This window comes from Canis lupus, chromosome 16 (genome assembly GCF_048164855.1).
Source record: "Canis lupus baileyi chromosome 16, mCanLup2.hap1, whole genome shotgun sequence".
Classification (NCBI taxonomy): Eukaryota; Metazoa; Chordata; class Mammalia; order Carnivora; family Canidae; genus Canis; species Canis lupus.
In genome coordinates this window covers 44,180,447-44,619,661 of record NC_132853.1, presented here as the reverse complement: position 1 = coordinate 44,619,661, position 439,215 = coordinate 44,180,447, and the positions used below count along the sequence as shown (strand labels likewise).

At 39.0% G+C, this 439,215-nt stretch overlaps 2 protein-coding genes and 3 long non-coding RNA genes across 18 annotated transcripts; 3 read left to right on the top strand and 2 right to left on the bottom strand.

Moving 5' to 3' along the window:
• The first annotated feature begins 28,847 nt into the window (after positions 1 to 28,847).
• LOC140606911 (uncharacterized) lies at positions 28,848 to 178,802 on the top strand. 5 transcript variants are annotated; one of them, XR_012009122.1, is made up of 7 exons: positions 28,848 to 29,065; positions 137,647 to 137,728; positions 147,215 to 147,367; positions 153,164 to 153,315; positions 154,252 to 154,337; positions 154,766 to 154,898; positions 177,037 to 178,802. It is a non-coding gene; the product is annotated as an uncharacterized lncRNA (long non-coding RNA). The 5 variants fall into 5 exon arrangements; XR_012009121.1 differs by having other exon boundaries at positions 153,164 to 153,319; XR_012009125.1 differs by lacking the exons at positions 154,252 to 154,337; positions 154,766 to 154,898; positions 177,037 to 178,802 and adding an exon at positions 153,741 to 154,206.
• Positions 178,803 to 184,651: 5,849 nt separating this feature from the next.
• Positions 184,652 to 388,224, top strand: KCNJ16 (potassium inwardly rectifying channel subfamily J member 16). Of its 7 annotated transcripts, XM_072780989.1 has the most exons (17): positions 184,652 to 184,871; positions 185,310 to 185,474; positions 186,020 to 186,167; positions 223,933 to 224,112; positions 237,026 to 237,249; positions 242,665 to 242,781; positions 243,841 to 244,000; positions 245,482 to 245,578; positions 251,441 to 251,602; positions 257,654 to 257,866; positions 264,340 to 264,470; positions 266,175 to 266,257; positions 268,517 to 268,613; positions 307,118 to 307,217; positions 317,845 to 317,976; positions 341,116 to 341,221; positions 384,607 to 388,224. In XM_072780989.1, the coding sequence occupies exon 17, from the start codon at positions 384,695 to 384,697 to the stop codon at positions 385,952 to 385,954; it is 1,260 nt and encodes a 419-aa protein (XP_072637090.1). In that variant the 5' UTR covers positions 184,652 to 184,871; positions 185,310 to 185,474; positions 186,020 to 186,167; positions 223,933 to 224,112; positions 237,026 to 237,249; positions 242,665 to 242,781; positions 243,841 to 244,000; positions 245,482 to 245,578; positions 251,441 to 251,602; positions 257,654 to 257,866; positions 264,340 to 264,470; positions 266,175 to 266,257; positions 268,517 to 268,613; positions 307,118 to 307,217; positions 317,845 to 317,976; positions 341,116 to 341,221; positions 384,607 to 384,694; the 3' UTR covers positions 385,955 to 388,224. The 7 variants fall into 7 exon arrangements, with proteins under 7 accessions (XP_072637090.1, XP_072637091.1, XP_072637094.1 ...); XM_072780990.1 differs by lacking the exons at positions 184,652 to 184,871; positions 185,310 to 185,474; positions 186,020 to 186,167; positions 223,933 to 224,112; positions 243,841 to 244,000 and adding an exon at positions 226,690 to 226,836; XM_072780993.1 differs by lacking the exons at positions 184,652 to 184,871; positions 185,310 to 185,474; positions 186,020 to 186,167; ... (10 more) ...; positions 307,118 to 307,217; positions 317,845 to 317,976 and adding exons at positions 332,221 to 332,388; positions 383,969 to 384,109.
• Positions 233,780 to 416,792, bottom strand: LOC140606909 (uncharacterized). Of its 4 annotated transcripts, XR_012009117.1 has the most exons (7): positions 416,637 to 416,792; positions 358,883 to 359,039; positions 357,665 to 357,882; positions 274,061 to 274,174; positions 241,174 to 243,939; positions 236,075 to 236,138; positions 233,780 to 234,039 (listed from the first exon to the last, which is right to left on the bottom strand). It is a non-coding gene; the product is annotated as an uncharacterized lncRNA (long non-coding RNA). The 4 variants fall into 4 exon arrangements; XR_012009116.1 differs by having other exon boundaries at positions 236,075 to 243,939; XR_012009118.1 differs by lacking the exons at positions 233,780 to 234,039; positions 236,075 to 236,138 and adding an exon at positions 398,694 to 398,774 and having other exon boundaries at positions 243,222 to 243,939.
• Positions 393,301 to 398,670, bottom strand: LOC140606910 (uncharacterized). Its single transcript, XR_012009120.1, has 2 exons — positions 397,748 to 398,670; positions 393,301 to 393,696 (listed from the first exon to the last, which is right to left on the bottom strand). It is a non-coding gene; the product is annotated as an uncharacterized lncRNA (long non-coding RNA).
• Positions 416,793 to 416,877: 85 nt separating the features above from the next.
• On the top strand, positions 416,878 to 436,879 carry KCNJ2 (potassium inwardly rectifying channel subfamily J member 2). The gene is made up of 2 exons (XM_072780988.1): positions 416,878 to 417,058; positions 422,203 to 436,879. Exon 2 carries the CDS (start codon positions 422,421 to 422,423, stop codon positions 423,702 to 423,704), a length of 1,284 nt encoding a protein of 427 aa, XP_072637089.1. The 5' UTR covers positions 416,878 to 417,058; positions 422,203 to 422,420; the 3' UTR covers positions 423,705 to 436,879.
• Positions 436,880 to 439,215: the final 2,336 nt, after the last annotated feature.

Sequence of the window (439,215 nt, the reverse complement as noted above, 5' to 3'; positions counted from 1 at the left end):
GTGACAATGAGCACTTTTTCATGTACTTCTTGGCCATTTGTATATCTTCTTTGGAAAAATGTCTATTCAGGTCCTATGTCCATTTTAAAATTCTATTCTTTCTTATTTTTAGATTTTGCTATTGAGTTGTATACGTTCCCTATATATTTGAGATATTAACCCCTTAACAGATATATATCTTGTGAATATCTTCTCCCATTCCATAGGTTTTGTTTCCATTTTGCTGGTTGTTTCTTTTATGTGGAGAAGCTTTTTATAGTTCGATGTAGTCCCATTTATTGATTTTTGTTTTCGTTGCCTTTGCTTATGTTGTCAAATCCAAAAAAAAATCAATGCCAAGACCAATATTAGGAGCTTACTTCTCATGTTTTTCTAGGAGACTTAAGGTTTCAGGTCTTAGGTTAAAGTCCTTAATCAATCTTGAGTCTATTTTTGTGTATGGTGTGAGGAAATGGTTCATTCTTCTGCATGTGGCTTTCCAGTTTCCCCAATGCCATTTATTGAAGAGATTGTCCTTTTGTTAATGTATATTCTTGACTCTTTAGTCATAAATTAATTGACCACATATGCACAGATTTATTTCTGGGGTGTCTATTCTGTTCCATTGGTCTACATGTCTGTTTTTATGCGAATACCATACTGTTTTGATCACTGTAGCTATGCTGTATAGCTTGAAATCTGGAAGTGGATGCCTCCATCTTTGTTCTTCCCTCATAGGACTGCTTTGGCTATTTGGGGTCTTTGGTGGTTCCCTATGGATTTTAGGATTTTTTTTTCAATTTATGTGAAAACTGTCCTTGGTGTTTTGATAAGGATCATTGCATCTCTAAATGGCTTTGGGGGGATCCCTGGGTGGCGCAGCGGTTTAGCGCCTGCCTTTGGCCCAGGGCACGATCCTGGTAGGCCCGGGATCGAATCCCACGTCGGGCTCCCGGTGCATGGAGCCTGCTTCTCCCTCTGCCTATGTCTCCGCCTCTCTCTCTGTCTCTCTCTGTGACTATCATAAAAAAAAAAATAAATAAATAAATGGCTTTGGGTAGTATGGACACTTGCTGCCCAACTTAGTAGTAATTTAAAAACTGTGCAGGTACTGCTGCTAGCGGGAACACAGACTGTCAAGGTCTGGGCACTGGTTGCAGTAAGCCCTACATCCCCTTGTCTGCCTCTATCTGATCCCTGGTGGTTGGGCTCTGCAGATTCCCCCAGTGATCCCCTTGAGGTTAGACCTGAGGGGGCCTCCTGGGTAGCATCCTGCAAACCTAGGGGAGCTGGATGGCCACAATCCCTTGTCTCTTTCCCACTGGAGGGACAGCAGGCCCAGGGGGATGGGATGGGATAGAGGGGTGGTCCCTGCCAGTGTGGTGCTCTGCTGGCCTAGCAGAGAGGCATGCAGTGAGAGTGTAGCTGCTCCTCTTACCCTTATAATGTGGTCCTCTCAGTCTCTGGGGGCCAGGGGTGCTTTAGCTTCACCCCTAGCTCTAGTGTCTTATCTGTGGATAGTTGTATGTTTGTCTTCTTGTGTGTGGGATGCCATCTTGATGACATCAGTCCTAGTGATGACCTTATTGTAGCTTTCTGTGAGCTCATTAAGAAGTCTGAGAGCTCAATGGGAGAGTAATGAACATGTAATTTACCTCAAAGAGCAGCAGGTGGGAGCAAAAAGAAGTGTAAGTGGAAGGGTGATATAATACTATGCAATTTCTCAAGGCTTTGAGTAATCACTTGGAGGAAGCTCCTGCCCATAGAAACCTCAGCAGGGAACTAGCAGGCACTGCTTCTAGAGACTGAGAAAGTCATGTGGGGTCATGCTCACTATTGACTCACCTGGGAACTCTGATTGAGAGCTTCAACCTAGGAAATGGGAGTGACACCAAACGTAGGAGATGTCTGTCCTCCAACTGCTCATGCATGATCGTTTTCTAGGAGAAAGAAGGAAGCTAGGCTGCAGTCCCAGGCAATGAGACAGTAGAGATTTAGAGTTTCTCACTTTTCTTGAATAACTAAGGGGCTGGAATGACACTTTCATCCCAACAAGAAATCTGGCTGGGTTGGAAGCCTAGAAATACTTTATATTGTTTGGGATGGGGTAGAGACTGGTACAGGAGAGAGTGTTGTATCAGTATAAAGATGCCTAATAATCTGGATTTTGGATTTCCATCCTGGACAGAGAAGACCATATAAGCAATACTCTTCTAATACAACCAACAGATTTTGAGAATTTCCCTTAAAAATTGTTGCAGTCATAAATTTGGCTTGACTTTGTTTCCTCGTGATTCCTACTTCTACACCCCAGTTGTCCTTAATCTTTCTAGAGCAGGGAGGATTAGTTTCATGCAGCTGGTTTTTCACTGTGTTCCTCCTAATGACTATTGTACAAGTTTTATTTCTTTTCTACAGAACGTAAGTGCTTGCCTTAATGTCCTTGGGTGCAAAAAAACATTAGATGAGTTTTTATCTCAGTAGAATATTAACTTTTCCATAGAAATTATAAATTCAAATTATGCACTGTGAAGGGGAGTACAAAAGCTGGGAAAATTTAATGAGAAAAGAGTCTATATTCAAATTTCTTATCTGGTAATTTAAAGTGCACATTAATTGGAGAATCTTGGATTTTGGCAATGCTCTTCTCTAATGAAATTTGAATATTTGGGATAAAGGGAAGATTAGAAACAGTCTGAAATGGGATGTCACATTGCAGTTTCTTTAGTACCTGTAAAAGTTTTCTAAACTTTATTCACAATTTCCATTTGAGAGTTGTTCAAGGAAAGGGCTCCCTGTCCTTTATATCCTCCCCCCCTTCTCCTTCCCCACCTTCATCTCTTCCCCCTTAGCCCCCTCCCTACCTCCCATTCTATTATTCCCTCATCCTAGCTTTTTTTTTTTTTTTTAATTTTTGGCAGGAAGGAAAACCAAGAAGTCAAAAATAGAAATTGCAGGTCTGGTGTCATACAGGGCTAAGTCCTTGACTGGCTGGCTGGTCTCAGATGTTTACATTTAGTTCCAGCAGAGTGTTTTTGTGACCATGTACCAATCTTACTGTCTGACTAAAATGACCCTCAAATACTTCGTGTAGGGAAATCTCCACAGAAGTACCTGGAGAGGTGGTGGTCTAGATGGCTTCTCAGCACCACAGCAGGAAAACATGTTCCTGATGAGCGTTCAAGGTCAAGTCACGCATCATCCTTCCACCTGTGGATGTTTGCATATGTCTACCTTCCTCCACCTAGAACATCATCTCCATTGGTACCTTTCCGAACTTGCTACCATTATGTATGTTGACGTAGAGATGAACTTTGAGCCACCCAGGGCAGAGGGTGCCAGACCTGAATAGATCTTTCCTGATCGCCCAATCTCCCCTTTGTAAATGGAGAGAAGTGTTTTAATTTAATTTGCTACAACATTAGAGAAAAAATATATATTTAAAGGTAAATGCTAAATGAAAGCAATGTTTTTGGTATAATTCAGTGTGAATCAAGGTATATTTTAATCAAGAAGAGAAAAACACTTAGATCTTGTCTGTTTTATAGTGTCTGGACTGAAGCTAGGAGGAGGGCGTTAGGTGATGGGAGTTTGAGAGAAGGATTGTTTCCCAGGATATGGGAAAACAAACATAAGAAAAGGAAGATTTGGGCACATAGAAGGAACATGAGACATGATAACTGTACATGGGGCTGACCTTGTTTATTTCAGCTGGATTTGGGCAAATGAAAGCAGGATCAAGGTATGGTTACATTCTTGAACAACAAATGAAAGCATTTCTATTTCTTATCATGTATGATTTTTAAAAATAGAGTTAATTTAGAAATAATGAAACCGACCAGTAACTTTTCATTGTAGTATTTCTAAAAATTTTTATTTTTCAATGTGTAAACTCTAAAAAATATTTTCACAAGGCTCCTGGGTGGCTCAGTTGGTTAAGCATCCAAACTCTTGATTTCAGCTTAGGTCATGATCTCGGGTCATGGGATTGAGCCCTGTCTGGGGCTCCATGCTCACCACTGTGTCTTTTTGAGATTCTCTTTCTCCCTCTGCCCTCCAACCCTCCACCCCCAGCACACACATACTCTCTCTAAACAAATAAATAAAATATTAAAAAAATAGATATATATTTTCACAAAGGCAATTGTATGCAGTAGCTTCCTAGTCTTGAATTCGGTAGTGCCAAATTCGGTATTACCTCCAGTTGCAAAGAACATGGGAAAATAATGATAGAGATATATGTTACTTAAAAAGAGAATTAATATCTTTGAGAAACCTAACCTTGTGAAGTATAAGCTATAAAGCAACAAAATAATATGAATAGCTAATTACTGAAACTAATTGAATGTTTCCTGTGTGTTAGGTGCTGTCTAAATGTTTTATATGCAAAACATCTCCCCTCCCCTATTTCTAGTCATGGGTTATTCAAAACATATGTAAAAGGCAACAGATCAGTATAGCAATCTGCCCAGAATTCATTTCCCAGCTTCAACAATGAGCAATTATGGCCACACTTGTTTTATTTATATCCCCACGGGTTTTCCCCTCCCATGTTATTTTGCAAGAAATCCCTAGACATCATATTATTTTATCCATAATATTTCCATATGCTTCTGTACAAGATAAGAACTCTTTTCTTTTTAAAGATTTTATTTATTTATTTGAGAGAGAGAGAGAGAGAGAGAGAGACTGAGACAGCCAACTGGGGAGAGAGGCAGAGAGAGAGAGATAATGAGTGAGGGTGGGAGGGGCAGAGGGAGATGGAGAGGGAAAAGCAGACTCCCACTGTATCCCAGGACTTTGTGATCATGGCCTGACCTAAGGCAGATGCTTAACTGAGTGAGCCCAGGTGCCCCAAAGATAAGAACTCTTAAGGAAATAAAATCAAACACAATACCATATGGTGCTTGAAAATAATATAACACTTTACTGTCATAAAATATCTTAGTGTCATAAAATATCCATAAAAAATGTTCAACTTTCCAAGTGCCTCATAAAAGTTATTGATGTGTGTTTGTGTATATTTTTAATTTTAAAAAACTATTATTTATTTGAATTGGGATCCAAATAATTTCATATATCACAAATAACTTTTATTGTATAGATCATCTTTCTCCCTCTTTCTCTCTCTTTTCTCTTTCTCACTCTTAGCAATTTATTCATCGAATAAACTGGGTTATTTGTCCAGAGTCTGGATTTTGCTGAATACATCCCATTGGCACTATCCTCTGAGTTTCCTATAAACTGATAGTTATATTTGGAGGCTTGATAAGATAAATCTGACAAGTAATTGTGGGCAGGGCAAAGAAGGTTTGTGGATGATTGGCTCTTCCATAGGGAGGCTTGTCTTTTTGTGATGTTTGCCGATGCTGTCATTAGCAACCAATTAGATCCATTAATTAGGGTTTCTAAAATTGTCATGGTCTCATTCTAGCAACTTTTTTCATATATTGGCTAGTAATTTCAATAAAAAGAAATGCTTCCTCATTTATGACTTTTTTCCTAAATGGTGTAATTTGTATAGGAAAATCAAGACACACGCTTGATTTCTCCTCTCTGTGTACTAGTTTTTAAAATAATGAGTTAGTAAACATCCTCCAATAGTGATCAATTAGTGTGATTACTTTGGGGGAGGTCATTTGGAAATCATAGATTATACATGCATACATATGAACATACAAGCATATACACATGAAACATAATTCCTTAGTATGTTTCAATCCATTGCAGTTATTTTTCCTATTAATGTCCAAATTATCCCCTGTTAATCAGTGGGAGCTTGTTCAGATTGGCTCCTGAGTTCTTTTATAAGACATCTGTAGTCTTTTGTAGGGTCTGGGTCAGATTGTAGGATTCCAGACTCATCTGTACATTGCCTATTTTGTATCTATAAACAGCCATTTCTGTAAGAAGGCCTGGTTCTTTTTAGTGAGGAAAAAATTTGGACACCACAATCTAGTCTGTAGGGGTCATCATTGCTATTGGGATGCTCTCAGTGGATGGTACTGGCAAATATATTGATAAGCTTCTAAAGAGAAAAAATCATAAATTTTCTTGATAGATTCAGTTCAAATTCAGGACCGCTTACGATTTTTACGTAACCTACTTGGATACCACCTCTTCATCTTCTTTCCCCTATCCCAGCATTTCCAATTCTCAATAATGATAGGAATTACAGAATTCGAGTATCTCATAGATACTCAACTCTTTATGCCTTTTAATACTCCCAACAGCCTGAGAATAACAATCCCAACACTACTCCCAAACATATGATTATAGAAAAGAATATATAACTTTTTTGGGGTACTTTTCTTTGTTGTTCGTATATGGGAGCATTTAGAGTATTTTTCCCGCATCATTCAGGAATGTGCAAATTGTTGTGTTTTAAAGTCTCATAGAATAGTTTAGTTCCTGTATGTATTGCTGTGCCATTAGTTAGGTACATATTTAGGACCATTTCTTTTAATATTTGACACTGATTTTACAAAGTAATAACTAGGTTTTATGATTACGTAAAACACTTACATAACTTCAAATGTCCCAAATGATGTGGATTCAAGCAATGCTAACTTCTTTCCACAGTCCATTCAGCCAGTTCCTTTTCCTTCTGTCACTATGTAGAGGTTTTAAAAATAATATCAAAGTGTATTATTTTTTTGTTTTAGAGTATTAAGCCGATGCTTAATTAATATTCCTATACACTCCTTTCTTTGATGACTGATAGTATGCCATATATGTCTCTTCATCTTGTGCTTTCTCCTTCATAATACAGAAGGAGAAATATTCTTCCATTGTAGAATAGAGAGATATTCTTAATTGTAGAATAGAGATACTCCTCATCCCTTCTTGAAATACTTCTCCATTGGGTAGATATTTTAGAGGTTATTTGGTCAGTCAGACTTCTGATAGACATATGGACTGTTACGTATATTTTGATGCTACTACAAAGTCTTGGAGTATACAGCTTGGTGCATATACTCTTTGGACTTTTTAAATGTAGCTTTGTGTTAGAATCTGGGGGTGGGATTGGTGGGTGATGTGAAACATGTATATATAATTTTGTCACGTATTGCCAAATTAACCCTCCCCTGTTTTCCATTCTCTCTAGCAACAGACTGCTTTGTCCTCACAACTTGTCCTTAGAGTATATTCTCAAACTTTTGGCTTTTGAGGAAAAAGAAATAGGTGAGAAAAGATGGTTCAGTTTAGCTTTGGTTTATATTTCTCTTGTGATGGTTAAGAGCTCTGCATTTCTCTTTCAATGAAATTTCTTTTCATTAATCTTACCCATTTTTCTCTTTTTTTTAAAAAAGATTTTATTTATCCATTCATGAGAGACACAGAGAGAGGCAGAGACATAGGCGAGGGAGAAACAGGTTCCTTGTGGGGAGCTTGGTGTGGGACTTAATCCCAGGACCCCAGGATCATGACTCGAGCTGAAGGCAGACACTCAACCACGGAGCCACCCAAGTGTCCCAGTCTTACCTATTTTTCTATTGGTTGGTGAGTTAGTGTTTTACTTCTCTGTATTTAGAAATTCTTACATATTAGAGGTTTTTAAACTGATAAAAATGGAATTATTTTTCTAGTTGGTCATAGGTCTTTTGGTTTAATTCTGTGATCTCCTGTCAAGAAAAGCTTTATTTAAAATTTTATGTTATCAAATTTATTTATCTAATTCTTCATTACTTCTGAGCTTGAGCCATTGCAATCCAATTCCTTACTTTCAGGTTGTAGAGGAATTCACTTCTAGGATTATAGATTTAAACTTTTGCATTTAAGTGTCTTATCCCCCTAGAATTTATTCCAGAGTAGGATGTGAGAGAGGAATCCAATTTTATTTTTCTCATATGACTAGTTAGCCCAATACAACTTATTAAAAAGTCCATCTTTTACCTAATGCTGTGATATACTTCTTTATTGTATATTAACTTTGCATCTGTGATTGGGTCCAGTTTTGGATTTTCTAATATGTTCCATTGTTCTATGACAATTTATATACTGATAACTATTACACTGTTTCGATTCTAGAGCCCTTGTAACATGTTCTAACTTTCTGCCCTCACTACCTCATCTCTTTTCTTTTTCATGGTATTCTTTATTATTCTTGCTTATTTGGTTTTTCAAATGACCTTAATAATCAAATTATAGAATCTGATTTTAAAGAGAAATCTGATAGTATTTTTGCTGAGATTGTGTGACTTTGTAAATTAGATCAAATGGACATCTTTACTGATATATATGAAAGATTATAGCAATATGATTTTTTATAATCAGAAGTGACATATAATCACAAAATATTTGTTTTAACTTTAGTGTTAATAGTCAAGTTTAACATCAGTGCTGAGACCTTCTTTTATACAGGACATTGTATGTAAACAAGAGTATGGCTTGACTTAAAGCATAATTGCATTTATTTAATAATGAATGATTTATAATCATGTTTTTCTATATCTGTGGTTGCATTCATAATTGGGCTAGTCAAGGAAGCCACTCAATGAAAACATAACAGTTGTGGGTACTTTTCTTTCAATTTATTTTCTGGATCATGTTTCATGGTTTTATGATTAAGAATGGATGTTTAGGCATAGCTTTCCAAAACAAAATCTGCTCTTCTGGCTGTTTCTGAATCTTCAATAAGACAATTAGCTACAATTGAAATTAAAATTCAATGAGTCTGAGTTGTTGTTGTTGCCTGTAAATATTATTTCTTCAATGTCAAAGATTCATATTTCATTTTTCAAAAATATTTTATTTATTTGACACAGAGAGTGAGTACAAGCAGGGAGAGCAGCAGAGGGAGAGGGAGAAGCAGGCACCCTGCTCAGCAAGGTGCTTGATGCGGGCTCAATCCCAGGACCCCCAGGATCATGATCTGAGCCAAAGAAAGATGAGATGCTTAACTGACTGAGCCACCCAGGCCCAGGTGCCCCAAAGATTCATATTTCAGAACTTACTTTTCATATTGGAGTTGTGTGGACAGGCTATGATAGATTGGATTTATTCTTTCATCCATGCTCAATTCTAGTGCCCTAGATAGATCTAGAACATCTCATATTTATTTTTTTTTCCTTTCTTCATTCATCATTAAAGAAGCCACTTATTGTGTCAGAATAAAATTCCTGCTTAGAGTAAGATAGGTAAATCAAAGCTGAAACCCAGTTAATAAATATCTATCCACTGAGGGTACTGAAGAATGTACTCCAACGAAACAAAAGAGGAAAAGGATATAGAAGAGGATGCAAGGCCTGCAATTCAGGCTGGGGGTGGGGGGCAGTGAAAGGAATCTCCAAGAAGATGATGAAGATTTACAGGTGAGAACAAAGCATTAATCTTAGAGAGCAATCCATAGATCATACTGGAAGTCACATGGTGTCTCACTTGAGCAAATATTGTTGGGTTGATAAAACCAAGAAAATTTGCTATTTCCAAATGGAATTTCTATTTAAATGAAATGAGCTCGATGTGTCAACTGCTAATTAAATTAGAACTCCAGGGAGAGCACGAAGAGCTGTTAATTGTAAATACATCTTAGAAGTGAAAATATTGTGCTTTGGGTTAATACATTAACACCTCCAGTTTGCCAAAGAATCAGTATTAATGGCCAATTTACTACTCACTGAGAAATCATATGACTGCTGAAGCGTGTAAAAAGAACATCTGGAATTACAAAACCCATTATTTCCTTTGGAGAGGGGGAAATCGTTGGCTGAAGTCATCAACTACCTTCAAATGCTATCCCCCTTGGAATGCACCATGTCATTATTATCTTTGGGATTTGGGGGCAGGGTGGGGGGAATGGTGGGAAGGAAAAAAAGTATAAACCAATATAAACCTCATTCAAACCACTAATTTTTAAGCATTTTATATCTAAAATTTTACAGCTTGGGCAAATCCATTTTTTCCCCTCATTTCTCCTTTTCCCATTTTGTGAAAATCACGGTAAAACTGAGAATGAACTGGGGCATGGAAAAGCTGCACACACATACAGGGTTTCCAGGTTTTTAAAATGTACATATCAAGTTTCTACCTACCAAGAAGGGCAGCAGGGACTGGGCTGGGTTCCTGTTAGAAAATAAACCAAGGCATATTAAAATTTTTAAGAGTTTACCTGAGCAAAAATTGATTCAAAGTAGGCAGCATCCAATCTATCAGACGCTCTGAGGAGTTGTACAAAATGAGACTTTTATAAACAAAAGGGAGCAGAAACAAGGAAATTATATTAGGCGAAAAACCCGAGTTGGTTATTGCAAAATTACTTTCCTTAGGGTTATGGCAGGGGCTTATCAGACAGATGACCTAACTGGTGCTGATTGGTCTAAGGTTCTATTTCTGGGAGAACTGAAATAGTAGTTAAATCTCTGTTTGGTGAGGTGGGTCTTAGCATAAGCAACTCCATTTCGAGTCTCTTTTCTTACTGTTTCACATATCCTAAGAGCTGGATTTATCAATGGCCTTTCCTGATGTTTGAACATAGAAGATTCAGTTTCATGCTAGCCAGGGTGTCTCATTTTTTGACTCTTTCTTCCATGTCCTTTGGCCTTGACTTTCCAGATCATTAGGGATATTAAAATGAACACTCTGGGAATGGATGCTTATTTTTAGGGCCACCACTAAGTTTGAAACCTTCCTTTCTGAGCTAGCCTCTTCAATCCTTCAAAAATACACATGTTTAAATATTAGGGTAGTTTGATATCACACAGTCTGGGATCTTAGCAAGGAATTATGGCTGTGAGATAAATATGGCCTTTGCTTTAGGTTTATTTTGAATTTGGAGATTATTCCTTAACAAATGAGTTCCCAAAGGTGACACAGCAAAATGGATAGTGGCAATTTGGGCAGAATTTGGAATTCTGAATAAGAATTGAAATTAGCAAATATAAGACAAAATAAAATGAATTGAGTGGGTGATAACACATATGGCCTCAGTCCCACATGTTACATTTAGGAACTCAAGGTGAAATTCTGTGACTGAGATGCAAAGTTCAGAGGTCATGGTTTGTACCATGTTGTCAGAACTTCTAAGCAGTGGCTCATCCTCAAAGATCGGTTCTTTTGAAAGAGAGAGCTTTTTGTTTGTTTTGAAGTTTCTGAATCCATGAAACCAAGGTGGGGACTACAGGCTTTTTTCCCCACCATCTTCACCCCATCTGAATTCAGTGTTTCTCTAGGACTGTTTCCACAGCGAGGTAAACTCTAGGGCAGAGGGGCTGCTTCAAAGCAAATGAGGCCCTTAATTTATCATAAAAAAGAAGACTGGTTGTTAAGGTTTTATTGGATTACAATAAAGGCTCCTAGTGCTAGGAGTCTGTGGTTTGATTCCCGGCATCACTGGGGGAGCTTGAAATCATAACCACAGATTATAGCAATGAGCTTCCAAATTTCCATATCCTAAGCAAAGATGCTGCTTTCCTGGAGCTAATGTGGAATTACATGCTCTGTGATTTTAGGATATGTATTGGAAAATTTTCTGTTTGGATATCGCGTCAGGAGGGTTGTGATTCTCTAGTCACCTCTGTGGTTACAGCTTCAATGGTCTTTAATAAAAAAAAAAGGAAAGGAAAGAAAAAAAATAATAAAACGAAACAAAACAAAAGATGATTGTTGTGACTCCCTCCATTCTGTTCTCTTGTACAGTTTGAAGGTTTTCATTAATTTTTTTCTTTCTTTCACTGGGTTCAGTAAAAGTTCTTACAAGGTCATCCAAGGTTGTAGCAAGAGGCTTATGGAAATCTTTTAGGTCTGCCTCTCTTCTCAAGCTCCCTATTATAGGTTAGATTTTATCAACTAAATAGACCCTAAAGCCTGTCATCTTTGATATGTATATATATGTGCAATTATATATATAATACTATATATATATTTTATAATTATTAATTTTTTTGGTATGGCAGACAGACCATATTGGATCACACTGGAATGGAAATGCAAGAATAAGTCAAAGATATAAATAGGTACATTTTATTTTTCTTCTCATAAGATATAGGTGATTGAACTGGTAAAGAAAAATAACATTGGTTTGAGTTCCTTTCTTTTTCAGACTCACTGGTGTGCCTAGACGTCTATAACAAAATGAGAACAAAACCCGTAGAAACTCAGGCATACATTCATCACATTGTTTGAAACTCTTGGTAGTATTTGTCCTTGGCCATCTAGGCTCAGAGCTATCTTGACATTATAGGAAGCTGTGCCCTACTTTTCACAGTTGGAGGGAAAAGTGTTGATCTGTTTGGGAAGGAGAGTCAGTGCCTGGAGGGATGGCCCTTCGGAATAAGGGAAAATCATTGGGATATTTCTCTGTACTGGTGAAGATGCCCTTTCCTAAAATGGAGAAGTCATAGAAAACTCAGACTCCAGCAAAAAAGATGTATATTATCTCATAGTAGTGGAAATTCAGGAAATAGGCTTCCCGGTGTCCTTTCATCAGTGGCTCAATGATGTCACCAAGGGCTTTGGCTGATCTGGGTTTTTGTTTCCAAATATCCATTCCCTGTAACAGGATTAAACATTCCTGCCCATGTTCACATGACTTGTCCTACTCCTATGGGCAGCGTGTGCTCCACACCCACCCTTCCTCACCCCCCAACCCTACCACTTCTTCCTGACTTTGGGCTCGGCCCATAACATGCTCTGGCCAGTGGTAAGAGAGAGAGAGAGAGTGAGAGAGAGAGAAAGAGAACAGGCGTGACACATCCACCCAGAAACTTTAAAGGAGTAGCCTAACTCCCGTTTTCTTTGCAGGTTGCTGCTTTCTGCCAGGAGAACAGCACGCCTCCATAGCAGCTACTCCTTAGCCTGGGTCTGGAACAAGCAGACGCTCGGGGATGACCAGGCCCAGAAGTCCCACAGTCCTCATATGACAAAGGGAAATAAATATGTGTTGCTTTTCAGCCGCTAACACGTTGGAGTTGTTTATTGCCACAGGAAAAAATGACTAATTTTAGAACCCAGTGTCCTTCCATCTCTCCGTTCCTGTCCCTGCCAGTGGAGGCTGCTTTCTAAAGTGAGTTTTCCTTGCGGTTGGAGAATGGCAGCAGCAGCTCCAAGCATCAGCTCCAGATGTGATGATAGCCAGAGGCAGAACAGGGGCCATCTCATTCTGCGTTTCCTTAAAAGTGGAGACACATTTTGCAGAAGCTCTGCAGCAGACCTTTTCTGGCGCCTCCCTGAGCAGAAACGGGTCACAGGCTCACCTCTCAACTTTGTTGTTGGCAAGGAGGATGGTCCCATTGTGACTGAGTCCTCAGCTGGGGCGGCTGACCCTCTTTTGAATCATGAACGAGATGGGGCTGGGAAAAGTTAGATCCCTGAGCAGCCAGGCAAAGGGGAGAAATGCCAGTGCACAGGTAACCCTGCATGCTCCCTACACCTTCCTTATCTTCCAGGACACTTTACACCTCTTCTCTTTCCTCCATACCTATTTTCCTAGTCATTTCCACTTTCTCCTTCATTTCACTCTTTGTCCTCCTCTTGCTTCTGCCTCCTTTTCTATAAAGAGTGGGATATTCAGAGGAGAGAGACCATCATGGCTCAGGGAGAAAAATTATTTCAATTTTTTTTTTCCCCAGCAGAGCATCAGCTTGCCAGGACACTAAAGAAATGTGTAGTCTTGATTCCTAAGAGGGTCTGAATTCATATATCCAGCGGAGTTTCTCTATTCAGATCTCTATTCAAATCTACCAGAGAGTTCCCAGGTGCCAGTTTTTGAGGATTAGAGAGAAGGGGGAACTATTTCTCTGTTTTCAATTTATGAGGCCTAGAATTGAGGCCTTGGGCTCGGGGGCAGGTGGCTGTTTTCAAGCAGGTGGCTGTTCTCAGGGAGGATGCTGCGAACCTTAGGATGGTGCTAATGTTCTGAACAATACAGTTTCCAGGTTTTCCTGAATTTTCTTGTTGGTTTTCTGGATTCCAGTCCACGTTCAAAGCCCAGAGCAAGAGCCCTGAATGGTGGCTCCAAGGGCAGGTGAGGAGCAAAAGCTTGAATAGGCATCTAGTGTTCAGTTTACTGCAAGTGGATTTTCCAGAACAGTGTTCATACAACTGTGTTCCATTGAAGATTGGTATTTTTGGGGAAAGTAAACAAACTTGTATGTCCTGGAAGTGTTTGGTAAAATGCATCTCAAGTATGTTCTCTTTTTAAAGCCAGACCTGATGCAAGTTCTCTTTCCTATGCCTGATGCATTGATTACTTTCTTCTTGAGGGGTAGAAAGCCATAGAGATGGATCTGTGTTTCACTTTCCTCACTGGAAAAACTCAGTAGTACTATGTATATTTATTTGGCAGTGCAGCGAGATATGGTATGTAGTAAATATTATCTAAACATTGTTATTTTTAAATCTCTCTTTCCCTCTCTCTCTCTCTCTCACCCCAAAGAAAATGTTTTCCACAGAGAAACAATTGAATCTAAGAGAGAAGGAGATTTATGTTTGCAGACCTGGAAATACACCATGAAATGGAAGGGGGAATAAAGGAGAGATGGGACATAACTAGAGGTATAAAATAATCTTTGTGTGGTTGTTCTATTATATGCATAGATAGATATATCTGTATCTGTTGAATCTACTGTAACTATTATAATATTGAGGAAGTTGTCTCAAACTATTACGTTTTTTTTTTCTGAGCTAGTATGGAGAAGGAGGGTATTTTCATTTCTCGTGTCCTTCCATTAAAAATGATAGGAAAATGAATAATCTTTCCTCCGTTTTTCAGTATTTTCATATAACATGTATTTAAATTGCAACATTTGTGTACTTTATTTGGCCTCAAAAATCTAAGAAACACTTGTAGAGCTCTTTACTGAATCATAAAACAAAGTAATTATATTGCTGATAAATTGGAAGGGTCTGTGAACAAGTTAAAATAAGGGACCGTGTTATGGGGAGAAAGCGGCATGCTGTGGTTGGCAATGGCACCAACAATGTGGTTATTTGGATGGCATGTAGCCAAAAAAACTGAGCTTTTTTTTTTCCCCCCTGTGGCACTTTTACCCAGTCTCCTCTGATACTAATGTCCAACTTTGGACAACCTTAAAAGGCATTTGAGCACTTCTAAGTATAGGTCTGTGTGAGAATTTGAAATCATTCTCCTTTTCTTGGATGGAAGGAAACAGCAGTGAACTGAAGTCCTGGAATCTCAATTTTGTAGTCTGATACCCTTTGACATTCTAAGGTACACTGTAAATGTCTTTTTCCTGCTATCACCAGGGATATTTCTGCCACCTGCAGAGAAGGTATGGTTGTCTCCACTGAAGATCAGAGAGGGTAAGTCCCAGGGTTACTCAGCTAGTAATTGTGGACAGTATTGGACCCAAATATGGCCCCACTCCAGTGTTTAGTGATTACAATTCTGAAAGCTGTCCCCTACGTCTTGCCACGGTGGACTCACTGCCATGGAATCTTTCCTCCTTCTTGTTATTTGTTTCCTTTTACTAGAGAAGCAGTTTTCAAACTGTGGTCAGTGAACCCTTAGAGGTCCTTAAGACCCTTTCAGAGGTTCATGAGGTCAAGGCTATTTTCATAATAATCCTAAAACGTTGTTTGTCTTTTTTACTGTGATGACATTTATACTGATGGTGCAAAAGCAATGGTGGAAAACTACTGGTGCCCTGGCATAAACCAGGGCAGTGAGAACACATCTTTTTAATGAACTGTGTGATGAAATGAGAAGGACCCACAACACATAATGCTGCCCACCAAAGCCTAATGACCATCTTGACAAGAAACCCCTTCTGCAACTGAGTTGTAGACTGAACTAGTCGCTTATTTCACGAGATGCTCTTGAATTTAAAAGAACAACTGGCAGACAGACTTTGGGTATTTATATATCAGTTTTTGACAGATACCATTTTGAAGATAAATGAAGTCAACCTGTCAATGCTAAGGAAAACAATTGACAGTACTTTTTGGCTGATAATAAAATTTGAGCCACACGTAAGACTTTGAATCTTTGGAAAACAAGTATTTGCTACCAGGAGCCTAATTGTTTCCCAATAATTAAAGACTTTTCTGATGAGATTGGAAGTGATACTAACAAATGCGATTTTTGATGTTGCATAATGAAAATGTGTCAACAATTGGATGATCTGCAAAACTTAGTGAATGAACGTTTTCCAAATGACCAATGCTTGATGGTGCAAAATTAGACATGGGTAAAAGATCCGTTCAAAGTGAAAGGTAGGCCAATGAATTTGAATGAAGCAAAGTAGAAAAAGCTCACTGATATGGTTTCAGATAGCACATTGCAACTAATTTTAAGAAACTACCACTTGTCAAGTTTGGGTATAGTGTCAAAGATGCATTTCCTACTGTCGGAGATGCATTTCCACAGTTACATGAAAAGGCCATTAAAATACTTCTCCCTTTTCCAACTACATATATGTGTGAGGCTCCATTTTTAAAATGCTTCAATCAAAACAACATATCACAACAGAGACATAAAAACAGAAGAAGATATGAGAATCTAAAGGTCTTTAATTAAGCCAGGCACAAAAAGGATTGATAGAATGTAAAACAATTCTACGCTTCTCACTAGAATTTCTTTGGGAAAATACACTTATTATTAATAAAATACATTATTCAAGTTAAATGGAATGTATTTAATTTTAGCAAATCAAGAAATATTTTATACATTTCTCAGTTTTAATGTCTAATACGGTAAGCAAAGGTTTTGGTTCCAAGATAGTATTCCAGCTACTGGGGACATAGCACCATATAACAGGATGCTTGATATACTACATTTTGGAGGATAGTGCCTCAATACTCAGGGTATCAACTTTAAGCTGATGCTAAAATTGGGTCTTTGGAGCTCTTTCTTGGTACCTTGCCAAGACAGGCTGGCATCTCCACTTAATTTACTATAAGCCATCGTCCTCTCCAGGCTTTGAAGGGCCATTCCAGCAGTGTATTAGGATAGGTTCCAGCTATCTGTCAAGATGTTAAATCTTAAGTCGTGGGAGAATTTCACTTTATTGGTAAATTTTCTCCTATCCAGGCTTGTCTTCTGGCTATATACTTCCACCCCCTAGTCCTGTATCCTCAGTGTATATTTCCAGGCATTTCCTTCTGGTTACTACAAGAGAAGCCATATCCTTCAACTATTTTGATGATAATCCATTTCTTCCCCTAGTAGCAAATGTACTTCCCCTACTTGGGCCACACTTGGAACTGACCTTAGTTATTGGTCTAGAAACAATGAGAGGGGCCAAGGGAGCATCTCAAGTGGCCAGACATGACGTTTGCATGGCATTTTTCTTTTTTAAAATTATTTAAAAATTTATCAAATGATCTTATGGTGATTTGGGAATAGAAAGAGAATGTGAGAACTGTAATATATTAAAAGACAGAATTGGTGGGGTACCTGGGTGGCTCAGTGGTTGAGCGTCTTGATCCCAGCGTCCTGGGATTGAGTTCCACATCAGGCTCCCCATAAGAAGCCTGCTTTTCCCTCTGCCTGTGTCTCTCATGAATAATAAATAATAAATAAAATCTTAAAAAACAAAAAGACAGAATTGGTAAATTTGCATCAAGACAAATTCTGACCTTTCATAACTTCTTTTAATAGTCTTATTTGTTATTATATAAATATTTTCTGTAAGCTGTGAGGGCTGGATATACTTTCTATTTGATCTTGAATATTTGCTTTCTTTTAAGTGTGGTATTTTAGATTGTTAATTTGGCTTTAAAGTTATGCTTGAGAAGTAATTCAAAATGCAAATGTATTCTTTTTTTTTTTTTTTTTTTTTTTTTTTTTTTTTTTTAGCAATGGAAAAATCTTCTATAGGAAAACACACCCAGAACCTCCGGGCAACTTCTCCATATACTTCATTTTTAAGAAAATTTATTTAAATTCAATTAATTAGCATGTAATGTATTATTGGGTTTAGAGGTAAAATTCAGTGATTCATCAGTCTTATATAACATCCAGTGCTGATTACATCATGTGCTGTCCTTAATGTTCATCATCCAAATCTTGTCCTCTAACCCCCTCCATGGCATCTTTCTTAGATGACAGTTTTTAGGACACAGAATGCTGTTCTTTGCTAGCCAGGGCAAGAGGCTGCTTCTAAACACCCAGACAGTTCATAGGACTCTGGAAATTCAAAGTTTCTAAAGGTATCAATCACCAAAAATTCCCCATCCCAAGGCTCAGGGTCTCACTGCTACCTTTTTCAGGCTCTAAGTTTTACATAGGAGATGTTTGAACTGTGAATTCAGGCTCCTTTGTAACTCTACCACTCTTAAGATCAAAGCTTGGACCTGATTTTCAGCACAGTTTGCTTGTTGGCTGCAGGGTATGTAGGTTTCTCCAAAGCCTGTAGGCTTTCTGGCTCTAACAGCTTGCTCTGCATTGACAGCTGGCTGTCCCAGCATGTAATTCTCCCTCTTAAAGGCTTCCAGGACATTTAACAGAAGCTACCCAACTCTTCATAATAATTATTACTGCCCTTACATCTTTCTGGGACTACAGAAAAATGCGTAAGCCAGTGCTTTTCCTTCTGCCTCACACAGATGAGCATTTTCATAATTGTGATGCTGCAGTTGGCCAGGATCATCACTACCCACTTACCATCAGCAATAGGATCTTCTTGCCATTTGACTGGCAAGTGATCCCATTCTAGAATCTCATTCTGGGAGTCACTATCTAGGGCCAATTCTTGTAGCATTTGTCTAAAAGGGCAGATGCTAAGGCAAAGACTCAAGTGCCGATAGCTTACGTTGGAGGTGAACTCAGCAGGTGCATGTGGAGAGTGATTAGGTGAAGTTGGAAAGGAGGAAAGCCAATGAAGGAGAGGTGAGTGAATGGGTGACTGTGGACCACTGGGGCACTATTGTCCCATATGCAGAACAAATCTCAGAGTAACTTCCCATTGGGTGAGAAAGATGGATGTTTATCTACTAGCTTCTGTCCTTCCTATTGCCTGAAGCAGTGATAACTCCCTGGCACTTCTGGCCTGACCCACTATGGGCTGAGCTTGCACCTCCGACCAGAGGTTCCAGTTGCAGATGGGTGGTGCAGGAAACCATCTATGTGTGTGAGAACTGCCCACTGAAGATGCAGTTGACCTCCATGGTGGCCTGAAAGATATGCACACACCACTGCCATTTAGAAAATGAGACAGGGGATCCCTGGGTGGCTCAGTGGTTTAGCACCTGCCTTCGGCCCAGGGTGTGATCCCAGAGTCCCGGAATCGAGTCCTGCATTGGGCTCCCTGCATGGAGCCTGCTTCTCCCTCTGCCAGTGTCTCTGCCTCTCTCTCTCTCTCTCTGTGTGTGTCTCTCATGAATAAATAAATAAGATCTTAAAAAAAATAAAAGTGAGACAGGAGAGCTTGGACCCGATGTGATAGAAAACAGGGATCCCCTGAATATTTTCACACATATTAACCTCTGGATGTTTTGAGGTGCAGGTCTGTTGGGGTAATGAGACATTTTTAGTGTAGGGAGGTACTAGAGGCAGGGAGGCCAGGGGAAAACTGTGATAATGGTCCAAGTGTGAAGTGCAGAGAGGCTAAAATAAGGCAGTGGTAATGAGCACACAGATGAAGAACAAATGTGACAAATCATTTATACTTCTTTGCCTTTCACTATTACATCCTATTCTATTGTAAGGAAATACCAGGATAAAGCTCATAATATGGCCTAGAGCATCAAAAGACAAGGAGAAGGAGAAAAACATATGGTACAATGCCACATAAAGGTAAAAATCATGCCAATTACTTATAGTTTGGAGACCCATCTGGGTAACACGGGTAGTAGGAGTAAAAGAAATATGTTGAAATAACAAATACCAAGTTTAGGACAGTGGTTCACTTCTGGGGATCAAGAGGAAAAAGTAACTGGAAAGAGGACCCTTGGGGTTTCAAGCCATGTTGGTGTTGCTTTATTTCTCAGATTGGGTGGTGGATACTTTTGTGCTTATTATATAATTATTTATCCTGTTCTGGTATTTCTAGATTAATGCAAGATATATTTTTAAAACATTTTAAAGCACAGGACTTGATGGCTTAGGGTATACATAGGAGAAGAAGAAATAAGCCAAGTTCATTCCATGTCTTCTTTTTGTAGCTTTTTACAATATGATCAAAAACAGATGAAAGTTTTCTCTCATACTCGCACAGGTATACACGTATATTCGTGGAAAACAATAATAAGGAGGCAATTCGAAAGTGTTACATAGACATTTACTCACTGTCTCTGCTAAAGCTCTGATAAGTAACAATTTAACTAGCTAGTGAACTGTAATTTCCATGGGCAGTGGATGATTTATAGAAGTCTCCCAGTTATAAGACAAAACTGCCAAGTTTAGAGGGATAAATGATGACATGGAATAATTTTTACAAAGGTCTTTTTGAGGATAGCACCATAAGATGGATTTCTCTCAAAGGAATGAATCCCAGAGCTTCCATTAAGCACTGTGAATGGGTTTTTATCATGGACAGCTCCAAGGGGGAGCTGTGATACTTCCTTCTGGTGCAGATTTTTCAGGAGTAACAGCATAATCTGCTTTCTGTTCTTGCACCATAGGGTTTTAGGCTTTAGATGGCTGCTTACAGAAGAGTGCATGATGAATGACACCAGAATGAATGACATCTATGAGAGAAACAATTTGGGGGTCTTTTCCCCTGGTTGTGGTTTCATTTGACTACAGCCTCTCTTTGCACTCCCTGATTGTCAGTGACATCCAGGCAAAATGCCCGTGCTAAGGGATGGATGGGAAGTCACTTGGAGAACATACTGGGTTTCTTTATTTGCAACTAAATCATTCAACTTAATGATAGTACCAAGACCCTCCGAGAAAAGATATTCAAGTCATCTTGAAAGCCCTAATGTTTTCTCTGAGTATTTGGAACTATTGCTGAAGACAGCAATGCAGTTTCACAAGGGGAAAGCCCTGACCATTGCTTTTTTTTATAAAATGAAAGTCAAGTTTTTTTTTCCCCTTCAAAATTTTATGGTCTAGTTCCCAAGGGCAATATTATTTGCTATATCCTTGGACTTTGAATTTTATTATAATTTTTATGGGAAGAGGGACTGCATTTAATAAAACTTGAATAAAATGATATTTTTCTTTAGCCGCCTAATAAAATTGAACCTCAGGACATTTGCAGGAAAAGGTATGTCCTGGGTTTCTGGTTAGCTTGTCACAAGGAAAGTGAGAAAGACCCAGGATTTTAAAGAACAACCTGAAAAAGTCAGGGCCTTTTATTGCTTCTCCCTTAGTTTTGACTTTGCCTTGTTCTTTGAGAATGGGAAAATAGTGTCACCGATCTGGCTCTGGTTTTCTCAGTGACACAGGAGGAACAAGATTGCTCTGGTTATTTATTTTGCACTCAGAGAGTTCTCTTAAGTTTTCCACTGTATGGGGGAGGGGCAGTTCATCGACCTCTCCCAACTGGAGGCTTGAGTTCCTATTTTGTGTGAGGGAGGGCCGGGAGAGAGACAATGGGTGCGCATATTTGTTCTTCTTTCCTACAATTTTCTCTAAAAAGATTAAGTCTATTAGTCATTGAGAATTTACTGTTAATTACTTTAATTGGATCATTAAATTCCTTTTATCTTTACCAATGGCCAAGATTGGAACAGTTACTAATCCTTAATTCAACAAAGGGTGTATGGAACTATTTGGCCAGAGGCATTTTTGAGGTGAAGGGGCATGGATGAGAGAGGAAAAATCTGGGAGGATGGAGTACAGGAGGGTACTTTGGACAGGCTTCAAGATAGCAGAAAGGATTAGGGTATTTAGGAGTTTGGAGACTTGTAATGTGAGCGGCGGGGGTGGAGGTGTTATGTGTGCACACGTATGGGTTGGGAAGTACTTCTGTCATTTGGTGTCTGGAGCAATGGATCCTAAATCTCTTGCAGTTGCAGGGACTGTACAAAGAGCTGTCATGCCCCAAATATTTATGTGCTTCTGTTGGGAAACTGGTCGAAGAAAGGCACTGAAATGAGAAATCCAAATTTCTTGTACTTTGCAGTTTCGCTCAGAGTCCTGGTGGCAGCGATAGAGAGTCATTGACTAATTTATTTAGTGCTACCAACCTGAGTATTTTCCTAGCGTGTTGTTGCCTGCACTTGAGTCCAGAAATCAATGAGTCAATTGAGAGGTGAATCAAAGCAAAAGCCGACAACAAAAGCAGGCTATTAACTTGTCCAAAGTATCATAAATTACACTCAAAGCAGCAGATCTGTGTATTGTAAAACTTTAAAAAGGAAAAAGCCCTGATGTGTTTGTAAGCAAGACATCAATACCTAGTAATCTTCTGTTTTCTTTTCTTCCCTACTAACCAGTTATGTGCTGTTTCCTTTTAGGCATCATTGAAAAAGGGTGTTTTAACTTTTGTCTGAATGTTAGCAATGCTTTAAATATTATATCGATTAGGGGAATCGCTAAGCAATTCCTCGGGAATCAAGACATTTAATTAAACCATACCTAAGTGCTAATATACCTGTAAGTGGCATCTCTAGCACCTATAGTTGGTGAAGTGGTTGGAATCATTCGTTTCAAAGTATGATCATGTTTTGGCCAGCAGATGTTTTCAATTCTGAACCCCCCCATCTTTTTTTTTTTTTTTTTTTTCTGTGGCAGATGCACCTTTGCTGAGTCTGGCTGTTGAATGCATGGCCTTTGTTGGGCTTGTTAGCCTTAACACTGGTTAGTGATTTGTGTTGGGCTATTAAGCATGAAAGGAAAGCAATGTGATCTCGTTTCAGGGAAAGAATAGAAGAAATGTCCCTGAGTAAATACTAGAAGGGTGTTATGACTTTTAAAAGTTGGCTCAGGCAAGTTTCACTTAACAATGCCTAGGAGGCCCCTTGGAGTGGAATAAATCATGGATAATGATATAATAATTTCTTTAAAATATAGTGTGGAAAACCAATGTCTGTTGGCAAATGTCAGATCTTGTGTCCAGGAAATTAGCATCACTGCTTTTTTGAGAATGATCCACATATGCAAACTAAAAGGAATTTCTCATGGCCTTTGATAAAACAAAACAAAACAAAACAAAACAAAACAAAACAAAACCAAACAGATAATTTAACAAACAGGCTGAGAAACAAGAGGGACAAAGCAATAAGACAGTTTTTGCTTTTGATTTTAAGATCAGTCCCAGTAGAAAGGGCCGATGCCTCCAAACTTCCTTCCTAGTATTAATTCAAATTGTGTGACACAGAAATGTTTTATAGTGGGGTTAATATAATAACTGAAAGAATAAAAAATGCATAGCTCCTCCTGATACCACCAAAAGAATCAAACAAAAACACCTTGCGAACTGGAGAGAGATTTCTGATCACTTGAGCCCACGCTGAGACATTTGGTGAAGACTGGAAATACGGTCAGTTCTTATCTTTGGGATAGTGAAAGGCAAGTGAAGAATAGTAGCAAATAGTCACAAAATATTCACACTGCCTAGTGGCAACAGAGAAGCCTTGGTTTCTGAGCAATCTTGAAGAATCCACTAAAGGGAGCCATCTGGGACTTCCAAGCATCCAGCTAAAATGGCACCATGTAGCTATGTGTCTTTATCAGTCTTGACCCATGTCTTTATCCCTTTTCCTGACAGCAGAGCACTCAACTGGCATATGTTTTTTGTTCTTTTGTTTTGTTTTATCACAGTATGGAGGAATTTCTGTGGCTTTAAAGAAAACACGCATTGATACCAGTACCCATTCTTTCACAACATTGGCGCTACCAAGTGGGTGGGTGTCATTTGAAGGTAAAGTTTGAGATCTCTCAAAGCAGGGAAGTTCACGTAGAGATTCTGTGTCCACACGGATTGAAATTCTTCCTGGACCCAAGTCAAGGGAAGAGACTTTCTAAAGGTGTGAAAAGAATTTCCCACAGGCAAGCAGGGCCTGAACAGTGTCTGGAAAGGCTGCCAGCAGCTTAGGCTTTTCTTTGCTCCATAGGGCGAGGACTAAGCTGATGAAGTTGAGCTTTATATTTCTAGGGGAATGAATCAACCTGGTAGACTATAATGATCTCTCCAGGGAATTATGATGTTAACCCCTTTGAAAGATGTTCAATTATTTGGGATTACGTGACGTTTATGAGTTTCTCAGGAAATGAGGTATGGACAGTATAATGCCGAAGTTAATTGTCCTTTGTGATCTTGGGGTGGCAAAGCCTACATCTCATAGGAATGTGATGGAAATTTTGAGGCCTTGAGCTGTTGTGCTGATAGTGATTTGGGGTTAAGAGATAGGAGTGAGTGAAAGGTTAGAGAGGAAAAGAATTGGAAATGTGATATATGGCTTTACAGATTTATGTTTAGGTCAGGGAGGAAAGATGCCAACTATGGGCTCCAGCTCATTTTCTGTTTAAAGGGGATTTAGAATTATCTTGAATTCCTTCCAATGCTATGGGTTTACCATTCTCTGATAACAACAACTAGGACGGTAGTAAGGGCAGTGGGAAAGGAAAGTTAAGTGGATGAGGCTGGCCCAGGTCGATGACTGGAGGAGCCAGTGTGGGTCTGAATATACCAAGTCTTGCCTTCCTTCTGAGTAGGTCTCCCAGTCGATCAGTCTAGAAATTTATCCAAGTGTGTTTCTGTAGCATATTTTCCTGGTGGCAGCGTCCCACTGGGACTGCTTCAGGTGGGGTCACTTTTGCGGGGCAAAATAAGGGTGACATTGTGAGAGAATGGTAAGGCCTTCAGGCTCTAGAGAGAGAATATTGGATTCAAAGTCCAACTTTACCACTGGCTAGAATATCGAGGAAATGGCTGACCCTTTTGTACCTCAGTTTCCTCATCTGTAAATGGGAGTAATAAGTACCCACCTCATAATGTTCATTTGACAAATAAATTCATTTTGTTTACTATCTGCTCCATGAGTGCAGGGCTCTCTGTGGGTCTCATTTACTGTGGCATGCCCTGTGCCCAAATACTGCCCAACACATAGTAGATGCTTGATGTTTGCTGAGTGGATAAATGTAGTGTTTTGAATAATACCTGGAACACGCTCAACTCTTAGTGAATGTTGGTTGTTGGTGTAATTTTTCTTTCAAGTGAATATTGTTTGCCTTCATACTTTCAATAGCACACTCAATCCTTGGGGAGCATTGTTCGTTGGTATAATTTTTCTAAAGTGACTCTTCTATTTGCTTGCTTTCAAACTTTTAATACTCAGTACAGTACTAGTATGTGGAAAGAAGAAGGTGATATAATATCCCCTCTTCTAAAGATGTCCAATTCCTGACTCCCAAACCTGTGACTATGTTAGGTAACGTTGGAGAAGGGTTTAAAGTTGTGGACAGAATGAATTAAGGTTGCTAATTGCTTGACCTTAAAGTAGAGAGATTATGTTACATTATTTGGTTGGGCCCAGTGTCATCATAAGGGTCCTTAAAAGTAGAAAAAGGAGACAGAAGAGAGAGAAAGAGATGTGACATTGGCAGCAGGCTCAGAGATGTGCTCAATGGCTGGCCTTGAGTCTAGAATAAAGAGACCATGGGGCCAGCCATGTGGGCAGCAACAGAAAAATGTTAGCATGCTCAGCAAGTAGATGTTTAATTGAACCTGAAAGAATAATTTTCATCTCTAGGATCAATTAGGCTTTATCATTCCCTTATTTATATAAATGCTATATGTTTCATGTAAAGAAATCCAACAATATATGAAAACTTGATAAAGAAAGTAAAGGTCATGTGAAATATTGCTACTTTGTGACAACCACTATGAGTACCTAGGTATTCATTTTTCCATGAATGTCTTTATGCATGCACAAGACACATGCACACATATACACCCCCCCCCCCGGCAAATTTTAACTTACATAGGATTATACCACACATGGCAGTTTGCTTTTTTCTCATGGACACTTCCTCATTCTTCCCAGCATCAATACCTCTCATTCCAATTTCCACCTACACACCGCAACTGGGAAGCCAGGATAACACCTTAACATGTGTCCTTCACTATTATTTTCTGTACTTAGGTGATATTAAGCTTTCCCCACTCCCTAGTCTAAGATGTCTTCTGTCATTTTATGTTTTACAAAAATGGGATCATATGACACATTCTTTTGCCGGGTTGCGTTCTTACTCAGTGAAATCCTCACTCAGAAAAATCCTCCAAGTCATTTTCTATGACTGCCCCATATTCCGTGATATGAATATAACACAATTTATTCAACCACTGTTGATAGACATTCTCTTTGTTTTCAATTACTGGCTACTGCAGACGGTGCTGTCATTCCTACATTTCTTATTTCTTGCACAAAGGAAAACATTCTTAATTTGCAAAGGCTATTTTCAAGGGCTGCCTCGTGGTGATGTTAAGGATTCCCAAGAGGAGGCTGGGTTCTCCCCAGAAGTTAGAATCTGGGGCTGGAGTTAACATCCATAGAAATAGTAGGAAGTAGGGGAGACTGCAAAGTTACATGAAAAAACCAGCAAATACCTTTTCTCTATAACTTAAACTGAGAAAGTCTTCCATTCACAATCCTTTCTATCAACTCTTTTGGAAGCATACGGTATTCATTTACACTGATTGACCTCTTCTAAGGAAATTCAGCATTGTAGGGGGTCTGCTAGGTAAATACTATTAGGTCATTGTTTCCTTTTGTTTACGCCAGTAACATTCAGGGTGATTCAGCTTCATGTTGGATGAAAAAGGCATATTAATTAAAAAATGTTCAGAAGATCACTACTATTAAAATATGCATTGATTCCCTCTGTGACCTTGTCCGCTTCATTAGTTCTTTGTCGGCAGCCACAACTTCGGATCAGTCTGGTGCGAGATCTCTTGTTGATGCTGTCTCTTAAGTACAACCACTCAGTGATGTGTTTTCAGGATTCAAATCAAAGGAACATTTTTCTGCAATCTGCACAAACCTGCTTGGCACGCGTTCTTGTTTATGGAAAATCCAAATGTATATTTGTGTTCTTTTGAAAGGGGTGGGAGCTGGAAGGGAGGTCACACGGGAGATTAAGTCTCTAGCTTCCCACTCAGCGAGCTGAATTCTTAAAGCCCTATCTGATTTCATAAAGTAAGCAGAAGTTGGAGCTCTGTCTAGACTCTGGCTGACATGCAGACAAAAGAAAGGAATCTACTCAGTGGCGGGCCAGTAGCAGATTTGACTTGAAGGATGCCCTGAGGTGGAAGAAGTAGTCAGGCTGTGATGAAGGAAAGGCTTTCCTTCATATCTGCTGCTTATATGTCACTTTATCCGCACCATCTCATTCATTTCTCACAACCCTGGGGAGAGGCAGGGACCACTATGAGAGCTTCACACATGAAACAGGCTCAGAGAGCAATTTTGCCTCATGTTACACAGCTAAGAAGTGGTAGAGTCAGGACCAAAATAAATACGTAATGCATAAAAATGCATTAAAAAATCTTCATTTCAGAAACTATCATACACATAGAAGAGTTGAAAGCTTATTATAATTTACCATCCCAAACCCACCAACCAGGCTTCAAAAATTGTACAATTATGAGTTTTCATAGCCAATCCTGTTCATCTCTACCATCTTACTTGAGTTCCCTCTCCAACTGGGATATTTTGGAACAAATTCCAGTTCTCGTTTTTTAGGGTGTATTTCCCAAAGATGAATATTTATTGAAAATACAATCACAACACCACTTTGCACCTAAGTTAAAATAACAATTCCTTAAGACCATCAGACATCCAGTCAGGTTCTGGATTTCCCTGATTATGGGGCTTAGCGTTTTCACACAGGTATCCATGGAAAGTTTGAGGTGCAAGTGTGTGTGATAAGGTTGGTGGGTATAGTTGGCCCACTCTGGAAAACTTGCCCTGTGACATTTCTTTTAGTCTAGAATTCTTGAAAAGGAAATCTGCTCAAATAGAAGCTATTGCTCCCTGGAATCCTCCACAAGCAAGTGACTGCTACAGTTCTGTTCTGCATTTAACATGCTTTATAGATATAAAAAGTAAAGGAAATGGGGAAAAGGTATACAGTTCAGCTCCTCATCTCAAATTTTGGGTATGGGGACAGAGGAGGGTAGAGGGAGAGACACAGAGGAAAACAGAGAAGGGGTGGCAAATCTTTCCCAGGCAGAAAAAAGGGAGACATTTTTATTCTGATCCATGAAATCATATTATTCCCAATCACTTTGTTCTTGTCAACATGGAGCTAAGAAATGATTATGTAAAGGAATAAAACATGTTCTCTGTTCTCGTTGATTACCCAGGTTTTATTGCCATTTCTAATAAAGGATTTCAGCTAAAGCATTAGATCAGTAGTCTTTGATTTCTAAACTTAGGTAGAAATCCAATTCTGCTCTTTGGTTCTTTTTCCTCACATTCCTGGAATTCATGAGTCTTGTCCTGAACTCTCTGGGAGCAAGGGCCGAGGTCTGGACGGGACTTTTCAATTAATGCAAATCACGGTCTCTGGTTCTCCTCGATGCTAGCATGTGACAGGGCTGGAGGCCTTTATTTTGCTTAGAGCAGTGACCAAGCAAATGAATGCACGCTCTTGAATATTTGACAAATGTGACAAGCGTGTGCGGCTGCAGCTGCAGCTGGCTGTGCTTAGTTTTTTTAATTTTTTTTTTTATTTAGGTGCTTTCTTAACCAACAGTGTGTGATCTGCCCCACTAGGCTGAGATTTGGTCAAGTCGGGTCAGGAATGCAATTGAGAATTTTGCTTTCTGGCGGGGAAACGTTGTCAAGGATGGGACCAGCTATGCTATTTGCAGGACCTGGTGCAAATAAAAATGTGGGGCTCTTTCCTCAAAAGTACTGAAGAATTTCAAGACGATGATAGCACAGCCCTTTAAGCCAGGGGACATGTGGGACTGCACAGATAGCTCGCCCATGAAGCTGACCTTGGGCAGGGAGCACAGAGCATTTGGTCGGAAATAGACAGATTAATCTGTACTTCTGAGACAGAGAAAAGTAAGAGAGAGCCAAGAATCTAGCTCAGCCTGGTGCAGAACTTGTAGGAGACTAGCAAAGAGCCCACAGGCCAGAACCGGGCAAGAAGAGAGTAGTGAGAACCTGTCTCAGGTGTCCTGATGCTATTTTGGTGAAGTTGGTATGCAGGTTCCCTAATCTACCTGGGTTAGAGGAAGGTCGGAGGTTATCTGGTGGCAAATTAAAGCCCAAGTCAAAGGTAAGTACATATGCAAGAGCATTGGAGAGACAAATATTCACAGCCAGACGACAAAAGACCCAAAGCAGATTTTTCATAGCCCGTGAGCTGATCTTGAACTTTCCAGGGGCTTGGGCTTCGTAGAAAAAACATTCGGGCACTTCTTCTATGTTTCTGCATCTGGAAAGGGAGGCCCCTTTCTCCCAAGTGTTGAGTGACATCTTAGAGCTTATTTCTTTCCAGTAAAAGTGGAAAATATCAACTGAGGTTTCAAAGGAAAGGAAATGTAATGTATTTTCTCATCAAATTTGGCATTATCTATTTAGCAGGCGGGTCTTTAATCTTGCGTGCAGTATTTTTCCATTGTACAATTCTCAGCTTGCCTTGAATCTGTCTTACTCTTTTAACTTGTGCTTTCTAAAATACGATGGTGATTTGCACGACTTATCTTCTTTTGTCATTTGTTTCCTCGATACTTTTGATGATCACTTGCCAGGGTTTCTCTAGAGAACCTCACAATTTTGCCTCTGCAAATATTGAATGTAGCACAGATAAAGCTTCTTTGTTGGTGTGAATTCATTAATGACTTTGATAAAAAGAACTTTCCGTGTCCGGCATCCCGGGAGGACTGAAATGATTCGGGGCCTGTTGATATGAACATAAATGAGGAGGTGCAATAATAGGCCTTTGAAAAATCCCATTAAATTTTTAAATGAGAAGGAAAGCCACTCACTCCTGTTTCAGGACTATAGTGAAGTACCTCGCCATCCTCCTCCCTAAGAACTGGAGAATGGAGATGTGAGGTTGAGATCCAAGAGCTGAATCTTTAAATCAGTATATTATTATGTAGATCACAACAGGGAAAGGACAAAGAGAAGGATAAATTCTTTAGCCAAAGGCAGAACTACAGCCTGATGAAATGTACTAGGGAAGCATATGTCAACTGGATATGTGAGCAATGCAAACAGAAAAATCACAGAGGTAAACATTGGCAGTGTCTTTTCAAATGTTATCCAGGGGAGAGAAAGCTTTAGTAGATGGACTTTAAGTACTCTTGACTCACCGGTTGACTCAGCGGTAAGTCCATACCTGTGTCCGAGATGGCTGTGTTGTGTTTTCTTTGACTGAATTGATGAAGCAGCATTCAGACTTATTATTAACTATCCTTGTTATATTCTATTCTTGCCAATCAGCCTGATGCATATGATTCTTGGCTACATTTGTTGATCAGGTTTGAATAAGGATAGTTCATACTATTCATTCACAAGTCGATTGTTCCAAGAGTTTCTGAGACTATTTCCTTTTCTACTGTAAGTTGATAAACTGAAATTCTGGTCTTACGCATGGATGGGTGGCTAGGTGAAGTGAGTCAGCAGCAGGGGAAGGACCTGAACTGGAGGTACTGGCCTCAGATCCGGATACAATCAGAGATGACATGCATGCGCTGAGTGTCTTCTTGACTAGTTTGGGAGTGCTGAGCATTCCAGGAGCAGCCTGGACATTGAGTTTGTCCTCTTCCACTGTTTTTAGTCCTGGTGTCTATGCATTTTATTTCATTCCTGACTCCTAATTTAGATCTTGTCATAACAGGACTCTGAAGGCTACAACCGGAAGAGGGAACACATAGGCTCCAGGCTTTTCATGTTGGTTACAATGAACTCACTGTTCATGTAAATTTGTCTAGAAAGACCATAAACCCATCATGACTTTGAGCTTATTATTTTTTTTTAATACATTTTACCTTTCTCTATGCCTTCTTGATGCTGTCTTTGCTTGTCTCAGGGGGATATCTCCTAGTTGGTCACATGTTCAAATCTGCTTTTGCTTCACAAATTAGATTTTATCACCTGCTCTTTGCTCATGTCTTCCAATCTCAGTTCCATGCACCTGTCTCAGCAGTGACTCTCGATGACTCTGTGCACTGAGTCTAAGGCTCCTGTCCTTGGTACTTCTTCTATGGTCAACCTCTCCCTTGCTATCACTCCAGTCCCTCCAACCTCAGAAAATGTCCTTCAAAGCTGAATGAATCTTCTCAGTCACATTCCCTCTTTACAATGTGGAGTCCAACCAAAGAGTGGCAAGAAGAACTTTGAGAACCCAACAAAACGGAGGAATTTAAGCAAAAACCTGATAAAATGACCCAATCAATCCAGACAAGGCAACTTTCAGTTTCAGGCGACTATGAGGCAGAACTGGGCAAGGTCATTAGGTTGTGCAGGTGGCAGAGGCTTTCAGAAGAAATGGAAGGAGCACAGAGGTGTCATGGCTTCAGGGAGGGAACATGGTGTTATGTGATAATCCTATACTTCAACAGTGACCATGAAAGCCCTGAGGTCCCCAGTGGAAAATCACTGCGCACCAAGTTGTGAATGACCTACGTCTGCAGCAGGGTGTAGATAAGCCACCTGGGGATTGAGCGTGAGTGGCTATAGTCAGGAAGCCTCACCACACACCTGTTTTCCATCCTCAGCATGTGGTGACTCTGTGGTAACATAACTCCCTGCTTTGGAAAATATAGGTTGATTTGCAGCATATTTTCTTGGCATCGGATTAGGGGCTGGGAGTTAATTTCAATTCATGTGAATTCTCTGGGGTTACATGGATAACAGTGAGTCTTTCTAGTCTGAGGAAATTTCATATTTTCTGAAACTGGGAAATGGACCCATGAAAATGTAGGGCTTTGATTTTTCGAAAAGAAAAAAGTCTTAAAAAAAGTTTCATCCACGTTCTATGTTCCACTTCCCCCACCCCTCACTCTGACTCTGCTCCTCATTTATATATTTTACTTTGGCTTTACTTGAGGCTAATCTTGCTATTATTAGCTTTCGGTCAATCAGAATCCCATGGCGATAATAATGTCTTTGTATTTTGTTAAACAACACAAATATTTTTATAAATAACACATATTTAAAGAAAAAAATGTCACCTTTAAGAAGGTAAAACAAGTTGACAAATGTTTCTTTAAGTGAAGCTAATTGCATGGAATATTTTATGACATTTCCATGGAAAATGTTACAGGACATCTCTAGAGGATTTCAGGGGAACTTTTATAGCTATTTCCTGCTCCATCAGCATTTTACAGAATCCTGTGGAAAGCAGGGGTGCTTGCCGCTGCATCTGGTTAGTCATGGGCGTCAGTTTCTGTTGGATAATGGGGGAGCCTAGAGAACAAACATTGGCGAAGACTGTCCCGAGACAATGTCGAGGAATCCTGTGGCCATAAGTAACCGTGGGGGCTCTAGAATGGACATGAAAGAAGTCTGTGACGTGGTAGGGAATGCCTCTCCTTCTTAGTTTCCAGGGACTATAGTTCATTAAAGTGCTATCTACCTTGTTATCATAGTCCTCAAGTGAAAGAGCTGGGTGAAAATTCTCATATATTGTGGAGACTGGCTTTAGTAACCCCCCCCCCTTTTTTTTTAAATTGAAAAATTTTAAATGTCACCAAGGGACCCAAAAATTCAGTACCTACTCTACCAAAGACATACTACGTGTAAGGGATACAGACAAATGTTAGGTGCAAAGCATATGCTCCAGAAACTGATCATCTGTGGTTGATCATGTCGAATATGGCTTTGTTCATGTTTGCCTGCAATATTCTTCATTTAACAAGCAAGGCTCATCATATAGCTACATTCCACCGCCATTTCTGTGAAACAAATATTAACATATAATTACAAAGGCTCTCACATTATCATCTCCTGAAGATTTGAGATAGCATTGTCGTTTATCCAACTGGCTGCACATGATTAGGTCATAACTTGGTAATTATTTTATGTTACCCTATTTGTATGTGATGTAAATTCTTCAAACGGAATCTGTAATGGAGAGTAATTGGTATCAAGGGTGGCCATCTGAACTGCACCGAACACTGAAATATCTGTGCCGTTGGCAGACAAATTGTGCAGTGGAGTCAGGACATCTGATTCAGAGGCCCTCAGATGCTCTTGGTTCTTGGATGTTGCTTTTAGCTTTGACACTAACTAGATCATAGTCTCACTAGAACTCAGGTTATTCTGACTCTTGATGTACAACGTCTTCACTCTCTATCTTCTCTTGAAGGGACGTTATTAATTAATAATACCACTTTTCACTAACTTAGAAAATGTAATTTTATAAACATTTTCCTACCTACAATAGCCCTAAGAAAGAATAGGACAGAAATTATTATCTCAATGTTTACAGAAGAGGAAGAGTGTTGAATGACCTGCTTTTGTTCACAGATCTATTTGTGGAAAGGGTAACAGAACCCAGGGATTCAGATTCTGGAGTCTCAGATATTTTCCATTGACTGGAACATATCGACTCTCTGGAGAAATTTTTGTAAGATATTAATTTCTAAAGTTGAAGATCCACCAATGAGCTCTGTGTCTTGGTCCCCTTAAGTCACTGGACGTCATTCCACATGGCCCATGGCCCTCCCCAGTTGCTCATATGTTGTCCTTGTTCACATGGTGGTGTGTCTCCATGATGCCAAAATAACTAATCAGTTCAAGATCTTCTTTGAAAAAGTAAAACCAGTAGTGTTTAGTGTCATGGAGACAAAACAACTGGTTGATTTGACTTTTATCCATTTTCAATCAGTGGTTTTAAAGCCATGGAGAAATAGCTGGTCTTTTTTCATCTTATGAGGTAGCTTTCCGGCTTTCCTCCCTCCCTCCCTTCTCTTTTTCTCTCTCCACCTCTCTCTCCTCCTCCTTTCCTTTCTCATTTCTTTCTTTCTTTCTTTTTTTTTTTTTTAAACACATTTTACTCTTTTTCCATCCTAGGTAACAAATGGTTATTATAGAAAATTTGGAATACAAAGTGCAGAGAGAAGAAAAAATTAATATGACCATAGTCATACAGCATATACACACATTTGTTCCAACATGTTTAAAACAAGTAATATTCCTTTCTCTTCCCTACAATCAGCTGGCTGAATTTCAGCTGCGTGTTGGAAATTTCCTCTTTGTTTCCAGCTCATTTATTACATACCACCTGATCTTTAACCTTAGAGATGCCTGGTTAATTTTCTACAAGGACGCTATGACATTCCTGGATCTGACATGACTTTGCAATGAATAGTGGTATTAACTTATTTTTACTCACTGATTTTACTAATTTTACTAATTTTTACTCACTGGATATGGGCTGAATTGGGAAAATTGAATCTCAGATTTTGAGATCCCAGTCACGTGTGGGAGTAGCTGAATGATTTTGTTATGCGATGTCATCTCATGCCATTTATTTGCTCATTCAAAATGTATTAACTACCTCCTGTGTTCCAGACCCTGTTCCAGATAACGAGGATGTGGTTATTAAAAAGTCCTCTCTTCATGGCACCCATCAAACACTAAGGGATATATGTATCAAGTAAATCATTACCTGGCAGGACAGGTAAGAAGGAGAAATGCATATACTGGGCTAAAAGCCGGAAATAAAGGCTGTCATTATGTAGGAGTTTATGCCTAAAACCCATGATCTGCACATCTCATAGGCTCAACTGCAGAAAGCTCTTCAGCTGTCTGGGTGCCACTGGGCTATGAACTTAGAGACCATACTCCTGCTGATATGATATAGGAAAGAGGGTAAGAAAGGATTAACTTAAGGAGTTATCTAATCTAGAAAGAAGAGGCATCCGTTTACACACACACACACACACACACCTGCAGGGATCATGGACTTAGTGGGGAGTAATAGATGCCAATAATCATTTAGCCCCCACTCTCTCATCTTTTATCTTGGAATTTGAGAAATATGGGTTGCAGGTGTCACTCTGTAGTCACCATTTTATTGACCTCAGCAACCTTCACCTAAAATCGGCACGGATTTCTTTAAAGCTAGAGGTTCCTATGACTGATTTCTTGATAATTCTGGAGGCCGACCTTTGGTAGAGAGCAGCTCTGTGGCAAGATCCTTGAAGGGAGTAGGAGAATTTGTAGCAATTCCAGGTGGTCCCAACTGGAACAGATGCCTAGAGACAGAGTCATACAGCTTAGCATCGAGAAATTAAAGAGTCTATGTTTCAGGAGGTCCTAAATGGAAAGAGTTCTAAATTTGGAGTCAGTTGATTCCTCTTAGTAAATGTGTGACCCTAGGAAAATTATGCTTAATTTCTTTGAGTTTCAGTCTCCTCCTCTGTAAAATAGGGCAAAACCACATATCCTCACAGATCCCTCATAAAGATTACATGCCATAATATGGGCAGAAATACAGTGCCCAACAAGTAGCAGGAGTCAGTGGGCCATTCTCTCCTCCTTCTTCCCTCACATCCTCCTGGACATGGCTGGTCACATTTGCCCCTTACAGTCCAATTGCTCACAACCTCCAGTAGATGTTTGGCTGCCACCCAGTGATGACTTGCTTTGAAATGCTGCTTTTGATGAAAGTGGACTGTTTGAGAATTAATTCTTATCCTGGCACCTTTGTGGTTGGGAAGTTCTGCTGGACCACTGGCAGCATCATCCCGTGGATTGGCAGTTTGAGTCATTCCAAACTTTCAACTAGATTCACTTGAGGAAGTGACCCTTTGGGAAATGCAAGAGCATCCACTACTATCCATTTCAGAGCCTCACTGTAGCTCTCTGGGGCCATGGATCTCCGAGCTCCTTGGAATGTACTTTTTTCCTGGTGAGAAGGTTGGCAGCAGTCAGCTGACTCTTTGGTTAACTATTTCAGAAAAGCTCACGTGGGCCCATGACTGAAACAGGGAAGATAGATTAAAAATCTTTTTTTTTTTTTTAAAGAGAAAAGAGAAGGAGTAGAAGAAGAGGAATATAAATAGAGAGAAAGGGGAAGGAATATGAAGGAAAAAAGAAAGGCAAACAGGGAAGAGCATAGATGTCAGGTTTTTCCAAGGGTCTCAATAGAACCAGGACACCATTAACAGGGGGTATCTCCAAACAATAGACTTTCAGAAGTCCAGAATATTATTTATATATAAATATTATAAATATAAGTATTTATAACACTATAATTATAGTATTTTATAATATAATACTATACTGTACTATAATAGTATACTACACTATAATGATATTATAGTATTATATTAATTATAATTTATATTATAAATATATATTATAAATTAAAAAAAATATATATATTTAAAGATGTCTTTAGTTATTTGAGATGGAGAGAGCATGAGAGTGGGGAGAGGAAGAGAATCTTCAATCAAATTCCTCACTGAGCATGAAGCTCCATGAGGGGCTTGATCCCATGACCCTGAGATCATGATCTGGGCTGAAACCAAGAGTTAGATGCTTGATCAACTGAGCCACCCAGCACCCCAGGAATCTGCATTTTTAAAGAAATATCCCAAATGATTCTGATCTAATGCTAAAGTCACTATTTTAGGAATATAATAAGATGATATTTCAACCTTGTATTTCAATTACACTTTCATTAAAAAATAGTTAAACCTGTAAAAAACAGACAGTAAGATAGTGGTTATCAGAGGATGTTCGGAGTAGGGTGGGGAAAGAGCGATGGTGTTGAGGGTGCAAACTTGTAATAAATAGTAAAAAAAACTGTAGAGATTAAATTCTTATTATAATGAATAAAGACAATAGTATTGTACTATAAAATATGTAATTATGGAATGTGATAGTGTTATGAATGTGATGACCATCAGCCATCATATTACATTATGTAAATGCATCAAAGTAATGTATTATATATTTTAAACTTTAAAAAAAGATTTTATTTATTTATTTGATAGAGAGAGAGAGAGAGAGAGCAATGAAGGAGAGGGAGAATCAGGCTCCCCACTGAGCAGGGAGCCTGATATGGGGCTTGATTCCAGGACCCTGGGATCATGACCTGAACCAAAGGCAGATTCTTAACTGACTGAGCCACCCAGGCTCCTCTATACTTTAATCTTATATTATGTTACACATAAAATTTATTCTGTGAAATACATTAAGTTATAGGGGAAAATATTTCATCTTGTCTCAAACAGAGCCACTGTTTCTATGTTATGTCCATTTTTATGTTATATCCATTCTTTAAGGGAAAAATCCAGAAGGCTGGGACTCAGTTGAATGTTGTAGATACATAGATATCTGAGAAGCTCGAGATCACAGGCATGGGTGTATGACATCACTGTCTGTATGTAAATTTTGGGCAATGGGATCCTAGATGGCGACCTTGAAATTTGAGATGCTCTCTCTTCCCAGACTGTAAGACACTGATCCTTCTGGTGCCACAGGCAGACAGAGTAAGGATGCTAGTATAGCCAGGGCAGTTGGGCACACTAAGCCACCAGAACACAGGGGTTGAGGACAGTGGTGACTACGGCGTATCTCATTATATGGATTTGTACCTGGCTCACCCCCCATCTCTTACTCCAGAGCCTGCCTTGATGGTACCATTAGAATAGTTGAATCAGACATAGTGCATTTGCAGAGACTTTTTAAGCTGTAATTTGTCAAAGGTTTCCCACCTGTTTCCTGTTTCTGTAAGCCAGAGCAACCTCAAGCAGCTGCATTTGTGTGTATTTGACACCAAATGCCAATGCCCTTTGGATTAATGGCACACTCCAATGTGACTATTTCTTTCCATTGGCTGCATTACACTAGATGTGCACAAAAGACAGAACTGCAGCCAACCCACAGCTGCTTATAGGGCGTGTACTGTCATTTTGGTCAAATTCCTGGACTGTCATCCACCATCTATCACAAGTGTCTTTCTTCAAAGGGAGAATAGGAAAATAAACTTTGACTTTTGCAAGCAAAAAGAGCAAGGAATTGGTTCAATGATATGAATTTTATTAATTATGCAACTTTTTTGGAGAAGAGGTAGAAGTCTGCTCTGTGTTTGGAAACACCAAGGAATTTAACAATTTACTTCCTGGTTTAAGCAAGACACACCCATATGCTAATGTATAGCTTCTCGGTCTGTTCAGGCAGGAGTAGCTTAAAAGCATTTTGATCCCAATGATTTCAGTTCTGCCTCCCCATTGGTTACATCTCCAAAATGTCTCCCTCATTTCTGGTGATTGCCAAATCAACAGGCCTTTAGAGAAAGAGAACTTTTCTCCCTTTATTTTATAAATGTAGCCTTGTTCCAAGAAAGTATTTTAGGCAGCTAGCCAAAATACATACAAAAGAAAAAAAATAGTGATACAGGGATTTGGGGATGATTTTTTTTTCATGTATATGCCTAGGAAAATGAGGTTTGGGGTAAATGTTACAAAGTTATTCTAAATAAAGTTGAACTGACTGTGCTGGGAATATTTTGCCCTTTGGTAATTTTTTTTTACATAAGGGAAGTTTGGGTGCTTATTTATTTGTTTATGTGAGCGTAGTTGGCACACAATATTACATTAGTTTTAGGTGTACGACAGAGTGATTCAATAAATTTATATATTATGCTGTGTTCACAAGTGTAGTTGACATCTATCCTGATATATCACTATTATGCTATCATTGACTATATTCCTTACGCTGTGCCTTTTTGGGAAAAGATTTATTTATTTATTTTGGAGAAAGGGCAAGAAGAGGAAGGGGGACAAGCAGACTCTCACTGAGAGTAGAACCCTATGTGGGGCTCTGTCTCAGGACCCTGAGATCACAACCTGAGCTGAAAATAAGAGTTGGATGCTCAACCGACTGTGCCACCCAGGCACCCCCTTATGCTGTCCCTTTTATTCCCATGACTTATTTATTTTATAACTGGAAGCCAGTATCTCCCACTCTTCTTCACCCACTCTACCGATCCCTTGCTCCCCTTCCCTCTAGTAGCCAGATTTTTTGTTCTCTGTCTTTGTAGGTCTCATTCTGCTTTTTGATTGTTATTCATGTGTGTGTGTGTGTGTGTGTGTGTGTGTGTGTGTGTTTTGGTATTGTTTTTAGAGTCCACCTCTGAGTGGAATCATATAGTATTTGTCTTTCTCAGTCTGACTTATTTCACTTAGCATAATGCCCTCTAGGTCTATTCTGGGCACTAATTTAATTTCTGGTGCCTGTGAGGTCCACTATAATATATAAATGCCAGAAATGTTGGATTTCAGTTGCAAGATTAGATAATGTAGATATTGTTTATATAGTTTAATTTACTTATTTAGTTGCAAAGCTTAGATGATATGCATATTATTATTATTTATACTATTTCTTCCATCCGTATAGAAGAATTTGGGAGTCTCAGAACAATAATAACCTGACCTTCAACTTAATTTCAAAAGAAAGAAAAGAGAAAACGGGAAAGGACAGATATAATGTGCTTAGACACTGGTCATGGCCTCTTGGCCATACTCCTATTTATTTATTTGTATTTTTTAAAAGATTTTATTTATTTATTCATGAGAGACACAGAGAGAGGGAGAGAGAGAGAGAGGCAGAGACACAGCAGAGGCTCCATGCAGGGAGCCCGAGTGGGACTCGATCTCGGGACTCCGGGATTACACCCTGAGCCGAAGGCAGGTGCTAAACCACTGAGCCACCCAGGGATCCCCCTATTTATTTGTATTTTTAAAAGATTTTATTTATTTGAGAAAGAGAGAGCACAAGCAGGTGGGGAGGTGCAGAGAGAGAAGCAGATTCCCCACTGAGAAGGGAGCCTGAGGCAGGGCTTGAACCTAGGACCATGAGACTGTGACCTAAGCCAAAGGTAGATGCTTAACCAACCAAGCCACCCAGGGACTCTGGCCATATTCCCTTTTTAAAAAGTCTGCTTCCAACTATAGTCCTGGTGATTGGTGAGGATGTAGACCTATTAGTAGCAGATACCCGTCTTCCACAGTGAGTGGATTTGATCCTCGCTGGCTAGTCCGATGCTCCTAGGAACTAGGAATCAAGACCCAGAGACCAGTTAGGGGCAATATTGGAGCTTCTCGTAGACAACCTAATAATAGAGCTGTTACAGGCACATCACTTTTAGGTTTGCATCAAAGTTAAATCCTTGTAGAAAAGGCTGGTCTAGAGAGGAGAACAGATGTATATATCAGTTATGTATTTCCTTCTAACACATTGTCATAAACTTAGTGGCTTAAAACAATGCACCTTTATTATCTCACATTTTCTGATATGGGCATAGTTTAACTGAGTTCTTTGACTCAGGGTCTCTCACAAGGCCATATTCAGGGTGTCACCTGGCACTGATGACTCTGCCAGGAAGGATCTACCTCCAAGCTTACTTGCATAGCTGTTGACAGAATTCATTTCTTAGTTCACCACTGCCTCTCCTCCTTGCCTTGTGGATCTCTCCCTAGGGCACCTTACAACATGGCAACTTGCTTCATCCAAGCCAGCGAGAGAGAGAATCTGCTAGCAAGACAAGTTATAATATAATTTAATGCCATCACTGAAGGGACATGCCTTTTTGCAGTATTCCACTGGTTAGAAGTGAGTGATGCGTCCTGTCCACTATCAAGCACAGGGACTTAGACAAAGGCATGAGTGAGAAGACGGACCATTGATGGCCATTTTAGAGATGTCTGCCACAGAGCAGAAATAGAAAATCCAAGAAGAGAATAGTGAGAGAGATTGTGATGGAGAGGAAATATGGAAGGAGGAGGAGGAACCACCTGATATATCTTGAATTCTCACCAGGGGTCCGGCTCTACTTCTTAGACACTGAGTCATAGGGACGCCTGGGTGGCTCAGTGGTTAAGCATCTGCCTTTGGCTCAGGTTGTGATCCCAGGGTCTTGGGATCGAGTCCCATCTCGGGCTCCCTGAGGGAAGCCTACTTCTCCCTCTGCCTATGTCTCTGCCTCTCTCTGTGTGTCTCTCATGAATAAATAAATAATATCATAAAAAAAGGTAAATGGATCATATAAAATTCTCCCATTAGCATTACAATAATGACCTCTTCTAAAAAATAAAGTTTTATGAATTATGATAAAATATGCTTAAAACCTACCATTTTAATAATTTTTTCTGTGCATCATTCAGTGTTAAGTGCATTCATATTGTTATGTACCCATCACTACCATCCATCTCCAGAATTCTTTATCTTCCAAAACTGAAACTCTGTACCCATTAAACAACATCTCCCCATCCTCTCCTCCACTCAGCCTTTGGCAGCTACCCTTTTACTTTGCCTTTAAGAATTTAGTTTCTCTAGGTACCTCATGTAAGTGGAATCATATGGTGCTTGGCTCTTTGTGACTGGCTTATTTCACTTAGTATAATATCCTCAAGGTGCATCTATGTTGTAGTGTGACAAGATGGTCTTCTCTTTTAAAGTTGAATAATAAATAATATTCGATAATAATAAATTCCACTGTATGTGTGTACTACATTTTCTTTATTCATTCAGCCATCAATGGGCAGAAGGGTTCTTTCCAGCTTTTGGCTATTCCACCTTTTAAAATAAGGCTGCTATGAACATGGGAGTACAAATATATCTTTGAGATCTTGCTTTCAATTCTTTTGGGAATATATCCAGAAGTGGAATTACTGGATGATATGGTAATTCTGCTTTTAGTTTTTTGAGGAACCACCATACCGTTTTCTTTGATAGCTGTACCGTTTTACCTTCTTACTGACAATGGACAGGACTTCTGATTTTTCCACATCCCTGTTGACACTTGTTATTTACTGTTTATATATATATATATATAAACACTAGCCATTCTAATGAGTGTGAAGTGGTATCTCATTGTGGTTTTGATTTGTATCTCCCAAATAATTAGTGATGTTGAACATCTTTTCATGTACTTATTGGCCATTTGTATATCTTCTTTGGAGAAACATCTATTCAAGCCCTTTCCCTATTTTTTTCCCTCAAAAGTTTTATTTTAGAAACTTTATCATTTTCAGATTTTACATTTAGGTCTGTGGTCTATTTTAAGTAATATTTTACATAATACACAGGATAGATTGTTTTTTTCCGCTTAGGTATAAGCAAGTTTTCAAGCATCATTTCTTGAAAGGACAGTCCCTTCTCTTTCAAAATGCCATTATATATTTATAGGAAATCAACTCTTGTATTCTGTTATAATGATCTATTTTTCTATCTTTATGACAGCACCGTACTGTCAGTATAAGTAGCTTTTATTGTTGCTGTTCCTAAATCAGGCTGTTTTATTGTTTTATTGTTGTTGAGTTGTAGGAGTTCTTTATATATTCTGGATATTAATCCCTTACCATATATATTTTGTAAAGCCTTCTTTTACTTGAACTTGTTTAAATGGGTTTCTAGTCCTTGTAAACAAAATATCATTGATTAAGACATGAAAGCATCAGGCGGTTTTTGCATCTTATCTCAACTCTTCCTAGTATTTTGTGTTTTCATCTATTGATTTTAAAAAATGCACATTCCATAACATTGATCTCTAAGGCTTTTTATTATAGGTTGGGTTGGTTTTTTGGGTACCATTATTAGCCAGCTTAGACTTTTAAGATTAAGTCCAGGTTCACACACAATTTTAGATCAATAACTTAAGAGTGTTTTGAAATATCTAGATAATGATAAAAAGATTTTTTCCTTCTGATGCAAAAAAAATGGACCAAATTCTCCACCTCATTTTACACACACAGACCCTATCCAAAAACTAAACATAAACCCAAGGTCGACCAAATATGTTTAGGCATAGACCTGTCCCTAGAGAGGATTGGCGGGAAGAGTGGGGACTCAAGAGACCTCAGGGACTTGCTTCCATGCCTCCAGACTTTCACTTTTCCCAAATGTTCTCCTGTCACTAGCATTGATTTGACTCTCATAAGTGTGAAGTTAGAGATTTTATTTTTCTTTTCACAGACATGATTACCAGTAAGTGCTAAACTAGCTAGCCTCTCCAAACTATATATAGCTTAATGAGGAAGAGGCATGAAGCAAGTTGCTTGCTGGAATAGTATATATATGTGTATATATACACATATATGTATGTAATATGATATGTAGTGTACATAATGAAATATAGATTTACATGTTTAGCAGGTGAGTTCCAAATCCATATATAGAAAAGTTTTTTTTTTTTTTCAAAGCCAGGGGTGCATGATGGTGGGTAGAGGCAGTTATTTTAACTCTGCCTCTCCCCACACTCCCATGCCTCCTCCTAGGCAACACAAAACGCATGACTAAATGATTGGATCTATACCTTTCAGTGCAAGAGAGTCGGGAGGCTTTTCTTTTTTCCTTCCTTTCCTCCCTCCTTTTTTCCCGCCATTCTAATGAAATTTTCAGACACAGAAAAGGAAACCGAGTTATTTATAGGAGTGGGAGGAATGTGAGTGCTAATTGTGCTTAGTCTATTCCTAAGTGTGTAATCTGTTTGCTATTAAATTTTACAATCTTTCAGCAATATACACATTTTTAAGAGGAGAACTTCATAAATCTGACAAAGAAAAACTAAAGTAAATTATTCTAAGGGTTCAAATCTTCTAATGAAAGTCAGATTTAAAATAAAAATTTATTTGTAGGATTAACCTCTCTTGTAGCACAGATCTCTGCCTTCCTCTCTTGATTAGTTTATTCAGTTCCTTTCTAGACTAGTAAGGTTTGATACAGCTACTCATGGGAGATAAAAGTTTCTGGCAATGAGTTATCATGCATGCATGTATATGCACGCACACAGAAAATGGGGTCAAATTGGAAGTTATTGGATGCAAGCGTCTCAGGAAGACACTGGGGCCGTAAATTCTAAATTCAGCATTTTGACAATCTAATAATGAAGATAAATCAAATTATTTGCTCCAGAATAAAGTCACCATGGGTAGAAAATTGTTATGGGAAACAAAATTTTCCCAGGCTTGCCCACCTTGATTGCTTCCTCTGGTAATCCTGGGAAGCTGCTTCTTGGAAATTATACATTTGCTAAGAGGAACTAGAAAGATCATAATCATTCTTAGGTGAATTTTCCATACTGGGAATGATTTCCTGTTTGAAATTTGTCCTAGTGTGATTGTCAAAGCCACAGGGATTAGAAAATTTCTCAAATTACTTTAAGAAAAGATCTGTTTATGAAAAGACCCTAACCTCTTAAATTCACAAGCAGAGAACCATCAGGAAGCCAGGCAGCTACAGGGGGGTACAGGGGGTCTCCAACACACAGCACGTTCCCCTCTTTCTGCTTCTTTGTATCCTTCCCTCTGCCCCCTTCTGCTTCTGAAAATTAGCAATACATTATTTACTTGAACTCCTTATGTGATTTTTCCTGCCTTCTAGCATCTGCTTTTCATGCTATTTTATTTGATGTTTTACCATAGCTTTAGTGTGTTATGATCTGTCTTAACCCCTTGATTACCTCATGCTATCATGTTGACTTAGGTTTCTACTGCTCAGCTGCCATAGTCACCTAGTAAGTTTAGTTAAAATTATTGAGAAGGGAACCTGATGGGTTTATTCTGACTTTTTATGCCATTCCAGCCTATGCCATTGGTTGCAGGTCAGTTGATGATTTGGCTCTTTTTGAGTGAGTAGCCAATTGCTTTTAATCATTTGTTGCTTTGGGTGGAGGGAACAGGGCTGTTTAATCCACACAGAGCCTCCTTTCCAGTTGGTTGTGGATATCCTGGCTGTTTTGGAGGTTAATTCACTATTCTCCCAGGAAGGCACTAAGTATAAGTCAGAATTACAACAGTGATATAAGTCTGATCATTTGTCATCTCTGAGCTGCTGTTTCTCCTCTGTGCAAACGAGATAATATTTCTCAGGGCATTGTCATTATCCATTGATGAGTCACACACCATGTAATTATTTGGCATCCTAAAACAACAATAAATTATTTTTTCTCTCCTGATTCTATCAGAGAACTAGGCAGTTCTGCTTCATGGGGTGTCACTGTGGAATGTATGGACGACCCCAAATTCTTAACTCACACAGTTGGCAGTTGGTGCTCACTGCTTCCTGGAAGCTCTGCTAGAACCAGGGCCTAGAGTATTCCCACATGGACCTCTCCATGTTGGTGCTTGGGTTTTCTTGAAGCATGGTAGGTGGGCTTCATGGAGGAGGACATCAAGAGGATAAGCCCCAGTGTGCAAGCATATATCAAGCTTCCACTGCATTACTCTATTCTAATGTGCTGTTGGTCAAACCTGATCACAAGGATGTGAACACTGGGAGGCATGGTCCACTGGGCTCCTAACATCACAGTCTATTATGCAGGTGTTGTCATATTAAATGAGATAGTAGGTGGATAATGGTCTTTAATGTAATTGAAACTCAGCAAACACTTGGATACTATTTCTGTTGAAGGAAGTATTGATTGTTTTATACCTACAGCATAGCTTTATTGCATTGTACATTTCTGTGTTGAACACATTCATGTGTTCAACATAAGCATAATATTATATCATATTTTTGTAAACACATTTAGATATTCCTTCCTTCTTAAAAGATATTTCAGGATTCTCAAAAATTCCATGTGACCCAGAATTATCTCCTTCTCTGAGGACCACTGATTCCTTACAATACCTATGAAAGCTACTGTAAAAATAACATTCAGCATTGTCATTTAGGGATCCAGAATGAGATAGGTTAGTTAGGGAAAGCACTTCAGAGTGGAGGCCTTGAGCAGTTCTTAGGTGAACAGGAACAATTGCTGTAATAGGCCTGGAATCTTCTGATTCTGCAGAAGAAGAAACTGAAGTTTAGAAAGGAGAAGCAATCTGTCCAAGGTCACTGGCAGTGACCAAGCCAGAGTTGGAGTCATTATCATCTGATACCTTCATCCATCAACAAACATGTATTGAGTGCCAAGCACTGTGTTAGGCTCCACGTATATGGGAGAGAACAAAAGAGACATGCTTCTGACTCTGTGGCGCTTACATTCTTACCTGGGGTAAAGACAGTACATAACTAAATAAGACACCTAATTAATAATCTAAAATAGTGATATGGGGTACCTGGGTGGTACAGTCAGTTAAGCGTCCGACTCTTGATTTTGGCTCCTCAGGTCATGATCTCATGGGTCATGGGATTGAGCCCTGGGTCAAGTTCTGTGCTCAGTGTGGACTCTGCTTGAGTTTCTCTCTCTCTCTCTCTCTCTCCCTCTGTGCCACAATCTCCATCTTTGAAATAAATAAATGTTTAAAAAATAAATAAATAAAGTTGTTATAAACACTCTGAACAAACCAAACAGAGAGGAACAATTGAAAATAGTGTTGGAAAGGGAGGTTGGTCAGGAAGGGCTTCTCTGATAAGGTACTATTTAAGCTGCATCCTGAAGCAAGAATGAGAAGGAGCCCACGTGTGAAGGGCAAGAGAACATTACAGATACAGGAGCAGGATTTGTTGAGTTCTTGAGCCTAGAAGAAAAAAAAAAAACCTGTGTGGCTGAGCATGGAGAAGGAAGAGGTGAAGGAATGGAGAGGCATCTGATTAATTTGGAAAAGTAAGAGAGGCCAGGTCCACTAGGCCTTTTAGGTCAGAAAGGAAATTTAGATTTCATTTTAGATACAATGGGAAGCCACTGAAGCATTTAAGCAAGGGAAGGACATAATCCAATTTATATTTTTAAAAAGCTTACTCAACAAACATTGATTGAAAGTCTATTCATTTGCCAGGGACCATGCCAAGTGATAACATAGCAGAAAATTAACATATGGACCTGGAGGGGCATAAATAGCATAATGGATTGGAGTGTGTGTGTGGGCAGACAGACCCATCCATTAGCGACCGCAGAAGTGTGTTAAGTTATATAACAGAATACTTTGTTGTGTCGCTCACAAAACCTTCCATGAACCTGTCCATGACCTTATTGAAATGATAGGCCTAGGTGGCTAATGCCATGGAACACTGTGTCCCAGGCACAGCTGATTCATCTAGAATGTGTCACCTGACCTAAAGAGAGCCAATCCACTATACACTAGAAGTATATTAGATCCTTTCTTAAGTATTTAAGCAACATAGTGTAATCACTGATAATGAGCATGGGGCCTTAAAGGTAGTATAGCCATGAGGCTCTCGCTTGCTGTCTGTGTTGGACACTGCAGTCAGAAGAAGCTGGTAATCTAAAAGAAGGGCCAGGAAAGAGGCAGAGAGAAGCAGAGGATGAGAGCGAGCTTACAACATTTGAAAGACATTCTGAAGGACTCCCCAGTTCCAATCTTTGCAACTCTGGGCTCATTATGGCCCTTTGTCTGTGAGGTTGTCTACTGTATCCATATAGAATACTTCTCACTACCTCTCATACTTGGGTTGGGTCTTCAAAGATTTGTATGCTTTTCACAATCAGAGAAACAGGAGAAAAAAGGTTTCAGGGAGAAGCAATAGTTTGTTCAAAGGCACAAGAGCATAAACATCCTGGGGGTGAGCTACTTCAGAAGATGCTGTCAGCAAACACTGGAAGAAATCTCGGTAAGAGCACCAATCTTGGTGATGGGACTATGCTGAGGAGAAGCTGAGAGGGTATTCGACACTAAACTTCCCCTGACAAGTCAAATAGTTGGTGCAATGGAAAAAAGAAAGTATATTTTGCCCTAATTCTATGAATTCCTTTAATGATATAAAACTCCTGTGCGCAGTAGTTAACATCCAACATACCACCTGGCATTTAATAGGTATTCAGTGAATATTTGAGGTGCGATATTGTCTTCCCTTTCCTAGTCCTCTACTGCTAGTCCACAGGCAGTAATAAACATGGGCTTGTTACAAATTGAGGTCCAAGCTGTGCACTTAAAAGGTAAGCACTGAAGCGTGCAGGGGTATTTGCAATAAGAAGCTCAAGTTCTATTCCACCATGAATAATAAACTGGCTTCCAGTTGGCCAGCTGCCATTCTTTTCCAGAAGCCAATTGGCAAGTAGCTCACCCCTATCCCTCTTGGAATTTACAGATGTGTGCTGGACAGTGTGGGAAAGGGTGTTTTACAGAAGCAATTAGTTTATTCCTGAGGTAAACAGTAGACATTTAAGGATAATTGCAGCAAGAAATTTGTTTCCTATTGCAGTGTGAATAACCTGCGGGCGGCCAATTGGCTGGTTGCCCTACAAATCCTAAAAAAGGGCAGTTGGCAACTCTTTTGCATTTGTGCCTAGTAGGGATTTGCAGATGCACACTGGAGAGGGCAGGAAAGATGGGGACTGTGTTTGTACATATGTTTGCAAAGCCAAGGATGGTTTTCTAGGAGGGGTTAAACCAGAAGGAGGAATTTTGGTCTGTGTAAAGAGAGCTTGTTTCCCTTTAAGATGGGAGTTTCAGCTCGAGTGCCAGTTGGCATCTTCTAGATTCTGCTATAGGGCCAACACACATGCAGGCAGCAGAGTCACTTAATCCTTCTGCCTTTGCTGTTTGCTGCCTGTGACTGTACTCAGCTTGCTGGAGCCCAAAGCAACATACGACTCTGAGACTGTATCCGCCAGGAACCCATCTTCCAGGGCCTTGGGTGAACTGACTGTACATCCTCTCTGCTTGGCTTCCCAGCCAATTTGGCTGTTTCCCCACATTTCTTTTTTTCAGGTGTGGCCCTACAGAGACCTTTGTGATTATTGTCCTGTGTGCATTTTCTAAGAACACAGGCACGATAGTTTCCAGCCTGCGTTTGTACACAATTTCCCTAACTATGATACCCCCTCACCTTCCCGCGTGGGCTGCAATTTAAAGTGTCAATTCAGGCAGCAGCAATATCATGTATTTGCAGAGCCTTTGCTTTTATGATTATTGTGTAATTATGGTTTAGCATTTATGTATGAGTCTTAAGGAAGGTGTTCTTTTTACTGTATATAGAGGGGAAATTTTACTAGGAAAATACACCAGAGAGTTAGAGTTGGAGGTCTTAATTCCAATCATTAGAAATTATTTCATTGGGGTGCCTGGGTGGCTCAGCAGTTGAGCGTCTGCCTTCACCCAGGGCATGATCCAGTCTGGAAATCAAGTCCCACATCAGACTCCCTGCAAGAAGCCTGCTTCTCCCTCTGTCTATGTCTCTGCCTCTCTCTGTGTCTCTCATGAATAAATAAATAAAATCTTAAAAAAAAAGAAATGAAATCATTTCATCTTTCCATGGGGGTGGGTGGAGATACAATGTCTTGCTTGACTGATTTGTAATAATAATTTGTCCCACTGATTCTGAAATCCTGAAAACTAGTCATTGTACCTTATGTATCTCTTACCTCCTAACTGATTTTTCTGCATCTCTCCCCAGTCCCCAATCTGTTCTGCATACATGGCAACTCTGATCATGTCAAGATTAAAGTAATCTAATAATATCCTATTCTTTGGGGCATAGAGGTCAATATTCACAATCTAGGGTGATGGGCACTGAGGGGGCACTTGACGGGATGAGCACTGGGTGTTATTCTGTATGTTGGCAAATTGAACACCAATAAAAAATAAATTTATTATAAAAAAAATTCACAGTCTATGTGGCCCTACTTGATTTGGCTCTAGTCTCACCTCCTGGATTCTGCTCAATCCATTCTCTGCAACTCGGTCATGATGGCTTATTCTTCAGATCCACTGAAGAATGCATCATGATTCTTCTTGTCATAGGAGAATGACATGTTCCATGCTTGCCTCTTGTAATGTTCTTCCCACTGGACTTCATAATAGTTAACTGCTTCTCATCTTTCAAATGTTGGTTTACACGTACTCTCTTCCATGAATCTCTACACATGATCACATTACCCTTTTATTTCCTCACATGACATCTGCAAACCTCCTTCATAACCCCAATCACAGTCTGTAATTCTACATAGATTTGTAAATTCTTTTTTTAAAAATATTTTATTTATTTGAGAGAAAGAGAGAGAGTGAGAGAGAGAATGAGCAGGGAGAGTGGCAGAGGGAGAAGGAGAAGCAGACTCCCTGCTGAGCAAGGAGCTTGACATGGAGCTTGATTCCAGGACCCCGGGATTATGACCTGAGCAAACGGCAGACACTTAACCAAACTGAGCCACCCCGGGCGCCCCATAAATTTGTAAATTATTGATTGATGCCTACCTTGCCCTTCCATGAGAACAAAGACTGTGTCAGGTGCCGTTTGCCCCTGGTGGGTGATTGAATGAAAGTGATGAAATCTGTGGAAGAGGACATGAGTACTGCCAAGTCAAGAAGAAGGTGCCAAATTTAAAGTTAAGAAGAAGTAGGAGGAAAAGGACTGAGGCAAGCAATTTGGAAGGGGCTTGGATGGAAACAAATCAAGATTAGCATCAATCTTAGTCTGCAGGAAGTAAAGGGTTGGATGTAAATTTCAAGTGAACCAGGCCCTGAGCTTTATTCTGAAGCCAAACAGTGACTTTTGGGTTTGAATAAGTAGCATTGTAGAGGTATGATCACAGATCCGTAAACAAAGGCATTTTTCTCTTAGGGTTTGCCCTGTCCTACACGTGGGCAGGCCAGGATTGGTAGTCCCGATGGCCAATGCAGAGAGGGTTCTGCTGCTGCCCAGAGTTGTGGATGGCTGGAGAGAAAAGTTCTCCTAGGGAGTTCTAAGTGGTTTTGTAGCAGAAGTAATGCTGAGGGTGTGCATGTACAGAATAGAAGCAGGAGAAAGAAGAGGAAGAGGAGGGGGAGGAGGGGGAAAAAGAGGAAAAGAAGAAGGGGAGGTGGGAGGAGAAGGGGGAGGAGGGAAGAGGAAGTTAACACTTAGGGGAAACAACTACAACACAAAAATATCAGAGGAAAAGGAAGGACAGACCAAAGCGTTGGCAGAAAGGTGGTAAGTCAAGAGAACAGAACTCATAATCTGTGAGGGAAGACAAGAGAGATTTAGGAACAAGGGTGTGGTGCAGGAGAATGAAAACAGGAATAGCCCTGAGATTTATTCAGAATGAGGTTGTCAATGACCTTGGAAAGAACAGTGTTATTAGAGTGTTGGGGGATGGAAGCCAGAATTTGGGCTGCTGAGATCAGGGGTTCCGAGAAAGTGGGTAAGTCAGAGCGGTACACTTGGGTTGAAAAATCTTTAAATCTTTCAACCATCCAAGAAGTCGCCAAAGGCAAAAACCCTTGCCTGCCATGAAACGATTGGACAACTTGTTCCCTCCTTCTGATCCCTGTTCTCAGAAAGCCCAGGGCAATCAGATCACAGCCAGATGTGTTGAGGGTCAGGACTGAGATAGACATCTTGGGAGATGAGGTAGAGGGGTCAAGGGTGTTGTGTGCTAACACTCTTGGCAGCGCCAATGGGCAGGAGTCCATCCTCAGGGATGGTTCTCCTTGGCCTGACCCACTGTTATTGTTGTTAGATTCTCATTTCCAGGAGTACTAAATCTATCAAAAAGTATTAAAACTGGTGTTTGGAATATGATCTAATTAATGCTTTTTGCTTTATCTGAATTCAATGACAGAAGAAATCTTGGCTTCCAACTTTTATCTCTTGGGCTGTGAAGTGGTACCAGGACAGCAAACTGAGATTTAGGAGGGCTGAGCCTACTGCTGGACGCAGACAAAGGCCAGGAAGGGAAGTTGACAATCAGCATGACCTAGGTTTCCTACCAGTGCTTGGGCCATTCTTGTAGTCAGGGGTTATGGCTGGGATGGCTGGGAGCCAGCTACTCTAGTTTAGGGTCAGGAAGGCTGTGGATGAAAAAACTACCTGAAAATCTCCATCAGAAGTCAGCAACATAGAAAATGTGTTATTTGGACCTTGTGTGGGAGCAAGTTACCATCTTTAATCTGGATGTAGCTCAGGTTCTCATTGCTAATTTAGTCCTAGGTGCAGAGACTGCCCTGTTTCACTCTACAATGTTATAATCATCCTCCACCCAGGAGCACTGGCTGTGCCTGTTCTCTTGGTAGAGTTCCTGTACCATCCAGGCTCTCAAGTGGTCTGACAGAGAAGTGAGGCTCATTTTTCCCAGAGTCCCAGCCCTTCTACTTATTGGAATCTTCTTTTTCTGCAGAAACCACATAAATTTGGGAGAATCATGACAAGCGGACAGAGACCACCATCTTGGGTTTTGAGACCATCCTGCTTTTAGCTTTGTTTGAGGAGCAGTGAGAAAATTCTCATTGTACCTGATTCTTTGTACCCCATGCTGCCTCTTTTATCATAACTATTTCTGTCATGCCCTGACACCCAGAGTGAGACAGACATCACACTCTTCCGCTTTGCTGATGTGGCCCAGGTCTCCTTCTTGTGTGTAATGTTACACTTAGTCCAGAATAAATATTAAATGTTAATGCTCACCATGACTTATAATTTTAGGATACAGGAAGCAAGGGGTTGGCGTATCCTTTCTTGAAAGGGTAAGATAAGCAGCCATTCTCAAGGTCCTCCTCCAAGGTCTGTCCCTGTTTTGTAAACATCCTTGTTCACCCTTGAAGGACAATTGGAAAATTGGACTGCACAGATAGTGCTAAGAATGATGAATATTGGTAGAAGTGTGAATGGAATTTAAGGTCACTCTAGAGGGGCTATTCTTAATGAAGTCTTCTGCTGGTGAGTGGCACCACCGCCAGCTGGGGTGCTGGTTGTATACTCCAGGTGCCTGTTGGTTTGTGGCTTAATAGGTGGAGGTCTGGTCCATTTCTCCTTTAAGTACACAGAAGTAGGATCTTTTAAAATTGGAAATAAAATGATCATCAAATTTGATCATATTAGATTTTTTAGGTATTAAGGATATACCAGAAGAAAACTAGGACTTGGTGTAGCAGGAGGGCAATCTTAGATGGTTTGCTCACAACATCAATTATAACTAACTGAACTTATTTAGTGCTTACTGTGTGTTTCATAGCACTACAGATGGGGCGTGCCATGTGCCCTTTGTTTCTTAAAGCAGTGTTATTTTTCCATATTATAGACAAAGCAAATGAAGCTGGGGACTTAGCAAATATCATAGATCTAGGAGGTGGAGAGCAGGAGTCAAACTTAGATCTTTCCGTCTCCAGATCTTCTGTTCTTTCCAATGCACAGCACATCTGGAAAGGAGGTTCACTTTAAATAAAAGAGAAAAATCAGCTTAAATGCAAATGGGGATCCAGCCCAGGTATTGGTAAAGTTTCAGAGCTAGAGGAAACCTCAAATGTGATATGATCTTATGCCCTTATATTTTGAGGATCCTGAGGCTTAGGGACAGGGACTTGTATGTGGTCCTGCAGGTGGTCTGCTGTCTCCAGCAACTGGGAAGGGATGGCTCTTGTCTGCCAGTCTGAAAGTGGCCTAAGTTGTCTTCTCCAGCATCCTCAGATCCCCAGGTAGCTAATCTGTGAGGACTCCCCAGCCTTTGCATGGAAGTGTAGAAAATTTCGAGCCACTTAAAATGACATGAGGGCAATGATTCAGGGCAAAACTTCTTAGCAGTTAAATAAGAATGTTAAGCTAGATGGTCAGTAAAGTTCTTTCCCAACCTAACATCCCGAATCTGAAGTTTTGGCCAAGTGTACACACTCCAGAGGAGTGTACAGTTGAGAAGGCAGCAATGGAAATCCTCAAGATGGAAGTTCTCCCCAGAGTGTAAGAGTTTCTGATTTAAATATTTTATCTGCTCCTCTGCAAAGTCCTTCTGAGAAGCCTAAACAATAAGAAAATGTTAATCCAAGAAAGTGTGGCTTAAGCTTTTATGAAAGTATCTGGGGTTGCATGTAGATACAAAGTACCTAATTAACCTCTAGACTTACACTGTGTAAACCAAGTGGCTACTTAAATGTAAAATTAAATGAAATTAAATTAAAATTCTGATTTAGTCACACCAGTTGCACTTCAAGTGCTCAATAGCCACATGTGGTTAGTGACTATTGTTTTAGTTAGAGAACATTTTCATCATAGCAGAAAATTCTGTTGGAAGTGCTGCTCTAATCTTTGCAAATGTACATGGTTTAGAGGTGGGCTTTGTTCTTTATTCAAAGAAGGGACTTTTAACTCAACCTGGAATGATTAGGAAAAGCTTCATAAGAGGAAATGGTAACTGAGATGACTTTTGATAAAACCATTCAGAATTAGGCAAGCAGAGGGGAGCCTGGGTGTCTCGATTGATTGAGTGTCCGATGCTTGATTTTGGCTCAGGTCACAATCTTAGGATTATGAGGTCAAGCTTAAGATTCTCTCTCTCTCCTTCTCCCTCAACCCACCCTGTCTCTCTCTCTCTTAAAAAAAAAAAAAAAGAATTAGCCAAGTAGATGATAGAGGGAATTGGGCAGGAGGAAGAAGCTGGAAAAGGCATTCCAGGCTGAGAAAACCAAATGCCTTTGTGGAATTTTAGTAAAAGTTTTGTAGTTCTTATGGGTCTGAGGGAGCATGGTGGGGAGTATGATGGAAGAGATGAACCAGTAAGATGATATTACGACAAAGAGTTTGGATTTTTTTATCTTGGACATGGAGGGGAGCCATTGCTGAATTCTCTGTAGGGATAAATTAGGGATGACTTGCTTAAATTTGTACTTTACAAAACTTACTTGTGCCAGTGTGTGAGAACGAAGATGAGAGAGGGTATTTTGAGAGAGAATAGAGAAGAAGGTACACTTAAAAAGTGACTGCATTTTAGGAGAAATATTTAGTTCCTGATATAAAGCATTGGCAATGACTAGAGAGGAATGTACTGATAGCCACAATTGAACGGTGTTAGGAAGCACTGGTTGTTAGTTATGGAGGCTATGGAGGGTGAGAAGTCTACAGTGAATCCTAAGATTCTGGTTTATATGACTGCATGGAAGATGAAGTCAATAACCAAGACCCTAAAATAGGAGAAGTATGTGAGGAACACCAACATTAAGGTAATAGGCAGAGAAGGATGAGCTAGATATTGGAAGAGATTTCCAGCAAAGAGGCAGTGAAACATGTATTAATGGTGTTACAGAATTCATAGCAGAGAATTTGTAGAGGAAGGAAGTGGTTAGCAGTGTAAGATGCCACAGATAAATTTAGTAAGGAGAATTTCATTGGCATAACTTCAATGTTCCATATCTCAGAGACTGAGTTCAAATGCCAGGCAGAGAGACTTTGGGTTCAAGTCTTTAATTAGATCCTTTAACCAGGGATACTGAAAGTGTCCCTAAATCCAGTGTAACTAGGGCATCATTTTTTATTCCATTTTTCCTGAAGCATTAATATATTGTGTCCATAATCCTCAGTTTTGGGTCTTTTCATATATATTTTGCATTTGTATGGATTCTTTCTCCTTCAGTAGACTTGGTGTTTCTCAGGGGCTGTAGCCATGTGGTCTTTTTCTTTTCTTTCTTTCTTTTTTAAAAGAGCCCCATTCCAATATTTAGTAAAAAGATTTCACATAGTAGGAAATTTTATGAAGATTTCACATCTTCATAAGATGATATAAAACTTTGCTGTTTTTTTTTAAAATCTAAGAAATTCGTGCAAAGATCTCCATAAACAATTCTGGGTGCTCATCACCATGGGTAATGAATTTAGGGACATTTATCCCAAGCATCCCCATCCTCGGTGACACAGAGAGAAGAATCGTAGAGAGTGTGAAAGACGTATTTTTTTCAAACCTGCATCTGGCCAATATGAACGTTTGGCCATTTAGCTATTTCAAATCATAGTGATAAAGAGCAGAGTGATCTGATCTTTGTTCTCAAGATAATAACCAAGGTGCTGTCAGAACATGCTTATGTAATATCTTAATTGCTAAAAATAACAAAAACATTACAAAATGGTGAGTACCAGTTATATTAGTTATCACTTCTTCACCATATATGGGAGCCTAGGCATTGTGCTAAATTGTAAAGTGCTTTATAATATTTAGCTATTAACTCCATTAAATACAGAAGAAGCAGAGACATAAAGAGGAAAAGCATCCTGAGCTTATTCACATTATTAGTTTGAGGGGAAAACCCCTTAAAAACTGAATCCCAGTTCCCTGACCCTAAGGCACTTGTGAGTATGACCTCAATTCTACATGATTTCATTTATTCTTCATGACCATCCAGGAAGGTGAGAAACATCAACAGTACTTTGCAGATGATGAATCAAGACACTGATAAATAAATTGTTCAAGATCACACAGCCCATAAATAGTTGAACTGGCTTTCCAATTTAGGTTGTTGACACAAGGCCCTTTCTCTTTGCACTGTATTTTCTTGGTTTCTAGTGCTCTATCTTCATGAACTGTCATATATTTCACTGATAGTAAGGAAAATTAGAGAACTCCAAGGTTGGCCAGGACCCAGGAGATGATGTCATCCTTTCCCTGATGCCTGGCAAGACTGGCTGGAGCTCTCCCTGCTTGATATCAAGCTGAAGGACAGGTGTTTTTTAGAAATAGCATTGCTATCACTATAATAGTATTACCAATTTGTTGAAGCAAAGCTGGGAAATATATAAACAAAATGAGAACTACTCCCAATTTTATTTACTAATATACTTCATAAAAAGGAAATATATACTTATTTATTTATAGCCATTCTCATAAAAGATAACATTTCCCATATCTTTCAATATTTCTATATAATGTGATTTTCCCCTACATTTTGAATAGTGCTCTAATAGCATGAAGTACTAGAAGATGACAATATCATAGTTTGTTGAAACAATTTATGTTGTTGTCACTGAGGTTAACATCCTTGGTTAATGTCTCTGGTGGTTACATTATGACCAACTCCCAACAAACTAAATTTCTGGTCAGGGGTAATAACATTTTAAGTTCTTTGATATTCAGTGGTATATATTAACATGTAGTGGTATATACATTTTATTGCCTTTCAGAAAATTGATGCCCGTTGGTGCCCTAACAGAGTATGAGTGTATCAATTTTCTCTACTCTTGCCAATTTAATGGATGAAAAATGGCATTTCTTTGTATTTTGAATGGAATTTTGGGTTACAACTGTAGTAGGCTGAATCATGCCCTCCCCAAATTTGCAAATGGTTCATGTCCAAGTTCCCATGTCCTAACACCCCCAATTCTGGGAACATAAGGCCTTATATGGTAAACAGTGGGCCAAATATAATTCAAAATTCCTTGTAGAGGGAGACAGGAGGGTCAGAATTATAGAAAGACAATGTGCAGATGGAAGCAGAAATAAGAGAGGAGGGAAGAGGCTATGATGCTAGTTTCAGGATGGAGGAAAGAGGCCGTCAGCCAAAGAAGATGGGCAGCCTCTAGAAGGCTTTAAAGACAAATAATGGAATCCCATAGAGCCTCCAGAAGGAACATATTCCTGCGGACCCTTCTAAGATTTCTGACCTCTAGAACTTCCACGAAAGATAATAAATTTATGCTGTTTCAAGTCACTAAATAACTTGTTATAGTAGCAATAGGAAACTAATAAAACAACAATACTTTTTCATATTTTTTTCCTGATTTTTGTGTTTTATTTTTCTTTGGCCTTGAGCTTCTGGTTTATTTTGATGATTTTAGTTTTTTTCTTACTGTTTTTTTGAAGGCTGTTTTTAGGGGCATCCGGGTGGTGCAGTCCGTTGAGCATCCGGCTCTTGGTTTCTACTCAGGTTGTGACCACAGAGTTGTGGGATCAGGCCTCACGTCAGGCTCTGCATGGAGTCTGCTTGAGATTCTTTCTCACTCTGCCCTTTCCTCCATGCACACTCTCTTTCTTTCTCTGTCTCAAATAAACAAAATCCTTTTTAAAAAGTAAAGGCTGTTTTTATATTAAGATTATTAATTATTCTTTTGTCACGTGTTATCAATATTTTCTTTAAGTGTCTTACAATTTCATTTTTTTTCTTATGGCTTCCCCTACATAAAATATACTAGTGAAGATCCTGGACTGTAGTGTCAGGAAAGCCAAGACTGAAATTTCAGCTCTTGATTTTGTGCATGTTGTCTTACCTCCCAGAGCCTTAACTTTCCTATTAATAAATTTGGAAGATCATTGTAATGATTAAATGAGATAATGCACATAAAGAATTTCCATCACTTCTCATATCTAGCAAGTGAGCAACACATATTCAATATTCATCTTTTTTATGATAATTATAATAATCTTACATGATTTCTTCTTTTGCTAAATACTTGAGGTAAGAGATTTTGCATTTTACCTTTTTCTATTCAGTGTCTCCAAATTTCATGTAATTAATAACTTGCCATTTTTCAGTCTATGTTAACTTATTCCCAGCACCACTTGTGGCCATTTTCTTATGTCTCAGATATTGGAGAAGAATAGCAGGTCACCTTCACTTTATTCTGGTCTGTGGCGAATTTGACGACTCATCACAATGGCCCACTAGGAAGGCTGGTTGCTGGTGAATGCCTTGTTCTTTGACTCTTGAAGTGATGGATGGGGCAGAAGAAGGCAAAAAGACTTTTTCCATCATTCTTTCAACTGAGTCTGCAGAAGATCATCTCTGTTTTGATCTGAATAATGGCAGGTGATGAAACCACCAATAAGTTCCAGGCTTATCTAACAGCTGGCTCAAAGGTGATATGTATATAAAAATTAGCTGTAATCCAGGCTGTTTGCAAAATGAAAGTTTCTAGAAGTCAAACATCTGTTAAGAGAACGCAGAATTCTAGACAATCTAACATCCAGGAGCAATATGTACAACCTGACAATGCTTTGTGTTCTCATGATTTTTCAAATGAATTTGCTTTTGGAGGTTGGGGGTGGGTAGCAATAAGCAGAAATGCCTTTTTAAAATACTCCAAGTACATTGGGTTTTTTCTTTTCTTTGATTTTGGATCAACATCTTTGGCACAATTGAGAAGCTGGTTTTTTCCTTACTTTTCTTTTCTTATTCTTTTTTTTTTTTTTTTAAGAAGGAAAGAACTTTAGTCCAAAGTGTTTTACTCTATCAGCAGAATTCTGAGGTCATCATTACAGAAAATGGCAATTTGGTTCATAATGTAGCAGGCCATTTTTTTCAAAGATCTATCAGTCCTTTTTTGTTTTTTGACTATCAATCTTATTTGCCCTAGGATCTTCGGGATATTGGTAATCCTTTGTCTCAGTGTTTTCAAAAACAAACAACCCAGAGCATTATAAATGAGTTCCCTTATGCCTCTTGTCCCATTGATTTGAAATGACAGTTATGGCATGAGTATTTGAGTGTCCTATCAATATTTAGTAACATCTGTTGAATGTTGAATGCCCTAAAAGTGAGTACAAGAGAGAAAACATTACTCTTGAGCATCACAACATTGGGGATGTTGTATGTATAACACCTGAGAGCAAACTGGGCATTCACACACTCTTGTTTCATCTGGAACATCTTCTCTGTTCATTCACTTAGAATGTACTTGGCAACTCATCTATGGAAATAGTATATTGTTTCACTGGAATAATTCTCATTTGCCTAGAACTCCAATTTTCTGCTGCTTTCTTCCTTCTCCTTGCTCCTGGTAGAAATACCAAGCCTCCAAAAGATACTTTTCCTTCCCTCATCACCTCCTTCTCTCCCCAAAGTGTTGCCCTTTCAATAGGACCATCTCTGATCCTGTACAGTTGCAAACCCTCTTTCTTTGAAAGCTCCAGTGTCAAAATTCTGATTCCTTGGGTGTAAGACCTGTTCTCTGTAATATCCCACTCAGGATGGGTCTCTCTCTTTCTGTGGGTAATATTATCTGGTTTCTCCTACTGCTGGGGTCCCATCACACTTGCCTCTTTGTCACACAGTCTTCAGCTGATACTTTGCTCTGGCATGGGCTCTGGATTCAGTTTGCATTTACGTACTTGTACAAAAGTCTGAGTCTGTAGTATTTGAGGTTTTCCAGTTTTGCAAGAAGTGTGGGCGATGGAAGATTTTACTTGCCCTGCTTGTCAACGTGCATGGTGTTTGGTGGATGTATGGAAGGTTTGGATTGAAGCATCCAGTGTTATCCTAGGATATGGTTTTAGTAATGGAAATAAAAGAAAACAGAGTCTCTCTTTTGCTACTCTTAAACTAGAACACTGTACCATGCCTTTGTTGCAAATCATACGAAGGACCCTTATCTGAACTGTATTCAGAAGTTTTAGTCCTACAAGCTGGTTGATAAATCTGAGATGCCTTGCCCATACATTCATTTAAGAAGAAAGACAAATCATTGCTTAAGATGTGGGCATTCCTTTCTGTCAGCAACTAACACAACCTCATTTGAATTACTTTTGGCTCTTTAAAAAGCATCTTGAAAGTAGGATTTCCAAGATCCTATACCAATTATACCCTCAGACCCATGCAAAAGGGCCCTTCTGGGCTCTGTACTCTAGAGGACCATATAATACACACACACACACAGTAAATTTATTAACGAACACAAAAGCTTCTTTGTCATTTGGGTCTAGTGCTTGGTGTTGGCAAAGTGTTACCAATAACCCTAAGCATCTGCTCTTGGGACCAATATTATTCAAGTCCCAGAGAAAAACTCCCCCATATTTCTTACATATGTCCTCAAGACAAAAGAAACTATATTGAAATGTCAAATGGTTTGCAGATCTACTCCTGTTAACAGCAGAGATAGGTATTGCTTCATAGAGAAAATTGAGGAAGAACAGTTTAATTTAGAAAAAGACAAATTAGCTTGTCAAATACTATTATATAGTATGAATGCAGTAGATTCTTATATAATAAAGTATTATTTCCTAACAGGGCCAAACACTCATTTTCTTGCTTCCCTTCACATTCGAGTTTGAGATTCACAAGATGAGGAATATTTCACAGTATTAAACAATCCATATTACTCTTACATTTGTACATGTGTAAATATGTGTTACAGATTCTTTACAATGTCAACAGGATAAGTTCTAGAATTGCAAATAATTTTGTTTTTATGAAAGTATTTTAGAATATTTTATTTTCTTTTTTCTTTTTTTTTCTTTTTAAAAAAGATTTATTTATTTATTTGAGAGAGAGAGATGGGGAGGAGCAAAGGGAGAGGGAGCGAGTGCCAGGCAGACTGTGTGCTGAGCACAGAGCCTGATGCCACCAGGGCTCAATCTCACCACCCTGAAATCATGACCTAAGCCAGCACAAGAGTCAGACTCTCAACCAACTGTGCCACATCTCTTTTTACATTTTAAAAGAAAATTTTGAATCCTTAGAAGGAAAAAAAACTTTTTGGAAAGCAATTCATTTTTTATATTATACATTTAATATTTTAAAATGAAAATACATCTGAATTCGTGTATTTTGAATACAATTACATTTTGTGTTCTAATTTTTTAGTTCCTACCCTTCATATATTACAAATTATGTGAAAATCATTATTATAACAACTTAATTAATGAACCTGCTGAAATAAAGGCAGGTTTGCCCATAACCTTTCTTGGTAAATTATTTTAGAGATTTTTCATTCTTTATCCAAAAAAATTTTCCTTATGTTAAATTGAAGTCTTTCTTTACTTTATCTTGAACTATTTCTTCTTATATTTAAGAATACACAGATACACACACTATATACGATACATATTTATATACATATGGTGAGCATTACCTTATATAGTTTATAAAATATCTTATTAACAGTCTTCTTTGAAAGGGCAAATTTGAGAATTATGTTGGTGTTTTCGCATTTTTAAAAAAATATTTTATTTATTTATTTGAGAGACAGTATGAATGAGTGGAGGTGGGGGGTGGAAAGAGGGGGAGCAGAGTAAGAGGAAGAAGCAGATTCTCCACTGAGCAGGAGCCCATGGGGCTCCATCCCAGGACCTTGGGATCATGACCTGAGCCAAAGGCAGATGCTTAACCGACTGAACCTACCCAGGCGCCCCTGGTATTCTCACATGTTTGTGATTAATTTCCCAGGTCTTATCTCCCTACCACATACAAAAGTATTTCTCTGTTTTTGAGAGGCAAATGTGAGCTCCATGTTGTTATTAGACTATCTTTGAAGACTTCTATATCTGGGAATGGCACTTAACAGAAACACATTGGAAATGCATTTTATAGGTTGATTATTCATTTTCCTGCAGTGATTTAACTCAAAGTTTACTTGGCTTGTGTGTCACTAAGGACTATGTGGAGATTATATCAGCTTAGCTGGCTTGGAGGTTTCTGCTTCTGTCCCTTAAGGACTCCGTTATGCTGGCTTGAGGGGCAGCTGCTCATCTATAAAATATAGAGCTACTGATTCCAATCTACTACCTACCTCATAGACATGCTGTAATGTTTTAATGAAAAGTGCTTTGAGCTCTTTGGGGAAAAAAAAGAGCCTCTCTATAAACAGAGAACTGTTACCAAAATGTTCTTTTCATTAGTTCTTTGGATCCTCTTATGAAAGTCCCCGTCTACCTAATGGACGAGGATTTATAGATAGCCATTTGTAAAAGCACATCCAAGCACACTCAAACATTAAGCAAACACAGATGCACAAATGGGATTATGAAATTGCCCGACAACAGCACAGCCTGTACCTGGGAGTTGATGGGAGGGACTGATTTTTCATAACTCTAATTATTCTCACTCTCTACCATACATTTGAGACTTAAACTGCCTGAGCGGGCCAGCACCAAAATTACAATCCTTTTATGAAACTCTTAATAGTCCTCCACGGGCAAAGCAAAATTAGGACCAGATTGTCTAAAACTGGGTCTACACTGGCCTTTCGAGTTTTTAGAGATCTTAAGATCTCATCTAGATTGTTGCAGATACCACGTAGTAACACTAAATGACACACAACTCATTACTTCTGAGTCCACTATATCATCATTGCAATTTTCCATAGGTTTTGGGCACTGCTCTAGAAATGGGTAAGATTTTGGAGCATGTGGGACCTGCCTTGGCTTTTGTGTAGACATGTACAGTCACTCCCTGTATGGCAACCCCATAATATAGACCAAAGGGCATTGATCAAAGGTCCTGACTTTTAGGCTTTTATGACTTCCTCCCTTATTAAGTCCATGAATGACACAAACAAGAAGAGACTCTAATGATGACAAGAAAACATTGATTTGGAGTATCTACACCGGTGGCCTCCTCTCCCTGAATTCACAAAATTGTTGCTCAACCCTCTACTTGACTCTCGCGCACACTGGCTATCTTTTGTTACCATTTGGCAAAGGCTGTCTGCCCTAAATGTTCCTGTCTTGCACAATGGAAATGGTACCCATAAGGTCTCAATCAAATTGTCATGTGAATTATTTTACATTTCACAAGGAAGATAAAAATAAACTAGATTGGGATTGGAAAAACCATTTTATATCATCAACCTCAGGCAGTCTCCATCTGTAGTCATTCCAGCTTGGTTTCATCCACTTTCTAACCTATTGTTGAATCCTCTCCTTGATGGTGACTCAGGCCACCCTTCTATTGCCCAATTCTTATTATGACTTGGGAGGTTGCTGTAGTTAGTTTGTTTTTATTATCTTGCCCAATCTTTCCATTTTTAGTTCCAGACTAGTGCTTTTAACCACTTTCAACTATCCCATTCTTTACAAAGTGACACAGTACTGTATATAATCTAGCTCAAGTACTTTTCTAATTCCAGTATGGCTGTATCATGCCCATGGATGCTACAAGAATGGCTAGTGGGGGATTATTATACAACTTCTTTTTATCTTCCTAGGGGTCTAGTGCAAAGGAACTCCCAGTTGTTATTGCCTTGATTTCTCATAATGGTCTTGTGATGTAAGTGACATTAAATTCCCATGTGGTGGTAAACGAAGCAGAAGGCAAAAGAGCCAAGGTCATGCAATTAGTAATTGATGGTGTTAGTAACTTGAGTGCAAGTTTGACTCCAAAACTTGTCTTTGTCTGTACTTCATCTGCCTCTCCATTAATCTTTTTTTTTTTTCTCCCAACCCTGGAGAAGAGCTTCTTTTTATGGTACCAACTTTAGCAAAAAGCATAACAAATTTAAATTTGAAAGGAGCTACCCATAGAAGACCAGACTCCAGAGCCTATGAGCAGAAAAGCGGAAAATAAGGGCTCTCTATGATGAGATAGGGACCCTCACTCTTCCTGAAGTCTGTGCCTAAAAGAAGGGCCAAATCTGCTCTGGCAGCCAGAAAAGGACCTGACTTGTAATTCAACTTGGGCTGACGAAATACAAAGCAAGTCTGGAACTCCCAAGCAAAGTCATATTGACAACATCAATTCCTGTGTTACACTCTAAACACAATTTTGTTATGTCTTCATCAAAGTTATTTTTATTGTCTGGTTGCGTTTTACTGAGAAGTAAGCACCTGGGCGGTACACATACCACATCTGCTCCATCCTGCTCCCGGGGAAGTGCACATGCGAGAAAGGTGTGATGGCCATGTATTGTAGCACCTTTCCTTAGGAACAGTGTCCAACCAAAACATCACTGAGAAACAACAGTCAAAGAAACATCAGGGAGTTTGTTAAAATAAACATGTGTGCTTTATGCTGAATTCCAAGAGAAAAGTTTTGACCTTTTGGTTTAAATAAAGGATGAGAATATAGTCAGGGAAAATTTCCCATGAGGCTATGTTACTATTTAGAGCCTCTATAGAATGTTATTTAATTGTCATGTATTCCTAGCTTCATGGTTCTTTATCGAATATGCATTTCAGCATTTGGGTTGAGTTGTGAATGGTTGTTCACTTGGGGGAGAACTACTCCGTTGTCAATATGAACCCAGAGGAGTTCAGTAAAGTGCTTGCTCTTATTCAAACTCTATTGCAATTCTTTGTTTTATAACCTATGGCCTCTATGGGCAATGATAGAGATAAATACAGCAAATGAGAGTAGTTTTTTTCCCAGTGAGATTTTACTGTCAGCCTCAGTCATGCAGAGTGACTGAGTGTGAGGTACTGGCTATTACTTTCTTAGAATTTTTTCTATTTTGCAGTGTGTTTTACTTTAATCAAAGTCAGGATTTCATTTTGAATAGTTCCTTTATCCAAATGAGCCTGATGCTTACCTGGTAGCTTCCTATGTTAGACACTTACTTAACTTTGAATGGACTGGTACTGTAGCTGAGTCTGACCATGACAACAACAAAAGGCTGGAAAAGTGAACAGGAGCTCAAAAATAATGTTCCTATCACTACTTCCAGATTTCTTGTTTATTTAATTCATAACATTTCCTTTTTCAAATGTATTCATCTTATTTGATGAATAAGTCATGAGGAGATGATCAGGAATGAACAAATTTTGCATTCTTTCTTTGTTGTCTCAACTTCATTTTAATAGAAATAACACAGGTATAGCCAGTGCTTTCACAGCAGTAGTTCTGGGCTCCAGTTAATTTTCTCTCAAATCATTGAACATAATGGAGCTATAAAACCAAGTGGGTGGAATTACAGTTCTTCAATCTGAGTTTCCTTCCACTCTAACAGGTGACTTCTCTAATATTCCAGATTTTATATTATCATTTTGTATGAGAGGCTTAGACAGTATTTAAGACTCCCAGTAGATTTCCTAACTGAAGGAGAGAAGGGAGAAGGGGAGGGAAAGAGAAAGAGAGAGAAGGAGGAAGGAGAAGAGAGAATATGGTGAGTGAGAGTCATTTATCTTTGGTTTTCAATGACTGTACATCCCTTCTCATTTGAGCTTCAAAACAATACAACTGGGCAATGGAAAATACAACTTTCTCCATTTTACAGATTAAGAAATAGAAGCAGGGGCACCTGGATGGCTTGGTTGGTTGGGCAACCAACTCTTGATCTCAGCTCTGGTCTTGATATCAGGGTTATGAGTTTGACCCCCCTGTTGGGTGTGGAGCCTACTGAGAAAAAAAAGAAAAAGAAAAAGAAAAAGAAAAAGAAAAAAAAAAGAAATAGAAGCAGAAGGAATAAAATGACCCATTTATCCAAGTTACTGTCTCACCTCTGGATTTCTGGGTTCCAAAGCTGGTCTTACTTATTTCCTTATGCATCGAGCCAGTCTCCCTCTATTTCCCTGACTAATCCTGACCCAAGAAGTATTAAAATAAATGTCAGTTCCAATTCCACCCACCCAACATAATCTGTGAGGCTTCCTTATTCCACTTTCCATTTTGGGTGACCTGGAATTTCCCCTGAGTTATGCTTCTCCCTACTGCAGTTCTTCTGTTCCATTAATAGGGCTTTTCTGCCTAATGCCACACCAGGATCTCCTACACGTTAGAATATCCTCCTACTTCATCTTGAAACTATAGGACAGATCCCTCGCCTAAGATGAGACTAAAATTTATGATACTTTTGGATTTAGTTGCTTTCTTCCTGCCTCTCTAGTTACCACCTCCCTTCCCTCCCCCATCCACTGTCACCTGTCCAGTTCCAGGACATCTTTCCTATTCTTTCTTGAGCTACTACACAGCCGTGCCTTACAACATTGAATGTGTTCATCAAGCACTCATCTTGGCAGCAGAGCAAAACCAGAACACACATTCAGTGTTCTCATTATCCCTAACCCAAGAAAAGATCACTATTAGTAAAATTGGTGACAACAAGGACAAACATGATTTGTTCATATATTAAATAAACATAACGTGTATGGGAAGACTATACCTAGCAGGCAGCATGTTATGCACCAGGCAAATAATGATGAATAATGCACAGAAATATAAAAATTGAAGCAAAGGCATTCCTCTAAGAGTGATTCTAGGTGAAATTCAGAGTCGTTATTTATAGACCTAACACTAAATATTGAAGGGGAAGGGAATGAGGCATTTTAGAAAAATATTTTTTTTCTAGGAAAGAAAAGAGAAAGGGCATGTGGGGAAGGTCAGCTGAGGCAGTAACATGCAAAGGAAGTCCTAGAGGATATGGGTATAAAGAACTTTAGAAGGGTGGAAACTTGGACTTTCCAGAATGGGGAGGGATTGGTAGAGAGATGCGGTTAGAACTGAAGCTTGGAACCAACACAGTCAAAGAATGTACTCATGGCATGTTGGGAAAGATGGATGAAAGAATGAGTGAGATGAAAGGAAGGGAAATTGAGTCATAGTGCCCCGTTCCAAACCTTCACTCTTGAGGGGAACTGAGCAAACAGCAAAGCTTGAAACTAACTCATGACTGGATATACTCTATGAGAGTGAAACCCCTTTCTTCCAGTTCCTGTTTGAAAATATAAACAACATGCAAATTCAACTAGAAAAGTCTTTCCTGTGCCACATTGAGAAACTCTCTGCTTCCTTTGTTGTTGTGACTCACGTTGGGACTATTCTTACAAGAATGTAATTTGTAGGGATGGGCAGACCTGTTGGGAGAAAAACAAGGACGTCTCTGGAATGTTTACCCATTCTTTTGAAAGACTCTCTATTGGTTTTGGTTTGAAGGGGAAAAGGTCTCAGATATCAGAGCACCACTAGGGTGAGGTCCACAGAACATCTTGAAATAGGCCTTAGAGAAGCAACAGGTAATGCTCAATGACTTAAATTACTTTCCTTTCCTCAAACCTTACCCAAAAGGGTGCAGAGAGACAGCTAAACTCAGAGAAGGGTAAGGGTAAAGGATGGTTTCAATCATGGAGTGCTAGCACAGAAATAATAAGAATGGACAGCTCATGGTTTCTGTTAGTTGCAAGGTAGAAAAGAAGATGTCGAAGATGAGTGGTAGCCATAGCTCAAATCTCATCGTAGAATCAAATCCTGTGATTCCAATAAAATGTTTTCATGGCACAGAGTGTCTGCTTGAGAGGATCAGATGTGTAAGTTTGGGGGTACTGCCTGAAAATTTAGCTTTCTCTCACAAACCTAAAATCCATGTTGAAAATTTTGGATTAAATAGATGAGAAAAACATAAAGTAAATTCTCTGATTCTTGTTAAAGGATGCTGACTACATGTTTTGCCTCTTTCTTCCCTCCCTCCCTCTCTTCTCTTTTCTTTCTTTCTTTCTTTCTTTCTTTCTTTCTTTCTTTCTTTCTTCCTTTCTTTCTTTCTCTTTCTCTCTCTCTCTCTCTCTCTCTCTCTCTCTCTCGGTCTTGAGTTTGGAACATTTAATCCTGACATCCTTTATAAGGAGTTCCATTAGAAATAAGGAAAAAACATTCAGCAAATGTATTAACATTTCTAATTTGTCTATCTTCTGTCTCCAAATAGAAGAATCTGAGGTAATAGTGGTTCTTTAAAAAGAAAAAAAATAATAATACAGTGGTAGAAGAGGTGTGTGTGTGTGTGTGTGTGTGTGTGTGTGTGTATGTGTGAGAGAGAGAGAGTATCCAACTGATTCCTACCAGTTATGGGAAGTACACTAGTACATCGGGGGCTTTGTGGGGGGCCCTCTGAGCCAAAGGAGTAGAAACAAGATAGATGGTATTTTGAAGAGCATTAAAGCAATACCACTTTATCTGTCTTATTTTGACCTCTGCCTAAGATTTTCTTTCTGACAGCAGTCACACTTGACAAAAGAAAACATTATTGGCGGAGATAATACACAGGCTCTCCTAATTCCTTTTGAGGGCTAACACTACTCAGATATGTTTAGCCTTTCCTAAATGCTTTCTCCATCTTAGTCAGTACAATTAAATAAGTAAATATGTGTTTGCCAGTGCTTTATATGAGGATGGCTCTAAAGTGCTAGACTTCTTATTTGTGATGCTGTAACTTTAAATACAGTTATGTGGTGTACAAATAATTAACTTTAGAGACTCTCTGGGAAACTCATTGAGTCAAAGAGGCATTGAGTCATCCTCTTGAAGAGATGAAACCAGATAGACAAGAGGTCCTAACGACTGTTGAGAATAGACTTGAAATTTATACTGAGGACCATGGACAGAGAACACAGCGGGTCTACACATGAACCCCAAATCAAAATACAATGGAATATTACTCAGCTATTAGAAATGACAAATACCCACCATTTGCTTCTACGTGGATGGAACTGGAGGGTATTATGCTGAGTGAAGTAAGTCAGTCGGAGAAGGACAAACATTATATGTTCTCATTCATTTGGGGAATATAAATAATAGTGAAAGGGAATATAAGGAAGGGAGAAGAAATGTGTGGGAAATATCAGAAAGGGAGACAGAACGTAAAGACTGCTAACTCTGGGAAACGAACTAGGGGTGGTAGAAGGGGAGGAGGGCGGGGGGTGGGAGTGAATGGGTGAGGGCACTGGGGGTTATTCTGTATGTTAGTAAATTGAACACCAATAAAAAATAAATTTAAAAAAAAAAAAAAAAAAAAAAAACAAAAGTCACAAGAACCAAGTCTGAAATGTTGGAGTTTCTGCCTTTGTAGCTTCTCACTTGAACAATTCTATGATCAGATTACAGCAGGGAGGCACTTATATAACAATAGTTAAGGATTCCTCTAAGCCTGGCAGGGAAGGCCAGGTGGTATTCAGATAGAACACAGGAAAGAGTCTTATGTCAGTCAGTGGCTTAGAAGATTGTTATCTACATGTATGATTTTCTTCTTCCATTTCTAGGTGGGTTATATTCCTATAAGAAAGCAGACATCTCTTTTATTATCATTGAATTTGTTTATGTTCACAACTTTTATTTTCCCAACTAGATTTCAAGCTCCATGAGCATGCGGAGTACCATATAATTCTTTTATATTCCTTCACAATGCCTAGGGTAGGGATAGGCATGTAGTAGTCACTAAATAATCTTTTTGGTTAATTTATTTAAATGGAAATTTGGGTAATTGAATTGAAGGCTCAGTTAATTCACAGTTCTAGAAAGTTAGACTTGTAAATTTGTAAAAGTCTTTCAAATTGTTTTTATCATGCAATGAAAGTGAATTGCATATTTTTTTTAAGCAGAGTTTGTTTTGCAATCCAAATATTTTGGACTTTGCTTTGAAAAAGGTTGAAATGAAAGGCATGGCAATGAATCAGCAAGTTAAGAAGGTTAACAATTAGTCATAACTTTAATAGATGAGACAATTACGCCATCTCTACCTTTTAAAAATAACCATATTTTTAATTAGATTTTAATCATAAAGGTCAGAGGTAGTGTAAGTTTAGAAAATCAGAAACACAGACTGTGTTGGCAAAATGGCTTCATCTCGTACAGGCTAAGTTGGCCAAATTAACTAAAACAGATGGTGAGAGGCTTTTGTTGCTTAAATGATCAATTGCTGATTACATGATTTTGATGATCTTTAACGTTTTCAAGACTAGGTCTCAGAACTCAGGTTCATAAGTACTGTTTCTGTTTCTTTGTTTCTTAAAATATTCTGTGACGTATGGATTACTTCCTCTCCTTGAACAAAACACTGTGTGGCAATTTTAAAAACTCGATACCTCAGCTTTGACTTTGCTTCTGTGGAAATTAGAATATCCCACTTCCTGATGTAGATTTTAGATCATAGTGAGCTATTCATTTTGAAAGTACTGATACAAACAAAGAATATTGATTTCAAATGAGTTGCTGTTCTGGTTACCTATTGCTGCATAATAAACTAACACTCATTGAAATAAAACAACAATCATCTTATCATGCTCATGATTTTTCAGGTCAGGAATTTCAACAAGGCATAGCTGGGGTTGCTGATCTATGTATACGTCATGATGATTGTGGCCTTAGGCAGGGTGGCTTTAATGGCTGGAGTTGGCTGAGATGGGTAGACTGGAGACTTGTGTGGGCTGTTGATTGGGCTCACTTCCTTAGTTCATCTCTAAACATATCTGCTAGGCTGGAATGTGTGAGATGCCTTATTCTCTTACCCGTGTGGAACTTGGACTGAGATGGCTAGACTAGATAGGGCCAGATAGATACGAATTTCCCTGCCCCTCCTTCCTTCCCTTCCTCTCCTTTCCCCTTCCCTTCCCTTCCCTTCTTGGTCTCTTTCCTCCCCCACCCCTTCATGTGACTTTTCAACAGAACTCTTTTGGGTTTTCCTCACAACATGCTGACCTCAAAATAGTCAGACTTCTTATCTAGTGTCTGGTTTCTTCCAGAAAGGACTTTCCAGTGGAGAAAGTACTAAAAGGCCCAAGTGCAAACTGAGAGACTTCTGATGTCCTAGCTTCAGAAATCCTGGGAAGTCGCTTCAACCTTATTCTATTGCTTAATCAAGTTGCTAAGGCCAGACCAGATTCAAAGAGATGGAGGGAATAGACTAATAGCGTTGGACATTTATGTATAGGAAGGGAAAGAATTGATGGCAGCCATCTTGGAGATGGTCTACCATATTGCCTTTAATTTGTGAACTAGATTTCTGTAACAAGATACTTGCTCCCACTTATAGGCTTTTAATTTATTTGTTTGTTTACTTATTTGCTTATTTCATGTTTTGTGTTAACTTTACGTGGTTCTCTCTATGCTGTCTTTTCAAAGCACCAGCATCATGGGATCAATATTTTATTGGCAATTTTAATTTTCCACTTTGATACCAAGATGCTACTTCAAACTGCTTACTTTTGGTTCAGATCTACAAGTGTAAAACAATATTCTCAATTTTTCAGGAACTCTGATCTCTAAACTTTTTTAAAAAATATTTTATTTAAATTCAATCTACCAACATATAGTATAACACCCAGTGCTCATCCCGTAAAGTGCCCTCCTTAGTGCCAGTCACCCAGTTACCCTATCCTGCCAGCCTCCTCCCCTTCTGCAACCCTTTGTTTCCCATAGTTAGGAGTCTCTCATGCTTTGTCTTCCTCTCTAATGATCTCTAAACTTCTTCAGTAATTCCACTGTTCTCACGGATTTCTTTCAGCAATTAATACTGTTTATGCTAGGATATTTAGAGGGCTAGTAAATCAAGTTGAACCATCCTTGGGAGCTTTAATTTTTCAAGTTCAGTGGTGTTCTGCCAAAGTAGGGAGTTGACTCAATTTTCTGATTCACTTGGACTTTAAATGCATAGAACAGATGTGACCAAATCATATGTCACCTAGCTCCAGTTTGATAAAAGACTGTATATGTCATTTATGGCAGTTTGAATTAAATTATCACACAGTTGGCTCCAGGGAAAACTTTGAGCCAGTCAAAATTATTCTTTGATGCTTTTATATTTCCCTTTAAGGAATTTTTGTTTCCCAAGACATCCTACTTTTTTGGCTTTCTAGAGCTCCTAAGAACATTGTCTCATCATCTCAATACACATCTATGTAGGAGGTATCTGTTCTTACCATAACCATAAAGATATAAGGCCATCCATTAGGTCAATGATAATTTTAAGTGGGTATCATCCTGGGAATTCTGGAAATCTTGTTTTCTTTCCCTTAAAAGTGATAGAAAACTCAACACAAATTATCTTAAGCCAAAAGGGAGTATTTGTACAGGGCTAGGACTAGCTTATTGATTGTTTGAACTAAGCTCAAAGGAGGGACTCATGTCTTGCTTCTGGTTTCTCTAGATATCTCCATTGCCAAACTCTTGCTACTTTCTCAACATGGTATTCAGAGAAATAATGAAAGGAAAGTCTTCTTCCCTAATAGCTTAATAGAGTCCCTCAAGTTGAGCCCCCAGAGTTCTGGTTGCTCTAATTTGGGTCAGGTTCTTACGTATGGACTTGTAGCCTGGGACATGGAAGGCATTGATTACCTTAGCCTGGTATTGTGTTTTACTTTTGGAGTTGAGGGCTGGTATAAGCTCTACCTGAAGTACAAGGGCTGAAAGTAGGGGAGTGTATTTCCCTCAAAGCAAACACAGGGTACTCCTATTCTAGAGGAGGAATAGATGGTGGGCTATCGCAAAATCAATGTGATCGTGTATTTTCTTCCTCCGTTTAAAATTTCTTCTTGATAATATCCACCATACCCCTTCTGCCTGCCTTCAGCACCTCAGTTTTGGTGAGCTGTCAATAAAAAAGCAAGACTATACAGTGGTAGTTGGTCTTTCTCCAAATCTTCATCTCTCATATTCTCACGTGGGTCTAATGGAACACTTTGTGTATCGCAAGCTCAAAAAATACTCTTTCTAAAAATAGCCCCTTTACTCCTGTGCCATCTGCATTGCTTCTTTTTAGTATAGCCAAAATATAAAAGCTCTCACACATTTACACAAATAGACTCTCGTGATTATTCATATTATTATATACTAGTTTCCCTTCATGCTCCTTGGCCTGAGAAGTAGGATTAGGGGAAGGAAATATGGGGAGGAAAAGAATAGCAAAAGTGATGCGTATTGTAGGGAAGAGAAAGCCAGTACTTCTGTGGGCTACAGATTACATACCCCTATCCTGGGAATCATTCATGGTTATGTCTTTTCCTTAGGCTTAAAGTCCAAACTAATCACATAATTGGATAAACTCCTTGCTCCATTTATTGTTCTTACAAGTGACAATGATTTTTTGGGGAAGGGGACTAAGGTAAACATATGTTTGGAAAAAGGGAATGAGGTGATGTGCTGCTTAATTAGCTTTTTAAATGTAAGTTGATGCTGCATCAGCTCTCAAATTTGAAATTTGTATTTTTAATTAGAAAGAAGACTAATAAGGGAGGATTTGCATATAAAATTCCATCTTTTTAATGTGAAATTCATCTATCCTTATGAACACAAAAGTATAATACCATCATAATTGCTGATTATTCTGAGGCAGTTATCACATTTTTTTTCCTTGTTTGACTCAATATCTGGAAAACCAGTATCCCAGGCCATAATTCCTAAATAAAATAGTAATCATAATTTTCTTGCATTCTTTATTTGGCATAGTAAAAAAGAGATTTAAGTAGGAAATATAGAAGTCCACAAACACTGTATATTTCAATAAAGATATCATGGGAAAGAAACACTTTGCAGTACTTTATAAATCATGTGATCCCAGGTCTATGAAAATGTTGGCAGCTGGAAGTAAAGAATGTCCCAGAGTCCCTACAATGATGGCCTCTTTGCTCTATGGCACGCATTGCTGAACATTTTGTGTAAACTCAGGGATCGGGGAGGCATATAGGTGTGACTGGCAAAGAGAAGAGTGTGAAGCAGAGGGCATTTTCATTTGTTGAACATCTAGAATGTTGTTGTAGATACTGTATAGATAGCATTTCCAACATCTTGTATGTTTATCACGACAACCCTGAGAAATAACTATGACAGTCACTTTACGGTTGGAAATCCATGGTTCAAATAAGTTAAAAATCTTTTTTTTTAAAGATTTTATTTATTTTTTCATGAGAGATACAGAGAGAGAGAAAGAGAGAGAGAGAGAGAGAGAGAGAGAGAGAGAGGCAGAGACACAGACAGAGGGAGAAGCAGGCTCCATGCAGGGAACCCGACGTGGGACTCGATCCTGGGACTCCGGAATCATGCCCTGAGCTGAAGGCAGACGCTCAACCGCTGAGCCACCCAGGGATCCCAAATAAGTTAAAAATCTTGTGCAAGGCAAATTAGTCATAGAGGTATGTATGATCTGCAGTGAGGCTTCTAATTCTGAAACCCCTATCTTTACACTCACCTTTCTGGTTGTATGTCCAATATTGTGCTTTTAAACCGTGGCATCCTTTTCTTTTTAAACATCACTAGTGTCTTGCTTTATCTGACTCAGACTGACTTTGTGTTGTCCTTTTCCAGGATTCAAAGCATTTACAAGTAGCTCTTTTGAGGAGGCACACATAGCTCTTGTACTATCTCTGAATGGATTCTTCAGACTGCATTCTTTTTTCTTTTGCTTTCTTACATTAGAAGAAACTTAGGGATACCTGCTTTGTCCTCTACTCAAAATTTGATAGCTCATAGCTTTACTTTTAATGAGACAGATTATAGCTATATCTATGTCTCTAACTATATACCTATCTACATAGAGCTATAACTATAGCAACAATTGTAACTATATATTTTCCTACCTAAACTACCAGCACTACCCGACTCCTATAGGAGTAAGGTGAAATCAGATTGTCCATTGCAAAAGCCAACTTGTGAGCTACATAAGTTTTCTGATGTCATGAAGTTTGTAATTCATATAATTTGATCATATCAATAGCACAGGATGAAAGAGAAACACAAGGGGCACCTGGGTGGCTTGGTGGTTGAAGGTCTACTTTTGACTCAGGTCGCAATCTCAGAGTCCTGGGATCGAGTCCCGCATCAGGCTCCCCACGGGGAGCTTGCTTCGACCTCTGGCTATATCCCTGCCCCTCTCTCTGTGTCTCTCATGAATAAATAAATAAAATATTGAAAAAAGAGAGAGAGAGAAAAACACATATTTGCAGCCAAATCAACATATCACGGTCTTTCTTCTAAGCCACATTTACAGTTTGGGTTATGCTCTGAATGCACTACCAATGTGCCATTTTTGTATACAATGAAAATTAGGGCAGGAGTAATACTTACTTTTTTGCTTTTTCTTAGACCCAACATCCAATAAATCTGTAAATCCTATGGTGCTACTTTCAAAACTGATCCTGAGAATTTACCGTATCTGCCCTGGTTCTCTTCAGTAACTTGTGGAATTGTGCAGTTGTCTCCTATCTAATCTCCTGGATTCTGTTCTTATCTCCCTACATCCTGTCTCCAATTGACTTAAAATATTTGAAGCACTTAAATAAGAGCACAATTTTCTCTTCCTTAAAAACTTCCAAAGTTCTTACCACCGATGGCATATGCAGTCCAGTGTAGTCTAGCCAGATCCAATTCCCTGCCTAGTTTGTGACCAATTCCCTACTTTCTCTCCTTTTTTTTTTTTTTAAGATTTTATTTATTTATTCATGAGAGACACACACACACACAGAGGCAGAGACACAGGCAGAGGGAGAAGCAGGTTCCATGCAGGGAGCCTGATGTGGGACTCAATCCTGGTTCTCCAGGATCAGGCCTGGGCTGAAGGTGGCTCTAAACCTCTGAGCCACCGGGGCTGCCCCCTATTTGCTCTCTTTACTCCATCCATACCAACCTTCTTGTCTTAAATCCATGATGCTCATTCCTGCCTGTGGCCTTTGCACAGGCTGTTCCCTCTGCCTGGAAGACTTTTCACCTCAGTCTTTGTGTGCAGGAACCTATTCCAATGTCATCCCCTCAAAAAAGGGATCTCTGTCTATCCCATATAAAATTATCTTCTCCAGCCTCCAATGGCTACTCTCTTCCTTATCACCTTGCTTTCTTTGTTTTCACTTAAACTTTTTATTTTGAGCTAATTTTAAACTTAGAGAAAATTTGTGAAAATAGTGAAGAGTTCCCAACGTCCTTTCTCCCACATCACCTAATGTTAACATCTTATGCAGGTTTAGTGCAATCAATGATCACGAACAAATTGGCATTATTATGATATTATTAACTAAACTGAAGATCTTATTCAAATTTCACTAATTTTTCACTAGTGTCCTTTGGTTTTTCCAGGGTCCTACTTTATTTTTGTCATAGCACTTATTGCTATCTGGAGTGACATTATTTGTTTGTTTTTATTGGCTATCCACCTTCCCAACAGAATGTAAGCTCTAAAGATAATGAACTTTTCTCTTGTTATCACCCAGTCCTATTTGTGAACAAAAGAATGAATGAATGCTCTGGAAAGGTAGAGCTGATATGAACTACATGTAGTGTCATTACTTTATGATACATTCTGATAAGCAAATGCCCATGGAGTTGAAAAGGAAGTGATGCAAGGAAGGGTAAATCTTCTGCTTTGTTAGAAGCTGCTTACTTCTCCGCTGTTTTTGAATTCTTTTGTGTCCATTAAATACTTGGCAACTGATGATGGAGGATGACAATGTTCTAGTAGATTCTGGATTCCTGGATTCCACCAAACAATGCAAGGTCAAATGCTAACTGTAACACTAATCACTATTTACAGTATTTACTGAAAATCCTGAAAAGATTGCCAACACAGCGGAAGAAAAATTGCTTCTGGGGAGTAAAGTGTTGTATACCCACCTTTAGTTAATCCTGTGATCAGTGAAAACTTAGATGTCTCTAAGCAGTGATACAAAGCTATAATCCCCTTATAACCAAGTATCACTGAACATTTTCAGAAGATTCTTTGGCTTAAATTTAGCATTTGCTTGTTATGGAGTGCAAAAAGTCATCTAAAACTTAATCATGATTTCTGGCAAATAGTTTTAGCTTTTTTCTTCTTTGCTGTAAGTTAAATAAAACAGAAAAGGTTCTATGTATGAGTTATATCATTAAATGTGACTTACATTCATAAAGTCAGTTTTTGATGGTAAAAAAAAAAAAGCACTGGCTTTTATACAAAAAGACACAAAGGAACAAAACAAGAAACGCCTCTCTGTAAAGAAGACACACCAAAGTTATAGTGACATTTACTTTTCTTCACTAGAAAAACATGAATCACTTCACAAAATCTGCTATTTAAATCATATCAAATTTAGGACTTCTTTCTTTTGGGCTAGAAGAAGAATTTTAGGCATTTCCTATGAGAAAAAGAATTATTTGTTTAACCACTCTGTTAGTTTGGCCAATTAGGTTTTGTTGTTACATAAAGAAGGTTAACCAAAGGTAAACTGTGTAGCAACTTGTACTATTGTTTAAACATGTACTGATTCTCAAGCAAAAAGAAGATTCAACATTTTAAAAGAAACTGTAAATTTTTTCTGGTGAACATCTCTTAATTTGGTAATTTTTGCTTTGCCTGAAGCATGTATACCACTTACTATACATTACTGAACCTGTAATTTCTACCCCCTCCTACAAGCTCCTCAGCCTCTCACATTTCCCCATGCTTCCAACAGAGTCCATTAGCAGGGTGGGTTCGATGGGTGTGTTAGAGAAGAAGTCCATACAGATTACTGGGTCTAGCAAATTGGAAGAGTGTCTAGGCAAATTCTATATAAGATTTTTAGCTAGACTGGCCTTACTGGGTGGTGGTGCAGGGTAGTGTCCCCCCACTAGTTTCTCCACCAAGAGAACTTGTTTGTGGTGCTTTGCTCTTTACATATCATGGCCCCAATCATTGAACTAAACCTTGGATTTGCTCCTCATCAAGCATCTAGCACCTACTTTCGTCCATTTGACCTTCAAAATATTTTGAGTATCTGATTCTCTTTTCTTGCCTCCTCCATCCTCAGTTGCTCTGAGACTATGCTTCCCAAATTTGCCTGTGAGAAGAATCACCTGGGGGCACTTATTAAATATATCAATCACTGACTTTAAGCCTATTGAATCAGAATTTTTAAAGGACAGTATCAAGAATGGATGTTTTCAAAAGGATTCAATTATGTGAACTACGAAAAGCCACTATCAACTTTCTTGCCTGGATTGTTGCAAAACTCTTCTCTCTGGTCTCCAGTCATAGCTCTGGCCAGCTCTCAAATAGCAGCCTAAGGGTCCTATTAAAAAGTTAGGTTAGTTTGGTCCTCTTCCTCAGGCTTCTCTATCTTACTGAGTTAGTCAAGTGCTCCTTAGGATAACCTCTAAAGCCAGCTCCCAAATTCTCTAATCTATTCTCTTGTCCCTCTCCTCCTTATATATTCCATTCCAGACAGAACTTCTTCCTCAAATCCTGTATGAGGGCCTTCGCATCTCCTGTTTCTTCTGCTTAGATTGTAACTTCCTAGATACCTGCTTGATTTGTCCCTTCATTTCCTTCCAGATTGGATTCAACCATCACATTACCAGAGAGGCCACTGTAAATGAAACAGCAATGCCTCACCTGGATTTATCTTATGCCTCTTATTTTTATTCATAGAATATAAGCACCTGCCATATTATTATTATTAATATTGATGTTGTCATTTTTTTTGTGTGAAAGCAGGACCTATTTTTTGAAAATGTGGGTTGCCAGGATATAGCATGGTTCCTTGATTCTAGTTGGCTTTCAGGATGTGTTTGTCCAACTGTTCAATAAGTAAGAAGATAATTGAATGGATGAATGAATGAATGAATGAATGAGAGATTGGGAGTGTGTGCAAGCTTTTCTCACTGGCTCACCAAGTATAAGTGACTTAGAGATCATAGTAATTAGACGTGGAAAACAGGTGACAGAAAGCCCATCATATTTCTGGTGGAATTCCTTCTAATGATTGAACAAACCTCTGCTAGTTGGGAAACAAGGGGCTATTGGGAAAGAGGGGCAGTAATATGCATGAGGACTTGCTTCCTTTCCCAAAGATTTTTCCATGTTGCAACTGATGTTTGGAATTTGGAAAATTTGAAGTATGAAGAGCCTCTGATTCTATGTATCTTTCCCTCACTGGTCTTATTGAATGAGGACTCTAAGAGCATGGTGTAATGCCTATTTGGTCAGCTCCAATTGGCTACCTTTCTTTGACTAATTTGAAAGACACTGTATTACTTTTCTAGGACTGCTGTAACAAATACTACCAACTGGGTGGTTTCAACAGATATTTATTGTCTCATAATTTCAGAGTCTGGAAGCTCAAGGTCAAGGGGTCAGCTGGGTTGATGTCTTCTGAGACTTCTCTCCTTGGCTTAGAGACAACCACCTTTTCTTTCTATCTTTCTGTGGTCTTGTCTCTATGTAACTGTCTATCTCTGTAGACTCACTCACATGCATACATAGGTAGGTATGTCTAGTAATACCTACAATAGGAGAGAATCACCAGCACATTTTTTCCTATAAATAAGGTGCTACTCCTATTAAATTTCTTGAATATTTACAAGATCTCAGACTTTCTTTGCTCTTCTCTTTTCCCCAGTCACTCTATTTGTATTTGCATATACTATTATTGCTCACTTCAGATGAATTATTTGAGATGCACACATTTATGTTAACAGATATGAAGACTGCTCAAAAATGATGATGAGAACAAGTGGGCTCTTATAAAATGTGAGATGTAACTATTTAATATTTCTGAAATTTACTCTCTCTTTTTCATACTGGAAAACTAGTGACGGCCTTCATGAGGACTGAGCAAATGCAGCGCAAAGGTTCTCAAAGAGTGGCCCATGGAGCACTGGACAGGGTGTGTGTCCTAACTCCCAAGACATTTTCAGGTTGTTTGGGATCAACGATTTTTTCAGACCACTTGCCTTTTTTAGTATGTTGACATTTTTACTGGTGGATGCAAGTCAATGGTACCAAACTGCACCAATGATTATAAAGGCTCTTTGCCATGCATTTGCAGTTAAAAACAAAAACAAATGCCAGTTGTACTTATGAATGCCCACATAAAACAGTGATAATTTTAATTTTGTTAAATCTCAATTTTGACTTGTTAAAAATGCTTTGTATAACTAAATGGGAAATTCAAATAAAGCATCTTCTGCTACATTCTGAAATATGTATGTTCCTTCAAGGAAAAGCACTTGAGTGTTTTGAGTTGTCAGCTGGAATACCCACTTTTTTTTCTTTTTCATGGAACACAATTTTTATTCAAAAGAACAACTGATAGATAAACTATAGATATTCAGATTTGGATATTTGGGAGATTTTGTGTGTGTGTGTGTGTGTGTGTGAAAATGAACAAAATGAGCCTGTCAATTCAAGGGAAACAAATGACAGTATTTGATGTTAATGATAAGATTTGACTTTTCAAGCAAAAACCCACACTTGTCACAGTGACCTGACACCTGCTTGGTATTTGAAAACCTAACTGATGTGCTTGGAGGTGATACTAACAACATAGCTTCCTTGGGGCATCAGGGTGGCTCAGTTGGTTAAGCACCTACCTTCGGCTCATGTCATGATTCCAGGGTCCTGGGATCAAGCCCCACATAGAGCTCTACACTAGGGAGGGAGTCTGCTTGAGGATTTTCCCTCTCCTTCTGCCTCCTGTCCACATTCCCCCTGGCTTACTCTCTTTCTCTCTCTCAGATAAATAAATCTTTAAAAAATGTAGTTGTTGATATTGAATAATAAAATATATCTATATTTGGAACATCTGTATAACTTCATAAGCCAGTATTTTCTCTTTTTAAATTTTTTTTATTTTTGAGAGCATGTGTGTGGATGGATTTTCTTCAAATGCCTCAGCCAAAACAATATATCACAACAAATTGAAGGCAGAAGCAGATATAAGAATTCAACTGCCTTCTGCCAAACATTAAAGAAATTTACAAAATTATAAAACAATGCCATTCCTATCACTAAATTATTTTCAGGGGGATATAGTTATTTTTCATAAAAGTATGTTATTTACACTAACATTTTGTACATTACTGTTATTTGAAAATGAATAGATAAATATATCCTAAAATTTGCAGTGCTTATTTTTAATATGGTAAGTAGTGATAAATTTAACCTACATAAACAAGGGCCCTTTTGGACCTTCAATGATATTTAAAGGCATTAAATGTCTTGCAGCCAGTATGTTGAAGAATCCCTCATATAGGGTCTTTTCTGTGGTTTAGGTCACTTTGGTTCTTTCATTATCCCAATTCTATGCTGGCTTAGAAATAGTCATCTTGGCACTCCTTCCTCCCCAACATCTCAGACTTTGGTATGAATGTTTTTTTTCAAAGATTGTATGTATTTATTCATAAGAAACACACAGAGAGAGGCAGACACATAGGCAGAGAGAGAAGCAGGCTCCCTTTGGGGGGAGGACTCAATCCCAGAACCCTGGGATCATGCCCTGAGCCCAAGGCAGATGCTCAATCCCTGAGTCACCTAGATGTCCCATGGTATGAGTCTTAATGTCTATTTGCAGAGAGCTTTCAGTCTTTCTATTAACAACAACAAAAACTCAGTCTGCTAATTTTCTACCTCAACTGCCTTATTTAATCAATGATGCTATTTTATGCTTTTTTTTGAATATTTATAATCTCATTTATTCAACACATATACTTACTCTCAACTACATTACACTAAGTGCTCAGGACATAAGTAAGGCAGATACTGTTATTAAGATCTTCACTTTTAATGGGAGAAGAAGGAAAAAAACTAACCATCAATAAAATTAACAGTATGATTCACACTATGAGAAATTGCACAGGATGCTAGGGGCACAGAGGAGTGAAAGTCATACCAGGTTGTGGTGATCAGAGAAAGCTTTCCTTTTTTAAAGATTTTTTTTTAATTTTTTATTTATTTATGATAGTCACAGAGAGAGAGAGGCAGAGACGCAGGCAGAGGGAGAAGCAGGCTCCATGCACCGGGAGCCCGATGTGGGATTCGATCCCGGGTCTCCAGGATCGCGCCCTGGGCCAAAGGCAGGCGCCAAACCGCTGCGCCACCCAGGGATCCCAGAGAAAGCTTTCCAAAGGTAGTGATGCCAGTCATGAGTCTTTAAGGGCAATTAGAAGTTGTCAGATGGGGGCTTGCTCATTCATATGCCTAGAAGTTGAGGCTGACTGTCAACCTAGAACTTAGGTGGGATTTTTTTTTTTGACAAAGAGAGAGTGGAGGAGGGGACAGGGGGCCAAGGGGCAGCAGGAGAAAGAGAGGGAATCCCAAGCAGGCTCCATACCCAGAGCCCAGCATAGGGCCCATTGTGGGGCTTCATCTCATAATGCTGAGATCCTGACTTGAGCTGAAATCAAGAGTTGAACACTTAATTGACTGAGCCACTCAGGTGCCCCTTAAGTGGGACTGTTGACACACATCTTATGTAGTCTCTCCGTGTGACCTAGTCTTCTTCATATGTTGGTGGCTGAATTGTAGGGTGAGTGTCTAGAGAGAAAATGTCAGAGGCAAACTGTGTCTTTTTATGACCTAACCTTGTGCATCATGCAGCATTACTTTCTTTCAAATTCTATTATTTTGAGGCTGTCACAAAGGCCATTTGATTTTAAGGAAAGGGAAAATATACTCCACTTCTTTCTGGTGGAATGTATTGCTGTGGACATTTAAAAAAATTTTTTTTAAGATTTTATTCATTTATTTGTCAGAGGGAGAGAGAGAGTGAGAAAGAGTGAGCACACAAGCGGGGGTAGGGCAAAGGGAGAAGGAGAAGCAGACTCCTCCCTGAACAGAAAACATGGTGTGGGGCTCAATCCCAGGACCTTGGGATCATGACCTGAGCTGAAGGCAGATACTTAACCCTCTGAGCCACCCAGATGCCCCATCATGGACATTTTTGGAAAATAGTCTGTTCTTGATCCACAGAGTTCACACTCCTCTTACGTGCAAAATAGACCTAAACCCTCTTCCAGACTCCTCAGATCTCATCCCATTATGGCATCTGGCTCAGGTTTATGGTCCAGGATCCTATAATCTAAATCAGGTCTAAGGGCATGATGCTTCTCAGTTGCAGTTCCTTGAATATGACCCCCTAGTAAAGGTTTTCTCAATTTGAATACCTGTGAACAAAGGAGAGGAGTTATATGCTCCCCACACACTCAACAGCAATGGTGGGATAAACATAGGATAAATTCTGTAAACACTTCCATTTTAAAAAGGAAGAAAATGGAGGATACTCTAGATCAATTCTGAAATCTATTTGGATATATTTATGATTTCCTTCATTAGGGTTTAATCTTCCACCTAGAAATGATTCTTTATGGCTCTTGACTCTTGCCCTCTGAGTGATCTTCCCTTTCAGTGAGAATCATCCTCTCTTTGCAGCTGAGTGGTATTCTCAGCCCATTACCTGCACATGATAATCAGAGCTCAAAAGCCTTTTTTTAAATTTTTTTTGCAATATGAAGAGAAGACCTGGTATGGATGGAATGAAGGATGGAGTAGTGAATTGGTAGAAGATGACTTAAGAGAAACAGGCTACAAATCATCCACTGATCTAGAGTCTTATCCAATCAGTACAATATAGAAATGCCAATTTCTGCTACTTATTCTCTTTTGTTGTAATTTTCCTGAAAGTATTCATACTGCTTTAAAATATGTATTGCTGAGGTCAGGCAAGGTATGTTTATAGGCGACAATAGTTTTAAAGTTCATCTTGTTTGAATTTTTATTGCAAAGTGCTATCACATGTGTACTCTTTTAGAGTTCCTCAAGTGTCCTGTGGGCACCAGTTAACTGCTTCATATCCATTACATGTAAGGTACTATTTCTGTCTGAGAATTTCAATGCTTGAAATCTAATACAGCTTCAACTAGGAATCTATGTTTTCTGGGAGAGTGCAAATTCTGTTAATAGACTGTAATAAGAGAAATAAGGCCAACAAGTCACTGTAGGTAACTAAAAATACATAAAAGTTTCTCTCCTATTTTAAGTTTCTATGGATAGGTAGCTTTGAGTTTGCAAATATATATGACTATCCATTTATTGGTTTTTAAATCGATAACTTGATCTGGTTCAGAAAAGTTAGTTGTTTTGTTTTGTTTTAATTATTTTCTAAGGTATTTTATTTTTAAAAATTCTTTAAAAGATTTTATTTATTTATTCATGAGAGACAGAGAGAGGAGGCAGAGTCATAGGCAGAGGGAGAAGCAGACTCCATGCAGGAAGCCTGATGTGGGACTCAGTCTCTGGACTCCGGGATCACGCCTTGAGCCAAAGATAGACGCTCAACTGCTGAGCCACCCAGGCGTCCCTCTAAGGTGTTTTAGACTACAAGTTTACAGCATATTTTTACCTTATGAGTCCTTCTGTTAATAGCCATCCAGTATTTTTAGTCAAAATGTTGAGAAAAAGGGAAAAAGCTGAAAATTACCATATATTTTATTCCCCCAAATTAATCATTCTGTGTAAAACCTCTAGGGTACAAATAATGCATTACTGCTGCAACAGATAATGTCACATAAAATCCATAAGGATGTAAAGAGAGAAGAAAAAATTAGGAGAGATGAAAGGATGTCCGAGATAAATTGGCAAACTAACACTGAAGTAGCTTCCATTCAGTTTGACTTAATCAATATTTTTGTTGAAGATTCGCCTATTTGAACAGGATAATCCTTGCCTTTTAGTTATGAGCTGTTGTGTGGATGTGAAGTGGGCATTATAATTCTGTATAATTAGGGCAGTAATCATAAATACCATGATTGATGAAAAACAATGTGTGCAAGCTGAGCAAGCTTTCTATGCCATTGGAAGAGGTGAGAAGAAAAGGTAAAAGAATAGAAAAATACAGGATGTCTTATGGAAAGACTAAATACCTTATTTTGTTGAAATAATAAAATAGGAAGAAATGACTTAGAATGGTGGGTTGTATGTAGATCCACCCAAAAGATCTAGAATGCAAAAGAAATACTACCTTTTTCTTCCCTGTGAGATGAGGGATATAGTTGAAGATTTTAGGGAAACTGTGATACATAATTAGGTGGTGATTTTTAAGAAATATATATCTTATAGCTCCACGAGTTATGGTTGAGAATTGATAACGTGGGGTTAAGTTTTCTACAATTAGAAAATTAATCTGATTCTTGTGTTTGTTTTTAGAATGCCAAGAAGATTGCTCTGTGCATAGTTTTGGTTCTTGAAAAATTTATTTTGAATAAATAATGGAGAAAAAGTCTAAGCTCTATTTAGCAGCTTTATTTCAATATGTTTACTTGTGAATGTAATTACATAGGTTGTAGAATATCTACAAATTATAAAGTACAGTGTTTTAAACTTGGAAAGTGTTACTATGTCATAACAAACACAGTAAGCTGTATCTTGTGTTTTTTCTAAAATACAAGGGGTGGAAGAACTTCTTTTTAAAGAGTCAGAGTAAGTATTTTAGACTTTGTAGGCCATATGGCCAAGACTACCCAGTGGTGTTGTTGTAGCATAAAGGTAACCATAGACCATATGTAAATGAATGAGCATGGTTGTTTCTATAAAACTTTATTTACAAAAATAGTCTGTGGGCTGCATTTGTCTCACATGCTATGGTTTTCCAACCCTTGATCTTCATCCTCAGTTATCTTTTTTTTTTTTTCTTAAAGGACTTAGGTTCATATGTAAAGATATGAACAGTAACTGAAACAAAATGCATCAAGAATAGCTAAGAAACAGGTTTGAAATCTCAATTATTCAAGATAAGTAAGTTCTAGAGATCTACTGTGTTACATTGTACACTTCAAATATTGTTAAGAGGTTAGATCTCACAATATGTGTTCTTATCACAAATAAAACAAAATAAAACAAAAAAGCTAAGAAAGATTGGGCAATTATTTTATTTTGTTTCTATTGTATTTTTCATTTCATTTTTAACACTTAAACCTTACTCATTTGGAATTTTTACAAATTGGATGGTACTAAGTTGAGATATAATACCTATTCTAAATGGATAGCCAAGTGTGACACTAATATCTATTTAATAATCCACTTTCCCCCCCTTCTTATTTCTATTTCACATTTACCAGATATAAATTTTCCTCTATTTACGGGTAATTCAAGTTCTAAAAGTGAGTCCAGAATGACACGATATTAGTGACCATTGATAACATTTGTTGTCATCTTTTGTTGTGACATTTAGCTTTATTTGTGTCTAAACATTTTTTTTAAAGATCAGAATTCATAAGTAGAGGATTCTGTCCATGAAATTTTCATGTGTGTGTCAGGCTTTCACACCAAATACCAAAACACTTTTCAGAAAAATGTATGTAATAGATTACTTAAAAACAGAAGAACAACTATAAGTAATTCTGTGGTGAAGATGGTCTTCCTAAACTTAATACTAAGGAAAGAAAATATAAACTGATTACACCTAACTATGTAATTGTAGAAAATTTTTGTATGGTAAAAAAAATAAAATTCTACAAAAACACCATAACAAAGTTAAAGGACAACTCCCTCCAAATATCTGCAGCTGATGTGTTGAACAGAGGATTAGACGTTTACTATCAGTTGAAGAGAAGTGTAGTGTCATGTCTAAAAAGATTTTGTAGCCAAGCTGGCCTTGGGGTCTTGTAAGTATCTTGTCCCTCTGTTTTTTAATTCATGAAGTGGAATATTAACTGCTCACAGAATTGTCATGAGTTTTAAAATGAATTAATGTATATAAAGTGCTTACACTGTTGTTTTTGTTTTATTAATGGTTACTATTATTTATATTGTGTGGACAAGAGGAATTGTTTTTTTTTTAATTCCTAAGTCTGTGGACCAAGAGTCACATTTAGGATCCAATGTAGAGATAATTGTGAATCTCCTGTGGCCTCAGACCATGCTTATTATTTTATTAGGAATACTAATACTTAATCAGGAGAGAAGTATGCACTGAAATCATGAAGTGGAAAGTAATAATCCTAATCAATTCACATAAAGAGCAATGCACATGGTTATTGAATATATAAAATATTCAATTTTACTATTAATCACAGATATAGCAGTAAGCTACCCTGTCATTACAAAAAAAAAAAAAAAATGAAAGCAATATTTGGCTAGAATTTGAGAAGTTAAATCTTGGTTTAGCTTTTAATTCCAATCCTGGTAGGAATATAAACATACGGCCTATCCAGAGACAATTTGGAAATTGAAATTTAGACAATTTGAAAGTATGTATCAAAAATCTTAGAATATGAATGATCTTTGTAATATTTAATATAACCATGAAATCTTAGGAAAGGAGAAATCTTTATTTGATATTGCTAACAGGAAAGACTCAATTTATGAAAATGCTATGTCTAATATGAATCAATTATAATAAAAAATATTAAGAATGTATGTGCCCAGAAAAAGCGTAAAGAGATTTATAGTGGTTATTATTGAGAAGGGAAATGTTGTGTTTATGTGTTTTTAAATTTCCTTTACTAATCTATCAAATAATTCTTCTCTATTTAGAGTATAAGCAATATCACTTTCAGAGGCTGTTGCTGTGGTCTAGACCAGGGGTTATAAACTTTTTCTGTTAAGGGCCAGACAGTACATATTTTAGGATTCATATATCATATAGTGCCTCCTGCGACCCCTCATGTCTGATTTTGTAGGGCAAAAGCAGCCACAGGCAATCCAACAACACTTTATTTACAAAGACAGGTAGTGGGTGCGTTTGGCCTGTGGGCCATAGTTTGCCAAGCCTGCCAAGCCTGCCAAGCCATGGTTCAGACAAGGGATAACTGACTTGACTTTACAAGTGACACCTAGATTACGAAGGTGGGAATAAGGCCAATGTTGAAAAATTGCTGAGGTGCAATTTACAGGTCTTGAAGACAGTCTATAATGCAGAAGGAAAGGAGAGTTAACTGTGCCTCTGAAGTTTCAGTTACAGACAACACTGAAGGATGAGTGATGGCTGTCAGCCAACATGGAGAACTCAAGAGAAAGATCAGATCTGTGAAGAACATGAGAGAATCAATTTGTGATGTGGCGAGTGGCATGCTGTTTGCAGAAAGGCATTTACACACATGGGCTTGGTGTTCGGGGATGTAGTGAGGTGCGGAGCTGACACAGCATTCAGCTGTGTCAGTGCAGAAGTGATAACTTGATAATCAACACCATGGGGATTGGTGAGATCTTAGCATTTAAAAAAATCAGTGTGACTCACACCAGCTTGAAGAAACCCAAACTTTGATGCCTGAAGATGCACCAAAGTACTTAGATAGGATGATTAGGATCATTCACCATAGTTTACCCTCTCTCTCCTCACTCTGGCAGTGGGAAAGATAGCTCTAGAAACAGAGTTGACATTGCTCCAAATGCATGGCCAGCTTCCTTCTGTATTTCATTAGCAGAGAATGCAGAAGTGGGAATACTACTTTGTCAGTACACAAAAGCAAAAGGCTACATTCACATCTCACGTCAAAGCTGTCTATTTTTAGAATTTTTGTCCTGGGAAGCCAACCTACTGCTGAATGATCGAAGCAGAGAGAATCCATTTCCATTTCAGCAGATTCATTATAGTGCATCTTGCCTGTTAAGGAATTAATTAAAGGTGGTGTTTTTGTTTTCTTCCACACATATACACACACATGAGAACGTACGCAGTTTAGGTATCTTGTGAATGTCACACAGGTAGTTGACTAGAATTTGTTAGTATAGTGGTTCAAAAAAACCAAAACAGAACAAACAAACAAAAAACAACAGGAACAAAGTAAAAAGAAAGATAAAAAAAAAAACCTGGATGGAATTTAGGAAAAACATTGTAACTGTCTTCTCCATAACGCAATAATATTATCATTATCATTATTATTCAGAGATATGGTCATTTAAATCAGTAATTTTCAATGCGGAGTTTCAATGTTTCCATAGGAAAATTATTCTGATATTTTGGCATCAATGAAAAAAATAGGAAATGGGAAAGAGATTGAGGGCAACTTTTTAATAATATGGATTTTTCCCCTTTTCACATAGTGCGAAAATTACAGTGGTTGCCAGAGGTACTAAAACAGTCAGACCACTTTCAGAAATTCAGTCACCTCTTAAACACTTAGAGGCTGAAATGAGTGAAAACCCGTTTTCAGAAGAGTTTCCAAGGAAGTAGAAAGTTTCCACACCCTACATCTTGTACTAAAAGAAATGGAAACTGGGCTCTGTCTGCCAAAAAGTCTGAATTATTGTGTCACAGGCTGTTGAACATTATAATCAGCAATAAAAAATGTGAACATGCTTGATGCTATATTAAAATGCACTTTGAAAAGTTTACCCTAATAATATTTTTGGATTTATTTTATTTCATTTTTTTGCAATGCTAACAGTGTTTCCACATTCCCGATAACAGTAAGAAAAACAAGATGGGGGAGTGTGGGGGGAATGAAATGGAAATAGAGAGCTTCAGAATTAGTGTACTGAAAAAAGATTTTTTTTCCTCAAAAATCACTTGGAAAAACCCTGGTGTTGTCTGATGGGCCAAAGACTAAGAGTAGAAATTTCAGTCTTTATTTTTCTGATTATGAACATAATGCATACTCATATAAAAATATAAATGATTTAGGAACATATAGAAAGTAAAAATTATTGCTAGATTTCTCAGAGATAACTATTGTTAATATTTCCAGATATTACTGTAGGCATCTGACTTCATGCATGTATAAGTATATAATGTACGTATAATATTGTGTATGCATAATTTTACATAAATGAGTGCACACTTTGGGTTTTGTTTACTCAGCTTTTTTCATTCAGCAATATCTCGTTGATATTTTTACAAGTCAGTAAATATGGGTTTATTACTTGATTCCAGGTTTTATTCTTTTATGTATGATTCTGTTACATGGACATTACACAAATTACTTAGTCAATCTGTTGGTCATTTTAGATTGATTGTAATTCTTTGCTATTTGAATAGTCCTAGAATAGCTATTTTTATAGTTTGATTGTCTTATTAGCATAAATTCCTAGAATAGAAATTCATATATTTATTCAACAAACATTTATAGAGTGCCTATGTTATGGTGGGTATTGGCGTAAGCACAGGGGATTATATTTTCAGGAACAAGAAACAGATCATAAATAAGCAAACACATGAATATGTGATTAAGTTTATAGTGTTATGGCAAAAATAATTCAGAGTAATGCTCTACAGAAGATTGGTAGTCCAACTTAGACGGAATGGACAAGAAAGTGTCAATGATGAGGACGTATTCGAGCTGAAATCTAAATGTCAGAATGTGTCCTGGTATACATGGATCTGGAGCAGAGCATTATAAGCAGAGGGAAAAGCAAGTGCAAAGTTCTTAAGGTAGCAAAGATCTTGGCATGTTCAAGGAGTAGAAATAAAGTCAGAGTCTGGGACTCCATGGGATCATGGAGACAGTAACAAGTGATTAAGACAGGGATGCATTTCAGGGCCATTCATGTGAGGCATTGCAGGCTATGTGAAGCCTTAGAACTAAAGTTTTAGTAGATTGGGAAGCCATTGGAGGGTTTTATGCAAAATATTTTAAAAAGTTGACATGGGAGGATACTGAGTTTAAAAAGATCACCTTGGCTGCTCTGTGGGCTATGGGGTGATGCTGGGGCAAAAGTGAGAGAGGAGAGAGATCAAGCAGAGTAAATGTCAGTAATTAAGGAAAATTCAGAACAAGGAGTTTTCTGGGGGGTGAGGATTATAGGTTGAGAATTCTGTTTAAATCATATTTTGCTTGAAGGTCTTAGACACAATTGTAGATATACATTAAGCAGCTGGATATCTGAATTTGGAGCTTAGAAAAAACTAGAAGTGCTAGAGAAATAAATTTGGAAATCAGCATATGGGCAGTATTAAAGGCTTGGAACTGGAGCTATAACTTAAGGAGAAAATATGGAAAGAGAAAAGTAGAGGGCTTAGTACTAATCCCTGGAACACTCACACATTTAAAGATGAAGCAGAAAGGGGGAGCCAACAGAGGAGGCCAAACAGCAGCAGTCAGTGAAGTAGGAGGAAAACCAGGAAAGTCACAGAAGCCCAGGAAGAGATGGCATTTTAATAACTAAAGGGCAGTAAACTGTTGAATCCTGCTGTGGTCTGAGTAAAATGAAGACGGCAATGTGACCATTGGATTTGGCAACACCTTAGGGAGGGCAGTTTGCGTAGAGAGCTGGAAACAGAAGCCTGGTCAAAGTGGGCCTGAGGAGAAAATGGGCTACGAGGAAGTGAAGTCCATGATGGATAATTCTTTCAGGAATTTTACTTTGAAGGGGTGAGAAAATGTGGTAGGTAGATGTAGAAGTGAAGACAAAGAGACAAAGAAACTTTTATTTATGTATTTCTTTATTTACTTATTTGAGAAGAGAGAGAGTGAGGTAGGGCAGAGGGAGGAGTGGGAGACAGAGAATCTTAAGCAGGCTCCATACCCAGTGTGGAGCCCAATACTGGGTTCAATCTTATGACCCTAAGATCATGATCTGAATCAAAATCAAAAGTCGGGCACTTAACCCCTTACCCAAACAGGTGTCCCATTATGAAGAAACTTTTATACATGGAATGTTCTAAATATATTTAAATATATTTAAGCTGGAATGACCCTATAGAGAGAAAAAATGATAATGCAAGAGAAATAGGTTAAAATCAAGGACCCTCATTCTTGATTAGGCAAGAAAATATGAGATCCAGGAAGTGGGAGCAGGCTTTGCTCTAGGAGACCTCCATTATGCCAAGAAGTATGGTGGACAATGTGCATGCAGACCTCATAGGTAGGTCATTAGACTTGTGTTGGTTCTCTAAGGGAGTCCTCAAAATATATCTACTTACTCAAGGAAGTCAGAGGAAAGATAAGGAGCTAAGAGTGTGGTAAGAGGAGAAAGTGGTGGAGGTTGGGCACTTAGAGAAAGTATAAAAGAGCTGTTTCAGAAAACCCTAGGCATGTTTAGAAAGATTGCCAGTGTGTACTGCTGGTATGAGATGTGGTTACTAATTTAAATGGAGCTTAGATAACATGGTTATATATATTTTTTCCTCTAGCACTGTGCAGCAGCATAAGTACAGGTATGAGAAGAAAACAGGTGATAGATTAGTATGATGGCAGAGGGAGAAAGAAGCAAGGGGCTGAAGGTGTTTGCAAAGCTGGATAAGGTGGGAATTGTGGAGATGAGAGGTTTATAGTCTGAACTATGTCCTCTCCAAATGCATACATTGAAGTCATAATACCCCGTACCTCCCAATGTGACTATATTTGGAGTTGGAGTCTTTAAAAAAGGAATTGAGGTAAAAGGAGGTCATTAGAATGGGCCCAAATCCAAAAGGACTGGTCTTCTTATAAGAAGAGATTAGGACATAGACACACACACCGGGAAGACCCCATGAAGATAGAGGGAGAGGACAACCATCTATAAGCCAAAGAGAGGCTTCAGTAGAACACAACCCTGCCAGCACTTGATCTGTGAGAAAACAAAAGTCTGTTGTTTCAGTCACCCAAGGGTATTCTGTAGTACTTTGTCATGGTAGCACTCTGTAGTATTTTGTCATGGTAGCACTAGCAAACTAATAAAGAAACGTATCATGAACTTATTAAAGAAGAAGTTGGGTCAACAAATTATATGTTCAGCTGACCATTCAGAATAGTTGGCAGAAGAAGATGAATACAAGTGAGCTTGGAAAATAAAAGGTGGTAGGGATCAGGATCCTTCGAAGCAAGATTCTGAAGGTGGTGATGTTACTGGTAATGACCAAACCAATGGTTGAGCCTCTGGGAATGCTAAAGTAGGGCTGAGGAAAGGATTATTGGAAGAAAGGAGTGAAGACTGAGAGGACAGGGTATTTGGTGTGTCATTCGTGTAGATGTTGAAATCACCCACGAGGGTGACAGGAATAGGAATGAGAGTGAAATAGTGAATCAAATGAATAAAATGAATAAAATGTTGATAGGAAGGAAACAAAGAGAAAACAGAAAGGGGAGCATGAGGGGACTACTCCCAATAGGATGGAAGTTTTTACGTTTTTTAAAGATTTTATTTATTTATTCATGAGGGATACAGAGAGAGAGGCAGAGACACAGGCAGAGGGAGATGCAGGCTCCGTACAGGAAGCCCAATGTGGGACTCGGTCCTGGGACTCTGGGATCACGCCCTGAGCCAAAGGCAGATGCTCAACAGCTGAGCCACCCAGGCATCCCAAGATGGAAGTTTTTAAATGGTGGTTGGGAAATGAGGTGGATGAATTGGACATTGATGAAGTTAAAACAGAGGTTTTAATATAATACTACCAAAGGTTGGGGGAGCCAAAGCAATCCCCTACTGGTCCCCCAACAAACCTGCTTAATTTATCCCAATTTGAAGAAACTAGAAAAGCTGGAAGACAGAGATAGCTATGGGAAATCTTAGCAGCCATTGCTTGGGGCAGTGGTTGGGCAGATTAACCAAGTTAACATTGATGAAAGGGCCAGGCTCCCTTGGTTTGCCTCCTCAGTGAGGACCCAAAGTTTTTGGCACGAGAGTAGATAAAATAGTCTGGGAGTAGAGAAAACAAGTCTCCAGGACTCCTTGACACAGAAGTCCCACAAACAGTTGTACTAAAACCCATTGGCAGAGCCCTGACTCATGCTACCACTAGATGGAGAGTGTCAGAATGTAATGGTTGATGGGATTGTGAAAGTTGGAATGTTTAAGCAGATAATTATATGAAGCTGTGTCAACTTGTCCTGAATGTTTTGTGGGAATGGACATTATGTCTGGCTGGGGAATACTTTCCCTACCCTACCTAGTGTTGTCAAACCAGAACTGTTGATGAAGTCCTAATGGAGGTCACAGTTTGGAATGTGAGAAATTTAAGGGTTGATGGAATTAAGGCAGAAGTTTGTGGGAAAGTTGGCATGTGTGAACAGGCTTTTAGTGAGGTGGTTGTGTCTCTTTTACCTGATTGTATTATGGGGGTAGACACTGAGTCTGACATGGAAATGTGTCTCCTACTGAGTACTATAAAACAAAAGGTATGGAGAGTCACCCTTGAAGCAGTATTAATGGGACACACTAAATGGGAACCAGTAAGTTTGCCTGAGCACATACAGTGGGAACAGAGACTGGGCTGCTGGGAGGAACAGGCTTTCTGTGTGATGGTCCCCTATAGACGGGTCTGGAGTGCAGGAGTTTCTGTCCCTGTGGGGTTGGGGTGCATTTTTCTCCTAGTGTGAATGTGTTTGCCCACCTGGAAACTCTCCTAAACCAACTTCGGGAATTTTTATGGGGGCTTTCTCAGGTAGGCATGATCAACCATTAACTCCTTTTTTTTTTTTTTAATTTTGAGTTTTTAATTCCAGTTAGTTAACATCCAGTGTTGTATTAGTTTCAGGTGTACAACATAATGACTCAACACTTCCAGTAATCACCCTGTGCTCATCACAAGTGCCCTCCTTAATCCACATTATCTGTTTAACCCACCACCCAACCCCCTCTCCTTTGGTTAGCATATTTGTTTTCTATAATTAAGAGTCTGTTTCTTGATTTCTCTCTTATTTTTTCCCCTTTGTTCATTTGTTTCTTAAACTCCACATGTGAGTGAAATCATATGATGTCTCTCTTTCTCTGACTTACTTCACTTAGCATTATACCCTAGTTCCATCCATGTGGTTGCAAATGGCAAGATTTCCCTTTTTTTCTGGTTCAATAACATTCCATTGTATCTATATACCACATCTTCTTTATCCATTCATTAGTCAGTGGCTACTTGGGCTGCTTCCATTTCTTGGCTATCATAAATAATGCTTCTGTAAACATAGGAGTGCATGTATCCCTATGAATTAACATTCTTGTATTCTTTGGATAAATATTCAGTAGTCGCAATTGCTGGATCATAACATAATTCTATTTTTAACTTTTTGAGGACCCTCCATACTGTTTTCCACGGTGGCTGCACGTTTGCACTTCTACCGACAGTGAGCGAATGTTCCTTTTTTTTCTACATCTTCACCAACACCTGTTGTTTCTTGTGTTGTTGATTTTAGCCATTCTGACAGGTGTGAGGTGATATCTTATTGTAGTTTTGATTTTCATTTCCCTGATGGTAAGTGATGATGAGCATCTTTTCATGTGTCTATTGGTCATCAAGATCGTTATCTTGACAGCTGGTAATGTCCAGCAGAGCAAAGAGAGAGCGATCTCCCTTAGACTACTAGTTTGATAGAGAATTGGAATGGACAATTAAAACATCAGTTGTCTAAAACGGGGAGATAAAAGCTGGAAGGGCCGACTTACACAACTTCATGAGTGTGTGTTCGCATTCAGCACAAACATGAGGGCTGGCTAAAGGATTGTCCCTACTGGATAGATCTTGGTTTTCCTCGTAGATCTGGGAAAGGCTGGTGGGGAGGAAGGTGTCGATATTCTTTCCTCCTCATGTCATTTCAAATTTTGTTTCTTTCCGACTACTTGACGCAGTGGTCACAGGACCGAGGGCTGTAACTTCAAAGTCAGAACAAGGATGATTCCTAGCAAGAAACTGGAACATGTTTTGAACCTTTATGCCATAATTCCTTAGGTCCTGATGGGGCAAGATATATCTTCACCCATCTGCCAAATTGGGATCAACAGTGAATTCAGCTATATTACCTGATGGTAAAAGTAGCTCTCTAGTTGCAGCTAGGTAGCATTACTCCATGTGAACGGGAGTGGATGGAGGAGGAGGAACTTGCTAGTGTGGCATTGCTGCCTGCCATCTAGATTAGCACAGTGACTGAACCTAATGTCCCTTCCAAAGGTAGAAAAGTTTGGTATAAATGGAGAAAAGGAAATATCATGGCTGAGGGAAAGGGAATAAAGAGATGGGCTACGTCATGTAATGAGGGAAAGCCAGTGTTACAATAACACCTCAAGAGAGGTTCAGTGTAAAAGATGATATTGTCTCTTAGCTCAGTTATGCCAGATCTTCAAAAGGTGAAGCCCCTCTTACTGAAACTACTTCTGTTTCTGGAACCTGATACAATCTATGGAAGCCTCCAAATCTGAGTGGCCTTACCTCTCATGTCCTAGGACTTGGATATAATAGTTATTAATGACTGAATGGGATTTTAATAATGTGCCACTGTCTTTTGACTTTTATGATTGTTTTGCCATAAGAGATCCGCATTCATCCTCCATTTTTTTAAAGATTTTTATTTATTTATTCATGAGAGACACAGAGAGAGGGAGAGAAGCAGAGACCCAGGCAGAGGGAGAAGCAGGCTCCATGCAAGGAGTCCAATATGGGATTCGATCCTGGGACTCCAAGTTCACACCCTGGGCCGAAGGCAGGCACTAAACCACTGAGCCACCTAGGGATCTCAAGAGATCCACATTCAAAGACCAATGGGTGATACTGTGATTTATAATAAGGAATGTATATTAGATCTTTATCCCATTTCTAGCACAGAGCTCTTAAAACCTTTGGAGTTCCCTAGGTATTACAAGCCACAGAAGTATCTTTTGTTATGTTAACAATGTGACCTTTGGACTGCACTGAAGGCTGGGTGCTGGTTGCCTAGAGACTCAACTCTATGATTAGAAGGTTGAAACTTTCCCTCTGGGACATCGGGAGAGGCTGTAGGTTAACTCAATCTCCAATGGCCAATGATTTAATCCATTGTGCCTTTGTAGTGAAGCCTCCAAAAACCCTGAAAGGACTGGGTTCAGAGAGCTTCCAGGTTGGTGAACATGCAGACATGGGGAGAGAGCAGTGCAGCCCTCCCCAGAACCTTGCCTCATGCATCCCTTCCATCTGGCTGTCCAGACTTACACCCTTTTATAATAAATAGTGATCTAGGGAGTAAGTGGCTTTCCTGAATTCTGTGAGCAGCTCCAGCAAATTAACCAAATCCAAGGAGGGGGTTGCAGGAACCTCTGATCTATAGCCAGTTGGTTGGAAGTACATGTGACAAACTGGACTTGCAACTGGCATCTGAAATGGAAGGCCAGGGAAGGAGTTGGGGGGAAGGTAGTCTTATAGGACTAAACCCTGGGTAGGTAGTGTCAGAATTGAGTTGAATCATGAGATACCCTCCTGGAGTCCTAGAATTGCTTGTTAGGGTGGGGCAGTGCCTATTGTCACCCCTACTATGCACACACCCACACATTGGTATTGGTGGCCAGAACCTTTCAGGAGGGAAAGAAGTAGGACTGAAAAGGGAGGTAAATGGGTTGAATGAAGCATGTGATGTTACAGAGCTGAGTGGGGGTGGAGTGGGAGGGGGTAGGGGAGGTGTCTCAGTTTGGAGGCTGTGCATCGTAGGAAGTAAAAAAGCTAAAGAGTCTGAACAGGCATCTTGTAGTCAGATGGAGTGAAATACTGGAAATTAAAATTTCAGAAGTAAAGAAATCAGGGCTAAGATTACATATAGAATATGGTCTCGAGTAGTAGGTGGGAATGCCATAAATGATGAGAAAATCAATACAATTTGCAATAAAGTGTTGGTACCTTGAGGTATTAGTCAATTCTTACTGTGGTAGCAAACAACTTCAATATTTCAAAGCTTTATACAAATGAAAACCTCTTGGGGCGCCTTGGTGGCTCAGTTTCTTGAGCATCTGACTCTTGATTTTGGCTCAGGTCATGATCTCAGGATTGTGAGGTGGAGCTCTGCATAGGGCTCTGTGCTCAGTGGGGAGTCTGTCTGAGAATCTTTCTCCCTCTCCTTCTGTCCCTCCAACCTGTCTCTAAACAAACAAACAAATAAATAAAATCTTAAAAGAAAAGAAAACCTCTTTGGGTCATGTCAGGCTGAGGTTGGTTATGAACTGGCTCTGCTGGCCTGGGCTGCATGTCCAAGCTGACCAAGCAGCCGCTATTTGGGATATGCTGGTCTGATGGTGGAGGACAAAAGAAAGGAAGAAGAATCAAACAAGGGGAGCACACTTACAGGTTCAACCTACATGTGGTGTACCTCCTGTTCGCTTAGGTTTCATTGACCAAAGAAAGTGGCAGGGCATCTCCCAAAATCAGTGTTGTAGGAGAAATATGTTTTGCCTACAGGGAACCATGATCAACAAATAATACAATCTACCATAGTTGATAGCATGGATATTGAGGTTGTTGCAAATGTTATTGGTTCTATTACTAGGTAGAACAGTTGCAAAAGCTTAAAAAGATAATCATTGTAATAGTTAGAAATGTATAGCTAATATCATCAAAAAACTGTCAAAAAGATCACATTAGTGTTAAAATCGAGAGGGGCATTGATCCAACTTTGGAATTTGCTTTGTATCATCTTGTAAAACTATATCTCTCAACTAAAAACCAACTGAGGAGTTCAGCAAAGCAAAATAAATGTATCAAACTAGATTCAGATCTGTAAAAACTCATTGCAATTTGCTGTTTTCCTTTTTTAGCAATTTCTTTTTTAAAAATCATCATAATCCTACTACCTTTTCCTGTTGATAAATGTGCAGGAGTGAAATGCCAGTCTCCTGAGTGAGCTGGAAACTCTTCATGTCTACAATCAAAAGCTTGGCTAACTTCTTGCATTTCTTTTTGTATTTAATTAGACACTGAAGATATAGAGACATTATTTTCTTGGAAAGTCCTACTAGTTGCATGACTAAGCTTTAATTAAAACAAGGACCTGGTTCTGCTCCTGCTCTGTCCTGAGAGGAAGTCCCCCGATAAGCCTTTCTCCAGAACTTTATAGCTCTAGCTTGTTACAAACAGTGAGAAGTGAAAATGTGAACCCCCTCCTACAATATAGTTTTCTCTGGAAATCTCTGATGCTATCTAGATTTATCAAAATCATAAGAAAGAGAATACTTTCTCTTTCATAATACTTTTCTCTTCTCATAAAGTATAATGTATTATGCTTGACAATGATAAAATTAACTAACATTTATTGAGCTAAGTGCCAGGCACTTTCTTTGTACATAGATTACCTTAATTAGATTCTCAGAATGACAACTCTATACAGTAAGTGTTACGGTCAGATCCACTTTTTTTTCCAGATCCATTTTTTAAAAAATGAATAAACTAAAGTATGAAAAGGTGAGGTACAAGTTACATATGTATTGCATATTTTAATACCTGAATTAATTAATAAAATATACCAGCGGTTCCCAAACTGTGTGCTGAGATACTCTGGGATGCTATAGCTAACATATGGGGCTGGCTTGGGATATTTTAATTTTTCTGGAAAAATGTCTTAGATATCATGTAGGTCACTGTATCTAAGTGACTTGGACCTAGATCCCCATTAACCAGTATCATTAAGTATTTCTTTTAGCCTAGCGACATCATGAAAAAACTTCCTAAGACAAGGGTAGTGTGCGCGAGAATATTTGGGAACCTTTGTCATATTGTCTCCATACAGCAACTAAAGTGCATAGCAAGATTCCAGACTTCTCTATCATGGGCCACTGGCATCTTTTGCATCTGAATCATCAGCATAGTTATTTCTAATTTTTTTTCTATTAAAATTGTTAGTATTTTTTTCATCTTTACTCTTTCGTCATTACTATTAACATTATTTTTTTTCAGGAGTTGTTATCATACTTAGAAATAAGCTTGGCCAAAAAAAAAAAAAAAAAAAAAAAGATGTATAAGGTTTGTCTATTTTGTTTTGTCTACTCTGGGTACCTGAATGTTGAATCTAATAGGAAGGGCCCACCTGACCCAGGTATTCATGTGTAAGACATTTTAACTCAGGACTTGCTATCAAGATGAAAAAGAATGTATTGACATTAGCTAACCACATCGTCTGTAATGAGAACTATATATAGTTTAACATACACATTTTTATTTGACAAATGTTCTCGAGTTTCTCATGAAGCTTCTGGTATTTAAACCAGTGACTGGTATGAGTCTTCAGTCCCTCTTCCCTGAAAATTCTTTAGGTGATAATTCTTACCAACGGTGGTTGTACAAACAATTCAGTTCTGGATTGAAATTTTCTTCTGGATTTTTGGAATTCACCGTGATGGCCCACTTCATCTGGTACAATACCCATTGCACTTATTAGCTACTAAAGCATTCTTAATCTTTGCTTATACACTTATTCAAGATTTATATTGAATTCCTAGTATTGATTAACAATGATATTTGGAAGGCTTTACTTTCATCTGACGTTCTTTGCTATTTTTGGCTACTTCTTTCTATTATAGAAAATGACAGGAAAAAAAAGCTCTATTTTTCTGCTTCTCTAACCTGTTCACCATGGGTTTGCCTTTTCTCTACAGTAATAATAATTCACCATCTAAGAAAATGAGAGGCATATATAAGACCTTTTAAGTTAAGATGAATCTTTCTGGTTGGCACCTGCCAATCATGTGGATTCCTCATTTCTCAGCAACATGGCTTCATGTATCTAAAGCCATGAAATATAAATCTTCACCTTGCTGTTGACTGGGTAATAGTAGCTGGAGTCTTCCTGCCCAATAACCTGCCTACAACTGAGTACCTTGTTGACATATATAGTAGAAGGCTGAATGTTTGTATGCCCTCAAAATCCATATGTTGCAGCCACAAGCTCCAGTGTTTGGAGACCTTTTGGAAGTAATTAGGATTAGATGAGGTCATAACAGTAAGATACTCATGATGAGATTAGTGACTTTATAAGAAAAGGGACCAGAGTTTCCCCTCTGACCACCCCCTCTCCCCCAGCCGCAAACACACCCTCCATATGAGGACCCAGCAAGAAGATGGACATCTGCAAGCCAGGAAAGAGAACTCTTACTAGAACCTGACCATACTGGCACCCTAATGTTGGACTCTAGCTTCCAGAACTGTGAGAAAAATGATTTCTGTTGTTAAAGCTATCTAATCTGTGATCTTTGGTAATGACAGATCTAATGGACTAATAAGAGTAGGTACTAAGCATTTTTGATCACTTGTTTGATTGATGGTCAGTAACTCTTCACATCTTGTCAGCTAATTTCTTTTAACTCAGCCTGAAAACTTATGGGCACTATGATTTGAATAAAACAATGTCATAAAGGTCTTTAGCAAAGCATCAATGTATTTTTACCTGAAATGAACAGACAGGTCCTCCAACTTCTTTTTATTGGGCTGAAATGACTCATTTAAAAAGTGACATCTTTAGAGTGAATTCATGACTGAAAGGTAGGCAAGCAACATAGACTTCTACTGCTCAAAAGTGGACCACCTTTGCTGCCAAAGCATGTAACTCAGCCATGAGTGAGGCTGTAGCCAGTCTGTAATAGCAGAAGAAAGTTTCAGACATTGCTTCAAGTGTTGGAATATGCCTGAATCATGTTAATGATTGTAATAACAAGAACTGTAAACAAGTGCAATCATATTAAGCCTGAAAAGCACAATGTGCTGGCATGACAGATGATTCATTGCATTTTTATGCTGAAATGAATATGATTTTCATAATTTGGGGAAATGACTCCTCTCTGAATGACTGAAGTTTCCTTTTTTTTTTTTTTTTTTTTTTTGATTTGTTGAAAACTTTTCTGGAAGATGAACTTGTTTATTGTTGCTTCGGTGGGTATTAATTGAGAATTGGAGGCAAACCTAAGCATGCCAATAATCCTGTCTTTCCTGTAACAAAGTGGAAAAATAAGCACTGTGATTTATTTCACTCCTTTGCACTTGTGAGGTGAAACAAACTTAGCATCCAAATATTTGTAAAACTTCCTAGATGCTGTCATTAGATAAATGGATCTCTCACACAAGTGGATGGGTATCACATATAATAAGGTTGATATGGGCAAAAGGTCACTTTAATAAGGCCATTCCACTGTACTTTCTGACAGTATGTAGGTACCTGGTAAGAAGGGCTGGGGGCAGGAACAGAGAAACACAAATCAAATAAGCTGCTATTGATATTAGATAATTTTCAATTATTTTATGTTAGAAACCGACATCTACAAAATGGAGTGCTGTGAAGAAGAATCAGACCTCTCATCTTATGAGAACCATCAAAAGAACGGCCCCACGAGGTAGAAGCATAACACTAGTTTAGAGGAATATAATTACAGAAGATCAAAATATCCCTAAGAGTCCTGATGATTCCTATGAGTTCTTTTATAACAACTGAGAAACATCTACACTGTCAGATCAAATTCTTGGGTCACTCAAACATGCCATTCTACTTGCTTTTTTCCCTCTGAGGTCTGCTGACTTCTTGCCCTATTCTTTGTTTCCACTGGATTTTTGTTGTTGTTGTTGAGCCATTTGTAAGCAAAAGGGTGACAATAATACCAACTAAAATGATGATGTAGTGTCATTCATGCTGATGAGTAGAAACCCCAAATTTTAAATGCCAAGGGTCTTGCCCGATTGTGCTAAAAGATGAAAAACACGCCTTAGATATTTGGGAATGGTTTGATTAGAAACAGGTGGAAGTGTTTGGTGAGTTTAGATGCTTTATGGCTTTGAGGTCAAGTTCCTGATAGCCTGTATATATTCAGTCAGAGCATAATACAGGATCCTGCAAGGCCAAGTCTGTGCTTCATCTAAGCAGACATGGCTTCAGACTTTGGGAATGAAGAAGTGTGTAAGGTCATACAATGTGCTCTCCAAGTGCAAAGATGCTAATTTGATTATGAAGTCCTGACACTTGCATGGGTTCACTTCATTTTGCTCAGCCACACAGAAACAATTAAAATGATCAGTCATTATGTTTGGGCCATTGATCTCTTCCTTTTTGGCTGTCTTTAAAAGAAGTGATCTTCATCTAGATTCTCAGCTGACTTTTACTCTATCACTTCCCTTAATAATAATAATAATAATAATAATAAGTATAAGTATAAGTATAAGTATAAGTATAATAAGTTTGAAACACTTTAGGGCTATAGCACACTTTAAGATTTTATTTAGTTGCATGAGTTTTTAGATACAATCTATCTACTCTACAGTATCCCATTTTCATCAGAATGAAATGAAATTTGAAGTCCTTGGAAAATAAATGAACTTTGTCACTATGGCTGTGGGACAGAGGACAACCATGGATGGGCTCTTTGAAAGGGACACACAATTTCAATGCAGATAAACCAAGCAGGAAATAAGAGCTTGCAAACTATGTATAAGCACCGATGTCTCAGAACCTTGTCTGCAAAGTGTTTGGTTATTACTTTTTTTGGAGTATTGATTCTTTCATATTACCACGTTTCTTTGCTTAGTTACGTGAAAATGAGGATAGGTGATTTCTTTCACTTTAGCAAAAGTCATCTCCTCAAGACTCAGGAATCCATGTGTTTCCAATTTGTTTGAATGCCAATAATCAGTTTTCATTGGAATAAAATAATTTGGTCAGTGAGGAAGAGATGCTACTCATTTTAATACTTTATGGAAGTAAGCTTGTAAGAAGTTTACCAAAAGGAAAATTGTGGAAAATTTTTAAAAAATATTTATTTAAGAAAGAGAGAGAGAGCGTGAGCAGAGGGAGGGGTAGAGGGAAAGAGACAAGCAGACTCCCTGCTGAGCACGTAGCCCCACGAGGGGGTATTGATCATTAGACTAGGAACATGATCTGAGCCAAAGGCAGATGCCTAACCAACTGAGCCACTCAGGTGCCTGAAAAATATGGAAATTTAATGCTAGATTTTCCCCCACTGAATCTGTGGGTCTGTGAGCTGAGACATTACTTGAGACCCAGTGATCCTTGGCCTTTGACATTTGATGACCTGACAATCCACTGATTTTCAAGTCAACTGACATTTAAAGAGTGCATGAACCCACTAAAGGAAAGTATCCACAGCCTCGCTTCTTATTCCTCACTGGTTTTCCTTGATTTGTTTACACTCTTGTGATTACTGTCATTTGATTGTCCAACTACGTCCCACTGATAACTATTCATGTTGCAATGATTATGAAAAGAACAGGAAAGTGAACACAATGTACTCAGTTCTGCCTACAATCAGAACTATAATCTTGCGGCTGCCTTTGGAGACTATAGCAAAAGAATAAGATGCACTTTCTTCTAAGTTTGGCAGAGGGCTCATGTTTGGATGGGAAAATATGTTCAAACTTAACTGAGATCCGCATTTCACATGTTTTTGCTAATATAAAGTGAGTTGGAAAACGGGTAGTTGATGGATGCAGAAAAAAGTTTAGTTTCATATTCAGTCACTATTTTGCACTGTTAATCAGTCCCAAACATTATAATAATTTAAAAAGGGGTGGGGGACATCTGCGTGGCTCAGTTGGGTAAGTGCCCCTCATGGTTTTCAGCTCAGGTCATGATCTCAGGGTCGTGGGAGTGAGTCTGGCTTCAGGCTCTATGCTGGGCATGGAGCCTGCTCAAGATTCCCTGTCCTTCTGCCCACTGCACCCACCCCCATCGCACTCACATGCATGTGTGCTCTCCCTCTCTCTCTTAAAAAAGAAAAGTAAGTGAATAAATAATAAATAATACAGTATATGTCAGAATCATCTATTGCTGCTCTGGAAATTTGGATATATACTTAATGAGTCAATAGAGGTCATAGAATTTTCTTTGAAAAATTGGATATGTAAGCAAAATGTTCATAATGATCTCTGGGTTAGGTGACTAAAAGAAATAAGGTGAAGTAAAATGTTCATTTTGTTTTCTTAAGGAAGATTGATTTCATAGCTGGAGAGCTGTCTTCATCTGTGGCTTCGATGTGCTATTTCTAGGACACAGCCAGTCATATTATATTTTGATACTCTTTCTCACTTTTCCTTTTGAGTCACAGTTAATTTACTAAGGTTTATAAGGAGTTAGTTGACAGGATGGATGCCACATGTCCCACTGGGAAAACTGATATTGCATACATTCTGAGCCCTTTTCAGGCCTTGAACAGACGTGCACGTCTTTATTTAAAGGACTTTTTTTAAAAAAGGATTTTTACAATGGTTAAGACATATCTATTGCTCATGATAAGATGTGCTCATTCATGGAAACATCAGGAGTCTCAGAGCCTTTGATGCATATAAAACTGGTTGACATCCGGCTTCTGAAGGGAAAAATTGGTTGTCCTGCCTGCGACATTTCCTTCACTCACATGTTCTTTATGAAGTCAGTGTTTCCAAGAAATACCTTCTCTTATGACCCTCAGTCTACCTTCTCATCTGGTTCCCATAGATAAATGTTATATAACATACATGGCCAGAGGCTATCCTGTTTACCTCCCATGCCCAGCCCACATCCAAGGCATTTGTTCTAAGGAGAGATGCTCTAACTCAGAGACACCCAGGTCAGAAACAAGTTCATGGTATGTTTTCAATCATTTCCCAATATACCCATTCAGAGTTGGATAAAGGAGTAGAGAGAGACATGCCTGAGAATTTCTTATCTTTCTGGAAGAATAATGCCTAAAAATGTTTCCACAAAGATATCTGGACATTCCTCCAGGGATCTGGGGAGTTACTCACACTTTCCTTGAAGTGGAAGATAGAACAGTAGCCTGACTCTTGTGTGCTCTGCCTGCAGATATCTTATCAAGGGAGAGAGCCCAATTGCCTTTGGAAGATCCTGCAGTTTTAGAGGTGGGGACCTGGGGTGGATCTCCTCAAGTCTCTTTTGAAACTATATCAAAAAACTTCTTGAAAAGTTAACTTAGTGCACTTAGCATTTCCATTTTTTTCTAGGACATTTGAAGATTTCTTCTATTCTTTCTTTTCTTCATTTACATGTAATGGTTTGTTTTATTTTTTTTTTAAAGATTGTATTTATTTATTCATGAGAGACACACAGAGAAAGGCAGAGACACAGGCAGAGGGAGAAGCAGGTTCCCTAAGGGGATCCTGATGCGGGACTCGATCCCAGGATCCTGGGATCATGACGTGAGCCAAAGAAAGACGCTCAACCACATAGACCCCCCCACATAATGGTTTAAATCCAACAATTCTGGAATAACTGTCTTCTTACCAGGACTCAGGTTCTGCTATGTGAGCGTGTATTCCAGGTCAATCCCCTTGTTATCTGCTTAGAGATGGCAAGTAGTTAAGACAGCAAGATCATTTGCATGCCATCCTATACAGAGTATACCGCTGCTCCTGAAAGCTCTATGCATTCAATTTAGTATAGATTTTGTAGAGGGGAAAAAAAAAACAAGTCAATTTCTTCTTCAAGTGGTGATTTTCTTAAGTTTACTGAAAGTATAGCTCATTGTAACTCTTTGGATCTCACAGACAATCATGGTCCCTGGACACTTTAACAAAAAATAACTAATGCTATTAAAAACACCACATTAAGCTCTCACAAGGAGTTTTTTACACGGGAACATTTAAGTATTTCTGAAATGCTATCAACAGGTTTGGGTGAATTGGTCAAGACATTTTCTATTATTTAATTTATTTTAAAGTAGTTCAAGAACTGGACTGCTTTACAGTCCTAAAGCTTCCTTCAAGCTGCAAACACCAAAATAGCCATGCGGCTCCTTTTTATCTGCTGCTACTTAAAACCAAGCTCTGAATCATTTGTGGGAATCTGAACTTTCTTTGGGAGTCCACCAACATCTAATTTCTGTATATGGATAAATAAAAAAGGATAATTAGATTCAGTTCTTATTTCATCTCATTTCCTCCTTTTCCACATTTCCTAAACTTCAGCAATCAAAATACCATACTTCTGAATCTGTTTGCGTTCTGTTTCCATCTTCTTCAATGGCTGAGTATATTTTCCCTTTAAGAAACTTTCACATTTTTTTTCCATGCCCAGGAATTGCTGATTTTTGAATGATGGCAGCCTGCCTGCTCTGTGCCATGGCTGCCGCTGGATATGGCAAAGTCTGAGCAGTCTGGCTCGCCATCTGAGGATTGTCATCATATATATATATATATATTTTTTTTCCTCCTACAGACCTTTGCACATGTGTGAAAAGGGAAATTGTTACATAATTTTTTCTCTGCCTCATTTGCCAATTAACTTCCTGCTTCTAATATATTATAGGCAATTGGTTATAGAGAAGTCTAACTGCTACCAAGTTAATAGTTATTTTAGAGAACATGCTGATTTTTTATCATCTTCCTCTATCCCAACTCTTTTCTTTTCCCCTGTAAGATATTATATACAGCTACTTACTATAAAATCTGGAACATCAATTTAGATACAATCAACATTATAGAATATCTATGGTCTCTTGGGGTGACATTTTACTGAATAATTTATACTGTGTGTTGAGTGGGTCTCTATTTCTTACTTATTTTTATGTGACCAAATGTCAATTTTCCTTTGAAACCTTGACCACTTGACTTCGTTGTTTCTACCTTTTTGCTTTCAAGTCCCTGAGACCTATGGTGATTTACCTCTATTGGCCATTTACCATGAACTGTTGTAATTATTTAAATACATGTTTTATTTTTCTTGATGAATTATAAGGATTTGGTCTTATCTTTGTATTCTTCTTCTCTTGCCATTGGTAACAGTAGCTAACATATATTGGGCAGCCTCTATATGGCAAGCCTTTATTCTTTTCATCAATGATGCCATTTCATGCCCACACAAATGCTGGGCATGTCTCTGATGGGACAACATTATAGGCAATAATGCCCATAGGCATTGGGTAGGGGTTGGAATACAAAGGAACAACATAGACATTTCTTTGGAGTGTTGGGATTGTTCTGTATTCTCTCTTTGGTGATGGTTACAAGAATCTCTATGTATCTGAAAACTCAGAACTATCCATAAAAACATTGAATTTTCCTATATGAAACTTTTAAAGAGTGCTCTTGCATCCTACAGATAATGACAGAGATTAATGCCACTTCTGAAGGCCTAAATGATACAGGGATGATCCCTATCACGTTTTCATTTAATCCACTAGTCTTGGCCCTCTAATAACTAGCCAAATGCTAGAAAATGACATGGAATATCACAAACTCAACCAATAGTAGCCCCAATCATAGCAGTTGTAGCAGGTATGATATTTTTGTTGGAGCAGATTAACATGGAATCAAGTCCTTGGTATGTGACCGCTGACTTAGTGAACATACTTTTTTTTTTTTTTTCATCCCTCTTAGGAAGGACAACCAGAAGTAGTTGAAATTTGCATGGGATGGAAAACAGTATAGATTTATGGTCTTGCCTTGTCTATGTCTATTTTTCTCTCTCCCTCTTCTGTTGGTTCTATCTCTCTGGGGAACTTGGACTAATACTCCTTCAGATTATATTCTGGTAAGGGAAGGAAAATTAACATGGCCTTAGGGCAAGACTATAAATACATACTCTTTTCTATCTCATGCAAGTCTCTATACTCAGGAAAGCTGCTAATGAGGTTCCTGTCCCAATCTGAAAGTCCGAGGACCATCTGTTCTCCTACAGATGCGATCACATCACAGAAAGGGTATGGAGTAGCTGGACATTTTGTAGACCATCACACTGGTCCACTATATGGATCATATTGGGTCATTGGACCAGATGAATAGGAAATGGGAAATTTACTGGGGGCCTTTGTAAGATACATGCACTCAAGAGGGTAGTAGACAAACCCTATGAATAGTCAGGATCCCATCATATTATTAAAGTTTTTAAGAGTCCAGGGGTCTGAGGCATACCAAGATAACCCCTGCAAAGTACACCCCTTCCAACATGAAGGAGAAAACATATTAGGCAGGCCTGCTTGGGTTCTGGAGGCTACACATTTGTCAAGTATTAGACTTCTGTTTTTCTTCCCGTGTGTTACAAAAATAGAGGTGGTGCTTCAGCACCTAAAAAATTATGAAATAAAATAATAGTAATAATAATAATAATAAATAATAATAATAATAATAATAATAATAATAATAAATAGTTTATGCCAGGGCTTTCAATATATCCTGCCTGGTGGTCAGCATTAGAAAGTGAATCTCTATTTTCCTTGGTTCATTCATCCTCAGAGGATATTACAATGGGCCATTATAATCACAGGGGACATAAGATGTATGACAAAACTAAAAGCTCAAAATAGACTTCATTTCCTATCCACTTGTTCTATGTGATGGTTTTCATCTGGGACTCTCCTTCACATGACCAGTCAGTCACATACATGGACTACTCTGGCCTCACAAACATCAAGGGAATTTCCAAAACAGTTAACTATAGCAAGTGGGATTATACTTTAATGTAAAGAACGTTAATCATGTTTGAAAAGTTATACTAGATTTTTTTCTACTGCTATTTAGGACAACTATAGAGCTACTAATGTGTTTCCCTCTCAAACCTTCTGCCTGTGTTCTCCTCGTTGAGTTTATGGGCTCTTTTGAAGGTCTGGCTTATTAGCCACTTTTTCATAAGGTCTTCATAAATATATTTGCCCCTAGTTTGCATACAGTTTTAAGGCATTAGCAGAACTTCTGAAGACCCAAGGCATTCTTGGACACCCCCCCCAAGCCCTGGTTATGAAACATTGCCTAGGACAGTATTTTTCCAGGTCATTTATCTAATTGAAGTCTAAGTTAGAAGCAGGAGTACAATGATCTGAGAAAGAACCTAGAGATACTCTGTAGTTACTGAGACTATGGGAGTGTTGGTTATCCATATCCTCCACTGGAGATGCTGCAGTCAGGAGTTCTATATGTTACTATACTGAGCAGTGGAGAAATTCTTATACATTTAAAAATCAAAATCTGTGCTCATTCTACATTGATTGTCATTCAGTGGGGCAAATAAGGGCCATTAATACTGTGAGCTGTTGCTTAGTCTTCTAGTTATCTCCATGGTTCTAGGCTCAAATTAGTATTTATTGTGTTACTTTGGTTTCATAAGTATACTTGATGTATGTACTCATTTATAAATTAGCCTCTCCTGAAATGATGCCATAGTGAAATTATTAATGATGATATTTTAAATGATAGTGGTCAATAGGTAATGAGCACTTGTTTTACATAAGCATCTTTCCAGTGCTTTGCAGGCCCTATCTCAGTGCATTTTCACTGAAGGAGGTACAGCTATCCCCATTTTACAGTTGAGAAAACAGAGGCTTATGAGGTAAAATAACTTGGCCAAAGCCCTACATCTAGTAAGAGGTAAGGCTGGGATTTCACCTTAAGTCTTTCTAATTTCCAAGGCTTTGCATTTAATTTCTATGGTATATAATGCCTCCCTAGTGGAAAAAAAAGATTTAAAAATAATTTACTATTTTATGTTATTTCCTTATTCACATAAGAGAATTATGGTCAGGATCCCTGGGTGGCGCAGCGGTTTAGCGCCTGCCTTTGGCCCAGGGCGTGATCCTGGAGACCGGGGATCGAATCCCACGTCAGGCTCCCGGTGCATGGAGCCTGCTTCTCCCTCTGCCTATGTCTCTGCCTCTCTCTCTCTCTCTGTGTGACTATCATAAATAAATAAAAATTAAAAAAAAAGAGAATTATCGTCATAAAGAGTTAAAAATTTTAGTATCATTGAACTACCGCTTACATGCAAAGATAATATACAACACTATGTACAATCAAATGTATCGATGTGAAGTGTTTAGTTCAACTTGACAGTGTGTACACCCATATAACCACCATGCAAATCAAGATGAGGGACATTTCCATCACCCTAAATAGTTTCCTTGTACCTCTTAGCAGTCAGTCCCCCACACTATACTCTAGGCAACCACCAATTTGATTTGTGTAACTATAGATTAGTTTTGCTTGTTCCAGAATATCTTGTAAGATCAAAGAATCGCCCCTAGTATATACTCTTGTATGTGATTTCTTTTGCTCAGTGTAATGTTTTTGAGAATCATCCATAAACATGATACATTTATGCATCAGTAGATTATTTCTATTTTTTTCTGACCAATATTCCATCATATGAATGACCATAATTTACCATCTATTGCCCTGTGAAGGACTGTTTCCAGATTTTTAATTATTATGTTTAAACCTGCTGTAAACATTGATCTACCAATCTTTCCATAGACATGTTTTCATTTCTCTAGAAGTGAGATTATCTGGTCCTATGGTCAATGTACATCTTTATAAGAACTGACCAACCTGTATTCCAAATTGCTTTTTTAACATTCCTCCAGCAATATATGGGAGTTGGAGCTACTGCATATCCTTACCAACATTCAGGATTCTAACTTTATAAATTTTAGAAATGTGTATGAAGGATTACTGTTGATTGGATTTATATTTCCCTCATGGTTAATGATATTGAACTTGTGTTTATTGGCTTTTCCTGTATCTTTTTTTTGAGTATTGTCTTTTCAAATATTTGACCTATATTTTTATCGAATCATTTATCCTTTGACTATAGAGTGCTAACATATGCATTCTGGATACAAATTCCTTGAAGATATCTATCCATCTACTTAACTTTCTATATATCCAACTATCTATCTATCTATCTATCTATCCATCCATCCATCCATCCATCCTTGCACCCACCCACCCACTCACCCACCCATCCTATCTCTCTCTGTCAGTCTGTAAGGGAGCAAATATTCATTCAGTTTGGGAAATCACATAAAGATCCCTGGAGGAAGTTGCCCCTAATTTGGGTGCAAAATAAGCATTCTGCCCATTGCACATTAAAGTATCAGAATCTCTAGTTTCCTTTTTGGCTACATCAACTGTATTGTATTATGATCCATGGAAAACAAAATACTTGCATTTATCATATTTGGTTTGAGGGGATTTGGCTTTTTGCCCTTGTTGTGAGTTGTCCAAAGCTGGATGTGTTATGTTTCCTAAGCTGTTTTAAAAGTGGTTGGTGTTATGTAAGTTGAGATTTTTGAATCATTTAAGGCATTTTTTTGTAAAAATGAGCCCATTCCTAGACATCATGTTTATTTCTCAAGTGGTGGCACTATTTTTAAAAATAAAGGACTTCAAAACCTTCAGCCACATTTTTCAGCCATTACACAATGTGTTCCTCAAGCATATGCAAAACAATGACAGAGGGAAATCAGTCAGCTAAGGGGGGGGGGATAGCAGCTCAATTTAAAAGTTTGTTAACAAATATTGTGATTTGTTATTTAACAGTTGGCTTCATTTGGCATTTGGAGATTTTCTCAAATGTGAGAGTGTATAGTGTATTAAGATTTATTTGTGTATTAAGCAAACATCTTTGGTTGAAATGTGGCTGGCATATTTAACTGAATCAAAAATGAGGAGGCGACACATCGTGGAGGTTGATAATATTTTGGGAAATATTTATAAACGTACAAAACATTTTCTTGATTCTCCAGAATTTTCTGTCTCTTCCTGTCTCTAATTTTTAAAAATGAGGAACACTCAAAATAATTACTCAGATATCTTTTTCTTTTCCTTATGATTCAGCATGGACCATACTTGCTTTTCCTTATGATTCAGCATGGACTATACTTGTAATATTTTAGTACACTGTCTAATCCTGTTGAGGCTTATACCTCTTGAGCCAGAGTTCACATCTTTGTCTTCCCATTGTATTTGGATGAGTTAATTTGTCCGTGAACATATTGTTTTTTTTCACATGTATCATTCGCTCCCTTCTCCTATCAAGCTTAGACTTCCAAATTCTTGTCTCGGGAAGGATGAGCTGCTGAATTCATGGTTTGTAATAGGATGAATATAGGATGTTTGTGAGGCAGAACTCAATGCCTTCTGATTGTGGGTAAAATTTGAAACACTATAGGATTTAAGATTAATAGAGCTTCTGAAAATAATAAAGGAACTCAGATATACTGAGAACTTTTTTTTCTTCAACAGTTTGTAATCATTTACATAAGTATGCATTTGTATACCTCTGTTAGAGACTTCTCCAATTCTCTATTTATTTATGATCGTCTAATTTTTAAATTTAATGTAAAGAATTTAATGTAATTTAGTGGAAAGAAATTTATTGATATAATTTATGGCATAATATAACAAATAATGAAAGGGATTCACTGGCTTTTGGGGGGATGATCTTTACTCTTTGGGAATCATGAGGAATAAATGGTTACAATAGTGTTAGGTGTTAGAGTCATAGCCTCCTTGATTGGAGGTCAAGTGCAATTGAAGATGGATGCTTATTAGAGTCTTTTCCTCTGAAACAAACAGGAAACTTGAATGTTAATATTATTCAAGAACTGAAAGGAGAACTTGGGAAGGACTGAGTAAGTGGATCTCCACAGCCCTTTGGGGAAGATACTTTTTTTTTTTTTTTTTAACAGTAGAACCACTGGTTGCGTGAGTCGGGCTATTTCTGTAGACTCCTTCCCAGTTCTTACTCATCAGGCAGCTTGATCTTCATTTGATTTCCTGAATAGACTTCTCTACTAAGAAGAGAATGTGTTGAACAGCCAACATGAATATCAGTCTACTTGGCAGTCAGAGCCTCATAAATTATTCTGTTGGTTCTTTGACACAAATCAGTCTCACATGAGTTTGAGTTGCATAAGCTGGATTATTTTTCTTTGTGCCTGATAACCAGGCAAAGCTGATCTTAAATATTGTCTGGATATGTACCTATATAACCAAGAAGACAGAACTCTGGAGTAAAGAACGATAATTGAAATATATTTCCTAAGTTTCCACCCATCTGCCTCACCCAAATTATTAAAGTAACACAGGCTTAGGACACCTGGGTGGCTCAGTGGTTGAGTGTCTGCCTCTGGCTCGGCGTGATCCTGGAGTCCCAAGATTGAGTCCCCCATCAGGCTTCCTCTGTGGCGCCTGCTTCTCTTTCTGCCTCTCTCTGTGCATCTCTCATGAATAAATAAATAAAATCTTTAAAATAATTTTTTAAAGTAACATAGGCTCACTGTATAAACAGTAATAGAAAGCTATTGAATGAACAATTTTAGCTTATTGTATAAGCCATTGTAGATAATCATTATAGAAATTGCAGAGCATTATAGACAGGTTTAGATGGTTTCCTTCTAGTCTTTTTTCTAAACATAGGATACATGCTTAAAATTATATAAACATAGGGGAGGAGCAAGACGGCGGAAGAGCAGGGTCTCCAAATCACCTGTCTCCACCAAATTACCTAGAAAACCTTCCAATCATCCTGAAAATCTATGAATTCGGCCTGAGAATTAAAGAGAGACCAGCTGGAATGCTACAGTGAGAAGAGTTCGCGCTTCTATCAAGGTAGGAAGACGGGGAAAAAGAAGTAAAGAAACAAAGGCCTCCAAGGGGGAGGGGCCCCGCGGGGAGCCGGGCTGAGGCCGGGGCGAGTGTCCCCAGGACAGGAGAGCCCCGTCCCGGAGACGCAGGAGCTGCACCGACCTTCCCGGGCGGAAAGGGGCTCGCGGGGAGGTGGAGCAGGACCCAGGAGGGCGGGGATGCCCTCGGGCTCCCCGGGACAGTAACAGCAACTGCGCGCCCAGGAGAGTGCGCCGAGCTCCCTAAGGGCTGCAGCGCGCACGGCGGGACCCAGAGCAGCTCGGAGGGGCTCGGGGGCGGCTCCGCGGAGGGGGCTGCGGCCCGGGAGCGCGAATCCACCAGCGCAGGCTCCGGAGCACAGGGCGCCGGGACACAGCCCAGGATCCCGCCTACCCCGGGACAGGCAGAGGCCGGGAGGGCCCAGGACAGCGAGGACGCTCCTGCCCCAGCTGAGCAGATCAGCGGCCCCGCCCCGGAGCCTCCAGGCCCTGCAGACGGAGTTCCTGCCGGAGCTGAATCCAGGTTTCCAGAGCTGCCCCGCCACTGGGGCTGTTCCTCCTGCGGCCTCACGGGGTAAACAACCCCCACTGAGCCCTGCACCAGGCAGGGGCACAGCAGCTCCCCCAACTGCTAACACCTGAAAATCAGGACAACAGGCCCCTCCCCCAGAAGATCAGCTAGACGGACAACCTCCAGGAGAAGCCAAGGGACTTAAAGAACACAGAATCAGAAGATACTCCCCGGTGGTTCTTTTTTTGTTTTGTTTTGTTTTGTTTTGTTTTGCTTTTTGATTTGTTTCCTTCCCCCACCCCCTTTTTTTTTCTCCTTTCTTTTTCTTTCTCTTTTTCTTCTTTTTTTTTCGTTTTATTTTCTTCCCTTTTTTCTCTCTTTCTCTTTTCTTTCCTTCTTTCTTTCCTCTCTTTTTCTCTTATTCCCAATACAACTTGCTTTTGGCCACTCTGCACTAAGCAAAATGACTAGAAGGAAAACCTCACCTCAAAAGAAAGAATCAGAAACAGTCCTCTCTCCACAGAGTTACAAAATCTGGATTACAATTCAATGTCAGAAAGCCAATTCAGAAGCACTATTATACAGCTACTGGTGGCTCTAGAAAAAAGCATAAAGGACTCAAGAGACTTCATGACTGCAGAATTTAGAGCTAATCAGGCAAAAATTAAAAATCAATTGAATGAGATGCAATCCAAACTAGAAGTCCTAACGACGAGGGTTAACGAGGTGGAAGAACGAGTGAGTGACATAGAAGACAAGTTGATAGCAAAGAGGGAAACTGAGGAAAAAAGAGACAAACAATTAAAAGACCATGAGGATAGATTAAGGGAAATAAACGACAGCCTGAGAAAGAAAAACCTACGTTTAATTGGGGTTCCCGAGGGCGCCGAAAGGGCCAGAGGGCCAGAATATGTATTTGAACAAATTCTAGCTGAAAACTCTCCTAACCTGGGAAGGGAAACAGGCATTCAGATCCAGGAAATAGAGAGATCCCCCCCTAAAATCAATAAAAACCGTTCAACACCTCGACATTTAATAGTGAAGCTTGCAAATTCCAAAGATAAAGAGAAGATCCTTAAAGCAGCAAGAGACAAGAAATCCCTGACTTTTATGGGGAGGAGTATTAGGGTAACAGCAGACCTCTCCACAGAGACCTGGCAGGCCAGAAAGGGCTGGCAGGATATATTCAGGGTCCTAAATGAGAAGAACATGCAACCAAGAATACTTTATCCAGCAAGGCTCTCATTCAAAATGGAAGGAGAGATAAAGAGCTTCCAAGACAGGCAGCAACTAAAAGAATATGTGACCTCCAAACCAGCTCTGCAAGAAATTTTAAGGGGGACTCTTAAAATTCCCCTTTAAGAAGAAGTTCAGTGGAACAGTCCACAAAAACAAGGACTGAATAGATATCATGATGACACTAAACTCATATCTCTCAATAGTAACTCTGAATGTGAACGGGCTTAATGACCCCATCAAAAGGCGCAGGGTTTCAGACTGGATAAAAAAGCAGGACCCATCTATTTGCTGTCTACAAGAGACTCATTTTAGACAGAAGGACACCTACAGCCTGAAAATAAAAGGTTGGAGAACCATTTACCATTCGAATGGTCCTCAAAAGAAAGCAGGGGTAGCCATCCTTATATCAGATAAACTAAAATTTACCCCAAAGACCGTAGTGAGAGATGAAGAGGGACACTATATCATACTTCAAGGATCTATTCAACAAGAGGACTTAACAATCATCAATATATATGCCCCGAATGTGGGAGCTGCCAAATATATCAATCAATTATTAACCAAAGTGAAGAAATACTTAGATAATAATACACTTCTACTTGGTGACTTCAATCTAGCTCTTTCTACCCTCGATAGGTCTTCTAAGCACAACATCTCCAAAGAAACGAGAGCTTTAAATGATACACTGGACCAGATGGATTTCACAGATATCTACAGAACTTTACATCCAAACTCAACTGAATACACATTCTTCTCAAGCGCACATGGAACTTTCTCCAGAATAGACCACATACTGGGTCACAAATCGGGTCTGAACCGATACCAAAAGATTGGGATTGTCCCCTGCATATTCTCAGACCATAATGCCTTGAAATTAGAACTAAATCACAACAAGAAGTTTGGAAGGACCTCAAACACGTGGAGGTTAAGGACCATCCTGCTAAAAGATAAAAGGGTCAACCAGGAAATTAAGGAAGAATTAAAAAGATTCATGGAAACTAATGAGAATGAAGATACAACCGTTCAAAATCTTTGGGATGCAGCAAAAGCAGTCCTAAGGGGGAAATACATCGCAATACAAGCATCCATTCAAAAACTGGAAAGAACTCAAATACAAAAGCTAACCTTACACATAAAGGAGCTAGAGAAAAAACAGCAAATAGATCCTACACCCAAGAGAAGAAGGGAGTTAATAAAGATTCGAGCAGAACTCAACGAAACCGAGACCAGAAGAACTGTGGAACAGATCAACAGAACCAGGAGTTGGTTCTTTGAAAGAATTAACAAGATAGATAAACCATTAGCCAGCCTTATTAAAAAGAAGAGAGAGAAGACTCAAATTAATAAAATCATGAATGAGAAAGGAGAGATCACTACCAACACCAAGGAAATACAAACGACTTTAAAAACATATTATGAACAGCTATACGCCAATAAATTAGGCAATCTGGAAGAAATGGACGCATTCCTGGAAAGCCACAAACTACCAAAACTGGAACAGGAAGAAATAGAAAACCTGAACAGGCCAATAACCAGGGAGGAAATTGAAGCAGTCATCAAAAACCTCCCAAGACACAAGAGTCCAGGGCCAGATGGCTTCCCAGGGGAATTTTATCAAACGTTTAAAGAAGAAACCATACCTATTCTCCTAAAGCTGTTTGGAAAGATAGAAAGAGATGGAGTACTTCCAAATTCGTTCTATGAGGCCAGCATCACCTTAATTCCAAAACCAGACAAAGACCCCACCAAAAAGGAGAATTACAGACCAATATCCCTGATGAACACGGATGCAAAAATTCTCAACAAGATACTGGCCAATAGGATCCAACAGTACATTAAAAAAATTATTCACCATGACCAAGTAGGATTTATCCCTGGGACACAAGGCTGGTTCAACACCCGTAAAACAATCAATGTGATTCATCATATCAGCAAGAGAAAAACCAAGAACCATAGGATCCTCTCATTGGATGCAGAGAAAGCATTTGACAAAATACAGCATCCATTCCTGATCAAAACTCTTCAGAGTGTAGGGATAGAGGGAACATTCCTTGACATCTTAAAAGCCATCTATGAAAAGCCCACAGCAAATATCATTCTCAATGGGGAAGCACTGGGAGCCTTTCCCCTAAGATCAGGAACAAGACAGGGATGTCCACTCTCACCACTGCTGTTCAACATAGTACTGGAAGTCCTAGCCTCAGCAATCAGACAACAAAAAGACATTAAAGGCATTCAAATTGGCAAAGAAGAAGTCAAACTCTCCCTCTTCGCTGATGACATGATACTCTACATAGAAAACCCAAAAGTCTCCACCCCAAGATTGCTAGAACTCATACAGCAATTCGGTAGCGTGGCAGGATACAAAATCAATGCCCAGAAGTCAGTGGCATTTCTATACACTAACAATGAGACTGAAGAAAGAGAAATTAAGGAGTCAATCCCATTTACAATTGCACCCAAAAGCATAAGATACCTAGGAATAAACCTCACCAAAGATGTAAAGGATCTATACCCTCAAAACTATAGAACACTTCTGAAAGAAATTGAGGAGGACACAAAGAGATGGAAAAATATTCCATGCTCATGGATTGGCAGAATTAATATTGTCAAAATGTCAATGTTACCCAGGGCAATATACACGTTTAATGCAATCCCTATCAAAATACCATGGACTTTCTTCAGAGAGTTAGAACAAATTATTTTAAGATTTGTGTGGAATCAGAAAAGACCCCGAATAGCCAGGGGAATTTTAAAAAAGAAAACCATATCTGGGGGCATCACAATGCCAGATTTCAGGTTGTACTACAAAGCTGTGGTCATCAAGACAGTGTGGTACTGGCACAAAAACAGACACATAGATCAGTGGAACAGAATAGAGAATCCAGAAGTGGACCCTGAACTTTATGGGCAACTAATATTCGATAAAGGAGGAAAGACTATCCATTGGAAGAAAGACAGTCTCTTCAATAAATGGTGCTGGGAAAATTGGACATCCACATGCAGAAGAATGAAACTAGACCAGTCTCTTTCACCATACACAAAGATAAACTCAAAATGGATGAAAGATCTAAATGTGAGACAAGATTCCATCAAAATCCTAAAGAACACAGGCAACACCCTTTTTGAACTCGGCCATAGTAACTTCTTGCAAGATACATCCACGAAGGCAAAAGAAACAAAAGCAAAAATGAACTATTGGGACTTCATCAAGATAAGAAGCTTTTGCACAGCAAAGGATACAGTCAACAAAACTCAAAGACAACCTACAGAATGGGAGAAGATATTTGCAAATGACATATCAGATAAAGGGCTAGTTTCCAAGATCTATAAAGAACTTCTTAAACTCAACACCAAAGAAACAAACAATCCAATCATGAAATGGGCAAAAGACATGAACAGAAATCTCACAGAAGAAGACATAGACATGGCCAACATGCACATGAGAAAATGCTCTGCATCACTTGCCATCAGGGAAATACAAATCAAAACTACAATGAGATACCACCTCACACCAGTGAGAATGGGGAAAATTAACAAGGCAGGAAACAACAAATGTTGGAGAGGATGCGGAGAAAAGGGAACCCTCTTACACTGTTGGTGGGAATGTGAACTGGTGCAGCCACTCTGGAAAACTGTGTGGAGGTTCCTCAAAGAGTTAAAAATATACCTGCCCTACGACCCAGCAATTGCACTGTTGGGGATTTACCCCAAAGATACAAATGCAATGAAACGCCGGGACACCTGCACCCCGATGTTTATAGCAGCAATGGCCACGATAGCCAAACTGTGGAAGGAGCCTCGGTGTCCATCGAAAGATGAATGGATAAAGAAGATGTGGTTTATGTATACAATGGAATATTACTCAGTTATTAGAAATGACAGATACCCACCATTTGCTTCAACGTGGATGGAACTGGAGGGTATTATGCTGAGTGAAGTAAGCCAGTCGGAGAAGGACAAACATTATATGTTCTCATTCATTTGGGGAATATAAATAATAGTGAAAGGGAATATAAGGGAAGGGGGAAGAAATGTGTGGGAAATATCAGAAAGGGAGACAGAACGTAAAGACTGCTAACTCAGGGAAACGAACTAGGGGTGGTGGAAGGGGAGGAGGGGGGGGGTGGGAGTGAATGGGTGACAGGCACTGGGGGTTATTCTGTATGTTAGTAAATTGAACAACAATAAAAAATAAATAAAAATAAAAAAAAAATAAAAAATAAAATAAAATAAAATAAAATATGGTCATCAAAAAAATTATATAAACATAAAAATATATAATATAGCTTACATTTATTGAACATATGATATTACATTTTACATTTATTGAACATATGATATACTGTTGAAGTATTTTATGTGTTTTTATTCATTTTAATCCTCAAAACATCATGAAGTGGGTCGCATTATTATCCCATTTTATAGGTATGAATACTGAGACACTGAGATTTTAAATAACCTGTTTGGTGTTACAGAGTAAGTAGTGGAGCTATGATTTAAAGTGAGATGGTTTGACTTTATAGTACAAATTTTTTTTTTTTTAAATTTTTATTTATTTATGATAGTCAGAGAGAGAGAGAGAGAGAGAGAGAGGCGGAGACACAGGCAGAGGGAGAAGCAGGCTCCATGCACCGGGAGCCCGACATGGGATTCGATCCCGGGTCTCCAGGATCGCGCCCTGGGCCAAAGGCAGGCGCCAAACCGCTGCGCCACCCAGGGATCCCTATAGTACAAATTTTTAACCATCATTATACTATCATACTTTACACACTCTGCCCTGGTGTGTTCAATTCATATAAGTTAATGCATTCACTATATAACTAAGATTTTGAAAGCCTTTTTGACCATTAACCAACAAAACCCTCAAACCATCAACATTACAAAACCCTCAACTAGATTTTTCCCAGAAAAGACTCAAAGTTAAATTTCTCATTTAAGTAGTAGAATCCTTACCTCCTTTTGGTAGCAAAGTTAGGCTGTTTAAGAATCAAATGGAGAACTGAATATTGTATAAGACTTAAATGTTCTGTTCTATATCCCCTTAATATTCTTAAATTATAATGTGTTATATTAAATCTTTGAAATTTGACATGAGTAATAAAGTTACAAACATTCTTTAATATCATTGCCTGGGTTGAGCATTAGTTCAGATTGTCCCATGACAAGGAATGACAAATGAAAGAGGTTTAATGAAAGGATATGATACTATGCCTTGTTCTCTTTTAAAAATCGCTATTCAGAGTACAAACTAATGAGCTGTACGTAATGTGCAAATGTTCTTCATTCTGATCTATTTCAGATGAATATGATTTTAGTCATTTCTTTAGTCCATGTCTAGAAATGGTGGTCAAAGGAATGTTGGGGTGGGGGCTTGGCTCTCTTTCAGGTGATCCTAGGAGATAATGTTTGTGATTTATGTCTTCTGGTAAGAAAGGCTATACTTGAATGCAAAAATTGAAGATAAACAACCAAAAAAAAATTGTGAAAACAATAAAAATATTTTGCAAAATCTTTTTTTTTAAAGATTTTAGGATTCATAAGAGACACAGACATACAGAGACATAGGCAGAAAGAGAAGCAGGCTCCCTGAGGGAGCCTGATGCAAGACTTGATCCCAGGACTCCGGTATCATGACATGAGCCAAAGGTAGACACTCAGCCACTGAGCCACCCGGCTGCCCCTATTTTGCAAAATCTTAGAAAAGAAAAGAAAAAAGAAAAGAAAAGAAAAGAAAAAAAAAGAAAAGAAAAGAAAAGAAAAGAAAAGAAAAGAAACATGAATGCCAAGTTTTGACCAAAGGTATGTACCTAAAAACTTGATATTCTGTAAAAAAAAAAAATATCTAGCTTTTGCTTTTCCTTTTTAAACTTTAATAATTTATTACCATTTGATTAATAAAAACTTAGAGAGCTAGGACCTTTAGGTGTTATCACAGGTTCACTAAGATCAATTCTTTTCAAACTTGTTACATTTTCTGTTCTTTCCTTCCTCCCTATCTTTCTGGCCTCCTTTCTTCCCTCACATTTTTCTTTCCATTTCCCTTTCTTTCAAGGAATAATATACAAGTAATAGATTGAGCAAATGCTTTTACTTAATGTACTTTATTTATGCAAATAAACGCCCCCCCATGATATCTTTGTAGGCAAGGTGAAATAATATGCATTAAGTATTTATATAATAGAAAAAACATGACCTTGCACAGTGTCCCACTTCCAAGAGAGTAAAGGAGAAGAGAATCACCACAAAATAAGGTTGTTAATGAATCACTTACAACTTTTTTTTGGAGAGAGTGAAGAGGCAGTATCCCTACTAGCATTTTGAACTGCTATTACACGGCATCAGGAAGTAGCTTAGTCATTATAATAATTTAGTAGTAATCCTAGAGGTTTTAGGTAACTACAAGTAACAGTATTAAGGTAGGTTTGATATATTAAAAAAAATAGCTAATATCAAACTAAACAGCATGGGTGGAAGTTTCCTGTCTATAAGAAGAGAGGAAATAGAATCTTTGTACTCCTTAACAGAACAATCTTATCTTTAGTTTTGTGTTTATTTCTAGGGGACACATTTTTAGAAGTACATTGATTTCTAGATTGGAGTACATTCAGAGAAGGAGTAGCAAATGGTGATGGCGGAACACTATTTTTAATGAAAAAAGAAAAACCCATGATCAAATTGAGATGGTTAGTTGAAAAATTTGAAGGCTGAGGGATCTAATGTTAATTATCTCAAATTTAAAACACCAATCTATGGAAGAAGAATTAGATTTAGTCTGCAATGTTATAGACTATTAACTCTAGGATTAATGACTGGAAGTTATGTGAAGTCATATTTTGGTTTAATGAAAGGAAGAACTTTCTAAGAATTAAAGTTTCCCCCAAATAGATTTCCTCATTGAAAATTAATCCCAATGTATGTGTTCGAGAGGAGGCTAGGTGACTGTGTCAGAAGCCCTTTTAAAGAGAATCCTCAGAGAATGTCTAACTAGAGAGCCCACAGTGTTGTTTCCAATGCTGAGATTTCTTAATACCATGAATCTGTGAAATTCTTTCTTCTGGATTCAGTTAGATTTATTAAGATTTATGGTCCTTTCACTTTTAAAGTAAAACATTGTGATGCATACTTTATACATTTAACCAGCATGGACAGTTAATTAAATATAAAAAAGAATGCCAGCTCACAAACGTATTCACTACTGGGCTGTTATGTCCTCCTGGAAGGACAGATGATACTAATAAGATTTATTTTAATTCTTTGCTGAACAATGTGGGGGAATAGCCAAGTGGCTATTCACAAAGCTTTATTAAAACGGGAAAAAATATAAATGTGATATGCATTTTCTTTGAATGTTGCAACTTAATTGTAAGTGGTTGTGTTGGCCCAGAGAGTGGAAACGTGGAAGGGGCTTACATCATTGGATGTTGCATTTTTCCAGTTGACTAAACAACATGGAATTCAATATTTCCTATTTAAAAAGTCTGTAGGGATAATTGAAAAATGTATACTTGAAAATTTTGTAAACACAGATCCAGAGGGGGAAAAAAAAGTAGTTCATTTATTTACATTGAGAAGATAGATGGTAAAATCTTGCCAGAAACAACAATTTTTTTGAGGAAATTTTGCTTTTAATTTCTGATGTGTAAGACCCAAAGGACTAGCTGTTTTCTTTGATTTTGAATGACTCAAACATAACATTAAATATAAGTTTTCATTTCCATTTTTATTTTAACTCTTTTTTATTTTTAATCTTTTTTTTTTTTTTTTTTAAACTGAAGTGCTCAGATTGTAAATTCTTCATTGCTTACAGTGCCTACTTTTTTTCTTTTTTTGATGGAGGATTCTATCCCAGGACTCTGGGATCATGACCTGTGCCAAAGGCAGATGCTCAACCAATGAGCCACCCAGGCACCCTCCTTTATGGTGCCTACTTATTAGTAGGCATCAATAACCTCATTACATCAGTTTCCATACTAAATGTATTTTCTGTGACATTTGGCACACTTGCAAATATCTAGGTGGAAGAAAATAGCTAGGTATTTCTAAATGGCTCTAAATTTAAAATATCAAGGTAACTTTTCAACCTCTCATGCTGATGTTCTAAACTTTGGAACAAAGCTCTAAAACTGTCATCAGGTAAACTGTGTCTATACCTGTATATAGTTGGACTATAAGATACTGTTGAATTAATCAGTCACTTATGGCAACTAGGAACTTTCTAGGTGACTATTTAGAAAAATAAGATCATTTTTTAAAATCAAAGTAGTTTATTGTAACAGACAGATTCCACACACATCACGAAATTACAGGAATTTCTGCCATGACATGATAAATGTATTCCCGAAAAGTGGTAAAAACTTTTTACCACTTTTAGTGCGCATTTTTTGCAAAATTGTACACTAAAACCAGCAAAGCTTTTGGGGGAAAATTGGGCTGGGGCAGAGCACACAAAATCTATACAGTTTTATAACCACTGCACTAATACAAATAACTACTAGTACTTAAGGAGTTAACCAGAGCTGTGGCAGGCAGGCAGCTCCCTCCATTTGCCTAGAACTGGGGCAGCAGGCATTAAAAATGCGGAAAAAATAAGGAAAGTGGAAACGCTGACTTACAGGCAAGGAGACATGCAGATGGCAGAAGAACTCTGATCAGGGGGTGTCTCCACGGTAGGAATAAGAACAAGTGCTGAGAGTAAGAAGCATGCAAAGCTCATGCGTGTGCTCTTTTTGGACGGAAGCCCTGGGCACAGTGCTCGTCTTAAATTTTTTAAAAAGAGAGTTGAAAGTGCTTCCATTTCTTCGATTAGCCAGTGGAGGGATTTTCCCCCCCTTTCTGCTCATGTTTATGATTGTGATTTCACTACTTTTTCTTCCGTGGCCTGGAAAAAATGCATATAAAGCAAAGAAAAAAACTCCATGTGTATGAGCTAATCGACACTATAGAAACTTGCTTTATCATACAATGTTCCTGAAACTTGAGTATGTATAAGAATTACATAAAGAATATCTTAAAAACGGATTTCTAGGCCCTATTTCTGACAGATGCCCAGGGGAGGCTGACGTTGCTGGTCATAGACATCACCTTTTGCACAGTGAGGCTGTCACAGGGCAGATGCATAAAGCTCTCTTGTCCTTCATACATGAACTTCACATCTGATGGAGATCACATGGGCTACTGGATCCATGCTTTCAGAAAGTGAGGCCAAATGACAATATCTCACCAGAGCCTCTTCAGTGATGTATGTTTTCTCCTCCAGATGACTTAATCTTCCTTCTCGGGTGGCTCAGGACAGTGGCAGATGCTGATTCACAGTGATGCAGAATTACAAAATTTCTTCAATAGGGTCACCCTTTGCCAATTTAATTAATTATTAGGGATATGGCAAAGCAACACTTTGAACTAATAGGTATATGTGTTTGGGTATGTTGATTACTACCAAATTAAACATATTTCTACAGGGGCACCTGGAGGCTCAGTCAGTTGGGCATCCAACTCTTGGTTTTGGCACCAGTTGTGATCTCCTGAGTTGTGAGATGGGGCTCCTTGCTCAAGATATTCTCTCCCTCTGCCCCTCCCCCTACTCTCTCTCTCTCTCAAATAAATAAATAAATAAAATTTAAACATGATTCTACATAAAATGCAAAGTTTTCAGGAAAACCAACATGGTTTTAGAAGGTTCAATTCAATTTACCTGCTGAACATGGTTGATTGCCTGGTTTTATTTTCTTCCTCTTTTGAGAGAATTATGTCTAATGGGAAAATTTTTCATCTTTGTTTTGGAGACAAACTTTTGGTAGAGTATAAACTCATATCCTGTTTTCATGATATGCACCTTACCTTATGGAATGTGCTATATGCAATGATTGCTTTGTGTCTCTTGACTTGCTATGTCTAGTTTGAAAATGAAGGGGGTAGGTGCATGATTACTAAAATCTACTTCACTTGCAATGTCTATATGTCCGAAATTTGTAAGTTAGCCTAGTAGGACTTCTTCAACAGTGGCGCAAGTGACTCATTTTTCAAACATTTTTCTAGTTGGGTTAAATGAATCACTTCTTTCATGAGTCTTTTTTTTCTTTCTGTATACCATCAGTGCCACTGAAGAGCAGGGCATTAATGACAAAAATAAAGGATTATTTATTTTAAAATGTAATAATGAGGATTTAATGTTCACAATACTACCTTTCAGAAGTTTAATACCTAGCTAGGAAGACAATAAATATAACAGATTTAATATGAGGACACATAGTAGATGGCTGTGTCTCAAATTGAGTAGTAGAAACAGGGGCAAAAGTACAGCATATAGGAGATTGCCCTCTGTGACACTGCAGACACTTCTTCAATCCAGAGAGTATTTGCCCCTTAATTCATTCAACAGTTGTTTATTGAATAACTATTTTGTGCCAGATGTCTTCTAGCCACTAGAATACCTTGTTGAGTAGAAATGGAAACAGGTCCTATTGCCATAGGATATATAATCTAGTCTTTGGAGTGGGTATGTGAGGATAAACATTGATCTACAAATCACACCAATACCTATAAGAGTATAACTGATAAATGATAATGAAAACTCTTGAAGAGTAAAAGTAGGAGGATTTGACTTAGCCTTGAACTTTAAGAATAATTTTTATGAGGAAGCTGAGATCTAGGAAGATAGGTATTAATGGGGTAAAGTGGGGAGCAGATGCTGGTGGCAAGTTTTCTCAGTGAAGAAATGCATTGGAAATGCCTTGGAATGGAAGATTGAGAGAATGGAAAAGATCAGTGTGGTTTGAATTTTGCAGTAGTTGAAATGTCTGGTGATGGTAACCTGCAGAGTAGTGACTAACCCCATTGAAGGTGTTTAATCTCTAAGCTCATGTGGGCACTGGCTTGTTGGTTTCTTTGAAATTTCTCTTAGGATTATTTCATTTATGCAACACACATTTATTGAGTATTTACTCGGAGCTAGGCACTGTTCTAGATATCATATTGAACAAAATAAACAGGACTTGAATTCTGAAGAATTCATGCCTCTGGAGTCCTGGCTTCTTATTTCTTTTCTTTTCTTTTCTTTTTTTCTTTTCTTTTCTTTTCTTTTCTTTTCTTTTCTTTTCTTTTCTTTTCTTTTCTTTTCTTTTCTTTTTTCTTTTCTTTTCTTTTCTTTTCTTTCTTTTCTTTTTTCTTTCTTTTTCCTTTCTTTTCTTTCTTTCTTTCTTTCTTTCTTTCTTTCTTTCTTTCTTTCTTTCTTTCTTTCTATTTATTTGAGAGAGAGGGGGGAGAGAGAGAGAGCCCCAAAGAGCACAAGCAGGAGGAACAGCAAAGGGAGAGGGAGAAGCAGACTCCCTGCTCAGCAGGGCTCGATCCCAGGACCTGGGAGCATGACTTGAACCAAAGGCAGACAATCAACTGAGCCACCCAGGTGCCCCTGGAGTCCTGGTTTCTATCTGGATAATGTTTTAGGAAGGGTCATGGACCTCCTTCCCCAATCCTCCTCACCAAATTGGAAAGAGATTCCTGGGATAAGGAGATTAAATTAGCTCTACTCTGGCCTTTGTAGGAAAACTTCTGTCCTTATTTTTTTCTTCATATGAAACTTTGGCCTCACTTTTCTTCATCATTGGAGTGAACAAAATTAGTTTGTGGGAAAAATAGCAAAGAAAGTTGCTTGCCAGCTTTGAAAAAGACTGCTTTTGTCCAAGCCAAAAAAACCCTTTTGGTTTCATGTTATTGAACGTTACCTGAAGATATGGCACAGGGGCTTGTATAAAGTATGAGGTTGAGGCATACACATAGCAAAAGGTAGCAATTGAAGATTAAAGATTAATGTGGATTCTGAGAATACAGAACTAAGAACACTGTCTACCACTAAGATGGCAACATAAAAGGAGGAAATTTGAGAAGTTTATCACTCTTGATCATCTCCACCCATTATGCTTTTCTAGTTTTTAGTGAATATCATAAGCCAGTAATATAAATGAATTTATAATGACTATTTTTATTTACTTTTCAGTAACATATAGTGCACAGGAAAATCAGGTATTTAGTGTCTCATAACCTGAGTTTGCTGCCTGGTTGTGCCATTGTTCTATTATTTTCTTTAGTATTTCTATCTGTAGAGTAATTTCTATTTTGACTTTGTGTTTCCCTAAAATCTGCCCCGGATGTACTGTCAGTAGAAACCATTCACCTCACTGATTGGGACTGCAGGTCAGTTACATAAAACAAAGGAAAAGCTTCTCTTATTTTTTGATAAATGTGATTTGGTTTTGGCATTACATTTGGACCTTGAAATGTAATGAGAAGCCCAGTTATTTGTTTTGAGTTTTGATGAATAGAAGACCTTACTCTTTACCTTTGAAATCTGGCTACAGAATCAAACTACACTCCAAAACATTCATGTTCCTCCAGAGTTTCTTGGAACTTTTTGCCCAAAGCCTACTCTCTACTCTCCTGGATCATTTCTGAGACTTTGATCCTTTTATATTTGGTTTGTCCTTATCAGCAAGAGCATTGATATTGATGTGAGTGGTGAAAATAAGATCAGCACCATACAGGTAGAATTGGAATATTGTGATAAATTACAAGAGAGAAGAAGCCAGTTTAGGAGGACAGACTTTCCAAACTTAGAACTTACTCCAGCCTTATGAGATAATAAATTTAGGAGTCTTCTTCAATCTCCCTTTGCATTTATATGAGCTGATGATAAACTGCGATTTTTCTGTTTCAGAGGAAAAAGACCACAATGCATCTTTGGGCACGAAAGAGCTCAGCTCTTTCAAAATATTTTGATGAGCTAAGTGCAAATGAATCAGAAAACATGCGGATTGAATTTCCACCATTATACTCATGGGAGGCCTTTTTAAAAAATTTTAATTTTAATGAGAAAAAGAATGCAGTTGACAAATAGGGTTTAGGTTTTTTCTGAATCAAATATTTAGAAACCAGTTCAAAAGATTCTTCTGAAATCTGAATGAGCAAAAAGTCATCTGCCCATTCCTCATCTTATCTTTTATTTTGAGTTCCTTAGCATTTATTTGTCTAGGTGCCTCAAAGAGCAAGTAAATACAATTGAGAAAGACTACTTTAAAGGTGAGCATCTATTTTAGAAACTAGCTAATAAAATCCAGCTGTTGAAGAGTTAACTCTCCATTTTTGTCAGAAGGAAATATTTTCTTTTCTTTTTTTTTAAAGATTATTTATTTATTTATTAGAGAGAGAGAGAGATCGAGAGAGGCAGAGGGAGAAGCAGGCTCCCTGCAGGGAGCCTGACGTGGGTCTCGATCCGGGGTCTCCAGGATCACTCCCTGGGTGGAAGGCGGCGCTAAACTGCTAAGCCACCGGGGCTGCCACAGAAGGAAATATTTTCTTTGAGAATGTCATTGGTCCCTCCGTTTTAATGATATTAGATAATTAGATAGGTTTGGCAGAAGATTGCATTTAGGGCTGTCTTTGGGTCAAATTGGGCAAAGGGGAACTTTTTCTTTATTAGCCCACTCCTCATTTTTTGGTACGTCTTCATCTTCCTTTGATGCCCTAGGCTACCTGATGACCAGTGCCCTGGGCTTTTACACTTTTACACTTTCTTCTAGCTCCCTGACAGCCTGTCATCCCACTGACATGACCAGGGCCCCATTATCAGAGCTTCTACTTCTCCAAGACCAATTCCACAGTGTCCAGATGGCACATGTTAATTCAATTATATAAATTGCTCTGAACTATTCCCAAATTGTCTTTAGCTGGGGTGCCTTTTACTAAGTTTATACCTTATCAATATGTGTAAATCAGTGACATATAGAAATGGATACAGCAGAGATGGATGTTTCCAAAAGTCTGGCCAATCGCCTTGTTCTCCTACTGCGATACATTGCATTAATGACCTCAATTCTTCCTTTCTTTGAATTCTTGCCCTTTGCCATGTGACTTTGAAGTCACTCCCACTTAAGGAAGTAGAATGTATTTTCCAACATGACTTTGAGTTTGGCCATGTGAGTGCTTTGACCAATGAAATACTAGTGGACACAAAATGACCACCATAGGTTAAAAAAGCTCTTAGAGAACTGGGCTTTTCACTTATGAGTGAACATGACCAGGCTAGCCCAGGAAAAATATGAGGCACAAAATGGAGCAGTGCCACCCCAGCCACACTGCCCCAAACAAACCCAGCTTAGACTCTCTGACCCCCAGAAACAAGAGTTACCCTACTCAAGATCATGATCAAGAGTCCAGCTGAGATTAGCCAACCTCCAGTTGATCATGGATGCACGAGCTAGAGCACACTTATTGTTGGATACCACTACATTTGTGTTCTGGTTTATGATACACCGTTACAGTAAATGTGGTTAACTGACAACACACCTCTCCTCTTGTACAGTTCCTGGGGGAGCTCCCTCTGAGTGCAGTTAAAAACCTCCATATCTATAAATCCTCACTAATAACACTACTTTTAAAACTGATTGAGTTGTTAAGAAAGACTTTCAAAAGTAATGAGGATACAAAGCACCTGGTAAAAATCTCAAAACTAACATTTTAGTTGGATGGTCTTTATATATTTCTCTGAATTTTCAAGGTACCTTAAAACCATATATTACCTTGTCTACACCTTGTCCCCACCCTATATTTTCCTTCCATGTACTTGACACCTTCCATGTATTTGACACTCTTCTAAATGCTTTACATGTGTTAACATGCTTATTTTCATAGCTATCTTATGTAAAATGGGAAAGCTTAGTCTTTCCCTCCTGTTGCAGGGGAAAACCTCAGTTCAATTTATCTCCTCTGTGTCTTCTTCTTCTTCTTCTTCTTTTTTTTTTTTTTTTTTTTTTTTTGCTACTCACATAAAACACTTCATTTCTGACATTTCTGGAAGGTATTCCTCATCACACCAAGCAATTCTCTGTGACATTATCTGGGTGGCCTACAATTTAACTCAATTCTGACAGCATCTAGCTGGAGATAATGTCAGATCCCACAGGGTAAGGACTCAGTCCAACAAGACTGCGCCCCTGCCCTTACCACTTCAGATGCCAATCGTGAGTCCAGGTTGTCACCTGTGCTTCTGACCAACCACCTGCAAATCAGATGTTCCCATGAATCCCTTGGGGTTTGATTAACTAGAGTGGCTCACAGAATGCAGGAAAGCACAATAATCAGTTTATTAAAGGAGTTGATGAAGGATACAGGTGAACAGCCCAATGGAGAGATACATAGAGTGGGGGTCTGGGAGGGTCTTGAGTTCAGGAGCTTCTGTCTCTGTGGAGTTGGGGTGTGTCACCCTCCCAGCACATGGATGTGTTCACTAATCTGGAACTATCCAAACTCTGTACTTTTAGGATTTTTATGGATGCTTCATCACATAGGCAGGATCAAGCACTAACTCCATTTTCAGCCCTTCTTCCTTCTTAAGACAACGGGTGTGAGATGGTGCTGAATATTCCAAGCTTCTAATCAGGGTTTGGTCTTTCTGATGATTGGCTCTCAGCTAGAAGCCATCTGGGAATCCACCCCAGAGTCACCTCATTGGAACAAAAAACACTCTGATCACCCAAGACATTACAAGGGTTATAGGTGCTCTGTGCTAGGAACTGGGGGCATGTTAACACATGTAATCTATTACAAGGGTTTTACGTGCTCTGTGCTAGGAGCTGGAACTGTATATTTTTCTCTTATCTCCCACTATAGTATAGAAAATATTTATTGTTTCTTCACTTATGAATGCCAAAACTCACTTGAGCCTTATACCAGTAGTGTGATATATGGGTAAGTCAAGTATTAGTAAGTCCACTAAGTAAGCACTTTCTATGAGCTTTAGCTATTTTTAAAAAGATTTTATTTATTTGAGAGAGAGACAGAGAATATGAGCGGAGACATGGGACAGGGAGAAGCAGAGGCAGAGGGAGAAGTAGACTCCCCATGGAGCAGAGAGCCAGACTTGGGGCTTGATCCCAGGCCCCTGAATTCATGACCAGAGCAGATGGTAGATGCTTAACTGACTAAGCCACCCAGGTGCCCTGAGTTTCATGTATTTTATCTCATTTAACTCACGTTAGTCATATGAACTAGGAACCCTATATGGACAGCCTCATTTTAAAGAGGAGAAAGCTGAAGGTCAAAAATATTAGGAATTTGCACTAGGTCCACACAGCTCTTATAACCATGCTGAGGAATCCATAGCTTGGAGACTCTAGACTGTTTGGCCCTAATTGCATAAACAGCTGCATCAGAGAGCCAGAATTAACGCAGCTCCTTGTGCTGGTCATCTCTATCATCAGTGTTCTGCTCAGAGAGGCCAGCAGTGGTGATCTTATATAATGCTGGGTTTGAGTTGCTTCCTTTGCAACATCAAGGGAAACAAATTCCAAAGCCTAGTTCACAAAGCTGATTGTCTACGTTTCTGGCTACGTTTCTGGCTAGCTATCTCTGCACCAGTTCTGAAAATAGCTGAGTGGCTCCAGGATCCCCTTCCACAGGACCTTTCTCATTCATGGTGGATCCAGGTGTCATCTTAGAAAGACCTTCACAATACTTAATAATAATATTTAACACTGAATTTATCTCAGGTATTTACTGTAATTCACTTGGGGCAACAATTTCCCACAAAGCTAGGGAAACCAAGGATAAAGAACACATACTTTCTTCTTTCTCCTTAGCCATTCTACCAGAATATTTTTGCTATTACTTCTCAAGTTCAAGTATTACAAATTTTCTTGCCTGTAGGACTTGTTAATGAGGTTAACATCCTAAATGCTCCACCCCACTCCTTTTTTCCCTCCTGGTCTCCGAAGTAGATCTATGATGTAAACTCAGAGGAAGTTTCTGGAACATAGCACTCTGGCTACCTGAAGTAGTCTTGCTTGAGCCTGAGGGCCTGAGTTGGGATTTCCTATCAGCCAGGAGTTTAAGAAATAATTTGGCTGGTGCCCTTGATATAAGGAGAAGGCATGAATTAGGCAGCCAAATGTTTGAATTGAAAAGGATGACATACAGCTTGGTGAACTGAAATGAGACAAACCTGTCTCAAGAATTATAAATGCAAAATTCACCGGTGCATTTCAATGAGCTGCTTAAGATAATTGAGCGCAATAATTAAGTATATATATGGAGAGATCTTTTATTAAACATGTCAGCAAGTGTACTTTCTGAATGATTATGAAAAGATCTGGATAATTACATATAACTTGAAAAGTCTTAATAACCTTCTAATTATCCAGTTAAGCAAGGTGCAGTGTACCTAAGGAAGCAATGTATTTTACTGGTTAAAGCACAGCCTATACCTAATAGATTTTAATAAAACACCAGACTTCAGACTGAGATAGGAAAATTAGGAAAGATTATCATCCTTGGGAATGAATGAATGAACACATAATCTTGGGTATGTCCAAAGAAGAATTGAGATGAAAGCCAATATGGCATATCATAGATGACTCTTAACTAAAGAGCCCACACCTTTAGCCTTGATCTTAGAAGTGAGTTGGAAGTCCAGAGGCTCTAAAGTTGAAGCCAAATCTTTGCGACTTATTTTCCAAGGCAAACCCAACATAAGAGGAAGACATTGCTCAAAGAGACTTAATGAACTGAGGACATGAATACAGAGTGACTTGCCCAAAAGGGTTGGGATTAAGGATGGACTGAACAGTGGTGTGGGGTAGCAGAGGAGCAAAGATTCAGGAGTTGGATCAAGTTTTGAATCCTGGCTCTGCTTCTTACTAGTTTTGAGAACTGGGCAAATCATTTGAACTTCCTAAGCTTCAGTCTCATGGCCCAAAGGGTGTAATAATATCTATCTGTGAGTAAAATTGCTATGAGAACCAAATGAAATAATGTATATACAGTGGCCAGCAGTGAGTCTGACTCTGTACATATTAATAACTTTCTTCATTTCCTTCTCACATTCTCTTGTTATTGCAGACTCTGTCTTAATCAAATTTGTATTCCTTTTTTGTATCTAGCTCTGTTCTGGTCCTCAATAAATGCTCCCCTGTGAATGAATGAGCCAATCGAACCATGTGAAATGACTTTGAGAGTGCTCTCTAAAGTGTGACCCAGGTTTTTGGTAAAGTTCCATTCAGAAAGCCTGGTTCCCTTAAAAAAAATCAATTTTTAATTGTAAGATATACATAACATGAAATTTACCATTTTAACTATGTCTAAGTATACACTTCAGTGGCATTACCTATATTCATTGGTGTGCAATCATTACCACCACTACCTCCAGAACTTTTTCCATCTTGCAAAAGTGAAATTCTATACTTATTAAAAATAACTTTTCCCTTAGAAACCACCATTCTACTTTCTGTCTCTATGGATTTGATCACTGTAAGTACTTCATAGGCATAGACTCCTACAATAATTATTCTTTTGTGACTAGCTAATTTCATTTAGTATAACAGCTCCAAGTTTCATCTATGATGTAGCATGTCAAAATTTCCTTCCCTTTTAAGGATGAATAATATTCCATTGATAAATATATCACATTTAGTTTATCCATCATCCACCATCCATCCACTGATGGACACTTGTGTTGCGTCCACATTTTGGCTATTGTGAATAATGCTTCTATGAACATGAGTGCACAGATATATCTTCAAGACCCTTCTTTCCCTTCTTTTGGGTATGTATGCAAAGGTGGAATTGGCTAGATCATATGGCAATTTTATTTTTAAATTTTTGAGGAATCGTACTATTGTCCATAGTGGCTGTGCCATTTTACATTCCCACCAGCAGTGTACGAGTGTACGAGGGCTCCAGTTTCTTATCCTCACTGACACTTGTGATTTTTTGTTTTTGCTTTATATTAATACCATCTTACTGGATATGAAGTGATATCTCATTGTAGTTTTGATTTGTATTTTCTTAACGATTCACGATGTTGAGCATATTTTCATGAGCTGTTGGCCAATTAAACATAGTCTTTCTGGTTCACTTTTCAAAATTCAGCTGTTCAAGTACTGTTTTTTCTCTTTGCCCCACCTACTCTTGTTTTCCCCAGAGAAAGCAAAAGCCACCTGCCTTCAAAGTTCTTCTGACTATGTGGAATGCAGCAGCCAGAACTACCAAAAGTCTCGGTCCTTGTAATGCTGTGCCAACATATGGAAGCTCACATATTGGCAGCCAGAATGTTGGATGAATTTTCAGGCAGCTACATTTCCAAATCTACATGGCTCTACCAATTTATCATGGAGCTTGAGTAGCTTCTTTGAAGGATTCTGATTTCATAACTTATAAACCACTATCAATACATAGACTTTCACGTTTCCTTTCTGCCTTTTTAATTAAAACTCAGTATTTTGGCCTAAGATCTTTTTTCATTGAAATCCAAAAAATTCATCTCAATGGTGGAAGGTTTACACTGATAAAGACAGTGTACAACTTAAAAAAATTACACCGAAGAAAATGGATTCACAATGTAGCTTGAGAGATGGAAGCTTGATATGAGAAATTCTTTCCTCCAGCAAATGTTAAATACTGAAACAAATTTTGGAGAAAAGTTAGAGACCCTTTTCCTTGGCAAAGATTATATCACTTTAAAGTCTATTAAAATGTAGAATTCCTATTACCCTCTAAATCATGGTCTCTAATAATTTTGGTTAAGCACCAATGTTTGAATATGTGCCCCTAGTACAGGATGCATAACACTGCTAGTCACTTGCCATCTCAGGAGAGTACAGATAATTATACATAATAAATATACATAATAAAAGAAAAAATGTAAACAATAAAAGAAAAAATTCCATACCTTAAATTTAAATTTGGTGATTATTTTAAATATGGCTAAAAACAATTAGAAAGCCTGTGTGATACAGGTTTTAGAAGTATTATATTTTAGAAGTATTATTTCTGTAAAAACAAGCACATTGATGACATCTGGTAGCACTTTGTACATTTTGACTTCAATTTCATTGCTGTGAATCTATTTTAGGTGTCATTCTGTCTTTGTAAATTTACTCTGAGATTCTTTTATTCCATTCAAAGCATCTTCTTCTTCAGTGTTTCCTTATGTAGCATTCTTATAAACTTAAAAAAAAGTAAATGGGTACTTATTATTGAAGATATACTTTCTCTTGCCATTATTGGTTCAAATAGTATATTTCACTATTGAAATATAATCTATCAAGTACATATTTAGCTAAGATCTATTAGAAGTATTTTTTAGATTCAATTTATAGCAGATTTAACAGTGTCTAACAGCTATCTCTTCAAACCTTGAGCAAATTTCTGTTCACATCAGAAGAATTTTCTGATGAAAACCAGTTTGCTGTGTGTCATTTAACTGTTTCTACCCTGCTAAGAACGGCATTTGTATGCCCATAGAATATGACTATTGCGTTGTTATTAGGTAAAAAGGCCCAAAAGGGTCCTCTGAACATAAATCAAGTTTAGTGAGATTTTTGTAGGGTTTGTATTGTGCACTGCATGGCTTCAAAAGTGCGGAGAAAATTGCAGGTTTGCCTTCTTGTTCCAAATGCTTAATCTCTCTCTCATATACATATGTATATATTAACAATGTCTACCTGGCTCAAATAACCTGAATAACAGATTTATTGCTAATGATAGTAGATGGGAACCCACATTACAACTAGTCTTGATAATTTCAGATAATCAAATCTGGTTAGTCATCACTACTTTCGACCTTATTAGAAGGATGCGAATTATAAAAGCTATTTTCAAAAACATTAACTCCACACTGCAGGCTTTATTCATTTAATTTGCCCAACAAACCACTGCTGTAGGGATGAGAGTTTCACATTACATTCTATGTGACAGGGAGAGATGGTACACAGTGGGATCAAATAACTTTCCAACGTCACTGATTTAGTACATCATAGTGTCAGGAATTTGAGCCCAGGGAGTCTGACTTGAGAACTACATTCTTATCCCATGCTATCCTATTTCAACTCTGCTTTTTTTTCTTTTTTTTTCTTTCTTTCTTTCTTTTTTTTTTTTTTTTGGTGCTTTTCTTGTGTTTGCATTAGTAGTACCATTTCAAACCATGGCTTCAGGGATGCCTAGGTGGCTCAGTGGTTGAGCATCTACCTTCGGCTCAGTGGGTGATCTTGGGGTCTGGGATAGAGTTCGGCATAGGGCTCCTTGTGGGGAGCCTGCTTCTCCCTCTGCCTGTGTCTCTGCCTCTCTCTCTCTCTCTGTCTCTCACGAATAAATAAATCTTAAAAAAAAAAAACATGGCTTCATTGTATGGATCATATAAGCCACTTGTCCATTTTGCAAAAGCGCGTTTAGTTAAAGCTGGAGAGTAGAATCCATAATTCCAGTGAACTGGAGGCAGATAGACTGTGGTATGTCTCAATGAGATAAAAAGGAACCAGAAGGTGAGAGAGTACCACTGTTCCCTTCCCTCTAGTGCTGTAGAATGATGCCTCGCCTTTCTATGGGAAACCTCCCATGTCCTAGCTGAGCACAGCATGTTTTGATACAAGGTGTCACTGAGAATACCAATGACCATTCTGTATTCTGAGTTTGATGCAAATTTAGTTCCTTTCTAATTCTTAGATTAAAAAGAAGTATCAATAGAAGTTCTGTTATTTTCTTTCTCTACCCACGATGAATTGTCTTGGACACCTTCTGGACCATAAGTAGCCTACTTGCAAGATTACAGCAAGATGGCAAGCTGAAAATTTAGTTGAGACTAGAGAACAAATAATCATTTAACTCTGCGCGAAATTTTAGGAAAGAGTCAAAATAAAAAAGAACAAGAGAGGTCAACCGAGATTAACACTTTAAAATCTCCTCTAGTCTCCATAGAAACAGCAAATTCAGGCAAGCAGTTCTGCTATCCAAGAGTTTTGAAGGATAAAATGTCTCTAAATGTCAAAAACTATTATCAGGCTTTACTGGAATTGGCTTTCGAGCCTCAATCTGTGGTTATACAACACTCATCCTTCAAATACCCTTTCCGCAAGTGATGGTTGACACTTGAACCTGTGAGAAATCCAGCATGGTGTGTCCTGACTGCCAGCAGACTCTGCTGGAAACTCAAAGCTTCAGTGGCTCTTTGAGGGGGTCAGTATTTGCTGGTAATGGAAGGCTTGTGCAGAGAATGACATGAGGCCAAATTGTTTATTTAAAAAGTTCACGGTTAACCTCTACGTTTTTCCACTGGTGAACCTTTTCTGCTTTTGGATATGGAAATAGCCGATAATTTTATTGACCTGCACATTTACTCTCATCTTATATTAAACAGCCGAGAGATTTAAGGGGTGTTCAAAGAATTACAGTGTCTCGGTGTAATGAATGTCTTATGTTACTGGGTCTGAGCCAAAATACCCACTACCTTATAATTTTTTTCCCCTGATGACTTTGCTTCAGGCCTTTTGTGTGTTGCTAACAACAACTGGATTTCACTACTCACTCCAGTATGATGTTTCACAAATTCCTGGAGGCCATTCTGGCTTACTCTTTCAAGTAAATCTCCCCTTTCATAATTTATAACTGTCTGTAGAACTTCTGGTCTTACTGATGACCCACTGATCTGCCCTTACCAGGGAATCAGGTGCTAACAACCATCTAGAGACCAGTTGGAGAGAAGTTCAGTGATGTTTGGACTCCCTTCCTAGGTTGCCCTTGGTAAGTCCAGCTGACCTTTCCATCCTATTCCACTGCAACCCTTATTACTAATTAACTCCATTTGGAATTGTGAAACCTATTTTTTTTTTTCCTTCTCTCTCATTCTTGGTCATCTGCAGCATAATCAGCCAATGGAACTAAGGTCTGTGAGATGTTGGTTTATATATTTTTTAAATTTTCATTATTGTTTTCATAGATAAGCAGTAATATCATTGGACTGTTAGTGTCAGAAGAGTCATGGAAAAGTGATCGTGATCATGAGATGCCATTTTGGGAAAGTCTAAAGTCACAATAATGACATTGACTTCCATGATTTATATAAGACATCAGCTTTGATCCTAAGAATGGTCCATAAATCACAGGGCAAATGAATAACACACTGAATTTTAGGGGGTTTGATTTATACACAGACATCTTAGGGGTCATATCTGATAATTTAAATATGAGAGTGTGCCCAAAGTTCACACATTGCTGGTGTTGTCAACAATGGACCTCAGAGATTTTCCAATGAGTGTTTTAACTGGATAAGCACTTAAGTGTCTGAGGTAAGCTCAACACCATGCTAAGAGAAACAAAGAAGTCTCCACCATGAAGATTAAGCAGTAAGAATGTACTTTGGTTAAAATGCATTTTGGGGGCAGCAGGGCGGCACAGTCAGTTAAGCATCTGACTCTTGGTTTGGGCTCAGGTCGTGCTTTTTGGGTTGTGAGATTGAGCCCTGCATTGAGCTCTGTGCTCAGCAAGGAGTCTGCTTGAGATTCTCTCTCTTCCTCTCCCTTTGCTCCTCCCACTCCCACTCATGTGCACGCACTCTCTCTCTCAAAATAAAATAAGCTAATCTTTAAAATGCTTTTTCATCAGGTGATTCAAAATATTTCTATATTGGGACCTATATAAAAATAGTAATATAACAATGGGTAGAGTGCCCATTACTTAGTAAGTACTTAAAATACTCAGTAAATAAGCATTGGTAAGCCTATGGAGAAAAAGGAATCCTGGTGCACTCTGGTGGGAATGCAAATTGGCACAACCACTGTGGTATGGAGGTTCCTCAAAATATTAAAAATAGAATTGCCATCCGATCCAGTAATTCCACTGCTGGGTATTTACATAAAGAAAACGGAAACTCTAATTTGAAAAGACATATGCACCCCTATGTTTATTGGAAGCTACCCAAGTGTCTATTGATAGATGAATGGATTAAGATGTGGTATATATGTACGATAGAATATTATACAGCCATAAAAAAGAATGAGATCTTGCCTTTTGCAACAACATGGATGGACCTAGAAGGTTTAACACTAAATGAAATAAGTCAGAGAAAGACAAATACCATATGATTTCATTCAAATGTGGGATTTAAGAAACAAAGAGAAAGGAAAACAAAAACACCCAACCCCCCAAACCTAGAGTCTTATATACAGAGAACAAACTGGTGGTTGTCAGAGGGGAGCTGGGGCAGGGGGGTTGGGTGAGATAGATAAAGGAGATTAAGAGCGCACTTATGTTGATGAGCACTGAGAAATGTATAAAATTGTTGAATCAGTGTATTGTACATATGAAACTAATATAACACAGTATGTTAATTAAATGTAACATATGTGAATTTTAAAAAGCCTCAGTAAAGAATTTGGATGCATTATCTCATTTCATCCACCTGACCATCTTATGAAGTAGATGCCATCACATCCTCATTTTAAAGATGAGAAGAGGAATTAAATCACTCATTTCAATATTGTATAGCTGGAAAATGACAGAGGCAGAGCTTTACACAAAGGCCACTAACTTTAAACCCCAGCTCATTACCACTGGTGAACCTTTTCTGCTTTTGGATATGGAAATAGCCGATAATTTTATTGACCTGCTCAACCACTTTGAGTGCTTTGCTCAACCACTTCTTTCCATAAAGTTTCCGATGGGAAATCAGCAAGCTATGTTTGTTTTCTTGCAATGGGAAGTGATTTGTTTCAAATCATCACAATGTATGGAAAGCCCAGGTTAATATGCAATGAACAAAAAGCCAATGTAATTTAGAAGGCAAGAATCTTCTATATAGTTCTTATAGATGGAAAATAGTGACTAATACATTTATGGCACTAATATATATCAGGAACTGTATGTTAAGTACCTTACACTTTAATTCTATTAATACTTACAACAACCTAATAAAGTAGGTACTACTGTTCAGGTCATTTTACAGACAAGAAAAGTAAGGCACAGGGAAAGTAACTTGCTCAACATCACACTGCCAGGGAATTAGAGAACTTTCCATCCAGGTAGCTTTGGTCCAGAGTCTGTGCTTCCTTGCAGCCTACACTCACCTTTCCCCTGACACCTTAGTAACGGAGTACCAAGCCTCTTGGTGGAACTACAGAGCGTTAGCTGAAGTCCCTTATCTTTTGAGTAATACAGACCAAATAAATAATGTGTGAGATCAGCTAATAAGAGATCATGGAAATACTGAGTAGCAGACAAAATTGAAGACAAAATTAGTAATTTTATCATGAGAATATGACCTAATCTGGAGCTACATATGGTTCACATTGAATCCAAGCTCATGGAATTTCAACAAATCCTACCACCACCCTCCCCGTTTGCTTTCCCTGTGAAGTCTATGTTGGCTAGACAATTATTACTCATTTTGTGTGTATCTGTGTGATGCCATTCCCTCCCTTTAATTCTTCCATGCCAGATTCATAATAGAGTACTCTAGGTACCCAGGCAATTTCTTCGATGATAATTCTGAGTAATTCTGTGGCTGACTTGCTTTTATGTGGTCAAATTTGGAATTCCAGATTAAGAGTAGGGAAGAGACCACCATATGTTTACTCTAATACAAAAAAAAAAAAAAGACTGTTTTAATAACCTTGGATCATTTATACTGGAGACACTGGATGGCTAAGGCTTTGCAATAGATTTGGCTGGTGTAGTAATAACAAGGCAGGTCACAGCAGCCCAAGCTCTCCTACTTGTGCTGTGACTCATTTTGTCCATATGACTATCCAATTGACCCAGCATCATTTGGTGGTATGGCCACCTTTCTCCCTCTATACTGTAGTGTTTGTTGCCTTCATTGTAAATCAGGGTGTATATCTGTGTGTGTCTGTGTAAGTACTGTCCTGTACTATTTAGTCATTTGGTCTATTTTTGTGCCAGTATTACACTGTATTGATTAAGGCTTTATAATAGGTCCTTCAAATCATTCTTTACTTTTTTATAGATTTCATGAAATGGCCAAGACCACTGTTTCAATGCTGACTATAAATACACTAGTTATTGTTTCATTTTTGCTATTGGGGAAGATTCTCTATACCTGCCATTAAATATGAGGCTTCCTTTTTTTTTTTTTTTTCCATAGGTACTTTATCAGTTTAAGCAAGCTTTCTGCTGTTTCTAGTTTTCTAAGAGTTTTAAAAATCCTGACCATTTGGGGTACCTCAGTGGCTCAGTCAGTTGAGTGTCCAACTCTTGGTCTCAGCTCAGGTCATGATTTCAGGGTCATGGGATTGAGCCCCATGTTGGGCTCCAAGCTCAATGGGGAGTCTGCTTGAGAGTCTTTCCCTCTCCCTCTCCCCTACTCCCTACTCTCTCTCTAAAATAAATTAATAAATAAAATCTTTTAAAAAAAAATCCTGAACATTTGTGTTAAATTTTGTCAGTTTTTTTTTTCTGTATCTATTAGCATGATGACATGATTTACTTTGCCTGATATGGGGAATTACACTGAGTTTTGAATATTAGCACACTCTTACTTATCTGGAATAAACCTTATTTGCAATTGGCATATTACTAATTTTCTACATTACTGGGTTAAATTTGCTAATATTTTCATAAGGATTTTTACATTTAAATTCATGAAAGATTAGCCTGTAATTTTGTAATTTTCTTTCTTTCTTTCTTTCTTTCTTTCTTTCTTTCTTTCTTTCTTTCTTTCATTTGTTTGTTCATTCATTCATTTTTTGTGTAATTTTCTTTTCAGGTTATGGAATCAGTTTTGCTGCCTCTACTACCCCAAAACAGAATTTGGAAGTATTTCCTTTTCTTCCTAGTCTCTGAAAGAACTTGTGTTAAGATTGGTTTTATTATATCTATAAATATCTGGATAAATTCACTAGTCAAATGCTCAGAACGTGGATCCTTCTTGTGGGGAAGTTTTATAATTGTCTATTTAATTCAGATTTTCTATCTCTTCCTTTTACAGGTTTGATAGGTTGTGATTTTAAGAATTTATAAAATTTTACTTTGTTGGTAATTTTATGGCATGAAGTTGTTCACAATTATCCTCTTATTATTGTTTTTTAAAATATCTGTAAGATCTGTAGTAATGTCCCTTTTTTCATTCCTAATATTGGCAGCTTGCGTTTTCTATTTTATCACCTTAGTAAGTATTATAACTGTTTCACTAATTTCATTAATATTTTCATAGGGAAAGCTTTTGGGCTTTGTAAATTTTCTCTATTGCATGATTGTTTTCTATTTAATCAGCTTCTGCTTTTATTTCTGTTATTTCCTTCCTTCCACTTTCTTTGTATTTTGTGAAGCTATGCTTTTTCTAGCTTCATAGGATCTTACATCATTGATTTTGGTATTTCTTTTTTTTTTCTAGTATACTTTTTAAAACTGCAAGTTTCCCTCTTAAAATTGCTTTTGTTGTACTTCATAAGTTTTCTTATTTTCACTTTCAGTTGGTTAAATATTTTCTAATTTCCTTTGTTAGTTTTTTGATTCATGAGTTATTTAGAATTTAACTGCTTTTTTTTTTTTCAAATAGTTGAGGATTTTTGAAACATTTCTCTCTTATTAGTGACTATGTTAATTTCACTACTTTGAAATGTTTCATTTGATTATCGATTCTTTGACGTTTGTTGAGAGTTGCTTCATTGCTCAGATTTTGATCTGTTTTGTTAAATATTCTAGTGTGGACATGAAAAAGAACATAACTCTGAAATAGTTGGATGCAGTGTTCTATATGTCAATTAAGTTAAATTAGTTAATTTTTAGTAATTACCCTAAAGATTAAAATATGCTTCCTTACCATAATGACACTTTTCTTAATTTAATGCTTTTATCACTTCCCAAACAATGCAAGAGCTCTATTATCCTATCCTCTTCTGCCAGTAGTGCTATCTTGTGCTTCCTCGTGCTCTTCATTCTTTCTTGGTCTTCTGTGCTTTCATCTTGGATTATTTTCCTTTGACTTGAAGAATTTCTTTTAGTATGTCTCATACACTGGGCTGCTTTTAGTGAATTATCTCAGGTATTTTTTATGAAAATGTCTAAATTTTATATTTTTATTGCGTATAAAATTCTAGGCTCACATTGTTTTTCTTTCAACAACTTATGAATGTCTTACCATTGTCCTCTGGCTTTTATATTTTGTTGAAAATAATTTTTTATCTTTTTTAAGTAATGTTTCTTACTTTGATTTTTTAAAAAAAACTTTTTGTCTTTGACTTTTAACAAAAGTTTACCTAGTATTGTGTGTGTGTGTGTGTGTGTGTGCACTAAATAGACAGAGCTAGAGATAAAGATACAGATAGAGGTAGACTGGTAGATACATAGATATATAGAGAACACTTATCCTGGTTAGGATTTGATGATCTTTTGAATCCTTCTTTAATCCTTTTAATCAGTTTCAATTTTTTTTTTCAGCATTATTTCTTCAAATTTTTCTCCATTCCATCTCTGCCTATCCTGGACATTCAAATACAATGCTACAGTTGGAATATTTTTGATATGTATTCTCTTCTCTTTTTGGTTGTTTTTCTCCTTTTTCTTTCCTTCCTTAGTTTAGATATTTTTCTATTGGTCTGTCTTTGAGCTTCCTATTTGTTTTGTTTTGTCTAGACTTCTCTAGTGAGCTATTCCAGATATTATATTTTTCATTTCTAGAAGGTATATTTGGTGCCTTTTCAGATTCAAGTTATTTATTAAATTCTCCATCTTTGCATGCATTTATTTTGCCCATCTTTTCCTCCCCTTTTTTGAACATAATTATCATCTTAATGTTGGTTTTTTAAAAAAGATTTATGTATTTATTTTATAGAGAGTGAGAGAGAGAGAGATAAAAGAGAGTAATCAAGAGCTTGGGGAGGAGAGGTGGTGAGGGAGAGAATCCCAAGCAGACCCTGCTCTGAGCACAGCACCTGATGTGGGGCTTGATTTTACAACCCATGAGATGATGAACTATGCTGAAACCAAGAGTCTGACATTCAACTGACTGAGCCATGAAGGCACCTTTGTCATCTTAACATTTTTATCTATGAATTCCAATATCTATATAATCTGAGGGTCTACTTCTATGGCTTAATTTTTCTCTTGATTATTGGATATATTATCTGCTTCTTTGTCTTTTAAATTTTCATTTTAAGCCAGTCTTTTAAAAAATGAATTATAGATATTGAATATAAGGTTATTTCCCCCCCAAAAATGTGGCCCTTTCTTTCATTAGACAGATAATATGAAAGACCAACTCAATCAAATCAGTAATTCAAACTAATCAGGGCTGGGTTGCACTTTTAGTTAGATTCAGCCCATCTCTGGTGCATCACTAATTTTCTCCTGAAATATTGATAGATGTCTATCTTCATAGTCTTTTACCAATATCATTCAATCCTTCTGCGTTTTGAGCTCAGCTGCTTAGTCTTTCTCCCCCTATGTATCTTCAACATCTCTCAACTGTCTTGAGGAGGAGATGAACCATGGTTTGATGTAGAACCTTTTATCCTAAGTGCCAAGAAATTGAGGAAAATTGTACACTACCTTTAGCTGTATCATTCCCCTTAATATTAAACTCTTTAAACTTCCACTTCAGCCACTAAATAATCACTTAAACTTCCACTTCCACTTCAAAATCTGGCAAATATTTTGTGCTCATCAAAGGATTTGGTCTCACAGACATAATGAACCGGTAAATACCCCATTACTGACACTGCCTCTGCACTCTTCAAATAGCCTATGAAATCATGCATTTGGCTCCTTCAGCTTTCCATCTATCAGCCAGCCTGTATGACTTCCTAAAGCACCATTAGACTCAATTTTCTGCTGTGGAGTCTCTCTACCTCTCCAAGTCTGATCCTCAGAATTTCCCAGAAGTGGCTAGTACCCTCATGGAAGAAACCATGGTTGACAGCTCTCTTAGGAAGGACTCCTCTCTCTTTGGAGTTTTAATTCATCTAGCCCTCATTATTTCCACCATTTCATGATGTCTCTAAAAGTATAATTTTAAAATTTAGCCTCTTTTTTTTTCTAGTTTTTACAACAGGAGCAAGGACCTGCCACTATATATAATATCTTCTTTGGAAGACAAACTTTTATTGTTATTTATTTTATTATGATTAATTATTTTAGGAAGTCTCCTCCAGCTTTGTAACTGATTACTGGTAATGTATATACATTTTCAGATGTGTAATATTGAGAAAAAAACTCTATCAAGTTTCTTTATGTATGAGCTACACAATTTGGATAGAGTTTCCACAGACTGTCTTGTGGCTCTATTCCCTTTAAATATCTGTCCTAAATACTGGTGTGATGATATTGTGCCATCAGCAGAGTGGGCTATAGGAATTTTTCTGGAATCCATTTCTACACCAAGATACCTAACAATAATTTAACCTTATGTAAACAAGCCTGTGAATCACCTACATATAGCCCAGTAGTCCACATTAATCGTATTTTGGTTTTAACCTCTCTTCACTTGGATTACCAATATGCCTACACCCACTCTAATAACAACTAGTGTGAAAAGTCAGAATGCAAAGACAGAGTTGGTGGTCTTAGCCATTCATAGTTAAAACATATCAGCTTTAAAAATTTTATGAAAATATGTGGACATGTGACCCCATTACTAGGGACTTTCCCAGGACCATAGCAAAGGCCCAGACCAGTGATGGGCCATGTGCAAAACCTTTTTGCAACACAGAAAATTCAATGTCAATAACATATGCACACACAATTATCCCCACCACAATAAATAAATAAATAAATAGTTAATTAATTAATAACACAACCAAACCAAAATCAATAACAGAAACAGAGTTAGTTGATGTCCGCAGGTGGATTTCTGCTGGTTTGACTTACCTCTCTATGTGATAAAATCTCCAGAAGCATATAACATAAGAGATTTTTTTTTTAACATAAGAGATTATATTTGCTTAAATATTCAAGGAAACAGACACTCCTAGAAGAAGAAAGGCATCATGTCAGAGTGACTTGGAGGCTGAGATTTGAATTTCAGCACCATAATGCACAAGCCCTGTGACTCTGGACAAGTTAGACTTTAAATGCCCTCATATCTTCATGTTTAAAATGGAGATATGTGTTTGTATCCATTTATATATTAACATGTAATTATGTCTGTCTCTATTACCTATCTCTATACATTGAGGGAGCACTTAATCATAAGTGTTTTCTAATGTTTATAATTATTATTATTTGGATCTATACTTCAGTGAAATAAAAAGATTATTCTCTTTCTACTATATTATTATTGCTTACCATGTATAAAAGGGAATTCACAAAGCTTAAAACTTGGTTTAGATAAAAGGCACAAGTTACTAACCCTTTCTGTACCCTGAAGTACATCTTGGAGAAAGCCACCTGTGAGGACAATTTCCTTCCTGGCTGCCTTCTGGTCCAGGGGCTCTGTTCTTAAAGTGGACAATATGTATGCCACTAAAACAATTTTTTTGCCTTTCACTTGGCTAAGAATAAGTAAAATTATGAATCCATTTATGAATTCTTATTTCAAAGACATAAATATGACAAAAACTGAAAGTTCATCTGTGGTGGCTTGCTTAGAGCTACCATAGTTGTATGATAACACTGGAGAAGAATCACATGGTAAACATTAAATATAATAACTTAAGTTTTTAGATGTTTTCTTTTCTGTATTTCATTCACTTGGCTTCTTCAGAAAACACAATAATTTTTTTTCAAAAGAATATAATTTGTAAAAACACTCAGTGCTGCTCTTGGCGTATACTGCTGTTTGTTGATGGGGTGACTTAGATATGATTGAAATATGATTACTCTAAGTTTATAAATCTAGAAAATTGATTAATTAACTAATTTGACAGTTAACCAGCTTCAAAATTTGTCTCAGTATCTGGTTCTGATTGTAAAGTAGAAGGGTAAAATATTTGATAAAATGTATAAGCTTTGAAAAGTATGTCATTTAATTGAGAAGTATATTTGGGGATATATATATATATATATATATATAAAATATATGTAAAATAAGGTAGCCTTTTTGCTATTGTGGTAGACTATAAGTAGGAATAAACTTTAGAGATAAGAATAGTTTTTTATTTGAATTTTCTTGAGAAATTATGTAAAAACTTGTTTTGTAAATTGAGTGATTAAGATGTATCAACAGGATTACTTAATTTGCATCATTACCCTTTAATTTAGTTGAATAGAAAGTCTCCCTTTTGCCATACTCAATGTACTCTAACTAAAAGTGTCCATTTTTGCCCTTTCCATTAGACTGTGTTTTTGAGCACGATGTGATGGTTTCCTTGTCTTTATATCCTGACTACTTAATATAGTACCTGCAACTTCAAGAATGTTAATTGCAATGAGCAGTGTATTAAAAAAGAGGGGTACTTTGGAACCATCAAGGTGGCCCTGAGATTGTTGGTAAGTTACAGATGCGTCCCTAATATAGCAGTGTGTTAAGGTCCCACCATAAAGAAGATGGGTGGAGTTTGTGAAGGCACCCGCACAAACCCTGGGTGGACAAACCAGGAAATTGCAAGGAGAGGGTTCCAAGAGGAAGAAGTGGTTATGTAAAAAGTGAGCATGGATACTGGAAGCCCAATACTCTTTTTGTTTGTTTGTTTGTTTGTTTTTTAATTTAAATGCAATTAGCCAACATACAGATATTCTTTTAAGAACATACATCGGTAGAGAGGAGGGAGATCAGACATGGATGATGGGAGACGTGGTTTTGAGGGAGTGTTTATTTTGTCTTGGATGGGAACATCTTGACTTTGTTTAAATGCTGTTGAAAAGGAGACAACATAAATGGAGAGGTTGAATGCTAGAACAGAAATGAAACAGTTAATTAAGAGTACAAAGCTGGTGAGCATGAGCAAGGGGTGGAGGGATGCCTCTTCTTTGAAATGGGAGGAAGAATTCCATTCAGGCTGGTTTGCAGGCCTGCTAGAAGGCAGCTGATTGCTCCCACTTGCTGGCTGTAAGAAGTTGGAGGTGGGTAGGGTCATTTGCAGAGTGTTGAGTTAAAATGTTGAGGAGCTTAAGAAGGTTTTAAATAGCTCCTTTGGAGAATGAAGGCTAAGTAAAGAAATTCAGAAGAGAGCCAAACAGCATTAGTCATGCCTTGAGGGTAGGGGCTGTGTGCTGAGGCCTGGACCTACCAGACAGTGTGATTTTCCTGAAACTGCACAAGGCAGGCAGTGAAGAGGGAGGGGTCTAGTGATGGAAAAGCATTCACTGGGTTGGGGTTGGAGCTTTTGTGGAGAAGTATGGATAAGGTATGAGGGAGGGTTTGAGTAAGAGAACTGAAGATTGAAGCTTTGGTGGGAAAAGATGCTCACATTTCAAACGATGAGGGTTATATTGGACCAAGGGGTTGAGCAGCTAACAAAGTGTGCAGTGCAACACAAGTGCTGAGGCATGAAGAGGACAGGGTACCACAGGTGTCATCTATGTGCCTATGGAGGTCTCCCAGAATATGGTAGGAACTGCCTGGAGAGGAAGACTGACAAGCCCTGCATCAAAGGCCCTGAGGAATGGGGAGGGGAGCCTGGAGGCTGATTGATGAGAGCAATACTTAGGGCAGAGCAGAGCCAAGGGGCAGAAACTTCAGAGCACAGAGGTTGCTTTAGGTAACCAGTTACCTGAGGCTAACAAATGGATTTGGAGAACTACAGGGGAATCTGCACAGTTAGCCAGTCCCTCCAGGATGCAGGGCAGTTGGCCTGCAGGCACCTGTGTTGTCCTGCTGCAAAGGAACCTGGGCTCACAGGGGATAAACATAGTAGCGAAGTTGGCCAGATGCCATATAGTGTATATCCTTAAGCATAGAAAGGAGTATGCACTGAATCTGGAAGAGGAAAAGAGATTCTCATACGTAGTAAGTCCAGCACAGGCTACAAGGGGTCTTTATCTCTTGGTAAAGAAGTGTTCCAGGTCCAGAGCCTATTCTCACATGGCTGAGTTGAGGTGGAGAGACTGAATGCCTTTCCCAACATATATGATAAGTGGGAAGGAGGATCCCTGGATGACGGTTGTAGTAGTGGAAGTGGAAAATAAAAGGGAACCTTAAAAGGATTTTACAAGTTGAAGAAAGTGGAACATTCCTCCAAAATGAACATCCCAAAAGAGTGTTGGTGTTGCCTGAGGGTCAGAGAAGCACTGACCTAGAGTTTAGGGAATATCATGAGGCAGTGAGCATGCCACAGTGCAGACAATAAAATTGCAAGATGTGGTAGCTGCCCCCTAGGAGGGCCTGAGGAGATCAGCAGGTAGATGGTCAAGATGGTTCCCTGCAGCAGTCTGGAGGCCTGACTCACAGACTCCGGATCTCCTCTGACTAATGTTCGGCTCTTGACCCTCTGCTCAGAGCCTGGGCTCTAGCTTGTTCCCTAGTAGGTCATTCCATGCAGGAACTGTAATTTCCTAGGACACAATGCTAGGTGAAAGGGTTCATTGTATCAACAAGAATGACACAGTAATTTAAGCCTGGGAATGCAATTTATTCAACCTCCTCATTTCCTAAATGAGTTCAAATTATAACAATCCCTTAAAGGATAGAGTTTTAGAAATGTTGATTCTTTCTTTTATTTTTTATTTGTGGGGGAGCATGATGGTGGTGGCCTTGGGAAGGAAGAGGGGGAGGAGTCTTTCCAGTGATGACGAGTAAATCAGGTATTAGGATCAAGAAACATGAACTTTCTACAGTGGGATCCAAAGGGTTTTGTGTTTCTCAGACAGCTCTAAGCCTGCTCTTTCTTTAGTTTCTTTCTTCCTTCCTTCTTTTCTTTCTTCTTTCTTTCTTTCTTCTTTCTTTCTTTCTTTCTTTCTTTCTTTCTTTCTCTCTTTCTCTCTTTCTTTCTTTCTTTTCTTTCTTTCTTCTTTCTCTCTCCCTAGGAGGCACTGTTTGTGAAATCCAGCACACTTTGGGGTTCATTAACCATCTTGAACTATTTTCCAAATATTTTAGGTTCGAAAAAACCCAAACCACACTGGGCCAGACACTTTTTTTCTTCTTCACTGTTAAACCTATGTGTATTTTAAGGGAAATGTAATCCATATGTTTCTGATTCCTTTACACTTAACTCATCAAGTAGGATTTGTGAAAGCTGTTTGATGTCCTGGATGCTTTTTGAGCCATTTCCTTGTGACTTTCAAAGCCTTTCATTCTCTAGAAATAGGAAGTTGTGTTTTATGAAATGTAAATGAGCTTGAACCCCCAAAGGTCTGATTTGGGTCAGAATTCTGAATGATTGGAATTAGTTACAAGCATGTTGTCTCTTTCAGAGGAATTCCAGCTCAGGGAATAGTTCCATATTTTTCATAAAATTGGCCAAACCTTAATTAGAATAATTTTGGGAGAAAAAATAGGCAAGAAATATTTCATTGCAAGGGTGTATATCATTAGTGAAAATAGATAAGTATTTTTGAGCAAATAGGAATTACCTCAGCTAAATTAACCTTAAAATAAAACAAAATAAAAATCATCAAAATGAATCTTTGATAATCATTGAATTTGATCCTATTGATAAATAGCTGTTTTCATTTTATTACCCCAAGGTGAATTGCTCTTTTTTAAAAATATAAATCAGAGAGAGAGAGAGAAAGAAAGACTTTATTTCCAGTGAGTTACCAGCTTAATTAGAAATTTGAATTTAATCCCAAAGTGAATCTCAAGTAAATATTTTTTCTCCAGTACTTTCCACAAGAACAATTAGGATAATTCTCCAGAAATAAAGCTATGCTCATGTGTTAGAGAAATATCCTGTTCTTGTAGAGCTTCTATTCCAGCAGCAAAAAATTTAAGTTAAAACAATTAAAGAAAGGTATAATCTGGTCATCTGCTCTCTGCTATTTCTGGGAAGAAGTTCCATATTGAGTGGGATAAAATAAAAGAGGTTCAATTTTGAGCCTTTGCAGTTGTTTCTCCTTTAGCCTGGAATAATCTTGCCCAAGACCATCATGAGTTTGGCTCCTCTGTCATCTCCTCACAGAGGCTGGCTCTGACTCTCTAGTCTAAAGTAGTTCTCCCTTCCTCCTTCAGTAACTTTTTACTCTATTTTTCTGTTTTACATTTTTCACAGGAATTGGAACTACCTGAAAACTACTTATTTATGTCATGTTTGCACTTAGTGTTCCCTCTCACCACTGGAAATCTAAACCTACCCAAAATGTACCTCAATACCTAGAATGTTGGCTAGGAAATGGCAATGTTTACTGAATTGGATTGCAACCATTTTTATTTAGGCAGCACCTTTCGATAAACACTGACTGACATGTATACCCCAGAAGAGGTTTATTCATTTATTTAGTTAGTTAGTTAGTTATTAGTTTATATCTAATGGCTTTAATAAACGTGTTATCAAGCTATCGTAATTTTACTACACATACTTCATATGAACTTTAGGATTCAGTTGTAAATTTCCACAAAATTTTGCAGCTGAGATTTTCATAGGGAATGTGTTTCCTCTGTGGATCAACTTGGGGAGCATTGCTCTCTTAAAAACATTAAGTCTTTTAATCTTGGAACACAGGATGTCTTTTTTATGTATTTAGATATGATATAATTTCTTTCAGTAGTGTTCTGTAATTCCCAGGTGAAATAGAAAGGTCCCAGGATAGCCAAAGAATCTTGAAAAAGAAGTAGAAGTTTCAGGACTCAAATTTCCCAATTCCAAAATTTACTACAAACTACAATCAAGATAGTATAATACTAGTATATGGATAGACATGTAGATCAACATAGATTTCAGAAAAAAATCTGTTACATTTATGGTCAGTTGATAAAGAGTGTCAAGACAAGTCAATGGTAGAAGAATAGTCTTTTAAAAATAGTGTTAGAACAGCTGGATATACCCATGAGAAAGAATGAGGTTGGACTTCTATTCATGCTGTATACAAAAATTAACTAAAAGTGAATCAAAGGCCTAATCATAAGAACTAAAAAACAAAAAAAAAGGCATAAATTACTTTGACATTGTATTAAGCAATCATTCCTTAAATATGACACCAAAAGTGTGAGCAGCAAAAGAAAAAAATAGATAAATTGGACTTAAGATTGTTGTATTTCAAACAACAGCATCAAAAAAGTGAAAAGGCAACCCACAGAAAAGAGGAAATATTTGCAAATCATATATCTGAGAAGGGATTGGTATCCAGAATTCTAACAACTCAACAAATGAGCAAATGAACAAAGGATTAATAAAATGAGCACATGGACAAAGGATTTAAGTAGACATTTCTACAAAGAAGATACATGAATTGCTAAGAAGTACATTTAAAAATGCTCAACATTGTTAGTTATCAGGGAAATACAGAACAAAATCAGAATGAGATACCACTTTCAGCCCACTAGGATGATGATAATAATAATTTTTTTAAGAGAATAAAAACCGTTGGTAAGGATGTGGAGAAATGAGAAACTTGTATATTGCTATTTGGAATGTAAAATGATACGGCTGATGTGGAAAACATTTTGGCGTTTCTTCAAAAAGTTAAGCACAGAGTTGAGTTACCATATGAAACAGCAATGTCACTCCTAGGTATATACCCAAGAGAACTGAAGACATATGTCTACACAAAAACATGGTTATTTATAGTGGTATTATTCATAATAGCTAAAAAGTGGAAACAGCTAAAATAGCCATCAATGGATGAACAAATAAATAAGATGGGGGTGTGCCCATACAATGGAATATTATTCAGTCACAAAAGGCATAAAGAACTGATACTTGGTGCAACATAGTTGGACCTTGAAAATACTATATAAGTGAAAGAAGCCAGACACAAAAGACTACATATTATAAGATTTCACTAATACAAAATGTGCAGAATAAGACAACCCATTGAGACAGAATATAGATTAATGTTTCAAATTGCTTGGGATGGGAGGATGAGAAGTTACTCATCAAGTATATAGTGTTTCCTTTGGGAGTGACAAAAATGCTCTAGAATTAGATATTGGTGATGACTGCACAATTTTGTGAATCTACTAAAACTGTGGAGTTGTATAGTTTAAAGCATGAATTTAATGGTATGGGAATTATGTCTAAAAATATAACTGGTTTCACAATTACTCAATTATTTTGTTAATGCCTCAATTCCCATGGGAGAAATCTTAAAAGGGAAGAGAAAAATGATGTGTTTGATTTGAGAACTAATCCTACTCATTGTTCATTGTCTTTTTTTTTTTTTTTTTTTTCCTTTTGGCTTTCCCAGTGCTTGCTTGGACATGAGAGAATCACCTAGGAGCAATGCTTCCTTACAATAGAGTGGTATTAGAGAAATGGGCTTTCCATGTAGTCTGTTCTTTCAAGACTGATCCATGTGGTACCATGAAAGTGCTAGCAGATGTTTGGGGAAGAAAATGTGTAGGTAATTTTTTTGTTTTGTTTTATTACCTTATCAGCAATATTTATTTTTGAAACTAGAAGTCTATAGGTTGATATGTAACACTCCTTTAGGTTAAGGTCATGATGAATGATTAACTACTGGAAAAGGTTTTGATATCAGTTCATTGACAGACTAGGGAACTTCCCCTCAGCTAGCAATGGTGGAGTTAGGAGTTCTGAAAAAAGAATAGTTAAGTATTAGGGCCAGAACAGAGACAATTGCCTTTTTGATCTGTGTTTTCAAAGTATACATATGTAAAAATTGTCCATAATAATAAAACATGAGCAGGAGGGGCATTGCATGTGGCACATATAATTTGGAATAGCATTTTTAATGCTACTGTGCTATTTTAAATGCTGCTTAATTTTTTATTATCTTATTTATTTGTTCACGAGAAACACAGAGAGAGACGGAGACATAGGCGGAGGGAGAAGCAGGCTCCCTGCAGTGAGCCTGATGCGAAACTTGATCCCAGGACCCCAGAATCACAACCTGAGCTAATGGCAGACACTCAACCACTGAGCCACCCAGGCATTCCAATGCTGTTTAATTTTTAATGAAGAAAATGAAAAATGTATATTTGCCGTTAAAATGAATTAGGATACATAAAAATTTAAGCAGTCGATTTTTTTTTAGTATGTTTTCTCATGGTTATATTATGTTGTATTTTCTTGTGGATATATAGAATGAGGTTATACCTTTTAATGTTGGAAGACTGAATGGTGGGATATTTGTGATATTTTTCTGCTGAGCGGATGTTACATGGAGATAAGTGAAAGATGACCACTTAATTTCTATATGTTGGTTACGTAATGATGATGATGTATGATAATTAAAAGGGAAATTAAATAATGATGACTTCCATTTTCTCTTCATGGTAGAGCTTATTCACATTTATTTGTTATTTCCTGTAGTTCACATCTGCCTATACACCATCTTCTGTAACCTCACTTTGACAAAACGGGGTTGGATTGTGGACACTGTCGTCTCTCATTTAACAGTGAGTGTATGTTCGCAAAGAGGTATTCTTTCCTACTATGACTACAAAATTTGGGTAATTAATATGCACTGCGTACTGGGATGTATTGATGAACGGTGGGACCTCATTCCTACATTCAGAGTTTAAACTTTATGGGAGAAACAAAAAATTAACCAAGAAATTACAATAAATTGCTATGAGATTGATCACAGGGGTAATACACAATCCTAGGAAGTAAGGCATCTGGAAGACTTACCCAAGATAAGGCTAACAAGTGGTCAGAACCAAGATTATGCAAGATTTTAAAAACCAGGTTAAGTTATTGAGACTTTATTCGAAGGACTGGAATTATTGGATTTTAGGCAGGAAATGACATAATTAGATTTGCAGTTTTGGAAGGAAATTTTGCTTATATGTGTGGTAATCATATAATTTGTTATTCAAAACAGGAAACTCTGGAGAATCAAAAGGGGGTGCAATTGCTAATTTTGTTGGGACGATGAGTTATACATTTGGGCTGTCCTGGACAAACTCGGATGTATGGTTACCCCATATCTAGGGGCCTGCAATGGAACAAGACAGGTATGTGAAGATAAATTAGGAGAGAAGACAATATGGACTATAATGAAATGGTTAACAGAAAGAGAATTAGATAAATCTAAGAGTTATTTTGAAAAACGAACATGTAAAGTTGAGGACTGAATGTGGAAGGGAGAAGGAAGGTGGAGTCTACTAAGCATCTGGCTTAGAATTTTGAATGGCTGTGGGAGACACTGAGATGAGGAATGTTGGAGAAGTTTTAAGGAAGGTGATTGTTTTAGATACATCCGTGTTAAGTTAAAGTTAGCCATTGGGCACCCACAAGTAGTCGGTATCAAGATTTATGCAGGCCAGTTGCTCACATATGGAGCTATCATCTGAGGAGGTTGGCTGGACTGCAGTAACAGTGTGGATGACGGAGCACTGGCCATAGTCCAAGTCTCTCTAGCACACTAACAGTCCTAGAAATGTCTAGTACTCACTATATTCTCACTTTGCCAACAGTTTATTCTGATTGGCTCAAAGGTTAAAAATAGAGTATAATTCTGTATTTTCATGCTGGTTCATCTGGAGAAATGCCTGAGGAACTTCCCCTCCCACACAAGATTTTGGAAGATGCCTAGTGTGATGAGCCCTTCGAAAAAGTGTACAACCTGCCTTTTTGGGATCTGATAGTCTCAATAAATTAAGGGTTGGTGTGCTTGATGAGTCAAAATGGAAGGTGGATTTTGCCTTGAATAATTCAACTCTGCAACAAAACCAGTAAGGATTTCTGTTTTTTTAAGAGAAGTGATGGCAGAGTTAATTTTGGAGGCAAAATAAAATTTAAACAGCATGGGCTAAAAAAGAGATGCCTCTGTGTGTGTGTGTGTGTGTGTGTGTGTGTGTGTGTGTTGGGTGGGAGTTCACCTGTCATGATAGTCAAGCCCCCACAGAAGCTGCATCACTATCTCATTTTTCTCACTTATTCTAGTAAAGTTGGCTCTGAATCTTTTAATTAAAGTCCATCTTGCATTTTAAGATGAAAGATGGCCGTGACTCAATAACACACATATACTTGAGGATTATGTGAAATCCTTCAAGAATGTTATGCATGTTCTCCTATGGGAGATACTCAGTTTTGTTTTCTTTTTCATTTCTCTCTGAATGTTGGTTGACCCGGCTTCCATTAGCCCTGATCTCTGCACTGATGTATCATCAGAGACTCGAAAGAAACTGCAAATATTATGAGAGGACATGCCCATTTATGGACCTTTGAGTCACAACAACTTTACATGTAGAGAAAATATCATTCCTTGTGTCTAAAAAAAATGAGAAGAGTTAGGTAGAAATCCTAAAATGAAGTGGGCAAAGGACACTCAAAAGGGACAACTGTCCCTAGGCTTTCTGTTCGAGACGTGGCTTTGATGCCCGTGGAGTTGGCTGAGAGTGTTCCTAAAACTTAAGTGTGGATCTTGTTAATGTGTTTAACAAGCCTGAATGGCTGAACTTGGGAATTGCAAGGGCTTGTTCCACCCCACCGAGATATACATATACAGCCCCCCTTACCTTGCAGTTGAAACTGACATGGAGCTGATCAGTTGGAGAAAACTTCCCCGACATTCCAGAATTAGATTTGTCTCCTGTTATTTTAGCTTAAAGTTTGCAGCTGTTTGAGAGACTTTGCAACTGAGAATTACTATTGCTTCCTTTTATAGGAATAGCAGAAAAATTAACTTTTTACTATATTTAACTGCAATGTCACTGCTCTAGAGTACTAAGAATCTTTGCCATCTCTTTTTCATGAAAAAAAATTGTGTAGGATTATTTGCTTCTCAGTTTTTCAAACAAAAATTTCTTAATTTGTTTAACTGTGATTCATGTTTCATGGATCCTAAAAACTGTAGGGTAACTGACTCAGCGCTGTTTTAAAATGTCCGTATCTCCAACAATTTATAACAGTTGAGCATCTGTTGTATAATCTCTTACATGAAGATAATTTTCCAGCTCTGGCAAAATTCTATCAATATTCTAATTTCTTAGGATAAACTTTAACTAGGGTTTTGCCTTTTAAAATTACCCAATGCCTGTTAAGAAGTAGACTTCTCCTTTATCTTTTTAAAAATTAATTATTTTTTTGCTAGCATTGTATGTTAGAAATACAGTATTTTTGTTCCCTTAGTCCCGTAACGTGCAACTTTTTAAAAATAATGATGCTGATGCCTCAGAAAGAGGGACTCTAAATAATCTAGTCTTGGAAATTAGCATTGGTAAATTTAAAATTGGAAGGTGCTGTGTTTGGTCACTTGTCCCTGTAGAGTCACAGCCAAAGAAGCAGATGAGAAAAAAAAGAATTCTCTGGCTTCATACTAATGGTATTTCATTCATAAAAAGAAATTGTGCCCTGAGATTTAATTGAGTGGTTCCAGGGCCATGCCAGCAGAAAATCAGCTGGTTGGGCTCCTATATAAACATGATGACATGTTGAGGGCGGTGTTTACTTTTTTCTAATTAAAGCAAATTAGAAATTCCATTATATTTCTGCAGTGAGTTCTGACAGCAGCATGCCCTGGGAATTGCTCATGGTACTTTGAGACAAAGGCTTTCCTTCACTCAACATCCATTTGTTCCCTTAAGTTTTAAATTCATTCCAGGCGCTAAGTGTTTAAGCCTGCTCTGAGACCTCAGTTTTTCAGGATCATTTAAAAACAAGACTGGAGGACACAGTGGAATTCAGACCAACCACTTGTGATGACATTACATGTTCTCTGCCTTGATGCTGGTTCTCTTTGGGCAAGCAGTCTGTTTTCTTCCCCTCCATCAGTTCTATCAGTTTTCATAATATTGAGGCAAACCTTCAATTGACTTCCCAGTTTGGCAGCAAGAGATCATTTGCAGGGACCCACACTAGTAACAGAAACAACTAAGATGCCAATGAAAATATATCAACTACACAGCAAACATGGGTGCTTTTCTGGTACAAGTGAAAAGGCTCTTTTGAGCTTTCAACTGTCACAGAGCATACAACCTATGAAGACTTTGTTTTTCATTAATGATACCCTTTCCTATAGTTTCAACCAGCTATGTCTGAGTTTGGAGGTTTTTTTAAAAAAATTAATGGCCATCATACCTTTACATAATAGCTGTAAGACATTTTCAAAATTCAGTGCCACTTTATTAAAATCCTGGCTAATGAGCAACATATTTAAGAAAAAAATGAATATATGGAGCTCACTAAAACATTATTCATTTCTGAAATCATAGTCACATTTTATTGTCTTGACCTTTTTTAAACTTACGATTTCAATGCTAAATTTTAAGTGCCAGAAACCTTCTTACAGGGAAGGTTATTCTCAGGGGACCTCCACCCCAGTGTTGCTGACAAAAGAGGTTCAGCTAAAGTCACGAGGTTCACAGATAAAGTCACAGGAGGTTTAGAAAAGCATTTAATTTTGTTTTCCATATTCCTCTGAATTAAGAGTGAACTCTGGATCTTGATGAGTTCATTTCTGGAGAACATGTCAAGTTTACTAAAGAGAATAAAGGACGCCTCTAATGAATGAGACTTGTGCACACACAGGTTGAAGAAAAACACGATCTGTTCTGAAGCTTTCTAAATTAAAAGAAAAGCACCTGTCTGTGACAGTAGCAAGAACTGCACTGTTTGGGTCACCGTGGTGTATTATGGAAACAGAAGGCAAATGTTTCTTTTATTTGAGATTGCTCCTATGTTTCAGAAAAATCTAAAGCACAAATCATATATTAAACACAGAAATTGAATGTGAGCTCTAGGTGGTTTTTTTTTTTAAGATTTTATTTATTTATTCATGAGACACAGAGAGAGAGGCAGAGACACAGGCAGAGGGAGAAGCAGGGAACCCAATGAGAGACTCAATCCCAAGATCCTGGGATCCCGATCAGAACCAAAGGCAGGTGCTCAACCACTGAGCCACCCACGTGTCCCTGAACTCTAGGTAAACAGGTAGGAGTGCTTCTAAGATCCTTTCTTCTATCAGGTCATTTTGTTGTGTCTCAGCTGGTGCATTGGGAAGGGAATGGGAAGAATTAGAAGGAGATGAGATTTTGCTCAAGGAGATGTGTAAATTGTGTTGAGTCACCTTTGAGTAATTCTTGGAGAAACATGGCAGGGAAAGAGACTGAATGAGATTTAAGAGACTTCAGTTCCTTCATTGTTCTCAGTTTTGTCTTGCATCAAAGATAATCAAGATTTGACTGTAAATAAAATTCCATCTTAAGCAGAGATATCCCATCCCTCCTCCAAGGCCCCAGCCCACCTGTTCATGCAGTCATGGAATTTCTCCTTTGACTAAAATGAGCTATATATAGTCAAATATCTCATAAAATGGGGGAGGGGGATTGTGAAATAACCAGGGAGAGTATTTAAAGGGTCTGACTTAAAGAAATGTGCCCAGATGAGTTTGGCCGATTGGGGTCAGTTAAGCCTCCCCTGACACCAACCACCATTAGTAATATTTTCCATGCACTAAGTAAAACAATGGAAACTTCATCACATCTGGTTGAGCCTCCAATACCTATGCAGCTTGTAATGGTTTTTGAAATCTTGATATGAAACAGCACCGTGGCACTCAACAATAGATTGTTAGCAAGCAAAGAAGGCGCACTTCTTCCAAAACATTGAAGAGTTGTATATTACCATTTCCCTTAGATGCTTCCCTCTGGTTCATATTGCTAGATTATTTCATCTTGATCCAAGGGGAGTTTGGGGTTATTTTCATCCCTTCCTCCTTCCTCTATCTTTTGAGCAATAGGCAGCAAGCCTCCAGAAAAAACATCTTCTGTCTCTTGCAGGGTACCACGTTTTTTCTCATTGCAAAGTTTTGGTTAGCTCTATAAGTTCCCTTGAAGATGGAGAAAAGCACTTTGGAAGATTGATAATTCCAAGAAATCTTTGCTGCCTTAAAGGTCTTGTTCTTGGGATGCCTGGGTGGCTCAGCAGTTGAGCACTTGCCCCTGGCTCAGGGTCTGATCCACGGTCTCAGGATTGAGTCCCACATCAGGCTCCCTACCTGGAGCCTGCTTCTCCCTCTGCCTAAGTCTCTGCCTTTCTCTCTGTGTGTCTTTCATGAATAAATAAATAAAATCTTTTTTTTTTAAAAAAAGGTCTTGTTCTCACCTTGAATTTTTTTTAAATTACTTCAGAGATTTACAAAGAGGACATGGAATATACCTGAATGTCCTTAAGCCACCCTGATATCTTTACCTGATACTGACATTGAAGAATAATGCTGTGAAGTTCCAAGGCACCCACCACCATTGATCTCTCTGAATAGAACCAAGAAATAAACCTCTTTTTAAAAAGATTGTATTTATTTATTTAGTTAGTTAGTTAGTTAGTTATTTTAGAGAGAGAGCGTGCACACACAAGCCGAGGGGCAAGGAATCTTAAGCAGACTCTGCACTGAGGTCGACGCTGGGCTTGATCTCAGGACTCTGAGATCATGACTTGAGCTGAAACCTAGAGTCAGATGCTTAACCGACTGAGCCACCCAGCTACCCCCAAAATGAATTTCTTAATAAGCTATAGGAGCTGTCACTCAGAGAGGACAGAGTCTATGCCTATCTTGTTCACTTTGCCATACTCAAGCAAGCCCTGGCAAGACACTCAAGGCAGTGTTTTGAATGCCTGTTACCTAACTTTTCCTATTCTGCAAACACCTCCGTTTTCTTTTTTTCTTTTTTTTTTTTAATTTTTTTTTTTAAATTTATGATAGTCACACAGAGAGAGAGAGAGAGAGGCAGAGACACAGGCAGAGGGAGAAGCAGGCTCCATGCACCAGGAGCCCGACGTGGGATTCGATCCCGGGTCTCCAGGATCACGCCCTGGGCCAAAGGCAGGCGCCAAACCGCTGCGCCACCCAGGGATCCCACACCTCCGTTTTCGAGCTGTTGTGTTAATCGAGACAGTGCATATCACATTGCCAATGGAAAAGATACAAGAGTAGGAATAAAAAGTCCTGGTGCTAATCCCAAATCAGTGATAGTTATAACAATAATAATGACAACAGTAATAGTATTGTCTATTGAGGATTTACTCTGTGTCAGGTTCTGTTCTAATAATTTTACACCCATTGACTCATTTGGTACCCATAATAATGTTGTAGAGTAGCTACTCATACTGCCAACTCTGGTTTCGAGAAGAGGAAACTGAGGCATGGACAAGTTAATTATCTTACCCTAGATGATGTAGCTGGTAAGTGGTGAAGCCAAGATTGGAATCCAGAGCCCTACTCTCAAATAATTGCAACCCAGATGGTTGTGTGTTGTTAGACAAATCTCTTTTTACCTTAGTTACCACTGTGCTAAGATTAGCATAATGATACCTACTGCGGAGGATTAAGAGGGGGTTAGTGGAAACGTTCAGGTAGGAATGTTTATGGGTAGACTTTCCAATATGAATATACATGAGATAGTTTACATTCCCAAGCCACAAACATTATCATCAGAGGCCACAGGAATCCGTAGTCGGGACAGAAACTATTGAGATTTCCCTTTTTACCACAATTCAAACTCACACAGCACTGGGGAAAAACAGTATTCTTCAAAACAATTGAAGAAACTTAGGGCATAAACTCTTGGAACAAAGTAACATATAGTAAAATGTTTCTGTTTGTAAAAAAAAAAAAAAATCTTTCCATGTTTTTATTTTTAGGTTCCATCTATGCCAGTGATTTTCCATTTCCTTCTTCGGAAGATTTCCTTTAACGCAAACACAGGCTCACCCTCACGAACATGCACACATCCACATGCACACACGTGTATGTTCACATGCACACACACTCATAGTCACACACACCCACGTGTCGCCGTGACAGGGTCACCATGTGCCTGACTTCATTGGTGGCAGCGGTGGTAGAATTTGGCCTCTGAGGGCAAGCCCAAGTCTTCCAGGTGGTTAAGGACAATTCCACAGGTTTTTTTTTTTTTTTTCAAATATTTTATTTTTTTAATTTGAAAGAGAATGAGAAAGAGAGCACGCAAGTGGTGGGGAAGGAGGGTCAGAGGGAGAGGGACAAGCAGACTCTCTGCTGAGCAGGGAGCCGGATGCAGAGCTCCATCTCAGGACCCCTGAGATCATGACCTGAGCCGAAGGCAGATGCTTGACCTACTGAGCCACCCTGGTGCCCCCCAAATTCCATAGATTCATCTTCTGAGATCTTTGGGTGGAAGAGAGAGGGTTTTCTTTTTTTTTGTGCCCCCTCTTAGCAAAAAGAGAAAAAGAAGGATATTGAATGATATAATCTGAGTCATCAACAGGAACAAACCCTCAAGTCTGACACATTTGAGAATGACTGAAATGATGGCATTAAAGACAGTACTGATGTTCTTGTCACACTTGCATTGATAAACTTTTATACAGATTTCACTAGGGAATCATTTAGATGATGTAGTTCCACTTTAGAGATATTTGTGTGTGTGTGTGTGTGTGTGTGTGTGTGTGTTTTCAACCGTTCTTTGAATCTCTCAGATGATGAGATGTACTTGGTGATAAGTATCGTCTGTCATACGGATAGGTTAAGTTACATAATTGACCAAAAATATTAAAATAGCTCTGCAAGTGGGAACAACAGACTCATCTCAGAAATCCCTTTGTGATGTGGATTTTAAAGCACATATACAGTTATTGGAATTTACTTTTTCCCTCCGAAATCAGCAAGCCAGGAACGTAAGGCCTTCTCCATTTAGTCCGCATTCCGTCGGATTTCCACGGCCTTCCTCCTGTCTTATGACTGCCCTTCCGTCTGGGTGCCTCCGTACTTTTCCTGGAATAGGGAACTTTTTCTTCTCCAGGGCTGGCTGTCTTAAGTAGCATGCACTGAATTGGTTTTGTGCAGATGTAACTGAGTTGGACACAGTCTTCACTGTCAAATGATCACATATCCTTTTTCCTGGCTACTGCCAAATCAAAATTTAGGACTACAGATTTTCCTTTACCAGATAAACTTGATCTAGATCTAATCAAGGCTACGCATTGCCCAAATCAGTGTGAGTATGTGTGTGTGTGTGAGAGAGAGAGAGTGTATGTGTAGAAGTCACGTGAGCAGGAACTTGGAGATCTAAGGTGAGGGTGGCCGCTAATAATTCACCTCCATGGTGGGTGGTCTTTTGTTCTGATTGCCTTTCAAGGCTCTTTCTTTGCATTTTCAGAGACTAATGTTAATACACACAGCCTTCCTCTGCCTTGGATCCCAGTGAGTACATCCTTCCAGAGCTTTCTTGAATGTCAGTTTTTCGGCTTCTGCCAATATACTGTGATGTACACGCTTGCTGAAGATTCAAACGGTGTTTCTTGGAGCTTGGAGGACCCTGGAATAGCACAGAGACGGTGTGAGCTCTGGGCTGGGAAAGGAGGGTCATGCCCTATTTTGCGTATCTGTGTCAGTGTTTGCAGGACTCACAACAGTACAAACCCTCAGTAAAATCAGGGGATGGGAAAACATACTCTGATGGCCATTGCTCGTTGTAACAACCGTGAGTCTAAGCTCTAAAGCTCTGTATTCAGAATGCAAGGTGTTTTGTTCTCTGTCAACTTTGGTGTGTTCCTTTGTGTATGAGGCAGGTCGCAATCTAGAAGGAGGAGGTGTGCCCACACCCTAGCAAATACAAAAAAAAAAAAAAAAATCTGGTGAGATAACTTAATCAACCATGCAGATAGAAATAGGCAAGTTGAGCATGGTTAGGTTTTTGTAAATATACATAATTCAGTCACCTCTTGATCTTGTTGATGGATTAATTTAGTAATTGTGTTTCTTGTGCTTCGAGAAATTTTGTCATTAGGCTCAGGGTGCTTGGAAAAGTAAGTTCTAGGGGTTCCTGGGGAGCTCAATGGTTGAGCATCTACTTTTGGCTCAGGTCGTGATCCCAGGGTCCTGGAGTGGAATCCCGCATCAGGCACCTTGCAGGGAGCCTGTTTCTCCCTCTGCCTAGGACTCTGCCTCTCTCTCTGTGTCTCTCATGAATAAATAAATAAAAATATTTAAATAAAAAAGGAAAAGTAAGTTCTATTAGCTAGACTCACAAATATTTACATAGCATCCATTAGATGAATATGTAGAATGGAGAACTTAAATGCTTAATAAATAAGTGAATAATATAAATGCAGAGCCTCTTTAATCAAGTAACTAACAATTTCTTTGTGGAAAGAATCCATGAATATTTGAATAATAATAATAATAATACATGAGGCTTTGAAGTCCACAGTGATGCAAGAGGGAAATGACAGTAGCTTGCAACAGCAGAAGAAAGGGACAAAGGAAGATTATAAGCAGGTGCCATACAAAACTGACAACACTGTCTCCAGAAAAGGGAGATGCCGTGGACTGGAATAAACTGGGAGCGAGCAGCATCTGATCTAAGTCTAGACAGTTTAAGGGCACATTTTTTTTTAAAGATTTTGTAAAAATGTATTTATTCATGAGAGACACAGAGAGGCAGAGACATAGGCAGAGGGAGAAGCAAGCTCCCTCTAGGGAGCCTGATGCAGGACTCGATCCCAGGACCCTGGGATCACACCCTGAGGCGAAGGCAGACTCTCAACCACTAAGCCACCCCTGTGTCCCCGAGGGCACATTTTTTATGTAGGAAGAAAGGAGAGCTGGAATCTCTGAAGGGCAAACAGCATGAACAATGACCCAGAAGAGCATTTGCACAATTGAATGGTTCAAGGAAGTGAGTAACCAATGACAGTGGTGGAAAGGCATGTTGGAGCAGGACTCTCAAGCTGTGAATGGTGGGCTTAATCCTGCTGGCGCTGTGGCACTGGCCACATTTTGGGGTGTGAAAGAGTGACGCTGTACTTCAGGAAATCAAGAGACCGGAGGCCAGTGATTGTGACGTATTCGGGATGAGGTAATAGTGCAGGAAACTATTGTCATCTATCACATGGGCACGGAAGAGAGGTCTGTGAACGTATCGTGAAATTCACGTTTTGCCCTATCAGGACATGAGAACATCACACTTCTGCCTCCAGTTTCCGAATACCTCTTCTTTTGTCTTCTGTGATCTCTTCTCCCTTGAGAAAATTCTAAGTGCATCAGAGTAAGGCAAATACAGGAAAAAGTAAGTGCAAATGCCAGACTGAACCCAAGATCAAGAGGATTGTGGTTCACTGATTCTGTGTCCTCATGGGAGCTAGGTCAGTTCAAGGGCAAGTTAAGACAAACAGGTGGAACCTCTGTGTCCGAGAGCAGAAATCAAAAACAAACCCAAGGGGCACTGAACACGCATTTCTGGTTTACTTTTCACTCTTCTTTCTGCCCTGCCTTTTTGGTAAATATGCATTGTCTTTGTTAAAGTAGTACTGCTTTGCTCCTGCCTTGGAAAGCTCTGGAAGATAAGCGGAAAAAAGCTGCCAGATTAGAGGGCCATATCTCAAGAAGCCAGACACAGTGGATTCCACCTTTAAGCTCTTCTCGAAGATCTGGCTTTCACATTATATAAGGTTCTGGAACTAATTGCCCTGAGTCCGTTCTTTACCTAGACTGGTTTGAATGCCAAGCAAAGAGGTCCTACGAATGTCAGTCCCAAATTGCTAAGTGACCAGGAAACATGAGTCCGGCCCCAGTGAGTGACACATGGGTACCTTCACAAATAGGGTGACATCAGGACAGCGAGTAGCCATCCAGAATGTTTGAACCTAGTAAATGGCTAATGAGATACTCACTGAGGTTACAATTTTAAAGACAACTTCTACAAACTTAGGTTTCACAAATGAAGCTGTATTCGTTTTCTCTTGCTGCATAACCAATTATTCAAATATTCAGCTGCTTAACACAACAAATATTTGTTCTCTCCCAGTTTCTGTGCATCAGAAATCTGAGCATGAAAAAAAAAAAAAAAAAAAAAAGAAATCTGAGCATGGCCTAGTTTGGTGCCTCTGGCTCAAAGTTTCTCATGCAAACAGCATTGGCAGGGGCTGCAGTATCCCAAGGCTTGATCCGGAAGTGATCTACTTCCAAACTTGTTGCCGTAGCTCTTGGCCAGAGACATCAGTTCCTTGTCATGTGGCCTCTCCAAGGGCAGCTATCAACATACATGACCGAGAGCTTCTCCCAACATGAGGGTTCCAATAGAAATAGCATGGAAGGGAGAGACACCTAGACTAAATCTACATCAGTTTTCTTACCTGATCTCAGAAGAGCCATGCTTCCATTTTTGCCAGGTTCAGCTATTACAAGTGAGTCAGTAGGTCTAGCTCATATGGAAAGGGAGGAGATCACACCAGGGCCTGAGCACCAAGAGAGGAGATGATTGGGATCCCTTTGAGAGACTGTGCACCGCAGACAGGATAGGATAGCACTGTTGCTCTTTCAGTGGTGGCCCATGGGCTAGCGACATCAGGACCATTTGCAAATTTGATAGAAATGCAAAATCTCAGCTCTAATCCCACCCCACCCAGAACTACTGACTCCGAATCTGCATTTAATAAGGTCCAGCCGTCTTTTGGGTGCATACCGAAGTTGGATGCTCTGTGGTCTACAGGATCTTCACACATTGAATCTTAAAGGAAACCAACCTTAAACTGATAATTACCCATCAGCGTCCCTATCTTGGAGCAGATGGTGACGAGTTAATGAGATTCTGCTTTCTATATGCTTCAGAGAAGGGCATGGGCAGGCTAATCCACGGTCTTAAAATGCACACACAGTCACCGTTTAATGGCTTAAAGATGAAGTCTGAACTTTTGTTGGCTATCAGACATAACAATGACCACATGGACGTCTTCTATTCCTGCGTAGCATTTATAGGGAAAACCGGATCCTTTGAACTCATGAGAAACCCCAAACCCATCATCCAAGCATCTTTCATTCCTGGAGATTATCAGAGTTTCATTACAGGTTAAATTCTTGGTAACTTTTTCATGTGGGAACTATCCTGTTACCTCCTGTTAGCTCTTCCCCTGCTGAGTGCAAATGGAGGGTATACTCTACTTCCTGCAGCTGCTTTGGATTTTGTTACATTTTCCAGGTTTTGAAAAAAAAAATGTGCTGACAGAACGTGGCTTCATCTACAACTCTCAACTGATTTTAAGAGTATAAACAGAAATATGTTTCCTGATTGTATGTACCAGTGAAATCAAAATATTATCCCTACATCCAAAGATCCACTAGCCACTTTATTTTTAGAAACTGGGCACTAAAGAGAAACAGAAAAATATGTTGGGGAAAGGTCATTACGAGATAAAGACAGCAAATATGGCTAGACAAAAAGAAAAAAAAAAGAGCATGCTTTTGGTTTGCGCTATTTTCAATGAAAGATATTTGCTTTTTAAATGGAAAAAACTTTCCATTCGCATCTGGGCAGAAAGTCAGATTCAAATAGATATAATTGGAAAAGCTTACTAAATGATGGACTTATGTTACATTTTCCCCCCCTGACTGATCCTTTTTGTTTTATTTTACATAATGGAGCAAAATCCTGTTAAATAAATGTATTTGAAAGCAAAATGTTCAAAAGTCACATTTTATTGTAACAAGATGAAGCAAATAAAAACTCAGATCTGAGCCTCCAGAAGGTAAACAGTTTTGCTTGGGCTGTACAATTACTCTTGGTAGGGAGGGCATATCTCCCATTCTGGTTTTCAGGTATAAGCTTGTGAATAATAAAATTACAAACAAATTTTGAGGCCTCCCAATTGGTAAAACTCCTCAAGGTGCTTTTGGTCAGCCCAAGCAGAGTGAGTATCTAAAGGTACAGATAAAATGGGTTAGAGGCAGTATATGTTGGGATTTTGGAGGTGAGCAGCAGGTTGGGGAGGGGAAGTTAGGACCATATTAGGACCTCCAACAAAGAAAGGGCAGAATGAGCCAGTGCTAAGGGAATTACTGGATAGATTGGTCCTGGCAATGGCAGCTTGGAACCCCAAGGTCCAGGCTGCAAAGGACAAAGAAACTGAATTATGATCCAGCAAGTCACATTAGGAAGTCTCTGGATGACAAAGCAGCAGAAGTGGGCAGCCTAGGTATGCAGCAGGTGTTGCTCTGGGAAATGTGACCTTATGCTAAGACTTGTATCCTATTCAAGGTGATTGACAAATCCAGGTCCTCAACAGAGCGCCAGCTATACGATTCAAGGGTTGGAATAGGACCTTCGATCACAATGGACAAACGGGAGCGTTGAATTGCTCAGTATGGACCCAAGGCAAAACTCAGCAGCATGACCTGAAATAAGAAAGGAATAAGGAGTTTCCTGAGTTGAGAGGGGACAACTTTCAAACAGAGCCAGCTCATTCCCTGTGGCATAGTGGCATTCCCTGTGGCCAGTTTGATTAACAAAGGAGGCTAGGATATGGACTGGGGGATTGGAACACAACCTGGGAGCCTAGGTTTGGTAGTAGGGCCATCAGATTCTGCGTCTGAGAATGTCAATTTGTTTTTAAGCCCCTCTAGACAGCCCCTAGTGAAGAGTAGATGCTTCGTGCTGAGTTGATAAAGTATTTGCATTGGCTGGGCTGACCTGAGACCATGAGGAACCATCCAGACCTGGGAGAGACAATATGAAGGAGAAGGAAGCTGACATTGACATCATCTTATTTCATGCTGGTCACTAACTTTTCTCTAGAAACTGGCTTCCAGTCATGTGATTGCCCCTGGGCCAGGGCGATTAGCTGGGGACATACTTACAGGTTTCTGTTGTTTCATTTTATGTGGTTTCTTATGAGCAAGAGAGAAAGTGCTGATCCTCATAGCTCTCTATAATCAAGAAGACGCCCCTTATTAGATCCCATTCCGGTAAATAGGAGCAGTATCTAATTTCCTTTGGAAGCAGGGCAGGAGAGGAGAAAGGGTATACCACCATGAAAGGCAATCTCGCCTGGAACCAATGTGTTTGAGTATTGAACTTTGGGTCACACTGAGTTTTTCCCAGCAATGATATTCGAATACATAATTATTCTGCTCTTCATGTGGTATTGGTAGTGCAAAGAGCAAGTGTGTGTTTTGTATTTATTTTCCAGAGTTCCCATTTATTGTTCCCCAAGCTGAATGACGGGGCAAGTTTTGTTCCACCACATTGAAAGATAGCTGCTCCTGGCTTCAGGAAGCTTTTTGATTCTTTTTCGAATCCTACTTTCCTTTGGTTGGTGACTAGATGTCCCCTCGCATGCCATCTTGTTTTAATAGTGTGCTTGTCATCAGGGGTCGTATCCCAACCCAAACATTTAACAACTAGTATGGCTCAGGTACCTACCAAGTGGAGTGGACACTGGCCATAGTTCTTGAACAGAAAATAGGGGCCCTCTGCTCTGCAGAAGTTCACAGCTTATTGTGGGATCATGATGAGGTCAAGGAGCACAGAAATAGAAAGAGAGATTCAGGACAGCAGCTAATATACCAACTGATATAGAAGCATTTGCATATTTTAATTATTGATAACACTCAGACCTGTGCATACTGGCTGATGATCAGGACTGATATTTATTTTGGGGACATTGTTACAGAAACATGACATTTTAAACTATGAATAAGCTTTGATGACTAACTCCTTGGGAGAGGAAGGGAAGTAGATAGGTGGCTAGCTCACATATGCCATGATAAGAGTTGGGATGTTAATCTGAGCATGATGGGAAGCCATTGGGCATTTATGATCTCAGTTATGGTTTAAGAGTATGACTCTGATTGACATGTTGAGAAAAAACCCAGTTAGGTTTTTTTGTTTTGTTTTTATTTTTTATTTATTTTTAAATAAGGCAAGAGGTAATTAGGGAAGGTTACTGGCTCCTAGGCAGTTTGCATGGCTAGTTCCAGCTCACATCCTACAAGTCTGGTCCCAGGTCCCAGGTCCCAGGGGTGTCACTGCCTTGGTCAATGTTGGCCGTATCTAAGTATAGGAAATATGGTATACTTTCTCAGAGGACCTGTCACATGCCCAGACCTCACAGCTACTGTCCCCTTGTAGCTGTCTCTTTGAACTGGGAAATTTCTAACTTTAGATGATTGACAAAACCACTGAAAGGAGATGTAAATATCAAGGTGCTTAAAAGAAGAAGCCCAGTTCTTTTATCACTTAGGCTCAAAGGTAACACCATCTATTGTTAAGAAAACCGGTGATCATTAAGAAGATTTTAAAGCAGAGCTTCTAATGTAGCCACCCCCAAAGAAGCAGAGAATGGAGATGGAACAATTTTTCCTCCAAAAGGCCCCCAGGGCAGACAGCAAAATGGCAGCTTCTGACTTTACGCAAGTTGCAATTAGGTTCTGGTACCTGCTTCTGCAGGAGGTCCATCCCTCTTGTGGTCAGGGTCTCACAGTTATCGCGATACGTAGAATTGTGATATTGATCTTTCTCCAGATATTGTGTCTTTTATCTCTTAATGCTGAATACCTAAGGTAATATGTAGCATTTTGACCATTTTACGGACACTCCACAATGGCTATGTCACACAATGGCTTCCCCTAAGCCACCTACCGCCCTCTTCAGGTTGGTTTGGCCTGCAGAGTATTTTCGAAAACTTGAATAAGACATTGTATCCCTTTTCTATTCCTGTCTAACAAAGAGCCATCACTTCAAAGCTTAAAGCCACTCAAATTTAGGATCTCACCATTTCTATGCATCAGGAATAGACAGGGCTAGCAGAGTCCTCTGCCTAGAGTCTTATCAGACTGCAAACAAGGAGTTCACTGGGCTCTCTTCTCTTCTGGAGGCTTCATTGGGGAAGAAGCCACTTCCAAATTCATTCAGGTTGTTGGTAGGGTCCATTTCTTTGCAGCTATAGCATTTTGCTGTCTGGAGGCTGGAGGCAGCTCTCAGGTCCTCGAGGCACAGTTCCTTTGTCCGTGAGCTTCTCTAACATGGCTGTTTCCTTCATTAAGCCCACAAGGAGAGCCCCTCACCTCAGGGAAGGAACAGTTCATCTTTCAAGGACTTTCACCTGATTTGGTCAGGCCCACCCCTCATTATCTATTTTTCGATTAATATAAAAACAACTGATTTGGGACCTTAATTACATCTGAAAAAAACAGTGCCATCTTTGTCATATTCTATTGGCTGCCAGCACATCACGAGTGCTGCTTTACAGCCAGGGGGAGTGGATCACACAAGGCTGTGAACACCAGGCGACAGGAAACATAGAGGCCGCTGTGGGGTCGGTCTGCCTGTCATCGGGGTTCACATCTACAAATTAGTAGAGTATGCCTAGGAATTTAGCTTTTCAGTTTCTTTTGAAAAAAAATCAGAATACCTGGTGGCACTGGGCCCACATTCCTACCTGGCAGCAGCCAGTAGGAGTGGACTGTTCATAGCGCCCTTCGGTCAGGACATGCCTACCTGAGTTTCCATGATTCCGTTCTCTCCCTCTATTTCCTTTATTTGCTGTGCTCCCTGCTTCACCCCTGTGGCCATCCGTGGCTACAAATCTCACAGTAAACATTGGCTAACATTTTTTCAGCATAACTGTTTTTTAAATATTTTTGTTGCTTCTGCCCATGTTTTCCAGAAGGGGTAATAGTATTCCAGATGAAAAGAATATTGGTGATGACTTGATTTTGCCTCTTTTGCAGAGAACATTGAGGCCCTGAGAAGTGACTTGACCGGGTTCACACAAGTGGTTGGAACCCCAAACTCAGGATTCTGTTTAAGCCCCGTGGTATTTTTTCAGAATGAAAGAAAAGAGGAACTAGACAACTCATGTTCCACAAGAGTATATGGGAATATCTGTTTATAAAGCCGTAACTACCTTCTCCAGGAAAACGTATCACTTTTCCAATATTAGAAGCCACCATGAAAACTGTGCGGAGGCCCACGGAGAGCTTTTGCTTCCTCTGCAGAAGGTTTGGTCGAGATGAAGCCCTGCTGGCCTATATCTACCAGCTGTCACATTGTCTTTATTAATAAGATTTCTTGTCTACCAATAGCGCACTGAAAAAACGTACCTGTCTCCTGCAGGAAAGAGCAAGTGTGTGCACCTGCATCTCTGGGTTCTAGGTTGGGGAGACAGGAGAACCATATTCAAATCCCAGCCTTGCCGCTGACTGTATGACTGACTGACCTTGGACAAGTTATTGAAACTCTCTGTGCCTCACTTTCCTCGTCTGTAAGATGAATATTTGAATAGAATAGTTTTGGAGATTACTTGAGGTAATATGTGTAAAGCACTTAGAGCCATTCCTGGCTCAATAATGGATACCTACCCTTATTATTATTATTTTAAAGATTTTATTTATTTATTCATAAGAGACATAGAGAGAGAGGCAGAGACATAGGAAGAGGGAGGAGAAGTAGGCTCCATGCAGAGAGCCTGATGCGGGACTCGATCCTGAGACTTCGAGATCTCGCCCTGAGCTAAAGGCAGATGCTCAGCCACTGAGCCACCCAGGCGTCCACCTACTCTTATTATTATTACTTTTGTCCATGCTCCTGGGTAGATGTTTGGAGTTCAGGTGTGATTTTTTTTAAAGATTTTATTTATTTATTCATGAGAGACACACAGAGAGAGAGAGAGAGAGAGAGAGAGAGGCAGGCAGAGACACAGGTAGAGGGAGAACTAGGCTCCATGCAGGGATCCCGACATGGGACTCAATCCTGGGACTCCAGGATCATACCCTGGGCCAGAGGCAAGCGCTAAACTGAGCCACCCAGGGATCCCCCCAGGTGTGATTCTCTAGATTTAGAACGTGCATTTTTTAATGGGGACAATATCATCTCCAAGTGGGTGAAAGCTTGGTTTTTGTGGGAAAAAAAAAAAAAAAAAAACTTTCTTTTTTATAATGTACAGAACACAGACATGCATAAAATACATAAACAAAACCACAGTGCATTCGTATTACAACTTACTAGTGGGGGGAATTGATTATGAAACAAATGTCCTCTTTGGGAGGGCAAAAATGACCAAAAAAGGGGGGGTCGAGGAAACACTGTTATAGAACAAGAACAGACCAGCTACACAGTTAGCTGGGCTCAGTGAAAAATATAAATGTGGAGCCCTTTGTTCAAATTCAAATTGAGAATTTCAAGACAGTGACAGCAGAGCACCAAGGGAATCACGGGGCCCTTCTGGGTAGGAGTTCTGTGCACCTGCCCAGCTCCCACAGCACGGAGCCGGCCCCGAGGAAGGCCATTCCATGGTAGCTCCCGAGACTGTCTGAGGACTGTGATAGCAGGATTCCTGTGTATTAATCCCCCACCCCAACACCAGCACCCCTCATTAGGATGACTGTGATCTGTAGAGTGGTGTGGTTTGCTGCATTGAGCCCAGACTTGATGATTAGAAGCAAACTCTGCTAGGGTCTGGTTAAAAGAAAATCGAAGGGATGGTGAAGCCCAGTGAGATTTTTAGTGAGTTTGTCTTCTTGTCTGTCAACTTGGCCTTCATTTTATCCTCCCCCAACACGTGTGTGCTCTTTCACAATTTCATTTCGCATCCTTTGAGATGAAAGTGAGTGAACCAGAACACCCCAGATCATTTCATGAGAAAACCGAAGGCTGCTGATTCCTCCATATCTGCCCCTTCCCAGAGTTTCTGGTGCTGCCTGATTCTGAGATTTGTAAGAGGAAATGAGCTAAGTTTGCTACAGGGCTTACGCAGAGGCCTGCTCACTGCTGCCCAGTGGTACGCACTGCGAACTCCCATCTTCCCCTCTCATGCCAGCTCCTAAAAATAACCCAGTGGGAACAACCCAGTGGCCTCTCCCTCAAGGCCTGCAAATCAAAACCCTGATTAGGTCAAAGGATGGGAAATTCGCCTGCAGTGCTGCTCAGGGGTGCTCCAGTGCCAAGGGTGGAGAAGCCTTCCTGTTCCCTCCAAGGGTGGGACCGAGCCCAGGGGCGGGCTTCACTCTGGGGACCTCCATCTATCTCTTCCGGTCCTTGGACCTGCTGGGGAGAAGCAGCTGCCCCCTGGGATTCCAGAAGTCCAGGAGGGAACACTGGCCAATCTACACTGGCCAGGTGTCTGAGTGGGGGAAGTTGGGCCTTTCTGGGGATGCCTCACACTCTGGGAAAATCATTCCTGCTGGCCCTGCCTTACATTAAATGAGGCCACTGAAGAAGGTCTTCCTTTTCTTTCACTCCTGAAGGGGACAATCAGGGTAGCAGGGGGTACCGCTGTGATGTCACCTTACAGCTTGGATTCAAAGAGTTTGAAATAGTCCGTGCCCCCAAACCAAAGACTTTTTATTTTGGTAGGTGTGATGGAGCAGAGTGGGAGGGAGGGTCATTTGGAGGGTATTAAAGTATATGCTCCCTAGTGGAACAACGAGTTACCAAACTGCAGCCCAGTGGTCATATTTGGCCTCTCACCTCCCTTTGTAAATACAATTTTACTGTGACTTGATTAAAAAAAACAAACTATTTATTTATTCATGAGAGACACAGAGAGAGAGAGGGAGAGAGGCAGAGGGAGAAGCAGGCTCCATGCAGGGAGCCCGATGCAGAACTCAATCCCAGGACCCCGGGATCACGACCTGAGCCAAAGGCTCAACCCCTGAGCCTCCCTGGCGTCCCTTTGTGACTTCATTTGCCACGCTTACTCATTTATGTCTTCTCTAGGGCTGCTTTCGTGCTACCACTGCAGGGCTGAGTCGTCAGGACACAAAGTCTAACATATGGAACTCTCTGGCCCTTTACAGAAACGGGGTGCCACTTCCTGCCCTACCCAGTGGCCACACGCCTGACATGTCTCCTGTGATCTAGGTTTCACAAAAGTATTCCAAGTAGATGCTCCTCTCCTTACTTTACGGATGGGGAAAGAGAGGTGAAGCTGGCTTCGCTCCCACAGATGGGGAAATGATAAGGCTGGCTGTGAATTGCTGTTTGACTCCAGAGACTTCCTTCTGGCACACTTGTCTCACGCCATAGCTAAATGCCCATGGTCGTGTGGGTTTGAATCACTGGCTGAAAAATTGCATATCTTCGGGGGGCCAGGCAGGTAAATCTGAAGGGCACTGCTGTAAGCCAGAGGGAGTGGTGTGTGTGTGTGTGTGGGGGGGGGGGGGGGGGGTGGAAAGGACAAGCCCAGCCTAAAGGCATTCAAACACAAATTGTTTTTACAAAGCTGTGAGGGCCAAAGAAAACATGGCAGCAGGCCTTATTGGGCCAACAGGTCCCTGGTTTGTGACCCTTGGACAGAGCCTCAATCAGGTTGGGCAAGAGGAGTCATGATACGCTCAGAATGGAAACCGGAGAGCCTGTTTGTCTCGCCCTCCCACTCTGGTTCACTTCTTTAGGAACATCACAGATGGCTGTAGAGAGAAAACGTGGGCCTTTGGGCCAGACAGGCGTGTTGGTGTTTTGTTTTGTTTTGTTTTTTTTGTCCCGACTCTACCACTAGCCATGATATGGCTTTGAGTAAGTAAATTAACTTCGATGAGCTTCAGGTTTTTTATCTTTAAACCCGAGGTGTATTTATTTCGCATTTATTGGTCCATGGCGTGTGCCAGGCGCTGCCTTGGTGTGACCTTATCTCGGGAAATGACCACTCCGTCCGTGCACTCGGGCAGGGCAAACATGATGTGGTTTGATCCCCCTTTTCTTACACCCCGTGGTCAAGCTGTTGCTCTATTTCCAGGAGTCGATTGCTTCTCACCTCTATCGTGACACCTCGGTCTGAACCCATCTGGATTACTGCGATAACTTCCTCACCCACCTCTCCTGGGGCTGTAGAGTCTTTGCTCAACCCAGCAACCGGAGGGACCCTGTTAATACTGAAGTCAGACCATGATAGTCTCTGGGGTTTCTCCACTAAGAGTGAAAGCCTAAGTTCTTAGAGTAATTCTCAAGGTGCCCATGGTCTCCCCCACACTTGTCTTCCATACTTCTGTGCTCTGACCTGCTCACTCTCCTGCAGCCACAGTAGCCTCCTGCCTCTTCCTCAGATGCACTAGAGAAGCTCCTGCCTCAGGACCTTTGCACTGCTGCCCATGATCATCTTCACACAGGTATCCACAGAAAGGCTTCCGCGTTCCTTCAGGTCTTTCTGCGTATTGTCGGTGAGGCCTTCTTTAACCATCATTCAAGTTGCATGTCCATCTCCCCACTTTTTCTTTCCTTCTTTATCCTCCTGCCTAACACTTAGCATTACCACGTATGTTGACTGACTTATTGCTCTTGTTCGTTGTCTCTTTTTCACTACAAAGGCCAAAGAACTGTTCTGTTCGCCCGCATCCATAGCACTTCATAAAGCCCCCAATCCACCAGCACATTTGTAACATTTGTTAGTTCCTTTTCTTCTTTCTTCTCTGTTTCTCATCAGAAATAAACTTTTCCTGGGGGCCCCTGGGTGGTTCAGTTGGTTAAGTGTCTGCCTTCGGCTCAGGTCATGATCTTGGGGTCCTGGGATGGAGAACTGTGTTGGGATTCATGCTCAGTGGGGAGTCTGCTTGTCTCTCTCCCTCTGCCCCTGGCCATGCTCTCTCTGTCTCTCTCCCTCTCTCAAATAAATGAATAAAATCATTAAAAAAAAAAAACTTTCCCCACTTTCAGGATTTTACTTAATCTGATATGATTGGGTCAGAATTATTTAGACTTCAAAGATCTTTGGGCATGGATATGATATAAATCGTACACAAAATGGAAATACAAGCTGAGTTAAATAATAAAACAGAGGTCTAGCAGGTTTTCCCACACCCCTTAAAGATCAACTTGCCCGACACACAGGTGGATTCACCATATGGAAACCAGTTGTCTGGAGAACTCAAGGGTTACTTCTCCCCAACCCCTTTCTAAACAGGGTCCCTTTTCCAGCAAAATACTGATTTTCTTTGAACATTGAGCTTAGTTGCTTTTGAGAAACAACTACTTAAATACACAGGGAACATTATCCTCCTTCTATTGAGCTCGCTGTGGCATGTTACACATCAACCTCTATGCTATAGTTGTATGTCTTTCCACATTCATAAGTCTCATTTTTATTTGCAAGAACACCATGAAGTGGGGATCAACATTCCATTTTATAGATGAGTAGACTAAGGTCCAGCCGGGTGAAGTGACCTGCTCCAGTTCACTTTGCAGGGAAGTACCTGGAACTAAACCTTGTTGGCAGGACAGGAAATTCCTGCTACCACATACCAAAGGCATTTCTAAGGATAGTTGCTCTGAAAGAGTAGTCTTTAGCAAAACGGAATCATATTAATTTCTAACTGTAGATTTCCAGTGAGATTTTTGGTGATGAGCTCTTCCCTGGTTCCCTCTAATGTATAACCCTGAATTGTTTCTTTCTTTTTATTTTAAGATTTTTACTTATTTATTCATGAGAGACACACAGAGAGAGGCAGAGTCACAGGCAGAGGGAGCCCATGCAGGACTGGATCCCAGGACCCTGAGATCACAAACTGAGCCAAAGGCAGACGCTCAACCACTGAGCCACCCAGGTGTCCCAACCCTGAATTGTTTCTATTCTGCGGAGAAGTAGGGCGGACACTGAGGTCAGGGGTGTGATTTTTCCAAGTGGGCTCTGGCCTGCCTCTCCATGATGCCACCCTGGCTAGCTGGATTGTTATGATATGGAAAGAGCAGAGGATTTCCGATGAAATGTCAGACATGGTGCATCAGAACCGACACAGTTAACGTGAACCGCTTTGGTAGCTGGGAAGAGATGCATGTGGGAACGGCCTCGAATTGCTTATGTCACAGCGAGAACTGTCATTCGTGTTCCTGAAGGTGAGCTGAAAGCATGCAGGCTTTCCATCATAACTTCAGATTGTCTCCGTGACTTTCTCCACAGTTAACATGTGCCCAAGCTCGCGTGGACTTTTTGTCAGACACACACATTCGGCTGACATAGGATATGGAAAAATCGCTCGTTCGCGTTTGTTTGTTTGATGCATCAACTGACAGAATGTGGTCACTTCTGTAGTCTCCAAGAAGCTGAAAAAAAAAATTAAAATCTCAGAAGTCTGACTTTATGAAGTTAGGTTTTCCGCCACTGAGAAACATCTTCATGTTAAAGGTTTGTTTACAAGGAATTGCTGTTTCCACTTGCTGGAGTGGCTCTTAAACATTAAAAAAAAAAAAAAAAAGTTGTTTTTTTCCAACCACTAAGTGGATCTAAACATTAAGTGTTTCTGAAGTTGGTTTTCCAGCTCCTGGGCTGCTATTAACATTTGCTGGGATGAAACAGGTCTCTCCCTCCACTTAGCTTACCCGTAAGGCAAGAGCGTAATATTTTGAAGAATTTTTTTAAAAATGGCTCGTTGTGCAATATTTATATTTTATTCACATCAGCACAGGACAGTGTTGACACAAAGTTCCGTTGTTGTTGTTGGCGTCTGCCCTCCTGCTTCTATCCCACAAGGCCTGCCCCCTGCTCAGACCGACTGATGGAAGCTCTATCTGCTCCAAGAAAGAGGCCAACTGACCTGATAAACCAACAACCGTCTCAGGCAGGGCTGAGCACGCAGAGCCCTTCTTCTCACCAGGAGAAGAGCAGACAGAGGAGAAGTTGAGGGGATACTTTGAGAGGTGTGTTTGAAAGGAGAAAAGAGAGAACACTTCTCCGCAATCTTAAATCAAGGCGCTCCTAGAGGTGGTTGGGCCTCTCCATCTCCCCCCGAAAGGAAGGACAAACGAAGGGCGCTGTGTCTGTGTTTCACCCTTCCATCTGATGGCCGTTAGCAGGCATCCCCAAAGAAGTTCTCACATTGTGCTCTCGGAAACCAGCTACAGTGAGAGCAGGCATCAGCAATGAGTAAGCGTGATGGGTGAAGGGATGTGTGCAGAACAGAACTGCCCCAGGCTACACATCTTCTGTTAGACCGTATTATTTAAATGAACACTAAGAATAGACCCCCCAGTGGACAAGAATATCTTTTGTGTCACTTGGTCTCTGCCCCCTCCGTGCACACACTCCTCCACATGCATAAACACCCTTCTCTCGTCAGCTTTTCAGCCACTCTCTTTCCCAAATTCACAGCCAGCTCCTCTTGGCAAAGTTTGCAATGTTGTTCACGCCATGAGAAATATTCCCATATCATTATCAACGAAAAATAAATTTCCTGAAAGCGCCATTGCCATTGCATTTTGATTTTTAAGCTCTGCTTAGCTTTGGGCGTTCAGTAGAGGGTGGAGGGGGGGAGAGGGTAAATGAATGAAAGACTTTATGCGTGCTTTTGTAGCATGCTCTGAAACCAAGGTCAGGTCTTCAGGTAGCTAAGGCAGGATAAAGTCAGCTGTGTGTGGCTGCCATGAGCCTAACCTGGATTTCCATGACTTCTTTTTACCCTGTTTTTTTTTTTTTTTTTTTTTTTTTTTTTTTTAACTGGCAACAAAGCAACATAAATAACCCATGTTGAGGGCTGATAGCAGGTTGTTTTGATTGTAGGAATGTAACTTTGCCAGAAAGATACCACTCCATGCAGGCATGTTGTTTTCTGGCTCACATTTAGAGTTGAAGAAATGGAGGTCTGTGGATCTCTGAGTCACTGGCTAATCCACCTTCCTCCCCAACGCTCTTGCTATAGCCAGCATATTCCTTGTTCAGCCTTTGTCCCACGAGGGATATAAATTTAGAAGAGAAACCTGTAGGTAATTAACAGTCCAGCATGTCTGTCATTCCTTTGATAAAATGTGTTGGGTGTGGTTTCTCAACATGCAGTTGATAAAATGCATTGGTGGTGTTCCATTTCATTTGACTTTCCATTAGTTTTTTTTTTTTTTTTTTCCAATGAGAATGTCTTAATGGCCAGCTTCTGTTTTCAATCATAGGGGACATTTCTATGGATTTATTTATTTATTTTTTACATTTTCCAATAAGAAACATATTCTGATCCTTTAAAGGTTAGAAGGAAAGTATGAAAGGGTTAGTGATTCTCAGAAGAAAAGCTTCCCGGCTGGCTTAAATTAGCCAAAGTGTATGTGCACGCGTGCTTGTGTGTCCATGTGTGCACGGTGTGTGCGTGCGTATGTGTGTGTGCACATGCATGTGTGCATTGTGCATGTGCGTGCATGCACGCATGCATGTGCACATGTGCACGTGTGAGCATCTGTCTGAGGTCTTCTTTGGCTCCGTGACTCGGGGACAGAGAGCCTGCCATATTCCTTACGTTTTAGTGACTGTGCAGCCTAATTACCCAGGACAGCAGAAAGACCCACTTCACTCCGTTCATCTGCTTAGCACGGATTCCATCCTACCTAAGGATGAAGAAACCTCTCAGGGCTTTGAACATCAAACTGCAACTTGCATAACACAATAAGTTAGTGCGATTAGGTTTTATATATACGTGGGCTGAGCTGGCAAGGGTGCCAATGAAAAGAGGGGTCGGTGGCGTCATCTCCAACTCACAGCTTTGTTTTATTTTGTTTTGTTTTTAATTTTTTTTTATTGGAGTTCAATTTGCCAACATATAGCATAATACCCAGTGCTCATCCCTAACTCACAGCTTTGAAAAAAGGGAAGTCATCTGGGTAAATCACCCAGCTTTTTTAACTCACAGAAGCCTCAGCAAGTAAACCCGTGTAATGACCATCGGATCTGAATCGTGAAGATTTGATAAAGAGAAGCTTCTTTTCAGAGTCCTGCCCGACTCTGGACAGGAGCCCACCCTGGCTATCCTGGAGGTCTCTGGGAGTAAGCGCACATCCCCTGCTCTACATTATCATGGGCATGGACTTGTGTTTGCACCTGACGTGCTGTCCCTCTTCTGGGTTCTCTTCTCCCTCCTTCCTTCTAGCCAATAATGGATCCAAAGCCTTGCCCTGTGCCTCATACATTCAAATCCTCACCCTGGCCAGTGTAGATTTCCTGAACTTAAGACATGTATCCTTCCTCCTGCTGTCAACCACTTTTAGGTTTTGGACCACCCTTGAGCTGTCCACATGGATTCTGATTCTTGGATGTGTCTTCGGTTAGCCTCCTGGACCACTTCGGATGTGTTGCCCATATAGTGGGCTTGGCGCCCCCTTTGTGACACTGGTACTTGTGTGTGTCCTGGTGTTATTCACCTCGTGGAACTGCCCATCCCCAGGCTCTCCATGCTCTGAGAACCCCATTCCTTCACTCAGGGATGCTTGACTGTGCAGAACGAAAATGGCTTATACTGAGAGGCAAGTACCACTTTCATGAATCCCTAGACTGGAATCAGAACTCGGAGACACTTCCCTTGAACTGAGAAACTCCATTGCTTGGAATAGAGACTCTTGTTCCCGGTTGGCATCACTGTCCACTGTGGCCACCAAAGACCCTTTCCGGCACGTGATGAGCACCTGATGCCTGCATGGCTGACACCTTTAGTTGGTGACTCAACAGCCATCATTACCACCTCCACTTCTTGTTTGCAAACGGAACCTTAAGTTTTATTGAGACTGGCAGTAAACTGTCAGGGGAGAATTCATCATTTTGCAAGCTGGTCCTAGTATTCCTAACCCCTTTTTTGCCCATATTTATTTTCTATTTTCTAAGCCCTCCTTGCAGCCTTGTAGCCATATGGGACATTGCTATCCTGTAAAGGAAACTCTGCTGGGGAGTATTTGAATTGTGATTTGCTGGCACTAAGAGATTTGTGAAGAGTCCTTGCTTGCTGGGATGGACGTGGAAGGGGGACCCAAGTGCCAAAGTATGGAAGTGAATGCTAGCACCCAACTACCTGGTCTGAATTCTAGTCCGTTGCTCCTGGCTAAGGTAATTCATTGCTTCATGCCTCAGTTTCCCCAGCTATGAAATGGGAGTGATTATAATGGCACCTATCTTATAGGATTGTTAGGAGAATAAAATTAATTGTTATTAAGTACTTATAACAGTGTGTGGCACACAGTAGAGGCTATAAAATTATTTATTAAACGTATGGCCCCAGACATTTTTCAGGGTGAATTTGATTTCACAAATGCTAAACATAGCATTTTTCTTCTCTGAAAGAAAAGGAACAGTAGGATCCAAAACTGGCTAGGTTCTGAGGAAATGACTCCTAGCCCACAGTGTTTTGAGGAGGGTATGTTGCAAACTTCTGACCCAGAAATATATTTTTTTCAAGAAATACAAAGAATATTCAAGGATGGATTAAGACATCATCAACAGTATTGATGTATTTTTAAAAAAGATTTTCCTTATTTATTCATGAGAGACACACAGAAAAGGCAGAGACATAGGCAGAGGGAGAAGCAGGCTCCCTGCAGGGAACCCAATGTGGGACTCGATCCCAGGACTCTGGGATCACGCCCTGAGCCAAAGGCAGATGCTCAACCACTGAGCCACTCAGGTGTCCCCTGATGCATATTTTTGACAGGAAAAATGTTCAGGGCCAATGAGGAAATCAGTTAACAGAATATCTCCTATAGAATAATGACATTTATAACAATTTGTACTCAATGTATAAAAGTACATTGAAAATATCAGGAGAGAGAGATACCAAGTACTGGGTAACCAGATTATAAAAAAACAAAAACAAAAAAAACAAAAGAAACGTTTCCTTATTGTTCGTTTGAACTTTCTATGTTTTCTACAATAGTCTTGGGCAGCTTGTGTTAAAAAAATAAAAGTCTAAGTATTATGATTCCATCTTTGCAAAGCAAATATAGTGACCTATAGCGATAAAGAACAAAATCTAGATATTTATGCACACAAAAGTCTGTGGAAGGATACGTATGCCGAAATGTTAGTAGCTATCTCTAGGTTAATGGAATTACAGGTTATTTTATTTTTGGTTTCTTTTTGAATATTCATATTTCCTGACTTTTCTACCATCATTATGTAACATTTTGGTTTTTACAAAGTAGAAAAAAGAGCTAAGCAGCCTATCCTCTTGGTACTATTGGTTCTACTACTTTTGTTCCTTTGCAGACGGCCAAGTTGGAAAATTCTATATGTGCCAGATATTTGAGCTAATAAAGATTCCAAGCGAATCTTCTTCCCTCCCCCACCTCCTCCCTACACGTTAGTCTGGAGACACTTCTACTTTTTCTGCCAAATATCTTCCCCAAGTCATTCTGCATTGCTGATATTTTGTCAGATTAATAGATCCCGAGTGATGTGAATATGTTGATTTTATGGCAGACCTCCAGAAAAGGCTTTTTACAGATAAAACTGGATATGATGAATTATGTTTCTTGAGATTCTGATGTTTCTATTTAAAGGTGTCTTTAGGTCCTCAGCCCTTCATATAAGGCACGTTAAGATTCCTCTTTAAAAGCCGTGCACTCTATCATTTCTTTCCTATCTTGAGAACAAGGTCAGGGGTATCCTGGGGTAGGTATTTCTGCCCCTGTCTGTGGTTTGTGAATTCCTTGGCCCACCTGTAAATGTAAAGCATTCTCTTCTAATTCAAGTTCATCTGTCAGTCGAGGAAAATGCTTTTCCTTTTCCGAGGTCCTGGATTGATTGGTTGGAAATATAATTTGGTTCTTGTGTTTGTACTGGATCGGAGATCAGAAAGCAGTTTCAGACTATACTGGCTCTGGGACTTTATTTTAGTGGTGAAGTTCAGGAGTGCAGCAAGAGACAGGAAAATCAGGGCTGTTTATACAGTCTCTTTTCTTTCTTTCCTTGAGTGTTTTAAAGGGGAAGAACGGCCCTCCAAACTTCTAGAGTTGGCAGCAGTACTGTTGTGTGCTGTCAGTTCTTATTTCTTTCCCGACTCTTCTGTCAGCTAGAAGGGAAAAGACAGCCAGCGAGAGCAAGCACAAGTGGAGAGGATAGTTCTGGGGGCATCTACTTTGTGTCAGACACTGTCCTACATCTTGTGCATTTATTATCTCGCTCAGCGCTCTTGGTTTGGGGGGGGGGGGAGGATGTCGTCAGAGAGCATTGAATGTAGTCACAGACCTACAGACAAGGGGCCTTCTCTAAACTGGGGGTGTTTGCTTGATCGATGCCACACAGCAGGATGAGCCCGTGGCTTGCAGGATCCAGGGGGATCTTTCAGCACCTACACTGTGCCCATTTTACCGGTAGATCAAGGATGACAATGATGGTCATGAGCAAGACGGTGAGGTTGGTGAGGATTACCCCTCCCTGGTGGTACTGCATCGGTTGGGGGGTTTCATGTGGGGAAGAGGGAGAAGCACTGTTTCAGCTCCAGAGACTTCTTTCTTTCTTTCTTTCTTTCTTTCTTTCTTTCTTTCTTTCTTTCTTTCTTTCTTTCTTTCTTCTTCCTTCCTTCCTTCCTTCCTTCCTTCCTTCTTTCCTTCTTTCTTTCTTTCTTTCTTTCTTTCTTTCTTTCTTTCTTTCTTTCTTTCTTTCTTTCTTTCTTTCTCTTTCTTTCTTTCTTTCTTTCTTTCTTTCTTTCTTTCTTTCTTTCTTTCTCTCTTTCTTTTTCTTTCTCTTTCTTCTTTCCCTCAGATTTTGTTTATTGGGCAGGCCCTGTGGCCCAGCGATTTAGTGCCACCTTCAGCCCAGGGTGTGATCCTGGAGATCTGGGATCAGGTCCCACATCAGGCTCTCTGCATGGAGGCTGCTTCTCCCTCTGCCTGTGTCTTTGCCTCTCACTCTCTCTGTCTGTCATGAATAAACAAATAAAATCTTTAAAAAAATTATCTATTTATTTATTCATGAGAGACACAGAGAGAAAGGCAGAGACATGGGCAGAGGGAGAAGCAGGCTCCATGCAGGACTCCATCCTGGGACTCCAGGGTCTCTCCCTGAGCCAAAGGCAGATGCTCAACCACTAAATCACCTAGGCATCCCTAGAGGCTTATTTCTTAAACATGCCCATCAGCATGAAAAGACGCTCTTCTCATCTCATCCCAAGGCATGTTATGATCCATGCCTCCCAGAGTGCAAAGCACACACAAAATTCCAAGTTTGTCCCTTCATTCCCAAGCTTTTTCATGAATCTGGTCACTAGGAGACACAGTCTGATGACGTGGCATTAAGAACATTGCCAGATTCTGGAAGTTTCTGTTTGAAAAGGTTGCTGAGGGATCTCTGGGTCTGTTGATTGGTTGACTGTTCACATTGTAATTGGACTCTTAGGCCAGCATCACAGGGAAAGATATAGTTTCTGTTGCAGCCCCAGGGGCCCGGGCAGCCAATAACTCCTTTCCTGTAGTGCTTTAGTTTTCATCTTCCTCTTCCTTATCTGCAGTGGTAGCTGGAACCTCAACTTTACAACAGTAAAGTTGTATCAGGCACTGTATCAGGCACTCCTTAATGGTTTTGCTGATATATTTTTAAAGGTTTTATTTATTCATTCATTCATCCATTTATGAGAAAGAGAGAGAGAGAGAGAGAACACAAGTGAGAGGGGGAGAAGGAGAGAGAATTTCAAGCAGACTCAGTGCTAAGCATGGAGCCTGATGTGGAGCTTGATCTCATGAGCCTGAGATCATGACCTGAGCCGAAACCTAGACTGGGATGCTTAACCAACTGAGCCACCCAAGTTAAACTCCTTTACTGTTACTTTTTAAGTCACTCTATGGCACTCTTAAAGCTTCTGATTTGCTCTTTGTCTAAAACTCTGAGTCACTTTGAGTTTTCAAGTCTTTCCTGGAGGATGGATTGGTGTGGGCATGGATTTGGAGAGGAAGGAGGCACAACTGACCGAAGAATCAGATGGAAATGCTCATTTGTACTCACAGATCACTTTAAATCCCCTTTACCTGTACATGGGGGCCTAGAGCGAGCGGATGTGTGCAAGGAAGGAATGTGGAAAAGGAAATGCATTTCTTCTGCGGTTGTGTGTGTCCTCGGCACGACACAGATGTTCCCACTGCTTTATGTCATTTACTTTTTCGCCGTTACATGTAAGTTGGATGTTTTATCTCCTTTTACTGGAAATTGGTTCAGAGACAAAGTAATTTGCCTGAATTCCAGCAGTATCAAAGGCACAGCCCAGGTCAGAATCTTTGTCTGCCAGCCCATAGTTCAGGTTAAAACAAATGAAACCAACCACAATCAGTCATAAAAGGTATAGCTCTTTTAACGACTTCAAACACATTGATCCCAAAGATCATCAGAAAAACGTAACTTAAAAAACAGTGTACAAAACAAGAGAAAATGTAAAACTCTCATGGATGGAAAATAACTGAAGAAAAGGACAGCTTGTGTTATTGGAGGTGGGCTCTTTAATTTTTATTTTTATAAGTTCTTACATCTATGTAGGGCAACTGGAAAGAATATTTGAGTGCTACCAAGTTTTTTGGACTGTGATCTCTTCATAAGATATTTGAAAACTAATCATTTATATGCAAATCATAGCTGCTGAGGTTCTTGAGAATTGCTACATTTTCTTAGGTAGATTAAACTCCAGGAAATTATTTTAATAGTATTCACTTTTCTTTTTTTGCAGATAAGAGAAAAGTTGATGTGAGCCCATCCAGTCTCATCCAATTATCACAAATTCCAAATAAGCTGGGTCTGAATTAATAAGATTTCATTGCAGTGCAGAATAGGTGTATTTAAACAAAGTGGAGCAATCAGAATCAGATGCAATTAAGGTGGGAAATACCATAAGTTAAAAATTCCTTTGATTTTTCATGGATAAAATGGAAATTCTATCTTCTGACATTTGATACTTTGTTCTAATATAAACAGGCTGTTAGTCTCTAAAAAGAGGAAGGATGTATCAAGGTGACTTGAGTTTCTGCATTAAATTTCAGTGTCAGCCTAGGCTTTGGAATCCGACACAGGGGCCAGGCCAGGCTTTGCTATTTCTTTTATGCTTTTGGGTCAGTTGCTTAATCTCTTGAGCACTGTTTAATGCTCTTTAGCTTAGGGGGAGCACTGGAGAAATGGAGCAAATATATATGTAGAGCTGGTCCAATTTCTGGAATAAAGTAGGAAGCAAAAGTGGCTATTGTGATTATAGTATTATTATTTTTAAAGATTTTGTTTTTATTTATTTATTCATGAGATGTCTCTCAGAGAGGCAGAGACACAGGCACTCCATCCCAGGACTCCCAGGATCACGACCTGAGCCAAAGGCAGATGCTCAACCAGTGAGCCACCCAGGTGCCCCTGTGACTATATTATTATTTTAATGTTATCCAAGTCCTTTTTATCTTATTTTATTGTGGTAAGACCAGTTAACGTGAGATCTACCCACTTGCCAAAAATTGTACGTGTAGGATACAGTATTGTTAACTCTAGGCACACTCTTATACAGGAGAGCTCTAGAACTCATGCATCTTACATAACTGACATTCTGTGCCCCTTGATTTATTTATTTATTTATTTATTTATTTATTTATTTATTTATTATTGAGAGATGCAGGGAGAGAGGCTGAGACATAGGCAGAGGGGGAAGCAGGCTCCCTGTGAGGATCCTGATGTGGGACTCGATCCCAGGACCCCAGGATCACGACCTGAGCCAAAGGCAGATGCTCAACCACTGAGCCACCCAGGTGTCCCATGTGCCTCTTGATTTTCACCTCTCCATTTCCCTCTCCTCCATCCCAGTGTTATCCAAATAATCTAAAAGTGCAGTGTGAGGAAGAGTCCACTCAATGATGCAATTCTGAATAACTGATACGTTCTCTTTCATTTTCTGATGAAAGAGAACCGAATTCCATTATTTTCTTCTGTAAAAAAAACAACAACAACAAAAAACAAGTTATGGAGAGATGTGAGAGGATGGGAGCAGGTGGCTTTGGAGGGTCCCTGGAGGAGCAGACTCACGGGGTGGTGATTAGGGAGTGCTACCTCTCCACTCTTACTCTCACTGAATGAAGCTACTGTGAGGCTTGACAAAGAGAAATCCTTGAAAGAGCTTCACGGCTCAGTTAAATCTGCTCAAATACTAGAAAGAAGGGCCTTGCTCACAACAGAAAGAGGCACATCTGCAGTACATTTTGGTTGCAGTAACAAAAACTGGACAAGTCCCTGGCCCATTCAATCACTAAAATTCACTTTCCCCTCATGGAAGTTGAACATTTTCCATGGGTTCTTGTTTGCTGTGCTTGAATGGGACAGTAAGTAAGTTAAGCTTTCTGGCATGCACAGTCCTCAGCAGTGTGGGGTGCAATTTCCACTTGCCCACAAGCCCTGTAGACATTTCTTCCGATGATCATTTCACGTAGTAATACTACGTTAATAGAATATCCTTTTCTTTCATCTCCTCCTGCTCTGTTTGGAAAGAGTAATTTTGTACCAAAACAAAACAGAGAAACCACCCAACCCAATGTAATTTTCCAGGTTAAACCAAAAATCAAAGTACAGTAGGGAATATACAAAACATATTTCTCACTGGTACATTCAGAAATAATGTCAAACATTTTGTCAGAAGTACCCTACACTAGGGACGTCTGGGTGGCTCAGTGGTCGAGCATCTGCCCTCGGCCCAGGGCGTGATCCTGGGGTCCCCGGGGTCAAGTCCCACGTCGGGCTCCCTGCATGGAGCCTGCTTCTCCTTCTGTCTGTGTCTCTGCCTCTCTCTCTGGGTCTCTCATGAATAAATAAATAAAATCTTAAAAAAAAAAAAAAGAAGTACCCTACTATGGCTTTCAAAGGAAATTGAGTAGAATGGCAAAGGAGGGAAATGCACAAGACAGGAAGGGCTAGCATGTGGAAGGGGACAGGCTACCTGTAGCTTATACTTCATCCCGGTTGAATTTCATGCCTCTGACTGCCCTATCACAAAGTGTTCCATTTCTGAAAGGAGAAAGCAAAAGAGGAAATATCTGAGCTATAAAATGTCAAATTGCTTTCCAAACTTGTTCCAATTTCCAACCACATCAAGAAGGGTGTCTGAAAAGACAATCAGCTTTTGCACTAACCAAATACATATACAATTATTTATTTTTTAAAACTTTTTTCTTCAGGAATGCATCATCAAACAAATGTGCAGGGTTATTCTGGGGCCATTTCCCTCCAATCCTTTAAAAAGTAGTTTTGTAGCTACCGTGTATTTGTCTTTTTTTTTCCTTTTTGCCTTTAATTTTTTTTGTAAATCAAATAAGCCACAATTCAATTTATTTAGAAAAAAAATACTGAGAGCTGGGTATATTTTATCCATTTTTCTGGGAATAAATGCTGGTGCCCTCCCAAAGAGCGACTTAAGGAGAAATAATCAAAACCTTTCTCTCCCTCCACTGCCCCCCTCCCAGATATTAAATAGGAGGAGGGTGAAACCTTGATGAGCTATGTTTCACTGACATATATTGCTAACAGGGCTTTTGAAGGAGTTGCTTGTCTACATAGTCACTTCTATTTCCTAAGATAGGATATAAAGTCAGAATTCGGCTTGCTTCCTTCAGAAGGTGAGTTTCATAAAGAGATACTAACACATTATCTTTTGCACCTCAGAAAACTCAGGATTTTAAAGAACTTCGTGTCTAACAAATCACCAGTATTTTTGATGAGTTGCATATAAATGTCAGTTACATGAAATGTTTCTAACTCTAGGAATAGTTAGAAATGAGTGAGCTCATGTCCTATATTTGGATTAGTCATGTATTTCTGATCTTACATTTTATCTCCTTTATTGGGTTGTTGCCTGCACTTCCTTTGCTTTAAAATTTGATGGTACCTTTACCTTTTCTCATCTCCCCTCCCCTGCCTGCCTCTTTCTTTTCCGTCCTCCCCTCCTTTCTCCCTGCCTTCCACCCCTCCTCCCTTCCTTCCACCCCTCCTCCCTTCTTTCCACCCCTCCTCCCTTCCTTCCTCCCCTCCTCCCTTCCTTCCTCCCCACTTCCCCTCCTTCCTTCCTTCCTCTCCTCCTTCTTTCCCTCCTCCTCTTCCCTCTCCTCCCCTCCCCTCTCCTCTCTTCTGTGTTTGGCATCAAGACTACCCTATGTGTAGCTAATTAATCTTGACCTCTTGTGAGTTATTACCACTTCACCATCTATTGCCATTAGCCTCTTTCTTGTCCCTTGCACTACCGTTGTCACCATTTCAGGTAATTTACTTACTTCCCTAATGATCTTTCTTAATTTACTTTGCTGGGCTATAAATTCCAGTTGCATAGCTGCTCTTTTTACTTTATAACAATGATCTTTTAAAGAAATTGAGAAAGGATAAAACAATTTTCTAAATAATTATGTACACATTTACTATCCCCAGTGCTTGGTTTTCCACAAACATCCTCTCCCTTGACCCTGAGGAAACTATAGTGTCATTCGTAGTACAGGTCAACCACCCCCCCGCCCCCCGCCCCCGACAACTTTGCTTGGGTTTCCTTTATGTGAGATGTCTTCATTTTGCCTCCCTTTTGGAAGGTTTCTTTGCTGGATACAGAATTCCAGGAAGACCCAGTTTTGTTTTGTTTTTCTTCTTTTGTTTTTCCTTTGGCACTTTAAAATTGCTGTTTCCTTATCTTTTCTGCTTAGCTTAGCGTTGTTTCTGGTGAGGAAATATCATCATTTTGTCATCACTACCCTGCATGTTTTGTATAGATTTTCTACCAGGCTGTGCCTAGTTCTTGTTTCTGTTTTTCTTTTTTTCCTTAATAATGTTTTTCAAAAAAGCAGACTTTAAAATATTTTAATAAAATCCAAGTTACCCATTCTTTTTCCTTTATGTATCATGCTTTTGGCGTTGTATCTAAGAAATCTTTGCATGTTAGAAAAACCCAGTATTTCCCCCTGTATCTTCTATGACTCCTACAGAACATTTTGTTTCTTTTTTTTTTAAAGATTTTTATTGATTTATTCATGAGAGACACATGGAGAGAGAGAGGCAGAGATATAGGCAGAAGGAGAAGTGGGCTCTGTGGGATGGATCCCAGGACCCTGGGATCATGACCTGAGCCAAAGGTAGTTCAACCACTGAACTACCCAGGGGCCCCCAGAACATTTCACTTCTGACACCAGATGTGGGGGAGTTTTCTCTCCACCAAACAATTCTCTGGGGCACCATCTGGGTGTCTTATAATTTAACTCCATTCTGATACTGTCTACCTGGAGGTTGTGTCAGAGTCCATGGGTTAAGGGCTCAGTTTCGCTAGACTAAGCTCGACGTCAGACATCAATCACACGTAGCAGGTCCTCAGATTGTTCACAACTTCTGTCTGACTTGGCTACAAATCAAAGGTTTGGATGACCTCCTCCACCTTTGGATTCAACTGATTTGCTAGAGTGACTCACAGAACTCGGTGAAACATTTACTTAAATGTTTCCCTATTTATTAAGTGACATGAGAAAGGATACAGGTGAATAGTGAGATGAAGAGATAGGTTGGGTGAGGTTTGGGAGGGTTCTGAGCACAGGAGATTTTCTCCCCCTGGAGTTGGGGGTGCATCACTTTCCCCGTATGTGGGTATGCTCACAATCCTAGAAGCTGCCCAAGTCCCATACTGTTGGGATTTTTATGGAAGTGTCACCCGTGGGCAGGATCTATCATTAACTCAATTTTCAGCTCTTCCACTTTCTCAAGACACCGGGAGATAGAGCTGAAAATTCTAAGCTTCTAATCATGGCTTGATCTTTCTGTCAGTTGGTCCCCATCCTGAGCCATCCAGAGTCACCTCATTAGAATAGAAGACACACACACACACACACACACACACACACACACACACAAAGAATAGAAGACACTCTTAACATCCAAGAAATTATATGGGTTTGGGTTTGGAAGTGTCAAAGCCCAAATATTAGAACAAAAGCTGCTCCTAATGCTCTTGTCACTTGGGAAATTCCAGGGATTTTAGGAGCTCTGTGCCAGAAATGGGGACACGGACTAAATACATATATTTCTTATTATAAATCACAATATGGCAATCACCAAAGATCTCGAAGATTTTGTCTCATGTTTTCTTCGAGAAGTTATATAGTTTTATGTTTTACATTTAGGTCCAATGATGAATTTGCATTAATATCCTCAGTGTTTTAAATATGAATGTGTAGGATTGCTGAGTCAAGTTGATGTTTTTCTTACTTCCTTGAGCTGTTTCAGTGCATGATATGAAAATATCATTTTCTACCTAGAACTTATGATATTCTTGGAAAATTTATTCCACAGGAGTTGCTGTTACAGCCAATATGTGTGTCTGCCTAGATGGATGTATTCTCTGACATTGTCTCATTTAGCTTGGTAGTTTACAAAATCTAAGTGAGCTAGAGAATAACATGATTTCCATCATTTCATTATAGGAATAATCTCAGCTGCCTGGTGAAGTTAGAATCTGCATATTCAACAAAATTTAATGAGGAAAGTCCTCATAATTTAATGGGTGGCTTGATTTTCCATAAGAATTAAGATATCTTACACCTTTGCATTGCTTTCAAAGTCAGTAATAGAAAACTTAAAATTGCATATTGTCAGGTAATTAAAGCTTAACATGCATCCAAAAACCTTAAAAGAAAAAGTAAGTATGCCCTTATAATTTCATAATTTGCATTGCTTCAGGGTGAACACAACTAGTTCCAGAAGATGTGCCTAAACATCTTGAAAGTCAAAATAACTTAATCAAAGAGACTGAGCTGAATTTTATGACTTTATTTTACCAAATGTGAAATCTGCTATCTCTTATGTAGAAATATGGAAATACTAAAACCAATCTCTGTGATGGTGACATAGAGGCTTGAAGCAGCAAGGGTAAGATTATACATTTACAGCCATTAACAGACTGCATGCCTTCCCAGACTTGCCAGGATTCAAGAGGCATATGCAAGTCAGATGATGGAGAGAGGCAAGGAGTTCTGTGATATGTTACTAAAATAACTGCCTAGTAAGAAACACATTATTTCAATTCATATTTTTGCTCACACATTTATTCATTTCATTCAATATTCATTGAATATTGGTACATAGGTTCATGGTACTAGGCTCTACCTTAGAAGAGATCATCATAGGCTCTCTCAGTTCTCAAGGAGCTAACCGATGAGTTTGAACATTGACCTTACATCACAAAAGAAGAAAGGAAAAGACAAACAGAATCCAAAAGATAGACATACAATATGTGGCCTTTTAAAGGAGTCAGAGATTTTTTTGAATGAGGGAGTTTGACTATAGCTTAATGGAGAAGTGAGTATTTGAGGCAGGAGTCTGAGTGAGTGAATAAATGAATAATCCATCCAGAGATGATCTAAGCCATGAGAAGAGAATGAATAAGATTATACAGGTAAAAGGACCCAAAGAATGTATGGATAACATTGAGTTATTCGAATTTAGTTTTACCTAAGATTAAGGAGAAAAAAGACAAAGAAGATGAAAAAAAAATCCATATGTTCTATTTATATATGCTGCACTGCTTAATGGAAGATAAACAGGCTAACTTGCTTTCAAGTATTTTCTAAATTCAGATTTTTTAAAAGATTTTATTTATTTATTCATGACACAGAGAGAGAGAGAGAGAGAGAGGCAGAGACACAGACAGAGGGAGAAGCAGTCTCCATGCAGGGAGCCCGATGTGGGACTCGATCCTGGGTCTTCAGGATCAGGCCCTGGGTTCAAAGTGGTGATAAACCGCTGAGCCTAAATTCAGATTTTTAAAAAATAGTTTGAGTGGCTTCATACATATGGACTGGCTGCAAATCAGAGTTTTAGCCAAGGTCAACCAACTTGCATTAAATAACACTACACTGAGCCCAGAATATTTATTTGGCAGCTCAATAGCAATTAAGTCTGTGATGGTTAATTTTTTGTGTCAATTTGACAGGGCCACAAGGTGGCCAGATATTTATTCAAACATTATTCCTGGTATTTCTGTGAGGAGTTTTTTTTTTTTTTTTTTCTTTTTGGATGGGTGGACTATGAATAAAGCAGATTGCCCTTTGTATGTGGGTGAGCCTCACCCAATCAGTTGAAAGTCTAAATAGAACAAAAGGCTGATTTTTCTCTAAGTGAGAGAGAATTCTCTGCCTGAAGACCTTCAAACACTAGCTCTTCCTGCTTGCTGAACTTAGAACCCGTACATTTGTTCTTCCTGGGTCTATACTGGGTGAACTGGGATAGCAGCTCTGCAGATTTTGGACTTGGCCAGCTTCCATAATTGTGTGAACCAATTCCTTATAACTTCTTTTGGTTAATCTCTTTATATATACATACATACACATAGAATATATATATATATATATATACACACACACACATATATATAAAGATATATATATCATTAGTTGGGCTTAGGGGACTTACAGCGTGTGTATAAATAAGTATTGGTATGTATAAAGCACAATCTTATATACACATAGGAGATTATATTCTACATACAATCGTACATATGGAATATTCTGTTTTTCTGGAGAATCCTGACTAATACGAAAGGTGTAAGATTTATCATTAGCTTACATAAACAAAAAATAGAATCTCCATGAGTCCCTTGGTATGCAAAATAGAAGTTAAGAATCCCTGCCATTCCTGCAATCCAGGTAAGCACACAACACTGTCGTCCTGCTAGCAAATGACCATTTCTTAGAATCTGACACTACGGCCTGGAAAAAGGAAATGATGGCTTTTGCAGGGCTGAGGAAAGAGCCTTGTTCCACTTGTTCACCCTGACCATTTCCATCCTGAGGCCATATGGTTGGCTGTGAAAATGCTCACTGCACTTGCATTGGCAAAAATTTTGTTTCCCCTTAATCGGATCTAGAGTCATAAATACCTGTATGTAGCTCAGCTCTTAAAAATAGCTAAGTAGCATCCCACAAACAGTACATACTTCCTGTTGAACCAGACGGAGAAATCTGCAGTGCATCAAGCCAACATGGAGAGAGGGACTGCAGACCCTGAAACCCAGCCACTTATGCCAGAGGACCTGGCAAACAAATGAGCATAAAATGTAGTCTAGACCTGGTCAAGCCTTTAGCTCCTCCAGGAAACCAAGCTCCAAGTGAGGAATTTGGGCTTTTATTTTCCCTAGTGGGAAAATACTTAGAGATCATTCATATGATACCGGATGATTATGTGTAAAAATAATGTTTTTATTTTCCTTCTTCGAACTCCTAACATTGCTTTTTTCTTTGGAACACCACCCCCACCCACCAACTTTGTTGTTCTAAGTGCACTCATTCAACAAGCATTGAGAATCCCTTGCATGTCTATACCATATAAGGCCCTCTTCCATAATCTGTGAGTTCATAATGATCTATATCTTCTTGACCATTTCTTCCCTCTGGCCTTCCAAGATATAGCCTTCTGTTCACTTGACTATATCTTACTCATCTCATTTTCTTTTCTCTGGCTTGGTGATTTGTCCCTTTTTCCCTCTCTGGTCCAAAGGAGCTTGACCTAATGTGGCAACTATTTCCTTTACATAATGATGGGTTGGGAAGAAAGAGGTGGGTTAACTTTCCTAATAGTCAGCAATTGGAAGGAGTTACCTCCATCAATGTCAACTGGCTCTTCCCTCAATCTTGATATTTTTTTAAGTATATGGCAACAGAAAAGGTCTGTGCCTTTACTAACTTTTTTTTTCAAGTAAATAAGTTAAGAGTATTCTTAATGGATTCTTCAGATTTTTCTTTATTTGTCTTACAAATTTGATGGGGAACACCTGCTTTTCTTGGTCATCTGTTAGAGAAAATTCTGATTCTTTTGCTTCTGACTTTGTGGCTCATTAGAAGGAGGAAAAGGAGATAATGCCGTTTATTTACACACTTATAGCATATTCCAAGACATAATGAATGATATGGATTTTTTTAACAAGTAAAATACATTTTTCATTCACTTATTGAGTCGCAGAAGCTGAGCAACTCAGATGATGTCAGATATAGAAAAGTATTTCCAAATTAATCAAGGGTCCATATTTTGGCCAAAATCTAGCAGTGGAGTCATTTGAGGACAGGTGTTGGCAAACCTTTTCTGTAGAGGGCCAGATAGTAAATATTTTCTTTGGTTGGCCATACAGCATCTGTTGCAACTACTCGGCTGTCATGAAAGCAGACATAGATGATGCATAAACACATAGGGGTAGCAGAGTTCTAATAAAACTTTATTTGCCAAACAGGTGGCTGGCAGGTTTTGGCTCAAGGCCGCCTATTTTAGGACAATATGTTTAAGCCAATAAAATAAAAGCATAGGCATATTTCTCAAAGGAAATAAAATAGAAAAGCTGTATAGTAGAGAAACGTGTAATGGATACTAAAAATGCAGATTCAGAGCCCCCATCTCAGACCCACAGTTTTTGAATCATTGGAAAATAAGACCTGGAAATCTGTGTATTAATCAGCATCTTAAAAGATTGTTTTGTGTAAACTTGAGAATTGGTACCCCTCTAGAGCTATATGTTAGCTCACCCATGAGGTAGCAAATCTAGGAGGTAAGAGGTTGTCTTGGGTGGGCACTTTCATCCTGTGTTGTGTCTTCTTTTAATTTCGTAAGATGGATTGGCTAAGAGAATGGAGTTTTGAATCAACTCAACATGGCTTTGCATGCAGTAAATGCCACTTTCTAGATGGGAGACCTTTGACATGCTATTTAATTTCAGTTTCTTTGTTGGTCAGGTTGAGATCATGCCTATAATGGATGGCCACTGCGAGGAATAAATTAAGTAATGAGGGTAAAGTGCTTAGCATCCTTCTTAGATATTCGTCAGCAGTTACTTTGAAGTAGATGTTTTGATGCAGTCATTATCCACTTTTGATCCTGTGGTTAGTGGAAGCCTGTTCTGTTCAAGATCCCAGGGAAAATCTTCATATGTGATGCCGAGGGAACACTCAGCCGTTCCAGCCTCTGGCCCAGAAAGTCCCTGGGTGCAATCAGAGCTGGCCTCTCCTCTCTCCTCTGGGCTTCACTGGCAAGTCGCTTGACTCCAGCTCAGGTGAAAGCAAGGCAGATTTCCTGATTGCTCCCCCAGTTAAGGAAAGAAAGCAAAGATAAATAAGCAGGCTCATGGGTCCGGGCTCTGGAGAATGGTCTGTTCACCCATTGCAGAACTAAAACCCTTTCCTTTGAAGAGAGTATGAATAGAAGGTCCAGATCTTAGAGGAATAATAATAATGGCCCCTTATTAGGTGACAGATGCATTTCACACCTTGCTTTAATCCTTGCAACACCATTATGTGGTAAGTACCATGTATGCTCCATCATTGGTGAGGGACTTGAAGGTTGGGGAACCTCTGGATTTCTAGTCTATACAGTTGGTGACATCAGAACTGAGACTTGTACACAAACCTTCTGTCTCAGACCTGCCCTTGTGCCATAGTTTTTAGCACTTGCTCTCTGGTTGTAATCACCCCTGGAAGTTTAAAAACAATAACAACTTGCTCCCCCGCGCTCCTCCCATCAGTCCCCTAGAGATTTCTGACTCAGTTGGTCTGGAATGGGAGTCAGGCATCTGCATTTTTAAAAAGCACCGCTCCCTGCTCTACAGCCCAAGAGCTTCCTATAGTGTGTCAGGGTCGAGGGCTACTGCTTTTCACACTAGCTTGTCATTTAAAACTGCGTGTTTTCTTCTTGTAAGTGACCCCCTTTCCTCATATGTGTCAACATTATTAACTACAATATCTATAAACATCTCAAATGCTAAATTGAGAACAAGCCAAATACTAGGATATTTTAAAACCTTGTCTTGACGTCAAGCATGGAAGATCAAATACACTAGCTTTGCGGTTGCTAGTAAGCGTTCCCAGTGTTTGTCTAGCTCCAAAAAAATCATTGTATTTGTTTTTTTGGCATCCAAAACCAGTCAGTTCCACAAACCACGTTTGCTTCTGATCAAAGGCAATTCTAGGTCACTGGCTGAGTGGGACTGGTCCAGCTAGCTGTGCCTAAACGGATGGTGTCATCCATTCTGATGAAGAAGGTAGACATAAAATTAAGCCGTGTTAGGTGAGTTAATATGACCAAATTTAATTCGGGACCTGGCCCTGGTGAACTTCTTTTGCTGTTCTTCTGTTTTGCTATTAGCCTGCAGACTTGAGAGGGTGTGGGATATATAAAGCGATGTGAGGAATTGAGGAAAGTGAACAGACTGGGACTGAATCTGTGAAAGGCTGATGGCAGTGGGTGAGACTGCCTGCAGGAGACGTTCTGGGGGGTTGAAGCTGTCGAGGAAGTGGGACGGGACATGGGGCAAGATGACCTGGGACACATTAGTCAATCTGTTCAAGCTTTTCTTTTAAAAAAACCACTAATCTGGACAAAGTTAATAACTACTTCTCAAAGTTTTGGGTCTTAGTTTTGAACATCGTGAAGCAAAACCCACTGGGAATTTAATAAGGAATGGTTATTCATGTTTGTGCTTATCAGGCTTTTAACTGTGTGAGCTGTGTATGTGTCAAGTACTTACTATCTTAGCAATTGGGTTAAAAAGAATTAATTTAATTCCATGACCATGACATCACTGATGCTGTGTATGTTGTTGTCAAGAAGGGAATAAAAGGTTTGCGTGGTTAAAAAAAAAAAAGAAAGAAAGAAAGAACAAAGAAAAAAAACAGCTGATGATACATAGAGCAAATGCCTTTAGTCTGTAACATCTTCTTGGATTGATTTCTTTCAGAATTTGGGTGAATAATATTCTATTTAAAAAGAAGATGACTGTATTTTTTCAGAGGGAGTTCACAATTTTGTCATTACTAGTTTCTTTTCCAGGTTTGTGAGGAAAGCATTTTTGTTGTATTTTGATAGACATTTTAACCTATAAGTTATTTACCATTAAGCGTAACAGAAAATGGAACTAATATGAATTGTAGCTTCATATATTATTCAAGATTATCAAGAACATTAATGATACTCCCTGCAGCCCACATTAATGGATGGGGTTCTTTATTTTTATTTATTTGTGTGTGTGTGTGTGTGTGTGTGTTTATTTTAGAGAGACAGTGAGTGCACAAGTTGGGGGGGTTGCAGAAGGAGAGGGAGAGAGAGAATCTTCAGCAGGCTGCATACTCATTGTGGAATCCCACGTGGGGCTCTATCTCACAACCCTGAGATCATGACCTGAGCTGAAATCAAGAGTCGGATGCTTAATGGACCGTCACCCAGGCATCCCAGAATTCTTTATTTCATATGAGCATATATGTGAGTGGAATAGCATACTATACTTCCTCATTAAGGATGGAATTTTGGACTATCAAGGTGGTTTGGGATCCCCTAAAGAGTTTGAATTTTTTTCTATTTAAAGCAGTTATACCACCAATTTATTCTGAGCGGATCTGAAGGGATAACAGTGCTTCATGGGTATAGGTTACTTTTATATAGAGCCCTGGAGCTCTAGTGTCTCAACCTGGACATGACTGACACCTTGGGCTGCTGAGTTTTTGTGGTGAGGATGGGGACTGTGCTGTGCATTATAAGATAGTTGGCAGAGCCCCTGGTCTCTCCCTATCAGATGCCAGTAGTATCCCTTCCCAGTTGTGTCAACCCAAAATGTCTCCATTCAAATTGCTCTCACTGAGAGCTGCTATATAAATGGAGCTAAATCTTCATCTTTGCAGAAAATATTCTTATCTGTTTTTTCGTGATTGTTTGACTTGGGTTTAGGTAGTTCTTCTCTTGAATAAGTTCTTACTCAGATGTGAGAGTTCAAGGAATGTTGACTAATTTTACATGCTTGTCAAAAACTACACTAAAAGGGAGATTTGATTCAAGGTTAGAATCAAGAGTTAGAGAGGAAGTATTATGCTTTACAGAGATAAATATTCATGGAGTGGGGCCAAGTGTGTCGATAAGAGGCAACAGTTCTGGGAGTGGATCCTAGTCTGTGCTGTAGGTGGTCCTAAGACTTCATCCACCTCAGTGTGTACTTAGGCATTTCCATTGTGATTGAGCAGAGAAATTAACATTGTGGGTTGAGCAGAATTCACTAGGATGCACCTGCCAGAAAGGAATGGATTACATCTGTCTTGTGTCCATCATGAAGAAGAGCTTGAATGAATATTTGTTTAAAAAATGAATGGACATAAAAATAAATTACAGGGGATAAAAATAGGTCAGGAGACCTGGAGAAAGTTCTTGTTCGACTACCAATTTATTGAACAAGTCACTTCATCTTCCTGAATACCCTGATCTGAGAAATGGGCGGTTGTGTTAGGTGATCTCAGAGGTCTTTTCCACCTGTGAGATCTCATGGCTTCTGGCAAGGTCACAGGCATTGTTGTAAAATTGTTGGCTATTAAATTTTTTTGTTAGAACTATGGGTACTTATGGGTAGGGCATGCTGGCCTCACTAATCAGAGTCTGTTGCACTGAAGGTAATCAGAGAACTTAGGTCTGTAGTTCCACAAAGGAATACATGCTACAGATGGAGCAGGCAAAGGCCACTAGAGCACATGATCTTTTCATTATTCACATTAGATAGTTCTTTCTCAAAAAAAAAAAAGATGAAATATTGAATGTTTAGTACAAAGAGACTGTTAAACCAGATTGTGTGGCATCAGGAGGGAATAATCACATACCAATAAAGAAAGTATCTTCCTCATGTGAAATTTAAACATGAGAGCTATTTCTTTGCAGGTATTTTGGAAATAAGAAATACATTTTCAGTGTGTTTTTAAAGATATATCTTGTGGGATAAATAGGTCAGTTCTAAAAGGCATTATTTGGCTAACACATGAGCTATTTGTTAACAATTTTAGAGAATCATACCATAACAAGAATGTCAGGAGGAATAATTAATATTGGAAATTCATCTCCAAGTCTGAAAGCTGGAGAAATTACTTCCACAGGAAGCCTAATTACCACCCACAGAAACTAGTCAGTAAAAGTGACCACAGTTTTACACCACTGAAACTTGGAAAGGTAGAATGTAAGCAAATTGAAAAAAAAAAAAAAAAAAGAAGCTGCCCATAATCCCACAGCAAATCTGGATGTGAAACCAACGTGATTCAAATTGCCTACCCATACTGATTTAGCCTAGGTTATGTAGATAATGCTAACTGTAATATGGCTGAAGCAGATTTATTTGGCAATGCTAAGGATTTTCTGTGGAAGCTTAGAAAAGGCAGAGGCTCTTGAAAGTTATCACAAAGTTTACATTAAGGAGAGTTTCATTGATGACAGAATCAGAAGATGTGGTTATTCACACTGGCTGCTAAGAGTGCCTGAATAGGCATTATGGCCAGGATTGGCTCTTTGTGTTGTAGTGCGGTGCCAGCCAAGTGGCAGTCTCAGAGGAGCAGAGAACCAAGTCATGTGCAATGAGGAGCTGGTGAGCAGGAAAGTTACTGGGGTAGCAGATAAATGGGTACAGAGTTTTGATGGATGATGTTGGTGATGGGAGAGCAAAAGAGGTGAAGGCTTAGCAAATATTGGGGAACTTAGTACCAGGGTAGATGTTGAGAATAAAGGGGCATCTAATCATGGGGCATGGCTCTGGAGTGACCTATTAACTGAGGGCAGGTTGGAATCTGTCATAAACAAAGCACAGAGATTGAGAAACTTCTAGATTCCGGACACCGAAGAATGAAGAAGGAAGATCCTAGAATGGGATATAGGCAAAGACCCCTTTACCAAGTTGTAAATATGTCACTGTAGGGGTGGCAGGGGTTCTTAAGAGACCAGGTTGTGTGGAACTGGCTCTGGTAAACAGAACAGCTGTAACAGAAATAGTCACACAGGTGCGAATGTTATTTCATTCAAAATTATGTGTTCACAAAAAAATGCTGTGTTTCTACTGTAAATACCATGATAAGCTATGAGAATATAAGGTTAAATTAGGAACCCCTATTCTTGAGAAGTATGCTCAACCTAGAATGAGAGACAGAGGCATAAGTGTCAGATAGGCATGCTATGTAACTCTGAGAAGGGGCTACTTAGCTTAAGAGTCCACAAGGGCTTCCTTTAAGAAATGGGACCAAATCTGGGAAGAGGGTGAATAATAGTGAATAAGTAGGAAAGATGCTGTCATTAAAAATGACATGATAAAAGAAGGCAAAACTTTGTAGATCAGTGTGTGTGTATGTGTCTGTGTATCTGTGTGTCTGTGTGTGTTGAGGGAAGGGAAGAACTGAAATTTGTTTGGTCTTTGGAACTTAAATTTAAGACAGAAAGTAGCAGCAACATAAGTGAAATATAGGTAGGGGAATACCTAGAAAGCCATTGGGAAGTCATGTTTATGAGTATGGATTCATGAGTAATAGGGTAGGCTTATGATCAAGGTCATAATGTGGCCTCCAAGGAGCATGGAAGACAATTATGAGATTGAGAAGATCAAGTTCAAAGAGGTCATTTAGGTGGTAGTCATCTAACTCAAACTTGGGCTAAAAGAACAGAAGAGGAGATGAAAATTAGTCAAATATTTAGGAGGTGGAATAACCAAGACTGTGAGTCACTGAATGTGGGTGTTGAGGGACAAGGCTGACTCGACAATGTCTCTCTGATTTCCGGCTCAGAGAATGTTGGTTCAATTGCTAAAATAGAAATATAGGAGAAGGAGGGTAGAAAAGATAATAGCTGAGATTCTCATAAAATAGCCTAACTATGCATCAGACACTTTAGTAAAAGAGTATAAAACCCAACCGAAAGTTCAAATATGGAATGAGATTTATGTGTTAACAGGAGAGAAGTGGTAGTTATTTGGGCATATGTGTGGGTTTTCTTTTTTAAACCTAATGACTTAAGGACTTTATTTATGTGGAACCCTAATTATCCCACGTTCCATTGACATCTTCAAAGATTAGGTAGTGGTGATTTGGAAGGAAATGCACTTCTCAATATTGATGGTGGCCAAGAGTAAGCTATACAATTACTGGGCACAGATATAATGGGAATCTCTACTGAAGAACAGAGTAGGTGGCTGGATGGACTGGTAAGATTATCATATTTTCCAGATAAAATTTTATGAAATATTGTTTTCTGATTCATTGGCCATAAATAATCAAGCAAAGGTTGCACAATTAAGCCACATGTTATAAAAATCTAATAAATGCCCATATTCAAAAAAGCAGGATTGTATTTACAGGCGATTACCATAACTTCAAGATTGTTTCCTACTTGGAGATTTGCTGTTCTATGCTCTGTGATTAGTATAGCCTTTGGCACTTGGTTAGGCACAATAAATAAGTGTCTAATAGGTGCATGGACAATAAGATTTAAGATTTATTTATTTATTCATTCAGAGAGAGCGAAGAGAGAGGCAGAGACACAGGCAGAAGGAGAAGCAGGCTCCATGCAGGAAGCCCGATGTGGGACTCCATCCTGGGTCTCCAGGATCACACCCCGGGCTGCAGGCGGCGCTGTACCGCTGCACCACTGGGGCTGCCCATGCATGGACAATATTGACATCATAGCATTTTACTTAGACTCAAATAATTGCCTTTTTTTTCTGAAGAGGTGATAAGGAGTATAAATAAGGAATAGTAAATGCGAATTATCTCACTAACAGAAGTCATTCCATGTACACTTGGAGAAAACAGCTGCAAACATATTTTAGAAATAGTTTTCAAGTATGAGTTCTAAACTCTTGTTATAGCTATAGAAGGTTTCTAGTCTAATAATAGGCAGTGTTAAATTTTTAGCTAAATGCATGTATTTTTACAATGTGGTTTTAATGGAATTTTAAGAGATTAAAAATAGTATATTATACCCTGTTTTAGGGTACAGTGATGTCTTCACTCTACTATGACTGAAATATAAGCTCACCAAAGACAAGGATCTTTGATTTATTTCATATGCTTAGTATCTTATGCACCTAGTATATTGAGTGCCAGATACATTTTTGTTGAATTTGGTTAATAATTTTGGTCCTATTAAAATAAGTGATATCTACATACTACATGGCATACTACATACTACATACTACATGGTCTCAGGGCAAAGTTATAACACCCATATTAATTCAGGACTTGCAAAACTGGTCATAAACAAGGTCATAATAACAGTAGCTAAGGGGATCCCTGGGTGGCTCAGTGGTTTAGCGCCTGCCTTCGGCCCAGGGCGTCATCCTGGAGTCCCAGGATCGAGTCCCACGTCGGGCTCCAGTATGGAGCCTGCTTCTCCCTCTGCCTATGTCTCTGCCTCTCTCTCTCTATCTCTCTATGTCTATCATGAATAAATAAATAAAATCTTAAAAAAAAAAAAACAGTAGCTAAAACATCTCTGACTTCTGGTTACTAGTTGGGAATAAAGTAGGAAAAGCATAGCTCCCTACCCTAAAACAACAACAAAAAGTGCTAGACAAACTGATTTCATGATTTTTCTCAAACTCATAAGAGAACTGAGGTTACCCAGCAATGAACTAGCCCCACATCTAAGGAGAGATAGGCACTTGCAGAGAGAAAAGAGATCCATACATTTGTTTACCTGGGGCAAACACAGGTAACTTCAGCTAGAATTCTTCATGCATTGAGGCCAGTGTGGGCTGGAGAGAGCGTGGAGATGCTGGAGCCTGCCAATATAGGAACAGTTTACACCCACTGGCAGGCTCTTCTCTATGGATTTCAGTGGATGCTTGCAATAAAGATTGGTTGAACAGTGCTCCTTTCCCCCAAATTAATGTCCTTTCCAGAACCTCAGAATGTGACCCTATTTGGAAATAATGTTGTCACAGATGTAATTAGTTAAGATGAGACCATGCTGAAGTAAGTTGGTCCCTTAATCCAATATGATTGTTTATAAGACAAGGCAAAGAGACAGGGACAGAGGATCCTGAGAAAATACCCCTAACTGTGCAGGTCTTGAGGAAGGAGAGCAAGAGTCACTGTGAGAAGAGCACAAAGGCCCCCATTTCATCTTTGCAATAAGAGCCTGACTGTGTGGGAGGCATGGTGGGCCAGGAGTGCTCTAGACCTTAGGTCTCAACTTCATTGCAGCTGTGGGAAGGGAACAAAAGGAAATCCTCTAAGCCTGAGAGAAGCATGGACATATACATTGGCAAGAAAAACTGATGGTGAAACAGGCACACAGAAAGGCCAGATCTCCAAGACCTACGGACATGCACTATGGTATATGCCTAAACCCAAGGCTTGTCCAAAACAATAAGAATTCTACTCCCACCCCATGCAAGTTAATAAGCACTGAATAACAAGTACAGTACAGTGAAATATTGCAAGGTGAGGGACGAAAACAAGGAGAAAGACCCTTTCTGGGACATGGTGCAAAGAGAGAGCTGAGAGCTGAAAAGAAATGGAGGAGAGAAAAAAACCCTCTGGCCAACTACCCTAAACACAAGGTACTATTAGCAAAAGCTGACTTGTGGTGCACTGAAGCAACAATGTAGCAACAACAAACCCCAAACCCAGCTCAGCTCTTGCCCTAGACTGACTCAAACCCCACCCTAAATACTCAACAGAAGGAAACAGCAGCTCCTTTCCAAACATAAAAATCTACTTACCTCAGTCTTTGGTGTCCTACCGAAAATGGGTGGCTTTCAAGAAAAAATTACAAGACAAACTAAAAAAACAAACCAAACAAATGAAGTCCACATAGCACACTGCCAAGACACAACACAGTGAACAGAACCAGATTCAGATATGACACAGATGTTGAAACTAATCAATGCAATTTAATACAACTATGAAAAGTAATGAAAGGAGGAAAAACGTAGGTTTGGGTAGATGATTTCCACAGAGAGGTGGAAACTGTAAAAAGAATCAAATGGAAATACTAGAAGGATAAAATAGTAACAAAGCTAAAGAAGGGCTCAGATAGTGTATTATTTTCCTAGAACTATCATAACAAAATATCACAACCTGACTTAAAACATCAGAAATTTAGTGTCTCCCAGTTTTGGAGGCTAGATGTTAAAAAGGTGTCAGAAGAGTTAGTTCCTTCTTGGGTATTCACAGGGAGTTCTGTGTCTGTCTCCTAGTTTCTGGTGGTTGCTGGCAATCTTTGGTATTTTTTGGCTTGTGGAACCATAATTCCAATCTCTTCCTCTGTTGTCACATAGTATTCTTCCTGTGTGTCTTAACTAATTACATCTGTGACAACACTATTTCCAAATAAGGTCACATTCTTAGGTTCTTAAAAAGGACATGAATATGGGGGAAGGGGCACTATTCAACCAGAGGGGTTTGCCAGTAGACTCTACAAAGTCAAGGAAAGAATTAGTGAATGTGCAGATTGGTCTGTCAAATCTTCCCAAGTTGAAACACAAAGAGAACAGATAGATAAAATTAGATAAATAAATAAAGCAGAATGGAATATGGAAGAACCATGTAACAATATTAAATGATGAAATACACAAATAATTAAAATCCCAGAAGGAGAAGGCAGAGACATGGGGATAAGACAAAGATGAAGAAAAGTCACCTAGGTGGCACAGTTGGTTAAGTGTCTGCTTCTTGGTTTCAGCTCAGGTCATGATTTCCAGGTTGCGAGATTGAGCCTCTTGTCGGGCTCCATGCTCAGCATTGAGTCTGCTTGAGATTCTCTCTCCCTCTCCCTCTGCCCTTCCCACTCATGCTTTATCTCAAATAAATAAACAAATCTTTTATTAAAAAGCAAAAAAAAAAAAAGAGAAATAGGTAAAAAAGTAATGGCTTCTTCTTTCAGAATTTTCCAGAATATATGACAGGCAGCAAAATGTGGCTCCATGCATGTCAGAGAACAAGCAGATTAAATTTACACACACACACACACACACACACACACACTGTATACTCCTAGCCATGTCATATTTGCACTAAGGGAAAATCTTGAAGACATTCAGAGAAAAATGAGACCTTACAAAGAAACATAAGAAAGTAGATTTCTCATCAGAAACCATATAAGGTAGAAGATAATGAAGTGACATCTTATAGTCCTGAGAGGCAAAAACAAAGAAACCTATCAATCCAGAATTCTTTACCCAGAAAAAATATCTTTCCCAAATTAAAGTCAACACTATGTTTAACGGTAAAAGCTGACCTATACACCATAAATATTTTTTTTCCTTTTTCCCCCTTTTTTAAAAAGGTTTTGGTTTTTTAAAAGTAAGCTTTATGCCCAACATGGGGCTGGAACTCACAACTCTGAGACTGAGAGTCATATAATCCATGGACTGAGCCAGCCAGGTGCCCCTCAAAAATAATGGATTTTACTCTATGAAATCAAGACAGACATTTTTAACAAGTTAAATCTGCTAAAAATATGCAAACCATTTTCTTTAACAAAGTTCACAACATCAAGGTCACTGGAATTTCAAATGCCCTCAGTATCTCCCTTGTCTTGCAACTACTTTCGATTATGCACTGGAAATATGAACATCTTCCAAGATGTTTCAAAGCAACTCCTCTGTCATACTGTTCAGAGTTAGCCTGGTGAGTTCCAGTTGCTGCACTTTGATAAGCCCTGTGCTTGATTTAACAGCCTGTTGTTGATGTCTTGAATGCTTAGTAATTTTTTAATGGGGGGGGGTCATTTTATTGTACACTAGCCCCTGAAAATTAGTTAGCCCATCTTGCTCTTGACCATCAACAAGCAATCCCCAGTATTAACGTGCATGCAACTCCAGTTGGAATCTTTGGACACCAACATTGATTCACCACAATGAAATTTGGCAAAAGGACACCTTATTTGTGTACTACTCTGTTTCTAGGACACAAGGTGATATCACCTCATCTTTTCATTCTCTTAGAACATCCTCAATGACCCGCCTGTTTCCTCAGTCCATTTAGTTCATTACAGCTGCCTTCTCTTTTGGAACCTGGTGCAGTTCCCTGGGGAAACTGAGAGTTCATTGAGGGATATCATCCTGTGTCTCATTTGAAATGACTCTTCCCTTCTGATTTTATTAAAAGCCCTATAGCAAGTGTGTATTAGTCCTAGCTATACATTAGAATCACTTGGGAGCTTTAAAAAATTGGTGGCAGGAACAGAACAACTGAATTAAAATTTCTGGAAATAGACTAGTTCTTTAACAAATCCAAGTCATTCTTGTAGCCATGATTGAGAACCATTGTCCCACACCTAGCTTATATATGCCAGCACACCCTTCTGGTAGACTGCTGCCTCATCCATTATTTGACTGTGTGTGTGTGTGTGTGTGTGTGTGTGTGTGTGTGAAAGAGAGAGAGAGACAGAGACAGAGACAGAAAGAGAAAGAGATAATTTGCTAAGATTTACACCCTTTGAGGTATATCCAGTCATTTTGCAAATGCATAAAATTCAGATTGGGTAGCTTCTGTGCCCACGGGCACACTCACCATGAGGGAATTTGCACAATGTGTGAGGTTTCCTTTAGAATCACATTCTGTGACCCTCTCACAGTCACTATGAAGTTCCAGAAAAATTAAATGCTAGAAACAATGACAGTCAACCAGCTGCCTTCTATTCTTCATTTTTAAAGCAATTTAGTCGACTTGAGAAAGTCACTTTATATTTACTTTTTTCCCCCTTCAGCAAAATAGCAATAAAAGTAAAATTATTGTGGTGTCTGGGTGGCTCAGTTGGTTTCAGCTCAGATCATCTCAGGGTCATGAGATCCAACCCCATGTCAGATTCCAAGCTGTGGGTGGAGCCTGCTTAACATTCTTTCTCTCTCTGTCTCCCTCTTCCTCTGCCCCTCCCCTGCTTGTGCTCTTTCTCGAAAAAACTAGTTAAATTTTAAAAAGGTAAAACTATTGTCTTGATTTCCATGTATGGATATATGGATATGGAAAATGTATATATGGAAATGGAAATGGATATGGAAATATATATTGTATATGTATATATTGTGTATATATATATATATATATATATCAGTGGATAGATATCCTACATAGCTACATATATTCATCTATATTTACACCTACATCTATATATACTTGTATATTTAGATCTCTATAAAACCATTTTAGTATTCATTATAGTATCAATATAAACATTTATAAGCCAAAGTAGCAGAAATATAATAAAAGTTACAAAAGAAATATTCTTGTAAAATGTTGACCTGAGTTCAAATAACATACTTGATAATATACTGACTGATATATATTAGAAAAGAAAAATCTATGTAAAGCAACATAATACATTGGCACTCAATATGTTAGCAAATGAGTATTAGAATCATATTTCTTGAGCTTAGCAATTACATCAGAAATATATTTATTGAGAATCAGCTGGATTTCCTGGCCATAAGAAAGCAAAGAAAGAAAGACTCTGCAGGTCCTCCCTCTGCTAGAGAGAAAAATGAAACAAAGAAACATAAGAAAGTAGATTTCTCATCAGAAACCATAAAAAGGTAGAAGATAATGAAGTTGCATCTTTATAGTCCTGAGTTAAGGTTTTACCAAGTTAAGGTTATACTCTACGTATAGGAATAGGAATGCCAGTAAGCATGTGTCTTCATTCTAAGGACATGGAAATCAGAAGTTAACTTGGTTTGGTTTAATTTAGAGAGAGTCATTGTTTTTCAGCTCGCTTACCTTTACTTTTCTTATGCAAAATATAGAAAAATGAAATGGACTTTGAAATTGTATCACCTGAATTTATAACCCAAATCCACTATGTACTATTTCAGAGCAACTACTTAAACTTTCTGGTCTTTAGTTTCTCCTTGAGGGTGATAGCTTGAAGGACTGTTAAAAGTGTTGAATTATATTAAATACAGTGCATAGGAAACCTAGCACAATACTGGGTCACACTCACTTCTTAATATGCATTAATCCTATTACTTATGCCTTAGTCCTTAAGCAGTGTCCTTAGTTTATTATTCAAAGGTGTTCATGTGTGGACAAAGAGAATATGAATTTCAAATTGCAAGCATTTATCCTAGAATCTTGGAGAGAGTTTGAATAGCAAAAGTCAAGCCCAACCCCTGAAAATGGAGAATTATGGTGGAATTGAGAAAGCGCTAATGAGAAATGTGTGGCAGCATAATGAAGACTGGGAATGAATTTGAATTGGTACCTCTTAAAATAAGTATTTACTGTAAGGATAATATTATGGTAAATTTAAATAAAACTACATTTATAGGTCCTTATCATTTTCAAATGTATTCATAACAATTACCTCATTGAATCCTCCCAATACTCTTAAGATAAAAATTAGTATTCTTAGTTTACGGATGGAAAAGCTGATTGTTAGGGATGTTAATTCAGGTGCCCAAATCACACATTCTATAGATTGTCAAGAACAAACACAACAGATATTAAAATGAATATTTGATTATTGGATGTCCTTTTAATGAAATGTTAGATATTTAGTATGGAAATCTGAGCCTCTTATTGACAGCCATTTTATAATTCTCTAAGTTGTAGAAGACAGAGGAGAACACCAATGCTTCTTATCTGCTGAGATGCAAATGAGTTTTGTCTGGTGGATTTGCAATTGATTTCCAAACTGTGAAAAGATGACTCAGGTTTCACTTTTTTTTTTTAAGATTTTATTTATTTATTTATTTATTTATTTATTTATTTATTTTAGAGAGATAGAGAAGAACATGAGGAAGGGGAGGAATGGAGGGAGAGGGACAAGCAGACTCCATGCTGAGTGTTGATCCCCACATGGGGCTTGATCCCACAGCCCTGAGATCATGGCCTGAGCTGAAATTAAGTGTCTGAGGCTAAACTGACTGATTCACCCAGGTGCCCCTCAAATATTACATTTTATTCCTGATGGATATTGACCCATTTTGCATCATATTAGCAAATTTATTTCAGCATTTCTGATTGCCTTTGTATCTGTGTTGTGACTTTTCTTTTGAACTGATTTTAACATCTTATAGGTTTCCTTATTAATTAATTAGTTAAATAAGACAAAAATTTACATATGCTTATTGTGGATTCATATGAAATTCATAATTTTACCCTTTGAACATCATTTTTTTAATAGACTTGAATTCAGGTCTTCTGCTTCCAATGTTCCAAGGACTATTAATTATGGGAATTCAAAGGAGTTAAATCTTTCTTCTTGTCAATCATCAAATCCACAAAAAAACAGCCAAAACACATTGATCAGATATATTGCACTAAAGGAAAATGATGCTTTGCTTGCAAAACTTATTCAATCACATACACAGGGGCTCAGTGGTTGAGCATCTCCCTTTGGCTCAGGACATGATCTCCTGGGGTCCTGGGATGGAGCCCCACATCAGGCTCCCTGCAGGGAGCCTGCTTCTCCCTCTGCCTATGTCCCTGTCTCTCTCTCTCTCTGTCTGTCTCTCATGAATTAATAAAATCTTTTTTAAAAAAACACACACATACAGTTTGGAAAGAGAAAAAATGATCTTTATTTTTAAATGACATGATTGCATAAGTAGACAATCCATAAGAATCTGCAGATAAAGAATTTGCATTAATAAGCCATTTAGGAAGATCTGTGGATACAATAAATAGAAAATAGAATGAAAATAACATTTATAATTTAATCAATCATATAGAATGCTGAGGAATAAATCTAATGATAGATGTACAAAATATCTACACAGAAAACTGTAAAGCACTAGTGAGAGAACTAAAGATTTAAATAAATACACATGTATTTAGAAGATCCAATAGTTTATAGATTACAATTCATCCCAAAGTTATCAGTAGATCAAATTGAATCCCTGGAGGTGCTTTCTGGAAACCAGCAAGCTGATTCCAGAACTTTGTTGGAAATACAAAGGGCTAAAATTAGCCAAGAAGGCCTCAAAGAACAACCAAGCTGAGAGATGCAGAATCCCAGATATTAAGATTCATTATAATGCCATAGTATTGATGATTGACATAAAGTAGAGAAATAGAACAGAAGAGTAAGCATAAAAAGGGAATACACATGTATGGTTATTTAATTATAACAAAAGTGAGATCAATGGACAACAAGGATAGTCTTCTCAATAGTGGAGCTAAGTCAGCTAGGTATCTCTAAGATGCTAAACACATCTTTCCTCTGTCTGCTATCAACTCCTGAAAAGATCACTCTAAAACCTTTGATTAAGGACACTAGGTTTATTAGATTTATGTCAGAGCAAGGTATTTGAGACTTTGGGACTTGGACCCAAGTGGTTAACATTAGATCTTTCAAGGTTGGGAACAGGTTGAGATTAGAACAATCCATGCCATAATAGTTTAGGACGGTGGACAGAGAAAGTCTTAAAATGAGCCTAGAAAAGTAAATTGATGTTTTATAAATGAACTGCTTGCTCAGGTAAGAAATCTATTATATTGACAGGAAAGATACTTTCCTAGATAAGTAAAATATTTGCCTGGAGGAATTTTTTTGTAGGAATTTCTTGGAACAAATAGTTAAGTCATGTCCTAGGTGGTCTCAGTTCTCTCCTGCTCATTAATTATGTGGATGCAGTCATTGTTATACCCCCTATCTCACACCACACACAAAAAATCAATCTAAATGGCAAATTAAATAAAACTTCCAGAAGAAAGCACAGGAAAATATTTTCCTGATCTTTAAGTAGGCAAAGATTTCTTAAATCAGATACAAAAAGCTAATTAGCCATAAAAATGCTAAAAGTGGATAATTGAGCTACTTTAAATTAAGAACTGCTAACTCATTCAAAATAAACCAGTAATCAATGAAAAGGCAGAAAAGCAATAGAAAAAAACAGGTAAAGTATTTGAATAGGAACTTGACAAAGATGATATCAAAATGGTTATTAAAGGTGAGATAGTTATAGCTTGTATCTCAGCAATTCCAATTCTCTAGGTAGAGACCCAGAAGTTGTATATACACAAATTCACCAAAAAAGTACAATGATATCTATTAATAAAAGAGCCTATAAATAAAATTGTATGTCTATACAATGAAGAGTGAATGAGTATGAACAATCCATCATTTCTTTGCAACAATATAGATGACTGTTGCAATCACAATATTAGAAAAAGGAAGCCAAACATAAAGGAGAATAGTGTGTATGAATTAATATAGTTTAATTATATAAAGTTAAAATATAGTCTAATATAGTATAACTCTATATAGTTATAGATTATAAGTTATAGCAATGTTTATCTTTGGCAGTAACTTGAAGGGGGGACATTCAGAGCTTCTGTAATACTAGAAATATTCTATTTTGTAGTCTGAATGCAGATTATGCTTACAGGGTATGTTCATTTTGCAAAAATTCAATAGAATTTGCATTTTCGACTGAATGTACAAGAAGGCTATAAGGAAGAGTGTGAGAAAAAGAGGAAAGGAGGGAGGAAAGTCCGAAGCAAGAGTTACTTTCTAGGGATCTACAATTGAGTGGTTATCATGACATGGAAAGCAATGTGGAAAAAGAAGAGCATAAAGTAATCACCTTTCACAAAAACTAAAAACAAGTTAAAGAATGAGAATGCAAATCTAAAGTGAGTATATAGTCTGTTCTTAGAACTCTCCACTGGAATATTTTTCTTGCTGTCAAGCTTAGTCCTTCATACCTCATTAAAGAAGCACTTATGGCTGGATGGGTGCTATTTCTCTTCACTTGGAGGCAAATTTAGATTTTAATTGACAGCCCAGTGTCCGTTCTCTTTATTTCCCATGTGCAATTAGAAAGAAAGAGCATATGTTCTGAAGTTGAAGCTCAGGAATGGGATGTTTGGAGTTCCTGAAGTCATTCTTCACTCTATGAAACCTAAATTCATTCCACACCCTCCTGACTACACATGTGCAGTGGAACATTTGCTGCAAGGTGGCTCTAACATGGGTTTCAGCTGACATCCTTTCTGCTAGTTCCAGAAATACAAATTAGCCTCTGTTGGCAGAAGATTAGGGACTGCTCTTTTAAGCAGTCTTTCATTCTGTAGTTTTATTTTCCATTCATCTTGCCAAGAGAGTATCTTTTTCCAGAAGTTTCTCCTCTGCTCTCCCTGCCCTCCTCTTCTTTCATTTTAGCTTTTTTTTTTTTTTCCCTCTGAGATCCAACTATATCTTCGCTGGAGCTGCTTGCTGTTTCTTATCCTCACATACTCTTTCCCTGCCGATTTCTTTTCATCTCTACCTGTGTGTCTCTGAGGTAAAACTTTTTGGCCAGTGTAGAAGTGTTGATACATTATGTGCAACTCCTGATGTGCATAAATTACCTGTTTTGTTCAATAAAAATTCCACTTAGCAATTAGATTTTCTTGAATCTTGTAAGCTTGAGGTGTAGACTAGCAGACCAACTGTTGTTCTTTACCAAATAATGATTGTTTACACACTGACCATAATGAGAGATTTAGTTTCCTTTAAGCCATAGAAGCAACCATCTTCCCATTCCTCTACCTTCTTTTTTTTTTTTTTTCTTTCCAAATTTTTTTTTATTGGTGTTCAATTTATTAACATACAGAATAACACCCAGTGCCCGTCACCCATTCACTCCCACCCCCCCATTCCTCTACCTTCTAAATGTAGTCCTTCCAATGTTACACTACATTGTATGCCTCTCTTTAGGAAGCCTAATTAAATGCAATCACCCATTACCCAATGTCCATGTGTCTAAACGATGCCCTCTTTGCTTTAGTAGAAGAATAGAGGGGAGCAGTTAGACTACTGACTCTCCAGTCCCATTTCCTTCTTCTGATTCTGCCATAGTAGCTCTTGATTTATCTTGTTTACAACTTTCAAACTTTGGAAGTCTCCTTATTATCAAAGGCCTTGCCACTTACGCACAGGAAGCATGACTGCACAGCACTGGGGTCTGTGGTTAACCTGCACTATTTGGATATCTCCAGGGAGGGAGGAAAGGACAGCGGTTTGAGCTCCGTGGAAATCCTGCCTGGTGACCTAGAACCCAGGCATTGGTTGAGACCTTTTGTGGTGTTAGCTCACGCCTCTCTAGCTTAAACTTAAAAAACAAAAACAGAAACATTTTTTATGAGTTTTGCTACTAAGGCATATTGCTATTTGCTCCTTTCTTAATACAATGTCTTAAGTGTAACCCTATGCTTGAGCACCAAATAAGCATCTTTATGAAGTCATAGGCAAATTCAGTAACATCCCTCCCCAAATCTTACTTTTACTTCCACTCTGTTGAAAGACAGTAAGGTTTCTATGGGAAGTGAAGAATGACTTCAGGAACTCCAGATGAGTAACATTTGACAACTTTTCTCTTTCATATTTTACTTCTAGTACCACTTGAACTTTATTCAATTATAAAGTAAGAGAAAGGTTAGATTTTGGTTTTCCTAGCTAGAATGAAAGATTCCAGATTTATAGTCTTTTATATTTTAAATGCTGGCTAATTATCCATTTTTGTTTTTAAACTGGGCAAGTCAGTGGCCTAGAAATTCAGGGAACTGCTGAGAATTGAAATTTCAACTCTCTATCACTATTTGTCTGTTAAGGATTTTCTACTCATTCTGGGGGGAGAACCCTTCACTGAGATCATGACACCAAGTATAATAATGTCATTGGTGTTCCATGACATGAAAATGACTTGTAAGAAAAAGATGGTTGTAGTCCATTTTTCAGGGGAGACTTTATTCTTGGATAAAGAGGAAATAGAAGTAGAAAAAGAAGAAGGAGGAGGAAAAGGAGGCATGGGAAGAGGGGAAAAGGAAGAGAAGGAAGAAGATGAAGAGAAAACCTTAATCATACTTACTCTGCTCTAGTGAAAATTAGAATAGTCATCTAGATCTTACCCCTCCCAGAGTGGCTTTGAAAAAACACTGATATAAATAATCATAAAGCCTTTCTTCCAACAGAAAAAAATATTCAAACCTTAAGTAAAAGAAAATAGGTTGAGAATAATTAGTCCATTTAAATGTACCTGCTCAGAGGTAGGCTCTGGTTAGAGAAAGGAGCCCAAGAAAATAACTACTAGATTCAGAGGGGACCATTTCATGCTCAACTATATGACTTCTCTCTTGACTTTCCAGTTTCTCTAACTTCCACCTTCCAAAGGGACAAAAATGTCCACTTAATGGGAACGTAGGAACATATACATCATTACAATTTTGATTAAGCTTTTACTTCTAATACATTAAAGTTTTCATCAGAGTTATAATGTTAACATTGTCATAATAATATTTTATGTCTAGTGCTCTGACATCACCTAAACACATTTCTACACAGTACATCATTTGAGTCTCAATAATGTCGGGAGGTAGTTAAAGCAGGCACAATTATCTATATTTTACATGTAGAAATGTGAAGTGTCAGATTTTCAGATGTTGTGACTTTTCATCTCCAAGGACACGTATCTCTAAAATGAGAGGCTATGTGTTAGAGTTTTAGCATCTTTCCTGTATACCTTGCTCCAGTATTATTGACTTCAGAAATTTTTAAGCAAAAAATTTTAAATTACTTTTTTCAGATATACACCCCCTCCTCATTTAAAAAATGAAATTCTCTTTGACCAGTTGGTAATCAAGTTCACTTTGTGGCACTAACCAGGAAAAAAGACTGAAAGAAAAAGAATAGCAAAATGTTACCCTCCTTAACCGAATTGATTTAAGACATAACAAGGGAAATGGAAAAAATTGGACTATCCTGACAGATAACTTTGTTTGCCAAACTACAGGCAGATCAGGATTTAAGAAGCTTAGTCTTAAACTCCTGGAAAATAAGAGAATAATTCCAACTGGAAATTTAAAAAAAAAAAATGACTTTCAAAAGTAGGACACCACAGATCAGTGAGATGGTACAAAGACAAAAGTTAATAAAAAGACTGTAATTAATCCAACTCTAGGTACGCTTACCAACATATCTACAACCCATTTATATGTGTTGGTAAATACTGTTATTGTCAAGGGTACAGAAACATATATGCCCTCAACGCTTTCAAATGGTTTCTTCCAGCTTATGGCTATTAAAACCCACTGAAATCCATGGGGCTACAATATAAACACAGATATATAAACATGCATGCATTAAATGTCTTCAACAGTGACCAAAATGTTAAATCGATTTTATGAGAAGTTGGTTTTCCAGCCACTGAGTGGCTGTAAATGTTAAGTGTTTTTACAGGTTGTTGCTTTCCCAGCTGCTGAGCTGCTTAAATGTTATCACATGCACACACACACACACACACACACTCGAACACACACACACACACACACACACACACGCTTTTCCAGCTGTTAAGCTTCTCTGTACATTTTTTATGAAGTTTTTCCTCATTCTTTTACTTGCTAAATCTATTTATATTTTACTCACAAAAGCAAGTGCAAAATTGTCTTGGCATCATCCAACTTTTATTTTTATTGTATTTTTTTTAACTACAAATAAAAATTCCATCCCTGTTTCAGCGCTTTCCAGAAAGTAGGGGCTCTAGTTATAATGAATCCAAGATGAACATTACGAGTTCATCTCAGAATTTAGATACCACAAAAGCACTCTCCTTGTGGTACGTTCAGTGGAAACACTGTTCTTGCGGTGTTTCCATTGGAAATATTGTACTTGTGGTATTTTTCAATGGAAAAACTATTACTGTGGCATTACTGAGTGCTGCAGGAAATGCTGGCTGGAGTCTTGCAATGAATGGCCAAGGGAAAGACAGAGATGCTGACCAAGAGAGTCAAATTAAGGTAGCAACAGATAGAAGCAAGGTGTTAAAAGGGGATGATGATGATATTTTATTTCAGAACCCCAAATTAAGTCCCTGTGGTATTATATATATGAGGACAAGAGGACAATCTTTTAAAATTAGGGGTAGTTTTATATTTTAAAAAAACACCCTAAGATAAAATGGGGGTTAGATGAGACTCATACATGATAGTGCAATAAAAATAACAAAAGAGAACAGATAGTGAAATAATGAGCCATTGGAGAGAAGAGGTTGTGTTTTATGGTTCTATCCTCTTATCTGAGCACAAGCTCTAGAAATAAGTGCTGGGGGGGGCGGGGAGACAATAAGCAAGAGGTAGACGTTCAATGAAAAAAGACAGAAGGGAGGATTTTCTGAAGGATTTTCCCGATCAGGTTTGGAGCTGGCCACTGGGCTGGAGTAAAGCAGCTTAAAGTCATTACCTAGCTCCCAAGGCTTTTCTGGGTCTGGCGTGGGCTTAGAGCTTTACTTTATTGCCTAGCACTCCCCGGCAGGATTCTCTGCTTCTGTTGGGCAGAATTTTCGTCATTTCTCACTTTAGCCTGGCTTCTTTTCACATTTGGTTTCCTGCCTGATAGTCCTCCTTCCTGGGATACCCTTCACTGATAGAAATTTCTCCCGGGCTTTAAGCCAAGATCAACCAACATCCAGCTCATCAGACGAGTCCTTTCTGCCTCTACCAGCCTTCAGGGATAAACCACTTTTTGAAACATTGACTCGGAGGTATTTCTCTACATTTCAGCCTTTAATGGTGTTTTGATGTTTTGTGCCTTATCAGCAATGTTAAGGGTAAGCACCATGCCTTTTATTTCTTTGTGTCCCATGTTACCTACCATGGTTTTCAGCACCGAGTCATTGCTTATGAATTAGTGGCTGCAAACATGAATGTGATCTCTGAATCCTCATTGAATGATCATATTAGTCATGGTAGCACTAGCTGCTATAACAGATATACTCCTGAAATGCAGAGCCTGACCTAGTAGCAGCTTATTATTCTTTTCACACTTCTATGTGGGTGTCTCTGGTGGAGTGGCCCTTCTCTAGGTTGTGAATCAGGGACCCAAGCTCCTTCTACCTTGTGGACCATAAGGTCTTCAATATATGGCTTTCAAGGTTGTCCAGGGAGTGGTCTCTATTCCCGGCAGCTGGAAGAGGGAAAAGAGTGAAGGGCTATGTGTGCAAGGTGTCTATAGAATTGACCTGAAAGTGGCATTCAAGACTCCTACTCATATTTTATTTATTGGAGCTTCATCATGTGGTATTATTAGCTGAATTTTACCCCCCACTTCAAATTCATATGCTGAAGTCTTAACCCCCTGTATCTCGTGTATATGGAGATACTTTTCTTTAAAGAAGCAATTCAGTTAAAATGAGGTCATCAGGGTGGGTTCTAATCCAGTATGACTGGTATCCTTATAAGGAGAGGAAATTTACACATGGACCCATATAGAGTGAAGACCACATGATGACACACAGAGAGAAGCCCAAAGACAGGCCTCAGAAGAAACCAACCCTGCTGACTTCTTGGTCTTGGACTTCTAGCCTCCAGAATTGTGAGAAAAGAAAATTCTGTTATTTAAGCCATCTGGTTTGCAGTACTCAGTTATGACAACCTTAGTAAATTAATACACATGACCACACCTGTTTGCAGGGCATGTTGGAAAATGTAGTCCAGTGGTTTAAGGAAGAAAAGGTAATCGGTTTTGTTGAACACAGAGCAGTTTCTGCCACAGTACTAGAACTTGATGGGATGCTAGGGAGCATCTGCTTCAATTCTCTTTTCTTTTTTAAAAGTCAAGGTAAAGTCCACCAAGTAAACTGAATTGCTCAAGAATCCTCTAGATATTTAATGACTCCCTTCACTAACTACTTCATTGTCATCTATTTAATTAGATCTAAAAATTTGCTGATCACTATTTGCCACCGACATTCCACAACATCTACTAACACCTAATAAATGCCACCCTAGACCAGCAATGTAATTTACTGGGGTAGTACAAAATAAAAAATGTTAAAAAAATTTTTAAGTACTTACTTATTAGAAAGAGAGAGAGAGAGAGAAGAGACAGAGGCAGAGACAGAAAAAAATTAGAAAGGAGAGCCTGGGTGGCTTAGTCAGTTAAGCATCCAACTCTTGACTTCAGCTTAGGTCGTGATCTCAGGATTGTGAGATTGAGCCCTGTGTCTAGCTCGATGCTGCATGGAGCCTGCTTGGGATTCTCTCTCTCCTTCTCACTCTGCCCCTACTACTGCCTGCTTTGACCTCCATCCATGCACTCTCTCAAAATTCTTTTCTTTAATTTAAGAAAAAATTTAACAAAAATTTAAGAAAAAATTACTAAGAATTTAAGGCAGGTGGCTCTACCAAAGCAAGCAGAATCCTTCTAACTGTGATCTTTGTGACTGCTTTAGGTTGAGCACCCATGAAGCTGGCCCTGGGGCAATCCACAGTGTCAAGGATACACTCTATCCAAATACTAAGGGTATTTGTGGCCTGAAGTGTTAGAAAGCAGGGAGAAATCTTTAGAGCTAGGACCCCCCCCCCCACACACACACACACTCCATGTTAAATATGATGATGTGTATCCTAAAACATTGATTTGTAAAAGCAGATCTGCTTTCCGTTGCCAAGCTGTTTCTGTTAGAATCTTAGGGAGGAGGTCATGTTGTTTTTATTTTTTTAGTCTGTAGAGATTCAGATGAAATTTATGAGGGTTGAGGCACAGGTAAGATACATTTTCAAATGCCTGCCATGTGATTCAGTTGCCCATCTAAGTTTGGGCACCACAGGTTACAATTTGAAATCTTATGAATCTGTCAATTTGAATCTACTCAATATCCTCAATTTGTCATCCTCCACTTCCCTGGTTTAAGGGAGGATTTTATTTCTAGAAGATATTTCTTTAGATGAGGTTTGAGAATGTTAGTAAAGGCCAGGCCAGAAAAGAAAGGTCTAATAACCATTCTACAAAATTAATTATTTAGGATCTACTTCAGCTGACCTTAACTTCCTTCAGAGATTATCTCCTATGATTTTTATCCAGGAATTATCGTCTTGTTGTTCTATCTGCACTTTGCTCCATCAAAACTATTCTCAGGGAAGAATCTAACAAGTATGTTTATATTAAAACATAAAAAGCACATACAAATTAATGTATCAACTCCTTGCAAAATCTTTTCATTTCAAATGATAAAGAGATTTAGGTCAAAGTAATGAATCTCTAATTGTGGAATTTCAGGCATTGATGAAATTTTAATAGGTCAGTAATAACCAGGGGTATATATCATAGGGTTTTTCATTTGTCCATTCATTGATTCCTTTATATTTTCAAGGTGTATTTCATAAAAGTTATTTCATCGTTAAGTAATCCTTACATTTAAGTAAGAAAATGATATTTTTAAGGCAAATATATATGTTAGAAGATTATTAAAAGAAGATATGAAAAGTCTTATAAATATATGAGAGAGAATGCTAGGAAGACCCAGGGGAAGGAATAATCAATTCTGTCTAAAGCCGGCAAAAAAGGAATATCAGTTAGGTGTGGTTTGAACTGAATCCCAGGGCAACAAGTAGACCTTGGATAGGACAGGAATGTCTGCCATTTGCTTAGCATATTTGGGGAAATGACTAGTTTAGTGGTTAAGGGTATGGGCTCTAGAGTCAGATTATTGGATTTTGAATCCCAACTTGATCACCAGCCGTATCACTTTGGACAACGTATGTAACATTTCTGCCCCTTATTTCTTCAATTATGAAATGAAGATTAAAAATAAATAGGCCCTGCTACATGGATTTTATGAGCGGATTAATGGGTCATTGTAGGCAAAGCACATACAGTAGTGCTTGTAACATTAGTACTGAACCTCATTATGCCTCTGCTTATTCTTGGTGAGATGAGGAGAACAGTACAAGCCTCTGGGACTGACCTGAGGACCCATCTGAAGATTACATGCAAAACATTCAGCCAGGGAACTTCAACTACTGTTGTGGACTCCACAAACATCGTTCTTTCGTTGCCTCAAAATACATTAATGCAGATCAACTCTGTATAGATTGCCTTTACCTATACATTGATTAATTTAACTTCATACAGATGAAGATTTGAGTGGTAGATTTATAAGTGAGCATAGAGCATATATTTAGTGGTTTCAAATTTTATAATTAGTTATTTTGTTTTTCCTTTACATGACTAGAATCATACCAAACAATTCAAATTAGGGTGTGTGAATCAGCATGCTATGATTAAAATGCATGTAAATATTTCCTCTCTAATTAACATCCTTTGCAGTTTTTAGCTGAATGATATACTGACGCTTAAAAATGTGATTAACTGCTCTGAGTGAACAGGTGCAAAAAAGTCTACAGTTCTCTTTACTATGCCTTTCTCCGAATTACTTTAACATTATTACTTATGTTCCACTTCACCTAAAATACATTTTTAGGTGGCTTAGAGAGATACATAAAAGAAAACAAAAGCAAAAATAAAATACAAAAGAAAGAGTAGATGAAGGGAAAATAAAAATGGCAAAGCAAGAAAAAGTCAGAGGTTCCATAAATATGTCAAATTTATACAATAAATTTCCAAGTAAGTTAGTCACTCAAAGTATAATATGACTAGAGGTGGACCACAAAGATTGGTTCTGAGCATCCCAGTAAATAGACTATAAAGGGAGAAATGATCAGGTTTGACATTCATAGGGCTTATTAGATAAAACCTAGTATGCCCCCCAAAATCACATTTTTAAAAAAATTTATTCATTTTTTAGAGAGAGAGAGTGTGTGCACACGTGAGTGGGGGGAGGGGCAGAGGGCAAGAATCTTCAAGAAGACTCCCTGCTGAACGCAGAGCCCTGTGCTGGGCTCCATCCAATGACCCTGAGATCATGACCTGACCCAAAATCAAGATTCAGATGCTCAACCCACAGAGCCACCCAGGCGCCTCTCAAAAAAACACTTTTAACCAGTCTTTTAACATCTTACCATTCCTTGAACTCCTTTTCTGCATGCATCTTTTGAACTTATTTTTAGCTATCTTTATCCATTAGCAAACCATAAGATCCACTAAGAGGACTTAGCGTATTAATTTCTGTATAACAATGTACCTCAAACATGATAGAACTTTCATAAAATGTTTGCACAATGAGTCATTAATGATACCTTAAGACGTATGTCAAAAGAAAGAAGCTTGTTTGAGTGAAATTCCCACTTTCAAAGTAAACTGGGTGGGACAGCAGGAACACTGGTAAACTGTGTTGGGAGAGATGCAAGTTATATGTGGATCTCCCTGTGTGTCTAGAAATAATTACTATGGTGATTTATTATCATAAATCCTTCATATAACAGGATAAGAGTGGCAGTGTTGAAGATAATGGCTTGCCAAGAAAGGAGAAATTATTGAATTCAAATTCCACATTCCGAATATCAATTAACATCTAAATCTCAATAGAATAATAACCTGACTTGACTGAGCAAATGGTCTTCATTTTTTTAAAAACCAGTAATTATATATTTTATAAGTTCTCTACTAACACAAGGATCTTTAAGTGTATTTCCAACAATGTATAGAATTCCCTAGCATTTATTATTGTATCCAAAGTTTAGAACTACCTAGTAAAACTGCTGCATTTATAATATTGTAGACAGTATTATTTTGGTCTTTAATTCCCGAACTCTATGTAATGGTTATCAGAGTTGGAGTTACTTTGAGTACTTCATCCAATCTCCTTTTCATTCATCTATCTGCATTCAGAAAGCACTTACTGTGTGCTGACAGTGTGCCAGGCACTGTGGGTGACAAAGAGACATGGTGCCATCATCAATCAAGGAGCTTGTGGTCAAGGAGGACAAAAGGACACTGGTGAATGCATAGTTATAAGGGCCATGGAGTGGTGCGAGGTACACTGGGAACTAAAGGGAGTAAGAGGAGAAGATTTAACTTCTTGGATTGATCTGGGGAAATACAATGGATGAGGTGGCATTGGATCTGGTCTTAAAGACTATGAAAAGTCTGGATTCTTTTTGAAGAGTACATGTGAACAAAAATGTGGAGGTAAGAAAATGCAAAATTATTGGGAGGATGGAATTTAGGCTAAAGGATCTTAAACTCAAATGAAGAAATTGGGACTTTACCGTGCAGACAGTTGGCAGAGGGAAGGTGGAAAGGAAGAGAGGAGGACATAAAAATCTTGATGGAGAACAAAACCAACATCAATGTAACATGTGAGAATTAACCAGTGGAGGTATCCAGGAAGCTACGTATTCCATCAGTATCTTTAAATATATTCAGCAGAACAATGCCAACCAGAGGTTGAAGCACATTGTCCATAATAGGCAAAGCACTGAGACGGAAAGTAGATTAGTGTTTGCCAAGAGTGTGTGTGGTGGGGAGGGGGGTGAGGGGAACAGGGAGTGATTGCTAATGGGTATGGGGTTTCCTTTTGTGGTGATGAGAATGTTCTGGCATTATATTGTGCAGATGGTAGCACAACTTTGTCAATATACTAAACACCTCTAAATTGTATGTTTTGAAATGATGAATTTTATGGTATGTGAATTACAGCTCAATTCAAAAAATAATTTTAAGGAAGCCATATATCCACCTTTATTTTTTTAAGATTGTTTATTTACTCATTCATGAGAGAAGCAGAGACATAGGCAGAGGGAGAAGCAGGCTCTTCGCAGGGAGCCTGATGTGGGTCTCAATCCCTGACCCAGGGATCACGCCCTGAGCCAAAGGCAGATGCTCAAATGCTGAGACACCCAGGCATCCCTATCCACCACTATTTTGAAATAGTTCCAACTTAACTTTTTGTATGTATGTAGATTTTTAAAAATTATTTATTTATTTATTCATGAGACATAGGGAGAGGGGCAGAGATATAGATAGAGGGAGAAGCAGGCTCCCTGTGGGGAGCCCGATGTGGGACTCAATTCCAGGACTCCAGGATCATGACCTGAGTCAAAGGCAGATACTCAACCACTGAGCCACCCAGGCACCCCTGCAGATATTGTTTGTTCATCAGTCCTTCCTGTTTTTGCACTACATTTTGCTTCCATATCTCTGACCCTATCCTATATTGTGTGTCCTCTTCAGATTAATCATCCTGTGATTGATCACAGCTTGGACAGTGGCCTGGCTTCAGCTCACCACTGCAGATCTTGTTGACTCAGTGTGAATGATGAGATCTCTGTCCTGACAGGCATGACACTGCCACATGAAGCTCTCCTTAACCTGGCTCCAAGCATCTCAGGCTTAAGCTAGGATGCAGCAGGGGTAAGAATGGAAGATGGGAGGGAAAGGAAAGAAGATCCTGGGTAAAAATGGACAGGAAGTGATTCCAGACTGTATTTCTGGCAGAAAGTCAGAGCAGCAAAAGCGAAATCATATTTTGAGTACCAACTGGCACCGCTTATCATCCAGTTCCTTGGAATTTCTCCTGAAAGGTTATGTATTACGATAAAGTACTTTGCGTGGTACCTGGCATATAGTAAATGTTAGATAAGTTGCAATGATTTTTGCTAGGATTCTGTGTTTGTGTTTTGTTTTTACTTCTTCCCAGGAGACTCTTGATTCCAAGATACTTCATTAATCATTATCATTATCATCTATGAGAGGTAGAAATTAGTATCCTCATTTTACAAATAAACTACCGAAAGATGAGCAACGTTAAATGACTTGCCTTAGGTCATAGTTAATAATAAGTTACTGTGTCTTGGACTGTGATTTTGTACAAAGAACAAAGACTGTTAGCCAGAAGCTGAGAGATCATGGACAATGATAGAACCTAGGAAAGCAAAATGGAGAAGAGAATTTTGAGGTAGACATGCAAGCAATGAGAATGCCAGGGAAAGCAAGGTGAACTGAGGAAATCTCTGCAGAAATGAGATGGATAGGAACAAGAGCAAAACCTAGCTTTGGGGACTTGAAACTACAAGACTGAGCCCACAGACTAGCCCAGCAAGTAGCGCAGGTCACCTTCTCCGGATGCCAGTGCTAGAGCTTGGATGGGGGAGGCTGAGAAACTCCTGGAACCTAAGCAATAACGAACAGTGGGGTAGCATAGGGCAAATCCCACAGCAACAGTGTTTCTGGAAGTGTGTTTTTTACCTGTTGCCATTGGACATTGTCTAGACATTGTCATGATGAGGTATGAAGAAGCAGAAAGGCTGTTTGGAATCAAGCTCATCTATCTGTAGGGTGAGGACTCTTCATACACTGAGCTATTGACCTTCACAGAAGAATAGCCTGAAGGCAATGGAGGGTTACCTTAACCCCGTTGCTCGCCAAACAACCACCCACTCTCTTGTCCTTAAAACCAATCTTCCCTTGTGATAAATCTCGGTGTCACATACTCCTTTGATGATTATCATTTATTATATAATCTTATGGATTATCTTTTTATATATCTGTACTATCTACCCAACTTGGCTATCAACTCTTGCCAAGATAGATGTTGACATTATTATTTTCTGAGTTTCTTATGGCTACTGCTTACAACATTGTACCCATTTATCAAATATTTGATTGATTGAATGCTTGCATCAAACACAGAAATGACTCTCCGACATGGGCCAGGTTGGAGCCGATGTGTCAAAATTGGACTCCCTGGGAAGCAGATTTCGATGGAAGTCAGGGGTTAGGATGTTTATTAAGTTTTACCCCTGGGATCTATACCAATAGAGGGAGGAGAGAAGGCAGACTGGATGGAGGGAGAGTGGACTCCCCAAAACAGTCTTTTGGATCCCATAGGACCTCTGGAGCTCTGGTGACCCTCTGGAGTTCTCTCAAGTTGGCTTGATATGGACAGGCCCATACATTTCCTCATCAGTCAGTTACTGGATATGGTCCACCTAGGAATGGATTTGGGGTAAGGAAGCTATTTGTAACCGAGGCAATCCTTGAAGGGCTAATGGCTTATGGTCATCAGCTGACAAAACCCTCAGCAGCTGACAAACAACCAGAGTTTCAATGAAGGAGGACTTTTGGGTGGTGCAGCCCAGTGCCCACTCACACAAAGTATCTCCAAGTAGATGGAAGTTTGTGCTTCAAAGGTGGGAGCCCATCCCCCATCCTCCATCCCCCTTCCCCTCCTCCGGTGGCCTGTCTCCTGCTTTTCAGTAGCCCTACCCCCCGGTCCCTCACGATATGGTTTTTACTTATGCAGATTTAATAAAAACTTGACCGGTTTAAAACAATAATAATAATGAAAGTGAGAGTTATCCATATCCCCTACTTTGGACAACCTTTCTGAGTCCAAAGACAAGGATATCAGTGCCCACAGCTATATTCATTATTTCCTGGTGGAGTTCAGTTAAATTGAATTTGTTATGGCAGCTTGAGAATTTGCTGTCAGCAACTAGAAAAGAACCAGTCTTTAAACAGTAGAGCACTGCTTGTGCGGTGGCGTTAGGACACTTTTGTAGTAAGCCCCCAAGATGCTGCACAGTCTAAAGAAATACGGACAAAAATGGCATCACCCCCAATTGTGATTTTTTTGCTTTCTTCTTCTATGAGAGCTTTAACAGAGTTCGGGACTAAAAACCCTATAATCCAAGACCCGGGAGAGGGAGAGAGAGGGTCTGCTAGGACCCTTTGCTGGGTTCTCTGGAGGAATCCCCTTCTGCCCAGATGTGACTGGCTTATGTGAAGCCAAAAGTGCTGAGACTTCGCAGTAAAAGCTAATGAAAGGAAACACAGGGTTCCCAGGGCAGGTGCTTGGCACTTCTCCAGGAATAGGTAAAAGGGAAGCGGCAGATGTTCAAGGGAAGGGAGCAAACAGCAGGGACAGAGCGTCCCTCCCTCCCTGGTGGGGATGAGCAGAGCACACCTGCTGCTGTGCGGGCTCCCGCTGCCAAGCAGAGCGGCACAGCTGTGAGACCCTGCTTCTGGCTGCTTCGCCTGTCTTCAGGGATGGAGCCCCTCCCAAGCAAGGAGAGTTCAACTGGGTTCTTTGGCAGCCGAAGTCTACACGGACCCTGCAGGGAGCGGTGGAGAAAAGTGAGTTTGACGTGCTTGGAAATATTTAGATCTGGGATGTAAACTGCAAGGAAAATATTTACTCTGTTTGTTTTAATACCACAGAGGTTTGGATCCAGGGAATCTTCAGAGATGTACAAAAGGCTCCTGCCAAGGCACCAATTTAACAATTTGGTCAGTGACAAAGGGCATCCTGTTTAACTAGTCTGAATTTAAATAGCATGTTTCCAATCAATGTATTAACATGTCTGTCCCGCCTGTTTACAAAGCTGTTTCCTTTAACCCATGAATTTGGGGGTTTGGTTTTTGAATTTGGACGGAATTAAAACACTTTCCTTTGGTAGGAAGTAAGCAAGCAGGTCCAAAATAGCTGAAGGGGGCCAGAGCCTGAGCATCAGCTGTCACAGCAAACTTCCCATAAAAACACGGCCAGATCGACAGATCTACGTGTATCCCCATGCTCGTGGCCCTCGGTGGAAAACCTCTCACATCTAGTTGTCTGGGGCTTGGATATACTGCAGAGTGCTAAAGCACTAGCTAATCCTCTTCTTGGTCTGTGAGTTCTAACCAGGAATTATGACGAAAGGGAAGCCTTTGTGAAGGTGATCCGAAAGTTGCAGATTTTGTCTTTGTCCTTTATGGAGACCTCCTCCATTGGGCCAGAGCATTCAGGACCATGCTGACTTCCCTCTAACTTTCTGTTCATGTGGGCCTACAGCAGAGTGGGAAATACTGCAAAGGGAAGTGTGAAGAAGAACATGTCTGTTGTGTGCACAATACATATGTGTGCACATCTGGGGGAGAAACATAAAAGAAACAAGATTGGCATCAGAGTGCTCCCCACAAGACTGTTAGAGATTGACTGGGACATCTTTCTGCCATCAGATAGCATACCAGGCAGAGAAAATTTTAATCACTTTTCAAATTTCAGAAAGGTAGATTTTGTGATTTATTATAGTTTCCTATTCTGTTATCTACTTGATCCCCCCCCCCCCACATACACACTTTGGAATTTATCTTTGTTTTTTTGTGGGTTTTTTTTTGTTTGTTTCTTTGGCAATTTTTCTTTGAATTAAACCCCGTTTGCTTTACTGCCAAGCCAATTCCTCCTGTATAATCAACGTGGAGAATGAACAGCTGCTTCTCAATCATTGGCCACTGTTGTATTCCTAGGCTCCTTTAACAGCTGTGAGACAGAATTCCTATTCAGAATTTTATGACCGTCAACTAAGCAGAGAGACTATTCTCCTCTCTCTCTGGTGATGGAGATTTTGTGCTCCTCTTCCTTTTTAGAACTCTGACCCTTTCTCCATCCTTCCTGACTGTTGTTCCACGTATGTGGGATTTCAACTGCATCTGATGTCTGCTGATGAAACTTTAAGTACTAAAGATCCCCTGGACAGTTTCTCCCCGAGTCAAAAAAGAAAGTTCCCCCACTTCTCCAAACCACTTCACAATTAAGTAGAGAAAGTGTTATAATTCCCAAGTGGTTATTCTGACATAACCACTGTTTGCACTTTTCTTGTTCGTTGCCTATTAGTCATAGGAACCACTACAATGGGAAAGATTCAAACATGTAAAAATTTATATTGACTAATGGGCTAATTTGCATGAGAGCTATTAGAGAAATAAAGGCTCATTTGATACATAGCAGCTTAGAACAAAGAGGGATCTGAAGTTTTGCCTCGCTGATTCCTTTCATTTTGGAGAAAAAAACCCGAGCTAGACTGGTGAAACAATTTTTTTGAGTCTGATAACTAGTCTCTGGTGTAGCTTAGAGCTCAATTCTCCATTTTAGCAGCTTTCTTGCTCTTTAACTAACGGTCATCTGAAATCAGGAAAAGAAACGTTGGAAAGTGACCTAGAAATGCTCCATGTTGTCATTCTGTGGGCCAGAATAATAATTCTCTTTCTAGAGATCTCTTTCTAGATCCCACTAAAATTCATCTGGTAGAGATTTATCCATTAACTATAATACTTTGTTCACCTCTAAAGTTCAAATCTTTCTGGGAGGTATCCACAAATAAAAGCTGTTTAGGCTCTAGGACTTAGTATGCATGAACAATCTGAGAATAGGTTTGGGTAGGGTGATGGAAAGAGATGTGTGAGGAATTTTTTTCAATGTCCTTTAATTCAAACTTAATAATGTAATGTTAGTGACTGTGCATGAGTTTACTATCGGTGCTGTAGCAAATTACCACCAACTTAGTGCCTTAAATTATACAAAGGGATTAGTTTATAATTCTGTAGGTTAGCAGTCTAAAGTGGGTTTCACTGGGCTAACATCAAGATTTTGTCAGGGCTGTGATCCCTTCTAGAAGCTCTAGGGAAGAATCCATTTCTTTGATTTTTCCCAGATTCTAGAGGCCACCCCTATCCCTTGGTTTGTATCCCTTCTTCCATCCATTTTCAAAACCAGTAACTGGGAGTCACGTTCTAACATGGCATCATTCTGACTGCTTCTTCTCCCCTCTCTTCCACATACAAGGACTCTTGTGATTATATTGGGCCCACCTATGTAATCCAGGATCATCTCCCTGTTTAAGATCAGCTGACAAGTGACCCAAATTCCATCTGCAACCTTAATTTGCCTCTGTCATGTATTCTAACAGATTCAACAGTTCCAGGGATTAGGAAGTAGATGTATTTGCAGGGAATCATCCCTGTTGGAACATGTTTCCAAGTGACTAGTCAGGGACCCAGGCTTCTTCCATTTTCTAGGTCTGCCCTCTCATAGGGTTTCATGGTCTTCTCCATTCAGTTAACAAGTGGGGAAAGAGTGAGAGGCTCTTGTGTGTGCCATTTTATGAGTCAGGCCTGGAAATGGTGAACATTATTTCCACCCATAGTCCTTTGGCAATCCTCCATTATGTGTCTATACTGAGGCTACATTTTTCAACTTCTATTGTTCTTATCTATGTGACTGAGAAAGAAAGGAAATGTATTTGATGACAAGCTAGCCAAACTCTGCCCATCTAACTGTAGTCACCAAACATTCATTTCACCTTCCCACTACACTGTGGAAGACATTTGCCTTTTCTGAAGGAAGAAGATCCAAGGTACTCATTGCATCAAGCTCAAAGTCCAAATCCTTCCATGATGTTCAGACCTCTGAATCAGAACTGAAGGAGGTTCCTTGAACTTATGAACTATCTTACTCACACACTCAATATCCAGCAGTGATTATACACACACACACACACACACACACACACACACACCATATTTGAAACTCTTGTTTGGGAAAAACACACACACACAAACCAAAAACAATGAGAAATGTGTAACTATTACCAGTCCACAGCAATTTTTACATACTTCTAGATACAGATTATGAAGGGCCTACTCATTGGGTAGGGAAAATTCATTTAGTCCTGAATCATGCTCTCTAGAACCTCACTTCTCTATTGTTCTTGATGGCTCCTGCCTCAGGCCTTTGGGAGCTCTTTTGTCATCCACTATCCCTCATGGCCTGAATGAAGTAGGTATTGGAGACTGTACTTGGCCCGGTGAAAGTCAGGGGGCCCAGCACTAATCTTAAAGATCAAGAAGTCAGTCTTTTTAGTCCAGAATCACAGTATCCTTTGTGATACTATTTTATGCAAAATTATTGTGTCCTTTAACCTTTTATTTCTAGACCATTCCAACTGATAGTAACCACATTTGAAGTTTCTTCATAGCTATTTCCTTTAGTCTGATTTCATTTGTTTCCTCTTCCACCTTGTTCCAAGTCAGTTTCAGCCTCCTCCAAGCCATGGGAAAGAATATGTTTGAAGGTCATACCCTTGATCTGATCTTCATCTATGGTTGTATCTATGTGTTTCCCAAGAATCTTGCTGTACTTTTGTCATTCAGAGCCTTCTTCAATTTGTCTCTATTACCTGGCGTATAGAAGCATATTTTTCAGCCTAAAAGTTTCTGATATCTGCATACTTTATCCACCTTGATTTCTGTTTCAAAAGAAGCTAGTTTTTATCTGTTCTCGATGATTTCTTGTTTTAAATTGCTAAGAGTAGCCAGTAGTAGGAAATGGACACTGTTAATTCTCATTCTTATCAATCTTTTGTATAAGAACTACAGGCTTAATAGTTACATGAAATCTAGTCTGCCTTTCTAGTTACTGTAGTTCTACCATTTGTTTTGATAATGGAAACAAATGGAATACCATGGAATACTATAAACTGGACCTCCACTTTTCCACCTTCACCTATTGGTTTCTTTTTTGCTGACTGACCAGTAAGCCAATGCCATGAATTTCAGGTGTATGCCATGTGAGCACCCCACTTCAAAAGACTGATTTAAAAATTAGTTCAGGTAATATTAGATACTGTAACTAACAAACCTTGTAATCTCAGAATGTTAGCACTATGATGATTTATTTCTAGCTCATATCATGGCCCTGTGTAGTGGCTAATTGTGGTCAGGCAGCTTGACATGTGGTCACTTAAGGCCTCAAGTTCCTTCCATTATAATTCTACCTTATTATAGATTCTTAGATCCTTGTCATTTCAGGAATACATGGGAAAAGAGAGCAAGGATCATTTGTGGGATTTTATTATGAACTGAGCTGGAAAATGGTTACTATAACTTTTGCCCACATTCTATTGGCCAGAATTAAGTCATATGGCCCCATCTGACTGCAAAGGATGATAGGAAATAATATATTCTTGTTGTGTGTTTCCAATGGGGAAAGGTAATGGATTTTGGTGCATATATACAGTCTTTATCACACCAAGAACACAGATTTGAGTCCATGAGTACACCAAAAGTCAGCTGAACTATGTTCAGTAGCATTGCTTAGGGCTTTAACTATTATTGACAGTTATTGAACATTTAGCAGCAAAAGCACTGTTGAGAGCATGACATTGATGTGCAAATAATTTAAAAATCTTGAGGTTTTTAAAGTATCCTAGATAAGAAGTTAATCATTTATACAAGTAAATTATTGAGCACTCAGCAAATACCAGACATTGTGTTAGGTGCCAGGCAAATGGAGATCAAAGAATAAATTCTTGTCCTCAAAAAGCTCTCCAGTATTCTGGATGAGACAAGCACATACACGTGTACTTAAAATACTATTTTTTTTCTATAATAAGATTATAAATGTGCTATAGGGTCACAGAAAAAGGAACTGTTATGTCCTGATCTTATAAAAAAGTAAACAGGGACAGTGAGGAAACAGCCAGGAATTATTAAGAATATCTTGTTTGGGTTTCTTGCTTTGCCATATAAATGTCCTATCTTATTAAATAAGGAAGACTCTGAGTAGTAGGTTATCAAAATGGTAAACATGCCTCACCGAAGAAATAAAAAACAAAGGTGTTAAAAAAAGTCTGTGGTTTTTCTAGTTCATTGTTTTGAAGAGAGATTCTGAAATCTCAAAATCTAGAGTAATGTTCAAACTAAGAAAATTAGCAAAACCTTTTGGTGGTTGCCACTGTTGACGTTGAAGAGGAACTGGAATGAATAAGTGAATGGTCCAAAGTTTGTTTTTGAGATGCCTGCAATATGGCACTTGGGCAACCTCCCATGATGCTAGGTCCCTGTTGGGTCTGACGAAGGCAGATATTCATTAAGCCCTTCACCACCGGTGGTTGGAACCCATCCACTTCATGCGAGTAGACAACCACAAGCATTTCATTCTGTATATCAGTACCAGAAGCTAGAAGCATGGAATGCACACACTATGCTTTGAACCTCATAATTGTTCCTTGTAATAATAAATTTTACATTTGAACCTGTGAGTTATCAAGGAAAAAGAAACACAAAGCCACTTTGGTTAAAGGATAGACTTAAAATAACAGGAATTATGGAGATGGAAAAATACCACTTTTCTTTGTTGGCCCAAGGATTTATGTTTGGGGAAAAAATGATTCAGAGGTGATGGCCTTTCTTGGATATTAACAAAGTGTAGAGCAGTTTGCATCCCTGACAATGGATGGTGTGTAAATTCTGGGAGGGGGAAGTTGGGGGACACAGAGGCAGGAAAAAAAAGAATTGAACTCAGGCAGCTTGGTATTTATAAAAGGGAAATTCTGGACTCTTCTTGTAAGGAAAATTTATTATGAAAGTCTCTTCAGTTTTTACTAGAGAGTGAGAACAATTGTGCTTTAAACTAGAATATGAATACGGCTGAAAGTGATATATCCATACAAACAACAGTTTTTTCCCAGCCAACTTATTAGACTCAACTCATGCTTATCAGATTCTGAGCCTTATACAAATGAGCTCCAGATGGGAGAAACAGTCAAATATTTAAACATTAGAGATCTCATGACAAAAGAATAAAGAAAAAAAATATTCCCCCACCCCCAAATTTCCAAAGGGGAGAAATTAAAAGGAAAAAGTCAACAACTGGAGCTTCAATACATATTTAAAATTTCATATGTAAAAAAATTATTTTACACTGAGAGACAAATTACAGATGACCACAACAGTTGAATCAAACAGAGAAAGGAGTTGGGCTCTTCTCTTAATGTTGCATGCAAATTTATAAGAAAATAATTAACTAATTATATATGTTAGATATGCTGGTCAATGTGACAGCTAATTTGTAAGTGAACAAATACAAATGATAGAAATACAAATGAAAAATAGTTAACTATGCTAATAAAAATCACTTAATTGAGGTCGCATTGCACATATTAAATTATAATAAACATCAAATGAAAATTGTTAAAGCTAGCAAGAGCATTATGGTACTGATTTTCCTTCAATGCTGATAATGTAAATTCATAAAAATGTTTTGGAACACAGCTTAAAATTTTATGTGCTTGTTGATTGAATGAACTGGGTTTAGAGGTGTGAAATTATGAAATAATTGTATTTTTCTTCCTTAATAGGCTGTTTACATTCTGTGCTGAACTTTCCTTCCTTATCCCTGGACAGGAACTTCTTATAAATTCATTCTAAGGTGTTCAAAAGTCCAAGTTGAGCTTAAGAAACAAAACAAAACACAAAATCCTTCACTATATAATCTTATTTATTTATTTTCTTATTTGATTATATTTATTTTCTCTACCAAGCTGTACAGTAAAAGGGAAATAAGTCACATCTGGTAATCATATTTTTATTATTTTTATTGTCCTTCTGTAGAAGACAAAGGACAGATCTGAACATCTCAACGTTGTGGAAATCTACATTTGATATGCTGCTTATAGTCCATTTCTCTCCTTGTCATCTTCCTTTTCCTGATTTTTGCTTTTATTTTGCTTGAGTTCTTCTCTGAAATTGTAAGCAAAGAGGTGTCGGTCTTCATCACACATTTTTCGGTATACATCACACAGGCTCTTAAAGTGTGAGATGGAGGGAGAGAGCATGACAGCATGAATGTGGTGGGGGGAGGGGCAGAGGGAGAGAGAATTTTTAAATATAATATTTTAATGATTTATTTATTTGAGAGAGGGGGGAGTAGAAGTGAAGGGGGGGCAGAAGGAGAAGGAGAGAGAATCTCAGGCAGACTCCCCGTGAGTGCAGAGCACAACATAGGGCTTGATCCTATGACCTTGAGATCATGACCTGAGCCAAAATGGAAAGTCAGATACTGACTGAGACACCCAGGTGCCTCTATATAATCCTATTTTAAGCTTCTCTCCTGGACTCATAATTTGAGGCTTGAAAACCTAATAGAGAAGGTGGATATTCCATTATTTTCCACCTTATTCTTCCATTCATTTTTTTTCGTACTCTAGTTTCTTTATTTTTAAAAAAAGATTTTATTTATTTATTTATTTATTTAAGAGGGACAATGAGAGCACAAGCAGGGGGAGTAGCAGAGGGAGAGGGAGAAGCAAGGTCTCTGCTGAGCAGGGAGACTGACACAGAGCTCAATCCCAGGACCCTGAGATCATGACCTGAGCTGAAGGCAGATGCTTAACTGACTGAGCCACCCAGGTGCCTATCACTATGTAGTTTCTTGGTCCCTTCTGTGATTTGGAATCAGAGAGGAGAAATCGGGGCTTTGAAGTTATTTATCAATTGCTGAAATTGTGATCTGGGGCCAGTGCTGTATGGTGGAGGCAGATACCTAAATGGTGGTTTTCCTGCCTAGTGGTATCTTGTGAGTTCTTCAAATAACCCAATGAAAACTAACCTTGATGTACTGACTTGAGTAAGGCCCCAACTAGCTGGCTATGTGTGACACTTCTTGCATTTAGAATTTTCAGATAGGAGCCAACCTCTTTGTTTTTCAAATTCCTCACATTTCAAATTCCTCAAATTTCTTCACTTGGCCTGAGGTTGGTTAAGAAAGCATAGAGAGGGGGCACCTGGGTGGCTCAGTCAGTAAGCATCTGACTCTTGATTTCAGCTCAGGTCATGATCTCGGGGTTGTGAGACTGAGCCTCACGTTAGGCTCCATGCCCAATGTGAATTCTCTCTCCCTGTCCCTCTGCCCTGCCTGCCCTGCCTCATGCTTGAGCATGCTCTCTCTCTGAAAGAAAGAAAGAAAGAAAGAAAGAAAGAAAGAAAGAAAGAAAGAAAGAAAACATAGAGGAGGAAAGAAGAAATGCCAGACTTACTGACAACTGTTCTAAAACATTATCAATCTGCCTAATGCATTCTTAACTTGCGTTCTATAGTAGAAGGTAGGTAGTGGTAGGTTAGGAAAAGCTGACTTGCTTTTGGCAACCTCCTTTGTAGGTCATGTATAAGTGATCATCTCTCTCTACAGAAAGTCGTTGCTCTCTAAAGGGTAGGAATACTCGTCACACAACTTTTCAGTTTTGATAGCCCAGCCAAAATTGAAACAATAGAAGAAGTCCCACTTAGGCCTTACACATATAAAAAAATTTTTCAAGATTTTCCAAGCATTGTAAAGTATAGCAGAAATAAACCCCAAGGTATTAAAAGCTTTTTGCATTAAGATAGCCATTATAGTGTTAATTATAAAACTATAAAATTCCAAAATGGTAATTTGGTTGTAATCCAATGTCCTATGATAGGAAAATGGTGAAGGAGGTTGTAGTATATCTATTTTAAGAGAAACCTTGCTATGGGAACAATGGTAACAGGCTGTTTTCTCATGGGAAAGGAGAATTTGAATTCAACATGAAGTATAAAATGCAGGACACAAAATCGTATTCACACTACGTTTACAACTATATAAGTTACTTCTTAAGGGTTGGGCTAGGAAATTAAACAACTAGTTTTCTAGTCATGCCTCTGTGACTTGTACTTTGATAACCTTGAGGAGGTTATTCAAAATCTTCAGCTCTTCCCTCTAAAAAGAGGAAAGTACTTGCTTTGTCATGGGACTTACATGAGCTAATGCAAACCAAGTGTTCCGGGCACTTCGTAATTACTCAAAAGGCTCTATTAAAATCCTGGAAAGGACACACAGAAATGAAAACAGGAGTGAGGTTAAGATGATAAGATCTTTTTTACTTGATTTATAATCTTCCTTAAGTGATGTTATATTGCTTCCAGGATTAAAAATAGACTCCAAGAAAGCGAGCAGTAGGGGGCCAATATATTGGTGATGCCAGCCCACAGAGTCTAAGGACAACTCCTGAATAAAAGCTTGCAGCAAATGGAGGCTTCCTCACTCCTTGTGGACAAATCTCACCAGCCTGTGTTAACCAATTTGAAAAAGATTTTGCTCATTCCAATCAATGGATATTCTCTAGCAATCTTTGAGAGTCTCATTCCCTTAGGCTTCAGATATACGCTACAGTGGTTCACCTTGTTTTCCTCCCAATTGGTAGATGTCAAAGTGATAAAACCCGAAAAAAATATTTCGGAAACAAATCAAGGCTAATATCTAGTTTGTGGTCATTTGATAAAAGAGAGAGAATTACAGTTTCCTGAAATATGGTTTAATTCAAACAAGAGAATATATCTTGGCAAACATTTCAATGATTTTTATTACAGTTTATTAGGTGCCCTCATTATCTGGGCTATAATCCACATATGTTGGGTTTTCAAGTAAACTACTTCTGAAAGTTTGCAAATAAACTCTCTCTCTGTACTTTATCATGCTTTTATTTACTACTATTTGCCCTAATAAAAACACTACATGCATTATTTCAAACTAAGAAGAGAGCCAGCAATAAATAGCATTTTAAAGAGGATGAAAACGTTGAAAATTTAAAAAGCCTTAGCTGAGTGGAGTTTGGACTAGGACCTTGACCCAGAAACATAATTGATTAACTTAAGCCAGTTTCTTAAAGACTATGTGAAACTAACTTTTATATATTTACTTTTTACATAGGTTTTTGCTGCTGCTTCTAATAAGAACTAGTCAACTTGCCCAGTCAATAATGAAGAAATTCATATTCTCCTATTTGATGGGAAGTTTGAACAATGACAACTCCATGTCTCGCTTCACAGTTACACAAGGATAAATGATTAAACATAAGCCCTAAATTAAAACAGGCCAAACCAAATATTTAAGAAATCTCTTCCATCGATCTTTTATTATTTAAAGAAAAGATGGTGAGTTTTGGCTGGAACCTTGTGGTCAACTATTTTTTAAACGAATGTAGAGTTGGGATAGCAGCTTACTGATATTTCAGATTTTTTGAGATCTGAGTCTGGTGGTGTATCAATCAACTTTCCTTAGACAAGAACTCAGTGGCACGTATCTGGAAGCATTTCTGTCTCACTTATGTGTCCGCATGGCAGCTAAGTGGGGTGGGAGGACTCTGCTGGTCTTGGCTGGGATCAGCTGAACTAGGGCTCCAGCCATAGATTCAGATCAGGTTTGGTTCATGTGTTCTTATCTCCTGGGACTAGTTAGGATGGATGGGGAATGTCCTCAGGAAGGGAGATGGAAAGTCTCAAAGAGGATGAGAAGCAATAAAGGAAGCCTCTGGAGCCTAGGTTTAGAGTTTGCACCCCCATTATTGTAAGTTACATGCTGACTGGTGGAGAAATACACTGCTCCCATGGAGAGTGGGGAAGAGTGGAGTGACTGCTTCTGACTAGCAGTCTAACACAAGCCAGTACGTATTGTACTTCACACTCCTATAATGATGTCACTGATACTGCAGCCTAACCACTAAATTCTCTTGCTTTTTCCTTGATATCACTTCTATCTCTTCACTGCTCTCCATTTCTTTGCTTACATGTGCAACAAATCTTCTTTATAATAATGGCCTCCTTCCCTGTGTCCCACAACATAACTTTGTCTTCTGTAACACTGTCCTTGTTAAAATTTTAAGGTAAATTTGGGCATATTGCTCCTCCCCTCATAATTCAATGACTCTCTAGCATGACAGATGGGCAGATTTTCTTAAGATGGAATAAATGAGTCTGTCGGTCTAATCTCCTTTCTACTCACCCCCCTTCCCTAACCAATTTCCACATTACATTTTAGATATTCACAATCCTCTCATGACCTCTTATACCACCATGCCCCTGTGTTTGCCATACCATCTATTTGTAGTGCCCTGGTCCATGGATCAGAGTCTTCCTATTTTTCAACTTTAGCTCTTGTCTGATGTTGTATCAGTCAAGCAAAGCCAATTTATAAGGCAATAACAAACAACAGTGGCTTATAACCACAAAGGTTTATTTCTTGCTCACAATATACATCCACCGTTGGTTGACTTTGGATCTCTTTATTGCAAGGCCCAGATTGATGGAGTAACTATCTGAGATGTTTTAGCATTGGGAAAATAAAAGTGGCAAAGCTTATACTAGCTCTCAAAACATCTGCCTGGAAGTGATTCATGCCTCTAGTTCAATGAACTCCTAGTTCATTGGCTAAAGCAAGTCACATATCCATGTTAGAGTTTAATCAGATGGAGAAGCAACAGTTCCTCAGAGAGGAACACCTCACTGTGAGCCAAATAAGTATTTTGAAGAAAAAGAAAATATACCACAGAAGCTGTTCTTTTATCTTCCTCCTAGACTTACAGATTCCTTCCACCAAGGAACAACAACAATTACTCTATCATCTCTATTTACTTAAAGAAATACATGCATATACAATATACATCTTCATCAATCACCTGGCTTATTGGGTACATTTTTTACTTTACATATAACTCTCGGCTACTGTGTTACTAAACTTTCAGCCATAATATAATAAAGATCCTTCTTCTAGTTTTCAATAACATTCACCTTCTTTGCCTGCCAGCCATCATCTGAAACTTTATGAATGACCACAAGGCTTCTATTGGCAGTTTCTTCAAGGCGCTCCGGCTATCACTAACACTTTTCTCAAAGTCCACTGTCTAGTTCCAAAGCCATTGCCAAATTTGGGTTTGTATTTTGGCAACGTCCCACTCTTGATATTAATATATGTGTTAGTTATGCATTGCTGTGTAACAAATTACTATAAAACTTAGCAACCTAAAACAACAAACACACATTATCTCAGTTTCTGGATGATCTAGCTAAGAATATTTCCAACTAGTATGTTGAAATTGCCACCTGGTTTCTTCTTTTTGTTTTTATTTAGTAAGATACAAGAAGAGAGAGAAAAACTAAAGGAAAGGCTATAAGATTTTTTTTAATATTGTTTTGAAGATTCTCAGGGTCTAGTAGAGGGTTTAACACATAGGAACAAGAAACTTGCGTAAGAATATCTAACTAAATAAATCAATGTAAATTTAACCAAACTAGTTAGGGCACTGAAACTATTCTATGTGATACTACAATGGTATTTATATTTATCAAACCCAATAAAATACACACATCATGAGTAGACCCTAAAGTAAACTATGGACTTTGGGTGATGACTATGTCAGTGCAGGTTCATTGGTTTTAACAAGTGCACCACTTTGGTGGGGATAAGATAGTGGGGCAGACCATGCTTTTGTGAGGATGGGGGGATAGGAGCACTCGCCATGCCTTCAGTTTTGCTGAGAGTCTAAGACTACTATAAAAAATAAAGCCTATTATTTTGAAAAAGAGTACTACTTTGGGAAAAAAAATTTTGTCAGTACGTGGGCATTTAGGTACTGAGCATTTGGTCTTGACTCTTATCACTGCGGCCTTTGTTTCTGACAAAATTTAGATAACACTTTGAAGAATCTACTGGGGACAAGTTTAATAATTGGGACAGAAATAAGAACGTAGAAACGATATCCTCTGAAGCCCATGCAAAATGTTTTCAATCCAGATTCTATGATCCTAGATTGAATCTTGGAATTTGGCTACCATGTGTGCATTTATCAGTTCCTGGGACCCTTTCTTATTAATTTATAATAGCATAATACCACTTAGTATCTCCCATGGGGTGGATTCATTTGGCCCTCTCATGTTTCAAAAAAGATTGAGTCACAGATGTTCCTATGACAACTTTGTCAGTTCAAGAGACTTGCATAAGAATATCTAACTAAATAAATCAATGTAAATTCAGTTCAAGCTCCCTTGAAGAGAAATCGGAATCAACCATTCAGGAAATGTGGCCACCCTTTTATTCCTTCCTGCCCTGTGAATTTCTGCTAGTAACTGCCAGATTTCCAACTTGTCCCAACTGAGATGCAGGAGAGCAGTGAGTCTGCAGGACCAAAAGGACTAAGGGGTGATTTGGGGAATATTTCCATGCAAGAAGTATCAACAAAGAGAAGTATATGACTCCAGAAATGTGTACAAGTAGGGGGATTTAATCCTTTGGCTACATTCGAGATGGTTTTAATTCCCTGGAAGGTCAAAGGACAGCCTATAAATTTGACTTAATGGAAGTGAATGGAAAACAGGTCATTAGATAACAGAGAAAGAAGGGACTTAGTAGTATCTGGGGTGACTCCACTGAACCCTACAGTTGTCTACCTCTTTGCCTTTACCCCAGGCAATTGGAGCTAGACTAGAAACTGGACTGGAAACTGTGCTGATTCTCTGGTTGTGAAGGAAAGCCTCTGGCTTCATCTTTACCTGATACTCTGTTAGTTATGGCAATGACATCAATTGCAGGTGTGGGTGAAGGAGGGTGAAAGACAGTTTTTGAGATAGGGAATTCCATTATCTATTTAGATGAGCATTTCTGATTGCTTTCTTATTCCCAACATTTGAGCTTATGAGAGAGTCAAAGAGGAGCATTCTTTCTTCTTGTAAAGCAATGTCTTTAATTCTTTAAAGAATATAAATGAGAAGGAAAATCACTTACTGCTTGATCCTTTGTTCTTGTCAAGGTAGCAGAGTCTAGATATGGAAAAATAGTCATGCTAAAATTCTAGTCTTTCTTATTGACATATAGCCTAACTTTGTCATATTAAAAGAAAAAAAAAAGCAGAGACACTGCAAAGCAATTGTGATCATTCATTCTAATGGACCATCTCCTAGCATGACTTCAGTTACAAGGTCATGAAATGTGCTAGAGTTGGTGGAGAAAAACTTGTGTCTTTGAAATTTAAGAGCATTTTTTATTCCCTTTGGTAGTCTTTCTGAAGTTCTGTGAGAAGAACTTACCTAGTTTGATTCTTCATTACTTGGAAATCCTGAATAGTTTTTCTTGGAAGTGACTAGTCGGAAAAAATTAAAAATGTTTTAGGAGAGCTATTAATTCTGGGTGGATTTTTTTTTCTAGAAGCCTTTTATTTTTATTTAGACTTAAATCAAGAACATTTATGAGATTAACATTAGCTTATCCAACATGATAGAAATTGTTTTTGTTAGAAGTTTAAGCTATAGCTATATATGTGATGAACCTGACTCTGTTTTAATGACTGTCTTTATATCTCTTTAATTTTAAGAAGCCAACAAATTGGAAATTTTTCCCTATATTTTGCTTTAAGTGGCATATTATTGCTTTAGAAATATAAACCTGAGGAAGCAGTGATATTGTCTCCAGAATCTTTTTAGAAAGGACATTTAGTCCCATTCTTATTACTCTTAATGGATGTTCCTTGGTAAAGAACAAGTACCAGATGTGTAATGGGGACCTCATGAAGAAAGACTAAGTTCTGTTTTTGGATTTCTGGAGAGAAAAAAAAAGTCTTACAGGAGAATAATAAGTAAACCCAAAGAAATTCTTTTTCTTCTTAATATTTCATAATCACATGCCATAATCCTATCTACGATTAAATGAAGTTTAGGTGTTGAAATTCTCAAAATATCCACAAATGGGAAAATATTTTATAAATTTTCATGGTGTCAACATAAATACCATGGATTGGATAAAGGAAGAGCATACAAGCTCAATAACTATAGAGACACTATTATCCTCCATGAAGAATACGAAGAACTTAACTAGGTAAATTTTAACCTATCTGAAAGTAGCTATGAAATAGTGGAAAATGCAATAGTCATGCAATTCTAACCCTAGACTTAGCCTATTACCTTTTACCTGGCAGATCCTTAGTTTCCTCATTTGTGTGATGAAGCGGATGCCTACCTGGCGGGGAAGATCCAACAGTTTAGTGAAAGAAACTATTCAAAAGTGCCTAGAACATAGTAGATGCATAATAAAAGTCTATTATGGAAAATACAATAAAAATTATCACTGAGTGAAAAAGAAGGACATCTGTCCTCCTGATACGATTTTAGCATAGCAAAGACACCTTAGCACTTTGGTGTGCCTGTGCTCTTTTTCCTTGATTATATGAATTGCCTATTCTTACTTTTCCTAGGATAGTATATTTTGTCATTGAATTATTATTATTTTTTATAGTATTGGCTTGGTACAAGCATGTTTACTGATTAGCTCATTACAGATCTAAAAGTGGGTGAATTCTGTCCAATGTCTTTGATACAATAAAGTGTGTCCCAACATGTTTTATTTTTCTTTTTAAGTTGCTAAATGCAAATCATGACCTGTTCTCTAGTTAGCATGCCCCTGCAGGAAAGGGCTTCACCAGTGTCATCAGTCTCAATATCAGATTGATGTGTTATTTTCCTTACACAGAGATGATGGCAGGTACCCAAATAGCTCATAATGCATGATTTTGATTATTTTTCCAGGAGTGAAAACATGTTTTTGGATGAACAATTCACATACGCTCAACCTGCTGCTCCTTGCGGCCATACCTTGAGATGGAAGACACATTTTTGAGGGTGATGTTACAGGTCACATGTGGGGTAAGGGTCAAGTTGACATATCTTTGGAGTTCATGCAAAAAAGTAATTATTTGATTTTTTAACTCTGATATGAACAATTCTTGCAAAATTTATTCTAGATACTTCTCAGTTGGCTTGAAATCAGTAAGCAAGATACAAATTATATAGGAACGGTCCCACAGAAATAAGTTAATAGTAATAACTGTGAATATAATCTTTCAGTTTTTGAAAAATTCTAACACAAAGCTTCACTTTCATATTCCATCATGTTTCAGTCATGAAAAAAAAAAATGTTATCCTTTAATGATGAGCCTGATTTTGTCCCAAACCTTGGAAGGATCTGAGTTGGTACCCTGTTGCGAAATCTGAATGAAAAGAACCCCATCATTATAAAATGCTTTTCACATATTGTAAGATGTGGTATGAAACATAGATAAAAAAATAAGTAGCAACACCAAAAATAGTCAATGATTTCTCTACTCTATTTGTTTATTTCATTTTCTTCTAGCAGTTTTTTTGTTTGTTTTTTAAATGAAAACAAAAAAGATGTTAAGAGCAGGTCTTAGAGTTTTAGGACCCTGAATCACTCCCATTTCCAATCCATTATAGCAGTAAAATTTCTTATGTTGTCTTTACAGTTGAATCCTTCCTCTCATACTGCTACTATGACTGTAGTGGTTGATAATGGAACCTTCATATGGTTTCTATTGGTATAGGGTCAATCAAAGTAGAGTGCTCTCATTATTATTAATTAAATTCAAATATGACATAAAGCTTTGGAGCACCAAAGCTTAGGTTGAATCAGGGGAACTAATTGTTAAAAAGAATTGTTAAAAAGCAGCCCAGCCAGAGGACTATTTGCAGAGTATCATACACAGGGATATTTGGCCCATGTTGAGTACCTTCAACATTCCCAGATACTGAGTGTCAAGTAGCCCATTTTCAATTTTTTTCATGCTAATTTATAGAGATTGGCATGTTTTGTTTTTTTGTTTGTTTGTTTGTTTTAGTATTACCCAAATTTTTAATTTTGGAAAAGCAAATAAATTGGATGCGTTCCTGGAACTGTTCTTTATGTAGCCTCAATGTTCGGATGTCCTGGATGTGGTGAGGTTAACAAGTGGCTTTCAGAGTTGGAGACTGGATCTTCTGGTCCAATATTCCCATGGATAATGATACCTGGAAGCAATGAAGTTACAAAGGATATAAATGATCTGTTCCAAGGTTTGAAGACCATCTGGTACTTTTTAGTTTTTTCTCTTCTTTCTCTGCTAATATATTTTCGTTCAATGCAGAAACACCTTAGGATATAGGCTGATGACAGTATGAAAGCTGTTTGGAGTTGTAAATACTGATTTTTCCTCACTGCTTTCCCCCTGTTTACATATATGTGATAATGCCTCAGAGGAAACAATTAAAAATAATGTCTATTTTATTGGAACTACATTTACAACTTTTCAGCACAGTAACTACAGCAAGACTTGGAGAGACATCCAAATGACTCATAAAATGCCCTTAAATATCAGTTTGAAAGTGAGTTTGTTTGTAGCCTTTCAGTTTTGCCAAATAAGGGAAATTTCCTGAAATGTTTGCTGATTTTTCTCAGACTTGGGGTAAAAGGTCCTAGTTACTGAGATCCCCTGGAAATTATTGAGACAACTTGCAACTTTCTCGTTCTCACTCATCCAGAAATGAAATAAACAAGCATATCTTTTATGATGTAGCAAATGGGAACACTGCAATGTTCTGACTGGTCTGTTAAAGAAGTGAGGTGGGCAAGAATGTCCTTTTTGTCAGCTGCCAGTATCTGATATGTCCTTTCAAATAAACTTAATTATAGACCTAAGACTTCTTTAAAGTTCATTGGTATGCCTGAAAGATTTATTATTCTAAATCAAGTTTTCTCAACCTTCGCTCTATTGACATCTGGGCTTGGATGATTCTTTACTGAGGCGGCATATGTCCTGTGCACTGTGGGATGTTTGATAGTATCCTTGGCCTTTACCCACTAGATGCCAGTAGACCCCTCCCCAACTAATATAACAACAAATGTCTCCAGACATTGCCAAGTGGCCCCTAGAAGCAAATGGCCCTTGGTTGAGAACCATTGCTATAAATCTTGGAAAAAAATAAAACAAAAACCCTAAACTAATACTAAACCAAAGAGAAAGATATTAATACTTCCAAGGCTTAAGATACTATCTTAGATAATCTATCTATCTGTCTACCTATCTATCCATCTAGATATAGATTAAACTATATACTATTATATAAACTATATTCTTTCAGTATTTATCTATCTATATATTTAATGTAGATGAATATATAGTATGTCTTTCAGATATAATTCTCTAAGCTCTTTGGTTTCCTTAAAGAAACTGAGGATTAACTTAAAAATAGTTTTCTTCCCTGCCTTATAATTCTTGCAATATGTAAGACATGTGTCTACTTTGAAAACTGATTTTAATATGTGGGCTGCCTGTTCATTATTGACAGAAATCATTTTTGCTTTCTACCTATCACCCAGGAGATCTCAGATCTTAGTTGGGGAACATTATTGCTGGGCTTGTTTCATGTATACTCTTATCACTACTTTTCAATATATTTGCTGGTAGTACAACCTTATGTATAGCTGTCTCCAAGAGCCAGCCAACAAGTATCTCACTGGGACAGGTTTTCCATCTTCTCTCAATGCCTTGTTTTCTTCCTTTCATGCTACAGGCATATTGATCTTGATGAGAAAGCTCACTCAGAGAAGTAGTCAAGAAAGCAATATATTGAAAATAAAGCCATGTATGTAGCAACGAAGGTATTCAAGGTAAGTAAGAAGATGGGGTTGCATTTTTATTATGTGTTAGAAAAAGTCATTCTTGAAAAATCTGGCTCTGGAAGCCAACCATTATTCACTTTGGGGGAATGTATCATGCAAAAAAATCTGATTTTAGGAAATTTCCCAATGACCTATGTTGTCCTGGGTGCATTACTCAGAATGTGAACCAAGTTTCAATCTAAGAAGGAATGTTGACTTAATGTAGCAGCTTTCTCTGGGCCAAGTTCTCTTCTTCGTAATATCTCAAGTGTTATATTTAACCTACATTTGAAATAGAAAATATGTGAACATGGAATTTGGCACACAGATTAATTATTTGGGTTTTCTGAATTCAAGAGAATTTACTTGTTGAAGCAGTTGTCCCTGAATTTTATCTCTTTATTGAAATTCTCTTTAGACCGCATGAATGAACAGTTTAATAAACTGAAACTAACCATTGAATAAAGTAACTGTACTTTTTCTCAATGTTTCTGATCCTGTATTTTTATGAATCAAAGTTTTATGACTGAGATACAGGTCACTCCAATATTTAGAGTTCTCTCAAACAATTAAAGAAGAGTTAGTGCGATTCTTTAAAATCTCTTCCAGAAAACAAAAGATGAAGAAGTACTTTCTCATTCCTTTAATGAGGCCCAAATTACCTTGATATCACAGCTAGACAGTGCAGGTGGAAAAGGAAAAAACAAAACAAAACAAAACAGTATCTCATGTGAACTTAGACCTAAAATTCCTTTAAATAATTTAGCAACCTGAATCCAGCAATATATAAAAAGAATTATGCACCATACTCAAGTGGGGTTTATTCCAGTTATACTATGCAGTTAAATATTTTTAAATCGGAGCATTAACCCTATAGATCAAATTGGGGAGAATTGGATTTTTATTGGGTTGAGTCTTCCTGTTGACATAGTTGTCTCTCCATTTATTTAGATGTTCTTTTCTTTTACCAGTATTTTATTATTTTTCACATACACTTAACATTTTCAGTAGTTTGTAAATCATAGGATATATATATATATATATATATATATATATGTTAGATTTAGACATAATTATTCCTTTTATGAGGATATTCCCCTCTATTTCTTGTTTTGGGAGAGTATATATAATATACATATATAACAAATGAGTGTTAAATTTTTCATATATTTGATCTCTATCAATCGCTAAAGAAGAAAAATTACATGATCATATTCATTGGTAGATTATAAGAGAGTATACATATATTCTCCAGAAACAAGAAATAGAGGGAGAATAACCTCAATTTGCTAAAAAGCATGTACAAAACCAAAGATATAGCATCATACTTAACAGTGAAAAGCTGAATGAGTTTTCCTAAGATCAGGAACAAGGCAAGAATGTTTGCTCCAACCATTCTTATTTAACAGAATGTTATACTGGAAGTTCTATCCAGTGCAATAAGACAAGAAAAAATGGGGGGGGGGGCATTATAGATTGGAGAGAAAAAATTAAAATTGTTCCTATTTTCAAAGTATGAGATTGTATTCATAGAAAATGCCAAAGGACCTGCAAAACAAAAACAATCCCAAACTAATAATGGGTTTAGCAAAATCATAGGATATAAAATCTCACAAAAAGCAACCGTATTTCTATATATTTGCAACGAATATATGAAAACCCAAATTAAAATACATAGCTATTTATAATTACTCAAAAAGAGGAATTTTCAAAAAAATCTAGAAATATAACCTGAAAACTATAAATCACTGGAAATGTCAAATGCATGCTGAAAATGATAAAAACACTGATATAAATCAAAGGACATCTAAGTAAATGGTAAGACAACCAAGCCAAGGAAAGGACTCAATATAGTCAAAATACCAATTCTCCCCAATCTGATCTCTATGGTAAATGCAATTCATATCAAAACTCCAGTAATATTTTCTGCAAATATGGAGAAGCTCACTCTAAAATTTATATGGCAAAGCATGGGCCCAAGAATAGCTAAAAATAATTTTGAAAAAGAATAAACTGGGAGGGATCATTCTACCCAAAGTTAAGATTTCTGGTCTGTTTACAACAAGAAGAGAATGTGATATTGAGGGAGGCATAGACATATAGGTCAGTGGAACAGAAGAGAGAACCCAGAACCAGACAAATATGCCAACTGATTTTTGAAAAAGTTGCAAAAGCAGTTCAATCAAAGGCCAGTCTTTTCAACAAATAGTGCTAAAACAAACATTGAAAGACAAATGAATGAATGCTAATCTAAATCTAATACTTTATAGAAAAATTAACAAAAAATTAATGGATTTTAATGTATAACTAGAAAAACTTGAGAATAAACCATAGAAAAATTATAGAACCTAGGGCTAAACAAAGAGTTCAGAGGCATGACACCAAAAGCATGATCCATAAAAGAAAAAAATTATATTAGATTTCCTCAAAATTAAATTTTTGCTCTGGGAAAGATTATTTTAAGGGGATGAAAATTTAAAGACTAGGAGAAAATATTTTTAAGTAACAATATCCAACACTGGAGCTGCCTGGGTGGCTCAGTCGGCAGCATCTGACTCTTGGTTTCAGCTCAGGTCATGATCTCAGGGTTATAAGATCAAGCCCAGTGTCTGGCTCTGTGCTGCTGAGTGTGGATCTTGTTTAGGATACTCTCTCTCCCTCTCTCTCTGCCCCTCCCCTTCTCTCTCTCTCTCTCTCTCTCTCTCTCTTTCTCTCAAAAAAATATTAAGAAAAAACTCAATATCCAGTATAGGACTTGAACTTAGAATATAGAAAAGAAACTCTCAAACCCCAACATTGAAAACAAAACAAAACAAGTTCACTTAGAAAATGTGCAAATAAAATGAACAGAAATTTTATTGAAAAGGAAATATTGCAGCTTATAAACACATGAAGGGATGTTTGTCATCATTGTTATTAGCAAAGTGTAAATTAAATCTCGATGAAATATGACTACACATCTATTTTTTTAACTATTTTATTTATTTGTTCATGATAGTCACACAGAGAGAGACAGAGAAGCAGAGACACAGGCAGAGGGAGAAGCAGGCTCCATGCAGGGAGCCCGACGTGAGATTCGATCCCGGGTCTCCAGGATCACGCCCCCGGCCAAAGGCAGGCGCCAAACCGCTGCGCCACCCAGGGATCCCTGACTACACATCTATTAAAACAACTTTAAAAAACCCAATTATTATATAGTTAATGGCCAAAGTTGGAATGAGTTGAGCCACAAAATATGCAATGTAGTGTTGAGTATAAAATAAATGTACATGGATCCATACTGATATAAATCAATGATGGAAATAAATAAATGGAAAAAAGACAAAATTTTCCCCATAAAATAATTCCAAACATCACATGTAGATACTCTCCCTTCCAGGAGGTGAATCTTACAGATTCATTTCCAAAGAACAGAGAGTGAGAGAGAAAAATATTAACTTTACACTTCTTTGGCCAAATGATCAGGGTTAACATTATGGTGATGTCATGTGGAATTCTTGGACCCAATGATATTATATGATGATAAGAGTACTTTTTATCTTTGTGGTATTCTTTCTAAACCTCATAGCCCAGGTCCAGTTATGAAAAGAAACATTGGGTAAACCTAAACTCTAGAGCATTCTACAAAATACTTGACCGATACTCCTCAAAACTATCAAGGTCATAAAAAGATGAGGAAAAGCTGAGAAACTGTCATAGACCAGAGGAGAGTAAGGAGATATGACAACTAAATGCAATGTGTTATCCTGAGTGAGATCCTGGAACAGAATAAGGACATTAATAGAAAAAACAAACAAGTGCTGAAATCTGAATAAAGTTTGGAGTTTAGTTAATAATAATGTTCCAACGTTGATTTCTTAGTTCTGACAAATATACCAGAGTAATGTAAGATGATAACTTTATGGGCACTGAAACTATGAGGGGTTCTCATAAGAACTCTCTGTACTATCATTGCAACTTTTCTGTAAATCTAAAAGTATTCCAAAATCAAAAGTCTATTTAACAAAGATTATCTTATGATTTAAAAAAGTATAAAGTTCCCAAGAATAAACAAAATAATGTCTAAGAGCAAAATATAAAAATTTATTAAAAGATAATAAAAAAGATAAAATGAATAGAAAAGTATAACAGATTCATTCATTAGAATAAACAATATTATAGAGATGTCACTTCTCCCTAAATTGTAATGATGACAGCAAAAATGTCATGATATGGCTAACTTGTTGACCTTTGAATAATAAAAAATAAAACTAGGCATTTAATTTAAATTACATTATTAATTGTAAAATATTTTTAATAAAAGATGTAATGGTTTAATGTACTGGATACCATGGTTATTAATTAAATGTGACCATTTAGGATATTTATTCATTTCATGAACAAAAATGCACTGAATGCTTTATGTACCAAATGCTTCATAAAAACACTCTTCAAGAATGAGCAAAATTAGGGGCGTTTGGCTGGCTCAGTCAGAAGAGTGTGTGACTCTTGACTCTTGGATTGTGAGTTTGAGTCCCAAGGTGGGAGTAGAGATTACTTAAAAATAAAAATCTTAAAAGAAAGAATGCACAGAGTTGCTATCAACTTGCCGCTCTACTCTGATAGCAACCCTCAAAATTATTTTGAAGGTAAATGTGGGGAAACCAATAAAAATATACCTACATTTCAAAGCAAATAAGTGACCAGAATAAGCTGGTACTTCTCCAGCTCTTTACAGCTCCTTTGACTATGTAGACCCCCACAGGTTTAGCATGGAGCTATTTTAATAATAAAAGCAAACCAAAGAGAGTTGATGGAGCAATTAAAAAAGCAATCAGAAGAAAGCACGAAGTTTTTAGTTCTGAAATAATAGCTAAATAATAGTTAAATAACTCCCTATGTTCTGGATGGGGTAAGGGGAGGTAAGGAAAGCTTTGGATACTATTTTTCCAACTCTTTTCTTGGCCTCAAGAAGCCATGATTAGTATACCTCTATTACAAATTAGGAAAATAGACCTGCAGAGGTTATTCGATATATTGAAACCCATAGAACTAGTAACTGGTATTTAGGATTAGACTCCAAGTCCATACCAGCTGCTTTATCCTACAGAACTGACACTGTTGTAAGAAGCTTCCCTGTTGGACAAGAAGCAATGGCTAATCATTTCAAATATTTTGGTACCCAGTGAGGCTGTTTGTTTAAGGGTGAAAATGGGACCTTTCTCATTTTCTGTTGATAATAAATCCCTAAGTCATACAAACTCTGAATATAAATGCTTTGGAATTCAGTGGAACTGTTTCCTTATAAAAAAAAAAAAGTAGGGGGGGATTGAATTTCAAGCCAAGTGATTTCTGGAAAGAGTCACGCATGTGAGGCAGCTCTAGTACTCTGGAGGTCCCGCCATCTTGGGACAGGTCCTAATTGGCGGAAAGAAAGGGAAAGATTCATAATGAATATAATAACAGGGAGAAATGGAACAAAAAAGACTCACTTCTCTTCTCCTTCTAATCAAGGGCCCTGATAAAAGACACGCAGACACATAGCAAGAGCATTCCAAGGTTGAATCACATTTATTTCCAAACCTGCTGTCATTTAAAATGTAGGTTCAGAAAAATAAGCAACCAACAATCATACAAAACCCTCTCATCTTGGGCCAAATTCTGAGCTGAACTAACACAGGATATTTTCTAGAAGCTTATTAAATGTTTGGCAAACATTAAACAATCCTTTATTTGTTATAAAATTATTCTTAATCTCCCACAGCTTCAGTGATACGAATAGGTTTAAGTAAAGAGATAAATGTGCGGGAAATGTTAATGACCACTATTCAAAGGGACTAATGTGAAACACAAGGGTGGGACCACTTTAATCACTCATTTATATTATTACAGGTGCCCACTTTGATGACTTGTACTCGTGCCTTTGATCCCCACTGTAGAAAATGCTCTGCTCCATTTCAAAAGAGATTGCCTTGTGCCCCATTTGTTGGCCTTTGGATCAAACCAGCAACAGACCTCACAGATAGAATTCCACCATTAGCCATTCACAAAGAGGTAAATTCTAAGTCCTTTGCCTCACTTCCAAATATTTCTCTCCAGAGAAAAGCTTTTTTTTTTTTTTTAAATCTATTTGTTAATATTGCCATCTGTTTTGGTTACTACTAAGGTTTAGAGTTGGAACCTTCTTATAAAGTGTTTTGCCAAAACCCTTTTATTTTCAGCTATTTAAAAAAAAATAAGCCTGGGTAGGCATTGTAATACATATTTTTAAATGTTGGCCTTATGTCTTTGCTGCTGATGATAATAACACTCCTATCTGCAGTTTAAAACCTGATCTTAGTAAAAGGCGAAAGATTTATATGATCTGAAGAGAAACCAGAGTATTAGAAAAATAAATAAATAAATAAAACCTGATCTTAGATAAGGATGCTGCTACTGAGCCATGATTAGCAGAAGGAGGCCTTTGAATTTTCCATGCGCTTATCCCTGCTGGCATACATTTTTACTCCTGGGCCAGTAACACATGCATTTTTGAGGTAAAGGGAAGACATTTTGCCATCATGGGGAACAGAATTAATATAACTGGCCCTTATAAAGATAGCAAGTATGGTCCATTTGGACTATGCTTTAATTATCTAAGACAAAAATAAGGAAGATGAAGTGTAGAGTAGGATGGTCTGAGATTTATAGTCAAGGTCCTGGCACCAAAACCAAAATTTGCCATTTAGTAGTTGGTTAACCTTGGGTAAGTCAATTCATACCTTACAGACTCTGTTTCCTTGTCTCTTATCTAAGACCAATAACATCAGCCTATCTCAATGAACACTTGATTTGATGCTTACAAGAACAGCTTATAAATGATAAAGCCTACATTGATTGATTAAAATAATGAATGAGTCACAAGGCCTAAGTTGTAGGGAATTTGGGAGAGTTATTATAAGGAACTAATAAATAATACAATATGGAAAAATAAAATACATATTTATATTCGTTTTCTATCAATGCATTACAAATGACCACAATTCTTGTGACTTAAAACAACACACATTTATTATCTTACAAGGTTCTGTGGTTCAGGAGTCTGGACATAGCTTACTTAGCTGGGTTCTCTGAAAAGCTACAATCAAGGTGTCAGCCAGAGCTGAGTTCTCATCTGGAGGCTTGACTAGGGATGGGTCCACTATCAAAGCCACTCAGATTGTTGACAGAATTCATCTCTTCATGGTTGGAGGACTGAGGTCCTTTGCTGCTCACTAGCTATTTGCCAGAGGCTGCTCTTAGCTCCAAGAGATTGCCACAGTTCTTGCCACGTGGCTCTTTCACAGAACTCCTCTTCCAAAACCAGCAAGTGAGAAAGTCTTTAGCAACAGTAAAACAGCAAGTTAGTTTTATATAATGTAATCATGGCAATGACATCACCACCTTTGTCATATAATTGACATAATCACAGGAGTGACAGCCCAGCCACGTTCTGCATTTTCTGTGGTTAGAAGCAAGTCATAGTTCTTGCCAGTACTTAAGGGAAGCAGATTTTACAAAGGCATGAACACCTAAATGCCAGGGTCATGAGACTGCCTAGACTCTGTCCACCAAACTCTTCATTTTTAGGTTTCTAAAGGTTAATTATACACATCAGAACATTTCTTTGGTTCATAGGATCCAGATTTTAGGCATTGTTCTCCCCTACCCCCTCCCTTTTTTTGGCAGATCCTACCATGGAAACTAGCACATCATACAAAAGGAGAATATGCCCCATCCCAGCAGAGTGCAAAATATGCAGAATATTCTATTCATAAGTCCAAACTGGGTATCTGGACTTACTCTACTACTTAAAACAAGATGAGGTTTTTGTTCAATGAGAGTGGAGAAGCACAGTGAGTGTTGCCTCTTGGGCCACTTATCTTATGGCCGCCTTCTGCAAACACTCTCCACCCTTCTCCATGTTGCTCTGTGCCCTGGGAAGCTGGCCCGTATAAATTCTATCAAGTCCTCTGAGCTCCATTTGTGTTCAGCCAATGGGAGCCCACAGCAAGAGTACTGTGGTCATTTTCTTTATCCCTGAGTGTCCTCTCTATGGGATCTGTCTCAACTGCATGTGCCCCTCCTCCCTCTACCCCTCAACATCATCCTCTTCTGGCAGTCCTTATGCAGGATGCTCCTACCAAAATTCAGTAATTTGTCCCATCTCTCGTCCATTTAGGCATAGATAATAACAATTTGGATATTACTAGCTCTGGGCACTACCCTCTTTCTGTGTGTGTGTTTTTTCTATGAACCTTCCCTACAACTTTGCTAATAATTCCTTCTCAAATTACTATAAATTGAGTGTGACATTTTTTCTCTCCGGGACTCTGGCAGATGTATCACCCAAAGAATTTAAGTTTCATGAACACAGGGGTTTGTGCATAAGGGGTAATCAAAAAGTATTGTGGAAAGAATGAGAAAAAAAATGACTCTTTGCCAGTGAATGCAGCCTTTTCCCCCATTTGATAATTCAGTGTTTCTTGAGGGGCTTCTTCTGCCTTCTAGAGTTCCCCCAGTAAGGACTGTCAAGATGATGATCCATATTTGCTGAAAAATCTTCCCAGTGGCCTGACATGATAAATATTGGCTGTTACATAAGAGATAGGGAGTTGACTCCCTCCTTTCTCTCTTACCCTTTTTGAGGAAACAGGTATATATAGCTGGGAAAATTTTTGCAAGCTATGTATCTTTGCAATAGAATCTCAGTGCTGATTGCTATGTTTCATGATGTCATGATCCACGTCTGTCTTTGGTGGAAAAAGCAACAATGCAGAAACAAAGATTATAATATTAAATGAGAATAATATAACATGGTAGAAGAAAGTAAAATAAGTATGAATATTGGATAAAGCTATAATTTAAAAAAAGTAGGCACTCTACAAGGAAAATCTAAGTTCAAGAGATTGTGAGATTGTGGGATAAACACTCAAGGAAGTATAAAGTGTTTGATTTTCTAAAGATAATTAAAAGGAACTTTGGCTGGATATCCAATATTACATTGTGGATGAAAATTGGGAAATGCTGTGGAATTGAATCAATAATTTTGGAGGCTTGTTATGGCTAGATCATGGGACTATTTCATCATTTCTGGTGTCAATATTTGCTTAGTGGTGTCTGATCAATGAGATATCACTGAGAGTTCTCAAACATTTGTTTTAATCATGCAGATAGGAATTATCATAGCTTCAAATAGGAAATAAGCAGCTGCCAGACTTCTGGGCTTTGTCTACATTCTTTTCTCATATTAGTTTTGACATTACAGACACAAGATATCCTGGATGGACCAAGGACTTTAGAGTTTGAAACCCATTTCTAGACATAGAGTCATTTTGTTTGTTTGTTTGCCAGCTCATGGGCCCCACAGAGTTTCTTTTTCTTAGTCTACTTCCTGTACTACTAGAAAAGTAGGGCACAGCATGTGAAGACCAAAAAATCTGCTACTCTATTGAGGAAGCAGTCTGAGTTTTAAAGGAGTAAGGACCTGGCTCTGGTGCTCTTCATAGACACCCTTTGTTTTAAGCTATACTCTGTATACTTGGCTTTATATACTTTTCCATAAAGGCAGTTTATAAGGAATCTATGTGTCTACTACTTCTACTGGAACTCAGTTAGTTACCCAGAAGAGTAAATGTGCATATTCTATTCTCTGTGTGAATGTCTTCAGAGGACTTTACAAACTTTTTAATCTGACTTTTGAACTCTTGGTTGGAAAACACTGCTAGCAGTTGTGGTAGAGGTTCTGGAAGGGTCTAGAGACTTGTGTTTCAATCCCAGCTCTGCCACCCACTGACAGTGGAAAACTGTGTCACCATCATAGGAGCTGTGACCCATACAGTTTTAAAATTCTCTAATGTGTACTTGTATTTTAACTTGCTCAAAATATACTTCCATCTCATAGCTCATTTTCACAAAATTTCTGAATTAATCCATGTAGAATATTTGTTGAACATTTGCTCTATTCAAAGTTAAGTGTGTAATATAAGCAAAATAAAGTAACTTAGTTACTGAGCTTGTTTTGTTTGAGGGACTTATACTCTATTAAAGAGAAAGGCCATATTCACAAAAAACCCTGAGGCTTAACAATGGGTAAAAAGGGAAGTACAGACCAGAATCTAAAGCCATAAAAATCATTGCGATCTAGGAACCATAATAAGAAATATAATACTAGGTAATATGTAATTATTTGCTCTGTGCCACAACCTGGGCATACTGCTTCTCTTATGTCAAAGCAATGTTATTAGGTAGATGCTATTATTTGACTCATTCTGCATATTAGAAAGGGGTATCTGAGGCATTAAGTGATTTTCCCAAGGTGACATAACTAAGTAGTGATGACATCAGGATGCTAACTGAAGCTGCTGTGTGACGGAAGATCGACTCCTCCACAGATAGAATAAATGCTTAACATATTCCAATAAAAGTAAAATATTTTCAACAAGTGGGAAGTTTTTACGTATTCTGTTTTTTTTTTCAGGGCCTTATAATGTTTCTCAGAGTTTTTTGATCCCAAGATCATTTGTATGAGAATAAGTTGGATGAACTTGTTAAAAATATAGATTCCTGGGTTCTATTATAGATCTATTCAATCAAAATTCTGGGATTGAACAAGGAAGTATAATTTTTAAAATCATGATTTTAATTTACCCTGATGTTCACTAAAGTTGAGAATGAATTCAAAAGAGAAGGATTAGATTTCAATTGGTAAATATATTGAACAGCAATTCATGATGGAGAGAATACGGATTAAGGTGTGGTATCCAAAGATAAGCCATTCTGGGGGGTTGAAAGCAAACATTTAGTAGATGTGTAGGGTATATATAAGGAAATGAAAGGATACAAATACAGGTCTTGATAAAATACAAGTTTGGAATAAAAGGTACAGCTTAGGAAATATACTCCGTGGTACTCTAATAATGTTGTACAATGATGGATAGTAGCCATGTTTGTGGTGAGCACAGCATAAGGTATAGAGTTGTTGAATAACTTGGACCCCTAAAACAAATGTAATGTTGTGTTTCAACTATATTTCAGTTGAAAAAAAAAAAAAAAGAAAGAAAAGAAAAAAACACAGGTCCATCTGCTTTGAGCCATGAGAAAAGGTCCTAGGGCATTGGACTTTCCTGAAATGAGTAGCATATGGATATTCACATTGAGCCACTTGGTATTTCGGATAGGAAAATAGTCTGTTAAAGTAGAATTTTAGACAAGTTAATCTAGTAGTCATTGGGATGTCTGGGATGTGGATGGACTGACGAGAGCTTACTTAAGGGAGGCTCTTGATGCCCAAGTGTGTGAAATAGCACTCGATGATATTAAGTGCTCAGAAAGGAAAGGAGTAAAATACATTGTGCATGGGGAGGGTGGGGGAATCCATATAGCACAAAGGCATTTCCTGAGTTAGATGTTGAGAGAGGTTCAAAAGACAAGAGGTTGGCTTTCTGAGTTTCTGGAATGATGGGGCATCCCAAACAGGAAGAAGGGAATCAGAATGAAGCAGTGGTTTCAAGACACAGATCTTTAGGTCCAATAGGCAAGTAGAAATCCAAGATGGAATTAAAAGTAAAATGTCAAAAAAAACAAAAAATAAAAAAAATAAAAGTAAAATGTCAGTTTGAGGCATAGATTTAGGTAAGTGTTGGGCATTACTAGAAGGATAATATTAATGGTGAAGGAGCGAATGAGAGAATATTGGGAGGATTACAGAAATAAACACAAGACAGCACCAAGGAATACCTTCACTGAAACTGTGGAGAAGTTGAGAGGGAAAAAATGCAATCTATTCTCAAGGGGCATTGGACAAAAATATAGCCTGAAATTAATCTTAAATATAATCTCTTCTTTAACAGAGGTGAGAAAAATGCATACATAAATATCTCAAAATATGACCAGTGGCCACAACTAGAAATCTGCATTTCTAGAGAACTTACAGCTAAAATGAAGATCAAATAATTTCCTGCTATTCCACAAAGTAGAATTGGGTTTTATCCCTCTTAATTATCACAATAATAAATCAAGTAACATTTTAAAACATCAAGGGAAAAAAGCACACATCTGATCACAAGTATTTTTTTTTTCCCCCAGGGTGCAGTCTTGACTTAAAAGGTTCTCAGCACATTCTCACTGATGGAGATGAGCTCTGCCTGAATCAGCTCCTACTTGGGACAAGCACAAAAGGGTCAAGAGAAAAGTCTCATCTTTCTGAATCATGAGTCTCCCTCTGAAAATACCTGCTCATCAAGAAGTTTACTAGAATTTATTTTCAAGCCCAACCTGGGAGCAGAACAAATAAAGCAAGTAAATATCATGAGCAAAGTGGGGGGGGGACTTGTCTATTCAAAGAAGAGCAATGGCTATCCATATTGATGGCAATGTCAGAAATGCCAAGTTCAGATGGATCCAGCTTTGGGGGGAGGATGCAGAGAGGTCTCTTTCACCAGAACCAACTTCCCTTTCTTAGTTTCCCCCTTTCACTGACTGTGCCTCTGGGCATGCAAAAGTGTCCTTCCGTGCAATGGGGAGTTAGCTTATTTGTGCGTGGGGGTAAGGCAGCCTTTGATAAATATAAAACCCCATCATTATCTCATTTTGGTATATTCTGAGATTTTCCTAAACAGATGTCATGGAAAATTCATTGAGAAAGAACATAACTTGTTACAAAAGTAACCCACAGATTTTATCTTTCTCTTTTGCCTTAAAAGTTCAAAGCTGGGGGAAAATGACCTAATTGAGATAGGCCTTATAAGAGAAAGAACTGAAGGGTAATTCATGTGGCATTGACTATGTAGTATTAAGTGAATTGTGTTGGATGGAAATTTAAATGCCCTAAATGCCTTGTGATCATGCTTGGCACTTAAAAATGTTCCATTTTCTAAAGCCTTCAACCATTCGCATTTTCAGTGTTGCTGTTCTTCATATATTAAGAGAATGCCACAATGGATAGAAAGGTAACATTGAGTTTGTTTCTTCAAAGAATGGACTAGGTTTCCCAAGAACAATCAACAGACCTTCCTAATGTCCCTGATAACAGAAAGGATGTATTTGCAAATGGGAGGCTAGGTTCAGGGCTATGTCAAAGGGCAAAGAGATGATAGGTGACCATTCAAGAATCAAATCCTTGATTTTGATCATCACTCAAGGGCTCTTTGGACTTGTCACTAAAATGAGGAAGTATTTCTAAAGGCCTGTGTCCTGGAGTATAGTTCAAGGCAAAACTGCAACCCTAAATAGGGAGTTACATCTAATCCTTTGAGACATGTCTTTTGAGATATGCTTTCTCTCAGAATCCAAGCCTGGGTGATGTTGCAAGCTACCTGAGAATCAGCTAACTTATTTTTATTTGGAATTATCTAAAGAAATGCCCTTATTGCTCCACTTATTACGATGGCTCCTACAAACAAAGAAGCAAACACACAAACAAAAACTGATAATGTTGAGGCATGGTGAGACTGTGGGATGGTGGCAACCCTCCTATATTGTTGGTGGGAAAGCAAAATGATACGTCACCTTGGGAAATAGTTTGGCAGTTTCTTATAAAGTTAAACACACACTTACTGTATGACCCAGCCATTTTGCTCCTTATTTACCCAAGAAAAATGAAAATTTAGGTTTCCATAAAAGCCTCGACATGAATGGTGATAGCAGCTATATTCATAATCGCCAAAACCTGGATGGAATCTAGAGGTTTCTCATTTAGTGACTGGATAAGCAAACTGCGGTACCTTCGGGCACTTAAGTTGATTTGCTCAACAACAGGGGTGAATTGCAAATCCGGTTTCCTATGTGAAGGAAGCCAGATCCAAAAGCCTACATGTACACTGTGTGATTCGATTGATACGCCATTCTGCAAAAGACGAAATTATAAGGAAGAAGAACAGATCAGTGGTTGCCTGGGGTTGTGAGTAGGGAGGAAGTGACTCCAAAGGGGCAGTATGAGGGAATTTGGGGGGAGGGCTGAAACTATTGTGCATCAGATCCTGTAGAACCGTGCCACAGAGCATGAATTTTATTGTATGTAAACTTACAAATAAAATTATATATACATAATTCTACTACAGACCAATTCCACAGTATCTCTTTTCCAAACTGGAGTAGAAATCCAGTCACATCGGGTCTGCTAACATGTCCCCCAAAGAGACATTAATACCAGGAACTGCAGAAGAGCACTGAGCTTGCTTCTTCCTAAATGTGTCAGTCTGAAGCAAAGTATCCTTTTGGCAGGGGTGGGGGGCGGATTTTTCTGTGTATTTGGACTCTGGTTCTTTTTTTTTTTTAATTTTTTAAAATTTTTATTTATTTATGATAGTCACACAGAGAGAGAGAGAGAGAGAAGCAGAGACACAGGCAGAGGGAGAAGCAGGCTCCATGCACTGGGAGCCCGACGTGGGATTCGATCCTAGGTCTCCAGGATTGCGCCCTGGGCCAAAGGCAGGCGCCAAACCGCTGTGCCACCCAGGGTTCCCTGGACTCTGGTTCTTGACCCTATTTTTTGTGTCTCCTGCCTTACGTACCTCCAGTTGCTTTATCTCTTCAACTTCATGATGGTCACTGAATCTCCAGATCTCCGAAGACAAAGGGTCATACTTCCTTATTTAATTCAGCAAATATTTATTGTGTCTGCCATGTATCTAACTCTTGGAAGCACCAGGGATTCATCAGCTTAAATGTATAGAATTTATCTTCCACTCAGCAACTTTGATTTGGTGTCAGTAGAGTCAAAAATATTCGCCTTCAGCTGGTTTATTTACCAGTTGCTGCAAACTTCCAGATCCCGCTGAATTTCAACTAGTAATTAAAGTTGACGTCGAAAGCATCAACAGATTGGATCAAAACAGTATCAAGTCAGTGGCCTCAGTCACTTCCAGTATTGTTCTGATTCATCATTTGAAAAAAACTTGTGTCGTCTGCAAGCTCAGATTCTGGAAACTAATTGGGATTTGCACTTAGCTGTAAAATTTTAGGTAACAATTTGTTTACTTGAACATAACATGGAGAAGTGAGAGGTGCCACCTAGGGACACTGGGTGAGAACATCCTGTCCCTTAGGAATGGGCTCTGAATATGGGGCAGATACGGAATACACTGGAGTTAGGAGTTTTCTAGAACTTTGAGAAAGGACCTACAGTAACAAGAAGGAATCTTTCCATCCTAGATGAGAATGTGTCCAGGGATTGATAAAAACACCAAGAGGATTTATTAATTTCCTCTTGCTGCTGTAACAAATTCCACAAACTCAGTTGCTTGAAACAACACAAATTTATTATCTCACAATTCTGGAGGTCAGAAGTCTGAAATGGATTTTAGTCACTGGGCTAAAATCCAGTTGTTGGCAGGGCTACGTTCTTTTCTGGAGGCTATAAGGGATCATCTGTTTCTTGCCTTTTCAGTTCCTAGAGGCCATCTGCACTCCTAGACTTGTGGCCTCCTTCCATTTTCAAAGCCAACAATGGCTGGTCAAGTCTTTCTCACGTCATGTCACTCTGATGCTGACCCTTCTGCCTTCCTCTTCCATATTTAAGGACACCCTGATCCTAATAAGCACACCTGGATAATCTTAGATAATGAACTGAAGAGCAATCTTAATTCCATTTGCTATCTTAGTTTTGTTTTGTCATTAATGTAACATATTTACCAAATTCTAGGGATTAGAACATAGCCATATTGGAAGTACATTATTCTGATGACAACGCTCAATTGCTCAATTAAAAATTGCCACTCCTAGTGAATAGCCTGTAGAATTGGTCAAAATCCTAATCTTAGCCACAGATAAAGTTAAAGTCTGTGTGTTGACTGACTTCATGAGCACTTTTTGTTTTATTTTATACTCTACTAGATATATCTTAAGATACTTTCTATGTAGGTCATCCTTCAAAGAAGTAAATAAGCCAACGGACAGAGGGATACAGCCTGAAGCTGGTTATCTATTCTCTCATCCCTCCCAGGCAGCTCATCCTAAACAAGACTGTTGGCCACAAGCTCCATTTTGTTCTCAATCTAAACCATCTCAATGGGTGTCTTCACATGTGGAACCACTATTTCTTTGTGTTGATATTGATAAACTTGTCTAACACCTTTCCTGCGAGAATTTCAAGGACCTCTAAATCTAGGAGAAAACATACTTTTGCAGGATTCATGGTTTCACCCATGAATGGATTTCCTGGTTTGGGAGAATTTTGACCAGATTTTGCTTTTTTGATCTTATTTTTTCTAAATAGTGATTTAGAGCAACACAGATGAGAACTATGAGCATCTCGCTATTTTACCTGCTGTAAAGAATGCACAAAAAGATGAAAGCTTCACAAGAAAATCCCAATTACTTAGGTTTCGTGTGGATTTCTTAGCCAATTACCAGTTTCTCTCATCCTAAGGGAGACCACTTGAGGGCCTTTAAACTGTCGAATTCTTTAATGTTGTGATTTTTAAAAATTCAGCAAAGAGAGATCTCATGGTTTAAAGATGTAAAATGTTTTATGAAATTAACTCAAGGTTTTTCAGACATCAAACAGTTTGGGCTTTCCGTATCTCTGACCTCATAAATATTCTCATGTGCTAAGTGAGATGGATTTAAAACATACAGATTAAAATAAATATCCACTACTCGACAAGAAAAGAAAGGGCTTGACAAAATGAGATGACTAGGAATTGACGAGAGTAATGAAGATCACCACGGACCACCAGCTTTGAAGCATGTGTTCTGAAGTCTGACAGATGTGTTTGAATGCTGGCTTTATCAGGACAGATACTATAATTTAATCACCAAAAATATGGGTTTTTTTTTTTCCCTACTATAGAAACAAAAACCTGTGTACGTATGCCAGTTGTTTTCTCCAGGCTCAAACATATCTAGAAAAACACTACCTTTCTAGGATTTCCCTGCAGTTCATGTGTCCTAGTGGACACATTTAATGTGGCCCCCAGAAAGAGGATCCTATTCCTCTCTTCTCTTTTCCTTCCTTCTGGAGCTGGAACAATTATCTTGGACCAAGGCGTAGAGAATGGTAGTATATGAATGTTGGTATACTCTATCAAGTTTGAAGGATCTTGAGGTGGTGATGATTCAAGTCACTATCTCATCTTCTGTTACTCAAGGCCAAACCTAAGCTAATTCTAATTTTGAAACTACTAATATTTGAAACGGTGGCTATGAGGATTCAATGAGATTAATGTACATCAGTCATCCAGTACAATGGCTTGTCCATAGAAGGTAAAAATAAATGTTAATTACCTTCTCCTTTCCATGACAACTAAACTTCTAAAGCCCTTTATCCATGAAAGCATCTCAGTGAGTTTGATCTTCAAAGTTAATGGCAAAGAAATATTTTTGACTATGAAGATGAGATGCCTCTAGAAAGACAATAAAGGGATTTCTGTTTCCTAATTCATTCTTCCATAATTAATTTATGCAACATGTCTTGGGTACGGATTACGTCCCCTGCACTGTACTCAGGATTGTCAGTGTAAGTAAGATTGAGATTTTGCCTGTGGTGAGCCCAAATTCTATCAGAAAAGAGGCAGCGAAGCAGTGATTGAGATCTAGTGTGATGAGTACCACAGTTTAAAATATTTACAAAAATATTATGAGAATACAGAAAGTCATCTTGGTCTGCCTAAGGAAGTTGGAAGATAGTGAAGGGAAGGAAAGGTTTTTAAATAGAGAGAACAGCATGTCAGGGCAAGAAATGCATAGTGTATTTGGTGGGCAATTGAATAGTTTTACACGAAGTTTCATGAGATAGAGCTGAAGAGTAGTAGGTTAGCCTCCGAATGTGACAAAAGATAGTGTGTGTGAAGGATATAACTATTTGTGATCTATTTTGAGCTATTTTTGCATCTGATATGATGGAAGGCTTGGGATTCTCTATCTTCCTGTTTTTACATAGATAGCTGGTTGTTCCAGCATAATCAATGGGAAAGAACATTTTTTCCTCCAAAGAATTACTGGGGCTTTTTTTGCAGAAAATCAATCAACTATATATATGGATCTATTTCTGGACTCTCTGTTCTGTTCATCTATTTGTCCTTATGCCAATAACACATTATCTGAGTTATTGTAGCTCTATAGAAGACATAAAATCAGATAATTTAAATATTTGAACTTACTTTTTTCTCTTCTTTCCTCCTTTTATTGTTTGTTTATTATTCTAAGTTTTTTTCATGCCCATATGAATTTTTTTTCTTTCTTTCTTTTTTTTTTTTAATTTATGATAGTCACAGCGAGAGAGAGAGAGAGAGGCAGAGACACAGGCAGAGGGAGAAGCAGGCTCCATGCACCGGGAGCCCGACGTGGGATTCGATCCCGGGTCTCCAGCATCGCGCCCTGGGCCAAAGGCAGGCGCTAAACCGCTGCACCACCCAGGGATCCCCCCATATGAATTTTAGAATTAGTTTTTCAATTCCTCAGATAAATCCACGGAGGTTAATATTCGGATAGCCTTGAAATCTGTGAATCAACTGAGTGGAAAATTGATATTTTAATAATTTTGAATCTTCTCATGTATGAACATAGAATAATTCTCTATTCAGAGAATTGATAAATAAAATGATTTGAACCTGGAGATTTCTTTATGGAAATATTCTGGTTAGGAGCACAATTTTTTAATAGTTGTATGGTTAGTAGAGGTTTATTAATTTTATTACTTTTTCAAAGAACCAACATTTGGATTTGTCTACTTTCATTTTTTCTTTTTTTTCTATTTCATTGATCTTTCTTCTTATATTAATTATGTCCTTTCTTCTGCTTACCTAATGTTGTATTGCTTCTTATTTTTCTAGATTCTTAAGCTGGAAGATACATGATTGATTTAAAACATTTTAATGCTTACACATTAGTTTTAATGTGTTGATTTGAAGCACTTAACGACATGCATAAAGAAGTTCTTTAGCTGCATCTGTTTATTTTTGAGGTATTATGGTTTTTTTAATGATCAGTTGAAGATAGTTTCTGATTTCCTTTCTTATTTTTTTATTGGATCTATGGGCTACTTAGAAGATTATTGATTAATTAAAAACATTTTTATTTTGATTTGTCTCAATTTCTACATATTTTATCATTATGCCTTTCAATTTGGTTTAATTGTGGTCACAGAACATGCAACGTATGATTTCAAACCTTTGAAAGTTATTAAAACTAATTTTTCTGATCCTGCATATAATTTTTTGGTTCATGTGGGTCCAATATACAGTTTATCTGGTAAAAGCTTCATGTGCACTTGAAAATATTGTGCAAAGGGAAATCATAAGGAATAATCATGGAATATCATGAACAGCTTAATGCCAATAAATCTGACAACTTAGATGAAATGGATAAATTCCTTGAAGGACACAGACCACCAACACTAATATAAAATAGAATAGAAAATCTGTGTGCATGCAAATAGTTCTTTATCTATTCTGCATTTTTTACACAGTGCTTTCTTTCAGATAAATGAATCATAAATGTTTTCCCTTGTACTGTGGCTTGCCTTTTCATTTTTTTTTCTGGTGTTGTCTGAAGAGAACATTTTTACTTTTGGAAGAAATCAACGATTTCTTCTTTCATGATGAATGTTTTTGCATCTTGTGTTGTGATCCTAAGGTAGAGAAGATAATCTCCTATGCCTCTTTCTAGAGCTGTGTTAGTTGTAGTTTTTATATTTATGTCTGTACTTTACCTCAAATTAATTCTTGCATACAGTGTAATGAGTCCTAGTTTTCTTGGACTCATACAATGAGAAGGATGCCCTTGGGGAAAGGTGCTCTGTCAATGGGGGTCTCACCCCATGAAGTTTCCTTCTTTCAAAGATCCAGTCCCTCTGCCTGTCTGCTCTTTTCCATTACCCTGCAGTGCCTTTAAAATTGCTTCTATAGGGGCAGCTGGGATGGCTCAGCGGTGTAGTGCCGCCTTCGGCTCAGGGCATGATCCTGGAGTCCCAGGATTGAGTCCCATGTCGGGCTCCGCATGGAGCCTGCTTCTCCCTCTGCCTGTGTCTCTGCCTCTCTCTCTCTCTCTCTCTGTCTCTCATGAATAAATAAATAAAATCTTTAAAAAAAAGTTGCTTCTATATTTTGCTCAATTTGTAATTGCCATCAGCAGGAATAGTAGTCCATTCCACTACTGGACTCAGGGCTCCCTGAGTATCTTTTGAGAACCACATGCCCGACTATGCTTTTAAAATGGAAGGATTCAATCTCTCAGAAATTTTGGAAATGTTTCAAGCTACTCATTTTAAATATGTCTTTTATTTTCTATTCTATTTTCTTCTTTTGTAACTCCTACTAGACATTTTTATACTTTCTTATTCTATCCCTATTTTCTCTCTTGCCTTTTATTCTGATGTATTATATTCTGATTTCTCTTTCTTTTTGTGCTGCATTTAGGATAAATCCAGATGACTAATTCTCCTCTCAACCACAGTTCAATTTTATCCAATGAGATTTTTCTCCTCTCAACCACAGTTCAATTTTATCCAATGAGATTTTTCTTTTTTGATTACATACCTTAGTTGTGCACTTCCTCTCCCTTCCTAATTCTGCCTATTTTTTCTCACATTTCCATTCTTCATTTTCTATCCTTAATTATTTGACATGTATGTATGTTATTGTCTTTTTACACTATTCTGTCATTTCAGGTCTTCAATAATCTTGTCTGCTGACCCCACCAGATAAATTGTGCAGTGTACTATTCATGATTGTGGGGACATCTTCAACAGAGGTTGGTTTTCTTTCTCAATGAAACTGTCTGCTTTTAGTTTGCTCTACAATTTGTTTCCAGAGTTTCAAGGGCCAGTGACCTGCTTTTACATTGATTTCTCATCTTGGGGAGATAAGCACCATGTAGGTAACATACATTTTACTCCATGTCAATATGTAATATTAGCCTGAGGTATTTGAATTCCGACAGAAGACTATTGTCTCCTGCCATTAAGAGGAACACAGGAAGAGATGTACATTCTTATTGCCATATACACAGGCCAGTGAATGGACTTACCTAGCACACCTTTTATAGAAGAATCAACACTAGACCAGTCTCCACCTGACGTAAGGATTTTAGTTTTGAATCTCAATCTAACCCAAGCTCAATGCAGCCTCTCTTGTTCCTGTATATAAATGAAAATGTCAGTCCCTAGTTGCTATGGTCTAGCTCTTCTGGTGGTTCTTGAGCTTCCTAGGTCATCTACTTATATGCTTATGTCTCTAGCTTAAGTTTTCTCTTTATTTCTGGAACTTGGGGATTTTCCTTTCTTTTCTTATGATTCACCTATACAATGAATCAAATATTTCTGTTGTAGTGAGAAGAGAGTTCCTAATCCCCATTATAATTTAAAATTTCTATCAGCTTTTATTAGACATTTTTTTATTCTTGAAGGCATATAGAAGATGTGTTTTACTTATATGTTTATTCTTTGTAGTACTTAGCACAGTGCTATAAAAACCCTTTGGTGCTTAATACAAATAGGCAGAGTGAATTTAAAAATGAATGAAAGGAAGCAATTTCAAATAATAAAAGTTAAAAGGGAGAAGGCTTTAATATTTTAAATAGATGATTCTCTCTCCCCATCTCAAGTGGCTACAGGAGTTAGTTAGGGGCCAGGAGATGATGGAAGACATTAACTTTCTCACTAATGTATCAACAAGCACAATGTACTGCTTCATTTCAAAAAGAAAAAAGTACCAAGCTGGTTGCTGTCCACAGAAATTCTGCCAACATCCTGGTGGTTGCTGGTTTATAATTTTATGGGTTTACAGAGGATCAAACACTGTATTATTATGTTTGGCTACTAACTCAGGTCAGCAGTTCAAAAGTAGAAGAAAGGGGAGGGGAATGGGTAGGAGGAGAAGGAGGGAGCATGTGTAAGCTGGTGTATTTAAGACAATAGATTTAATTTACTGAGTGTGAAGCAATCTTTACCAAATCTTAGTGAATTTCCTTTCCACAAAAGATAGTATGTATTCAGAGCTCTGCTTTATAAGAATTGAAGATTTTGCAGTTATGTACTATTTTAATTTTGACTAAAGAATAAATTAATATGGTCATTTACTCCATGTGTATCCTTTTACAAAGATTTGAAATGGAAGATTTTTATATCAATGAAGATAAAAAACATTATCAAACATATCCCAAATCCCAAATCCCTCTCCTTTCAAAATATCTGTATTTACCTAAATATAATACATAGGAATATTGATATTAAATATTATAAGAATAACTTTAGGCATTTAAAAATGACATTCAATAATGATGGAGTGATCACAATACCCAAACTATTTTGAGACCTTAAACAATGTGCATATTTTCTCAGAAAATGAATTTTAGATTATTAACGTAAGAAACTCTGCACCTTGACCATAATGTCTTCTAATGGAGCCAAGTTTGACTTCTTTGCCACAGTTTCTCTGCCATGGATTCAGAAGGGGCTAGAAGAGGAGTGGGTAAAACAGGATGCCAATTTTGTTTAACATACAACAAACTAATTGTTCCTGGATTTTCTGCCTCTCTCTCTTATTCTTTCTCACAATAACTGTTTAGTTGTGTTAGGTTTATAATTAGCTGGCTCCAAAAGAAATGGGAGAGGATTGTGCACTGACAGTAGAAAAGCATAGACACAACATAACCATTTATCATTATTATTTAAGATAAAAGCACATAAGGGTGCCTGGGTGGCTCAGTCCACTAAGCATCCCAACTCTTGGCTTTGGTTCATGTGGTGATCTCAGGGTCATGAGATTGAACCCCATGTTGGACTCCACTCTCAGCGAGAGTCTGCTTGAGATTCTCTCCCTCTGCCTCTATACCTCCCCTGCTCATACGCACTCACTCTCTCACTCTCTCTCTAAAATTAATTAATTGATTAATTAAATTAAAACTGCATAGAAATCAATATGTTTCATTTGTCAATTTATCCATTACATTATACAGTCTGTTATTCTGTCATCAAACAACTATTAAGGGATACTTATTTTGTGTTTCTAGGCACTAGGAATGCAACAGTGAAGAAGTGAAGGCAGCACTTTTGGTTCCACGGAGCATACATGTTGGCAAGGAGGTGTCATAAAGAAGAGCAAATCATGTGAGTGCTATGGCTAATAGAGAGGAGATAAATAGAGAGTGGCTGGCTTGTACTGGAAGAGCTATGTAAGGCAGGGGACTCAGAAATGGTCTTTCCAAAGACAACAGTTATCAGCTATCTGAAGAATAAAAAGGAGCCACTTTGTGAAGGTTGAGAAGAGGCATTACAACAAGTAAATAGGAGCAGACTCTCTGCTAACATTTTTTGTGTTCCAGGACAACAGTACAAATGGCAGTCCATTTGCCCCCTATTTAAATACCTAAAAATTATAAATTGAGCTAACAAACTGTTAATATAATATTTTTTCTACCCTCCCACCATGACAAATAATCCTTCCCAACAACCTAGAGGGGCCCTTTCTTGAATTTCAAATTCTTGGAGTTCATTGGCATGCGGCCATGTGGGGAGGCATTCATTGGCATGTGGCCATGTCGGGAGGGCCAACCATAGGTCCATTTCCCCTTCTCTTCACACCCCAGGCTGCCTCCCACAATGTGAGGAGCATCCCCATGCTCATGTATGGTTCCCCCAGGGCACACACATAGGCTCTGCTCAAGTTACCCCAGAGAGTGCACCTCAATATTTTCAACCAATCTGACTTTACTAAAAATATCCTGAATCCTTTCATTGGGAAAGAGTCCAACAATTCTGAATGTAAAGCTCTCAAGCTGTGGCTGAGATTGAGATATTCAGAAAAATCAGAAAGACCAGTAAGCCTATAATGAAGTAAGAAGCAAGAAGCACAGTCACAGTTGATGAGATGGGAACATAGGAGAGAGAACACACAGGGACTTTCAACCATGCTGGGTAGTTAATTTTTCTCTGCTGTGGTGGAAAGGTATTAATTTGAGCATAATCTGCTATGCTTCATGTATGTCTTACAATGGCATTTTTATCTGTTCCAAAAACATTTTCCAAAATGCTGGACTAGCTTGCAGATTTCAAGGTTGAGTTTCCAGTCCAGTGTCTGGTATTATTCCTCTTCTCATCCTTCTCCAAAAAAAAAAAAAAAAAAAAAAAAATCCTACCAAACCACACCTACATGGGGAAGGTAAAACCAGCTCCATTGCATGGGAAAGAAAACTGGAGCTCACTTTTTTGTAGGGCAATAGGATAAGAAATGGCTAGGGCCACGGAGACCAATTGGGGTCCTGCATCTCCCACATGTTGGCTATGCAACTTTGGATGAAGTAACATCTTTACCCTTGGTTTCACCTAATAAATAGTGATAATAATAATATTTACCACATAATGTTACTGAAGGAATTTAAATGAGGTAATGCATGTAACATTTAATGCATTTAATAGAATGCCTGACACATAATATACCGTCACTAAACGTAATTAGTACTGCCATGACTATCACAACAACAACTATGTACACTATGATAATGATTTATGCCTACAGTAAGCAGTCAAGATAATTTAAACTCAACTTTTATGATTCAAAGACTAGTGCCTTGGCAGCCTTAGACTATGGTTATTTCAGAAGGAAAAAAAAAGGCAAACAAAACTCCAACAGCATCATTATTTGCAGACAACCAGCCTCATCCACCATCAGAATATGAAAGGAGATAAAGTGAGGGCATCATCAACATCTCATGATTTTGTAAAGGCAAAGCTATTTCCTTTCCTGTACAGAAATGGTCCCTGGGAAGCTGGCCTGGAATCAGCAGTTGGAGGGAGCTCTCGAGTGTTCACACAAATGGAGTGTGGCAGTTTTGAAAATATAAAACAATGAGCTACAAAAACTAAGTGTAATTTGGTTTTTGGCTTTAGGGTCTGAGGTTCAAAATCTCCATCTCTCTTTTCCTATCTCCTTCCTTCATTTTTTTTTCTGTCTCTCTCTCATACACACACACACACACACACACACACACACACACACGAGACATGCACACGATTCCCTATATTGTCCTCTTCTTGCTTAGACCCACTTTGGTGCCCTACAGCTATTGTAGACCATCTACTCAGAATCAATAGTTAATAATATGTGAGTGAGTCAGACTTGCAATTTCAACATGATCTTAAATAGCTTGCTCTATTAAACATTGTATTGCATCAATGACAAGCTCAGTGGGTTAGGAAACCATAATAAGGTGGTTTTGGAGAATAAATTGTTTTGTTCTCAAACATTGTACCTGGACATTGTACGACTTCTAGGAAAACTTTTGCCCATTGTGTGTGGTGCTCAGGCAGACTGGGATCAAATCCTGGCTTTCTATAGGGTGTTCCTAAAAGTCTCTCTGAACAGAAAAAAAAAAAAAAAAAGTTCCCTTTTCTGTAAGGAAGACTACCATCAAATCACTACTTTTGTTATTGTTAATATTTATTATTATAATGATTACTTGAAATTAGAGCTGAGAGACTCTGGGGAAACCAGAATAATTCACATCTGCTACTCAAGAGGAAAAGCTGACAAAAATCTTAAAGAGCAAGTTGTTAATGTAGCTTCCCCGAGAAAGAAAAGCTGGAGGCCAGGGCTGTGTGTCAGTAGATTATTTTGGGAAGAAATCGCAAACAGGAGGGTTGGAGGACTGGAGAGCATTTGACAAGAATGGCGGGAAAGCCAATTAATAGGAGCTGTCAAGCTGGTCTCCCCTGAGCTGAGAGTTTGATTGCCTATCCCCACAGGGTTCCTCTGAAGAACTGGGTTTCATGTGATTTCCAATTATCCATCTGAAAGAAGGAAGAAGACTTTTATTTACTATCTTCCATCCTCCTGGATTCAAGTGTTGACCCACGAGATAGTAATTCCTTAGAGCTTCCAGGATGCACATGTTTGAGTGCCCGGAAGGTTCCTGTAATCATTCCACTGTGTGGGTGTCAGAGAGGCCCCAGGGCAGAAAGAGAGAGATCCCATTGCAGCTGAAGCAAGAGGCTGTCAGATTACACTGCTGGCAGCTAGCAGCTGGTTGCCGTAGCAGAGTCTTGGCAAAAGATGGGCCAAGAGAATATGAGGTCCAGCCCAAGGGGAATCTTCTACAAGCTTGTTCCCTAACAATGGGTTAGTAATAGTGGAGCATTAGTAGCTGTCCTCTAGTAGAACTCAAAAGAATATAAAAAGTGGTTATAAAAAGAAAGTGGTTATAAACTCAAATAATTGTTAGTTTTTTGGGGGTTACGAAATGGAGGCAGATGCCTTCTTTTCCGTTTTCTATCTCACGGGGAGCTTTTAAAGCTTGGCACTGTTCCCATTTGGGGTGAGATACGAATTCTTTGTTGGGAGAGAGGCTAGTCTGTGCACTAAAGGAGTATCTCTAGCTTCTATCCACACAATTCCAGTGCCAATCCCCATCCACTGTCCCCCACTTCTCCCCAAGTTGCGACAACAGAAAATATCTTCAGACATAGCCGAATATCTCCAGGGGATGGGCTGTTGCCCCCAGTTGAGAATCACTGATCTAATAGAGTTGAGATGTGTTTCCTGTTTTCCCTTTCTCTCTACCCCCACGACCCCTGATCACTGACCTCCATGAATGTCTATGGCCCATGAACACAAACGGTGGCGCATACCTATGACCTACACCCCCCATCCTAGTGACCTGCACCGACCAAGATTTTTTCTCTGCAGCTCTGTTTACTAGAAGTGCTATTAAAAGCAACTTGATAGGGCCAACGCAACTGGATGTAATTAAGAGCAGTTAAATAAAAGAATCTTCTGAAAAAAGTATAAAGGGAGTACTCAGATAGTTTGCTACAATGAGGTATGTTTAAAAATATTTTTTATATGTTTTTCTTCATGTTAAAATGCTACTCATTTAAAAAAAAAAGAAAAGAAAGAAAGAAAACGGTTTAAAGAGTACTTTAGAATGTTTCCTTTGGTAAGCGTACACCAGGCCAGCAAATTAATGAAGATAATATAAGTCTGTCCAGGAACAATTTTTTTTCTTTCAAATGTTACATCTTTTTTTAAAAATAAACTTCTAATTTTAGAATAATTTTAGATTTACAGAAAAATTATGAATATAAGACAGATGGTTCCTGTATACCACACACCCAGTCATTCCAATTATTAACATCTTCCATTAGCATTGCATATTTGTCACAATTAATGAAACAATACTGATACTTTTTTTTATTAACTAAGATGTATACTTTCTTCATATGTCTTTACTTTCTCCTTAAATGTCCTTTTTCTGTTCCAAGATCCCATTGGGACACCACATTATATTTAGTTATCAGTCCCCTTGGGCAACTTTTGATGGTGACAATTGATAGCATCCTTTCTAGTCCTGCACTCAAATCAACAAAAAAATGGGTAACCCTTCAGGACAGGGCACCACGTTGACTTATGGATGAAAAACTTTTCATTCTGGTTGCATGCCAATGATAATAGCAATAATACCTCATCATTTCATTTTACCATGTATCATGGGCAAGTGCTCTCCATGCATTATTTCATTTAATCCTCATGACAACCCTAGGGGGTAGGGACTAGTTACCCCATTTTACAGAGGAAAACATTGAGACACAATACATTTAAGTAACTTTTTCATGGTCTCATAGCTAGTAAGTAGGTCTTACTAGTAAGCAACACCTGGAACCTATCAAGTCTCTTGTGAGGTCTGATGTTAGTGCTTTTTTAATTTTTATTGATTTTATTTTATTTTATTTTATTTTATTTTATTTTATTATTTTATATTTTATTTTATTTTATTTTATTTTATTTTATTTTATTTTATTTTATTATTTTATTTGTGTGTGTGTGTGTGAGAGAGAAAGAGAGAGAGAGAGAAAGAAAGAGGAGAAGGAGAGGAAGGAGAGGGAGAGAGACAAGCAGACTCCATGCTGAGCTCGGAGCCTGGCTCCATCTCCCAACCCTGACTTGGGCGGAAACCAACAGTAGGATGCTTAACCGACAGAGCCACCCAGGTGGCCCTCTTGCTGTTTCTAACATATCCCTATCACCACCTTCCTTGGTGAAGCCCATGGCTCCTCATTCTGCCATAGCTTGTAAGTTACTTGGAAATAGAGACCCATTTTATCCATGTCTCTATCCACAAAGCACTTCGTTTAATACCTTATGCATTAAAGGCATTTGCTAAAGGATTATTGAATTGAATTTTTTTTTAATTAAAAAAAAAGTATTCTGGCTTCTAAGCTTGAACCAGAAGCTCTGGACATGAGCAGAAGAATGCTCCTGGGAGGCTAAGAACTAAAAATACCTTCTCGTTAAAGTAATGATCAGAAATCCCAGTGAGGTCTGGGGAGAGAAATTCTTCAGGTCCTCTGGCTACATACAGCCTGGGGCTGAGGTCTAATTGTAGGAAACAGTGTCCTGTCCAGGGCACTTCCCTTGCTGGCGCTGGAAGATGACAAGTTGTGGTGGAATGCGTTCTGTTCCGGGATGGAGGAGACCAGGGGCCCAGGGCTGAGCCTGCCAGGCCGTACCTTTGGGACCTCCAGAAAGCTTCTTAATCTCTCAGGGGTTCAGGTTGCCTCACCTGTAAGATGTGGTGAAGGACCTTCAGCAAGCTCTAAGGATTCCTCCGGCTGTGACCTTCTATGGTTTTAGGTGTGATTATGTGAGTCCTGGAAGCAGTGCTCATCCACGCAGCCTTTTTGGAAAAAGGGGAAGGAAAAAGGAAAAGAAAAACACTTCCATAAAAGTATTTATAGCACAGCCAGTGACTATGAATCACGGCATAATTAATTCTCTTTTATAAAGTTGCCTTGTTTCCTAACTTAGTCGCAGTAATTCCCAAGCCCTGCTCAACAGCAGCTCCATTGACAGATATGGCATTTTCCTTGTCTCTTTGCACTGAATAAGTTCAAAGCACCCAGCCTAATCTCCAATTTCCACCAGTCCTAAATTTCAGTAACTGCATGATGCTAATCTTCTGTGACTGACTGACAGACCCAGTTGCTGAAGGATAGAAGATAAATGTGATCTATTTTGACTTCAATAAAGCTTTGGATTAATTTCCTCACATCAGTTTTGTCCATCAAGTTTTATTATCGAGGCTTTTACACTTTAATTATGATTGGCCTAGAAAAATTAGCCATGGGCTGGTTTGAAACTGCTGTGTGCTGATCCCCTGGTTACTGTAGATGATAAATGCCCTGTTCTGCAAATGTACTTGCCCCTCCATTTCTTCAATCTGATTTTTCTGGCATGGCTTTCTGATGATTTGTCTTCTTAGTGACACCTTCTAGAACAATGTTTTCTCATAAAACACTTCTCTCCAGTCTCAAACTCCACTCTGGGATTCTTAAAATGGAGTTCAGGGAGCTACCTGTAAGTATTCATGCCAGAGGGCTCGATATCAACTTGATTATACTTCGCAAAATTTTTTTTTATTTACTCGACATCTACTTCCAATATGGAGCTGAGAAACCATTATTTCACTTTCCTCCCCGTGAATTAGGGAACTGAAGGACTAGGATGAAGCTAACTGTAGCTGGTTTTATGTGGACAAATTCTACTAAACAGCCAAAATGAGAAAAATGATATGCCTGAGCAATATAAATGCATGAGTATTCATTCTTCCCATTGAGTCTTATCTCATGTTGTGTTTGACTTTTGATGGGAACTGTGTAATAAAAGGTAGGGCATCCACCGTGTAGATTGTCTCTTTGGCCTTGAGCAAGGAGGTTTATCTCGTGATACTGCTGCCTCCCATGTAGGTTAAAGAACTGGAGCTGGCTGACTTCTGATGCTTTGTAAAAATTGTTCAATGGGAAGATTCAGGGAAAAATCTGGATCAATCCATTTTATTACTGTCTGACTTGGTGCATGTCTTGAAACAATAGATAAGTATGGGTCAGGTTGAAGTTTCCTTTTATTTTTAATCTTAATTTTTTGGAAGGATAAGCCCTTGGTGTAATATGCTATAAAAAGTATAACCACCAGGGTGGTGAATTTACCTGATAGAAGTGGCATATTGCTTTCATCACCTGAGAGAGTAGCAGAAATTTACATGCTGAACTAAAAACTTAAACATTTTGGAATCAGAATATAATCAGCCTGCCATAAAGTTCTTGAGGAAGATAGTAGCAAGCCAGACAAGAAATGTATTTCTTGGCAGAAAGAATCACTTTTCTGAAAGCTGGGTCCTCAGCATCTACTTGACCCCAAATTGAACAGATTTAAAAACACTCAGGGATCTCTAGCCGTGTCTGTTGTTTCATTGCCTTTAGCCAACACTTAGCCTTTAACGTGCCCTTTTAAGAGTTGTGTCTTTCAGTCATATTTTCAGTTTGTAAGCAGACAGAGATATAGCTACAGAAAATGTTTGAGGCACTCTTTCTTGTCTTAATGACCTTCTATTATGTGAGACACAGTCTCTTTTTTCTATTTTATGTCTGATAAAGTATAGCTTATACATTTATAAAGAAACTTCAGACTTCACATCAGACAGAAATTTAGGGGTGTCTGGGTGACTCATTCAGTTGAGCCACCATCTCTCGATTCAGGCCTGGGTCATAATTTGGGGGTCCTGGGATCAAGCCCCATGCCAGGCTCCCAAGCTCAATGGGTAGTCTGTTTGAGGATTCTCTCCCTCTCTTTCTCTCCCTCTGCCCCTCCACCCCCATTCATGCTCTCTTGCTCTCTCTAGAATAAATAAAAACAAATCTTTAAAAAAAAATTAAAACTGGGAATCTCCCTGATTATCTGCAACCTTGGCTGTACCTCAGGAGGGTATGCCCTCATCTGTAGCCAATCTGATTCCATAATGTAGCTCAAAGTCTAAGATCTTAGAATGTTAGGGGGAAGGGGGAAGGGACACCCAAATGTTACACATAGAATTACAAAGGAGTTGGAATTACAAAGCAGCCCAACTGTCCAGGGCAGCTGCCCAGGCCTCTCATGCCCTGTCACAGTCATTGTATGATGGAAGAGTCATTGTATGATGATTTCTGACCATGCGATTTCTCTCTTGTGGTATCCTTAACTGCTGTGATAAGAAATCTATCAGGGAGAAGCTATGTGTTCAACAGAGCAAGTTTTTTTTCTACTCACTACAAAAATGAACCTCAAATAAGAGTTGTGAAATAAGATAAACATGAATTTGGGGCTGCTTTTGCCTACTGTGCTAGCTAATTCCAATCTTTAGTCTTGTGCAGTTGCCCTGATCTAAAGGAGATATCATTATTTACCTTGGGAGTATTGTTGGTTCTAGTTACTTTTTCTTTCTTTCTTTCTTTCTTTCCTTCTTTCTTTCTTTCTTTCTTTCTTTCTTTTTTCTTTCTTTCTTTCTTTCTTTCTTTCTTTCTTTCTTTCTTTTCTTTCTTTCTTTTTTCTTTCTTTTCTTTTTAAAATGGATTTTATTTATTCGACGGAGAGAGAGTACAAGCAGGGAGAGTAGCAGGCAAAGGGAGAAGCAGGCTCCCCATGGAGCAGGGAGCACATTGGTGTTGGGCTTGATCCCAGGACCCTGGGATCTTGAGCTGAGCTGAAGGCAGGTACTTAACTGACTGAGCCCCCACCCCAGGTGCTCCCCAGTTGTCTTTTCTATAATGTATGCATTATCTTCCTGGAGCTAGAGAAAATAAGAACAATAGCATAGAAGGAGAGATAAGGATATAGCTCCTGTCTCAAAAAAACAAAACAAAACTCTATGAATTCTAAAACTAAACCAAGTCAAACCAAACAATCTCTCCTTTTGCAGGACAGACACATGATTGGAAGCAGAATGAGAATTGTTCTCATACTGTGCGCCACCATTGATACAAAAATAGAGTTTGCTTCATTTATATCCTGTGATTCTTTAAAATAAAGTTTTTATACCAATAGGTCTGTTTCTAATTCTGTTAATGTCACATTGCTTTAAATGGTTCTTACTTTCAGTGGATTCCCCTTTATCAAGGCAGGGCTTCATTATGTGGCATTTTCCATAAGAAAACAATTGCAAGTACTGCTAAAACCTGTACATTTATAAATGAGATTGAATGACTTGTATGCAGACACCCAGAGCACAAGGTTATTCTAGAACTTCCCGTTTTTTAATCAGCAGATGACTGCCCACCCTACTGAGTAATGAAATCATGGTAGGAAGAGAATGGTTAAGAGTTCTCTGATTCATCCCCTCATTCTGAGCAAGGTTATATGCATCTAAGTTCTCTTAGAGAGATTAAAACCTTCCTTATATTTGAGATTCTATGGAAGAAAAAACATTGAGTGCTATGTTCTAGGAGAAAGACTGTGGCCTTACCTCTTTCTGAATTCTAGCTTCTCCACTAACAGGCTGTATAATCTTGGACAATTATATGACTTTCTAAAGCTGAACTATCTGCCCCCAGTCCTCTCATCCCAGAATTCCTCATTATCTGATGTTGGCAATGATTTCTATGTATATTTTTGTGAAGATAAAAAAAGGATAGCATATATGGTGATATACCCAGTGAAGATTGGAACATTGATCTCAGGTAACCATCATGTTTGGAATTTATACAGGTTTCTGCCATTGGGAATGATACCTGTTGATCTGAGAGATTCCCTAGAAAGGTGCCAAAGATTCATACAGGTATCAATCTACTATTCTTAATGAGGAGAAACAATTGAAGTTTGATTAAACTGGGATCTGAGCTGTCTGAGGACATGACCTTTTCATAACCATGGGTGTAATGAAACCCTGTGGGTTGGGTAGGGCTATGTGGAAAACTTGCATGAGAAAAACATAAGGGTATCCCAGTAACAAAAGGAAGGACTGAGGATTTAGCTCCTCTCTGAAATTACCAGATAGTGAAATTAGCTGGTTGGACCAAGATGGATGGCCTTGATTAATGCTTCATGTCAGGGAAAAATGAAGTGGTTCTGGATCTGTGCCACAGAAAGCTCAGGTATTTTCAAGAGAAGGGTGTCAGTCGTGGCTGAGTATTTCTCCAGGGTACTAAGAATCAACTGATCTTGGTTCATGATCTAAGGGGGCCAGTCTTTATGGATTCTCCACAAACTATGTAAAATTCCATTTCTAATTTCCCAAAACCCATTCTCTCTTAGAAAAGCAGACTATTACTTATAAATCTTATTGTCTGTCAGAGTGTTCTTAGCTCCCGACCATTTGCAATCAGCTTCTAGCTTGTTTGGAGTGGCCTGAGAAATTGAGAGGTTTCTCAATTCTGGTGTGGGAAATGGAAAGGATTCAATTCTTGGTGGTCAACAAAAGAAAAAGAAAAACACCAAAAACTGGGGAACAATTCTCTTCATATCGCTGAGAAAAACACTGGCCTGGTTCTTTGGCCTCTGATTTCATAAATAAGCTTCTGAAGGATCCAAACAGCATCAGAGCCCCTAATTCCTGGGAATCGTGTTTTACTTGACTTTATTCTTACCATTTTAAAATGGAAGGAATTGGTGTTTAGGGGAAGTGTTCAGTGTTTAGGGAAAGTGTTCCCCAGTTCATCTCTGTCCCAGCTCACCATCTGATGTGTTCCAGAGTTACAGTTGCACAGGTTCCAGCTTTTTAAATATTTCTCAATCAGGAAGACACCATAAGGCAGAAGCTCCCCCTTGAGTCTTCACTGCTGTAATCCATCTTTCTCAAGCATGCTGACATCTTGAAGACATATTGGCCTACTGCCAGATAAATAAGATGTGTTGGTGTGGAAGGATGAATGTCTCTTATCTTGCACAGTTACCTTGGGGATGATATTCAATGTTCTCCACATAATTCTTATCTTCTCAGACATGGATAACACTTTAAACCCCTCACTACACTTCCATCTACATTATCTAAGTTGCTTCTGGACAACCTTATACAGGTGGTGGTAGTATGCCCTTATTATAGATTTGTTATTGGTTCTCCAAATAGAGTTGACCTATGCTATGCTAGGGATTGAGGACACAGTTTTAAAGAAGCCATATTCTTTGCCTTAGAAAAGATGATGGGCCAGTGAAGAATAAAGCTAAGTCAATGGGCAATTGTATTATAGGGAAATAACTGCTATAACAGGGCTCTATGGGAAGGCATAAGAGAGATAAAGTTTTGAGACTGTGGTAGAGACCCTGTTGATATAAACCACTTGGCCTGTACTATATCAGTGCATGCTGGTCTATGTTCCACCTGCCAGCACTTTTGTCTCTTTAGCTAAAGGGGCTTTCTTTGGTCCCTCAGGCTATTTATCCCTTGATCAATGACTGGTAGGCATTAGTTTACAAATATTCCTTGCTCTTCAGATAGCTTGGTCTAAGTACATGCTTCCTCCTGTTTTCTATACTTTCCCAGTTGGATCAAGCTCCAAAACCCACAGCGGTAACTGTCTTGATAACACTCCATTAGTTCCCCCTTGCATCTCACTTTGGCACTTTCTATATTCCTGGCATTGCATTCCAAATAAACTATTTGAAGTCTAATCCATGTATCAGAGTGAGCTTCTGGAAGAAGTAAAGCATCTTTTAAAGATAAAATATATATTTCTATTTAGAATATATTTTTCATTCTTTTTTTCCTTGCTTTTTGTTTTTGTTTTTATTGAAGTTCAATTTGCCAACATATATATGTTTTGTTCTTTAATCCATCCATTTCTTTAACAAAATTTGAGTACCTCTTACATACTTGGCAGGAGTTTCTGAATATCTTGGAGGAAGAAAATACACATAATTTCTGACTTCAAGGGGGTCAGAGTCTAGTGGCAGTTTGCCAATAAAAATATACGTATAGGAAGAATCTTTGATAACTTCAATAAGTAAAACAAAGGAAAACACAGCTTTAGGAGTCATTTGGAGAAAAATAAACAATTTTATAAATGTGGGCACCAGTGTAAAGAGAAGAGAAGAGGGTCCAACCCACCTGGCTAGTATGGGGCAGAGCAAGGACAGGAATACTGGTCTCTCTAGTCTAAACGAGTATTCTTCCTACCATACCACATTGTCCCTTACTCATTGGAAAGACAGGAAAAGGTTAAACTACTTAAATTTTGTGACTCTTAATTATGTCTAGAAAGGTATGTGATCACGTGGTAATTACCAACTTGTTTCAATTTTTAAAAAAAAATATTTTATTTATTTATTCATGAGAGAGAGAGAGAGAAAAGAAGAGAAAAGAGAAGAGAAGAGAAGAGAAGAGAAGAGAAGAGAAGAGAAGAGAAGAGGCAGAGGGAGAAGCAGGCTCCATGCAGGGAGCTTGATGCAGGACTCAATCCCGGACCCCAGTATCACACCCTGAGCCAAAGGCAGGTGCTCAACGCTGAGCCACCCAGGCATCCGTGTTGTTTCAAATGGAGTTTAGATTAACTAGAGGAATAAGTAGGTGAGGTAATGACTTCTTCCATTTTTTAACTCCCCTCATGGGACAAACTCAGAATTCTTAACACCAGTCTAAAAAAAAGAAGAAAGAAAAAGAAGAAAGAAAGAAAGAAGAAAAGAAAGAAAAGAAAAGAAAAGAAAAAAAGAAGAAAAGAAAAGAAAAAAAAGAAAGAAAAGAAAAGAAAAGAAAAGAAAAGAAAAGAAAAGAAAAGAAAAGAAGAAAAGTCCTATTTATGTAGCTATAATGGGTTGGGAAGGAGCAAGTGGTTTCAAATGCTTATTACTTCCTTGTCTTCTACCCTTGGTCTCAGAGCAATCTTGTCTCATGACTCAGGCTTTCTCCCCTGAGCTGGATATGATATGCGATGGCAGGAATGTTCAGCAATTCATCTGGGACTGTGGCTTGGCAGCTCTTGGTCCCCCATCTTCAGTAGCTATTCACAAGACAGAAGCCAAGAGGTGAGATGGATCCTAAGTTGTCATCTGTATAAGCAGGAGTATCCTAAGGTGATCCACAGCCAAGTCCAGGGCTTTTTAGTGTCACTGTCCTCAAAAACAGACCTTGCTTATAACGGTTTCAGCCTCCTTCATGTTTGTTGCAGCAATATTGGGTGATTTCTGATGATTTATTTACCCATAAATCAAATTAATAGAAGTAAGTTCAGATTCTTACTAGTCCAATTGAGGCATTCTGGTGATTGCTTCTAGGCATAAGGTTGTGACTTTTGCTCTGTTATTAAGGTACCTGTGGCCTGTAGAAAGGGACCATGTGCTCTCCTTTCATGTTCTCTTAAATTAGAAAAAAATTCATGAATGCTTTATATACCTCCATCCCAATAAATATTTATGTTCCTTAGATGTCTAGCATCCTTTACATATATCCCCTCCCCTAGGCCTCTAGCAATTATGAACTCCATTAGCTATAATTACAAAGCTCCATTATAACTTGATATACAGAGCCATTAATATTCACAATCTGTAATCTCCCAAATGAATATGTATTTCAGTATTTCAGCTGCAAAATCTAAAAATGAAGGTAAATAATTTGACAAGGACTTCAAAAGCCTGGAATATTTTCTTTCAACTGGGAAGTATGTGACTTCTTAAAATATCTCGGGCTCTTTTTTTCATAGAACTTATATCAATGCCCTTATTGATTTTTCATGAGATTGGAAAGGGAAAAGATTTGGATTACAAAATTAATGGCTCTTTTTAGAAAGTATTTAACAATCAAAAGATGTAGAATTTTTTCTTAAAGGGAATGCTGTTATGTTGTCAATGTGATCACTAGTTAGTAATTAAGGTACTCACATTAAAACAGTGATCATTATCCAAATAAAATCATCATCATCATCATCATCATATCATCATAATCATCATTGGAAAATAATACTGTACTAGATATAGTCAGAGTTCTTAGTTAAAACAGAAATGAACAAACCAATTCTGGATAACTTAAGAAGAAAAATGAGAGTTCATTGGATCTGTAATAGCTTTTGGATTCAAGCTGGAGAATCAGGCTCAGGAAGAAGTCAAGGATGGAAAGGCCCCTCTAAGATGTCCCAGTTGGACTTTAAGATATCATTATTCACCACAGCTGAGCTTTGTTTTTACAGCTACCAGTGCTTCATCCCTGGACACTGACTGCTACTCTGCTGCACTGCACTGCATCTGGACATTCATGCCTATGCTTTGGAACCCCCACATTACATGGAAATTTTTCTGACTTTCTACATGTACTTCCGTTTATTTTCCACTTATGGATCAAATGTAGGTCACAGCATCCAATTGGCTGAGCTAAGTAACATTCCCAGAATTTAGCTTCCAAGAGACAGGCAGGATATATTTGATGCTTCACTGTCTAAAGTAGAATTCTCTCTCTTACCTGTCATTTGGGTCACCATAGTCCTGGTTGCTGGAATAGTCATAATTTGAGCCTATTATTCAGACATAATGATTAATAGTGATCCCCTCATTCTAAAGTGTATCCAGATTTGGATGATATTATGGAATGAATGTTTGTCCCCCCCCCCCCATTCATATTGGTGAAGTCCTAACCACCAATGTGATAGAAGTGATGGGAAAGGTCTTTGGGAGGTGATTAGGTCATGAGGCTGGCTCTCATGAATGATATTAGTGCCCTTATTTTTTAAAAACAAAAGACCTCAGAGAGTCCTTTTGTTCTCTTCCCCTATGTGAGAAGACAGTCCTTTATGAACCAGGAAGTGGGTTCCCACCAGACACTAAATGTGCTTGCACCTTGATTTTGGACTTCCCAGCCTCCAGAACTGTGAGAAATCAGCATTTGTTGTTTAAACCACCCAATCTATGATATTTTTGGGACAGAAGCTCAAATGGACTAAGTCAGATGATAAGTGACATGCTTGCTCTACTTATTCTAGGATTTCCCCCCATATTAAAAGGGTGATTAGACACTAGAAAATCAGATTTTGTACTCCTTGTGTTTCACTAAGACATAAAATGTAACCAATGGTCCCTTCCCCTTTTCTCACAAAGAAATGGGGATAGAGACATGCTTTTCAATATCACTATCTTCTGAGGTACTCAAATTAATCCCTTTGAGAAGACCAAATGTCAATGTAAGTGGAAAGATTTGCTCTCTCCATAGTCCTGCACTGCATCTCGTTTATAGGCATTTTTGTCATCGATGGGCCACAAAGTAGAGAACATATGAACCACTAGCCTCCCATACAAAACTTTACAAAATGAATTTACCACACACGTGTCTACTGTTAAGTAGCATCATTGATTTGTGTGCCCAAAGCAAGATGTAGTCAGATATGAAAAACTGCTAGAAATAGAAGCTAGAGTGATTTATGATATATACTGATGTGAGCCTAGTAGGATCAAAGGATAAGAGGAATTTCTGTCCCTCCAATCAATAATTGGAATGATGACCAAGATAAACCACTTACCAACATAGCTTTAAGTGCATCTCTTTCCCTTTTCCCTATTGTTCTAGCCTTTTTATCTGGGGCATTCACTGACTTTTATTAACCACTTGTCCTCCCTAGCTAGATGACAAATTCTCTGATGGTCCAGACAACTTATGTTGGGTACTTTTTGCAGTAGGAGACCATAACTCAATCATATTTGTTTCTCCAGTAGCACTGGACACGGTGCTTTGTTCGCAGTAGGCTCAAAAAATCACTTGTCACACTAGAATTAAAATTTCACAACATGCAGTGCCATGCACATAAAAAGGCTCAAAATGTGTGTTGAATGATTGAACATAATTCTGAGAAAATAGAACCACTTGGAAATTGTATACATTTCTGGATGTGGGGTCCTTAAGAGCTTATTAAGCTAAATTCCACCAAGAAATGGATTGAGGAAACTTGAGAGATTTATTTGTATTTTGTCCTGCTACTATAATGCAATAAATAGGGAGGAGAACAACCTTCTTCCCCAAAAACCTGACTAGCTCCCTGGAAGTTAGTATTTTGAATTTATTTGGTGACATTATATCTTATGCATTTTGACTGTCAAAAATGAAAAACTGTGGTTATGACTTATGCCGGTGTTTTAGTTCTCTGAGATGAATTTGTTCATCATGGAGAAGTAATAGACTGGAAATAGATGCCTCCACAGAGATCATAATAGGTGAGTTCTTTCAAAGGGGAAATTGCTTTTGCTTGAAGAAATGTTCTCACCATTTTACTGTTTTTGATTGTTCTTTCTCACCTTACTTCACATAGGAAGACATTTTCTTTAATTACCGTAATCAAGTATGCAGCTTATAGGAAGTGACTCAAAGGAAAAAGGTGTAGACTCCTGCAGGCTGATAACATAGAAGCTGGTGACCACACAGGAAGGCCTTCAACATGGAAACACAATGTTAGTTTTGTGACAGGATTCCATAGCCATATTCCCTTAATATTTATATGACCTTACGAAGTTGCTTTCAAGGTAGGGGTTCAATATGCATTACATGTATGGAATTCACTTCTATGTCATTATGGTGTGTTATTGATTCTTGATGAAATGCATACTATCCTAGCTTTGAGTCTGAAATGAAGAGGTGGTTATGTGTTCATTCACTGAACAAATAAATACCAAGTGTCTACTATGGGTAAGGCATTCTGCTCAGGTCTAGAGATACAGAATTGAGCAAAACTGCATTCATTTTCAGTGCTGGGATGTTATGATAATGGGGAGAAAATGAGGTGGAGACAGATAATAAATAAATGTAAAATATAACAATGTTATAATATAAAAATATAATATCAGGCCATTATGAATGCTTTATAAAAAAAAAAGAAAACCTGACGGGCACTGAGAGGGGCACTTGATGGGATGAGCACTGGGTGTTATACTATATGTTGGCAAATTGAACTCCAATAAAAGAAATATACAAAAATAAAATAAAATAAAATAAAAAATGAAAATAAAACCTGAAAGAGAAGGAAAATAATACACTGTTAGTGTAGTCAGAGAGTTTATTTTTAAGTGGGTAATCAGAAAAGTTGTGAAGAGATACTCTGTTATCAGAGGGCAGATGTAGATTTAATCCAAGAGAGGCCATGTGAACAAGTGAAAGTCGCATTTTCTAGACAGAGAAGTCCTTGAACTTGCTGTCCTGAGGAATAGCCTCTTCAAAAGGAAGGCAGAGGGCTCAGGCAGTGAGGACGAGTGGTAGAAGATGAAGTAAGAAAGGTAGGAGAGACCAGACCATGTGGTTCTGTCGGGTTTGATAAGACCTCTGGATTGCATTGCAAGTGTTTATAGTATGTAGATAAGCATGAGATCTCTGAGACGCCAACTTCCATATTGCATCAACTGTCTCTTCTATCTTCTTTCCTTGGCTCCTTTCCCTTTCCTTTTTGATTGAACCATACTTGAAGTTTTATTTTAAATCTGGTTTTTACATAGAAAGGAAAAGGGCCCTTTTCCTGTATCAATATGTTTATTGTTACTATGACAGCCACTGCACAAAGAATATCTCCACTTGATTTTTACAATTACCCTCTGGGATTCTTCTCAGGTTAATTAATTAGTCACCAAGTCAAAGAACTGGGACTCTAGGTTAGGGCTGTTTATAGGCTGCACAAAAAATTCTGTGCCCATCCAGGTCTGCCACACTCCCAGCTAGATGCTCCATGGCTCAAGGATGAAGTGGATCCTTTTACTTGAAAATTATGGGATAAACTTCACCCTAAACTTCAAACTATAGCAAAGACTCCTGTCATAAAGCCAAGGTCACCATCTTCAAGCTATTTCTAGCCCTTGCTTTGGGAGCCTCGCTATCTTTGTTGACTGACACCAGGGAAGATTTAAAGTAAGTGGTTAGAATTGGACCTTCAAAGTTATGCTGAAGATAGCATCCATCCAAGAAAGTTAGCTTGGTCTATGGTCTTTCAGTTCCCATGGTCCTCACTCACAGGTGAGAGTGGTGTGGCCATTAGTGGAATGTAGAAATGTGCCTCAAGTAAGAAAAAAATAAATAAACCGAACTATGGAATTTCAAGGTCTTTCTACCATGTCTGAGGCTCAAAATTAAATTATTCAACCTTATTTCCTATAGGTCTGCTAGTCCCCTTTTCATTTACATATTACGAGAGGAAAACAATATGCTGATATAAGTAAAGGAATCGGCACATTCAGGCTGGTACATGAAAATATTAAATCTCACTGTCTTTCTTTCTTGGATTTTGGTCTCAAAATATTCTCTTAACAGCTAAGGGGTTTTAATGAAAAGAAACATCTGCAAGAAATGTTTCTTCAATTGCACCTCTTAGAGATGTAATTGTTTGTTTTATGTAAATGTTTTCCTCAACGTGACTAATTAGTATTGATTTGTTCATGTAAAGCATCTTTTTAAGAACTCTCCTACTCATGAAACCAAAAGATGTATCTCAAAAGTGTGTGTTGTTCAGAATCAAATAAAGCCAGGTTTAAACCTTTGCTCCCTCACTGACTAGCGGTATTTACTTGCCTCATTGAGCCAAGTCTTGATTTTGTAATCTGTAGGTGGGCACAATAACTTTCATAATTATGCAGTGAGGTATGCATCACATTCTGTGAGATAATGTGTATGAAAATATATTGTACATTGGAGAAAGCCCATAGATAATAATACTAACCATCAAGCTATCCACACATGACATGTATCGTTATTCTATTCAAAGCCTGTGATTATCCAAGTTGGTGACTAAAAGAGAAACTAAATTGTCACTATCACCATTTTTATTATATTTAAAAAAATATTTTCCTTTCTGATATCAATTATGTGCTCCTTTTTAACATCAGCCCAATTAAATAATGAGGGAGACTTGCCAGGTACAAAAGAAAAGTCTTGATATGACAAGGCCAAACTGACATAGAGAAAAACTATATTCTTCCAAAATTAGAATTAATCACTACTTCTTCCCACTCTTAATGCACTTAAATATTGATCATCTATGAATGGACATCACATGCATATTAGTAGCTGACTAAGATCGTCAGAGTTTTAGAGAATCTAATTTAGCAGAATCTTGGGCATATGGTTAACACTGAATTACTTAAAGATTAGTCTGTATCATTGCTAGCTATTATTTGACAGTGGGCCAAATTAATCTATAAACTTTTATAATTGTATTTAATTATATATATACAACTTATATTCGTACCTTATGTAATATGCTGTGTATACCAATTATTGCTTTGTAGACAGGGATGGATTTGGGGAGAGGGGATATGATTCTTGGAAGACAGAGAAAAATTGCACATTGTCCGTTGCTTGTACCCTGTGGGTTCTCCTCATTATACATCAGCTGCTATAAAGCACTGTATTCTGGACTGTGTGTGTAGAAATAAGATTGGGATTGGAGGGGAGATGTGCAAGATGTTTGCAAAAGTATTGTCCAAAGGACAGTTGTCTGTTAACATGAAGGACCTTGAATCATAGCACAGAGACTGATGACACTGAAGGGATCTTCTATGTCTTCTAGTTAAATGTTCCAAATTTGAGATGTACTGTTCTCTTTTTTCCCTAATGATTTATTCTTTTTTTATGATTTATTCTTAAATATTAAAGGGTCCATCTGGTTGAACAAGAACAAACTTATTTAAGTTTTTCAAGAATAATTTATCTCCAGCTATCTCTAGTTTAGTCATATAATCAGCCAACAATATTTATGGGTTGCTGACTGTATAGATGGCATACAAGACACTATTCTACATTGCAGACACAGTTGTGAGAAAATTTGACGTGTATGCTTCCTCCTGCCTTTTCTTCTATGTTATATTCATTGTGAGTCATTAAGAACATCCACACAGGAGGAGACACTTTTGAAGCTCTGCACAAAAACAACGTCTGACCTCAAAGATTAAAAAAATAGTTTCCTTCATCAAGAGAAGAATTCATGTTTTCCTCCCTATTCTGTTTTGTGAAGAGGAAATGGGAATTTGAGAAAATCTTAAGTCTTTTATTTCCTCTAAAATATGGATATTAAGTGAGAAAAACAAACAAAGAACAAAGCCACAATAACAGCAACAAACAAGGTGGGAGTCTTGTGGCTCAATCCAACGCAATAATCTAGAGGATAGGCCAAATGGTGATGGTTCCATCTATTCTCTCTCTATTAATAGAAGAAATACAACGAAAAAGAAGTGGTCATTGTCTCACTTCCTTCTAACAATTGTGAGCATACATGAAAGGGAATTGGAGAAGAGAATAATCGTCTCATTATTTGTTTGATTCATATAAACATTTTTTTTTAATTTTCATCAAGACACAACAGAAGGCATTCCCCCATTACATTTGAGACTGTTACTAAATTATCTAGATAATCTCTTTTACTCTATTTTGCTGTTGGTGAGTGTTTTACTTATTGTCCCAAATAATTGCACATGGCTGTGTTCCAAAGATAAATACAAATAACACTGAGTTTATGCATGTTTTTTAATAGCCATATTCTAAAAAGATCATTTTTTCCAAAACAAGTTTCGCAGTTATGCTTTCTATTTTTAATTTGTACTTAACACTCAATTTCAGTTCTCACCATTCATGTGCTCTGTGTTTACTTACCTCACTCTGACAAGTCTGTTTCCCTTTCTGTTTTATGGAAACTTTCACCATCTGTTCCTGATGCTATAATAGCCTTCCATGAGGTTTAGGTTTACAGCAATACTGACAAATTGGGGGGGTAAGGGGGGTGGGCGGGCAGGAGCAAAGAAAGTAAAGGAAAAGAAACAAAAGTGAACTGTGCCAGTTGAAATTTAAGTTAATTAATGGAAAACTTTTAGGGCAGTGAAGCATTTTTATTACATATTGTAAAATGAAATTTGCATTTCCTTAAAGAGTATTTACTGCTTTATCTACTATTAATGTTATTAAGTCCTTCTCTATTTGCAGAGTGTTTGGTCTTTGAGAGTTTTACATTGTCAGGACATGCATAAGTGAGGTCACTTTGGAGAGAGAAGCATTAAGACCTAACCCATTTGAAACATTGCACCAAGAAAATAAATGAATGGGTAGTAAGCACATGAAAAGATTCTCGATATCATTAGTCACTGGGGAAATGCAAGTTTAAGCCACAGTAAGAACTGTTTCACACCTACAGGAAGGTGGTAAAAAAAAAAAAAATAAAAGGCAATAATAAATGTAGAGAATCAGGAACTCTCATACTTTCCTGCTAGAAATGTAAAATGGTTCAACACTTTGGAAAACAGTGTGACAATTTCTTAAGAAGTTCAATATAAATTTTTCATATAAACCAGAAATTCCACTCCTTGGTTTCGACCCAATAGAAATGAGAACTTATGGCCACACAAAATCATGCACATGCACATTCATAGGCACATTATTCATGACAGGCAAAAGCTGGAAACAATTCAAATGTTCATGAACTCGTGAAAGACCAAAGAGAATATGATGTTTCCATACAGTGGAATACTGTTTGGAAATAATATGTATGATAAAGGACTGACCCAGTCTACAATGTGGATGAAACTTGAAAGCATTATGCTAAGTGAAATGAGCCAGGCACAAAAGACCACATGCAGCGTGATACCACATTCATGAAATATCCAGAAAATACAAATTTAGAGAGAGACACAGACACACACACAAAGATGAGTGGTTGGTTACTTGGGGCTGGGGCAAAAACAGGAATTAACGGTAAAGGGGCAAAGTGATCTTATTGGGGTGATAGAAATGATCTAAATTAGTGACCTATCCTTTAACTGCATATATTTGCTAAAAATCATTGAATTACACACTTACAATGGGGCTGAGGACTGCAGTGGGTTTTCTGTGCAGGTGTTCTAATATGGTTTCAGTATGGAGAGGGAGGCTGCCCTCACATCTAGGCAAGAGACTTGCTAGGAGTTAGTCCATTCTGCGTCTCTGAGCCACCTGCTCCCACTATGAAACCTTTATGACCAATAAAAACAGGAAGTAGGCCATTCCTGGAGCTCAGGTTTTATATTTTCCTGCCCCAAAGGACAACATAAAATCCATGTTAACCTTAGATTTTATATACTTCAGGTGTTCAAAACAGGGTACGGTGTGACGCAGGGAACTTGAAAGGGGGGCATTTGACCTTGGCATCCTGAAATCAGGTGTGGGCAGAAGAAAACAAGACACCTGGTAATTAAAGCAAACCCAAGGCCAGATGAATAATAAATACAGCAGAGACACGGAGGGGGAAGTGTCACCGGTGAAGGCCAGCAGTGGGTTTTGATGGGTAACCCATCATACCTGACGGAAACCGCGTATGTTAACATTCAGATGAAATCTGAAAAATTAAAATCATTCTACTTTCACTCTGTGTTTATTATGGCAACAATTTTGGAATCACTTTCTTGATGATAAGTAAGTCTTAAAGCAGCAACACGCCGTGCATGTCAGTTCTGTGGGACACCTGGATAGATGGAGGTATGCAAAAGTATTTTTTTATAATAAATTTATTTTTTATTGGTGTTCACTTTGCCAACATACAGAATAATACCCAGTGCTCATCCCCTCTGCAAAAGTATTAAATGTCATGGGGCCCCTGGGTGGCCCTGTGCCTTTGGCTCAGGTTGTGATCCCAGGGTCCTGGAATCGAGTCCCGCATCGGGCTCCCTGCAGGGAGCCTGCTTCTCCCTCTGCCTATGTCTCTCTGTGTCTGTCATGAATAAATAAAGAAAATATTTTAAAAAGTAATAACAAAATAAATGTCATTGTTCTTTTTAATGACTTGCAGTTTAGTGGAAAACACGACAGCCAAGCCTATACAAAGACAAATAACTGTAATAAAATGGGAGAGCAGATTCTAACATCCAGGGGAATGAGTAGCAGTTCCTAAATGTCTATCAGTTAACTGTCCCTAGATGGTTGCATTTAAATCATTTGGAAAACAAAATACAGCTTTCCATCACTCATGCTAGGCCCTTGCTTCTTGATGTGGTCTCAGCCTTTGCATTACCTGGAAACTTGTTAGAAATGTTAACAATTCCAGTCCTACCCTGAACCCACTGAATCAGAATCTGCATTTTTAATAAGCTCCCGGGGTCATTTGTGTACACACCAAAGTTGAGGAAGTGCTGGTCTGAACTATAGAAGTAGACTATTCCAGGTGTGGGATCCTGGGAACGTGTTTTTTTGAAAAGCTCCCCAGTGGGTTCTGGGATCTAATCATTGAGGGGAAGGTAGTTGCTCACTGGAAGCTTGGGGCAGCTCAGAGGCCCCATACACAAGTGGGCTGGAGATGGGTCTGGATGGTAGGTGAGGAGTGGGAAATGAAGATAGTTCTGCATAAGCAAGGGTGTGGGGGCATCACTGATTGTTCCCTGGAAAGCGAACACTCCTGTGGCCTCCTCATCCTCTCTGTGCCCATTTCTGCTTTGCTAGAAATGTTTAGACACACACATGCAACTTTTTTCTTTTTCTCTTGTTTTAAAGATTTTATTTATCTATGAGAGAGAGAGAGAGGGAGAGAACAAGCACAAGCTGGGAGAGGAGGGGAAAGCAGAGGGAGAAGCAGACTCCCCTTTGAGCAAGGAGCCTGATTCTGGCTCAATCCCACAACTCTGAGATCACCACCTGAGCTGAAGGCAGATGTTTCACTGACTGAGCCACCCAGGTGCCCCATGCATCTTTTTTCTTAACAGAAAAATAATTGTTCCTGTTCTGGGTTGTAGCGATCCTTCCAATTGCCCCATTTGTTGTTAGATTCTATTCCATCTGCTTTTCCTCTAAGACCTTGCCCCCAACAATGACCCCCTTCTTCCCATATCTTCAGCCTTTCCTTCTCTACAGGCTCCTTCCCCTCAGTTATAAACATGAGCAAATTTCTGCCATTCCAAACAAAACCCACCTTTGACCTCACATCTCCCTCCGGCTACTGCCTGTCACGCTCCTATCCTCCACAGCTTTGAGAAAACGAAAACTAAGGTTTTTTTGGTTGGTTGGTTGGTTTTACAAAAATGATACATCCTCATTATGTAAAATAGAAAAGAAAATAAAGACGGAAAGAGAAGCTATGACCATAAGATCAATAGCTAAAGATGTTAGTGATCAACTTATATGTACTCCTAACACATTTCTACTCACAAAAGTACTTTAAAGGCATAAAATGTATCCTGAGTTCACACTGTTTTATGACGTGAATGTTGACTTTTTAATATTGTACGCCTTGAAGCTCGTTCAATGACATTGTATTAATTTACAATGTCATCCTTAGTGGCTGTAGTGTGTTCAATGGTATAGCTGAATATTATCTTTTTTTTTTAAGATTTTATTTATTTATTTGACAGAGAGAGAGTGCAAGCAGGGGGAATGGCAGGCAGAGGAAGAGGGAGAAGTAGACTCCCCACTGAGCAGGGAGCCCGACATGGGGCTTGATCCCAGGACCCTGAGATCATGACCTGACCCACCCAGGTGGCCCTGGAAACTATCTTCAACTTGCAAAGCCTGTGTTTCTCCCGATGCACACACATCCTCCTTGACACCCTCTCCTACTCTTGCACCTGCTTATTAGAGCCTTTTCCCACCCCTACCTGCCAAAGGATGCTACATAAACCAGGGTGTGAGGAGGAGCAAGATGGCAGAAGAGCAGGGTCCCCAAATCACCTGTCTCCACCAAACTACCTAGAAAACCTTCAAATTATCCTGAAAATCTATGAATTCGGCCTGAGAATTAAAGAGAGACCAGCTGGAATGCTACAGTGAGAAGAGTTCGCGCTTCTATCAAGGTAGGAAGACGGGGAAAAAGAAGTAAAGAAACAAAGGCCTCCAAGGGGGAGGGGCCCCGCGAGGAGCCGGGCTGAGGCCGGGGCGAGTGTCCCCAGGACAGGAGAGCCCCGTCCCGGAGGAGCAGGAGCTGCACCGACCTTCCCGGGGGAAAGGGGCTCGCGGGGAGTTGGAGCAGGACCCAGGAGGGCGGGGATGCCCTCGGGCTCCCGGGGACACTAACAGGGACCTGACCCCGGGAGAGTGCGCCGAGCTCCCTAAGGGCTGCAGCGCGGGCGGCGGGACCGGCGGGACCCGGAGCAGCTGAAGGGGCTCGGGCGGCGGCTCCGCGGAGGGGGCTGCGCGGCCCGGGAGCGCGAATCCACCAGCGCAGGCCCCGCAGCACTGGGCGCCGGGACACAGCCCAGGATCCCGCCTCCCCCAGGGACAGGCAGAGGCCGGGAGGGCCCAGGACAGCGAGGACGCTCCTGCCCCAGCTGAGCAGATCAGCGGCCCCGCCCGGAGCCTCCAGGCCCTGCAGACGGAGTTCCTGCCGGAGCTGAATCCAGGTTTCCAGAGCTGCCCCGCCACTGGGGCTGTTCCTCCTGCGGCCTCACGGGGTAAACAACCCCCACTGAGCCCTGCACCAGGCAGGGGCACAGCAGCTCCCCCAACTGCTAACACCTGAAAATCTGCACAACAGGCCCCTCCCCCAGAAGATCAGCTAGACGGACAACTTCCAGGAGAAGCCAAGGGACTTAAAGAACACAGAATCAGAAGATACTCCCCCGTGGTTCTTTTTTTTTTTTTTTTGCTTTGCTTTTTGATTTGTTTCCTTCCCCCACCCCCTTTTTTTCTCCTTTCTTTTTCTTTCTCTTTTTCTTCTTTTTTTTTTTCGTTCTTTTTTTCTTCCCCTTTTTTTTCTCTTTCTCTTTTCTTTCCTTCTTTCTCTCCTCTCTTTTTCTCTTTTTCCCAATACAACTTGCTTTTGGCCACTCTGCACTGAGCAAAATGACTAGAAGGAAAACCTCACCTCAAAAGAAAGAATCAGAAACAGTCCTCTCTCCCACAGAGTTACAAAATCTGGATTACAATTCAATGTCAGAAAGCCAATTCAGAAGCACTATTATACAGCTACTGGTGGCTCTAGAAAAAAGTATAAAAGACTCAAGAGACTTCATGACTGCAGAATTTAGAGCTAATCAGGCAAAAATTAAAAATCAATTGAATGAGATGCAATCCAAACTAGAAGTCCTAACGACGAGGGTTAACGAGGTGGAAGAACGAGTGAGTGACATAGAAGACAAGTTGATGGCAAAGAGGGAAACTGAGGAAAAAAGAGACAAACAATTAAAAGACCATGAAGATAGATTAAGGGAAATAAACGACAGCCTGAGAAAGAAAAACCTACGTTTAATTGGGGTTCCCGAGGGCGCCGAAAGGGCCAGAGGGCCAGAATATGTATTTGAACAAATTCTAGCTGAAAACTTTCCTAATCTGGGGAGGGAAACAGGCATTCAGATCCAGGAAATAGAGAGATCCCCCCCTAAAATCAATAAAAACCGTTCAACACCTCGACATGTAATAGTGAAGCTTGCAAATTCCAAAGATAAAGAGAAGATCCTTAAAGCAGCAAGAGACAAGAAATCCCTGACTTTTATGGGGAGGAGTATTAGGGTAACAGCAGACCTCTCCACAGAGACCTGGCAGGCCAGAAAGGGCTGGCAGGATATATTCAGGGTCCTAAATGAGAAGAACATGCAACCAAGAATACTTTATCCAGCAAGGCTCTCATTCGAAATGGAAGGAGAGATAAAGAGCTTCCAAGACAGGCAGCAACTAAAAGAATATGTGACCTCCAAACCAGCTCTGCAAGAAATTTTAAGGGGGACTCTTAAATTTCCCCTTTAAGAAGAAGTTCAGGGGAACAGTCCACAAAAACAAGGACTGAATAGATAACATGATGACACTAAACTCATATCTCTCAATAGTAACTCTGAATGTGAACGGGCTTAATGACCCCATCAAAAGGCGCAGGGTTTCAGACTGGATAAAAAAGCAGGACCCATCTATTTGCTGTCTACAAGAGACTCATTTTAGACAGAAGGACACCTACAGCCTGAAAATAAAAGGTTGGAGAACCATTTACCATTCGAATGGTCCTCAAAAGAAAGCAGGGGTAGCCATCCTTATATCAGATAAACTAAAATTTACTCCAAAGACTGTAGTGAGAGATGAAGAGGGACACTATATCATACTTCAAGGATCTATTCAACAAGAGGACTTAACAATCCTCAATATATATGCCCCGAATGTGGGAGCTGCCAAATATATCAATTATTAACCAAAGTGAAGAAATACTTAGATAATAATACACTTATACTTGGTGACTTCAATCTAGCTCTTTCTATACTCGATAGGTCTTCTAAGCACAACATCTCCAAAGAAACGAGAGCTTTAAATGATACACTGGACCAGATGGATTTCACAGATATCTACAGAACTTTACATCCAAACTCAACTGAATACACATTCTTCTCAAGCGCACATGGAACTTTCTCCAGAATAGACCACATATTGGGTCACAAATCGGGTCTGAACCGATACCAAAAGATTGGGATTGTCCCCTGCATATTCTCAGACCATAATGCCTTGAAATTAGAACTAAATCACAACAAGAAGTTTGGAAGGACCTCAAACACGTGGAGGTTAAGGACCATCCTGCTAAAAGATAAAAGGGTCAACCAGGAAATTAAGGAAGAATTAAAAAGATTCATGGAAACTAATGAGAATGAAGATACAACCGTTCAAAATCTTTGGGATGCAGCAAAAGCAGTCCTAAGGGGGAAATACATCGCAATACAAGCATCCATTCAAAAACTGGAAAGAACTCAAATACAAAAGCTAACCTTACACATAAAGGAGCTAGAGAAAAAACAGCAAATAGATCCTACACCCAAGAGAAGAAGGGAGTTAATAAAGATTCGAGCAGAACTCAACGAAATCGAGACCAGAAGAACTGTGGAACAGATCAACAAAACCAGGAGTTGGTTCTTTGAAAGAATTAACAAGATAGATAAACCATTAGCCAGCCTTATTAAAAAGAAGAGAGAGAAGACTCAAATTAATAAAATCATGAATGAGAAAGGAGAGATCACTACCAACACCAAGGAAATACAAACGATTTTAAAAACATATTATGAACAGCTATACGCCAATAAATTAGGCAATCTAGAAGAAATGGACGCATTCCTGGAAAGCCCAAACTACCAAAACTGGAACAGGAAGAAATAGAAAACCTTAACAGGCCAATAACCAGGGAGGAAATTGAAGCAGTCATCAAAAACCTCCCAAGACACAAGAGTCCAGGGCCAGATGGCTTCCCAGGGGAATTTTATCAAACGTTTAAAGAAGAAACCATACCTATTCTCCTAAAGCTGTTTGGAAAGATAGAAAGAGATGGAGTACTTCCAAATTCGTTCTATGAGGCCAGCATCACCTTAATTCCAAAACCAGACAAAGACCCCACCAAAAAGGAGAATTACAGACCAATATCCCTGATGAACACGGATGCAAAAATTCTCAACAAGATACTGGCCAATAGGATCCAACAGTACATTAAAAAAATTATTCACCATGACCAAGTAGGATTTATCCCTGGGACACAAGGCTGGTTCAACACCCGTAAAACAATCAATGTGATTCATCATATCAGCAAGAGAAAAACCAAGAACCATATGATCCTCTCATTGGATGCAGAGAAAGCATTTGACAAAATACAGCATCCATTCCTGATCAAAACTCTTCAGAGTGTAGGGATAGAGGGAACATTCCTCGACATCTTAAAAGCCATCTATGAAAAGCCCACAGCAAATATCATTCTCAATGGGGAAGCACTGGGAGCCTTTCCCCTAAGATCAGGAACAAGACAGGGATGTCCACTCTCACCACTGCTGTTCAACATAGTACTGGAAGTCCTAGCCTCAGCAATCAGACAACAAAAAGACATTAAAGGCATTCAAATTGGCAAAGAAGAAGTCAAACTCTCCCTCTTCGCCGATGACATGATACTCTACATAGAAAACCCAAAAGTCTCCACCCCAAGATTGCTGGAACTCATACAGCAATTCGGTAGCGTGGCAGGATACAAAATCAATGCCCAGAAGTCAGTGGCATTTCTATACACTAACAATGAGACTGAAGAAAGAGAAATTAAGGAGTCAATCCCATTTACAATTGCACCCAAAAGCATAAGATACCTAGGAATAAACCTCACCAAAGATGTAAAGGATCTATACCCTCAAAACTATAGAACACTTCTGAAAGAAATTGAGGAAGACACAAAGAGATGGAAAAATATTCCATGCTCATGGATTGGCAGAATTAATATTGTGAAAATGTCAATGTTACCCAGGGCAATAGACACGTTTAATGCAATCCCTATCAAAATACCATGGACTTTCTTCAGAGAGTTAGAACAAATTATTTTAAGATTTGTGTGGAATCAGAAAAGACCCCGAATAGCCAGGGGAATTTTAAAAAAGAAAACCATAGCTGGGGGCATCACAATGCCAGATTTCAGGTTGTACTACAAAGCTGTGGTCATCAAGACAGTGTGGTACTGGCACAAAAACAGACACATAGATCAGTGGAACAGAATAGAGAATCCAGAAGTGGACCCTGAACTTTATGGGCAACTAATATTCGATAAAGGAGGAAAGACTATCCATTGGAAGAAAGACAGTCTCTTCAATAAATGGTGCTGGGAAAATTGGACATCCACATGCAGAAGAATGAAACTAGACCACTCTCTTTCACCATACACAAAGATAAACTCAAAATGGATGAAAGATCTAAATGTGAGACAAGATTCCATCAAAATCCTAGAGAAGAACACAGGCAACACCCTTTTTGAACTCGGCCATAGTAACTTCTTGCAAGATACATCCACGAAGGCAAAAGAAACAAAAGCAAAAATGAACTATTGGGACTTCATCAAGATAAGAAGCTTTTGCACAGCAAAGGATACAGTCAACAAAACTCAAAGACAACCTACAGAATGGGAGAAGATATTTGCAAATGACATATCAGATAAAGGGCTAGTTTCCAAGATCTATAAAGAACTTCTTAAACTCAACACCAAAGAAACAAACAATCCAATCATGAAATGGGCAAAAGACATGAACAGAAATCTCACGGAGGAAGACATAGACATGGCCAACATGCACATGAGAAAATGCTCTGCATCACTTGCCATCAGGGAAATACAAATCAAAACCACAATGAGATACCACCTCACACCAGTGAGAATGGGGAAAATTAACAAGGCAGGAAACAACAAATGTTGGAGAGGATGCGGAGAAAAGGGAACCCTCATACACTGTTGGTGGGAATGTGAACTGGTGCAGCCACTCTGGAAAACTGTGTGGAGGTTCCTCAAACAGTTAAAAATAGACCTGCCCTACGACCCAGCAATTGCACTGTTGGGGATTTACCCCAAAGATACAAATGCAATGAAACGCCGGGACACCTGCACCCCGATGTTTATAGCAGCAATGGCCACGATAGCCAAGCTGTGGAAGGAGCCTCGGTGTCCAACGAAAGATGAATGGATAAAGAAGATGTGGTTTATGTATACAATGGAATATTACTCAGCTATTAGAAATGACAAATACCCACCATTTGCTTCAACGTGGATGGAACTGGAGGGTATTATGCTGAGTGAAGTAAGCCAGTCGGAGAAGGACAAACATTATATGTTCTCATTCATTTGGGGAATATAAATAATAGTGAAAGGAAAATAAGGGAAGGGGGAAGAAATGTGTGGGAAATATCAGAAAGGGAGACAGAACGTAAAGACTGCTAACTCTGGGAAACGAACTAGGGGTGGTGGAAGGGGAGGAGGGCGGGGGGTGGGAGTGAATGGGTGACGGCACTGGGCACTGGGGGTTATTCTGTATGTTAGTAAATTGAACACCAATAAAAAATAAATTAAAAAAAAATAAACTACAAAATGCAAAATACAAAAAAATAAAAATAAAAAAAATAAACCAGGGTGAGTCTTCCTCACCTGGGTTTTTTACTGAGGAAATGAAGACCGAATTTTAAAAACAGACTTTCATGACCCATGGTAGAGGCACTAAAGATTCTAGAAAGAAAAGCTTTGTGCTTAATGGTTTGCAGGGATCTGGGAAGATTTGTGCCACAACTGTGGGTACACAGGTCACCATGACTAGGATTCACAAGGTAGAAAGGGGAGTTGGAAATGATCGGGGTTGCGTTTGGCACCTTTTGAGGTAAATCTAGGGATAGAAGAGATGGAGAGATCCTTGATTCTATGATCTGAGAGTAGAGGGGAACTGGGCTCTGTGTTCCTAAAGGCCCAGCACCACCATGACATGGAGGGTGGAGCAGAAATGGGAGTGGTAGAGGCCACAAAGCTTTCTATGGCCCCAGACTGGCTTTGGAGGGGAGTCAGGTTTACCTGTGATTTTACAAAGGACACGGGGATTAGATGAGCAAGAAAGTGCTAGAGAACTGAAAGGGCTGAAGCCAAGGGCACATCACATGGGGGGTCTGCATGGGGGTAGCAGCCAGACCCGCAGGCATGTGGGCATCTCGGGAGAGGCTGGGTGGAGGGGCAAGCACAGCCACAAGTCAGGCTGATGGATACATATGGGAATTCGAGCATGAGCAAATGCTGACCTGCTTTTCACCTTCACCCCTTCCCGCCTCTCTCAGCCCGTTTGCCTGAAGCACTCTGCAACTTAGAAATTTCCTGAATAAATTATTTTCTTCTTGAAAGAAGAAAAAAAAAACTGAGAAAAATACATCCCGAGGAGTGGCTTTTAAGAGTTGTACTTGCCTATTGACAAGATTCTACCATAATTTATTTAACTTATTTAACTTGTCTTGGAAGGTTTTCTTTGCTCCCAGAAAGTCATTGTTGTAAACAAGGCCTAGCCAAGCCTCTTCATTCATTCTCTCCATTGCTGGCCTTCCTTTATTTTTCAAGCTGGAGCAACTTATTTTTTATTCTCTCTAGGCTAAGAAAACTACTCTTAGGAAGGCAATCAATGAACTCCACCTTGTCAAATACAATGAACTACGATCTCTCCATATTTGGCATTGATTCCCCATTTGATGCTGGTTTATATTCCCTCGTTCCAAAATTCTTATCTCTCTTGAATTTCTCAGTATAATTCTTTTATTTCTTCTACTTGTCTGACTTTTTTTTCTTAGTTTCCTTCTCTATCTCCTCTTCCTCCAAAACTCACTTAAATATTGATGCTTTTCAAATTACCCTTCTCCTTGTTTCATTCTTATTTTCCATTTTGTTCATATGGGTTCTCAGTCAATGTCACATATTTGGCTGTCTCCTAAATATGGTCACTCTTCAATCTTCATCTCCTATCTGAAATTTTCACTAGATTTCTTTATTGATGGGATCTTCTTAAGGATGATAATCCATCCGACCATCCATCCAACTACCCATCCAACCATCCATCTATCCATCTATCCATCTATCCAACCATTCATCCCCCATCCATCCATCCATCCATCCATCCATCCATCCAACCATCTATTCATTTGCCCATTACGTTCGTTTTTCCATTTAACATTTATTGAGTGCCAACTGAATGCCTGCCAGATACTGGTTTAGGACAAAACAGACAAAAATATCTGTGCTTAAAAGCCTTTCACTTTTTAGTTCAGTATGATAGAGAGCAAACATAACAGGCAAAAATTGCATTTTTCAGTCAACAACTCTGAAATCATGCTATCTTCCTTTCTATACCTATGATCCTTCCACAAACTGCCATAACAGTGAGTGGTATGATTACCCATTAGCTTTTGCATGTTACAATCAACCTCAATTCCTCTTGCACTTTGCTTTAGGAAGCAGTATAGTTTAGTGGTTAAGAGTCTGGGCTAGATTGTCCCATAGACCTTGGTTCAAATTTTGTCACTTACCAAAACTATGTGATTTTGGTCAAGTTACTTAACCTCTCTAAGTTTGTTATATATATAAAAAAGGAAGAAGAAGAAGAAGAAGAAGAAGAAGAAGAAGAAGAAGAAGAAGAAGAAGAAGAATCCTACTTCACAGGATTGTTTGAGTGTGGGTGAAATAATATATAGTTATTGTTCCTACCTCTCTGTAATAACTCATTAAATAGTAGCTATTGTTCTTTTACTATTATTTACCCAATTGGTGAATGAGCCTTGCAGATTTTATTTTCTAAACCTGCACTCTTCAAAATGGAAGCCACAAATGCATATGGCAGTTAAGCACTTGAAATACAGTTTACCAAAATTGAGATGTGCCATAAATTTAAAATACATACTGGGTTTCAAAATAGTACCAAAAAAAAGTAAAGAATATAAACTGTCTCAGGAAAATTTTTATATTGATTATATGTCACACGATAATATTTTTGGTGTATTGGGTTAGATATTATTAAAATTAATTTCATATGTTTGTCTTATATTTTAAATGTGGGTATTCAAAAATTTAAACTTACATATGTGGCTGTCCCTTTATTTCTACTCTACGGTGTTCTCAACATTTCTCAGTACTGTTCCTCTGCTTTGTGTACCCATGGGCCTTATCATTTCTCTTCTCTGTTATTGCAGTAGTGTTCTACTAGCCTCTGTGTTCCTTCTCCCTCTGAACTTTTAAATCTACCATCTACACTGTTGCCTGACTGATGTTTCTAAAATGTTAGAAAACCTTTTTCTGCTACCTGGAGGATAATTCCAGTCTCCTCATCTTGGCATACAGAGCTCCCAGGGAGCTTAGTTTCTATCTCTCTAGACTTTCCTTGGATTCTTTCTCACTTTCCCCATGGGATCCAGCTGCCCAAAGCTATTCATGCTTCTATGCTTTTGTACATAGCTTTCTTCTACCTGAAAGCAACCTTGTCTACCCAAAGAATTCCTCCTTTATCCTCAAGAACCACCTTGTCACCTGCGTGAAGTTTCCATCACCTCTTCTTCTAGGTTTGTTTACAGTGTAGCCCCTCTCATTCTCTTTCTCAGTTACTCACTACTCTTTTTGGACTTTGAGTTTCTTAAGAACTGGGATTGTGATTTATTAACTGTCTGTACCACCATATGTATCAGAATATCTGTAACATATTGAGTCTGCAAAATATTTAAAGATAGAAAGACTAGATTAGGGGCTTATTTAAAAAATGAGCAAGCACACCATAAAAACAACTAAACATTCAATATTGTTTATTTGTATATGTCCATATGTATTTGGAAAAAGAACCATGTCTGAGACATACCAATTGCCTAAGTAAATAATATAACATCTTTCCCAAAGATGATGAGTGCATTTTATATCAGAAGTAGTATTCGAATTAACAGCCAAGTTTGATTTTCCATTCCCTAGTTCAGCTAATGGAAACTATTGTAAATAATATACATACCTCTTGAAACAGGCAATTCTTTAATAGAAACTCTAGAACTTGACCAATTTACTCTTTGGCATGATCCTATCTTTTCTAAATTAAAACACACACACACACATATACACAGTAATTACTTATCCTTGTTGGAAGTTCTATTATTGTATGATTTCCACTATGAAACTCTCATGAGTGACTCTGTCCATAAGGCCCTGAGGTACAGTCTTTGAAAGTTTGCAAGACTCTTTCCTTCCGAGGTATTGTCTCCATAGATTGTCTCTTGTCTGACAGAAACCTGGCCTGGGAAATGCCCTTCCCCGTTGGGAGAGCATTGAAACCACTATCAGGTGCTAATGATTTCTGAACCAGACAAAAACAACTGAGAGACGTGAACACAGATTTCTGTGCTGTCATCCCCTTCCTGGTGATTTATTAACTGGAAGGCACTGCTTGCTTTCAAAGACGGAGAAGTTAGGGAAGGTCTACACTCATCTTTGCAATTTCTTAAGATCCTAAAAACAGATATAATAGTATACTGACCTAATTTTCCAGGCGAGGGTTACCCAATAGGTCAGTCAGCTAATTCCAGATTTTGATGTACTGTGAAAAAGTATGGTCATTGGATCACGAAGTCAGCTGGGGGGGAGGAGAGGAGTTGGCCCTTAAGGGGAAGATAGATGACAGATGACATCATCATTGGCAGTGGCCTTGCTTGCCTTTGGGGACCGAAGTTTCATAAATTATCGCAGATTAATGTTTGTGCAGCACGAGTTGTATAGAGGCAAAAAGATATGATGCACTTTGTAAGAATTACTAGTACTCGGAAAGAATTTACCACAAAAAAAAAAAAAAGATATTTCTGTTTAAATGAGTCTAAAATCATAGTACAGATCCAGTCCATTTTAAAACTGATTATTGTGACATATCAAGGCCAGAATTTTATTATAATTAGTATTGTTATTGGTGATTAAATATTGTGCCAATAGATCAGAATAAATATAATTTCTTTTTCATTAAAGACTGCCAGTTTCACATTTAACCTTGTTGTTAAAAAAAATTCTGTATAAATGTAACTTAATTGGCTGGCTATTATAGGCAAGGGTGGTCTTTTGTCTGTAAGTGGCTACATAATAAATATTTTAGGCATTGTAGGCCATAGAGTCTCTGTAGCAGTTGTTCACCTCTGTTCTTGTACCATGAAAGAAACCATACACAATATATAAATGAAAACATGGCTATGTTCCAATAAAACCTTATTGACAAAGGGAGGAAAAAATAAACAGGCAGCAGGCTGGACTCAGCTCACAGCAAAAGTTTGCTGATCCCTCTGCTGTAGTATCACAACAGTATAATATCTCCTAGATATACCTTCATTTACGCGACCACTCTCTTCTTACATTTAGATTATTCTCCAAATCTCCTTACTCTAATAAAAAAGCTTTAAACAGATGTCTCTATGATTAAAACTTTCTCTGCATTTCCAAAGTTGCCCTTAGAATAGATTCCTAGAAGTGGAATTTCTAGGTCAAAAGCTATAAATACTTTTAAGACTTTCTATTCTTTTGCCACTTGTGGGAAGTGTGAATTGGTGTGTCATCTCTGGAAAACAGTTTGGCAATGCTTAATTGATGCCTCCCCGAGATCTCACTAGTTCTAAATATGATCATTAGTAAAGGCAAAGAAAGATAGCTGGGTGGATTTTATGTTTAAAAGAAAAAGAAAGAAAGGTATTATCCATTTGCTTTTATTCTACTACGAAGTTTTCATTTATATCTTGGCCCATTTGTTTCTTTTCTTTCTCTTTCTCTTAATTTTATCTTTTCCTTTCCAATTTTACTTCTGTTAGATATATTTTAGGTGGTAAAAATCTAGGAGCACAGATTCTAGAATCAGATTGCTCAGACTCAGACTCTGACTGCCACTTCCTGGGTGCGTAACCTTACTTACCTTATGTTGTTGCTCTGAGAAAGGAAAGTAAAACGCTTTATATATTTATACTTAACAAATAGTAAATCTTCAATGAATACTACCTATGACAATGATAATTCAAGCACAATTCTTTCTTTAGTTAAATGCTCATTGTGTGTCTGGTAATCAAATGCATTGTCTTATAACTTCATTATGGTTTAATTTAAAAAATGTCCCTCAGTGTTTTTAGCTGTAAGTTATGAAGACAGGCTCTAAATTGATTGGTTTTCCAAATAGCTGGCCAATTATTCCAATTTTTTTATTGAATAGTACATTCCTTTTTCATTAGTTTGAGCTGTGACCTTTATCAAATATTTTGCTTTTTCTCATTTTAGTGTCTGCCTCTGGGAAACCTAGTGTCTTAAATTTATCTGTTGGTTTATTCTGGCTTTTTCACCATTGACTTAATAATTGTGACTCTGTAACATTTTAACACTTGATAATGCGACTAACTTGTATTACTCTCATCAACCAGGTTTTTTTTCTTAGACATTCTCAAAAGTGTATTCATCCTCCCAGTTGTATTTTTAGCCATGTTGTCAATTTCCAACAAGAATTGCAGTTAGGTGAATTCGGATCAGAAGTACATGCTACTTATAGAATAATTTGAGAATTGACATTGTTATAATAAGCATTCTTCCCATCCTGGAGCATAATGTATATTCCTGTTTATTCCATTTTTCTTTTATATTTTTCTTGTTAAAAAAAAGATTTAATTTATTTTTGAGAGAGAGGGAGAGCACACAAGGGGGAGGGGCAGAAAGAGAAGGAGAGGGAGGGACAAGCAGACTCCTTACTGAGCATAGAGTGGAAGCCGGGCTCAATCTCAAGTCCCTGAGATCATGACCTGAACTAAAATCAAGAGTCAGATGCTTAACTGACTGAGCCACCCAGGCACCCCTCTTCTTTTATGTTTTTCAATAGAATTGTGCCACTCCCCTTACCATGTAAAAATAATGTTTATTATAAATTAATTGTGTGCAAGGCATTGCTCTAAGGACTTGCCATGTATTAGTATTTTTAACTCCTAAGACTATAAGAGAAAGTTTATCATTATCCCCATTTAACAGTGGTGACATTGAGAAACATGGAGGGTGGGTAATGTGTCCCTGATCACCGTATGCCCAAAGTCAGAACCAGAATCTATCTCCAAAAGCCCATGTTCTTAGAATCTGTGGTATACTCATCACGTACATTAAATGTTAAGAAAAATTTTAGATATATTATAGTATTGTGGCTGTGTGAATGAGACCCTTTTCCCCAAAAAATATTCCTTTTAATTGGTTACTGCTAACATAGAGAAGAAAAATAATTGCCTATTATTGATAAGCCCTTACAATTTGTAAGCAAAAATCTACTTCGAAAGACTTAAACAAAACCCAGAAAACTGGATGCAGATTGTATTTCAAGGAAAAAAGGAAGCAAGCTAAAATTGAGATGTTTCCACTAACAAACTTAGTTTTGTTGTTGTATTTTTTCCCCTGCAAATTGGGAAAAGAACAATTTGAGTGTTATAGCAGAATATCTTGGTTAGTTTGAGGGGGAAAAAACTGTCTTCAGAATAGAGTTGGAGAAACATGACCAGTGATAATTCTATGTTGTGAAAAGATCCATGAACACCCAAGAGATGAAATTTGAGTTTTCTTGCAAGTTAGCAGTCTTTTCTGTAGCTTCCTTGAGATTTTTTGCTCTGCTCTCCATAAGAAGAAATTAGTAAGATAGTACTGGCTTTTAAATATTTCACTACATCTACTAGAGTTTTTCATTCTCTCAATACCTTGTCCTTCCTGAATGTTATAATATCTGTCTGTACCACTTTATGGACAAATTATACAACTCTATGCCCCTCTGACATATATGTGTGCTGCTATACAGGTGTGAAGAAGTGTAATCAACTGTTGTCAATCAAATAATAGGCTATTCAGAACAATTAAAACATCAACCATTTGGAAATAATCTTGCCAGAAAATTTCCTGACAGTTTGCTATTGCTACATGAATGTCACTCTCAGGAAAAGGAGATGATTTCTGATTTGAGGTTAGAGCTTTAGAAGACAAAGATCCCTACACAACCAAACAAACTATAAGAACATGTGGTTTTCTAGAATGCAAGGTGATCCATCGGCCCATCAATCTCATTCATGGGACAAGAGTTCTCTCTCCAATCCTGGCTGCTACACTGATAGGTTAAGAGTGAAGTGGATTATGTTATATCCAGGAGCTACAATGAGAAAGACACAATATGGACAAATCTGACAAATCACCTTCCTTGAACTCCAGAAAATTTATGTATGATTATGTTGTTAAATATAAATCCATCAGCCAAATCGAATGGCACTTGCTATTTGTTGTTGCTACTTCATTTGTTCTCCTTCATCCTCATCTTTGCTCTTTATAAAGCATTTTATAAAATATTTGCTTTTTATAGAATTTCCCCATAAACCCAGCATTTTCTTCTTTTTTCATAGGATTCCTCTTCTACTATACTTGACTTTCCTTGTATCACTTATCTTTCCCCACTAAAATGTAATACTTCACAGAGCGGGGAGTGCATCTATTTTTTGGCATATTCACAGAGCCTAAAAGAGCATGGGGCATTTGGTAGGTGTTCAATAAATATATGTTGGATGGATAATACAACATTGCTTGGAAATTAGGAGTGAATTGTCTTTTTCTCTTTCAAGGTTTTTCTGAGTAGAGGGATCTGTGCTTAACTAGTATTTGATGCATTAATTACTCCAAAAATATCTTATTTGGGCTTTTTATGTCCTAAGCCCTCTGATAGGTTCTCCGAAAGATTTAGAGAAAGATGAAGCCATGGGTCTTGTCATGGAGATTCTTCTACTCTATGAGCAAAGATAAACCTGTAAAACTGTGAGTACGTAACAATATGGTAAGTGTTAAAATAAAAAAACAAAAACAAAAAACCTTAGGAACAAATAGTTGGCCCATAATTAGCAGCCATGATACAGAGACAATCCTTCCAGAAATGGTGGATGATTAAACCAAGCACCAAAATATAGATAGGAACTTCCTAGGATTCTGAAATGGTAGAGGACATTATGAGATTTTTCAGAGGTATGAGGGTGTTAAAAAGCACAGTCTGTTAGTCTCCATGAATCTGGGATTCTGGGCAATCCATACACTTGAACCTGTAAGTCAACCTGAGGCTCAAAATGAACCACAGACTCTCTACCAGTTACACAGCTGTCCCCAGGCTGTGTTGGCAAAAGGGGTGTGAATCTCCAGAGCGAGCCAATGATGAAGTGCTAAGATGCCCTCAGGTTTTTCTCTAATGCTTCTATCCAATAGGAGTTTCTCCTCAAATATTTGGTGACCATGTGGTTTGGCTGAAGGGAAGAAGGTTTATGAACATAGCATAATATTGGCGTCAGAATGTCCTAGATATCTGGGTCCTAAGGGACTGACTGGGCTGGACATCAAACCAAGATTCTGATAAAAGGAGATAACAGAGATTGGCCAAAGCAGGGAAGGTGCTTTCTTAGCCTGAGTCAGAGGTAGCAAGAGAAGCTTAAGAAGCAGCTAGCTCAAGAAGTTTTGAGCCCATGAGTAGGTAAGTCAAAACTTTAAACTTCAGTAATTTGTAACAGTAGAAAATATTTTTTTCTATTGCATTAAGTTAATGCTGTCGTCTTTGATCTAGCTGGTTCTGCTCTGAGGATATTGCCTTTAATATTGTCTCTAAAATTAATGTTAATAAGAATTATTTAATGATAATTTAATTTTTATAATCATTTATTTAATGTTGAACTATATTGCAATTAAAGATCATTTGGGATCTTTTCATTTCACACATGAAAAAAACTGAGCCTCAAAGAGAAGAAATGTTTTCTTTTGAGTAACACAATTAGTCAAGGTTTGTGATGGGAATAAGTATCTTGACTTTTAAGCAGATAAGTTTGAATTCTAAGTCCTGTACTCCTTATTTGTGTGAATTTAGATAAATTACTTTATATTCTGAGCCTCAGGCTTCTCATCTGTGAAACGGGAGTTAGAGGCCAGGGAGATAAGAGAAATTATATTTGTAAGTTCTCTAGCCCAGGGCCTTTCTCAGTCCAAACAGGAAGTAAATGTCAGCTGATGTTATAAGTGCCTCAAATCACAGTTTGGGTTTTGCTCTGAAGATGTAGTCTGGTATTGCAAACCTGCATTTTGGATTCTATAACCATAGATGGGAACTCTCTAAGTGAATTTCAGCTGGATTTCTGTCTTGATGGTTTTGACATAAAATAAACACTCATGTTCCCTTGTCTTTTGAATGGCAAAGAAGACAGTATAGTTAATTGCTTTTCAAAATCTAGTGATGCTTCTTCCCACCGTTTCAGATCATCAGTCAAACAGTGATAACATGTATTAAGCTTTGTGATCGGCAAGAGAGTAAGATACACCTTGGAAACCATTACAATGAGGTATTACTTCATACCTGTTAAGATGTCAATTACCAAAAAGACAAGAGATAACAAGTGTTGGCGAGGATGTGATGATGATGTGGAGGATGCAGGCACTCTTGTATCTCATTAATGGGAATGTTAGTTAGTATGTGCAATGTGAGAAACAGTATGGTGGTCTCTCAAAAAATTAAAACTAGAACTACCATACGACCCAGCCATCCCACTTCTAGGTATATATCCAAAGGAATTGAAATTAGAATCTTGTAGACATAATAGGCACATAATATGGAGTCTTTATCTCTCAGACTTGTGCAGATGAGCCTCCAGCAATTATCAAAAACAGTTCAGATTTTTCTACCCTGGCACTGGTTCCCATAGAAGTTTCTGCTCTTGTAACTTGTGACTCTCTGCATTTCCCTGTATGTGCCTTCAATTTTGGTGGTAGCAATTTGCCCTGGTGGATCTAAGAAGAGTTGTTGATTTTTTAGCTTGATCAATTTCTTATTTGTCGTTAGGATGATGGGACAATTTCCACATCAACATGCCAGACAAGACCCATCAGTCTTAAATTAAACATTTTATATGCTTTAATGAGGGAAACATTCTAGAAATACAAGACTATGATATAGCGTATATGTCTGCTGCTTTTAAATTACCAGACTTGGGAGCTCATTCTTTGATTCTAATCATTTTCCAGGTTATCATCTGATAAAGGAGTTAATTAATCATGTTATTAGCAATAAGTTCCCAGATGCACCTATGCAGAGTAGATCATTTTAAATGGTTAATTCCTAAAGACAAGGATGAAAAGAGGAAAGACTATTTGGAAAATAAAGGTTTCTAGATAATTTAAGTCAACAGAAACAGACCTTGAATATTCTACCTAAATCTCCAAGTCATCCCTAGTCTTCAACCTAAATTTATTTGAATTAAAGTTCAAATTTTGTCTCCTCAAGAGACCCTTCATATGAGCTTTGGTAAATTTTCAATTATGTATCAGCCCACAGTGCTTACTATGAAAGGGGAGTGCGCACAATGCTCCTTTTCAGTCCCTTTAGTTTAGAAGAGTTTTGCAAAAGGAATTAAAGGGACATGAGTGGAATAGCATTTAAGGAATCAGAGCATAATACATCAAACCAAGTAAGTGAGGTCTGTGGAGCTACTATTTGTTTTTGGTAGATTTACCATTACTATCCTTTAGTGATGGAATCTATTATTTTTCCAAAGTCTCTCAGACAGTCACTTTTTTGTCTGGATATATTTAGGTCCTAATATTGCAGAAGACCTGGTAATGTGCTGGTAAGAAACAGAGCTCAGGAAGTCCACTTCTCCTAAACTTTTTTTTTTTTTTAATTTATTTATCCATGAGAGACACACAGAGAGAGGCAAAGACATGGGCAGAAGAAGAAGTAGGCTCCCTGCAGGGAGCTGGATGTGGGACTCAATCCTGGGACCCCAGGATCACAACCTGAGCCCAAGGCAGACAACCACTGAGCCAACCAGGCATTCCCTTCTCCTAAAACTCTAAAAGTGTTTCTTAATTTGCAGAAGATTTCTGGAGTTGTAAGCCCTAGATTCATGGCTTCCTCTTAGTTAACAAGACTCTTAGTTAACAAGACCTTGAGGCAAATACTTGACACTTTTTTCTTAAATGCAACACTCGGGGAAGCCAGTGTATCAGTCAAGTTTCGCCTTTACCTTGCCAGAGGCAGATTTCTTCAGATTTGAGATGTGTTCTCTAAGTTTTCACTGCTGAATTTGCTGGGCCATGCATGTGGAGAAGCTAAAGCAAAACAAAACAAAACAGAAATCCTTTTTTATATTATACGCAAGGCCTTTTGGCAGTACTGGAGCCTTGATTTATAATTTGGCAATTAAATTTTCTTTTGTACTTGGAGAAAATTTTAGACATGGTTTCACAGTGTCCCTCCACCCATTGGTGTCAAAAGACTTAAAAACAATTATTATGTAAGCTTCAAAGGTGTGAAGGCCATTTCATCTGGGGGTTTTGTTTCTCTTTTCCAGCTGACTCTCTGGAAGGCACATTTCTTCTCCAGGGGCAAGTCTCTTGTTGCTGGGTATCACATGCATGGGGGAGCTTTGAAACTGAATCTGTGGACTTCTCCTTCCTACCTCCAAGCCCTCTGACCTCTGCTGCGTTTTTCTTTCCCAGAAATTCTTGTGAAAATGGGAATGAGTGACTTTGAAAATCTAGACTATCCAGTTCAATCATCTTGATCACTACCACAAATCATGGCTGCAGTGGGAAATGTTATTTAAGATATATTAGCCTATATTCTAAAGGAAATTTAGTCATTTATTTAAAAAAATTATCTTCAAAAGTATCTAATGACTGTGAACAACCATTGATTTACTTGTCATTCTGTTTCTCTGTCTGAGTCCCCACATTGAGTTCACTTGCCTTCAAAACACATTAATTTTGAACAGGGTTGATGAAGGACAAAGGTCATTTTTAACAGACTAGAAAATGTGGATTCTCTCAGAGCAGCGCAGCCACACCAAAGTATGAAGCTGCATGTCTGGGTGAAGAGACTCACTGAGGAACTGAGAGCAAGCTAGAAAAAAAATGCACCCAAAGGCAAGCAGATTTGCTCTTAGCAAACAGGAAGCCTGTTGTTGCCTTTCCTTCAGACTATAGGAAAAAGAGTAAATAAGATCAGACTGAGGAAGCAATTCGTATCTCATGGTGCCTACCTACTCTGTGATAAAGAGTAGTAGTAAAGAGAGCAAAATAACACAGGCCATATTTTTCTTCAGGGTCAAGGCATTCTTTGACATGAAGGTCATTTATTCATTCACTTTTATGTTTATTTAAGAAGTCAATATGAAATGCCTACTATGAAGTTACCGTGGAGAGTTAAAGACACAGAGGAGGGTGGGCAGCGGCAGCCAAAATGATGGGGACAAGGCCTTGAGAGGTTTCCAGTATGATGGGGAAGGGCACTGTGCATATACATAATCATAATTTGTAGTGACAAGTGTGATCAAAAAGCCTTGGACAATGTGGTATGGAAGGACTCGCGTAGCCTGAGAGGAAGGGAGGATTTACTGAAGATGCATGGGCCTTGGATAGGTCACTGGTATAGGATATCTAGCTGTTCTAGGCTTTAAACTTTCTTGATTAGACAAATAAAACCAATCCATTTTCATACTACAGTTGTGAATGGCCCTGTAAGCAAGTCAGGGGTAGGATTGAGCAGCTGAGGCTTGAAATGCAAAAGCAGGAGACAGGAGGTGGTGTGGGGCTTTCATGGTCAAAGGTGCCCTGAGTTTTGGTCTCTGGTGGTCTAGGTTAATCAGGTGGTATAAAGGGGAGTCCGTTTGTCAAACTGTACCCATTGCCCTTCAGAAGTGGGCAGTTTACCTAACAAACCATCATGTACATCCAGGACTTCCTCTTCTTTTTTTTTATTTTTTATTTTATTTTATTTTATTTTTTTAGGACTTCCTCTTCTTGTTATGCTTCTTAGAGGTATAAAATGTGGACGTTCCCACCTCAGTGGTTACTGCTACGTGTGTGTGCACGTGTGTGTGTGTATGTGTGTGTGTTACAATTCTATCTAGACCTTAGCCAGGAGCTTGGAGAGTTTAGAAGGGAGCACCAAGCAGGGGAAAATGAAAAACAAGATGGAAAAGTTCATTTGAAAAGGAAAGGGAGAAAAGGGCCAGCTCTCTAGTGTAGAGCAGATTCTGTTTCCTTGATCCTCCATGCTTACTTCTTCCCCAGATTTGTATTGCTTGGTCCTGATGACTTATGGAACCCACCTTCCTGGAGTGTCATTGGTCAAAGTACTATACATTGGCAGAGAACAAAACTGAAAGGCAGCTGGAGTGAAACCAGATTATGCCTATGAAATGGTAGCTTGGGACAAAATTCTATGTTTGGTTTTCTGACATTTTGCTCTGATGATCCTGAATAATAGATAATAGACGGTATAGACAGAATTTGACCAAAAAAAAAAAAAAGAAATTCTAAGTGGGTCTTGCGTGCTTTAATGGGTTAACATATGAGAGTCCTTTGTATTTTTAAGACAACCTTGATGTGTAGATTTCAAAAGATTGTAACTAATGTCTGATTATAAAAACACTATCACTTCTTGAGGCGCCTGGGTGACTCAGTTGATTAAGCCTGGACTCTTGATTTCAGGTCATGATCTCAGGGTCTTGAGATAAGCCCCATGTGGGCTCCATGCTCAAGATTCTCTATCTGTCTGCCCATCCCCCTGGCTCTGTCTCTCTCCCCATCTCTAAAAATAAATAAAATAAAATAAAATAAAATAAAATAAAATAAAATAAAATAAAATAAAATAAAATAAAATAATAAAATAAAAACCACTATCACTTCTGATTGAACTTAAGTAATTACTTTGACTTGTAAATATTAAGTGTGTGCCTTACTTTCAAGGTGACAATAAGTTACTTATTTATTTGTAGTTGTTTGTTACTTATTTATTTAAAACTGTTTATTTTTTACTGTTAGGATATTGACGTGGCTAAGTCTTTAAGGTTTTCCACAATGGTGGCTGTTATTTTTGTTTAATGATTAAGGAAGGTGTCCCGTGACCAGGCAAATCAGATTTTCTATGGCAGTCTGCCTATGTGCCTTTATATGCTTTTCAATAAAGGCAATCCATTAAAAGGATAATCAAATTTTGTTTATTTGGAAATAAACTCATAAATCAAAAACATATTCCCCTGGACCATATATCCTGATTTTTTTCCCACAAAATTTGGTCATTTTACCCATGATTCTAATAACATGAAAGGGCATAGCTTGGAAAATAGAAAGTTAAAGGAAACTTTCTAGTGAGATTTAAAACGTGAAGTGGATATCGTTTAAATGGAAGTGAGCCTCTGGGGGAAGTCACTTAACAAACAGATGGTTAAGCATTAAGTCTCATTAAAGACTGAGTAAAGCTGGGTAACTCCTATAGATTTTGAAGTGAGGATGATCATATCCTCTTCAACTCTATAATTCGTTGTCTTTACTGAGATTTTGTCAAATTCTTGAATTTCATCTTGCTCATTATCATATCGAATGAAAATCCCATTTGGTTAATCCCAGAGAACCAGTTTGCAACCTTCTCTTTCCACAATCCCATTGTGGTTTGGGTGTTTAGAACATTCAGGAACTTGCAGATCAGTATCAGTTTCAAGGGCTTAAGTAATTTCAGGAAATGAATGAAGTGCCCCATCTGACCTCCAGTATGTGTGTCTGGTTCAAGAGAGCCTGGTGTTTTCTCAGGATGACCCTGACAATCACTTTTGTGACAGTGTGAGCCCTATTCTAACAGTCAGAGGAAGGCACATATTTTTTAATGAAGTAGTGAGAGTTCAAGGGGGAAAAAAGTGACTAACGCAACGTATTAGACCACTGTTGATGAAGAGGAGTCCTGAAAAAGAGTTTGGTATATGCTACTTCCTATTTACTTTTCAAGAGAATTGCAACATCCAAGACAGTTAACATTCAATCAATGGCTGGGTTCTGCCAATGTGCATTTTCCTTCTTTCTAGAATACCCTGCAGAAATCTGTTTTCATTCAAGAGGAAATTTCTCATTTAGATGAAAGAGGCTGACAAGTTCACTTCTGCCCCAAGTGCCATAATGCAAAAGCCCAAGTAGAAGAGGAAGGCCAGTGATGAGGAGAACCTGGGACGCTCACTAGCTTATGTGACTTTGAGGCCAACTTTTTCAAGGCTCATATTTTTATTTGTAAAATAGGAGTGATAATTTTGTATTGACACATGAGGTTATAAGGATTAAACAAGATAACATACTTGAAGTGCTTAACCTAGTGTCTGACCTTTATAGCAAAGGCTACACAGGCAAAAGCTGCTATAAATAGCTCAAGATGGTTGTTTCCCTGTGAGTTTTTCTCTCTGTGCTCATTCTCTTTTAACTAGTTGGCAGTAATGGATTTGTGGCTATTCTGGGGAAAAACGAGGACATACAGAACAAACCTAGTTTCTATTCCTTTATCATGATACAAGCTTTTTCTCAGAAAATGCCTGAAACAAGTGCAATTCAAATGTATAATGAGAGGGTTCATTATTTACTAATAGTTATGTAACTAAAGTAAAGGCCAAAAGGACCAGGGCAGGATGTCTTACTGCGTTTCTTGGTTTACTAGGCTTAGTGGTGAGTTCTCATTTTTAGAGTCTGTGTCATTAGTATAGAATTTGTGTAATCATGAGAATGAGCCCTCAAGGAGAGATTTGTGCTCCCTAGAGAATGGGTACCCTGACTTAGCAAAAAAAGAGAAGAAGACACTTCATGTGGCTCTGCAGTTCTGTGTCTCATTCTGTCCACCTCTGCTGCTGACTGAGGCTGGCTTGAAGTAAAGAGATACTAATTCCTTCCATACATAGAGCAGGTGCTCTTTTTTGAAATTTGGATGGATGACAATTAATATTTTAAAGTCCCTCTAACGCATAGTTGACACTCCTGTGCTTTGGGGAGTTTTGACCCGTTTTGGCACTGTTACCTTGCTGCATGGGCGCCTGTTCAAACAATTCTCGGGTTTCACTGAGCTTATGGTTTTCCATCTGGTTGTTTTGGAACAACTTCCTTTTGTCCACTGACCAAACCAACAAATAGTAAAGGATCAGGAACAAGAATACTAGGATCCAGGTGCCAGAATGGATGTATTTCTGTGACAGGATCCTGCTTCATTTTTAGTCAGAGCACACATTTTTTCCATGGCTCTGAATACCACCATCACCATCCCAAGGGCCAAACTAATGAAGCAGCCTCCATGTAAAGATTCTATACTCCACTCAAAGCCATTTGTACATGAGACATTTCTAACTCACTTCATCAAGAAACCACAGTATTTGTGATGGGGGAAAATTCTGCACCTGAATTGCAATGTATGTATTTGTAGCTCCATTTTCAGAGATAGGCCTGATTAGCATATCATAAGCCAGCAATATTACTGAACATCAGAATGACACATTATACAGTCACCTTTAAGGTGAAATACTTTGGCTGATTTCATTCTAACCCATTAAATTAAAAACCATCTGATAGTTGGTTTGCATGTTAAAAAGAAAGAGCAAAGGAGGACATATCTAAAGTTTTAGCTTATTCTCATAGAATAGTAAATTACAATGAAACTATAGGACAAAAACTTATCCAAGGTCATGGAATTTCTAGTCTGGAAAAAAAAATCTAAGGTTTGACTTTTGGCTTATCTTAACTTTGCCAATAAAACATTGAAACGAGGGGAAGTGAAGTGGCATCTCAAGATCACAGATGAGTAAGTGGCAAAGTTGAGACTATGAGCTAGATCTCTCAATTTTAAGACCAGTTTTTTCAAACTATGTAGTCAGGTTGTGACTTCTTTTCAACATCATACAATTCAATTTTATGTGATTTAATAAACACTTACTATTTTCTACACCTAGTTAGTGCTTACCATCTCATATGGATACCCTCTGAAACAAGACTCAACTGGTTAATGAGATTTAATGAAATGGTCCAGAACTTACTTATTATTTTATTTTAGAAATCATCCCCCCAAGAGTTCTATCTCATAAATATATGTGTGTGCTTATATATTGTTATATATATACAATATCTACTATATATATAATTTTATATATATATATATAATTTTTAAACATTTTTTAAGGATAACTGTTTGAATGATGGGAAAGGTCACGAGTCATAACCACCTATCATAATGTACTACAGAGGTGAAATACCTGTTTTTTTCTGTGCACATTCTTCTTCACAGAGGCATGCTAGGAAATTGTTATTAGTAGAAGCTGTTTTGTCCATTCCTGACTAATTTGAGAGAACTGGTAGCAATCTGCTTCCCATTATATGCTGATGCATGGAGATTGGCGCTGTCATAGCACAAGCTATGTCTGCATGTTTAGATGACTCAACAGTTTGACTTTGCCAAGTCAATTCATTAACACGTTCTTTTACTGATATGTGCAGAGTGCTGGCTAAGCGTCAGGCATCCAAACTGCGTTCCCCAATCATGCTAGGATTTTCCTTTCATATGCCCAAGTGGAAGTACAGAAAACCATTAATGGACTTGCACTGAGGAGTTAACCTGGCTATGGGACAAACCTATTTGAAAGAGAGGCACTGACCCCAAATATAGGTAACCAAAGAAGAATAGAAAATCCACACTCTCTCAGGACAAGTGGTAAAGTACCAGGAGACCAGCCAATAGGTGGAATGTCAGCAGGTTTCAGGTAGTAGATTCAAGCAAATCATTCAAGATCACAGCATCCAAGACAGAGCTCAGAAATGCTTACAGATTAGACGTATCAGTACGCGAAGCTGAGTGTGAGTGAGGAAATTAGCAATTAACAAGAGCATCTATGTCCAGCTAAACAAATAAAATACATAATAATGTAAAATAAATAGTAAAAATCTGCTGGAGTAGAAATGATGAGAAATCCTGGATGTATTTTCTGCACAATGGTTATACGCTATTTTTATCTTTATCTTTTTTCCTTTATACTTAAATCATTTTGACCCACATTTAGGAGTGGCTAGTCCCACCACTAGACTCTTCTATATCTTGGCCCCTCTCCTGGAGGACCTAACTGTACAATACATTACCTGTCACAAGCTTAGAACTTATCAGACAGGAGTGCTTTTGACTGATTGTTGTTCCCTGCCCTCCTCCAGTTACTGATACCTGAGCTGGGCCGAATGAGCTGGATTTGGGACAGTGCTGCTGAAGTGCATAACTTGCACAATTCAGTTTCCTACAGTTCATTCATCTGCAGTTCTTTCTCTCCCTTTTAAAACAAATCACCTTAGGCACTATTACGGGCAGGCCCTGATGCCATACTCTTAATAGCTTGGTTATGTTGGTAATTACAATCATATGAGAGAAGTCTCCCATGTAGAATATGACAACAGCAACCCAGTAAGGGCAGGACATTGGTAATTTGAGTTCCCACTTTAAAAAGAATCTGATTTTTTTAAAACGTGTTTTCCTTCTCTGCTTAAAACTTCAGAAATTTCATGAGCAATGTTGGAGAGTTGGGGTAGTTACACAACATTCAAATTTCAAGCTCTGATAATCTCTGATCTCTAGGAAAAAAAGAGAAGAAAAGAAGTGACTCACCAGCCATCTATGGTTTATGGAATTGTGTTGTGCTACTCTGAGAAAGCAAAATATATTGGCTCCGTAAAGGAAATGGAAACATTTGTCTTCAAAGCGATGTAGGTAAGATGGTTTAATACTGTCCATGAAGCCATGTTCTCTCTCTGAAACATCTGCTGATTTTCTATTAACTGGAGAAAGCAAATATTGTTCTCACGTGGTATCCCCATTTGATGATTCAAGCCAAGTTTGCCCCGGAAGGGGCCTGTGATTGATTGATTGATATTTGCTTATTTGTATTCAAGAAAATGAAGAAACACACATCCCTAAATGTGAAGTTTAAAAGGTTCTCTAAGATTTTTACTTTATTTACAATGGCAAAGAAATCCTGTTTAGTGAGTTTATTAGCATGGAGAATCCAACTCCTCTGTTGTTTTACTTTTTAAAAATTGTGATCCTAGGTCTGGCTCTTTCCTGTGTTTCTCATCTATCATCCTAGCTGATCAACACACAGCCTCTGTCCCTGTATGACACAGTTACCTGTTGCTTTTTGTTTGTGTGGAGGCTTTCGGATAAAATATCAAGAGATTGAGACTTTCAGTGAGTCTTTCCAAACTCGGCTTTCTTTTGTTTCCAGAAGTCTGCATTCTTTTGATTCTATAGAAGTGGTAGGGTTTTACCCTAGTTTAATCTTGGCTCTCTGTTTCTGGTTTGACATAAACGAGGTCTTCTTAAGTGGCTATAAAACTAATGCATATTATTAACACAAAACATTCTCAGGGGCACAGGAAGTTTTGAAAGTGACCTTTGGTACTGCTTGTCTTAACCAATTCCTCAGGAATCAATTTAATCACAGAAGGGATGTTTACAAGAAGATCTGCAATGTACATACGTGTGTGCATATTTTACAGGCTGTTTTCTTGGATTAGCATTAAAAACATGCTGAAAAAGAGGCCAAGCATGGTGTGGGTGTTCCTGTTATTTTATATTTATGTTGGATCCTTGTAAAATCTTTTCCAAAGAGTGAATAAGATTCCTAGACAGAGAAGATTCTGAACTCTGCACACTATTGAAAAACCAGATGAGATATAGTGAAAAGCATTTGCTTTGGGTATTTTGTGTGAGTGGATTAGTGTCACAGACTTGGAACAACAACAAAACAACAAAACAGTAACAACAAAATCCAACTGTAAAGGAAATTAGAAAAGAAGATTTCAAGGATAAGAAATTTTCAGAATGTAGCAATGCTAAGTTGATATGCTATAGAATACTGAGATTAAGATCTGGAACAAATAGAAGAATTATAAAAACAAAAAACAAAAACAAAACCTAGCAGGATAGAAGATGGAAGAGGAGTTGGAAGGATAACATAATACAATCAATCCGATCAATTAGGCACTCCATCATGCAAGAAGAAAGGAAGCTCTTGATCAATTTCTTCAATTCCACCATAATTATGGTCCTCTAGCATGAGTAGGGGAATGGTACCATTGGGGCCAATTAATGACTATAGAGGTAGAATGATATAATATGTCAACACAACCCTGAGCAGCTATCTGGAAATCTCCACAAGATGAGAAAATCTTGAACTCTTCATTTGACTGTTTAGGTATTAAATAAATATAATGTGAGAATATATAGTCAGTCCTGCTGTAACACATGTTTTGAAAATGTAAGTTAGTTCCAGTACATTTGCTATACAAGGAAACAATGTGAGCATAATATGAAATTTGAGCCAGCTGTGTGTTTGCCTAGATGTGATTTTGTCCTCAAGAAACACTAGGTGAGTGAAAACAACTGTACTACCTGGTCTGAGTGGCACAAAAATACACAAAACCCACCTGCACAATCCTTGGACATCTACCCATCATTTCAGTGCACCACATGTGTTACGGACTCATGCACCCATCCTTGGTCTTACAACTTTCCATTAGATTTCAGATAATCTTCCTTCTACCACTTTGTAATAACTCATAATCTATGAACCTTTCTTCTGATGTCCACGGCCACAAGGAAACCTCAGGCCTTTCTCAAGGCAAATACCATATTTATTGTAGTATTTATGCATTCCTTAATACTGAGAAGTGTAAAAAAAAATTTTTTTTTAAAAACCAAACAAACAAAAAACAAACAAACAAAAATACTGAGAAGTGTAAAACTTGGCCATTCCTTCTGTTAGGGTTCTACTTTTTTTTTATTTCATTTTTTAACATATTACTGACCAAACTTTTGAGTATTATGCCCCCACCCTGTTTTCCTCTAAGTCCTTCTTTTCCCCCTAGATCATGTGTAGCATGGTGATCTTTAAGAACACTCATGTCATGTTACAGCAGAACCACTACATCAGAGAGGAGAACTCATGGGTGATGGGAATGGGGGAAGGGAGGAGGCACAAAACACTTTCATGTGTCAGGACTCCATGCCCAGAAGGTGCTCTTTCCTATGAAATACAAACTGTTCACTATCCTCCCTACATTAGCAGGAAAACCTAAACATGTTACTTTGTCTTCATTTGCAAATTTGCCCTCTGGTCATTTTATTCCTAATTCTCCTGTGGCTTCATTTACCTGGGATGAACCTAACCAGTTGGCAGTGCCTCACACTTTGAGATGGGTTTTCCAAAGACCAAATGGACCATTTTCTTGTCTTTTCAAAGAGAGCCACACAGGAAGGAAAACAAGAAATTCAACTTTTAAGCTGGGCTATTCATGGCCTTTGCTAAATCCTGGCAAAGAATCATGGTTTTTCATTACGATTCATCTCACTGATTTCCTAATGGAATGAACTGGCCTTTTCATTAAGGCCATAGGAGAGTGAAGTTGGGTTACCCAAGTCATTAAGTGCTGTTATCTGATGAGTGAAAAATGGATTACTTTTCAGTATGCATTTGGGGATCCCTGTGTTTTCTTTTACTGGGTTCCATTTTGTGAAAATTGGTTCAAGGGGAACGAGAAGGTCAACCTTGCATATTCAGTCCTGCCAGAACAATGTATGTCTTTCTGCTCTGTGGGCAGGCGAAACAAAATAGATGGGTTCAGTAATCGGAAATGTAGTGCTAATATTCCTATTTCCCATTATTAAGAGAGCGTAGCCATCTCACCCACTCAAGAACATTTTATTCCTGTAAATAACAGGAATGTTACTCCATTAGTTTCTTAGCTCTTCCATCAAAGCAGACAGACACACATACACACATGTACACACAGTGACATCTCTTTCTTCTACCAAATCCCACTTCATAGAGATTACAGTTTGCATAAGAGAGGAGAATAGTTTCATTTAAACTTCCTCCTAAATTCACTATTAAGAATATAATGCTAACACTGAGCTTATTAAAATACTCTGGATAAACAATGTAATTACATCTTTGCTGTAATATGAGTGCAAATCAGCATAAAAACACCTTCTGTGATTCATAAGTTATTGAAATGAACACTGTACATTTACTTATTTGGGATAATATTAAATATAATCTTACAAAGTATTATTTTATGCTTACAAAGTATTATTTGGGGTAATATTAAATGTAATCTTACAAAGTATTATTTTATCTTACAAAGTATTTATTATTAATGTTTTATTTTATCTTATGAAGGTCCAATTTTATCTTATTATACTTTTAGTCTATAGCATAGACTAAATGGTTTGCATATCCAATTCATTATATTATTAAATTTCAAATAAGAAGGAAAAATAGCAGGGATTGGGATTGGGATAAGGTAGCACATAGGCCGTTAGATACAACTTCAAGTATCTTCATTACATTCAATCTATCATCTAGGTATTTTGTATATATAGTGTTAAATATTAAGATATTTTGTAATGTGTGTTTTTGTTGTGGGGAAGAGAATGTATTAATACTTAGCAACCTGCTTTTGAAACTCATAGATCAGAAAAGGAGAAACTATGAATACACTTTCTAGAATAACTGTGTGCAGAGGTTTGTCTACACAGTTCTGCTGAATTTTGGCCTCTTCATTTTTGGCCTTGTGAATCGATGCAATAGTTCAATGTGAAATATGGTGCTTTCTAAGCTGGATTGTGATTTACAAGGTACCAAAATAATGGCATTATAAATAGAGTCAGTCAATTTATTGTAGGAAAAAAAAAACATTCAAGATGTATTTTATCTTCAAACAGCACTATAGAAATCTACAACCAAATGCAAGATTTCCAAACCAGTGAAATTTCAAAGTAACTCCTTCCATCTCAGTCTCAACTAGATCTCTATTTTATATAGTATTAGCAACCTGTAGAGATAGCAATGGGAATAAGGGATCTACAGAAATGTACAGAAATCTTCCATTTTGAAGAGTAATAATGGCTGGGAACATTAGCATATGAGCCATAGCAAATAACTTTGAAGACTATAGAAGTGTGACTATAATTTTTTGGTGTCTAATCCAGCTCTAATACTGAAGCTAAAGCTTCAAATGGCTACTTTGACTTAAAAACAAAAACAAGGGGTGCCTGGGTGGCTCAGTCGGTTAAGCTTCTGCCTTTAGCTCAGGTCCTGGGATTGAGGCCCACATTGGCTACCTGCTCAGGGGCGAGTTGGCTTTTCTCTTTCCTTCTCCCTCTGTAATCGCTCTTGTTCTCTCTCAAATAAATAAATAAATAAAATCTTAAACACACACACACACACACACACACACCCAAAAAACAAAAACTGAATTGATCAGTCCTTTCATCTTGATATAAACACACAGTCTTTTGTTGATTTATTCATTCACTCATTCATTAAGCATGTATTTATTTGAGCCCATGCGACAGTGTAGGTACTAGCGTTAGTCATTGATTTTGCAGTGTAGACAAAACAAAAGACAATCCCTGTTCTTATTTATGAAGCTTCATTTAATATGGAACACAGAAATTAAATATTTAGAAGAAATAATGGTGATCATCCAACCCTACCTTGCATACCAGAAAACAAAGCTACAAAAACATAGTGTCTTGACAAGGGTCATAACTGTGGTTCATTTTCAGTCCAGAGGTAGAACCCAGTTTTCTGACTTTCTGGTAACATTGCTTGTACATTGGTTGCTTGTACTTAGTTGATGCCATTGAAAAATATTTTTCTCATTAAGAAGCAAAGAATCTTCAGCAGAATTCTTCCCACATACTCAGATCATGAAAAATCAGAATTATCTTTGGCTCTTCTCTGCTTTATTGCTTAGTTTTATCAACTGCTAAATAACATAAAACCATTTTTATTCTGTTTATTTTTGCCTAATTCTCTCTCTACTCACTAACTTCAGCTCTCATTAATAAATGACTCCTGATTTGTTCAACCCCCTTTTTTTATGCGCCTCCCCCACGCATTGTCTTTTTCTACTCAAATTTGTGAGCAGATTCCCATTCTGACTCTGGCCTTTGGTTGGCCCCACATTGCCTACCACAGCGAACACAGGATCCTCTGTGAAAGATGAAATTCTCCCAGGATCTGGCACCGCTTTTTTCAGCAGTTGCTTCATAGGAGGTGCCCCAAACCACATCAACCTGTAACACTGTTTTCTCCCCAATAGTTTCTCTATTCTGTCTTTGTTCATGTTTTTCTTTAGGTTCAGAATACGTGCATAAACTTTTATACCTCTTGAAAATTCATGAAATTACCACTTGAGTGCAACTTTTGCTGATCACCAGTGGATTAAATTGTCCGTATGTTGATCTCATACCAGTTGGGTTTGTGCTTCTTTTAAGCATTCATATTACCTAAAATTCAACCTTTTTTAAAAAAAAAGATTTTATTTATTTATTCTTTCACGAGAGACACACAGAGAGAGGCAGAGACATAGGCAGAAGGAGAAGTAGGCTCCCTACAGGATGCCCGATGCAGGATTCGATCCCGAGACCCCAGGATCACCCCCCACCCCAAGCCAAAGGCAGATACTCAACCACTGAGCCTCCCAGGGACTTCAGATTCAACAGTTTTGTTGTTGTTGCTTCCATGCTTATTATATTGTCCTACTAGACTAATATCCCTTGAGGAAAGGCAGGGGACCATGTCTTATTTTAGTCCATTAACAGTAGTGTTAGGAACACTATACACACATTGCCTGGTGCTCAGTAAATGTGTGTTAAATAAAAAAATAATAATTTAATTATTTATTCATGAGAGACAGAGAGAGAGAGAGAGAAAGGTAGAGACACAGGCAGATGGAGAAGCAGGCTCCATGCAGGGTGCCTGACATGGGACTCGATCCCGGGTCTCCAGGATCACCACCTGGGCCCAAGGCGTCGCTGAACTGCTGAGCCACCCGGGCTGCCCTAAATCGAATGTTATATATGCATATATATAAATTTTTAAAAATTTTATATAAATTTATATTATTAAATAGGTTATAAATTTTATATATAAATATAAATTTTATATTATATAAATAGGGTTAAGTCAAGATATATATATATGTATATATATATCTTGACCTAACCTATTCCAAAAGATGAGGATGCTTTCCTATCTTCTGCCCTATTCTTTTTTTTCTCCTCCCTCCTTCTAGAAAAATTCAGAAATTCTAATTCTACATCTGCTTTATTACATAACAGGTATGAGATTCAGTGAAAAGATTCAAGGAGTTATAATTTAGTGATGTTTCTTTACTGGTTTGTGAGTGATCCAAAAGTCCTAGGAATTTGAGTATATTCAAACAAGTAAACAAGTAAAATAGGCAGAGAATGGACTTTATCACAAGAATATGAGCTATAATATGAAACTCAAATGAAACGTGGTCAGGGTTTGAAAGGACCCGAAGGAGCTGGCACTGACCTTCACATGGGATCTCTCAGGGAATCTAGAGGTCAGGCAGGGGCACTCTGCAGCTGGGTACTGGAGGCAGGCTGAGAAGTTCCTTACAGATGGAAATCCATCTGAGTTGGGTGAATTATTTAGCACACACTGAATAATCATACAAAATCTTATGCGAAGAAATAAATTTACCCAATACATTTGTCTTACCTTGAACTTTAAGTCTGTCAAAAAGAGACTATCTAAACCAGATATTGAGATTTTCCTTATAACTTAGATGTATTTGCCTATTTTATTAACTGTATTTAGAACCAGAGATGCAAAAACTGATCTCTAGTGGCTATAATTTGAGATGATTTTGCTTTCATCTGGGGGGCGGGTGAAATTCAGTCCAGGACTCCTCGTTGATATCTAATCAAGACAATATAATTTTTAAACTAAAGAAAGATTTGCTCGGCTGATACCTAGACAAAAACAAGTGGTTAAGATCTCTGGTTCTATAGCCAGACTTCCTGGGGCCATTATTGATTAGATATGGGGTCTTGAGCAGGTATATAAGACACCGGTGCTTTCCTCAGCTTACCCACTGGTTAAGTGAGAAAAATAAGTGAGTTAATACATCAGAAGCATTGAAAGAGGTCCCTGCTACTATCATGCACTCAGTAGGTATTTATTTCTTTTATTTAGATACTAATTGTTATCACTTCAGTAAAAATATGCACTTGGAAATTTTTTTAAAAATTCAGAAAAACAGAGCAATGTTAAATGTGATTTATACAGAATTTAACATGTTTCTGTAGACATCATCTTAAATTGTTTCATTTGAAATGACAGCAACTTACGTGAATATAGTTCTTTCATATCTTGTACAAATCACCCACTTTGGGAAACAATAATTTCATCATTAAAAAAAAATCATTGGGAGTATTTGGGTGGTTTAGTCAGTTAAGTGTCTGACTCTTGATTTCAGCATAGTTCATGATCTTGGGGGTCCTGGGATGGAGCCCTGCCTCGGGCTCTGGGCTCAGTGAGGAGTCTGCTTGGGATTCCCTCCCCCTTCTGCCTACCCCCTCCCGTCCCCACCCCCATGCACGCATGCATTCTCTCTCTCTCTCTCTTAAATAAATTAATAAATCTTTCTAAAAATCATTCATTGGAATATCATACATTGTCTTACGAAAATGCTGAAATGAGTTGTTCCTTGACAAAACAAATTCAAGTCAACTCTTTCCTTGACTCTTTCCTTTTTCTTCTGCTTCATATACATTCTGGAAGGCTGGAACATATTAAAATGCACAGAGCCCTTTAGTATTTAAACAGAAAAGAAAGGAAGAAATGAATAGGGGAGGGAGGTAGGCAGAGAGAAAAGGAAGGAGGAAAGGATGGAGAAAGGAAGGAAGAGAGAGAAGAAGGAAGGAAAGATGGGAGGCAGGAGGAGAAGGGAGGAAGACAGCCTGGCAGGGGAAATAGTTGAGCAGAGACTTATTTCAGGAGTCGAAGTTGTAGTTCTCATTACAATATGAAGCATTTTGATGTGTGGTTTGGGGGACTCGCTGGGTGAACTTTATCTTTACAAAAGCCAAAATCCCGTTTGCATAAGCAAAGGAATCCCATTTCAGTTATATTCCCTCTGGAATTTCAAAAGTTCTCAAGTTCTCCCTCCTTCAATTACAAACATCAGTTCAGTCAGGGTTTTCATCGGTGGTGCAGAAGAAGTTAAAGGACATGTGACTCCAGGAGACCAAACAAGAAGATAGACAGACTCACTGGAAACGTCTAGATTTTGAAAAGTACCTGATGTGGAAAAAAATTGAAAGGGACATCGGAATGGAAAATTGCTTTGCTGGCTTCCTGTTCTCCTTCCTGCTAAGGTGGGATTAGTTACCAGCTGTCAAATGAAATATCACTTTTAATTCTTACTTAGGGGGGATGGGGGGAGGAAAGCATAGGAAAAAAAAAACTGACTTGGAAGGGAATGAGGCAACAAGAACCTTCCTTTCTATAATTCATCCCTGAAGTTTGACAGAGGACAAAAGGGCACAAGCACAGAAGGACAAGACTCTGCCTCCAATGGGAAAAGTGAGGAAGAAGTGAACCAACTGGGCAGGTAAATGGGTCTCCCTCAAGTTTTTCTCCTAATGAAGTAATTGGTGTGGTAAGGAAGTTAGGGGATTTGGAGCTTGAAGTATCCAGGTAATTACCTCAAATCTTCCCGAGGATAGACAAAGACAGGATTAATAAAAGCAAAAATGGTCTCTCTCTAAAAGGAGGGTGTCTTTGGAAATCCAGTGAGCCGCCTTTGATGTGATCCTCATTCCCTCAGAAGGCACGCTTCCTTGAGGAGAGTGACAGCTTCTCAACATACAGGCGTTTGTTGCACAGGATCAGGATTTGCCTAATGCTTGGGCATGCCTTCAAATGTTGCATCACATCTGTGGCATGCTTGCCAGTTTAGAAAGCTCTCTGCAGGCACAGTTTCAGTTAATGCCCACAGCACGGTATCAACCTTACCAGTAAATATGGGTGGGATGGGGGTACTGGGAAGCCAGCACACAGGCCTCCAAAGACCTGCTTGTCTTGTATCTCCTGGATGTTGGGAATTCCAAGGTTAAGGGGAATGCATTCTTTTACATTAAGAGGTCCTTGACCAAGGTTAAAAAACAGGAATTAAAACTGCTAATACAATTTGAATCTCAATTTTATCTTAAAACAATAGGGCAAAAGAAGACAAATCGTCTTACCGAAGGGCAGTCAGGCTTGTGATGAATCTTTATTGCTTTCTTTGCACTCTTCTTCATATTATCTCCAAAAAACACATATATCACTTTAATATCTGTGAGGGATTTTTAAAGGTATTCTTTCCATTTTTTCCTCCTCTAGGAAGGATAATGCAGCTGTTAGCCTCTTTGCATGATTCAGTATACCAGGCTTTTTTTTGATACAGTTAACTTCATCATTTTTATTTAAATCATTTGTTGAAATGTAGGACATCATCATATAAAAAATGCTGGACTGGATTGCTCCTTAAGAGAGCAAATTCAAGGATGCCTGGGTGGCTCAGTGGTTGAGCATCTGCCTTCAGGTCAGGTGGTGATCCCAGGGTCCCAGGATCGAATCCACCATTGGGCTCCCCACAGGGAGCCTGCTTCTCTCTCTGCCTGTGTCTCTGCCTCTCTCTCAGTGTCATTCATGAATAAATAAATAAAATCTTAAAAAAAGAAAAAAAAAGAAAGTAAATTCAGATTAACTCCCCCCACCCCCCATTTTCCTCTGCTGCTTATCATATATATTCTGGAGGGTTTGGAAAAGAGTACATTTCAATCTTTCAAGTGAAATGAGATACAACAAAGAAAAATCTGAGAGGATGATGAAGAGAAAACAAACAAACAAACAAAAAACAAAAATGTAGGCATCTTCTAGTAATTATGATGTTGAGTAGAGTAGCTGGGCAGCAAGAAGGTCTTCATCGGTGTCAGAACAAGTAGGAAATGGACAAAAGACCTTGGACAAAAGAAAAGAGTCCAGGGGAGTTAAAAAAGAATAATTGTTTAGACACCCCCCCCAAATATGGCATACTTGTTTAAGAAAAGCATTCATTGCTTAGCATCTACAGTGTCACAGGTGTCTGCTAGATGCATTGTTGGATTCAAAGATCGTTAAGACTCAAGTTAATCCTTACCCACTACTATTTAAAATTCAGTAAATGAAATAAAATATTTAAAAAAAGGGGGGGGGCATCTCTGGGTGGCTCAGTGATTTAGCCCCTGCCTTTGGCCCAGGATGTGATCCTGGGGTCCCAGGATCGAGTCCCGCATCGGGCTCCCTGTGGGGAGCCTGCTTCTCCCTCTGCCTGTGTCTCTGCCTCTCTCTCTCTCTCTCTCTCTCTCTGTGTGTGTGTCTCTCATGAATAAATAAATAAAATATTTTAAAAAAATAAAAAAATAAAATTCAGTAAATGAAATGATGTGTGTAACAAAGGACTGTAATATATAAATTAAAAAGAACGGTGCCCTTAGAAAGTTTGTTCTTTCTTAAAATCATTTTTAAAATAAATTATAAATTGATATTTACAGTAGACAGGGAAGGATTTAGTAAAAAGAACTTGAAGGAAAGATAGGATTTCAAAAATTTTTTTTAAGATTTTTTTTTTTATTTGACAGAAAGACAGAGAGAGAGAGAGAGAGAGTGCGTATGCACTGGAGAGAGGGCATGAGCAGGGGAGGAGCAGAGACAGAAGGAGAAGTAGGCTCTCCACTGAGCCAGGACCCTGGGATCATGACCTGAGACAAAGGCAGACACTTAACTGACTCAGCTACCCAGGTGCCCCAAGATAGGATTTTTTTAAAAAGATTTTTCAGCTTTTTATAAAGCAGTTGTAGGTTTTTAGTAAAATTGAGGAAAGGTACAGATTTCCCATCTAGTCCCTGCCCCAACTCATGCATAGCTAATTCCATTACCAACATCACTTACTAGAGTGGTGCATTTTTTTTTTTTTTTTTCATCAAGAGGGAACCGGCAGGGACCCATCACAAGCACCACACCTATAGCTTACCTTAGGGTTCATTCTTGGTGTTGTATATTCTATGAGTTTGGACAAATGCAAAATGACATGAATCATTCATTTTAAAACTTTAAGGAGTATTTCCACTGCTCTGAAAGTTCTCTGGGCTTTGCCTATTTTCTCCATGCTACCCTTCCCCAAATCTTTCCACTATCTCCATAGTTTTGCCTTTTCTGGAATGTCGTATAGTTGGAATCATATGGTATGTAGCCGTCTCAGATTGGCTTCTTTCACTTAGTAATATGTATTTAAGATTCCTTCGTGCTTTAACCACAGTTTACTTATCCATTCACCAACTGAAGAACATCTTGGTTGGTTCCAGGTTTTGGCAACTGTGAATAGAGCTGCTCCAAATGCCAATGTGTAGGTTTTTGTGTGGGCAAAGTTTTTAGCTCTTTTGGGTAAAGACCAAGGAGGATTATTGCTGGATTGTATGATAGAAACATATTAGATTATACAGTCGACTTGGCATTAACTCTGTATTAATCATTAATCAGAGAAGAAGAACATTGTCATTGGAGAAGAGTGAATTGTGTATGTTAGCAAGTGTGGAGATTGGCAAACATTTTTCTGTAAAGCACCAGATACTAAATATTTTAGTCTTTGATGGCTACATGGTCTCTGTTGAGGCTCTGAGGGCCACCGGACTCTACTATTGTAGACTGAAAACAACCATTGACAATATGCAAACCAGTGAGTGTGGCTGTATTCCAAAAAAACTTGGTTTATGGACACTGAAATTTGAATTTCATAAAATTTCCAAATGTCACAGAATCTTCTTCTTTTAATTGTGCCGTCACCATTTAAACTTGTTTTTAGCTCACAGGACTTAAAAACAAACAAACAAAAAAAACAAATAAACAACAACAACAACAAAAAAAAACAGGAATCGGGCTGAACAAACAAAAACAATTTTTCAATGACAGAGTGATAATACCACACTTCTACATAACAAGTAACCTCTTTGTATAATCCAACTCCTTTTTTAGGCCATTACTAAAATCATTGAATGGCAATAAAGTACAGATTATGGAAAAAGAGAATTTTTTATCACTTAAAGTTTTTACACTTTATTAATGGATTCTTTCATCCTCTGGTTACTTGACAAATCCTAATGCCCACTGGCCCCTTTGATTTGCCTTGGTATCTCTTTCTGTTTCAGGGAGGATTGCAGTTCACCAAAGCTGAGCTTCAGTGAAGTTAATTTTCAGTTAAGGTAGATTTAGGAGGCATAGACATGCAACAGAAAAGCCAACCCAGATATCATTTTCATCTGGCTTTAGAAAGTGTTTTTCTACTTACATGTGAGTATGGGTGTGTCTGATGTTCTGGGAATTTACTTCAAACAAAGGAATGAAGCCACGCTGTGATTTTCTGACTCAGTTGGAGTTGGGAAACCATCCAAGTCCTCTATCTTGCCTGCTGTCCTGCTCTTCTCTGCGGTCTTTTTTAGGCTGTGTTTAGATGTCTCATCTTCTCAGATCAATCCAAACACTCACCCAAACAAAGCTACCTTTCCTGAAATGGTCCTCGCGGAGTGGAGGGTGTTACGTGTACCGTGGTGTTCTTGTAAAAGTTCTTTCAGATGGAATGCTAACAAAGGGAGCTCAGCTTTCAAACAAGGAAGGAATCAAGCAGAGAAAGTGATAAAATACTCACTACATGACCAAGTCAGATTTATTGTGGATAAACCACAGTGGAAGTTGCCTCAGTTAGTACAGACGTGCCCTAGTTCCCTGGTATTCAGATTTCTCTGCAGAAGAGGCAACTCTGTGTCCATCACCTCCCTAACATTTACTGGTAATTGAAAAGATACATCCTTTAGAGGGTTCAGACTCTTAGGCCCGGTGCTGTGTAGCAGGTTGCCAATCAGTGCTCCTGTTAAAATGTCAAATCCCTAATGACAGCGAGCAGGTTTGGGACACTAATAATCTTCCTAAGGTAGGTCTTGTGCTTGTTTTTATCATCCTTATTTTACAGATGAGACAACTGGGATGCAGACAGGGTACATAGCTCCCACTATCACAAACCCGGTAATAACACTAACATTAAAATTCATATCTTGCTTCCTCAGCGATTCATGCTTTTAAAAATGGGGTGGGGGAAGCCCAAACTTCAAAATGCCAACTATGGTCAGAACCCATAAATGACCCCCTAAATTTGGAGGGCTGAACAAATCGGATGGGGCCTCCTGGGTCCCCCAGTTGCCAATGCTCTTTGGAGAAAAGACATATATTAATTCCTTGTCTGCACAATCTTCCTTTTGAACTTTTCTAGATACAGCTCCCCCAGGTCCTGAAGAACTTGGGATTGTTATTTTTTTAGTTTCTTGTGGCTGCCTTTCACAATTTTCTGGACCTTTCTCTTGGCTCTACCATTTTAAAGCCATCTCTTCACTTCTTCATTCTTCAGTTTTCTGACCTCTGGTCAGCTAGCTTGACCACACAATCTACTCGCCATTTCATTTCACCTCTTAGGACCTATTGCTGGGGCAGAGTAACTCTAAGACTGTGCGTCCTGGATGTGAACCAAAGACTGTGTTTTTTATTAATCATTACTGTCCTAAGCTCTGGTCCTTGTGGTTGGAGGAGGGAGGACCCTCCCTCAATCTCCATCTTCCGTTTATCAGTCTTAGTCAAAGATGCTAGTTCTTTAGAACTGCGCCGTACAGTGTAACTAATCACTAAAGGCATGTTGAATGAAGGAATGAATGGATGCTTAGCTATTTCTAGTTGTCCTGTCTCAGTTTTCATTGGGATTTGATCTCAGCCTTCACTTGCTAAGAGGTAGACAGGAGTTCTGGTAAAAAGGATTTCTTTGCATTGAGTAGAAGCATTTCCATAGGTTACCTCTCAACAACCCTGTTTTGTAAATATTTGTTGAGCATATTTATGGCTCAGGAAATCTTCCTCCTTCATATCCCTGACCTCATGAAAACTTAGTCAGGGTTTGCTTGAATGCCCTTCACGCTGTACCTCCTCCAGAGGGACGGGGCTGTGAGGTAACCTCTGTCTCAGCTGACCGGCTATCGCTTGCTTTATAAGATGCCAAGGGCTCCCTGTGTAGATTCTCAGGTGGAACTGTAGGAACAAACCTGTGTCAATGGTTAACTCGGGTTCTTGGTGTCTGGAGTTTTCTTTCCTTTATTATTAACTAAAGAACATTTTTACCATTGCTCAGCTGGGAGCACCCAGCTCATAGATCCTCTGCAGGGAGAGTGAATTAAAAGGTAAGCATTGCTCTATTTTGTTATTATACAAAGTCATTCAGCCTATGCTTTGCTCTTGCTGGCCTCTGTTTAAGGGGCAGCAATGCTCTGTGTCCAGCAATGTCAATGTCAATGTTGAGCTAAATGCAATTAAGATAATTTAATTTCCTATGCGAGTGCTTTAACTAGTGTGTCATATACCTTGAGTTCTTTTGAAATTTTGGTCAAAAGTATTCTCAAAGTGTCAGCTTTTACATGACACTATATATGTAGATATCTAAAAGTGACTTTATTATATTCCATATTCAGTACCAGATGGAGTAGTTTATAATTTCTTTTGAAAGCAAATAACTGCATATATAAGTGTATATACATTTATGGGTATGTAACTTCAAGCATTGAAATGTGCTTTTACACACCCCCTCAAAAATTTTCAAGAAAAATAGGTTAATTTTTTCCAAGAATTGTAGATAATGATATGAGAGGAAATAAAAGTATGCATGTTTATAGATTTATGTTAAAATCCTCCTCTTTTTTTTTCCAATCTTGTGTGAGGCTATTTTTTTTTTAAGTAAGCTCTATGCTCCTTGAATTCATGACCTTGAGATCAAGAGTAGTGTGCTCTACTGACTGAGCCAGCCAGATGCCCAATTCTAGACTTATTTTAACATAAGCTAGAAGTAGAGAATTTTATTCTGTTGTGTTCACTTTAATTTCTCTAAAGCTTTTTTTTCATGCATTAAAATCTTAGAAATTTTGTTCTTGAGTATTTACTTAGACAGATATTGACATGTTGATCTTTGCCCTCTGGAAGATGAATTCTCTATCATATACAACTGAATTGTTTCTGTTGGCAGTAGTTACAGGTGATAAGTACGAACTTTTCTACAAACCAAGTGGATTTTGATCAGGTGCATTAAGCTCTTAGATGATCATATGAACTGAAAGGAAAGCTCCTTAGGAAAATAGAACTGGATGGAGTATTTCTGCTAAGTATTAATTACAGCTAGGCAAGAGTCAGAGCCTTAGGAAGAAAGAATAGACTAATGTATCTTTGCCACTTTAGTTTGGAAACTGTAGGCCAACCACTCCCTATGTCAGATCTTAACCAGTAAAGTGACACGAAGAGCCTAAACTGCAGCTGTTTTGTAGAATGCCATTTAAGGAGTTCTTGAAATGAAGCTAAAAGGTTTAAAAGTGTACAGGATCCAGAATTCAAGTCCATTCAAATCAGCAGAGGGAGAGAAAGAGGAAGAAAGAGAGAGACAGAGACAGAGAGGAGGAAGATACAGCGAGGGACCAGGGGTAACGAATATATGTAACTCCTGCTTATGATGATTATTTTTAGAACATGAGAATTGTGGTAAATCTAAGACATTAGTTTCATACAAAACAAGACCATGACCACATTTGACACTGGAAGAAAAGACTTGAGTAGGATGCTGTTTTAACACATTTTCCTAAGTAAGTCTATTTTGACTTGCAAGAGAACAAGAGTTTTCAAGGATATTGAATAACTAGGTTTCTTCCATTATATATATTAGTGGTGAGTACAAGTGAAGGCTTAGATATCAGTTAGTTAAAAGTTAGGAATTGGCAAAAAATGTAGTTCTAGGGAAGATGATAGACATATGAAGGATATTTAGAGCAAATATTAGTTACCAAAATAACTTATATATTTAGGTGAACCTTTTTCAAATTTGTAAAACCCATTATCTGAACAAATTGTCCCACTTTTGTCCCATACGAATTTATCCCCAAATATCCTATGTTACCTCCTTGTTCTAGGAAGAGTGGACTCAGCCTAACTTTAAGAATAAAATGTGCATGGTTCTTATTACCACACAACACCGTACCTTTTCTAATCTGGTGAATATTGAGAGTTAACAGGCTTGATACAAAGGACAAAGAGGAAATGCTCATAAAAGATCTTTCATGTGTGGTCCTTGTGTGTGGATGTGGTTGAGAACATGTAGGTCACCAACACTCTCTTCCTATGAGCCCGTGAGTGATGTCTTGTTCATGGATATTGTTTTAAACATACCTGGGAGTCTATCATCATAGCTCTGTAACTCAACATGACTGAAGCCTTAACTCTCAAGAATTTACCTTGATTCTTTTTACAAAGTGATGGCTGGCACTTCTCTTCTTTTCTAGGCATATACAATTACTTATGTCACATTGGTAAAAGCAGTTCTTCCAGAAAGGAGGAAATTTTATTTGTTTTTTCCATTAATAGATTTTTTCGGATAATGGGAAAGAAATAAGTTCATTTTCTTAGGAAGGCAATGACCTACATATTGTTTGTAGAAAAGCAAACTCCAGAATTCTCCCTCTCTCTCTTTATTCTTTTCTTTTTTTTTAAATTTGTTTTTGTTTTTATTTTACCATTATAGCCTCAGCTCCTTAACCCTTTTAAGACACTGACATCGAAATAATGGGTCATCCTGTCATTTCCCTGATTTAATTGGTACTGCACTTAGCAAGAGACATTTTTCCCTGATTTATTCATTAATTTATTCTCTGAGCAAATATTTATTAAATAACAAAAAAAGTTCTAAAGTTATGGGTTGTATGAGAGATTGTTTAATGGGTGAAACCACTTTCTTTGGGAATTTAAGACTAATGAAAGAGGAAAAACAGATGATTTGTCAATGCATATATTGACATGTATTCATTCACCAAATATTTATTGACTGACTATTCTGTGCCAGGCATTGATTAGATATATATTGATGAAAAGGACATACTGATGACTAGAAAAAGACAAAAATTCCTGCCTCTATGAATCTTACATTTTAGGAGATGTTGGGGGAGTCTACCAAGAAGTAAAATTAAAAGCATGTTAGTAGTGATAAGCAGTATAGAGAAAAACATGATGGAGGAAGGAATTACTGGGCGTTGGGGAGGAGGTAGAGGAGTGAGAGTGCTGTACTTGTTATCTATTGCTGTGTAACAAATTTCCCCAAAAATGTCTCAGAACAACAATCATTTGTCATCTCTAGTTTTCTGGGTCAGGAATCCAGGCTCATCTGGGTCCTCTAGATCACATGCTGCAGTCAAAGTGTCCATTGGGACTAACCATCTCAAGCGCCTTGCATGGGGGAGGATTCTCTTCCAAGCTCAATCACATGGTACTTGGCAGGATTGGTTCCTTTGAGGCAGTTGGATGGGGGTGGGGGGGAGGCTCAGCTTTCCACTAGCTGTTGGCGAGAGTCCTTACTCAGTTCCTTGCCATGTGGGCCTCTCCATAAAATATCTCAAAACATGGCAGCTGGTTTCCATTAGAGCAAGCAGCAAGTAAACAAGACAGAGACAGAGTCTTTTTCAAACCTAATCTTGAAAGTGACATCCCCTCAGTTTGGCCAACTTCTATTCATTAGAAGTGAGTCACTTATTCCAGCCAAGACTCAAGGGGAGGGGATTTCACAAGAACATGAACACCGGGAAACAGGGATCTTAGGGAGCCATCTTTAAAGCTGTCTGTCACAGGTTTACATTTTTAAGCAGGATTGTCGAAGAGGGCTTCCCCAAGTAGGTGATATTTGATCAAAGACCTGGAGGCTGTGAGGAAGTGAGCAATATAAATACCTTGGAGAAGCACAGTGCAGGTAGATGGAACAGCTAGGGCAAGGTTCTGAGTGTGCCTGGCAAGGAGATTAGTGTGCCAGAAGCAAAATTCCAAGGGGAAGAGTAGTTGTAGATGAGGTCATGTGCCAGAATTTTTTCCAAAATGGAGAGGATTCCGCAGCCTAAATGTGTCAGAGATGGCTTTTTGAGAAATTTTAAAAGACCATACGGAGGTATAAATTTGAATAAGTAGAAAGATGGTGAGGAAGAGCATTGTAGATGGTAGGCAGGTGATGTAGAAGAAAATACAGAAGTGGGGATGAAGTAAATAAAGACATGGCTCCTCTAGTTTGATCACTGGAATAATAAAAAGGTATCTTAATATCAAGATTGTGTTGAGGCCAATGATGTGCTTATGAAATAAGACTTGTAAGGAGCACACAAATTTCATCACCATAGAAACCAGGCCTTCTTTGGCCAATGCCAGCTGTTGCTAACAGCCAGGGGGCTACAAAGCAAAAATAGTTTTCTTGGGCAGTAAACAGCATTAGAAGGCTTTCTCCAAATGCCTCTCCCCTAATTAGGATGTGCTCTTCTCTCAGCTTTTAGCAAATAATGACCAGCAGTTCGTCCATCTGTCTTAGCATCTTCAAATGGTCCCTTTACTGGAAACCATGGGAATAAGGGCTCTGAACAAACAGTCCTTCTCAGATGCATTTTATCTTAGTCCATTCAGGCTTTGTATCAAAAATACTACAGATTTGGCGGGTTAAACAATAAGCGTTTATTTTTCATAGTCCTGGATACTGGAAGCTCAACATTAAGATTACATATTGTTCAGGGTTTGGTGAGACCCATTTTCTGGTTCACAGAGGGTCATCTTCTCACTAGATCCTCACAGGGCGCAAAAGACAAGAGAGCTTTCTGGGCACATTTTCTTTTATAAGGGCACTAACCACATTCATGAGGGCTTCACCCTTATGACCTAATTACCTCCCCCCAAAGTCCCACCTCCTAATACCATTACATTGGGGATTAGGATTTAATGTATGAATTTTGGGAAGGTATGAACATTTAGTCCATCACATCTATCAGCACTGAAATAAACTCAGATATGTTGTTTTTTGGTTAAGGTTGCTAGGCTCAAGAGCTCAGCTTCTGGGAGGAAAAAAGTGGCTTGTCTGCACTCTGAAATGCATTGCACTGAAAAATTCTAATGCAGAGACAGTTGCTTAGTTGCTTCCTGCCTTCTCAACTGGCCAGCCTCAGAGAACTTGGAGGGGAAATCTCATCATCATCTTTTAGGCTGCACATACCCTGGACTTTGTGGTTATTAAAATGTAAGGAGTGGATGGCTTTGTTTTTTTTATAGCTGCTCTTGCATGAAAAAGATGGGATCTACTATTTTCTCCCAGGGTTTTCTACACTAAAATAAAGGATTCAGATATAAAACGTACAAAAAGAGGCTTCTCACTTTTAAATACAACTTTTTCCAGTTACCTTGGCTCCACATTCACTCTCAAAAATAGGCCTGAAACTGTCCACAGATGCAAAGGAAATTTGGGAAAAGTTAATCATCTGCGTAAGAAACAGCCCCAAAGTAGATTTACTTGACAATTCCAAATAAAGGTGATTGTTACCTTAAATATGGTCCAGAAATATCACCTCAATTCTTAATTTTATTTTACTTATATGAGTACAGTTTAAAAGACTTCAGATAGTTAAAGGGCTTTAGATTATATTCCATAGATTTGTTCTTTTCACTTAAAAGCAAACATTCAACTATTTCTTCTTCTTTTTCTTTTTAAAGAAAAAGGTATGTTCAAGCAAACATGACCAAAATCATATTTTATTATGGTGAATTTTAATTTTCCATTATATCCCATTTTAAATTAGAACCATGTTCCATGCAATCAATAATCTTTTATTCAATCTGGATACAAAGATAACAAAAACTTGGTCCCTGCCCTCAGTCTGGCAGAAAAAGACAGGGTCTGTACATAATTAAGGGCAATTCAATGGCCTAGGACCATGATAAAATAAGATAGGATTAGCACACCCACCCATTGAACTTTTTTTCACAAAAGCAATAGGGGGATAGCCTTGTTTGAGGCATGTGGGTATTTCTCAGGGTGTGCTTTTAAAATTTAGAATGTTTAAACACTGAGATTTTTTTTAAATTTTATTTATTTATTTGAGAGACATCAGGCACGTGTGCATATGTGAGGGAGGGGAGGGTCTGAAGGAGAGAATCCTCAAGCATAACCCAACCTTGGTTGGGCTCAATCCCACTGAGATCATGACCTGAGCCAAAACGCAGAGTCAGACACTCAACCGACTGAGCTACCCATTTATCCTTGAAATAATTGTTTTTACTATGAACCATTTTATTTTATTTTATTTTATTTTATGAACCATTTTATATAAGATTTTTCATTGCCTTACATTTGTGATCTTCTTTCCCTTAGTTTGGTAACTCTATTACCAAATTCCAGAGGTTCCAGGGTTCTCCAGAGAACCAGGACCAATAGGATATATAGAGAAGAAGAGACAGAAAAAGATTTACTCTTAAGAATCGGTCATGTGATTGTCAGGGAAGGCAAGTCTCAAATCTGTGGGGTTAGGTGGCAGGTTGGAAATTAAGGTAAGAGTTGATATTGAAGTCTTTTTAAAAATATTTATTTGTTTTTAGAGACAGAAAGAATGCAAATGGGGGTGTGTGCAGAGGGAGAGGGACAGTGAATCCTGAAGCAGACTTCCTGCTGAGTGCAGAGTCCATTGTGGGGCTGGATCCCAGGACCCTGAGGTCATGACCTGAGTTTAAATCAAGAGTTGGACACTTAATCAACCACCCCAGGTGCCCCAATATTATAGTGTTGAATCCAAACTTTGCTAGTTAGACCAGCAGGCAGGAAACTTAGGCAGTTTCTTATGTTGCAAGTCTTGAGGTGGAACTACTTCTCCTTTGGGAAACTTCAATTTTAGTTCTTAATACTTTCAACTGCATGGATGTGGGCCACACACATTTTGGAGGGTCATCTGCTTTGCTGAAGGTGTACACATTGTAAATGTTAATCACATCTCACAAATATCTTAAAAAAAAAATCTAGAATGATGATTGACCAAAGAACTGGACAACATAGCCTAACCACATGGATACATAAAATTAACCATTACAGCGACATAAGGCATTTTCACCCTGATTGTATTTTGTCATACAGACATGATAAGTTGGAAGCTTCAGTTTCTATAAAAGACATTAAGAACTATACTTTATTAGTTATTTCATTTTTAATTCCACAAAATAGATATGCCAAAAAATGTGATCATTTAGGGTGCTTGAGTGGCTCAGTCAGCTAAGCATCTGCCTTCAGCTCAGGTTGTGATCACAGGGTTCTGGAATTGAGCCCTATATTGGAGTTCCTGCTCAGTAGGGAGTCTGCTTCTCCCGTTCCTTCTGCCTGCTGTACTCTCTGTCAAATAAATAAATAATCAATCTTTAAAAAAATAAATAAAAATGTGATCATTTGGGTGTAGAAGTATCCATTAATTTAATGCAGCATTTTCAGTGCTATAGTCTTTTAACCGTGTAATTTGGTCAAAGAGAAAGTAATTTCTCTTAATTAAGACAAAAGAACAGGTTACCTTAAAAGACATCCATGGTCTATCCTTCTAATGGCATCATCTCCTCTTCCGTTAACTTCACATTCACACAAAATTTTTCAGCTACTATATACTCTCTCCTATATTTGCATGTAATCTATCTTTCTCATGTAGGAGTGCTGCTTCCAAATGACTATGTTCATGGTAGTAACAATATGCCAGGAACTACGAGAAGCCACAAGATAAACATGGTGTACCTTTCAGAAGCATTAATTTAACTCCAGAATTTGGATTGAGAATAAGAGGAATCAAATAATTGAACTGATAAGCAGTTTAAAGAATTACTTTTATAATTCAGGTATCTTGAGATATATATCCAGCATTCAAAATGAGCATAGATTAAAAAAAAAAATCCTAAAACCGGAATATTTTGAGCTTGAGCCCAATCCTTTGTGTTATAATCTCAGATCCTCTAGGATCTGGGGTAGGGATAAAGATAACATATTCATTTCTTTTGTTTTTTTTTTTTTTCCAGGTTTTTCTTTTAGTGGAAAATTTTGAGAAGTACTATTAAAGGATAATTTTTGTGAGACCAAATTCTTGGGTTAGGTTACTACTTGATTAGTTAGTTGGCTCTGCCCCAGAAAAATATCTACTCACCCACAAACTTGGCCAGTCTTTTCACGACTATGTACTCTTCACATCTCATGTGAGACTTTTCCAAACAATGGGTAATTGAGGACATTCTGTCTCTACTTTGGGAAAATAATCCAAAATAACCTCACAAAACAAGGCACCTAGTATAATGGCTGAACCACAAAAATTGTTCAGTAGATCTCTAATTCAAGGCTTTCCTAGACAGAAGCCAGCACATCAAGTCTGCTGCACAAGAGCAAAATAGCTGTCTCCAACTAGCACTTACCTGAAAGACACACTCTTTGATGAGCTATTAGGTTATTAACTGACCTTCTAGTGTTCTGGTAATGTACTATTGAGTTCTATTTATAGATGGCACAGGAAAAGCCTTCCCTGGACTTGCAACTAAAATTAAGGAGATGCCAGAATATTAAAGACTATGACCAGGACTGTCACAGCAAGAAGTCTGTTCCTTTTGTGTGTTTAGCTTGCCTTTTGTTTGGGTCAGAATTGAGCCAACTTGTGGGTGGTTAGATAACACTCAAGGAGAAAGTGGTGTGACTAATTTGAGCAAAGTTACACATATTTAAATTTAGGTTTTGTGGGAATAGAAAGCGGCTTCATTTCCTCATGACTAAAGTTTTATTTAGCTGTATTCGATAACAACATTATGCTGATGATAAGATTGCACTATTTGCATCAGGAGTTGAAAAGCTAAAGAAACAGTCAGAGAAATAAAACTAAGGAAAGCAAAATCACCAACCAGCAGACCCAAACCAAACCAAACAGAAGCAAAATGTACTGTGCTTTACACTCACGGGAGTTAAGTATGATGGGAATTAGGACAAGGTTTCCATGCATTATATTACTATAATCAGTTTATTTTGTGTATGTGTTTCTCCTGCACAATTGTATCAAATCATTCCTGTTCTTTGCTAGTGTAAAGAGTGGACACCATTTCCCATTCGACATGGAATTTGGTCATGATCTGCTGTAGCAGCTCGCAAAACGACGCATGAGGGTACAGACCAAGCAGAACTAGGAGGTAAGTGGAAGTCCACCGTTGGGTCCTGTAGACATTAGCTGTTGAGAGTTACCTTGCTTCCTTTTGTGTGGAGAGTAAGGGACTATATTAATTACACACAAACTAATACCATGGTAATCACTGTCCCATCGGTACAGTTTTGTGGACATGTTATGGTAGGCATCAAAATAATAGCATTTGGTAATCCCATTGCCATTCAATGGACAGAATGTTGTCATCTTTTGCACCTTGGTTTCTTGAATTGAACACATGGCACCTGAATTCTTCTAAGTCAGTGTGCAATGCTTATTCCACTGGGCACTTGGTATATAAAGATAAATCTATCAGTTGCCTCCTCCTGGGAAAGTCAAAACCTAGCAAAGGAAGACACGGGCAGAAAAACCAACTGTGCCTGGGGAATTGAGGGAAGCTGAAAGAAAGAAGAAATGTCTGCTCGATTTATAGAGAACCTAACTTTAGGAAAACAAGAACTTAAGAATTTCTGAGTGGTTGATACGTGGGGTTTTCAGAGTGTGGGTGAAGGTGGAGTGGAAATAAATGGAATAGAAAAGTGGGTGTAACCTAGGTAGTAGCTTGCATAGGATGGATATTTACAGTGCCCAGCCTTCTCTCCCAATTTACTGGGGCCTATAGTCATAAGAATGAACTAGTTCCCCATTACTGTGGACTGGTTCTGGGAAGGGAGGAGGATTTAATAGGAGATGTGGAAATGGAAAAGAGAGAAGACAAACTAATTAGTGATGCTTTCCTACTTTATAGAGGACTCCAGTTTCATTGCAAGGTAGATTTTTTCGATAAGAGAACTGTCTCTAACCAGAAGAACTTGATTAAGTGTTTATCAGGATTCTACTTTCTTCTTTTTTTAAAAAAAAGATATTATTTATTTATTCATGAGAGACACACACAGAGAGAGGCAGAGACACAGGCAGAGTGAGGAGCAGGCCCCATGCAGGGAGCCCGATGTGGGACTCAATCCCGGGTCTCCAGGATCAAGCCCTGGGCTGAAGGCAGTGCTAAACCACTAAGCCACCTGGGCTGCCCAGATTCTACTTTCTTCTGAAGTCCATTAACTGTGCTTTATTGCCCTAAGCTGCATGGATGTTAACTTGGTGCCACTCTGTTCATGGAGTAGGTGGTCAGAATCTCTTTTTACATTTTAATGGTGGGTTTAAAGTGGAGTTAGGAATTCAGCCTTTATACCACGGGATGAGTAGATAGAAAGGAGCATCATGGTGCATTGGTGTAATGGGTTCAACACCAGAAGTCTTCAGTCTCACCATTATTACATATTTCTTATTATTTGACAGTAACTAATTCTTTTTTAAAGATTTTACTTATTTGAAACAGAGCCTATGTACAAGCTGGGGCAGGGGCAGAGGGAGAGGAAGAAGCAGATTCTCCTCCACTGAGCAGGGAGCCTGATGCGGGGCTTGATTCCAGGACCCTAAGATCATGGCCTAAGCTGAAGTTGGGCACTTAAGTGACTGAGCCACCCAGTGCTCCTGACAGTAACTAATTCTCTATCATTATCTTCATCTATAAAATAAATATGTGTTTTCCTAGTAGTTCTGCTTCTGTAATCAAACCTTGATAATTGAGCCTATTAAATGTGTGTGTGTATGTGTGTGTGTGTATTTATCTGGTGCCAGAGCCTGGAGCCATGAGGCAAGCAGTTGGAAAGACAGATGCATGTGATGTGAAGGCAGACAACAGATGAGATCTAGTGAAAATGAGCTGGAAACCACCAGGATGGAATGGAGCTCATATCCATCTCTCACAATGCTTGAGCCTCCAATTAAAGAATGAAGGTGGCCAGCAGGAGAAACTAGTACCCATCCTCATGTAACCAGGAGTCACAGAAGCTGAAGGAAGAGAGCCACAGAAACTGTGGGGTGATCTGCTATCCCGTGCCAATCTCATGAGGTAGCAGATCAGTGGCAACCTGTTGAGTAACCACAGTGCCTCACACCCTATGCCAACCTTCTGACATAAAAAGAACATGGCTGTTGGTTCCCTTACATCTTACAAATCTCATGCAAAATGTCTCCCAGGGGATCCAGGCTAACCTGGAATTATGAAAGGAAGGGAATTCTGGAACATGTAGTCGCAGTTTAGCTAAATTAATACAATCCAAATCTACCATCTCTGATACCTGCCATTCAGAATATAAAACAAGTGACTGAGACGTAGTCCCTGCCTCCAAATCGCTAACCCTATTGTGGAAGAGAGTCTTAATTCACTCTGTTATATGTTGTAATAGAACTGCTTTGTCTCTTTTACAAGCAAAAAGTGACATTAATGCAGGTGAATAAGTTTGGAAGTGGTACAGAGTCTCACTTTGGCTGTGTGATGTTAGATCACCTCCACACTTAAAAGTGAACACTGGGAATGAATTCATTCTAGATATCTTAGTAAGTTTAGATCTCCTAGTCTTCGTCTTATTTTGCTTCAGTGGTGTGGTGGTGCTGAATGGATAGCAACCAGATTTCTACAATAACCCCAATCCTTTCATTCACAAGATTGAACCTGTTCATTTAAGTTACCAACCATTTTCCCACAGAGACAATTTTTATCCTGATTCAGCATAATTTGTCTGTCTTTTAAGTTGAGAAAATGAGACACATTAAACCGGTGACAAAATTCCTTGACTAGGAATTTCTAAAAAAGCATTGAAGACTGGAAATAGCCTCAAAATGTTGTGTCAAAACTGTCCTGTGAAAACTCCTTTTTAATCAGCACCCTCTTGTGTAGATTGTCTCTGCTAGCTTTTTATTAGATTGTGTTTGACTTATACTTTCAACTTAGTCTCACTTTCTCCTCCTTTGATGCTGTCTAGTTAGGCAGATTTTGTGTCTTTCAGAGACTTCACATTTTCTCTCTATCTCAAGGATAGTGTCACAATGATGGGGTGGCCTCATTGTTTCCAAAATCCAACTGTTCTGTTACCAAAGTCATGAATAGAAGATATTTTTGTTCAATCTTCTATGAAGATAGGAGACCACATGGAGAAACTATTGAGATGTTTTCCCTACCAGTAACAAAGGAACCTGTGTCACCTGACTGCAGAAATAATGTTTTCAATTTACTGATTGATTTTTGTTTAAAAATGATGCACTGTGTACCGTGGTAAGTGCTTCACAGATATTAATCCTTCCATCTCCAAGGTGAACTTCATTTTCACAGATAAGGAAACAGGCACAATGGGGCCATGTAATGTTTCAAAAAGCACACAGCTATTAAATGGCATAGCTGATTTTGGACCAGGTAGCCTATGTCCCTAGTATCTGTTTTTAACTACTAATCTGTCCCCTCTAAAGAACCTCAATTTTCCATAAATTCATAGCTACGTGATTAAGAATGTTAAATAATATTAACACATAATTTGGATTATACACTCAGCATTTAAGAAACCTTTGTGCACAACACAAAGGGAAAGCATAAGAAATGCTCAGATATTGAAATGGTAAAATAGAATAAAACCTTACTAACAGGACCCTGCTCTCTACTCTGTAATTATCGATTTCCTTGAAGTATTCTGTTTTGCATGCTGGGCATTAAATTGTTCTTTCTCTGTCAAGGCATTTAAAAAACAAAAACAAGCCAATCAGAAACAGAAAAGAAGATGTCTGCACTCTATTTAATGGGCAGAACCACAGCCACCCTGATACAGGGATTTGTCATCTTCTTCAAAAATGAGTGAACACAATCGGAACTTTAACACTGTAAATCAATAAGAATCTCACTGCATTGAGCAAGGACAACATACAGTCTAAGGAAAGCAACATTTCATTGATGGGGGAAAATGCAATTATTCTTTGTGGTCCAAATGAGATATGAAAGTCTGTTGGCTTTAATACCAAATATTGAATGAAGATCAAATAAGCCATTTGTCTGAGTGAAAAGATGGAGAGAAAAGTAGAGCCCAGTGAGTCTTGAGAGATTTTTCACTTTAGAGTAAAAATCTCTCCTTAATTAGTCTAATATAAAATAGCCCCTTTTCTTATAGTAAATACTAATTTTGCTAGAAATTACTGCTCTGATATGCAAATATTTCCAATGACAATTTTCATGGAGAAGGAAAAAAGCAGTTTTTGTTTTACTCTTGTATTAAAATTACTCAGTTAAGATTAACAGTGATGAAATCATTGATTGCAGAGCAAATCCTATATTTCATTGTTTCGGCCATGTATTACAAATGAAGTCAAATGTGTATTTTCAGAAAAAGCATCAGACAAAAGCCAACCATCAACATAATAAAACTATATGTTTAAATAAAATAGTTTCAGTATTCTATGAAAGAAAACTATACTTCCTAAGAAAGCTGCTAACATAAATTTTTACTATTTAAAAATGCATCAAATAATATGAATCAAATAACATTATATAAAAATAATCAGATAATTAACAATTACAGGATTTATTTTTTTTATTTTTTTTTCAATTACAGGATTTATTAATCATTTTTCGGTATTCATCATAAGACTGTCTCTTAAAGAAATATGATGTTTACTTTTTAAGTTGAAAAAAAACTATTAGAAAAAAATTGGCAGTTGCCCTACCCTGAAAACTGTTAGTGTGTTCATCTTAAAGATCACTGAACTCCTGAAGGTTCCAATAAACTTCTTTGTTGTGTTTGGCATTTCCTTTTACGTAGTCTCAGCTTTTAAACTAAAGACCAGATCACTCAGTGGCATGTTTTTGTTTTTCTTGTTTGTTCATCTTTATTCTTTTTTAAAAAATTATTCTTCTTAATGAATATAACAAAACACTCATGGTAGCACTTCAAAGCTTAGAAAATGCTTTTACAGCCATGATCACATTTTGTCTTCAGAATATCTTTGCAAGAGTGGTGGGAATAGTAGAGAATTCTTCTGATATTGATGGAAACAGTAAGGATCAGGTAAATTAAGTGATGTGCTGGTACCTGGTCTGCAGGGGGGTTCAGATTCTGGGGTTTGACTCCAGATCTATTTCTCTTCCGTGTAGGAGCGGTTTCCTGCCTCTTCTATTGCTGCACTGGGGAAATCTTAAGAGGTTAACAGTTATCTTCGCAGTGTGGCATCAGTTTGCATTCGAATATCAGACAGACCTGGGTTTTAATCTAAACTCTACCACATGTGACTTGTAATTGTTCTCAAAGTGTGGTCCAGGACTAGGACCATCAGAATTGCCTGGGAACTTGTGCAAAATGCAAATTCTCAGGTTCCAACTCAGACCTACTGAATAAGCAACTCTGGGGATACAGTCCAGCATCTCTCTTCCTCTCGTGAACCTCCCAACTGATTCTGGTAGAGACAAAGGTTGGAAAACTAGTGGCCTAGGCTAAGGCATGTCACCATTACAGAAGTTCTCTTTTCTCCTCCAGTTGGGTCAATGGTGGCTAGGATATAGAGCTCTTATAAATGTCCAACTGCACATGGTTAGATAGACACTTTAGAAATGTTGGCATTCCCAGGGAAATTAATTTTATTGCATACATTAGTTCCAGTCCATTCAATAAATTCGGCCCTCTACATGAGAAAAGAAGTGAAGTGATCACCTTTCTTGAATGCAGCATTTTCTCTAAACCTGGAAGAGGCGACTATTTCTAACTTGTGGGTAAACTGGGTGGTATACCTTGGCGATGTCTGAAGTAGTTAGTAGCTGCCATTGAATAGAAATCAAATGAAGCCAAGTGATTTTTAGTTAAAGATCAGGGAGGGGCAGGGCCTGTCTTTGTCTCTACTGTTTTATTTGTTGTTTGTTTTTGTGATTCTGGCAATTGTGTCATGATGGCTTTGGCCAATGGCCTAATTTAGTCCAAAGGCTTGAATTACTTAAAATTTATAGATCTGGGAGTGCCTGGGTGGCTCAGTTGATTGAGTCCAACTCTTGATTTTGGCTCAGGTCATGATCTCAGGGTTGTGAGATCCAGCCCTGCTCTGTACTCAGTGGGGAGTCTGCTTGGGATTCTCTCTCTCCCTCTGCTCCTCCTGCCTTCTGCTCATGCTTTCTCCCTCTGCCAATATATATATATATATATATATATATATATATATATATATATATATATAACTAATTTAAAAGCCTTAGTTTAAAAAAAATCTATAAATTCAATTTTGAAACTCAATGAAAAAAATTTTCAGCTTGGGTTCACCCAAATATATGAAAGTTGGTCTTCGGTAGCCATATGGAGTATATAGATAAGAACAGGCAAATTAAATCAGTTTTGCTTTGATTCCCCTGTTTGTCCTCTTCCTGGATCTGTGAATGCAGAAAACATTCATTAAATACCTCCTGTGTGCCAGACATTATGTTGCATGCTCAGGGCTTGTGGGGGGAAGTTAGATAGGAGATGTTCTTGAAACTGTGGCATCCAAGCTACATCAACTGGCCACCTAAGTTCTTGGTTTTAGATGGAATTAAGAGCCGTGTATAATTTGTATATGGATTTTAAGTACCAGGAAGGGGGCAGCAGAGGCACCTGCTTTCAGTTTAAATTTCTAAAGTTTGAAGAGAAACATGTTTTTTGTTGCTTTCTTTTCTTTTCTTTTCTTTTCTTTTCTTTTCTTTTCTTTTCTTTTTTTTTGGTCAATAGTTCCCAAAGGTAGGATTCCTAACTTGGTGAGAGGCAGTGAGAAAAACAAAAAACCAAAAACCTAAAAGCCCTTTGATTACTAAAGTGTAAAATGACAGAGTTTCCATCATTGGGATAGTCTGTACTCAGAGGACACATTAATAAAGAAGCTTAACTCATTGGGAAGAAGGGGAAATATTTAGCTATAAACTGGACTTACAAGTGCATGTAACATTATTTCAGAAAGTTGCCCTATCTCTGTTTACCAACTCCACATGTCGATAAAAAGATTAAAAGCTAGTTACTCCAGTATTTACAGAGAACACAGGGCTCTGACTAACCCTGCTTAGAATCTCTGCTTACATCACACTGAGAGGCTCTGCCAACATTTCATGATCCTTGCCTTCCCTGCTCCCATCGCTGGGTCTAGCCCTCATGCACTGGTGCTTGCAACAAGGACATCTCCAAGGGGAACTGGTGGTGGCCGCTTCTGTTCGGCCTCAACTGTTTCCTTGCCCAGAAAAAAAAAAAAAAAAGCTATTCAGTCATTTGCTCAGCATTTATAGTTTTAGGCTCCGCCTTGGATTTAATCACTTACTTATCTCCCTGCCAAAGTATTTGTGCTGGTTAAACAGGGCAACACAATCCAGGGAGAACCTGCTGTTTCTGCTCCTGTCCAAAGGGTCAGAGTTGGAAAGGCTGATCACAGTGATTCTTATAGTTGAATAGGGTCGTTGTTCTGGGTTTTTTGTTTTACCCTTGAAAGAAAATTCTAAGGCTTGAAAGCTCTAAGATAAGGGGGAAAGTCTACCTAAAAACACTGTGTGCCTTTTCACCCACCTTTCGCTGGTAGAAAACAGATCATCTTTGTTACACTTTGGCTGGATAAAAATGCACACATTATATGGGCAATTGAGGTTAATGAAAGCACTCGGATGTCATTTTCCCTGGTCCTTTCTTTTTCTGGGCTGAATTATGGACCTAATTTAGGTACATAGCCCTACTTACAGATTGAGTTGAATTCATTGGGAGCATTTAGCATATTCATGATGCTAAAGACACTTAAAAGTCTGTGGCTGTCATTTTGAACGATCAAATTCTGTCATCTCCAATAAGCTGTGATTCATCTACTTAAGTAATCAGAAATGTATATTGTATAATTTTGCAAAGTTGGTCAAACACAACACCTGAAGAGTAGAAGTGCCATCTGTTACTAATTGCTTTGATTGCCAGAAATGTAACCAAAACTTTGTTCAGAAATATATATATTTTTGGAGAGACACGGTGTAAGCGGTTTGGGGGCAAGGGGCAGAGGAAGAGGGAGAGAATCTCAAGCGGCCTCCCTGCTGAGCACAGAGACTGACACTGGGCTCCATCCATCTCATGAGCGTGAGATCATGATCTGAGCCGAAATCGAAAGTCAGACCCTTAACTAACTGAGCCACCCAGATGCTCCCAGAAATGTTCTTTAAGGGGCACCTGGGTGGCTTAGTCGGTTAAGCATCTGCCTTTAGCTCAGGTCATGATCCCAAGGTCATTCTGGGATCAAGTCTTGCATCCGGCTCCCTGCTCTGTGGGGAACCTTCTCCCTCTGCTGTTCCCCCTGCTTGTGGTCTCACTCTGTCAAATAAAAAAATAAAATCTTAAAAAAAAAAAAAAAAAAGTAGTGTTCTTTAAGAGATATATGGCTACTAAAAAAAGAAAACCAGGAAAAAAAAAAAAAAAGGATTCAAAGTCCTTAGCCAAGCTGGTAAAAGCTTTGTCATTTGGGGTCCAACAAAACGTTTTGGCATTCTGCGCCACGACTTCTCTTTTATGAATCCAGCTTTCTCATTTTACAAAAATGCTGTGTTCTTTGCTCCCATCCGGGGAACGTAAGCCTTCTCCCATTTGACTCTTATTTATCCAAGCATGTCTCCCAAAGTTCTAACCAAATCCACCTTTTGCATGACACCTTACTGGATGAATTGAATTAAACCAGCAAGGAGCCTGCCCTCCTTCGAGCACTCACTTGACCTTCATCGATGACCCTTTCCCACTCATCTGACTGTTCACCAAAGCAAAAGTGAAATAAAAATACAGTTCAAGTGGTCATTTTATGTTTCTTATATCTTGCCTTCTAAATAGCCTACTAACTTCTTGTGGACTGGCATTATGTCTTAGAAGTCATACCATTGCAAACAACCTGTTACCTGCCTTGAATATCAGAAGTTGGGAAGGTCGAACAAATAGCATTTATTTATTGGAGGCAAAGAATAAAAAAAAATTAGGCTTAGAAATGAGATAGAATAGAATTAGCTCCTTGAGCAGATATACTGTGCACAAGTTACATTATGTTAGTTATTTTATTTGGGATCCTCCTTCCCCAAAGGAGCTCACCCTATCCCCCCAACATGTGCATGCATACACATACACACACACGCGCGTGCACACCTCTTTCTGATGTTTTAATTGTATCTGTTCTATTGGTTGCTGGCCTAGGACCTTGTTGTTATTCTGGAAAGGTTTTCAGGTCTTTGCTTGATCCACACAGGGCTTTCTTTATCAGATACACAGGGATCTCTATTTCATTTAGACTCTACTCTCAAATCATCCTGACCTACTCCATGGAGAGATATTTCTCTCTTATTTTACCCTCTCATGTAATATCTACATTTAATTTGAGACTTCTGGGTGCACAGAGCTATAATGTGAATAATATTAACATGTCAAATACCATGGTGGCGTGGATGTGAGGTTAATTTGAAGAAGATTGGGAGGGGTCACTTGTGCTATTTAAGCAGATCTTCATTGATAGGCCAGGAAAACAGGTGTTCTATAATACCGAAAGGTCTAAAATTTGCTCTGCCTCATAAATAACAAAAACCAAGAATATCTATTTGAAAGTACATTTAGGTGAAGCAGAGCAGGCTCTGCATATTTTTTATTTAGTTTTTATTGTTTTATGAGTCTCACTTTCCAGATAGAAGCCAACTTATTTATATGATATCTTCCAAAATTGTGCTTGTTCCCTTTAGCCTGTCTATTCAAAATTATGCAATAAATTATATAAGCAGACCCACCCCTCTACCTCCCCAGAAATAGATGGCTAGCGATCTATAGATGTCATGTCAAGTTTGAGCAACTAAGATTTCCATCAGCTCTTGGGAATGTGATATATCACAACCAGAGAGTAAACTTAATATCTAGAATGGCACTGATGGTAAACAAAGTCAGAACCTGACTGACTTAGGGCAGCTGGTGTATAGTTGGAAGTAATTGAACTGCTTACTAGTGCATCTGTGCAAAGGTCCTAGAAGATCTCTCAGAGACAAAGGAACAGATGAGAAAATCCTAAAAGGTGTAAAATAACCTTTCAAATGCAAGTATGGATGTTGTAATAGTTTCTTCAGGCTGCTGTAACTGGGCAGTTTAAAACAAAAATGTCTTCTCTCACAGTTGGGAAGCCAGAAGTCAAGGTTACTCTCCTACCATGGCCTCTGGGGGAGAATCCTTCTGTGCCTCTTCATTTTCTGGTAACCCAAGGCTCCTAGCTTGTGGTAAGGCCATTCCAGCCTCCATCTCTGTCTTCACACCTATGTTATTCTCTCTGGGCAGGCGTTCCTTCTTCTTAGAAGGACACCAGTCATTTTGGAGGAGAGCCTACACTAATGACCTCTTTTCCAGTTGATCACATGGGCAAAGACCCTATTTCCATGTGTCAGAGGTGAGGACTTCCCCAAATATCTCTGGGAGGACCCAAGCCAACCTGTAACAGCCAATGATGACAGAAAAATGAGAAACCCCACCCTTTCCTCAGAAAAGAGGAGAGAAACCCATGGAAATGAAGAATGACCTTCCTTTCCTTTTCCTATAATTCTTTCTATTATTTTACTTTTGTTTATGTTGGCCATTATAAAATGCTTAGGTAATATTAGATGGAAGCATTTATTCTTCTACCGATCGTTTTGAACCTTTCACCCCTTTGAAGAGGCACAGCACCACTGCTCTTTTGCCATGAGTTGCAACTATCAGAATTTGATTTTTGGGGGCAGCCCTGATGGCTCAGTGGTTTAGCGCCGCCTTCAGCCCAGGACGTGATCCTGGAGACCTGGGATCGAGACATCAGGCTCCCTGCATGGAGCCTGCTTCTCCCTCTGCCTGTATCTCTGCCTCTCTCTCTCTCTCTCTCTCTCTCTCTCTCTGTCTCTCATGAATAAATAAATAAAATCCTAAAAAAAAAAGATTTTGATTTTTTTCGTCAGTAGGCAGGCAACCTTAAGGCTGATAATGAACCAAACAGAAGAAAGTGTTTCACAAAGGGGAAAGAAAAGGCAAATAAAAAGGGAAAATAAAGAAACAATCAGCTGTGGATTGAGGAAAGGTGAAAGACATGAAGTATTCTCAGAAATAGTTATCCTATAAACATGGAGAAAAGAGGGATTTGGGTATTGACGCAAGAACTCATGACTCAGATTTTCTGCCATCACTTCTCTTGTGCCCCAGACGACTGTGTGTTCTGCAGCTTCCTCTATATTTTCCAGATTTCCTAGCCTAAAGAGAAATAACAATAGTAACATTTGCATTTACTTAAGGCTTTGGAAAAACCAAAGTGAAAATAAAAGTAACCTTCAAGAAGCATCTGTACGGAATAATTGACCCAACTCTTTCGGCCAAGCCTGTCCTTTGGTCTTTATTTTCAGGGCAGCAATTGCAATACTTTCAGCAGAGGGTGGTCGGGTAAGAATATCAAATAAATGGTTCTGTAAGAGAAAACATCCAGGAGCTGAAAAGACTGTTGATTGTGAGTGTTGGCATTTCTGGCTTAGAGAGACTGGTAGAAATCGAAAGAACTTGCCTTGCTAACAGTTAGCAAAAGTGTGCATTGTACACACAGACACCATCTAGATAGAAAGAAAGAATGGGCTGGCAAAGTATGCAAATTGCCACACCCATCCAGTGCGCTTTATTTGCCAACATTGAGAGAAGCCACAGAAATAGAGCCAGCAGAAAAGGTGGGGAAGATGGGAAAGTATGTCTACCTTACTTTATTTGTGGCTAAGACAAATTTGATTTGGTAGATTTAAAAAGGCTGAGATTTATTATGCCCTGGCTCCCCCCTGTACCACCCAGATTTAAAATAACTTTGGACTGTTAAAATAGAGTCACATTTTAAAGTGAACGCAAAGTGGACAAAATGCCATGTGTCTAGGAACATGATGCACCCAACATGTGAGAGTTCACCAGTCCTGATAGATGGCAGGAGTTGTTGTTCTCAAGATCCTTTACTGCAAGATGATGCAATTTCTCCACAGAAAAACCATCATCATTAAGCATTTGTTATAATAGTTTTCATTAAGATTGGGGAGATTCAATTATAATTAATCAATCCAGCTTTAATATTTAGCTAATAGATAGATTTCTAAGAAAGCCAAGCTGTGCTTTAAAAAAATTAAAAAAAAAAAAGAATGATTAAATGCATAATTTTTTTTTTTTTTTTTTTTTTTTTTAGTCCTGTGATGGAGAGTTTGAATACTTTATTCTGGGGTTTTAATCCCAAATGATCCAATCTACAAGTATTGATGTGGAGGCTATAGTTTTAAGAAGCATATTTTTGTTAAAGTAGCTGTCCCACATTTCATTTGCCACCATATTGTGGTGTTTGCTTTGGGAGGCTGGATAAGCAAATGGATGATGGCCAAGACCATGTATGACAATACAACTCTGACCCATAACCTTTAAAACAAATAGCTAGGCGACAAACCACAGTCTTTGGAGCAGTGAGCCCCAGATGGTCAAGACTTGGTCATTGACTTCCAATGTCTCAATCTTTCCCCCTGCTTCTGACTGAAATCCAAATCAGAGAAAACAAAACATGCTTTCCAAACCAATCACAAAGAATGTCCTGCTTCCAATTAATCTGATTTTAGGTTCCCATGTCGGAATCCTCTGGTCATACCTTTAACTTGCCCATTTTCACTATAAAGCTTCTCTGCTCTCTTGTCTCTCTTTGAGTCTCTGCCAAACGCAAGTGAGATGGCTGACTCCCTTGCTATAGTAAATTCTAAATGGTACCCCCTGCTTGATTCTCATTTGAGTAGTCTTTATTTCTACAATGTTTATTATAATTTCTATATAGAAACCTTTCAATGTCAAGATGAGCTATGCCCAAGTTCAGAAAATCATTTAGGGCCACTGGATATTAAGTATAGTGCCAATAATTCTGAAAGCCAGAAAAATTATTAGAATTGGTTCACACTTGGGTCAAGATTCCTTCAACCTAGCTCAGATCTGTGATGATTTGGCATTTGTATTACTCAATCTTACTTCCAAGTCATTACAGCAATTGTCTCACTGCTTGTGAGTCTCTTGCATACAGTCTGGGTTGTGTGGTTGTTTTCTTTGTGGAACTACTCAGGTGTAATCGATACCCCCTGTGGCTGGTTCACATTGGCTCTGTTTTTGAGGTTGATTTTGCCTTGATTAACTGAAATGTGTGGTCTGATATTACAAAATTTCAACTCTAATCCTGCCAATAAATTTCATTTATCATGTCACTTTGAGGAGAGTCTTTTAACATACTTAAGGCTCAGTTGGTTTATTTAAAAATTGCTAATGACTCTGGTACCTACCATATAGGTTGCTTAAGAATTAAAATAGAATTTCTGTAAAACAGTCACAAAAATCCCAATAGGTAGTATGTATTTAATAAGTGATAGTTAGTATTATTCTATCAAAATAGATGTTCATATTTCCAATGAACAATCTTTTTATTTCATGTGACAATGCAGAACAGGTTTTTTTTTTTTTAGATTTGTTTATTTATCTTAGAGAGAGAGGGATAGAGAAAGGGAGAGAGAGAGAGAGAGAGAGAGACTGAGATGGAGGAAGAGTAAAAGGAGAAGGAGACAAGCAGACTTCCCCCAGAGTGGGGCTCCATCCCAGGACCCTGAGATCATGACCTGATCTGAAATCAAGAGTTGGACACTTAATTGACTAAGCCACCCAGGAGTCCCAACACAATATTTTTCTAATTGTATTAGGTATCAGATAAGCACTGTTACAAGACAATATATGCATAACGTCATATGGAGAATGAAGGCAGTTGTCTTTATAATTCATCACATCATGTCTTCATGATGTACACTTTCTGTTGTATTAAAAACCAAGCCTCTCAGAGCTGGGCTGACTTGGCATGAGGCAATCAAGGATGCTTTGACCTTTGCATTCACAATGGCCTCTCTTGGTTGAGCAGGTTATAGCTAGTAAATTAGCTAAGATTTTTGGATATAAACTTTGCTTTTTAGAGTGTAGACAAAACTTCATTTAAAATATGTAACTCCAAAGATGCAGCAAGACACATGGCACAGCTAGCCAAAGGAGGTAACACGTTCTCTTCCTCTTTAACATCCTATCACAGTCAAAGAAAGCGTCTGACATGGTGAAATGTTCATTTTGCAGACATGACGTGTGCACGTTTAATTTCTGAATCAAACAAAGGAAAAATTCCTGGGCATTTTATGTGCATTTTTCTTAATACGATTGCAGAATCAGAGTTAGCCATTTAATCCCAAACGAGACATGACTTCACTGGGGTTTGTTCCTTGACTAAATTTCGGAGTTCCTCGCAAGGACAGCAAGGATTGCATTGTCTCTGTACTCCTGTCTCCTGGCTGATGTCCGGGATTTGTTTGGAGGGCAGGTGGGGGGTCTCCAGCAAATGTTTTCAGAGCAAATACTTGTGGGAATTTCACTATTTTTTGTCACAAAAGCCAGTTAGTGGTCAATCTGGAAACAAAGAATGGAATGAGTTACCTTGTTAAAATTCTTCAATCACAAAGCATTTGCTATGTTTGGTGGGTTTCATTAGAAATTAGAGGAACAAGTCATTACAGGGAAGTGGGATGACCCATTGGGAGCATCTGGAACACTTTTTCACAATATTATGCATGTTAGTAGATTCTTGATGAAATGTCACTAAGAAACGGGCCCTCAGTACAGCTCCACATCACATGGTTTGCAGCTTCCCTACAGTGGCTATTTCAAATGTTTTCCATTCTCTTTAAATCTCTAATTCTATCTCCTCTCCCCATCTTCCCTTTACTTAACCAGGGAATAAAATCACAAACCTGTTGCGACCCAAGCTATAGGCTTGATCTCAGCTGCATGCATTCTTTCCTTTGACTCTTCCCTGACTGTTCCCCATTCTTCCACTCTGGGGTTCCTCCTTTCCCTTCGGTCTCCCTACCAACGGATTTCTGATTATTGTAGATTCAGACTCCCAAGGATCTCTCCAATCTGCTCCTTTTGCTTTATTCCCCAGGGTTATGCAATATCTTTCTTACTGCCCTCCCTATCAGTTGTCTAGCCAATCCATTCCCACCACCACAGCCAGAATATCTCCTCCGAAATGCTAATCAGATTGGCTTACTCCCTTGATCAAAAGACCTTTAATTCTTCCTTAGCATAATCAACATTCTTTAACCTGACTTACTAGGTACTGCTCACCACTCCAGCTCGATCTTTCTCATACTCCTTGCCATCCTAGATCTCCTGATTAAGCCAAATAAGCATTTTTATTTTTCCTGCTAATGCTTATTCAGTGCTAACATAGTTTGTCTCAACCAGTTGCATTCAGTATAAATAGAGTAAGGGTGTAAATTACACCCTTGGGGAAATGTGACTCACGACTAACTACTGCAGAGTGGATTCACTAAAGAACAAAAACAAACACATCCATGGCTTTTAAGAAAGCAGGAGCCTATCCAAGAGTGAAAAAGCCTAAACATGAAAACAAATTTATTCACTGTGATGATTGTTTTTTTTTTTTTTTTTTTTAGATAGAGGGAAGGGTCAAGGGAGAGAGAGAATCTTAAGCAGGCTCCATACCCAGCACAGAGGCCTGGGTCTCAGGACCCTGAGATCATGACCTGAGCCGAAGTCAAGAGTCAGATGCTCAAATGACTGAGCCACCCAGGCGCCCCTCATTGTTGAGTTTTAAGTCAAATATTTCTAGTTTCCTTAATGTGTGATAAGGAATTGATACATGCTTACTGAATTAATGTAAACATTTAAAACTTTAAATCATGTTTTACAGTATCCCTTTTAACAAGCCAGCAGTTTTAGTTCCAGTGTCTTTTCCATTCCATAACAAAACCACACACACATACACACACACACACACACACACACACAACTTAGTGGTACATCTAATTAGGCTTAGGGTATATAATAATTGCTTAGTGGTCTATCTAATTTAATAATAATCAATTTTGCAGTTGATTTTATGTACAGGACTATTTTATTTACAGTGCAAGTGCCAATTTTCCTTTTCTGACTCAAATAGCAGAAGCTAGAGGGTTTGTCTCTGACAAGATATATTCTCCCCTTGATAGATGCTTTGACATTGAATTTTGATGGAACTGGACCTTTGAAGTAGAATTTTTTTCAAGTGGAATCTGAGGCTGGTCAAACATCACCTCAGTAATTATGAATTAAAATATATCACATGTTAAAAGAGACCTTCAAAGGAGAACAAGCAGGACATTGAGCAAATACTAAAACCTGGCTGATTTATTGTACAGTGTCCTGCATGAGCAGCTCAGATCAGCTCAGGAGATCCAGTGGTGTCCACCTCTTACCAAATTCGCGTTCTGAGATGTCAAATTGGTAATTTGAAATCAGTCATGGTTGGAGTATTTACACTACAGACAGAAATTGGCAAACTCTATCAGGCAGTCCCCTCCCCACCCCCCCCACCCCCCCCACCCCTCGCCCACCAACCCCTTGAAGGCCTTGTTAAAATTTGCCAGCACATCATTGCTTATCCTTATGTTGACTAAATGTCCTAGCAGTCCTGGTTGACATCTATTTTCTTAGTCACTTGTCATTTTGCAATTTGTTCCTACCTTTTACGCTTTCAAGAGTGACAAATTAAATAAGCACTATGCAGATGAGGAATGATTTGAAGTCTTTGAAGATTTTTTCGTGGAAGAAGTGAAGATTGAGTTAGAAAGAAGCAACTAGAAGATTCTTATCTTACATTGTCTGAAGAACTTGCTGTTGGAAGTAGTACAAGACTCGATTTTCAGAGGTATAGCATGAGGACCGAAAAGCCTTATGAAACCTATGGGGAGACACATTTTGATCTGAGTTTAAGGAAGAACTTCCTCATTGGTAGCGTTGATTCATCATAAAACAGGAATAGAATACATGAGGGTTCAGAGGTCCTTGTCAAAAACAATGCTCAAACAGAGCCTGAGGGCCAACGTGAGGGAATCTGGTAGAAAGACTCAAGCAATGATTTCTGTATTAATCATATTGTATTAATGCCCTCTTGAGGATTCATATTTTGAGTTGAATCCTCCTCTGACAGTACTTGACTCAGACATTTTTGGCAGTTCTTAGGGGGTCTTTGCTTGGTAACACTTGTTTTGTGACTGACACAAAAACCAGCTGGAAAAATAACTCCTTCAAATTCAGAACAAAAGAACAACCCAAAACAGAAACCTTAGTAAATCTCATGTTCAGTTTTAAAATTAAGTAATTATCACTAATTTGGGAGGAAATACATGCTAACCAGCTTACACTGATTTATTTCTGATTTCAAAAGTCTACTAGGATACTCTACTTTGGCACAGTTTGGCCAAAGAGAAGAAAATGAGTCAATGAATTTCAAATAATTTTAGTATCATATGTGTTGGAAGAGCTGTCAAAAGTAGTGGGAGAGAAACACACTGTTTAGTAGCAAGGATTTCAAGCACTTTCTCTGTCCCTATGGTAGCCTGGGGTTAGAATAGCAGATAGCCCTCAGGCCAGCAAAAATGGCACCTGTGAAGGTTATTTGGGTCTCTGAGGGCAAGGTTTCAGCAGAGGCTGAGGCTGTAGAAAACAACATACAATTGTTCACTAGGTATGGAAAACCAGGTTAAAATAAGTAATTTTGTCCCTTACCTACTACATAGTACCTACTATACTGTACCACATGGGAGTCAGACTATTTTTTCCCTATCTCAAATGACTTTACTGAATTAGTCAGTTAGATTATCACATAGATTATCATAAGAATAGTTTGTAGGGATTTTCTCCTAGACCAATGCCTTTCCTTTGCATATCTTTAAGCTTACCTCAAAGGACTCTGCCCATCCCTTCAGCCTTGCAGATTCCTTCCAATGTTTTCTATGTTTTGTTTGACTTTTCGCCAACCGGAAACCTTTTGGCCAACCAGAAACTCTCATCCACCAACCCGCATTCATCTCTCTTCATAGTCTCCCAATCAGACTCCTATGTAACAACACAGAGGCAGCAAATATTATTGCCTGATATTTTTTAAGTGCCTCACAAATATTAATTCATTTACACCTGCTGAGAGCTACACAAAATAGGTATTTTTATTATCTTTTTTTTAAATAGATGAGAGCGTTGAGACACAGTGTGCCTAATAAAGTAGCTGGAGACAGTTTCTAATCAACAGTGTTACAAATCTCAGCTCTTAATCGGGATGTTGCCTCTTATTGTAAAGATAAGAAATTGAGCCAATCTTAATATGATTCTCTGAAAACCAAGTTAGCACTCATCCTTCCATGGAAACGTGTTTTACCCTACCCATTCACGTGAAGTCTACCTTTCTTCTTATGAACATACCTTTTCCCAAGCTTTGCGATGCTCAAAGTCAATGTTAAAAACACTGCATCCTTTTATACACATTTTATGTATGTACCTTCTCCTTAAGGAATTCACATTTATTATATTTTGTGAAAGAGATTACATTCACATGTGTTTTGAGTCCATATTCTGTTACAGATTCCTTTAACTAAAAACAAAACTCATGTACTCAGTTCTTTGAGTCTAGAACAGTTATTCTTAACCCGGAGTTGATTTTTTTCCCCCCTAAGGGACATCTGGACACATTTTTGACTGTCACACAGGGGGTTGAGTCACATTGTCATCTAGTGGACAAAGTTTAAGGATATTGCTAAGTACCCTGTAGGCACAGAACATCCTCCCATACAAAGAATTACCTGGCTCAAATGTCAAGGCTGAGAAACCCAGACCTAGGATATTTTGCATATTTAAAGTGACTCTGATGAGGACATTTTATGCACCTCCTCAGTAGTACTATAAAAGTTATATAAAAACTATATGCATTAAATCTATCATTATTAGCATATCAGTCTGTCAGATTATGTAGACTCAATTTATATGTCTCATATTTTATTCTCTCTTCTCAGAAGTCTGAATGGTTTATAAAGGACACAGATTCATAATTTAGTCTTAAAATAAGTGTGACTCTTACAGAAAATGGTTATAATAGCAGATTTCTTATTACTCATCTACTCATTCTTTTAAAGTTTTTATTTAAATTCCAGTTAGTTAACATATAATTAATATTAGCTTCAGGTGTACAATATAATGATTCAACTGCATACAATACTCAGTGATCATCACAAGTGCCCTTTTTAATCCCCCTTACCTATTTCACCCATCCCCTCACCCTCTTCCCCTCTGGTAACCCACAGTCTGTTCTCTATAGTTAAGAGGCTGTTTCTTGGCTTGCCTCTCTCTTTTCCCCCCTCTTTGTTCATTTGTTTTGTTTCTTAAATTCCACATATGAGTGAAATCATGTGGTATTTCTCTTTCAGTGACTGACTTTTTCACTTAGCAATATACTCTCAAGCTCCACCCATATCATTGCAAATGGCAAGACTGCATTCTTTTTTATGGGTAATATTCCATAGTGTGTGTGTACATACCATATCTTCTTAAAATAATGTTTTAATTTTTTTTTTTTAAGAAAGAAGCATTAAGCCTTAACTATATACCAAGCATGTTCTAGGTGAACCAGTAGTTTAGGATAACGCCATGATTAAGTTGTAGATCAATGTTAGGATTATTTTGATTAATGTTTACTGAAAAGTTATTAATGTGGGTTTTATATTTCCTATGGTTTATTTATATCATTTTACACCATTATAAAAACAGTTTTACTTAAGATGAAATTAAGCGAAGTATTTTACATAATGTAGGAGAAAAAAGAGGAAAAATATTGAAAGAAAACAGTTGATTATTCACTTTTCACCCAGTTAGTTGAAATTCGTGGCTAGTAATATATCCTGCAAAAAGCAGGTCCAGTTGTTGACCCAATAATAGTATTCCATTCTCTCCCTATGATTTTGAAAGGAAACCATGAGATCAAACAGAACACCTTCTTCAAGTTTCCCCAAAATACTATTTGCAATGGAAATGACACACAGGGCTAATTGTAGGACATTCACTTTATTAAAAAATCAAAAAGTTGGCAATATCTTATACGACAAATGAGAACATCTGCCATGTTAAAATCAAAGAAAGCAAAAACCCTCTCCCTGAAAAATAAATCCTTGCCGCTGCCTATATCCTTTCCCATCCATCCAGCATTTTTTTCTACAACATTTGAGAGCAGAGCTCCCTACAGACAGTCTCCACTCCCTCTCACCCTGTTCCCACTTGCTTCTAGTCTCATCAAGCATCTGACTCCAGAACGCTATTGAGGCATCTTCCATCAGTCACCAATGACATCACATTGCCACAACCAAGGGTCAACTCTTAGTTCTTACCCTGACCCATCATTAATCTGTGACACAGATAACTCCCTTTTTCCTATCGCACTTGTTTCATTTCGTACCACATCTCGAGCTTTCCTTTCTAATTCAAACAGCTCACCTTCTAGATTCCTTTTGTAGGACCTCCCTCATCTTCCCAACCTCAGACAGGGTTGCCCCCAGAGCTTGAGCACTAGAATCCCATTCTTTTCTAACTATTCTTACTGCCTGTCTGGTCTCACTCACATTCGTGGCTTTAAATACTGCATATGTACTGATAACTTCTAATTCTGGACCTCTCCCTCAGTTCCAGAGTAATGTATCATCCACCTGACATTTTCATTTAGTTGCCAGAGAGGATACCCAGTTAGCATAAGAATACCTCAACTTCAAAATCCCTTCCCTCCCAGCTCCATCATCTCGTAAATGGCACCATTTACTATCTTGGTACATTCGGCAATTTCTTAAAAATGTCCACATTTTCATGACTAGTTCATTGCAAATTATAAGACTTTTCAATAGGTGAAAATAGGCAATAGGAAGAAACGTATTCCCTCCTTTATCCTTGACTTAGAGGAAGCAAGCAAACAAGCCAGAAAACAAAACCGGTTTCTCAGAAAGAGATGTAAGCTTTGTCCTTGGAAGCATTACTGAGGTTGTTAGTGGTCATCTAGGGGCACACATTTCTTTGGAACCCGAATGAGATCATGTTGGGCAAGAAGTGGTTTGCCTTAGGTTTAGGATTACATTGGGCGTGTGTTTACACAGAAAAATCTTTACGGCAACAAGATAGCACCTACGAAGAACACACTTGGAAGAGGCTGTATGAGTCCTGGAGGTGTTGGTTAGAGAAAATCCAGCCTTCTGGGACAGTAAGAAGGTTAGGAGCAATCTGGGTCCATTCTATGATCTGGGAAGCCAGATCTGATCGAAAGACAAAGATGTAGATGGGCAGGGAGGAAGGCTAATTTCTTCTCGATGCTTGTTTTCTGTAAGCCACCATTGGCAAGACTGTCTACTACGTGTAGGCATGGGAACCAGTTAAAGAAAGTGTTGATTCACTAGAGTGAAGCTGAGAACTCACTGGCCTTTGTGTGTTGGTGAATGTGTCCGGAAAAGGCAAAGAAGAGCGAGATTCTCCTGTGGGGTTTCTCATCTCCATGGCGGTAGGTGCTGACAGCTCCAGAGAGAGCAGGAAGGAGCAGAGACAAACGAGCCTGAGATGTGTAGTAGCAGTGCTGCAAGGAGATGAAAAGGACTCAGGGTTTTGAACTTCATGATCTGTAACTAAGGTAAGACCATTTAGTGGGTTACAGAGTGATCCAAGCCTCAACTAATTGCTTGCCTGATCTCGAGCTCCTTGTTTGGGTGTATGCCTGCTAATTGGCACCTTCATGGAGCTTCCTTTGGCTGTTTATTGCTGTACCATCTATGGCTGGGAAGAGTCTCTCTTTCTCTCGTGTAATCTCCGGGGGGGTGGGGGTGTGCACCAAACAGATTAAGAACATGAGTGCCATTCATAGATCAGTTAAGGGAAGTAACATTCAGAGAGAGAGAGAGAGAGAGAGAGAGATCAAAAGCATGATGACATAGCCAGAGGACCATTACTTATTGACCTGGGGACAATGTGGAAAAGGATGAGCCTTTAATCTCCCGTGGGAACAATCATTCGTCAAACCACCTCTTCTGTAGGTCGCTGCCACTCTTCCACCGCTCCCAGGTGCCAACAAGGTGGCACTGAGAATTTGAAACGGTGTGTGAGGACACGCTGTCTTTGATTCATCGTTCGTTGCGTCCTTACACCTAAAAATATAGATGGAAACACAGGAAGGTCTCACTAGAAAAAAGCTGCTGAAAGGCACCTCCGGTAAATAATAAGCTCCTCAAACCGTGAAGTCTGATGAGGTGTAAGAGCACTGGGCTTCCTAACTTTTAAAGGTTTGCTTCTACTCATTGTTGTCTTTCGATTTGCAATCTGGACTGTTGCTAGGGAGTAAATAGCAGCTGCTGCGTTCCACGCCTTCAGCTTCCCACTTCGCCAGTGGAAGGAGCGGAGGCAGAGCTAATGCAGCTCAACTACCTGGAAATGTCCAAGATCGCAGAGATGCATGGCCATGGCTTTAAACCTAAACATGTCTTACTGACGAAACTCCTTAAGCTTTTCTTTCTTTCTTTCTTTCTTTCTTTCTTTCTTTCTTTCTTTCTTTCTTCCTTTCTCTTTCTTTCTTGATTTTATTTATCTATTCATGAGAGATGCAGAGAGAGAGGCAGAGACACAGGCAGAGGGAGAAGCAGGCTCCTTGCAGAGAACCTCATGTGCAACTTGATCCCAGGACCCTGGGATCACAACCTGAGCCAAAGGAAGGTGCTCAACCACTGAGCCACCCAAGTGTCCTTTAAGCTTTTCTTTTAAAAGCCCCTTTCCCTGGCCCTTGGGTTATTTGGTATGAGCCTTGACATAATTCTGAGAAATTCAAAGGAGCTAGGGGCAATATCCGCAGGGGTTCTGAAAGCCCATAATCCTGCAGCTACAGCCCAAAGTGGCTGCTTATCAGAAGTGCGACCTTCCCAAGTTGCTTAGCTTCCCTCTGCCACCTTTTCAGACGCCTTTAATAATGTCTGTCTCTTAGATATCACTGAATCTCGTTTGATAGGGCACCTGACACACAGTGAGAGACAATGGGTACCAGCTCCATGTTAGAGAGGAGGCAAACTGATGTATACTTGATAGAGTAAGGTTAATAGCTAAGCTCAGAGAAATCTCTCAAATGGCTTAACTCCAAGGAACGTACCTCTGGTTCTCAGGCTGGAGAAAACACCTGCCAATTACAATTTTGTAATAAGGAAGGTAGGCTACTGTTGCATTGTCCAAGGTAATTCTGACCATTTACACCAGCCTTCACCTGCTTCTGCCTTGGTTTTCTGACCCGTGGTGTTGAACTTGCAGCTTTCAGACATCCACACTCCTGCCCTGGGCCTCCCCTCTCTGATGATGCCTAGTCTCTGAAGGCCAGCGATGCTGGCAGGAGGCATGGGGGGGCGGAGGGTAGAGGTCAGGGAAGATATCTTGGGCCAGCATGGCAGGTAAGGAAAGTCAACAAGAGAATGAAGGCCAGGGTTATTCGTTTGGGTATACCTAGTTTAATAAAGGCAAATTGGTCATTTCATATTTTAATCCCTTACAATCAAAACATCTGCCTCTCCCATGGTCATGGTGGCTGCTTCAAATCAGCTGAAGCAAAGTTCCTGGTTTGTCCAAGTGATAAGCTTTGCGTGAAAACTACTGACATTTATGGGACACCTACTCGTTCAATGCTATCTGATTTAACTCTCTTAATTACCCTTTTTAAAAGGGATGGGGATCAAAGAGGTAAAATAACTGCTCTGAATTTAGCTAGGTACACAGTAGAGATGAGATTCAAAGAGAAATCAGTCTGACTCCAAAAATCATATCTAAATGATTAAGGCAAAGGCGCTATTTTATTTTCATGATATAAATAATGTATCTGGAATGATAGGTCATGATAAGAACCTGGAAAGGCCCTTCTAAGACCAGACCATCAAAACCTGCATTTGGGGACGCCTGGGTGGCTCAGTGGTTGAGTGTCTGCTTTCAGCTCAGGGCGTGATCCCCGTCCCGGGATCGAGTCCCACATCAGGCTCCCTGCATGGAGCCTGCTTCTCCCTCTGCCTGTGTCTCTCCCCCTCTCTCTCTCTCTTTTTCTTTCTGTCTCTCATAAATAAATAAAATCTTTAAAAAAAAAAAAAAAAAAAGCAACAACAAAAAACAACCCTGCATTTGGTTCACCTACAAGAGATGGTCTGCCCAGCCTCACCATGGGACTCAGGGCACCCTGCATCACAAGAATGAACTGATCCAGAAGCATCTCCTGCCTTTATAAACTTCCCTCTCAATCATTATCCTGGGTTGTCGCTATTTTTTTTGCTGAGAAAAATCCACAATCCAGGCTGAGGTTTTTTTGTTTGTTGGTTTGTTTTTAGTTTAGGGTGTACAGAGAAATACAAAATGAAAATAAAGACAGATCAGCTAAAATTTAAAAAGTTAGTGCAATGAACAAGAAACATGGGTCAGTATGATCTTACCTATTGCCATAACGGTATGGCTCATAAGAATTAAAAAAAAAATTGGAAGACTCAAGTGTTTTTTACTTTAATGAGAAAATGAGGTCTGACGCTTTATTTTTAATCCTTTTGGGCAGTCTCTCGCCACTCTTCATCTCATACAATTGGAGTAGATGCTATTTACTAGTTAATGAATAAAACATAGTATAAAAATCCTTAAATCTGGGGCGCCTGAGTGGCTCAGTCAGTGAACCATCTGTCTTCAGCTCAGGTCATGATCTCAGAGTCCTGGGATTGAGGGCCACGTCGGGCTCTCTGCTCAGTGGAGAGCCTGCTTCTGCTTCTCTCTCTCCCTCTCTCTCTCTCTCAAAATAAAAATAAAATCTTAAAAAAAAAAAAAAAAAGCTTAAATCTTTGTGAACAAAAGAGACCTTCAGAGTTATGTAGTTGAAACCTCCTAACAAATTCAGGAAATGTCTATATATTCTTCAAGCTGATCATCCAAATTCTGAATAGAGACTCCTAATCTTCACTCAATTATTAGAGATACTAACAATAAAAATAGTCTTCTGGGTGTAGATATTAATTCAGCTTCCGTGTACATCCCACACCTAGACCCCACCCTCCGTGGCATCACACACAGCAAACACTTTTCTCTCCAGATGGATAGAGATGTCCCATCCTGGCATTCAAGCCTATGAAATACTTGGAGCAGAGTCAAGTAATGATCTCAGCACAAGTAGTTGACAGTACACGGGATATAGTGGTTACTCATCCAACACGTTGGTTTTGAACACATACGTATATATTTTCCTTCATGTTTTCTTCTTCTTTACTTCTTCCTATGCTCCACTTCTCTACCATGGTAGCCAGTTCTCTTAAAGAGCAAGATACCCAGAGTGGAACATTACGCTTCAGATATGAATTGTCTCCAACTGAACAAACGTCTATGACTTTCACTAGAAATTCTGTGTGGATGAAAAATGATTTTTGTTGAATCTTTGCCTTGGTTTTCTGGGAAAGATATGGTTTTATGCTCATTTAAGCTTTCCTAGTGCTCATCTCTGCTGGCCTTAATCATTTGCCTAAATTTCCCTGCTGTGAATTACTCAGATTCCTAGAGCTAATGGTGCTGACGTTACATGCGGGCCCCGCTGTTCCCGGTTTGGAGATGGATCAATCCATAGAGCACCTAAGTGGTTCTAAAACACACCTATGGGATTTAGCCAGTGCCTCTTGCAGTTAGCTCCGCTCTGAACCCATGCCCAGTTGTAATTTTCTCTTTTCCCCCCTGAGATCAGGTGCAGAGACCCACTTTCATCCTGATTCTAACAGCTTCTCTTCTCATTAAGGTTTAAAACTTGAGTTGTGGAATGGGATGGATCTCCTGTAGTCTTCCCACCCCCACCCCCCTCGCAAGTATTTACTCTCTGTGTGACCTGGATAGATCTACCAGACTAGTTCAGCTTTAATTCTGCATCTTTAGGGGATGATGCTGATAACTGATTGTCAGAATTTGGAGGAAAATTAAACAGATACATGGACATATAGTGCCTGGCACTTAAGACGTGTTTCTTTCTAAGCTGAGGATTATATCCAAACCGTATCCTTTCTCAGTCTGGAGCCCAGATCCTAAAGCCCACTCAGCTCCACGCCTAGAGCCCTCACTTGGGCTATACCTCTTCAATGTGGAATGCTTGCCTGCCTGGGTCTCACTTTGCTGCTTGTTCTCACCTCTCTTCAATTCCCCACTTCTGTGTTTTCTCTTCCTTATTGTCCCTTGGCCTCTCACTGGGTGGCTGTTAAGCTGATTAACTGTAGTTCTTTTCTCTCTTTACTGTCCTCCAGCAGCTCAGCTGAAGTTATGTGCTTCTGCAAGTGTGTAGCTGGGCCTTCCTCCAAGCACAGCCAATGCCCCATTCCAGTGGCAATCCTAAACCTTAGCTTTGATGTTAAGAGTCTGGCCATTGTATTACATATCTCCACATCTATCCGATTTGATACTTAGAAAGGTACGGCTATCTTCTCCCTGAGTAAGTGTTGACAGCCACTTGGGGTGTCCCTTTCAGCCTCCCAGGCCCACATACTGAGAGCAAGAAGTTATGACCACTGCACCTTACCACCAGCTGCTTGGTCAGTCTTGGCTAACACTCTCAAGACTGGAAGACTCAGGGGCACCTGGGTGGCTCAGTGGTTGAGCATCTGCCTTTGGCTCAGGTTGTGATTCCGGGGGTCCTGGGATCGAGTCCCGCAATGGGCTCCCTGCAGGGAGCCTGCTTCTCCCTCTGCCTGTGTCTCTGCCTCTTTCTCTCTGTCTCTCATGAATGAATAAATAAAATCTTAAAAAAAAAAAAAAAAGACTGGAAGACTCAGAGCATGCTGTCATTCATCTATAATGTTACAGGATACCTCTTCATGGTGGAAGGTACTACTTCTACCTACAAACTCTGGACCGTAATGGGCAAGCTATTCTTTCCCCTTGTGGAGTTTCTTTTGCCATGAAGATGGAAATGTGTTTCTTCCCATCCCAACCTTAAATGGTTTTGCATTCTTTTATGAGGTGGTCAGTCAGGTGTGGTCAAAACAAAAGCAGACAGCATCGAGGCTCAGGAAAACACAGTTTATTATCCTCATGGGCCCTCAAAACAAGAGGGACAGGACCCAGCACAGGAGCACAAGGGAAAGACACCAGGGTGGTCAGAAGGCAGAGGACAGCAGTGAGGCGAGGGACTAGAAAGCCATGACCTTTCTAGGGATTTGTGTGGAAGACTCAAGGCAGGGCAGGACCCATTGCTTAGGATTGGTTAGTTTAAATAATTTTGATGGGCTTTGGGCCATGGGAGTGGTCCTTAGCTGCTTGATACCTGGCCCCAGGATGACTAAGGCAGAAGAATATTGCCTCCTTGAGTGTACGGGCCAGATGGAGGAGATACGGTGCTTTTATATCAGAAGCATGTTCCAGGCTGAGTCCTTTGTTATCTCCAAGAATTCCCTAGCCCTAGGAGGGGCAGTGTCTCCCCAGTCAGAATGTTGTGCTGTGTTGTTTTGTTCTTTTTGTCCTTAGGATGTTAAAATATCAAAATACACAGATAATTTAAAAATATTTACAATGCATAGATAGATATTCTTTCATCTCTGATTTGATCTGATGAATAGACTCTCCTCAGCCATTGGTTATGGCACGAGTTTCTCTTCATTATATTGTTATTGGGCTGCCACTGACAGAAAGCCTTTCCTGTTGTGGGCTCCTCTTCCCTACACCCACCTGCCCATATCTAATAATCACCATTGTTATATGAGAAGGAAGATTATTCGATCACAGTTTGAGAGTGTCCTGAAGAGAGACATGTCTGTCTTCCCCAGTGGAAATGGCCTTTGCCTACTTAGAGGGATTCATAAACAATCTAGAGCATGTGTGGAGAGGAGGTAGGGGTGTTGATTTTCTAACTCACAGATCGGGAACCAGACTGACACACACACCCTCCTCTGCAGCTCTGAGTCTTTATGATTAGGATTGATTCCCTTATGAGAGTCAAGCTACCGGCTGCACAAGGAATTCATACCAAAATAAGTCTGTGTTCTTTGGATCCAAGCAGTAGGAAGCGTTATCCTTGCTGCTTTCCTCAGGATGCTCTGTGACATCATCCACACTGGATTGTTTTTCCCTTTGTGTTCAAACACTGGCTTCTTTCCAAAGGGTGTCCAAAGCCAACAAGTCTTCCCTCAAGCCCACCCACTGGTGGTATAATCTCACAATTGGAAACATTCCTCTCTATGAAAAGGCAGTGCCCAATAGGCTCTCATTGACAGCATTCCCCAGTCCTCCCCTCGCCACCTTGGATCTGAATTTCCCTTGGCTTCTTTCCTTGCTGACACTTCTTAATGGTTTGATTAAGTGGGATTGCCCTGGTTGATAATCATTTATGCTTGTGTATACTGGCGGTCACATCAGGGCTGATCTTATCTGTAGGGTGGGTAGATATATCTCAGGAAAGCTTGAAAACAACCACAGATGCTGAAATACTTCCCTGCAACTCTGGTGTTTGGACTCATAGAGATAGTACACATTCTCCCTAATTCTAGAAGATCTGGTTCGAGTCTTATATACAAAAAACATGCACATCCAAGAGCATGGCACTAACCTTTATGATGTACCACTTATAATCTAGTTATGAGATGTGGGCTGAAACCTACTTCTTTAATGGAAGACTTCATTTCTCTAAGCCTTAACTTGTTATTTTGCAAAACATAAAGATATAATAGCACTCGCTTTTCAGAACTACTGTTAGGATCAAGGGAGTGTGACACAGCATTAAGACTCTGAAAGAAAAGATCCAGCTGGACTGAGGGAAGGATATCATTAAAGGTAGAAGTGAAGAGCACATAGAGAAACCTTGATGAGCATTGCAAATTGCCTATTGGCTGGAACTTCAAGGTTGTACCACCCTGAGCTCCTTGGTGGTACCTTTTGACTTCTTGGCCATTACTATTTAGATAGCTGAGATTTTTATTAGTGTTGTTCTCTTGAACTCCCCAAGGAGTAAAATTTCCTTGTGGAAAGAGACTAGGGAAATATGCCTACAGATGGGCAAGGTCACAAATCCCAATGTCTTGTTTCCATACAAAGAATGTTCTTTGAGTCAAATGACCAGGATAGAAGACATGAATGGCACTACTGGGAGGGGAAGTAGAGATCAGTTTTGCTTGATATTGTGTTACCAAGACAAGCCTGGTACTAAGAACCAAGTGGAAGTTCTGCGCTGGTGGTGCTGGGGAGGAAGGGGTGAGGTCTTTGGTTTTCACGAGATTTTAGTGCCATTTAGACAAATGTGAATGACTAACAGGACAAATATTCCCTCAGCCTATTATGTTTCCTTTCTTAAATGTTTGTGGATATGGAAGTTGGCATGGGCATGTTCAAAAGTTGTTGAAAATCTGTCTTTGAGGACTTGTTTGTAATTTTTTTTTCAACAAGGGCATCCAATCTCTCTCTCTCTACTGGAAAGTTACATGAAATTTGGAAGTTCAAATGCCAATGATGTTTACATTTCTCGGTTAAAAAGCCAATATTTCTTCCTCTGCTCCTAAACTCTATGAATGGAAAAAGCTATTTTAGTTCATAGCATATTCTTTCCATTAAGATTTTAAACTTCTGCAGTACTGCCAAAGCTCATCTGTTGAATGAGTTTTTCATAAATGTTATCTACCAGACATGGGTGCAAAGTGGCATTTTTATGAAGTTGAAGCAAAAGATAATTATATTACCAGAGAAAGCATTCGTTTCCATCCCCTCCTCCAATCAGTCTCAAATAAAGGGAGGCCATGTTGGCTACAGTTACAATTGTATGAATAATTTTTAATAAAATCAGTAGCTAAAAATTGTTGAATTTTCAAAATACATTCAAAACCTTCTTACATATAGCTATGCTGTGTACATTCTTGGCTCAGAATGAAGTTTGATTTGAATGTGGGAAATCTATTTGTCCAAGCCAAGCACCACTTAAATTTCCATAGGCAGATTATCTGCTGGATGAATTAGCCCAAGAAATTAAAAATAAAAATTCCTAAACTGCCTTTTGCTCAACTGCCCAGAATGTTCCCCTTGATTACATCCTGCCTGTCTGATAGCTTGAATTCAGGGAACAGAAAAAAATCATTTTAATAGCCTGCAAAGTACAGAAATGGGGCATTCTTTCCAAAGCATATGATTTATTCCAAGCCAAATGCAAATCTATTTCTCATTGCTTTTCTCTTGTGACTTATCTTTAGCAACATCTTCCTTCATTAGCCTAGAAAATCAAGAATTAACTGCAAAAGTGTAATGCTGGGGAAACACCTTCGCACCTTAGATGCTGGAAGGGTCTCAAACCCAACCATCTTTCTTTTAGATCTCCAGCATCATGCCACCTTGTTATTATTTTACCATAAATGTCTCTATTTTCAGCAGATTGACAGGATGTCTGTGGTACACTTGGCAAGATGGAGGCTCCTGCAGGGCAGTAACAGTCCTCATAATCCTCAGTAATAGTCTTCACAATATCTCAGATATAGTTGAATGTTAATCGAATTGAAGAATACTCAAAGGTTATTTCCACAATTTTTTCTAGCTCATTACAGGCATTGGTATAGTTTAGCTAAATGATACAGTCTCTTACAATGAAGGTTTAAATTTCTTACCATGAGGTTTAAGGAAAAAGTGTCTCCATGTGCCCCCTGCCCCCCAAACTCCCTAGTGTCCATCATGCTAAAGATACTGGGAAGAGTATCACTTTTCTTTCTAAGAGAAGGATTACTAATTTGGGTCACCTCTGTTTGTATAGGCATTCACAGATAATAGAATCAAACCTTTCAACTCAGGGTAGGATGATTCATTCTGCTTTTATAACACTGTAGTAGAGACAGAACTATAACTGGTGAGAAAGTATAAAAATGAAATGCATGGAAATTCGAGAGTCTATCAAATGCTCTAACTTCCATCAGCTACTTAAATCTTCTATTATCTGTAATAAGTGGCAATGCTTTTTTGTCAAGTGCCCTTGAAAAGGCACAGGCTAATAGAAAGCTAATCTCGTATGATAGGCAACCCGCAGCTTAAGGTACTGCCTCCATAGGCTACCTATCTAGATCTTCCCAGAGAGATCTTTTGTCTTGCATTTTAGAGGCCTTTTCTCAGTTTATCTGTATCCACAAGGGACAATGGAAATTGAGATAACGGACAATAACAGTTGCTTTATTCACCCCCCCACCCCCAATGAAGATGTCCTGAGTTTTCCTTCTGACAGTTTAAGGTAGAAATGCAATCATTTAAAGGTTAAAGAAGTTGTAGACACTATTCAGGGAGTTCCTGGTCTCCTAGCAAATCACATGTGTGAGTTCAGTGATTCCCAGAAGATTGAATAGGCTAATCAATAGATTCTCTGTCAACTGCCAAAGAGGACAATTTGCAGGCAGTTTGCACAAAATGGGAAAATGCCAACAGAGAGATGGGACTGGGTTTTCTTTTGGGATACCATGAATACCCAACTTGGAGGAGGTCAGAAGCCATGGCACGTATGTTTTCCATAGATGATATTTGTTTTGGAATGAACAGCCAGGTTCAACCAACGCAACTCCCAAGCCAAACTATATGGGAGCTATTAACAGTCATAGGTAAATCTGGCATTTAGATAGCAAGGTGGGTGACTAGTACATGATGACTCCTATTCTTAATGATTCATGTGGCTTTTCTGTGCAACTGTCATATCTCCCTGAAGGTTATGTCAAGACAATTAGATGCTTAGAAGGTAAATTTCAAATAAGTCTGGGAAATTGCCAATCTAATAGTTTCTGGAAAAAAAAAAAAAAAGGCAGCCTCTGTCTCCTCATTTAGATCTACCCTTGAATGAACTGTAGTTACGGCTATAAGCATTGCAATTAAATACATATCAAGTACCAGCCCCGTGAAAGGAGATTTGGGAATATAGCTTCATTGAATTGTCATGGCAATTGTGTGATTTGCATTTTTCAGATGGGCAAATCATGCCTCAAAGAGCTTGTGTAACTTATGCACAAATGTGTAGTCTCACTAACAATGAAGCAGACATCTGAACTCAATCTCATGTCTGTCAAAACTATCTCAATTCTTGAAACTCTAAGATAGTAGATCTCTATCTCAAGGACATAGAAGAATCAACTAGGGTTGGGGCAGGGAGAAGGAGGTCAGAATGATTGAGGTGAAGCCCAAGGATCTGCAGGTGTAACGTGCTCCCTTAGGATTTCGCAAGCAGGTTGGTGGTAGACTAAACGTTAAGAAACGCTGCTATGCTGTGCTGCTTGGCGAGGTATCTTAATAAGCTTTTGGAGTTCATGAAAATGAATCATTAAGAACTGGCTATGGCCACCTATTTAGGCAAATCTACATCATAAACATCTGACTGCCCTTCTCAAATTCACTCATTTCAAAGGACCATTTCCTTGGGTCTTAAAATCTAACAATATAGGCCTCAAAGTAGTAAAGTTGCAAAATAGCACAACTTTTAACATTTTCTTTCCAAAGTTATTGAAAATATTAAGATAAAAGAAAGATGCCTAAAACAGACTTTGGTATACCCAGCCAAGAAATGAAGGTATTAACAGTTTAATATGTTTTGGAATGGGGAAGGGAGAAAAGGGGGCACTGAAAGGGAGGATTGCATTTGATGCCTGTTTAATTTTAACTCTGCTTTAGGTATCCCTGATTTGTTACCAACTGCTTTCATGATTTCTGCAATTGGTCTCCAGTGGCCAAATCTGACCTTACTCCTTCTCCACCCCACTCCCTCCCCTCCCCCGCCCCTCTTGTTTCAAATGAGATCTGGTTTTACTTAGATGAATTAAATGTCACTATATTTGTTTCTGTGAATTGTTCCAGCAAAAATTACAGCATCAATGTCTGACTTTAAACGTCTGTAGGACTGTCTGCCTCTCTGGGCTATTTATAGTTGCCTTTTAAAGGCCCTAATAAATGCTTTTAGATTGCTATTGGTTTGTTTCCCTTTGTGGAGCCTCAGAATTGGTACACTTCAAAGTACCAACTGAAAATACCTGTTTTTCTTTCTTTGCTAAAGTCATGCATGTTCACTATAAAACATAAATAAGCAGCTAAAAGAAAAAGGAAGAGAAAAAAAATCATACCAAACCGAGAGGGTTACAATTAACATTTTGTTGTATAGCATTCTGTCTGTTATAAAAAAAAATTATATTGTACAAGCTGTTTTACAGCCCTTTTTTTTAAGCCCTGTTTTATTTTTTTCTACCAGATGATACGTTTTGTATTGTTTCTCATTCTACTCCATCACTTTTAACGGCTACATTAAAAATAACGAGTAATGTTATGATTGTACCATTACCTATGAAACAATCCCACATTTATTAGATGGCTAGGCCTTGGCCAAAATCTGCTACTACAAATAGTTGTACAAATTAGCCATGTTGCTCTGCTCATCCATGATCATTTCTTTAGGATAACTTGCCATCAGTGGAGTTGCTGGCTCAGAGGCTGTACCAAACTCGAAGACTGTTGTCACATCATGCCAACTTAACTCCAGAAACAGGCCAAATTAAGTAGTATGATATGTATTATATTTGAACATATCTTTAAAATGACAATATAATAACATGCATCAGTGTTGGGAAAACACATTCTAATCATTCAAACTTTGCTTTAATAAACTTTACTAAATACTTCCTTAGTGCCAAGCTCTTTTTCTTTTTCCCCAACTCCAAATTTCCAAAGTTTTGCAACATAGGTGCGGGCATTATCATACTGTGATCTGCAGTTCTAGGGAAGCTGCTAACCTAAAGTACAGTATGATTTTTTTTTTAAACTATGTTGAACTGACAGCCAGGACACAGGAGAGGCAAGATAAATGGAAGGAATTGAGAGCTGATGTTTGCAGAACTGTCAGCATTGATGTTTTAATACTTCTAGGAATGCCGATTCTTTTACTAGGACTAAAGTCTCCTGAAGGATTTATTAGTTCGTTCCTCCATTGTATACTTAGTGAATACCTGCATGCCACATGTTACACTAGCTGCTGGGGATACAGTGGCCAAAAAGGCAAGGGGATCTTTTGTCATGAGACTTACAGTCTATTCCATAGGGCAACCCAGCCAACAAACAACTAATCAATCAGTCCGTGGAAAGCGTTTTGAAATGAAAATCATGTTTATGATACAGAAAATAATAATGTATGGGAAGATTTTAGTTTACATCTTCATCAGAGAGAGGTCTCTGAGAAGGTGACATCAGAGATGATAAGAAGTCACACAGGCAGAAAAGGAAGTACAAAGGTCCTGAGGCAGGACTATCCCCTGTGTTCAAGTGGAATTTAGCAGACGTTTTCTGAGTTAGATAATAAATAGTCTGGCTTTGTGAGTCAAGTTGTTTCTGTTGCAACTACTCAAGTCTGCAGTGGTGGCGTGACTGTAAGTTTGCTGGAGGCAATTTTTTACAAGTAATAGTCTGAATGTTGTGTTCCAACAAAACTTTACAAAAGTGACCAGTGAGCCAGATCTGGCTCTTAGACTATAATTTTTGGACCTGTATGTTAGTGCAAGAGGGAGATACAGTGATGCTAGAGAGTGAACAGTGGGAAGGAGAATGATAGGAGGTAATTTCTAGAGGTAGACAGAGGTCAGAGGTATCTGCTCTGTACACAATGCAGATGATGCAAATTCCTCTAATTGCAATGGGAAGATGCTGGAGGGTTTTATACAGAGGAGTGACACATTTTGATTTTATTTTTAAAAGAGTAGGTTGAAGTTACAACAAGGGCAGAAAGAGGGATGCTTGGGTGACTTAGTGTTTGAGCGTCTGCCTTTGGCTCAGGTCATGATCCCAGGGTCCTTGGATCGAGTCCTACATTGGGCTCCCCATAGGGAGCCTGCTTCTCCCTCTGTCTATGTCTCTGCTTCTTTCTCTCTCTCTGTCTCTCATGAATAAATAAATATAATCTTAAAAAAGAAAAAGAAAGAAAAAGAAAAAGAAAAAAAACAAGAGCAGAAAAAGAAGCTCTCTTACTGGTCCATTGAAGACATGGTGGCTTTGACTATCAGGAGACATGATTAGCTTTAAGATCTACTTTGAAGGTGAGCCCACAGAACTTGCTGCTGGTTTATGTGATGGGAGTAAGGGAGAGTGATTAGTCCGTAGTCTTGCATCTGGGAGACAGTTTAAAAATGTTAATGAAACTGAATTTTAATTGATTTTTCTCTGTTTCAAGCAATCAAAACTATCCCTGGGTAACATAAGCAGAAGAAAATATTATTGGAAAGATAACAGGTAGCTTATAGCATCGGAGGGAGTTTGACAAGAAAAAACCTGATATGAGTAGAAGCAAGAGGCAGGACAAAATGAAAATCTTATCTTGAGGACCGTCACCCTAGGAGCTGTGACTCGTTCCCTTCCCTGGAGACACTTAGATGCACCGCCACACCAGTGGCCTCTTGATGCTGTGTAGTTGCCTGGAATAATAGGCTTCAGCATCCTCGCATCACTGGCTCAAGAGTCCAAGTCTTGTTTGTGAAGTTCTGATTGGTCGCCCCAAGGTCATGTGACTCTCTTTCAGGTGCAGGTGAAGAAACATTCCTGTGATAAGGGGCAGGAACCACTTCCACAGGCGTCATCCTAATCCTAGCCACCATCCTCTCTTACCTGATCATCGAAATGACTTCTTGGTTTACTCCCCACGTCGGCTTTTTAATTTTTCCAACCAGTGTTCCACTGGAGGGCCAGAGAAGTCTTTTTAAAAATGGAAACTTCATTATGCTGTGATCTTAGTTAAGGTACTTCAATTGCTTTTATTGCTCTTAGGGAAAAGACCCAAATCTTAAATTCTATCTACTAGGTCACTTATGCTCTCTCTCTCTCTCTCTCTCTCTCTCTCTTTCCAGCCTCAACTACCACCCCCCTGCCTTCAGTTCTTTGGAATGCATGCCCTAGGCATCCTTGAGTCATGGAGTCTTTGCAAATGCTGTTCCTCTGCCCGGGAAACACTTCTTCTCTTTCTTCTTGTTTGATTAACCTGTATTCATTTTTCAGACTGTAGCTCAGACACCTGTCTCTCCCAGGATAAATAAAGACCCAGTATGAATAAGCTATTACAAAAGGAGTGGAGACCTATGTATTCAAGTTAAGGGTTAAACAGAGACTGTAAATACAGACAGCTTCCAAGATGCTAGCCATCGTGCTCTTTTGTATTATGCCATTAGTTCCTTCGAAAATGTTTTGAGAGAGTCAACCATTGTCCCTATGTTTTAAATAAATGAAAAGAAGCTGAAAGATATTTATTTGTAAGATGCAGCAGATCCATGTGTAGAATCCAAGTCTTTGATCCCCATACTTTTGTCCTTTAACAACGCTAATGTAACACCATAATATGGAGCTTGGATGGGACCCATGGTCGCAAGAGAAGGGTTATTTACATTCCAGTCAAAGCTATCGCTCTAGATGAGTGACAAGAAATGAGAAGGCTGTTATGTAGACCAGGTAAAACCGGGTTTTTACCTGATCAGAAAAGCCTGATTTCAGTGATTAAATGCAGATGAGTTCCCGTAATGAGAGGCTTTGGTGAGAACTGGGCCCTTAACATTAGCTTAGAACAAAAGGTGCAGCAGCCAGACTACACCTGTACATAGCAAGAACCTTAACAACAAGATAGAGACTGTGTCTCAAACAAACAAAATAGGGCAGAGAACAAGGCCTGAGTTGAGAACATTTTTACCAAAGGCCACAGACAGGAGCAGTGAAGAGCATGCTCTCACTTGGATGTCAAGTCCTTCACCAAACGCTCTCCAATCACCCTGGTCAAAATGCGCCCTCCCTCCTTGCTCTCCTTGCTCTGGCCATTCTCCAACTTACTGCTTCTTTTTGCCAGCCCTCAAATGCACATTCCACGGAGGTGGGACTCTTACTATTTCCTAAAAGTGGGTGAGTCTGGCAGAGAAGAGGAGCTCAATTTTTTGAAAAATGAAAAAAGACAAAACAATGAAAACAGTCAGCAACAAACTCTCATTGGAGAGGTTTAGAGATCACTGGGGAACCTTCCACATCAAAAGGAAATTGAACTGTCATCTTTTTTTTTTTTTTTAAGATTTTATTTATGTATTCACAAGAGACCCAGAGAGAGAGGCAGAGACACAGGCAGAGGGAGAAGCAGGCTCCCTGCAGGGAAGCCCAATGGAGGACTCGATCCTAGGACCCTGGGATCACAACCTGAGCCAAAGGCAGATGCTCAACCACTGAGGCACCCAGGCGTCCCTGAACTGTGGTCTTTAAAAGGACATAAGATCTCATGATAGCCAGCTTCTGGGACCAACCCAGATAGAGTGCAAAGTAAATTCTGAACAACTCAGGCTGGCGTCCAACCAAGACAGGGATGGGCTGATTATTACGATAAGAACAAGAGAAGCCTTCAGAACCCTCTTTGTAAAACGTGCCCATTCCACTTAAGACAAAGAATAAGTATGATAACCACCCTGTGAATTTCTTTAACCCATTAACTTTGCCAAACTTGTCGGGCTTGTTTCCTTTAGCTTGGATGCTCAGAGGAAATACCAATACAATTTTTTTTTTTAAGAAATACATTTTTAAAACTGAGTTGAAAGCATGTATGTGCATGTATATAGGAGTGGGAGTGTGTGTGTGTGTTGGGGGAGTAGGGGTGTGCAAGTGTGTGTGTCAAGGAGAAGGAATAGGGTATTTCCCATTAGGTGACACTTGTGAAAAGGAACCCAAAATGATCTGGTCCCTGGAGCTTTGGGAAGCTAGTGGAAAGACAGAGGATTGGCCCAGGTGGCTTAGTGGTAGAAATCAGTGGTGCCATCCCCGAACTTGAATAGAAATATCTACTGGGAGCCACATTGTTGACACTTCTGGCATGCAAGTGGAAAGCTCTTTGGCAGGGTTCAAGCAGGTGCTCTGATATTTTACAGAGGGGGAAACTGAGCCCTCATAGGATTCAGATTCATGCAACAATTATCGAATAATTATGACAAGCTTGGCACAGTGAAAGACGCTTCCCATTCCTTATCTCACTCAGACGCACAGTTACCCAGTAGCACAGGTGTTCTTATCCCTGTATCATGCATGAGGACGCTGAGGTTCAGAGAAAAGTTGTGTTCCTAAGCCACTCAGGACTTTGGAGACAGACCTGGAACTGGAGTCGGCCTCCCAATTCATGATTTCTCTGCAACACCAAAACAAAAAACAAAACAAAACAAAACACCATTTTATTTCAGACTGTTTATTAAGGTAATTTGTTTTTAAGGCAGGCTAATTTGGAATTATAATTCTTATTATTCTGGTATGATCTTGATATCCAGAAAGTGGGGAAACATAATCCCAGAACACAGCATCATTTGGGATGCTGCAGGACTTATGATTAGGATACAGATATTACTTAAGAAAAAAATGGGCTAGAAAGAGGCTCTCCAGATAAAGTTACTAAGCAATGTTGTAATCCCAGATCTCTGCTTCTCCCAGCTCTGGATTCCATTCAGTTGTTTGCACATAGCCTAGTAGAAAACCTTTTTTCCTACCACAAACTGGCACAAAACTATTTTTTTTAATTAGGGAGAGAGAAAGAGGAGGGGCAGGGGGGAGAAAGAGAGAGAGAAAAAAAATCTTAAGCAGAGTCCACACCCACCTTGGAGCCCAAAGTGGGGCTCAATCTCACAACCCTGAGGTCATAACCTGAGCCGAAATCAAGAGTCAGACACTTAACCCACTAAGCCACCCAGGCGCCCAGCACAAAACGTTTCTTAAATTGATTCAGGAGAAATTGTAGAGTTCTATCAGGAAAGAAGTAAAGTCCTTTGTCACCAAGAAGTTGGACCAGGGTTGGAGGCTAGGGTCGGGCAGGAAAAGAGAATGGAGAGGTCAAGGGCTGCAACTCCACTGGAGACCTGCTCTGGGGATGATAGCAGCTGAGAAGAAACACAAGAACGCCATAGAATGTCGACAAAGGAGAAACTGTTTGCAATTTGAGAGACAAGGACACTTTGGAGAAGTCTGGGCAGTATCTAGTGGTTTCTGAGTGAACCAGGTGTTCAGTGGTTGAATGAAGAGCTCCACCTAACTGTGCCTGAATGTCTAATGAGGATTCCAGACGAGACACAGCTCAGCCATAATTCCAAGGCAACAAGTTGTGGGACAGAGTTCAAGCAAAATAACCTAACTTGTTTGGGTTCTGTTCTGTCCCATTAACACCCCTCTTTCTTTCGTCCGTAGCAACCAGGGCCCACCCACGAGTGCCATCTGACTGCACCTTCCCTCACAGCCTGCCTGCCCCCGCCCCCCACTCTGGCCCCTCCACACACCATTGAGCAGCAGCCAAGCCAGTGCTCAAAGACAATGACCTACACACAGAATCTAGGCCATCCTTTCTACTCTCTGCCTTGTCAGCTCTCATGTGTCCACTAAAATTTATCTCATCTAACAGTCACTAGGAAAGTAACTTGATTTTCAGTGACTTCCTGTAAGTCATGTACATGCTAAAGAAGGTACTTGTTAATATCATAGGCCACAGGCATTAATCCTTGAATTTTGCCAAAAATATTTAGAGCATTATTTGTGGTGTGTCCCAAATTATACAAAGACAATTTGTATTACTCTTAATGTATTTATATTAAGCAGATGCTGGAGACAGGATCGAATTTTACCTTTAAAGTGACATGAGATTATGAAGTTGTAACCATTCTGTTGTCCCTTCAACACACTAATGAAATGTATAAGTTCGAAGAACTGTTTTTTTTTTTTTTTTTTTTTAAAGAACTAAATGTCTATAAGAGTAAATAGCCGAGTTTGAGAGGATAAAGCAAAATGACAGAGGGATTGCTTCAGGATGGGAGAGTCTGGGCACCCCGGGTGGCTCAGCAGTTTAGCGCCTGCCTTGGGCCTAGGGCATGATCCTGGAGACCCGGGATCAAGTCCCACATTGGGCTCCCTATGTGGAGCCTGCTTCTCTCTCTGCCTGTGTCTCTGCCTCTCTCTCTCTCTCTCTCTCTGTCTCTCATGAATAAATAAAGTCTTAAAAAAAAAAAAAGATGAGGGAGTCTGACTGAGGTACTTCTATGTACTGAGAAATGGGGACAGGTATGCGGGATGCTCACTGGTTTTGCTGAGCATATTTCGTGTCCTATGTGCAGCCCATGTGCATAGCCCATTCGAAATACTCTAAATCAGTAAAGGTTTCTCCTTGAATTCATGCAAAGATCTAGAACCCTGAGTACTAAAAGCAGGAAAGCAGGTCTCACTAGTGAAAGTGGATTAGACAGCTTTTTTTTTTTCCCTTAAATGTCTAAACTTAATACAACAAGTAAGGTCTGAGAACAGTCACTGTCAGGGTCCAGTTTGCTGATCCCTTTAACTTGCTCTCTTTGGGCCATATCTGTGGGGTGGGGGGAGTACATTGTAGTGACTTTGATGGCATCCTAGGAAACGACCCACCATCCTGACCCTGCCTTGCCTCTCACTCTTGCCACATCTATATCGGAACTCCATGTCATGACAAAGAAATTGCAGTCTTTTTCTGTCTTTGTCATTAATTAACCACTTGGCAAAACAGTTTGAAACTGGTACAGAAGAGGGACTGCAGATTCAACATTTCCTTGGGCACATGATATTCTACAATCTTGTCAGTGCAGTGCTCAAATTCCCATTTTTAATAAAAGAGGGAATTTTACTGCTAACGAAATAGCCACCATCAGTTTCTGGAGAGCAAGGAGAGCAACATGCACAAAAAAAATATATAGAAGTAGAAACATTGCAAATGTTTTCTCATAAGGGAATGGACGATAACAAGGTGATCATGAAGCACGGAGGCACTTTGAAAACCCAGTTTTAATCCTAAGAAACACCAATGTTACACACAGAATGTCCAGTCAGCCAGCAAGGCTCATCCTCCATTATTTAATGGCAAAAAAGGGGAAAAGTGCTCAGATTAACACAACGCATGTAACAAGAGGTTAATAAAAATTTTGTCTAGTCATTTTGGCAAAAGAGCATCCATCACATGATTTGCTCATTGAGTAATAATCTGAGATGTGGTTAACACTCAATATGACTAGTTTGGTTACAATCTGGCATTTAGCTTAAAAAATATCATCTTTTAGAAAATTTATCATTTACATGGTTGGAGAACGAAAGAATGGATAAAGTGTATGCACCTGAACAGAATCTGAAGGCTTATTGATGAATTGAAATTGAATGACAGGCATAAATAGAAATGGATAATCAATTCAACATGATGGCCTGTGGTGGGGACACAGGGCCTGGTGGGGTTCGGGCAGGATTCTCACAGCCGTGACTTATATCCCTGAAACTATAACACTATTCAGAAATGAACTTTCCACATTCTCAAATGTGCTCACTTACAGCTTGCATTAGTTGAAAATTCATTCTCCAATTAGCCTACTGGGGAAGGTGTTGTTTTTGTTTTTTTGTTTTTTTTTAAATGGCTTGTTTACAAAAAAGCCTTAAAAAAATAAAATAAAATGGCTTGTTTATAACAGTTGTTGGCACTGCTGGAATTCACACCACGTGCCATTTCGAATAAAAACCTTTCTTTTTTCTTTTGGCAGCAGAAAAGAGCAGAGTCACACAGTAGCTCTTGATTTATGAACCATGCTTTCTTATCCTCAGGCTCCCAGTCTGTGCCGTTCCCTTTAAGGAACCAGGCTGGAAGCTTTTAACAAGGAAACAATTCTCTCTCTAAATCTACTTTTTAATTTGAAATCCTCTGGGCCTTGGATTAATAATCGGTCCCATTCTCATGCCTCCAGCGATCAGGTGAGAGAATGAAGACCCAGAGACCTCGAGCAGCTTCTTGTGTTTTGTCAAGTGTTGTTCGATGACAAATCAGACAGGAACCTCCAAGAAATGGTATATGTCGTGGGCAAAAGTTGTGGGAACATTTTACATTCAGTGTTCCGGTAAGCATTTTGTCAGCCCTGGGTCACGTCCTGAAATTATACAACCGTCCCCCCACCACCCCGCAAAACCCAGTTGAAGATGAAGGAGGGGATGGAACTGCTCAAAGCAGACCTGGAGGATGAGCCAGCAGAGTGGCCGGGTGGGCATATGGATGGACAGAGAGAAACTCCTACATGCCTTACAGGATTTTTTGGCTGAAAGCAGAGTTCATCCTTGCAGTGGTCCACCAAACAAAGTGTTTATTGTCAAGTGGGCCTGATCCCCGGAGAAGAAGAAAAATGATTCCTATTTGACTGGAAGGAAATTAACTCTTTCTTCCCTTTTTCGGGGAAGGTGTTGGATAAGTGCTTTGTGATTGATTTCCTCAGTCCAGTTTCAGGGGAGGTGGGTCTCAATGTCAGCAACCGTATTTATTCTCACTGCAATGTCTATGCAGCCGTGGCTGGATTCTCTAATGGGAAGTCTTTTTTTCTCCCCCTCGTCCCCTCTTCCCCCATCTAGCACAGGCAGGTTCTGTGGAAAGCATATTCTAAAAATGATCAAAGCATTAAATTGGGCTTCAGTGAGTTGTTTTTTATTTATTTATTTATTTTCTGTTTGTTGCATAGAAGTAACTAAGGACCACTTTTAACATCGAATATTGAAAACTTACTTTCAGACTTGAGCTGGGAAAAACCACTGGCCTATTCCCTGGATGGTAAAAAGCAATAAGAACTCTATGATCTACCTTGATCTTTTAAAGATTGAATTTGGAGGGGGAAAAATGATTTTGCCTACGGATGGCTGTGAAAGCATCAGGGATACGCTGCAGAGCTGGAGAGAAGGGTCCAATTGCAGTATGCTCCCTTTAAGAGGGAAACAAGATTAGAACTTTGGCAAATTTTCGGCTTCTATTCAGAGGGAAAGAGAAGAGATGGCAGTGTCCAAAAAAAAAAAAAAAAAAAAAAAGGAAGAAAGAAAGAAAGAAAAAGGATGCATGTCATGAGACAAAAGCAAAAGCAATCTTATACCTTATTGAAAGCTTACCTGGGCGTGGTTTTAACTCCTCTGGGGTTAAGAACATTTTTTTTTTTTTTTTTTCCCTCTTAAAACTAAAGGAGCTAGGGGAAAGGACTTGAATCTGAAATAGTGTCGCAGTCAGTTCTGCTCTGTCCTGGGAAGTACAACAGGAAGAGAAACCTCCAGGGAAGAGAGAGAGGCATCAGGCGCCGAAGGGGAGGGTCTGCGACAACCAGGATGTAAGTTAACAAGTAGCATGAAGGTAGCGACGCTTCATAGCATCCTTCTTAGAAAAACCCTCTGACTTCAACAGTTAGAAGCCTTATTACCCAGCTGGACAAATATCTGAATTCTATTTTGCCGTTTTACGTTATAGATTGCTTTGTGTTCTAGGAGCCCTCATGCCAGAAGAGTCTGTAAAAATACGACTTTTGTTTATGTCAGGTCAGAAAAGGTAGTGAGGCTCCATTTAGGATAATCATAGTGTTTACCCAAGCCTTTTGCATATATAAAAATGTTATCTTCTCTAATTGCATATTTTGCTCCTATAATGACTGAGTTGAATTCTAAACTGAAATGAGTAATCAATACTGAATGTCTCTGTCGTTCAAATGAGGTCTTCGCCATTTCAGATGGCATGAAATTGCTTCAAATTTGGCAAATTGCTCTAAGGATGGAAATCAAAAGCGAAAGCTGAAGCCTATTTAATTTTCTTTTTTTTTTTTTCTTTTTTCAGGTTTTAACTGAAAACTTAAAGCAACAAATAGTGACAGAACTATTACTCTTGCAAAATCCACCTGGGTGCCTGGAGGGCAGAGGAAAGAATGAGCTATTACGGCAGCAGCTATCCGATCGTAAATGTGGACCCCAAATACCCGGGCTACCCCCCAGAGCACATCATAGCGGAGAAGAGAAGAGCCAGGAGACGTCTGCTCCACAAAGATGGTAGCTGCAATGTGTACTTCAAGCACATTTTTGGAGAATGGGGGAGCTACGTGGTGGACATTTTCACTACTCTTGTAGACACCAAGTGGCGCCATATGTTTGTGATTTTCTCTTTATCTTATATTCTCTCCTGGTTGATATTTGGCTCTATCTTTTGGCTAATTGCCTTTCATCATGGTGATCTGTTAAATGATCCGGACATCACGCCTTGTGTTGACAATGTCCATTCCTTCACGGGGGCGTTCTTATTCTCCCTTGAGACCCAGACCACCATAGGTTATGGTTACCGCTGTGTCACCGAAGAATGCTCCATGGCAGTGCTCATGGTGATCCTTCAGTCCATCCTGAGCTGCATCATAAACACCTTCATCATTGGAGCTGCCTTGGCTAAAATGGCAACTGCTCGAAAGAGAGCCCAAACCATTCGGTTTAGCTATTTTGCACTCATAGGCATGAGAGATGGGAAGCTTTGCCTCATGTGGCGCATTGGTGATTTCCGACCCAACCATGTGGTGGAAGGCACAGTGAGAGCCCAACTTCTCCGCTACACAGAAGACAGTGAAGGGCGGATGACAATGGCATTTAAGGACCTCAAGTTGGTCAATGACCAGATCATCCTTGTCACACCAGTAACTATCGTTCATGAGATTGACCACGAGAGCCCTCTGTATGCCCTTGACCGAAAAGCAGTGGCCAAAGACAACTTTGAGATTTTGGTGACATTTATCTATACTGGTGATTCCACGGGGACTTCCCACCAGTCCAGAAGTTCCTATGTTCCCCGAGAAATTCTCTGGGGCCATAGGTTTAATGATGTCCTGGAAGTTAAGAGAAAGTATTACAAAGTGAACTGCTTACAGTTTGAGGGGAGCGTTGAAGTTTATGCTCCCTTTTGCAGTGCCAAGCAACTGGACTGGAAAGACCAGCAGCTCCACAACATGGAAAAAGCCCCCCCAGTCCGAGGATCTGACACATCAGACACCACGGTCAGAAGAAGGTCGTTTAGTGCGGTTGCCATTGTCAGCAGCTGTGAAAACCCCGAGGAGACCCCCACGTCTGCCACGGATGAGTGTAAGGAAGCCCCTTATCAGAAAGCTGTCTTGACTTTAAATAGAATCTCCGTTGAATCCCAAATGTAGTTCAAGTTGTGATGACAGGGGCTACCACTCCATCATGTTACTCTTCACCCTAAGGCAAGTAGTCATAAACAGGCCTTTTAAGGAATGTTACAGCTATGTTCGATGGTGACAAAGGATAAGAAGAACAGGTTAAATCTGGTAAAAGATTATCTAAAAATTACATAGTATCCAATTGTTTAAGCTTTTTTTTTTTTTTTTGCTAGCAAATTTTGTATTAAGGATGCTATTAAGAGCCCAAGTAATTTAAATTTCATCTCTTTTTATTATATCACACGCTTGGATCTTCAATTGGAAGCGTCATATGCAGTAACAGAGAATAAAGGTAGGATACTGGAATACATAAAAATAGGAAGACAGGCCGCCAGCATGGTTAACGGATTTTTAAATGTTTCAACGCTGAGGGTAGCGTCCTAGAAAAACATCATGTCATCTAACCAAGATATGCCAGATAGGCATCCAGCAGATTGTAACATTGAGATATTTAACTGAAATCACCTGCCTGGTTCGATGTTTGCCCCTCATGGTGTCTTGATATCAGCAGAAAAAGGCAGTGGCTGTAAAAAGTAGACACCTGCCACTTGCGCAGGTAATGATGGATGAGTGCTAGAAGTTGTGATGTTTTGTTTAGTTTTTTCCTGAGCCGAAAGGCAGAAGAAAAGTTGACATTATTCAGAATAATATTTCTCTCCTAAATGCCCTAGTTGACTGCAGCAGATGGCTTTTTCTGGAAGAGCAGAAATAAGGCAACAATGACATTTCTAATTTCTCCGGCAAGGGGGCTTCCTATATGCCCACCTCCCTTCTTTTCCAAAGACAACATGAAGAAATAGGATCACAGAGATAGAATGAGGGAATAGATGGCAGTGGTAAACATTCTCAGACGGTTGGAGAAAAAACCTGTGCTGTGTCCTGAAAGACGGCAGCTGTTGCTGGCTATTTTTTTATTTTTTATTTTTTATTTTTTATTTTTTGAGGAGGGGAGAGTAATGAGGGAAACAGCAAAGGGAAGACATTTATTTGTGCCCAGAAGCAGTTGTGTATGTTTCCTGTCTTGGTCACTTTACAAGACATCAATGACTTGAATTCTAGATTTTAAGAAATTCTCCCATTGATCTTGGAACAATCATTCAAATGGCAGATTCTGTGAAATATAATTAAGGTGATTCTTATGCACATTTGTTAAACGGATAAACTAAGTGTTATGGAATTGCTTAAATTTTAGGGGATATATTTGTATGTTCTATTTCTGTGTTAAAATATGTTAATCGTGATGACTTTAAGCCAGATCCCCTATGAGTAAAGGCACTTTAAGCTTTATAAATTGAACAGTTATTAGCTTCATTCAGAATTATATGTTTCCTTACTTTTTAGTTTCATTCAGAATTATATGTTTCTATACCCATTTTTTTTTTTTTTTACATTGTTGCTGAGCTGGCAATAAGTATACACCGCAGTTTTTCCTTTGTTTATTTTATTTAAATATATGTACATACAAATCGTTTTTTGCTGTTTCTGGAAAGGCTCCCCCCACCCCTCTCCATTTAAATGAAAGCACACAAGCAAATTGAACTGAATCATAGAGTCTGCGATTACCAAAGTAGAATATGTAGGTATGTGAAGGGTTTTTCTTTTTCCATCCACCCTTCCTTCCCCCCTCCCTTTCTCTCTTTTTTTTCTTTTGACTATGAGCAATGAAGTTACTTTTTAAAAAATGCACGTGTGCAAATCTTTTATTCCTCTCGTTTTATGGGTAAGAGATTTGTTCAGGTCCCAGGCTGTAAAACTGTCCTGAAGCTTAATGTCAGAGATCTAAAGAATGCATTTATTTTTTTCTGTCTTGCTTCAGAAATGTAAAACCCATTTTTAAAATTACACATGCGTTGTAGATTTGGATTCTGTAACAGCAATTACTCAGCTAAATTAGAGTACCACGGTCTACCAAGTAGAAATCCGCCACCAGTACAACAGACCTACATGCCTTTCCCCTGACTTTCTAAGTTTGTTTCACACACATCTAGGTTCATTTGACTTTGCTTTGCTTCCTGGACTCTGCTAATCCATAATTCTGGTTTTGTTAGTATCAGAATAGAAGCGTCAATATCCAATAAAGACATTTCACTGTGCTATGTGCTTCCACCATCAAATCCTATGACCCAGAGTAGAATGTAAAACCCGAGTTCCCACGTAACATGTAACTCTGATTTTCTGTTTAGATTTATAACACACTTTGACACCTTGATGAGTCATTAATAATAAAGATCTTAAAGTGATGCAGAGATTGTGTGCATTGGCCTCTATCTCAGATTAGCATAAGCCGTCGATGTGGTCAGCATTGGGTACAGGACCGCAAAAATGAGACTGCGGCCTCACAGGATTAGAACGTAGGCAGAATTACAAAGCATTTTTATGAGTTTTTAGCAGCTTGTAGAACAGCTATATCTGAATTAACAGTTGTGTTTCTGTGAGCTTTGCAAGAAGCCTCCACGCAACACGGCATTTCTGGTTTCGAATGCTCTGTCCATGATGAGAAGTAGGCCGAGTATTTATTTTCTTATGGCAGCTATTTCCCTCTCTGCAGATGAAATTATTCAGTGGACTTAATTAGGTAGGGAAACGCACTGTGGCATCAACGTATTCTCTTCTGTGTGCTCTGCCTGTGACTGGGCCCTCAAAGAGGGAGGGAGCACCAGGAGAGAGAAGGAAATGCTTCCACTAGTTCATCAAGCACTCTTGGGTGCTTTGCACACACACACAGAGTCCCCACAGCAAAACAGTAGGGTGGATGCTTTTAATTTCCATATCATCGAATATCTCGTGTTTTGCATCATCCTAAATAACTGATTCCCAATTGGGACAACGATGTGCAAGACCAAAATAAATAAATAAATAAATAAATAAATAAATAAATAAATAAATAAATAAATAACAATGAAGCTTCTCAGGTAGGGGTGGCAGGTGGGGTGGGGGGACACTTTAGTGGCATGGGTCTGGCCCAGGAGATGACAGCAGAGCTCTCTGGCTGTGACCTTTAAGAAAGCTCTCTCACTGGGTCTGAGTCAGCTGGCATACGCCCCTTGACTCCCTGCATCCAACCTTCCTCCCTAGATCTCAAACTCTCTGTAGCTGCAAGTCCTGCAACCATCCAGAGAGAGAGGGAATCAAGGACACCCCTTACAAGGGACGTCAGAAAAGTAGGAAAAAGGACAGCCCTGGATGGCCTATCTCCGGACTTCTTCTGCATGAGTGAAATAAATGATTTGTCAACTGAACAGCAAGCGGGAAACACAGTCCAGTAAGGAAACAGGGATGTGCTGATGAGTCCAGCTCGTACTTGTACTTGACATTTGATGGAGTGGGTCTCTGTGGAAAGCACATATTTTCTGGGGACTTGAGGAAATGCCACAATTTTGTAAAACAAACACAAGAGACTTACTTTGGGCCTGGAAATCCCTGTGAGACACTGTGGCTGAGTGACCTTGATAAGAAAAATGGACCAGGACTGTTGTGGGGCTGCCTTGTATCTCCTTCCTCCCCCTCTCCTGGAATCACATCAATAGGACTTTCACTAGGACAAGCGGCTGAAACCCATGGAAACTCAGACTCAGGCAAGCCTGCACTGCCCAGCTTGGGAAAAAAGCAAAACTCTGCTAATACTCAGCTCAGATCCCCAGGGAGACCAAACTGCATCAATTTATTCAAGTGGACTCTAAAGACACCAAGAAATCTAGATCCTTGCTTTAGATATTTGTATTGAACTACTTCTGAGTTGGCCAGGATACATGTGAAGTCCATTTTCTGGGCCTAAATAATGAGGCACTAAATTCTACTGGGTTTAAATTATTCTATGAGTTCCATCCATGGCAAACACTGATTCTTCTGTTTTGAGTGTTCTGTAAGCATGTGTATAAGCCCTTCTGTATGTTTTTTGTTTGTTTGTTTTTATTTTATTTTATTTGTTGTTGTTGTTGTTGTTTTTATTTTTTAAGGTAAGCGTCACCTGTGGACTCCCAGAAACCACCCCTATACACCCTTGGTACCTATAAATCACAGAGCCCTCCCTCAATTCTAAATTTGGCGTGGCCTCCCTGTCTCTCTCACTTTCATTTTTAAATAAGCAGTGTGACCTACATTCTGAAAAAAAAAAAAAAAAAGAAGAAAAAGAAAAAGAAAAAAAAAACTTTGGGCACCACATACAGAATACAAGGAGGGATGATGACACACACACACAAAACAGACAGGGAGGTGCTTGGCAAATTCTCTGCAGAAGTTCTCTGGTATATGAGCTCTTTGCAAATGAAAGCTGGTAACTGAGACTCAGTTCAGATGAATCTGTGGGCAAGAGAGAGCAAGCAAGGCCTCCATTTTCCTGAAAAGGCAAAATCCAAGTGTTGCCTGGCACTATCATTGGTCTGTCTGTCTTGCTTTGGAGCTTTTCTTGAGTGGAAAAAAAACCCTTAGGATCAGCAGAATCGTAAGTTCTTGCATAGAGCCTACTTTTCTAAAACAACTTAACACAATCCTCCTATGACTGTGTGGCTGGGTTATGACATTTGGCTGAGGGCAAGCAGCATCCGTCCCATCAGGTCATCCCTGTGTTCCCTTCCCTGGGAGCGGCCACGCCTGTGGTTTGGGATCTTTTGTACAGAGTCAGGATATTTAAGTAGACATGGCTGGACGTTCTGAAGTTCAATAGATTCTTAGTTGCTGAATACCTAGCAAGGGAAAAAAAAAATCTTTAAATAAACTACTGCCTTTTGCTGTTTGGTCTCATTGATTTATGCTATTTTATAAATACCGCAAAGTAAAAGAATACTCTATCTAGAGGCTATCTGTCATCCCAAGAAAAAAGCAGCTGGATTGAGATGAAGGGTCCTCTAAATTAAAAAGGCAACCTGATCTGGCCCTTGATGCAAACTTTGGAGCCTCTGCAGGCTGCAGAGAAACAGGTTAATCACTTAAAGTTTTCAGCAAGCCCAGTGGATGAAAACCCAAACAGACGAAGCCTTGCTAAGTTACACGGCCAAGGGACGCTTTGTCTCTATGCTATCATTTGCCACCAGGGCCTATAAAACATCCTTAATCACTATCTAAGTAACTTAAACTTGAGACAGAAAGATCCCCAAGAGGTTTCGACCCTGTGAAAACTCCTTTACAGAAAGTTATCACAAGTTCCACATCAAATACTTCAGTCACATGCACTGTGGGTAAAGGCTCTTTGTTTGAATTAGAAGCACACATTGGAGATCGATTATTTATTCTGGGACTTGTTGATCCCATCTGATACCAGCTTGCGTGGGGAAGGGAGGCCAGCAGCAGGGGACAGGTTAAGGACAGAGCTAGCCTCTGCCAGCTGCCAGTTCCAGAACCAAAGACTTTGCGGACATCAGAGAGGTAGGTATCAGTTCATTTAACTCGGATTCTATTTTATGTATGAGGAAACCTCCAACATTTTAAAATTTTTATTGATTTCATTTTTAAAAAAAGATTTTATTTATTCATGAGAGACACAGAGGGAGAGAGGCAGAGATGTAGGCAAAGGGAGAAGGAGCCTCCCTGCGGGGAGCCTGATGCGGGACTCGATCCCAGGGCCCTCAGATCACGACCTGAGCCAAAGGCAGATGCTCAACCACTGAGCCACATGGGCATGGGAAATCTCCAACTTTTGAGAGGTTACCTGCCCACAGAGACACGGCCGTGGAGAGGCGGCCAAGGAAGAAAACCTAACTATGGATGCCCAGGGCTCTTTTGAACAGGCGATGAGCGCTTCTGACCCTGTTTTCATTCTGTTATCATGAGATGGGAAAAGCGATCATTTCAAGGCCCTTGGTCAGATAGAAGCCCATTCATTATTCTCTAGAAGTGCTTCTTCTGAACTGAACTGTTAATTGGTCATTGATTATTTAGACTGGAGAGTGAGCAAGGGAAAAAAAAAAATGTGGGAAACAGCACAGTAAGAGCCACGATGAGTGAGGATAATCTTCTCCAAGAATCAAACAAAAATGATTGTATTAAAAAAGGCTTCCCGCCCCTCTACCCCGCCTTTTCAGGGCAATGCTAATGCACAGTGGGGCATACCCCTGGGCACTAATCCACTGTCACCAGTGTCACCAGGCCTTTTGCCTTGGAAGCAAGAACATTTAGTCTGCTAGCAGGGTGTTGTTTAGAGAATAAACACAATGTGGAGTGGGATCCTTCATCCATTAAATGGACACTGTGGTTTTTGAGGCAGGACCTACAAGGAAAGGGGGTCACCCTGAGAGAGTTTCATAGACCTGGGCTGACAGCAGTTGCTCATCTTACCAACTGTGCTACTTGGAGCAACCTTGGTAGCATTTTTCATTTTTATTTTTTTTCTTGGAATTTATTCATTTGAAAGAGAGAGAGAGAGAGAGCACGAGCGGGGGGGGGGGGGGGGGGGCGAGAAGGAGAAGCAGACTCCCTGCCGAGCAGGGAGCCTGACATGGGCCTCAATCCCAGGACCCTGAGATCATGACCTGAGCCAAAGGCATATGCTTAATGGCCTGAGCCACCCAGGAGCCCCACATTTCTGATTCTCAGTTCCCCAACCCTAGAGTGTTTCTTGCCACATTCAGCTGTCACGAAGAGCGCAGGCTTAAGAACCAGACTGCCTCGGTTTAGGCAAAATTTCTACTATTTTCTTGCTGTGTGACTGTGGACAATTTACCTCAGCTCTCTGGGCCCCAGTTTTCTCAGCTATGGAGCCAGGAAAACAAGAGAACCCACCTCCCTGTTGCTGCAAGGATTAAGTGCACTGACATTTGTAAGATGCTCACAACAGTACCTGGCACGTCACGAGTGCTAATAAAGTGCAGGCTGCCGTGGTCAGCGGCAAACTCTTCATCTCTTACAGTGTTTTGTCGATGAATTCACATTCCTTGGCACTTGATGTTGACTTAAGCCCCTTCTCCCCCCCCCCCAAAAAAAAAAGAAGAAAAAAGAAACAAAAGAAATTAAAAGGAACATTTGGTAGAAGGGATGGAAGTTCTTCCCATCCAAATGTAAACGATTTGTGTACTATTTTGCCCCAACCACTTTGGATTATGTAAACCACACTTCCTCTCCATTGTGTGAGGCATTCAGGATTCGGTAAAATGGTGTTTTGAGAATATGAGAATAAAAATACAGCTCTACTCCTATACACAGAAGGCTTCGTGAGTAGTACCAAACCAAGGAAAAAATCAGACTGCAGATCATACAGGAGGCTGTCCTGTGGAAACTGCCAACTGGGCTTTGCATGCAAGCAGCTTCAGAAGCTATTGAACCAAAAAAAAAAAAAAAAAAAAAGAAAGAAAAGAAAAGAAAAAAGAAACTATTGAACCACTCTATGTCATAATATCATGCATTGTATTCAAACTTCTCAACTTGTTCCAGCAAATTAAAGGGCTTCTGGGAGTAGCAGGCTCATTATCCAAAAATGACCCATCCCAACCCAGTCGAGCTGTCACTAACTGAACCTGGAAACCCTGGCTGGCCTAAGATGCGTGGGCCCCGTGGGTCTGCGGAGCACCCGGAAGACTGGGAACCAAGCTTCATGTGCCAGAAGAGAAGTGTGTCAAACTCATCTGGGATGAAGGAAAAATGATCCTTTTTCTCTAATGAACGATGGACGGTAGTAGGATGATTGCGAACTTGAAATCAGACAGGAGTAGGTTCAAATTCCAGCCGTGCCCCTTGCCAGCCATGTGAACATGGCAATTTTGTAGTCGTCACTGAGTTCGATCCTGCATGAGTATAAATGCAGATAATAGTCTCTATCTTGAGGGCCATGAAGTGTGTACCAGGATGCTCACAGGCACACACACACATGTACCTACATACGTATGTATTTAAAGGCATATACCTATCAGGTACATGGGATCTGCTCAATAAAACTAATATTCCCTGTTTTCCTTCAAAAAATCAGTAATAGTAGATCCTTCCTTCCTTCCCTCCTTCCTTCCTTCCTTCCTTCCTTCCTTCCTTCCTTCCTTCCTCCCTTCCTTTCTTCCTTTCTTTTTCTTTCTTTCTTTCTTTCTCTTTCTTTCTTTCTTTTTTTCTTTTCTTTTCTTTTCTTTCTTTCTTTCTTTCTTTCTTTCTTTCTTTCTTTCTTTCTTTCTTTCTTTCTTTCTTTCTTTCTTTCTTCTTTCTTTCTTTTTCTTCTTTTTTCCAGAGACAGGGAGTGGAGAGGGGTATATATAGAGAGAGAATCTTAAGCAGGCTCCACACCTAGCATGGAGCCTGATGTGAGGCTCGATCTCACGACCTTGAGATGGTGACCTGAGCAGAAATCAAGAGTTGGAAGTTGAACCCACTGAGCCACCCAGGCACTCCAATTGTAGCATTTTTCAAAGAGATTTGAAAACAAAAACATTATCAGCTGTGGGATAATCATGTATTATCACAATTTTTTTTTTCTAATTAGCTAGGTTTTCATCTTGATGTCTAAAGTCAACTTTCTAGACGTATTCTTTTCCTGACCCCAGGAGTACTTGATTTTAATGCCAGCCCTGCCACAAATTAGCTGTGCCGTTTCAGGGAATTACTCAACCTCCCTGGTCCACTGTTTCTGAGCGTTACGGCAGGGATGTTGCTTTATGTTACTCCATGATTCCTTGTAACCTCAAAATGTGATGATTTTCTCTTCCTCTACTTCTCACCCTGATTCTTTTTCATTTCTTGTTGGCTTTTTATGCTTTTTTTTTTTATTAGTGTACCTAATTCACTGCAGTCTTCCCTATTCTCATGATTACTGTACTAACTGAATTTTATAAGAAAGGTCTATTTCATGTTATTTTCTGTTTCTTTAAAATTCTTATTTTGGTAGGGGCAGAGGAAGAGGGAGAGAGAGAATCTCAAGTGGGCTCCATGCCGGGCATGGAGCCCGACTCTGGGCTTGATCTCACAACCCTGAGATCATGACCTGAGCCGAAATCAAGAGTCAGACACTTAACAGACTGGGCCACCCAGGCTCCCCAATAAAATTCTTCTTTAATGTGTAACTGTAATGTGCCTTTTTTACTTACTGTGATAATATATGGTCAATTCAGCTACAATAATATTTGTTGAACTTAGTTCTCAGGTCTGACATTACTTTTTCTGAAATAGGATCTAGTGTAAATAGCAAAATTTGAGGAATTTAAAAATGATACACGTCTGATTGTTTTTTAAAAAAAGATAAATTATTACTTCATAATTACAATGGCAGGAAGCAAATAGTGACATGAAAAATGTGGTAACTAAAGTAGAGCATTAGAATTCTCATGAGGGCCACCTAAATTTATGACCAACTCACAAAGGGTATTAAATGTGCTATTAAAATTTGTGAAATGCCAGAACACTTGATCTATGGAAGTTGAGGAAAAAATTTTCAGTGAAGGATGCTACTAACCCTTTGTATTACTACTAAGAGTTGCTTCTTCAGATTGGTGATTTATGTAGTGAAAAACTAAACAACTGCATCTGGTCGGCCTGTGTTATGTTTCCAGTTGGGCAAAAGTGGCCGCTCTTTTTTATCCTCCCAATAACTATAACTGTCTATGATTGCACCTTGTTTCCTATACACTAGTGGTCTGTGATTACCCCAAGCATGAGAAGAGATGGTCTATTCTTAGTATCAAACAATCATAAAATTAAGTGGACGGCACATTGGAATCTCCTGGGTGTTCTTCCCAATATCGTGTCTGGTGTAGGACCAGAGAAAGCATAAATTCCAAATAATGAACCTGAATTTTGTATTCTTATATTACAGATTAATTTTAAAATAGTCACAGAATGACTAAAACTAAATTGAGAACATCATATACATCAAACAATATAAAATTTGGTTTATCCTTCTCCAGACATGTAACTTATTATTTAAGTCATTACTCTTTGTCTTAAAATTTTGGATAATTATTAAACGAAGGATCTACACACCTACTTGTCCTTCCTGGATTTGGGGGTTGGGAAAAAGCAAAATATTGATGATTTTGCAGGCAGATGGAAGATGATAAAAAAAAATAAATAAAAGCACTTTATCTTTTCACCGAAGGCTAAGATGGTATGTTGGTCTTCTGAAATATCGTACTGATAATAAGACATAGTATTAATAATAACAATTATGTAAAAGCCTCTGGTAATTGCAATTCTATTAGGATGTTGAATATTCTTGGTCACCATTGTGCCACCTTGTGGTCACAAGAGAACACATGTTTTTTCCATGAAGTAAATCGATTAAGTTTTTATTCTCTCCCCACTACTATGGGAGGATATTTGGAAGAATAAGTTGGGAAGCACATTGCCAACAAGGACTGTAAATAAAATATAATGGGCACCACTCAAATTAGAAACTAGCATACAGTGAAAAGCAACAAATGGTATTGGTGTAGGTATGGATTCCATGTACTAGATTTTCCCTCTGCTACCTCAATGTGAATTACATATTTAGAGGATGAGGGGTGCCTGGGTGGTTCAGTCAGTTAAGCATCTGCCTTTGGCTCAGGTCATAATCCCCAGGGTGCGGGGGAGGGGGGATTGAGCCCTCTGTGGGGTTCCTTGCTCAGTGGGGAGCCTAGTTCTCCCTCTCTTTCTGTTCCTCCCCAGCTCACTCACTCGCCTGCTCTCTCTCTTTTGGTCTCTCTTACCTGTGCTCTATCTCTCTCTAATGAATAAATAAAATCTTTAGAAAAAAGAAGATGGGGGCACCTGGGTGCCTCAGTGGTTGAGCAGACATCTGCCTTTCACTCAGGTCGTGATCCCGGAGTTGCCCTAGGGATGGAGTCCCCCATCAGGTTTCCCACAGGGAGCCTGCTTCTCTCTCTGCCTATGTCTCTGCCTCTCTCTGTGTGTCTCTCATGAATAAATGAGTAAAATCTTTTTTTTTTTTTTAAATGAAGTTGAAGTTCATGTAGGTTGCCATTCTTGATTTGCAAACATAGACATGGAAGTCTGGATCATGACCATTGAGAATCTAATTATTAATTCAGCAATCTATTTATAGTAAAAGAAAGCAATCAAAATTTAGGTATCAATCACCAATACTAGATTAGAATAACTACTTTAATGCATATATAGGAACAGTTTAAAAAATACAGTTTTTATAGTGAGTATTTGCTTTGTAAATATATTACAACTTCGTAAGTTTTACGCTTTTCAAAGAATTGTGATATTTGTTTAAATGATTTTTTTTTTTTTTAATTTCTAAATCCCACTAGGTCAGCATCCAGATGTGAAGAACAGAGAAAGACAGGATTGGCCACCATCCCACAGAGTACTTGTCTACTAGGGACGAAATAATATATTTTGTACCAAATTCAGAAATGTAACGGCCACTGATTTATATTCTCATTGCTTGTTTGATCAAGGCTACAGCTTTTATCAAGGATGAAACTATTAGAAAAAAATGAAGTTCCAAAAATCTCTCATTATAAGTAGTGGGTGTGTAGAGAATGAGAGAGAGAGAGAGAGAGAGAAAGAGAGAGACAGAGACAGAACCAGTTTAACAAATTCTCACAGATGCATTACTGGGCTAGCACACTGGTCTTCATTTTCTCTTCATCTGACTGTTGGTCTCTTATATCTCTGTCTTCTTTTTACCTATCAATTTCCTATTTCAATCTCTGATTCTCATTCTCTGTATGGTAGTCTTTCCACACCTCTCTTTCTCTATTACATTTTCTCATTTAATTTAGACTGAAATCCAGGTCTTCTGGCCTAGATTTGAGTCCCAGCTCTGTGGATTTCTAGCGGTGTGCCCTTGCACAAAGTACTCAAACTCTGCTTCCTTATCTGTTAAATAGGGGTAAAAGTACTTACCTCCCACAACTGTTGTGACAACTGAATGACTCATTGCATGCAAAAGCACGTAAGACCATACTTAGCACAGAGTACATGGCCAGTGCATGGTAGCCCATCTCTATTTTTATTGTCAGAAAAAAAAAGTATCCATTCTTAATATTCAAGTCCATGTCATCGTGTTCCAATACTGCCTCACTTAGAGGTATGATGTCACTGTAAATTAGAGATGTAGCTCATAGAATGTTAAAACAGAAATATCTCCCATGTACCTCTTCTCACAACTGTATCAATAAAATGCTAAATCAGGAAATGCCCCGCCTAGACTCATGCAGTTATTAAGTAGAAGAACCCAAAATGATCTCTATCTTATTATGAACAATAATCCTCATTCTAAACCGTGGCTTTATTTTTTGACTCGTTTTACTTTTTCCTTCTCTCCTTGCCTCTCTTTCTTTATTTCTTATCTATCTATCATTTTTAATCTATCCCCTAGCTATTATCACCCAGTTATTATCTATCTATCTATCTATCTATCTATCTATCTATCTATCTACCTATCATTATTTATCTACCATTACTTGTCTATCATCTATCATTATCTAGTATCTATCTTTCTATCTACCTACCTATCTAGTATCTGTCTATTCATCTATCATCCATCTATTTATTTGCCAGGGCTAGAATTAATACAGTCAGTGAGATAAAAATCTTCCATTGCAATACCTCATTTTTCTAACACTCACTAATTCATATATTCATATATTAACACCTACCTCATATCTGGTCACTCATAGATATTGTGAAGGTAAAATGAACTAAACAGAAAGAAAATGATATTTCTAGGAACTTATAGTCTAGTAGTAGAGACAAAGGTAAAATGAACAAATGACAAACAAACCAAACATAATGTAATGCCAGGCACAATAAATTGCTATGGAAAAAAAAAAAAAGTAAAGGAATATACCTGTGCAGAGAGGGATGGGTGCCATTTTAGGTAGAGTAGTCAAAGAAGGCCTCTCAGTGGAGGTAACAATTGCCCAGAAATCTAGAAGAGAGAAAGTAAACCATGTGGCTATCTGGGGAAACAGAGTTCCAAGCCAGTGCAGAAGCCTTGAAGCAGAAACAAGTTTGAGAGCTGGGGGAGAAGCAAAAACTTAAGAGTTCAGTTTTGACCACGATGCATCTCAAGTGCCTATTGGATGTACCCAAGCAGAGAAAACAGTAGGGCGTTGTGTATGTGGGTTTGGAGCTGGGGGAGGTCAGACCTGAGCATGGAAAGTTGGAAGCCCTCTCCATAGATAGGTCTATAAAAGTACAGGTTTGCAAGCGGTCGCTCAGAGAACTGAGTGGGATTGCGGGGTGGGGGTGGGGGGCAGCAGGGAGGGGCAGTAGGGGAGGAGACAGTATGATCCAAGAGCCAGGGGCATTGCAGTATGGTGGGTTGAAGCTCATGAAGTCATTAAAGGGAGACAAGAAGAAGCTGCCTTGTGAGGGAGGAGAAAAGAGAGATGAGTGGTTACTTAGCCAAGTAAAAAAAGTGAGCAAATGATTGACTGTCAAATACTTCTTGGAGGTCAAATGGGAGGAAACAGAGTTGATGGGGGGGGGGTGGTAAGAATGCCTGGGGGGTGTGGCCAACTCAAGGGGATTCAATGGAGAATTTGGTTTGAGAAGACAGGAACATCTTCTGAAACGTTTTGATAAAAAGGGGAGGAGATAAATGAAGTTAACAGCTGGAGAAAGGGATAGGGTCAAGGGAAGCTTCCCCCCCCCCCTTTTTTTTAAATTTCCTTCTTTGTATTTTTCTTTCTTTTGTTAGTGGGAGGTAGTTCAGCATGTTTATGAGCAGATGGGAATGATCCCATAGAGAGGAAAAAATAGACAATGTAGGAGACAGGGGATAAATAAAGAAGAGGCCTTGAATAGATGAGCAGGGATGGCGCCCAGTCTACAAGTGGAGGGAGGGGGACACCCCAGCCCCAGCAGACACGAGAGGGAGGGCAGCATACCCAGGTGGGGATGACCATGTGGATGCGTGCAGGAACCTGAAGGGTGAAGAGGTATCCTTCTCTCTGCTGCCATTTCTCTCAGTGTGATGAGGAGCAAGGGAGTCAGCCAAGAATGAAGCGTATGTTGGAGGTTTGGGTGGAGCTGGAAATGGCTCAGGACTCCTCTCAGAGCCCAGGAGTGTGAATGGACCAGGAAAATCTAATGGGGTTGTCAGGTGTTCCCAAAGTCCCTCGGAGGCCTGTGACCATGTTTAAAGTCACATCAGCCAGCGGGGCTCTGTTATAACATTTGCCATAAAACTGAATTTACCAAGAATTTACCAATTTTTTAAAAAAAATCCAGATTAAAAAAAAATACACCCAAAAACCCTCTGTCCAACCTCAAAAACCCAGCTTTTGAAATGAGCAAGTGGCACATGCACTCACACAGTTTAATCAAAGGGATAACTAATTTTACCTGTCATGGAAACACGAATTGTGAAGATCTAGAAGGAAATGGCTGGATCACCATTTTGGTTCAGAAAGAACATCTGACCATGTGAATATACTGAAGAGGGAAAAAAAAAAAAAAAAAAAAAAGCCTCTGACTCAACGTGCTAGCTCTCCCTCTCTCTGTGTTTGGTCCTAGATTACAACCAACTGTCGAAAGCAAATGTGTAAAGTGTGTTGGGACTCCATCCTGGCCCATGGGTCTGTATAGTATTTCACAAGCTTTTTAGGATGTGGTATTAAAGTGTAGTAAAAGAGGCTGTGTTGAGTACTCGAGCTGCAGAATCAGAGTCTGTTTGAAGCTGGGGTTTTTCTAGAGCTGCGGCCACCTGGCTGCTATGCATTGGTGCTGGAGCTAAAGAGCAATCAACTGAGGGACACAGTTTTTAATCAAACATTTGTTTGTCTTTATGGTAGTTTGACTTTTATTTTTTTCCATCCATGGGTTTGATTTTTTTTTCCCCCATGTATTGCGTATGATGTCAAAACTGGTCTTTCCACTTAAAGTCAGCCCATCCCCTTGTATGTACCCTGGATTGCTATGAATGTCTTCTCCAATGAACCTTTTCCACAACCACTCCTTTTTTTTTTTTTTTTTTTTTGAGGAGGAGGAGGGATTTGGTGCTGCCTTGGTTTGGGATATTGCTTGACATGCTCTTACAACCAAGTCCTTTTAAATTTGATTTTTTATTTATTTTTTATTTTTTTATAGAGGGGAGAGGTAGAGAGTGTGCATGCATATAGGGGACAGGGAGGGCATGGGAGAGAGAGAAAATCTTAAGCAGGTCCACACTCAGCATGGAGCCACGATGGGGGGCTCGATCTCATGACTCTGAGATCATGATCTGAGCTGAAAATAAGAGTTGGAGGCTTTACTGACTAAGCCACCCAGGTGTCCCTAAATTTCATTTTTGAATTTACTTTTCATGCTTTTAAAATTTGCTATTACAGAGCATGTAGTTAAGTGATGCTAAAATCTAATAAGGTGAATTTCAATCATTCAATAGAAGATAAAAACTAGAGAAGTTGATTTTTCATTGTAAATGTAAAGAAGGAGGGTGATGGATTCAAGTCCAACAATGGGCTTTTCAATGAACACATTAACTATTTGTAAAGCTATGTTGGGCATATATCAGGGCATGGATTTTTGTATTGATCAATGAAAAATGTTCAATGTATACTCCTAAAGGTATTGAAAAAGAGGCATTTATGATGTAAACAAAACTCTGATGCATATTTTGTGGTTGTCATTGTAAATTCAACTGTAATATTTGGATGAGGGTTGTACTTATATTTAGCTTATATTAAAGTTGCTGTTTATTGGGTTGCTACGGTGGATTGGTTGACTATCATAACATATAAATAAGAGAGAGGGTCAAAGGGCAGCCCGGGTGGCTCAGCGATTTAGCGTCGCCTTCAGCCCAGGGCGTGATCCTGGGGATCTGGGATCGAGTCCCACGTCGGGCTCACTGCGTGGAGCCTGCTTCTCTGTCTGCCTGTGTCTCTGCCACTTTCTCTCTGTGTCTCTCATGCATAAATAAATCAAATCTTAAGAAAAAAAAAAAAGGGAGAGGGTCAGAAAAGCTCGTTAGAATGCTTATTTACAAGTAACTACTAAGGAAACACTCTTGAAAGCAACAAATGCACTATCTTCTTATTTTTTTGTGTTTGCAATGATAGCTGCCATCTAATTAGCTTTTCCGGGAGACTATATGAAGGAAATCCATAATCCTGTAAGAACATTGTGTTGGAAATACAAAACATTATGGTTTTTAAACTCACAATTATTGGCTATGAAGAAAGAAAGGGCTGGTCTTTAGCTTAACATTCTCTGAACTGGAAACTATAATGATAATGATGACAAAATAGTAATAATAGTAACAGCACCTTTATATCAACCTTCAGAGATCAACAGATTAAAGTAACTACGCAAAAACAAACAGAAGAAATATATACTGATGTCATATTGAATGTCACAGGACTGAAACCACCCAGGCCAACGGAGAACTAAGGTAATAACTCATATTTAACTGTGTTTACATCTTAATCATTCAAATTAAATATGACTCTCAGAGGACTTACATTCATGCGGAAGTTTTAAAAAGAGATTATAACAATTTTATTTCTCATAGAGGAAGTTAAGAGGCCCAATAATATAAGGTAAAATTTCTGCCATTTTACTTTGGCCAAAGAGATCACAGAAAAATAACTTTGGACAGAATCGTAAGAAAAATCTTGTTCAACCCCCTCTTCCAAGTTCATACAATAAAAACAGGATAAAATAAGATTTTTTATCCACGGATTGATTTTTATCCATGGATTTTTGATGAATAATATTTAACCCCAAAGATCACTAACATCCCTTTTTAAAAAATAAAAAAGAATTAAACTAAATATAAAGGATTGAGGGAATCTTATAATGTTTGAGAGAATTAGCATCATCATTACCATCTCACTAGAGTAGATTCTGAAAACGCAAAATTCCATCTGAAAACTCAGGATTCTGAAATCAGTGGGCTGGCTTTATTTCTTTTTGATGTTTGATGAATTTTCTTCCTACAATTTCTCAGGATATACAACAATTTATTAGTTTTTAAATCCCATGGGGATCACATTTGATTTTTCTCCCTGTTGCGTTTTTCTTTAATTGATTCCTGTAGGCTATTCTGAAATTTTTCTCCATGCAACATGTTGAATGGCTAATTGTTCTCTATGGAAGCACAGCTGTTATGCTACTATTTAATTGGGTTACGAAAAATTAATGTCAGGTGACAAACCTATCAGGCACAAGCTCACTGGAAATCACTACTTTAAAGGAAGATTTTCACATTAGAATCTGGTTTTCGGGGTCAGTCTGTGGGTTTAGCATTTCATATTATTAACAGTGTGATGACAAACCAGAGACAGGAGAGTTAATGATAGGATGTGTTCCCGTCTCTCTCCCTTGTAAAGGAAATATTCAAATACGCAGAAGGCCAAAGCTCTATTTATTTAATATTGAGTTTCTGATATTGCAATAAACAAACAAGGTAACTCTTACAAAATACGATTAAATGAGGCTTACAGTCGTGACTAGTTTTGTGTAGGGAGAAAAGACCAAACTCCTATTAATTAATTATTAATTAATTTCTTAGAATTGCATCCCAAAATACTGGAAACAAGTCTTGATGATGTTGTACTTCTGTTCCTTGAAGGAATTGACCAGTATTTGCCTTCTGTGAGGCAGGGTTGGTAAAAGGTGCACGTTGAATTATGTTTAAAATGTGCATTCTGGTTTTTATTTTTTCTTGTGAAACCCAGGGAGGAAATTTCCCCTAGCCTCACCAGTGAACTTACATTGATTTAGAACTATTTCTGCATTCACTCATTTAACAGCTAAAGAACAAGAGATTATATAAATGACTTAGTTGTGCTTCTAGACAGATATAATATTTTTTTCCCTAATGAGTACAGAAATATGATTGCAAAGTCTGTGTGAACTGGAAGAGCATTTAACCAGTATTATTTGTAGTTACCTCAGCAAATGAAAGATCAAAATGCTGTCTTGGTCTTAACAAAGAAGACAAACTTCTAATAAAAAGGAATGGCATCTTCATTTTAGTCTTAAAATTATACGGTGTATTAGGTTTTTTTCTTTATTACGAAATAGTAAGTATTTGGATAAAAATGAGAAAATGCCAATACACAGTTACAAGAAAATAAAAATAAGTTATAATCACATCTACTAGGTCATTGTTAAATTTTATATCGGGAGGCACCCAGCATATGGTCTGCAGAGAGCCCATCTTTTTACATGTAAGAGAAATAGGCCTATATTTTTTGATATATTGATATTCTGAATTTTTCTATTGCAGGAACTCCAACAAATCTGAATTGCATAACAATTTTGGCCTATTTTGTTTATCATGGATTATTTTGCATTATATCATATTTTTTAAAAAAATATGCATTTAAACTATTACTTATCTTGATTCCTGGTTTTTTGTTTTTATTTTTGCAATTCTTAAAGTTCATACTTGAGGTGTGTAGTGCCTTCTTTACCACATCCAAATCCTAGCGCTGAAGACAAATATAGAAAGAGGTTTAGATTCAGAAACTGATTTAAACTTAAAGATTTTCTTTTCTCAAAGAAATGGAATCATATGATACAATCTGCATTCAAAATTCAGAGTCCTTAAACATTTTCCAGGATGCAATTTCTTTTTTCTAATATAATATATTTTCTTCTATTATTTATTTTTAAGATATTTTTCAATCACTAAATACTCTTATATGCAACACTTAATGATTGCTAATGAGATCAAATTCAACATTTGTTGAGTTGAAGCAACTCAAAGTGAAATACTTGTCTGATAGTTTCACAGACTCTCAGGTCCCTTATGTATCTGTGAGCATAAAACAGGCTATCTATGGATTTGTAAAAATCAATCTCCACAGAATCAATTTTGACATTTACTAATTTTTAAATTATTTATATTATTTTTTAAAAGATTTTTTAAATTTATTTGAGAGACATTGAGAGTGAAAGAGAGTCTAGAGGGAGAGGCAGAGGCAGAGGGAGAATCAGACTTCCCACTGAGCAGGGAGCCTGGTGCGGGACTCGATCCCAGGACCCGGAGATTATGACCTGAGCTGAAGGCAGACACTTAACCAACTGAGCCACCCAAGTGCTCCTAAGGATTTATATTAAGAGTAACCTTAATTTTATTTTGTGAGCCTACTTGAAAGACACTTAATTTTGACAAGTAAGTGAATCTGATCAAAATATCGAATAAACTAAATATTAGTTTAGACAGAAAACACTTATTGTTTGAATATACATTTTATAATCCATATATAGCTAATCCTAAAAATAAACCTATGAGCATTTTCTTTCCTTTTTAACAAGGAGGTACCCACAGTTAAATAAATGCTACAATTAAATGTATTCAGTCTGCTAGTAGGAGAGCTGAGGAATGGCTTTTACACCCTTTTTACTCCACTTGGCCTAATGCCCATAGCAGTATTTTGGATCAGTGGTCAGCAAACTTTTTCTGTAAGGGGCCAGAGAGTCAGTATTCTAAGGTTTGTGGGCCACATATGGCCTCTGTGTCTTCTGCTCGACTTTGCTGTTATAGCACAAAGGCAGTAGTCATAGACAATCTGTAAGCAAATGAGCATAGCTATGTTCCAACTGCAACTTTACTAATGAATATAGAAATCTGAATTTTATAAAATATTCAAGTGTGACAAAATATTATTATTTTTTATTTTTTCCCCAACATTTAAGAAATGTAAATCATTCTTAGCTCAGGAGCTATATAGATGGTGAGCCAGATTTGGCCTGTGGGCTGCAGCTTGCAGATCCCCTGGTCCAGAACAGTCAGTGGAAAGGGTGACCTCCTTGATTTAAAATCTCAGGAAGTCCCTGATTTCAGAAGAAAAGTTTTCATTTTCCATGGGTCTTGTAATAGAGGGACATTTGCATATGATGTATCAATCATATATCTTTGCTCTGGTTCGTTTTCTTGATGTACATACTCTCCCATCAAAATCCTCAATCCTGTATTGTTTTCATGAACAAAATAAAGGGCATTTTAAAATAAAATTCTACCCAAGGAGGGGAGCCTGGGTGGCTCAGTCAGTTGAGTATCTGCCTTCTGCTCAGGTCATGATCCCAGGTTCCTGGGATGGAGCCCCACAACCCTCATGGCATTGGGCTCTCTGCTCAGCAGGGAGCCTGCTTCTCCCTCTCCTTCTATTTATTGCTCCACCTGCTTCTGCTTGCTCGCACTCTCTCTCTCTCTCTCTCTGTCAAATAAATGAATAAAATCTTTAAAAAAATTCCACAAGGAATCAAGTTTTTTGAAAAAAATGATATTTAGGGGGAAAAAATCTCCCAGTAACGCTATCTCAAAATGTCTCATTTGTTTTCTTCCCAGGTTGTTACATTTTTCATTGTAATTGAGCCCTTCATTAGGTACTTCTAACAATTTACTGTATGGAAAACTCCCCAAGACCACCTCTTCCAGATATGTGCCCATCTAGATATTTGAGTTCCATTGCCAAGAAGCATCATAAAGGTTTTCCTCGAGACATTTGTGTACAAATCCCAAAGGAGGAGGAGGAGAGGGGAGGAAGAGAACAGAGTGACATGGGGAGGACCTGTCCCAAGCAGCTGCTGCTGGCCCGTCTAGTATCCGGGGGCTCCACAGGCAAACACAAGGCCACCCAGATGCAGCCATGGCCAAGTGCAAAAGTGCAACATCTCCCATCAGTGTGACAACTGATGTCCCTGCCTTCCAGCTGATGGAAAATTCCTGGAGAAAGGGAAAAAAGGAGAGGAGCCTGTTGGGATGGGGAAGGGGCGGGGTTGAGTTAGGGATCTGAGTGGTGCAGGTTAGTTCCGCCCACTTTCAATCACCCTCACCTGGACCCTCTATAGAGAGCTCAGGTAGAGAAGCTTCCACTGCAGGATGAGGACCCAGAGGACTGCAGCATGTAGCTCATTCACTCTTTGGAGCATTTGATCTCAGATATCTCTAAAGGAAAGAAAACAAATGCATGCTCCCTGTTTTTCTCCAGGACCATTTTTTGTTTGTTTGTTTTGTTTTTAAACTTAAGCCACTGCTGTGGCTTTTCTCTGCTCAGGATTCTTTCTGAAGCCAAGTCCTTTGGCTGTTGAAACCATGCATCTTCCTCACACTTAGGTTAAGATCAGGACAAAACAGTCCTAATTCTAGAACGTGTCAGCCAGAATCAGACCATCACAAACCAATCACCCAAGACTGCTCCCTGCTCCCAATACTTGAGATTATTTTTCCATGATGTAATAAACCTTTTAGATCCTCTTGAAAGAAAAATCACCAGCAAGTACATCTCTCTGCCTAGAGATCCTTGCGAACCAGAAAGTTGTTGAAAAGGTTTTTCAGACCAGAAGCATTAGTTATGGATGTTGTCATTGTTGTTCCTTGCAAGGAAGAGAATAAAAGTGTAATCATACTAGGTCATGTGTAAGTTTATGCTGTTTTTACTGGCTCTTAACCCTTTTCCTTCCAGGAATTGTTAAGTTCCTCCTTTGCAGTGATAGATCAGTTCTTGGGTACATTCTCACCAAGGGTGACCGTTTGACGGTAAGGTCCCTCAGTAGACCAACAGAATAGAAGTCGGGTCACATAACGGACTCCCTGGAAATTACGTAAGAGAAATAAATACCCTGGTATTTGCCCAGAGAGGAAATTAGGAAATTCACTTCGAGCATGAACTCATAGACTCTCTCAAACTCTCCTGTGAGAAAAAGTCTTCTTGGTCTGAGGGGGTCTTCAGTGGAGTTGGGGGGGCTTGTAGGAGAGACCTCCAGTCCCTATGTTGCTTGCAACAGGGCTGCAGGGCAGGCTGCCTTCCTTGCCGTGGAGACTCCGAAGAGGGTTCAGGAGACAGGAGAAAGAACAGGACACCTGTCTGTGGCAGGAAGGGGGGGGTGGGTTCCTTTTTTCCCCTGTTCTTTCTTTCATTTTTGGGCTTTGTGTCATGGCCTTCAAGTCAATTTACAGAGAAATGCTTGTGGGAAAAAAAAAAAAAACAATTTCAAAAACGGTTTTTATATTTTATTTTTATTTTATGCCGACTGGACTATTTTGCCTGCAGGGTATGGGTTGGTTTTATATTAAGTGTGCTTGATGCTTTTCCGGCAAGTTGCTTTGATAGGCTGTGCTTTTGTAATGGAGCCTGTGGAGCTGGAATCATGCAGATCCTGAACTGCATTTCCGAAGATGAATCAAATGCTGAATAATGTTAATAATATAATTATAAGTGCTCTGCCTGGATCACTGGCTATGTCTGAGTCCCCTTTTCTTGTAGGATTTGAAATAACGTGTGGATCGTGGAGAGGAAAAATGAACCAAGGCGAGCAATGCATGAGGAAAGAAGATAGAACAAAGAAAAGAGTGAATTAATATCTGTGCTTAATTCACTTAGGGAAGAGCACCGATTCATTGTGAGCCCAGGATTAAGGAGACTTGCAGACGTTTCCATTATACTGCCTGGATTTTGACATTATGGATACGGCACTGGTGACAAAGTCTTTTGTGCTAAATGATGCTTTGACCAAGTAGATGTTCAGATAATCTCTGCCAGGATGTACAAATCACACTTTTACCGTGTGCTACTCCAAGGGAAGAACTGCTTATGTTATGTGTACTTAGCTAGCATTTTGCAGAAAGATTAAAGTGGTGTAGCCTCAGAGCTTTATAGATTATTCTATTTTTGGAAAATACTGACAGAGTCACCACTATCTGATTTGAAAGTTTCATATTTTAATGCATCAGAAATATGTGTGCAATGGGTGAGTAGATAATGTTTTAAATTGCAAATTGTAAAATATGAGTGAACTCTTAAACACCATAAAATCAGAATCGTGAACGCAAGTTGCCGAGAAATTGGAGACTCAAAGCTGACTACAGCTCTTTTGTCACAACTAAGTAACTACAAATCAAACTTGAACCATCTTCAACGTCTTGTGAGGTTTTCAGATATGACACCATGAGGTCAAGAGATAGAGCTCTGTGTGCGTGTGCATTTTCACTTTTATGCACTTTGAGTTTGCTTTGTGCCAACTAATTTATTAGGTACATCCCTTCTTTCTTAATCCAGTACTAAGGAGGCACTATATTTTTATATAAAAATAATAGGCATTAAGAACAATAGCTTTGGGTTTTAACCTTTGCCCAAGCGGGAAATACCTCATTAGTTTTCAAGGATTTTTCTTTTTGGAAAGCATTACTGCATGTGTTAACACGTATAAGTGGTTTAATATCAGTTAGTTGGAAAGCTAGCTCTCTTAGTTGATTTTTTTTCCAAGTTGACTTCACAGGTACAGTAAGGGGTCTTTGTATTTCGGTTTACATGCAGGAAGATGACAATGAGGTGACAAGAAGGCATTATTTATAGCATCAGTTCCTGGCCTGCTAAAATTTGGCAATTCAGTTATGCCAACCACATAAAGGGATAGATTTAGCATAAATACAAGTCTTAAAATGAGATCTTCTTTGCTGACAAGAAGATCAGAAGCTGCAACACTGTGACCACTGTGACAGAATTTAAGTCTGTGAAATAAATTCAGAGTTTCTCTGTTGCTAATCATAGAAACAATTTTCTGAAATGCTTCTTTACAGTAATCATTCCTTTGAATTTCTTTAACATTTAGAATGGACTGGATGAAGCTCAGATCCAAGTGGAGGAGAAGAAATATCTGGATTTGATCCCAATTAGTACATTAAAATACCCAAGTAAGCACCTATAAAATGGGTACTAACATAACTTGGGTTTTCTTTTTAATAATCATATAATGTTATTAATGCTATTTTTCCTGTTATCGTGAGTCATTAATGTTATCGGTGACAATGAGGTATAGCATTTTATTTCTGCATAGTTATAACACAAGTTGTCTGTAATTTATACATAAGGCTTTGAATGTGAAAAGATAAATTTACCAAGGACCAATGAAGGTTCTTATACCTGCAGAACACAAGTCAATGAAGGAGGAAACCATCAGTCATCTCCTCCGATACTGACCAAATTTATTTTTAAAATGGAAGAGAGTCTCTCACAGTGAAGCCTCAGAATTAAGTCAAACGTTTGGAAGTAAGGTCTTGTATGAGGAGTGCTGGGCCAAATTTTATATATTACAGTCAGCGTAGGAATAATTTGGGGGGGGGGGATTAGTCACTGGCTGTGAAAATTATCAGCCTTATTCTATGATTTCTAGATTTGTCTGAGCACCGATGTCATGAAAAGTTGTACTCTGCAGAAAGCAGAGGAAGGAATGAGCAGGCTTAGAGGCTGTATCAACAGCTTCCACTCACATGAGGAGCTTCCCTGTGACAGAATTTCTCTATTTCCTTATAAATTAAAATTGGGATTTGGGAAATCATATGAAGAGAAATCCAGAAGCCAAGATCACATGGGAGGACTCCAGCCAGAGGCAACGGAGAGAAATGACAATCAGATCAGTGTCCTAACAGTCCTGCTCACATCTTTTAGCCCTGCATTCACTCATCTGCAGATTGCCCCCTCTCTAAAGAATAGAGTGTCACTCCTCCTGCTTGTCTAAAGAGTCTAAAATCTGGCCCAAATTTGATGTTCAGTCCTAAAATCTCTTTATTCATGAATGTATTCAAATGCTGACCATCACCAGGAAAATCCACTCTGCTTTTCTCCCTCTAACACCAACCCATACTTCGACACAGCTATAAAATGTTCCCAAACTCCTCAGATACTTACCTCTTCGTTTATGATTTTCGCACTTAAGCAGGCACTGCAACAGATTGCTATGTTATTTAAAGGCTTATTACATATAAATATCTCTTGAATACATCTTACTTCCCCAATTAAGTTATTCTATTTATTAACCTCATCATCATTAGTAGCAGCAAGAGCTAGTGTAAATAATTCCACCGCCTAAGTGTTCATTATGTAGCAAGCATTTTTTTTATTGTATTATTTCTAATCCCTATAACAGACTTTTACAGCTAGCTGGATCAATGTCACAAACACATATCAGGCTGACCCAAAGCCCAAACTCTCCCCACTGTGCAATGCCGTCACCACTGTCAAGATCACATAACTTAGAACATCCTTGAAATTCAGTGCATCAGGATTTCACTTGAAAGAAGGCAATAAAAAAAAAAGTTTCAGGAGATCACACCCTTTGACCTAGTAATTCCACATTTGGAAACCTAACAAAACAGTAGGAGATGAAGATAAACAATCTACAAAAGGAGTTAATGTATCTTTATACAAATATAAACCAAAAATGAATAGAAAGGTATCAGAATAGGTGATGATTCATCAAAGTTTGGCTCACAAATACATATAAACATGAAAACATATGCCTTCAAATGAATTTTAATTGCATGACAAATATTTAAATATAAAAGGTATGGTACTCATGTATCAAAAAGTATGTCACAATTGATCCTAAAAGTATAAAAAATATATAAAGATAAAAAAAGAGAAACAAAAAGATAGGAAAAAGGGAAGAAATACACCAAAGTATTCACAATGGTGGGGATATGGATTTATTTTCGGTGTTTTCCTACATCCACCTACATTTTTTAATGTTTATCTTATGCATTTTCCATAGTTGCTTTGACAATAAAAAAAAAAGAAAGACCTACATACACATACTCAACACTTGAAAGACCACACACACAAATTGTTAAAGCCGATATTCCAAACCCTGGACATGAGGGTATGTACCCTCTCTTTCAAAAGTAACATGACAAAATAAAATAACATGACAATATCATTGACATTACTCAAAATATGTTTTCTATATTCTTTGTATCTTGTGGCATATTCCTGAAATGCCTACAGCAGTGACTAACTTTGGTTGTCTGAAGTTGTTTTCTGTTATTGTTAGTTCTGGAAAAAGTCAAGTTGCAGGCATCTTATGGCAGGGTTACCTGACCTAAGCAGCTGCCATCCACTTTAACAGAGAATGAACGGAGACTTTAGTTTAGGCTCATTACGTCTAAGGGAGCTAATGTGCCACAGACAACACAGATGAAATGGTCATCATCATCATCATCGTGTTAAGAGCCATGGTAATGGGGGTCTGGATGAATAAAGCATTTTCAGAATGTAATTGTCTCACCCACACAAAATACGTAAGGTCTTCCAGAGCATGACAGAAGAGTAATTTGCTAAATAATAATTCAGCTGCTCTGGAAGTATGAATGAAAAAACAAATGATCCCACTTATTACTGTTGGTTTTAACATATTTGATAGAAAGCAAAGATCATAGTAATGGACACAGTAAGTACTTAGATGATTCCTGAATAAATGGCTGCATGATTTTGTTGTACATGTACATATAAATATATGCATATTTGCAGACACAAAGTTACCTCCCTTACCCAGAGGTCTTCCTCAACTACTTATTGCACAGTAAATGCAAGGACTAAACCATTTAAATGCTCTGAGAAGCTAAAATAGATGTCAGAAATCCATATCCTGAAGCTTTTTTACCCAAAAAAGGAAACTAGCCAAAAAGCAAGGTAACTCCAAATTTGGCATCTGCTCATACTATTTCAAAAATATATAGCCACCTTAAGCCCTTTAGATTATATTTGCTTTCACTTCACATATATTTTAAAGCAACCTTGGTTATATAATTTCTCAGTACAGTGCAGATTAGAATCAACAAATTAGACAGAGCATGGTGACAGCCTGATATATTTGGCAGAAGCAAAAATGAGAAGTGAAGGCTGTCATTGGTGAAGAAGAGAGAGAAAGCAAACAGACGACTTAAATAAGCTTAGTTTCTGGTCATTTAATGTTGAAGACATTACTCTTAGCGTACCCGGACAGTCCTCCTCTATTGCAGGTAAAAATGAAATAGCTCGTGTTTATTATAATGATACTGAGTCACCGTGCAAAAGTCGTAGTATACTCAAAAATACTGTTGCTTTCATTCCACCCTGCATTTACTGACATTTATTCAGACTGATGTATTTCTTTGGCTGTGTGCAAGGCAATGGAGGTATAAAGATAAAAGACATGGCAGTGGATCCTGAAAAGCTCACTATTGGTCGGTGCAAAAAACATAGGGAGCCATAGCTGTAATAGCACGAGAGGAACAAAACATGCTATACTTGAGAGAGATACAGAGTGTTCCAGGGGCAATCGGATAGAGCTCGAGGATGCATACAGTATATTAGAGAAGATCATTCCCACCACAAAGAAATACCAATTAGTCAGAAAAAGCTCTTATGCGATATGCTGCATTCCCAGGTATGCCAGAAAAATAAGGCATCATCACTGCACTGTGTGTTACAGTGGTAACAAATGACCAATAAAGCCCACTGCTCTAGAAGAAACGGTGTCTGTGTAGGCAGAGACGTGTAGCATTCTTAGAAGCAGCTTCTAATTTATACACACAATTACATGTATATAGACAGATCTGGGAGCCTAACAGGTGTTTTGGGACATAAACTGCATGAAGAGGCAATCCTGTCTTCTGGCACACTCTTAGCATCCTTAACACAACTCATTATCCCTACACGGTAATGCTTCATCCATAGTAAGTAAACCCTCCATTCTAAACTTGCCCATAAATTCTAGTTGGTTTCACAACTCAGAAACGCTCCAGGAATGTTTTTTTTTCCCTTGCATGATCGATTTTAGCACTTCAATCATAGGCTGCCTTACGCTGTCATTTGGCCATTTGATTTCACTTGTGCATTGCTTGTCTTCTCAATGAGAGATTGTGAATTCTCAGAGGGAAGGAATGGTTTCACCCAGGGCTCTTAAGTCTCCCATATCACCCAGCAAACAGTTCAGGTACAAAGTATTTACTCAACAAATACATTTATTAAATTTCATATGAACATTAAATCTTACCAGTACGGGAAGTGAAACTGCCAAGGCTGCTGTCCCATTGGTAAGATTACGTTCAGCGCCTTAAAATACCATAGCCCATGGCTGGTCCTCATTGCCGCAGATTGCAGACTCAACCTGCCTGCCCTTTAAATTCATCTGACATTGATTTATTATTTATTGCTATTAATTATTACTGTGAAGATTAGTAAGGGGTTCTTAATAGCAAGCAGTTGCAAATGACAGGAGATTTTCATTTCTCATCACTGTAAAATCGGACTGCCTATATGGTTGATGGAAGTCTGAAAATATATCTAATTGCTAGAGATATTTATATAAGTGCAAAGGAAAGATTTGTGCTGCTGGTGGAGGAATCACCTTCTGCGTCACACAACCATTCATAATCTGATTGCAGATCTAGATTGTGACTAATATTTGGCTCTAATGTTATAGGTGGTTACTGTGGAGTGAACCAGTAAGAGCACGACTGTCATTTCCTTGGAAAAATTTAATCCACAGATGGATCCCAACACCCAACGGCATTGGTGTCCAAAACTAATGGGGATTTTTGCTAAATAAGGACTGATTCAGCCAAAAAAGAGAGATTCTGACTAGAGAAATCTGTATCATGCATCACTCCCAAAAGTACTGAATGCTTTGGAACACTAGAATTTTCCTAATAGGGGCATAATGAAAAGTCACCTATTAATTAAAATGCACATTTCATTTTTTTTCCCTTTATAACATGAAGCAGTGGAGTTAATCGATGCTATCATGCATTTACAAAGTTTCATTTACTTACAAAACCTAATCCTTCATGTTTCCTAATTGAGCTAAGTAATTAAGGCAAAACTTCTATCCAGGCTGAGAAGCTGCTTATTGCAATAACCAATATTGCTCTGACTTTCTACTTCAAGAAATAAGCATTGCTGCATATCAGCCCATGGTGGGTAGGAGGGATGTTGATAAGAAAGATTAGGATATATATATTTATCTGCCCCCTGCCATAACTAAATTTACACGACCAACCATCATCTTGTAACTTTTCTTTTCTTTAAAGATTTAAAGATTCTTCTATTATATGAAACTATTTCGGCCTATGGCGCATTCGGCTTATTTAGAGCAAAACATTACAATAAAACAATTTCAATCCACCTTCCGGAGAAATGGCAGCCCTTTCTGGATGACTGATTTTCAAAAAGAGCTCATTACCTGGAAATAAGAACGCCGCCTCTCTGAATTCACATGGGTTGGAAAATTCTTAGCCATCTACAGATGCTCGGATTGATTCATCATAAAAGAAGAGAACATAAAGTGATGAATTTCCTCTTTCCATTTAGGCCCAATATGTGTTAAGGGATTAAACGGACCTCTCCCACCTGTTTCTGAGAAGAAATCCATGCAGAAACACATTTCAGAAGAAGCCCACTGGGGCAGAGTGAGATGTTACCCATTCTCCTTCCTTTGACCACATAGAATTAGCGTGGCTGTCTCCACGTTTTTAGGTCTGGGCTACAGCCTGGGTTGCTATCCATCCATCCATCTATTTTGCAGAGTCAACTCAAGTTGTCCAAAAGTAATACATTCCTTAATAACTATTAAAGAAGACAGACTTCCTCCCAACCCCCTCCCCTCCCCTCCCCTCCCCTCCCCAGGCCCCTGTAAGTGTGAGAGGCATTATTCCCACATACGGGGTTTTAAAAGGCAAGACGGCTACAGGGCTCGGCGTGCTGGATAATCTCAGCAAGTGCAACAGAAGAGCAATACGTCTGGCTCTCCCGAGCAGACACACCGCATGCACAACTTGCTCAACACTTAATTTCAGGCTCTCGCTCAGCGCGCTCGCTGAGGCAGGGTTAAGCACGCATCTGCAAAACCCAGCGCATCTCACCAGCACCTCCTAGGGGCCATGTGAGGGTATGGGGCTAGGAAGTGGGTACCCGCGCAGACCTTCCTTCAATTGTCGGTTTCACCTCCCCTACACACACACACACACACACACACACACACACACACATCACCCCCAGTGTGTGCCGCCCCGAATACGAGCCAGATCGGCCTAGGCAGCTTGGCGACTCCAGGCCGCCTTTCAGAGGTTTGCACAAACTGCACGGAAAGACGCATTTGCTCGCTTGGGGGGAAATAAGCATTACACACACACACAGGAATCTCCAACTCTGCGTAAGGAAGACTCCTAAACACCCTGCGTCCCTTCAGAGCAGAAGCTGGGTTGTGACACCACCGTGCTCAGAGGTATATGCACGCACTGCACTTGCACACGACAGACACACACGGACACACACGCATCGATCCGCAAAGTTGCAGGCTCCAGACGCGGTTAACACTGAAGTCGACATAGGTTTTCAGAAAAGGGTCTGCATGCTCTTGCCTGGTTGCTGGGAATGAGGGCTGGGAGGCGCTGATGCGAGGGCAGAGCTGAGTGTCTGTAGGAGTTGCTGTTCCAGAGAATTCATTACTCTAATTGCTCTGGTTTTAGATCAGGAGAGCGCTGCCGGGCGGTGGTGGAGCAAGAGACTGAGGGCGGACAGTGCGAGAAGGGGAACGAGTCGTTCACCCTTCAGGGAAGTCTAGGCGCTTCGTAAGGGATTCCGCCAGCAGCCCCGAGCCGGCGAGAGCGCCAAGCGGCTCTGCGGCTGCAACAGTTGTGCGCGTCCGCATCCAGCCGGGGGCTGCGCGCCGCTCCCGGGTCCCGGGTCCCGGGTCGGTCCCTTCCCCCCCCACCCCCGCCCCCGCCCCGCCCACCTCCCGCAGTGGGGTCGCGCTGCTCCTCCGCGCACCGCAGGTTCTGCGGGGAAGGGGGAGGGCGCGGGGCTCTGGGTGCGAGCGAGGGGAGAGGGACACGCGCCGGGGCTGCAATGCAAGCCTCCCCGCCTGCAAACGTGTCGACGGGGGCCCCCGCAGGAGCGCGCACAGCACAGCACCGCCGCCCGCCGCGGAGAGGGAAGAGGGAAGTGTAGGGCTCTGGGGGGGAGGGGGAAGCTTTCTGCCCGAGGCCAGGCTGCAAAGGGGCAGCCGCGGAGCTCCCCACCTGCTGCTGTCCCAGCCGGGGCGCGACCTCCTCCTCCTCCTCCGCGACCCGGCTCGGCGGGCGGAGGGGGAGGCAGCCAGCGGCGGCAGGTTCTCCTCGCTGGCAGCGCCGCGGGCCGCGGGTGTAGCGCGGTCCCCTCCCCGCCGCGAGTCCCGGGGCCGGCCGGGCGGCCAGGCGCGCTGCGATTGGCCGACAGGGCCCGGGGGGCGGGGCCAGGCGGGCCGGTATCTCAAAAGAGCCCAGGATATTGCAGAGCGCACTGGAGCCCTGGCCAGCGCGCAGCCTTCCCCGGCGCCGGCAAGCTGGGTCTTGGGGATTCTGGTTTGCTTTGGCTCACTCGCTTTCACAAACTGCCGGATCTTACATGCCTCTGTGCCCCCCCACTTCCACTTCATGTCCCCATGCTCCTGCGCCAGCAACAGGTAAGGGCCGCTGTGTGTTTTCTTCCCTCCTTGTCTCCCGCTGCCTGTGTGTCCCGGGGAGTGGACTCGGGCCGCGGGCCGCACCCCTCCCCGGCCCCGCTGCTCCAGAGGTGCCCAGCTGTCACGCCGCGGAGTCCCAGATCATGCCTATAGAGTTTGTGCGCGCACCAAGAACATCCCCAGAGCTAAAAATACTGAGACATGCTTGGAACAGTTGAGCAATAGAAACAGATTTTCTCTGCAGCATCTGTTTGTGCTCATAACTTCCAGTGCACCACCAGCTGCAGCGAGATACTGAGTTTGGAGACAAGGGGCGAGGGAGCCTGTGTTCGATTCTCGCTCTAAGGAAGACCAAAAAAAAAAAGGCGGGGGTTGGGGAGTGCTTCTAAGAGCATTGGTCTCAAACCTTTGGCAGACTTGGGACTCAGCACTAGTCTTGATCCTTGGCGTCTTCTTCCCCCCCCCCCCCCTTTGTCATTGCTTCAAGTGTAGCGTCTCGAGTTCCAAACGGAGCGAGCGTCTCAAAGTTGCTTTGCTGGGGAAAGAGAGCGCGAGCCCGAGCTGGATTTGAGCCCCGAAGACCGCAAAACTTTCACATCCTATGTCACTCTCTCCCAAGCAACGTCTTATTCGTAGTAATGATCGTATTGATACCTAAGTTGAAGACAGCGTGGTTTCAGGAAAGCACAGAGGTCAAAGAGACTTGATTCTGCAAAGATTGCATCATAACATAGACTCGTCATGACAATTGAAAAAAAAAATCGAGATAGGAAATGGGCAGTTTAATGTCTGTGTCTGGATGAGCCTACCCAGTGGGATGGTAGCTAGGATACGGCTGTGAATCCTGGGGATTTTCATAAACTCAGAATTTACCTGTTAGGAAACAAGGCATTGAAAACGTGTTTTGGGTATGCAAAGAATGCATATTGCCTTTTACCCCTTGCTTTCTTTTCACATTAGTGATCAATAGGCTGTTAGATCTCCTCTCACTAACCACTGCCCTAGATCTGCTGTATCTTACCTGTACACTTGTTAAGCTTTTACCAACTCACTCCCACCCCCACCCCCCCAAGTGCTTTATTTATATTTGCCAGTAGCTGGAAAAATCTCAAGGCTCAGGAGTAAAGAGGACGTTACTGCAGGGATGGTGGGAGGGGTCAAAGTTGGGGTCAAGGTCATTTAACTTTGCTTTTAAGCCCTCTCCCTCCTGTTTTGATGGCACTTTCTTTAACGTTATCGGTATCGCCTAGGTATATCAGTACTAAACTCTTGTGAATTGGGCCTCTTTTTCCTTTTTCTTTCTTTCTTTCTTTCTTTCTTTCTTTCTTTCTTTCTTTCTTTTTTTCTTTCTATTTCTTTTTTAAAGAACATACAGTATTTCTACTCTCTTCAGAAGCCCCAGTTGTAGAATCTCTGGGTAGCTGGCGAGTCCTTGTATGACTTTTCAGTGGCATGGAAGATTGGCCACATTATTACCTGAACAGATAGACCTTTGCAGGCTTTTTTTTTTTTTTTTATCACCAAATATATATATTTCTCAGCATTTGCCAATGCTGAGTGATGCTACATGCACTGTTGAGTATAAATGCTAGAGTGCTCAAATAGATAAATGTGGATCCCTTTGCCCCTTCCCTTCCTTCCCCTCCCCCCTCCCTTCTGTTTACTGAGCTTCTAAGAGGTTGCTTTGCTAGCAGTTGTGCTCACATAGCAACATGTGCCCAGAGCATACTCAGGCTGGTCTATATGGCGTCAGCTGGGGAATAACTGCCCTGAACACTCATTAGCAGACCTCTCTGTCAGCCCAGCACACTTTCTTTTACTATCCTCATTTGCTATCCTTAGTTAGAAACTTTCTTATTCACTGCACACCATGACCATATTATGAGGCACATTTATTCTCATCTATTCGTCATAATGATATTTTTCTAGTTTTTTTATACTCCAAATTGGGAATATTTCCTATATGGTAAAAATGACTTCTTTTCACTCATTTATACGTGTTATCTCCTTGACCTTGAATTTTATCTATAGCACTCTCTCTCTTTAACATCTACCTAAGATTGAAATGGCTGAACTATTTTTTTCCATTGCTTATGCTTAATTTTGGCTCAGCCTATAAATAGTCTTAACATGAACAGCACCACATGTAGCCTCTCAATTTCCCAGAAATACTTTCTACCTCATTGGTGAGAGCCTGGGTAAAATGATTATTTGTATCTATTAAATTGACATCAGCCCCTTAAATATTTTGGCTGAGAGGGGAATTTACACATTGTTCCTCAAATCAAATATGGATTCTCCTGAACTGCACCCATCAAGGAGTCAGATCACTTCGTGTTCTCATCATTCTTCATCAGATGTCTCTGAAAAAATTATTTTGAATATATGCCTAAAATAAAGTTGCATGAAAGCCCTATTCCTAATGGAAGTTTTTTTTCCAGATGCTCACCAATCGGTGTTTTTTAGTGAGAGAAAAGCAGGCAAGGAAGTTTTCTGCTTGCCTAAAGCCACTTGGGCATGTGAGCAGGTCAGTAAGGAGGGCCTTCTTCATAATGAAATGTTGAGACAATCACCCGAGCGAACTGTGGCAGGTTCCAGATTTTTGCTATGTAATCAGCTCCCCAAAACTCTAAAATACACATACAGTGTGTGCACACATATACACACATAAATCTGTTTTGGAGCATATCTATTTGAAGTGACAAAAGCTTCCATTTTGCCAGAAAAATCTTTTTTTCCCCCTTTCCAGCAGAATGGTAAAATTTGTAAATGATGCTGCGCATGTGGAACAAATTCTGTCATTAACAGTGGAAATAAGACAATAATAGTCGTTCAATACAGGCTACTTTCAAAGTTCCAAATGCAGAAAGCTATTGGTAGGAAGCTGGTATTGTGTGTTTTGTGGAATTCGAACTAATGTCCTAGGGTCAAGATTTTTGGAGGGTCGTAATTCAGTCTTTAGATTTCATATGGTTGTTATGCTTTAATCTGGAAAGAGTGCAGAAATAAGTCAGAAGAAATTTGAAACTGTCTACTCATGGTCCCTAATGGTAACTCAGATGGAAGGATTGTTTTGAATCATGAAAAGGGAATTTCTTGGTGTCAGCTTATAATATACGATTCTGAAGTCATCCAGACCTCAAGGATTCAAGCACTATTTAAATGAGGCCTCCTCTTCTCCCCCCTTTTTTGGAAAGTACACCTGCATCTGATGTTGCATTGTTATCTCTCTCTGGTCTTGCGTAGAAATCCTTGGCAATATCATATGAGCCCAGTAATCTGAAATCACTGTTGAAAAAATTCTTTCCATGTCCAGGATCTAGAACCCTGAGGAATAGGAGTCTTATTTCTTTTGTCCAAGTACAAACTTCATAGGGAAGCAGACAAAACATTGAAGCAGGTGGAAGACTAGGAAGGCACAGTAACTTCTTTTTATAAAGTAATTCAAAGGCACTTTCAAATCGGGCATCATTTACGTGTCAAAAGCTGCCAAAATGTAACACACATTGCAATTTTCACAGATGACTAATCTCAGGAAAAATGTGTTGGGGCACATTCTTGCATAATAACTTGGATAAGGAGAGAGAAGTGAAAAGACTGTAACAAGGCATTTTCAAAGACAATGCACCTTGCCTCTCTTGAAGGGGGGGAGTGCGCAAAAACAAGATAAATGACTCGCTTTATTTGTTGGCAGGTGGCTCGGCTGAAATTGGTTCTGTTAACTACTTAATCTCTATGCGGTTGCGGGGGGGGGGGTGGAGAAAGAAAAAGTGGCGTCCTCATAATCAGGGCTCCAGTGACTTTCTGCTCCTTCCCATCTGTTTCCCATTGCCCCCCTCCCCCCTCCTTTCCTACAGGAGATCGATTGGGTTGTTTGACAAGTGGAGAGTCACTTCTGGGTTTTCAGTTCTATGCCGGGGTTCATTTTGTTAATTTCTATTTGATAGAGGAGACACTTTGGACTTTATCTTAGACACTTTTGTTAGTCAAGGAAAAAAAATAGTTTCTTGGGAGTGAAGATGGGAAGTTCAAGGCGATAGATCGTTTTTATCTGGGTTAGGATGAGGCTAGAGGAGAAGACTGAAAACGATTATTGGTTCACGTTAGGTAAAGGTGAGTGCCTTCTCCATGGGAACCTAGAGCAAACAGCAGCACTGGAAGTGAAAGTGAGCCGACTGACAGTCGTGATCTACTCCTACCAAGTTGTCTCTGTTTGGGAAAACACGGAATTGGACCCACATGAAATGAGTTCCTGCCTTATCTCAATTCGCTGAAGACCTGGTCCTTTGGCACAAAGGTGCTTACTTCCTAGCCTGTCATTACACATGGCAGTCCCATCTCCGGAGAATTTCAGGACTCATTGCTAGGCAACAGACTCGCTCTTTATCCCCCAGAGCAAACCCACGCCTTCAAGTCAGAATCACTTGCAGTAACAGAGATGTTATCGGGCATTTCTGCAAAGTGGCTGCTAGCGCCGTGCGAAGTGATGGAGCAAGCCCAAACAGTCTCCAGAAATTGGGACCGATTTCAGATCACTCTAAGGGCTGTCTGCTCAGTTGTTGGTTTTTTATTTTTTTTAAATGATTAAAAAAAATGTTTAATCGTTTAAACAAAATAGTCTGTGCCTTCTGATTTCCACCGTGTCCTCGAGGGCTCCGCTCTATTCTCCCCCGATGCACCTGCAGCTCAGTTAATATTAATATTCTGCGTTTATACGAACGGTCGGTCCTCTGGACATGTCTGAGTTCCCAAAGCCTCGTGACAAACCTTGGCCTTGCTCAGCCAGTCTCCCTTCTGCTTGACAACCTGGGGCCCTAGCAAGCAGAGTAGGCACGAGAGAGGATAAGAGGGGTTTCTCTGGAAAATAGAATCGCCTAGATTGCTGGAAAAAAAAAAAAGAAAAAAGAAAACAGGGGGAAAAGAACCTGACATTTTGATTGAAAGACTGTCCCAAACTCTTCCACGTTCGATGACTTGATGCTTTTAAGTACAATAAAAGATACAGTTCAGGGGACAAAGCAGCTAAGAACACCTTCTAACTCAGCGCAGGGTGTACGTCCGCTAGGAAATGTCCCCCGAGAGAGCAGAACCCCTTGCCGATGCCTTCTTTTCGGATGAATAACGTCTTGTCTCGTTGTTTCCAGGTCACGTCCTCCCCTGGATGTCAGCTGAGTTACTGAGGTGGCTCTGCATGTCCGGAGACGGACGTTGGTAGAAGCCCCGGCTCCTGGAGGCCCGCCGTCTCTCCTTCTTCTTTGGCGTGTGTGTCCTCACCGAGCATTCAAAACTGTTTCTCCAAAGGGTCTTGCAAAAACTCAGACTGTTTTCCAAAGCCGAAGCACTGGCGTCCACAGCAGGAGCGATGGGCAGTGTGCGGACCAACCGCTACAGCATCGTCTCTTCCGAAGAGGACGGGATGAAGTTGGCCACCATGGCGGTTGCCAACGGCTTTGGGAACGGGAAGAGTAAGGTCCACACCCGACAGCAGTGCAGGAGCCGCTTCGTGAAGAAGGACGGCCACTGCAACGTCCAGTTCATCAACGTGGGGGAGAAGGGACAGCGGTACCTCGCAGACATCTTTACCACATGCGTGGACATTCGCTGGCGGTGGATGCTGGTCATCTTCTGCCTGGCGTTCGTGCTCTCCTGGCTGTTCTTTGGCTGTGTGTTTTGGTTGATAGCTCTGCTCCATGGCGATCTGGATGCATCTAAAGAGAGCAAGGCTTGCGTGTCCGAGGTCAACAGCTTCACGGCGGCCTTCCTCTTCTCCATCGAGACCCAGACGACCATAGGCTACGGCTTCCGCTGTGTCACAGACGAATGCCCAGTTGCCGTGTTCATGGTGGTCTTCCAGTCCATCGTGGGCTGCATCATCGATGCCTTCATCATCGGCGCGGTCATGGCGAAGATGGCCAAGCCAAAGAAGAGGAACGAGACTCTGGTCTTCAGTCACAACGCTGTGATCGCCATGAGAGATGGCAAGCTGTGTTTGATGTGGCGGGTGGGCAACCTTCGGAAGAGCCACTTGGTGGAGGCCCACGTGAGGGCCCAGCTGCTCAAATCCCGAATCACTTCCGAGGGGGAGTACATCCCCCTGGATCAAATAGATATCAACGTTGGGTTCGACAGCGGGATTGACCGGATATTTCTGGTGTCCCCCATCACCATAGTCCACGAGATAGATGAAGACAGTCCTTTATATGACTTGAGCAAACAGGACATCGACAATGCAGACTTTGAAATCGTTGTCATACTGGAGGGCATGGTGGAGGCCACGGCCATGACCACCCAGTGCCGTAGCTCCTATCTGGCGAATGAGATCCTCTGGGGCCACCGCTACGAGCCTGTCCTCTTCGAGGAGAAGCACTACTACAAAGTGGACTACTCAAGGTTCCACAAGACCTACGAAGTGCCCAACACGCCCCTCTGTAGTGCCAGAGACTTAGCCGAAAAGAAATACATCCTCTCAAATGCTAACTCCTTTTGCTACGAAAACGAAGTTGCCCTCACAAGCAAAGAGGAAGATGACAGTGAAAATGGAGTTCCAGAAAGCACGAGTACGGACACGCCCCCTGACCTAGACCTTCACAACCAGGCAAGCGTACCTCTAGAGCCCAGGCCCTTAAGGCGAGAGTCGGAGATCTGACTGCTTCCTCCTCTGGAATATTGACTTTCAACTAACAGTCTGTTGGTCAAAGGCCCCAAGCAGTTATTCAGACGACGGTACTGGTGAAGAGGTGGGTCAAGGCACGTGGCCACAAGGGACCGAGGCGAGTACGGTGGCGTCGAAGAAAGGACTGTAAGCTCGGAGATTTAACCTTAGAGCACTCAACACGCCTCCTCTCCCCCCTCCCCCACCCCATGACCCGATGGCACATACATGTGATAGAATAAGTTATGGGGTTTTTCTGTTTCGTTTTGTGTGTTTTACAAAACTTGAACTCGCAGGCCAGCCTCGGTTGGGTATTTGACGAATCCAGAATGCTTCTCCTTAGGGAACAAGAATGTTTTTAATGGCATAACAAAGGCAAGACTCTGCCTTAATTTTTTTTGAAAAGCTGCTAACTACATGAACACAAATTGTATTTTTGTTGCCGTGTAGTTCTTCTTTCGTGTAATTTAAAAGTCAGTGTTGAACTTTGTTGAAAGCTCATGATATGTGCTTCAAAGTGGCAAGTATTTGGCTATTAAGCTGCCAAAACGAGAGCCTGATTTTTTGAGGCCAGTAATTTGTTTGCTAGAATTGATTTTTTTTTTCTCTCTCTCTCTCTCTCTCTTTCTCTCTCTCTCTTTGGTTACATAAGGGCATTATGTAACACTAGCCAAATGGTAGCCTCTGGGTTTTCTTTTTTTTTTTTTTCTTCCATGATGTTAATGGGTTATCTCAAATTTTAAGTTAGACTACCTAAAATAAATACCAAAGATAATGCACATTTTTGCACAGTGGAGCTTATACTAAAAAGGATAGAAAGCCCCACGGCTGCCTTGAAATCAAGAAACAGTAACTTTGAACCTCAGCAAGACCTTGAACTGCCCTCTCCTTTTTTCACCTTATTCAGAAAATAGAATATCCTCCGCAGAGTATAGTAAGTGTCGTGCTTTTTCAGTTTTGCTCTTTCATGCAACTAGTGTATGATGGGAGGAAGAAGAAAGGGGAAGGAAAATTCACACACACACAATCAAAATATCCTTTCTTTCCTGTGAGGTTGGGCTGGCCAGGCCGACGCATAAGGTGAGAGATGGTGACGGGCTCTTAGATTTTTCTGGCTCTCCCCTTTGGGCGCCTTCCAGGATTTATTCCCTAAGATAAGACCTAGGTTGGAGTTAGTTGGCATCCCCAAAAGCTGAGCCATCCAACGTGAAAGATAGAGAAGTTTAAACCCTTGCAGCTGAATTCATTGGCCCAACTGTCAGGACATTTCCAGGCCGACTTCGCCTTTGAGAAGATGCCACGCCTGGCCTCTAGGCTGGTTCTTCCGATCAGTGTGTCTGGAGTGAGTCCTATAGTGTCTGGGAGGCTGCAGATGCCCAAGGGGGAGCTGGTGAGGTGTGGACCGTGTGGACCGGCCACTTTGATACAGCACGTCAGCTCAAGTATTCGGGAGGGAGAGGAAAGTTATTTATTTATTTTTAATGGTAGAGGGTAGGAATGAAAATGTCGCAGTATTCTGGGGTCAACCAGAGCCATACAAGATATAACAGCCACAAGTAGAAGAGATAATGATCTAAAAGGATTATTTCTCCTTTATGTATGCACATTTGGGATTGGATCTGAGCTGATCCTTCTCGCCTATAGAGCCCTAGAGCAGGTTACTAAGGACACATTGTTTTCCAGAAGTCTCTCCTGCCTGGCTGCCTGACTTGACTGAAACTTTTTTTTTTTTTTTTTTTTTTACCCTGCTCTAACTCAATAATGGAGCTCTTTTTTGGTTTAAAGTTCCTTATGTGTGAATTCTGGGGGTTGCTGACTTTTCTTTTTTAATTGGAGTCTCAAAATCAACTCTCTTATGGTATTATAACCCTGTATGCCATTAAAAAACAGCTTGTTCTGGAATCCTGTATTTCGTAAATTGATGTGTGTGATGGTCTCTGGTTCTTGAACAGCCATCTCTGAATGCCGTGCCTGCAATAATATTACAGTTTCTGCTGTTCTCAGCCTTCAGAGTCGATGGGTTTGAAAACTGGTGTTCTTCTCATGGAAACCAAGACAGAGATGTCAAGCAAGCGGATGCTATTTTAAATCCAAATTTAAAAGCAGGTTTGGGAAGTTGTTTTGAGAGTTGGAGGAATTGGGATTGATAGGACAAAAGAATTGACAGAAGAGAGAACAAGTTGGCTGTTGAGGGTGAGAGGTTACTGAGGGCTTCAGCTGCTGCTATTTCGATATTTTGCAAAGGAAAATAATCAAACCAAAGAGTATTCAGTGATATGTAAATTAAATGAAGATGCAGTGGAGCATGGGGTGACCACTGAGAGGGCTCCTCCCAAACACACAGTGCTGCCACTTAAAAAGACTTGAGATATTTGAAAGGGGGTGGGTCTGGGGGCAAGAATGAGGGAGGGAAATCTTTCAACTTATTTCTGAAAAACAGAAAAAAAATCTAAAATTTCTGGTGCACAGGTTTGTTTTTGTTTCTGTTTTTTTTTTTCCAAGAAAATTTTGCAGAAGCTATGTTTTTAAAGTGTACATTTTATAAAGTTTATCAGATATTTTCATATTTAAAGCCAAATGTAAATAGAAGTCTGTAAAGGAAAAAAAAAATTGCCATAGAAAGTATAATTTCAGTGCAGCAATTTCAGAGAGCTAGTACCTCTATGCTACCGGTTAGCATGGTTTTAGCAAATATTTACCAGCCTTATAAGGTTCGTATTGCTATGTTCTGTTATTTATTTCAGCATGGACTGTTCATTTGAAAGCTCTTTCTAGTTAGTATTTTAACAATTACAAGCTTTAAATGGCAATTTTTTTTTTTTTTTTTTTTTGTCAAGAGCCAAGACACAGGTAATGCACAACATTTTTTGTTGCATTTTACCTTCAAAACATTTGTCCTTATTGACTGAGTCTCTTTAATTAGTGCACATACGTCGTTAGAATGAAGTCCGAGGAGACTCGCCGTGAATATCTGGGGTCTGTCCCCAGCTATGTGTTGCTTCTCTATTGCAAGCAAACCCCCGTTGAATTTACTTAAGAATTACTCCCTTTTAAAGAATTTTTGCTCGTATCTGGATGGGCATTATATTTTTGGGAGGAGGCATAGATTCCTGGTTATCCTATTTTTAAATAAAAGATAGACAAAGTGAATTCTATTTTGACTATTGAGAATGGAATAGTTTTCTATCCCTCTAAGAGTATACTTGAATCAGACATTTTAAGGATGTCAATATAGCACTGTAGCCATTTCCAAATTCCTGGAGAAAGTCTGTTTTACCTTTTTTTTTAAAAAAAAGAAAAAAACTATTAATGCATTATTTCTTCTTTTCACTTCCTTTCTTCCCTATATTGTCTATTTGATGAGCTCTGTCCCCCAAATCATGTTACCTTTGCAAATGACAAATGTCAGCTCATGTTTTATAATAAGCCACTCAGTAAAGGCAAAAAGCTTGTTCTGAGGAGCAGAGTGAGCTCTCCTTCGCTCTGTCTAATAATGTTAAGGTGAAAAATAAAAGTGTTGCATAGTCACCTCCCCACTCCTGACTAGAATCTCTTTTCTAGTTACGTTGGGTTTCAGCTCTGGGCTCTGGCGAGTTGAACAACCCCGGCCTTTGACAATCGTGATAGTCATTATTTTCCCGTTTGCCGTCTTTTTGTATCTAAAAGTCTTCCTATTGTACTGCACAAACCATGGATTGTACATATTTTTATATATTATGTCTTATTTTATTATTTCTAAATAAAAAATTAAAAACTGAAGACAAATTGGTGCAAGAATCTGCGGGCTTCCTGTATGGTTACTGTAGCATCGCTGAGATGCGAAGCAAATGCTCCCAAACAACAGGACCTAAGTGCTGAGAGTTGGGATGAATAAAGCCATAGAAATTGCCTGAACAGGGAGGTGTGGTGTGGTGGCAGATTAGCTTAATCCAAGTTAGAGGAAGTCAAGCTCATATTTTGTTTTTGGATGGAGTGGCGCAGGTAGACGGAGGGTAGAAAACAAGCAAGCAAACAAAACTGATCATAAGACATATGATAAGCTTTAGATTTTGAGTCTCTGTTTAATGATAATAGTCATCCTTTACGGAGCCCAATCTTGTATAGGGTCCCGCCTGATATGTTATCTCAACCCACCCACCCCCACGCGATTAGGATATTATTCTCCTTGTACTGTGAGTCGGGAATTGGTAAAAGTGGAGGGTCAGATGGTAAATATGTTTGGCTCTGCAGAACAGAGAGTCTGTCTCAACTGTGCCCTTGTAGTGCAAAAGCAATCACTGATAATATGAAAACAAATGGTGTGGCTGTGTTTCAATAAAACTTTACTTATAACGGGGCACCTGGGTGGCTCAGTGGTTGAGCGTCTGCCTTTGGCTCAGGTCGTGATCCTGGGATCGAGTCCCACATCAGGTTCCCCATGGGGAACCTACTTCTCCCTCTGCCCATGTCTCTGCCTCTCTCTGTGTGTCTCTCATGAATAAAGAAACAAAATCTTTTAAAAAACCAAACAATTTTACTTATAACTATAGGTGATGGGCCAGATGGGGCCCATGGCCTATAATTTATCAACCTCTGTTATAGAAGAAACAAGCCAGGTTTAAAGCTAATGGACCACAGACGTGGTATTCAAATTCAAATGTATCTATCTGCCTCTACACTTAGTTTAATCCACTAACCTATAGTTTCAGGAAGCAGAGTTACTAGGGATATGCAATCTCAGAGAAAATGCCACTTCTAGCAGATTTGGAACAACTTCACTTTTTTCATGATTGGAAATACTGAGAAAATCTGCATTCTGAAATATGGGTTGCATCTTAATGCATTTTCTTTAACAAAACTCCTGTGACACTTGTTGTGTTTCCAGCATGGCTCTGGATTCCTCGTATGAATTAGGTAATTTAATCTTAACAGCAACTCAATGGAGTAGGCAGTGATATTCTCCTCAGTTAAGAAATGGGGAACCAGGACCAGAGAGGTTGAGTGCCTTGTGCAAGCACACACAGCAAGCAGGGATTAGAACTGAGATTTAAAATTAGGCCAGTTAGCACTGGGTTGTGATTCTTTTTTTAAGATTTTATTTATTTATTTGAGAGAGAGAGAGAGAGAGCGAGCACAAGCAGCATGAGTGGCAGATGGAGAAGGAGAAACAGACTCCTTGCTAAGCAGGAAGCCTGATGTGGGGCTCAATCCCAGGAACCAAAGGCAGAAGCTTAACCAACTGAGCCACCCAGGCACCCCTGGGCTGTGCTTTTTATCAATACTCTGCTTTCCATTTAGAAGCATTCTTGGTAAAAGCCCATCATTTACCCCATGGCTTCTTAGTTTTTATTTTCCTACATGATGAAAATGCATTCTTTTTCTTCACACGGGACACATCAGGCCAGGATTTCGACCTCCTTCAAAACCTGCTCCTCCATTTCTCATCCAGTTCTTAAAGAGAGGGAACAACTCACAAAAGGTAGACTGGACAAATTTAAGCACTGATTGTGGGATTTGGGTAAATTTCAAACTTCAGATTAATTTCAATTAGCTGAGAATTGCTTAGTCCTGTCTCCAGGTGCAACCACAAAGCTCCTTTACTAACCAGGTCACAGGCCCCCTACCACGTCATACACTTCAGCTCTCTTCCCACTGTAGGGAGCCAAAGGTGTAACAGGATCTCCTTGGGGATTGGTCCCACTGAGCAAAATATATAATTGTACCTCCAGGCAGTGAGTTGAATGCTATATGGGCCTCACCTTTACTTTAAAAAAAAAGTTATTAAATATATATGCAAAAAGAAAAAGTAGAGGTGGGATCTCATTGTCCTGCTTAGGCTTCTTTTCAGTCACAGTTGGACAAAACCTCCAGATACTGGCCTTCTGAAGCAGCAACCCAGATCACACCTGCGAAGAATCAAAAACAAATTTCCCACTCAAAGTTTCCATCTTAAAACTGGCAGAACAGATTAAGTCCATCAGTTTTCCTTCCCAAATTTCATAAACAAATACCTAAATAAATGAAGGCTAGCTCTACCCACGTTAAGTGAAGAACCAAGTCCATGATCAGCATATTTCAAGAAGCCAGAGCCCTTTTTTTTTTTTTTTTTTAATTTTCAAAAGAGTTCAGGTCAAGGACTCTAGGGAACCTGATGATTTGAGCCACTATAGGAGGATTGTGAACACGACTTTAAAAATTGCATGAGTACAAGGTAATACGTGCAAAGCACCAGTGCAATAATACTCTCACAGTGCCCGCTTCTGGAGTAGGGTGACCAACTGTCCTGGTTTGGCCGGGACAGAGGGGTTTCCCCCGATGCAGGGCTCACAGTGCTAAAACTGGGAACGTTCTGGGCGAGCCGGGATGAGTCAGTCCCCTGGTTTGGAAGCTAGAGGAGTGTTGGGGAAAGAAAGGAGAGAGACGGTTAAGAAGAACGTGGAAGGGGAGGAGTTTAAAAATCAGCACAGGAGTGTTATTAACTAATAAGAATAATAATGATGAATAATTACATCTAAGTGGTTTTTTCTAAATAACTGAAAGTTGTTGCCTCCAGGGCATCCATTGTTTGGGAGCAATGGTTCTCTAAAATATTACACAATTCCCTGCTTATTTAAAAAAAGTGGTATGTGTTATTTAATGTTTCCTTGTGTCACACAAGCTAATAGGTGTCCCTCTGCCTGGTGGGACGTGCTTGTGAATTTTACCCATTAGGTCATCAGCTGCTGTTTCGTCCTTTGCCACAGTCCCCTAGCATCATTTAGATCTTTGCTTCCCATCTGCTGTGCCCAGGAAATAAAGAATCCATTCTAAGGACTATATGACTAATATCAGAATGCCAGGCAAATCAGGAAAGGTACAGATGAGACACAAAAGTCTGGCTTGAATGGAGGGATTTTATGGTGACTGTACTCATTTTCAGACTCCCCCCCCCCCGAATTTCTGAGAGGTTGAGGCTGTTAAGGGGTTTGGCTTCTAAAAAATCCTATTCAACTTGACCAAATATTTATGGAGGAATTATTATACGGTGCTGGTTATTCAGAGTTTTCTATAGGGACTTTGTCTTCATTAGATGATGGTTTAGGAAATGAGCAGTACAAATGTATATTCATTTTGCCTTGCAACTGAGACAAATAGCTGATTTTTTTTTAAGATTTTATTTATTCATGAGAGACACAGAGAGAGAGAGAGAGAGAGAGAGGCAGAGACACAGGCAAGGGGAGAAGCAGGCTCCATGCAGGGAGCCTGATGGGGGACTCGATCCCAGGTCTCCAGGATCACACCTTGGGCCGAAGGCAGCACTAAATCGCTGAGCCACCGGGGCTGCCCCAATAGCTGAGCTTTAGATAAAAGAAATGTATGTATAAAACAATAGCTGCCAGTTATGTAGTGCTGATGATGCACTCGGTGCTACACAAAGATACAGTGCTTGCCCTCCACATGCAGGAATCTTCTTCACTAATTTTTTCAAGGATGTTGCCATAGATTCAAATACTTTTACAACACCTTATTGCTAATTGCTTAAGTTGGTTTTGTAAAAACTTTGCTGCCAAGGATGCTGTTCTTTCACTTCATGCTGAATGACCACCTGACCCCAGTCTCTGCTGAGATTAGGTCTGTGGAATCATCTACCTTAGCACCCTCCCAGGCCTGACACATGGGCAGAAGAACATCCCTTGGGCAAGTGTCCTGGTTCACTCCTGGTTAACAAAGGAACGAACCAATTCTCACACTGCGTAGTTTTATTTGGCTTTTGTTTTTCAAACTTTTGCTGATGTGCTTCTACATCTAAAGTCCTAGATAAGCCACTTTTTCTTTGATCCCACAGAGTATTCCACTAAATAGTATATAAGAGTTTCTTTTAAAATATATAAATAAATAAATAATAAATAAATAAATAATAAAAAATAAAATATATAAATAGCTGCATTAGGTATTTAGACACAGACCCATAACAGCTGATTATTTACCAATAGTGAAATTTCAGAGGCAAGTGTGTACATATCCCTGACAAAATACTCTTGGCAAAACGCAGTCTCAGATGGCAGCCATTCATACGAAAACGAGGGAAAGTCAAATCAACAATTCAGAGATTTTCTTCGGGCCTTTCATAAGCTCTTTGGTGGCCAAAAGATTAACAACACTCCTCCCTGCCTTTTCCAGTATCAGCCAAAAGTTGCAGCCTGCATCACTTGGGCACATTCAGTCAATGAGGCAGCTGAATTAGATAACCCAGGGTTGCCATAGAAACTGAAAGAAGCACCGAAGCACCTTCTCCTGCATACTCTTTAATTTCATCTGAGTGACTTATTCAAGAACCAAAAATAAAAAGTGCACAAGGATGTAATTATTTAAAAAGCTGTGTTCGATTATAAATACAGTATGTACTTTGGCCTCAGTCTACAGCTTGCTCCTCCCTTCTATTTCGAGACATTTGAACTATTCAAACCAGAGTCTTCATTGAAGGTTTAATTGAAGCGAGCCCAAATTTGCCAAGATAAGGGGAATGAGGCTTTCTTCTGAATTTCTACCTTTTCCCAGCTCATACCCGGCATCTGAATGCGAAGTCTTTTAAAAGAGGGTCCGGTTCTAGTGTGTGTTTGTTCCTATTAGGCCACCTGGACTCACCAGGGCCTACTAAAATTGCTCTGCCTTAAGGCATTTGCTGGTCTAAAACATTCTATCGGTTTATGATCATTTTGTAGGTTAATAAAAAGAAGTGGACAGGAGAATGCCAAAAAAACAATTAGGGAAGAAGCTAGCTAACAAAATTCTTCTTCTTTTTCTTCTTCTTCTTCTTCCTTTTTTTTTTAAAAAAAAAACTTTTTTTATCCTGTTGCTACTTGCAATAAACAGCTCCTTTCACAATGAAGAGGTGGAGAAGGGAGACACAGTACCTTAACTCTAGTCCTATTGCAATATTCACCCAGGAGAAAGGGTCAGAACTGCAGAGGCAGCCCCTGTTCTCGACCCCTTCTTATAGGCTGATGGATTAAATGTGCTGGAAGAAAAAGTTACCTCTTTCTTCTCCCTTCTCTCCTGTTCTGGAAACAAGGCCATCCTGAACCTACCTGCTGGCATGATTTGAAAAGTGTTTAGGCTGCTATTTCCTGCTCGTGATTTGCATGAAATTGTGTGTGATATGGAATTTACTTAAAAAGGAAAATGCAAAGGCACAAGGTGTGTCTGATATGCAAGAATACAACCTTAGTCGTTGTCAGGGAATATGCCTGTACGTACGTTCTTTTGATCTGGAGGATGAGGTATATACCCTCTCCCCATTTTACATGGTGTGTGGATCCGACACCAAGGTTTTCTGCCAGGCAAATAAGTCCTTTGTATGAAAAAAATATGAAAGAACTTCCCCATTTTGGAGAGAGAGCAGCCTGCAGGTAAAAACTGGCTCGCCATGTCACTCAAGCACCTGCTGAAACCAGCGACATGCTTGCAAAAAAAACAAACAAACAAAAAAATATGGGGCTGAAGAACTGGCTTGAGAATCTAAGGTGGGAGATGCTTACATTAACAAACCTGGAATTTTCAGACCTTTGTACCTAACGCTATATAAGAACTACTCAGAAGAGGTTATTACTCTGTCCATCTTAGTTATTATAAAAGATAAAAAGAAATCTGTGCAACCAACAGAGTTGCCGGCTTCTAACAAGGAGGGTCTTGCGAACCACATGGTCCATTTGTGCTGTTTAGCATTTTCATGGGCTTTGGGAAGAAAAAGAGTCCAGTCTGGCTGGGTACTCCTAGTGGAGAGGGGGGAAGAGAAAAAATCTTCACAGAAATAGGACCTGCAAAATGAGTTAGATGCTTTTTCCCGTGGAGTGTGTGCAGAAAACCCCTACTCAGCCTCTCATATGAGATTTTCTGCAAAGCCCACATTGCTTAATAATGGATTTTTCAATTATTTGGAAAGACTCAAAGAGGAGTTGAATTCTAGCTGTGGGTTGATGTGGGGAAAACAAAAACAAAACCAAACCAACACCAACAATGGCAGCTGAAAACCAGAAACAATTCATCTGAACTCGGAGCTAAGCGGATTTTTAAGGCTGTGTTTGAGTGAACCTCTAAGTGGTTATTACGTACCTCTGGGTACAGAAGTCTGAGAATTCTAGATTTTAGAGTCCAGTTACGTTTGACTTTCGAGCCTGGTTTACTCAGTGGAAAATAAGAGCAAAAAAAAAAGAGCAAAAAAAAAATAAAAAAAAAAAAAAAGAAAGAAAATAAGAGCAAAAACCGAATTCTGTGAGATTTAAAAAGAGATCATTTTTGTAAGGGTGCTTTACGATTTGAAGTACTCTATATGTGTTCGTTTTATATTTGCATTTTTTAAAATTTTCTAATCTAGATCATCTTTATCCCAAATTCAAAGCATATGTCAATCTCCCTCCCCCCTCCAAAAAGGAAAAAAAAAGGAAGAAGAAAGAAAAGAAAAGAAAAGGAAAAGGAAATTACTTTTTCTCATTTTGGAAACATTCACCAAGCACCCAGCACCTAGAACTATGATGTGTGTTGGAGATTCCAAGGTGCTCTTTTCCAAGAGCTTGCAGCAGGACGAGGGGGAATGAGAACAACAATCACAGTAAACTAATTTTAGACTTCTATTTGTGCTCTGACCTTAGCAATCAAATCAAAAGACCTCCAATATGGTATCTGTGCAAGGGATGGAAGCATACTCTTCTCCACCCTTGCTGAGAAAAATCCATGGCATTACCTGTCATATTATATTATATGTACCAAATGCCAAGGTGGTGGTTTTTTGTTTTTCTGTTTTGCAATTTTTTTTTTTTTTTTTTGCACTGGAGTTTGTAAGGTTGGAGTTTATGCACCTGGACCCTGGCACTACGTGAAGGAAAGGCGTTGTTCTTGGCAAAGTGCTCAGTCACAAACCTATCAGATTACAGAGTGGATTTCCTTTATCTTGGGGCATTGGACTCTATTCAGGGGGCAAGAAGAATAGAATTTCACAGCTTGTTAGGACATGCTCATTATTTCTTATTCTCGTTCTTTCTGAGAGAAGAGTGCAGTCTCTGGCATACCTCCTTGTAGGGTCAATGCCCAAACAAGAAACACATTAGGTGCCCCAGATGCCTTCTGCTGAGCAAAATGGCTTCACTGGCCAAAAACACAACTGCTTCCTACGTGCAAGGGGTTGGCTCTTCCTGGAACTTGGAGCCAAACTAGAGTGGCCTCGCTCTTTCACAGAGGATTGGTGACGTTTCTGTCAGGGTTGATTGTATAAGAAAGCTTCCTGTCACCATCTCGGAAGTGATTTCCCCTTATTGGATTCCAAAGGGTTCTTTCCCTATCACTTCCTTTCAGATTTTTTTTTTCTCTCACTGCTTTCATCAAATCATTTTGCAAGCCAAATCACTAAATTTTCATGTCACTGAAATCTTTCTGGGAAGTCTGCTGAAAGGAACCATTTATTTTCCTTTGACAAATTCTTTTAAAAGGAAAGCAGTATTCCTGACAAAGAGTTAAGAGGGAGCTCATTTTGCCCATCATTCACACCCTGCCACATGCACACACACACACACACACACACACACACACACCATCCCCACGCACCACTTGCACATGCACGTATAAAACTGAATACACTACACTTACTCCATTTACTCCCAGAATCCTCACTGTTAAGGACACTCTCTTGTGATATTGGTAAGATCAAAGGGGAAATCTAGCCCAGAAACCGCGCAAACATCCCATAATTCAGATCATTTGGTCTGAGTTATTTATTGTTATATGTATTACAGTTACAAGAAAGGAAAGAGTAATAACAGTGGGATTGTGGGTGATTTTCACCTTTTGCTTTACAATTTGTTTACAATTTCCACAACTTTCCAATGAAAATATATTATCACCGTTTTAGGTCTTACCCAAGATTGTTGAGTTGAACACATGGCTCATTTTTTTCATTCTCTTTTTCCTTTGTTTTCTAACACATGCATTAATTTATAGAATATCAGCTGGGTGCCACTTTTGCCAAAACCCATAGGCTTTTGGATATGTAGCATTCTCATGTTTTTAAAAATTTCTAAGTAGTTTGTAATAGCTCAAAGATTATCAAAAAGGATCTTCTAAAATGTTCAGTTGGATATTTGTTTATTTTTTTGTATGGTTTTATTCTTGTGGGAGGAGGCCATCTCTTTCCTTTTGGTTTTTATATCTAATTTTATTGAACCATGCTCAGAAAACACGTAATATATTATTTTCTTTCAAATATAATGATTAATTTTTGTACATATGCCATGACTATTTGAAATGAAAGTATATCTGTACTTTGTTATGTATACATTCTATGCATTTATATGCCTGTTAATGATACCATTTTATAATCCAAGTATTATATAATTCAAATATTCCATACCTTTAAATATGTTCATCTGTATAATCTCTTGGCTACTAAGTGTGTTTAAGTCTCTTGAATGATGTTGGAATAGTCTACTTCTACTTATATTTTCTTTTTTTTTTAAGATTTATTTATTTATTTGAGAGAGAGCATGTACAATTGCACTCACAAGCTGGGGGAGGAGCAGAGGGAGAGAATCTTCAAGTAGGCTCCCTTGCTGAGCGCTGAGCCCAACTTAGGGCTCACTCTCAAGACCCAATGAGATCATGACCTGAGGTGAAACCAAGAGTTGGTCGCCTAACTGACTGAGCCACCCAGGCTCCTCACTACTTGTATTTCTAACAGCACTTGCTTCCTGTATGTCTCAGTGATATATTGTTAGGTGTATTCATCTTAATAACTGTTCAACCTCACTGGCGGATTGTTGCTTTATCAAATAAAATAATCCTCTCTTTTGCCGTGAATTATTTTTTTTGTCAGACACTATGGCAATGCTGTTTTAGGTTTTTTAGTGTGTGGTTTCCTTCCTTCCTTTCTTTCTTTGTTTCATACTTTTTGTTGTTGTTGTTTACCCAGGATATGTTTTTCCTCCCTGCACTGTGTATCTTTCTATGTATTTTTATATGTCTGATTTTTTTTACCAAATTTGAGAAGAATATCTGTCATTATTATGAGTACTCATGTTTTCTATTTTCCTTCTCCTTCTTTCTTTCCTGCCCTTTAGATTGATGTATTTGTCTTAACTTTTTCTTTTATTGACTTATAAATATATATTCTAGCTCTTTTAGTGGTTGTCCTTATATATTCAATAAACAAGCCGTTCCGAAAATCTAGGATTGGTTCACATTTATATCAATTTTTCCAGTAAGACAAAACCTTAACATGCCTCTCTTCCCTTCCTTCATATCCCTGTGCTTGGAATTCCTGCACCCTATTGTACATGCTAAAACTCAGAACTGAATGCATTTTCGTGGATTATATTTTAGCTTTGATGCAAATTCATTATGCTCTCTTCATGAAGATGCAATAGACATTGTTACAGTGATTCAAGTAGAATAAAATTTTTACTATGTCAACAGAGGAATCTGGATTAAGTTGTAAATTCCAGGAAATAGGTCAAGTTGTTAATTTGATATTGAGCACAGCTGCCTTTCAGTTTGGTCTTGAGAACCCGCAATGGTTTACCTTTCATCCAACATTGTGTGTGGTAAAGGACCACTTGTATTTAAACAGATCTTCTGAGTCATTCTGATGCATGAGAGTTTGAGAACGCTTGCAGTAGACCTAACATAGATGGGCCTCACCCCAGAGTTTCTAAGTCAGTAGGCTTGAGGTGGGACCCCAGACTTTGCATTTCTAACAAGTTCTGAAGTGGCGCACAAGATGCTGGCCCCAGGGCCCCAGATGAGGTACAAAGGGTCTAGCGCAATAAATTCTGAATGGAGCTCTGAGTACTTATCTTGCCTGTAATAGACTAGTTTTACTCTTTTGGGACATTTACCCTCCCAAGATTCCAGTTTCCTCAAGCAAAGGGACAGAGGAAGGACAGATGGCTTCTAAGGTCCAGCTAACTCTAGTTTTTGCATTTTTTTAAAAAAATCTCTCTCTTTCTCTCTCTCTGTAAAGACACTATGATTTACTTTCTATTTCATTTAATAGGAGAGAACATCACATTCATGCATTTATCAGTGATGTTAAGACAATTACATAAAGATTGTTGCTTTTAGTATATGCTAGTAAAAATTTCATACAAAAAATATACAGCAGATTTGTTAGAAGCAAAACCAAAACCAAAAAAACCCCAATAACAACTAGGGAATTAAAGTTCCAACAGAATAGAGAGTAGCCTGCATAATTCATGCCATTAATATTTATATGTTTAACCAGAGGGGCAAAAATATGCTTCTGTGTATATGTTGTTAGCAGCCAAATTAAAGGAAAACAGTCAAAATAAGATAAATGGCTTAAGAAATACATATAGTGCTGTTTTCAACTGAAGGCAAAGGAAAATACCTTAATTCAGGGAGCCTGGTTAAAACAGAGAGATTTTGGTAACAGAGAGTTTTTTTGGATAAACTGAAAATGATAGTTATGATTTGAATAGGGATGGTAGGAAAGACATCCTAAGCAGAGGGCCCACTGCGGGGACACATACAGACATGGGAAACCTAAGGCATATCTTGCTAACCACAAGAGACCCATTTTGTCTAGGGCGGTGATTTTGCTCCCCGGGAACTTTTGACAATGTCTAGAGTTATTTTTAGTTGTCAAAATTGGCGGGGGGTGGGGGAGAACAGTGCAACTGGCATCTTAGTAGGTGGAGGGCAGAAGTGCTGTTCAACATCCTACATGAACAAGAGAGACCCACAACAAAGATTTATCCAGTCTAATATGTCAATAGGGCCAACATTGAGAAGCCCTGGTCTAGGGCATAGCTTCTTTAAGACCTTAATGGGGAATAAGATTGGAAAGTAGCTTAAGGTTTTTAAATGATTTTATTTGAAATGAAAGGCTGTGAGCGACCACTGAAGTTTTTGGAGTAAGAGAATGGGGTAGTTATAGTGACTTTTAGGAAGATGAAATGTCAAATACATAGGAAGATTAAGAGGTGAAGATAGGAGCTGGTTAAGAGCCAATGGGGATATTTTAATAATAGGTAATAAGTGCTTGAACTTGAGGATGGAAGAGAAGTGGTCAATTCCAGAGACATTGCAGAAGAAGAATGTATATGATTTGGCAACTGCTTAAATGTCAGGAGGGGAAAAGATGGTAGCAAGAATCAAGGATTGGACACAGTGTGGCTGAATTAGGAAACAAGAGTCATGAGGGAGGGCTGGTTGGACCGGCGGGGAATACCCACGGGGTCTAAAGTGCCAGCAAGACATTTATAGGTGGATATATCAAACAGGCTGCAAGAAGGCAGATAGAATCAGAGTAACACCTCTGTCTACATTCCTAAACTCTTCCAGTTGAGTTGAATCAAGTTATCACCCTCATTCACAACAATGAAATATTTTTACTCTTAGGTGTCAGGGGGCACAGGCTGGCTTGGCTTTTCAGCAATTCCACTAGAGAGGACAGTTCATCTAGTCTCATCCTAGCAGTGTATGACTGGAGTTCACTAAACACTTAACAATAGTCCAGGGAAGTAATGGCTTCTGTTTA

Bases quoted from the DNA above. Each gene is read 5' to 3' on its own strand.
- KCNJ16 (XM_072780989.1), top strand. From the start codon at position 384,695: ATGAGCTATTACGGCAGCAGCTATCCGATCGTAAATGTGGACCCCAAA.
- KCNJ2 (XM_072780988.1), top strand. From the start codon at position 422,421: ATGGGCAGTGTGCGGACCAACCGCTACAGCATCGTCTCTTCCGAAGAG.